The sequence below is a fragment of the Hemitrygon akajei genome, chromosome 1 (genome assembly GCF_048418815.1).
Source record: "Hemitrygon akajei chromosome 1, sHemAka1.3, whole genome shotgun sequence".
NCBI lineage: Eukaryota > Metazoa > Chordata > Chondrichthyes > Myliobatiformes > Dasyatidae > Hemitrygon > Hemitrygon akajei.
Genome location: NC_133124.1, coordinates 140,089,919 through 140,578,621, shown reverse-complemented (window position 1 = coordinate 140,578,621; position 488,703 = coordinate 140,089,919). Strand labels below are relative to the sequence as shown.

At 44.1% G+C, this 488,703-nt stretch overlaps 1 protein-coding gene across 1 annotated transcript; it reads left to right on the top strand.

Annotated features, from left to right (window-relative positions):
* Positions 1–10,138: 10,138 nt before the first annotated feature.
* Positions 10,139–329,700, top strand: pde1ca (phosphodiesterase 1C, calmodulin-dependent a). The gene is made up of 16 exons (XM_073052530.1): positions 10,139–10,598; positions 15,442–15,468; positions 149,358–149,471; positions 158,338–158,520; positions 176,977–177,043; positions 179,994–180,110; positions 186,251–186,391; positions 193,444–193,544; positions 200,292–200,420; positions 212,053–212,154; positions 229,850–229,970; positions 233,348–233,429; positions 254,747–254,867; positions 255,628–255,803; positions 267,510–267,797; positions 320,669–329,700. The coding sequence occupies exons 1-16, from the start codon at positions 10,498–10,500 to the stop codon at positions 320,698–320,700; spliced, it is 1,902 nt and encodes a 633-aa protein (XP_072908631.1). The 5' UTR covers positions 10,139–10,497; the 3' UTR covers positions 320,701–329,700.
* Positions 329,701–488,703: the final 159,003 nt, after the last annotated feature.

Sequence of the window (488,703 nt, the reverse complement as noted above, 5' to 3'; positions counted from 1 at the left end):
CATGAACATTCTGCACCCCTAGTCTATGAATCACCAGATATACTGGCTCCAGTCCTGCTCCTGCCTCCTGTTAATAAGCTGTGCACAGACTAGAAATTGAAATGGGACTGTTGATTCATTACAATATACATTGCATTTGGACTGAGATTATGGATGAGCTGGAGTTATGATGAGAGCTTGTCAAAAAGAAAATTGCTTGATACATTGATAGAGCAATGGATTCACGTCAGTGTTTCTAACACTGAGATTACTTTTATATTGGTCTTTGTCAGCTTGAGTGCAGAAATGCCAAGGAAAATAAATGCGACTTTTATGACTATATCGATTCGTGTAAATGAGGCTAAGTTATTTGAGGCATGTTTAGACAAACGCTTTGAAATTCTGGAGCTGAGTGGCCCCGGTGAATCTAAAACGGGCAGGGTAAAGGTCATATATGACTTGAAATAAGTTTTTATGTAATGTAAATTTTTTGCTATCCCAACACAAAATTTTCTGCATGATATTTTTAGCCTTCATATATAATTTGGACTTGTGAGAGAAGCAATTAGTTCTGCAAATATAAATGAGCATTTTTTTTCTCTTGTTAAGAGTTAGTCAGAGACTTATGGATACAAATAGACACAAACCTAGCAAGAATCATATGGACAGACATGTATGATACTCACTGATGTTCTAGCCTCGTGGTTAGCACAACACTTTACAGTACCAACAACCTGGGTTCAATTCCCACCGCTGCCTGTAAGGAGTTTGTACGTTCTCCCTGTGGCCGCATGGGTATCCTCCGGGTGCTCTGGTTTCCTCCCACAGTCCAAAGATGTACAGGTTGGTAGGTTAATTGGTTGTTATAAATGGTCCTGTGATTAGGCTAGGGTTAATTCAGTGGATTGCTGGGCAGCGTGGTTCGAAGGACCGGAAGGGTCTCATCCACATTGTATCTCAACAGATAAATAAGTAAATACCTGCATTTCTGCAGTAAGATTCAGAAACACACATAATTACATTAATTTCATTTCTACTGGAACATCCTGACAGAATTAAGTATATTAAATGGTAATAATGCTGAAAGCTGAACAGCCTAACCCCACAACACTTAACTGCATTCTTCAGTGACGAAGTTTCACTTATGTGGTGGGAATGCAGGCTTTGTAACCCATAGATATTACTGCACCTGTTCCAGCAGTCACACCCAATTTTCCTCACACTGGGTCTTGTACCATACGTACCCTGAGGTAGCAGGAATTTAAGGATATCAGCATTGATTTTTTTCTGGGTTTACATTCCTAAATTGGTGGGAAAAAGTTTCATTTGCTCATTTTTTAAGTTTTGAAAGAGGTGGTGATGGAGATAGTAGTGGCACTGTGGCAGTTAGCACAATTGACTTACAGCAGCAGTGCTCACTAATTCCCACCTCTGTCTGTAAGGAGCTTGTATGTCTCCCCTTGAGCCGATGGGTTTCCTCCGAGTGTTCTTCCAAAGACTGATGGGTATGGTTAGGGTTAGTAAGTTCTAGCCATACTGTGTTGATGCTGGAAGCATGGTGACACTTGCAGCTGCCCTCGGCTCATTCCTCACTGATATGACTTGACACAAATGATGCATTTCACTGTATGTTTCAATATACACGCGATAACTAAAGTGAATGCTAATCTTCATCTCTGGTGGATGCACTGGTCGGAACCTTCCAAAACTCCACACATTCTTGAGTGGTTCCCTAACTTGGGAGGGTAGTTATTCATAAAGAAGGCAGGATGAGAACTATGAACTACAAATCACTTGGCCTAGCTGCTCACCCTCCCTCTCCAAAATGTTGTGCATGCGATCTGAGACATTCCTGACCCTGACACCTGGGAGGCAACGTACCATTTGGGTGTCCCGTTCACGTCCACAGAATCTCCTGTCTGTTCCCCTCACTGGTTTCACTGATGTGGCAAATATTTATCAATTAATGTCAATGAATGTTTCACACAGTAGGCTTATTCAGTAAATCAGAAGGCATGGGATCCAGGGAAGTTTGGCCAGGTGGATTCAGAACTGGCTTGCCTGCAGAAAGCAAAGGGTCATGGTGGAGGGAGTACATTTGGATTGGAGGGTTGTGATTTGTGGTGTCCCACAAGGATCGGTTCTGGGACCTCGACTTTTCATGATTTTTATTAACGACCTGGGGGTAGAAGGGTGGGTTGGCAAGTTTTCAGACAACACAAAGGTTGGTGGTGTTGTGGATAGCGTAGAGGATTGTCGAAGATTGCAGAGAGACGTTGATAGGATGCAGAAGTGGGCTGAGAAATGGCAGATGGAGTTCAACCTGGAGAAGTGTGAGGTGGTACACTTTGGAAGGATAATCTCCAAGGCAGAGTACAAAGTAAATGGCAGGATACTTGGTAGTGTGGAGGAACAGTACCCTGAAAGTTGCCTCACAGGTAGGCAGGGTAGTTAAGAAAGCTTATAGGGTGTTAGCTTTCATAAGTCGAAGGATAGAGTTTAAGGGTCGTGAGGTAATGATGCAGCTCTATAAAACTCTGGTTAGGCCACACTTGGAGCACTGTGTCCAGTTCTGGTCACCTCACTATAGGAAGGATGTGGAAGCATTGGAAAGGGTACAGAGGAGATTTACCAGGATGCTGCCTGGTTTAGAGAGTATGCATTATGATCAGTGATTAAGGGAGCTAGGGCTTTACTCTTTGGAGAGAAGGAGGATGAGAGGAGACATGATAGAGGTATACAAGATATTAAGAGGAATAGAGAGAGTGGACAGCCAGCGCCTCTTCCCCAGGGCACCTGTGGTGAACTACATATACCTGTCTGGACTGCTCCTATGGCTCCTCCCACAGACCCCTGCTGACTGCTCCTGTGGCTCCTCCCACAGACCCCTATATAAAGGCGATTGAGGCCTGAGCCCGGCCTCATTCTCCAGGATGTAGTGTTGTTCATTCTTCCAGTCAATAAAAGCCAATATCTCACTTCTTACGTCTCAGAGTGAGTTATTGATGGTGCATCAGCACCACTGCTCAATACAAGAGGACATGGCCTTAAGGTAAGGGGTGAGAAGTTCAAGGAGGATATTAGAGGAAGGTTTTTTACTCAGAGAGTGGTTGGTGTGTGGAATGCACTGCCTGAGTCAGTGGTGGAGGCAGATACACTGGTGAAATTTAAGAGACTACTAGACAGGTATATGGAAGAATTTAAGGTGGAGGGTTATATGGGAGGCAGGGTTTAAGGGTGGTCACAACATTGTGGGCTGAAGGGCCTGTACTGTGTTGTTCTATTTGTTCCATTTGCAAGGATAAGTGCCAGGAGGGAGATCAGTGGGGAGGGACAAATGGACAAGGGAGTTGCATAGGGAGTGATCCCTGCAGAAATTGAAAGTTGGGGGGAGGGAAAGATGTGGTAGGATCCTGTTGGAGATGGTGGAAGTTACAGAGATTATGTACTGAACGCGGAGGCTGCTGGGGTGGTAGATGAGGACAAGAGGAACATGCATAAAATGCGGTCGAGGGCAGCATTGATGGTGGAGGAAGTAAAGCCCCCTTCTTTGAAGGAGAACATCTTACTAATTCTGGAATGAAAAGCCTTATCCTGACAGCAGATGTGGCAGAGGAGGAGGAACTGAGATAAGGCATTTTTAGAAATGACAGGATGGGAAGAAGTATAGTCCAGGTAGCTGTGAGAGTCTGGGTTTATAAAAGAGATTAGTAGATAAACTGTCTCAGAGGTAGATACAGAGAGATCAAGAAAGGGGAATGAGTGGTCAGAAATTGTCTTGGTAAATTTGAGGGCAGGGTGGAAGTTGAAGGCAAAGTTGATGAAGTTGATGAGATCAGCTTGGTTGCAGGAAGTAGCCCCAATACAGTGTAGAATAGGAAGAGTTGGGGAGTGATGCCGGTGTAGGCTTGGAATGTAGACTGTTCCACATAGCTGACGAAAAGGCAGGCATAGCTGGGACTCGTGTGAGCGCTGATGGCCACACCTTTGGTTTAATGGAAATCGGAGGAGCTGAAGGACAAATTATTGATGGTGAGGACCAGTTCTGCCGACGGGGGAGAGTGGTGGGGACCAGTTCTGCTGACAGGGGAGAGTGGTGGTGGAGGGCAACAGGTTGGGTCTGTTAACAAGAAAGAAACAGAGAGCTGTAAAACCCTCCTGAGGAGGGACAGAGGTGAATAGAGACTGGACATCCGCAGTGAAAATGAGACATTTGGGGCCAGTGAACCTGAAGTCATTGAAAAGATACAGAGCATGTGAAGTGTCATGGCTGTAGGTAGGAAGGGACTGAACCGGGATAGATAAAACGGAGTCAAGGTATGCAGATGTAAGTGCAGGAGCAGATATAAGTTCGGTGGGGCTCTCCCTCCTGGCACTTATCCTTGCAAGGGAATCAAGTGCCACACCCCCAACCTTACTACTTTTCAGGGCCCTAAACAGTCCTTCCAGGTGAGGCGACACTTTACCTGTGAGTTTGTTGTGGTTGTATACTGTGTCCGGTGCTCATGGTGTGGCCTCTTGTATGGCAATGAAACCTGACATAGACTGCTTTGCCGAGCAACTATACTCTGTCCAACAGAGAAACTAGGACCTCCCAGAGGCCACCCATTTCAATTTCACTTCCCAATCCCATTCTGACATGTCACTCCACAGCCTCCTCTACTGCTGTGATGAGGTCACACTCAGGTTGGAGGAGCAACACCGTCTGGGTAGCCTCCAACCTGATGGCATGAGCATCAATTTCTCAAACTTATGGTAATTGCCCTCCTCCCCTTCACCATTCCCCATGCTCATTTCGCTCTCTCACCTTCTCTCCTTGTGTGCTCATTGCCTCTCTCTGGTGCTCCTCCCCATTTTCTTTCTTCCATGGCCTTCTGTTCTCTCCTATCAGATTCCCCCTTCTGTATCTCTTTCACCAATCAACTTCCCAGCTCTTTACTTCACCCCTCCCCTATCAACTACCACCTGGTACTTTTTCTGCCCCTCCCCCCATCTTTTCTGACTTTGTTTAATTTTTTCCAGTTCTGATGAAGTGTCTCAGCTTAAATTGTTGACTGTTAACACTTTTCCATAGATGCTGTCCAGCATCTTGTGTGTGTTGCTTTGATTTCTGGCATCCGCAGATTTTCTTTCCCTCCTCCCACTTTCTGCTTTCCGCAGTCCATTCGTCCCTCCCCACTGATCTCCCTCCTGACACTTATCCTTGCAAGTGGAACAAGTGCTACACTTCCTCTCTCACTACAATGCAAACAGCCCTTCCAGGTGAGGCAACACTTCCCATTCCAATTGGGGTCATATACTGTGTCCGGTCCTCATGGTGTGGCCTCCTGCACATGAGTGAGACCTGACATACACTGAGAGACTGCTTTGCTGAGCAATATGCTCTGTTCACCAGAAAGACTGGGACCTCCCAGAGGCCACCCATTTCAATTGCACTTCCCATTCCCATTCGGTTATGTCTATCCATGGCCTTCTCCACTGTTGTGATGAGTCTATACTTAGGTTGGAGGAACACCACCTTATATTCTGTTTGGGTTGCCTCCAACCTGATGGTATGAACATCGATTTCTCAAACTTTCAGTAATTCTCCCAACCCTCCTCCTTCACCATTTCCCACCCACTTTTACTTCTCTCAGTTTATCTACTTGCCCACCCATCACATCCCTCTGGTGCTCCTCCCCCCTTTTCTTTCTTCTATGGCCTTCTGTCTCTTTCACCAATCAACTTACTTCCCCCTCCAGGTTTCATCTGTCACCTGTCATCTCTCTCCCCTCCCCCCACCTTTTTAATCTACTTCCTAGCTCTTTCCTCCAGTCCTACTGAAGGGCTTCGGCCTGAAACATCTGCTGTACTCTTTTCTAGATGCTACCTGGCCTATACCCCTCATAATTTTGTCTACCTCTATAAAATCTCCTCTGAGTCTGCTAGATTGCAAGAATAAAGTCCTAATTTATTCAGAGTTTGCTTATAACTCATACTCCAGACCTGACAACATCCTTGTAAATTTTCTTTATATTTTTTCAACCTAATTTACATCTTTCCTGTAGGTAGGTGGCCAAAACTGCACACAATACTTCAAATTAGGCCTCACCAACAGCTTATATAACTTCAACATAGCATTCCTTTTCCTGTACTCAGTACTTTGATTTACCAAGTCCAATATGCCAAAAGCTTTCTTTATGACCCTATCTACCTGTGACACCACTTTCGATGAATTACGGACCTGTATTCAGACAGACAGAAAGACATACTTTATTGATCCCGAGGGAAATTGGGTTTCGTTACAGCTGCACCAAGTATAGTGTAGAAATATAGCAATATAAAACCATAAATAATTAAATAATGAGTTAATCATGCCAAATGGAAATAAGTCCAGGACTAGCCTATTGGCTCAGGGTGTCTGACACTCCGAGGGAGGAGATGGAAAGTTTGATGGCCACAGGCAGGAATAACTTCCTATGACGCTCAGTGTTGCATCTCTGTGGAATGAGTTTCTGGCTGAATGTACTCCTGTGCCTAACCAGTACATTATGGAGTGGATGGGAGTCATTGTCCAAGATGGCATGCAACTTGGACGGCATCCTTTTTTCAGACACCACCGTCAGAGAGTCCAGTTCCACCCCTACAACATCACTGGCCTTACGAATGAGTTTGTTGATTCTGTTGGTGTCTGCTACCCTCAGCCTGCTGCCCCAGCACACAACAGCAAACATGATAGCACTGGCCACCACAGACTCGTAGAACATCCTCAGCATCATCCGGCAGATGTTAAAAGACCTCAGTCTCCTCAGGAGATAGAGACGGCTCTGACCCTTCTTGTAGACAGCCTCAGTATTCTTTGACCAGTCCAGTTTATTGTCAATTCGTATCCCCAGGTATTTGTAATCCTCCACCATGTCCACACTGACCCCTTGGATGGAAACAGGGGTCACCGGTGCCTTAGTCCTCCTCAGGTCCACCACCAGCTCCTTAGTCTTTTTCACATTAAGCTGCAGATGACTATGCTCGCACCATGTGACAAAGTTTCCCACTGTAGCCCTGTACTCAGCCTCATCTCCCTTGCTGATGCATCCAACTATGGCAGAGTCATCAGAAAACTTCTGAAGATGGCAAGACTCTGTGCAGTAGTTGAAGGCTGAGGTGTAGATGGTGAAGAGAAAGGGAGACAGGACAGGACAGTCCCCTGTGGAGCCCCAGTGCTGCTGACCACTCTGTCTGACACACAGTGTTGCAAGCGCCCTATCCCTTTGTTCTACCACGCTCCTCAGTGCCCTACTATTCACTGTGTAAGGACCAAATTGTGGTGAGGACTAGGTCTACACCAAGGTACTGGGGTTACCTGTTGTAGTCACCCAGGTGGAGACGACATTGAGGCAGTGCTACCCCCTGGTGTTCACTTGGTATAGCTCTCCAGTGTCTCTTTGTGACTGCATGCCTTTTTTTCTGAAATCGTAACCATGTGCGCTATTTGTGTTTTGTGCTATATGTAGTGTGCTGTTGGTACTGTAATGTGTTTTGCACCTTGGCCCCAGTGGAACTTTGTTTTGTTTGGCAATGCTCATGTATGGTTGAATGATAATTAAACTTGAACTTGAATCAAGCTCCTTGCATCCATATGTTGAATTTTGTAATCATTTTATAAGTTTCAATGGCGTCTCCTCTCATGCAAGAATGCAAGTCCAGTCTACCACTCTCTCATCATTCAGCAAACCAGTATACAGAGTCTCCACTGCATCACCTTTATTTTATAAGGTAAAACTGAAACTGCACACAACCTCCAGGTGCAGAATCTCCAAAGTTGTATGTAATTAGAGTAAGACATTTTTACTCAGACCTCTCATACATATTATTTGTCTTCATAATTGCTTGTGCATTGGCTTTTAGTAAGTTGCGTGCAGGGTCAACTAAGTCACTTTAAATATCAACATTTTAACATTTATAAAAGAGTTCAGTTTTCCATTTTATGCATCATTTTGGGTGACCAGCTATTTTCTCTATTATATTTGATATAATATTCTGTCTTACCCATTGATCCAGTTTGTCTGTATCACCTTGAAACTTCATTATCAGCCTTCCTACCCAGAACAGTATCTTATTTTGCACTAGGGTTGTGAATCTTCAGAATTCTTTGTCCAAAAGCACTACTGAGGTTCAGTTGCTGAAGGCATTCAAGGTTAAGTTAATCTTGGATATGAAAGGAATCAAATGATATTGTGTGTGTGGAGCTATCTCCTGCCGAGGTAAAAAAAAATCAGACTTAACCTTATTTACGTGCTCTGGATCATAGTAACATACAAAGAGCTGGAGGAACTCAGAGGGTCAGGTAGCATCCGTGGAGGGAAATAGAGAAATGACATTTCATGTGGATATGTTTCACTTGGACTGATAGAGTTTGCAGTGGAGGGAAGGGGTGGGGCAATAACCTAGAGGTGATAGGTGGATCCAGGTGAGGGGAATGGTAGGCAGATGGAGGAGGGGAGAGAGGGAGCGTGTTGCTCCAAATTCCAGTATATACAGTTATTGTTTGAGTCTACTGGATCTGGTGCCCTGGTAAACACGCAGAACACTGATGGAAGTACTCAATATGCTACTTAACTTCTCCTTTCCCAACATCCATTTGAAAGCAGAAATTTCAAAATGGATGTTAAATTGGAATTGTGAATTCTGGGATATTTGAGAGCCAGGCTTTGTCTTTCTGATACAAATGTTGCACATTTTTTCAATATTTCTGTGATTTCAAACCTGAATGTAGAACAGATGTAGAATAATATCCAGTAAAGCTGCATTCACAGTTGCCAGTCTGAGAAAAGAAATTAAAGTATAACTATTAGCAATAATAATTCACGTCGTTCACCAGCAAATTTTCACCACAGCCCACCCAGAATAGCTAAAAAATCGGATGAAAAGGCAACTTAGCAATGAATTGTTGAAGAATTTAAAATTAATGACAAATTGCAGGTAAGTGTTTAAGTAGACTACACCACTTCATTCTGGTTATGTTTTTCACGATCAAACACATCGTTACCCGGGGGGGGGGGGGGGGGGGGGGGGGGGGGGGGGGTGTGTGTGTGTGTGTGTGTGTGTGTGTGTGTGTGTGTGTGTGTGTGTGTGTGTGTGTGTGTGTGTGTGTGTGTGTGTGTGTGTGTGTGTGTGTGTGTGTGTGTGTGTGTGTGTGTGTGTGTGATGGTTATTCGTCGTAGCCGAAGGTGATTGAAACCTGTGCGGGAGAGTTTTTAAAGTGGAAAAGCCATTTCACTGGAGCAGTTCCACTCTCTCGAACTCAGGGGTCCGGGTCCAGTGGTACGAGTGGTCGCCACAACTGGGGTTCTTCCTTGGCTGCAGTGGATAATCATGACTTAATTTGTGCCTCGTCATGCTCCTCGCTCTCCACGGAGCGTTGCAATACCGCCTTCCCGGCCTTTGGATCTCACCCGCCCGGTCTGCTGGAGTTGGCTTTACGGGGGTAAGAAACCCACCAGTCACCCTCACTTGGTTCAGCGCACCTGTCGAAGCAGTGCACCGGCTGTTGTCGCATAAGAACAGCTAATTGGAGCCACAGGTGAGAGCGGAGCGCCCGGCGGGGACCAAAGGTGAGTGAGCTGCCCCAAATTGCACACGGCAAGCCCCTACACCAGAGGACACACTGGACACCTCATAAGTCTCTTATATTCAATAAAATAGCAACGGACACGTGAATGTAGCAGCCTTTACGGCTTCTGTGGTATAAAGTCCACGAATCAAAATCATATCGGTTTAGGGTCAGTACTGCCACCTGCTGCTGGCAAAAATAGTTCTGCACTGTTCATACTTTCTCCGATACAGAAATGTTAAAATGATTCCATGTTTTTGCATTCTACTTGTCCTTTCAAGAAAATTGACATAAATACGGATTTACTCATAAACGAATATTTTCTGTTTTACATATGAGAAAAAAACGCAACGCATCCGGATGTTGTATGTTGTTTAAAAAAAAATCTAAACTCTAGAAAATTCACGGATTCTTGTTTAAATTATTCAGCAAGATTCCAGCAAGCAATTCGGCTAATTTCAGTTGGAATTGATTAATCTTTCTTTCCTCCCAGTAGCCGGACATCTCCAAAGCACACGTACTCGACTCCCAGAGCTCGGCAAGAGTTGTGATGAGTCTGGGACAAAAAAAAACCCGACGAAGCCGCGCATGTGCTACCCCGCCCTCCCACTCAGTTATTACTAGGGTTCAGGTTGAAGAGCCTTCAGCCGCTGTTTCTGATTGCAAAGCTGGTTTGTGACAATGATCACTCCTGTACTTGTACGCAAAGCACCACCAACATAATTTCTGAACCAATGCAAACTGCGACAGTTTCCTTCAAACATGTACTACGAGACTTCAATATTAATGTACGCTTAGTCTGAACGGCATTAGTCGGTGCTTTGCAGCGTTAAAGTTCCAAAGGTTTCCATTTTCTGTGGGCAAAATGATAGCCTCTCCTAAGCAGCTTTAAAGTTTAGAAATTTACCCATACCTTGGGTGTTTAAGGCATGGAGTCACCAACTAAGGAAATTGAAGAGTTTGAGAGCAACTCTCTGAAATACCTGCAACCAGAGCAAATCGAGAAAATATGGCTGCGGCTAAGAGGACTGTAAGTATAACATGACTTTTTAATAACACTTGATCCTCCCCAAATAGCGTTGACAAAATACCGTTTGTTTACAAGTAACTAACATGCCTATCGTCTTAAATAGTGAATGAAGCTGTGTTTTTTTAAAATTTACTTTTCGTACTTTCCCATTTACCGAGATTGTGTTTGGAACTGTTAGTTGGAGCGCGGCATCTGGAGACAGCCACCTGTTCGTTCCGTGTGAAATGTCTCGCCAATGAAACCGCTTTTACATTTAGATGCCATCGGAAGCTCAGTGCTTTTCATTTACCCTTTCGTCAGAGGATGGCATTTCTGCCTTGGGTTTGTTAACTAGACACCAGAACACCAGAATAACCCTGCGAAAAAATACCTTTGGGGTAACAGTGACAGAATTGACTTTAATCTGATAGAGTATGCATATAGCTCATGGGATCTTCAACCGGGAATTAAATTTAACCTTCACTGTTTCTAAAACTGTTGTTTGAAGCGTTCTGTGATGGGACGGGTTACAAATCCCCATTGCTTTCCAGCCAGTTTGTAGCGTATCCTGATGTTAACAGCCGTGCTGTCAGTCGGTCTTTCATGTTCCTTTACCGTTGATCGAATTCGGCTTCCCGCATTTTGAGGCGGTGGATACGGTTAAGTACTTCGAAGGGGGATGTAGAAACTGGATATTGAGCTGAGGGGATATTAGTTTGTCCCCTTGTTGAGACATTTTAGACGCTTCGGTTTAGAGGGCTATTGACCAGCTACCGGGCGATGGGGTTAATACGGAAGGGTGCCCACTGGTCGGCGTGGACGAGTTGAGTTGAGCCGAGGGTTTGCGCCAAGAGAGGGAGTTGACATCTATTAACCTGCTGGTGGAATCGCTGCCAAGTCATATTGGAAAACCCGTATCGACCACTTGATTGAGATCAGATAGATAATGTAACAATTCGTTTCTGCAGATCGAGCTTTACCAAAAGTGCAGACTCGCTCGCTCAGTGGTTATTGTTTTAACTCATTTTTGCATTATCAATATTTAATCCTCTGTGAGTAATAACTGTGCCGAGCTCTACGATGTTTCACTAATCACAAGATTGCAATCGTCAATTATTTAAACACCGTTTGGACGGCTGCCGGTTATTTTAACGCAACCGGACGGAACGTTAAAACCACACCGAATGGCAAATTCAACACACTGGTCTGTTTTAGATTGTTAATTGGTTTAGTGCAGGTGGCAAAATACGCCCTGTCCCGTAAAGCTTTTGTAAGCAACTATAAATAAAGATGGTGTTTCCTTGGGAATTTTGCAAACTTTATCGAATCAGGAGTTGTGCAGATTAAATGTAGAACTTTCAGCTTTTGTGATTTGTTGCCACATTATTATATTGAGTTTATGCCATTCCCGATTTAAAATGTGAAGACCGAAGAGACTGGAGCTGCTGAAATAAAGAACTCAGCGGGTCATGAGCATCTGTGCAGACAAGATGTAAATCGTTATTTAGGATTGAGACTCTGCGTCAGGACCGAGAAAGAACAGGAAAAATAAGCTGGTGAGGGAGGAGATAGAGACTCGTAGCTGATAGGCGGAGTTAGATCAGACACAGACACACTCACACGCACACAAACACACAGTCACACATTCATACACACACATATACTCTCATACACTCTCATTCACTCTCTCACTCTCTCACTCTCTCACTCTCTCACTCTCTCACTCACTCTCACTCTCTCTCACTCTCTCTCACTCTCTCACAAACAGTCACACACTCTCAATCTCACACACACAGTCACACACTCATACACACTCTCACGCACACACTCACACACAGTCACACACACTTTCACGCACACACTCTCACGCACACACTCTCACGCGCACACTCTCACGCGCACACTCACGCGCACACTCACGCGCACACTCACACGCACACACTCACACGCACACCCTCACACGCACTCCCTCACACGCACACTCTCACACGCACTCCCTCACACGCACACTCTCACACGCACACTCTCACACACTCTCTCTCACACTCTCTCACACACACACACTCATACACAGACACACTCTCACAATCTCACACACACAGTCACACACTCATATACACACACTCTCACGCACACACTCACACACAGTCACACACACTTTCTCACACACACACTCACACACACTCACTCTCACACTCTCTCACCCACACAGTCACACACTCATACACACACGCACCCACGCACACACAGACACATAGTCACACACACACACACACACAGGCAGACACACTCACACACACTCTCACTCACATACAGACGCACACTCACACGCACTCACACTCTGCAGATGCAGAGTAACATGTATAAAAATACTGCAGGAACTCAGCAGGTCAGGTGTTATCTGGAAAGGATTAAAGATTCCATGTTTTGGCCACGACCCTTTATCGATCATTGCAGAATGTTTCTCAGGTGCTTCCCACTCCCTCCCCTCTCCCTTCCCCTTTTCCCAACATGATTCCCCTTTCACTTCCCCCTTCCCACTCTCAATCCTCAAGAAGCCCATATCAGAATTGGGTTTCTCATCTAGCTATGTATACATGAGCTTAAGACTTTTGCACTGTATATACTGGCTGGCTTTACTTCTCAGAAAGGCTGTTGACCTGCAACACTGACTTACACTTTGTACCTCCACAGATGCTGCTTGACCTACTGAGTTCTTCCTGTGCTTTGTTTTCTGATCTACGGTGTGATGCATTTTTCTTAAGGTCACTGAGCTGGATAGATGGTCTCAAAGACTTCAAAGGTTCATTTATTATCGAAGTATACAACTCTGAAATTCTTCTCCAGATAGCCACGAAACCAAGAAAGAAAAGGATGGCAGCATAATCATCAACCCCCAAATCACTCCTTCCCACACAAAAAATGAACAAAACAGAACAGGCATATCGACCCCCAAAAGCCCCCTCTCCCACACACAAAAAATTGAGTAAGAATGGGCAAAAATCACAGAATACAAAAATACCCATAAAACTGAAAAAAGTCCACAATCCAACTCCACATCCAAAATGCAGAAAATCTGGGCAACATTCTCCCTCTCCATCAATAAAGAGGTAGTCTCCCTTTCCATAGCAGAGTGATCTCACCAGCAATAACGAGGCAGTCTCCCCTCTCTGTAGCAGAGTGATCTCACCAGCAATAAAAAGGCAGACTCCCCTCTCTGTAGCCGAGCAATCTCACCGGTGATTAAAGGCAGTCAGCTGGCATTTCAATCTCCCTCATCACTTTAATTGGCATAATCGGCATATTGGTGTCAAACATATACTCGAAGCCTTCTCGCACGAGGTTCCTGCCTTGGCCTTCAGGAATCCCCTCAGAGACTGCAGAGCACTGAAACACCCAACCAATTCCCAAACTGCAAATCATATGTTCCAACAGTTCCAGAATCACATTCAAAATGAAAAAAACAAATGTAAGAGACATGAAAGAAGAGAAATATATGGTTTCATGATCTATCCAGAGGATGTCGACTAAAGGAGCACTGTACACAGGCGCCATCTTGACCAGAAGACCAGAAGTGCCTGAGCTATTAAATATTTTAAAAATTATTTTTATCCTTCAGTTATTCTTTGAACATTTAAGCTTTCTATTATCTTGTTGAAGATCAACCAGATAATTTCATTTCTTTAAGTATTAAAGAATGAAATTATCCTGTTGATCTAAAAGATATAGTGATTTCCAGTTGAAGTACCTGTAGAACTTTAGAACATTTCCAAGGTATTCCAATATCATATTCCCAATCCTCCTGATATTATAGAACTGAGGTGGAATTGTGACTGGGAATTGGGATGCTTCAAGGGAATTAGACAATTTGACTGCCTGGGTAAGAAAATGGCAATTAGCTAGAATATGGAGAAGGTGTAACATGGAGACATATTGGGATATGTTGGACTTCAAAGGGACCAGGTATCCCTGTAAACAAGTCACTAAAAGCCGGTAAATGATTAGGAGGGCGAATGTTTTGTTGGCGTTTTGTTGAAAGTGGGCTTGAATGCAAAGCTTATGTTACCCTATTGCAATCATATAGGCACAGCTTGGACTATAAACTATTGTTTTCATCTCTTTGCATAAAACAATTTGCTTGCAATAGGAAGTGCAGTGAGCTTTTACTAGATTAGTTTCCGGGATAGTGGGTTTGCTCTCTGTGGAGAGATTCTCCTGAGTTGAGAAGAATGAGACACAATTTCATTGAAGCTTGCAGAAGTCTCGCAGGGCTCAATAGACTGGATGCAAGTGGCACATATCTCTTAGTTCAGTTCTAGAACCAGGAGCTACAGTATCAGAATAAAGGGATGAGCAATTTGTGACTGAAATGAGATATTTCCTCATGCTGAGAATTCGGAAGTTTTGGCCTGGAGGGGTATAGAGTCTCAGTCATGGAGTTCTTTCAGTGCAGAAGTGGTAGGCTTATGGATACTTGAATGAGTGGGGAATTGCCAGAGAGGTAGAAAATTAGCCATGATGTTAATGAACAGTGAAGCAGGCGATGTTCAAAATGGCCCACTCCAGTTCCCGTTTCTTAATGAAGACAATAAGGAAGGGACAGCAAGCAGCTTCTGAAAATTAAAATTTGATAAGGTTTTGGTAAAGACCTTTCATCTGTAATGGGAAACTTGAACATTTAACTCAATGAACAGGGCAGAATCAGGTCACCATTTAGAATTGTAAAGAATGTCTTCATTTTTGTTTTTCCCTTGGTGTCTAAAGAACATTCAGATGATACAATTTTTATTTGTACATTAATACAATTATAGTACATAGAAAATTCCATTACCCTAATTCATGTTATTTTGTTTCTTTCCCTTAGGAGAAAATATAAGAAAACTTCCCAGAGGTAAGCATGTCTGAACAGAAATTCTTGACTGTTACATCCATCAGTAGTGTTCTTGGTGATGTAAATTAAAATGCTCCCAGACTTACAATTTTCTTCTAAAGTTTTCTAAGTCCCTGCTGTGAAAGTCAGCAATTACACGTAGTCTTCTTCTTCTTCTTCTTCTTCTTGGGCCCTTAACTCCCAGTGGAGCATAACCCATCAATGACCTCCATATGGCTGGAGTTCATCAATGTTTCTGTAATTCATTGTTTCACCTGTATAGGGGATTGACCTCCACAGCTTCACCAGGGCCCTGTTGGCCAGCCTTACCCTTTTCCATTTCTCACAACAGGGATGTAGGGTTGGACTTTGAAGAAAACTAATGTACAAGTTTAATGACAGGAGGAAATCCTGGTCTGAATGTAAGAACCTGTCAAGTTTCCATGGACCATCAACTGTCCATTAACAATAATTTAATCTTATACTTTTGTCTTCTCTCCATATTTTCATTGACTATTCTCAGGATTCTGCCATTCTTCCATACACTAGGGACAATTTACAGGGATCAACTTACCTACTATCTAACTAACCTACACATCTTTAAGAAGTTGGAGGAAAGCAGCAGGTCCTTGAAGGAATTTCTGTGGCCATGTGGAGAATGTGAAAACTCCATACAGTCAACACCCATGGTCAGGATTGAACCGGAATCTCTGGCACTGTGAGGCAGCCGCTCTACAAACAGTGCCCTTGTCAAGTCTGTGATGGACTGTAGGGGACTTAATTGTCATGGGGAACAAGTGAGAAAGAGGAGCAAGGACCAAGGACAGGTCAGCCATGATCTCACTGAACCTCAAATCAAGCTTATGTTGACAAATGACATGCTGTTTCTGATTCTTATTTAAAGGAGTAGGTGGTAAGTGTAGCTATAGAGCTGCTGCTGCACCAGCTATATGTTATTGAAAAAGAGGTGAATGCAACCCCAGCTGTCTGAACCAATGTTTTAGAGCAGGCCATGAGACCACATGGTGGCACCCTGAGTGTTTTATGGAGTCTGGAAATGGCGTTACTTGGGACATCCTGCTGTTGATAACTCCCTTGTGGCATGATGACTGTAGGGTTCCAATAAAGGTAGATTAATGCAGGTTAAAAGGTGACTTACTACAGAAGCCAGGTTGTTTCTTGAAAACCCACAGTGATAGAGTGACAGCATGATAACTTTGTTCTCATCTGGAGTATCAGTAGTAAATGAATTAACATCCTATTAGAATTGTGCGATTGCATCTAAATGACATTCTTTATGCTTTGCTGGGTGAGAAATGTTTGCCATTCAGAAGCATGCTTGAAGAACCACAGAAAGAGAACCATCTGCTTGAAGCATTTTGTTGCTTAGCCCCAGTGCTGTCTATTTGCACTCTTTCGTTAGAACATCTAGAAACTGAGGTGGCAGTCATGGTATGATATAAGACCAGAAATGGTACAAAGCTGGAGCTGGAGAAGACCAGTCAGTCTCTTAGGTTGCCTTCTTCCTTCTATAAGAATCTGGCCAAGTCAACCTTGGTTTCAGCAATTGTTTCCTGTCCCTGTTCTCTCTCATATCCTGAACTCCTTTCCAGTTTAAATGTCTGTCCTTATCTGCCTTGAAATGCAATGTACTTAATTCCACCTCCACAAATCCCAGATTCTAAAGCTTTATTGCACTCTAAGAAGTCCCTTCTGTTTTCCATCAGAAATGGGCAGTTGCCTAATGTGAGACTACACCCTCTGTTTCTGGTTAAATCCCACCAGGCAAATCATTCTCTCAGTATCCACTCTGTCAGTTTCCCCCTTTCAAATCTCATTTTTCACAAAGATCATCTCATTTTGCTATGCTCTTATGAGTATAGGCTCAACTGTTCTTCATATATCAACACCTTCATACCAGGAAGCAATTTTGTGAGCCGTCTCTGCCTCCTTTGCAAGCACATCCTTCCTTAGATATGGACATTAAAACTTTACATGGTAGTCTGGGGATTGTCTCGCCACTGTCATGTAAACTTGCATCAGGACTTCTCTGCTTTTATATTTCCTGCCTGTAGGAATAAAGGCCAACATTCTATTAACCTTCTAACTAACTTCATGAATTTAATACATGTAGACTCTTCAACGTCTTGGTACACATCATTTATAGTCTCATTTCTTTTAAATAATAAGTTGATTTTTCTTTCATTTTCTCAAGTGGTTAACTTCATATTTTTCCAGATCATACTCCACCTTCCAACTTTTTGCCCACTCACTTAATCCTATATCCCTTAGCAGACACTGTATGTTCCTCACAACTTGCTAACCAAACTATTTTTGCATCATCAACCAATTTGGCCAGAATATTCAGTCTGTTCATCAAGTCAAGAGATTATAATTAGTTGAGGACCCACCTCTAATTTTCTGTGATATTAATTACTGAGTGCCAATCTGGAAATTACCATTCAATCTGACTCAGTTTTCTCGTAGTTAGTCAGTTATACTAATGTACTGCCCCTAACCACATGAGCTCTTATACAATGCAGCAATGTTTCAAGAGGCACCTTGCTTTTACTTCCTGTTAATAGCAGCAAACTTTCGGGCTTTTTGGGTTGAAATTAGCTTCATAACTTATCTATACATGTGGAAGCACCAAACTTGCAGGTAATGTTCCTTCGCAGTTTCTCAGCTGCATGACCTCTATGTAGAGTTCAAGAATGGACCCAGAATTGCTACAATTCCTCACTACTGGGGGATCTACTCTTGGATCCTGGCACATAATCTGCGTCCTGCTGCAGCACTGAGTTTCTAGTACTCTTGAATTAATAAATAAGTAATTGATTCTAAGTTTTTAATTCTTAATTTGAACTGGCTTAAATAATTGTGGATGCCTTCAAAGTTTTACGGACGAATGTAGAACAGTCCAGCACAAGAAGAGGCCCTTTAGCTCATGATATTGTCCGGAGTGGCATCTAATACCTGTGTCTGCATGTAACTTGTTTATCCATTGTCTGCACTTCCATGTCTCTGCTGTATATGCAGCTTCTTAAACACCTCTGTTATATCACCACCACTATTAGCAGTGCATTCTCTGCATGTCTTATAAGAAAAATGCCCTCCACACCTCTTTTAAACTTCTCTTTCACACATTAAATGCACACATCCTAGTGTTAGACATTTATATCTTAAGAGAATGATGCTGGCTACCTACTCTCTCTCTCTCTCTGTCTCTTATGATCTTACAAACTTATACCAGGTGCACCCTCAGCCACTGCTACTGTAAAGCCAATTTCAGTTTGTCCAACCTCTTTAATCCCTTTAATCCAGGCAATATCCTGGTAAAACTCTTCTGAGCTTCTCCATAGCCTCCACATGCCCCTTATTATGGGGTGACCAGAATTGAAAGCAACACTCCAGATGTGGCCAAACCAGAGTATGGTAAAGCTATAACATAACTTCCTGACTCTTGAACTCAATGCCTCACCTAATAAAGGCCACTATGCTATGCACCTTGTTAACTGCCCTATCAATTTGTGCAGCCAATTTCAGTGAGCTATGGACTTGGACCCCAAGAATCCTCTTTACATCAATGTTGTTAATGATCTTGCCGTTAACTCTGTACTTTCCCTTTACATTTGATCTCCCGAAATGTAGCACCTCACACTTGGAATGCATTCATTTTGAGGGGATTGGAATATAAACATCTGTGACTCCAATTTAGTCTGGAATTTGGCATTTTTGTGCTCATGATCGCCAGATGACATAACTAGATTCCTGCATCGCCTGTAGTAAGTGTCACAAACATAGCCCTGAGGTTCATCTGGGATGTCTGGTTGGGAAGGACTTGGAATGTTTTGTAGGTACACAGAAATACAAGTCTTTCTGAAGTTGGTGAGGACTCTGATATATCCATTTAGATCTGCTGATGAGTCATTGAGAGTGCCCCAGTGCATCGATTCAAAGCAGTTCTTTGTGTGCTCCTCGGTCTCCTTTGACCATGTCTTCATTGTCCTCTCTGCAAAAGCTGTACTTTTCTGTCTCTGCCTGTAGCAGGAAGAGAAAGCACAGCAAGGTGGTCTGATTTACCAAAATTCCTCCTCATCTCCATTCTAGAGGGACATCCTTCTATTCTGAGACTGTGTCCTATGGTCATAGACTCCCCCACATCCTCTCAACATCCACTATCGAGGCCTTTCAATTAATTCAAATAATTAAGCTATTGATTTAAATTTGTATAATTACACTGCTCACCAAGGAATGGATTGGTCTAAAATGAGGAAACAAGGATGAAGGAATGATTTTATATTGTGAGGGTTGCTTATCCATCTAGTATAGTGACAGAAGTGTGGTAGACAATGATGACCAGTCAAGAATGATTGTAAATCCTAATTCCTTGTGCCCATGCACATAATTGACATTGAAAAGCTTAGGCAGTGTTTACGGTATACGGATACTCAGGTGTTGATAGTTGTAAAGTTCTGGAGTGCCACATGGTTCAAGTTTGCTCCTCTGATCCTAGTGAGGCATGCAGACTGGGTAGATTCCAGACCTTGTCTGCTCAAGGCTGTAGAGGTCATGTATCTGTTTTCTATCTGTATTGGATTCTGTGTGGCGTGTTTATATTGGTAACTAACCACATGGGTGGGGGGTGTGGTGAGCGATGGGAATAAGTTACATTACCTGACTTTGTTCTGGGCAGTTTGGTTCTGGGGACCTCTGGATGTCATATCTTCAGTTGGTTGCATAATCGCATCACTTCAAGTTGCGAATAAAGGATCGAATACAGTCATTCGACTTGTGGAATATTATTATTTGAGTGATTGGATGGTGCGTCATACAAAATAACAACCCATGCTAGACCACCAGCAGCGGCAATTGGCTTGTTAGAATTGCCGGTTACAAAGAGTATGATATTGTATTCGTATCTGAGAATGCAGGGTTTGTAACATCCTTACACAATTTTAGTTATGTGGTACATATGCACAGCTGATTCTTAGAATGATCTGGAAGGGGAAACTGAAAATCTGGAGGTGATAATCAGGTTTATCATCACTCTCTTATCTGGTGTGACATCTGGTGTTTTGTAGCAGCAATACAATGCAAAGGCTGTAACTACTATAAAATACAAACTAAATAATTCAAAAAGAAAGGAATAGTGAGGCAGTTTTCATGGATTTATGGACCACTCTGAAACCTGATGGCAGAGGCGAAGAAGCAAAGGGAAGAACCTCTGTTGGCAAGTGGCATGGGTTCGGCTAAATACCAGCCTTTCCTAGAATAGGTCACAGATTTATCTTGCCACTTTGTGTAGCTTACATCTGAGTATGCGATAATAATTCCATGTTAGGGAATCATTTTCACAGAAGAGTTGTGCCTCACATTAAAAGTTATTTTATGCCTTCTATAAGGATACAATCAAAGTTTGCAGAGTGCAATACAATCATGTAGCTCATGTAAATAAAAATAAACATTCATTCAAATGGATTTCCAAGTCAGTCCCTATCATGGGGAGAACATTGTTTGCAAGGCACCAATGCTACTACAGAGATGAAAGGAATGGCTCTATCATGATGACGAGGGGTTAATTCAACAATAATTTGATTTAAAAACATGTGATTAAGCAAATTCTCTTGATGCAAACCTGTCTTTTGGTCTGGTTAATAGTCTTTTAGTACACTCCTGTAGTGTAATAATGTTGTTTTGCCTCTAACATTACCACTGTAATAGAAGTCCAAGTCTATTCAAAACACTTTCTCCAGTCCAATGCTTTCTATTCCATCTGAACAATTCTGAGCCTTCTCCCCACAGATTCATTGCCAATTTACCAAAGGTATCTGATTGCCATGTTATGCCTTCTTTTCAAATTTTTTTTAAAAAAATTAGTTTTTTTATACATTTTCTACATAGCTACAGATAAAAAAAACCCAGATCAAAATGAAGAACATTGATACAGTGCAAAAATAAACATACAATAATAATATGATACAAAGAAAGATAATTGAGAAAGCACCCAAACTGAGGACATGTAAAATTAGTATCCTCCCCAAGCCCCGCAACAAACAAAAAAAAAACTCCAGACCAACCACAACACAATATAGAGAATATAAATCAGGACAGTCAAACCCCCAAAACTGTAAATACACTTAGCAACAGAAGATATTAATGTCTACTACCAACAAAAAAGGAGCTGAAACTTCTTTTCAAAATTTTAGGCTCCATGAAGATATGGCCTATTCCTTGACATAATCTTTACATGTTATTAATGATAAACTATGTTGAATAAACTATTCTTTGCTGTCCTTGCTGAAGAAGGTGGCAGAGTTTGTTGTCGAAACAATCAATTATAATTAATACCTGCACCCAGCTGGAAGGCTGAGGAGAGATTATTTGTCAAAAATGCCAGAAATCCTTCCACCTTTTTGATTTGGCACACACACACTGAGAATTGTACAGGGCCCTGGTGAGACCACACCTGGAGTATTGTGTACAATTTTGGTCTCCAGGGTTAAGGAAGGACATCCTGACTGTAGAGGAAGTGCAGCGTAGATTCACGAGGTTAATTCCTGGGATGTCCGGACTGTCTTACGCAGAGAGGTTAGAGAGACTGGGCTGGCACACGCTGGAATTAAGGAGATTGAGAGGGGATCTGATTGCAACATATAAGATTATTAAGGGATTGGACAAGATAGAGGCAGGAAATATGTTCCAGATGCTGGGAGAGTCCAGTACCAGAGGGCATGGTTTGAGAATAAGGGGTAGGTCATTTAGGACAGAGTTAAGGAAAAACTTCTTCTCCCAGAGAGTTGTGGGGGTCTGGAATGCACTGCCTCGGAAGGCAGTGGAGGCCAATTCTCTGGATGCTTTCAAGAAGGAGCTAGATAGGTATCTTATGGATAGGGGAATCAAGGGATATGGGGACAAGGCAGGAACCGGGTATTGATAGTAGATGATCAGCCATGATCTCAGAATGGCGGTGCAGGCTCGAAGGGCCGAATGGTCTACTTCTGCACCTATTGTCTATAATTTCAGTTTGAGAATTGCAGTGGCATACAAAGGTTTGGGCACCCCTGGTCAAAATTTCTGTTACTGCTAAGCGAGATGATCTGATTTCCAAAAGGCATAAAGTTAAAGATGACACATTTCTTTAATATTTTAAGCAAGATTACTTTTTTATTTCTATCTTTTACAGTTTCAAAATAACAGTAAAGGAAAAAGGCCCGAAGCAAAAGTTTGGGCACCCTGCATGGTCAGTACTTAGTAACATCCCCTTTGGCAAGTATCGCAGCTTGTAAACGCTTTCTGTAGCCAGCTAAGAGTCTTTCGATTCTTGTTTGGGGGATTTTTGCCCATTCTTGCAAAAGGCTTCTAGTTCTGTGAGATTCTTGGGCCATCTTGCATGCACTGCTCTTTTGAGATCTATCCACAGATTTTCGATGATTTTTAGGTTGGGGGCAAAACCTTCAGCTTTCGCCTCTTGAGTAGTCCATTGTGGATTTTGAGGTGTGTTTAGGATCATTATCCTATTGTAGAAGCCATCCTCTTTTCATCGTCAGCTTTTTTACAGATGGTGTGATGTTTGCTTCCAGAATTTTCTGGTATTTAATTGAATTCATTCTTCCCTCTACCAGTGAAATGTTCCCCATGCCACTGGCTGCAACACAAGCCCAAAGCACCCCCAATCCACCCCCATGCTTAACAGTTGGAGAGGTGTACTTTTCATGAAATTCTGCACCCTTTTTTCTCCAAACTCATTACGGCCAAAATTCAACGTCAGAAGTTTGCAAAGGAACAAAAAAAAAGGAACAGAAGAAAAATGCCCGATGCATTTTGGAAACAAGTCCTGTGGACTGATGAAGTTAAAATAGAAATTTTTGGCCGTGAATTAGGTCAATTAGGAAATTAGGTCATCTTTTACTCGCTTAGCTATTCACAGTAACAGAAATTTTGACCAGGGGTGCCCAAACTTTTGCATGCCACTGTATATGGTGAACTTGAAAACCACTTTCAAGATCTCAAACTACTCAAAATTCTGCTTTAAAAATCCTTTAAAATTTAATGTTAAATATCAACATTGTGGTCTGTTCCTGTACTGTACAATTCCATGTTCTATGTCAATATGCCATTCAGTTGGCTTAAAGTGGTACACAGGCAATTTTTGATAGGGAAAACACTAACATCAACAGTTTTATTTATGAAAGTGTGACATTTACAATGCAATGTTAGCATTCATTTTGAAAGGACTTGAAAATAAAAGCAAGGATGTGATGCTGTAGCTTCGTAAGGCACTGGCTAGACTACACTTGAAGTATTGTGAGCAGTTTTGGGTTCCCTTATCTAAAAAAGGTGTGCTGATATTGGAGAGGGTCCAGAGGAGGCTCATGAGAATGATTTCAGGAGTGACAGGGTTAATGTATGAGGAGCATTTGATGACGTTGTGCCTGTATTTGCTGGAATGTAGAAGAATGGGGGGAGGGATGTGATTGAAACCTATAAAATATTGGAAGGCCTAGATAGAGTGGTTGTGGGGAGGATGTGTCATATATTGGAGGTCTAGAACCACGGGACACAACCTCAGAATATTAGAACTTCAAAGGTTATGGGGAAGATACAGGAGAATGGGGTTGAGAGGGATGATAAATCGGCCATAATAGAATGGCCTAGTTCTGATCCTAATGTATGTTTTATGGTCTGGTATGATATTAGTTCAGATTGGTGTGGTCTCATGTTATACCATTGGTGCACATTTCAAATGTGGCTTAGCTATTACATAAAAATAACTTTAGCTTTCAGTACAGGATAAAGCTCAAAATGAACATAATTGATCTGGAACACATTAAAGGAAACTGCTCTGGAAATATAGCTGGTATTGCAGGAAATGAGGCAGGCAGTTTGCACATCACAAGCATGATCATGTAACAATGTAATTATATCTTTAGAACATAGAACATAGAATAGTACAGCACAGTACAAGCCCTTCGGCCCACAATGTTGTGCCGACTCTTAAACCCTGCCTCCCATATAACCCCCCCACCACCTTAAATTCCTCCATATATCTGTCTGGTAGTCTCTTAAATTTCACTAGTGTATCTGCCTCTACCACTGACTCAGACAGTGCATTCCACGCACCAACCACTCTCTGAGTAAAAAACCTTCCTCTAATATCCTCCTTGAACTTTCCACCCCTTACCTTAAGGCCATGTCCTCTTGTATTGAGCAGATGCTTGTATTGAGCAGTGGTGCTCTGAGGAAGAGGCGCTGCCTGTCCGCTCTATCTATTCCTCTTAATATCTTGTACACCTCTATCATGTCTTCTCTCATCCTCCTCCTCTCCAAAGAGTAAAGCCCTAGCTCCCTTAACCTCTGATCATAACCCATACTCTCTAAACCAGGCAGCATCCTGGTAAATCTCCTCTGTACCCTTTCCAATGCTTCCACATCCTTCCTATAGTGAGGCAACCAGAACTGGACACAGTACTCTGTGTGGCCTAACCAGAGTTTATAGAGCTGCATCATTACCTCACGACTCTTAAACTCTATCCCTCGACTTATGAAAGCTAACACCCCATAAGCTTTCTTAACTATCCTACCTACCTGTGAGGCAACTTTCAGGGATCTGTGGAATTGTACCCCCAGATTCCTCTGCTCCTCCACACTACCAAGTATCGTGCCATTTACTTTGTACTCTGCCTTCGAGTTTATCCTTCCAAAGTGAACCACCTCACACTTCTCTGGGTTGAACTCCATCTGCCATTTCTCAGCCCACTTCTGCATCCTATCAATGTCTCTCTGCAATCTTCGACAATCCTCTACACTATCCACAACACCACCAACCTTTGTGTTGTCTGAAAACTTGCCAACCCACCCTTCTACCCCCACATCCAGGTCGTTAATAAAAATCATGAAAAGTGGAGGTCCCAGAACCGATCCTTGTGGGACACCACTAGTCACAACCCTCCAATCTGAATGTACTCCCTCCACCATGACCCTTTGCTTTCTGCAGGCAAGCCAATTCTGAATCCACCTGGCCAAACTTCCCTGGATCCCATGCCTTCCGACTTACTGAATAAGCCTACCGTGTGGAACATCCATTGACATTTATTGATAAATATTTGCTTCACCAGTGAAACCAGTGAGGGAAACAGACAGGAGATTCTGTGGACGTGAACGGGACACCCGAATGGTATGTTGCCTCCCAGGTGTCAGGGTCAGGAATGTCTCAGATCGCATGCACAACATTTTGGAGCAGCTAGATGTCTTGGTACATATTGTTACCAATGACATAGGAAGGAAAAGCAAAGAGGTCCTGAAAGGGATTTAGAGAGCTCCCAGGTAGTAATTTCTGGATTGCTTCCTGTGACACGCACCAGTAAGGGTTGAAACAGGATGATTTGGCAGATAAATGCCTGGCTGAGAAGATGGTGCAGGAGGCAGGGCTTCAGGTTCTTGGACAATTGGAATCTCTTCTGGGGGAGGTATGACCTGTTCAAAAGTGATGGGTTGCACCTGAACCCACGGGGGCACCAATATTCTCGTGGGTAGGTTTGTTAGAACTGCTGGGGAGGGTTTAACTTAGCATGGCAGGGGGTGGGAACTGGAGTGAAGGGACTCAGGATAGGATGGATGGTAAAAAAGTAAAGATAGCGTGCAATCATACTGTCAGGAACGACAAGCAGGTGATGGGACTTAGTTGCAGCCAACAGGCTGAGTATCAAATCATTAGGGATGCAGAGTCAGAAAGGACAGCAAATATGGTACTCAAGGTGTATCTAAATGCATGTAGTATAAGAAATAAAGTGGATTATCTTGTTGCAATATTACAGATTGCCAGGTATGGCCATCACTGAGTTGTGGCTGAAGGATGGTTGTAGTTGGGAACTGAATGTCCAAGGTTACACATTTCATCAGAGGGATAGGAAGATAGGCAGAGGGGAAGGTGTGGCTGTACTGGTAAAGAATGGTATCGAATCAGTAGAAAGATGTGACATAGGATCAGAAAATGTTGAATCCTTGTGGATTGAGTTAAGAAACTGCAAAGGTAAACAGACATCGATGGCAGTTATATACAGGCCTCCCAACAATGACTGGGAGGTGGACCTCAGGTTATAGACAATAGACAATAGGTGTAGGAGTAGGCCATTTGGCCCTTTGAGCCAGCACCGCCATTCACTGTGATCATGGCTGATCATCCACAATCAGTACTCTGTTCCTGCCATCTCCCCATATCCCTTGACTCCGCTATCTTTAAGAGCTCTATCTAATTCTTTCTTGAAAGCATCCAGAGAATTGGCCTCCACTGCCTTCTGGGGCAGAGCATTCCATAGATCCACCACTCTCTGGGTGAAAAAGTTTTTCCTCAACTCCGATCTAAATGACCTACCCCTTATTCTTAATTTGAGGCCTCTGGTTCTAGACTCCCCCAACATCGGGAACATGTTTCCTGCCTCTAGCGTGTTCAATCCATTAATAATCTTATATGTTTCAATCAGATCCCCTCCTATCTGTTTAAATTCTAGTGTATACTGCCACCAAAGTGGATAACCTCACACTTATCCACATTAAACTGCATCTGCCATGTATCTGCCCACTCACCCAACCTGTCCAAGTCACCCTGCATTCTCCTAACATCCTCCTCATATTTCACACAGCCACCCAGCTTTGTGCCATCTGCAAATTTGCTAATGTAACTTTTAATCCCTTCATCTAAATCATTAATGTATATTGTAAATAGCTGCGGTCCCAGCACCGAGCCTTGCGGTACCCCACTAGTCACTGCCTGCCATTCTGAAAAGGACCTGTTAATTCCTACTCGTTGTTTCCTGTCTGCCAACCAATTTTCTATCCATGTTAGTACCCTACCCCCAATACCTTGTGCTCTAATTTTGCCTACTAATCTCCTATGTGGGATCTTATCAAAGGCTTTCTAAAAGTCCAGGTACACTACATCCACTGGCTCTCCCTTGTCCATTTTCATAGTTACATCCTCAAAAAATTCCAGAAGATTAGTCAAGCATGATTTCCCCTTTGTAAATTTGTGCTGACTCGGACCAGTCCTGTTACTGCTATCCAAATGTGCTGCTATTTAATCTTTTATAATTGACTCCAGCATCTTCCCCACCACTGATGTCAGGCTAACTGGTCTATAATTCCCTGTTTTCTCCCCCTCTCCTTTCTTTAAAAAGTGGGATAACATTAGCTACCCTCCAATCCACAGGAACTGATTCTGAATCTATAGAGCATTGGAAAATGATTACCAATGCATCCACGATTTCTAGAGCCACCTCCTTAAGTACCCTGGGATGCAGACCATCAGGCCCTGGGGACTTATCAGCCTTCAGTCCCATCAGTCTACCCAACACCATTCCTGCCTAATGTGAATTTCCTTCAGTTCTTCTGTTACCCTAGGTCCTCTGGCCACTATTACATCTGGGAGATTGTCTGTGTCTTCCCTACATTACAATAGGAAATAGAAAAGGTGAGTCAAAAGGGCAGTGTTATGGTAGTCAAGGGAGATTTTAACATGCAGGTCAATTCGGAAAATCTGGTTGGTAATGGATTTCAAGAGTGAGTTTGTTGAATGCCTAAGAGATAGCTTCTTAGAGCAGTTTGTCATTGAGCCTGCTAAGGGATCAGCTATACTGGATTTGGTGTTATGTAATGAACCGGAGGCACTTGGTAAGCAGCCTCGTGTGTGGCACCTTGTCAGAGGCCTTCTGAAAGTCCAAATATACAACATCCACTGCATCCCCTTTATCTATCCTACTTGTAATCTCCTCAAAGAATTCCAACAGGTTCATCAGGTAAGATTTTCCCTGAAGGAAACCATGCTGACTTTGTACTGTCTTGTCCTGTGACACCAAGTACTCCATCACCTCATCCTTAACAAATGACTCTAACATCTTCCCAACCACTGAGGTCAGGCTATAATTTTCTATTTGCTGCCTTTCTCCTTTCTTAAAGAGTGGAGTAACATTTGCTAATTTCCACTCCTCTGGCACCATGCCAGAGTTCATTGATTTTTATAAGACCATTTCTAATGCCACCACAATCTCTAACGCTATCTCCTTCATAACCCTAGGGTGCAGTTCCTCTGGTCCAGGTGACTTATGTACCTTTAGATTTTTCAGCTTTTTGAGCACCTTCTCCCTTGTAACGGTTAGAGCATTTACTGATTGGTAGGAGGCAGCGAGTGGGAATAATAAGATCCTTTTTTGGTTGGCTGCCAGTGACTAGCGGTGTTTGTAGGGGTTGGTGTTGGGACCACTTCTTTTTATGCTGTATATTAATGATTTGGATGATGGAATAGATGGCTTTGTTGCCAAGTTTGCAGATGATACGAAGATTGGTGGAGGGGCAGGTAGTGTCGAGGAAATAGGTAGGATGCAGAAGGACTTAGACAGATTAGGAGAATGGGAAGAAAGTGGCAAATGAAATACCATGTTAGAAAATGCATGATCATGCACTTTGGTAGTAGAAGCAAATGTGTGGACTATTTTCTAAACGGGGAGAAAATCCAGGAATCTGAGATACAGAGTCCTTGTGCAGAACACCATGAACGTTAACTTGCAGGTTGAGTCAGTGGTGAGGAAGGCAAATGCCATGTTAACAGTTATTTCAAGAGGTCTAGAATATAAGAGCAAAGATGTATTGCTGAGGCCTTATAAGGCCTCACCTTGAGTATCCTGAACAGTTTTGGGTCCCTCATCATAGAAAAGATGTGCTGGCATTGGAGAGGGTCCGGAGGAGGTTCATAAGGATGATTCCAGGAATGAAAGGGATATTATATGAGGAACTTCCTATCACAATGTGGGGGCAAGGGTGCTGGGGGAGGACCCAAATGCAGGACACAAAACACTGTTTTGTGGGGTTAACTAAATAGAGTTTATTGCTAGTTACAAGGAGAGCTGTGATGCAAGGATAGAACAGAGAGAAATCAAGGAGAGCAAAGTGGAAACGAGAATAGGCGTAATTGGCAAGGACTCAGGCCCTGGACTAGGCTGAGACTCAGTGTCTGGGCTAGGACCCTGGGCTAGGAGTTCAGGGATCGGAGCCAGGACTTGGAACACGGACTTCGGAGCCTGGACTCGGAACATGGACCTCGGAGCCAGGACTTGATACTTGAACCTCGGAGCTTGGATGTGATACTCAAACACAGGACATAGAACACTGAGCCGGGACTCCTCCTTAGACACAGGGCAAGGAGCCAGGACTCTTCTTATTCACGGGACAGACTCAGACACAGGACATAGAACACTGAGCCGGGACTCCTCCTTAGACACAGGGCAAGGAGCCAGGACTCTTCTTATTCACGGGACAGACTCAGACACAGGACATAAAACACTGAGCTGGGAATCCTCCTTAGACACAGGACAGAGTCGGGACTCTTCTTATTCACAGGGTCAGGACCCTTCTAGGGTGCAGGGCCAGGACCCCTTTTAACCACAAGACACGGATACAGAGACGGTACTATAACTGGGCACAAGTTTGCTCAAGCAGCGGTGAGCTCCTGACTCACGCTGGGGGGTTAACCTTGCCGGACCCACTCTGGCAAGGGAAGGCGGCTCGCTGGCACTTGCTTCGGGAGGAGACTTGACTTGATCTGGCTCTGGCTAGATGACTTTGGCTCGCACTAGCTTCGGTGACTTCGTCAACGCTCCATAACGCTCTCGCCCCGAATGGCTGAAGCCGGAGACTTATAAACTGCCGGTTCGGTCGAGAGTAAATTGCCATTAATCACCAAGCCTGAGGGACACGGAAAAACAGGGAATTAAAGGGAAACAAGGAGTCAACAATCTGGATCGTAACACAAACAAGGTAAATTTAAAGGTAACCCAATCCGGACCATGACACTTTCGATAGCTCTGGGTCTGTACTCGCTGGAATTCAGAAGGATGGGGGGGGGATCTCATTGAAACCTTTCAAATGTTGAAAGGCCTAGACAGAGTAAATGTGGAAAGGATGTTTCCCATGGTGGGAGAGTCTAGGATAAGAGGGCACAGACTCAGGATAGAGGGGCACCCTTTCAAAACAGAGATGCGGAGCAATTTCTTTAGCTAAAGGGTAATGAATTTGTGGAATTTGTTGCCACATGCAACTGTGGAGGCCAGGTCGTTGGGTGTATTTAAGGCAGAGATTGATAGGTTCTTGATTGGACGTGGTAGCAAATGTTATGGGGAGAAGGCCGGGAACTGGGGTTGAGGAGGAGCTAGAAAAAAAGGATCAGCCATGATTGAATGGTGGAATGGACTCAATGGGCCAGATGGCCTAATTCTGCCCCTATGTCTTATGGAAAAAATCTGCTGATGTACAGTGTCTTTTGCATCATCCCGAGAGTCTGGAGAACATCTTGTCTGAAAAGTGACATGTCTCAGAGTACAGACCTTTCTCAATTTGCCCTGAATGCTGCCTGTTTATTTTTTACGGCATCTAAAAAAGATGTTGACCACACAACCTCCTTAACTTAGGAGGTACATGTACAATTCACTGAGCTGTTTCTAGAATTTTTGGTTTATTTAAGTTGCTAAGCATGTTATTTAATGATATGGAATCAGAGTCTATGTCTGAGAAATGGATAGCATCAACAGACTTATAGTTCAAAGTAAATGATGAAAGTACAGGGAGAAATAGATAGCATCAGCATACTCATGGTTCAAAATAAATTATCAAAGTACATATATGTCACCATATACAGCCCTGAGTTGATTTTCTTGTGGGCATACTCAGTAAATCCAAGCGACACGACAGAATCAGTGAAAGACCACACCCAGCTGGATGGACTAATAAACAATGTGCAAAAGACAACAAACTGAGCCAATACAAAAAAATACTAAAAGTAATTATAAATAAGCAATAAATATCGAGAACATGAGATGAAGTGTCTTTGAAAATTAGTCCACAGGTTGTGGGACCAGGTCAGTGAAGTTGAGTAAAGTTATCCCCTCTGGGTCAAGAGCCTGATAGTTGAGAGGTAATAATTGTCATAATGCTGTCACTGGGACTCGTGGTTCAAACTCAACTCATTACCTAACTCTGTTAACAGCACATGACTCAGAGGTGAGAAGGCCACCTTTCATAAACAATGTACATCTCAGGTCGGTTTGATTTGGGGTTCAACCAAACAGGAACATTGGGAATTTTGATTAAAGGAACCTCAATTTGAGCGAATGCTGTGTAAATACTGCCCATACACAATTATCGATTGGCAAGAAATAAGAGATCGTACACCTTATACAATTATAAAGGAAGTATATTTCTCAATTTCAGCTTTACCGAACAGTTAATAGGAAAGAGAAAAGAATGAAAAAAAAATGGAAGACCCCTTTACTCTTAGACCAGTCTAAATGTGCACATAACCGCTGGGGCTCATCTCTTCCAAAAGCTGGGTATAACCATTACTCATGGTGCTGAACTCTCATTACCAATCACTGGTTGAACATCCCATCTTGGACTCTTTTATCTTGCAAAGGACTTCTTTTAATAGCGTCTTCCCATTGGAACGAATCCTTTGGGCATCTCCCTGGTCTTCACTTCTCTACATCCCCCGCCAAAGGTCCATGAACCTGACCACTGTCCGTCACAAATCTCTCTCTGCCCAACTCTCTTTAGAACCTTCTCCTGCTCCTACCATCCTGATTGGCTAACAGAACATTCCTAAGTTCAACAATGTAGCTCTTTATCTTTAGTCGAAACCAAAACATACTACCAGCAGGACACACTGCTTTTACAGAAAACTGCTATAATGAAATACAGCAGTCACAGCAGTAGAAATCATAACCAGGGCATTACATGTTCCTGAACCTTATAGTGTGGGTCTTAAGGACCCAGTAGTGAGAAGGGAGCTTGGCCTAGATGGTACGGGTCCTTGATGGATTCTGCTTTCCTGCAACAGCACTTCATATAGATGTACTCAATGAAAATGGAGATTAGCTGATTTTCTTTTCTTTCTCTGATGATGGTATGTATAAAACAGAAATATCTATAATCCTAGACATTGCATGAGTTCTCATAGCTGCTATTAGCAACTGGCTAGATTTTAGATGTTATTGTAGGTATGTCTATTTCACCTAATACAAAATATTCAGCAGCCACTGACAGAGAAATCTAAAGATCTGCAGCTCAGGTTTATGAGGTTAACCACATCTCCTCTCCTTTCCTCAATTTTTTGAATTGATTGGTTAATTTCTCATATTTAATAAAAAAAATAAAAATTATGGTTACAAGTGTGACCATATCTTGACTACATGATGTAGGGTTCTTCATTGCAAAGACATTTTTGCATTTGCTCAGATCTGGCCCCAAACCACCTGTTTGATGTATGTAAAAGTTTCCAGAACATTATGTGAACTAGAGAATGACAAGTGTTCCTTCCTGAGCTGACTAGATTAGCAAATCATTTGCTGTTTACTGAGGTCTTGTGTTATTGGCTATAGCATGCTCCTGTGGAAGTTGTTTGAGGATTTGGCCAAGATAGTGAGTTAAATGAAAGGTCAGACATGAAAATTAGTGAGAAACATGGAGGTGAAAGGCAGCAACGAATGGTGATGGTATGGCGGGTTGCGAGTAATGCTTTGGAAGGAGTGACAACAGTGACAGATGGAATAGAGTAGAATGTTAATTGGATTTCTAGTTGGATTAATAACATTAGCATGAACTCCTGGAGGGATATAAACATATCACACTGTTTCTATTCACCATTACTAGCATATTTCTTTCTGCATTCTAAACTAGTTTTTTTTTTTACTGTCTCTGGTCTAATTTCCTCTGCCAATGTATAAGTATGGTAGTGGGAACAGGTTAAGCAGGGAAAGATGAGTACCATTTAGAGACCATAGAGTGGCAATATGTATGTATAGTTGGAGAACAAATATGAGGTTTTATATGAATATTTCATATCTGCATTCACTTTGGTGAAATTAGAGTATTAAGAGAGGGGGGCAATGAAATTCTAAAATGCATAATGCATTGAAAAACAGGTAGTATTAGATAGCTTGGCTATCCTAAAGCTGGATAAATCCCTAGACTCTGTTGACTTGTGTTTCAGGCTGTTATATCAGCCATGGGAAGAGATTGCTTAGGCTCTGAGAGCAATTTGTAATCTGATCTGGCTACAGTAAAGATGCCAGATAACTAGAGTATAAATCAGATAATCACAGAGTATTGATATGATTGTATAAGATCAGATGTGATGCAATTTTGGCGGGATCTGCCTTGGTTTTTCTGCTGAAGACTCAGAATAAAATGGACTAGAGTCCCTTTGGACTTTGTAACAAAAGTGCACCTAGATGGGCCATAGATGAGTTTTTGTTTTCTTTTGATTTATTAAAATTTGAAGTGGAATTTTAAGAGTCTTGTGATTGTCTTTTCTGGAGTACTGCAGTCACTCCACTGGTATACCAATTAATTGATTATATGTGGTTCAATTCAGTAAGTAGCTTGCGTTTCACAATTCCTTTCTAAACTGGCCATGAAAACAGTAGCAAATTGCAACTTATTTCACTTGGCTGAGTTTGGGTGATGAGAACAGTCAGGAGTCACAGCTTTCTGTCATCTTGTTTAGGAGCAGCCATCTGGAAAGTGATGACTCACCATGCAAATCTGAAACCTGTTTACACTGTTCTTGGCCCTATGTCAAGCCATAGGTTTTCTGAAAAGGGAAAGCTGTGAAAGAGGAATGTGCCACACAGTGTCCGCCCTCTGTTGTTCAAATTCTATAAATCAAAGCATCCCTCAGCATCATTACATCTTTCTTTCATGCTACTCATTGCTGGTTTCTTTGTTCAGCTTCCATCTTCCCCTTGAATTTGAATTCTGTGCCAATCATTTTATTAGTCTACTGAAAAAGGGATTTTCCATTTCCTTCCTGATGTGGCCTCCTCTACATCGGTGAGACCCGATGTAGGCGTGGGGATCGCTTTGTTGGCCACCTTGACTCCGTCTGCAACAAGCAGGATTTCCTGGTGGCCCCATTCCCATTCCAATATGTCAGTCCATGGTCTCCTCTACTGCTACGATGGGGCCACTCTCAGGTTGGTGGAGCTGCACCTCATATAAACCGTCTGTGTAGCCCCCAACCTGATGGCATGACCAGCCATCATGTGTGTGCTATTCCATTCCCTTATCAGCTTGTTGCGTTTAGTAGTAATTATGAAGTTCAGACATACTTTATGAGTAATTATAAATGATATGTCTTTCATTCTTCAATGCATTCTGTTTTAAGCTTTATTTGTATGGTATAATTTTTCTGTTAATTAGATGTATCTTAGTTTGGAGATTCAGATCATCGTACAAAGGCTGGGAATTGGTTAGATTTGAACACATCGGTGGGTTTTGCATGTAATTAAATTACAACTGAAAGGACTCTTCTCAGTCTGACCAGATGTTGGCTGTTCATTATCCATCCTGTCAAACCCTTTCAGCATTTTACGTTTTAATGAGATCACTTTCTTTTACAATCTGATGGGTAAGAACACCTGCAACTTGTTCTCTCATAGACCATAAGATATAGGAGCAGAAGTAGGCAATTTGGCTCCGCCATGCATTCGTGGGCTGATCCAATTCTTCCAGTTATCCCCACTCCCCTGCCTTCTCCCCATACCCTTTGATACCCTGGCTAATCAATAACCTATGTATCTCTGCCTTAAATGCACCCAGTGACTTGGCCTCCATAGCCGCTTGTGGCAACAAATTCCACAGATCTACCACACTCTGACTAAAGTAATTTCTCCACATCTCTGTTCTAAATGGACATCCTTCAATCCTGAAGTCGTGCCCTCTTGTCCTACCATGGGAAATAACTTCGCCATATCTAATCTGTTTAGGCCTTTTAACATACGGAATGTTTCTATGAGATCCCCCCTCATTCTCCTGAACTCCAGGGAATTAGGCCCAAGAGCTGCCAGACATTCCTCATACGTTAACCCTTTCATTCCTGGAATCACCCTTGTGAATCTACTCTGAACCTTCTCCGATGACAGTACATCTTTTCTAAAATGAGGAGCCCAAAACTACACAAAATACTCCAAGTGTGGTCTCATGACTGCCTTATAGAGCCTCAACCTCACATCCCTGCTCTTACATTCTACTCCTCTAGAAATGAATGCCAACATTGCATTCGCCTTCTTCACAACCGACTCAACCTGGAGGTTAACCTTTAGGGTATCCTGCACAAGGACTCCCAGGTCCCTTTGCATCTGTACAGTTTGAATTCTCTTCCCATCTAAATAATAGTCTACCCATTTATTTGTTCCACCAAAGTGCATTGCCATACACTTCCAGTCTCTTATAACCTCTCATTCCAGGAATCACTATAGCAAAGTTATGTTGTCACACTGACACTTTATTTGGATATAGAGCCTAAAACTGTGCATGAGGTAGCCATAGCAAATCCATTTACAGTTGAATTGGGAGTTAAAAAATTCAGTTGGTGAATTACTTAATTTCCTTCAGTACTTGAACGTTAATGATGTGGACCTATACTCACAGATCCTTCGCCCACAAACTTATTAACTTACTCACCATATTGACTTCTGTTTTATTATCTCCTTTGTCTCTTGAGCTTTCCCTTTCAAGCACTGTACCAACAGCATATTTGAGCTATTATACTTCTACTTTCAACTAACTACTGTTTTCTTCCTTTCTTGCTCCATTCAAGTATGCAACTCAAAGTATTGAGCTGTTGTTTAGGTTAACAGGCTTATTTAGATTTTCACAAGGTATCTGGTTTGCTACACAGAAAGGTTTCCCCTATAAGTAATTGTCTCAAAACACATTAGCTGATTTGTCAAAAACAATTTTGCTTTTATAAGCCATATTAATGCTACCTAATATTCCATGATTTTTAAAAAAAATGTTGGTTAACCACAATGATGGGTGATGGGGATTCCAATGCACAGGACCATGAGTAGCTGCAGAGGGTTGGAGACTCATTCTCCCCAACTGTGAGGACTTCAAATGGTGGTGTTTCAACAAAGTGGCACCCATCGTTATGGATCCTAATCATCTACAATATGCCCTCTTCTCATTACTACCAGTGGGGAGGAGGTACAGGAGCCTGAAGACTCCCATTCCGTGATTCAGGAACAGCTTCTTCCCCTCTGCCATTAGATTTCTGAATGGTCCAGGAACACTAACTAATTATTCCATTCTGTGCACTATTTATTCATCCTATAATTTATAATACTCGTATGTCTTTGCAATGTACTGTTGCTACAGAAAACAAATTTCATCTGATAGAAGAATGGATAATAGATCTGATTCTGATTCAGTGTTCAGTTTGCTATCTCACAGTCAGAGGAAGACACGAGGCCGTTTAGATCAATGGGCCAAAGACTCTGAGAATAGCAGTTATTGAATACTCTCTGTAATCTCATGCACAACTCTCTTGATAATGGCTTTTAATTTAGTGCCTGAAGATTTTAGCCTTTAAAGTTTAATCTTTTGCCATCAAGATTATTTGATGTAAAAGGTTTTCCACAATGCTGTAAAACACAATCCCGGATTGAAACTAAAAGGGTTTCTAATCAGCTGAACAATTTGTTGCATGTGTTTGATATATAAGTGTTTGATATAAAACAATGAATGTTTCAAATAAAACATGAAACGCAGGACAGTTTATCACTGGGAAAAGGGCCATTGACCTGCAATGTTGTGCTGAACTAATTAAATTGTTAATCAAATGCCCATCTAAACTAATCCCTTCATTCTGCAAATGTCCATATCATCCAGTTCCTGCATGCTCATGTGACAATCTCAAAGCCTCTGGAATGTGTCTTGGATTTACCTCTACTACTGCCCCAGGCAGCACATTCCAGGCACCCACCACTCCGCGTCAAAAAAACTTGCCTGGTACATCTCCTTTGAACTTACCCCCTCTCACCTTAAATGCATGCCATCTGGTATTAGGCTTTTTAACCCTACGAAAAAGATACTGTTTACTCTATCTGTGACTCCCACAGATCCTATATACTTATAAAAGATTTCTCTCACCCCTTACTCTCCGTTTCCATTCCCCATCTGACTCCCCTCTTACCCCACCTCTTCTTATCTGCCTATAATCTCCCTCTTGTGCCTCTCCTCTTCTGCTTCTCCCATGGTCCCACTGTCCTCACCCACCAGATTCCTACTTCAGTCCTTTACCATTTGCACTCCCAGCTTCTCACCTCCCCATCCATCTAGCTTTCCTCTCACCGGGTTTCAATGATCACCTTCCAGCATGTACTCCTTTCCCTCCCCTCCCCCCCCCCCCCCCCCCCATTATTCTGGCTTCTTCTCCCTTCTTTTCCATTCCTAATGAAGGGTCTTGGCCTGAAATGGCAACTTTTATTCCTCTCCGTAAATGATCTGCTTGAGTTCCTCCAGCATTTTGTGTTTCACTCTGGATTTGCAGCATCTGGAAAATCTCTTAAGACCATAAGACATAGGAGCAGAATTAGGCCATTCAGCCCATCAAGTCTGATCCACCATTCATGGATGACCCATATTCTTCTCAACCCCATTTTCCTGCCTTCTTCCCATAACTTTTGACACCCTGACTAATCATGAACAACATGATTAACATTCACATTAAATCAACATTAGATCAACATTCATTTTAAATATTCTTCCACAGATTCATTTCCCTCTGGCTGAAGAAATCCCTTTTTATCTCTGTTCTAAAGGGACGTCTCTCTATTCTGGAGTTGTGGCCCCCTGGTTGTGTATTCACCCACTACAGGAAACATCCTCCCCACATCCACTCTATCCGGCCTTTCAATAATCTCTCCCCATTTTTCTAAATTCCAACAAATATGGGCCCAGAGCCAACAAATGCTCCTCATATGTCAACCCTTTCTTTCCAGTGAAACTTGTGAAACTCCTCTGGACCCTTTCCGATGTCAGCACATTTTTTTCTTAGATATGGGGCTCAAAATGCTCACAATACTCCAAGCGTGGTTTGACCAATGCCTTATAAAGCCTCAGCATTACATCCTTGCTCCTAAGACATTTGAGTAGGATTAGGCTATTCGGCTATCACGTCTGCTCTACCATTTGATCATTGCTGATCCCTTTTTCTCTCAATCCCATTTTATTGACTTTTTTCCTTAACCTGTCACACCCTGACTTACCAAGAATCTATCAACCTCCATCTTAAATATGCTCAATGACTTGGCCTCCACTGCTGCCTGTGGCAATGAATTCCACAGATTCACCATCCTGTGGCTAAAGAAATTCCTCCTCATCTCTGTTCTAAGTGGAGGTCTTTCTATTCTGAAGTTATGACTCTGGTCCTAGACATCACCACTATAAGAAGTATCCTCTCAACATTCACTTTATCTAGGCCTTTCAACATTCGATAGGTTTCAGTGAGATACCTCCCTGATTCTTCTACATTTCAGTAGGTACAGGTCCAGAGCCATCAAACGCTCCTCATATGATAAGCTTTTCAATCCTGGAAACATTTTTGTGAACTTCCTTTGAGCCCTCTCTGATGAAAGCACATTCGTTCTTAGATAAGGGGTCTAAAACTGTTCACAGTATTCCAAGTGAGGTCTCACCACTGCTTTATGAAGCCTCAGCATCACATCCTTGCTTTTATATTCCAATCTTCTTGAAATGATTGTTAACATTGCATTTGCCTTTCTCACCACCGACTTGACCTGCAGTTAACCTTTAGGGAATCCTGCACAAGGACTCCCAAGTCCCACTGCACCTTGGATTTTTGAATTTCCCCACATTTCAAAAATAGTCTACGATTTTATTTCTTCTTCTAAAGTGCATGACCATGCACTTTCTGACACTATGTTCGATCTGCTGCTTCTTTGCCCAGTCTCCTAATTTGTCTAAATCCCTCTGCAGCCTCCCTGCTTCCTCAACACTACCTGCCCCTCCACCTATCTTCACATCATCTGCAAACTTGGCCACAAAGCCATCAATACTGTCATTCAAATCATTGACATGCAACGTAGAAAGAAGTGGCCCCAACACTGACCCCTGCAGAACATCGTTAGCCACTGGCAGTTAACCAGAAAAGGCATCACTGCCTTTACTGCTATCCTACCTACACTTGTTATACCTTTGCCTCCAACTTATTAAGTTTAAATTCTACAGTCAACAAAAAGATTCCAAACAACTCATCACTCTTAGTCCTGCCAAAGGGTTTCGGTCCAAACATTGACTGCACTTTTTTCCATAGATGCTATCTGGCCTTCTGAATTCCTCCAGCATTTTGTGTGTGTAGCACCCTTAGCCTGTGCCTGTTGTCACCAAAGTCTAATCGCTCTAACAATTGCCCACTCCAATAATGGCCACTCTGCTTAAACATGGTTTCTTTTTATTGTCTCTTGCTAAGCTATGAATAAACTAAGCAATCTGTTTAGTAGACAGGTTGTTTCAGGCCCCAGTCATTTTTAAACCTATGTGTAAAAGATTTCCCTTCAGCATCTGCTGTTGCAGAGAGAACAACCCAAGTATGTCCAAACTATTTTTATAGCACATGCCCTCGAATCCAAGTAGCATCCTAGTAAACCTCTTCTGTACCTTCACCAAAGTCTCAATATCCTTATTTTAACGGGAGTGACCAGAACTGAACACAATACTGCAGATGTGGCCTAACTAGAGTTTTATAAAGCTGCAACATAACTTCCCATCTTATACTACCCTGTGAATGCTTGCAAGAAAATTAATCTCGGGGTTGTATATGATGATATATATGTATTTCAATAGTAAATTGACTTCAAACTTTGAATAAAGGCAAACACCTTTGCCACTCTGTCAACCTGAAGCCACTTTCAGGGAGTATGGCCTTTAGCTCCAAGACCCCTCTGTACACTGTTATTGGTTCTGTTATTAACTGTGTGGTGTCCCTTTACATTTGAACTCCCAGCGTGCAATACCTCACACTTGGCCATGTTAAACTTCTTCATCTATATCTGCATTCTGCTGTATCCATCAACAATTTTCTACACCAGGGGTACCAAGGACCCCTTGCTTAATGGTATTGCTCCATGGCATAAGAAGTGTTGGCAACCCCTGTTCTACACTCTTCATTATAACATTAATCTTTGTAACGTCTGCAATCTTATGAACTCATTCATCTACATTTTAATTCAGATCATTTATATACACTCAGTGGCCAATCTAGTAGGTACACCTGTACACCTCGTTAATATAAACGAGGCTGCTGCACATGGTTGCTAGATTAGATACCAGTGCATAAAAGCATGCAGGTGCAGTCAAGACCGAACATCAGAATGGGGAAGAAATGTGATCAGAGTGACTTTGACTGTGGAATGATTGTTGGTCCCGGACAGGGTGGTTTAAGTATCTCAGAAATTACTGATCTAGAATTTTCACACACAACAGTCTCCAGAGTTTACAGAGAAAACAACAAAAACCCAGTGAGTGGCGGTTCTGTGAGCAAAAATGCCTTTTTAATAGTGAGATCAGAGGAGAATGGCCAGACTGATTCAAGCTAACAGGAAGGCAATAGTAACTCAAGTAACCACATATTACAACAGTGGTGTGCAGAAGAGCATCTCTGAATGCACAATGTGTCAAAGCTCGAAGTGGATGGGCTACAGCAGTAGAAGACCATGAACAACAGTCAATGACCTCTTTATTAGGTACAGGAGATACCTAAAATAGTGGCCACAGAGTTAATATCACAAACAGCATAAGTCTCATTATAGATTGCTGCAGAAAACCAGCCTCTGTTGAAGCTACCCTGTTTCTATGGGCGAGCCAGTTCTGAATCCAAATAACAAATACACCATGGATCCTGAACATCTTAATCTTCTGGACGAGCCTTTCTTGAGGGACTTTGTCAAATGCCTTACTCAAATTCATGTAGGAAAACATCCATAGCTCTACCTTCATGTGAACGATGATTACAGAATAAATTCTGGGAGAGATGAAAAGAGCTCTGGTTAATTTGTGAAAATATTATCCAGAAAATTCCTCCCTGAGGTCTTTGGGCATGTACATTGAGCCAGAAATGTAAATGGAATGCATAATTTAACATTTTATCTGCCTTTTTGTATGCAGTCATGTGTTTTCATAAGAAATGTGTACAGACTTTTAAAAAATGAGCGTAATTTATCTACTTGTTGCAAGAGATGACAACTTCTTTCAAAGGCTGAGAAACTTTCCCGTAGTCTTAATTTAGTAAATGCTTAGGTAAATTGTATACATAGATAAGGTAATATTACCCTATGTATATTAATTAATCCATTCTTAAGGTACTTCTTAAATGCTATATCTACAGATGAATTTTTTGCCTTGAGACGTAGGAGCACAATCAGGCCATTTGTCCCATTGAGCTTGCTCCTCCACCATTCCTTTGGCTTTGGACAGAAAATCTACAGCCCTTGTGACAAACAAACTGATTTTTTTTTACCAAGGGGAACAGGATTGATTTGCAGCTACTTCTCATTAGCAGCAGTTTATATGTCTGGATGCTCTGTACACGTGCGGTTGGGAGGCAAAAGAACATCAGTATCCTCATGGGATTTAAAGCAGACCGCAGGTAGAAAATACATAAAAACACAGTTATCTGACGCCTAAGCCTAGAAATTATTTCCCAAACAGTAACATTCAGTGCAACCTGCCTCCAAAATTCAATTCCATTTAAATTGAACAACAACACACTCAAAATGCTGGTAGATCACAGCAGGCCAGGCAGCATCTATAGGGAGAAGTGCTGTCGACGTTTCAGGCCGAGACCCTTCCTCAGGACTACAAATTGAAGATGGGTTGGGGAGCAGAGGGGAGGGGTAAGTCAGTAGTTTTGCAAATTCTATGGTTTTAAACACCCAGAGCAAAAAGATGCTTTTAAATTTGTTTAGTGGTAAATGATTTTTACATAATGCTATAGCCAGTTTGTTTACAGTCAAAGAAAGGACCTAGTTGTTTCTAAGTACAACCCATCTCCTTTCCTTAGGTAACAAACAATTGAAACTTTGAAGGAACAAATAGTCATCTAGCACAATGGAAGCAAAAGAAAATCCTGTTTAGTTAAACAATTTCAGTTGATTTTGCAACTTTATTATCCACTTTTCAGGATATCGGCATTACTGGGAAAGCTGGAATTAATTTTCCATTACTAGCTGGAAAAATGGAAAAGTGGCAGTGAGCTTGCCTTCCCCATCTATGGAGGGAAAGAAATTTTTGTCCTGGAAGGCACTGAGTTCAGAGTCAGCATTATGTAGCTCAGCAATAGGCCCTTCAGCCCATCTTGGCCATGCTGACCTATTAAGTATCTATCTATACTTATTCCATTTGTTTGCTTTCTTTCTATGCCTTGGCAATCCAAATGCTAATCTGCCTACTTGTTAAGTAGGTTAAGAAGTTTCTCCTCAAAACTCTTCTAAAACCACTCATCCTATATTGATGTTCTGTAGTTTTACGTACCTGTTCGATGGGCAGCAGCTTACTAATATAGGCCCTGTCAATGCCCCTAATAATTTTATGTACTTTTATCAGGTTTCCCCTCAGCCTCATCCATTCCAAGAGAAACTAAACAGCTTACGTCCTCATAACTGAATAGCTGTATCCTAGACAACATTCTGGCCGAACCTTGTCTACTCCCTTTCCAGTGCAATCTCGTCCTTCTTTCAGTGAGGATTGTACAAAATATTCCATTTGTCTGTAAAATATTCTATAAAATTATATCATAACCTCCCTACTCCAGCCAATGAAGGCAAATATACCGTATGCCTTTTTCTCCTAATCCATTCTACCTGCATGAACTCTTGGACTTGTAAGCCAAGGTTCTCCCCGTTCCTCCAAACTACTTTAGGCCCTTCAACAGGTGTGTGACGTCGGGCAGTGAAGCGGGGAAGATTTAAAAGGACACAGCCTTATACATTGGGCAGCGTCATTTGCGGGCAGCAGAGAGAGCCGGGAACAGAGTGAAGGCTTAAGGGCTTGGGCTCCACGGGCTTAGGCGGAAACAGGCGAGGCAAGTTAGGTTTACTTTTCAGTTTTCCTGTTATTTGAGGAAAGGGGCAATTATGAGTGTGAGGCCAGCTTGTTGTTCTCGATGTCAGATGTGAGAGGTCCTGGAGTCTTCTAGCCTCCCGGACATCCATATTTGTGCCAGGTGCTCCGAGCTGCAGCTCCTAAGGGACTGTGTTGGGGAACTGGAGATGCAGCTCGATGACCTTCGTCTGGTCAGGGAGAGTGAGGAGTTGATAGAGAGGAGTTACAGGCAGGTGGTCACACCGGGGCCACGGGAGGCAGACAAGTGGGTCACGGTTAGGAGGGGGAAGGGGAAGAGTCAGGTACCAGAGAGTACCCCAGTGGCTGTACCTCTTGTCAATAAGTACTCCTGTTTGAGTACTGTTGGGGGGGACAGCCTACCTGGGGGAAACAACAGTGGCCGTGCCTCCGGCACAGAGTCCGGCCCTGTAGCTCAGAAGGGTAGGGAAAGGAAGAGGAAGGCAGTAGTAATAGGGGACTCGATAGTTAGGGGGTCAGATAGGCGATTCTGTGGATGCAGTCAGGAGACCCGGATGGTAGTTTGCCTCCCTGGTGCCAGGGTCCAGGATGTTTCTGATCACGTCCAAGATATCCTGAAGTGGGAGGGTGAAGAGCCAGAGGATGTGGTACATATAGGTACCAATGACATAGGTAGGAAAAGGGAAGAGGTCCTGAAAGAAGAATATAGGGAGTTAGGAAGGCAGTTGAGAAGAAGGACAGCAAAGGTAGTAATCTTGGGATTACTGCTTGTGCCACGCAACAGTGAGAGTAGGAATGGAAGGAGGTGGAGGATAAATGCATGGCTAAGGGATTGGAGCAGGAGGCAGAGATTAAGTTTCTGGATCATTGGAACCTCTTTTGGGGCAGGTGTGACCTGTACAAAAAGGACGGGTTACACTTGAATCCTAGGTGGATCAAAACCCTGGTGGGGAGATTTGCTAAGGCTACTGGGGAGACTTTAAACTAGAATTGTTGGGGGGGTGGGAATCAATTTGAAGAGACTTGGGGAGAGGAGGTTAGTTCACAAATAGAGAAAGCTTGTAGACAGTATGTCAGGGAGGATAGGCAGGTGATAGAGAAGGGGAGAGCTCAGACCGAAGATATAGGGGAGAAGGAAGAAAAAGATAATAAAGTTGTTTGCACCGTTACGTATAAACGGAGAGGAAGAGGTGGAGAGTTTCTTAAATGCATCTATTTTAATGCTAGGAGCAGTTAAAGAAAGGTGGATGAGCTTAGAGCATGGATTGATACCTGGAAATATGATGTTATAGCTATTAGTGAAACATGGTTGCAGGAAGGGTGTGATTGGCAATTATATATTCCTGGATTTCGTTGCTTCAGGTGTGATAGAATCAGAGGGGCAAGGGGGGAGGTGTTGCATTGCTTGTCCGAGAAAATATTACAGTGGTGCTTTGGCAGGATAGATTAGAGGGCTCATTTAGAGAGACTATTTGGGTGGAATTGAGGAATGGGAAAGGTGTAGTAACACTTACAGGGGTGTATTATAGACCAGCTAATGGGGAGCGAGAATTGAAGGAGCAAATTTGTAAGGAGATAGCAGATATTTGTAGTAAGCGCAAGGTTGTGAATGTGAGAGGTTTTAATTTTCCACACATAGACTGGGAAGCCCATTCTGTAAAAGGGCTGGATGGTTTGGAATTTGTAAAATGAGTGCAGGATAGTTTATTGCAGCAATACATAGAGGTACCAACTAGAGAAGGGGCTGTGTTGGATCTCCTGTTAGAGAATGAGATAGGTCAGGTGACAGAGGTATGTGTTGGGGAGCACTTTGGGTCCAGTGATCACAATGCCATTAGTTTCAATATAATTATGGAGAAGGATAGGTCTGGACCCAGGGTTGAGATTTTTGATTGGAGAAAGACTAACTTTGAGGAGATGCAAAAGGATTTAGAAGGAGTGGATTGGGACAATTTGTTTTATGGGAAGGATGTAATTGAGAAATGGAGGTCATTTAAAGGTGAAATTTTGAGGCTACAGAATCTTTATGTTCCTGTTAGGTTGAAAGGAAAGGTTAAAAGTTTGAGAGAGCCATAGTTTTCAAGGGATATTGGAAACTTGGTTAGGAAAAAGAGAGATATCTACAATAAGTATAGGCAGCATGGAGTAAATGAGGTGCTCGAGGAATATAAAAAATGTAAAAAGAATCTTAAGAAATAAATTAGAAAAGCTAAAAGAAGATATGAGGTTGCTTTGGCAAGTAAGGTGAAAATAAATCCAAAGGGTTTCTATAGTTATATTAATAGCAAAAGCAAGGGATAAAATTGATCCCTTAGAGAATCAGAGTGGACAGCTATGTGTGGAGCCAAAAGAGATGGGGGAGATTTTGAACAATTTCTTTTCATCGGTATTCTCTAAGGATAAGAATATTGAATTGTGTAAGGTAAGGGAAACAAGTAGGGTAGTTATGGAAACTATGATGATTAAAGAAGAGGAAGTACTAGAGCTTTTAAAGAATATAAAAGTGGATAAGTCTCCTGGTCCTGACAAGATATTTCCTAGGACCTTGAGGGAAGTTAGTGTAGAAATAGCAGTGGCTCTGACAGAAATATTTCAAATGTTATTAGAAATGGGGCTGGTGCTGGAGGATTGGCGTATTGCTCATGTTGTTCCATTGTTTAAAAAGGGTTCTAAGAGTAAACCTAGCAATTATCAGTCTGTAAGTTTGACGTCAGTGGTGGGTAAATTAATGGAAAGTATTCTTAGAGATGGTATATATAAATATCTGGATAGACAGAGTCTGATTAGGAACAGTCAACATGGATTTGTGTGTGGAAGGTCATGTTTGACAAATCTTATTGAAGTTTTTGAAGAGGTTACTAGGAAAGTTGACGAGGGTAAAACAGTGGATGTTGTCTATATGGACTTCAAGTAAGGCCTTTGGCAAGGTTCCACATGGAAGGTTAGTTAGAAAGGTTCAATCATTAGTTATTAATATTGAAGTAGTAAAATGGATTGAACAGTGGCTGGATGGGAGATGCCAGAGAGTAGTAGTGGATAACTGTTTGTCAGGTTGGAAGCCAGAGACTAGTGGTGTGCCTCAGGGATCTGTACTGGGTCCAATGTTGTTTGTCATATACATTAATGATCTGGATGATGGGGTGGTAAATTGGACTAGAAAGTATGCTGATGATACTAAGATAGGTGGCATTGTGGATGATGAAGTAGGTTTTCAAAGCTTGCAGAGAGATTTAGGCCAGTTAGAAGAGTGGGCTGAAAGATGGCAGATGGAGTTTAATGCGGATAAGTGTGAGGTGCTACATTTTGGTAGGAATAATCAAAATAGGACATAGTAGTGAATGGTAGGGCATTGAGGAATTCAGTAGAACAGAGTGATCTAGGAATAATGGTGCATAGTTCCCTGAAGGTGGAATCTCATGTGGATAGAGTGGTGAAGAAAGCTTTTGGTATGTTGGCCGTTATAAATCAGAGCATTGAGTATAGGAGTTGGGATGTAATGTTAAGATTGTACAAGGCATTGGTGAGGCCAAATTTGGGGTATTGTGTACAGTTCTGGTCACCGAATTATAGGAAAGATGTCAACAAATTAGAGAGAGTAGAGAGGAGATTTACTAGAATGTTACCTGGGTTTCAGCACCTAAGTTACAGAGAAAGGTTGAACAAGTTAGGTCTTCATTCTTTGGAGCCTGGAAGGTTGAGGGGGGACTTGATAGAGGTATTTAAAATTATGAGGGGGATAGATAGAGTTGATGTGGATAGGCTTTTTCCATTGAGAGTAGGGGAGATTCAAACAGGAGGACATGAGTTGAGAGTTAGGGGGCAAAAGTTTAGGGGTAACACAAGGGGGAACTTCTTTACTCAGAGAGTGGTAGCTGTGTGGAACCAGCTTCCAGTTGAAGTGGTAGAGGCAAGTTTGATTTTGTCATTTTAAAAAAAAAATTGGATAGGTATATGGACAGGAAAGGAATGGAGGGTTATGGCAGGTAGGTGGGACTAGGTGAGAGTAAGCGTTCAGCACAGACTAGAAGGGCCAAGATGGCCTGTTTCTGTGCTGTAATTGTTATATGGTTAAAAACTACACTGAACTATGTAAACTAACACAAAAACTACACTAGGCTACAGACCTACACAGGACTGCATAAAGTAACACATAACAGTGCAGGCATTGCAATAAATAATAAACAAGACAATAGGCACAGCAGAGGGCAGTAGGTTGGCAGTCCGATGGCTTGGGGGAAAATCTGTTACATAAATAATCAGCTGAATGGCGGCATCCGGGATTCCGTCCGTTTCTGTACTCCTGCCGAGTATTTCGTTGCCACAGATGTTGTCCAATTTAATGTCCATTGGAGAGCAAAATGGACGGGAGAGCCCGCCAGCTAGGGTTTGCTTTTTTCCTGGCACGAACTCCTGCCTGCTTGCCTCACATCCATTTCCTCGCACACGGCTTACAACGTCCCCACCTCTGGCCATCGGCATCAAGCGACTTCGAGGACTGCAGGCCCGATTCCCTCAGCAAGCAGACATTGAAGAGCAGAATGGACAGGAGGGCCAGCTGGCTAGGGCTTACTTTTTTCCTGGCATAGACTCCTGCCCGCTCGCAGTAGGTTAATTGGTCATTTGGCTGGTGTGGGCAAATTGGGCTAGAAGGGCCTGTTACGGATCTGTATCTTAAAATAAATAAAATTCATTGATTTTCATGCCATCTGCAAACTTACTAATCATTTGATTTCCAAATTGTCAATGTATAAGGCAAACTGTAAGAGGCCGAGGCTTTCAATCATAAACTCATTAAACAATCTTGCACCTTTTTTTTGTTCTATAGATTATTTACTTCGCACTTTTGGGTGCAGAAAGTGTGAAAGCTTCAGTGCTTTTAGCATTCATGTGCTGAGCTTTATCATAGTAGAGGATGTAAACTTCCTTGGGGTAGTCTCCTGTTTAATTTTCCACCATTATTCACAATTAAATATGGTAAAATTCCAGAGCTTTGATCTGATCTGTTGCTTATGGCTTCTCTTAGCTCTATCAATTACAATTTGTGGTTCAGTATGCATGTAGCCCAGTATATGCAGCTTCAAGCTGGCACCTCATTCTGTATGTCTGGTAATAACTTTTTATACTCCTTATTGAACTGTGCTGGATCCCCAGATTTATTGTAATGATGATGTGAGAAATATCATGTGAGAGCTATGCTGGACTATGAGGTTATAGATTGTTTTTGGTGTACATTCTTCATCATTACGTGACATGTAATGTGACGTGGGCAATCATAGTCTCATGACCATGATTGTTCTTGGCAAATTTTTCTGCAGGTATAGTCTGCCATTGCCACCTTCTGGGCAGTGCTTTTACAAGATGGGTGACCCCAGCCAGTGTCAGTATTTTTCAAAAATTGCTCAGTTTCAGTGGGCACATAACCAGGACTTGTGAACTGCACCAGATGCTCATACGTCCATCCACCACCTACTCCCATGGCTTGGTGTGACCTTGATCTGGGTGGGGGAGTGGTGCTAAGCAGGTGCTACACCTTGCTCAAGGGTGACCTGCAGGCTAGTTGAAGGAAGGAACACCTTACACCTCCTTAGGTAGAGACGTATCTCACCACAATTGTTAATTGTTTTGAGTGTAGCTATCAAATTCGTTTGTATGTCTTCCCATTTGTTATGATGTTATAGATAGGCAACATGAAAGAATCGGACTATGATGTAGGTGTGTCACTATATTCTGGTGAGTGGAGCAGCTCTTGGTGTGGGACACTGATGTTCTCCCACCAGGGTACAGTCTCCAACTTTCATCAGATGAGATTGACAGCAAAATGTAATCAGTTCCCTTGTTCATGTTTGACCAGATGCATTGAGACCATGGGCGTAGAGTTAATACTGAGGACTTCTGATGTCTTAACCCTGTCTGTGTACCATTGCACCACCCCCTTTGCTGGCTCTGTCCCGTTAGTAGGTCCGAATGACATCAGATGGTGATGGAGTCTTGCAGCTGGTAAGATGGTTCTAAGTGTACGATGATATAATTTTTTTGCTGAATCAGCTTCTGAGACAGCTCTCCAGTCTTACACACTTAACTGGGTAGGCTGCATCTACAGAGAGAAATAAACTGTTGAAAAGTCTGTCCCATTCTGAGTTCCTCCAGCATCTTGTGTATGTTGTTCTGTATTTCCAGCATTTGAAGGATCTCTCATGTTTACACACTTAGCTGTTTCCCCAGGGAAAGTAGGCATGTAATGCATTTTATATGGTGTCTGGCTTCCTTTAGCTTCATAATAGTTACAATCTGACAGCATAGTTCTTCTTCGTAAATAATTGATGTGGAATGAGAGTATACCAGTAAGCGTCACATTTGTTGCCCTTCTCTGATCACCGTGGAAATGGAGATAAGTCATATTAAGTCAGGAGTTCTTCTGACAGAAGATGTGCAAAGCTTTAGGGAATGACTTCTTGCTTTTACATCTAGTGATGAAGAAACAACGGCAATATATTTCCACATTAGAATTCTATGTGACTTAGGGACCCTTTCTGAACTATTTTAAAAATCTTTGAATTGTTATCGTTATTAAAATATAGATCTGGGCTATTATTATAAAACACTATATGGTACAGTACTCTTTTTTTTCACTTGATTTTTTTTTCCAACCAGCTTTGTCTTGGTAGTGGGTGTAGATTTTTAAAAATAATATAATTAACAATATTTATTATTGTATTTCATAATTCAATAATAAAATAATAAAATGAAATTTAATAAAAGTATTGGGAAAAGAAAGAAATAATTCTATGTGACTTGAAGATGAGAGTAGAAGTTTTGAGTTCATGAAGTTCTAATGAGTGCACTTTACAAGTCATGCATGCTGCAGTCACGGTATGCAGATACTCTGCTTGGCAGCAACATTCAAATATGCCGGTTCTGCATCTTGTAAGTTCTCCCTGCTCCTGCTAGTTAGTGCAAGTAGTCCACGTTGGCTGCTACCCATCCCCAAGTACTCAATAGGCTGATAACTTTCACTTCAATGCCATCAACCCTACACTTACACCTTGTCTCTTTTACTTCATTCGGTCATTGTCTTCTGATGTGCTTAAATGAGACACTGGACCAAAGACATGCCAGTGTACAGCTGCATGTGTGTCTGGAGCAACAGTCATTCCAGCCATCTGGTTAACTTTTGTCCAGAAAAGCACTGATGATGGAGGCAATGATAATCCATCTGGAGTTTACTTTGAGACCCATGGACACAAACATCAGCTGTTTTCATAGTTTTAGCTGTATTTTGAAACAGAGAACATTCAAGACACAAAGCATGATTCTCTCTCAAATTTTATCACAACTATTTCTTGATTGTGACTAAGGCTACATCCACACTAGACCGGATAATTTTGAAAATACCGGTTTCGCGTAAAAATGACCGGTGCCCACAATATGTGTTTTTGAAAATATCTCTATCCACATTGAAACGGAGATTTCGGCGAATCTCCTCCTCCTGCGCATGCTCAGGACACATCCACCGAAAACAAGCGACATGTTTGGTGTCGAATCTTGCTGTGAAAGTGCGCATTTGTGTAGTTACAGACTAGAAAAACTTAAAACGACGGACAGCTGTTGGCTCTTGCGCAGGAGAACTTAAAACTAAAAAAATACCGAATACTGGAGTGTACAGCAGTAACCGACAGGGAGTTCACGGACAGATTGACCCAGCTGACGACAAACATTGAACAACTGACTAACTCTGTTGCAGTAATAAAGCTCCTTGTTAAATGTATAAAACATGTCTGCATCAGTGTTATCTTGTATTTCCATACAATGCTACATTAGGCTGTTACGCACCTATTGTCAGAGAAGTACTTGAAATAAATAGGTAAACCACCTTCACACAAGCAAGGACAAAAAAAACAGGGCAAAGTGAGTATACTTATTTATTCAATAAGTTATGGGTCAAAGTATTTGGTGAGTACATTTAACCATATAACCATATAACAATCACAGCACGGAAACAGGCCATTCCGGCCCTCCTAGTCCGTGCCGAACTCTTAATCTCACCTAGTCCCACCTACCCGCACTCAGCCCATAACCCTCCACTCCTTTCCTGTCCATATACCTATCCAATTTTACCTTAAATGACACAACTGAACTGGCCTCTACTACTTCTACAGGAAGCTCATTCCACACAGCTATCACTCTCTGAGTAAAGAAATACCCCCTCGTGTTTCCCTTAAACTTTTGCCCCCTAACTCTCAAATCATGTCCTCTCGTTTGAATCTCCCCTACTCTCAATGGAAACAGCCTATTCACGTCAACTCTATCTATCCCTCTCAACATTTTAAATACCTCGATCAAATCCCCCCTCAACCTTCTACGCTCCAATGAATAGAGACCTAACTTGTTCAACCTTTCTCTGTAACTTAAGTGCTGAAACCCAGGTAACATCCTAGTAAATCGTCTCTGCACTCTCTCTAATTTATTGATATCTTTCCTATAATTCGGTGACCAGAACTGTACACAATATTTCTAACTCTTCTGGCTTCAGTCTCTTTGCCGTCTGTTCTGAAATTGTTAGGTTGCGTTCAAGAAAACAATGAAATAGCACACTGCCGTCTGACAGTGTTTTCAAAAGTCTTCGGTTACCCCGTCCACACTGATCTGCCCGAGCAGCGTTTTCGAAAATACCCACCCTGGAAAACGTTTCTGGAAAGCTCCGGTTTCGGGGGATGAAAACACCGTTTTAGTGTGGACGGAGGGTAAAAATGAAGAGAAAAAGCTTCGGTTATGGATTTATCCGGCGTAGTGTGGAAGTAGCCTAATTCTACTCTCACTACCCTTCCATCCTTGAAAACACATCGTTGTATAGAACAGTACAGTGCAGGAGCAGATCCTTGAATCCATGTTGTATTGAACCTATGATGCCTAACACATTAAACCTTCTTGCCTGCACATGGACTATACTGTATCTCTCCATTCTCTGCATATTCATGTCCCTATCTAAGAGCCCTATAAACATGTCTTTTGTAGTTGGCACCACTACCAGCTCATTGCAGGCACCCACCACTGTCTTTGGTGTTACAAGAAACATTCTGGCATTGATAGAAGAATGGCTGTCAAGCAGGAGGCAATGAGTGGGAATAAAAGGGGCCTTTTCTGGTTGGCTGCCAGCGACTAATGGTGTTCCTCAGGGGTCAATATTGGAACTGCTACTTTTTACATTGTTTGTCAGTGATCTGGATAATGGAATTGATGGCTTTGTGGTAAAGTTTGCAGATGATCTAAAATAGGTGGACGGTTAGATAGTACTGAGGAAGCAATGCAATTGTAGCAGGACTTAGACAAATTGGAAGAATGGGCAAAAACGTGGCAGCTGCAATACAGTGTTGGGAAAGGTAAAATAGTACATTTTGGTAAAAGGAACAATAGTGCAGACTATTATCTAACTGAGGAGAAGATTCAAACATGGAGGTGCAGAAGGACTTGGGAGTCCTCGTGCAAGACTCCCAGGAGGTTAATTTACAGGTTGAGCCTGTGGTAAAGAAGGCAAATGCAATTTTGGCATTCATTTCGAGGGGAATAGAATATAAAAGCAAGGAGATGATGCTGAGCCTTTCTAAGACACTAGTCAGGCTGCATTTGGAGTATTGTCAACAGTTTTAGGCCCATGTCTCAGAAAGGATGTGTTGTCATTGGAGAGAGTCCAGAGGAGGTTTATGAGGATGATTCTGGGAATTAAGGAGTTAACATATGAGGAGCGTTTGGCAGCTTTGGGCCTGTACTCACTGGAATTTAGAAGAATGCGTGGAGATCTCATTAAAACCTACTGAATGTTGAAAGGACTAGATAGGGTGGTGTGGAGGGGATGTTTCCTATGGTGGGGCTATTCAGAACTAGAGGGCACAGCCTCAAGGTTGAGAGGGAACCTCTTGGAGCAGAGGTAAGAGGAATTTTTTTAACCGAAGTAGTAAATCTGCAGAATGCTCTGCCACAGACTCTGGTGGAGGTCAAGTTTGTATGTATATTTAAGGCAGAAGTTAATAATTTCCTGATTGTTCAGGGCATCAAAGGAAATGGCAAGAAGGTGGGTGTATGGGATTGAGTGGGATCTGAGACCAGCCATGATGGAATGGCAGAGCAGACTCAATGGGCTGAATTGCCTAATTTTGTTTCTATTTCTTAGGTCTTATGGTCTATGTTTTGAAAAAGAACTTGCCCCTTCAACGTGCCGTCATCATTTTAAATCCATGCCTTCTAGTATTTGACATTTTTACCCCGTGAGAAAAGTACCCTGTGTAAAAAATCTCTGCCTCTTATAATCTTATACATTTCTATTAGCACGCCTCTCAGCCTCTGCTGCTCCAGAGAAAACAACCCAAGTTTGTCTATCCTGGAATTTGTTGTTATATGGCAGCAGTACAATATAGTACTTAATAGTTGTTGCTTGCCTCCACTTAACGCGCAGGAAGGGGGGGGGGAGTGGTGGGGGGACTTCGGGGTTTTCACATTTAACTGTTCATTCTTTGGGGCACTTCTCTGTTTTTGTGGATGTTTTGCGAAGTAAAAGCATTTCAGGATGTATATTGTATACATTACTCTGACATTAAATTGAACCTTTGAAAAACTATAAATTACAATAAGATATATAAAATTAAATTAAGTAAGTAGTGGAAAAAGAGAACAAAAAGGGTAAAAAGATATAGTGAGGTAGTGTACATAGGTTCATTATCCGTTCAGAATTCTGATGGCGGAGGGGAAGAAGCTGTTCCTAAAATGTTCAGCGTGAGTCTTAAGGCTCCTGTACCTTCTCAGTGATGGTAGCAATGAGAAGATGACATGTCCTGGGTGATGGGGGTCCTTAATGCTGCATGCTGCCATTTTGAGGCATCGCCTTTTGAAGCTGTCCTCGATGCTGCGGAGGCTAGTGTCCATGATGGAGCTGGTTGGGTTTGCAACTTCTTACATCTTTTTCTGATCTTGTCATTTCAAGAGGACTAGAATATAAAAGCAAGGATGTAATACTGAGGCTTTATAAGGCACTGCTGAGGCCTCACTTGGAGTATTATGAACAGTTTTAGGCCCCTAATCTAAAAACAAGATGAGCTGGCTTTGGAGACGGTCCAGAGTAGGTTCACAAGAATGAAATGTTTATCATATGAGGAACATTTGATAGCTCTGGGCTTTTATTCTTTGGAGTTTTGAAAAATGAGGGAGAATCTTATTGAAACTTACCAAATATTGAAAGGCCTAAATAGAGTGAATGTGGAGAGGATGTTTCCTATAGCTGGGGGGCGTCTAAGACCAGAGGGTACAGCCTCAGAATGAGGGATGTCCATTTGGAACAGAGATGAGGAGGAATTTCTTTAGCCAGAGGGTGAGGAATCTGGATTTTGTTGCCACAGTTGACTATGGAGGCCAATTCTTTGGGGTTTATTTAAGGCAGAGGTTGATAAGTTCTTGATTAGTCAGGGTGTCAGTGGTTACGGGGAGAAGGCAGGAGAATGGGATTGAGAGGGATGATAAATCAGCCATGCTTGAATAGCAGAATAGATTCAATAGATCGAAGAGCCTAGTTCTGCTCTTTTGTCTTGTGGCCTAATGCAGACTTTATTTATCACTTACAGGAGGCTGAAGCTCTGAAATCAGTTTAATTCCTGGCATGTACTACATTAAAATCACTTATTGGATCACAGTGACTGTTGCAACAATGGTCCTTTTATAATTTCAAGTGGTAATCCATGTGTGCATTCATTGATTTACTTGTCATGCATAATACCAGCTGCATCTTGAATTATCTCCTCCAAGAGGACCAAAACCTTATTGCAGGGTTTGGAGCCTTGCGCATCTCAATGATCCAGAGAGCCACTGTATACTGCCTGGAGACAGCATATTTATTTATTTATTTTTTTATTTTTTTATATAAATAAATATATATTTATTCTTTGGCTCCTGGTAGGGTCGCCCATGCCAAACAGGTCAAAGGGTAGAGGCCAGACTCAGAATGGTCCACCGTTCCTTCAGGTTCAGGGGTTCAGCTTAGGGCTAACAACCCTGACCGGTAAAACAAATTTGTAAAGGAAACAGCAGTGAAGAATCCTTCTACATCTGAGTGTGATGGTATTCCTGAGGCTCCAACTGGGACTTGAGTGACTGACAGTTGTGAAAACAGAGGAAGCTATGGACACAGTGAAGAAAGCTCTGAACATCACCAGAGATGAAGGACCTTCATCTCATTGCTGCCCTAAACACCAGCGGTGTAAGTAACTTAAATCATCTGAGATAAGTGTCATCTTGGCAAGTTGGTGCTTAAGTGTCAGCTTAGTGTTTACACACAAGAATGAGGGGGAGTTAGAGGTCAGGGCAGTAAATGAAGAGTCAGAGGCAGGAGTCAGTGGTTCAGAGTTCAGGTTGGAACATTCTATAGTCAAATGCCAGTAATCCCTGGGGGTCGGGTCAATAGCCACTGAGGATGAAGGCCAGCAATCCCCTTGGTAAAGGACCTGAGAATGAGGGCTAGTAACCCCTACTCAGTCAGTGAGTGTCATGGTTGGAGGTCCGTATGGGCAGAAGGCATGAGGGTCGGAGTTCAAAGTCCTGTGATTGGTGAATCTTTGAGTTGATACCACAGGTTGAAATCCAAAGGTTGAAGACTGAAATCGGCAAGATTGGAGGTTGAGGCCCAAAAAAAAGAAGCCCCTGGGATGTGTCTGGAAGTCGGAGGCCTGATGTCTGCAAGTCTGAGGCTGTGAGTCTGGGTTGGGGACTAGAATCTGGAGGTGGGACGCCTGCGCATCTCACAGTCAAGTGGCTTGTCCTGAGGTTGTAGGTCTGTTTGTAGGTGCAAGGATGTGAAAGAGATTTGTTTTACTGTTGTCTTGCTTTGTTCTTGTTGCTGTTGCTTGTGCTGTCTGCTGAATAATATAGGCATGCTATGTTGGTGCTGGAATGTGTGGTGACACTTGGACAGTTGGAGCACATGTGTTGGTTGTTAATGTATAAGATAAATGAATTTGAACCTGAATCTAGGTTTCGTCGTCTTGAAGAAGGGTCTCAGCCCAAAATGTCAACTGTTTACTCTTTTCCATAGATGCTGCCTGACCTGCTGAGTTCCTCCTGCTCTGTGTGTGTGTGTTGCTTTACATTCTCATCAAATGGGCAATTTAAGAACACCTTCAATCAAGTGTACTGAAGAGTTTCTATAATCAGTAATGTATAAAACATCAAGGTTTCTTGTTGAGATCTGAAGGCTTTCGTAATCTCATCGCTGTTAAATGGAACATTTAAGTATCAATTGCAAATGGTTATTGTGTTACTTGCTCAATGAATATATTCAGCAGCCTAATGGTATTATTTAAAACTGTTGCCAAATCCCTTAACACTACAGCACATGTTGCTTGTGTAATTACAGCCCTAAGCACATACTTGGTTTCTGTACTGGCAAGTCTAAAAGGAAGAAACCATTCTACCTCTGCAATAGGTTACTTCATTTGAGGTAGACATCTTTGCCCTTCTGTGACTCCTCTCCAAGTGATGTTTTCCAATGGACTGACATCTCTCAGGCAGCAAGGCTGAAGGATGACATTCCATTCTAAGCTTTTCCCTCTTGCAGTGTGCTGCCGCAATGGCAACCATTCTCATGTTTGCAAAGACTTCTGGACTTGATAGTTCAATGGTTCCATTTAATATTAGAGTGTGTTTAGTATACAACCTGAAATTTTTACTCTTCACAGATATCTACGAAACAAAAGAAAAGCCCTAAAGAATGAATGACAGAAAAACATAGAACCCTAAAGCCCCCTCCCTCCTTCCGCACACAATCAGCAGCAAAGCATCGACCTTCCCCCCTCCCCCCACTTATTCAAGTGGAAAACATCAGCCCCTCTCCACCCACTATGCAGGCAATATCAAAGCTCCAAAGAGACCATGATTGAGTACATTAAAATCCACTGTTCATCCCAACAGTTCGACACCTCACAGGCTCTCACTCTCACTAACAAGGGAGAGAGGGGTATCACCCCTACCATTATTCTGCACCACTTGGCAGCTGTTCAAAAATCATTTAATATTGACTTGATTTAGCCAGCCTTTGAAGTTGCTGCATAAGACCATACTTATTGCTACATGGGAGCCTGACAATAGCAGTTTGTGATAGCACCATAAAGCTGTATCTGATGCCAAGGTCATCAGAGTTATTTGATATGGCTTCATGGCATGTGAGGTTGGATAGGCTTCATATGGTGAGAATCAATGTCCTTGTAGTTGAATAATCCAATAACCTATTTCATACGACTGGACAGGGATCATGCAAGACCCATGACTGTACAGTGGAATTTGCATCCATATGCACAGGAATCTTATCATATGGATAGAGGTGGATAAGATGATGAGAGGCATTGATCGTGTGGATAGTCAGAGGCTTCTTCCCAGGTCCGAAATGGCAAGCACAAGAGGACACAGGTTTAAGGTACTTGGGAGTAGGTACAGAGGTGATGTCAGGGGTGAGTTTTTTACGTAGAGAGTGGTGAGTGTGTGGAATGGGCTGCCGGCAACAGTGGTGGAGGCAGATATGATAGGGTCTTTTAAGAGACTCTTGGATATGTACATGGAGCTTAGAAAAACAGAGGGCTATGGGTAACCCTGGTAATTTCTAAGGTAAGGACATGTTCAGCACAAGTTTGTGGGCCGAAGGGCCTGTATTATGCTGTAGGTTTTCTATGTTTCTATCATCTCCTGTCTTGTGCTTTGCAGTCAGACCAGCACAACCACAACAATGCAGTCACCAAAATAAGTGATGCTGTCTAAGTTTGGCATCAGTCCTTTGAGCAAATAGCATTCCTCCACACTCCATTTCATACCGTGAGGTTTTTCCAACAGGCCAAATGTTGCGTCTAACATCTCATACTGTCTGCCTAGTCACCTTCTTGAGAACTCTTCATATAGAAGGGCTCAACTTTTCTCATTGAACCAGTATCACTGATTGGGCTCAGCCTCTGTTGTTCTCTTTTCTTCACTCCCACTGCTACCAGGTGTCAGCCCTCATGACGCAAGTCACTTCCTTGCTCATTGTGCCAGTGCCCTTTGAGAACAGGCACATTGAAACAATGACACCTCTAATCATAGAGAGTCCACACTGGCTGCCCAGTTACCCCCTGCCTCTTCTCCCTCGGCTTGCAATTTTCTCTTTACCTAATCCCTCTTGGTAGTCACGCTGGGTCTGGCCACACTCTGCTCTCATACCAATCTGTAATACTGTAAGTTGGAGAATTCAATGTTCATGCCAGGGGGCTGGAGACTACCCAGACAGTATATGAGGTGCTGCTTCTGGTAATTCCCTCCCCCTCCCTTCCCCCATCCTAGTTTCGCTCTGCCTCATCCTCCAGCTGCCTATCACCTCTCTCATGATTCCGCCTTCTTCTACTACCCATAGTACTTTCCACTTACATTCCTTCTTCACCTTTCCTGCCTATCCCCTCCCTGCTTCCCCTCCCCCACCTCGTGATCTTTCCCCTTTCTGATTTTTCACCTGGCACCTACCAGCCTTCTCCTTTCCACCCTCCCCCCACCTTCTTTATAGGGCCCCTGCCCCCTCCCTCTTCAGTCCTGACAAAGGGTCTTGGCCCGAAACGTTGACTGCTCGTTTTCATGGATGCTGCAGGACCTGCTGAGTTCCTTCAGTGTGTTGTGCATGTTGCTTTGACCCCAGCATCTGCAGTGTGCTTTGTGTTTTGGAAGTTTAGGAACTTGTCTGTATTACTGGCAAAAATAAAGATTGACTTCATGAGTACACCACTCTTGGAATTCCTTTCCCATCATAATGGTGTTGTATTGAATCTGTAATTTCATTTGTATATACACTGCTAACAAAGACTCAATGACAAATAGTGCTATTTTTATCAAAAATATGTGAAAAATATGATCTAAGTTTGTTCATAATCTTTTCATGCGTTTTGATAGTTTACTTTTGATCACAATTGACAGGATTAAAATTGCAGTTAAGGTGACCCAGTCCAGGCAAGTACTTTATTGATTAAAAGCGTCAGGTTGAGTTGAACGTGAAACTGGAAATTTTTGATTATTGAGTCACTTATGTTGTACTTCAGTAGAACTGCTGGAAGTTCTAAATGAAGAACTCATTGATTAAGCACGCACTTGAAATGTTACTTGAGAACAGCTGGCATAGAAAAATGATGTAAATACTGCAGTGCATTGAATCACGACGTACCTGTGGCAGGAAAATGATCATTTTATCACTGAGTGAACTAATCGCATGCAGGTGTGAATCATTTCAGTTATTGCCAATTCCCGGCTGTAGATCCTGCAGTGTCACATTATTAATCCTGTTCGGTTTCTGCCGCACTGGAACTAATATTAATAGACTTCATAAGAAAAATGCTCTAATGAATATCATCTGGGAACTTTGGGACTCTTCTTCCAATTTATAATATCTTAGCTGCAAAAGCAAATATTATAATAGAATAGAATTGGGTATTTGTTTCTTTGTACTTTTTAATAAGATTATGGCTAATCTCTGACTTCAATTTAATGTAGAATACTATCCCTCAAACCGTTGATTCCTCCACTATCCAAAATCTATTGGACACTCTCAGGAAGATATTAATCCGGGGGTTCCTAACCTTTATTATGCTATGGACTACTACCATTAACTGGTGGGTCCATGGACCCCAGGTTGGGAACCTCTGAATTAATCATCCATTGAACTTTGGCGAAATAAATATCAACAATGAAGTTGAAAGTTCAAAGTAAATTTTATTATCAAAGTACATATATGTCACAACTCTGAGGTTCATTTAACTGTGGCACACTCAGCAAATCTATAGAATAGTAACTATAACAGGATAAAGATCAACCAGAGTGCAGAAGACAACAAACTGTGCAAATGCAAATATAAATAAATGGCACGAAATAATGAGAACCTGAGATAATGAGATAAAGAGTTAAATATCATTGGTTGTAGGAACATTTCAATGATGGGGCAAGTTCAAGAGCCGATGGTTGAGGGATGAACCTGGTGATGCAAGTCCTGAGGGACTGATGGCAGCAGCAAGAAGAGAACGACCTGGGTGGTGGAGACCTCTGATGATGGATGCTGCTGCTTTCCTTTGGCAGTACAGTATTTCATGCAGATGTGCTCAGTGAAGTTTCTCTTTATTTTATTCCTAAATTGATCTTTTTGATAATCTAAACAGTAGATTAGTAATCTCTTGCTGAAGAAAATATTCTCTTCTCTTACTGCAGATCAATTAAATCACCTGTTTTTTCAAAGTCCAGGGAGTTTACTGGATTCTTGACTTCTTCATTGTGAGACAGTCGGTATGGATCAGTAACAACATCTCCTTGCTGACAATCAACACTGGCACATCTCAGGGATGCGTGCTTAGCTCACTGCCCTACTCTCTCTACACCCATCACTCTGTGCCTTGTGTACTGTGGAAACAGGTTCACACGTTTGGTGAGTGGGACATAAAACACTGACTATGAACAAGCATATTACTCATTTATTTACAAACGAAAAGATTTGAACAAACATTTAAGTTCTTCTAAGCTACACAAACTACAGAACTAAATATTCAACAAACCAATACTTGGTTAAAAGTACACGCAGAGCTTACCTTCCTAATGGCTCTGTGAGTCATGCCTTGTGAACAAAAGGAAAGAGAGAGTGAACCCCTCACACATGTTACTTTTATACCCCCCCCCACCCAAGGTGCTTGAAACTGGACACTTGGTGCCAAGGTATGCAAGCCAACCGATGGAAAAGGGAGACTGCAGTTTTTTAAACCAGGTAATCAACAATTGACACAATGGAAGCTGCTTTCGAACGGTAAATAAGTCACCCCCCCACACTACACATCGGCACAATCCAACACCATCTATAAATTCACCGATGACATCTCTGTTGTTGTGTCAGAGGAGGTGTAAAAGGGTGCGATAGATTGACTGGTTGAGAGGTATTGCAAAACCTTGCACTCATTGTCAGCAAGACTAAAGAATTGATTGTGGACGTCAGGAAGGAGGAGGTGGGAGTATAACACCAATCTGCATTGATGGACAACCATGGAAAGATTGAACAACTTCAAGTTTCTGAGTGTCAGCATCTCAAAGCATCTATCCTGGGACCAATATGTTGATGCAATCATGATGAAGGCATGGTAATGGCTATTGACTATGCAGACAAATGTGAGGTTTTGCACATCCAAAGGACCAACCAGTGTAGGTCTTGCACTGTGAATGGTAGGCCACTGAGGAGTCTGGTAGAACAAAGGGATCTGGGAAAACAGGTTTATAATTCATTGAAAGTGGTGTTACAGCTAGGTAGGGTCTTAAAGAAAGCTTTTGGTACATTGGCCTTCATTAACCAAGGTATTGAGTACAGGATATTGAAGTTGTATAAGATGTTGGTGAGGCTTAATTTGGAGTATTTTGTGCAGTTTTAGTCATCTACTTACAGGAAAGACGTAAACAAGGTTGAAAGAGTACAGACAAAACTTGCAAGGATGTTGCCAGGTCTGGAGGACCTGAGTTACAAGAGGCAATTGAATAGGCTGGGATTATGTTCTTTAGAATGTAAAAAAATTTAGAGGAGATTTGATAGTGGTATACAAAATTATGAGGGGTATAGATAGGGTAAACACAAACAGGCCTTTTCCACTGAGGTTGGGTAGGACTACAACCAGAAGTCATGGGTTAAGGGTGGAAGGTGAAAAGTTTACGGGGAACGTGAGAGGAAGCTTCTTCACTCAGAGTGTGGGATGAGCTGCACGCAAGCTCAATTTCAGCATTTAAGAGAGGTTTGGATGGATTGAGAGCTTCTCCATGGATTGTCACCTTGTCGTGGCGGAGAAGCTTGTGTGGTCCTGAGATCCCGAGAGCGATGCCTCTGGAGCTATGCTCCTGGTAGGGTCACCCAAGGTGTAAGATCAGGGGTGAGGTCCCTGACAAAGAACAATACAACCAAGACATCAATGGTGGAACAGGCAAATGAAGTTACTTCGAACTCAACGGCTGTGAAGGCGGATGAAGGCTGCAACAAATCCATCAGCTCCAATCGTCGTGTTTTCCATGCCATTGGAATCAGTTGGTTGATTTGTGAAGTATCCTGTGCTTCTTGGAGTAAAAAACATCAAGTACACGTTAAACAAATACACGCACAGGTGTCTTGGCTCTGTGGAAACAGAATGAAGACCATCATTCTCAACCTCGAGGGATAACCACAACAGATAGGTACATGGATATCAGAGATATGGAAGGCTATGGTCCCAGTGCAGGTTGATGGGAGTAGGGAGTTTAAATGGTTTTGGAATGGACTAGAGAGTCAAAGGGCCTGTTTCTGTGCTGTACTTCTCTATGACCCTATGACTTCATTGGGAGTTTGAGGAGATTTGTTATGTCAACAAAGACTCTAGCAAATTTCTACAGATGTACCGTGTGGAGAATTTTTACTGGTTGCATCAGTGTCTGGTGTGGAAGTGTCACTACACTGCATTGTAAGAGGCTTCTGAGGGTTGTAGACTTAGCCAGCTCCATCATAGGCTTCTGCACCATCCAGGACATGCCCTCTTCTCATTACTACCATTAGGGAAGAGGACCAGGAGCCTGAAGTCCTACACTTAATGTTTTAGGAACAGTTTCTACCTCCCTGCCATCATATTTTTGAATAGTCCTTGAACTCATGAACACTACCTTGCTATTCCTCTTTCACACTATTTATTTTTTCATTGTAACTTACAGTAATGTTATGCCTGCACTGTTCTGCCACCACAAAGCAACACATTTTATGACTTAAGTCAGCAACAATAAACCTGATTCTGATTCTGAGTTCCTGTTCCATCTTTCCTCAAATCCTCCATTTTCTGATTTAATTTAGTTGGCCTTCATTGTGATCCATCTCAGCTGACACATATTTCCTTTAGCTGACAGGATGAAAGTTATATATGCCTGTCTTCACAGTGGATGCTACCAGTAACATGAAGAAGTTCAAGAGAGTCGAGGGGCAGAGGCGAGTGTAGTGTCCATTCTTCTTGTGGTTCACATGGATACAAATGATATACTGTAGATAAAAGACTATAATACATAGGAGCAGAATTAAGGCATTTGGCCTATCAAGTCGGCTCTGTCATTCAAACAGGGCTGATTTATTTTCCCTTTCAATCTATTGTCCCTTCTTCTTGTAACTTTTAACACTCTTACTATTCAAGAACCTATCAACCTCTTCTTGAAGTATACCAAATGACTTGGCCTCCATAGTTGCCTCTAGTAATGAATTCCACAGATTCACCATCCTCTGGCTAAAGAAATTCCTTTAGTCAGAAAGAACAAGGAAAGAGGTTCTGCTAAAGGAATATGAGCAGCTATGGACTAAATTAAAAAGAAGAATCATAAAGGTAATAATCTCTGGATTACTACGTGGGCCATGTGCTAACTGGCACAGAATCAATAAAATTAAAGAGGTGGATGTGTGACTTACAGATTGGTGTGAGAGAAGTGGGCTTGGATTTTAGAGCTGTTCTGCTAAAGGAGGGAGCTGCTTTGATGGGACAGGCTCTGCCTGAGCCGTACTGGGACCAAAATCCTGGAGAATTCCATAACTAGATAGGACTTTAAGTAGTTTGGTGGTTAGTTTAATGGCATGGAAAATTAAGGAAAAAGCTAAAGGGAAGGAAGGCACAAGAAAGTTATTAAAGTTTCCACAATCTAAAAAGACATTGGTTGATTAGAGGTAGTCGGCACAGCTTTATGCATGGGAGATCATCTCTTACTAATCTGACAGGGCTTTCCTTTGAGCTTTTTGATGAAATGGCCAAGAAAGTTGATGAGGACTGCAGGCAAGATGTGGTTTACATGGGCTTCAGCAAGGACCTTGATTGGGTTCCATATGGCAGGCTGCTCTGGAAGATTGATTGCTGGAACCTAGAGTGAGCTGGCCAATTTAATAGACAGTCGGCATGATGGTAGAAGGTTGTTTCTCAGACTAGAGGGCCGTGACTAGTGGTGTCCCTCAGGGCTTTGTGGTATGCCTATTGGTGTTTGTCATCAGTATCAATGCTTTGGACAGGAATGTTCAAGAAGTAATTAGTAACTTTGCAGATGACAATAAAATAGATGATTATAGTGGACAATGAAAAACGATCTGATAAGCTGAGGAAATGGATCAAGGAATGGCAAATGGGGTTTACTTCAGATAACTACGTGGTATTCCACTTTGGAAGGTCAATTTCAGTTCATGTTTTCTTGGTGAATGGCAGTCCCTGGGGAGTGATGTGGAACAGAAAGCTCTGCAGCACTTGGAATTCAGGTGCATGGTTTCCTGAAAGAGAACCACAGGTAGAGTGATGAAGTCTTTTGGCATGCTGATCTTCATAAGTTAGGGCATTGAGTATAAAAGTCAGGAGGCTGTACAAAACACTGGTGAGGCTGCACTTGGAATATTGTGCTCACTTTTGGTTGCTCTGCTGTAGGCAAGATGTTATTAAACTGGAAAAAGTGGAGTTAAAATCTATGAGGATGCTGCAGGGCTTGAGGGGACTAATTTAAAGGGAGAGGTTGTTCAGGTTAGGACTTTGTTCCTCAGAGGGTAGGAGGCTGAAATGTGATCTTATACAGTGCCTATAAAAAGTATTCACCCCCTCCCCCGGAAGTTTTCATGTTTTATTATTTTACAACATTGATTCACAGTGGATTTAATTTGGCTTTTCTGACACTGATCAACAGAAAAAGACTCTTTTGTGTCAAAGTGAAAACAGATCTCTACAAAGTGATCTAAATTAATTACAAATTTAAAACACACAATAATTGATTGCATAAGTGTTCACCCCCTTCAAGTCAGTAGTTAGTAGATGCATCTTTGGCAGCAATTACAGCTTTGAGTCTGTGTGGATAGGCCTCTATCAGCTTTGCAATCTGGACACTACAATTTCTCCCCATCCTTCTTTACAAAACGGCTCAAGCTCTGTTAGACTGCATGGAGATCATGAGTGAACAGTCTTTTCAAGTCCAGCCACAAATTCTCAATTGGATTGAGGTCTGGACTCTGACTTGGCCACTCCAGGACAAGAACTTTGTTGCTTTTAAGCCATTCCTGTATAGCTTTGGCTTTATGCTTAGGGTCATTGTCTTGCTGGAAAACAAATCTTCTCCCAAGTCACAGTTCTTTTGCAGACTGCATCATGTTTCCCCCTAGAATTTCCCTGTATTTTACTGCATTCATTTTTCTCTCTACCTTCACAGACCTTCCAGGGCCTGCTGCAGTGAAGCATCCCCACAGCATGATGCAGCCACCACCATGATTTTAAGTAGGGATGGTATGTTTTTGATTATATGTGGATTTTGCTCAATTTTGGTTTTCATCAGACCATAGAATCTTCTTCCAGCTGACTTTGGAGTCTCCCACTTACCATCTGGGAAACTCTAGCTGAGATTTCATGTGAGTTTTTATTCAACTGTGGCTTTCTCTTTGCCACTACCCCATAAAGCTGTGACAGGTGAAGCACTCGGGCAACAGTTGTATGTGCAGTCTCTCCCATCTCAGCCATTCAAGCTTGGAATTCCTCCTGAGTTGTCAAAGCTCTATTGTGGCTTCCCTCACTAGCCCGCTTCTTGCACAGTCACTCAGTTTTTGAGGACGGCCTGCTCTAGGCAGAATTACAGCTGTGCCATATTCTTCCCATTTCTTGATGATTTGACTTAACCGTGCTCTAAGGAATATTTAGTGACTTGGAAATTTTCTTGTATCCATGTCCTGACTTGAGCTTTTCAATAACCCTTCCGCGAAGTTGCTTGGAGTGTTCTTTTGTCTTCATGGTGTAGTTTTTGCCTGGATACCAACTCACCAGTAGTTGGACCTTCCAGATGCAGGTGTATTTTTACTACAATCAATTGAAACACCTTGATTGCACATGGTGATTCCATTTAACTAACTATGTGACTTCTAAAACCAATTGACCTGCACCAGTGATAATTTGGTGTGTCATATTAAAGGGGGTGAATACTTAAGCAATCAGTTATTTAGTGTTTTATATTTGTAATTAATTTAGATCACTTTGTAGAGATCTGTTTTCACTTTGACATGAAAGAGTCCTTTTCTGTTGATCAGTGTCAAAAAGGCCAAATTAAATCCACTGTGATTCAGCGTTGTAAAACAATAAAACATGAAGCCTTCCAAGGGGGTTGACTACTTTTTATAGGCACTGTAGATGTGTGTAAAATCCTGAGGGACATAGATAGGGTGAATACAGTTGGTCTCTTTCACCAGAGTTTGGGTAGCAAGAACTGGAGGATAGAGGTCAAAGGTGAGAGGGCCTTGAGTGGCAATGTTTTTTACACTGTGTGGTAACTATGTGGAATCAGCTGCCCAATGCACAACAACTTTTAAAAGACACTTGGACAGGTACATGCATTGGAAAGATGTAGACAGTTATGGGCCAAACACGAGCACCAGGGACATCTTGGTCAGCACAGAGAAGCTGGGCCAAAGGGCCTGTATCTTTGTTGTATAACTCTGTGACTAAATAGAATTGTTAGGAGGCAGGGATCATAATTTATTAGAATTCACCCTGCAGTTTGAGAGGGAGAGCTGAAATCAGATTTAATTGTATTAGGATTATACCAGAATATTCTTTATTCTAATAAAAATAGAATAAATATAATTATTGAGGCATGAGGGAGAAGATAGCCAGAGTTGATTGGAAGGGAATTCTAGCAAGGAAGGCTTTGGAGCAGCAATGGATGGAGTTTCTGGGAGTAATTTGGGAGACACAGCAGAATTTCTTCCCAAGGAAGAAGCAACCCAGTAATTGGCAGGCTGAGGTAATTATGGCTGATAAAGGAAGTCAGGGACATTTGGAGTAAAAGCAAAAGAGAAGGCATACAATAGGGCAAAGATTAGTGGGAAATCAGAGAATTGGGAGGCTTTTAGAAATGGAGGACAAGTTAAAAATTTATAAGGGGGAAAATGAAATGTAAGGATAAACTAGGCAATAATATAAAAGAAGATTGCAAAAGTTCTTTTATGTATAGAAAAAGTAAGATGGGGTAAGAGTGAACATTGGACCAATGGAAGATGATTTTGAAGAGATAGTAATGGGAACAGAAAAATAATGAAGAGACTAGTAATGCGTGAGAAATTCTAGAGTCCCAGGGTGTAGCTGAAGATGTACAAATCCCATGGACAAGGTGGATTATACCCAAGGGTTGTGAATGAGGTAGCTGAAGGGATTCATAGTGGAGGTATTCATAGTAATTTTTCAAGAATCATTGGAGTCAGGGAGGGCTCCATGGGACTAGAAAATTCCATATGTGACAGAAGTGTTTAAGAAGGGAGGGAGGCAAAATAGAGGAAACTATAGGCAGGTTAATCTGACCTTGGTTGTTGGTAAGATTTTAGAGTCCATTGCTAAGGATGTACTGTACTTCGAAGTATATGATAAAATATGGTAAAGTCAGGACAATTTTGTTCAGGCATGATCTTGCCTGACAAATCTATTTGAACTCTTTGAGAAGGTAATAAGTGAGTTTGTCAAAGAGTTAGTTGACATTATTTACTTGGATTTTCAGAAGGTCTTTGACAAGGTGCTTAGCACAGGCTGTAAACCGGGTCAGAGCTCATGGTGTAAGAGGCAAGGTACTAGCATGGGTAGATAGTTTTGTTTGTATGTCATTTTATTTATTTAGTGATACAGCGCAGCAGATAGGTCCTTCTGGCACTTCAAGCTCACTGCCCCAGCAACACCCAACGAACCTGTTTAACCCTAACCTAACCATGGGACAATTTACAATGACCAGTTAACCTACCCAGTATGTCTTTGGACCATGGGAGGAAACCAGAGCACCCAGGGAAAACCCATGCATTTCACAGGGACGATGTGCATTACAGAATGGCATTGCAATTGAACCCTGAATTCTGGAACATCCTGAGCTGTAATAGTGTCATGCCAGCCGCTACACTACCACGGCACCCCAAGTGTAGTTTGGCTGACTGGCTGAAGTCAGTGGGGATAAAGGAGGATGACTGCTGGAGACTAGGGGACTTCCACAAAGGTTAGCTTTGGGTCTACAACTTCTCATTTGGTACATTAATTACATGGACAAAGGTACCAAGGTAAGTGGAGGGACTGGCACTGCTACAAAACAGGGTGTCTGAAGGAGGACATGCACATGTTGGGAGAGTGAGCAAAGAGCTGGCACATGGAATACAACACAGGGAAGTGTGTGGTTATGCCCTTTGGTCGGAAGAATAAACATAAAACAAAGAACACTGCAGCACAGTAAAGGCACATGATGTTGTGGAATCCTTTTAACCTACTCTAAGTTTAATTTGAATCTTCCCTCCTATATAGTCCTCCATTTTCTATCATCTATGTGCCTTAAATATCACTAATGCATCTACCTCTACCACCACCCTTGGCAGTTCTACCATGCTCTGTGTAAAAAAAATCATCCTGACAAACCCCTTATACTTGGCTCCAATCACCTTAAAATCACCTTGTATTAGTCATTTCCACCCTGGGTAAAGGTCTCTAGCTACCCACTCTGTCTATGCCACATATCATCTTGTACACCTCTTATCCCTCCTTTGCTCCTAAGAGAAAATCTCTAGCTTGTTCAACCTATCTTCATAGGACATGTTCTCTAATCCAGGCGGCATCTTGGTAAATCACCCTCTCTAAAGCTTCTACATCTTTCCTATTGGTGAGGATTATTTTCTAAACGTCGTGAGAATTCAGAAATCAGGGATGGAAAGGGACTTGGGAGTCCTTGCTCAGGATTCCCTTGAGGTTAACTTTAAGATGGTCAATAGTAAGGACAGAAAATGCAGTGTTAGCATTCATTCATTCATTCATTCTTGCTTTTATCTTCTATAATATTATAAAATATAAAAGCAAGAATGCATTGCTGAAACCTTATAAAATGGCCACACTGCATTTAGAAACCTAGAGGACATTCACAAGATTAATCCTGGGAATGAAAGTCTTAAAATGTGAGGAGAGGAACATTTGATGTCTCTAGGCCTGTACTCAATGGATTTCAGAAGGATGGGGGTGCGGGGAGAGGGGAGGGCTCAGACTGGTTCAAGCTGATAGGAAGGCAATAGTAACATAAATAACCACACATTACAACAGTGGTGTGCTGAAGAGCATCTCCGAACGCACAACACATTGAATCTATGTGGATGGGCTACAGCAGCAGTAGATACTTTGCAGCATCTTTATTATGCAACGGAGGAAATTAATAAAGTGACCATTGATTATATATACCACATATTAATGCTTACAGCAATATCTGGACCAGTTAGAAATATAGGCTGAAAAATGCAGATGGATTTTAATTCAGGCAAGTGTGTGGTGTTGCTGGGATGACAAACCAAGATAGGACTTACTCAGTGAACAGTAGGGTACCCCGGAGAGTGTTGAACAGAGGGGTCTGGGAATACAGATCCACAATTCCTTGAAAGTGGTATCACAGGAGGATAGTGTTGGAAAGAGAGCTTTTGGCTCCTTGGACTTCATAAATCAGAATGTTATGCACAGGAGTTTGAAAGTTATGATAAAGTTGTGTAAGAAGTTGGTGAAGTCAAATTTGGAGTATTCTGCACAGTGCTGGTCACCTACTATAGAAAAGTTATCTGTAAGTTTGAAAGAGTACAGAGAAAATTTACAAAGATGTTACTAGGACGAGGACCTGAATTGTAGGGAAAGTTTGAATAGGTTAGGACTTTATTCCCTTGAGTGTTAAGAGAAAGAGGGTAGATTTGATAGAGGTACTGTATTTCAAATTATAAGGGGTATAAATAGGGTTAATGCAAGCAGGCATTTTCCTCTGAGGTTGGGTGAGATGAGAATTAGAGGTCATGGGTTAAGGGATAAATGTGAAATATTTAAATGGAACCTGAGGAGGACCTCCTTCACTCAGAGGGTGGTGTGAATGTGGAATGAGATGCCAGTGGAAGTGATGGATATGGGTTCGATTTCAATATTTAAGAGAAGTTTTGATGTTTTTACAAAGTTTTTACATGGATGGTGGGTCAATGGGACTAGGCAGAATAAAAGTTCAGCATGGGCTGAATAGGTCAAAGGGCCAATTTCTATTGTAATGCTCTATGACTCTAATACATCTGCTTGAGACAGCAGCATGAAAAAGACCTTTAAGAAAGTTTCTAAATAATTACAGGTTTGTTGGGGAAATGGAATTTTGGAAGTATCAGCTTCAGCAACTGTAGTTGGAGACATAAGAGACTGCAGATGCTGGTGTGTGGGACAGCACCCAAAAAGACAAAGGAACTCAGCAGGTCAAGCAGCATTTGTGGAGAGAAATGTGGAGTGTTTTGGGTAGGGATTCTTTAGCTGCTTGACATGCTGAGTTACTCCAGCTTTCTGTGTGTTCCTCAACAACTACAGTTAATGAGGTGAAGGTTACCATAATTTTGGAGTAAAATGCATGCTTTGGTGGTGGCCTGGCTGGGTCTCCAGGTCCACGGCTGTACCAGAATAAGACTCAGTGGGTGAAGAGGGTCTAAAGGAAGGAGACACTTAGCCATTAGACTTCATCTTCAATTGTCATCTGTAACAATGCTTCTATATGCCATGAAAAAATATTTTTATGCAGGAGTAAAGATGTGTTGCTGCAATTAGATGGTATCTTAAAGAAAGTGCTACTCGAGCATTAGATGGTATCTTACCTTTTATTTAAAAATATTCTTGCCATTGAAGAAGTGCAATAAAATCTCACCAGACCAGTTGCTGTAGAAAGCACAAGACCATAAGATATGTGAGCAGAAGTAGGCTATTCCGCCCATTGAGTCTGCTCCGCCATTCAATCATGGGCTGATCTAATTCTTCCAGTCATCCCCACTCCCCTGCTTTGACTCCATACCCTTTGATGCCCTTACTAATCGAGAACCTATCTATCTCTGCCTTAAAAACACCCAATGACTTGGCCTCCAGTGTTGGTGCGTGGCCTAGTGGATAAGGTATCGGTCTAGTGATCTGAAGGTCACTGGTTTGAGCCTCAGCTGCATCAACATGTTGTGTCCTTGAGCAAGGTACTTAACAACACATTACTCTGCGACGACACCAGTGCCAAGCTGTTTGGGTCCTAGTGCCCTTCCCTTGGACAACATCGGTGGCGTGGAGAGGGGAATGCTTGCAGCTTAGGCAACTGCTGGTCTCCCATATAACCCTGCCCAGGCCTGAGCCCTGGAAACCTTCCAAGGTGCAAATCCATGGTCTCACGAGACTAACGGATGCCTATATAAACTTGGCCTCCACAGCCGCTCATGGCCACAAATTCCACAGATTTACTACCCTCTGACTAATTTTTCCGCATCTCAGTTCTAAAAGGACGTCCTTCAATCCTGAAGTTGTGCCCTCTAGTCCTAGAATCTCCTACCATGGGAAATAACTTTTGCCATATTTAATCTGTTCAGGCCTTTTAACATTCTGAATGTTTCTCTGAGATCCCCCCTCATTCTCCTGAACTCCAGGGAATACAGCCCAAGAGCTGCCAGACGTTCCTCACATGGTAACCCTCTCATTTCTGGAATCATTCTTGTGAATCTTTTCTGCACCCTCTCCAATGTCAGTATATACCTTCTAAAATAAGGAGCCCAAAACTGCTCACAATACTCCAAGCATGGTCTCATGAATGCCTTATAGAGCCTCAACACCACATCCCTGCTCTTATATTCTATACCTCTAGAAATGAATGCCAACATTGCATTCACCTTCTTCACAACCACCTCAACCTGGAGGGTAACCTTTAGGGTATCTTGCACAAGGACTCCCAAATCCCTTTGCATCTCTGAATTTTGAATTCTCTCCCTATCGAAATAATAGCTGCCTGTTTATTTCTTCCACCAAAGTGCATGACCATATACTTCTCCACATTGTATTTCATTTGCCACTTCTTTGTCCATTCGCCTAACTATCTATGTCTCTCTGCAGGCTCTCTGTTTACTCAACACTACGAACTCCTCCACCTATCTTTGTATCATCGGCAAATTTAGCCACAAATCCATTAATTCCATAATCCAAATCGTTGACATACATTGTAAAAAGCAGCGGTCCCAACACCGACCCCTGTGGAACTCCACTGGTAAGTGGCAGCCAGCCAGAATAGGATCCCTTTATTCCAACTCTGTTTTCTGCCGACCAGCCAATGCTCCACCCATGCTAGTAACTTCCCTATAATTCCATGGGCTCTTATCTTGCTAAGCAGCCTCATGTGTGACACCTTGTCAAAGGCCTTCTGAAAATCCAAGTATACCACATCTACTGCATCTCCTTTGTCTACCCTGCTTGTAATTTCCTCAAAGAATTGCAGTAGATTTGTCAGGCAGGATTTTCCCTTCAGGAAACCATGCTGGCTTTGGCCTATTTTGTCATGTGCCTCCAGGTACTCTGTAATCTCATCCCTAACAATTGATTCCAACAACTTCCCCACCACTGATGTCAGACTAACAGGTCTATAGTTTCCTTCTTGCTGATTCCCACCATTCTTAAATAGCAGAGTAACATTTGCAAATTTCCAGTCATCTGGTACAATACCAGAATCTATTGATTCTTGAAAGATCATTGTTAACACCTCTACAATCTCTCCAGTTACTTCCTTCAGAATCCAAGGGTGCATTCCATCAGGTCTGGGAGATTTATCCACCTTCAGACCATTGAGCTTCCTGAGCACCTTCTCAGTCGTAATTTTCACTACACAAACTTCACTTCCCTGACACTCTTGAATATCTGGTATACTGCAGATGTCTTCCACTGTGAAGACTGATGAAAAATACTCATTCAGTTCCTCTGCCATTTTTGTGTCTCTCATTACAATATCTCCAGCGTCATTTTCTATTGGTCCTATATCTACCCTCGACTCTCTTTTACCCTTTATATACTTAAAAAAGCTTTTAGTATCTTCTTTGATATTAGTCACCAGCTTCCTCTCATAATTCATCTTTTCCTTTTGAATGACCATCTTAGTTTCCTTATGCAAGTTTTTAAAAGCTCCCCAATCCTCTAGCTTCCCACTAGCTTTGGCTTCCTTGTATGCTCTCTCTTTTGCTTTTACTTTGGCTCTGACTTCACTTGTCAGCCACAGTAGTGTCCTTCTTCCCTTTGAAAATTTCTTAATTGGAATATATCTATCTTGTACTTCTCTCAGTTTTTGCAGAAACTCTAGCCATTGCTGCTCTGCTGTCTTTCCTGCAAATGTCCCTTTCCAGTCAACTTCAGCTAGTTCTTTTTGAACTTTGAAGCATGCTCTTCACTTGCAAAGTGACAAAACTTCTATAATCAATGAATAGAAATTCATCTTATTGTCCCACTGCAGACGGCATTTCTAATGCTTAATGTTGGTTTTTCCAGAAAATGTTATTTCCATAAATTTCAGATGTGTCTGCACAGGGCATGAATCTCAAGTAGTTAATCAAGAAACATTGCTCTCACATTCTAAGCAAATGGTTGTGATCAATATAAAATGCTCATTCCAAAGTTTAAAGTTAAAAGTAAATTTTATTATCAAAGTACATAAATGTCATCATATACAACCTGAGATTTGTTTTCTTGTAGGCATGCTCAGCAAATCTGTAGAAAATTAATTGTAACAGGATCAATGAAAGATCACTCAGTGTGCAGAAGAGAACAAACTGTGCAAATGAAAATATAAATAAATACCAATAAATAACAGGAACATGAGATAATGAGATAAAGAGTCCTTGAAAGTGAGATTATTGGTTGTGGGAACATCTCAATGGATGGGCAAGTGAGTGTAGTTATCCCCTTTTGTTCAAGAGCCCGATGGTTGAGGGTAGTAACTGTTCTTGAACCAGATGGTGTGAGTCCTGTGGCACCTGTACCTTCTATCTGATGGCAGCAGCAAGAAGAGAGCATGATCTGGGTGGTGAGGATCTCTGATGATGGATGCTGCTTTCCTACGAAAGTGTTTCATGTAGATGTGCTCAATGGTTGGGAGGACTTGTACTAGGCTGAATCCGTTACATTTTGTAGGATTTTCCATTCAGAGGCACTGATGTTTCCATATCAGGTGTGGTGCAGCCACTAGGCCATTAAGTAACACCTAATCTGGAAAGATTTGGTTGCATTATTCTAAGACTGCCATGGCCACAGTATCTCAGTGGCCTGAGTCTAGGCTCCTCACTCCTGTGTAGGCTTCTGTAAAGCCCGAGGTGTGTAATTATCAGGTCGTTAAGGCAATTGCCACCTGGATCCTCGTGGGACCTTCTGCACCCGAGGATGCCTTTGGTGCCTATCAGGAGTTATTCTGCTTTATTGTCTTTACTTCAACTCCAAACTGGTGCCATAGTCCATGGCAACAGGACAAGACCAAAGCACTTTGCAACAAAGAGGATTGCTTTCTTGGCTTACTGTTAGGGTGCACTGTTAGCCTTAGATATAAACCCGATGTGGAATAATGGCTCAGATAAATGCGCCAAGTTGTGAAGATAAATGCTTCAATTGTCTATTTTTAATAAAGTGATCACTGGGTGTATATTTGTGACCTTTTGCTGCTGTATCCCATCCATTTCACGGTTCAATGTGCATTCGGGGCTGCTCTTCTGAACACCACTGTTGTAGTGTGTGGCGCTTTGTGTCACTGTCACCTCCTTGTCAGCTTGAAACAGTCTGGCCGTTCTCCTCTGACCTGCTATTTAACAAGGTATTTTCGCCTACAGAACTGCTGCTCACTGGACATTATTTGTTGTTTTTCATGCCATTCTCTGTAAACTCTAGAAACTGTTGTGTGTGAAAATCCCAGGAGATCAGCAGTTTCTGAGATACTCAAACCCAGTCTGTCTGGCAGTAACATTCATTCCATGGTCAAAGTCACTTAGATCACATTACGTTCCCATTCTGATGTTTGGTCTCAACAACAAATGAGCTGCTCGACCATTTCTGCTTGCTTTTAAGCATTAAGTTGCTGCCACATGATTTGCTGAATTAATATTTGCATTTACAATCCCGTGCACAGGTGTACCTAATAAAGAGTGTACTAGCATTGTAGGCTGTCCCCAAAAGATCAGGCAAGTGAATCATTATCACTTTTGTTTTTATAGATATACCATGGAGAGCATTCTAATTGGCTGCATCACCATCTGGTATGGGGGAGGGGGAGACTACTGCACAGGATTGAAATAAACTGTGGAGGGTTGTAATCTTAATCATGGGCACTAGCCTCTGTAGTATCCAGGACATCTTCAAGGAACGATGACTCAGAAAGGCAACATCCATCATTAAGGCTTGCCATCATCCAGGACATGCCTCATTCTCATTGTTACCATCAGGCAGGAGGTACAGAAGCCTGAAGACACATACTCAATGATTCAGGAACAGCTTCTTCCCCTCTGCCATCCAATTTCTGGATGAACATTGAACCTATGAACACTACCTCATTTATTTTTTATTTCTATTTTTGCATTACTTATTTATTTTAACTATTTTCTATACTGTAATTCATGTTTTTTACTATTATTGTGTATTGTGTTGTACTGCTGCTGCAAATACAACAAATGTAAGCCAGTGATATTAAACCTGATTCTGATTCTGATCTTCAATTACACATTCTTAAGTAAAAGTCAGCCCTTTAACTGATTGATGTTACTTCCATGAGGTTAGTACTGTGAATGAAGATGATGACTGGTAAAGGCACACAAATGAAATGCTGAAAGAAAAATTAGTTGATACTTCTCTGTTTTGAATGCTTTGATTTATGGGAGACACAGTATATTGATGACTTCTTATCACAATTGCAACACTGATTAACATCGTAATCTGCTTACAGTGCAATTTTGTAGCAGGCTTCAGCTTCCACATTTTCTCATTCCCTCGGAAGCAATAATCACACAGAAGTGAATGAAATCTTCAAATAATTGCTTCTTTATCACTTGATTGCTGTCAAATGTAAGACTGAGTCAATGAAAAAACTAAATTCTCGTGGATTTTTAGGGGCATGATTGAATGCTTTTCCAGCTCATTTATGTAACCCCTTATCCTTCCTGGGATTATGTGCTACTTCAACATGTAACCTGCTGTTATTAACTTGCTGGGAGTCAATTGCAAAGATTAAAAAAAGCTAGGCTTTAAGTAATGCTCTCGGCAGGGTAGTGCTCAGGCATATTCTGAAGTTATGGTATACTCAGCAGGGGTGTCAAACTCATTTTAGGTCACGGGCCGGATTGAGCAAAATGCAGCTTCATGTGGGCCGGATCAGTTGGACGCGTGCGAACGCAGCTTTCGTTGCCTCCGTTTTTTCAGCCTGCTCTCATGTGTCTCAGTCTCTGCTATAACTACAAAGTGTTTCACTTTACAAATTCCGTTTCTTATGAACAAGACTGCCGAGCAAGACTACCGAATAAACACTAAAAACCCTGTAAACCTGGTACCTGAATAAACTCAGCATTAGCCATATCATACGCCATAGGCGCTTCGATTACTGGGGCCAGCTTTAATAGTAATTAGATATTATCTCGTGGGCCAAAGATAATTCCACCGTGGGCCGGATTTGGCCCGTGGGCCTTGAGTTTGACATATATGGTATACTGTATAGCAAACACTAATTTCAACAGCAGCCATTCTTCAGAGTTGAACGTGGATTGTAGATTGAATTTCAAATGCAGCCTTGATCAGTGGTCTTCCTGGAGCTGCAGACTGGGGTTGATTGCAAACCAGAAAACACCCATTCACTTGATGTCTGCACGTGCATGAACGCAGCTAGAGAGACGATGCTGATTGACTTTCATTTTAGGTGTCTGGAGTGTGGGTGGTGCGGAAGGAGGTGTTTAAAAATTATATGTAATTCAAAGGAAGCATTGTAGATCCATTGTAAGTATAGAATTGTCCTGCTGTTACCTTTGATTTTTAACATATAAATATGTTGTGTAATATTGGGTCAGGCAGGCCTCCAAGAGTCTATCAAATATGATGCATGTTGCTTGTTTTGCTGAATAGAGACTTGCCCAACAAGTTCTAACTAGCATCAGTTATGCACACTTGTGTGGCCATTAGACACTACACCATGCTTAGAGTGAACAGTTTTGAAATAGTTGTCACTTGTATGTGTTTGTGTTAAAAAGCAGTGATATTTGGCAGTACACCTCTTCGACAGGCGGGCTAAACCAGGTGAGGGTAGCCGGCGGGTCTCATACCCCAGTGAGGTAGGGACATGCCTGCAAAGTCAGCTCTAGCGGACCAGGTGGATGAGATCAACAGTAAGATCCAACGGCCAGGAAGGTGTTTCCACAATGTTCCATGGAGAATGAAGGGCATGGTGAGGCACAGAAGAAGCCATGGTCATCCACTGCAACCAGGGAAGACGCCAGTTGTGATGTTTACTTGTATCACTAGGTGCCAACCTTTGCAGTCATGAGAGTGGACCTGCCCCAGAGCAACAGCTTTTCTACTTTAAAATTCCTCCCACACAGGTTTCCTGTCAATGCCCGATATGGTAGTGTTCTAATTTGTTCTCTTTTTCATTTAAATTCATCATTTGTTACACAGTTAAATGGTAGTTTGTCTTTTTTTTGTATTTTTTTAACCATTTCCATGAAATTTTGGCTGATAGCGCCAGCTGCTTAATCGTGCCTAAATGTACTGGACCTGATGTGTCCCCATTAACTGAAATGCACTGTATTAGGTTTGTGTGGTTGGGGAAGAATCCGAGTTCAGTGTCACTGACAGCATCCATTCCACGGCTTAGGGTGAGGAGGTGTGAGTTGTTTCAATGCTACCAAATAGATCTCACTCGTCTAGCTCAGTCAAAACATGGGGACTTCCTCATACCACTTGTGGAGGAGTCACAGATCCACAGAGTCTTATCCTATTAAAACAGGTCCTCCAGTCTGTGTGGTCCATGCCAACCAGAGTCCCCAGTTAAGCTTGTTCCATTTGTCCCATATCACTCAAAACTTCTCTTAACAGGTGTCTTCTGCAGTCTTTCCAGAGGTGACCACATCTACTCTGACTTGTCCTCAGGTGGTCAAAATGTTTGGTTCAATTGAGCATCATCAATTTCCATAATAAATAGATACAGGAATAAGTGTTATTCAGCCCCCAGTTAATTTACTGATCAAAACATTGTATTTTTAGCTTTCAATGCACTTAGCAATTCACCCTCCATCACCTTCCGGGATAAGCAATTCTGAAGAGTCTCAACCATTTGAGAATGCAAATATATCTTTTGTAAGTGTTAAATGAATCCCCCTTTCATAGACTATGTCCTTCAGTTTAGGATGGTAGTGAATATTGATTGCTTGGGTAACACTGTGCTTCCTAACAGCATCAACCACCGACCACCAATAAACCCTCTGGCAGTGTGGGCACTGTCCGTCAGTCTTTACTCTCCCATGACTGGAAAATTCTCTTGACTTTACGTTGTCAAGCCCCTCGGAGAATCTTACCTACTTTAATAATAATTGGTTCTTGTCTCTGAACTCCAGTGAGTACAGTCTCAACCCATTCACCCTTCCTCAGAAGATAATACTTCTATACCTGGGATCATCTTAGAATTTCTCTGAATTGCTTTTAATGATAGAATACCATTCCTTAAAGTAGAAGACAAAAGCTATTCCTGACATTGTAGGTGTGGCCTCATTAGTCCTTCAAATAGTTTTAGTAAGATTTCCCTACTTTTATACTCCAACGCCTTGAAACAAAAGCCATGTGTTTACTGCAGCTTTTTATGTTTCATATAATAAGACCCCAAATTTTTTCACAGTGTTGCTTCAGTCAAATAATAACCTATTTTATTGCTATTCCTTCCAAAGTGAACAGTTTTCTATATTCCAGCAAAAATACATCAATTGTTGACTTTTTATATACTCAGTTCAAAGTTCAAATGTATTATCGAATTATCTATGCTATATACAACCTTGAGATTCATCCACTTGCTGGCACTCACAAAACAAAGAAACACCTTGGCTTTTGGCCCATCTAGTCCATGCTGAAATATTATTCTGCCTAGTCGCAACAGTCACTAGCTGGACCATAGCCCTCCATACCCCTCCCATCCATGTACTTATCCAAATTTCTCTTGGATCCATCACTTCCTCTGGCAGCTTGTTCCACACTCTCACCTCTCATGTTCCCCTTAAATATTTCATGTTTCACCCTTAATCCAGGACTTCTAGTTCTATTCTCACCAATCACAGTGGGAAAGGCCTGCTTTCCTTTACCCTCAATCTTCTATGCTCCGGGAAATAGGGTCCTAACCTATTCAATCTTACCCTATAACTCACGTCCTCAAGTCCTGTCGCCATCCTTGTAAATTTTCTCTTTGCTCTTTCAATCTTACTGACATTTTTCCTGTAGGTAGGTGACCAGAACTGCATACAATACTCTAAATTAGGCTGTACCAACATAACATCTTAAATCCTGTACACAAGTATTTATGAAGGCCAATGTGCTAGCAGTTCTCTTTAAGACCCTAATTACCTGTAACATTACTTTCAATGAACTATGAACCTGTATTCCCAGATCCGTCTGTTCTACCTCACTCAGTGCCCGACCATTCACTGTGTGTCCAAATGTTTTTACTGGAGAACAGTACAGTGTGGCCTTTTACCTGAACTATCACCTCTAGACAGCTCATTTCTTGTACTGTCCACCCTCTTGGGTAAAAAAGGTCACACCTCAGGTTCCTATTAAAACTCTCTCCTCTCATCTTTAACGTATGCCCCAACCCAGTAAAAAAAAGTCTGTGTGCTCTGATCAAAGTTATATGCCTGTTAAAACTTTATACACCTCTATAACACCACCCCTCATTCTTCTATGCTCCAATGAAATAGTCCCAGCCTGCTCGACCTCTTTCCATAGTTCAGTTCCTCCAGCACTGTTGGCATTGTCATAAATCTTCCACTGCATTCTTTCCAGCTTAATGTCATATTTCTTACAGCAGGGTGACCAAAACTGAACACATTATTCCAATTATTACCTCTCCAATGTATTGTATAACTGCAGCATAATATTCCAACTTCCATGTTTAATGACTTGGCAGATGAAGGCCAGCATTTCAAAAGCTGCTGTCCACTGTGACACCACTTTTAGAGACCTATATACTTGTACTCCTGGGTCCCAGGGCCCTGTTATTCACTGTGAAATCCCTACCCTCGCTTGCCTTCCCAAAATACAGCAGTTTGTACTTATCCAAATTAAATTCCATTTGCCATTCCTCAGACCACTTACCCAACTGATCAATATCCACTGTAAATCCTTGGCTCCTTATTGACCACAATTCCCAGTAGGTTCTTTGTGTCTTCAACTATGAAGATGGGAAATTATTTTTAACACTTTCTTACCAGTAACTTATTAATCACTTCCTTTTGTCAATTTAATGCCTGATAATTTGTGATAATAATTCCAATATTCTGCTTTCTCCTTTGTTAATTACGCAGTCATTATTTCCTGATTCATAAACCCTTCCAGTTTTTAGGTCTACTGATCCTTTAAGCAATGGTTAAATCCTGTAATTTTAATGTAACATTTCTTGTTAGACCAAGCTGTGCCACTTTTTGAGAAGAGCTTTACTATTTTTATATGAAATATTATGGTGGTAAGACTGTCGAAGAACAGGCAGTGCAGTTAAATGGAGCTGACAGGTTACAGATGCTGAAAATCTTCAGCAGTACACAAAGTACTGGAGGGATTTAGCAGGTCAGGTAGCATCTGTGGAGGGAAAATAGCAATTGTCATTTTGGGTCAGGACCCTTCATCAGGACTGGAAAGAAAGAAGGGAGGTAGCCAGTATAAAAAGGTATAAAAATGTATATAGTTAAACTGACAATTCATAGAAGTTGTTTAAAGGATCCAGGATCATAGATTATGATGTTACAGTGAAAATGCAATTGAGGTTCATTTTATGCAGATTTTGTCAGAATAAGTAGTTCAGCTTAATCTTGTACTCCATGCCAAAATATTCAAGCAATACATTGCAGAAGGCAGAGATCATGCTGGAGGAAGTACATTCAGATTGGAGGGTTGTGACTAGTGGTGTCCCACAAGGATCTGTTCTAGGACCTCTACTTTATGTGATTTTTATTAACGAGCTGGATGTGAGGGTAGAAGGGTGGGTTGGCAAGTTTGCAGATGACACAAAGGTTGGTGGTGTTGTGGATAGTGTAGAGGATTGTCGAAGATTGCAGAGAGACATTGATGGGATGCAGAAGTGGGCTGAGAAGTGGCAGATGGAGTTCAACCTGGAGAAGTGTGAGGTGGTACACTTTGGAAGGACAAATTCCAAGGCAGAGTACAAAGTAAATGGTAGGATACTTGGTAGTGTGGAGGAGCAGAGGGATCTGGGGGTACATGTCCACAGATCCCTGAAAGTTGCCTCACAGGTGGATGGGGTAATTAAGAAAGCTTATGGGGTGTTAGCTTTCATAAGACGAGGGATAGAGTTTAAGCGATGCGATGTAATGATGCACTCTGTAAAACTCTAGTTAGGCCACACTTGGAGTACTGTGTCCAGTTCTGGTCGCCTCACTATAGGAAGGATGTGGAAGCATTGGAAAGGGTACAGAGGAGATTTACCAGGATGCTGCTTGGTTTAGAGAGTATGCATTATGATCAGAGATTAAGGGAGCTAGGGCTTTACTCTTTGGAGAGGAGGAGGATGAGAGGAGACATGATAGAGGTGTACAAGATATTAAGAGGAATAGACAGAGTGGACAGCCAGCACCTCTTCTCCAGGGCACCACTGTACATCGTTTTCACTGAGAATAGCCTCCATTTTGTTGCCACTTTGATCATCTGGATGGATGCAGAAGAGATTGTACAAGAGGACATGGCTTTAAGGTAAGGGGAGGGAAGTTCAAAGGGGATATTAGAGGAAGGTTTTTCACTCAGAGAGTGGTTTGTGCGTGGGAATGCACTGCTTGAGTCAGTGGTGGAGGCAGATACACTAGTGAAGTTTAAGAGACTACTAGACAGGTATATGGAGGAATTTAAGGTGGGGGGTTATATGGGAGGCAGGGTTTGAGGGTTGGCACAACATAGTGGGCCGAAGGGCCTGTAATGTGCTGTACTATTCTATGTTCTATGATACCTTCATACAGTGACCATTTATGACCATTTAATCTCACAGAACAATTCATTAAGGAGCAGTGACATTGCAGTAATATTTTAGATAATATTAGGATATTTACTGGAGCAGCATGGTAGTGTAGCAGCTAGCACTGTTACAGCACAGCAAGTTCAATTCCTGCTGCTGTCTTTATGTTCTCCCCATGACCGGGTGGGGTTTTTCTGGGTGCTCCGGTTTCCTCCCACATTACAAAAACGCATGGGTTAGGAGGCTACTTGGTCGCATGCATGTAACTGGCTCACTGCGCAAGAAGGGCCTGTTACTGTGATGTAGCTCTAAAATAGATTAGTAATCCAGAGATGGGGATTAATGATCCAGATCTGTCTGTGGGAGCTGGGGAATTGAGTTAATTAATTAACCTGGAATGTCAAAGTAAGTGTGAAACTGGAGACACAGGAGTCTCTAGACATTGGAATCTGGAGCAACAAACAATGTGCTGGAAGAACTCAGTGGGTCATGGGACTTCTGTGGGCGGAAGGAAATGGCCCATGTTATGACTCAAAGCATTGACAATTACTTTCCTTTCACAGGTGCTGCATTACCTGCTGGGCCACTGCAGCACATTGCCTGTAAGCACAAAACTGATTTTGTTTTTAAAAGAACATCGTTTTCACTGAGGATAGCCTCCATTTTGTTGCCACTTTGATCATCTGGATGGATGCAGAAGAGATTGTTCTGCTTCAAAGCGGACATCATGTGCTACTGCGAGCTATTGGGAAGAGAAAGATGACCTTTTACTTAAATGACCTTTCGTGAGGATGATATGATATCTCATCATATTCTGTTGCTCATGGCTTGTCATATCCAATCAAATATTACCATAACACCAAGGGGATATTAACCCAAATTCATTGAGGACTGCATGTGTCTAAAAATCCAAAAAAGAGTTTATGAATTTTGTGCTCCTGCTATTATAGTGACCCTGAAGAAGGATTCCAAAATTCATCATTAGTGTATTATAATCAATCAAGTGATTCAAAACTACAAGGCAAAACACTGAGGTGACAATGAATAGTGTTAGATATCTCTCTTGTCTGCCCACTGCGATGGTAAATAAACTGTGGATGTCGAGAAAGGATGTAGCTTTCTAGAATAGGGGTATTGTGATCAGATAATGTTCCATCATCGTGCAGTTAGGATAGGATGTTTCAAATAGAGTCTAGGAAAGGATTTAAATTTAAAGTTTTCTTTTGGTTTTTTTACTGGATTATTCTTGTGGTGCAGAACTTTGCATGGAAACATCAAACTAGAAGTTTCAGGGTATGGGGTCAATATGATCACGGTCAGACCCTGTGCTTGAAAAGTGTGCATTAAAACTACTGATAGATTTGTGATTCTCAGTGATTATCTTGGTTGTCTTCAGAAATGTAGTTATTAGAACTTCAGGAACACCTCTCTTGAGGATTGTTATGAGAAGAGCAATTTCATTAACTATGCTAAATGACACTCTCATGGGAACATGGCAAAATGACATAAGGTTCTGTGCCTCTTTATCTTCCTCTAAGTGTCTCTCATTTACATACTGACTGGTGTTTTGCAGTCTGTCACAGCAGTGTTCCGTCTGCCAAATGTTCATTCGCAATGTGTATTTCTGAACAATTTCACCCCTCTGTATTAAAAATATAGTTTATTATTACTGGATTGGGCCCATCATTTATATAGACCACATTCTTTCTTGATGGTGTTGTTTGTTGAGCTGTACAGTCACTAATGAACCTGTCTTTGCTTCTAGAGAGAAACTGTTTAGCCAAGTAAATTCTTGACACTGTAAAAAGGTGCATTAACTTAATAATCTACTCCACCATTCCACAGCAAATTCTATTGCTACAAGGCTTTTTGTGTAGTATAAAAGCTGTGCATCTGGTGAGAGAATTTCTAGATCTTGTCGATGGTCTGTTCTTGAAGTATTGGATGCTTCTGGGTTCGAGGCCCTCCTTGAAGATTTGGGCACAGCTGTTTCAGCAAACTCTAGGGAACCATTTTGAAAGAGAGCTTTACCATGCCATTGCTTTCAGTAAAAGGGAGGCCATGGCCATGCCACCTCACAGACCACATGACTGCGCAATTGACCTCCTCCCAGGTGCTGTCCCTCTCCGAGAGCCAGGGCTTAATTAGTGACATTCAGTATGTTTTCATGCAGTGCATGTCACATCTTACTGACTTGATTTTTTTTGAGGAGGTGGCAAAGTTGATTGATGAGAGTAGAGCTGTGGATGTTGTCTACATGGATTTCAATAAGGTGTTTGACAAGATCCTACATGGAAGGCTTTCCTAGAAGATTGACATGCATGAGATCCAAGGTAACTTGGCCATTTGGATTCAGAATTGCCTTCCTCATTGAAGATAGTGGGTATTGGTCACTGGGACCTATTCTAGCTAGAGGTCTGTGACTTATGGCATTCTGCAGGGATCTATACTGGGACCTTTCTGCTTATGATATGTGTAGCTGACTTGTATGAAAATGTGAATGGGTGGGTTAGTAAGTTTGTAGAAGGTACAAAGATGAGTGGCATTGTGAATAGTGTAGGCAATGGCAAAAGGATACAGTGGAATTTAGTTCTGCTGCAGATATGGGTGAAGGAATGCCAGACAGGGTTAAATATTACCAAGTGTTGGGTGTTGCACTTTGGAAGATCAAACATAAATGTATAGCACACAGTCAATGGCAGGACCGATCACAGTATTGGATTCTAAGTCCAGAGCTCCTTGAAAGAAGCTGCACAGAATGATAGGGCAGTACACAAAGGTATGGCATCCTTGTTTTAATTACAAACAAGAGAAAATCTGCGGATGCTGGAAATCCAAGCAAGACGCACAAAATGCTGGAGAAACTCAGCAGGAGGAAGCAGAAAAGAGTACAGTTTTTTCCATAGATGCAGCCTGGCATGTTGAGATCTTCTAGCATTTTGTGTGTTTTGATTTTATTAATTGAGGCACTGAGTTCAAGAATCAGAAAGTTAGGTTGCAACTTTGTAAAACTCTAGGTTACATCCGGAAAACTGCATTCATTTTGGGTTGTCCCATTATAAGAAGAATGTGGAGGCTTTTGGGAGGGTGCAGAAAAGAATGATCAGGGTGCTGCCTGCATTATAATTATGTGCTAAAAGGACAGGTTGGAAAGTCTTGGCTTGCTTGCTTTGGATTGGTGCAGATTGAGTGGAGGCCTGACTAAACTTTATAGGATTATGAGAGGCGCAGTTAGAGAAGTCAGCTGGTGGGGGGGGGGGGGGGACTTGGGATTTAACGCTTTTGCTGCTGCTTATGCATAGGAGGGGGGGATTTGGGGTTCTAATGTTTTCTGTCATTCATTCTTTTATTTTTTCCTCTTTGTTTTGGGATGTCTGCGAAGACTATGAATTTCAGGCTGTATACTGTATATGTTCTCTGATATTAAATTGAACCATTTGATTTGGTATTTTTTTCCAGGGTTGAACTGTCCAATACTGGAGGGTATGTAGTTAAGGTGAAAAAGGTAACTTCAAAGGAGATGCATTGGGGAGGTTTTTTTTTACACAATGTGTCTTGGGTGCCTGGAATGCGCTGCCTTGGGTGTTGGTGGAGGCAAATATGAAAGAAAAATGCTTCAGACTCGTAGATAGGCACATAAGTATGCAGATAAAGAGGGATATGGAATGGTGAAGACAGAAGAGACTAAATTAGTTAGGCTTCTATTCACTAGTATAATTAGTTCAGCAAGACATTGTGGGACAAAGGGTCTAGTCCTGTTGCTGTCCTGTTCAATGCTCTTGCTTTTTCACAGTCATGGTGCACCAGGACAAATCTATTTATCTTTGTATTTTAACATATGCCATTATAAAGAGGTATGAAACACAGAAACAGTTTCCTTGGCCTATCCTGTCAATGCAAAACATCGACTCACTTAAGTTAATTACAGTTGCCAACATTTTGTCACTAGCTTACCATGCCTTAAGGATTTAGGTGCAAACAAAAAGTTTCCCAAATATTTTGACAGTATCTGCCTTGTCAACCTCCAGACTTATCGAGATTTGCCCAAAAGCAGAGGAACGTCGATGCTCCCTGCTTTCCAGTGTCCTGGTTCGGGGAAAGGAGACTACCATTTAGACGTACACTGTTAAGGAGCATCATTTATACAGTATTAAGATACTGTTGCTGAGCTGCTGCATCAGTATTTGCTTTATTGTCAAAGTTTGGGTTAACAGCCCTGTTGGCCTAGCATTTATTGCTTTTCCTTTATTTCTGCGCAGTTCTTATTAAAAGTCAGTGAGCTGTTGATCAGCTTCAGTGTCTCTTTCTCTTAGCACTTGGGCCATAACTGCACGTCCTTATCAGCAAGTCTTGAACACAGAAAATGGACCCAGCAGGAACTGAGTGCAAGGATCCACCATGAGATCACAGTCCACGATGAGCAGGACCAAACTGGATGACCCGATTAATCTGGCCATTTGAATTGACAACCGGGCAACTGATTGGTGTAGAGAGAAAATGCTCTGAGCTTCTTGCTCGTTAAAACAACACTTGTACCCTCTCACACATCTCGCAGTACACAGTCCATGGAGGAGTCTATGCAGGTGGGGTGCATGCACCTGTCTCAGGAGGAATGAGATCAGCAAAGAAGAACTGTTTCCTCCCTCCATTGTGGTATTCCAGGACCCTTCCTGGCTTCAAGTCCCAAGCACCCAGTAAAAGAGGATACCTGTCTGCAGGGAGGGCAATTCTGAGGGCTCTGTTCTCCTTGTACGTATCTTCTGCTAAATGTGTAATGCACCCAGCTTCCTTGTCATGGGGGTCCCAGACCAATGAGCTTGATTTGTTTATTGACTCTAAGGCAGTCCTGAACCTTATGGATATCTCTCTGGTGCAAAGATAGAGAGTTCCAACTTGCAACAGAGACAGAATGCTGATGTCAAGTGCCTGGATGGTCGGCCTCCGGGTGCTGGCAAGATCCACATTTCTACAAAATCTCTCCAATTTGTGTTAGGGAACAACCACAGGGAAGAGCTGTCCTATCTGGGTGATTCAACTATACTGCATCTGGTGCTTGGCTTTCCCCAGTCATCTCAACGCAATCCACGGACTAATTGATTCCTAAAGCATGGGGATCAGCATGCCTATCTACCCGTCCAGCTCAAGCCCCTGTCAGCTCATCCCCCTCCTGTGCCAGCTGGGTCAGTGGGAGAGTTTATCGGGAATGAAAATGAAAATTACTCTGAATGCATGAACAAGGCAGAAGATTTTATTTTTTGGTCATTGTTGACCTGTATATCTGGCCAGCCTTGGAAAGGTGACTGCTGGGCATGTTGTTGGAAAGGATCTCATAAACATTAGGATTTGTTCTACACACAAAATCACCTTTTGCAGCATTTGCAGGGTTATTTATCTGTCACAGCGTTTTAGGAATATTGAGAAATAGGTGGCATTCTATTGTTTCAGACACATTTCAGCTACGTAACAGGATTTATTAATGATTTGAAGGAAATAACTCCCCACAAATAGAGACTTGCTCTGCAAATACAAAAGGATTAAGCTTCCAACAATGTTCAGGGTCAGGTTTACCCTCATCAGGGGAGTATTCAGAATTGCAACCCATGGTGAAGTTATGTTGTAATTCCAGAGCCAGGAATTTTCTATGAGATTGGCTGATCATTTATTCCAGAATTAATCTCATCAGGGGTGAACACCACCAGGGGAAGCGATTCCTCAGTTCATCCTGTTGCAGTCAGCTATGCTATTGAAATGTTCCCACAACCTATAGGGTCATTTTGTACACTCTTCCTCTCATGTTCTCCATACTTATTGCTTGTTTATTTATTATTATATTTTCATGTATTTGCACTGTTTGTTGTCTTTTGTACACTGGTTGAACACCCAGGTTGGTGTGGTCTTTCACTGATTCTATTATGTTTATTATTCTATTATGGATTTATTGAGTATGCTGATAAGAAAATTAATCTCAGGATTGTATATGGTTCAACTATTCAAAGTACTTTTATTATCAAAGTATGTATGAAGTATCCAACCTTGAGATTCATATTCCCACAGAGAGCCAAAAAACGATTGGAACCCGTTCAAAGAAAAACATCAACCCTCCCTCCATGTGCAAAAAAAACTAAATTGCGCAGACAGCAGCAAAAAAGAGCAAACAACACAGAATATAAAACACAAAATTGAAAGAGTCCAGGCATATTCGGATGACATATACGTACCTTGATAATAGCTTTACTCTGAAGTTTAAATACTTAGTATCAGTACAATTTAGTGTATTTATTATAGATTGGCATCAAGATTGTCATGACATCATAGGCTAAGTGGTCTATTGTGTGCTGTTTATACTGTCCAATGTTCATACAAAACATGGTGGCACATTGAAATAAGAGACTTATAAAACTCTTTTGGATTAACTAGAATATTCAAGCTTCATTTCATTTGATCACAGAAAGGATGTAGCATAATTTGAACCTGTACTCCAGTCTCTAACATCTGACTAATCTTTTACATCACAAACATGGACACAGCTACCGTGCAGGAAAGAAGATATTTTTTTAAAATGTAGATCCCCCACCACAACAGATGAGGATTTTTAAGCATGTCATTTCCTGCACTTCTCTCCTGCTCCCTCTTTCTCCACTAGCAAAGGGATATGATTACTTTTGTTTGTGGTTTCTGCCTGACCAGAGTCACACTGAACCAAACATCCTCCATTATTCCAGTCACCTTCAAAGTGATAACACCACCAGAGACACCTTTCCCTTTGAGGCTCCTCAGTTCATTCTTCATTCATATCTATACTCAGTCCCCTTTTCATGGCATCTTCCCATGCAGCTGCTGGAGATACAGAACTTACTCTTTTGCCACTTCTCACCAGTGGGAGATTCAAGCATTCCTCCTAGGAGAAACAGTAATTCAGTTATACTACTTACAATTCAGAGACTGCAATGTTGTCTCCTCCCTTCTGGACAGATCCATAGCAGGCTGCACGATCCACGCTGAATTGCCTGTTTGTGATCTTAATTGCCAATCTCACTCCCACTCTGGCCTACCTCTCTCTTTGATCTATTTTAATGGTCTTGTCTGGAACAGGGTGAGTTCAAGGAATGGGATTCTTCAGGACTGATGAAGGATCTCGGCTTAAAACGTTGACTGATTATTTAGCTGCATTGATGTTCCCTGACTTACTGAGTTCCTCCAGCAACTCGTGTACCAGATAACCAGCCTTTCCACTTATCTGAAGTCTTTAAGCTGACCTGTACTGATGAAAGGCCGTCAACTTACAATGTTAAATTTGTCCTCTTTACATAGATTTTTGCAACATTTCCTGTTTATTTATGATTTTCTGAATTTCAGGTGTTGGTGTTTCACGATATCAACCCTACTGTATCTGCTTTCATTGAGTTCCCTCTAATTACATCACCTCCAGACAATCCCTGTCTCAGCTGCCACCACCACATTCTATATCCCATTTGGTTTCCTGATCTCAAAAATGCAAAGTACGTTTATTATCAAAGTATGTACAGGGTATAACCCTGAGATTCATCTCCCCCAGAGACAGCCACAAAATATAAAAAACCATGGAACCATGATCCCCTGGAACCCCAACCATATGCTAAAAAAAACCCTAAAATAGTAAACAGCAACAAAAAAGAAATGAGCTAAAAACACAGAATATAAAAACACAAAACTGAAAAAGTCTAGGAATATTTCATCCAACTCAGTGTTTGTTATCTGCAGGCAGCCCTGATTCAAAACCACCCAAATTAGCAACAAAAAAGGAGTAACCAGAAACAGGATCACACCATAACATGAACTACAGCGTCCAATCTATAAACCACATCAATTAAACCTTGTTGAAGTCCTATGGACTCCGGCATTGTCAAGGGAGGGAGAGAGACCATCAAATGCAGGGACATTCCTTCGGGAGCATCGAGCCAGAGGCTTGTAGATGGCACTGGTCACCTACTCGCCCTTTCGCACTTGCCTCCATGATTTCAGTCTTCATTGGCACTTTAATGGAGTTGATCATGGTCTTGTGCCCTGTCTCCAGGCTTCTTGACTCTAAGGCTGCTAGCTACCCCTTTGGAGACAGCCAAGTGCCCGATCACTCTATTGGTCTGATAACACATCATCAGAATGTAGATCACAGGCTCCAACAGTAGCAGAACCACATTTAAAAGAAAAAAAAGACATATAAGGAGTGAAAGAAGTAGCTTTGTGAAACATCTGGAGGATGTTACCCTTAGTCGCATTGTTTGCTGGCACCATCTTCTTCCTGATTTCCCCACCCTAGCACATACATTCCCTTTGATTTCTCTATCCCTCTCCTTCTCTGGAACATAGAACATGTTTGATTTCCACAGTTTCCTACTTCTGATGAAAGGCCTCAACTTGAAACATGGATTTTGTTTTCACCACCATAGATTCTGTTTTCACCATAGCTTCCCAAAAATATAGGGCATTTTCTGCTTTTATTTCTGACTAGACAGACAAAGCTGAAATAAATACCAGCAGACAAGGTCCATGGACGTTTGAAGACTGGACCTTGACTGTTTTGGTATCTGTCAAGCAAAATGTACCATTAGCGATGTTCTGCCAATAAGGGATGATGATTGTTTGGCCTCTTTCTTTGTCAATGAAGTTGCAGATGTTTTGTATTGGAAAATGCAGGAGATTCAAACACTGACAGCAGCAGCTCCTGTCATTGTTTGATAACAGGAGTGCTCCTGGATTTCAGTGGCTCCATTCCTATTTCATAGATAGGGAAGCAAAAAAAGACATCCTCATCCTTACTTTCTCTGCCAAGGTGCCAGCAGTTTCTTTAAGGTTCCTTGGGCTACAGCATGAAGTAAGGTTTATTCCATTTTATTTTCCACAGATCTTGCAAGATGGCACCATTCTCCTTTGCAGAAGGGTGGCACGATAGCGTAGTGGTTAGCTCAGTACTTTACAGTACAGGTGACATGGGTTCAGTTCCTGCTGCTGCCTGTAAGGAGTTTGTATGTTCTCCCTGTGACTGTGTGGGTTTCCTCCAGGTGCTCCGGTTTCCTCCCACATTCCAAAGATGCTCCGGTTGGTAGGTTAATTGGTCATTGTACACTGTCCCGTGATTAGGCTCGGGTTAAATCAGGGGTTGTTGGGTGGCGTGGGCTGAAGGGCCTATTCTGTACTATATCTTAACAAATAAAAGTAAAAAGTAAAAAAAAACCTCCTTTGAATGTTTTTAGAATGATCCACAGTTGAGTTTACTTTGTTACAAAAGATGTCTGAAAGCAGTAAAGGTTAATAGTTGAGACAAATCAGATGATGGAATTTGAACCCCAGAGTGTGTAAACTTCAGGCCTACCTACATTTAAATAGCAATCAAAGCACATTCGCACAATTAATACGGTTTCATATTTCTGTCCAGATAAGTTAACATGGAACAGGAGAGCCTAGGGTCATGCACTTTGGCCCACCTTCTCTGCAGCAGCTATGATGCTAATCTGACGAATCCCATCTGCAGCATGCACTCCGAGTGTTGTTATTGTATCTGCTTCCACCAGGTCCCCTGGCAGCATGTTCCAGTCACTGGCCACTCTCCGAGTAACAAAAAAAATAAGCCTCACAAATCTCCTTTAAAAATTCCTCCTCTTGTGTTAAACCTCTACCGTCTATTTGACATTTTCACCTTCTCACTTTTTGGAAAAAGACTCTATTTATCATACTACCTCTCCCATAATTTTATATATTTCTATCAATTCACCAGTCAGCCTCCAATGCTCTAGAGGAAACAATTCAAGTTTGTCCAACCTCTCCTTATAGTAATACTCTCTAATTCTGGCAACATCCTAATGAGCCTTGTCCGCAATCTCTCCAAAGCCTCCGTATTCCTATAGTGTGCCAAGTAAGTTTGCATACAATGTTCCCAAATGTGATGCAATTGTGCATGACTTATCCAACATTTATACTCAACAACCCAACTGATGAAAGCAAGCATGCCATACACCTTATGGGTCATCATATCCACCACTTCTGTTGCCTCTCTTTGAGTGTAGACTTGCACACCAAGATTTTCCTGTACATTAATGCTGTTATATAATTTTCTCTTGCATTTGACCTTCCACATCATACTTGTTTGGAATAAGCTCCATCTACCATTTCTGTGGCCAACTGATCTATATACCTTACAACCTTCCCACTGTTTGCAACTCCACCAATTATTGTGTCATCTGCAAATTTACATTTTCAAGAGGTCCAGTTGAAGGTCCTTGCAGAAAACCACTGGTCATAGACCTCTAGTCAGAAAACCACCACTCTCCTATTCTCTTGTTTCCCATGAGGAAGATGATTGTTCCTCATAGATCACATATGATTTAATATTTTGAACCAGCTTAGACCTACATCTAGGTACCTAAAAGCCTACATTCTACATCAGGTTTACCATATAATTTGAGATTGACATCGCTGGATTAGATGGCTGTAACCTTTTTGATGAAGAAGATAACAGCTAATTTAGGGAAGAAAAAAATGAGAAAACAATAGGGAAAAAAATAATTACTGAAAAAGAGACATCATTTTGTTTTGCATGGTTGATAAGACTTATTGAATTATTTTATCCAATCTTACATGGAAAATTCTTCACTTGCAAGAGAGTTGTAATTACAAAAAGGTAATTAATGTCAGAAATTGAACATACCATTGGAAAAATTTCTTCAGCTAATTACTTATGACTGTGGCAATCTATTTACAACTTTATGGTACATCACAATCGATTATCTTAATACACAGATCCTCATCTGCTGTCTCAGTAATTTTGCATACTCGCTTACTGGTAGATTAAAATAGAAAATAGAAATGCAACTTCTGTATGTGTACAAATTCCTTTAACGTTAGGACAATACTAACTATGCTCAGATTAATTAAGTCATATATTTATGACGAGTGTAGAATAAATGTTAGATTTTCTCATCTGTAAACTTAATTCTTGCTACTCTCAATAGCCCAGGTATGAATTGTGATTTTGGAGTTGTGGTGGTAGTTGTCCACCGTGTGCGACGGTGACAGAACCTGCATGGGAGAGCTTTAAAGTGAAAAAGCCATTGCACTGGGGCAGTTTTACTCTGTTGACTGCAGAAGTCCAACTAATAAGCATCACAAAATGGGGTCTTCCTAGGTCACAGTGGATGACAGTGATGTCACCTGTGCCTTGTTATGCCCTTCACTCTACATGGGGTGTTGCAGTACTACCTTCCTGATGGTTGAATCTCATTGTAGTTCTCATCTGCCCATTCTGCTGGAGCTGACTTCACATGCTGGGATGGACACGTCCCTAACTCACCAGCTACCCTCACCTGGTTTAGCCTGCCTGCCAAATTAGCCCTGAGGAGGGCTAAGACACTGGTGACCCATGTTTCCATCCAAGGGGTCAGTGTGGATATAGTGGAGGATTACAAATACCTGGGGATACGAATGGACAATAAACTGGACTGGTCAAAGAACACTGAGGCTGTCTACAAGAAGGGTCAGAGCCATCTCTACTTCCTGAGGAGACTGAGGTCCTTTAACATCTGCCAGACGATGCTGAGGATGTTCTACAAGTCTATGGTGGCCAGTGCTATCATGTTTGCTGTTGTGTGCTGGGGCAGCAGGCTGAGGGTAGCAGACACCAACAGAATCAACGAACACATTCATAAGGTCAGTGATGTTGTGGGGGTGGAACTGGACTCTCTGACGGTGGTGTCTGAAAAGAGGATGCTGTCCAAGTTGCATGCCATCTTGGACAATATCTCCCATCCACTCCATAATGTACTGGTTAGGCACAGGAGTACATTCAGCCAGAAACTTATTCCACCGAGATGTAACACTGAGCGTCATAGGAAGTCATTCCTGCCTGTGGCCATCAAACTTTACAACTCCTTCCTCGGAGTGTCAGACACCCTGAGCCAATAGGCTGGTCCTGGACTTATTTCCACTGGGCATGATTAACTTATTATTATTTAATTATTTATGGTTTTATATTGCTATATTTCTTCACTATTCTTGGTTGGTGCGGCTGTAACGAAACCCAATTTCCCTCGGGATCAATAAAGTATGTATGTCTGTCTGTAAATTGGTGTAACTGGGGTGTGATCACTGTCACATGCAAACAGCTGCTTGGAGCTATAGGTCAGAGATGAGAGTCTAGTGGGGACCAAAGGTGAGTGAGCTGCCTCGGAATGGACCTACCCCTTCCTGAACACCCCATATACCCTCTTGGAGTTGTACACTTCAGTATTTTAGAGCTTTTAGTAACACCTTATCACAGTCCTTCATTTTAGAATTATTCATGTTATTCCTCTGTTTTTATGGATGTTTGTGAAGAAGAAAAATTTCAGGATGTACATTGTATACATTTCTCTGACATTAAATGTACCTTTGAAACCTTTGATTTAATTGAAGATCTGTGTGCCTCACTTGCTTAAAACATGTGTTATGTGTTGAACAAAGGACTAAAACCTTTTCTGTGCCTGTTTTATTTGGTGCTTACATGATGTGCTATAACTGCTTCCTGGAGGGGAGGAAATACAGCTCAAAATCTTTCCCACTACTAATATTTATGTTTAATGCAAATTGAAGTCAGTGAGTGGAGTGATCAGGAGAGCAGATGGCAAGGTAATGTTGGGTCTTTTCACTGTACTTGTGGCAAATGACACTGTCTTTGAGTAATATGCAGGAAAGGGCCAAATATAGATTTTTGAGAGACAGCAAAATGAAATAATGGGAAACTGCCAGAGGAAATTCTGTGGCTACAATCAATCATGTAAGAAATGAATCAGGTCTGTGAAGTCCTACACAACTGGCATTGTAGAAGAATGTTGTGATTGGCCATAGTAGAGGATGCTGACAAATCAAGAAGGTCAAAAAAGAATGGACTTGTTTGTTACATCACATAGGTTGTTGCTAGTGATTTTGATTAAAAATTTTGGGAGCATATTATCATAGAAAATCTGACTGGAGTCTGATAAGGAATTCTGGGAAAGGTTGGGAATTCTGGTAAAGCAAGAATGCATTGGAGAACTATGCATTGGAGAATGAAAGAAAGTTGCAAGTAAAGTCAGTATTACTTTGTTAGGACAGAAGAGTTGATGTTTTTTGAGATGAGATGTGTGGTGATTACAGTCAAAAGGATGACAGAACTCTAGGAGAAAACTATGAACAGTGATTAACAGTCAATGAGTTATACCATCATCACAACATCATCTTGTGGATATGATGAGCTCAGAGAGGTATTGAGGGTTAAGAGGGAAATCATTGAATTTAGGTATGGTGTGGTGAGGGTGAAGGTGAATTGTAGGGACCAGATGGTCTTGACCTTATCAATAGAGAAATCACTGAGCTCTCGACACCTGTTAGTCATAAAAAGACTGAAGGTAGAACTGGTGTGATGGAGAGAGGGGTTTAGCTTGCCACATTTGAACAGTTTTCTACACACTAGATGCTGGAACAGTGAGATACAAATCTGGAATGGCTGATAATCTGAAAATGTTGACATCATGGTTGAGCTTTGGAAGTTGGAATGGGCAGCTCAGGAGAGAATGTGCTGTTAGTAAACTTGTAATATATTTTGTTGTAAAGGTGAAGGAAATGTCAAAGTTGGAGTGTGAAGGAGAAATAGAATATCAGGAAATGGATGTTGAAAGTCACCCTTGTGAATTGAACTTGAAGTGTTCTGCAAAGCGGTCATCCCATTTTTGTATCTTACATTCCTGCCATTTATATTTTTTTGCGTTGTTGTTCTGATATTTCATTCAGCTCTTACACACTTCTTCCAGTCAGGTCTTTTCTGCCCTTTTTCAGCTAACAGTGCTAGCACCTATTTCAGTAAATCTCCTCTGGTGATGATCTTTGCATCATCAATGGGGACGGGAGAGGTTCCGGAGGACTGGAAGGTTGTGTATGTTGTTCCTTTATTCAAAAAAGGGAGTAGAGATAGCCCAGGAAATTATAGACCAGTGATTGGTTTAATAATGTCCCTTGTAACAAGATCCAGTGAAAAGCTCGTCTTGCATTCGGTTCATACTGATTAAACAGTGCTTTGAGGTACAAGAAGGTAAAACAATAACAGAAGGCAGGATAAAGTGTAGCAGCCACAGAGAGAGTGCAGGTAAACAATAAAGTGCAAGATCATAATGAGGTAGATTGTGATGTCATCAGTGCATTTTATGGTAAGGGGTGGGGCTGGTTTCCATGACGATCTGAGCCGTTCCCACAACACTCCTGCATTTTCTTGTTGTCACGCACAAGATCATAATGAAGCAGATTGTGATGTCATCAGTGCAGCTTATTTTTCTTGGGGACTGTTAAATATTTTGATAACTGCTGGATAAGGGTTGTCTACTGACACAGTCCAAGATTTGTGCTCCTCTCTTTCGTGAGGGGAGTACCTTCCTACTTTGTGTCAACAGTATTGTTTGAAATTCGACTGTTTTCCCTTGGAACATCCTAATGAACTGCTGTAAACTCTGCACTGCTACTCCTCAGCTTGTCAGCTGTTGGGGCTGCAGGAAAATTGCCAGGAAGAAACCCCTCACAGGGGCAGCTGAATGAGGAGCAGACGTGGCCCAGCAGGAAGTTTGGGGAATGGTGCCCAGTGTTGAGCGAGTGGAGCCTGAAAGCTGGAGATGCTCTGGTCTAGCAGTCATAATCGAGACGGAGCTGGAGGCTGGAAGCTCAGATCCAGAGGCTAGAGAGTCAGAACATGAAATGGGAAATTTGTGTCCAGGTGAGGGTAATCTGGATTTACAGGCAGATTATTCAGAGCTCAGCACTGGGAATCTGAATATAGAAATGGTGGGCCAGAATATTGGGGCTGATAATATGGAAGAAAGGGAAGACGGAAAGCAGCATGGAATTAATTAGTTCTCAGGAACAGCCAGATGGAAAGCCAGGTCCTGAGCCAGTTCTCAGGAATTTTCATCCAGAGGTGGCCAGCCCAACAATGACCCGGGTGGGTGAAAATGAGGATATCTGGGATAAGAACATGATAAATGGAAGCCACAAAGAAGGAATGGTTGAAGAGAAGAAAATGGAAAATGAAAACAAAGAAAATGTAATAGTCACAGAAGATAAAGTGAGATGCAAAAGTGAGGATCAAGCAGTGGGTGGCGAAGAACAAGTGCAGAACAATGAAGAGAGCCCAGGTTGTGGGTCAGGAGATGGTGTTGATGGGAGAAGGAAGAGCATCATTGAGCAGAAGACTTGAATTTGTAGGAGGAAGGCCAATATTTAAAAGAAGGACGTCCCTAGATGTGAGATCAGCGGAGTACCGGGAGAAACTGAGAAAGAAGGATTCAAGAGGCAAAGGAGGACAGCGAAGAAGTGGTCAAAAATTCAACAGAGATCGGCAAAGATGTGGAGAGGCAGAACACAGAGATGAGGGAGTGGATTTCACATTTTGTAAAGCGCAGCCTGAAGATACAGCAATAGGATGTGCTGGAGCTTTTGGAAAGCATCAAGTTGGATAATTCGCTGGGACTGGACGAGATATACCCCAGGCTACTGTGGGAGGCATTGATGATCTTTGCATCATCAATGGGGACGGGAGAGGTTCTGGAGGACTGGACGGTTATGGATGTTGTTCCTTTATTCAAGAAAGGGAGTAGAGATAGCCCAGGAAATTATAGACCAGTGAGTCTTACCTCAGTGGTTGGTAAATTGATGGAGAAGATCCTGAAAGGCAGGACTTATGAATATTTGGAGAGGCATAATATGATTAGGAATAGTCAGCATGGCTTTGTCAAGGGCAGGTCGTGCTTTACGAGCCTGATTGAATTTTTTGAGGATGTGACTAAATACATTGATGAAGGAAGAACATTAGATGTAGTGTATATGGATTTCAGCAAGGCATTTGATAAGGTACCCCATGCAAGGCTTATTGAGAAAGTAAGGAGGCATGGGATCCAAGGGGACATTGCTTTGTGGATCCAGAACTGGCTTGCCCACAGAAGGCAAAGAGTAGTTGTAGACGGGTCATATTCTGCATGGAGGTTGGTTACCAGTGGAGTGCCTCAGGGATCTGTTCTGGGACCCTTATTCTTTGTGATTTTTATAAATGATCTGGATGAGGAAGTCAAGGGATGGGTTAGTAAGTTTGCTGATGACACAAAGGTTGAAGGTAAACACAAAGTATACTGCAGATGCTGTGGTCAAATCAACAAGCTGGATGAATTCAGCAGGTCAGGCAACATCCATTGAAACGAGCAGTCAACGTTTCGGGCTGAGACCCTTCATCAGGACTGAAGAAGGAGGGGGCAGGGGCCCTATAAAGAAGGTGGGGGGAGGGTGGAAGGTGCCGGGTGAAAAACCAATCAGTGGAAAGATCAAGGGGTGGGGGAGGGGAAGCAGGGAGGGGATAGGCAGGAGAGGTGAAGAAGGAATGTAAGGGGAAAGCACTATAGGTAGTAGAAGAAGGCAGAATCATGAGAGAGGTGATAGGCAGCTAGAAGAGGAGGCAAAGTGAAAGTGGGATGGGGGTAATTTCTCCAATTACCGGAAGTTGGAGAATTCGATGTTCATACCAAGGGGCTGGAGACTACCCAGATGGTATATGAGGTGTTGCTCCTCCAACCTGAGTTTGGCCTCATCATGGCAGTAGAGGAGGCCATGTATGGACATAACCGAATGGGAATGTGAAGCAGAGTTGAAGTGGGTATCAACTGGGAGATCCTATCTGTTGCAGCAGACGGAGAGGTACTCGACGAAGTGGTCCCCCAATCTGTGTCGGGTCTCACCGATGTACAGGAGGCCACACCAGGAGCACCGAATGCAATAAATGACCCCAACAGACTCACAAGTGAAGTGTTGCCTCACCTGGAAGGACTGTTTGGGGCCCTGAATGGTGGTAAGAGAGGAGGTGTAGGGACAGGTGTAGCAGGGATAAGTACCAGGTGGGAGATCTGTGGGGTGGGACGTGTGGACCAAGCAGTCGCAGAGGGAATGTTGAAGGTGTTGTGGATAGTGTGGCAGGCTGTCAGCAGTTACAGAGGGACATTGATAGGATGCAAAACTGGGCTGAGAAGTGGCAGATGGAGTTCAACCCAGATAAATGTGAAGTGGTTCAATTTGGTAGGTCAAATATGATGGCAGAATATAGTATTAATGGTAAGACTCTTGGCAGTGTGGAGGATCAGAGGGATCTTGGGGTCCGAGTCCATAGGATGCTCAAAGCAGCTGCGCAGGTTGACTCTGTGGTTAATTAGGCGTACGGTGTATTTGCCTTCATCGTGGAATTCAATTTAGGAGCCGAGTGATAATGTTGCAGCTACATAGGACCCTGGTCAGACCTCTCTTGGAGTACTGTGCTCAGTTCTGGTCACCTCACTACAGGAAGGATGTGGAAACCATAGGAAGGGTGCAGAGGAGATTTACAAGGATATTACCTGGATGCCTTATGAGAATAGGTTGAATGAACTCGGCCTTTTCTCCTTGGAGCGACAGAGGATGAGAGGTGACCTGATAGAGGTGTATAAGATGATGAGAGGTATTGATATTGTGGATAGACAGAGGCTTTTTCCCAGGGTTGCCACAAATGGTTGCCACAAGAGGACACAGGTTTAAGGTGCTGGGGAGTAGGTACAGAGGAGATGTCAGGGGTAAGTTTTTTACTCAGAGAGTGGTGAGTGTGTGGAATGGGCTGCCAGTAACGGTCGTGGAGGCAAATATGGTAGGGTCTTTTAAGAGACTTTTGAATAGGTACATGGAGCTTAGAAAAATAGAGGGCTATGGGTAAGCCCAGTAATTTCTGAAGTAGAGACATGTTTGGCACGGCTTTATGGGCTGAAGGACCTATGTTGTGCTGTAGGTTTTCTATGTTTCTATTATTAGTACTTCATAATCTCTGTCCTGCCACTGATTTCCCCTTTGGTTCTTTATGCCATTGCTTTTTTTCTTTGTGACTTCAAACTTGTTCATTTTCTAAGTTTTCCCAGTTTATTAATTGCTCTGTTTCTTTAACAGTGATGCTGCTGGACTGTTGAGTATTTTGGTCGCGTACTGTTTCTTCAATAAATGCAGAATTCAGCCTATGGATGATCATCAAATATTATGAGTGCTGCAGAATATCTCTGCCAGCCAAAAGCAATCTTCAAAATCATAAATCAAAAATTATTATGTTATTAAAACACAAATTGAATCAATTAAAATGTTAAATTCAACTCAACTCAAAAAGACTAGAGTTTCCTTTGTCTCTTACAAAATGCACCTTGGTATTTTTTTGATAAGTTTAATTCATACAAGTTCTGTGGGTAGATTCCTTGTTGCATGTGCTGGAGAACACTGCTGCTGGACTGGATGAAGAGCATGGCAGCAGAGGGAAAGAAGAAAAAGAAGCTGGTGTAAATCAATCATCAAATTACGTCATTTATTGAAAGTAAGGATTTGGTGCAGCTTGCCCAAGAAAATACTGGCAGTTCTTTGTAGAACTACCAGCATTTTCTACAACATTTGGAAGAAATGACAGGGTCAGGTGAATGAATATGATGAGTGTGATTGCCTATATTTAATATATATTGCAGCTAAGACCTAAACCCTAGATTAGTACATGGAACTACAATGTAGTGGCTATTACAGAGACCTGGTTGAGTGAAAGCCATGACTGACAGTTCAGGGCTCCAGGATTCAGATTTTCCAGACATGAAAGAGAGGGGTATATTATTGGGAATGTCACAGCAGCATATCGGACATCCTGGAAGGCTCATCCAGTGAAGCCACTTGGGCAGACTTCAGGAAAATAAAGGTGCAATCATGATGATAGCTCTATGCTGTAGGCCTCCTATTGAACAGTGAAAGATACAGGAACAGGTATGTTGTCTGAAGTAAAAGCAACAGGGTATTTGTAATGGGTGGATTTTGTTTCACCAATATTAACTCGGGACTCCCAATCTTAGATGGAGCAGAATTTGCTAGGTGCTTGCAGGAGGGCTTCATGACACAGTATGTAGCAATTTCAACCAGGGAAGTGGTTATACTAAACCTTGTGTTGGGAACTCAGTCTGGCAAGTGATTGAAATATTTTGATGGGAGAGTGTTTTGGGAGCAGGTAGTCAGGAATAATGATCTTGGATCTTGTATCTTGGGGGAAAATGGTAAATTGGGGTAGGTTCTAAATTGGGGAATGACTAATTACCAGGAGTATCAGAAAGGACCTGGGAAAAATAGATTGGGAGAAGCTGTTATTGGGCAAGTTCAGTTCTGACATGTGGGAGATATGTAAAGGTCACCTGATCAGAATACAATGCCAATGTGTTCCTGTCAGGAAGAAAGACAAGGTTGACAAGGTTCTGAAATTTTGAATGATGAGAGATATTGCAACAAAAAGTAAAAGGAAGCATATGTAAGGTTTAGGAGGCAGAAATTGGACATAGTCTTTGAAGAATATAAAGAAAGCAATAAAAAAAAGTGATTCAGATTTAGATTCATTTATTTATTGCATACACATTGAAATGTGCAGTGAGATGTGTCATTTTCATTAACACCCAACATAGCCTAAGGATGTGCTAGGACAGCCCTCAAGTGTTGCCACCCATTCTGGCACCAACATAACATGTCCACAATGTTCATCAGCAGCAAAACAAGCCTATATCACCCCAGCCACCCACTCACACACAGACAGTTCTCCAACCTCAAGGCAGGCCACCAGTAGACTCATGGACTTGAAGATACCAGGCCTCTTATTTGCAGACTTCTAAACCCAGTGCTTTGGCCATTAATTTCCAGATTCACTGAATTCAGCCTTCAACTTTTGAGCTATGATCTTTGGTATCAACCCCAGGACTCACCGATGATGAGACTCAAACTCCAGATTCGCCAATTTGCCAACTTTCTGACCTGGGGGTCACTAGCTCTTGTGACTCCTGCCCGCACAGTCCTCCAGTCTTGAGACCTGCCAATGGGAGGAGGGGGAGGTGTGGATGGGGTGCTTGTCAGCTTTTTATCCACAGTGTCTACTGGCTCAACATCCAACCACAGATGACCTTCATCGACCATCCACGTCGCTGGCCTTCGAACATGAAACACTGTATGGAGGGCTACACTCTGGGTCTAGCTTCCCCCCACCCCCATTCTTGAACTAAGCCCTAACCTGACCTCTGGTGTCTCTCTCTGTCCCCAAAACCATCCATGTGAACTAATTCTGAGCCATGACCTCGATGGACACCACAGCTTGGCACTACCTTGACTGGAAGCTTAGCTATAAATAATGGAGGGTGGTGTTGGAGGAGTTTTACTCTGAATGGAAGTTTGTGGCTCGTGATGTTCTGTAAAGATCAGTGCAGATCCTTTGTGACATATATAAATCATCTGAATGAAAATGTAGATGGTCTGATTAGTAAGTTTGCAATAGACAAGAAAATTAACAGAATTGTGAATAGTAGGGAACATTTTCAAAGGATTCTGTAAGGTATAGACAATTTGGGAATGTGGGAGATGAGGTTTAATCTGAAAGAAATGTGATGTGTTGCTCTGAGATCAAAGATAAGAAGAAATTATGCAGTAAGTGGCAGGACCTTTAGGAGCATTGATGTACATAGTCTGCACAGCTGTGTACAGCATTGTATGGATTGTGTACATGCAAGTCCGTAGCTATCTGAATGTGACAACACAAGCAGATGCAGTGGTGAAGAAGGCAAATGGAAAAAATGGGCTTTCTCAGTAGAGTATAAAAACAGGGTAATTGCATTGCAGTTGTATAAACTTGGGTTAGGCAACATCTGAGTATTGCGTGTAATTCTGGTTGCTCCGTTACAAGAAGGATGTCGAGACTTTGGAGAGGGTGCAAGAAAGGACGCTGCCTGAGTATGAGCTATAAGGAGAGATTGGAAAAACTTGGAATGTTTTCTTTGGAGTGTCAGAGGTTGTGGGGGGTGGGGGGGGGTGACCTGATATATTTATATAGAACTACGAGGCTCATGGATAGGGTAGATAGAACTCTTTTCCCAGTGTAGAGATGTCATTTACTAGAAGGCACGGCTTTAGTGTGAGATTTGAGGCTGACACACAGTAAGTGATAGATATATGCAACAGGTGGAAGCTGATATAATAATGTTTAAGGGGCATTTAGACATGTAGGCAGGGAATGGAGGCATATGGACCATGTGCAGGCAGTTTGTATTAGTTTAAATGGCACAGACCCTCATCAGTAGCTGAACTGCCTGTTCTAATGCTTTACCGTACTACGTTCTTTACTGTGGGAGAAAAGGCCTGTGACACCCAACGTTATAGACAATAGACAATAGGTGCAGAAGTAGACCATTCGGCCCTTCAAACCTGCACTGCCATTCTGAGATCATGGCTGATCATCTACTATCAATACCCGGTTCCTGCCTTGTCCCCATATCCCTTGATTCCCCTATCCATAAGATACCTATCTAGCTCCTTCTTGAAAGCATCCAGAGAATTGGTCTCCACTGCCTTCCGAGGCAGTGCATTCCAGACCCCCACAACTCTCTGGGAGAAGTAGTTTTTCCTTAACTCTGTCCTAAATGACCTACCCCTTATTCTCAAACCATGCTCTCTGGTACTGGACTCTCCCAGCATCTGGAACATATTTCCTGCCTCTATCTTGTCCAATCCCTTAATAATCTTATATGTTGCAATCAGATCCCCTCTCAATCTCCTTAATTCCAGCGAGTACAAGCCCAGTCTCTCTAACCTCTCTGCGTAAGACAGTCCGGACATCCCAGGAATTAACCTCGTGAATCTATGCTGCACTTCCTCTATAGCCAGGATGTCCTTCCTTAACCCTGGAGACCAAAACTGTACACAATACTCCAAGTGTGGTCTCACCAGGGCCCTGTACAAATGAAAAATAATATCCTTGCTCTTGTACTCAATTCCCCTTGTAATAAAGGCCAACATTCGATTAGCCTTCTTCACTGCCTGCTGCACTTGCTCATTCACCTTCAGTGACTGATGAACAAGGACTCCTAGATCTCTTTGTATTTCTCCCTTACCCAACTCTACACCGTTCAGATAATAATCTGCCTTCCTGTTCTTACTCCCAAAGTGGATAACCTCACATTTATTCACATTAAATGTTATCTGCCAAGTATCTGCCCACTCACTCAGCCTATCCAAGTCACCCTGAATTCTCCTAACATCCTCATCACATGTCACACTGCCACCCAGCTTAGTAACATCAGCAAACTTGCTGATGTTATTCTCAATGCCTTCATCTAAATCGTTGACGTAAATTGTAAACAGCCGTGTTCCCAATACCGAGCCCTGTGGCACCCCACTAGTAACCACCTGCCATTCCGAGAAACACCCATTCACCGCTACCCTTTGCTTTCTATCTGCCAACCAGTTTTCTATCCATGTCAATATCTTCCCCCCAATGCCATGAGCTCTGATTTTACCCACCAATCTCCTTTGTGGGACCTTATCAAATGCCTTCTGAAAATCGAACTACACTACATCCACTGGATCTCCCTTGTCTAACTTCCTGGTTACATCCTCAAAAAACTCCAAAAGATTAGTCAAGCATGATTTACCCTTGGTAAATCCATGCTGGCTTGGCCCAATCCTATCACTGCTATCTAGATATGCCACTATTTCATCTTTAATAATGGACTCTAGCATCTTCCCCACTACTGATGTCAGGCTGACAGGTCGATATTTCTCTGTTTTCTCCCTCCCTCCTTTCTTAAAAAGTGGGATAACATTAGCCATTCTCCAATCCTCAGGAACTGATCCTGAATCTAAGGAACATTGGAAAATGATTACCAATGCATCCGCAATTTCCAGAGCCACCTCCTTTAGTACCCTAGGATGCAGACCATCTGGACCTGGGGATTTGTCAGCCTTCAGTCCCATCAGTCTACTCATCACCGTTTCCTTCCTAATGTCAATCTGTTTCATTTCCTCTGTTACCCTATGTCCTTGGCCCATCCATACATCTGGGAGATTGCTTGTGTCTTCCCTAGTGAAGACAGATCTAAAGTACTTATTAAATTCTTCTGCCATTTCTCTGTTTCCCATAACAATTTCACCCAATTCATTCTTCAAGGGCCCAACATTGTTATTAACTATCTTCTTTCTCTTCACATACCTAAAAAAGCTTCTGCTATCCTCCTTTATATTCCTGGCTAGCTTGTGTTCGTACCTCATTTTTTCTCCCCGTATTGCCTTTTTAGTTAAGTTCTGTTGTTTCTTAAAAATTTCCCAATCATCTGTCCTCCCACTCACCTTAGCTCTGTCATACTTTCTTTTTTTAATGCTATGCAATCTCTGACTTCCTTTGTCAACCACTGTGGCCCCTTTCCCCCCTTTGAATCCTTCCTTCTCCGGGGGATGAACTGATTTTGCACCTTGTGCATTATTCCCAAGAATACCTGCCATTGCTGTTCCACTGTCTTTTCTGCTAGGATATCCATCCAGTTAACTTTGGCCAGCTCCTCCCTCATGGCTCCAGCACGTTGTGCTGCATATCCTGGCAACGTGACATTGGTGAGGGTCTGGCTCATGAACAACTGACACTGGGAGTGAGTAGACTTGGTAGATCATCATGTTTGTAACAATGCTGGTCAACAGAAGTGCTACCGTTCTTGAGCTTAATGATCCAGCAGTTGTTCTGTTGGAACTGTGCACAGCTGTACCCATGTTCTGCTTCAGGCAAGAATCCAAAAAAGCTATTTAACAGTATCAATTACTTGAAGATGAGTTGATTTATTTATAATGGTATCATTATGATTCAAAATGCATTTGATACTTTCTAGGATCATTTTCAATCTATAGTGAGTGGCACATCACACTTATAAAAGCGTCTAAACAATTTCTCCTAGTGATAGGAGACCAGTAGATGTTGTCTTTGAATACAACTGGATTGTAAGAATGAGCAGATGACCCACAGAGCATAGCAAACAGATGAGGAGAAACTTGTTCCCCCAAGCCACCAGACTCCTCAATACCCAGAGTCTGGACTGACACCAAATTACTGCCCTCTCCTGTGCTTATTGTCTTGTTTATTATTTATTGTAATACCTGCACTGTTTTGTGCCCTTTATGCAGTCCCGGGTAGGTCTGTAGTCCAGTGTAGCTTTTTGTGTTGTTTTATGTAGTTCAGTGTAGTTTTTGTATTATTTAATGTAGCACCATGGTCCTGAAAAACGTTGTCTTGTTTTTACTATGTACTGTACCAGCGGTTACGGTCGAAATGACAATAAAAAGTGACTTGACGTGACTTGACTGAGAAAAAGGCTTTCAGTATGAGGCCTTATTGATCCAGTATGTTTGGAGAATAATTCTCTGACCTGAATGACCTGTGCATGAGATATTGGGACTTCAGTGATGGCCCTCTCACTGATAAATGCAACCTGCTCCAATCATAGAGCATTTCCGATAATGACCAGCATGACTGTTTACGTAAGCAGGTGTCAAGGTTACAGGCTGAAACCTGCAGAGTGAGTTTGATAGTTTTTTGAAAGAAGTCACTGACCTTCCCTTGTGATAGATATTCACTTTCCAGGACCCTAAAGGCTTATTGCTAAACTCAGCTTTCTAGCACAGCTGTGTGAAAAGGTCACATTTGTTGGTGATAAAGTTAATTCTTTAACAAATATTCTTTTCCCAGTTTATTGTTATAAACAAGAACCAGACTGCAGTTCTTAATGTAAATTGCAAGCAGCAATCAGTTTGAAGTTCGAGGCACAGCTTTGCAAATGGTGTTCCAGAGTGTTGGCTGCCTGCCCATCACCTCTGCTTTGCAAAATGAAGTGGCTAGGAGACTTTGCATCTCTGTTAGCTAAACACAAGACAATGGGGTTATGTCACTGAACACATCAAACATGGATACAAGTTGGGATGCTTGTGAACCTAGAGACTCAGCGCTCACAGCATTAATTGTGGGTGTTTGGGATCTCTGTCACCAGAAACTTTTAAGAGCTTCTGTGTGAGTTACAGCAAAGGTATCTGGAAACATCATGAGCAGATCATGCCATAGAGAAAAAATTAATGTAAATATCAACCAACATTGGGGATTGTTTGGAATGACAAGGAGAACTGTTGTGACTGTGCACAACTACATATATATTTATTTTCACTTTAAATTCAGCACGTCTTTCATTGTTGCTCACAGGACCTTTGCCTTTCTCATGCTGTTCAACTCCTGCTGTTTCGTCCCATAACTGTCAGTGCAGTTCGTGGTTATTTTCTGACATTCATGTTCATATTCGTCGCTACGTATTGATTAAGTGAAAGCACGCATGCGAGAGATGTCTTTTACTGGTGTATTTACATTGCAGCGAGCGAGAGAGAGAGAGACAGAGCAGACAATACGTAGTGCTAAGGGGTGGGGGCCATTGCTCCAATTCATACATTATAAGATCAACAGCAAGATGCGGTTGCAAAAAGAACTAAAATTCATTCCTCAACTTTTGGTTTCTGTGACAGACGATTCATTTGCCTGCAACTTGTTCGAATGGTCTCCTAATTCGTAAGAATTATACCTGTGTTTGGAAATCCTTTGCAGTTTGTAAATCCTTTTAAATTTAGACATTTTTTATAAATTAGTAATTAGCTGTGAATGTTAAATGTGTGTTAAAAGCTAATTGTTAAAGTTTAAACATGTATGATTAAATATCAACTAGCTGTACTTCAACTACTTCATTATCTAGTTGTATCTCCTCTTTGGTAGGGAGGGGGTACCCACCACTCATGCAGTGGCTACTGGCAGTTAAACCTTGCCATAGAGGCTAGACACAGAAGGAAGCTATTCCTTGAAGAGTAGGTGGAGACAGTTTCAGCTCCGTATAGTGAGGGTTCCAGTAGATATCAATGTTGGATAGAGCTTCCTTTGCGGCCAGGGAACCCAGCACACTGCTAAATGAGGCTGGACTGCATTACATTCTCTCACCATGTAATGGAAGCTCGTTTGTGGAAGTGCCATATTGCACATCATGGGCGTTCATGGTCTTTCCATGATTATGATTGTTCTTGGTGAATTTTTCTACAGAAGTAGTTTGCCATTGTCACCTGGGCAGCGTCTTTACAAGATGGGTGACTCCATCCATTATCAATACTCTTTGGGGATTGTCTGCCTGGTGTCAGGACTTGTGATGTGCACCAGCTACTCATACGATCATCCCTCACCTGCTCCCATGGCTTCACGTGACCCTGACCAGCGGGCTAAGCAGGTTCTGCACCTTGCCAAGGGTGACCCACAGGCTAGCGGAGGGGAGGAGCACCTTACATCTCCTTTGGTAGAGACATATCTCCACCCATCAGCCTGTAATAGAGTAGAATAGCAATAATTGTGTTACTGCCAACTTTGTGGGTATTATTGACTGTCTGTACATTGCTTTGTAATTACTACATGCCATCCTGAGAGGTATTAAAACTGAATGGACTCCTATTAATATCTTGGATGTCTGTCTGGCCACAGGAATAAAATCAGCAATAGGTTGCTTAGTTGTATAGCCTTGATCTTCTCAGCGGTCTGCTGTGAATCACAGTGAGAAGCAGAGGGTAGCTGTGCTTAATGAGATGACTCCGGTGTGAATCTGTGCTCACATGGGCAGCATACATACGTGGAAGCAATGAATTTGTATGATATGTGATGAACAAAATCATTGAAATGTTGAATTGATATGTCTGCCGCCTGGAACAAAATTTAGCCAGGATTATGCACTTTTGAAGTTATACATTTGCCATAAAGCAGCTGTGGAGATGATGTTGAAGCAGGTTCAGACCAAGAGGAAGTGATGAAGAGGATCCAGCCAGGATGGTATCTTTGTGACACATTGACAATAGTGAACACAATCCCAATGACCTGTTTACAGGTCTTAATTTCCTACGTTACTGAGCAGCGCATCAACTGCATGGCTGTGATGTAAAATTAAAGGCCAAAGCAAAATAAACAAAGCAAATTTGTTAAATCAAAGTAGGATTTAACAATGCCAGGTATAAATCACAAGTAATTACTGTTGTGCATTCTTGTTGATGAAATCTTCTGTGTGTGTTTTGTTCTCCTGTTGCTCCCAATGCCACCCCAGTGGTGGCCATAGGCCTGAGGAAGGGTGGCTTTAAGGAGAAGGATGACATGTGCTTGGCTTCATAGTCCATCATCTCATTGTGTTGGTAGCAGTGAACAAACAATAGCAGGGTACTGGTAGAACGAAAATATTTGGAGGGATAATACTGTCATCCTGACAGCACACAGTGGGGTTTGTACCATATGGAATCTTTGTTGTTCCACTGGGCTGTGCTCCAATAATCATAATAATTTGGTGAATGACCTATCACAAAATTAGTGATATCCCGTAGCTCATTTGTCCCATTCACCAATGACAGCCACATACTGTGTGATACTTACTGACACACTTCCCTTTTGTAACTGGAGACAGTAGTAGCTGACTGGTGGGGAACACCATACAAATTTGGCAGCAACATCGGCCACTAATTAGCACCCATTACTCTTGAGCAGCTGGTGCAAATCACGAGTTTTAGTTTTGCCACCACTGACGTCAGCCAGACAATCTCTGAAGAGTATTGATAATGGCTGGGGTCACCCATCTTGTCATGACACAGCCCAGAAAGAGGCAATAGCAAACTACTCTGTAGAAAACTTTGCCAAGAACAATCATGGTCAAAGCCCATGTCATACAACATGACACGTAATAATGATGATGATAATGAATCTTGAGAACCAGACAATTTTTCAGTGTGTTCCTGCTCAGAATGACTTCCAGTGCCTACTCCCGCTATTTTCTGTGGTTATTCAAGAGTACGGTTGTCACTGATTAGGAACTGTAACTACTCAATATCAAAAGAAATGTGACCAGTCAGTGTAATCACCATGTGTGATGTTGGAGTATCAAGTGTCACATAAATTTACAGATCATGATATTAATTACTTTGCTCTGTTCAAAGAATATAATTCCAGGATTCTCTTAAGTATGTTATAGGTAAGCTCCAATTCTTCATAAAATACTCTGCAGATGCTGTGGTCAAAGCAACACGTACAACAAACTGGAGAAACTCAGCAGGTCAGCCCAAAACATTGACTGCTCATTTCCACGGATGCTGCCCGACCTGCTGAGTTCCTCCAGCTTGTTGTACGTGTTCCAATTCTTCATGTTGCATTTGAGAGGGCTCACTGTCCAATTTGCATTAGCGTATTTAAATAAACATAGCATTGAGGTACCCCATTTTCTGATTTGTATTCCTAGACACATGCTAGGACTGTCAAATTGTGGAATCAACTCTTCAGCTTATTTCTGCAAAGCTTTGTGTCTTGTTGCCTCTTTGTTGATGATATTTCCATCATAAAACAGAATTACCTCACACTCCATGTAGGCATTGCTGTGGGAGATCTGCTTGTTTTTGGCAAATCTTGATAATATTGTTGACAAAGGCCTCTTTCACCCTGTGGGGGCAGGTCAGTGTAAAGTACTTTCCATCAACAAGCAGATTATTGCTGATATCATTGACACATGACCGACAATGTTTGTCTTCGCAAAGAAGTTGTGCACCAAGGTCATGGCTAGAAAAAAAGATAATGGAATCTGTAGAGGATTTATCAGGAAATATTTGTCATAGCTTGCAATCACCATTAAGTAAGTGCTTATCATTGATCAGACAACTGCCCTTTCAAGTTCTGGGCTACTAATTGCTTGAACCAGTGTTAGTCACATCTGTCCAGAAAAACAGGAAAAGGATAAATAGTTTGTAGTTTTTGAAACACAGTTGTCTGGTTTGATAATTTAGCATAATTTAGCGTAAGTATAATGGCATTTTGAAAGAGATTTTTGACTTCATGTTATAACTTCAATGTACAAATGTTTCGCTCAGACAGATGACAACATAATTTTGGTGTAGTAGAGCACATTTCCACTGTGGTGCAGATTTCATTTGATCAGATTCAGATTCAAGTTCAAGTTTAACTATCATTCAACCATACATGAATACCCATGAATACAGGCATATGAAACAGCACTCCTTTGGGACCAAGGTGTCAAAAACAGCACCAACAGTCATACACAGAACACGGCACATTTTGCACATACGAGGTAGCAGTAAACATAAAAAAAAATCTAATATAGTCCAAGTCACCAAGTCAGTGATCATTGACGACAGGAAAAATCTCGCAGCAGTCTGCAGGCAAACACAATCCAGCTTGTCTTTCACCGAGTGAATACTGGACGGACCAGCCCTCAATCCAGTATGGATGCTGCAGCACACCGCCTCCAGTGTCACCTCTCCTGGGCAGCTGCACCTCAGCATGACACCCAGTCTGCACTACAGCCAAAGCCACGCAGCTCCTCCGCTGTTGGTCTCACCAATAAACCAGTGAACCGAACATGCTGTATTCTACTGTACCAATGTCCAACAGGGTCTTGTGATCACAAGAATAATGTCCAAGGCAATCACTCGCAGTTAGACTGCACAGTGCTTTCACACAACGACTCAGCCACCTTTTGATAACACAGTCTGACAAAGTCCAGCTCCGCCACTGACAAGCAGCTCAGTGAGGGAGGTAGACGTGCAATACTTGAAGTTCTTAATATTCAGCAATGTCTTCTGATTGTAAAAAAGACATTTAAGAAAGACAATAGTACCTTCGGTTTGCCCCGTAGAGACCACTACATCTGAACACACCACCATCTTATGGAATATATACAGAATGATACAGGAGCTCCACTTATAACAGATTTTAGCCTTTAATCCAATTCAGCAATGCAGTTTGGTTACTGATAATTAATTAAATTCGTACAAACTTCTACAAATCAAAAATAATCTGCAGTAAAATTGTCTGTTAGATTTATTTTATAGTATTTTTGGCCTATATTCTTGAAGGTTTAGATATTAAACCAAATATTGTCTCATAATTTACCATTTGCACACAGCAAAGTTTCATAGCACTACTGAAAGAAATGACCAGAATGAGAATCAGATTTTTATCACTGACATATGTCATGAAACTTCTTGTTCTGTGACAGCAGTACAGTGCAATATACAAAACAATACTGAAAGTAACATTAGGAAATTTATAAAGAATAAATAAATAGTGAAAAAGAGAACACAATAGCGAGGTAGTCTTCATGGGTTCATGGACTGTGCAGAAATATGATGACGGGGTAAGAGGCTATTCTTAAACCATTGAATATACATCCTCAGGCTCCTATACCTCCTTCCTGATGAAGAGAGCATGTCCTGAATGATACTGCCTTTTTGAAGAACTTCCTTTTGAAGGTGCCCTCGATGGTGGAGAGGCTTGTGCTCCTCATAGAGCTGGCTGAGTCCACAAAGCTCCACAGCTTCTTCTGATCCTGTGTATTGTAGCCTCCATACCAGTGTGTAATGCAGCCAGGCAGAATGCTCCTCATGGTACATCTATAGAAATTTGCTAGTGTCCTTGCTGATATACCAGATCTTCTCAAACTCCTCATGAGGTATAGCTACTGGCAAGCCTTCCTTGAGACTGTATCAATATGTAGGATCCTCTGAGATGTTGATACCCAGGATCTTGAATCTGCCCCTCTTTTCCATTGCTGACCTTCGATGAGGACTGTTGTATGTTCCTATGACTCCCTCGGGTCTTAGTGACGTTTAATGCAAGGTTGTTTTTGCAACACCACTCAACCAGCCAATCTACAAGTACCTCATGCCTGTACACCTCATTACCATCTGAGATGTAACCATCTCACTGCAGTTGTGTCATTGGCGTCTGCCTAGTCACGCAGTCACAGTCAAACGGACCAGTTAACGCTGATGAGAGCTAGTGGGTATCAGTATTGGTGGTACCAGCTGCTGAGATTACTGTTGCTGTGCTATCCAAACCCTAGAAATAGGGCCGAGACCTTTCTGAGTGTGTTTCATTGTTTCTGATTCTAGGTATGAAACATATCTTTCATTAAAGGTTCTCAATTGAACACCTTGTATTTTTAAGTTATTTGATATCAGCACCTTGGAGATATTTATTTACAGATTTAGGGAACTTGAGTAGCTTTGTTCCTTGTGTTGTCATTAGCTTTCAGAACATGCTCCAAAGATATGAGGGATTGTAAATTAATTGTCCACTCTAAACTGATGGAAACTGGGGGAGGGGAAGATGATAGAAACCTAGAGAAAATAAAATAGGTTAGAACCATAGAACCATAGAACACTACAGCACAAAAAAATAGGCCACTCGGCCCTTCCAGTCTTGCCGAAACTTTATTCTGCTGGTTCCACTGACCTGCACCCAGTCTATAACTCTCCAGACCTCTCCCATCCATGTATCTATCCAATTTATTCTTAAAACTTAAGAGTGAGCCTGCATTTATCACATCAGATGGCAGCTCATTCCAAACTCCCACCACTCTCTGAGTGAAGAAGTTCCCCCTAATGTTCCCCCTAAACCTTTCCCCTTTCACCCTAAAGCCAAATCCTCTTGTATTTATCTCTCCTAATCAAAGTGGAAAGCGCCTATTCGCATTTACTCTGCCTATACCCCTCAAAATTTTGTAAACCTCTATCAAATCTCCCCTCATTCTTCTACACTCCAAGGAATAAAGTCCTAACCTGTTCAATCCTTCTCTGTAACTCAACTCCTGAAGACCCAGCAACATCCTAGTAAATCTTCTCTGCACTCTTTCAATCTTACTGATATCCTTCCTATAGTTAGGTGACCAGAACTGTACACAATACTCCAAATTTGGCCTCAGCAATGTCTTATACAACTCCTATACTCAATACTTTGATTTATGAATGCCAGGATGCCAAAGCCTTCTTTATGACCCTGTCTACCTGTGACACCGCTTTCAGGGAATTATGTATCTGAACTCCCAGATCCCTTTTGTTCCTCTGCACTCCTCAGTGCCCTACCATTTACTGTGTATGTCCTACCTTGATTTGTCCTTCCAAAATGCAACATTTCACACTTGTCTGCATTAAATTCCAACTTGTCCGCATTAAATTTAGGCTAGGACTTGTAAAAAAAAACAGGGTGCTTGATGGTCAGCACAGTCTTGATGGGTAGAATGGCCTATTTCTGTGCTGTATCTCTCTTTTGTTGTGTATTTAATATTTCAGTAAGATTAGAGTTGTGTATGTTGGTGGATTAAATAATTCCTTTTGGGTTATATTTATAAATACATGAACTGCATATGTCATCACGCTACCATGTAATATGTACTAACCTTGCTTTAAACAAACTCAAAGTTACACCTGCATTTCAGACTCTCATGCCTTCCATTGAATTAGTTTAATGTTTTGAAGTTACAAAACATAATGTTGATTGCCACAAACACTTACTAATTCATCTTTGTGACAAATCTTAGAACATAGAACATAGAAATCTACAGCACATTACAGGCCCTTTGGCCCACAATGTTATGCCAACCATGTAACCTGCTGTAGAGACTGTCTAGAATTACCCTACCACATAGCTGTCTATACTTTTCTAAGCTCCATGTACCTATCTAAGAGTCTCTTAAAAGTAATCTTGTTACTGGCATTTATAGATTTTTCTCAGTGAAAATGGCAATCTTGCTGCAAACCTATTTTAAAATTTCTTCATTGCTCTCTCTTCACATTTACTTGATCTGATAATCTGACTGAAAGGCTACTTCAAGCCTTTAGATGGAACAGTATACCGAACTGCTAACAGCCTGTTCAGATACAAGTTAAAGATTCCTTGGTAGTGTGGTGAACTAGATATACCTGTCTGACTGCTCCTGTGGCTCCTCCCAAGACCCTGCTGACTACCCCTGTGGCTCCTCCCACAGACCCCTGTATAAAGGCGACTGTGGCCTGCTGCTCTCCCTCATTTTCCCCAGGATGTAGTGTTGTCCTTCAGTCAATAAAAGCCGATATCTCACTTCCTAAGTCTCGGCGTGAGTTATTGATGGTGCATCAGGTAGTATTTGAGGAAGAGTCCTGGCAAAGTCCAGGTCAAGTTATTTCCCTCACCTGATAGGACAGTAAGTCTAGATGAGCTGCATGAGCATTGAGAAGTTTGGTAAAAGTGCCTGAAGCGTGAAGATTCAGAGAATCATTCTCTGTTGGAATGCACTGTAGGAAAGGGTAGTTAAAGCAGAATCAGTAATCGCATTAGAATGTGAAATGGTTAAAGGGGACTAAACTGTAGAGAAAAAGCCAACAGTCCAGCATTAAGCAGAGTTAAAAGATCCTGGAGGTCCATTCCCATTCCGACATGTTGGTCCATGGCCTCCTCTTTTGCCACCTTCAGGATGGAGGAGCAACACCTTATGTTCCATTTGGAACCCGATGGCATCAATATTGATTTCTCCTTCCAGTAAACATATTCCCCACTCTGACCTTTTACCTCTTCTCATCTGCCTACTACTTACTCCTGGGCCCCCTCCTCCTCCCCTTTCTCCTATGGTCCACTCTCCTCTCTTATCAGATTCCTTCTTCTTCAGCCCTTGACCTTTCCCACCCACCTGGCTTTAGCTATCGCCTCTTTTCTCTTCCCCTCACCTTTTCATTCTGGCATCTTCCCCCTTACTTCTCAGTCCTCAGCCTGAAACATCGACAGTTTATTCATTTCCATAAATGCTGCCTGACCTGCTGAGTTCCTCCAACAATAAGCTGTGCTAAAAAATCATTATTTTCTGTGTTGTTTGCTCCATATATATTTGCTGTCTTTTTGGATAGAAAATAACATAATTTTAAAAATAATTATCTGAAACATTGTGAAGGTGTGAAACATGTACTATAAATGTAAACTTGCTAACTCTGCCAACATTAGCCATCTGGAATATGTGTTTCTCATTAATTCACTTTAGAAAATCTGACCGCTTTGTACCTGGGGTTGTCACCTGCTTGGCAAGAACTCTCCACTACACATGTTTTAATAAATAAGTATTGTATTTTGAGCGAATGTTGTGATGCAGTGCTGACACTTTTAGAACTCTCTTATTGAAAGATAGGCAAAGAGATAGAAACATAGAAAACCTACAGCCCACAATGCAGTGCTGAACATGTTCTTACCTTAGAAATTACCTAGAGTTACCCATAGCTCTCTATTTTTCTAAGCTCCATGCACCTATCCAGGAGTCTCTTAAAAGACCCTATTGTATCTGCCTCCACCACCATCGCTGGCAGCTCATTCCACACACTTGTCACTCTCTGCGTAAAAAACCAGGGTGAGTTGTCCTCTGAGATGTAGATGTCCTCTCAATCTTCTTTTTATTGAATGAGCAGGGGCAAAACTGAGTTCTCCACAGAAAGCCGCGTAGAACTCAGTGTCCCAGTATAATCACCCAGACCTTCTGTCAGGCTTTACCTTAGTAAATCCATTCAGCACCAATTTGAACTAGCACTTCTGAACTGCTGAGTAGCAAGAGGCTCATCTACTGTAGGTCTCATGAGGTCTCATGTGAATAAATGAAGTTGCTGAGAACAATTTCTTAATATTTGACCTGTGTGCATTGTGGGCAGAGATCTTATTTGCAATTATCTGGCCATGCCAAGAAGCCTTTAGATCCCACCAGTCTAAATTTAAGTCTAGTTCAGAAAAGATGCATGTAAAACTGTTCAATTAGATGAACCACAGATATCAGATTATTATCAATATAAGTTTATTATCAAAGTACATATATGCCACTATATACTACACTGAGATCCGTTTTCTTATGGGCATCCACAGTAACTACAAAGAAACAATGAGAACCGTGCACAACCAGTGGGTGAAAGACAACAAACCATGTAAATACAAAATGCAAAGTAAAGCAAACAAAATAATAAATAAGCAATAAATATCCAGAACATGAGATGAAGAGTTCTTGAAAGTGAGTCCATTGCTTGAGTGAGTGAAGTTATCTCCTCTGGTTCGAGAGCTGGATGGTTGAGGAGGTTCAACCATATATATCAGGTTTATAATCACTCACACATGTTGTGAAATATACATTTGTGAGATATAAAAGCTCCTTAAATTACTTCCAAAGTTCTAATCGGTGTTCCCATTAATCTACACACTGAGGATTACTGATGGTAAGAAATCAGTTTTGACCACTATTGCATATTGGAGGGCTTGCTGACATATAGGATTTAACCCAGTATGATGGGACACTAACAGGATTTAACCCTGTATAATGGGATACTAACAGGCATTGAACTCAGCAAAGTCTATCTTTTCCCAACTCTCTTTCCAGTTTCACCATATGTTTAGCATTCCGAGTTATCAAATTTCCAACTTCTTCCAGACTTCCTCTATGTGTTCCTCATTTCTGCAAATTAGACAACTTTTCCCCACCCTCTCCTTCAGAATCAGAATCAGACTTTAATCGCCAAGTACCTATGCACATACAAGGAATTTATTTCCGGCAGATGTTGTCTCTCTGCTCATAACAATAATAATGATAGATATAAATGAAAATATAAATTATACATACAGGTAGTGCAATCCAAGTAATAGTTAGCCGACAGTTAACCGGCAGACCCACTGGAATTATAATAACGTTCATGAGCATGGCCAGCCATTTACAAAGCAGTCTCATTAATCAGTGGGAGAGGAGGATGTTGTCTTCAATGTGTCCCAGAGCACCTTGGAGAAAGAGTGTAGTTCTAATGACACATTTGGAGGCTGAAGGCTTAGGAATGAGATGTTGTTTCATCCTGTCAGAGGGCTTGGCCACATGTTTCTGGAAATTTGAGGCTAATTTCTTGATCATAAATAGGACTGGTTATTGGGCCATTTATATCATCCATGAACTAATCCAGTTGCCATTTTTTTCAGATTGACAAGGACAATTTGAGGTTAATTTGCAGTATGTGCCTAAAAGTCAATCACTTCCAAATTCAACCTGAACTGCTAAGAATTTCTAGCACTTTGTGCTTTTATTTAAAACCTCCACATATTAATAGTTACTATTAGTCTAACTTCATCTCACATTCATATCTCTTGCTGTCTTTTTCGCACTTTCATTCTATCTTTATCACTACTTTGTTTTTGTCATGTATTTCTTTGCAGTGTTCTGCTAAATGTCATAGAGTTATAACACATGGAAAAGGTCCTTTACTCCCAACACATTCAAGCCAACAAATGTAACTTCTTGAGTTAGTTCTACCTGCTCATATTTGGCCTGATTCCTACTAAATATTTCCTATCCACCTACTAATCAAATGCCTCTTAAACATTGTAATTGTACTTTCCTCTACCACTTCCTCTGGTAATGAATTTTTTCCAAATATCCACAATTCTCTAAGTCAGGGGGTCCAAACCTGGGCCCACGGACCACTTGCTTAATTGTATTGGTCCAAAGTACATCATCTTGCACTCACACGAGTTAAACTCAATCTACTACTCTTTGGCTCACTTTCTCATTTGATCTAGATCTTGTTGTGACCTCTTAATTTTCCATCACACCAGGACTTGGATTAAAATGTAGATGGGTGGGTTAGTAGCTTTGCAGGTGATATGAAGATTGCTGGTGTGGATAGCATAGAAGACTGGCAAAGAGTACAGCAAGAGTATAGATCAGTTGAAGACATAGGCAGAGAAATGGCAGATGGCGTTTAACCCTGCCAGGCATGAAGTGTTGCACCTTGGGAGGTCAAATGTAAAGAGACAGTACACTGTGAAGGGAAAGACCCTTAATAGTGTTGAGCAGAGGGATCTTGGGGTTCAAGTTCATAGCACCCTGAAAGTGGCTATATAGGTTGATAGAGTGGTTAAAAAAGCATATTACATACTTGCCTTTAGTCAAGTCAAGTCACTTTTATTGTCATTTCGACCATAACTGCTGGTACAGTGCATAGTAAAAATGAGACAATGTTTTTCAGGACCATGGTGTTACATGACACAGTACAAAAACTAGACTGAACTACATAATAAAAAAACAACACAGAGAAAGCTACACTAGACTACAGACCTACACTGGACTGCATAAAGTGCACAAAAACAGTGCAGGCATTTACAATAAATAATAAACAGGACAGTAGGGCAAGGTGTCAGTTGGACCACATCTGGAGTACTGCGTATAGTTCTGGTCACCCCATTATCGGAAGGAATTCGCGGTTTTGGAGAGAGTGCAGAAGAGTTTTACCAGGATGCTGCCTGGTTTAGAGGGCATGGGCTATAACACGAGTTTGTTTTCTCTGGAGTGGAGGAGGCTAAGGGGAGATCTGATAGAGGTTTCTAGGGATATGGGATAGAGTAGACAGACAGTACCTTTTTCTCAGCATTGAAATGTCTAATACCAGAGGGCTTACATTTAAGGTGACAGGATGAAATTTCGAAGGAGAGGTGAGGGGTAAGATTTTTGCACAGAGAGTGGTGGGTGCCTGGAATGCACTGCCTGGGCTGGTGGTAGAGCCATATACATTAGAGACATTTAAGAGACGCTTAGATAGGCACATGAATATGAGGAAAACAGACAGATGTGGACATTGGCTAGACAGAGAGGATGAGTTAGGTTGCCCATTTATTACTAATTTACACTGTGAGATGAAGGGACTGATTCTGTGCTGCACAGTTCTATATCCACATGGTCAATTTCAGTGTCATCCACAAATTTACTAATCACGCCACCTACATGCTCATCCAAATCATGAATAGAGGACTCAGCACTGATCCCTGCAGCACACCACTAGTCAACAACCCTCCACTACCACCCTTTGCCACCTTCTAACAAGCCTATTTTATATCCAAAAGGTAGTGCATGCTGACCAGAAAGAAGGTTAGTTTCTTTTGTAATATAAGCAACACTCACAAAATTTCTCTTACTACCTCTTTTTTCCATTAGTCCTGACGAAGGGTCTGGGCTCGAAACGTCGACTGTACTTCTTCCTATAGATACTGCCTGGCATGCTGTGTTCCACCAGCATTTTGTGTGTGTTGCTTGAATTTCCAGCATCTGCAGATTTTCTCATGTTTGCGTTCTTTTGTAATTCAATGGGTTCTGGTTAATTGGGGCAGCCGCTTATTTGGGATAATTTCTAAAGAACAAAACTAATCAGGGAAATTGCTGGGATTCCCTTCATTTATTTGGGACACTATGTCGCTCAGTTGGGGCAGGACACTTTCGCCAAACCGTTTCTAACTAGTGTGCACTTGTGTGATGAATGGACACTACAGAATGCTTAGAGTGAACAGTTTTTAAATAGCGTCATTTGTGTGTGTGTGTGTGTTTGTTCAAAAAGCAGTGATTTTTGCCACTGATAATTGGTGAAAAAACAGCAGCAAGACAATGCAGGATTGTTTTGTTCAAAGTGGTTTCAAGCATTCAGACTCAGAAAAAGCAGAAATGGCCAGGAGTGAAAATCAAATGATTTCACTACTTCAACAAGTTAGGGATTACGAAGACATCCACAATCATTTTGAATGTTACAATGAAAATGAAGAGTTGGAGGATGCAATCATCTAAAGCAGGGGTGTCAAACTCATTTTAGGTCACGGGCCGGATTGAGCAAAATGCAGCTTCATGCGGGCCGGATCAGTCGGATGCGTGCGAACGCAGCTTTCGTTGCCTCCGTTTTTTCAGCCTGCTCTCATGTGTCTCAGTCTCTGCTATAACTACAAAGTGTTTCACTTTACAAATTCTGTTTCTTATGAAGAAGACTGCCGAGCAAGACTACCGAATAAACACTAAAAACCCTGAAAACCTGGTACCTGAATAAACTCAGCATTAGCCATATCATACGCCATAGGCGCTTCGATTACTGGGGCCAGCTTTAATAGTAATTAGATATTATCTCGTGGGCCAAAGATAATTCTACTGCGGGCCGGATTTGGCCCGCGGGCCTTGAGTTTGACATATATGATCTAAAGCATTCTATGACAGCAGTCCATTATCTACACTGCTGATTTTGTTCATTTACAGTCAATCAAAAAAAAATGGCAGATGAATTCCTCTGTCAATAGCTATTAGGAATTAATACACAGTTTTATAGTACGGTAGATGTGTTGGTAGTGTTCTAATTTGTTCTGTATTTCATTTAAATACATAAGTTGTTATTCAGCTAAACAATATACCTTGTACCTACTTCCAGGAAACTTTGGCTAACTGGGGCAGCCACTTTATTGGGCCAAAATGTACAAGTCCCGATGTGTCCCAATTAACCCAAATCCACTGTATAACAATTAACTGGAACGTTTGATTGATATCTGCTGAACTAAGGATCTCAGTTTTGACATAAAGAAAAATAAATCTTAGCGATGTTATCAAATTAAGTCAAATTCAGAAATGTTTAACAAGGAATTGTTGTGATTGAGTCCACCAGTGAGATACTAAAACTGCTGATATACATAAAATAAAAGTCTGCATTCAACACAGCAGATATCTGAAAAAAATCTTGTTTTCCTCGCAGTTGTTCTATAATTTTAAACACAAAGCAAAAATATGTGATTAACTACTGTATCAATGGCAATAATTATAAACTTTGGGAACCAGGAAAATAGAGCTGAGGATGAGCCAGTAAGTTTCCAAGCAGATGATAGGTGCAGCAAGGATATAAGGAAGGACAAGCCAATGATTGGGTTCAAAAGGGCGAAGAATGTAGGACTGAAGGTGCTGTTTTTAAATGTGTGTAGTACTTGGAATAAGGTGGACAAACTCATGGTGCAATTAGTGATTAGTTCGTATGACATTGTGGTCATCACTAAGTCGTGGCTGAAAGAAGGTTGTAGTTGGGAGCTTAACATCAAAGGATATACTTTGTATTGAATGGAAGACAGGAAGGCATAGGTGGTGGTGTGGCTCTTGGTAAGAGATGGAATTACATCGATAGAAAGAGATGACATAGGGTGAGAATGCTGAATCTTTGTGGGTGAAGTTCAGAAATTGCAAGGGTGAAAAAAACATTATGGGAATCATATATAGGCCTCCAAATAGTAGCCAAGATGTGGGGTTGAGATTGCAAAGGAAGCTGGAAAAAGCATGCATTAAGGGTAATGACACAATTGTAATGTGGGACTTCAATATGCAAGGGGATTGGGAAAATCAGGTTGGTGTCAGATTGCAAGAGAACAAATTTGTTGAATGCCTGAGAGATGGCTTTTTAGAGCAGTTTTTGGAAAGGCTATCTGACTCGTGGAAAGGCTGTCTTAGATTGAGTGCTGTGTAACAACCCAGATCTTATTTGGGAGCTTAATGTAAAGGAGCCCTTAGGAGGCAGTGACCATAATATGATTGAATTCATACAAATAAAGGGAATTACAGAGGCATGGGAGGAGTGTTTGCCCAGGTGGATTGGAGGAGATGACGGCAGAGCAAAGATGGCTGAAATTTCTGGGAATAGTTCACAAGGTGCAGGATAGATTTGTCCCACAGGGGAAGAGATTCTCAAATGGCAGGGGTAGGTAACTATGGCTGACAAGGGAAGTTAAGTGCTGCATAAAAGCCAAGGAAAGGGCATGTAAGGTAGAAAAAGTGTGTGGAACGTTAGATGATTTGGAAGCTTTTAAAAGAAACAAAAGGCAACTAAAAAAGCTATAAGAAGGGAAAAGATGAAATGTGAGGGCAGACTAGCCAATAATATAAAGCAGGATAGCAGAAGTTTTTTCAGTTATGTAGACCGTAAGACCATAAGGCATAGGAGCAGAATTAGGCCAACTGGCCCATCGAGTCTGGTCCGCCATTCAATCACGGCTGATCCTTTCTTTTCTATCTCCTCCTCAACCCCAGTTCCCGGCCTTCTCCAATGTCTAGTCAAGAACCTATCAATCTCTGCCTTAAATACCTAGCCTTCACAGCTGCCTGTGGCAACCAATTCCACAAATTCACCACCCTTTGGCTAAAGAAATTTATCCACATCTCTGTTTTGAAAAGGCACCCCTCTATCCTGAGGCTGTGCCCTCTTGTCCTAGACTCTCCCACCATGGGAAGCATCCTTTTCACATCTACTCTGTCAAGGCCTATCAACATTTGAACAATTTAAATGAAATCCCCTCATCCTTCTAAATTCCAGTGAGTACAGACCCAGAGCCATCAATCATTTCTCATATGATAACCCATACATTCCTGGAATCATCCTTGGGAACCTCATCTGGACCCTCTCCAATGCCAGCACATCTTTTCTGAGATGAGGGGCCACGATACCCAAGGTGAGGCCTCTCCAGTGCCTTATAAAGCCTCAGCATCAAATGTTTGCTCTTGTCTTCTAGACTCTTGAAATAAATGCTAACATGGCATTTGTCTTCCTCACCACCGACTCAACTTGCAAGTTAACCTTCATGGTGTTCTGCACAAGGACTCCCAAGTCCCTCTGCATCACAGCTTCCTGGATTTTCTCCCCGTTTAGAAAATATTCCGTACATTTATTTCTACTACAAAAATGCATGACCATGCATTTTCCAACATTGTATTTCATTTGCCACTTCCTTGCCCATTCTCCTAATCTGTCAAAGTCCTTCTGCATCCTACCTGTTTCCTCAACACTACCTGCCCCTCCACCAATCTTCATATCATCTGTAAACTTGGCAACAAAGCCATCTATTCCATCATCTAAATCATTTATATACAGCATAAAAAGAAGTGGTACCAACATTGTCCTCTGCAGAACACCACTAGTCACTGGCAGCCAACCAGAAAAGGATCCTTTTAGTGTCACTCCCTGCCTCCTACCAATCAGCCAATGCTCTAACCGTGTTAGTAACTTTCCTGTAATACCATGGGCTCTTAACTTGGTAAGCAGCCTCATGTGTGGAACCTTGTCAGAGGCCTTCTGAAAGTCCAAATATACAACATCCACTGCATCCCCTTTATCTATCCTACTTGTAACCTCCTCAAAGAATTCCAACAGGTTCATCAGGTAGGATTTTCCCTGAAGGAAACCATGCTGACTTTGTACTATCTTGTCTTGTGTCACCAAGTACTTCATCATCCCATCCTGAACATTGACTCCATCATCTTCCCAACCACTGAGGTCAGGCTAAATAGTCTATAATTAACTTTCTGCTGCCTTCCTCCTTTCTTAAAGAGTGGAGCAACATTTGTATTTTTCCAGTCCTCTGGTACCATGCCAGAGCCCAATGATTTTTGAAAGATCATTTCTAATGCCACCACATTCTCTAATGGTACCATGGTACCTCTTTCATAACCCTAGGGTACAGTTCCTCTGGTCTGGGTGACTTATGTACCTTTAGGTTTTTCAGCTTTTTGAGCACCTTCTCTCTTGTAAGAGTAACTGCACCCCTTCTCTTCCTTCACACACTACAACATCTGGCACACTGCTAGTGTCTTCCACAGTGAAGACTGATGCAAAATACTCATTCAGTTCATCTGCCATCTCCTTGCCCCCCATTATTATCTCTCTTGCCTCATTTTCTAGTGGTCCTATATCCACTCTCATTTCTCTTTTATTTTTAACATACTTGAAAAAACTTTTACTATCCGCTTTGATATTATTTGCTAGCTTGATTTCTATTTTATCTTTTCCCTTCTAATGATTTTTTTTAGTTACTCTCTGGAGTTTTAAAAAAAACTTCCCAATCCTTTATCTTCCCACTAATTTTTGCTTTGTTGTATTCCCTTTCTTTTGCTTTTACAACAGCTTTGACTTCCCTTGTCTGCCACTGTTGTAATATTTTACCATTTGAGTATTCCTTCATTTTTGGAATACACATGTACTGCACCTTCCTCATTTTTCCCTGAAACGCATGCCATTGCTGCTCTGCTGACATATAGAGAGTAGAAGGGAGGAGAGAGTTAATATTGGACCACTGGAAAATGAGGCTGGTGAGGTAGTAATGGGATATGAAGAAATAACAGATGAACTTGATGAGTACTTTGCATCTGTCTTCACTGTGGAAGATACTACCAGTGTGCCAGAGGTCAGTGAGTGTCAGGGAGCTGGAGTGAGTGCCATTGCTATTACAAAGGAAAAAGTCCAAGGCAAACTCAAAGGTCTTAAGGTGGATGTCATCTGGGCCAGATGAACTACATCCCAGATTCCTGAGAGAGGTGGCTGAAGAGATAATGGATGCATTAGTCACAATCTTTCAGGAATCACTTGATTCTGGCATGGTCCCAGAGGACTGGAAGATTGCAAATGTCACTCCACTCTTTAAGAAGGGAGGAAGGCAAAAGAAAGGAAATTATAGGCTAGTTAGCCTAACTTCAGTAGTTGGCCACACATTTTAATTCCACGTCCCATTCCCATTCTGATATGTCTATCCATGGCCTCCTCTACTGTCAAAATGAATCCAAACTCAGATTGGAGGAAGAACACCTTATATACCGGCTGGGTAGCCTCCAACCTGATGGCATGAACATTGACTTCTCTAATTTCTGTTAATGCCCCTCCTCCCCTTCTTACCCCATCCCTGACATATTTAGTTGTTTTTTTCTTCTCTCTCTGCCCATCACTCTGCCTGTTCTCCATCTCCCTTTGGTGCTTCCCCCTCCCCCTTCTTTCTCTCGAGGCCTCCCGTCCCATGATCCTTTCCCTTCTCCAGCTCTGTATCACTTTCGCCAATCACCTTTTCAGCTCTTAGCTTCATCCCACCCCCTCCGGTCTTCTCCTATCATTTCGCATTTCCCCCTACCCCAACTACTTTCAAATCTCTTAGTATCTCTCCTTTCAGTTAATCCTGACGAAGGGTCTCGGCCCGAAACGTCGACAGTGCTTCTCCTTATAGATGCTGCCTGGCCTGCTGCGTTCCACCAGCATTTTGTGTGTGTTGTTTGAATTTCCAGCATCTGCAGATTTCCTTGTGTTTGTTCAGTAGTTGGGGAAGTGTTGGAGTCTATTATTAATGATGAGGTTCGAGGTACTTGGAGACTAATGATAAAATAAGTCAAAGTCAGCATGGTTTCTGTAAAGGGAAATCTTGCCTGACAAATCTGTTAAGAGTTCTTCGAGGAAGTAACAAGAAGGATGTGCAAAGGAGAGGCAGTGGATGTCATTTACTTGGATTTTCAGAAGGCGTTTGATAAGATGCCACACATGAGGCTGCTTAACAAGACAAAATCCTATGACATTACAGGAAAGACACTGGCATGGATAGGGGAACAGTTGACAGGCAGGAGGCAGCAAGTGGGAATAAAAGGGGCCTTTTCTGGTTGGCTGCCGGTGCCCAGTAGTGTTCTTCAGGGGTCAGTATTGTGATCGCTGCTTTTCATATTGTTTGTCAATGATTTAGATAATGGATTTGATAGTTTTATGGCAAAGTTTGCAGATGATACAAAGATAGGTGAAGGGTTAGGTTATGCTGAGGAAGCAATGTGATTGTAGCAGTTCTTATACAAATTGGAAGAAGGGGCAAAAAAGTGGCAGATGGAATACATTACAGTACTAATGTAAGTCTTTCATAACAGCGAGTTGTTGTAAATCGAACATTCAAAAAGTGGGGGCCACCTGTATTGGGAAATGTACAATAATGCATTTTGATAAAAGGAACAATAGTGCAGACTATGATCTGAATGGGGAGAAGATTCAAACTTCAGAGGTGTAGAGGGACTTAGGAGTCCTCGGGCAGGACTCCCAGAAGGTTAATTTACAGGTTGAGTCTGCGGTAAAGAAGGCAAATGCAATGTTGGCATTTATTTCAAGAGGAATAGAATATAAAAGCAAAGAGATAATGCTGAGCCTTTTAAGCCTCTAGTCAGGCTGCACTTGGAGTATTGTCAACAGTTTTGGGGCCCATATCTCAGAAAGAATGTGTTGTTATTGGAGAGAGTCCAGACGGAGCAGGTTGACGAGGATGATTCTGGGAATGAAGGGGTTAACATATGAAGATTGTTTGGAGGCCTTGGGAATGTACTCGCTGGAAATTAGAAGCATGCAGAGAGGTCTCATTGAAATCTACCGAATGTTGAAAGCACTAGATAGGGAGGATGTTTCCGATGGTCGGGGTATCCAGAACTAGAGGGCACAGCCTCAAAATTGACGGGCAACCCTTTAGAACAGAGGTAAGGAGGAATTGTTTTAGCCAGAGAGTTGTAAAACTGTGGTACTGCCACAGACTGCAGTGGAGGCCAAGTCTGTGGGTATGTTTAAGGCGGAAGTTGATAGTTTCCTGATCAGTCAGTGCATCAAAGGATGTGGTGAGAAGGCAGGTGTATGGGGTTAATTGGGATCCGGGATCAGCCATGATGGAATGGTGGAGTAAACTCGATGGGCTGATGGCCCAATTCTGCTCCTGTGTCTTATGGTCCTATGGACTTAAGTTTATCATTTTGAACGTGGACAGGCATGTTTTTTGAAATACATATTTACAATGGTAGCATAGCCTCCTTTGAATATTGAAACACCAGTTGCTGGCCTGAAAGCCACTGAACATAAACTCTGACACCCGAAATATACCTCTTTTCGAATTTTAAAGTACTTTTATTATCAAAGTATCTGTACTTTACATAACCTTGACATTTGACTCTTTACAGATAGCCATGAAACAAAGAACCCTGGTAGAACCCATTAAAACAAAAGAGGACAGTCAAACACCCAGTGTGCACAGAGAGGGAAACACACGTACAAATGGTAAAGCAAGCAAACAGCACTCAGAACTGAAATTCACCATGCCAGGTATCGCTGCAGCTGATTCAGAAGTTCATGGACGCTGATTTAGAAGTCCATGGGTCTGATTCAGAAGCTCACAGGTCTGATTCAGAAGTTCATGGGTCTGATTCAGAAGTCCACAGACGCTGATTCAGAAGTCCACGGACGCTGATTCAGAAGTCCACGGGGCTGATTCAGAAGAACACGGACGCTGATTCAGAAGTCCACGGACGCTGATTCAGAAGTCCACGGGGGCTGATTCAGAAGTCCACGGGGGCAGATTCAGAAGTCCACGGGGCTGATTCAGAAGTCCACGGGGCTGATTCAGAAGTCCACGGGGCTGATTCAGAAGTCCACGGGGCTGATTCAGAAGAACACGGACGCTGATTCAGAAGTCCATGGGGCTGATTCAGAAGTCCACGGACGCTGATTCAGAAGTCCACGGGGCTGATTCAGAAGAACACGGACGCTGATTCAGAAGTCCAAGGGGCTGATTCAGAAGTCCACGGACGCTGATTCAGAAGTCCACGGACGCTGATTCAGAAGTCCACGGGGGCTGATTCAGAAGTTCACGGGTCTGATTCAGAAGTCCACGGACGCTGATTCAGAAGTCCAAGGGGCTGATTCAGAAGTCCACGGACGCTGATTCAGAAGTCCACGGGGGCTGATTCAGAAGTTCACGGGTCTGATTCAGAAGTTCACGGGTCTGATTCAGAAGTCCACGGGGCTGATTCAGAAGTCCACGGGGCTGATTCAGAAGAACACGGACGCTGATTCAGAAGTCCACGGACGCTGATTCAGAAGTCCACGGGGCTGATTCAGAAGTCCACGGGGCTGATTCAGAAGAACACGGACGCTGATTCAGAAGTCCACGGGTCTGATTCAGAAGTCCACGGGTCTGATTCAGAAGTCCACGGGGCTGATTCAGAAGTCCACGGGCGCTGATTCAGAAGTCCACGGGCGCTGATTCAGAAGTCCACGGGGCTGATTCAGAAGTCCACGGGGCTGATTCAGAAGTCCACGGGGGCTGATTCAGAAGTTCACGGGGCTGATTCAGAAGTCCACGGGTCTGATTCAGAAGTCCACGGGGCTGATTCAGAAGTCCACGGGGCTGATTCAGAAGTCCACGGGTCTGATTCAGAAGTCCACGGGGCTGATTCAGAAGTCCACGGACGCTGATTCAGAAGTCCACGGGTGCTGATTCAGAAGTCCACGGGGCTGATTCAGAAGTCCACGGGGCTGATTCAGAAGTCCACGGGGGCTGATTCAGAAGTTCACGGGGCTGATTCAGAAGTCCACGGGTCTGATTCAGAAGTCCACGGGGCTGATTCAGAAGTCCACGGGTCTGATTCAGAAGAACACGGACGCTGATTCAGAAGTCCACGGACGCTGATTCAGAAGTCCACGGTCGCTGATTCAGAAGTCCACGGGGCTGATTCAGAAGTCCACGGGGCTGATTCAGAAGGTCTCAGTCCAGCACAGAGATGAGCAAACCCTGTGGAGCAGCAAGCCAAACAGCCTCCGACCCCGACATCCTGACCATTTCAATTTGGCCCAGTGCTTAAATCATCCAAACCCCGGGTCGCTGCTCGCTCTCGTGCTTGGGCTTCAGTTACAGGTTGAGAGATGGTTCCCTGAGTGAGACCACAAATTAAATGTCAAAACAGACCTATCCAGAATCGTGCATTAGCTGGCAGGGCTGTGCTTTTAATGGCACATTAATACAGGAGGTGGACATATGATTTCATTCTGAAGTCTTCAATGATCACTGATGAACACAACGCTCATCTATTACCTTCTCCTGCAAAGTTTCAATGGGACGGAATCTCAATGTCCCACACCCAAAGATTGGTTTCAATAGCTTTAATGTATTAATTGAAGTTAAATTGTGATCCAGTCTTATTTCCTTCAGACTGGATCTCATTTTAATTAATATCTGCTAGTCATGTTTTCATAACTCCAGAGTAAGCCCTAAAAAGCATCTATGAAAATAGTATCATCCATTAAGGGATTGTGCATTTATGATCCATTTTTTTCAAAATTAGGAGGTTTAACATGAAACTAAATAAACTGGTAATATTGACTAACTATTTCCTCCAGCTGTTCTGCGAATGTTACCCATCCTATTCAGACCATCGTCACTGGAAAGGCTCCCAGACTGAACGACCGTATTAAGGGTGTTAACAGAAATAACTTCCACTCTTAAAATCTACCTCTCCTGTTGCACCACTCCAAAGTATTCTGTTTAAGTTAGCTCTTCCAAATGTGAGATCCCTTTCAAACAAAACTTTTATCTTAAATTATTTTATCACCTCTACAGACCTTGAGTTTATGTTCTTAACTGAGACCTGGTTAAAGCTAAATGAATACAGCCAGCTATCTGAAATGTGTTCCCCCGAATGAGACAGTTTCAGCGTACCAAGGCCTAGTGGATGACGTGGTAGTCTTAGCATTGTGTTCTAAAAACATATTAAGTGCAATCTGTTAGCAATATTTCAAGTTTTGAGGTGCATGTTTAAAATTTGAGTATCCTCTGCTTTCTCATTTATCGCTCTCCTAAATCATGAGCTTACCAGACAGACAAGATCTCACCCGGCATGTCACCGAGCCCACCCATCGACTTGGAAATACACTTGATTTAGTAATGACAAAATGGTTAAATATTATTCATAACAATATCTCTGATCAGTTTTGTGTCCTCCTGGCTGGAACCAAAACTACAAAAGGAATTACATTAAAAAAAACTATTTTGTGATGCTGCAACGCAACTCAAATTCTCTGAGCTGACTAGTTATCTGACCCATGTGAATTAAACTGCTCAGTAAATGGTTGATTCTTTCAACAATAACTTGACAAATATAATAAAAACAGTGGCCCCACTTAGCATTAAAAATAAATCAGTTAGTAAAACATCACCACAGTTAAACAATTCTGTCCACCAACTCAAGGAGTAGCTGAGAGAAAATGGAGGAAAATTGGGCTCAAAGTCCACTGTAATATTTTCCAGAAAAAACTAAATTCCTTTCATGTTGCTATATACTCTGCGAGAAGTCCATTTTCCCAAGATTATTACAGAGAATATCAGTGATTCAAGAATATTGTTCTCAACTATAAACTAACTGTTGAACCCTGCCCTAGCCTATAATGTCCTCAGTCAAGCATCTACCACAAAATATGAGGAATTGGCAATATTTTTAATCAACAATATACCTCTGTTAGGGATTGTATACCCGTAACTACTCTGCAATGGCCTTCTGTATCTTTTAGAAGTGATCTTAAAATTCTCTTACTTGTTTTTAAAGCTCTTAATGCTTTGGGACCGGAGTACATCACAGAATTGCTTTAGTTTTGTAATCCTGCTTGTTTAAATCTTAAATTTAAACAATCTCCCTCACAAGATAATTGATTGGTCGACCTTTACGAAACGACACTCCTAGACTGTAGAATTCAGTACTTAAAACAACAAGGCATGCGGACCCAGTTGACACTTTAAAACACCAGCTCAAAACCGATTTATTTAACCTTGCTTTCAACTGACATTGTTTTGTCTTCTACTTTCATGTTTATTTTTTAGTTTTTAAAATTTTATTTTCATGTTTGTACTTTCAGCCCATTACTTTGTATTGCATCACCTGTGTGAAAAGAGTGCTATAAATAACGTTTATTATTTAATTATTATGTTAATTATTATTGTTGCATTTTTATTTTTTCTCAGCTCAGGATGGTAAAACCTGAGGCACGGGCATAGCCAAGCACGCTTATTTCACAATTGCTAGAAACTTTCAGACTACTTTAGTGGTGATTAGTATTTCTGACTTTCTGGCGATTTACATAAATATTGCAGTGTAGGCCTAATTGTTTAATGCTATTGTGTAGTGACTTAGGGATAATACCAGTTCGACTATAAGACATAGGAGTAAAATAGGCCATTTGTGCATGGAGTCTGCTCCGCTATTCCGTCATGGCTGATCCTGGATCCCACTCAATCCCAACAACCTGCCTTCTCACCATAACCTTTGATGCCTTGACCGATCAGGGTAAATATACCCACGGACATGGCCCCACCACAGTCTGTGGCAGAGCATTCCATAGATTCACTACTCTTTGGCTAAAACAATCCCCTTACCTCTGTTCAAAAGGTTGCCCCTCAATTTTAAGGCTGTGCCCTTTAGTTCTGACCACCCCGTATAGAAAACATCCTCTCCACATCCACCCTATCTAGTCCTTTCAACATTCAGTAGGTTTCAATGAGATCCCCCACATTCTTCTAAATTCCAGTGAGTACAGGCCCAAAGCTGCCAAAAACTCCTCATGTGCTGACCACTTCACTCCTGGAATCATCCTCATGAACCTCCTCTGGACTCTCCTTTCAGAATCAGAATCAGGTTTATTATCACTGGCATGTGTCATGAAATTTGTTAACTTAGCAGCAGCAGTTAATGCAATTCATAATATAGAAGAATAAATAAATAAGTAAATCAATTACAGTGTATGTATATTTCTGAGACATGGGGCTCAAACCTTTTGACAGTACTCCAAGTGTGGCCTGACTAGTGTCTTAGAAAGGCTCAGCATTATCTCCCTGCTTTTATATTCTATTCCCCTCGAAATAAATGCAACATTACATTTGCCTTCTTTACCACAGACTCAACCTGTAAGTTAACCTCCTGGGAGTCTTGCACAAGGACTCCTAAGTCCCTCTGCACCTCTGATGTTTGAATCTGCTCCCCATTTAGATAATAGTCTGCACGATTGTTCCTTTCACTAAAATGCATTATCATACATTTTGCTACACTGTATTCCATCTGCCACTTTTTTGCCCATTCTTCCAATACCTACCCCTCCACCTATCTTCATATCATCCACAAACTTTGGCACAAAGCCATCAATTCCATTATCCAAATCACTGACAAACAATGTGAAAAGCAGCGGTCCCAATACTGACTCCTGAGGAACACCGCTAGAAACTGGCAGCCAACCAGAAAAGGCCCCCTTTATTCCCACTCACTGCCTCCTGCCTGTGAGCCATTCCATTATCCATGCCAGTATCTTTCTTGTAACACCATTGTAGAGTTTGCTATTGGGACAATGTATATCTTGTTTATGTTCCAAAGACTTTCAATTTCCTCTTTTAATTCAGCATGTTTCTGGTGTTTATCATTTATTGATTTCTGTAGGGTATGTGTGCTCAGAATGGTTATATTCATGAAGTAAGTCCTCTGTGCCTGTTTATGCTGTAATATTATATCTGGATGGTTATGATGGAGTGTCCTATCTGTAATAACAGATATTGTTATTATTATAGGAAACTGATATTGGTAATGGTTTGTAATTTTCACATATACCAAGATGCAGTGGGAATCTTTGTTTTGCATGTCATCCAGACAGATCATGCCGTATATAAGTACATAAAGATGGTGAAAAGAAATCGGAGTGTAGAACTCAGTATTGGCAGTTGCAGAGAGAGGGCAGTGCAGGCAGACAAGTAAAATGTGAGGGCCATGACAATGTTAATTGAGAGATCAAGAGTTCAAGAACTCACCTTTGAGTGTATGAGAGGCACATAAAAGTGGGATAGAAGCTGCCCTTGAATCTTGTCACACTTCCTCTCAGGCTTTTGTATCTTCTGCCTGATGGGAGAGTGGAGAAGGAAGAATGACGGGGGTGGTAATCATCTATGATTATATTGCCTGCTTTCCTGGAAGTGAAGACAGAGTCAATGGCAGGGAGGCTGGTTGCATGATGGTCTGGACTGTGTTCACAACTCTGCAATTTCATGCGGTCTTGGGTAGAGCAGCTGTCATACCAAGGTTCGATGTAACCAGATAGAATGCTTTTTGTGGTGCAGCTATAAAAATTGTTAAGGGTTTTCAGGGACATGCTGAATTTCCTTAAGCTACCAGGAAAGTAGAGGCACTGGTGTGATATTTACACCAAGGAACTGAAGCTCTCAGTCACCACCACTTTAATGCCATTGATACATAAGTTGTGTGTGTTTCACTCCATTTTCCTGAAGACAATAACCAGCTCCTTCATTTTGCTAATATTGTCCGAAAGGTTACCATGCCACTAGACTCTTTATTTCCTTCCCGTACTCTCATTGATTGAGATCTGGCACACTATGGTGGTGTCAGCTGCAAACTTACAGCAGAACAGAAACTGGTCACACAGACATTGTGAAGACTGAGGGTTCAGTATATAATCTTGCAGGGAACTGATGTAGAGGGTAATTTTGAAGATGTTGCTGCCTATCCTTACTGATTAAGGTCTGTTGGTCAGGAAGTCTAAGATCCATTTGGAGAGGGGTGTGATGAGTCCTAGGTTTAGGAGTTTGTATTTGAGTTTACTTGGGATTATGGTATTGAGGGCAGAGCTATAATCAGTAAATAGAAGTCTGATATACAGCATGTGCTTCTGTTCCAGATGTTCTGGAGATTAGTGTTGGGTGAAGGAGATGGTGTTCGCTGCAGACATTTCATGGTGGTAGGTGAATTACAATTGATGGAGATGTCTGGCAGGCAGAAGAAAATCTTTAAGCTTATTATTTTTATCATATTTCTCTGGTATTTATGCTCTTTAGATCAGCAATACATTCTGAAGGTTGATTGCCTGTTGTGATGAGTTGCTAAGCTGCAATACTGAGCAGCAATTACGAAGAATATTTGTACAAGTAAATCTTTGATAGGAGATCTTAGAGACATCTGATAAATTAGGATAAAACAACGAATTATGTTGTTGAGTTTATCTTAAACTGCAGGATATTATTGCAACAATTTTATCCAAAATACAATATTCCAATGGACTGGTCTGCCTCAATTTGTGATAGTTCAGCAATATTGATTACCCAAATTTTTAACAATAAGAGTCATACACATTTGCTTACAGGCTTATAAAAATATTTGCAATCTATATTACCTTTGTTTAAAATGAAGAATATCGAAACATCTTTGATTTTCATTGTGTCTCACCATTGACAAACAGTGCAGTTTAGAAAGCGCACTTTCTGCAAGTAAAATGTAGCAACCAATGAGATGGCTAGCCATTTAACTATTCTAAATGCATTGTACAGAAGTTGAGAGGTTGGTTCTAGTTTTAAGTGTTAGGCATGGATATCAAGATTAGTAAGTACATTTAAATCTGTCGTGTTCGGGGACATTAGAAAGAATCACATGAAGGCAAAAGCTTAATTACATTCTTTACAGCATGAATCTGTGGACTCACAGCAGTGCTTGGAGGTGGGACACATTATCTAACCTACTGGCCCAAATCAAGAGTATGAGGGACAGAAAATTGTGACTGATTTTTTCTGTCCACAGGCACTGCCTACCCAGCTAAGTATTTCCAGCATTTTTGTTTTTTTTATCTCAGATTTCCAGAATCTGCAGGTTTCCATATGATGAATTGCTCTCTACTGACTTGGATAGAGCTGTTCCAATAGTCTCAACAATCTGAACATCTGTCAGGACAAAGCAACATTTTAATCTGCTGATTTTATCTACCAACCTTCTTCCACCGCACATCAAACCGCACTGGAATTCAGAACCAGAATCAGCTTTAGTATCTCTGGAACACATCATGAGATCTGTTGTTTTATGGCAGCAGTACATTGCAATACATAATATTAAAAATGTATATATTACAGTAAGAAATATACATATGTAAAAATTAAATTAAATAAGTCGTGCAAAAAGAGGACAAAAACAAAAAAAAAGAGTTTGTGTACATGAGGTCATTCAGAAATCTGATGGCGGAGAGGAAGAAGCTGTTTCTAAAACATTGAGCATGTGACTTCAGGCTCCTGTAGCTCCTCCTTGATGGTAGCAATGAGAAAATGGCATGTTCAAGGTGTTGTGGGTCCTTAATGATGGATGCCACCTTTTCGAGGCATCACATTTTGAAGGTGTCTTCTACATTGGGAGGCTAGTACCCGTGATGGAGCTGGCTGAGCTTACAACTTTCTGTAGCTTTTTCTGATCCTGGGGAGTGGCACTTCCTCTCCAGACAGTGATACAATCAGCTAAACTGCTCTCCACTGTACATCTGTAGAAATTTGAAAGAGTCTTTGGTGACATTGCATCAATGCATTGGGTCCAGGATAGATCGTCAGAGTTGTGGACAGCCAGGAGCTTGAAACTGCGCACCCATTCCACTGTTGATCCCTCGATGAGGGCTAGTATGTGTTCACTCAACTTCCCCTTCCTGATTCCACATTCAGTCCTTTGGTCACACTGACGCTGAGTGCAAGGTTGTTGGTGCAACACCACTCAACCAGCTGATCTATCTTACTCCTGTATGCCTCCTCGTCACCTTCTGAAATTCTGCCAACTGTAGTTGTGTTATCAGCAAATTTATAGGTGGCATTTGAGCTTGCCTAGCCACATAGTCACGGGTGTAGAGGGAATGGAACAGTAGACTAAGCATGCATCCTTGAGGTGCACCACTGCAGACTGGTAGCAAGGAGGAGACATTATTACTGATTCGCACTGACTGTAGTCTTCTGATGAGGAAGTCAAGGTTCCAGATGCAGCAGGTTCAGGTTCTTGCTTAGGCAGGAGTTGACTCTGGCCATGACCAACCACTTCAAAGCACTTCATCACAGTAGATATGAGCACAACTGTAGATAGTCATAGAGGTAGCTCACTCTGTTCTTCTTGGGCATTGGTATGATGGTTGCCCTTTTGAAGCAGGTGGGAACCTCCGACTGCAGCAGTGAGGGATTGAAGATGTCCTTAAACACTCCTGCCGGTAGATTGGAACAAGTTTTCAGTGCCTTACCAGGTACATAATCAGGTACTGATGCCTTGTGAGGGTTCTCCTCCTTGAAAGAAGTTCTGACGTCAGCATCTGAGACAGAGGTCAAAGGGGTCACTACGGATGTAGTCTTATACTGGACTTTCCTTTAGGGAACAAGGCATGGAGAATGTTGGCTCTCATAACCATAATTCTATTAGTTTTAAAATAATGATAGAAAAAGATGGGACGGGTCCATAGGTTAGAGTCCTAAACTAGAATAGGACCAAATTTTGGGGGATTTAGCAGGATATAGCAGAAGACGATTGTGTGAGCTTGTTTGAAGTGAAAGGAACAAATAACAAGTGGGAGGCTTTTAAGAGTGAAATTTGAATTGTGCAGAAACAATATGTTCCTTTTAGGGTGAAGGGTAAGCCTACAAGTTTAGGGAACTTTGGCTGATGAGACTTATGGAGGCTCTGGTAAAGAGAAAGAAGGAAGCATACATTAGGTTTTGGAGGTCAGTGATGGTGAATCCCTTGTTGACTATACAAGGATTAAGAATACTCTTAAGGGGGAAATTAGGAGGGCAAAGAGAGGATATGAGATAGGTCTGGCAAGGCAGGTTAAGGAAAATCCCAAGAGGTTCTGTAGCTAGTTGAGTAAAAGGTTGATTAGGGAGAAACTAGATCCCCTTAGTGTTTAGTAAATCATAGCTGCTCAAGAGATGTTTTGGAGGATATTCATATTTCCAAGGTAGAGGAATTTTTAGACTTACAGCACTTTAAGGTGGATAAATCCTCAGAGGCTGACCGAATGCATTCTCAGACTTTCTGAGAGGCTAGGAGGGAAATTGCAGAAGCTCTTGCAGAAATACTTGCTTCATCTTTAGGCATGAGTAAAGTTCCCAAAGAGTGGAAGGTGGCTAATGTTGCCCCATAGTCTAAGGACAAGCCAAACATAGTCAGCCTGACATCATTAGTGGAGAAATTACTGGACAGAATTCTGATGGACAGGACCTATGAGCATTTCGATAGACTGAATTGAAAGAGTCTGCAAGGCTTGGTGTATGGAAAATCATGCTTGATGAAACTAAAAGTCGTAACCAAAAAGGTAGATGAGGATAGTGTTGTGTATTTAATATTTGAGTAATATTGTAAGTACATTGTTTGATTAAGCATTCTTTGTTGTTTACATAATTTATATAAAAGTACATTAATGGCATATGTCAGTACACCACCACAACATAAGTGTGTACCTCACTAAAGTAAAATGAAGTACATGCACGAGTATTTCCAGTCTCCCATATTTTCCATTCAATTAGTTTTTGGAGTTAAAAAACATTGCTGTGGTGACAAGGAGGTTTTAAAATGAACTCAAAATGATTAATCATAGTGGTACGTTGGAGTTTAAAAAAAAAGCACAGCATACATTTTTCGCAAGAGGAGAGTAAAAAAATACAGAAAACAGATGGGATTCACAGGTTCATAAACAGTGAGTACAGGGTGATAATAATAAAAGCAGAAATAGCTAGCATTTATTTATTATTATTTATTAGAAAGATAGACATGTTGGATTGCACAAGGGATAACTGGATATTGCACACTGAGCGAATTGAACAGTATTTTGAAGCAAATAAAACAGTCCATTCAAGGTGAGTGCCAGTTTTTAATGTTCAGAAGTTTGATCAGCTGAAATGAGTTTTGCTGATATCGTGAACGTAAAGCAAAAATATTTAGAACTGATACTATTGTAGATTGTTGAATACTTTAGGTTTCATAAGCGTAATCAAAAGGAAGGTGAGTTCATTTCAGCCTATGTGACTGAATTGAAGGGGTTGTCTGAGTATTGTCAGTACAGTAATGAGTTTACATGCACTGAGGGCTGATTTAGTTTGTGGGTTCTTCAAGGAAGCATTCAAAAATGGGATCCTACCTGAAGCAGAACTCACATTTAAAAGAGCAGTTGAAATTACTCTATCATTGGAAACAGCAGCCAGGGATGCAATTCAACTAAATGCTTTAAAATTCTGTGATTTTATAGATTTTGTATAAAATTATGTATAAAGTAAAAAATGGACAGCTACCACAACGTATCCGAAGGTTGTTTAAAACGAGAGAAAGTCAACACGATTTGAGAGGAACATGTATATTTCAAAAACAAAGGATAAAAACAAATGTAATAAATCATTGTATTTCTGTCGGAGGGGTGAATCTATGGAACAGTTGTAATAAGAATTTAAAAACATGCACTACACTTAACAAGTTTAAAAAGTTATTTAAAAAGTATTTAATGAACGAATACAAAATACATGATTTAAAATGAATGGGAGTAATGTAAATAAATGATATTTGGAATTGGATTTTGTGTTAAAAGATTATGAAATTTTTTGTTTTTGATGTGATGATTGACGCCAAATATGTTGTTGTATAAGTAAGAGGGGTAGGTGTAATAAGCTGTAGCTTCAGCCTACACCCTTTTAGTCTGTTTTAAAGATGATCTATGTTTTTTGTTGTAATTTTGTCCTATGAAATCATTGTTATGAAATGATAATTGTAAATGATGCTTTTTGTTATGTTTGTACTGACCGAAATAAATTAATTTCATTCATTCATTAAATTGATTTGCAGTCAGGAATGAAAGTGAGCATGAGCAAAATTGCAACGTATAAACAGAAACCTTCCTCACTAAACAAATTGTGTTGTCATTGTGGCAGGGGCAGAAATACACCAAACCCATGCAGGTTTAAGGGTGAAACTTGCAGAAAATGCAACAAAGTTGGCCATATACAAAGAGTGTGTCGGGAAGGCAAAAATAAATGGACCGTACAGGGAAAAAAAGTCAAATTGAAGTTTCAAAAAGAGCACAATGCATGCTGTTAATGAAAAATCTGATAATAATTAGAGTGACACAGGACTGGATACCCTTGATTACAGTGTGAAAACTAAGAGGAGACAAGCAATATGGCTTAATTGGCAAATTGGATACAGATTCCCCAAAATGGGTTTGAACAGTATTTCAAAGATACTGAACTGAAGCCTGCAGATATCCAACTAAGAACTAATACTGGAGAAAAATAAGTCCTATGGGAATGACATTTGTAACACTGAAGTACAACAACCAACAAACCACATTGGGCTTGTATGTGGTAAAAACAGGAGAGCCAGAATTGTGGGGATGTGACTGGCTAAGACAACTAAAATTTGACTGGAGATCCATCCACCTCCTTTCCAATAGTCAACTCAAAGCAAATGAAGAAAGGTACTGGATGATGGCATTGGAAAACTCAAACATAGCAAAGATAGTGTTAAATGGAAATGCCACACCCAAGTTTTACAAAGCTCATCCAGTTCCTTTTAGTATCTGTGATAGTCAGTGGCTAGATTATACAGAACCTGAAGGAATTCTTTCCAAGTTTGGGTGGAGCCATTGGGCAATGCCAGTGGTCCCAGTAGCCAAGGAGACTAGGTCTGTCAGCATCTGTGGTGATTTTAAGGTCACTGTCAACCCAGTACTGAAGGCAGATCAATACCCTCCGCCCAGGATAGAGGATCTCATTGCAAAACTTTCTGGAGGGAAACATTTAGCATACTGGTCTTCATCAGTCAGGGCATTGAGCACTGAAGTTGGACGCTACCCTCTCCTCCAACCTGAGAGTGGCCTCATAGAACATAGAATGTAGAACAGTACAGCACAAGAAAAGGCCTTTCTGCCCACAATATTATGCCAAACCAATTAAATTAGCAATCAAATCAGCAACTAGATAGATAGATAGATAGGTAGATACTTTATTCATCCCCATGGGGAAATTCAACATTTTTTCCAATGTCCCATACACTTATTGTAGCAAAACTAATTACATACAATACTTAACTCAGTAAAAATATGATATGCATCTAAAATCACCCTCTCAAAAAGCATTAATAATAGCTTTTAAAAAGTTCTTAAGTAGTTTACTTAAATACATTGAGTCCTAACCCCGGCACTTTAACATATCTTACTCCTGGCGGTTGAATTGTAAAGCCGAATGGCATTGGGGAGTATTGATCTCTTCATCCTGTCTGAGGAGCATTGCATCGATAGCAACCTGTCGCTGAAACTGCTTCTCTGTCTCTGGATGGTGCTATGTAGAGGATGTTCAGGGTTTTCCATAATTGACCGTAGCCTACTCAGCGCCCTTTGCTCAGCTACCGATGTTAAACTCTCCAGTACTTTGCCCACGACAGAGCCCGCCTTCCTTACCAGCTTATTAAGACGTGAGGCGTCCCTCTTCTTAATGCTGCCTCCCCAACACGCCACCACAAAGAAGAGGGTGCTGTCCACAACTGACCTATAGAACATCTTCAGCATCTCACTACAGACATTGAATGACGCCTTCTGCCTACCTAATGACTACATTATTTCATTTGGCAGTAGAGGAGGCCATGGAATGATATGTCGGAATGGGATGGGGATTGGAATTGTAATGGTTGGCTACCAGGAAATCTTGCTTGTTGAGGACAGAGAAAAAGTGCTTGACAAAGCCATCCACCAATCTACGTGTGTCTCACCGATGTAGAGGATGCCATACCGAGAGCACCGGATACAGTAGATAACCCTGACAGACTTGCAGATGAATTGTTGCCTCACCTGGAAGGTCTGGTAGGGGCCGTGAATGGCGGTGAGGGAGGAGATGAATAGCCAGTTGGAGCATTCTTCCATTTGTGGGGATAAGTGCCGAGAGTGAGATCAGCAGAGAGGGACAAATGAACAAAGGGATCACAGAGGAAGCGATGCTTGCAAAAAATGAAAAGTTGGGGAGAGGTAAAGATGTGTTTGGTGGTTGGATCCTGTTGAAAATGGTGGCAGTTGCAGAGAATGATGTATTGGATATGGAGGCTCATAGGGTAGTATGTAAGGACAAGGGAACTCTCCCTGTTAAGGTAGCAAGAAGATGGGTTAAGGACAGATGTCCAGGAAGTGAAGGAGGTGTGGGTGATATCAGCATTGATGGTGGAGGAAGGGATGGTGCTCTTTGAAGAAAGAGGATTGATGTGAGACTCCGGAAAGGAAAGCCGCATCTTGGAAATGGATGTGGTGGAGATGGAGGAACTGAGAAAAGGGAATGGCATTTTTACAAGTGACAGGGTGGGAACAGGTATAGTCCAGGTAGCAGAGAGAGTTAGTAGGATCATAAAAGATATTAGTGGTCAGTCTGTCTCCAGTGAAGGGGACAGAGAGATTGATAAAGGGGAGAGAGGTGTCAGAAATGGACCAAGTGAATTTAAGGGGAGGGTGGTAGGTGGAAGCAAATTTGATGAAATTGATGAGCTCAGCATGGGTACATGAAGCAGCACCAATGCAGATTCAAAGTAGCACAGAAAGAGTTGGGGAGTGTTAACAGTGAAGGCTTGGAACACGTAGCCAACAAAAAGGCAAGCATAGCTGATGCCCATGTGGATGTCCATGGCTGCACCTTGAGTTTGGAGAAAGTGGGAGGATACGAGAGAGAAATTGTTGAGTGTGATGATCAGTTCTGCATTACGAAGGAGCTTTGTGGTGGAGGGAACAGTCCAGAAAGAAGCAGCATGCTTAAAGGCATTCTTGATGGGTGATAGAAGTGTATAGGGACAAGACATCAATGGTGAAAATGAAGTAGTCAGGGCTAGGGAGTTGAAAGTTGTGGAAGAGATTGAGAGAGAGTGTGAATTGTTGGGATGTCCAGTAGGTGGCAAGGGACTGACGAATGCAGTCGAGGTACGTATGCGGCTACAAGTTCAATGGGACAGGAGCAGGAAGAGGCAGAAAAATATGGGCCTACCCAGACAGTCAGGTTTGTGGATCACAGATGCAATGAAGAGATGTCAGGCATTGCTGAAACTCACCTAGCACCTGTGGTTGACCAGGACACAGAAAGTGCCTTCTGTAGAAATAGATAATTAAGGGGTCCTGCTATATTTCTATTTGTTAGATTACTCTCTAACCTGGAATAGCGTCGTTCCTTTTGAAGCCCCCACTACCAAAATCCGAAGTGTCCTACACGGTAGATGCTGGACATTGTACAATGTCCTGCATTTATATGGGTGAAAAATTCATAGACGATTTAATCCCTGCTGGCAGTAATTACAGAAAGACCTGAAACTGAATACCTATGACATTTAAACAGTTCTCAATTTACAGTAGTTGCTTTGGAATTTCATTTTGGTGTGGTTTGGTTTAATGTCCACATATGTGTGTACCCTTAAACTAATTTTTATATTGACCCAGATGCTTCTTTATATATGGTTTTAATGCGTTCATCTAATTTATTAAAAAAAAACATATCCTAAACACTTTCAGCCAATCTCTCCTTTTCAGAGCTAGTTTACAAAATCAGCCACTAAAGACAGTTATCATGCCTTCTGCCTAGTGTGAATTTGTCCTAATACTCCGAGCATCTCACAGGAATTTATACTCAATATGACAGAACATGTTTGGGAATGATATTTAAGACTGGAAAAATCAGAAAGGTATCATTAATATGAAACATACTAAAGTGAAGAACGGATTTTCATTTCCATGCCAGTTATCAATTTCTACTTTTGAAGTAGCTGATTTTTTATCACAGCTAGTGGCATGACAGCAATACGAAATGAGATGGAGGTTGAATGGATGATCCGATATGACACGTGCAGTGATGAAGGTGTGAACAGAATACAATGACAAGCTGGAACTGGCAGACCGAAATGTCATGGACATTGGATTTGCTAAAGAGCAAGGAGGCAGTCTGGAGAATACATGTTTATGGACTGTAAACCAGTCAGAAACAATACTGATACAGACTGGCATCGAAATGGACAATGCAGCCTGAAATGGAACAGCACGGAGATTGAATGTGCAGTCTGAAATGAAATGGCTTGGAAGTGGAACATGCAGTCTGAAACACCGTAAAGTGTGATGTGGACAACCTGAACTGTCTGTTGTATGAAATGTGGTGTATAAGCAGTTGGAAATGACACACCGGTACAGAGGGTGAAGGACTTTAAAAGGCAGGGTGGATTGGCACAAATATGGAATAACAAACTTGGAATATCAGTCTGAATCAACATGGGAATAGAATGGGATGGGATCTGAAATGATCCAGATATGGATAGGCATAAATATGAAATGACAGAAATACAATAGACTGTCTGTAATGACACAGATAAGAAATAACATAAGGTCATTTAAAGGTAGTCTGAAATGCTGCTGAGATGTTGAACACTGGAGTCAAATACGACGCTAAGCTTGGGAAGGAACTGTTTCACTACCTGGGTGAAGTGGGAAATTTTGTTCAAATACTGGTTTTTCTGATGGCCAGACACAAAGGGTTTGATAATCCTTTTACTTAGGAGGAAATTTTACTTTTACTGCAGGAAATTTCTGATCGTTCAATATTGAGTGGAGATTGATGGATAGGAATCAGGCAATCTCACAATGAGAACAACAGAGCCATTGAATGAGACTGTGTTGAGGCAGTGCTGGGTGGTTTAAGGATACGTATGGAATCTTAAGTTCTGTCATATAATGTGGCTAAGGATCAGCATAAGATAGGCCAATTATGAGCCTTTGGGGCCCTGTGCAAGAAATTCATTTTGTTTGCCAAAAATAATCAGAACCAAGATGATGGAAATACAAAATAAAAGCAAAATCCTAAAAATACTCAGTTTGTTAAGGCAGTATCTATGGTGAAAATGAAGTTAATATTTCAGGTCCTCCACAATTCCCACCATCCTTCCATTCCTCATTCCCCATATCCTCCTAGCTCATTCCTCACCTCTTGCCTTCCCTACACATTTTCTTCCCTTGCTCCCAGTCTTCAACTCCACTCAACCCCCTCCTCACCCTGATTCCCCATCTGACTTACCAATCCCTTTTCATTAGCCCCTCATTCCATCGTGCTAACTCCATTTTCCCCATTTCCCATCCCTATCTTCTCCTAACCATCCCACCCCCACACACAAAGGCTGCTATCCACCGTGGAAATTAATTAACAAATTACATTGTTGGTGCATACCACTCCTGCTAAGAAGGCAGATGAGGCCACATTAGGGTTTTCTCTGCTTTGGGGAAACTGAACATGAATCATACGACAAATTTGCAGAACATTTCTATTCAGTGTTCAAGCCTGATCCCAACCATCCAATTGTCAATAACTTTATTTCTCTCTCTCTCTCACACCATCCCCTCTGTCCTTTGCTTCCTACAGCTTTCCATTGAAGTTTAACCTGTTTCAGGGGCAGCATCTTATTTTCTGCATGGGCCCTTTCCATATACCGGATTCAAAACTGAGTTCAGCAATTTCTCTCATTAATTCCTTTATTGTTGATTCTGGAATCTCCGAAATTTGGCGTTTTTTACATCCCAATGACAAAGGATTTTCATACTTTTCCCATGTTTATCATAATTATTCAAGAATTGACTACTTCTTTATTGATCATCGTTTACTTACAGATGTTATTGATTGTAAATATGATTCTATTACCATTTCTGATCACGCACCTTTGAAGCTATCTATTAAGACAATGGATTCATCTTCTAATGCTAAATCTTGGAGGTTCAACTCTATTTTATTGCAGGACCCAGACTTTCTTACTTTTATTAAACAACAAATTGATTTGTTTTTCTCAACAAATTTTACAGAAGAAATCTCTAGTGGAACATTATGGGACACTAAAGCATTTATTCGTGGAGAGATTATTTCATATTCTGCTGGAGTTAGGAAACAAACTAATTCGGAAATATTAACATTGGTTGATAAAATTAAAGCAATTGATAAGATTTATTCAGTGACCCCTAGCAAAGAACTTTATAAAGAAAGAGTTGAACTTCAAATGGAGCATAGTCTGTTATTATCCTCTTCGATTGAAAATCAGTTAATTAAATCTAGAACCCAGTTTTATATACATGGAGATAAATCTGGCAAATTATTTGCTAATCAATTGAAAACTGCTATGGTTAAACACCAAATTACTAAGATTCGTAAACAAGATGGTGCTTTGACGATTGATCATAAAGAGATAAATAAAGCCTTTCAAGATTTTTATAATTCTTTATATCAATCAGAATTTGTTGAGGATTCTTCTATAATGGATGAATTTTTAAGAAAATTGAATACCCCAAAATTAACTACAGAAGATAGTCTACTTCTAGACACACCTATTACGGAAACCAGAATAAAAGAGGCTATTTTTTCAATGAATTCACGTAAAGCCCCTGGTCCGGATGGTTATACTGCGGAATTTTTAAAATCCTTTTCCTTTATACTCTCTCCTTGGCTTTGTAAAATTTTTAAAGATGTGTTAACTGTAGGTAAATTGCCACAATCTTTTTATGATGCCTCTATTTCTCTAATTCTTAAAAAAGATAAAGACCCCACTGAATGTGCATCCTATTGGCCTATATCTTTGCTGAATATGGACTTTAAGATTTTTAGTAAAATTTTGGCCACTAGATTAGAAAATATATTACCTCGAATTATCTCTGAAGATCAGACTGGATTTATTAAAAATCGTTATTCATCTTTTAACATCAGAAAATTGATTAATATTATTTATACTCCTTCATCCAAAGTACCAGAATGTGTCATTTCTTTAGATGCTGAAAAAGCATTTGATAGAGTTGAATGGCCATATTTATTTAATACGTTGCAGCATTTTAATTTGTTTGAAATTTATATCATGGATTAAGTTAATATATTATAAACCTTTGGCTTTGGTTTTCACCAATAATCAAAGATCTCCTTTTTTTCAATTATTCTGTGGTACGAGGCAAGGCTGTCCTTTAAGTCCTTTACTATTTGACATTGTTTTGGAACCTTTAGCTATCGCCATTCGTGAATCACCTAATATTTTGGGTATTACCCATGGGGAAGGGACTTATAAGTTATCATTATATGCTGATGATTTGTTACTATACATATCTGACCCTGAGAGATCTATTCCTGCTATTTCGTCCTTGCTAGCTCAGTTTAGTAGCTTTTCTGGTTACAAACTGAATTTTAATAAGAGTGAATTATTTTCATTAAATATGCAAGTTCCAATTTATAAACACTTACCATTTAAAGTTGTCACAGATCATTTTACTTATTTGGGTATTAAAATTACCAAGAAACATAAAGATTTATTTAAAGTTAATTTTTTACCTTTAATTGACCAAATTAAGCAACTTGTTACCAAGTGGTCCCCATTATCTTTGTCATTGGTTGGTCGAATTAATGCTATTAAGATGATAGTGTTACCCAAAATTTTATATTTATTCCAAGCACTACCAATTTTTATTCCTAAATCTTTTTTTTTGATATTATTGATTCTAAAATATCTTCATATCTGTGGCAGAATAAAAATCCTAGACTAAGCAAAAAATATTTACAGAAACCTAAGAAGGAGGGTGGTTTGGCTTTGCCAAACCTGAGATTTTACTATTGGATGGTCAATATTTGATATTTAATATTTTGGACACAAGAATCGATTATAGCATCTTGCCCACAATGGGTAAATTTGGAATGTAAATCTGTACAATACTTTTCACTGTTTTCAATTTTAGGATTTTCACTTCCTTTTATATTATTATATATATTATATATTATAATTAACTTATTATAAACTTATGATATAATATAACCCTATTTTATCTAACTTTTTTTGGACCCTCTTTTATGGATCAAGCCTTTGTATTATGGAAAACAAAAGATATAACATGTTTTTGTGATCTATTTTTAGATAATAGTTTTATGTCCTTTGAACAGCTATCTAATAAATATAATTTACCTAAAACTCATTTTTTTAGATATTTGCAAGTTAGAAATTTCTTGAATAATATGTTACAGTCTTTTCCAAAATTATGTCCAATGGACATTACGGAAAGTTTTTTAGCTCTGAATCCTTGCCAGAAGGGTTTAGTAGCCACCATTTATAATATGATCATGAAAATACAACCAGAAGTATCAGAAAAAATTAAGAAGGAATGAGAAAAAGAACTTCATTGTCTTATTGAGCAGTGGGAGAAAATTTTACAATTAGTCAATTCCTCTTCTATTTGTGCTAAACATGCCCTAATACAATTTAAGGCTGTACATAGGGCTCACATGTCCAAGGATAAACTTGCTCGATTTTACTCTCATGTTAATCCAACCTGTGACAGATGTCATTCTGAAGTAGCTTCATTGACCCACATGTTTTGGTCTTGCCCTTGTTTGCAAAATTATTGGAAAGATATTTTCGGTATTATTTCAACAGTTCTGAATATCAAATTGCAACCGCATCCTATTACTGCAATTTTCGGTTTACCAATGGTGGATAATATTTGTTTATCCCCCTCAGCTCGACGGATGATTGCATTTGTTACATTAATGGCTAGAAGATCTATCCTATTTTACTGGAAAGAAATTAATCCTCCAACTATATTTCAGTGGTTTACTCTAACTATCTCTTGTTTGAGCTTAGAAAAAATTAGAAGTGTTGTCTTTGATTCTTCAGTTAAATTTGAAGAAAGTTGGAGACCATTTATCCAATATTTTCATATTAGCTAAACTGACTTTTCCTAAACCCTGCTTCTATTATCCTTAATTATTTGGATGGAGGTGCGGAGTTATTGACGCTACTGTGTATATTTGACGTAATGCGATGGCCCATGTTAGTTAGGTTTTTTTTCCCTTTTCTTCTTTTTTGGGGATTTTTTTTCTTTTTTACTCCCTTTTTTCGTTATTACTATGAGTTTGGGAGGTTATTATATATGGATTATCATCTATATGAATGTATACTTAACCTATTAATTATGTACTTTCAAACTCTCTGTATTCATGTTTCATTTATGTTTGTTTAAAATTAATAAAAAGATTTAAAAAGAAAAAAGAAAGCAATTTCAGACATTTAATATTTCTGGCATTTTTTATGTCAGATTTTCAGCAATGACTTCTGATCCTGATTTCAGAAATACATCTTGGCTGAATTGGCACTTTCACACCTATTGTTATGAACATTTCCTCCTTCAACCATATGGCAAACCTTTCCTTCTGTTGCCTCCTTTCCTTGTCCCTTTGTCAATATCTTAAAGCTAATCTCTAATTGTTCTGATTGTTGTATAGTCATACAGCATGGAATTGTATCCCTCAGCCTAATTTGTCCATGCAGAATTTGTTGCCCAGTGAGGTAGTCCTGTTTGCTCATGTTTTCCCCTTAGTCCTCTCGACCTCTTTTACCTATCTTCTTACTGAGGTGGCTTTTGAATGTTACTTATGTGCCCACCCCCATCATTATTTCTGGCAGCTCATTCTGAATATGCACCATGATTTGCATGGAAAAACTGCCTTTAATGACCCCTTTAAATGTCTTGCATTTGATCTTAAGTTTAAACCCTCTGTTTTGAAGCCTCTCCCACCCCCCACTCCATAAAAAAGTATCTGCTTGCACTCTGTCAATGACCCTCATGATTTTATACACCCCTATCAGGTCACCCCTCAATCTCCTACACTCCAGAAAATAAAAGTCCTAGTCTACTCAACTTCTCCTTGTAATTCAGGCCCTAAGTCCAGGCACATGCTGGTAAATGTTTTCTGTAGCTTCAGAAATTTTATCTATATGAAGCGGTGGTGCAAGATCCTTCTGTACCTCAGTAGTACATTGGTACCTTTTATGGGGTCTACCATTAACTATATACTTTCTCCCTTTATTTGACCTCCTAAAGCCCATTTAGACCTCCCAAGCCTGATCTGCTGTGTAGTTAAGGTATTTTCTGCTTATATTTCATAAAAGCAACAGACTATAATCTATATAAACCTTATCCCTTTAACATTCCTTGTTTGTTTCTAGGTTACGCTATTTGGTCAAACAGTTGGAACGGGGTGAAACTTCGGTTGTGGATCTGAAGAAGAATTTGGAGTATGCAGCTTCAGTGCTTGAGACAGTCTACATTGATGAGACACGGTATGTATGCTGACCACTTTTACATGTCCCTGTACAATTCTTTATTCCTCGGCTGTGCTGTGAAAGGATCTGCCACCCATCTAGGCAATAATATAATAGCACTGTGGTATTTTTGCCTCTCAGGCCCACGTTAATAAATTATTCAGTCAGAATCTCCCGCTGAGAATGTTCAACACTCACGACATGATCTGATGAGTTTTGACACACACATTTGCGGAATAGCAGACACTTGCACTGTTTTCATTAGCAGGACATTTTGTCTGTAAGAACATTTGCCATCATAATAATAACATTGTTTTCAGTTCTGTCTGTCCTGAAGCTGCTGGTAATTGCTTTTAGTTGATGGTTTTGAGTGAAAAGTTTAACCCTGTGTTTATGCAGAGAACATTATAGCACTGGAACAGGGTGTTCAGCCCATAAAATTGTGTGAGCTTGTTGCCAATTTACACTAAATGTCCTTCTCCCACATGTCATCCATATCTCTCCATTCTCTTCATATTCATGTGTCTGTGTGACAGCTTTTTAAAGGCAGCATAAAAGCTTCAATAAACTGTCTACTACAAGTATCTGGGAGTACAGTTAGATGAGAAGCTAGACTGGACTGCCAACACAGATGCCTTGTGCAGGAAGGCACAGAGTCGACTGTACTCCCTTAGAAGGTTGGCGTCATTCAATGTTTGTAGTGAGATGCTGAAGATGTTCTATAGGTCAGTTGTGGAGAGCGCCCTCTTCTTTGTGGTGGCGTGTTGGGGAGGCAGCATTAAGAAGAGGGATGCCTCACGTCTTAATAAGCTGGTAAGGAAGGCGGGCTCTGTCATGGGCAAAGTACTGGAGAGTATAACATCGGTAGCAGAGCGAAGGGCGCTGAGTAGGCTACGGTCAATTATGGAAAACTCTGAACATCCTCTACATAGCACCATCCAGAGACAGAGAAGCAGTTTCAGCGACAGGTTGCTATCGATGCAATGCTCCTCAGACAGGATGAAGAGATCAATATTCCCCAATGCCATTCGGCTTTACAATTCAACCGCCAGGAGTAAGATATGTTAAAGTGCCGGGGTTAGGACTCAATGTATTTAAGTAAACTACTTAAGAACTTTTTAAAAGCTATTATTAATGCTTTTTGAGAGGGTGATTTTAGATGCATATCATATTTTTACTGAGTTAAGTATTGTATGTAATTAGTTTTGCTACAATAAGTGTATGGGACATTGGAAAAAATGTTGAATTTCCCCATGGGGATGAATAAAGTATCTATCTATCTAAATACATGCAACTCACTGTGTAAAAAAACAATTGCCCTTCATGTCATCTTTAAACTCACCCCCCACCCTAACACTGCCCTAATCTTAAAAGCACGTCATCTGATATTTGATATCTCTACTCTGGAGGAAAGATTCTGACTGCCTGCTTTATTTTAAAAACCTCTATCTTGTCTCCCCTCAATCTCTGGAGCACCGGAAAAAACAGCCCAAGTTTGTCCAACCTTCCATTTTCACTCATCCGTTCTGATCCAGACAGCATCTTTTAACCTCCTCAGCACCATCTTCACAGTCTCAACATCCTTCCTGTCCCGGGGCAACCAGAACTGTGCTCAGTGATCCATATGGTCTGACTGAAGTTTTGTCCAGCTGCAGCATGACTTTTATACTCTTATACTCAGTATCCCTATCAATGAAGGCAAGCAGGCAACAACCCTTCTTTATTACTTTATCTACTCGTGAAGCCATGTTCAGTCAACAATGGACCCAAGATCCCTCTCTATCTTAATCATACCTCTTAAGCAGTCTACCATGAACTGTATACATTCTTTTTTAATTGCACGGCCTAACATGCAACACCTCACACTTGCCTGGATTAAGTTCCATCTGCCACTTGTCTTCCATATCTAGGTATATGTTACTGAATTCTTTAATAGTCCATTATGCTGTCCATAACTCCACCAATCTTGGTATCATCCACAGGCTTCATAATCCAGGAACAGAATTAGGCCATTCAGCCCATCAAGTCTGCCCTGCCTTTCCCTCATGGCTGAATCATTATCCCTCTCAACACTGCTCTTCTACCTTCTCACCATAACCATGGACACCCTTACTAATTAATCTGCTTTAATTATGACCAATGACTTGGCCTCCACAGAAGTCTGTGGTAGTGAATTCCACAGACTCACACTCTCTGGTTAAAGAAATTCCTCCTCATCTCCATTCTAAAGGAACATCATTCTATTCTCAGGTTGTGCCCTCTGGGCCTAGACTCCCCCATATAGGAAGTATCCTCCCTACATTAAATCTATCTAGGTCTTTTAATATTTAGAACTTAGAACATAGAATAGTGCAGCACAGTACTGGCCCTTTGGCCCACAGTGTTGTGCTGACCCTTAAACCCTGCCTCCCATATAACCCCCCCCACCTTAAATTCCTTCATTTGTCTGGCAGTCTCTTAAATTTCACTAGTGTATCTGCCTCCACCACTGACTCAGGCAGTGCATTCCACGCAACAACTCTCTGAGTGAAAAACCTTCCTCTAATATCCCCCTTGAACTTCCCACCCCTTATCTTAAAGCCATGTCCTCTTGTATTGAGCAGTGGTGCCCTGGGGAAGAGGCACTGGCTGTCCACTCTATCTATTCCTCTTAATATCTTGTATACCTCTATCATGTCTCCTCTCATCCTCCTTCTCTCCAAAGAGTAAAGACCTAGCTCCCTTAATCTCTGATCATAATGCATACTCTCTAAACCAGGCAGCATCCTGGTAAACCTCCTCTGTACCCTTTCCAATGCTTCCACATCCTTCCTATAGTGAGGTGACCAGAACTGGACACAGTACTCCAAGTGTGGCCTAACCAGAGTTTTATAGAGCTGCATCATTACTTCGCAACTCTTAACTCTATCCCTCAACTTATGAAAGCTAACATCCCTATTTGATAGGTTTCAATGAAATCACCCCCCCCCCATTCTTCTAAAGTCCAGTGAGTAGAGGCCCAGAGCCATTAAATGCTCCTCATGTGTTAACCCTTTCAAAGGTTCAAGATTCAAAGGTTCATAGGTCAAATTTAATGTCAGAGAAATGTATGTAATATACATCCTGAAATGCTTTTTCTTCGCAAACATCCATGAAAACAGAGATGTTCCCAAAGAATGAACAACAGTTAAGTATGAGAACCCCAAAGTCCCCACCAACTCCACCCTCCTGCACGTAAGCGGCAGCGAGCAACGATCCCCCCTCTCCCCACCGGCAAAAAAAAGCAAAGACACTGACCAAAGTTACCCCAAAAGCTTCGCACTTCAGCAACATTTGACAAACCACAGGTTCTCTCTCTCCCTGGCAAGGGAGAGGGAGATTCCCCCATTTTCATAGCGAGTGGGAGACTAAACAATAACCCACTGGTTTACGATGTTAAAAGTCCATTTCATCGCTTTTTTTGAGCTCTGTGTCTGAAGATCGCAAAGACCTCGGGTTTTCGGGCCCACAGCTAAAGATTTTCCAGCCTCCCTGATGACACACGAGTCTCCTGCTGTGACACCGACCCTTGATCTGCTCGTCTCCAGAGCCCTGAGATCTTAGGCTTCCGAACACGATCGAGATGTCCAGGCCAAACCCTTGGCATGTCGACTAGCGGCCAGTCATAGAACCGTGAGAACAGGTCCCATTCCCACAAAGAACTGAAGCCTGCATGTAACTCTAGGTCAGGGTCTTCAAAAGAACCCTGAAAGGGAAAAATAAAGGTACTAAAGGTAGAAATAGAGCTGTTTCCGAAGATGCAAGCAAAGCAGTCGCCATTAGGCGCCATCACATTCCCTCCTGAGCTCCCATCCCCAGTATCATTCTTGTGAATCTCCTCTAGATCCATACCAATTGCAGAATATCTTTTCTTAGAGAAGGGACCCAAAACTGCTCACAACACTCCAAATGTGGCCTGAGTAATGTCTTGTAAAGTCTCTGCACGACATCCTTGCTTTATATTCTAGTCCTCTGGAAATCAATGCAAATATTGCATTTGCCCTCCTTACCACTGACTCAATCTGCAAGTCAACCTTTTGTGAATCCTGTGCTAGGATTCCCAAGTTCCTTTGTTTCTCTGATTTTTGAATTCTCACCCTGTTTAGAAAGTATTCCTTTATTCCTTCAAACAAAACGCATGATCATACACTTCCCTATACTGTATTCCATTTGACACTTCTTTTCCCATTCTCCTAATCTGTCCAAGCTTTTTTGGGACTCTTTTCATTTTCAGCACTATCTGTCTTCCTATCATTTGCAAAATTGGCCACAAAGCCATCAATTCCATCACCCAGATCATTAACTTAGAAAAGAAAAACTCACAGACCCAACTTTGATCTCTGCAGAACATCACTACTCACTGGGTGCCAACCAGAGAAGGAACTCTTCATTCCCACTCTTTGCCTTCTGCCAATCAGCTGATCTTCTGTCCGTGTTAGTACCTTTTCAGTAATGCCATGGGCTCTTTCCTTGTTTACCAGCTTCATGTGCGGCACCTTTTGAAAATCCAAGTAAAAAACATCCAGTGACTCCTTTGTCTATCCTGCCAATACTTCATTACTTCCTCAAAGACTTCCAACTTACTATTACTTCTTAATATCCTTAGAGTGTAGTCCATCTTGTCTTTGTCCATCTTCCTACATTTCAGCTTCCCAAACACCTTCTCCTTAGCAATATCAACTACACTCACTTCTGCCCCCAACACTTTCAAATTTCTGGCATGCTGCTAGTGTCTTCCACAGTAAAGACTGATGCAAAATACTTATATGGTTCATTTGCCATTTCATTATCCCCCGTTAACTACCTCTCTAGCATCATTTTCCAATTGTCTGATGTCCACCCTTGCCTCTCTTTTGCTCTTTATATCTGAAAAAATATAATATTCTCTTTTATATTATTAAGGAATTTATCTTCATATTTCATGTTTTATTTCCTTATTGCTTTATTACTTGCCTTCTTTTAGCTTTTTAAAGTGTCCAAATCCTCTAGCTTACCACAAAGTTTTGCTATACTGTATGCTTCACTTTTGCTTTATGCTGTCTTTGAATTCAGCCACAGTTGCCTCATCTTCCCTTCATCATCCATTTCTTCTTCTCTGAGATGAACCAATTTTGCATCTTCCAAATTACTCCTAGAAATTTCAGCCATTGCTGTTCTACCATCATCCCTGCTAGTGTCCCTTCTAGTCAGCTTTACCCAAATCCTCTCTCATGCCTCTGTAATTCCCTTTACTCCACTGTAATATTGATACATCTGATTTTAGCTTCTCCCTTGCAAACATTGGGGTGAATTCTATCGTATCATGATCACCGCTTCCTAAGGGTTCCTTTACCTTAAGCTCCCTGATCAAATCTGGTTCGTTATGCAATATCTAACCCAGAAGTTTCCTTAATGGGCTTGACCACAAGCTGTTATAACAGATCATTTTATCTGCATTCTACAAATTACTTCTCTTGAATCCAGTACCAACCTGATTTACCCAATCTATCAGCATACAGTATTAAAAACCACCAAGACCATTGAAACATTGTCAACTTTACATGCCTTTTCTATCTCCCATTGTAATTTGTACCCCACATCCTGGCCTATTTCCAGAAGCCTGAATATAATTCCTATCATGGTCTTTTCACTCTTGCAGTTGCTTTACTCTATCCATAAAGATTCTACATCTCTTTCATGACATAATGACATCAAGGATGGCATCGTTTCTAAGGATTTGATTTAATTTTTGTCAACCCACCCCCTCATCCCACCTGCCTGTCCTTTTGATAAGTTGTATCTTTGGATTTTAAGCTCCCACCTGTGCTTTTCTTTCGGCTACGACTCAGTGATGCCCACAATTTGGCAGTGATGCCAATTTCTAACTGGGCTACAAAATTATCTAGCTTGTGTACTGTGTGTATTCAAATATAACGCTTTCAGTCTTGTATTCGTCACCCTTCTTTGCAATTTTGTTTCCATGTTGCCTGAAGTTAAATTCTTATACTTTTTAAAACTTTTTGTATAATTCTTTATTCCAGACATTTCAGTAACCCCTCCTGCCTTCCTTTTTATTTATCCTCACTTATCCAAACTGTTGAACCACCTGCTACTATCTAGCTTTATCTATCTATCTAGCTTCTATGGTTCTATGGTTCTAAAGCTTTATCCATAGCCCTAGATATGTGATTCCACAGGACCCTAGTTCCAGTCCAGTTCAAGTGGAGCCCATCCATTGGAACAGCTCTCTTCTTCCCTAATACTGGTGTCAATGTCCTATGAATTCAAGCCTAATTCTCTCACATCAATCTTGGAAGCCACATATTTAGATTTGTGCCAATTAATCCTGTACATATTTGCATTTGGCTCAGGTAACAATGCAAAAGCCTTTCAGTCCCACCTCATTTATTAGCCTGCCATTTGCTGTCTTTCATTTCAGTCTGACATTACCATTTTCCTGGCTCTCTACCCTACTACCTGTTGCCCTAATCCCCCTTCCACTCTACCTTACACTCTCTTGCATAACACTAACAAACCTCCTGCCAAATATATTGGTTCTCCTGCAATTCAGAAGCAAGCGCGACCTGCCTTGGAAGATCTTTTGCCACATATTGAACAGTACTGTGCATCTATTCCTCACCTTTCTGGCACATGGCATGAATGTTAATTCTGAATTTACTACCCTGGGAGTCTTGCGTTTTAATCTTTCTACCTAGTTCCCTAAAATTCCTTAGCAGGATATCATCACTGCTCCTGCCTATGTCATTGGTACTTTGTGGACTATGACCTCTGGTAGTTCACACTCCTCTTTCAGAATGCCCTGTACCTGTTTGAGACATCCTTGACAATGTTGCTAAGGAGGCAACACGTTATCTTAGACACTTGATTGTGACATTTGCTCTGCCCCCTGCTACAAAGTTCACTATCACTATGCCTCTACTTGACTTCATCCTCTACTTGACTTCATCCTCTACTTGACTTCTCTTTTGAGCTACAGAGCCAGGCACAGTGTCACTAACCCAGCTCCTGGTGCTAGCTTCTGATAGGTTATTCATCTAGACCTGTTTTCCTTATCCACAAACTTCTTCTGGTGGTCGGCCATTTATCTGTAGCCTGTACCTGAGGTTTGACCACCTCATTAAAACTCTCATCTGTTGAGGTCATCAACTCCAGCTCAGTCCTTTCACCTGGCAGTCAACAGTGCAATTCCCACAGATGCAGTCATCAGGGAGACCATGAGTTCCTTGACCTCACGTCTTGCAGGAGGACTATTCACTGCCCTAACTGCACCGTCAAAAGAAATAGATTAAAAAGATGATAAAAACCTCATCTGAGTCTTACCTCTGCTCACCGTTGCCTCAGCTCTCCACTCCAAGACTGGCCTGTTCTCACAATGGCTGCTCCAACATAGCAGCTCCCCATGACCATATATTCTTTTTATTTGTTTCTTTTCTCTTCTGGTCTGATTTATAATAATATCTTGAGGTCTTTCCATTTCAATTGTATTGTTCTCTGAAAGTGACAGTGAAATTGCAAATTCAAGTGGATTTGTAATTTGATTTTCTCCTCAAGGGCTTATGCCAAAATAGCTCTTGCTTGATCAAAATGCTTTTGTCTTGCTGAGTTGTTTTATACGTTTTGTTCGCTTATTTGTGTGCTGGTACACAGTGGCTTTATATCACATTCTGCTTTGGGGTGAAATTTGTAGCCAGCATTGTATATTTGATGGTCACAGGTGATGATGTCATAAGTATCTTGTGGTTCTGCACCTTTACATGCTGTGTACATACATCTACTGATGCCTCTGGACACATCTTCAGTGATGTTCCTGGAATCATGGGGTGTTTCGGGTCTTTCAACGTCATACACCCTCCTCCAGGTGACCCAGCCAGGGCTGATCAGATCCCAGCTTGTCCAGATGGCTAGCTACTTATGACTCCATGGCTCCTGTCTTTTGAGCCACAGCCATCTTGAGGCCCTCTCTGCCGCATTGCTGGTACTGTGGATGCCTCTGCTCTTCTGCTCTCCCTTGATGCCCAAATTGTTGAAGGCTCTGGCTAAAGAACAGGGTGCAAATCCCCTACATCCAACCTCCACTGGGAGACACCTCACTCTCCATCCAGTTGCTGACCAGTCCTGCATACTTGGAGAGCTTCCTTTCAAAGGCCTCTTCCAAGCGATCTTCCCATGGGACTGTCAGCTCCAGCAGCACCACTTGCTTGGTAGACTCAGACACAAGGACAATGTCTGGTCGCAGGGTGGTGGCTGCGATATGGTTGGGGAACTTCAACTGCCGTTTGAGGTCCACCAACAGCTGCCAGTCCCTCGCAGAGGTCAGGATACCTGCAGATGTTCTTTTGGCGGGTATTGGCTGCTCCCCAGCTCTGACAAAGGCAATGGTCTGCTTGGAGGGTCGGGACTGCTTCGCCCACTCAACTCCCGTGCTGATGGCTTCAGCGATGGTCTTCAGGACCTGATCATGCCTCCATCGGTACATCATCTGTGCTTCCATATCTTTTCCCTACCCCTTCAAAGCTCTGGGGGCATTTCTCCCAGTGGGACAGAACTGAGATGCATCCCATGTTGTGAAAGCAAGCACAGCTGCCATCTTTCTTAATAGTAGCTAATGCAGCACACTGAGCCTTTTGAGTATTACTGTTGTTTTCAGCGTTTGTTGATTTGTACATACTTTGATTAATTAGTTTAAATGCCCAAATTTATTGTCTGCATAGAGGGTTAACTAGCAGGCTGACTCAGTGGTAGTCATCCTTTTTCAAGCAGAACATTCATGCTTCAAAAACTGTTCACATCAAAAGGAGCATTTAGAATGAAAAAGGTTTTTTATGTATTTACATGTGTTTTTAATACATAACTCTTTTAAACACAGGCGTCTGCTGGATACAGAAGATGAGCTCAGTGACATCCAGTCTGACTCTATTCCCTCAGAGGTCCGAGACTGGTTGGCCTCCACGTTTACAAGACAAATGGGAATGATGCTGAAAAGGACCGAGGAGAAGCCGAGATTCCGCAGCATTGTCCATGCAGTGCAGGCTGGGATATTTGTTGAAAGGTCAGGAAAATTACTACAAAATCTATTACTGTTTTTCGATTATATGCCTTATGTTGGTGTTTATTTCTCAAGTTTCAAGATTGTTTAATGACGTTTCCAATCGTAAAGGAGAACAAATTAATTGCCAGTCCAGATCCGATGCGGCACAAAGAAAAAACACAAGATAAAGAACAAAACAATAAAAAACACCACAATAAATATAAGTACATAAGATAGCTGAGATGTTTGCAAATGGGCCTTCCTCAGCATCTACAATTCAACCCTAATTATCGGACTGGTGATAGAAGGTTGGAAGGATGTTGATTGTTGATCTCATTGTTTAAAGAGGGAGGAAGGGGTAAAATGCGTAATTATAGTCCATTTAAGTTCACTGGTGGCCCAGTTATTAGCATTCATCCTCTTGAAGGTTTGCTAGTGCTGCTCTGGGGGGTTTAAACTACATTTGCAGGGGGAGGGGAACCAGAGTGTTAGAGCAGACAGTGAGGTGGAGGACGATAAAGGTAATGCAAGAACTGCAAGTATAGTTCATGGAATAAAGCCAGATCTAACATATAAAGAGGCTTTGAGGAAAGAGCAGCAGAATAAAGGGTATAAAGGTAGTAAAGGGCTAAAGTGTGTGTACTTGAATGCAAGAAGCATCGGGAACAAAGGTGATGAACTGAGAGCTTGGATACATGCTTGGAGTTATGATGTAGTGGCCATTACGGAGACTTGGCTGGCACCAGGGCAGGAATGGATTCTCAATATCCTTGGATTTCAGTGTTTTAAAAGGGATAGAGGAGGGGAAAGGGGAGGAGGGGTGGCATTACTGGACAGGGATACTATTACAGCTACAGAAAGGGTGGGAAATGTAGCAGGATTCTCTTTTGAGTCAGTATGGGTGGAAGTCAGGAACAGGAAGGGAGCAGTTACTCTACTGGGGGTATTCTATAGGCCCCCTGGTAGCAGCAGAGATACCGAGGAGCAGATTGGGAGGCAGATTTTGGAAAGTTGCAAAAATAACAGGGTTGTTATCATTGGTGACTTTAATTTCCCTAATATTGATTGGCACCTGATTAGTTCCAAGGGTTTGGATGGAGCAGAGTTTGTTAAGTGTGTCCAGGACAGATTCCTGTCACAGTATGATGACAGGCCGACTAGGGGAATGCCATACTAGATCTAGTATTAGGTAACAAACCGGGTCAGGTCACAGATCTCTCAGTGGGTGAGCATCTGGGGGAGAGTGACCACTGCTCCCTGGCCTTTAGCATTATCATGGAAAAGGATAGAATCAGAGAGGACAGGAAAATTTTTAATTGGGGAAGGGCAAATTATGAGGCTATAAGGCTAGAACTTGCGGGTGTGAATTGGGATGATGTTTTTGCAGGGATATGTACTATGGACATGTGGTCGATGAGTCCAGGTGATGAAGATAAAGAATGGTAGGGTGAAGGAACCATGGGTGACAAGTGAGGTGGAAAATCTAGTCAGGTGGAAGAAGGCAGCATACATGAGGTTTAGGAAGCAAGGATCAGATGGGGCTATTGAGGAATATAGGGTAGCAAAAAAAGAGCAAGAATGGGCTGAGGAGAGTAAGAAGGGGGCATGAGAAGGCTTTGGCGAGTAGGGTAAAGGAAAACCCCAAGGCATTCTTCAATTATGTGAAGAACAAAAGGATGAACAAGAAGGATGTGAAGAACAAGAATGTGTCAGGAGGGGAAAGAATGTACGGAGATAAGCGTAAAGTTGTACAAAAGGAAAAGGTAGGAAATAAGTGACAAACATATTTGAAAGTCCTTTATTTGAATGCACGTAGTATTAGGAATAAAATTGATGAGTTGACGGTACAAATAATTACATATGGTTATGATATTGTGGCAATTACGGAAACATGGCTGCAGGGTGACCAGGACTGGGAATTAAACATACAAGGGTATTCGACAATTAGGAGAGACAGGCAAGAAGGAAAAGGAGGTGGGGTGGCTATGTTAATAAAGCAAGAAATCACTGCAATAAAGCGAAATGATATTGGCTCAAAGGATCAGGATAACAAAACAATTTGGGTAGAAATAAGAAATAGTAAAGGGAAAAAAGCAGTGGTGGGAGTAGTCTATAGGCCTCCAAACAGCTGTAACTCAGTTGGTCGGAGCATAAATCAGGAAATAGTTGGGGCTTGTAATAAGGGAACAGCTATAATTATGGGGGATTTTAACTTTCATATTGACTGGAATAATCAAGTCGGACACGGCAGCCTTGAAGAAGAGTTTATTGAGTGTATTCGGGATGGGTTCCTTGAACAATACGTTACTGAGCCGACAAGGGGGCAAGCAGTCTTAGATCTGGTCCTATGTAATGAGACAGGACTAATAAAAAATGTCCTAGTAAAGGATCCCCTTGGAATGAGTGACCATAACATGGTCGAATTCCATATTCAATTAGAGGATGAGAGGGTTGGATCTCAAACAAGCGTACTGAGCTTATATAAAGGAGACTATGATGGGATGAGAGCGGAATTGCTTAAGATGGATTGGGAAAATAGATTAAAGGGTAGATCAACTCGCCACTTGATCAGTGGTGTATATTTAAGGAGTTATTTTACAACTATCAAGAAAAATATATTCCACTGAAGAAAAAAGGGTGTAAAAGAAAAAATAGTTATCCGTGGCTAAGTAAAGAAATAAAGCAAAGTATATGACTAAAAAGAAAGTTATATAAGGTAGCTAAATCTAGTGGGAAGATTGAAGATCAAGAAGCTTTTAAAGATCAGCAGCAAATAACAAAAAGATTGATTAAGAAGGGGAACATAGATTATGAAAGTAAATTGGCGAAAAACATAAAAGCAGATAGTAAGAGTTTTTATAGTTACATAAAAAGAAAAAGGGTGGCTAAAGTAAATGTTGGTCCCCTAGAAGATGAGACTGGGAAATTAATGGTAGGGGACATGGTGATGACGGAAACGCTGAACAAATATTTTGTATCAGTTTTTACAGTAGAGGACACTCAAAATATCCCAACACTGGATAAACAGGGGGCTCTAGGGGGAGAGAAGCTAACTACGATTCAAATCACCAAGGAAATGGTACTTGATAAATTAATGGGACTGAAGGTGGATAAATCCCCTGGACCGGATGGCTTGCATCCTAGGGTCTTAAGGGAAGTGGCGGTCGGGATTGTGGATGCATTAGTGATAATTTTTCAAAACTCGCTGGACTCGGCAATGGTCCCGGCAGATTGGAAAATTGCTAATGTAACTCCTTTATTTAAAAAGGGCAATAGACAGAAGGCTGGGAATTATAGGCCAGTTAGCCTAACATCTGTGGTTGGCAAAATGTTGGAATCGATAATTAAGGAAACAGTAACAGGGCATTTGGATAAACATAGCTTAATAGGACAAAGTCAGCATGGCTTTACAAAAGGGAAGTCATGTTTGACAAATTTGTTGGAGTTCTTTGAGGACATAACATATAGGGTAGATAAAGGGGAACCAGTGGGTGTGGTGTATTTGGGCTTCCAAAAGGCTTCCAAAATCATGGGATTGGGGATAATATTCTGGCATGGGTGGAGGATTGGCTTTCTAACAGAAAACAGAGAGTTGGGATAAATGGTTTATTCTCAGACTGGCAGTTGGTGACTAGTGGCGTTCCGCAGGGGTCGGTGTTGGGACCCCAACTCTTTACAATCTATATTAATGATTTGGAGAAAGGGACTAAGTGCAACGTATTGAAGTTTGCTGATGACACAAAGATGGGAGGGAGTGTAATGAGTGCGGAGGACATTGAAACCCTGCAGGGGGACATAGATAGGCTGAGTGATTGGGCAGACATTTGGCAGATGAAATATAATACTGACAAGTGTGAGGTCTTGCACTTTGGCAGGAAAAATAATAGAGCAAGTTATTATCTAAATGGAGAGAAACTGGAAAGTGCTTCTGTGCAAAGGGATCTGGGGGTCCTGGTGCAGGAAACACAAAAAGTTAGTATGCAAGTGCAGCAGGTGGTCAAGAAGGCCAATGGAATGCTGGCTTTTATTGCTAGGGGGATGGAGTATAAGACCAGGAAGGTCTTACTGCAGTTGTACCGGGTATTGGTGAGACCACACCTGGAGTACTGCGTGCAGTTCTGGTGTCCATATTTAAGAAAGGACATACTGGCTCTCGAGGCAGTGCAGAGAAGGTTCACTAGGTTAATTCCGGGGATGGGTGGGTTGATGTATGATGAGAGGTTGAGTAGATTGGGACTCTACTCATTGGAGTTCCAAAGAATGAGAGGCGATCTTATTGAAACATATAAGATTGTGAAGGGGCTTGATTGGGTGGATGCGGGGAGAATGTTCCCAATGATGGGTGAAACTAGGACTAGGGAGCATAATCTTAAAATAAGGGGATGCCATTCCAGGACTGAGATGCGGACAAATTTCTTCACTCAGAGGGTAGTGGGGCTGTGGAATTTACTGCCCCAGAGAGCTGTGGAAGCTACTACACTCAATAAATTCAAAACGGAGATAGACATTTTCCTGGATAAAAATGGCATTAGGGGATACGGTGAGCGAGCAGGTAAGTGGACATGAGGCTAGGTTTAGATCAGCCATGTGATCTCCTAGACCAGTTTTTGATGGGTCGGAGAGGAATTTTCCAGATTTTTTCTCCTCAATTGGCAACTCGGTTTTTTTCCCCCGGGTGATCACATGGGTTTGGGCGGGATGAACAATAAAATAAAATGGGCGGCATGGTGCCCTGTTGGTTGGCACTGTTGCCTTGTGGGATTCGGTGAAAACTAGAGTTAAGATTGGATCAGCCATGATCTTGTTGAATGGCGGAGCAGGCTTGAGGGGCCGATTGGCCTACTCCTGCTCCAATCTCTTATGTTCTTATGTTATGTTATGTATGACAGGAGTAAAGGTAGGACAGTTTAGAGATAAAAGTGGGAAGATGTGCCTGGAGGCAGTTGAAGTGAGCGAGGTCCTCAATGAACACTTCTGTTCAGTATTCACCAATGAGAGGAAACTTGATGACAGTGAGTACAATATGAGTGAGGTTGAAGTTCTGGAGCATGTTGATATTAAAGGAGAGGAAGTGGTGGAGTTGTTAAAATACATTAGGATGGAATATTCCCCAGGCTGCTTCACGAGGTGAGGGAAGAGATTGCTGAGCCTCTGGCCAGGATCTTTATGTCCTTGTTGTCCATGGGAATGGTACTGGAGGATTGGAGGGAGGCGAATGTTGTCCGCTTGTTCAGAAAAGGTTGTAGGGATAGTCCAGGTAATTATAGACCAGTGAGCCTTACATCTGTGGTGGAAAAGCTGTTGGAAAAGATTCTTAGAGATAGGATCTATGGGCATTTAGAGAATCACGGTCTAATCAGAGATAGTTAGCATAGCTTTGTAAAGGGCAGATCATGTCTAACAAGCCCGTTAGATTTCTTTGAGGTGGTGACCAGGCATATAGATGAGGATAGTACAGTGGATGTGATCTACATGGATTTTTGTAAGGCATTTGATAAGGTTCCACATGGTAGGCTTATTCAGAAAGTCAGAAGGCATGGGATCCAGGGAAGTTTGGCCAGGTGGATTCAGAATTGGCTTGCCTGCAGAAAGCAGAGGGTCGTGGTGGAGGAAGTACATTCAGATTTGAGGGTTGTGACTAGTGGTGTCCCACAAGGATCTGTTCTGGGACCCCTACTTTTCATGATTTTTATTAGCGACCTGGATGTGGGGGTAGAAGGGTAGGTTGGCAAGTTTGCAGATGACACAAAAGTTGGTGGTATTTGGATAATGCAGAGGATTGTCGAAGATTGCAGAGAGACATTGATAGGACGCAGAAGTGGGCTGAGAAGTGGCAGATGGAGTTCAACCCAGAGAAGTGTGAGGTGGTACACTTTGGAAGGACAAACTCCAAGGCAGAGTACAAAGTAAATGGCAGGATACTTGGTAGCAGAGGGACCTGGGGGTACATGTCCACAGATCCCTGAAAGTTGCCTCACAGGTAGATAGGGTAGTTAAGAAAGCTTATAGGGTGGGATATCCCTCTATCGAGGGATAGAGTTTAAGAGTCGTCAGGTAATGATGCAGCTCTATAAAACTCTGGTTAGGCCACACTTGGAGTACTGTGTCCAGTTCTGGTCGCCTCACTATAGGAAGGATGTGGAAGCACTGGAAAGGGTACAGAGGAGATTTACCAGGATGCTGCCTGGTTTAGAGAGTATGCATTATGATCAGAACTTAAGGGAGCTAGGTCTTTATTCTTTGGAGAGAAGGAGGTTGAGAAGAGACATGATAGAGGTATACAAGATATTAAGAGGAATAGATAGAGTGGACAGCCAGTGCCTCTTCCCCAGGGCACCACTACTCAATACAAGAGGACGTGGCTATAAGGTAAGGGGTGGGAAGTTCAAGGGGGATATTAGAGGAAGGTATTTTACTCAGAGATTAGTTGGTGCATGGAATGCACTGCCTGAGTCAGTGATGGAGGCAGATACAGTAGTGAAATTTAAGAGACTACTAGACAGGTATATGGAGGAATTTAAGGTGAGGGAATATATGGGAGGCAGGGTTTAAGGGTCGGTACAACATTGTGGGTCGAAGGGCCTGTACTGTGCTGTACTATTCTATGTTCTATGTTCTATCCTGAGGCAAAACATACAAGCTCATTTAGATAGGCATATATCAATCAACGCAGTTCTGTTGAGGGAATGTCATGTCTAACTGAATTGACATATTTGAGGAGATAAGTTGGGAATTGTGTTTGATGTAAAATAAGTGGATTTCAGTGAAGCTTTTGATAAGATCACACATAAGAGTGATCAAAAAAGCAAAGAATGGGATCCAGGGGAGGATGGCAAATTGGATCCAAAATGAGTTCAGTGACAGGAGGCAGAATGATTGACTAGTGTGCTTGTGAAGTTCTTACCAATGACATTTCAGAGGATTCAGTACTTGGTCCCTATTTGGTGCATAATGAATGATACAGACTTCAGCTTGTGGGTATGATAAAGAAGTTTGCAAATGGTACGTAAGTTGGCTATGTGGTTGATGATGTGGCAAAAGCTTTGGTCATCAGGAGGATTTAGATGCTTTAGTCAGTCTGTCAAAAAATGTCAATAATAGCAATAAAGTAATCCAGAGGATCAGTAGGGGAGGTACAGAAAGGCAGGGGAATACATATTAAATGATAGCATTTTGAGGAGTGTCACACACAAAGACAACGTCTATGGAAGGAAATGGACAGGTGACGATTTTGACCCAGTGTCTATGGTCTTTTGCATCTTCATTTTGAGGAGTAGTGTGGAACACAGTGACAATGGATTGTATATACACAGATCCTTAAATGTAGCAAAACAGATCTATAATATAGTTAAAGATACTTTTGTTCATTAGTTGAGACGTTATGTACAAGAGCAGGGTGGTTATGCTGGAATTCTATGCTTGTTACCTTACAGTTCCGATCATCACGTTACAGGAAAGGATATTATTGAATTAGGAGAAGGTGCAGATGAGACACAGTAAGAAACCTTTTAGCCCATTAAATTAATGCTGAGCATTCATCAATTTACATTAATCCTACACTCTTCCCATTTTTATTCACCTCTCATTCTTTTTGATTACCTCCAGAACCTACACACTAAGGAAAAGTTACAGTGGCCAGTTGACCTACCAACCACATAGCTATAGGATTAGGAGAAAACCCACACAGTCAAGGGGGGGGGGGTGGTTTGCAGAATCCACCTAGACAACACCGAAGGCCATAACTGAACTTGGGTCTCTGGCAATGTGGGCCAGTGACTGTACTAGCTGCACAACTGTGCCAATTCACAAGGATAAGGACAGTGCCTAGTCCAGACAAATGTAATTTTGAAAAAAGTTTACCCAAGCTGTAGCTGTTTTATTTGGAATAGAAGAGATCAAGGAGGGACTAACTTGTGGTGTATAGAATTATGAGGGTCATGCATAGAATAATGACCAATTTCCCTTAACAAGGAGCTTAGCTCAAAAGCTAGGGGACAGAGAGATTTTGAAGTAATTTATAAGAGAAGTAGAAAGGAAATGATGTAAAAACTTCCCAACAAACTGGGGTCTGGGTTTCCTTGCCTGAAAGGCTGATTGCGGCAGAAACCTTAAACACGTTTAACAATTGCATGAATGTGTACTTGAAGAACTGCCATCTGCAGGATGGTGGGATTATATTGGGTAATCAGTATTGATAAGATGTGCTGAATAGAATCTTGTAAAATTTTCTCTGAACCACTGTTGCTGGAAATATATAAAGTGGATTAGAATGTCAGTGTCTTTAAGATTTTTAACTGCAGATACAATGAAAGTAACTTTGAAATTATTTTCTGATTTAGTGCCATTGTGCAAATAGGATTATTGTCGATAAAGGTCATTGTTCTTGTCCAGGCTGAGGAGCCTGTGTTTCTGCTTTCAGCCCATCAACCTTGCCCATGGTTAACCTTATTTGAGTTTGCCCTGTAGCATTGCCCAGTGATGTTAAAATGCAATGAAACTATATGTGTATTGCAGCTGCTATCATAGTTCTGAGATCTGATCTTTATGATTCTTGACGTCTGCCAGCCAACATCTATTTTTTAGTACAATAAAATTCTGATAAACACAGTACATCTATTGAGAATCCCTAAAGAATTGGCAGCTGGAAGATAATCTCCTTGAACCTTATTGAAGTGCTTGTTGGTGCACTCTTTTTAAATTCATGAGAGACCCAGTTCCTGCACACCCTTTAAACCAGAGGCTCCCAACCTTTTTTATGCCATGGACCAATACCATAGCAAGGGCTCTGTGGACCCCAGGTTAAACTCACCAGGCTTTTGTTTCTTGTACTTCCCTTAATCCTCCCAGTTTCACTGGAACATTCACTATAATGCTATCTAACAGCTTTGAAAAGGTGAATTAAAAACGTGTGAAGGTTTTCAACAGAAATAGCATCCAACGTATCAAAAGGACCTGTCCTGGGACCAGTACATCTGTGCCATCACAAAGAAGGCATGACAGCACTTCTACTTCCTCAGAAGTTTGCGTAGATTTGACATGTTGCCAAAAGCTTAGACAAATTTCTCTAGGTGCACAATGGAAGTGTCCTAACTGGTTGCATCATGACCTGGTATGAAAATATCGATGCCCAGAAGCAGACCATCGATAAAAACAGAATAAAACTATAGAAGATGGTAGTTACAGCCCGGTCTATCACAAGCAAAACCTTCCCCACCACCGAGAACATTTAGATGGAGAGCTGTCACAAGAAAGCAACGTTCATCATCAAAGACCCCCACCATTCAAGCAATGTTCTCTTCTGACTATTACCATTGAGGAGGAGATGTAAGGGCCTCAGATCCCAGACCCCAAGGTTCAGGAAGAGTAATTCCCTTACAACTATCAGGGTCCTGAACCAGTGTGGAGCACTTCACTCACCTAAATGCTGAACTGACTCTACAACCATAGACACGCTATGAAGAGTATCGGCCCGAAACGTCGTCACTACCTCCTCCCATAGATGCTGTCTGGCCTGCTGAGTTCTGCCAGCATTTTGTGTTTTTTGTTTTTTACACGTTTTCAAGAACTCTTTACAACTTGCGTTTTAAGTACTGTTGTTATTTTATTTTATTTGCACAGTTTGTCTTCTTTTGCATATTGATTGTTCATCACTGTTGTGACTGCGAACAAAGTCACAGGAGAGACACTGAAGCTAGTGATACAGAAATCTTTATTCAGCTCAAGTAGGCACCACTGAAGACACTCGGTAGATTAGATTACATATGCAGGACAATTCTATAGTTTTAATGCATTCAAAAGCTTCCTTTGAGTTACATACAATTTTCAAACACCTAGATCTCACACCAACACTCCAGACAAATTAAACTGATTGTTAATCACCCCTCTCTCTGGACTGCATTCATGCATATACGGACATCTCTGGTGAATGGAGTGTTTACTGGTTTGCAATCGACCCCAGCCTGTAGCTCTAGGAAGACCATTATTCTCAGCTGCATTTTAAACTCAATATGCAATTCACATTCAGATCTGAAGACTGGTTGCTGTTGAAATTATTATTTGCTATATATCATGACTCCAGAATATGCCTGACAGTCATTCTTTGTTTATGTATGGTTTTTCATGGAAGCTACTGTACTTCTTATTTTTTACCTGTAAATGCTTGCAAGAAAATGAATCTCAGGGTAGTATTTGGTAACATATACATACTTAGATAATACATTTACTTTAAACTTTGAATTTTGACAATGCAGGAACTCTGATAGTCCTACACCTCCAAAGTTTTGCTGAACAGAGTTTTACCAATAACTTGAGAGATACATAAAAGTTCCATTGCTCTTTTGATTCTTCTAATGGATTTCCATAGCCCCTTCAATTAATGAGAATCATTGAGAAGGTTGATGAGGGAAATGTAACTTAGGCGATATATAGAACTTCTAAAAACATTTGAAAAGTTATAAAACTTTTCATCAAGATTGGTCATGCAATAAAACAGAGAATATAGCAACTGAAAACAGTCTGGTAATGCGCATAGCAGACATAAGAGACTGCAACTTCTGGAAATCAAGAACAAGGTACAAAGGAGCTGAAGGAACTCAGTGGGTTAGGCAACATGGATGCAGGAAAATGGACAGTCAATGCTTTCAGTCAGGATCCTTTATCAGGATTGGAAAGAAAGAAAGAGGAGAGACTTCTAAAAAAAGAGGCAGGAGAGTTTAGTGGAAAGTAGAATAAAAGGGTGGAGGGAAGTCGTGTGTATGATGGGCAGATTGAGAGGGTGGGGGAGGAAATCAGTGTAACTGGAAACAAATGGGGTAGAGGGGAGTGGTTACTGTAAGTAAGAGAAATCTATGTTCATGTTGTCAGGTTGGAGACTACCAAGACAGTTACCTCATATACCACCTTGGTAGTATCCAAGCTGACAGAATGTGCATCGATTTCTGTAACTTCCAGTAATCACTCCTTGCTGTTCCTTTTATTGTGGCTTTATCCCACAGGTTCCTATTGCCCCTTGTCATTCCATCATCCACTCTTTAAATCTGCCAATTGCACACACATTCTTGCCACTGATTCCCCTCCCCACCCCCTTCCTTCATTCCATTTTTATTGTCCTCTACCATAAAATTCCACCTTCTTTAGTCCTTTGTCACTTTCACCTATCATCTCCCAGTTTCCCACACCATTGTCAATCTCCTCGTTCCTCACCTACCTTGGATTTATTAATTGAGATACAGCACAGTGTCGGCCCTTCTGGCCAATGGGGCTGCACTGCCCCCAAGCCCTAATTTAACCCTAGCCTAATTACAGGACAATTTACAATGTCCAATTAACCTACCAACCAGTACGTCTTTGGACTGTGGGAGGAAACTGCAGCACCCAGAGGAAACCCATGAGGCCAAGGGGAGAATGTCCACACTCCTTACAGACAGTGCTGGGAATTGAACCCATTTTGCTGGTATTGGAAAGTGTTGTGCTAATCACTATGCTACCATAGATCCACAAACCACCCACCAGCTCTGGCTACCCTCACCTCCTTATACTGGATATTTCTCTTCTTTCTTTCCAGTCTCGATGAAGGGACTTGACATTGAAACACTGACTCTCCATTTCCCTCCATATGTATTGCCTGACCCACTTTGGTCCTCCAGTGTTTGGTACAGTGCTGATACTGAGAGAATTTTTTTTCTTTAAACTGGAGCAAAATGATTATTGGAGTTACCCCATAGTTCTTACAGAATTACTGCTTTTCTTAATGATTTGGTCTTGATTGCGAAGGACTTAAATTGGATAATGTACACCTTGGATGCTTATTGAATTGTGAGGAGTATAATTAGAGATGGAAGAGAGATGGTGGAATAGGTGATTGCATGGCAGATGAAATGTAATGCTGCGAAATACAGTGAGTTATTTTTTGAAGGGAGTCATAACAACAGCAGAAAAACCATCCCTTCAGCCCAACTGGTCTATGTCAACATCTGTAGTCATTCCAGTTGCCCACGTTCAGCCCATGATCCACAAAACCCTTCACCTCCATGTCATTTGCCAAATGTCAAAAGAGTTGCAGTTGTACTCACTTCAACCACTTCCTTTTGCAATTCACTGCAGCTACTCGAAATTACCTCTCAAGACTCTTTTCAATCTCACAACTCTTACCTTGTATCTATGCCTTCTGCTTATGGATTTTGCCACCCAGTGGAAAAGATTGTGACTGTCTGCCTTATACACACCCCTAATGATTTTATAAACTTTTGTAGGATCACCTCTAATTCTTCTGTGTGCCAAGGAATAAAAACCCAGCTTGGCCAACCTCTCCCTTTAACTCAGGCTGCATGCTTGTGAATCTCTTCTGCACCCTCTCCAGTTTGCCAATGTCTTTTCTGTAATGGGCTGACCAAAACTGTACCCGGTACTCCAAGTGCAGTCTCACTAATGACTTATATAACTGCAACATAATATCACTACTTCAGTTCTCAATACCATGACTGATGAAGGGCAGTATACTAAATGCTTTTTTCACCACCATGTCACCTTGTCAACTCCCAGGTCTCAGTTCAATAGCACTCGGCAGTGCCCTGCCATTCATTGTATAGGTCCTACCCTGGATGACTGTCCAAAATGCATCGCTTCACACTTATCTAAGTTGAAATCCAATTGCCATTCCTGAGCCTATTTCCCTAACTAATCAAGCTGTCTTTGTAATTAATTTTAACATGCTTCACTATCAGTAAGATCCTCTACTTCATGACCGCTAGCAGACTTGCGAAATATACCATGTACATTCATATACAAATCACTTACATAAATAACAAATAACATGGATCCCCACACTGACTCCTGGAACATTCCATCACTCACACGTCTGTCGTTGGAGAATTGATCTTCAAACATCACCCTCTTCCTCTACCATCAAGCAATTCTGAATTCACTCTGCCAGCTGCCCCAGAGTTCCATGAAATCTAAACTTTTAGATAACCTGCCATCCGAGGCATTGTCAAAGGCCAAACTGACAACATGCACAGCTCTACCTTCATCTATCCCCTTACTTAGCTCTTTGAAAATATTCTCCAAAAGGCTCACCCGACATGACTTTCCACTCACAACCTACAATGACTGTTCCAGATCAGGCCTTGACTATCCAAAAGATGGTAGACGTGCCCCTCAAAATTTCCTCCAGTAACTTCACAGCAAGTAAAGTCAGGCTCACCAGTCTGTATACCCCGGCCTGTCCTTGCTACACTTCTTGAGCAATGGAGCAGTATCAGCATACGCTAGTCTTCTGTCGCATCACTAATGATGAGGCAAATGTCTCTACAAAGGCCTCTGCGATTTCTTCTCTGGCCTTCCATAACGTCCGGGGGTTTGGGTCAAACCCTAAGGATTTGCCCACCTTCAAGGCTGCAGTTATGTTCTTCCATGTAAAATGCATATGTTCCAAGACCTACTTATTACCCCCATTTCTTTGGCATCCTTGATATTCTCTTTAGTAATCAGTAAGGAGAAATAGACATTAAAAATCTTGGTTATCAAATGATTAGAGGAGTTTCTACCCATACTGATACGTAATGATCAGACAGGTTTTATACGACAACGCCAAACACAAGATAATATATGAAGGACACTGATGCACCATCAATAACTCACGCCGAGACTTAGGAAGTGAGATATCGGCTTTTATTGACTGAAGAACAACACTACATCCTGGGGAAAATGAGGGAGAGCAGCAGGCCACAGTCGCCTTTATACAGGGGTCTGTGGGAGGAGCCACAGGGGTAGTCAGCAGGGTCTTGGGAGGAGCCACAGGAGCAGTCAGACAGGTATATCTAGTTCACCACAGACACTTCACATTATGGATCATATACAAAAAAATAAGATCGAAGCAATAGTGATAAGCGTGAAAGCTGAAGAGGCATTTGATTCGGTTAATTGGAATTTTCTTTACAGAGTTTTACATAGATTTGGTTTCCAAGACACAATTATTAAAACTATACAGACACTATATGACAATCCTACTGCTAGGATTAAAATCAATGGATATTTATAAAATAGTCTTACCCTAGAAAGGGACATGAGACAGGGTTGTGCATGGTCACCGCTACTCCTCGCGTTATATCTGGAACCATTAGCTCAATACATCAGACACAATGAAGATATCAGGGGAATTACTACTAAAGGGACAGAGCATAAATTGGCTTGTTATGTGGATGACATTTTGATCTATCTAGGGCAACCAACATACTCTTTACCTAAATTGATGCAATCCTTTGAACAATATGGTCAATTATCAGGATACAAGATAAACATAGATAAAACCCAATTACTTTCATATTACTATAGCCCACCGAGAGAAATTGAAAGTAGATATCCCTGGGCATGGCAAACAGAGTCTTCCAAATATTTGGGCATCATTATGCCAAAAGATTTGGCAAAATTATCAGAATGCAATTATTAGCCTTTATATAAAAAATTAAGGAAGATATGGCAAGGTGGTACCTGATTCCTTTTTTTTAGTATCAGTTCAAGGATTGAGTCTATTAAAATGAATATACTGCCCAGACTGTTCTATCTCTTTCAGACCCTACCAGTAGAGATTAATCAAAATCAATTCAATGAATGGAACAAGATGTTATCAAGGTATATTTGGCAAGGTAAAAGGCCTAGAGTTCATCTCAAAACTTTGCAATTAGCAAAGGAAAAGGGGGGATGGGGCCTACCTTCTCTTAGAGATTATTATTTTGCAGCACAGTTGAGAGCTGTGATATGTTGGTGCAACCCATCATATGACGCTCAATGGAAAAACTTTGAGGAGCGGATACTTCCCATCCCCATACAAGCAATTTTGGCCTGCAAAGGTACATAAATACTATTGATAACCCATGGGTGAAATTGACTCTTAAAATATGGAAAACTACTATAAAAGAATATAATCTAGAAGGAGATATTGCAATTCTTAAATGGTGTGCATATGACTCGGATTTTACGCCGAATAAACTGGATGCTAGATTTAAGGACTGGACAGCTAAAAGAATAACAGTTCTTTGCAACATAATGAAAGAAGGAACACTGTTCAGTTTTGAAATGCTTGAAGAGAAACACTTATTAGAAAAACAAGATTTTTATCAGTATTTACAGATGCGACAATATGTTAATAGGACGCTTAAAAATGTAACAAAGGCAAGTACATGCTTGATAGAGCTATTTAGAAAAGCATATAATTCAGATAATGGTAGTAGAATCATTTCAAGCATGTATAAGGGTTTGTCAAATCTTAAAACACATTCAACTTCATACATGAAAACAAAATGGGAGAAGGAAGGATAATTATATCTGAGGAAGAATGGACAATAATATGGAGATATCAATGGAAATGTACCAATTCACAGAAATGGAGGGAGTTTGGATGGAAAGACTTGATAAAATATTTCATTACACCCTCTCAGAAATCCCATTATGATAGTAACCTCCCTGTTTGCTGGAGAAATTGTAGAAATCAAAATGCAAATCATTATCATATTTTTTGGGACTGCCCTGTTATCAAAGACTATTGGAGAGGGATACACAATGCCCTGCAAGACATCTTTAGATGTGAAATACCCTTGGAGAGTAAGACCATATATTTTGGGTATATACCTCAAGAATGGTTGAAAAGAGATAAATATTTAATGAATATACTGTTGGTGCTGGTAAAAATCTGTTACTAGGAAATGGTTATCACCGGAGAGCCCAACTTTAAATACATGGATGGAAATTACAATGGACATTTACAAAATGGAGAAGATAACAGCATCTGTTAATCATAAGCTGAAACAATTTGATTCATACTGGGAAAAATGGTTTAACTACATAATGCCTCATAGGCCTGATTTTATTCTCACAAATCAATGAATATGTTGTAAAAAAAGATCACTCCCTACTTGTACATAGTTTTCGATTGTTATTTCCCTCCTCTCCTTTCTATGAGTGTATACCTCAGATAATTATCATGTGGAGATTTGTGACAAATATGATTATATGAGATATATATATATATGTACAGTATCTGAAATACATCTTATGGAAATGTTTGTTTGATGATAAATTTCAATAAAAAATAAATTACAAAAAAAATCTTGGTTATTTCCTGAAGCTGCACACATGGACACCTTGATGGTCTTTAGGAGGACCTTGTCTCTCCCTGGTCACAATTTTACTATTAATATAATGAAAAATCCACTTGGAATTATTTTTAACCCTGCCTGCTAAATCCATCTCAGAACCTCTTTATGCCATTCTAACTTCCTTCTTTAGCCTGCTCTTCGCCTACTGTAGCTGCCTGAAAGCATCAGGCAGGATTCACTCAGCTTGGTGTGTCTGCCATTCATCCTACCAGGAATATACTGCGCTTGGATTCTTGTTATGACCCTTTTACAATTATCCTGTTTATTACCTATTCCTTTGCTTTCATAGAGAGTCACATAGTTGCCCCTAGCTCAATCCTGCCTAATACCCTCAGAGCTTGTCTTGGTCTATTTTTTCCATGACTATTTTAAAACTAATGGAATTGTGATTACTGGACCAGTAGTGCTCTCTGAATGCTACTTCATTTACTTGGCTCACCTCATTCCCTAAGAGGAGGCCAGTATTGCTCCTTCTTGAGCAGACTCCTGTGTATATTCTGTGAGGAAGCTGTCTTGGATGTACCACACAAATGTTGTCCTTTCCAGGACCTTTGCACTCTAGTTGGCCAAATCAGTACTGGGATAATGGATAGCACAGTAGCATAGTGGCTAGCACAATGCTTTAGAGCAGCAGAGGCTTGGGTTCAATTCTGTAAGGAGTTTGTACACATGGATTTCCTCCAGGTGCTCTGGTTTCCTCCCACATTCCAAAGATGTACAGGTTCGTAGCTTGCCCAACGCAATCCTCACTGATTTGATTTGAGGCAAAACAGCACATTTCACTGTATGTTTTGATGTACTGTACATGTGACAAATAAAGCTAATCTAATCTTTAAAGTGGAATAAAATGTCGCAGATGGATTTTTAATGTGGGAAATGTGAGAATAGAAGGGAAGGATAGAAGAACATTTAATGGTAGTGTAGCAGTTAACATGACTTTATTACAGCTTGGCATGTCAGAGTTCAGAGTTCAATTCCAGTGTCCTCTGTAAGAAGTTTGTATGTCCTTTGTGTGAGAGTGTGTGTGTTTCCTTCAGGTGCTCTACTTCCTTCCTACAGTCAAAAGACGTACCAATTAGTAGGTTAGTTGGTCATTGTAGATTGCCCTGTGATTAGGCTAGGGCTAAATTGGTAAGTGGCTGGGTGACGCAGCTCATTGGGCTAGAAAGGCCTGTTCCACACAGAATGTCTAAATAAATAAATAGTTTAAAAAATCAAATGTGGATTACTGCAAAAGATCTTGGGATGTTCAATTTTGAAATATGGAAATTAAACACTTAGGTTCAGTTGGCAAATGGGATGCTGTTCCTGACTGGAGTACAAAGTAAGGAATATTTGCTGAGACTTTGCAGGACTCTGGTGGTATTTTATTTGGAATACTATAATTAGTTTTGATCTCTGAACCAAAATACTTGTCTTAGAGTTGTTAGGACGTATTCTGCAGTTAGGCTATATATCAAATATTAACTTCACCAGCAACCAATATTCAGACTTGAACATGGATCATAGATTGAATTGAAAAAGCAGCCTTGAACAGTAGTTTTCTTGGAACTGTGGACTGGAATTGACTGCAAACCAGACAGTGCTGATTAACATTGATTTTGGGTGTCTGGAGTGTGGGTGCGAAGAAGGAGGTGTGTAAAAGCTATGCGTAATTCAAGGAAGCATTGTAGATACATTGTAACTATAGGGTTGTCCTGCTCTTACCTTTGATCTTTAGCATATAAAAAATATCATGCAATATTGGTTGGGCCAGGCCTCTTCCAACAGGAGCGTCTCAATATGATGCCTGCTGCTCGTTTTTATTGAATAAAACACTTCTACTTTATATCTGCTAGCTTCAGTGTCTCTCCAGTGACTTTGTTCATGCTATACCAGGTGTCAGTGTGGTCTAGATTCACCACGTTTGTTCTTATAAGAGAGGGTTGAGCTATGAATAGCAATTGAAGAAGCTTGGCTGTAGTAACTGGAATTTGGGAGAGTGAGAAGTGTTCTTAATGAAGTGTGTAAGATTCCAATAAATCTGATGGAAGGTCCTGGATCTGGAACATGGCTTATTGCACTTTCCACCGAAGCTGCCTGACCTGCTGAGCTTTTCCTATTGTTTTCTATTTCTCTTTCAGGTTTATTCCACATGCAGCTATTACTGATTTTCATCTGAGATTCTAAGTGAGTTTGACAAAGTAGATGCTGAGGGACTGTTTCTGTTAGCTGGGAATTTAACACTAGCAGAGCCTTTGACTGTGTCCATTAGTTTTCACTCACCAATGTTGTTATTGCAGATGTATCATTACAACACTAACTTTGCATTTTCTAAACTGAACAGAATGTACCGACGTACTTCAAATATGGTTGGACTAAGCTACCCTCCTTCAGTCATCGATGTCTTAAAGGTACTTTTTTGAGTCTTGATTAAATTTTTGCTCTCCAGTAATCACCTACTTTCATGAAACAATTTTACAACTTTCTCATCTACTTGTGAGACATTGAGGGTAGACTACTGATTTGGAAACAGATGTTCATTTACTATTTGCAACCCTTCATCTCTCCTTAATTAATTTTAATAACTGGAAAGTTGTAATGGATGCAAGAATGGTGTACTATTGCTCAAATATGTTTACTTAATTTTCTTGAGCAATACACAAAAAATGCTGGATAAACTCAAGTAGATCAAGCAGCATTTATGGAGAGAAATAAATGGTTGATGGTTGACCCTTCATCATGACTGGAAAGAAAGGGGACAGTTTACAATGACCAATCCTACTAATTGGAACGTATCCACCTGGTTTCACCTATCACTTTCTAACTTATACTCCTCCCACGCCCTCCATCTTCTTATTCTGACATCTTCCCACTTCCTTTCCAGTCCTGGCCAGATGAGTTCCTTCAGCATTTTGTGTCTGTTGCTCTGGATTTCCAGTATCTGCAGAATCTCTTGTGTTTAGCTTCTTTTCAGCTGAATGAAGACAAGATCTAAAAGGGGAAAAATCTCTTGTGTTTGTAATTTTTAAGATTGTGCCTCGTGTTGATTTTTTAATTATCTGTTGTAGTGTATAATTTTTGCCAAAAGATCTGCTACAGGCAGCAGTTTTAGCAACCTGTTTTCTTTTTGTTGGTCAATAGAAAATCTTCAAATGGGAAGCATGTTATTCAGGGCAGGAATAATTTTAATTTTGTTTTCAGTTGCTATTCTGAATCTGACCCTATCTCTGTCCCCATGCAATTCAGCTCATCTACTCTATAAAGCAGATATAGAGGCAGTAGGGTTGGTAAGTGGTTAGCACAATACTGTACAGTACCAGTGACCTGCTGCTGCTGCCTGTGAGGAGTTTGTACATTCTCCAGTGACCCTGTGGGTTTCCTCCCACAGTTCAAAGGAGTACCAGTTGATAGGTCAATTATCCTGTGATTAGGCTAGGATTAAATGGGGGGAGGGGGGTGGGATTGTTGGGCAGCATGGGGTTTAAAGGGCCGGAAGAGCCTATTCCATGTTGTATCTCAATAAGTTAAAAAAATTAGAGATTCTCTTTATCCTCGACTGTTGGTGGAATTGATTTTCCAGTCTAGTCTTTGTCGTATGCAGGGTCTGATGAAGGGTCTTAGCCCGAAGCGTTGTCTGTTTACTCTTTTCCGTAGATGCTGCCTGGCCTGCTCAGATCCTTCAGCATTTTGTATTTACCTTGATTGTCAGCATCTGCAGATTTTCTCTTGTTTCTCAAATGCAGGGCATTTCCTTTTTGAATCACTTCTTAAGCTACCTACAAAATTTGCAACATCTAATCAAACTTGGCTGGAATTGAAGATTGAAGGTCTGGAGGCACCCTGTCCTGGGGTTGGAGCCCTGTCTCTGTGTGAATGGGTGGGAGGGAGGAATGGAGCTTGTTTTCCTGTTGCTATTTTTGATTTGTTGCCGTTGTTGCTTGTGTTGTTCTGCTGAACACTGAGGGCTTGCTATGTAGGTGCCAGACTGTCTGGCAACACTTACGGGCTATCCCCAGCACATCCTTAGGTTGTGTTTGTTGTTAATGCAAATGACACATCTCACTCTACGTTTCAATGTACATGCGGTAAATAAACTAATCTGAATCTGAGCCAATCTTCACTGCATGTGGTTTACTGTTAGCCATTCAACATTTCCAGCTGTCTTTAGCCTTAATAATAAACATGAGAGATTCTGCAGATGCTGGAAATTCAAAGCAAAACACACATGAAATACTGGAGGAACTCAGCAGGTCAGGGAGCATCTATGGACAGTCGAAGTTTCAGGCTGAGACCCTTCTTCAGGACTGACCGTCGATGTTTTGGACTGAGACCCTTCTTCGGGAGTGCTGAAGAAGAGGATAGGAGAGTGGACCATAGGAGAAAAGAAAGGAGGAGGGGGAGGGGACCCAGAGGGAAGTGATAGGCAGGTGAGAAGAGGTAAGAGGCCAGAGTGGGAATAGAAGAAGAGGAGAGAGGGAGGGACAAATTATTTTACTGGAAGAAGAAATCGATAATCATGCCTTTTGATTGGAGACTACCCAGATGGAATACAAGATGTTGCTCCTTCATTCTGAGGGTAGCCCTTTTCCAGTCCTGAAGAAGGGTCTTGGCCCAAAATGTTGACTGTCTACTCATTTCCATGTATACTTCCTGATCTCCAGCATTTTGTGTGTGTTGCTTCAGACAGCCTTGCTGCTTTGCAAGCCTCTATGCACTTTCCTTTCCCATGCAGCAGCCATTTGCTCCTGGTCTCCCCGAATGCACAGAGAGAACTCAATATAAATTTCTGGTCACTTCACTGCAAGAACAGTGCGGTAATATCGATCTCTAGATACTTACCGTATATCTATAAGTAAATGTAGATATTTACAAGGATGGTGCAGGGCTGGAGATTTTTAGTAATGATACCAAATTATCTAGGATGCTGATGCTCTCTTTAAGATAAATGATGAGGAAAGATTTAGTTGAAGTGTAAAATCATAAAATGTTTGGGTATTGTGAATAAGAAGGTCCTATTGCCATTGACTAAAAAGGGCACGTTTAAGATAGTTCCTAGAGGGAATATGAGGGATTTAAAAAATTCCATATGTAGTAAAGGTCCAGAAATTGGTGCCTGAAAAGGTAAAACCATGGACTTCAAGGCTTCAGACCTGTGATCTGTGGGATGAGATGGTGGATCCCTTCCTCGATATGAAGAGGGAAATGTTGCATCCTGTGCCATTAGTATCTGGTTCCATGATTTTATGTTCCATGTTCCTTTGCCCTTGTGGGCGAACCAATAGAAATCCCAGTGGTATTGCACAAAACAGTGATAAAGTTAATCAGTCATGATGAAGCGGTCTCCTTTACTCTGTTTTTCAGAATATTGATAAATGGACCTTCAACGTATTTGCACTGAATGAGGCCTGTGGAGAACACACACTTAGATTCGTTGTTTATGAACTTTTCACCAGATATGATCTCATTAGTCGCTTCAAGGTGAGTAGAAATGTTTTGGCCTGCTTAAATGTACAATCATTTTGTTTACATATTGCAGTGCAAAATGTAGAAAAATGCAACCCATTTGTTACAGAATGCAAAAAAAGTACTTTGAAATTTCTTTGGAAAATAAAGATCTTCAAATCTACCTGCTCTTTAAATACCTTAAGTGATCAATTCTCCACAAGTCTTTGGTTTAGAAATTTGAAATTCCTGAGTTTCACCACTCTGCATGGGATGGGACCACCCATCATCTAAAGAGCTCAGTCTCACAGCACCAGTGGCCTGGGTTCAATCCTGATCTTATGGTGTTGTTTGCATATTCTCCCTTGACTCGTGGTTTTCCTCTGGGTGCTCTGATTTCCTCGCATGTTCCAAAGAATGAGGGGGGAATCTCATTGAAACCTATTGAATGTTGAAGGGCCTCGATAGAGTGAATGTGGAGAGGAGTTTTCATATGGTGGGGTCATGTAAGACCAGAGGACATAGCCTCAGAATAGAGGGACGTCCATTTGGAATGGACATGAGGAGGAATTTCTTTAGCCAGAGAGAGGTGAATCTGTGGAATTCGTTGCCACAGGTGGCTGTGGATGCCAAGTCATTGGGTATCTTTAAGGCAGAGGTTGATAGATTCTTGATTAGTCTTGGCATGAAGGGATACGGGGAAATAGCAGGAAATTGGGGCTGAGAGGGTAATGGATTAGCCATGCTGAAATGGTGGAACAGATTCAATGGGCCAAATGGCCTAATTCTGCTCTTATGTCATATGTCTGTGTCAATAGGTGGATTGGCTGTTGTAAATTGCCTGTGGTATATGGAATTGTGAAAAAATGGAGAGAATAAAATGAGATTAATGTGGGATTGGTATAAATGGATGGTTGATCATTGGCATGGACAGTGGGGTGTAGGACCTTCTTCCATGCTGTGTGATTCTGATCCTAGCAATACACATTTCTAGAGATAGCATAAGAGCATGAGGGGAGCAGGGAGATTGTTGCTATGGTAGCAGAACTGTTAGCGTAATGCTTTACAGCACCAGTGATCGGAATATTGGGGTTCAGTTCCCACTGCTGTCTGTAAGGAGTTTGTAGTTTCTCCCAGTGACTACATGGGTTTCCTCTCACACTCCAGTTTCTCCCCCCACCCCCCACATTCCAAAGACATATGGATAAGGATTACTAACTTGTGGGCCTGCTATGCCTGTGCTGGAAGCATGGTGATACTTGTGGGCTGCTCTTAGCACATGCTTGGACCGTGTTGGTTGTTGACGCAAATGGCACGTTTCACTGGATGTTGTGATGTTTCTCTCTACATGTGACAAATAAAGTTAACTTTACCACTCACTTTTGGGTTGATGGAACCAAGGCCAGTGACATTTAAATGCTGGAGAGAGCAAAAGAAAATAGTTCTGATTTGTCAAAAATTGATCTGGAGAAAGTCTCTGATTGTCCATGTGATGATATCAGATAGAGAATTGTCTGTAAGTGCTAAGCTCTTTGAGCTGCAGGTTGTTAAAAAGCAACAAGTACCTGGCAAAAACAGCTGATGAAGGGATCATGATGGAAGCCGCTGTGTAACATTACAAATGATGTTCATAATGCCTGGACAATAGTTTTTGTAGATATCATACTGGAAGCTACGCCATTACTTCATTACTTGGAATATGTTTTGGCTGTTACTTGTGCAATATAAGGTTTTTATAAAATATAAGTCCCATTATAAAATGGCACATGCATTATTAAATCATAGATCACCTCCATTTTTAGTTTCAATCAAAGCCTATAATCTTCACAACAGTTTTATGGAAATTTTAATGACAAACATTCCTTGCTACTCCAGCAAAATACAAAGAAATCTCTCTACTTTTTCAGGGCATTCCTTATTGAGCAAAAGATGATGTTGAAAGATTTTCTAATAATTTTAAGAACCATGGAAATGGGATGCTTTCATGAGAAGCATAATTCATCTCTATGGGGAGATCTATGGTAAATGAATGAATTGCAATATGGTTCTCATCACTATAGTCATCGAACGATACAGCACGGACATAGGCCATTCAGTCCAATGGCTGTTTCCCAACCATAATGCCCATGAAGCTAGTCTCAGTTTTCTGTGTTTGCACTATGTCCCTTGAAGACCCACACCTCCATGTACCTATCCGATGCTTCTTAAATGATACTATTGATACTACTGTACCTGCCTCAATAACTTCCTCAGACTGCTCATTCCATATACTCACCACCCTCAGCAGGGCAATGTTGCCTCTCTTGTCCTAGCAACTTACTCATAGATCTTTTCTGCCTTCTTTCCATTTTAACCATGCCTTTCCTATAACAGGGTGACCAAAACTGTACACACTACTCTCAAGTGTGGCCTCACCAACCATTTATCAACTGCAACATAATGTCCCAATTCCTCTACAGTGCTCTGACTGATGAGGGCCAGCATGCTAAAGACATTTTTCACCACCCTGATTACAAGTGATACTGCTTTTAATGAACAGTGCACTCACACTCCGATGTCTCTCTGTTCCATTACACTCCCTAGTATACACTCCTTAGTATAAGTCCTATATTGATTCAGATTTCCAAAATGCACCATCTCACACTTATCTGTATTGAAATCTATTTGGCACCCCTTAATCTACTTTGCTAACTGATCGAGATTAAGTAATCTACAGTAACCTTCTTCACTGTCAACCTCAGTTCCTAATTTCATGTCATCCAAAAGTTCACTGAACAAGTCTTGTACATTTGCACCCAACTCATTTGTACAAATAACAAACAGCAAGGGTCAACATGCCAACCCCTGCAGCGTTTCACTAGTCACTGGCCTCCATTCTGAGCAACAACCTTCAACCACCACCCTCCTTTTCCTGCCTCTGAATTCACCTAATAAGCTCTCCCTTGATTCCACATGATCTAACCTTCCAGACCAACCTCTCAAGGGCCTTGCTAAATTACAAATAAATGACTACACTGCCCTACCCTTTTATACCTGTTTGGTTACCTCATCAAAAAATTCTGAAAGTTTTGTCAGGCACAACACTCCATGCACAAAACCATGATGATTCCTCCTGATCAGATTCTGTCTATCCAAAATACTAGCAAGTCCTGTCCCTCAGGATTTCCTTCAGTAACTTCCCTGCTACTGATTAGAGGCCGATCAGCCTGTAGTTCTCGCTTGTCCTTGTTACCTTTCCAAAACAATGGAATAACATTAGCCACCTTCCAGTCTTTGGGAATTTTACTATGAATCAAATATCTCTGCAGGGGCCTCCCACAAAGTCCAACAACGTAATCATCAGGGCCTATGGATTTAATATGCCTCAGGACTACAAATACCTCCTCTCTGCTAATATGAATGTATTCCACACCATCTCCACTTGTTTCCTTACCTCTTGAGCACCCCAATTTTCTCTTCAATAAGCACCAAGGAGAAATAGTCATTAAAAATCCCACCCATCTCCTGCTGAACTCTCTCCCTGGGGAGTCCTTTTCTCTTAATCTGGCTGTGGAGAGCATTCTGACAGGCTGCATCACAGTCTGGTATGGAGGGGCTGCCACACATGACTGAAAGAAGCTGCAGAAGGTTGTAAATCTGTTCAGCTCCATCTTGGGTACTAGCCTACAAAGTACCCAGGACATCATCAGGGAGTGGTGTCTCAGAAAGGCTGCGTCCATTATTAAGAACCTCCAGCACCCAGGGCATGCCCTTTTGTCACTGTTACCGTCAGGTAGGAGATACAGAAGCCTGAAGACACACACTCAGCGATTCAGGAACAGCTTCTTTCCCTCTGCCATCCAATTCCTAAATGGACATTGAAGCTTTGGACACTACCTCACTTTTTTTTAACATACAGTATTTCTGTTTTTGCACATTTTAAAAAATCTGTTCAATATATGTAATTGATTTACTTGTTTATTATTATGCTTTATTTATTATTATTTTTTCTCTCTGCTAGATTATGTACTGCATTGAACTGCTGCTGCTAAGTTAACAAGTTTCATGTCACATGCCGGTGATAATAAACCTGATTCTGATTCTGTGGAATCTCTTTGTATTTTCCTAATCTGACCTGCCTTGTAATGGTTTCCTTCATTCAAGTTCAAGTTTAATTGTCATTGAATCATTCATGAATGCCCTTGAATACAGCCAATTGAAATAGCATTCCTCTAGGGTCAAGGTGCAAAACACAGTACCTACAGACATTCACTTATAACACATAAAAGGTAGCAGTAAATATACAGTCACACCAAAAAATATAATATAGTGCCAAGTCCCTGAGTGTCGTGTCCTGTAGATTGATTATGCCTGGATGCTGTTGGCAAGAACAAGTTTGCTGCAGTCTGCAGACAAACGCAATCCAGCTTGTCTTCCACCCAGTGAACACTTGGGGCAGCACTGATGGGAGTGGCTCAGCACAGACTCCAGCGAGCCCACCACATCCTTCCTCTCTCCCACACCACCTTCGGCGTCTCTGCCCCAGGTGCTGCAACAGGTGACCCTGTGGCTTGAGGCCTACTCTGCACTAAACCCAAGGCCACACAGCTCCCTCACCGTCGGTCTCACCAATGAAGCAGTGAATTGGGCTTGCAGTATTCCATATTATCAATGTTGAACAGGGTCTTGCAATCACAAGGAAAATGTGATCACATGCTCCACTTGTTAGACCGCACACTGACTCCAACACCTTCCTGGAGCTGGCAGCAACATGATCCACAGATATCTTTTGTGTCTCATGTTGTATAATGTGGGCAATCATAGTTTTTCCTTCACCGTGAATGTTCTTGGCAAATGTTTCTACAGGACTGGTTGGTCATTCCCTTCTTCTGGGCAGTGTCTTTACAAGATGGTTAATCCCAGCCATTACCAATACTCTTCAGAAAATGTCTGCCTGGTGTTAGTGGTTGCATAACCAGGACATGATCTGCACCAGCTGCTCAGACAATCATCCACCACCTGCTCCCATGGCTTCACATGACCCTGATTGGGATGGGGAGGCTAAGCAGGTGTTACACCTTACCCAAGGGTGACCCGCAGGCTAGTGTAGGAAAAGAGTGTCTTACACCTCCTTTGGTAGAGACATATCTCCACCCTGCCACCCAAACGTTATTTATATATGTTTATTAAAAATGTCACAAAGAAGATCTCCTTAGGTTTCAGCATTAGATTTGGAATGAGAAATGTTAAGAATTATACAACTAACAGGTTAGGCTACATTTGCTGTAAGAGAAATAGAGTTAACATTTCAGTTTGAAGACTTTCTGTCAGTTCTGACATAGGGACGCTGACTGAAACATTTCCTCTAGTTCTCTTTCCACTGATATGCTGGGTGTTTCCAGCCTTTTCTGGTTTTGTTTCTGATTTCCACTTTTATTATAAAAGGCCTCCTTAAGCCCATTGGTTATGTCCCCTTTCAATCAGTGGGAATGGGCTTGGGTCAGGTTATAATATCCTGTTAAGAGCAGCACAGGATTATACCTATAACTAGACTGTATGTAGATTAGTGATACTAACAGCTAACTTAGCATTATTGATCTGCTTTAGGACACAAATTTCTCATTCATCTTCATAATTTGCCATGGTGGACATGAAGATTAGGTCTTTAAGGTTTTTAGACCAAAGTCACAATTACTAAAGACTTCACAAATATCCTTTTATTTATTTATTGAGATACAGTGTGGAATAGGCCTTTCCAGCCCTTCAAGCTGTGCTGCCCAGCAGTCCCCAGATCTAATCCTAGTTAATTGTGAGACAATTTACAATGACCAACTAACCTGCCAACTGGTATGTCTTTGGACTGTGGGAGGAAACCAGAGCACCCGGAGGAACCCATGCGGCCTGGCTAGAATGTACAGACTCCTTACAAACAGCTTGTTAACTTTATTTGAACTGAATTCAAAAGCTAAGGAGAGGCAATTTTGTTTGGTTTATGTGTGCTTATATTTTCTCTTCTTTTATTAGTTTGAGCTTTTTTCCTTGCTTTACTCAACAGAGTTTTAGTAGAACATATGGGAGATTTTCCCAGCTTTATATAATCTGATCACTGCAAGCCAATAAAACAGACGGCATTTCAGCATTTTATATCAGTAAATTTTCTTTACAGTCTCTACATCTGATGTTTTATTTCATTTCAGATCCCTATTTCTTCCCTTGTGTCATTAATTGAAGCCCTGGAAGCTGGATATACAAAATACAAAAATCCCTATCACAATCTGCTACATGCCGCGGATGTTACCCAGACAGTCCATTCACTTCTGCTGAGAACTGGTGTTGTGGTAAGTACCGTCTGGGTATTCCCTCTGTAAAATTACAGTTCTGCAGCTAGTCTTCCAAAACCAAGGTACAAAGGCAACAGCTCCTTCCCCAGGCTGTGAATTCCAGTGAGCTTAACCGTTGATCCGGTTGTAATTGTCATGCCCCGATGTTGTGTTGCCTGAATGAGCTGCATGAGCTAAATGTTGTACATGTACGCATCAATCAGAAATCGTTCCGTTGTTACAGATTTATTCCTTTGGGCGCTTTCGTCAGTTCAGAGTGTCAGCAGCATTGAGCTGCAGAGGAACCTGACATAAATAGACAGGTACAAACTTTCCAATCCACACATACGTAGAAATGAGAGATTGATGAATTTAACCTCTATATTTTCACTTTAATCTTATGAAACTTGTATACAGAGATTTAAAAAATCTTACATTTCAAAAGCCATAAAGCATGGATACAGGCCCTTTGGCCCATCAAGCCCATGCCAACCATGGGCCCAATTTCCTGTGTTTGGTCCATATCCCTATAAGGCCTGTCCCTGCTTGTACCTATTCAAATGCTTCAACTACTTCACCTGGTAGTGAGTTTTATCTATTTATTTATTGAGAAATAGTGTGGGATAGGCCGTTCTAGCCCTTCAAGCCACAACGTTCAGCAATCCCCCAGTTTAATTCCAGCCTAATCATGGGATAATTTACAATGACAAATTAACCTATTAACTGGTATTGTTTTTTGGCTGTGGGAGGAAACTGGAGCACCCGGAGGAAACCCACACGATCACAGGGTGAACATACAAACTCCTTATAGGCAGTGGCGGGAATTGAACCCAGATTGCCTGCACTGTAAAACATTGTGCTAACCACTACACTACCATGTTATGACCCTCTCTCTTGCCCCTCGTGTTCCTTTTAAATTTTCCTCCTCTCACTCTAAACATATGCCTCTAGATTTGGACTCCACTACACTGCCGTAAAAGGAACAGCTACCATCCACCTTGTCTGTACCCCTCATGATTTTATAAATGCCTATGTCACCTCTCAGTCTCCTACACTCCAAGGAACAAAGACCTAGCCTCGCCAGCCACTCTCTATACTCAAGCCCACCAGTCCTGGCCACATCCTCCTAAATCTTTTCTGCATTCAGTACAGTTTAACCACATTTTTCCTGTAACAAGGGAACAAAACTGTACATTATTCTAAATGTGGCCTCACCAACAACATATACAACTGCAGCATAGTGTCCCGAATCCTGTAGTCAAAGACCTGACTGATGAAGGCCAGCATGCTAAGTGCCTTTTTCACTACCATGTCTACGTGTGATACTGCGCACGTGTGCACGGTTATGAATATGTTCCCATACGTGAAAGTTTTGTACTTGTGTATTTGGGTGCTTTCATAGGTGTGTGTTCATATTCACCCTTAGGTTGGAGGAGCAACACCTTATATTCTGTTTGCCTCCAACCTGATAGCATGAATATCAATTTTTACTTACAGTAAAATAATTCCCCCACCTCTTCTTGTATTCTCCACTCTTACCTCTTCTCACCTGCCTATCACCACCCCCCTGAGTCCCCTCCTCCTTTCCTTTCTCCTATGGTCCACTCCCCTCTCCTATCAGATTCCAACTAGCCTCCTTCTCCTCCCTCCATTGTGGCCCCTTGCTTCTCAGCCTGAACTGCCAACTGTTTATTTATTTCCATGGATGCTGCCTGACCTGCTGAAATCCTCCAGCATTTTGTGCATGTTGTTTTGGATTTCCATCATCTGCAGAATTTCTCGTGTTTATGTTCATATTTTCCTGTTGAATTTCTATAGGCTTCTTATAAACCCCAATTACGTATATACATAGGAGATGGGGTTGAGAAGGAAAATAAATCAGCCATGATTGAACGTGGAGCAGACTCAAGGGGCTGAATGGCTTAATTCTGCTCCTATGTCTTATGATTTAAAGAGGAATAGAAACAGGGATAGTAAGATGGCACACAGAGAGGAAACAAAACAGGATGTAGGAATGAGCAGTTTTGTTTTTCAGGATGGAGCCTTTAATGAGGAGCACAGGCATTAGTGCTGTTCACAGTCTACATCAGTGAGTCAGTTGGAAAGATCAAGTGCAATATATCCAAGTTGGTTAATACAAAACTAAATGGCGTTGCAGATGAATGGGCAAGGATGTATCAGATGAAATACTAAGTAAAACAAAAAGCTGTATCTGCAGATGCTGGAAATCCAAAGCAACACACACAAAGTGGCAGGTCAGGCAGTATCTATGGAAAAAATTGAACAGTCAATATTCCAGGCCTAGAGTATTTGTGTTCAGCTTCAAGCGGTCAATTATAAACACAAAATAATTCTGAGGCAACACCTGTCCTGATGAAGGGTCTCGGCCTGAAATGTCAGCTGTTCACTCTTTTCCATGGATGCTGCCTGGCCTGCTGAGTTCCTCCAGCATTTTGTGTGCATTGCTAATAAAAAATATTTACTTTGAGAGAAAAATAGGAAAATGGAATTTTTAAAAATAAAAATTGAAGGATACTGGTGTTGAGGAAGGACAGGGTGTTTTTGCTGATGAACTACCAAATATTAATAGGCAAGTTAAGTAAACAATTAAAAAGTTGGATGGCTTTCCTTTATTGCAGGAAGGGTTGAGTTCCAATTACATAGCGCCCTGGTGAAAATGCATATGGAAAATTTTGTACAGGTCAAAAAGAGGATAGACTTGTGGTTCACAGATTTTAGTGAAGGTTCACAAGCTGATTCATGGAATGATGGGTTCGTACTGTGAAGAATGATTAACCAAACTAGACTTCACTAGCCTAAAATGACTGGTGGCCTATTAAAGCACTTATGATTTTTAACAAGTTTGCCAGGATAAGTTGTTGACGATTTCTCTTGTCCAGAACCATGGGTCACAATTGGTGGATTCAAAGGCTCCACAGAAGTTAAGAATAAGGCATAAAATTTGCTGCTTACAATCATTTTATTAAGTGTTACAAGAACAAAGAAGATGAAGGGAGAAGCATGTTGAGAGACAAAGAGGGCAAAAGCAGACGAAGGTAAGGGAAAGGCCTTAAGGAAAAGACAGCAAAGAACGATGGTCTGGTTGTTGTTTACCAGACCACTGATAACATTAAATTCCATTGGTAACCAACCAGAAAGCCAGACTCAAGTAATATGATACATGATACTGAAACCAAGACGTTTCTAGAGAAATACAGAAATAACCGTGCGCATATAGGTGATTATATAAAACCACAAACAAGCATATGAAAGTTAAACTACAAGAAAATAACATTTCTACAACCCAATCCAACACAGTGAAGCTAAGGGGTTTACCTAAGAGTAATTCCCTACCGATGTCACATGTGGAGACTCAGTCACTGAGTATATTCAAGGTAGATTTTTAGATATTAATTGAACTGAGGGGATATTGGATTAATGCAACAATGAGGTATGAAATCAGCCGGGGTCTTTTTGAATGGTGAAACAGGATGAGTGTCCTAACTGCTCACTTCTACTTAGAGTCAAAGGAAGGTACAATACAGAAACAGGCTCTATGGCCCACCTAGTCTATGCAGAACCATTTAAATTGCTTCCTCCCCCTGACCTGCACTGCGAACACAGCCCTCCATACCCCTATCATCCATGTACCTATCCAAACTTTGTTTCAATGTTCAAATCGAGCTCAGATGCACCACGTGCTGACATCTCGTTCCACACCCTCATGACCCTCTGAGTGAAGAAGTTCCCCCTCGTGTTCCCCTTAAACTTTACATGTTTAGTCCTTAACCCATGATCTTGTGGTGGTTCAGTTCGAAGTCCGTGGTCCGGTCCACGGACTCCGGGTTTTCCGGTGGTCCCTTGCTGCGGTTGGACTTAACCAGAAACACCTGAGGCTCATATTGGAACTGGGAATATAAGTGGCCCTGGTATTGAGTGTGGTTGGCGGGTTGTCTTGTCAAGAGATTTATGGCACAGATGGCTGGTAGAAGGCTAGAACGGGCTATTGCCATCCTTGGGGCTGCGTTGGAGAACCATGGTTTCTGGGAGTCTTGCTGGTAGTAGTCGGAGCGGTCATTGTGGTATGGATTCAGCTGTTTCACGGGCCAGATGGGTGGCCGACAGCCACTCTAAGATAGGTAGGGATCCGGTTGCTTCTGTAGCCAGCCAAGGCTGCAGGCTGTAACGGCTACTCGGAGCTACCCCGATGCAGAGGTGGAACTGTCTTTCGTTCCTTGGTGTTTGTCCCTTCCTGTCCTCACCTCCGTGGGGTAAGTCAGGCCGTTCTGCCGTTGCTGTCTTGTTTTGTCCTCGCCTCTGTGGGATAAGTCAGGCTGTTCTGCCGTTGCCCTGCGGGGGGAATCTGTCTTATCTTGTCCTCACCTCTGTGGGGTAAGTCAGGCCGTTCTGCCATTGCCCTGCGGGGGGAATCTGTCTTGTCTTGTTTTTGCCTCCGTCGGGTAGGTCAGGCCGTTCTGCCGTTACCCAATGGATGGTCCTGCCCCACCTTGGTGTGGAGTTAAAGATGAGTCCTGGCTTATCGGTGGATAAGTCCCGGCTCTATGTATACTGTCCTGTCTCCTGTCAGTGTCCTGTCAAAGATGAGTCCCGGCTTGTTGGAGGATAAGTCCCGGCTCTATGTTGATGTAAAGTTCCTAGTCTGCCCCTAGCTCCAGCCTCCGAGTTCCCCAAGCTCCAAGACCCCAAGCCTCCAGCCAAGCCTCAAGACCCCGTCTCCAGCCAAGCCTCGACCCAAGCCTGCAGCCTCCAGCCTCGACCTAAGCCTGCAGCCTCCAGCCTCGACCTAAGCCTGCAGCCTCCAGCCTCGAGCCTCGACCCAAGCCTGCAGCCTCGAGCCTCGACCCAAGCCTGCAGCCTCGAGCCTCGACCCAAACCTGCAGCCTCGAGCCTCGACCCAAACCTGCAGCCTCGAGCCTCGACCCAAGCCTGCAGCCTCCAGCCTCGAGCCTCGACCCAAGCCTGCAGCCTCCAGCCTCGAGCCTCGACCCAAGCCTGCAGCCTCCAGCCTCGAGCCTCGACCCAAGCCTGCAGCCTCGAGCCTCGACCCAAGTCTGCAGCCTCGACCCAAGCCTCAAGACCCCAAGTCCCTAGCCAAGCCTTGTCACATCCTCGCCTGGGTTTGGGGGTCCAAGCCCGAGGCAAGACCCACGTTCTGGGTCTTTGTCCTGTCTCGGGCTCAGAGTCCACCCCAGGCTCCTTGTTCCCAGTCCCTCATCCTGGTCCTGCTTCCCCTGCCTAGACTGCATCCCGTCCCGCCCTTGGGTTCAGTCTAGTCCTGTTTCCGGGACTCCAGTGTCTGTGTCCTGCAGTTGGGTCCTGATTTAACACCCGACTTATGACAGATCTGTGGTTGTAGTTCCATCCAATCTCAGTGGAAAAAACCTGCTAGCAATTACCCTACCTATACCCCTCATAATTTTGTATGCCACTATCAAGATCTTCTCCCTGTCTTCTATGTTCCAAAGAATAAAGGCTTAACCTATTAAATCTACCATTATGAGGGGTGATTGATAAGTTTGTGGCCTAAGGTAGAAGGAGTCAATTTTAGAAAACATAGCATATATATTTTTCAACATAGTCCCCTCCTACATTTACACACTTAGTCCAGCGGTCGTGAAGCATATGGATCTTGGACTCCAGAAAGTGCCCACAGATGGGTGATTGATAAGCTCGTGGCCTAAGGTAGAAAGAGATGAGTTATTCAGCTCCCATTTCATTATGCAGAAAGTTTGAAGTTAATACCTCATCTCCTTCTACCTTAGGCCACGAACTTATCAATCACCCTGATGTGTTATTAACTGCTGAGTTATTAATTTCAAACTTTCTGCATAATCACTCAAAGAGTTGACCTGCATGTGCATGTAACAAGAGCGACATAACTCATCTCCTTCTACCTTAGGCCACGAACTTATCAATCACCCATATGTGGACACTTTCTGGAGGTCCAAGATCCGTGTGCTCCATGACCGCGGGACTAAGTGTGTAAATGTAGGAGGGGACTATGTTGAAAAATAAGTGTGCTAGGTTTTCTAAAATTATTGAAATTAAAATTATTTTCTAAACTTATTGACAAATAAGTGTGTTAGGTTTTCTAAAATTGAGCATCTATGGGCAGAAAGAAACTGTCAGCATCTTGGGTTGAAAATCCTTTTCCAGAAGAACATTTGGTTTCTTGATTCTAACGTCTGCAGTCCATTGTGTCTCTGTTTCGTATGTTTTATGTAGTGCATCAGACCACAAGCCCCTCAAGCCTGCTCTATATTTAATAAGAATATGGCTTAACTTGACTTTCTTTCCTATTCCCCACAACCCCCGACTCCTCTATCATTCGGATTTCTGCTGACTCAGACAGGGTTTTCAGTGAACATCTGCTAAAGTTACAAAACCACCACTGAAGAAGTTTTGGGAAACTTTTCATGAGAACTCAAATGATTGTTCTTTGCACTGTCATCCCAGGTAAAATACAGAACAATGAATATAATTTCCATGTAAATAGTCAACATGCATGCCTCAGCATCCAACTAGCTGATACATTCACGGGCATCAATAGCTGCCAATGAGAAAAAATCCCCACTTGGTTCACTGAATTCACTTCAATTGTATATCATTTTATGGAATTTCCTTAATCCCCATCTTTTTAATGTTGCTCTCTTAGGAGAGTTATAAACACAGAGAATTTATGACATTTGGGAGTCAGATAAGTGTACCATAAAGGCACTTTGGGGTCAGCAGGGACTCAGAAGAACCATTTTCAATGCTGTATCTCTCTGTGACGCAGAGACGTATTATTCCTTGAACCTGACCATGCAGTGTTATACCACACAGCCTTCAAACTGAATAAATCTTTAGGAAAAGCATTAACCAATTGCACTACCTAGCTGTAAATACTTTTGAATTTCTATGAAAACATATCTTTCTCTGGTGTAAACATGTTGCTGTTGGTCTTGCAGTAGTAGTGGTACAGAGGGTGTTACATCTTACTGTGAAACTTGGAATCTGCAGAGATGTGAATTAATTTGAATCCCTTTTCCGTCTAATGTGTTTTGTAGCACTGGATGACTGAACTCGAAATATTTGCCATGATATTTGCAGCTGCTATTCACGACTACGAACACACTGGAACTTCAAACAACTTCCATATTCAGACCAGGTATAATCTATTTTAACGATTTTCTCTCTTAAAGTAAGAAAGCTATTCACAACGCTTTCCTTTGCAAATCTGCAATTCATTCAATGATCAGCAATGCTCAAGTTCATTCACTTCATAATGTTGTGGAATGCAAAGAAAGCTTTATTCTAATAGCACATATTCTCTCATATTTTTCATAAATTTTGCATTTATCATGTTATTCTCTGCTGAAGACAAAGAATCAAAAGCAATTTCAAAAGGCCCACGAGTATAAATACTGAAACAGCTACCCTCCCATCTAAGCATGCAATTGATCACATGGATTTTAAGAACAGCATGTAAATACCTTTAAAATCCAGTGACAAATTAGATAAAAACTGCTGACATTTTTAGCTATCAGAGTTCAGGTTTGGGACTCCTCCACACCAATGAAGGTTGTTTTCTGGAGGCCTCAGTTGATGACACTGTGGGGTTTATAGGTTAGTAATACGGATGTTAAGATTATTTTATTTTGTGAATTTTCAGGGTTCATACCAATGCATTACTTAGAGACTTCCAAGTTATTACATCACTGATTGAAAAGTAGCATGTTGTAATTCATGGTGCTTAAAGGTTCAAGGGTTCATTTTATAGTCAAAGTATGCTTGTACAATACAACTCTGATATTTCTCTCCTCCAGCTAGCCATGAAATACAGAAAAATCACAGGATTCGTTGAAAGAAATGACATCAACACCCCCCCGACATGAAAAGGAAAAAGAAACAAAACTCACAAATCCCAAAACCCCCAACCCCTCCCTCTCACAAAAACCAGCAGATTGCCCACCCAGGAGATGGCAGCCAGATCACCAAAAACCCCAAACTTCCAATCCCTCTCTCGCAAAAAAACAGCATCAATAGCATCAAACCCCCAAATCGCCAACCCCTCCCACACACAAAAACCAACAGATCACCCATACAGGAAAACCAACGAGAACATCAGACCCCCCCAAATCGCCAACCCCTCCCACACACAAAAACCAACAGATCGCCCATACAGGAAAACCAACGAGAACATCAGACCCCCCCCAAATCGCTGACCCCTCCCTCACACAAAAACCAACAGATCGCCCATACAGGAAAACCAACGAAAACATCAGACCCCCCCAAATCGCCAACCCCTCCCACATACAAAAACCAACAGATCGCCCATACAGGAAAACCAACGGGAACATCAGACCCCCCCAAATCGCCAACCCCTCCCTCACACAAAAACCAACAGATCGCCCATACAGGAAAACCAACGAGAACATCAGACCCCCCCCAAATCGCTGACCCCTCCCTCACACAAAAACCAACAGATCGCCCATACAGGAAAACCGACGAGAACATTAGACCCCCCCCAAATCGCCAACCCCTCCCTCACACAAAAACCAACAGATCGCCCATACAGGAAAACCGACGAGAACATCAGACCCCCCCCCAAATCGCCAACCCCTCCCTCACACAAAAACCAACAGATCGCCCATATAGGAAAACCGACGAGAACATCAGACCCCCCCCAAATCGCCAACCCCTCCCTCACACAAAAACCAACAGATCGCCCATACAGGAAAACCAACGAGAACATCAGACCCCCCCAAATCGCCAACCCCTCCCACATACAAAAACCAACAGATCGCCCATATAGGAAAACCGACGAGAACATCAGACCCCCCCCAAATCGCCAACCCCTCCCTCACACAAAAACCAACAGATCGCCCATACAGGAAAACCAACGAGAACATCAGACCCCCCCAAATCGCCAACCCCTCCCACATACAAAAACCAACAGATCACCCATACAGGAAAACCAACGAGAACATCAGACCCCCCCAAATCGCCAACCCCTCCCACACACAAAAACCAACAGATCGCCCATACAGGAAAACCAACGAGAACATCAGACCCCCCCCAAATCGCTGACCCCTCCCTCACACAAAAACCAACAGATCGCCCATACAGGAAAACCGACGAGAACATCAGACCCCCCCCAAATCGCTGACCCCTCCCTCACACAAAAACCAACAGATCGCCCATACAGGAAAACCAACGAAAACATCAGACCCCCCCAAATCGCCAACCCCTCCCACATACAAAAACCAACAGATCGCCCATACAGGAAAACCAACGGGAACATCAGACCCCCCCAAATCGCCAACCCCTCCCTCACACAAAAACCAACAGATCGCCCATACAGGAAAACCAACGAGAACATCAGACCCCCCCCAAATCGCTGACCCCTCCCTCACACAAAAACCAACAGATCGCCCATACAGGAAAACCGACGAGAACATTAGACCCCCCCCAAATCGCCAACCCCTCCCTCACACAAAAACCAACAGATCGCCCATACAGGAAAACCGACGAGAACATCAGACCCCCCCCCAAATCGCCAACCCCTCCCTCACACAAAAACCAACAGATCGCCCATATAGGAAAACCGACGAGAACATCAGACCCCCCCCAAATCGCCAACCCCTCCCTCACACAAAAACCAACAGATCGCCCATACAGGAAAACCAACGAGAACATCAGACCCCCCCAAATCGCCAACCCCTCCCACATACAAAAACCAACAGATCGCCCATATAGGAAAACCGACGAGAACATCAGACCCCCCCCAAATCGCCAACCCCTCCCACACACAAAAGCCAACAGATCGCCCATACAGGAAAACCAACGAGAACATCAGAACTCCCAAATCGCTGACCCCTCCCTCACACAAAAACCAGCAAACAGCCCACCCTGAACCCCAAACCACCAATCGGCAACAAGGAAGAAAACATAGAAAACTGAAAAAAAAAACTTAAACAAGCAACATAAAGATTTCGAGTTTATTTTTCATGGTGATAGGTTTGAAATTGTCTACTGCTGTCTGTTAAAGTAACCATGAAAGTTGTCAACTCTTTCACTTAATTTTTCTTGAGGGAAATTAATTAACTACCTCCTTTGTTCCCCTTCCCACATACACTTAATTGCATTTAGAAAGGATTTAGCAAGATATTCAGTTGTATAATCAAGGTTTCGTGTTTACAGCAGCGCTTTCTATTACCGTACCATCTTTAGATGGGTAATAATACAGTGTGTGCTTACTCAGATCATCCACCGCCTGAGAAGAAATTCATGGTCATCAGTTGGTCTGTATATACTGGAAGAATAATTTGACCAAGGGTTGACTGAGCATGGGGTTCAGTAGAAATCTAGTTTTCACACTACAGGTCCAATTCTGAGAGCAGTATTCCATTTCCCCTGTGCACACCAGCTGAGTAACCATTGCACAGCTACAAATACTAATTGTCTGGGATAGAGGTGTATAAAATCAGAGGCATTGATCGTGCGGATAGTCAGAGGCTTTTTCCCATGGCTGAAATGGTTGCCATTAGAGGACACAGGTTTAAGGTGCTTGGGAGTAGGTACAGAGGAGATGTCAGGGGTAAGTATGTTATTCAGAGAGTGGAATGGACTACCAGCAACGGTGGTGGAGGTGGATATGATAGGGTCTTTTAAGAGGCTTTTGGATAGGTACATGGAGCTTAGAAAAATAGAGGGCTATGGGTAACCCTTGTAGTTTCTAAGGTAGGGACATGTTCGGCACAACTTTGTGGGCCAAAAGGCCTGTATTGTGCTGTAGGTTTTCTATGTTTTCTATGATAACTGTCTGTATGCAGTACATTTGCAGGATGGAACTGTGAATGGTTTGCTTAATCACTGCAACTCTTATTGGCCCGTTTATTCTTGATGAAGTACCAATACATCAAACACAGTGTGAAGTAGAAATAACAATAATTCACTGTCATTGCCGTCAGTGGATTTCTTTCAAAGCAGGACAATTAAAATGCAAATATCAACCCACAGACTTTACTCTGTAGTTGTGGGAATTGACTTTATCACTGTTACCCAGTGAATTGAGAAGAGCAAATCACTGGATCTTCATGGAAATTTATTTTTAAATGATAGAAACATAATAGATGTTTCTGGAATGCAGTTATATAGAAAACAAGATTCTAGATTTTAAACTATAAACATATGTGTTTCTATCCCAGAAAGTGTATACATGTCCTTCCTAGGGTATGAACGCCTGACTTATGGACGACCCGTAGATACAGTTGAGTGTTTGGGAGACCAGCCAGTTCGATGGGGATGGATTTGTCAACTGCTGGCATCTTGTGCTGGGTGGGAACAGACACTCCTGTGTACCTTCTCTGCCCACACGAACTACCTTCACCTCTCACCCACCCCCAAGCTGCAACATTCAGGGTCTGGGCTGAACTACACAGAGATGGGAACATGAAGCAGAATCGATCACCGAATCAATTAAGCTGGCTGGTCATACTCTTACCACGTCCGCTTGTTCTCCAATCACAGCTGCTTCTGTGATCCTCCCAGGCACACGGTTTTTGCTCATTCCTACTTTACAAACAGTTCTCAAGAATGAAATCCGATCAGAACCCGATGACTTCATGTGCTGTGAATGAGTGGTGTCAGAATTATTGATGCCTTGTCAGTCAGTACAGAGTGGCCAGTCTGTACTTCCACTGCCAGGTTAGTATTGTTGTGGAATAAAATCTCTCCCTTTCCTGATCCTAAAGGGCCCTACACGATTTGCTATCTGCTCTGCTTTTGATTTGAACTGCTATATTTTCAACACAAGCTCAACTGCATAACTGTTGACTATATGACCACCACTACATTCTGTATTAGCTTCACCGGTCTTCAGAATCAGAATCAGGTTTCACATCACCGACGTAAGTCGTGAATTTTGTTGCTGTGCAGCAGAAGTACATTGCAAATCATAATAACAAAAAAACTGTCATTTACGGTAAGTATATATATGTTAAAAAGTTAAATGAAGTAAATAGTACAATAAGAGAAAACGAAGTAGTGAGGTAGTGTTCATGGGTCCAATGTCCATTGACAAATCTGATGGCTGTGGGGAAGAAGCTGTTTCTGAATCGTTGAGTGTGTGTCTTCAGGCTCCCATACATCCTTCCTGGTGGTAGCAATGAGAAAAGGGCACATTCTGGGTGACGGGAGTCCTTAGTGGTGGATGTTGCCTTTTTGAGGTATCACTCATTGAAAATGTTCGGGATGTTGGGGAGGAAGGTGCCCATGATGGAGCTGGCTGAGATCACAGCTCTCTGCAGCTTATTTTGATCCTGGGAAGTGCCCCCCCCCCCCCCCCACCCCATACCAGATGGTGATGCAGCCAGTTAGAATGCTATCCATGATACATCGGTAGAAATTTGCAAGTGCCTTTGGTGACATACCTAATCTCTTCAAATTCCTAATGAAATATAGCCACAGTTGTGCCTGCTTTCTAATTGCATCAATATCCTCAGCCCAGAACAGATCCTCAGAGAGGTTAACCCCAGTAACTTGAAATTGCTCACTCTTTTCACTTCTGATCCCTCAATAAGGACTGGTGTTTGTGCCCTCGTCCTACTCTTTCTGAAGTCTACAATCAAGGACTTTTCTGAAGTCCATAATCAAAGTGAATTTCCTTCTGATTAGTCAGTATAGTTACAAACTTATTCTGTAAACCTAATCTGTTGCGTGTTTTATTAATGCTTTTTCTTCAGCATTTTGAGAGAATCTGACACTTCACTCGGCAGCCATTTAGCAAGTTCACTCCAGACCTGTCACTTACATTCATTTTATGAGTGTTTCACTATCAATAACAGAGACTTTGACACAGTGAATATTATGCATATATTTTGATATATATTAAGCAAAGCATCTTGCTGTGATCTGTTTATTGAATTTAAGATTATTTTCAGAACAAAAGGCAGTAGGGAAGTGAAAACACCACTACAACTAACTCCTGTCCAAGTCATACGCTGTCCTCTTTTACTGAACCTAAATCCTGATTCTCTCCCCCCAGTGGATTGCAACAAATGAAGATAGTGGCTGATTATCTTCCCTCTCAAGGACGGGTGTTAATTGACAGACCTTATAAATATACAAAGACTATTTTTCATACTTTCTGTGAGTGTAGCAAGAGAAATTTGGCCTGTTGGGTCTGTGGAAATTCTCAGAGTATTCACATCAGTTCAATTCACCCAACATTTCCCCATAGCCTTTTTTCTCTCGTGCATGACTGTTATGTCTTGTAACTTTAAAACATTGAACTAGTTCAAAGAAAGACGTGGGAGTCCGGGCATGTAGGGTTTATACTTTGTCTTTAAACAAAGCATGTATGCTTCATATGGTAGCGTGATAACGTATGCAATTCATGTATTTTGACATATAACCTGTAATGAGCTATTTAAATGAACAGGAAAGCTTAATCACTATATATACAAGTTTACTCAAATACAACTGAAATATTAAGTACACACCAATGACAATCTAGTTTCCCTGATAGTCCTGGCACCCAACTACTCTAGAAGTATTTTACAGTTAACCTGCTGCCATGTCTTTAGGGCAAGGGAGGAAACTGAAACTCCTGGAGACAAGGTAATGGAAAGAACATAAAAACACCCATACTGACAGTAACTGTAGTTCAGGATTGAAGCCTGGTCACTCGAGCAGTGTGTCAGCAGCACTAACTGCTGCATCAATGTTACCATCCCTAATGTGTGAGAGTTCCTTTGGATTTTAATCAATTTGATTTTGAAAATAATGGGAAATCAATGCAAAGTAATTTTTGCTGTTTGGAATGTGATGTCAGCTCCACTGCATCTAAGTATTATTAGGATGTTTTATTTCAAATGGTGTCAATTAATATATTTTGGCTTTTAATTGTTAGATCTGATTCAGCTATCCTGTACAATGACCGAGCTGTATTGGAGAGCCATCATGTCAGTGCAGCTTATCGTCTGCTGCAGGAGGATGAGGAGATGAACATCTTGTTCAATCTTTCCAACGATGATTGGAGGTAAATCAATACTGCACGTCTGAAGTGTCTTTCCAGCAGGGACGATGGTGCAAAATAGCAGCAAGTACATTCCACACACCCACCCTCACACCAAAGTACAGCCACGGCTTCCCCTAAAGAACCTGAAATGATCACAAGAAATTCTCAGTTTCAGAATCACCTGCAGCAAGCAGAAGTTAAGTGTGAGTAAGAGAGTGTGTGTGTGAGTGAGTGTGTGTGTGTGTGAATGAGTGTATGTGTGTGTGTGAGAGAGTGTGCATCAGTGTGAGTGTGTGAGTGTGTGTGTGTCTGAGTGAGTGAGAGTGTGTGTGAGTGAGTGAGTGTGTGTGTGTCTGTGTGAGTGTGTGTGTGTGTCTGAGTGAGTGAGTGTGTGTGTGTCAATGTGAGTGTGCATGTGTGTGTGTGAGAGTGTGTGTCTGAGTGAGTGTGTGTGTATGTCAGTGTGAGAGTGTGTGAGTGTGTGTCTGTGAGAGTGTGTGTGAGAGTGTTTGTGAATGTGTGTGTGTCTGAGTGAGTGAGTGTGCATGTGTGTGTGAGAGAGTGTGTGTGTGAGAGTGTGAGTGCATGTGTGTGTGAGAGAGTGTGTGCGTGTGAGAGTGCGAGTGCATGTGTGTGTGAGAGAGTGTGTGTGCATGAGAGTGTGTGCGTGTGAGAGTGTGTGTGTCTGTGTGTGTGGTGGGTGGGGGTGTAGGGATTCTGTCACCAGCCGGTGTCAATGTGAGGAATACAAGTCTCATTGAGTGAGGGTTGAGTACCTATGGGAAACACCCACATTGGGGTTGTATGCCTCTGTGAGCAATTCATAGAATAGGGTGTGAGGGAGTGACTGAGAGTGTGAACAATCCACTGAAGTCATTTGTAGGAATTACTCTTCAACCAGAGGAAAGTGGGGGTAAAAAATGATGAATGTGTATACAAAAGGTAGAACCATTTGGGAATGAGGGTTTAAAAGAACATAATATTTTGAACATTATTAGACAGCAGAGGTCCTTTGGTCCATGATGTTGTGTCAGCCTTTCAACCTGCTCGAAGATCAATCAAACCCTTCCCCCTTACATTGTCCTACATTCTTCTATCATCCATGTGCCTGCCTAAGTTACTATGGTACTGGTATAGGTGGATGGGAGTGGGCAGTTTAAATGGTTTAGCATAGACTAGATGGGCTGAAGGGCCTGTTTCTGTGCTGTACTTTTCTATGACTCTGTGACTTAAATGCCCCGAATGTATCGGCCTTTACACCTTCCCTGGCAGGGTGTTCCACACACCCACAATACTCTGTGTAAAAAAACTTATCACTGACATCCCCTACATACTTTCCTCCAATCACCTTAACATTATGCTCCCATGCATTAGCTATGTCAGTAATGTTTACCATTAGCAGCTGAGATAAACTTCAAGTGAATGACTGTGTGAAAGTACACCAAACTACAAGAGTGTGAAATGCCTGTGAAATGCCCTCATCAGAGGGCAAAAACATTTGTGGGTAATGTTATGTTTGTTCTTAATAAAGACAAACTTGGTGTGGGTTTATGTTAGAACATTTTATTACTGAACTGCTGCTCAACCCTGTGTGTGTGTGTGCAAAGAGGTCACCTTCATAGCTTCTGGTTCCAGGTGAACTGCCTGCATTACACGCTGGGAACTGAAGTTCTTTATTATGTACACATAATAACACAGGAAATGTGTGAATAGGTGTGAGTTTGTAAATAATAGATCAGCTTTCTAAATCTGGTTTTGGAACTTAAGACATCAGTTGCAATTGGCTTTGATGTGAATGAGACAATTCAGAAGGTATTTATGAATCAGGTGCATTACATGTGCTTACTGCAAATATATCTAAGTGAGATCATTCGTGGAAGATACGGATCTGTCAACACGTGCATGTGTATGGACGTTAGGATATGTTTATCCTCCAAGAGAGACGCAACCTTGTCATGGGGTTTAGAGGTTTGTGTGTCTCATTCACCCTGTGAGTTATTTGGCTGGACAGGTCAAAGGGTAGAGGCCAGACCAAGGGTGGTCCACTGGTCCTCCAGGTTTTGGGGTTCAGCTTAGGGCTAACAACCCTGAGCTGGCCAATAAAAAATAGTTACAGAACCAGCAATGAAAAGTGAGGACCTTCATTGCTTCCCTAAGTGCCAGTGAAGTAACGGGCCAGTGAAGTAAGAATATGTGTATAATATACGTATGAGTGCACAGGGAGAAATATAAACATTTCTGAGGTGTGACGTTTGCAGGAAATGTAAACCATTAGTGACTGAGTGAATGTGTGAGAAATACAGATTAGGGTGCATGTGTGAATAGACATTCTGACATGAGGGATAGATACAGAGATTGAAGAGTGAGTAATCAGTCCCTGACTTCACAAGTGAACACAAATCTTGTTCCTCAGACTCTGCTTCAACAACTTCTCTACCACTAATGTGGGGCTCGTTACCCTGTAGTTTTCAGGATTACCCTTACTTCCTTTTTTGCAGCCGGGATACCAGTTAGTCATCCTCCAATCTTCTGGAACAGCATCTATGGTTTACAAAGACGTAAAACTCTTCAGTAGTCTCCTTCCTTGATTCACTTAGAATCCTGGAATACACCCAGTCAAGCCCTGGGGATTTATCAAAGTTCACAGTAAATTTATTATCGAAGTACCTATATGTCACCATATATATCCTGACATTCATTTTCTTTGTAGGCATTCACAATAGTTACAAATAAATAGCTCAATGAAACACCACACGTGAGAGAGATGGACAAACAACTAATGTGTAAAAGTCAACAAACTAGCCAAATACAAGAAAAGAAAAAATACAGTAAAGAAGCAATAAATATTGAGAGCATGAGCTGCAGAGTCCTTAGGAATGAATCTAGATTGTGGAATCAGTTCAGCGTTGGGGTGAGTGAAGTTATTCCCTCTGGTTGAAGAGCCATATGGTTAAGGACAAATGACTGTTCTTGAACCTGGTGGTGTGAAACTTGAGTCTCCTGTGCTTTCCTCCTGATGGCAGAAATGAGAAGAGAGCATGGCCTGGATAGTGGAAGTACTTGATGATTGATGCTGCTTTTATGTGACAGTGCTTCTTGTAGATGTGCTCAATGGTGGGGAGGGTTTTCCCGTGATGGACTGGGCTGTATCTACTATTTTTTAGGTTTTTCTGTTCAACAGCATTAGTGTTTCCAAGCCAGGCTGTGATGTAACTAGCCAATATAGTCTCCACCACACATCTATAGAAGTTTGTCAAAGTTTTAGATAACATGCTAAATCTATAAAAACTTCTAAGAAAGTAGAGGTGCTGCCATATCTTCTTTGTTATGACAGTGTATTGAATTAAATTGACTTTATTTCTTACATCCTTCACGTATGTGAGGTGTAAAAATTCTTTGTTACTTCTCCATCTGAATGTGCAATGTGCAACTTATAGTAATTTGTAATAGATAGTATGTACAGTAAGGTGTACAACAGAATAGTCAATAGTCAAATACAATTGTGTCAGCGTGAATTAATCAGTCTGATGGCCTGTTGGTTCTGGCTTTAATGCTGTGGTACTGTTTCCCAGATGGTAGCAGCTGGAACAATTTGTGGTTGGGGTGACTCAATCCCCAATGATCCTTCAGGCTCTTTTTACACCCCTGTCACTGTAAATGTCTTGAATAGTGGGAAGTTCACATCTACAGATGCACTGGGCTGTCTGCACCACTCTCTGCAGAGTCCTGCGATTGAGGGAAGTACAGTTCCCATACCAGGCCGTGATGCAGCCAGTCAGGATGCTCTCAATTGTGCCCCTGTAGAAAGTCCTTAGGATTTGGGGACTCATGCCGAACTTCCTCTACCGTCTAAGGGAAAGAGGTGCTACTGTGTTTTTTTCACCACACGGCTGGTATGTACAGACCAAGTGAGATCCTTGGTGATATGTATACTGAGGAACTTGAAACTGTTCACCCTCTCAACCCCAGATACATTGATGTCAATAAGGGGTGAGCCTGCCTCCATTCCTTCTGTAGTCCACAACCAGCTCCTTTGTTTTTGCAACATTGAGGGAGAGGTTGTTTTCTTGACACCACTGTGTCAGGCTGATGACTTCTTCTCTGTAGGCTGCCTCATTATTATTTGAGATTAGGCCGATCAATGTAGTGTCATCGGCAAATTTAATTAGCAGATTAGAGCTGTGGCTGGCGACACAGTTATGGATATACGGAGAGTAAAGGAGGGTACTTAGTACACAGCCCTGAGGGGCACCTGTGTTGAGGGTCAGAGTGACAGAGGTGAGAGAGCCCACTCTTACCACCTGCTGGTGATTTGACAAGAGGTCCAGGATCCAGCTGCACAAGGCAGGGTGAAAGCCGAGGTCTCTGAGTTTCTTGTCAAGCCTGTTGAATGCTGAACTGTAGTCCAAGTTAAATAATAAGCCTGAGGAAGTTAAAGTTGATGACCCTCTCCACCTCTGATCTCCTGATGAGAACTGGGCCATGGATCTCTGGTTTCCCCTTCCTGTAGTCAATAATCAGCTCTTTGGTTTTTCTGATATTGTCGTTGTTCCTTTTCTCGCCTTGTTGCACATCTGGTGGCACTTATGCCATTTCTGTAACACTTTGACTATATTTTTCATGTGGCTGAGTTGCTAGCTTGATGCCCAACCCAGCATGGATGGAAAGCATGCGAGGAGCTGGCCAGATTCAAACTCAGGACCATTTGCCATGAAATCTGGATTGTCTTGTGACAGCAGTGCAGAGCATTTGCAATTAGGTCTTCTGCCTGCAGACTGGCCCTTTGAAGTCCATTCAGGCTAGTATTATGTGACTGTAACAACATGGCAAGAGCAAAAGTGAGCTTAATGTAAGATTAGGTAAACAAATTGTAAGCACAGTATTAATGGGCAGAAGGGCCTATTTCTGTCCTAAACCTCTCTATTACTCTGTACAACTCCGACCATGGTCAGCCATGTAGGTCATTAAAGCAATTTGACAATGCTTTTCAAATTATATGAATTATATTCGCGACAACTTTCCAAAAGTTTTTTTTCAGTCAGCGAGATGAAATCACTGGATGTTATAGTAACCACCTGGAGATGCTAATTTTAACTGCACGAGGGAAAGTGAAAAAGGAGATATGAAGGAGAAAGATGGAATATGGATTTGGTATATAAATAGGTGGGGAAACAGAAGAGGCCGGTCAATCAGGGATCAGAAAGGAGATCTATACATGGGGAAAGGCTGAAAGCTTTGGTATCTACATCCCCAAAGGAAACGATGATGCCAAGACTCAGTAAAAAGTACATGGTGTGCAGATTGGAAGGGTGGAGGCACTAAATAAAGGCAGTGTTTCAAATGCCAAGTTAAACCAAATGAAAGCAGGAGTAAACATATCAGAACAGTTGGCCATAATCTTCCAATCTCTCTCAGATGTGGCAGTTACTAGAGAGCTGGAGAATAGCATGTTCTGTGCTTGTTCAAAGAGCAAGTGTAAGGACAATCCCATAAACCAGGCAATTTAACCTTAATGGTGGAGAAACATTTAGAAATAATAATGGATTAAAAATTAATAGGTACTTGGAGAATTGATGGAGAACTCGTACAGAGTTTTAAAAATTACAAAACTTTGTTTGCTTAGACAAATATGACACATTTTAATTAAGTTAACAGAGGTAATGTAGTAGATTTTGAGAAGATATTTGGCAAAACTACTCATGAAGGGAATTACAGAGCTGAAGCCCATGGATCAGAAATCAGTGAAGATAAGAAATTGGCTTAGATAAGAAACTAGCAGAGAATCATGATAAATGCTTGTCATTCTTACCAGCAGAATCATAACATTGATGTTTCCCAGGAGTCTGTTTGCCAGTACTTCTGGTACAGTATACACTCAGTATACAGGATGTACCTAATGAAGTGGCCACTAGTGTACATATGTGGTCCTCTGCTGCTGCAGCACATCAAGACTTTACATGTTGTGTGTTCAGAGATGCTCTTCTGCATACCCCCTTTGTAATGTGTGGTTATTTGAGTTACTGTCACCTTCCTGTCAGCTTGAACTAGTCTGGCCATTCTTTGACCTCTTTCATTATGAAGGTGTTTTCACCCTCAGAAATGCTGCTTGCTGGACATTTTTCTTTCTTCACTATTCCCTGTAATGTGTGAAAATCTCAGAAGACTGGCAGTTTATGAGATACTCAAACCACCCCATCTTACACCAGCAAGCAGTTCATGGTCAATGTCACTTAGATTACACTTCTTCCCCATTCTGATGTTTGGTCTCGACAACAACATGCATTATGCATTGACATACTGTTACCTGATTGGCTGATTAGATATTTGCATTAATGAGCAGGTGTAGTAGGCCTCTATTAGTCTCAATAGACCATGGATTTACGCCTTGGAAAGTTTCTAGGGCGCAAGCATGGGCAAAGTTTTTTTAATGGAAGACTGGCAGTTGCTCAAGCTACAAGTCTCCCCTCTCCACACCACCAATGTCGTCCAAGGGAAGGGCATTAGGACCCATACAGCTTGGCACCGGTGTTGTCGCAGAGCAATGTGTGGTTAAGTGCCTCACTCAAGGGCACACACGCAGCCTCAGCCAAGGCTCAAACTAGTGACCTTCAGATCACTAGACGAACGCCTAGTGCCAACACAAGCAGGTGTACAGGTGCACATAATGGGGTGGCCAATGATTTGATCACAGGCTTGGGGTCCATGGACCCCTTGTTTAATAGTTTTGGTGCATGGCAAGGTTGGAAAACCCTGCTCCAGAGCGATATTTCCACATGTTAGACTGATACAAAGTTAGGAGTGTGGTAAATAGCGGGGAGTATATTAGTAAGTTACATACACGAGGACAGAAAAGGGCTGGTAAAATGAGTCAGAAGAAACTAAATGCAGAGATGTGTGAAATTGTACATTTTAGTGGAGTAAAGAACAACAATAAATATAAGCCAAGTAGTGCTCTTCTAAAGAGAATGTGCAGTCCACAGACCACAGGTTTTGGTTTGGTAATAGGGTAATGAATCCCCCTCCTGCCTTCTATGGGGATCCCTGGGTCCTATTATTTTCCTTAGGCAGGGAAGTCCATTGCACTGATCACTGTTCAATTATTCTCAATGACTCATTGTTCAGTAAACAAGAACAAGTGCAGAGGGTGGACTTCTGCAGAGCTACCCCAAGCTGAAGTACCAGCACCAGAGGCCCCCGCTTCCCATGTCTCTTGTTTAGACAGCATATTCAGCAATGCTCGGACATTTTGCTTGATGATCTCTGCATGTGGAAAATGTGACCAGTTCTTGAGTAGAGAGGGTCAATGCTGTGGTGAGTAGCCCATCGGGATGCGTGGTGTTGATGAAGCACTACAGCCTGGACTGAGGCAGTAAGTAGGAAACACAGGTTGGCAATGACCTTCATCTTCATAGGTTAGAGGTGTCTAGCTAATGGCACATGGCTAATATCCTGCATTCAGATGTCACTGCCATAGCTAACTTTCTTATGAATGTACTGCTGCTCATGAGCAGAAGTGTGGCTCCATTCTTTCTCGAAGAGTTAGAATCTATTGGCATAAGGCCTTCATTCACTCCTCTTACTGAATGTGTGGACAACTCAAATTGCCCCTGATACAAATTCTACAGCACAGCTCAGGCAGCAGGCCAAGCAAGAATGACAGCCAACAGGCTGGTAAAGGGGGAATAACTTGGTTGTCAGCCAAAGTGGCAGGTGGATGTATTTAGTCATCTCAGGGAGTCTCGAGTCCAGACTGCAAGAGTAAGTGCAAAAATACTCCAATCAATTACCTGATGGATGATGTCCAGCCTTTGTACAGCTGTGCCAGATTTACTTCTGTGTATTGTGCAAAATGATTGTGTTTCTGCAATTTCAAATTGTTTTAATTTGTTTTAAATTCTCAGGAATCTAAAACCCGTCCTGCACCAAGAATCTACCATACATTACTTTGTCATATCCTCCAACTTTTACCGTCAATAAAGTCAAAGTTATCGAGACATAAAATCCCTTCAGCGCACCATGACCGTCAAGCACCTATGTACTATAATCTTAAGACTATTAGACCATCAGACATAGGAGCAGAATGAGGCCATTTGGCCCATCAAGTCTGCTCCGCTATTCTATCGTGACTGATCCTTTTCCCCCCTCCTCAGCCCTACTCCCTGGCCTTCTCCCTGTAACCTTTGATGCCATGTCCAATACAGAACCTATTAATATCCACCTTAAATACACCCAATGGCCTGACCTCCACAGTTGCCTGTGGTAACAAATTCCACAAATTCACCACCCTCTGTCTAAAAAAAATCTCCCCATCTCTGTTTTAAGTAGATGCTCCTTTATCCTAAGGCTGTGTCCTCTTGTGCTAGACTCCCCCATCATGGGAAACATCCTCTTCATATCTACTCTGTCTGGGCTTTTCAACATTCAAAAGGTTTCAATGAGATCAACCCTCATACTTCTAAATTGCAATGAGAACAGACCCAGAGCCATCAAATGTTCCTCATATGATAACCCTTTCATTCCGAGAACCATCCTTGTGAATCTCCTCAGAATCCTTTCCAATGTCAACACATCTTTTCTTAGAAAATGAGCCCAAAACTGTTCACAATACTCAAGTAGAGGCCTCACAAGTGCCTTATGAAGCCTAAACATCACATCCTTCCTCTTATGTTCCAGACCTCTTGAAAGGAATGCTAATATTGGGTTTGCCTTCCTCACCACCGACTCAACCTGCAAGTTAACCTTTAGGGTGTGCTGCACGAGGACTCCCAAGTCCCACTGCATCTCAGATTTTTGGATTTTCTCCCCATTAAAGTGCATGACCATGCATTTTCCAACATTGTATTTCATTTGCCACCTTTTTGCCTATTCTCCTGATCTAAGTCCTTCTGAAACCTTCCTGTTTCCTCAACACTACCTGCCCCTCCTCCAATCTTCGTATCATCTGCAAACTTGGCAACAAAGCATCTATTCTATCATCTAAATCATAAATACACAGAATAAAAAGAAGCGCTTCAAACACCTACCCTTGTGGAATAACACTAGTCACTGGCAGCCTAGCAGAGAAGGATCTTTTTATTCCCACTCGCTGCCTCCTACTAATCAGCCAGTGTTCTAACCATGCCGGTAACTTTCCTATAATACCATAGATCTTAACTTGATAAGCATCCTTATGCTTGGCATCTTGTCAAAGGCCTTCTGAAAGTCCAAATATACAACATCCACTGCATCCCCCTTTATTGATCCTACCTGCAATCTCCTAAAAGAATTCCAACAGGGTGGTCAGGCAAGATTTTCCCTTAAGGAAACCATGCTGACTTTGTCCCATCTTGTCTTGTACGCCAAGTACGCCATCACCTCATCCTTAACATTGACTCCATCATCTTCCCAACCACTGAGGTCAAGCTATCTGATCTATAATTTCCTTTCTGCTGCAAGCTTCCTTTCTTACAGAGTGGAATGACATTTCCAATTTTCCAGTCCTCCAGAACCACGCCAGAGTCCAATGAACATTTAAAGATCATTTCTAATGCCACCACAATCTCTACTGCTACCTTTTTCAGAACCCTAGGTCCAGGTGAATTATGCACCTTTAGGTCTTTCAGCTTTTTGAGCACCTTTCTTGTAATAATAATTTCTCTTCCCTCATACCCTTCAACACCTGGTACACTGCTAGTGTTTTCCACATGGAGGTTGATGCAAAATGCTCAATTCAGTTCATCTGCCATCTCCTTGTCCCCTGTTATTATTTCTCCAGCCTCATTTTCTAGGGATCCTATAGCCACTCTTTTTATTTTTATGTAACCAATAAAGGTTTTTTATCCATCTTGATAACGTTTGCTAGCTTTCTTTCATATTTCACCTTTTCCCTCCTAATGAATCTTTTAGTCACTTTCTGTATGTTTTTGAAAGCATCCTGCTAATTTTTGCTTTGTTGTATGCCTTCTCTTTTGCTTTTATATTAACTTTGACTTCCCTTGTCGGCCACGGCTGTACTATTTTGCCATTTGAGTATTTCTTTGTTTTTGGAATATTTATCCTGCACTTTCCTCATTTCTCACACCATTGCTGCTTTGCTGTCATCCCTGCCAGCATCTCCTTCCAACTTACTTTGGCCAAGTCCTCTCTCATCCCACTGTAATTTCCATTTCTCTACTGAAATACTGCTACATCCAACTTTACTTTCACAACAAATTTCATGTTGAACTCTATCATATTGTGGTCACTACTTCCTGAGGGTTCCTTCACCTTAAGCTCCCTAATTGCCTCCAGTTCATTACATAACACCCAGTCCAGTATAGCTGATCCCCTAGTGTGTTCAACCACAAGCTGCTCTAAAAAGCCATCTAGTAGGCATTCAACAAATGCCTAGGAGATTCATTACCAAACTGATTTTCCCAATCTACATACAGGTTAAGTCTCCCATGACTATCATAGCAATGCCTTTTTGACACACCTTTTCCATTAGCTGTTGTATTTTGTAGTCCACCTCCCAGCTACTGCTTGGAGGTCTGAATTTAACTGCCATGAGGGTCCATTTACCCTTGCAGTTTCTTAACCCAACCCACAAGGATTCACCATCTTCCAATCCTATGTTACAACTTTTTAATGATTTGTTGCTATTCTTTACCAGCAGAGCCATGCCACACACTCTGCTACCTTCCTATCCCTCCATCACAACGTGTAACCTTGAGCATTCAGCTGCCAACTACAGCCATCTTTCAGCCCCAGTTCAGTGATAGCCACAATATCATACCCTACAATCTGTAAAAGCGTAACAAGGTCATCCACCTTATTTCTTTTACTCTGTGCAGTGAGATATAACACTATGAGTACAATATTTGCTACCCTTTTTGATTCTGCGTCCCTAAAGCACTGATACTTGCCCGGCTGGCTGTAATTTTGTCCTAACATCTGCCTGCACTTCCTTACTGCTTGACTGCACGTTATCTTTGCTTTTTAACATCCATCCTATCCTGAGTCGTTTCACTTTGGCTCTTACATGAATTCCATTTATTTCTCAATATTCTTGCCATGCACCTACATTAGGAGCAACTTAAAATAGTCAACTCACCAACCAAAATTTGGCATATATGAAGAAAGCAGAACACCCCGGGTGGAAACACCCAGTCACAGGGAAAAGGTGCAAACTCCGAAAACACAGCAGCCAAGGTCAGTTAGGGCTCTGTGAGGCTGCAGCATTAACTGTTGCACCATCAGGTTGCCTAGAGTTTGCTATCACGGTGGTCTTCTATTTTTAGCCACTTCTTAAGTGCCTTAAATTGTGATTTCTAGTCTTTAGCTCTATTGGGGTTATGTAGAATTACTGTAAGTTGAAACCTAATGTTGTTCAAATAAAATTCTTATAAACTCTGTCAGATGTACTTGTCTTTTAAGATTAAACAAATTTAGATCCTCTCTGAGTAATTGTTTCAGCACACAGTGGTAGATTTTTTATGTTAAAATTCATCTACTGTTTTATAATTAGTTCAAATAATGGGCGGTGTTGCGGACTAAGGCAATTCCTTGATTAAAGGAATGGTTGACCTTTGGGAATGAATCGTGCCTGCAGTAGGATTTGAAATGTCAGGACAATTAGCTGGTTGTGTTGGATTTGTGAAAAGCTGCTGATAATTCTCTTTCATATTCTCCAAAGGGAATTTCGGACCCTGGTAATTGAAATGGTCTTAGCAACCGATATGTCTTGCCACTTTCAACAAATCAAAGCTATGAAAAATTCCTTGCTACAGCCAGAAGGGTGAGTCATCATTTGGCAGAAGTTTCCACTCTCAGTCATTTTTAATAAGTTGTATTAACGCTAATATATGCTTTTTCTCTTTCATTTCTAACTATAATTAAATAGATTAGCTTTGTCGTATATGGCTGTCTCATCTCAGGGGCAGAGAAAATTTGTGTTCAGTTTCTAAACTCAGATTTTAATTGAACATTTCCCTGGTGATAAATATGCATACATTTCAGCTACTCCAGGGTACCCCACTACTAATTGCTGAATAGTGCCTCGAAAAGTGACAATGCTTCCAGAAACTTAACAAAACCACTCACACCTTATCATTACTTGACTCTAAGGTCTTAAATTTTGGAGTGGAGAAGTATTCAACAATGGTCGGTAGTGTTAACAGTCAGAATGTTAATCTATAAAAAATGGATGTTTTCTGATGCTTGCATTCCTATATTTATACAATATATATCAAGAAACATTCTATAAAATTTAATAAGGTTTATGACATCATGCTTGAATTGCAGAGGAAGCAGAATGGATAAGCATTCATAATGAACAATGTTAATGAAATCAATATGTCGAATGCACATGTGACCGACCTGCTTTGTATTGGGTATTGTTGAACACAGTGCTTTGCCTTATTACATTGAGTTACTTTTTGCATAAAAATAAATACAAGAATAAATGTACTCTAGAATAAATAATAAATCTTTATATTTGGGGACAATACATTCTAACGTGTGCTTTTTAAAACCCATAGCAGTATTTGCCACTCATGTGCCCCCTCCCAGGATATTACACCCTTTCACTGGGCTTTCCTACCTGATCCAGCCACAGCTCTCCAACACTCGACTGTATCCTTCTGCACTGAGCCATTGTGTGGGCTGCACAAGCTTCAGTGCATGTACTCCTGTAACCTAGATAGTGCCAGTGGGCATCATTCCCTCAGGGACATCTCACTGTGCTGGGAGTCCAGCAAGTTTCAGGTAGACCACAGGGCATCTTTCACTGAGTTGATGATTCTCCAGCAGCAGTTAAGTCTTGATAGGTGTAAAGAGCCCATAAATCAGAGTCCTCTATTAAACGTAACTGGGGATGAACCAGGCCATGGACCCTCACATCCTTCTCTATACCTTCTTTACAAACCCACAGTCTGCAAAGAGAACAAAGTTTACTCTGAAGTTTTAAAAGTATGTTGAATTACAAAGAACTTTACAGTATCAAACCTATATCAGCTTCTCTTTTTGACCATAAGACCATAAGATCTGAAGTCTCTGTCAGTCAGAGTTGACCATGGATATTCCATCCTAGCTGTCTAGCCTGGGCGGTACGATTTTGAGAGCAACCTGTTGCCCATGTAGCAAGATCACCCCCTCTACGCATCTGATGAACCCAAAGGAACGGCAGAGACTGACACAGTTTGGTACCAGCAGTGTCACAGGAGTTGCCAGTCAGCACTGAACTCAAGGTAGGTCTCTGCTAGGGACTCCGGCTCTGGAGCTTTCCTTTGGGGTTTAAACCTGAAGCTTTCCCCATGAGTGTGTAAGTCAGTGGAAGTTTGAAATCAGAGTTTTCTTTCACTTAGAAGAGCTGCCAATCACAGCTGCTGAAACCCAACAACCTGAAGCAATGTTTTAAGGTCACAGTAACCCACCTTTGCCCCTTCTCCTATCTGTAGAAATGGTTCTGCCAGGCTCAATAGCTAAGCCACAGGTGAAGACCAGCAGCTGGACTTGCTTGTCAGAGGGTGGTCGATTATGGAGGGGGGGCAGTTCCATTTCATTTATTGTTAAATTTTAGCTTGGGTTATACAGTTATTCGCTTGCATACTGTACTGTATTTGTGGGTCATCCTGACTGTAACAGGGGTATGTGATAGTTACCTCCCCCCACCACCCCCCCATCTGGAGAGACTGGTTGGGTTCACTCTCTGGGTTACGGTGCCCATTGTTTTGTGTTTATCACAATAAAATGGTTGTTGAGTTGAACGAGCTATCTTGTCTGTCCTTGTGGACCAAATGCTCACCACATTGGTGTCACGAATGGGATGCAGGATTGACGACCAGATCAAAGAGCTATGATATTGAATAGAGTACCTTAAACCCGGGGAATAAGATGAGCGACCGAGCAGTATGCACCCACGGGCAGGGCTCAAGCAAACGAGACCCGGGAGGAGGACCTGGGAACCGAGCATTGCACCTTTCCAGGGAGCCCCGATGGAGCGAGTGTACCCAGGCTCCCCAACCCGGGGACAGAGCTGAGTGCTTTACTCGCCTCCGTAGCCATGGGAAGATGGGCACCATGGCAGATGCCGCCGGAGCAAGAGGAAGACCAAAGGGCCTCGACGATTTGCACCTCAGGGTGCACCCTGAAGCTCCCCCAGATACAACGGTACCAGCCACCTGGAACCTTACCTGGTGGAAGTCAAACTTGCCGCATGGCACATCAGGTGGAGCCCCACCGAGACAGCGGTTCACTTTGCCCCGGCACTGGAACGAGATGCCCTGCGGGCCCTCCTTGACCTAACGCCGGTGGGGCTGCGTGACTACAGGGCCCTCGTTGTGGTGCTGGAACAGTGTTTCGAGCAGAGGCAGTTGGTGGAAGCAGTGAGGGAAGAACTGGGCAGCAGACGGCGCCCTATGGGAGGAAGCCTGGGGGCATTAGCCACAGCCCAGTGCAGCCATCGGGAATTGCCGAGCGGGCTGCACCGTCCGAATCCTCCAGCCGAACCCCTCCAGGCTGGTGCTTGGGTAAAGGCGAGGCTTACACGTGGACTGCGTGGTGGAGGGCATCAGATGCTGTGCGTTGGTGGACACAGGGTCAACCATCACTACCATCTGTCCCTGTATTCTACCCAGTACTGTCCAGCCATCCCCACCTGGGTGGACAACGACAGCGGTCCGGTTGGCTACGGTCACTGGTGACTGTGCGGCGATGTGAGAGAAGAGGAGGCCGTGCATCGCAGTGGACACGAGGTGTGGCTCGCCGACATCCGAGAGTCCTGAATCATTGGCCTGGGCCTGCTGTCCCACTGAGGGCCCATGTGGATGTGTCAGGGCCAACACTTTACCCAGTGCTGAAGCCGTGGCTCTCCAGCAGGGCAGCTCCAGGAATGGCTCCCAGCGGGAACAACAACCACACCGGTTTCACAGCGGCCCGGGACAGTGCAGCACACCCGGCAGCGGCCCAACGCAACACAGCTGAACCAGGAGCAAGTGACGGTGACGCCGGCAACCACGTCCCCACCACGGACCAGCAGCTGTGCAGCGAACAGGTGAGCGATCCGATGTTGGCCTGGGTGAGTGTGGGACGACAGCCGGAGTGGGCAAAGGTCTCCGCACTGGAACCGGAGACCAAAGCCCTGTACTTGCAGTGGGGAACGCTGGAGGTCCACGACGGGTTGCTTTTTGGGTGGTGGTAGTTGTCCGATGGTGAACCACATCTCTTGTAGCTGGTCCCCCGGGGGTTCCGCGCCACGGTGCTGAGGTCTGTGCACGGGCTGGTGGGGGCTGGCCATTTCAGAGTTACAAAGACACTGGGTAAGCGGCGTGAACGCTTCTACTGGCCTGGGTACAGGCAGGACGTGGAGCTGTTCGTGCACTGCTGCAACGCTTCCAGCTTCCAGAAGGGGCTGGGCCGCCAATCTAGGATGCCAGTGCAGCAGTTCATGGTGGAGCCCCAGTATGGGTCTACTACCCCTCCCGGAGGAAGGGACTATCCCCCAGGCTTGGAAGCCACTAGAAGGGGCCAGGAGAGATTCTCGGCTGCATCGCTGATGTGGTATATCGGGTGCAGTTGCTTGAGTGGCGGAAGGTAGCTGTGTTGGACCGGGACTGGCTGGCATCGTGTCAGCCCTTGGCCACCGCTGACCCAGTGAGGCTGAAGGAAGGAAGTGACACTCAGGGTGCCCTGCCTCTTGCCTCACACAAACAGGCGGCAGTGTCAACACCCACCAGGACTTTAGGACTTTGTTGTGGACTCTGGGGTTGGTGGGAATAGGTGACCCCTCGGTTGGGGGCAGTGTGACGCCCTGGAGGGTTGTGGTCGACAGGCGACCACTGCATTTCTAATGACCAGTATTGTTTATTGTTCTTGTGTTAAAATGCTTTTGTGGGATTATGGTGGGAGTTCCAGTTCATTTGTTTTTACATTTTAGCTTGGGTTATACAGTTATTTGCTTGTGTATTTGTGGGTCACCCTGACTGTAATGGGGGTGTGTGATGGTCACCTCCCCCATTGGTGTGAGACTGGTTGGGTTCACTCTCCAGGTTATGGTGCCCAGTCTGTTTGTGTTTATCACAATTAAATGTTGTTCAGTTCAACGAGATTCCTCGTCTGTCATTATGGACCAAATGCTCGCCACAATATATACTATATGAATAAAAATAAATAGCATAATTTAATGAGCTTGTCCCCATTACCACCCCCAGCCATAACAACCTTAAGGAACCAAAGACCATAAGATATAGGAGCAGAATTAGTCCATTTGGCCCATTGAGTCTGCTCTCCATTTCATCATGGCCAATGCAATTTTCCTCTCGGCCCCAATCTCCTACCTTCTCCCCATATCCCTTCATGCCCTAACCAATCCAGAATCTATCAACCTCTGCCTTAAGTATACATAAAGACTTAACCTCCACAGCTGACTGTGGCAATGAATTCCACCGATTCTCTACTCTCTGGCTAAAGAAATTCCTCCTCACCTCCATTATAAAAGGACACCCTTCTATTTTGAGGCTGTGGCCTCTGGTCCTAGACTCTCACCATAGGCAACCTCCTCTCCACATCTACTCTATCAAGGTCTTTCCCCATTTGATAGTTTTCAATGAGCTCATCTCTTATCCTTCTGAATTCTAGTACATACAGACCCAGAGCCATCAAACGCTCTTCAAATGACAAACTATTCAATCCTGGAATAATTTCTGTGAATCTCCTTTGAACCCTCTCCAGTTTTATAAAATTTCAACCTTACATCCTTGTTTTTATATTGTAGTCCTCTCAAAATGAATGCTAACATTACATTTGCCTTCTTCACGACAGGCAACCTGAAAATTAACCTTTAGGGACTCCTGCAGAAGTACTCCCAAATCCCTTTGCACCTCAGTTTTTTTTGTATTTTCTTTGTTTAAAAAATAGTCAATCCTTTAATTTCTTCTACCAAAGTGCATGACCATACACTTCCCGACACTGTATTCCATCTGCCATTTCTTTGCCTATTCTCCTCGTCTGTCCTTCTGTAGCCTCTCCACATCCTCAAAACTACCTGCCGCACTACCTATCTTTACATCATCTGCAAACTTTTCAACAAAGCCATCAATCATCCAAATCATTGACATGTAACGTAAAAGGAATTGGCCCCAACACAGACCCTATGGAACACCACTAGTCTCTGGTAGCCAGTCAGAATTGGATTTCTTTATCCCACTCTTTGCCGCCTGCCAATCAGCCATGGCTTTATCCATGCTAGAATCTTTCCCTCATTACCATGGGCTCATAGCTTGTTAAGCAGCCTCATGTGTGGCACCTTGTCAAAGGCCTTCTAAAAATCCAAGTACACAACATCAACTGATTCTCCTTTATTTATCCTGCTTGTTATTTCTTTAAAGAATTCCAACAGCTTTGTCAGGCAAGATTTCCCCTTGAGGAAACCATACTGACTATGGCCTATTTTATTATGTGCCTCTAAGTCCCCTGAGACCTCATCCTTAATAATTGATTCCAACATCTTCCCAATCACTGAGGTCAGACTAACAGGCCTATAGTTTCCTTTCTTCTGTCTCTCCCCCTTCTTGAAGAGTGGAGTGACATTTGCAATTTTCCAGTCTTCCGGAACCATTCTAGAATCAAGTGATCCCTGAAAAATCATTGATAGTGCCCTCATGATCTCTTCAGCCACCTCTTTCAGAACTCTGGAGTGTACACCAGGTGTACTCCAGGTGACCTATCTAGCTTCAGACCTATCAGTTTCCCAACAACCTTCTCTCTAGTTATGGTAACTTCATCCACTTCATGCCCCTGGACACCTGAAACTTCCACCATACTACTAATGTCTTTGACTGCGATGGCTGATGAAAATATTTCTTCAGTTCATCTGCCATTTTATTGTTGCCCATTACTACCCCCCTAGCATTGTTTTCCAACAGTCCAATATCTACTCTCACCTCTCTTTTGCACTTTATGTATCTAAAGAAACTTTTGGTATCCTCTTTAATATTGTTGGCTAGCTTAATTTTGTATTCAATCTTTACCTTAATGACTATTTTAGTTGCCTTCTGTTGGTATTTGAAAGCTTCCTGATCCTCTAACTTACCACTAATTTTTGCTCTATTATATGCCCTCTCTTTGGCTTTTATGTTGGCTCTGACCTGTTAGACATGGTTGTGTCATCTTTCCTTGAGAATACTTCTTCCTCTTTGGGATGTATATATCCTGCACCTTCCAAATTGCTTCCAGAAATTCCAGCCATTGCTACTGTTCCATCAGCCCTTCTAGTGTTCTTTTCCAACCACTTCTAGGCAACTCCTCTCTCATTCCTCTGTAATTCCCATTACTCCACTATAATACATGTGACTTTAGCTTCTTCTTGTCATATTTCAGGGTGAATTTGATCATTTTGTGATCACTTACCCCTAAGGGTTCTTTTACTTTAAGCTCTCCAATCAATTCTGCTTCATTGCACAATATCCAATCCACAATAGCTGATGTCTTACCCCCTGATGTCTCCCCTAAACTTCCCTCCCTTAACTTTGTACATATGCCCTCTGGTGTTTGCTATTTGTGCCCTTGGAAACAGGTACTGGCTATCCACCCTATCTATGCCTCTCATAATCTTGTAGACCTCTAACAAGACCCCTCTCATCCTTCTATGCTCCAAAGAGAAAAGTCCCAGCTCTGCTAACCTTGCCTCATAAGACTTCCTTTCCAATCCAGGCAACATCATGGTAAATCTCCTCTGCAGCCTCTCCATAGCTTCCGCATCCTTCCTATAATGAGGTGACCAGAATTGAACATAATACTCTATGTGCAATCTCATCAGAGATTTGTAGAGTTGCAACATGACCTCAGTGCTCTTGAACTCAATCCCCCTATTAATGAAGCCTAGCATCCCATAGGCCTTCTTAACTACCCTATCAACCTGTGCAATGACCTTGAGGGATGTATGGATTTGAACCCCAAGGTCCCTTTGTTCATCCATACTCTTAAGTAACTGACCATTAATCCTGTACTCAGTCTTCTGGTTTGTCCTTCCAAAATGCATCACCTCACACTTATCCAGATTGAACTCCATCTGCCATTTTTCTGCCCAACTCTGCATCCTGTCTATATCCTCTTGTAACCTTCGACAACCTACAGCTCCATTCACAACTCCTCCAATCTTCATGTCATCCGCAAACTTACTCACCCACCCTTCTGCCTCTTCATCCAGGTCATTTATAAAAATCACAAAGAGCAGGGGTCCCAGGACAGATCCTTGTGGCACTCCACTAGTCACCAACCTCCAGTAGTCTCCAACTACTACCCTCTGCTTTCTTCTTGTAAGCCAATTTTTTAACCAAATAGCCGAAGTTCCACTGATCCCATGTCTCATGACTTTCTGGATGAGTCTCTCATGGAGGACCTTGTCAAATGCCTTGCTAAAATCTATGTAGACCACATCTACCACCCTACCCTCATCAATTTCTTTTGTTACCTCCTCAAAAAACTCAATTAGGCTTGTGAGGCATGACCTTCCCTTTGTGATGAGATCTTGAGGTTTATTGAATATGGACAGTACCTTTAAAAAGAGAAAGTGTGTGTATACTAATTCAGAGAGAGAGCACCAAATAGCTCGTGAGTTGCCATGTTTATGGCAGGGTGGAGCTATATGATGGACAGCTTGGCGTTCAGCATGTTTGGGATATATAACCCTTGCCTGGGTTGATTGCTTTAGTGCGTGAAGACAGTACCTTTTTTGTGTGGTCACAGTCAGTGACTTTAACAGAACTTCGGAGCATCAGCTTACTTGGAAAATAATCTCCCTCACTCCCTTCTCAATTCTACTCAACCCAACATCACAAATTGAACTGACTTCATTCCTATACCATTGTAAGACTGTATCATGTACCACCTAAGCTTGAATGAGTTTGGGAAACATGTACTCACACCTATATATGCTTATATATGCCTAACATCATTAATCCTTGGTTTATCTGGTTTTATATTACTATATTACATAGATATTAATAAATAGTGTTTTGTTTGTAGCAAAGCCAGACTCTAGGTGTGCTCCATATCTGCTGGTTCTTTTAACCCGTTACAGGGTACATAACAAAATTGGGGGCCCATCTGGGATAAGCTTAACTTATGGGTTAAGGTATTGTAGCAGACGAGGTTGTTTTAAACCCTAAAGCTGAGTTTACTCTGGATGAGAGTTTTCCAGAGAGTAGCTGGGATGAACAGGGGAACTGCAATTTGAAATTGGGACTAGAGATGAAAGCCTAAGGTCTGAGGTGTCTGACTCGGCCAAAAAGGAATGCAGTCCTTTTGTGTCAGATGGACTTGGTTCAATGAATAAAGGGTTAACCTTGGTACCAGTGGAAATTGAGAATTCTCAGTCACTTGTGTTAGATAGGGTTCTAAAAGTTGGTGATGAGATGAAAACTGTTACTGAAGGTATTGAGAAGGATGGTGTTTCTGGACTTTTGAATAAAGTACTTGTGAAGTCCGGTTTTATTTTGAAACCTTTGACCCTGATTTCAGAACAACGGCCCGCTGAAGAAGTATGTGCCACTCTAATAAATTTTTTTTTTTTTGAGAGAAAATAGTAGATGTATTTAATTAAAGGTATTAAATTCAGGCCTTGAAGTATGAAAGGTCTGAATACTCAGGATATTAAATTTTCACAGAACAGTATTCATCTAAGTAAATAAAACCTTCTGACACATTGTTAAAGATGGGCAATATCTGTATTGGTTTGTTTTTTTTAAAACTTTTTTTATTGTTTTCAAATAGTTACAGAATAAATGTGTATGGAAAAAAAATGTGTCACCCAGCCCCCCCTCCCCTTAACCCCTCCCCCCTAACATCCCTATTAAAAAAATAAGAAAGAAAAAAAAAGGAATGCCTGGATATTGGAGGATCCCCACATGCTCCATGGAGTTCGTAATAACTTTAGTATATATATTTATTTCTTTCCCCAAGTAACCAATTATTTCATCTTCGGAGCACCTATATATTTAATCCTGTCTTTTGTAAATAAGGGCGCCAAATTTTCAAAAATGTTTCATATTTATCTCTTAAATTATAAGTAATTTTTTCAAGTGGAATACAGCCATAAATTTCGTTCTTCCAACGATCTATACTTAGATATGTATCCGATTTCCAAGTCACTACAATAGCTTTTTTGGCTACTGCCAATGCAATTTTTATAAATTCTTTCTGATATTTATTCAATTTGGATATTGGTTTTATCCCTTCAATATTACCTAGTAAAAGTAATATTGGGTTGTGTGGAAGTTGTATTCCAATAACTTGTTCCAGTAAAACTCTTAAATTTGTCCAAAAAGGTTGAATTTTAGAGCAAGACCAAGTAGAATGTAAAAAAGTACCAATTTCTTGGTTACATCGGAAACACTGATCAGATAAATTTGGGTTTAATTTATTTATTTTTTGTGGTGTAGTATATAGTTGATGTAAAAAATTGTATTGCACTAATCTTAATCGAACGTTTATTGTATTTGTCATACTCTCAAGACATAGTCTTGACCAGCTTTTTTCTTCAATTTTGATATTCAAATCACTTTCCCATTTTTGTCTTGACATGGACTCCTTGTTATAAATTTTGTTTTGACATTGGAATGTAAACACATGTAAAGACATTGGAAGGTTGTGGAGTTGTTTTTTAAGTTTGTGATTTGGAGAGACAGGGTTCGGAGACTTCTCAAAACAAAGGGAAGTGTTGTTTTGACCAAGAGAGACTATCTGCAGGTGTTATTATGGAAACATACAGAACTAAAGGTCTTGGAGATAGAATTAAGGACTTGTTTGGAAGTTCAGCGAAAGGGCTTAGTTTAGAAAACATGAGTGAGGAGTTTGCACCTGTGCAGGGTAAAGTTCAGGCCGTCCTTGAAAGCCCTGTTCGAGCTGATCACGTAATAGTTAATTGTTCTGTGGTGAAATGGAAAAGAGAAAATGGGTGATCAAACGCCATTTTGGATAACAGGATCTGGTTTTGCAGGAATTTGACTTTCTTGGTAACAAAGCATGTAAAAGGTAAAGGCAATAATATGGTGGATTGATTGTCTGGATGTTAAGTTTAAGAATGAAATAGAAACTAGTATTTGTATACGCTTTTGCTATGTTACCTGATAATTACACGTGTGTTGCTTCAAGCTGTACAATCGATAGTTGATCCTTGATCAAAATTTTTCCCAAAAGGAGGGAGGTGTGATGAGATCTTAATGTTTATTCAATATGGACTGTCCCTTTAAAAAGCGAGAGTGTGTGTCTGGACTGATTCAGAGAGAGAGCACTGAACAGCTTGTGAGTTGCCATGGTTACGTCAGGGCGGAGCTATATGATGGACAGCTTGGCTTTCAGCATGTTTGGGATATTTACAAGGTGAGCTGGCTTTTCAGACAGACACACAGGAGACATGGAAGAGAAAGACACTAGATGAGCTTTGTGTGCGTACAAAAGGGTGGGTTTTGCTTTCAGTGTGGGATAGGAGTGATCGGTGGAAGGTTATTGGTTTGTTTAACCCTTGCCTGGGTTGATAGCTTTACCGCGTGAAGATGGTACTTTTTTGTGTGGTCACAGTCGATGACTTTAACAGGACTTCTGAGCACAACGTGGAAGAATCGATGGCATCGGCTTACTTGGAAAACAAATCATCCCCCTCTCCCTCCCCCTCCCCCTCAATTTTACTCAACTCTACATCACAAACTGAACTGACTTAATTCCTGTACCATTGTAAGACTGTATAATTTACCACCTAAGCTTGAATGAGTTTGGGAAACATATACTCACACCTATATATGCCTAATACTGTTAATCCTTGGTTTATCTGGTTTTATATTACTATATTATGTAGATACTAATAAGTAGTGTTTTGTTTGTAGCAAAACCAGACTCCAGGTGTGTTCCATTTCTGCTGATTCTTTTAACCTGTTACGGGTTACGTAACACCTTCACAAAGCCATGATGATTATCCTTGAGTAGACTATACTTCTCCAAATGCTTGTAGATCCTATTCTTAAGAATCCTTTCCAATAGTTTGCAGTCTACCGACGTAAGACTCACTGATCTATAGTTCCCAGGATTCTCCCTATTACCTTTTTTAAACAAGGGAACTACGTTTGCCATTCTCCAATCCTCCGGCACCTCCCCTGCAGCCAAAGAGGATTCAAAGATCATAGCTACTGCTCCAATGATCTCTCTTGTCACTTCCCACAGCAAACTGGGGGATATCACATCTGGCCCTGGGGACTTATCAATCTTGATGTTTTTAAGAAGATCTTTCACTACTACTTCCTTTATCTCCACATTGTCCAGCACACAGGCCTGTTCTATTTCAGCCTCATGCTGATCAAGGTCCTTTTTACTTGTGAATACTGAAGCAAAGTATTCATTTAGGACCTCCCTAACCTCCTCCGCCTTCAGGCACATGTTGCCTTCTTTATCCTTTAGCAGCCCCATCTTCATTCTTGTCATCCTTCTGTTCTTCATATACGCATAGAACACCTTGGGTTTCTCCTTAATCCTAGATGCCAAGGCCTTCTCATGTCCTCTTCGAGCTCTCCTAAGTTCTTTCTTAATCACCTTCCTGGCTACTCTATATTTCTCATGAGCCCCTCCTGCTTCCTACTTCTTATATCTAACATATGCTTCCTTCTTCCTCTTGACAAGTTGCCTCACGTGTTTTGTCAGCCACGGTTCCCTTTTCCTACCATTTTTTCCTTGTCTCATTGGGACAAACCTGTCCTGAACCCAGCACAAGTGGTCCCTAAACTTCCTCCACATTACTTCTGTGCTTTCACCCTTGAACATCTGTTTCCAATTTACTCTCGCTAGTTCCTGCCTCATCCCTTCAAAGTTAGTCCTTCCCCAGTTAAGAACTTCCCATTTTGTCCTTTTATATCCTTTTCCATAGCTATGCTGAAGCTAAGGGAGTTGTGGTCACTCTCACCAAAATGCTCCCCTACCAAGAGGTCTGCTACCTGACCAGGTACATTACCTAGAACTAGATCTAGTATGGCCTCTCCCCTCCTCAGTCAGACCACATACTGTGTCAGGAATCCTTGAACACACCTGACAAATTCAGACCCATCTATCCCCCTTGCAGTCAGGAGGTGCCAGTCAATATGAGGGAAGTAGAAATCACCCATAACTACAACCCTGTATTTCCTGCACCATGCTATAATCTGCCTGCTTATCTGCTCCTCGGTGTCCCGAGGGCTATTTGGGGGCCTATAGACTACTCTCAGCACAGATTGATCTCTTCCTATTTATGACTTCCACCCACACCGACTCAGTGGACACTCCCTCTGCAGCGTCCTCCCTTTCTATAGCTGTGATACTATCCCTGACCAGTAATGCTACTCCCCCACTTTTCTACCTCCCATCGTATTCCTTTTAAAACAACTAAACCCTGGTACCTGCATCAGCCAATCTTGCCCTTCCTCTAGCCAAGTTTCAGTAACAGCCACAAAATCGTAGTTCCATATACTAATCCATGCTCTAAATTTAAGCCCTTTATTCCTAGTACTCCTAGCGTTGAAATAGACACATTTCAACCTCTCTAACTGGCTACATTTATGTTTTGTCTCCTGTCTGTCCTTCCTTGCCAACTCAGAACACATAGCATCATGCCCTTGTCCTTCTACCCTAATCTCTGCACTCACATTCTGATTCCCACCTCACTGCCAAGCTAGTTTAAACCCTCCCCAACAGCTCTAGCAAACCTGTCCACCAGGATATTCCAGTTCAGGTGCAGCCTGTCCTTTTTGTACAGGTCAGACCTTCCCAGAAGGGATCCCAATGATCCAGAAATCTGAACCCCTGCCCTCTGCATCAACTCTTCAACTACGCATTGATCTGCCATAACTTCCTGTTCCTACCCTCTCTGTCTTGTGGCACAGGCAGGAATCCCGAGATTACCATCCTTGAGGTCCTGTTTTTTAACTTCTTTCTTAACTCCCTATATTCCTTACTTAGGACCTCATCCCTACTCCTATCTATGTCATTGGTTCCCACATGGACCACCACATCTGGCTGCTCACCCTCTCTTCAAAGAATACTGAGAACTTGATCCGAGATATCGCAGACCCTGGCACCAGGGAGGCAACAGACCAACTGGGACTCTTGATCTCTCCCACCGAACCTCTTATCTGTCCCCCTAACTATCGAATCCCCTATCACTACTGATCTCCTTTCTTCCCTCTTCCTTTCTGAGCTGAGGGTTCAGTCTCGGTGCTAGAGACACGACCACTACAATTTGTCCCTGGTAGGTTGTCCCCACCAACAGTATCCAAAACAGTATACTTATTGTTGATGGGAACGGCCACAGGGGTGTGCTCTGCTCTTTCTGTCTAATCCCCTTTGCTCTGCTGACAGTCATCCAGTTACCTGTCTCCTGACTTTTAGGGGTGACTGTCTCCCTGAAACTCTGATCTATTACTGCCTCTGCCTCCCGAATGATCCGAAGTTCATCCAGCTCCAGCTCCCTAACATGGTTTGACAGGAGCTGCAGCTGGATGCACCTTTTACAGGTGTAGTCATCAGAGACAATTGTGCTGTCCCTGACTTCCCACATCCTACAATTGGAGCACTGGACTGCCCTATCTGCTGCTTCCATTACCAACTCCTGTTATTTAAATTAAGTAAAGAAACTTACCCAGCCTTACCTCACTGGGAGCAAGCTCGTCCTTTGCCTCTTCTCACTAAAGCCTCTTGAGCCAAAGCCTCAAAGCTCCAATCCTTCACTAGCCCACTCATTCATGGGCCGCTCTTCTTGAGCTACTCCTCAACCCTTATTTGTTTGAGCTTTTCAATTTTCGATTGCCCAATCAACTGCTTGGTCACTTGACCTCGATTGCCCAATCAGTTGCTTTCTGCTGAGTCTGAGCTATTCAAATCTTGGCAAACTGACAGTTGTGTACAGATCCCACCTTCCCTGGAAGAGAGCCCAATGATCCAGAAATCTGAAACCCTCCCTCCTACACCAACTGCTTAGCCACGTAATTTCCCTGGTTCTGGTGTAGTTGTGGCCTCTCCAGAATGCAACATGGGTAGCAATCCTGAGATCACCACCCTGGATGTCCTGCCCTTTTAACTTAGCACCTAACTCTCTGAACTCCTCAACTAGAACCTCAGCACTCATCCTACCCATGTCATTGGTACTTACACAGACCATGACTTCTGGGTGTTCACCTTCCCACTTAAGAATGCTGAGGACTTAATCTGAGAAATCCTGGCAACTAGGAGGCAACATACCATCCGGGAATCTTGATCTCACCCACAGAACCTCCTGTCCATTCCCCTAACTAATGAATCCCCTCTCACCACAGCATGTCTCTTCTCTCCCCCACCCCTTCCCTTCTGAGTCACAGAGGCAGACTCAGTGAGAGACCTGACCATTGTGACTTTACTCTGTTAGGTCATACCCCACCCCCCCAACAGAATACAAATTAATATCCGCTTTGTTGAGGGGGATGCACTGGGTCACTCTGCACTGGCTCCTTAACCCTTTTCCTCTTTCTGATTGTCACCCAATTTCCTGTGTCCTGCTCTGTGGGTGTAACTACTCTCTATATGTCCTGTCCATCACACCCTCAGCCTCCCAAATGATCCAGTGTTCATCCAGTTCCAGCTCCAACTCCTTAACGCAGATTGTTGGAATCTGCAGCTGGCTGCACTTCTTGCAGTTGGAGGTCTCCCTATCTTCCCACATCCCGTAAGAAGAGCATTTTACTATCCTGCCTGGCATCTCTACTGTCCTTGCTGAGCAAATATAAAGAGGAGAAGGGAAAAAACTTGAGCTTTTCTTCCATTTGCTTCCTCTAACTGAAGCCTCTCTTTGCTGAAGTCTCAAAGAGCTAAAGCCTCAAGATCACCACTCTGACTCTGTCCACTCAGATGATGGTCATTGTGATGATGGCCTCTGCGCTTGCCCCTGCCTTCCTTTAATTTGATCAATCCCAGACACCAATTGGTTGCTGGTCAAAGCTCAATTTTGCAGCCACGACCTGCTGCTGCCTTTTATCCTCGGGCAGTGGACCTAATTGAAGTCCCCTCCTCTCCAAACTTCCAATGTCTGGATTGATGCTGGTCAAAGCTCTATTTTCAACCATAGTCCCATATCCTTTGCTTCAATTAATGCTCATGTTGGTTAGTAGACTCAATGGTAACACAGCCTTCTGAAGTGGTCCCCTGGGGGCAAGGATGTCTTGATTTCTTTCATTGCTGAGAAAGCCATATGCTAATTTAAAAAATGCAGCAATGCCCAAACAGTAGACAGTATCTTCACTAAAGATCTAAAGCTTGGTGGAGGGGCACTTCAGCCCTGAATTTACACACTCACCCCTCATTTCTGGGAAGAGGAAGTCATGACAAGCAAGGAGATCAACACTTGTTGTGGTATTCGAGAGGAGTCTCCATAGTGAAGGGCATCATTGGAGCCTTCTTCGATTGCTTCTTCCTAAAGGTCAAGGAGCTAGAGTGCAGTGCCAGTTCCATCCTTCGAGTGACATGGTGCATGTGATCTTCATGCACCAGCAATCACACAGTGTTACTAATGACTATGCAAGCAGTACAACACCCCATGGGGAGCTTCTTTGGTGTGAAATGCAGTTTACTTCCCTGCCTTTTTCCAGTTACTATGATTAATTGCATTTCTAAGAATCAATGGTTTGGAAGTGAAATTGACTTGGATGGTTCTTTTTCTGCAAGTATTATTGATTTCTGCTTTAAGCTTACAAGATTTAACACAGGAAGAAAAAATTACTTTGCAAACTTTATTCCACTCATTGCTAGTGTAGCCATTGCATTTGTTATTTAGGTCTAAGGGAGGAGCTGGGCACAGGAGTGCAGATGGAACAAGGGGCAGGAATGCGGTTTGATGCAACAATGGAGTTGGGCCCTGGAATGGTTAGTTTTGTGATTAGAGCTGCAGTCAGGGACCAGGAACACAGTCCACCAAACAGCCAGAGCTGGGAACTGGGAAATATGATTAGCTGTGCAGCAAGGGTGGCTGATATCCTTGGGTGCGTGGTGAACTACATATACCTGTCTGGACACACCCCCTGCTGACTGCTCCTGTGGTCCCTCCACTGACTGTGGCTCCTCCCACAGACCCCGGTATAAAGGCGATTGAGGCCTGAGCCCAGTCAATAAAAGCTGATATCTCACCTTCACGTCTCAGAGAGAGTTATTGATGGTGCATCAGGGTGTGCAGCCAGAACTGAGAATGTAGTGGTGGGGGGTTATCAGAATGGGGTTGGAGATGGGGTTAAGTGTGCAGACAGAGGTAAAGGTTGAGGATATGGTTAGATGTGCGTTCAGAGTTAGGGGTCGGGAAAGATATAGTGTATGGAGGAGGAACCAGGGATTGATATGTGACTAGATGCTGGTGTTGGCAACCTTAGCAGAGGTGGGCGCATGTGCAGGAAGGTGGTGCAATGCCAGGAGGAAGGAGTGGCATGTGCTTCCATACTTGAAGCCGCATGAATGAACAAGAGTGCAGGTACTAGGCAGCACCTAATCACATAAACACTAATGTGTGAACAGAGCCTGGATTCCAGCATTCTGCACCATGACAACAACCAATGGCTGCTGGACTGATCCCTGTCTAATTCATTCTGTATTTTCCTTAAATCTGGCCTTACAATCGAATCATTCGCAGTGAAGACTGTGTCGAACAAGGTTGTGACTTAACCTTTCAATTCATCTTTATTGCTGTAATCTCTCCTCCAACATACATTCAACATTCACTCTGTGGTGACTGGACTCTTGAACAAAGGTAGCCTAAACCTCAGAAGTTGAGCTACAATTTGCAGACCACATGTCCAAAGTATATACACAGAGGCTCACTTTCATGCTGTCCCCCACATTTTCACAAAAGCTTATAGAAAAATGGGCCTTACATTCAGTGCCCACAAGACCAGAGTCATCTGTCAACCTGCCACCCAACAATAAAGGTTTCCAGCAAAACCTTGAAGAACATAGGCCATTTCCCATATCTCAGGAGCAACCTCTTAGCTAAAGCAGATACTAAAGATGAAATCCACCAACTCAGCCTTTGATCAGCTGAGATCATGGTTGCTTGAAGATCAAGATCACACGCTGGAGTGGAAGGATGGAAGTTATCGTCTACTTGCAGATTTTTGCTGTTTTAACAGTGAATGAGCACAACTCAAATAACATGTTTGGTTACTTGTATTCACCATCAGAGTTGAATCAGGGATATTATAACTATGACTAAAGTGCAAAAGAAACATTTTATATGCAAAGAAACATGCAATTTTTAAATAATTAACGGGGAAGATACAGACAATGGATTAATGTTATTATTTATTTCTGTATATTTGACCACAATTGGATTGATTTTCCACTCATTGAATCCATGACTTGTGTTCTCATCATCAATCTAAAATTCATCAAAATTTGCATAACCTGTATTCTTTAATTGGTCTGGTGACTTGGCAGCCTATAACTCTTGGCATCATGTTGATTTGCAGGATTGATAAACCGAAGGCCCTGTCACTTTTGCTGCACACAGCTGACATTAGCCATCCTGCTAAAACTTGGGACATGCATTATCGCTGGACAATGGCATTGTTGGAGGAATTCTTCAGACAGGTACTAATTGAGCTGAGGTTACTCTGATGAACTATTATTCTTTGATTTTAATGTCCTTGGGAGTGATTTTGACAAATGCAATAGATCCCTCAAAGGACAATTATTGTTCGTAAATAGTGGCCATATTTAATGGCTCTGATATGGGATTCTGGTACCAAACGACCCATGTGAAATATATACTCTGCGTAGTTAGAGGGTGAACAAAGGGTTTGAAAATCTTTGGTACTTGAACCAGAATCAGGTTTAATATCACTGACATATGCCATGAAAATTGTTGTTTTGCAGTACATTGCAATACATAATAATAAAAAACTAAATTATAAGAAGTATATGTAAATATTAAATGAAGTAAGTTGTGCAAAAAGAGAGGGAAAGATGTTGAGGTAGTGCTCATGGATTCATTGTCCATTCAGGAATATGATAGTGGAGAGGAAGAAGCTGGTCCTAAAGCATTGAGTGTGAGTCTTCAGGTTCTCCTCCTTGATGGTGGCAATGAGAAGAGGGCATCTCCTGGGTGATGGAGGTCCTTAATAATGGATGCCACCTTTTTGAAGTATCACCTTTTGAAGGAGTCCTTAATGCAGGTGCTCATTAAGGAGCTGGCTGAGTTTACAACTTTCTGCAGCTTATTTCAATCCTGTGCAGTGCCCCCCACCCCCACACCAGTCAGTGATACAGCCAGATAGAATGCTTTCCACAGTACATCTGTAGAAATTTGCAAGTGTCATTGGTAACATACCAAATCTCCTCAAACTCCTAATGAAGTATAGCCATTGTTGTGCCTTCTTTGTAATTGTATCAATATGTTGGGCCCAGGATAGATCTTCAGAGATGTGGACACCCAGGAACTTGAAACGGCTCATCCTTTCCACTGCTGATCCCTTGTTGGAAACTAATGTGTCACTGGCAGATTTATAAATTGCTTTTGAGCTGTACCTAGTCACACAGTCATGGGTGCAGAGAGAATAGAGCAGTGGGCTAAGCACACAACCTTGAGGTGCACCAGAGTTGATGGTCTGCGAGGAGGGGGTGTTATTTCTGATTCACATAGACTGTGGTCTCCTGATGAGGAAGTAATCAGTTGCAGAAGCCCAGGTTTTGGAGCTTGTTGATTAGTACTGAAAGTGTGACTGTAATCAACGCTGTAGTCATTAAACAGCAGCCTGACGTAGGTATAATTATTGTCCACGTAACCTGAGGCTCAGTACTGAGCAGTGCAATTTCATCCACTCTAGACCTGTTGTGGCGATAGGCAAATTGCAGTGGGCAGGAGTTAAATTCTGACCATGAGCAACCTCTCAATGCACTTCATCACAGTGGATGTGAGTACCACTGGGCAATAGTAGTTGAGGCCTGACCTTTATGGGCATTGGTACAATTGTCACCCTTTTGAAGCTAGTGGGAACCTACGACTGCAGCAGTGAGAGCCTGAAGGTGTCCTTGAACACTCCTGCCAGTTGAACTCCCTCCATACAGTCAGAGGGACAATGTGCAAACTCCACACGGACATACCTGGGGTCAGGACTGAATCTGTCTTTCTGGTGATGTGAAACAGCAGTTCCATGTGTTATGCCAGCACGCCATCTCAGTACTTTAAATAGTGCAGCATGGTGTGTTCTGTCAATGTTAACCCTTCTGCAAAACGATGCAGAGCGCGAGGGCCAAGGTACCATGGGGCATGTGTCAGGCCTGTTTGGTTTGTGTACAAAGAAAAGCATGTAGGTTATGGACCCAGATTCTGACTGGTGGCAGAGGTGGTCATGGACGAGGAGCACGGTAGTCAGGACATTGGTCAGGAACTTGAGGGGCTAGTGAGATCATGGGCGATGGACAAAGTCAGCTGATTGGAGAGACTTTTGGCAGCTGGAGCAGGATTTCAGCAAGAAATACGTTTTGGAGACTGTGGAAGTTTAATTAGTTAAATTTAAGGGTGTGAGTTGAACTAGCAATAAGCTTTGAGGGGTAAGTGCTGTGTTAATAACTGAGTTAGCAGGTTAATCATGGGAAGGTGCTAGTAACAGCTGGTGGTGGCATAGGAGTCCTGTGGGCCCATGAATGTGAGCCTATCTGTCTAGGGAGATAGATAGATACTTTATTGATCCCAAAGGAAATTACGGTGTCACAGAACATAACAAGTGCACAGATAAACAAAGATTAGAAGAGAAGTAAGAAAGAATTAAAAAAAACATTTATCTCAAACAGTCTAACATCACTTCCTGGGCTACAGGTTGATTCATTATAGAGCTTAGTGGCTGAGGGTAAGAATGACCTCATATCAGACATGCCACCTCTCCTGAAAGTTCCGGTAGTCTCCCGCAAACTAATGGTGCTACCTCTTTGAAATGAGTTTTTGCACGTGGGATGTCTGTCATATAATGCTCTTTGGAGCAGCAGAGTTGCCTTAGTCTGTTACTAAAAGTGCTCCCCTATTCAGCCAAAGTGGCATGCAGAGGGTGAGAAATGTTGTCCAGAATTGCCAGGATTTTTCACAGGGTCTTTTGCCTCCAGTTTGTCCAGTTTGACTCCTATAACACAGCCAGCTTTCCAGTATTGTAGTCAAAATACATGTTTGAATAAAGTATCCCAAGATCCAGAAGGATGATGAAAGTGTTCTTAAATGGATTAATGTCCATTGTTATTTCGTAGTATTACTAGCCAGTACAAAAATAAACGAAAGGAACATGCTATATAACATTACGACAAACAAACCCACGGAGCTACTGTAACGTGCTGCCACTTTGCACGGCACACACAGTGTTCTGGGCTTGTTCTCAGTGACTTGAGTCAGGTCTGGTCTGCTGCTGTGTGGGTAGCATGTGCTGCTGCCGGTAGTGAATGTATGATCAAACACCACAGGTAGAGCAGCAGACCATGAATATAATGCTCTCATGGAATGGCACTGCGCACATCTCAATCTCCCTTAGAATGGTGCAGTCGTCACATAGAGACACTCCTATGATAACTCCCTGATTCTTTTCTTGAACCGAAACTTTTTTCCATAGAAATTGAAAAATGAGAGGTTGAAACTCTTTGCAATTGTATGGCATGGTAGCGTAGTGGTTAGTGTGATGTTATCACGATGCCAGCATCCTGGATTCCTTTCTCGCTGCTGTCCGTTCTCCCCATGACCTGGTGAGTTTCCTATGGGAGTTCTGGCTTCCTCCCATATTCCAAAGATGTACGGGTTCGGGGTTAGTTAGTCACATGGATGTAACTGGGAAGTAAAGGATCATTGGGCCGAAAGGGCCGGATGCTGTGTTGTATTTCTAAAATAAAATATAAACAACATTTCTGGACTAGGGGTGATTCCAGAGTTTAATTTTGCATTCACATCACAGACCATCATTTCTTGATTGTATTTTTTTGTCATATCCCAGGGTGACAAAGAGGCTGAATTGGGACTTCCCTTTTCTCCACTCTGTGATCGTAATTCAACCATGGTGGCTCAGTCCCAAATAGGTAAGACTTTCAAGTTCATCTGTGGTTTCGTATTGCAGAGTGGTCATCCAACAAGTTATTGTCTAATTACAATATATGGAGCAGCTTCTTCAAGGTCTAAAATATTGCCAATAATTTATAACATAACTTAGTCTGCTAACATTTGCTCTCTCCACCAATGCAGTATCAAAATGATTGATTGTGTGGTCTCCAAAGATCAGGTGCACAATCGACAGCTGAATATGGAATTGGTATGTTGATTTAAGTATCCCAGCACTAGAGAATGGACCTATAAACAGCTCATAGTCTCTTCACAGTACCCTGAAAAGTGAAACTAGTTGTTTCAAAGGTATCTACAGCAGCAATGGAAAAATCCACAAAAATCAGATTTAATTTGTACATTTGTGGTGGCTAACCAGTATTAAGACTTTACTGGACAGAAATAATGCTTACTATTTCATTCAGCCATTGTTAGAATTTTTGTATAATTTGTTTGGAACATATATTTTCTTTACATTGGTAAACACAGTGGGATCATCTCTCATCTGCTTCACTGCTGTTGAGTACGTTTGTGAAGGCGAGAAGTAAGAACTATTGCTTTGTGACAAGTGAACAAAAGATCTGTGGAGGTAATGGCACACATTTGTAAATATCATCCAATTTATTTCCAGTGCTGAGAATTGGCAATGAAGGGATGTTATGGAAATCCTGAGCATATCTTTTGCCCATTCATTTCGAGGATGAGGATTCACAGAGTGCCTCAAAATTGTTCCACTCAGAAGTATTTCTGTGATACACTTGCCACTGTTTTCCAGACTAAATTTAAACTTAGCTTATTCACATACCTTAGTAGGAACCGTTTGACTGAAGTTGTCCAGGTCATTGGTGAGAATGCTCTGCATGCCAGCTTGGTTTTCTATACATAAGTAGATCTCCAATATATGGAGGGTTTGGGGGGAGGATTACCAGGATGCTGCTGGATTAGAGGACATTTTCTATAAGAAGTTGGACAAACTTGTTTTTTTCTCTCTCTGGAACAGCAGAGGCTGAGTGGGAACCTGATGGAAGTTTATCAGATTATGAGAGGCACAGACAGAGTAGACAGTGGTATTTTTCACCCTCAATGTTGTGGGCAAAAGGGTGTATTCCTGTACCTGTGTTCTATGTTCCAAGTTCTGATGTGGGTGGGACGTTGAAGCGAGTAGAGCCATCCACAACCAAGACACATCTGTTATAAACTTTGATAGTACGTTGCGCCCCTTGAATTAGCAGCTGTCAAACACAGTGAATGCTTCTGAGATTGGTGGGAGAGTCTAAAGCCAGAGGACATGGCCTCAGAACAGAAGAACATCCATTTAGAATGACGAGGAATTTCTTTAGCCAGAGAGCGGTGAATCTGTGGAATTTGCTGCCACAAGCGCTGTGAAGGCCAAGTCATTGGGTATACTTAAGGCAGAAATTGATAGATTCTCAATTAATCAAGGCATGAAGGGACATGGCGAGAAGGCAGGAGGTTGGAGCTGAGAGGGAATTGGATCAGCCATGATGAAGAAACGGAGCAGACTCAGTGGGTCAAATGGCCTAATTCTGCTCCTATATCTTATGGTCTTAAACATTCATGATAATCCAAATTAGAACAAATCCGAAGAACAGTTTAAAAGATTTAAAAATAGAAATAAACAGAAAACCTTAGATTAAAACCAATGAAATTATATATATAGAAATAGTACCACATTAACAATCTACCTCCACCAAATCCTACTGAATTCCATGTCAAACCTAATGTTAGAATGTAGTTCTCAAGAATCCATTTGTCAGGAGATATGGTATTTCTGCATTTGCAACTGCACATTCTAAAACACACACTCAACATTTTAGGAACAGCTTCTTCCCACTGCCATCAGATTTCTGAATGGCACATGAACCCGTGAACACTACTTCACTAATTTTGTTCTCTTTTTGCACTAACAGATTCTTAAATATACATAAATGTGTCTTATTGTGATTTATAATATATTTTATCTATTGCTGACACAGAACTACAGATTTCACGACACATGTCCGTGATAATAAACCCGATTCTGATTTCGATTCTGTATTGGTGAAAATCCCAAACTTCCTGGCACTTACATAAAGAAATACAGCAGCTGCAGACAGAGCTAATGATATTTTTACATTAGATGCAACCATTCCCCACCATTATTACACATTCCCCGGTGTAAATAATTAGTGCCCAAATATACCTTTCCCTTTTACAGTGTGTAGACAATTATGACACACCCAAATTAATTTCCGCCCTCCAATTGGAACTAGAAGTAAAACAATATGAAGCCATGGACACACAGCACAAAAATCAGATTTCTTAACATTCATTTTCAGGACCTAGAGGCCATTTGATGGACACCTCCAAATGGTGGAATGTCTCTGGTTATACCGGTGCGGTCTTATTGGTGAAGGTCCAACGGGTGTTGTTGGATGTGAAGTTCCAGGGACTTCGAACAACAATGTGCTGGAGGAATTACATAAAGAAATACAGCAGCTAATTAGCAGACAGAGCTAATGCCGAGACTGGACCCTCAGCTCAGGAGAGAAGGAGGGAAAAGAGGAGAGCAGTAGTGATAGGGGATTTGATAGGGGGACAGGTAAGAGGTTCTGTGGAAGAGATCGAGAATCCCGGATGGTCTGTTGCCTCCCTGGTGCCAGGGTTCGCGATATCTCGGATCGAGTTCTCAGTATTCTCAAGAGGGAGGGTGAGCAGCCGGATGTCGTGGTCCATGTAGGGACCAATGACGTGGGTAGGAAGAGTGAGCAGGTCCTGAAAGGTGAGTTTAGGGAGTTAGGCGCCAAGTTAAAGGACATGACCTCCAGGATAGCAATCTCAGGATTGCTACCAGTGCCACATGCAGGCGGGTTCAAATGGCCTCTAGGTCCTGAAAATGTATGTTAAGAAATCTGATTTTTGTGCTGTGTGTCCATGGCTTCACATTGTTTTACTTCTAGTTCCAATTGGAGGGGTGTGATTGGCAACTAAATATTCCTGGATTTCGTTGCTTCAGGTGTGATAGAATCGGAGGGCCAAGAGGGGGAGATTTTGCATTGCTTGTCAGAGAAAATATTACAGCGATGCTCTGGCAGGATAGATTAGAGGGCTCGTCTAGGGAGACTATTTGGGTGGAATTGAGGAATGGGAAAGGTATAGTAACACTTATAGGGGTGTATTATTGACCACCTAATGGGGAGCGAGAATTGGAGGAGCAAATTTGTAAGGAGATAGCAGATATTTGTAGTAAGCACAGGTTTGTGATTGTGGGAGATTTTAATTTTCCAGACATAGTCTGGGAAGCCCATACTGTAAAAGGGCTGGATGGTTTGGAGTTTGTAAAATGTGTGCAGGATAGTTTTTTGCAGCAATACATAGAGGTACCAACTAGAGAAAGGCAGTGTTGGATCTCCTGTTAGGGAATGAGATAGGTCAGGTGACGGAGGTATGTGTTGGGGAGCACTTCGGGTCCAGTGATCACAATGCCATTAGTTTCAATATAATTATGGAGAAGGATAGGACTGGACCCAGGGTTGAGATTTTTGATTGGAGAAATGCTAACTTTGAGGAGATGCGGAAGGATTTAGAAGGAGTGGATTGGGACAATTTGTTTTATGAGAAGGATGTAATAGAGAAATGGAGGTCATTTAAAGGTGAGATTTTGAGGGTACAGAATCTTTATGTTCCTATTGGGTTGAAAGGAAAGGTTAAAAGTTTGAGAGAGCCATGGTTTCCAAGGGATATTGGAAACTTGGTTAGGAAAAAGAGAGAGATCTACAATAAATATAGGCAGCATGGATTAAATGAGGTGCTCGAGGAATATAAAGAATGTAAGAAGAATCTTAAGAAAGAAATTAGAAAAGCTAAAAGAAGATACGAGGTTGCTTTGGCAAGTAAAATGAAAATAAATCCAAAGGGTTTCTACAGTTATATTAATAGCAAAAGGATAGTGAGGGATAAAATTGAACCCTTAGAGAATCAGAGTGGACAGCTATGTGTGGAGCCAAAAGAGATGGGGGAGATTTTGAAGAATTTCTTTTCTTCGGTATTCACTAAGGAGAAGGATATTGAATTGTGTAAGGTAAGGGAAACAAGTAGGGAAGTTATGGAAACTATGATGATTAAAGAGGAGGAAGTAACCGTGCTTTTAAGGAATATAAAAGTGGATAAATCTCCGGATCCTGACAGGATATTCCCTAGGACCTTGAGGGAAGTTGGTGTAGAAATAGCAGGGGCTCTGACAGAAATATTTCAAATGTCATTAGAAACGGGGATGGTGCCGAAGGATTGGCATATTGCTCATGTTGTTCCATTGTTTACAAAGGGTTCTAAGAGTAAACCTAGCAATTATAGTCAAGTCAAGTCACTTTTATTGTCATTTCAACCATAACTGCTGGTACAGTGCATATTAAAAATGAGACAACGTTTTTCAGGACCATGGTGTTACATGACACAGTACAAAAACTAGACTGAACTACGTAATAAAAGAAAGAGAAAGCTACACTAGACTACAGACCTACACTGGACTGCATAAAGTGCACAAAAACAGTGCAGATATTACAATAAATAATAAACAGTACAATAGGGCAAGGTGTCAGTCCAGTCTTCAGGTATTGAGGAGTCTGATAGCTTGGGGGAAGAAACTGTTACATAGTCTGGTCGTGAGAGCCCAAATGCTTCGGTGCCTTTTTCCAGATGGCAGGAGAGAGAAGAGATTGTACGATGGGTGCATGGGGTCCTTCATAATCCTTTGTGGATGCAGCGTGTAGTGTAAATGTCCGTGATGGCGGGAAGAGAGACCCCGGTGATCTTCTCAGCTGCCCTCAGTATCCGCTGCAGGGTCTTGCGATCCGAGATGGTGCAATTTCCAAACCAGGCAGTGATGTAGCTGCTCAGGATGCTCTCAAACAACCCCTGTAGAATGTGATGAGGATGGGGGGGGGGGGGTGAGAGATGGACTTTCCTCAGCCTTCGCAAAAAGTAGAGACGCTACTAGGCTTTTTTTGCTATGGAGCTGGTGTTGAGGGACTAGGTGAGATTCTCCGTCAGGTGAACACCAAGAAATTTGGTGCTCTTTACGATTTCTACCGAGGAGCCGTCGATGTTCAACAGGGAGTGGTTGCTCCATGCCCTCCTGAATTCAACAACCATCTCTTTTGTTTTGTTCACATTAAAAGACAGGTTGTTGGCTCTGCACCAGTCCGTTAGCTGCTGCACCACCTCTCTGCAAGCTGACTCGTAGGCCTGTAAGTTTGACGTCAGTGGGTAACTTAATGGAAAGTATTCTTAGAGATAGTATATATAATTATCTGGATAGACAGAGTCTGATTAGGATAGGAATTTTGACGAGAGTAAAGCAGTGGATGTTGTCTATATGGACTTCAGTAAGGCCTCCACGCGGAAGGTTAGTTAGGAAGGTTCAATTGTTAGGTATTAATATTGAAGTAGTAAACTGGATTCAACAGTGGCTGGATGGGAGATGCCAGAGAGTAGTGGTGGATAACTGTTTGTCAGGTTGGAGGCTGGTGACTAGTGGTGTGCCTCAGGGATCTGTACTGGGTCCAATGTTGTTTGTCATATACATTAATGATCTGGATGATGGGGTGGTAAATTGGATTAGTAAGTATGCAGATGATACTAAGATAGGTGGCGTTGTGGATAATGAAGTAGGTTTTCAAAGCTTGCAGAGAGATTTAGGCTAGTTAGAAGAGTGGGCTGAAAGATGGCAGATGGAGTTTAACGCTGGTAAGTGTGAGGTGCTACATTTTGGTAAGACTAATCAAAATAGGACATACATGGTAGATGGTAGGGCATTGAAAAATGCAGTTGAACAGAGTGATCTAGGAATAATGGTGCATAGTTCCCTGAAGGTGGAATCTCATGTGGATAGAGTGGTGAAGAAAGCTTTTGGTTTGCTGGCCTGCATAAATCAGAGTATTGAGTATAGGAGTTGGGATGTACTGTTAAAATTGTACAAGGCATTGGTAAGGCCAAATTTGGAGTATTGTGTACAGTTCTGGTCACCGAATTATAGGAAAGATGTCAACAAGTTAGAGAGAGTAGAGAGGAGATTTACTAGAATGTTACCTGGGTTTCAGCACCTAAGTTACAGAGAAAGGTTGTACAAGTTATGTCTTTATTTGGAGTGTAGAAGGTTGAGCGGGAACTTGATAGAGGTATTTCAAATTATGAGGGGGATAGATAGAGTTGAGATGGATAGGCTTTTTCCATTGAGAGTAGGGGAGATTCAAACAAGAGGACATGAGTTGAGAGTTAGGGGGCAAAAGTTTAGGGGTAACACGAGGGGAACTTCTTTACTCAGAGAGTGGTTGCTGTATGGAACGAGCTTCCAGTAGAAGTGGTAGAGGCAGGTTCAATATTGTCATTTAAAGTAAAATTGGATAGGTATATGGACAGGAAAGGAATGGAGGGTTATGGGCTGAGTGCAGGTAGGTGGGACTAGGTGAGAGTAAGTGTTCAGCACAGACTAAAAGAGCCTGTTTCCGTGCTGTAATTGTTATACGGTTATATATGGTTAAGTCTATCCGTGAGGGAAAGAATTGTTGACATTTTAAGTGAAAGACTTCCATGGGGCCCAAGAGTGAAGAGGAGAGCTAATTAGTATGAAGAGGAGACGGGTGTGGTGGTAAAAAATTCAAAGATTCAAAGTACATTTATTATCAAAGTATGCATGCGCGAGATTTGTCTTCCCTCAGAGAACCTGAAACAAAAAAGACCATGGAACATGTTCAAAGAAGAACAAAATCATCAAACCCCCAATCATGCAAAAGATAAAAAAAATCAAGTGATGAACACAGAATATAAAACATTAAACCACAACGTCAACAAAGGACCCCAGGAATGTTCGGTTTCAGCTCAGTTCAGTTCAATCTAGTGCTGTGGTGCTGGTTGACTGCAGGTCGCAGAGCCAGTCTGCCCCGATCAAAGTCACACAAAATAACAACAAAATAAAAGAGCAACCATAAATAAAAGAGCATAACATAAACTGCAGAGTCGAATACACAAACTGCATTGATTAAACTTTGCCTGAGACTCAAGACTCCAGCAACAACGAGTGGCAGTGAGTGAGTGTGAGAGCGAGAGAGAGTGAGAATGTAGGCATCTTCATCTGGGAGCCAAGACCGAGAGAGAGAGAGAGAGAGAGAGAGAGAGAGAGAGACTGATCATTCATAGCAGATGGCATCAGAGGTGTTTGGTGAACTGAGGAGGGGTGGAAGATGGTGGGCAGATTGAACAATGACAATGTGGTGGAAGGGTAAGTGAGAACAGATGATAATAGAGGCAGACAATAAAAAGAGACATGTGGGGTCGCTAGAGGGAGGGACATGAAGGTGAAGACAGCTGGGAGAGTGATAAACAGGATCATGAAAGAACTGCCGTTGCTAGAATCTGATAAGTAAGGAAGGAGATAATGGGAGTCTTGAATGGTAGATGGAATCAAAACTCGATGGGGGAGGGGAGTACCAGTGGGTGAAATACTTTCCTACTACAGATACTGCTCAGAAAACTGAGTTCCTTCAGTAGATTGTTTGTTGCTCCAGATTCCAGAATTTGCTGTTTGGCTCTCATATAGTCATAGCACTGAAACAGGTCCTTCAGCCCATCTAGTCTGTGTGGAACTGTTACTCTGCCTAGTCCCTGTTACCTGCACCTGGACAATAGCCCTCCATATCCTCCCATCCATGTACTTAACCAAACTTCTTAAATGTCGCAATTGGTCCCACATCCTCCCCTTCTGCAGGCAGCTCCTCCTGTAAGTGCACCACTCTCTGTGTGTAGAAGTTTCCCCACAGGCTCCCCTTTAACATTTCACCTTTCACCCTTAACCTATGACCTCTAGCTCTATCCTCCCTCAACCTCAGTGAAAAAAGCCTGCTTGCATTTACTCTCATAAGTTTGCATACCTCTATCAAATCTCAGCTCATTTTCATATGCTCCGGGGAATGAAGTCCTCACCTATTGAACCTTTCCCTAAATATCATGAGAAAGTGGATGAACCTAAATAGGAGTGAGAGACTGCACCAGTTCATGCTATACAGCACATTGGATGTGAAATGGGACCACAGCATTTAAAAACTCTCTGTGTGTAGAATTTGTGCCCAAATGTACCTTTCCCTTTTAATGATGTCTGGCGGCACACTGCAGCAAACCTCCAGCATTCCTCCATTAACACACTGTCTATCTGAGCTGAAGCCCTTAAAGTGTATATCTCAATCAGCCTACAGAATTACCGAGTGCATTGGTGGGGCCTCAGTTGAATTGGCTGTGAGGGAAGCAGTTCAAGAAAGGGAATGTAAAATCCACACGCTATCCTTGATTATGGACATGGACCTTTACACTTTTGTGATTGAGATAGAGAGGAGGAGACATTGTCTCATCAACAGGAACCCTGAACCAAGGTGGAGGCATTGGCAGCAGAGTGGTAAAACATGAAACTACCCAGTCTGGTTTGCCACAAAGCTGAGACCAATGCAGGATTAAATTCCATAGCTTCACTCCGGTGTTTAGAACTGTAGTTCACAAACACAGACTTTAAGCTGCCACCTAGATTCTCACCCCATGTGCACGAACATCAATGCCACTGCGAAAGCCATTTCTTCACTCTCCTAACTGGGTTAGAGCTCCTGATCAATTCATAGAATTGAAAGCATACACATATAACACAGTCCGTCACAATTGAATTGTGACAGTCACCCATACCGCCTAGCCCTTATGACAGTGATATCCTGAGTTGCAGCAGGGATTAGAGCCTACTGATGCTGGGGTGACAGTGGTTATAACCCCTGTTGCAATAGAGAATGTCATGGGCATAGTATCTACTGGTCCTTTAACTTGCCCCCTTGCCCACTGCAATGAATGTTCTGCTGGAGAATATCCACATGTCCTCCACAGACTTCCGAAGCACATCATTTCACAATTCCTGGTTCTATCTATTACCAACCTCCACTCCCTCACCAAGCAGGAGATTCTTGTCAAAGGAGGTGAAACACAGTGACTCCTTGTGTCTGACAACAGTCAGCACAAACTCAGCTGTTGGTACCACAAGGATTCAGGAGGCCACATTTGAAGCTTGAGTTTCAGTTGAAGAGACACCCAAATCTACAGACGGCAAGGAGGCTAGAAAGATTGGAAAGCCATGTGCTAGCCTTCCAGAAGTTAGGTTTGTACTGTAGATCACTTCTGGTCAGAGGATTGGGGAAGGATACAAAGAAAACTGGGGAGATTGATGTGAGCCACATGAAAATGATTGGCGTAAGGTCCTGTCTAGATGACAGCAAGTGCGGGATGTCAAGGAACATTAGGCAGTCCATCTCTAACTTCTCACAAGAACTTTTCTGCAGCCAAGTGTATTTCCCTGCTGGTATACATGTAGCCTGTGCTAGCTGCCATTGGCACTTTCTGGTAGAATGGCATATGTAAAGACACGTGGAACAGCATCTGCCTCTTTGAAATACAGATGAAGGCTACTTGGAGTCTTTGTGCATTCGTGGAGTGAAAAGCCACTGCAGTTAGTAGTCTTATCTCTCAGACTATCACTCTGCAAGCTCCATAGATTCAGAGTATAGAACCAATCCGTTTGCCACACTGATCTGTGCCAAATGCACCCACTTTACACTAATCCCATTTTCCTCATATTCCTACCAATTCCTCACCAGATTCACTATGGACAATGTACAGTGGTTAATTAACCTACAAACCCACTGGCATTTGGGATGTGAGAGGAAACTGGAGAACCTGGAGGAAACATCTGCAATCATGGAGGAACACAGCAGACCAGCTGGTTAGTGGCCATATCCGCTATCGATGGCATCTTCAAGAAGGAGCCATCCACCATTAAGGAGCCTCACCATCCAGGACATGCCATTGTGTTATTACCACCATCGAGGCAGAGGTAGAGGAGTCTAAAGATGCACACTCATTGCTTTAGGAACAGCTTCTTTCTCCCCATCATCAGATTTCTGAATGGTCCATGAACACTCAGCCTCACTATTTTGCTCTCTTTCTGCACTACTCATTTACTTTTAATATATTTCTTACTATGACATATAGTTATTTTGTATGTAGTGTACTGCTGCCACAAAACAACAAATTTCACCTCATATACCAGTGACAATAAACCTGATTCTGAACTCTACTCAAATAGCACCGGAGGTCTGGATTGAAATCACAGTGCTGGAGCTGCAAAGATTCCAAGTACGTTTATTATCAAAGTATGTATGCAGTATACAACCCTGAGATTCATCTTCTCCACAACAACCATGAAACAAAGTAAAAACATGGAACCTGTTCAAAGAAAAAACATCAAACAGCGCCCGAGCCAAAAAAAACATGCAAATGACAACAAAAGAGCGAAAAGCTCAGAATTTAAAACACAAAATCAAAGAGAGAGTCCAGGCATGTTCAGTTCACCTCAGTGTTCATTATTTGCAGCTACCCTGATTCAAAGTTGCCCAAAATAGCAACGAGTAAAGGAATGATCAGAAACCAGAAACACATCATAACATGAACTACAAAGTCAATCCACGAACCACGTCGATTAAATCTTGCCCAAGTTCCAGAACTCTGGTACCATTCTCCAACAGCATCATGGGAGAGAGAGACCATTTGAATGCAGGGACCTTCCTCTGGGAACAGCGAGTGAGGAGGGGAGAGAGGGAGAGGGAGACCGTCACATGCAGACAACTCACTCCGGCAGCAGCAAGCAAGAAGCTGGTAGACGGTGTTGAACACCTGCTCTCCTTCCATGCTCACCCTGCTGATGTCAATCTTCAATCTTTCTCGGCACTTTAATAGGCAACTTTGGCAAGAAATGGAGTCGATCATGAGCTTGTGCCCCTTGAGGCCGCGCACTTCACAGAAATCCCTTGGAGACAGCCAAGTGCCAGATCACTCAACAGGCACAAAAACACACCATCAAACTGTAGATCGGTCTCCAACAGTAGCAGAGCCAAATTTGAAAGAAAAAGATGATGTAAAAGAAATGGAAGTAGTTTTGTGAACCATCTGAAGGATATTGCCCTTGGTCGTATCGTTCGCTGGTGCCATCTTCTTCCAGCAGTACTTATATTACGTTTGACATTGTATGACATGTAGTCAAGATCCCTTATCTGCGAATTGAAGTGTTCCTCAGACTTTCATCATGTCCTCACCCAGACAAAGGGAAGAGAGAGAGATTTATTTACAGTGAACTTAATGGCCCATTCCTTGATTTAGTAAAAGGTTAGAGTCCTAGAAAACATTGCATTAGGTGAAATATTGTAAGTCAAAATCATTTGGCAAATTGTATAATGGGCATGTTTAAACAGTGTAATTCTCTACAGTAAGTGATGTACCATTCCTAATAGGAAACAGTAACTTCATGAACTGAAAACTAGCATGAAAAGATTTAGCAGCATTAGAGTGAGTAATTGAAACTTGAATGTTCCAGAACTGAGGAATTGCTATACAGCAATGTGGGAAAAATTGTTAAAAAGCAGGCATGTAAGTAAAAGTGAAATTAGGAGAGGAGAAAGGCCGTGAAAAATCAAAGCAAGTTAGAGTATAGATTATAACCACAATGTGGTGAACTACATATACCTGTCTGGATACATGCTGACTGCTCCTGTGGCTCCTCCCACTGACCGTGGATCCTCCCACGGACCCCGGTATAAAGGCGATTGGAGACACTGCCCCTGTCTCAGTCTCCAGGATGCAGTGTGGTGGTCAATTGCTGCTTGTTCTTTCTTCCAGCCAATAAAAGCCTATATCTCGCCTCACGTCTCCAAGAGTTATTGATGGTGTATCACACGCAAAGATTAAGAAGAAAAAATATTAGGGGTGAAAAAAATTGCACATGTTGAATGAGATGGGGAGGCAGTGTGGAGAAATGGTGTGGAATACAATGAGAGTGTTGAGTTAGCATGCAATATATTGGATGAGTATATCAAAAAAGAAAAAAATATTAAGGGTGTTAGCATATTTGAAAATGATAAATTACCAGAACCAGATGAAGTACATCCCAGGCTGTTAAAGGAAGCAAGGCAAAGCTCTAGTCAACATCCCTGAATACAGGATGAAGGGCAGTATATGTTACACTGGTGCTTAAAAAGACATAAACCAAGTAAGTCAAAGCCAGTTGGTGTTGCCTGAGATCCAATCTAACAGCTGGCTTCCAATAAAACTCTCTTATTCTATGCTCCCTAATTCAAACATACACACAGACCATTAATGCAAACCATTATTGCTTCACTGAGCACCACCACTCCATTCCCCTCAAGCAGAACTTTCCAGTGGCCAAACATTTTAATTCCGATTCCCATTCCTGTTCCAACATGTGGGTCTCTGGCCTCCTCTTGTCACAAGATGAGGCCACCCTCAGGGTGAAGGAACAATACCTCATATTTTGTCTGGGTAGCCTCTAACCTGATTGCATGAATATTGATTTCCTCTTACCCATGGCCCACTCTCCTCTCGTATCAGATTCCTTCTTCTCCAGTGCTTGACCATTCACACCCAGATGTCTTCACCTATCACCTTCCAGCTAGCCTCCTTCTGCTTCCCCTCCTTTTTTTATTCTGGTGTCTTCCCCTCTTCCTTTGCAGTTCTGAAGAAGGGTCATGGCCCAGAGTGCTGACTGTTTATTCATTTGTTTTAGATGCTGCCTGACCAGCTGAGTTCCTCCAGCATTTTGTGTGTGTTGCAGTGCATACCAGAACACAGTTTTATTTGGTGGGTCCCACCAGTCTGACAACAGCAAAGTTTCCAAAGGTCTGCGAAATAGGGGAACAGCTTGCTGACCAATTTGGACACTTAGCAATGCTACTAGTTAGTTGTTTGCTTCCTGCTACTAATGCGCAAGCTGTTTCTAATCCAACACTAGAGAACGGTACAGAATATTTCACTGCTTTATCAAATTAAGTGTGTAATTGCCGAGAAAATGGAATCACTTCCTCCGGTAATCATAAAAAAAGACTTTAGGAGGTTTTGAGACTGCTGCAGAAGCTTCTAATAGTCCTATCATTCACTAACATGTGGATAAGTAAAAAGACTGAGAATTAATCACACGAATTGAGGTATCACATTGTGTTATTGCCATTTAATCACTGGGCTTGTGTCTATAATCCAGGCAACAATTAACTGAGATCATCTGATTAATTATAATTGTCTAGTGAATTAATTATTTGATGTTTCTCATTGGAAAAAATATATCACCCTGGATTATGCAGAGTAATGATGCTCATGCAGGTTTGTAGACTTTCATGCAGGTGTGTACGGTTACAGAAACACTAACTTTGCTAACAGCAATTCACCATGACCCAACAGGGTGCATTTAGAAACTCTATAGACTCATCATAGAGTTTGCTTAGAGAGTAGCAACTTGGACTATTATTATTATTTGTGTTTTGTATTTGCACAGGCTATCTTCTTTTGCACATTGGTTATTTGTCAGTCTTTGTGTGTAGCCTTTCATTGATTCTATTGTATTTCTTTGTACTATCATGAATGCCTGCCAAAAATTGGTGACATATACGTACTTTGATAATAAATTTACTTTGAACTTTCAATTAGTTACTCAAATTTTATTTTAAGAACCTACCACATAATTTTATGCCAGGTTTGAGGTGGCTCAGTGTGTTCTCTTAATGATCTGAATGGAAGGGAATTGGCATTTAAAAATGTCAGGTGAAGGTTTGGTCATTTAGTAAATTGTTCAAGTAGGTTATTTAAAAGTGCTCATTAAAATTTTCCAAGAACTTTTATCAACATCTTTAATGGCTTGTTAATTTAGAATTTGAGATGCTTAAATGTATTTTAAAGTATTTGGAGCTCTTTAAAATATATTTGATGGTTTTAGGAGTTTTTTGTTTTCAAGCTCTTGGACGTGACAGAAATATTTGAATTGTCTTCTAAATATTAGAAATAGGGTTTTTCCATTTAAATTGGTGGGAAAAAAATCACTTTGTGTCATACTAACACTTTCTTGAAGTCCTATGTAACAGCTCAGACTTCAACTGAAAGGTGCCACGAATGGCTTTGTCAGATTTCCCTGTGAAGTATTCCATTGTCTCCGCAACAACATTCACAATGTTTGCCCAATTGCAAATTCAAACAGTCCCTACACACAATGCTAGAAGATATCAAGTTCATGCACAAAGAACAATTCTCCTAGATACTGTTCTTCATCATCATGTCCAGCCCTGTCTGATTTCCCATTGGAAGAGGACAGCGAGGCTTTGAGAAGAAGTGCGGCGGCGGCCATTTTCAAATTGCTTCTCAGATCGGAGTTCTGAGAGGCGGGACTGCGCAGGCGCGTGAAGGAGGCCTGGGAAGGAGGGAAGATATAAAAAGGAGAGAAGGAGTGAGGCAGTTCTCTTTTGGAAGAGGACAGCGAGGCTTTGAGAAGAAGTGCGGCGGCGGCCATTTTCAAATTGCTTCTCAGATCGGAGTTCTGAGAGGCGGGACTGCGCAGGCGCGTGAAGGAGGCCTGGGAAGGAGGGAAGATATAAAAAGAACGCAGCCTTAAGCAGCGGGCAGCTTCGTTTGCGGGCAGCGGAGTGAGCCGGGAGCAGAGTGTAGGGCTTGGGCTCAGAGGGCTTAGGCGGAAGAGGGCACAGTAGGCTTATCTTTTAGTTCTTGTTATTTTCAGTTATTCGGGAAGTATGAGTGTGAGGGCAGCTTGTTGTTCTCGGTGTCGGATGTGGGAGATCCTGGAGTCTCCGAGCCTCCCGGACGTCCACATCTGCGCCAGGTGCGCCGAACTGCAGGTCCTGAGGGACCGAATTAGGGAACTGGAGCTGCAGCTCGATGACCTTCGCCTGGTCAGGGAGAGTGAGGAGGTGATAGAGAGGAGTTACAGGCAGGTGGTCACTCCGGGGCCACGGGAGGCAGATAGGTGGGTCACGGTCAGGAAGGGGAAGGGGCAGGTACTAGAGAGTACCCCAGTGGCTGTACCCCTTGACAATAAGTACTCATGTTTGAGTACTGTTGGGGGGGACAGCCTACCTGGAGGAAGTGACAGTGGCCAGGCCTCCGGCACAGAGGACGGCCCTGTAGCTCAGAAGGGTAGGGATAGAAGAAAGAGGACCATAGTAATAGGGGACTCGATAGTCAGGGGTTCAGACAGGCGGTTCTGTGGAGGTGATCGGGAGTCCCGGATGGTAGTTTGCCTCCCTGGTGCCAGGGTCCGGGACGTTTCTGATCGCGTCCAAGATATCCTGAAGTGGGAGGGTGAGGAGCCAGAGGTCGTGGTACATGTAGGTACCAATGACATAGGTAGGAAAGGGGAAGAGGTCCTGAAACGAGAGTATAGGGAGTTAGGAAGGCAGTTAAGAAGAAGGACCGCAAAGGTAGTAATCTCGGGATTACTGCCTGTGCCACGCGACAGTGAGAGTAGGAATGGAATTAGGTGGAGGATGAATGCGTGGCTGAGGGATTGGAGCAGGGGGCAGGGATTCAAGTTTCTGGATCATTGGGACCTCTTCTGGGGCAGGCGTGACCTGTTCAAGAAGGACGGGTTACACTTGAATCCTGGGGGGACCAATATCCTAGCGGGGAGGTTTGCTAGGGCTACGGGGCAGACTTTAAACTAGTAAGATGGGGGGGCGGAAATCAATTTGAGGAAACTATGGGAGAGGAGGTTAGTTCACCAGTAGAGCAAGTAAGTAGACCGTGTGTGAGGGAGGACAGGCAGGTGATGGAGGAGGGATGCGCTCAGCCCGAAGTTGTAGGGGAGAAGAAAGAAAAGGATAATAAATTTAAATGCATTGCTAGGGATGAAAAGAGAGGAGGAGGTGGAGAGTATCTTAAATGTATCTATTTTAATGCTAGGAGCATTGTAAGAAAGGTGGATGAGCTTAAAGTGTGGATTGATACCTGGAATTATGATGTTGTAGCTATTAGTGAAACATGGTTGCAGGAAGGGTGTGATTGGCAACTAAATATTCCTGGATTTAGTTGCTTCAGGTGTGATAGAGTAGGAGGGGCCAGAGGAGGAGGTGTTGCATTGCTTGTCCGAGAAAATCTTATGGCGGTGCTTTGGAAGGATAGATTACAGAGCTCCTCTAGGGAGGCTATTTGGGTGGAATTGAGGAATGGGAAAGGTGCAGTAACACTGATAGGAGTGTATTATAGGCCACCTAATGGGGAGCGTGAGTTGGAAGAGCAAATGTGTAAGGAGATAGCAGATATTTGTAGTAAACACAAGGTGGTGATTGTGGGAGATTTTAATTTTCCACACATAGATTGGGAAGCTCATTCTGTAAAAGGGCTGGATGGTTTAGAGTTTGTGAAATGTGTGCAGGATAGCTTTTTGCAACAATACATAGAAGTACCGACTAGAGATGGGGCAGTGTTGGATCTCCTGTTAGGGAATGCGATAGGTCAGCTGACAGATGTATGTGTTGGGGAGCACTTCGGGTCCAGTGATCACAATAGCATTAGCTTCAATATAATTATGGAGAAGGACAGGACTGGACCTAGAGTTGAGATTTTTGATTGGAGAAAGGCTAACTTTGAGGAGATGCGCAGGGATTTAGAGAGAGTGGAATGGGTCAAGTTGTTTTATGGGAAGGATGTAATAGAGAAATGGAGGACATTTAAGGGTGAAATTATGAGGGTACAGAATCTTTATGTTCCTGTTCGGTTGAAAGGAAAGGTTAAAGGTTTGAAAGCGCCATGGTTTTCAAGGGATATTAGAAACTTGGTTCGAAAAAAGAAGGATGTCTACAATAGATATAGGCAGCATGGAGTAAAGGAATTGCTCGAGGAATATAAAGAATGTAAAAGGAAACTTAAGAAAGAGATTAGAAAAGCTAAAAGAAGTTACGAGTTTGGTTTGGCAAATAAGGTGGAAGTAAATCCGAAAGGCTTCTACAGTTATATTAAAAGCAAGAGGATAGTGAGGGATAAAATTGGTCCCTTAGAGAATCAGGGTGGTCAGCTATGTGTGGAGCCGAGGGAGATGGGAGAGATTTTGAACGATTTCTTCTCTTCGGTATTCACTAAGGAGAAGGATATTGAATGGTGTAAGGTGTGGGAAACAAGTAAGGAAGTTATGGAACCTATGACAATTAAAGAGGTGGAAGTACTGGCGCTTTTAAGAAATTTAAAAGTGGATAAATCTCCGGGTCCTGACCGGATATTCCCCAGGACCTTGAGGGAAGTTTGTGTAGAGATAGCAGGAGCTCTGACGGAGATCTTTCAGATGTCATTAGAAACGGGGATTGTGCCGGAGGATTGGCGTATTGCTCATGTGGTTCCGTTGTTTAAAAAGGGTTCTAGAAGTAAGCCTGGCAATTATAGACCTGTCAGTTTGACATCAGTGGTGGGTAAATTAATGGAAAGTATTCTTAGAGATAGTATTTATAATTATCTGGATAGACAGGATCTGATTAGGAGTAGCCAGCATGGATTTGTGCGTGGAAGGTCATGTTTGACAAACCTTATTGAATTTTTTGAAGTAGTTACGAGGAATGTTGACGAGGGTAAGGCAGTGGATGTAGTCTATATGGACTTCAGCAAGGCCTTTGACAAAGTTCCACATGGAAGGTTAGTTAAGAAGGTTCAGTCGTTAGGTATTAATGCTGGAGTAATAAAATGGATTCAACAGTGGCTAGATGGGAGATGCCAGAGAGTAGTGGTGGATAATTGTTTATCGGGATGGAGGCCGGTGACTAGCGGGGTGCCTCAGGGATCTGTTTTGGGCCCAATGTTGTTTGTAATATACATAAATGATCTGGATGATGGGGTGGTAAATTGGATTAGTAAGTATGCTGATGATACTAAGGTAGGAGGTGTTGTGGATAATGAGGTGGGTTTTCAAAGCTTGCAGGGAGATTTATGCCGGTTAGAAGAATGGGCTGAACGTTGGCAGATGGAGTTTAATGCTGAGAAGTGTGAGGTTCTACATTTTGGCAGGAATAATCCAAATAGAACATACAGGGTAAATGGTAGGGCATTGAGGAATGCAGTGGAACAGAGAGATCTAGGAATAACAGTGCATAGTTCCCTGAAGGTGGAGTCTCATGTAGATAGGGTGGTGAAGAAGGCTTTTGGAACGCTGGCCTTTATAAATCAGAGCATTGAGTACAGAAGTTGGGATGTAATGTTAAAATTGTACAAGGCATTGGTAAGGCCAAATTTGGAATATTGTGTACAGTTCTGGTCACCGAATTATAGGAAAGATATCAATAAATTAGAGAGAGTGCAGAGATGATTTACTAGGATGTTACCTGGGTTTCAGCACTTAAGTTACAGAGAAAGGTTGAACAAGTTAGGTCTCTATTCATTGGAGCGTAGAAGGTTGAGGGGGGATTTGATCGAGGTATTTAAAATGTTGAGAGGGATAGATAGAGTTGACGTGAATAGGCTGTTTCCATTGAGAGTAGGGGAGATTCAAACGAGAGGACATGATTTGAGAGTTAGGGGGCAAAAGTTTAAGGGAAACACGAGGGGGTATTTCTTTACTCAGAGAGTGATAGCTGTGTGGAATGAGCTTCCTGTAGAAGTAGTAGAGGCCAGTTCAGTTGTGTCATTTAAGGTAAAATTGGATAGGTATATGGATAGGAAAGGAGTGGAGGGTTATGGGCTGAGTGCGGGTAGGTGGGACTAGGTGAGATTAAGAGTTCGGCACGGACTAGGAGGGCCGGAATGGCCTGTTTCCGTGCTGTGATTGTTATATGGTTATATGGTTATATACCATCCCCAACACCCCTTTATTCATTGGAGCGTACACTCATTCAGTAGAAACATCATTCAGTAGTTGAAAGCTATTGTTCGTTATGTGCTGTGTTGCATGGTATAGGTAATTATGGTCTTCCCATGACCATGATTGTTCTTGGCAAATTTTTCTACAGAAGTGGTTTGCCATTACCTCCTTCTGGCCAGTGGCTCTACAAGATGGGTGACCCCAGCCATTATCAGTACTGTTCAGAGATTGTTTGCATGGTGTCATTAGTCGTGTAACCAGGAGTTGTGATGTCCACTAGTTGCTCAAACGACCATCCATTTCCTACTCCCGTGGCTTCACCCGACCCTGATTGGGAGGCTAAGCAGGTGCTAAAACTTGCCCAAGGGTGACCTGCAGGCTAGCAGACCTTACCCCTCCTTTGGTAGAGATGTATCTCCCTACTCCCATTGAAAGAGCGTTGATTACATTGAGGTATTGAGATATACAGCAGAGAAACAGGCCTGCTGAGGGTGAGCCATCTACATTAATTCTGTTCTTTTATTCTTTTCACACTCATCACTTCCCTGTGGATTATATCACTCACCTGTATGTTATGGGGGAAATTGCAGTGCTAGTTGACCTGCACATCTCTGCAATGTGGGAGGAAACTCAGAGCACCTGGGAAGAATGTGCAGATTATACAGAGACACACCTGGGGTGAGGATTGAACTCTGGACTTTAGCGCTAAGAGGCAGTAGCTCGACAGCTGTGCCACTACGCTGCCCAAGTAGTAAAGGCTGGTCCTTTAGGTACCGGCTTTCAGGATTACACCTGGTGTGCCTGAGTGCTTGCAGGTTTGGACAGTGACGAAAGCCACCATGAAATTATCAAAGTCAGTTTCAGCACTACTTTACACAATGGTGTTCTTGTGTGAATTTCACAAAGGAAAATTCTCTTTATGCAAAAAACATTGGTGACATCCGTAACACTCAGCGATTCAGGAACAGCTTCTTCCCTTCTGCCATTCTATTCCTAAATGGACATTGAACCCGTGAACACTACCTCACTTTTTTAATATATATTATTTCTGTTTTTCATTATTTTTAATCTATTCAATACACATATACTATAATTTATCTATTTATTTAATTTTCTTCTGTATTATGTATTGCATTGAACTGCTGCTCAGTTTACACATTTCATGACACATGCTGGTGATAATAAACGTGAACACGAGGAAATCTGCAGATGCTGGATATTCAAGCAACACACACACAATGCTGGTGGAACACAGCAGGTCGGGCAGCATTTATAGGAAGAAGTACAGTTGACGTTTCGGGCTGAGACCCTTCGTCAGGACTAACTGAAAGAACAGATAGTAAGAGATTTGAAAGTAGTGGGGGGAGGGGGAAATGCGAAATGATAGGAGAAGACGGGAGGGGGTGGGATGAAGCTAAGAGCTGGAAAGGTGATTGGCAAAAGGGATACACAGCTGGAGAAGGGAAAGGATCACAGGACGGGAGGCCTAGGGAGAAAGAAAGTGGGAGGGGAGCACCAGAGGGAGATGGAGAGCAGGCAAGGAGTGATTGTGAGAGGGGCAGAGAGAGAAAAAGGAGGGGGGAGGAGAGAATAATAAATAAATCAGGAATGGGGTAAGAAGGGGAGGAGGGGCATTAACGGAAGTTAGAGAAATCAGTGTTCATGCCATCAGGTTGGAGGCTACCCAGACGGAATATAAGGTGTTGTTCCTCCAACCTGAGTGTGGATTCATCTTGACAGTAGAGGAGGCCATGGATTGAAATATCAGAATGGGAATGGGATCTTCCTCTGGTGCTCTCCTCCCACTTTCTTTCTCCCTAGGCCTCCCATCCAATGATCCCAGCTGTGTATCCCTTTTGCCAATCAACTTTCCAGCTCTTAGCTTCATCCCTCCCCCTCCTGACTTCTCCTATCATTTTGGATCCCCCCCTCCCCCTCCCACTTTCAAATCTCTCACTGTCTCTTCTTTCAGTTAGTCCTGACAAAGGGTCTCAGCCTGAAACATCGACTGTACTTTTTCCTATAGATGCTACCTGACCTGATGTGTTCCACCAGCATTTTGTGTTTGTTGTGATAATAAACCTGATTCTGATTCTGACCTTTTATGTTGTTAAAGGGCAGTAAGACAGCAATGCAGTTTCTAGACTCTGGTTGGTGATATGCCATATAGAAGTGGGGAATCACATTGTTCTTCTCTCAGTCCAACTTTCAACTGCACGTCATGTTTTTAATGAAATTGTGTGAAGGAATGTCTAAGTTTATGGTTGTGACATTTCCAGTTGACTTTGCCAGCCATCAAAGTTTTGTATATCTAACAGAGGTGTAAACATTTGCCTTTCAATATGTGCTCATGTAGTATTTCCTGTTGTGTCCTAATGATATGAAAGGCTGTGGGGAATTTTCCTAAAGTTTTCAGCCATTCAGGTGGGAGCTTGTTAAATACAGGGTCATAAGTTTTAACCAATATCTATGGATGTCCCCATTGCTTACGGCATCTGCAGCAGTACATTTTTTGTGTATACGGCTAATAGAAGGGTTGTGAACATTGCAACATTTGTTTATTGTAAGATAATTGCCATGACTTTTTTTTAGGTTTCATTGATTTTATTGTGGAGCCAACATTTTCGGTGCTGACTGATATATCTGAAAAGGTTGTAACTCCTCTTATTGATGAAGCATCCCGCCCTGGTGCTTGCGGATTTCGACGTTGCAGGTTGGTGTTTGAGGTCAAGACACCTCATCTCTCTGACTGTAACTCATTTTCATTTATGGTGATGTGGTTCCTCCTGTTTTCAATTTTCTAATTCCCATCACTCTCTGAAATGACTGCTGAAAGGATAATTGGCAGCTGATAGCCCTGTCCCGACCCAGGGAGGAGTTGATGGAGACTGACGAGTGACAATGATGGGAAATGATAAAGGTGAAATATAGGGCTCCCAGTCATTCTCAGTCCTCTCCCACCTTGATCTGACTAGCTCCTAAGTTTAGCTGTAGATGGCCACCAGTACAGTCCTGTGTGAATAAGCAGATTAGGTTCCAGTAAAAACATGTGACCTCTGTCTGAATTCATTCCACTCCTTGAAATGTAAATTTGATTGTCTGGACAGGAGATTGAAAGTATTTTATAATTTTTTGGGCTTTTGGTAATTAGGAGGGGCAGGAGTCTAAGCTGATCATTTCAAATAGTGGCAGGAGCCAAAAGCTATTTGCTTTGGGAGGCAGTCTGAACACCAGCCTGCATCGTGGCCCTCTCCTACCTCGAACATATAAGGATATGTGCTGCTGTTTCATTCTGCCCACTAATTATGTTGTTCATTTAGTAGGATCTCAATGCCCTCAGCTTTATGCATTCTTGAACCATTTAATGACTCAGCACAACATAGCCCACCCCATCTCCCCATCAGTGTCTGAGCCACTGTGTTTACTTGTTTTTGCTGTTTTACTGTGAACTTATTCATTTTCCATGTCTCCAGTCTGAATAGTATTCCATCTACTGATGTGAAACATTCAAAGCTGAAGCATACAGGGGCTGAAGGATGTTCCTCAATAAATTCTTCCCTGCTTGCTGTGGATTTGAAGAACTTTAAAAGTTGCTGGAATGAAATATTACAACAAAACCGTGAGAAATGGAAAGCACTACATGCGAAAGGTCAGTGAATCATTATGTCCGAGGCAATATATATCTCTCAATTCATTTTACATAATTTATATAATGTACAATTGAAATGGCATATTAGTGAAGATTAATTTATCACCATTTTAGTGATTTACTTTCTCAAAGCTATTTTGTTTCTGTAGGATTCTCAAGTCCTGAGCTAATCAACACTTCAGTCAGTGACAAACCTATTTGTCCATTTGTTGCATTTATGTAGGGTTTTGCCAAGGGGTAACAGTAATTATTCTACCTCACAGTAAAATTGACTCTAGCCTTCCTGCCAAAACAGGCATTAAGGAGATTTCCAGTAGTTTATTGCAATTAAATCAGTGTCTGTTTTATCAATAAATCCTAGTCAATTCAAGTTTGTTGTCATTTAACTACATACATGTATACCATCAAACGAGACAATGTTTCTCTGGACCAGGGAGTAAAGCACAGTAGTACACATAACACGCAATAACTTGGGAAAGTAAGAATTAAATCTACAAATGAAATAAGCATAAATAAACAAAGTAAAGAGCATAAATGAAATACTGTTGGGTACAGAACAAATTATCCAGAGAGACTTTGAATGTGATTTGGCAGTAAGTCCAGAATCCCGATGGCCTGAGGGAAAAAGCTGTTTCCCATCCTGACCATTCTTGTCTTTATGCATTGGAGTCTCCTGCCTGACGGTGGAAAGTCAAGGAGGACACTAGATGGATGGGTAGGATCCTTATTAATACTAAGGGCTCTGCCTACCCAGCATTCCTGATAAATGCCCCAGATGGATGGTAGGGAGATCCCTATGACCCATTCGGCTGTTGTGAGAGTCCTTTGTAGGGACTTCCGATCCGATGCCCTGCTGCTCCTGTACCAGATGGAGGTACAGCTTGTCACTGTCAGTGGTGGTCCTGTAAAATTCAGCTGAGGAGGTGGAGAAGTAGCTTTGTTTGCCTCAATCTCCTCAGGAAGTGGAGGCACTACTCTGTCTTCTTATTCAGGGAGGTGATATTGAGGGACCAGGTAAGGTCATCAGTAATGTGAACTTCCAGGAGCTTGGTGCAATGAATTCTCTCTATAAAGGAGTCATGTATGCGCAGAGGGGGATGGTTCATCTGCACCTTCCTAAGGCTCACAATCATTTCCTTGGTCTTCTTCACATTCAGGCTTAGGTTGTTGTTCTCACACCAGTCCTCCAGCCGCTCCACTTCCTCTCTGTACTCCGACTCATCATTGTCATTGATGAGGCCAACCACTGTGTCGCCCGCAAACTTGATGGCATGGTTTGAGCTGAATCCTGCCACAGAGTCCGCATCAACATATGAAGATATATCAATGATTTTTCACAAAATCAAAGAAAAAGTGCTTTTTATTGTAATTTGAAATTTATGTTTGCAGTGTATCTATGGAGGTAACACTTTTACTGTACATGGTAAACACTTTGCTAGCATATAATTAATTCCTAAAATCATACGAGGGTAGCTGAACAAGACCAGACCCGTCTCACCTTTGCTGTGAAGAAGATCCTGCTCTCTGCTCAGTGTCTCTCTGACAAGAATATCCAGCTCAAGGACTCAAACACTACAACACTCAAACACTGTTGGTGCACTACAGCCTTCAGGTGATGGACCAAATACCTGGCATTGTAGCTCCTTTGTGGATCTAATTGTTTTACTACCTCCTATTAATTGGTGGCCAGCAAATGTATATTTCTGGCTCTCTAATGCTATCCTGGTAAATGTGAAAAATACAGGTGGCTGGTACATACTCTGGTTTTGCATCAGCAAATTTGGGTCCTGAGATAAACACAAGAAAATCTGCAGATGCTGGAAATCCACACACAAAATGCTGGAGGAACTCAGCAGGTCAGGCAGCATCTATGGAAATGAATAAACAGTCAATGTTTCAGGCCAAGATCCTCCTTCAGGACTGAAATGGAAGGAGAAAGATGCCAGAATAAAAAAAAGGGGAAGGAGGATAGCTGGAATGTGATAGATGAAACTAAGTTGGTGGGAAAGGTAAAGGGCTGGAGAAAGAGGAATCTGAGAAGACAGCAGAGTGGACCATAGGAGAAAGGGAAGGAGGAGGGGACCCAGGGGGAAGTGAGAGGCAGATGAGAAGAGGTAAAAGGCCAGAGTGGGGAATAGCCAATATTATAACCAGCTGCACTCAGTAAAATGTAGCAATATTTCCTATCATCAAAGTTTGTGAAATTTATTAACACAGAATGTGGAGCCAGAGACATAGAAGGTTTCAGTTAATGTCTTTTCATAACATGGAGTGTCTGAACATACTGTATGTATACTCACCAGCAAGCAGGGTTACTCAGACATTTTAAAGGGATCGTTAACAGTTTATTACTGTTTGATTGCTATCTACTATCATAAGAACACAGTGACATTCAGCCTTTAGCAGTTATTTCAAGTTGCTAAAATTCCATGGGAATTGCCATAACAGTTGGCACAGTACCCCAATTGTTCAAGGATGCTGTCTGTGTAGAATTTGATTTTTCTCTTTACAAAAGTGTGGTGTTCCCACGGTGTTCCAGTTTCCACTCACATTTCAAAGACTGGCAGGTTAAGAGCTTAGTTAGCCCCTGTAAATTGTAGGAGGGTGGTAGGACAAACAGGGTGGAGGAAATGTACACATGAGGGAGACTAGCCTACAGGGAATTAAGTGCTGAGTGGGGTTGCTTTGAAACTAGTAGAAACTCTATTAAGCAAGTGGCCTTTTTCTATGAAAGTAGAACAGTGAGGCTTCTGAACAAGTGTGTTGTTCTCCAGTCTGGGTGTATTTATAAGCAGTTCCTTTTGCAATGCATTAAACATGCATGGAGAGAAGCAATGGACCAGATTGGGCCAAGGTGCTGTTTGGCTAGTTCTCTGATTATCAGGAAAAAGCAACACATGCACTGTAAGACATATGAGCAGAATTGAGCCATATAACCCACTGAGTCTGCTCCGCCATTGATTTATAATCCCTCTCAACTCCACTCCCCTGGCTTCTCCCCATAATCTTTGACACCATGACTAATCAAGGACCTATCAAACTCTACTCTAAATATACCCAATGACTTGGCCCCCACAGCCACCTGTGGCAATGAATTCCACAGTTTCACTACCCTCTGGCTAAAGAAATTCCTCCTCATCTCTGTTCTATAGGGATGTCCTTCAATTCTGAGGCTGTTCCTCTGGTCCTCGACTCATCCACAATTACAAAACATCCACTCTACTGAGACCTTTCAATATTCAATAGGTTTCAATGAGATCCCCCCTCATTCTTCTAAACTAGGCTAGACCAAGGAGATTGCAAACATCTTGCTACTTGCTGTCTGCTGCTGGGTGGTAGAACTTACTGAGGCTCCCTTCTCAAAGTGAATTAATTATGTTTGGTTCTCTCAGTAGAGAACAGCTGGTGGTTAAAGGAAGTGCTCATGTTGAATCCAATGTTGCAGTGTTGTCAGGCCTGTATAGCTAGGCACCAACCAGTCCCCACCCAGCTAACTGAAGTCACCTGCTACTCGTTTCCAACTCATCACCTGCAGCCCACTTAAACCCAGCTCTAGTCCACAATACTTGTTCCCTCATACTTGTCTACTCGTACGAACCAGCGAGCCACAACCTGTTGCTCCTAGCTTTCAGTTGCCTTGTATGTTAAGTATCTGTTCTCTCTTGTTTTGTGGCCTCTCATGGCTTGTTATTTTGTAGTTTATTAGTGAAATATCATTCACTGCTGAATCTCCTCCTCTGCTCTGTTTTTGGGTCTACATTTTCTGACTGGATGAGTTTACCAATGATTGACTCAGCAGAGTATGATCACCTAAAGGAAGTCACAGAATCCTGAAGCAGCAGTAAGACATTGACCATCTGCTCCCCACTCTTAGCCAACTCTTCTTCATACTGCAATCCAAAGATACTCTTGACCTCACCAAATTCCCACAGGAATGCTACGACTTAGTCATCACCTTCAGTAAAAGGGAAGCCAGCACTCTGCCACCCCACAGACCTCCTCATGGGCACCACTCCTCCATGTGGTCATCTGTTCTCCCAAGCCAATAATGACTACATCGCTGAAGTGCTACGGCAGAGCAAAGATGTGACCATCCCAGTCCCCATTCAGTGCAGGATTCTGCTTTGTCAAAAAGATAGATGGGGGTCTTTGTCCTTGCATCGATGACTGTGGACTCAACAAAATCACATTGAGAACTGCTGCCTTCTCCCTGATGGGTAGTGAATTCAAAGCTTTCCATGACGCCCAGATCTTCACCAAACTGGATCTACGAAGCACATACAACCTGATCTGCATCTGCCAGGATTGAGTGGAAGGTGGCATTCATATCACCCCCTGGCCAATATGAAACCTGGTGATGCCTTTTGGATTTTCCAACAGTCAAGCCATCATTAATAAGATCCTCTGAGGCATGCTACACAGGTATGTGTTTGTCAACCTTGATCATATCCTCATCTTCTCTATGGAGCCCCAAAGTCATGTCTGCTGTGTCCATTCAGTCCTTCAGCATCTCAACAAAAAACAACTGTACTGCATTTGGAGAAATGCCAGTGCCACACCCCAGTCATTTCCTTTCTGGGTTGCATCCTTTCAACACAAGGTATAACCGTAGACTCAGAGAAAGTGCATGCCGTTAATGATGGCCCTGACCATGCTCCCTCAAACAGTTCCAGCACTTCTTGGCTTCTGCAACTTCTACTGCTGTTTCATCCAAAACTACAGCTGAGTTGCTGCTCCATCACCACCCTCATCAAATCACCTACCTCATGCATAACCTGGTCTGCTGCTCAAGACACGCTTCACCACTGCCCCCATTCTCCGCCATCCAAATCTCTCCGACCTTTTGTGGTAGAGGTGGATGCCTTTGACATAGCTGCTGGAGCCATCTTCACCCAGTGAATGGGAAGACACACTCTTGTGCCTTCTTGTGCAAGCTCAACTCTACATAGTGCTAGTATGGAGCAGGACATAGAGAGCTACTCACCATTAAATGGGCCTTGGAAGAATGGAGACATTGGTTGATGGGAAACACCAAGCCCTTCCTGATCTGGACAGGCCACCAGAAACTCATCCATACAACAGACCCACCATCTCAACTCATGTCAGGCTTGTCGGGCCCTCCTCTTTGAGTAGTTCTTCTCCTACCGACCTGGATCCAAGAACACTAAGGTGGACACCCTGTCAAGACAGTATGAACCAGCTGAAATAGATTGACCTTTTGTCCATCGTTCCATACTCCCAGATCTTCGCCCCTATCATCTGAGACCTTCAGGACACAATCCACCAAGCTCTGCAGCATGAACCTGCTCTGGCCAACACACCTGACAACAGTATGTACGTGTTTGTGGGCACGTACTCCAAGGCACTCCAATGGGCCCACTGCTCATCCCTCTCCACCCATTCAGGTGCATGACGGACCCTAGACTTCTTGCAACACTGGTTCTGGTGGCCCACCACGATCACAGATGTACATCAGTTTGTCACTGCCTGCACACAATGTGCCCAGTCCTAATTCTCCAAACAATGCCCCTCCAATCTCCTGTGGCCTCTACTGGCCCCTTGATGACTGTAGTTCAACATCACCATGAATTTCATTACAGGTTTGTCACCTTCAGTTAATAATAGTGGTGGACCAGTTTTCCAAGACGGCTCACTTTATTGCTTCCCTCAAACTTCTGTCAGTCATTGAGATGGTGGACCCGGTTCTCCACCATACTGTTTTCATCCGCGGCTTCCCCCAGAACATTGTGTTGGACCAGGGTCCACAATCCATCTCCCACTTCTGATCCCTCCTCCACACCTCAATGAGTTTGTCCTCTGGCTATCATCTGCAGGCCAATGGTCAATCAGAAAGAGCCAATTAGCAAGTGGAGAAGTTTCTATGAGGTTTCAGTGCCTTTAACCCTTCCACATGGAAGATGTATCTGCTCTTGGCCGAGCTGTCCCACAATCTACACACCCTCACTGTCACAGTTATGTCTGAGATCACAGGTATGCCACTTTGAAGTCCTTCATGGCTACCAATCCCCCTGTTGTTCCCCGTAGAGGAGCTATCAGTGGAGGTCCCATCTGTCAGGGCCCTAGTTTGCCAATGCCAGAATGCTTGGAAGAGGGCACAGAGGGCAATCCTAGATGCCAACCATGCCTACTGCCTCCAGTCTAACTGTCTTTGGTCAGCCAGACTACTTCGGTGTAAGGATCGTATCTGGCTGTCCACCCAAGAATACCACCTATTTCCATAGACCACTCAACCCACCTGCACCTGCGCCTCCAGAAGCAAGGAAGATGGAAGATGGTCCAGTGTACACAGTTTGCAGGTCGATGGATTCACGCCATTGTGGATAGGGTATGCAGTTCCTGGCTAGCTGGGATGGGTACGGCCTAGAGGAGAGGTCTTGGTTACTGTCCTGTTTCATCTTTGATCCATCACTCATCAGAGAGTTCCAATGGACCCATCCGGATTGCCCTGGACCATCAGTGCTGGCTGTAGGGAAGGGAGGGCACCCTGTCAGACCTGCACAGGCAGGCACCTCCCAGCCAGCAGGAGTCTCCTGCCATTCATTTCCAAACCATCACCTGCAGCCTATCTAAACCCAGCTCTCATCCGCATTCCTTGTTCACTCATATGAACCAGCCGGCCTCAACCAGTTGTTCCAAGCCTTCAGTTACCTTGTCATTTTAAGCATCTGTTCTTTCCTGTTTTGTGGCCCCTTGTGGCTTGTTATTTTGCAGTTTATTAGTAAAGGATTGTTTACTGCTGAATCATCTCTGCTACTCTGTATTTGGGTCAAGCCTCCTCAGCATTTCCTAACAAACGTGCTACTGTCTGTATCCAATCCCCTTTGCAGGAGTTTCATGTTAACTATATCCTTTAACAAACAGAAGGTGGTCCAATATGTAAACAGCATACAGGAGTATGGCCATAAGCCATGAAGCATGCAGAACTGTGGTGTTGTGGCAGAAGTCACCGTGTAATTGTTCTTCAGCGATTCGTACGTGCTGCTACGTTTGACACACCAGCACAAACTCGTCAAATCCTTGATGACTCTGGCGTCCCACTCATGCCATATGCAGAAAATGAGGGCCCTGTTGCAGCTCAAGCTATGATCAAACTAATAGCACACTTAGCAAACCAGGTTGCTCTGACAGAGTGACAGTTGGCAGTGGTGTCCTGCTGTCCTTTGCAGAACTTTTCCATCATGAAGATATCACGATTGCACCTTTTAAGGTAAGTTTGGATAAGTACATGGATGGGAGGCGTATGCATGTCAGGTCAATAGGACTAGGCAGAACAACAGCTCACATGGATTAGATGGGCTGAAGGGCCTATATCTGCATTGTAGTGCTCTACAACTCTATGAGCTCAATCCAGTAATCAGCAAATAATCAGGATGAGAACAAATATTAAACGGAGGAGAAAAGACTATCTAAAGAGCCCTCCACTGGCCACTGTGTAATTTCAAAAATATTAACCAACAATAATATGTTCACACTAAATTGAACACATTTCCAAATTGCCCCTCTGTATTCTTCTTGTAGTAGCACCCAATGGTTGGTGAAGGTGAAGGACATCAACATTCTTTGGAGGTAAACCAGCAGACAGCATAGCCCATGTGGCAATAGTCTGGGTGATATCTGACAGGTGTACAGCCAGAGTATTGTAGCATATGGGATAGAATGTTGCCTCCCAAGGATTATATCAGTATTCCTAGTAATAGGCAAACTTGTGGACATCCTCTTTACACACTTGTATCACAGCAGAGGAGTTTGTTTGATAGTTCCATCAAACAGAAACATAGACTGTTCCTCTCTCCACAAATGTTTCCTGACATGCTGAATATTTCTAAATGAAAACAAAGGGTTTTTGCTCCCTTTGGGCATTGGATAGCTTATTTATGGAAGGTGTGGTATGAGTGATAAACTTGTATCTTACTTGGGACCACATGTGCACAATGGAATTAGCTTTCATTTCCATTCTGGAAAGAGTGCCTCAAAGCTATCACAAAGACCGATGTGCCTACTTTAGTTTTTTTCTCATTGAACATAGGATTTCTGGAAGACATTCCAATGCCCCACACATTCCATTGTGCATATCCATTACACTCCTCCTGAAGTCTGCACCTTCAACTGTTCCTCAGAACAGTTAAGGCGTACAGAAACATTTGAGCCTCCCAAACCATGAGTGTGAATAGTGTAGCGAAGCATCTGAATGTTTGAGATGAGTAAGTGATTCAAGAGGGTTTGGTGAATTGAGCTGTGTAAGAAGCCAGTGGTGCATTTAGAAGGATATATTACTGACACTGATCAAGTATGTCTGTTCAATGAATTTCTTGCCATGTCCCGGTACTTGTTGCTTGATTTCCTAGTATTAATTGTCATGGCTTTTTGTCCCCATTGTTTTCTGAGCTTATGTCTGGAAGGTTTCCTGTTACATTGCAGATTAGGGGCATCACTCCTCCTTCGTATTTCCTTCACATTGCCATTTGGACAGCATTCAACTATTTCAGAACAGCCCTCTATGTTACCATGTTTTGCAGTTCACACAACTATCAGTCCCTCCAGGCAGAATATATTCATTCATTATGTGTTGTTTTGTATGACGTAGGCGATGATGGTCTTTTATGACCATATTGCTCTTGGCAAATTTTTCTGCAGAAGTAGCCTGTCATTGCCTTCTTCTGGGCAGTGTCTTTACAAGACGAGTGATCCCTGCCATTATTAATACTCTTCAGCGTTTGTCTGCCTGGCATCAGTGGTCACATAATTAACATCAACGTCAAAGCACATTTGTTATCAGATAATATATAAATTATACTCCTTGAGATTTGTTTGTTTACAGGCAGCCAGAAATCAAGAACCCAGTTTTTAAAAAAAGAATGAGCATAACCACTGCGCAGACACAGAAGGGGGCAAGATCAACCAATATACAAACAGCAGTAGCAAATGAATTGAATTGACTTTATTTCTTACATCCTTCACATACATGAGGAGTAAAAACCTTAATGTTATGTTTCCGTCTATGTGTAATAATAGTAATTTATAATAAATAGAATAGTCAATGTAACATAGAAATACAGTTGTATCAGCATGAGTTAATCAATCTGATGACCTGGTGGAAGAAGCTGTACCGCACGCTGTTGGCCCTGGCTTTTATGCAGCAGTACTGTTTCCTGGATGGTAGCAGTTGGAATAGTTTGTGGTTGGAGTAACTCGTGTCCCCAGTGATCTTTGGGCCCTTTTCTCACACCTGTCTTTGCAAATATCCTGCATCATAAGAAGTTCACAACTACAGATGCACTGGGCTTTCCTCACCACTCTCTGCAGAGTCCTGCGATTAAGGGAGGTACAGTTCCCATACCAGGCAGTGATGCAGCCAGTCAGGATGCTGTCAATTGTGCCCCGTAGAAAATTCTTAGGATTTGGGGGCCCATACCAAACTTCCTCAATCGTCTGAGGTGAAAGAAGAGCTGTTGTGTCTTTTTCACCACACAGCTGGTGTGTATAGACCACGTGAAGTCCTCGGTGATGTGGATGGCGCAGAACTTAAAGCTGTTCACTCTCTCAACCCCAGCTCCATTGATGTCAATAGGGGTTAGCCCATCTCCATTCCTCCTGTAGTCCACAACCAGCTCCTTTAGTTTTGTGACATTGAGGGAGAGGTTGTTTTCTTGACACTGTGTCAGAGAGATGACTCCTTCCCTGTAGGCTACCTCATTATTGTTTGAGATAAGGCCAATTGAGGTAGTGTCATTGGCAAATTTAATTTGCAGATGAGAGCTGTGGGTGGTGACACAATCATGGGTATACAGAGAGTAAAGGAGGGAACTTAGTACACAGGGGCTCCTGTGTTGAGGGTCAGAGGGTTGGAGGTGAGGGAGCCCACTCTTACCACCTGCCGGCGATCTGACAGGAAGTCCAGGATCCAGCTACACAAGGCAGGGTGAAGGCCGAGGTCTCTGAGTTTCTTGTCAAGCCTAGGTGGAATTAGAGTGTTGAATGCTCCACTGTAGTCCAAGAACAGCATTCTCACATAAGTATCCTTTTTCTCCAGATGTGTAAGGATGGTATGTAGACTGGTGGCTATTGCGTCATCTGTGGATCGATTGTGTTGGTAGGAGAATTGTAGGGGGTCTAGTGTGGGTGGTAGCATGCTGCAGATGTAGTCCTTAACCAGCCTCTCAAAACATTTGTTTATTATTGAGGTAAGTGCGACAGGGTGCCAGTCATTCAGGCATGTTACAAAGAACAATACAGTACAGTACAGGCCATCCGGCCCACAGTGTTGAGCTGACCCTTGTACCTTGGTCTTTTTTGATACAGGGACAATGGTGGATAATTTGAAGCAGAAGGGCACTGTACACTGGTTCAGCATTTTGAACCAGGTTGAGTCCTTAGATATGCTCCCTGGAGCAGCCGGGGTAGTAGGCTCAAGCCTTGATCTCAGTTCATCATATTAGTGAGGCAAAAATGTCACAAAACTCACAGATGACTACCACCAGAAAGAGGACTGAACATTGCGGGAAAGCATGTCATCTGCACCACCTGCCCTCATGGCTTCACATGACCCTGATCCGGGGGCTAAGCAGGTGCTACACCTTGCCCCAAGGTGATCTGCAAGCTAACAGAAAGAAGGAGCACCTTACACCTCCTTTGGTAGAGATGTATCTCCACCCAATAAAGTGCATCTCTTAAAACAGGTGCAATTCAGGTTGAAGCAGTTCATGGTTGCTTTAACTGACGGTAGCCCCTTGTGAAAATGGCCATTGGCTTATTTGTCAGTTGAGCTCAGTTAACACTTTTATCTCCACAGGAGGTTGTTGGTTCCAGATCTAGTTCATAGGTCTAAAGACAAGAACTAAGTGATGTGCTGCTGTAGTACTAAGAGAACATTGTCCTTGGGATGGGATATTAAATCCTCTGACACTCTGACTCATGTTGCTATTAAATCTTCTGCCTTAGATGGATATGAAAAAAATCCCAAGGTATCATTATGAAAAAGTACAAGGGTGTTTGCCTTGTAAACAGGAGGTCTAGAACTAGAGGGTGTGGTGTTAGGGTAAAGGGTAAAACATCAGAAAGCAATATAGAGAAATTTCTTCTTCTGAAGGGTTGTGTCTCGCCAGAGCACTTTGGATAGCTGATCCATTTAACATATTCAAAGAAGAGACAGAGCTTTGCACTGTGAGGGAATCAAAACTCAGATGAGAAAGTACAAAAAGATCATCTCACTAAGATCATACAGAAATTGTCAGCCTTGCAAATTATTTAGCTTCCAATATCTATTGTGCTCCTAGCATTGAAATATTCAAAATTCCCACCCATCCCATGCATGACTTTGCTATGTCAAATTTCAGTCTTTATCTGATTTTTTAAATTATAAAAATGACTTGCCCTCAATAATAATTCATTCAGACCAATTTCCTTAATATGTTGCCCACCCACATAACAGAATACTAGAGACTGACACATAGAAGAGTTATAGATGTAAAATAGATATACAAATATAAATCCATTGGTAGGAAATGTACTGTTAAAGTGTTAAAATGGTATTAAAATGGTATTTCTGTATGATATTCCAAATGAATTCATTATGCAGTGTGAATGAAAAACCCTCAAAATAGAAGTCAGAGTGAAGTTTTCCAGGACCTGCTGACAATGTGAAGTTCACAAATTTTCTAATGACACTTCTTTAATTTGTTTAATTAGATGCTGAAGAAAAAGCGAAAAGAGAAGCTATAGAAAAGGCTGAACAAGAGTCCAAGGAAGTTGCAAAAAATGAAAATGCAGAACAACATCACGTTAATAAAGACCAAAGAGCTGAACAGGAAAGGGGCAGTGATGAAGAAAAGCATGCAGAAGGTCATATTGCCAATATTAATCCTGTTCATAACTCCAATAAAGACACCAAGTCTAATGAGGAAGAAAGTCATTCTGAAACAGAGGAAAGTGCTGAAAAAGAAACTTCTGAAAGCAGAACACAGCCTATACAGAATTGTAAGTCAATGCCTCATTACATTTACATGATGAATGTCTTTTTCCACAGTATTTCTGACACCCATTTACTTTAGGAATACACAACACAGGAAAGTCATTCAACCAATAAACTTGATTCAAGTTTATTGCCACCTGCATAAGTACGGAGAGGTATGGCTACAATGGAAACCATGGTTACAGCAGTATTACAGGCATCTAGATCCAGACAACATACAGTCACAGGACAGTATAATCAGGACAATGGTGCAAACTCAAAACATAATCAGAGACAATCCCATGATAATGCAAGAGGAGATTGATAGTGTTCTGTTGCTGATGTAAGATTAGGGCTGTATTCATTTCCAGTCTGAAGCTGTATAAATGCCCTCCAATTGACATACTCGACCTGATTTTTAATCTCAGATAGTGTGACCAGTCCTTCTTAAAATCTTCCTTACTAACTTGCCTCAGGTATAGTGGAGATATTTTGGAAGTTCTACAGATCTGCAAATGAATTAAATAGTGTGAAGGTTTGCACCCTGCAGAAAGCAAAGGAGCTGAAACTGGCAGAATGGGCAGACACAGCAAATGAAATGAATGCATATTGTTAACATCATGTCAGCTTCCTTTCTTCATGGGTTCATTACAACACATTTGAAATATTCAAAAGATATTTGATAACCGAAGGCATGGACCATATATTATTAATGTCTGGTGGAGATTACAGTTGTTTTTTTGGATTCTAATTCTGCCTCGAATCCTGCGGTTGAAAACCTTGGCTTATAAATTTAAAGTGAAAGTTAAGTTTAGTGTTAGTTACACAAGTCCATGTATGCACAAGTGCAATGAAAAACTAACTTTCAGCAGCATCAGTGGCACATAGCACCAGATAAGCAGCATTCCCAAGAAAAGAAAGTATATATAAACTATATACACCTCTTATAAGAAAGAACACAATCAGAACAAAAGATGTTATATTGAATAAAGTGCATTCATTTGGTGATATGCTTGAATGCACACTGATTCTTTAGCCCTCAAGGACCAATATGATTAGATCTTGTACACTGTGAACTGAAAGGCCTTGACTGAACAAATGAATTTAGGGTCAAGCCACTGGGGACTGGTAACAATGGGCACCGAGGATAGGATCAGATTAGAGCTCTGTGGGGATGGATCACTATTGGTTTGGAGAGGTAACCATAGCGGCAGGGACCAGCTGCCATGGATGAAGGTCAGCCCAGTGGACAAGAAGGGATACTGAACTTTCTGATTGGTTGTGTTCTGTGTTGTTCTGGTGAGAATTGTACGCATTCTGGATTAGTACTGGAATGTGTATACTGCCCCCAGTACATCCTTGGTTGGTTATTAATGTACACAGTGCATTACATCGTACGTTTCAGTGTATGTGTATCTGTAGAGGGGAAAGAACAGTCAATGGTTCCGGTAACACCATACATCAGGATTGAAACCTGATGAAGGGCCTTGACCTGAAACGTCAAGTGTCCATTGCCCACCATAGATGCAGATTAACACTTTGAGCTTCTCCAGATCCTTTTTGTTATAAGAGTAACCTGCTATGAGCGTTAAGCATGTAACCTAGAAGAGCAACTTGACCATTGTTCCCACCATGAGATTCCATTGTCTTGAATCTGTAGAGGTACATCTCCTTAAAGCAACACACACAAAATGCTGGAGGAACTCAGCAGGTCTGGCAGCATCTATGGAAATGAATAAACAGTCAATGTTTCGGGCTGAGACCCTTCTTCAGGACTGGAAAGGAAAGGGGAAGATATCAGAATAAAAATGTGGAGGGAGGGGAAGGAGGATAGCTAGAAGGTGACAGGTGAAGACAGGTGGGTAGTAAAGGTCAAGGGCTGGGAAAGAAGGAATCTGATAGGGAAGGAGAGTGGACCATAGAAGAAAGGAAGGAGGAGAGGACCCAGGGTGGTGATAGGCAGGACAGAAGAGGAAAGAGGCCAGAGTGGGGAACAGAAAAATTCTAGATTGGAATTCTCCAACCTTCAGTAACTTGCAGTTTTGTATCAAAACTGGGCATTTCTGCCAGCCATCCATTTGGGAGGCTGGCTCAGTTTTTCTTTCTCCATTTACATAGGCTTACTTGATGGGCATGCTCCTTAGCGTTGCCATCAATGCCATATAACACAGACAAAAAACTTACTTCTAATTACCACATTAATTCATTTGGTCTCCGATTCAGATATACATTTATCAAGTGTACATGGAAACATGCAGTGAAATTTGTCATTTGCATTAACAAGCAACAGGCTTAAGGAAGTACTGGAGCAGTGGGTAAGAGTCGCCATATCTTGCATACCCACAATGCATTGCAGAACAACAGAACACAACAACAGCAACAGCAACATCAAAATAAGCCCCTTGCCTCTCTGTCCACCCACATTCACAATCCTCCAACTCAAGAACATACTTTCAGACATAAGTATTTCTTTATTCTACAAATCCTTCCATTCCTTTTTTGCAACAGAAACTTGATTTCTGTGAAGGGTGTCAGACTAGAAATGTTAACTTGTTTCCTCTCACAGATGTGGTTTCACCATTTTATACTTCATTTCAGAACCTGCAAACTTTTTTTGATTCTCTTTCAAGTACTGTCAATGTGGGTCTCAGTTGTATATTGGGAGATATTTAGTTTGATGGTGAGGGAAATGTGTTGCTTGATGACCTTTATTCAGATTAGCTGAGGGCTTGGCTGGCGTTATTGATTCTGGAAGTGGGGATTTTGGATTCCTTCCCTGGAGGTCTGTCAGTGGAGATGATAGTTCCAGATATTTTCACCTCAGCTGTGTCGTGACTGGAGGTGGCTGGCATGGCAATATTGAAGTGAGGTCAGTTTGGATCTGAACTGCTGTTTTATTAACCCTGTTTGTTAAGGCCCATTTGACTTGCCTTAGAAGAGCTGGAATTGAGATTAATTGGATTGATTCTTTGGCTAAGAGAGAATGACTGGAATGAACATACTTTTTAATCTAATTAACATCTGTTATTGCCACAGCTTTTTTGTTTCTGGACCTCAAGATTTCTCAATATCCTTTCTCTTCTGGTTTCTTCTAGTTACTTGAAGATATATAGTACCCCTCCAACTATCTGATTGCTGTCCCTTCAATCTTTATTGGAATCCATGTAGCTTTATTTGATGATCATTTTAGCATGATGCATTTCTTCATAATTGTTTTTCATTTTTCAATAGCCACTTGTTTTTCAATTCCCTCTTTAATTTGCTAGCAAACAAGGTCGAGCTACCTTTGTATTGAGCATTGAATCATCAATGATACAGCACAGAAATAGACCTGACGATTCACCACATCCATGCAACCCTGTTTGTCCATCTACACCAATTGCATTTGCCCTTATCAGGACAGTATACTTCTGTGCCTTACCTGTTTAAGTGTGTAACACTTACCCAACAGGCTGGTATATGTCTAGGGGAAAAGGAGATCCAGCCACACACCAATCCCACCTCCCGTACACGCAGGTGCTGTGAGAATCGAGTTTATGCCTTGCGCCCGCCCACAGTATCAAACCCACAACAAATACCATTATGAAATACACTTTAAAGAGTTTACTAAAATTAAAAGGGTATTAGGCAATACAATATATATGCAAGAAAAAAAACAAAAGGCGCCAACTTATCAAAGTTCAGTCAGTTTAGTGCACATCGTTGGAGCTCAACCATCGAACCATCCGACCCCTTGTCGCTTGCCTCCGACCTCCACATCTTCGCACCTAGGACCCCCCGGTGGTCTTCCGAGCAGTGCAGCGCACGTCCACCTTCCTCGGCGTCTTCCTCCCGACTCCCCACCAAAAGCCCGCGAAAACCCCTTCCCCACGTGCCCAGCCTCACAAGACAAAATAACATTCCCCATTGGTTAACAAATGAATACAATTACCATATCAGCAAGTATAAAGCAAAACAACTGCGAGAGAAACACTTATCAGACAAAGAAGCATTCCTACTCTTAATAAACCAAAAAAACCCATTTTGAGTAACATACACAGGACATTGTACAAGTGTGTCTAAAAGATAGTGACTGTATCTATGACTGCTTCGTCGAGCACCTCGTTCCGTTGGCCACAAGCAGAACTTCCCAGCAGTCTGACATTTTAATTCCAATTCGCATTCCCATTCTGACATGTTGGTCCATGGCCTCCTCTTGTGTTAAGATGAGGTCACCCTCAGGATGGAGGAGTAACACTTTATATTCCATCTGGGTAGCCTTCAACCTCAGCCTCAGCTGTGTCATGACTGGCATGGCAATATTGAAGTGAGGTCAGTTTGGATCTGAACTGCTGTTTTATTAACCCTGTTTATTAAGGCCCATTTGACTTGCCTTAGAAGAGCTGGAATTGAGATTAATTGGATTGATTCTTTGGCTAAGAGAGAATGACTAGAATGAACATACTTTTTAATCTAATTAACATCTGTTATTGCCACAACTTTTTTGTTTCTGGACCTCAAGATTTCTCAATATCCTTTCTCTTCTGGTTTCTTCTAGTTACTTAAAGATATATGGTACCCCTCCAACTATCTGAACCTCGATTTCTTCTTCTGGTAAAAACAATTCTCCCCCTCCATCCTTTATTCCCCACTCTAACCTTTCATCTCTGATGATTATCTATCACTTTCCCCGGGGTCCCCTCCTCCTTCCCTTTCTCCTATAGTCCACTCTTCTCTCCTCTCAGATTCCTTCTTTTCCAGCCCTTTATCTTTCCCACTCACTTGGCTTCACCTATCACCTTCCAGCTAGCCTCCTTCCCTTTTCCCCACCTTTTTATTCTGGAGTCATCCCCCTTTCTTCTCAGTCCTGAAGAAGGGTCTCGGCCCAAAATGTGCGACTGTTTATTAATTTCCATCGATGCTGCCTGACCTGCTGAGTTCCTCCAGCATTTTGTGTTTGTTGTTTTGTACCTGATCCCACCTCCTCCTCTCGCAGTGTGTTACAGATATCAATCATCGCTGTGTAAAAAAATATATGCCTCAGACCCTTTTTATATCCCCTTGCTCTCACCTTAAACCTGTGGCCTCTTGTAAGGCATTTGTATGTTCTCCCCATGACTGCGTGTGTTTCCTCCCACATTCCAAAGACATACAGCTTAGGGCTAGTAGGGTGTGGGCATGTTATTTTGGTGCCGGAAACATGATGACACTTGTGTGCTGCCCCCAGCGCATCCACGTATTACTTTGGTTGTTGATGCAAACCAAACTTTTCACTGAATCAATGTACATCTGACATAATCTTTAATCCTTAGAATTTCCTATGCTGGAACAAGGCTCACAAGTTATCAAGCTTACCTGTGTCCTTCTTAAATTAAAGAACAGTATTACCTGTCCTGAAGAAGGATCTTGGCCCAAAAAGTCAACTGTTTATGTATTTCCATAGATGCTACTTGACCGGCTGAGTTCCTCCAGCATTTTGTTTGTGTTGCTTTGGCTGTCACAGGAAGAATAAAAGTTATGAATTTTCAATGAATACTCACTTGTCAGTGTGAACTTGGTAAGGTCAAAGGGCCTATTTCTGTATACTATGAAAACTGTGACATTTCAATTTCTAGAAACTGAGTTACTATGACATTTCATTTGCACCGCTAACCATGATCAACATCACTGGACTTTCCTCTGAAAGCAGCTAGCAAGAGGGAGAGGAAGACCAGTCACACACAAGTAGATGGCGCCGAACATCCCCCCAATCCCCATCCCCACTTTCATACCCATTGACTTCAAACTTGCTTGACATCTCAATCGGAGAAAACTTATGGAGTTGATCATGAACCTTCTAAAAAAAAGTGTTATCATTTCTTTTAGCAAGTGATCTAATACCTAAGGAAAACTACATGAGAGGTAGGGTTGGCTCTCCTTGCATCATACAGGGTATAATAATTAGGGTTAGTGAATTGGTATGCCAGTGATCGCTATCACACAGAAACCAGCAATTTCACTGCCTGGGGAAACCATGTATACTAAACGAGGTCATGCACAAAGATCAACTGAACAGCAGAGATTTTCCTGACATTTTCCTTTTGGATGACTTCCATGTGTGCAACAGAGGACAGACGTCTTTAGTCTGCATTTCTACTATCAAAATCAGAATCAGATTTAATATGAAATTTGTTGTTTTGCAGCAGCACTGCATCACAATACATAATAAAAACCTATGAATTACAATGAAATATATTTTAAAACATTAAATAGTGCAAAAAAAGAGAGAAGCAAGAAAAAAGTGAGATAGTGTCCATGGGTTCAATGTTCCTTCAGAAATCTGATGGCCGAGGGGAACAAGCTGTTCCTGAAACATTGAGTGTGTCTTCAGGCTCCTGTACTTCCTCCTTGATGATAACAATGGGAAGAAAGCATGTCCCAAGTGCTGTAGGTCCTTAAAGATGAATACTGCCTTTTGAAGATGTCCTTGATGCTGGGGAGGCTGGTGCCCATGACGGAGCTCACTGAGTTTGCAATTTCTGCAGCTTTTTCTGACCCTGTGCAATGACCCCTCCGTCCTACACCAGACATTGATGCAACCAGTTAAGATGCTCTGCATGGTGCACCTGTACAAATTTGAGTGTCTTTGGTGACATACCAAATCTCCTCCAACTCCTAATGAAATATAACCGCTGTTGTGCCTTCTTTGTAATTGCATCAATACGTTGGGCTTAGGATAGATCCTCAGAGATGTGGACACCCAGGAGCGTGAAAGTGCTCACCCTTTGCACTGCTCATCCCTTGATGAAGACTGGTGTGTGTTCTCTTAACTTGCCCTCCCTGAAGTCCACAATCAATTCCTTGGTCTTACTGACGTTGAGTGCAAGGTTGTTGTTGCAACACCACTCAACTCTTCCCATACAATGCTGTGGAATGAGGGCTGGATTCAGATCACACACTGCTTCAGTCCTTCCAGACTAAATGAAGGATCTCCACCTTTTTTCCTCCACAGATGCCTCATGACCCTTTGAGTTCCTCCAGCTCTTTTGTGTGTTTTGTGTGCCGATCCCAGCATCGGCAGTTCTTGTGTCCACTGTGTCCTTTCCCAGGAAGGGTACAATCCTCATTTATTGTAATAGGGACCAGTTTTATAAGTCTTTGGCAGCAGGAAGAAACTGGACAGATCACTTTTCAGAAGGCTCAAGACCACAGGCAACTTAGAAACATAGAAAACCTACAGCACAATACAGGGCCTTCAGCCCACAAAGCTGTGCCAAACATGTCCTTACCTTAGAAATTACCCAGGGTTACCCATAGCCTTCTATTTTTCTAAGCTCCATGTACCTATCCAAAAGTCTCTTAAAAGACTCTACCATGTCTGCCTCCACCACCGTTGCCGGCAGTCCATTCCACGCACTCACCACTCTGAGTAAAAAACTTACCCTGACATCTCCTCTGTACATGCTCCCCAGCACCTTAAACCAGTGTCCTCTTGTGGCAACCATTTCAGCCCTGGGAAAAAGCCTCTGACTATCCACACAATCAATGCCTCTCACCATCTTGTACACCTCTATCAGGTCATCTCTCATCCTTCGTCGCTCCAAGGAGCAAAGGCCGATTTCACTCAACCTATTCTCATAAGGCATGCTCCCCAATCCAGGCAACATCCTTGTAAATCTCCTCTGCACCCTCTCTATGGCTTCCACATCCTTCCTGTAGTGAGGCAACCAGAACTGAGCACAGTACTCCAAGTGGGGTCTGACCAGGGTCCTATATAGCTGCAACATTACCTTTCTGCTCCTAAATTCAATTCCACAATTGATGAAGGCCAATAGATAGATAGATACTTTATTCATCCCCATGGGGAAATTCAACTTTTTTCCAATGTCCCATACACTTGTTGTAGCAAAACTAATTACATACAATACTTAACTCAGTAAAAAAAAATATGATATGCATCTAAATCACTATCTCAAAAAGCATTAATAATAGCTTTTAAAAAGTTCTTAAGTCCTGGCGGTAGAATTGTAAAGCCTAATGGCATTGGGGAGTATTGACCTCTTCATCCTGTCTGAGGAGCATTGCATCGATAGTAACCTGTCGCTGAAACTGCTTCTCTGTCTCTGGATGGTGCTATGTAGAGGATGTTCAGAGTTATCCATAATTGACCGTAGCCTACTCAGCGCCCTTCGCTCAGCTACCGATGTTAAACTCTCCAGTACTTTGCCCACGACAGAGCCCGCCTTCCTTACCAGCTTATTAAGACGTGAGGCGTCCCTCTTCTTAATGCTTCCTCCCCAACACGCCACTTAACCACAGAGTCAACCTGCGCAGCTGCTTTGAGCGTCCTATGGACTCGGACCCCAAGATCCCTCTGATCCTCCACACTGCCAAGAGTCTTACCATTAATACTAAATTCTGCCATCATATTTGACCTACCAAAATGAACCATCTCACACTTACCTGGGTTGAATTCCATCTGCCACTTCTCAGCCCAGTTTTGCATCCTATCAATGTTCCATTGTAACCTCTGACAGCCCTCCACACTATCCACAACACCCCCAACCTTTGTGTCATCAGCAAATTTACTAACCCAGCCTTCCACTTCCTTGAGTAGATTATCATAATTTAAATTTGAAATAAAATGTAGTGAACTGGTGCTATCCAAATTAAAATGAGTTGAGTAATTCTTTGTTTGTGTGAACAACAACGAAAGAAGTTCTCTGCTTTTCAACCACTGCTGAATAGTAACAAGGCAACATCACACCATGTGGATGAAGAACTTAGGAAAGTAATACAATCTCACATCTAAAATAAATCAATCAAATCTATTCAAGCAAACAAACATTGAAAATATTTTGAAGTAATTAAAGATTATGATGTTCTGTGGAACAGTAATACATTAACCAAAAACAACCATGCCTCATTTCCAACCTGATACAGAATTCAGTTTCTTATTCATAGTTCAACAGAAAAGATCTTGACTGACTACTTGTTCTGAAAATCAACTTTCCTTCATTTTCTTGTCAGACTGTGGATACAAAATTTATCTGCACCTGTACAGCAGTAACTTGAATGTTGAAAGGTCTAGACAAACTGGATATGAAGAGGATGTTTCCTATAGTGGGGGAGTCTAGGACCAGAGGGCACAGTCTCAGAATAGAAGGACGTCCATTTAGAACAGGGATAAGGAGGAGTTTATTTAGCCTGATGGTGGTGAATCTGTGGAGGCCAAGAAATATTTAAAGTGGAGATTGATAGCTTCTTCATTTGTCAGATCATCAAAGGTTACTGGGAGAAGACAGGAGAATGGGGTTGAGAGGAATAATAAATCAGCCATGATAGAATGGCAAAGCAGATTCAATAGGCTAAACGGCCTAATGCTGCTCTTGTGTCTTATGGTTTTATGATCTATCTGTAAATGATCGTAAACCCAGTGAATCACTCTAGCAGTCCTAGAAATTGAATGCCCACTTAAATCAAGTACAGGATGCTTAAGGTCCAGAACTCTGATTGAGCCACATGTCAGCTGTGAAATTAAATCATGCTGATTATCTCACATATCATCTACAAGCAACTCTACAAGTTGGAGAAAAGTGTCCAGCTCCAGATTACTTACCAAATGAGATCACACTGCAGACCATGCAATATATATTCATTTATCATTAAGTAACAGAGCAATTTAGTTTCAGCAGTAGATCATGTCATATACCACCATTGAGCACAGCTACAAGGAGCACTGCAAAAACAGGGAAAATTGTCAAGCATCAAAAACTAAATATTCAAAAGCTGAAATGTCAGCAGTTCAAAAGTATTCATCCCCCTTTGCTCAGTATTTAGTTGTACCACCTCTCGCAGCTGTTCCAACCAGTCATCTTTTTATTAGCTTTGCATAACATGATGGAGCAAGATTTGCCCATTCCTTCTTGCAAAATTGCTCAAACTATGCCAGGTTAGTTGGCGAGTGGTGGTGGACAACACTCTTACCAGAGAAATTTGATCAGGTCAGAACTCTTAACAGGGCCACTGAAGGACATCAATTTTCTTCATTCGAAGCCACTACATGGTTGCTTTGGCAATGTGTCCTACTGAAAGATGAACTTCCTCCCTAGTTTAAGCTTTCTGGCAGAGGCTAGTAGGTTTAATCCAGGAACTCTCTGTATTTATCATCATTCATCTTCCCATCAATCCTGACTAGATTTCTAGGCCATGCTGCTGAGAAGCATCCCCATAGCATGATGCTAACTCCACCACACTTTTGAGGTAGGGATGGTAATAACTGACAGAAGCACAGTATTAGACATACACCACTTGTACCACTTAGTGTTGAGGCCAAAAAGTTCCACTTTAGTGTCATCTGACCACAACACCTTCTTTACAGTATCTTCTAAGTGACATTTTGCAAAGTCTTACAGGCTTTTTTTTTAGCTGGCTTCTTCCTCGCCACTCTTACATAAATACCCGTATTGTGCAAGGCCTTAGAGATGGTGGAGCCATGAATTTCACTTCCAGTTGCAGCCGTTGACCTCTACAGCTCACTCAGAGTGACTGTTGGCATTACAGTAGCCTTTCTTACAAATACCATTCTTCTCTGGCAGCTAAGTTTAGAGGAGCAGTCTGACTTTAGCAATGTGGTTATAGTTTCATATTTTCCCCACTTTTTCATGATGTACTGCACTGAACTCTGAGGTATGTTCAGTACCTTTGAGATGGTCACATATCCTTCCTCAGATCTTTACTTCGCTATTATCATTTCCCTGACTTGTTTTGAATGCTCTTTTGTCTTCATTTTGATTTGATCTGTTGAAGATCTAGCATACTGTCGGACCCTACACAGAGAGGGAGAGTGAGAGGATAGGGATGTATTCAGGTAATCCTCCAATTTTCTACAACAACAAATTGAGTTGATTTGACATGATTCACAAATTTTTGTTGATTAGCTTAAAAACCTACTTCAATATATTTTTAATTTAGAAAATGAAGCAGTAAAATATGGAAATTGGTTTTGGATCTGAGTATTTTTTCAAGGCAATGTATACCTATTTTGATAATAAATTAACTTTGAACTTTGATATAAGCTGTGTCAATCAGAGAAAAAGCAATATGCCACAAGATTTTCAGAAAGTTTAAGATGAACTCATGATTGCATTTCATCTTGTGTTATGAGGTAATTTGATTATTGTCGCATCGTCACCAATGGAAAGCTTTTTGACATTGCCTACGGAGGTTAATAAATAATTATGCATACCTATTAAGGGAGAAGTTCCCTGAAGTTCCTCATTGGGCGGAAAAGATCAATCATTGACTAATGTATCATGTGATCATAACATAAACCCTGCTAGAAACATGGCTTATTGATTGATTGATTGAGATACAACGCAGAATAGGCTCTTCTGGCCTTTCCAGCCACGCAGCCTAGCAACCCCCAATTTAATCCTAGCTTACTCACAGGACAATGTACAATGCCCAATTAATCTACCAATTGGCATGTCTTTGGACTGTGGGAGAAAACTGGAGCACCCGGAGGAAACCCTCCTGATGTGGTCATGAGGAGAACATACAAACTCCTCACAGGCAGTGGCAGGAATTGAACCCGAGTTGCCGGTACTGTAAAGTGTTGTGTTAACCATTAAGCTACTGTGCAGTCCCAGACTTAAATCTTGGTTATCAATTGTTTGTGATTATCAATGACAGTAGTTAGTTTCTAGTAAAAAAAAAGGCAAAATGCTGCTATTTGAAAGTTTGTTTCTTCCTTCCTATGACTTGCCATTCCACAGTGAGGAGAGGCCTATCATTTAATTGTTAATAATTTCAGAAAACTTGCCATCTATGTAGGCTTTACACATGTTAAAATCACACCAACGATGCAGAGATTTATATGACTATTAAGGGAATAATATGAACATTAAAGGAAAATTGGCCCATGCCCAAGGTAAAGCAAGAATTTCAATGGCTTCTTGCAAAACTACTGAGCAACTACATTCAAAGATGGGCATTCCACCAAGTACACTCATTTTGGCAGTGTCAGCATACACTTCTTTAGAAGTGACCTGCCATTTCATCACGATGTATAGCTAACCCAGTGAAAAAGTATTCAAAGGCAATTACACAGAAACTTGTAAAATTTAGACCTAAGCTATTATAGAAATAGATCTTGTACAACTGGATAGCTACAGTGTATAGACAATAGACAGTAGGTGCAGGAGTAGGCCATTCAGCCCTTCTAGCCAGCACCGCCATTCACTGTGATCATGGCTGATCATACACAATCAGTACCCCGTTCCTGCCCTTTCCCCATATCCCTTGACCCTGCTATCTATAAGAGCTCTATCTAACTCTCTCTTGAATGCATCCAGAGACTTGGCCTCCACTGCCTTCTGGGGCAGAGCATTCCACATATCCACCACTCTCTGGGTGAATAAGTTTTTCCGCATCTCTTTTCTAAATGGCCTACCCCTTATTCTTGAACTGTGGCCTCTAGTTCTGGACTCACCCATCAGCAGGAACATGCTTCCTGCCTCCAGTGTGTCCAATTGCTTAATAATCTTATATGTCCAACATCTACAGCCACCTATTTCAATTCTACTTCCCATTCCAACGTGTCAGTCCATGACCTCCTCTACTGCTGCGAAGAGGCCACACTCAGGTTGGAGGAGCAACACCTTCAATTCCATCTGGGTAGCCTCCAACCTGATAGCATGAATATCAATTTAGAACATAGAACATAGAAAATATACTGCACAATACAGGCCCCTCAGCCCACAATGTAACCTAGAAGCTGCCTCGAATTTCCCTACTGCATAGCCCTCTATTTTTCTAAGCTCCATATACCTATTTAAGAGTCTCTTAAAAGACCCTATCGTATCTGCCTCTGTTACTTTTGCTGGCAGTGCATTCCATGCACCCACATTGAACTTCTGGTAATTGCTCCCCCTTCAACATTCCCATTCCTGTTTCAATCCTCACCTTATCTCCTTACCTGCCCATCACCCCCTCTGCTGCTCCTCCCCCTTTGCTTTCTTCCATAGCCTCTGTGCCCTCCTATCAGATTCCCCCTTCTCCAGCTATTTATCTCTTTCACCAGTCAACTTCCCAGTTCTTTACTTCACACACACCCTCCCCCTCTCCTGGTTTCACCTATAACCTACTACCTTGTCCTTCTTCCCCTCCCCTCCCCTCCCCTTACCTTCTTACTTTGGCTTCTTCTCGTTCTTTCCAGTCCCGATGAAGGGTCTCAGCTCAAAACGGCGATTGTTTACTCTTTTCCATAGATGCTGCCTGGCCTGCTGAGTTCCTCCAGCATTTTGTGTGTGCTGATATACCACCTTTTGCTTATTTTCACTGCACAGAGCAAGCTCAGATAGAACTGTGGTCTGCTCTGGAGCATAAACCATAAATACTGGAAATACATTTATCTGTTCCATAACCTTGCTGTGGCCTGTGCTCTCAGTCACTTCTTGATATCAGAAGGGTGAATAATGGCCTCAGTAAAATGAATTCAAGAGATAGGTGATTGACTCCTCTGTTTACAGATGGCTGCAAATTCTTCAGGCATGTGACTGTCACTTAAGTTGAGCTGTGGTACCGTTGAGACAGAGACAGAATGTTGTTGCCACCTCCTCCTCCAATAGTCATTTAATTCAACCTCACCATTCATCATAGGAAATGGCAGGCCTTTGGATGCTTGAATTGATCTATTGGTTTTGGGATTATTTAGCTCTGTTTCATTGCTACTTTTACTGTTTATTATGCATGTTCCACTCCCATCAGGGAAGAGGCTACGCAGCAACCTGGCCAGGAATGCTAGACTCAAAAACAGTTACTTCCCCAAGCTGTCAGGCTGATCAAAGCCACCACCCATTAACTCATCCCACCACCACAACATGTACATCACCTAGAGTCACTTTATGTACATTGAGTCAGTCTTTGTATATAACAGTTACTTACAGAATATATTTAGTTTTATAGGATTGCTTGTATATTTAGTTTTTTGTTTCTTTATGCTTTTTGTGTTTTTTTAACATTGCATCAGGTTCAGAGTTACATTAATTTCTTTCTCCTTTATGCTTGTGTACTGAAGAATGACAAACTATTTTGAATCTTGAAGTTCACGTGTAGAAAATTAGAAAAATAAGGATGCTGGAAATCTGCAGCAGTGACTGACGGTGCTGCAGGGTTTCATTCGAGCCCAGTGTTGCAGGATCACAGGGTGATACCTCACATTTTTGTACACCTCGTTCTGCTGTTGCCATGTCTTTCTATGCTCCTTATTTATCAAGGATTAGTCTCCAAACTTGATCTTAATGGTAGGATGAGGGATATGTTGGAACACCAGATTATAGATGGTGGAGGAATCCAGTTCTGGAGTTGCTGATGGCTCAGAGTGACCCTGAGATGGTCAGGTGCACAAGATAGGATTCTTTTCTCCACTAGGTCTATTTGTGATCTTACCAGTACTGTCATGGACACCTACAGTAGATCTGTACAGGTAAATTGGAGAGGACACAGTTAAGATATTGGTTACGTGCTGAATGTAGCACTTTACCTAAAACATATTTAAACTATTTGAAACTTTAAACTATGTGGAACTATTTAACTAAAAAGTATTGCCCACATTTGCTTGTCAAACCCCTTCAAATGAGAGTTGGGATTATTTTGAAGTACTGCACAAAAGATTGCAGTTGAATGTGCCTAATGAATGAATCAGAGACTCAACCTCTCTATCACTGTTTGTATATCATAGGTCAAATATGAGAGATTAATTGCAACAAGTATTTGGCTTATTACCATTCAAATCATGGTACATTTCAAATCAGATATCCAAATCATGAAACATGAATGAACCTGAAGTTTAATCAGATGTAAAAGGATGGCCAAATGAACAGCAATGAATGGGGTAATTAAATCATGTTGTTTTTCCCTGCTGCTTAAGTCCAAACTAATAAATACACTTGAAAATAATTTTGGTTTGGATTCAGCTGGCTGAAAATATATTTAGGAAGTAAACACACATAAACATGAATGACAGGAGATAAATCAATGCATCAAGCCCCTTGCATTACAATTACAATGTTGTTTACAACGTACGTCAAGAAATGCCGAAGGCTTAAGATTTAAGATTTTAATTACTTAACATTGCCAAAGTAGGTTATCAGGCCATTATCACATGAGTTTGCATATGCAAATACTCAATTTTTTTCTTACAATACAGAAGGAGAATATTTGGCCCATCAAGGCTACGTTGCCTCTCTGGGAAATCCCAACATTTCCACTTCCCGACCAACGTATTCTCTCCTCTATTACTTTGATTTTCCTACACCTCCCCACCCCAAATCTCTCTCTCTCACATACACACACACACACATGCAACATTGGAGAAACCAGAGGACTGAGAATCTGATTTGATTTGATTTTTGAAAGTTTTCGATGTCATGCTGAGTTTCTGCAGACTCCTAAGGAAGTAGAGGCACGTATGTGCTGGTTCTGTGACAGTTCCTCTGAAATAGTATCATGCAGTAGTTTAAATTTGCCAACCTTCTCCACCTCTGATCCTCCCATGAGGACTTGCTCTCTCTCCTAAGTCTACAAACAGTTCTGTCTGTGGTCTTGCTGACGTTGAGTGAGAGGTTGTTGCTATGACATAATTCAGCCAGGTATTAAATCTCCCTCCTGTAAGCGCCACTCTCTTTGATACAGCCCACAACAGTGGTGTCATCAGCAAACTTGAATGTGGCATTGGAGCTGTTCTTAGCCACACAGTCATAGGTGTTAAACGCGTAGAGCAGGGGGCTACGCACACAGCCTTGTGGGTGCACCTGTGCTCATGGAGATTGTGGAGGAGATGTTGGTGCCAATCCAAACTGACTGGGTCTACAAATGAAGATATCCAAGATCTAATTGCACAAGAGTTATTGAGGCCAAGGTCTTGGGAGCTTATTGATGAGTTTTGAGGGGATGATAATATTGAACACTGAGCTGTAGTTGATAAAGAGCATCCTGATATCCAGATGTTCCATCATTGAGTGAAGAGCCAGTGAGATGGCATCTGCTGTGGACCTGTTGCTCCAGTAGGCAAATTGGAGCATTTTCCTCCAAGTCAATTCTCAGGCAGGAGCTGATGTGTTTCATCACCAGCCTCTCAAAACACTTTATCACTGTGGATGTAAGTGAAACTGGGCAATAGTCATTGAGACAGGTCACCATGCTCTTCTTGGGCTCTGGTAAGATTGAAGCATACTTGAAAGAGATGGATGCTACTCACTGCCAAAGCAAGAGGTTAAAATTCTCAGTGAATACACCAGCCAGTTGGTCAGCACAGGGTTTTAGAACATGGCTAGATACTCCATCTGGTCCAGATGCTTTCCTTGGATTCACCCTCCTGAAGGACAGCTAAGTGATCAGATTTACCAAACTCCAGTCTGGGCAAGGAACGGTAGGCATTCCTTATCTTAGTGTAACAGTGGTCTAGTGTGTTGGGACCTCTGGTGCTACAGGTTACATGCTAATGGTAATTGGTCAAGATTTTCTTGAAACATGCCTGGCTGAAGTCTCTGACTATGATTTGAAATGCGTTGGGACGACTGTTTCTTGTTTGCAGACGACATCATGCAGTGTCACGAGTGCTTGCTTCTAGTCGGCCGCTGTAGGTTTATAAGCTGCAGTCAGGATCAAGGATGAAAACTTCTGAGCCAAATGGTGTGCATTTGATCACTAGGTGTTCCAAAGTCAGGGGAACACAAGATCGACAGAACTGCCACATAAGAGCACCAATGAGAGTTGAGCATAAAACACACGCCTCTTCCCTTTGCCTAAGCCAAGTCCACAGCTCGGTCCACTCAGAAAATCATAAATCCTTCTGGTCTGACTGCTGCGTCCGGTGTATTCACAGATAACCAAGTCTCAGTATTGCAAACAATCGAGATCTGCCTCTGATCCAGCAGCCTTGCCCTCAGATCTTCCAATTTTGTTCTCCAGTGACTGCACATCCACCAGCAAGATGCTGGGTAGTGGAAACCTCATACATCTTGACTCCACCCCCTCGGCTTTCAGCCATGGCAATCAGCCTTAAAGGCACCATACCTGACTAGTGCAGGTTCTTCAGTCGATCATGAGACCTGAAGATCATTGATGTGATTTATAAGTCCATTGTTAATAAGAAATTTACGTGCTGCCAATTGCAGCAAAAATAATTCAAAGAAGTATATTTAACGAATTTTGGAGCAACTTTCCGCAGCCTACAGAAAGTCGTGATGATCTCCGCCACCATCTTGCTAGTGACTTCCCACTTTCATTGCTTCCCCTGATTTTGAATGTTATCAAAGCACATTATCTTTCTCTAATGTAAAAAAAAACCTGCTGGAGGAACTCAGTGGATTAAGTAGCATCCATGGAGGCAAAGGGATAGTTGGCATTTTCGTTGAGACCCTAAATCAGGAATGAGAGTGCGAAGGGGAGATAGCTGGTATGAAGAGGTGAGGTGAGGTAGGAATTGGCAAGTGAGAAGTGGAGTTTAATCCCCTCACACCTTAAAGCCTTGCCCTCCAGTATGTCCTGTCATAATTTTATAAACTTCTTTCATATTGTTCCTCGGACTCTGATGCTCCAAAGAATCCAAGTTTATCCAGCCTCTCCTTTTACCTGATTCTGTAATCCAGGTAACCATCAGCTCCACAACTTCTGCACCCCCTCCATATCCTTCTTGTAATGCAGTGACCAGAACTGCAATGATGCAAAAGTGGCCTGGAAATGCCCATTACACTGCTGCTGTTTAGAGCAGCAATGAAAGTCTGCCATCCCTTGTAGTGTTCAGGGCTTCCTTCATTACGTCAGTAGCTTCCTCTTGGTTTTCAGTCATGCAAGTCCCAACTGGAGCCCCAGCAATACCATCACACTCCGATTTATAAAGTTTCTTCATTGTTGTTTCCATAACAATTTTGTTTTACCAGTCAGGGTATTTAGCCCTGAGCTGAATCCTCGAATCTGGTGGACCACTCTTAGTCTGGCCTCTGCACTTTGACCTACGTGACCCTACCAAGAGCCAAAGCTCAAGGCCCAGTCGTTGAGGCAAGCAAGCCTCCAAACCCTACGAGGAGGTTGTGATCCTCTTGGAGGAAAAGTGGCCTACCAGAATTTATATAGCTACAACATGACTTCCAATTTTTATACTCAACACTCTGACCAATAAAGGCAAGTATGTCACTATGTGTTGCCATTGCAGGGAATTATGGATTTGTACCCTAAGATCCCTCTGTACAGCAGTGTTCTTAATGACTGCATTTACTGTGGTCCTTGCTTTGCATTTGATTTTGGAAAGTACAACCCCTCACACTTTTCCAAATTAAACTCTATCTGCCATCTGTCTGCCCACATTTTCTCTGCCTATACTGTGCTGCATCATTTGATCACCTTCCTCTCTATCCACAACTCTGGCATTTTTGTGTTGTCTGCAAGCTTACTAATCAGCTGAACTACAATTTTGTCCAGATTATTTCCTTCATGGATCCCATTTGCTTTAATCAGCATTCCAGAAGGGACCTTGCTGAAAGCCTTATTTTTGTCCCTGTTTACAACATCTACAACCTTGCCCTCATTGATCATCTTTGTCACCTCCTCAGAAAACTCAATCAAGTTGTCAGGCATGAGTTCCTTCACATAAAATCCTGCTGACTACCCCAAATAGTGCTGTGAGGTCCGGAACTCTGCTGGGAAGAAAAGGCCCCCAGTCAGAGGACGGTGCTCGGAGAAGCTGTGCCGGAGGGGATGGTCGTCGGCTCGGAGGTTCGATGGACTCAGAGTCGGCTGCGGTCAGGTCACTTTCAGTGTGTGCTGCGTCTGCAAGGCTGGGTTCAACAGAGCTTTCATTGTGTGCTGCGTCTGCGAGGCTGAGTCGGGCGGTGCCGTTGAAGTCCATAGTGGGGGTATTCCCTTCTGCTGCCGGCGTGGGATGGCGAGTCTGTTGGGACCCTGGGGACTTGTGGAAACTGTGTGGTGATTTCTTTTGAACTTATAGTCCTTTAACATCTTGGACTATTTTTACTGTGCCCATGATCTGTTTCTTTTTTTATCAATTATGCTATTGTTTGCACTGTTGTAACTATATGTTGCAACTATGTGGTTTTGTTCAGGTTTTGTAGCTTTAGTTTTTGGTCTTGTTTGTCTGGTGGATTTGGAGCTCCTTTCTGGGGAACGCGCTAAGACGGTAGCGCGATATTAATACGCAGCAGCCTCTCCGGACTCTGGATTGGGGATTGCCAAACGTTATGTGGATTTTCTGGTGTAGTCTGTTTTGTCATATGCTTTTGTGATATCATTCTGGAGGAACGTTGTCTCATTTTTAAACTGCATTGCATTTGTGGTTTCTAAATGACAATAAACTGAATCTGAATCTGAAATATGTCTGTACTTTTCCAGGTAGGAGAACATTTTAGACTGTTCAATAATGTCATTTTGGCATACCAGTCTTTTATGTGCTTGAAATTAGTTGACCAGCTTTGATACAAGTTGACTTTGCTAAAAAGTCTCTGTTCATGGCAGCTCCATATACAAATCCTGGAATCTTGTTAATCTTCGGTTCTCTGTTCAGAAATCACCACAGGGAAAATCTTGTTAGCCTTGGGACTACAACTGTTGTTGATCTCGTCCAGTCTGCTGCACCTTTACCAGCAATGCATACTCCATCTTCTTTAGGTCCTCCTCTTGTGAGCACAGGGTACTGATTTATATTGGTTTTGTACCTTTTCAAAAATGAGCTTTATGGCTTCCAATGTTGCTGAAAGAACCCTTGAATATGTATTGCACCAAAATCTTGTTGAGACCAGGATATCTTTTACTTGGACTACATATCTGTGTCAATTCGAGCCTGAGTGTTTTGAGCCCGTCTGCTCAGAACAGTTGGTCTGTGGGGGTTTGACTGGCCAAGATCATTGGCAGTTATTTTGTACTGAGGAACAGTACATTGATCCCACAGTCTCTGAAGTGCTTCATCAGAATGCATGTCTGGTACCTTGTTGCTGTTGGTTGATGTTGGATTTTTGACTGTGCTTGTCTCATCAACCCTTTTGTGCTTACTTTTGAGGGTTACATCTTTGACATTTGGTTACTGCTGTTGTCTTTTCATTTTGTTTCTTTTGCCCTTTCAAATTTGTGTTGTGAATACTACTCTGTTACAATCAAAGCAGGAAGCTGTCCTCAGCAGCCACAATCAAGATGTTTTTTTCCTGTTTAACTTATACAATATAAGATCATAAGATATAGGAGCAGAATTAGGCCTTTTGGCCCATTCAAGTCTTCCCCAGCATTTCATCATGGCTGATCCAATTTTCCTCTCAGACCCAGTCTCCTGCCTTCTCCCCGTATCCCTTCATGCCCTGAGCGATCAAGAATCTGACAACCTCTGCCCTAACTATATGTAAAGACTTGGCCTCCACAGCTGCCTGTGCTAAAAATTCCACAGATCCACCCCTCTCTGGCTAAAGAAATTCCTCCTCCTCTCTGTTCTAAGATGACACCCCTCTATCCCGAGGCTGTGTCCTCAAGTCATAGACTCTCCCACCTTATGAAACATCTTCTCCACATCCACTTCATCAAGGACTTTCACCATTCCATAGATTTCAATTAGGTCACCCTCATTCTTCTGAATTCTAGTGAATACAGGCCCAGAGCCATCAAACACTCTTCATATGATAAGCCATTCGTAAGTCTTCACCAGTGCTTTATAAAGTTTCGACATTACATCTTTGTTTTTATATTCTACTCCTCTTGAAATGAATGCTAACATTGCATTTGCCTTCCTCTCCACAGACTCAACCTGCAAATTAATGTTTAGGGAATCCTGCACAAGGACTCTTAAGTCCCTTCGGGCCTCAGTTTTTTGTACTTTTTGTTTAGGTGTAGGATGAGCATGTCACTGGCAAAACCTGCATTTATTGCCCATTCTTGAATTTTTCTGAACTCTGGAGGCAGTTCAGAGTCAATCTTTTTGGTGAATATGGAGTCAAGTAAAGACATTTAAAAACACACTGAATGCAGTCATCTGTTAACACACAAAAAAATAAAACTCCAAATGCCCATTTTAGGAATGTTACAAAATTAAAATATTCAAAATTTTTTAAAAACTTAGCAATACAATCCCCATTTGCTGTCTAGTGTTTGGTACTGTTACAAAACATATGGCTTTAAAAAATTCCTGAGGATGATGAATTCAGGTTTCTCCACAATATTGACCTCCTCAAACAAAATGCTCACAAATGCCTTGTTTTGTTCTTTATCACTTCTTCCCACTACTCACAACATGGTTAGTATAGAAATCTTTTTTGTTTGTTCCAAATGTACACTTCTCTCAGTCATTTTTACATCTTGGTACATCCTTTACCTACTGAAGTGGCGGCTGAGTGTACATTTATGACCTTCCATTGCTGTAACCCATCTAGAACTAGGTTTGATGTGTTGTGCATTCAGAGATACTCTTGTGCACACCGCTGTTGTGGTTATTGGAGTTACTGTTGCCTTCCTCTCAGCTTGAACCAGTCTGGCCATTCTCCTCTGATCTCTCTCAATAACGATACAATTCCACCTACAGAACTGCCACTCACTGGATTTTTTTTTGTTTTTTGCACTGTTCTCTGTAAATTCGAGGGACTAGAGCATGGAACTCTCAGGAGATCAACAGTTTCTGAGATACTCAAACCAGACTGTCTGACACAACAAGCATTCCAGAGTCAAAGTTACTTAGATCACATTTCTTCCCCTTTCTGGTGTTTAGTCTGAACAACATCTGAACCTCTTGACACTGTCTGCATGCTTTTATGCATTAAGGTGCTGCCACATGATTGGCTGATTAGATATTTGCATTAACGAGCAGGTGTGTAACTTCACCTAATAAAGTGGCCATTGAGTGTATATTAAATACATTTTGCATCTTGTTATGGCTATCTAATCTTGATAAGGTGACTAGAGAGATTGATGAGGGTAGGACAGTGGATGTTGTCTACATGGATTTTAGTAAGGCATTTGACAGAATCCCTCATGAGAGGGATTAAGATTAAGATGCATGGGGTCTGAGGTGAATTGGCTGTTTGAATTCAGAACTGGCTTGCAATAGAAGACAGAGGACGATGGTTGAAGGGATTTATTTGAGCTGGAGGTCTGCGAGTAGTGGTGTTCCACTGGGACCTCTGATGTTTGTGATGTATATAAATGACCTGGGTGAAAACTGCAGCTAGGTGGGTTAGTAAATTTGTGACTGATACCAAGATTGGAGGAGTTGTGGACAATGTAGAACAGGGGTCAGCAGCCTTTTTTGCACCACGGACCAGTTTAATATTGACAATATTCTTGCAGACTGGCCGGCGGGAGGGCGGGGTGGTGGTGGTGTTAATCACGACCAGAATACAGCAAATATCAAAAGGGGTTCCTTATGTCCAGTCTATTCCACAATTTAGTTTTCATGGCTCTCAGCATTTGCTTCTGTCCCGCTTGCTCACGTTTTTTTTCGATCAAAAAACTCAACGGGTTTGTCTTTAAGTGCAGGGTGCTTGGACTCAAGGTGCCGAAGCAGTTTTGAGGACTTCATTGCCTCATTAGACAGCCTCCGGGCCCGAATGCCAGCTTCCCGCCCGCCTGCCGCCAGACGCCTTGGCCAGGTGCAGCCAGGTGGGGTGAGAGGACAAGGTAAGGCTGGAGGTCCCCGTACCAGGGCTGCAGCAGTCACAGTCCGGAGAGAGCGAGCGACCGGCAAAAGTTTGTCTCTAGGGATGAATTTCAGTAGATCGCAGCGAGATAGCTGCTCTGCTACTTATGAAACCCTGAGCCCAAATTAGGTTGTCTGTGAATATTTTAGCACTGGGATCCCCACGAACATTCAGTGTGCTAAACAGGTTTAGAGGCGGTGCCTATCTGTCCGCGCTGCTGGCCAGTAGCAATGGCACATCCTGCCGGCCGGTTACCTGAGGCCAACCAGTGATCCCTGGCACGAGGGTATCACTGTGTTTAGGCGACTGCTGACCTCGCGTGGGTAATGACTTTGCATGCGTTCAAGTTCAGCAGTGGGCGTGACAGGGAATGAGGAAAGGTGCAGCTGACTCACATCATTTCATATTGCCAAATCATATCGTTTCCTCGCAGCCCGGTAGCGCATGCTTTGCAGTGGTTGGGGACCACGGGTGTAGAAGAGTGGTAAACAATACTGCATGATATAGATCAGTTGCCGATTTGGGCTGAAAAATGGCAGATGGAGCTTGACCCAGATAAATGTGAGCTGTTGCAACTTGGTAGGGCAAATACACAGAGATGGTAAACTATTAAGGGAAAAAATCCTTATAAGTGTTGCTGAGCAGAGAGATCATGGGATCCAAGTTCACAGCTCCTTGAAAGTGGCTACACTGGTCGATATGGTGGTTAAGAAAGCTTTGGAATGCTTGATTCTATTAACCGAGGCACTGAGTTCAAAAGTCAGGAGGTTATGTTGCAACTTCATAAAACTCTGGTTAGGCCACATATTCAGTATTGCATACAGTTCCGGTTTTCCACTATAGGAAGGATGTTGAGGCTTTGGAGAGGCTGCAGAAGAGGATTACCAAGATGCTGTCTGGTTTAGAGGGCATGTGCTATCATGAGAGGCTGGATGAACTTGGATTGTTCTCTCTGAAGTGCCAGTGGCTGACGGGAGATCTGATAGAGGTTTAGAGATTATGAGAGGCATAGATAGAGTGGACAGAGAGTATTTGTCTAATGCTGTGGGGCATGCATTGAAAGTGAGAGGGGTTAGGTTCAAAGGGAATGTGAGGGGTAAGTTTTTGTCACTCAGAGAGTCATGGATGCTTGGAATGTGTGGCCTGGTATGATGGTAGAGGCTAATACATTACAGGCTTATAAGTGAAGTTTGGATGGGCATATGGATGTAGGGAAGATAGAATAATATGGACATGGTGTAGGTAGGAGGAATTAGTGTTTGGGTGTTTTTGATTTGCTTTTTTAGCAGGTTTGGCACATCCTTGTGGGCTGAATGGCCTCTTCCTGCTCTGTACTGTTCTATTGTTCTAATTTCTATGTTTAATATCACTGGCATATGCTGTTGTAATCTACTATTCCATCCTGCCTGAACCTGGATTGCCAATTTCCCAAGCTCTGTTTGAATTCTCAATTTCTTGCTCACTTAAACTGGTCTGCCCTTTGGAGTTGTTCTTCTTTCACTCAGTTGTCTACAGCATCTCATCGTCAAGACGAAGGCAACATTTGGATTTTCTGTTCTCTATGGCATGAACTGAACAAACCCGCTCCAACGAATGTGACTGGTCATTACAATGGCTGTTCCAGACTGATTTCCAGAGCTTCCTTTGCAACCCAAGGTGCATTCAGCTCCTGATGCTCAACTTAAAGAGACAGTAACTTTACAGCAAATCTTAGATAGAGATATAGCACTTCAGCCCAGCTGTTCATCAACTCCATTTACACTATGTCTACATTAATCCCATTGTATCCCCTCCACATTTTACATAAAAGGTAATTATCTGGATGAGTGAAGCTCTGAGAGATCAACATAACACTGGTTCCTTGATTGACATTGCAGAAGCATGCCAATCCTGCACCACCACAATAGCTCCAGAAAGACCCATCTATGAAATGAACTGCATCAGCTTGGCAAGGCTTCTTGGGCAGCACATGGATGATAGAAAAATGGAGAGCTATGTAGGAGGGAAGGGTTAAAATGACCTTGGAGTAGATTAAAAGTCAGCATAACATTGTAGGCCAAAGGGCCTGTACTGTGTTGTGATGTTTAATGTTCTAGATGGTTTGCATTATAAAGTTTAGAAAGTTAAGGATGATATGCACATAGGAACTTCAACTTCTGCCAAATTACCTCTAAGTGTTTTAATTTGGGAATAAACCTCTTGTCATCAATTGCACCTGGTTTGAACTCTTGGCTTTCCCAGCCAATAGTATTACGGAAATACATCAGCACAAGTAGTTGCACAGCTCTGCAAGGCAGTTCCTCACCACCTTCTTTGAGGGAAACCAGTGACAAGAATACATGCCTTGCTTTGCCAGTAACAACTACATTTCATGAATAGCTAAAAATAAAAATCGATTTCTACCAGATTTCCACAGCACCTTCCTGTGCTGGTTTCACCACACTTTTAATGTCACTGTTACTGGATCCAATAAAGACTAATCAAGACCATTACCTACAACAGCTAATTATCCTTGTGGTAGTTCATCCTGCAGCCAAGCCAGTGAAAGGCCGTGCACTTATATTAAGATGTGAATAAGGTTGAAAATTTACAAGAATGTTGCTGGGTCTGGAGGGCCTGAATTATAAGGAAGGTTAGGACTTTATTCCTTGGGACATAGAAGATTGATAGGAGATTTGATAGAGCTATCCAAAATTATGAGGGGTATAGATAGAGTGAATCAAGCAGGCTTTTTCCACTGAGGTTGGGTTGGGACTACAACTGGAGATCATGTGTTAAGTGTGAAAGGTGAAAAGTTTAATGGGACCGTGAGGGAAAACTTCTTCACTCAGAGGGTTGTGAAAGTGTGGAACGAGCTGCCAAAGCAAGTGGTGCATTCTAGCTCAATTTTGGCATTTAAGAGAAGTTTGGATAGGTACATGGATGGTAGTGGTATGGATGGCTATGGTGCCAGCGCAGGTCGATGAGAGTAGGCAGTTTAAATAGTTGGTACAGACTAGATGGGCCAAAGGGTCTGTTTCTGTGCTGTACTTTTATATGATTCTATGTCTTACAGTGGGAAGGTACACATGGCCCTGAACAATTGTCTTTAGTTATTCTGGTCAAGAGCTAAAGGGTTATGTTATTGATTCCTACCATGTAGGTACCAACGACATAGGTAAGAGGAGTGACGATGCTCTGCAAAGTGAGTTCAAGGAGTTAGGTGCTATGTTAAAGATCAGGACATCCAGGGTTATGATCAGATGATTGCAAACCGTGCCACATGCTAGTGAAGCCAGAAATAGGAAGATCATATGGTTTAGCTTGTGGCTAAGGAGTTGTGTAGGTGGGAAGGCATCAGATATTTAGAACATTGGGCTCCTTTCCAGTGAATGTGGGACCTGTACAGAAAAGACTGATTGCACCTGAACAGGAGGGGTCTAATATCCTTGCAGGAAGGTTTGTTTGTACTGCATGGTGGGGGTGGGGGGAACTTTAGAGTTGCAGAGTGATGGAAACCAGAGTGCCAGAACAGATGGTAGAGAGGTTGTGGAGACAGATGTTGTTAAGGACTCAGACAAAGCCGGGAATCAAAAGGTTGAGCATAGTGTGACTAATGTCCAGATCTGTGTATATTTCAATCTAAGAACTATGTGAGAAAGGCAGATGAGCTGAGGGCATGGATCAACACATGGAATTATGATTTTGTAGTCCTTAGTGAGACTTGATTGCAGGAGGAGCAGGATTAACAGCTCAGTATTCTGGGGTTCCGTTGTTTTAGACAGAACAGAGCAAGAGGGGGTAAAGAGGGAGGGGTGGTGTAACTAGTTAGGGAAAATGTCACAGCAGTACTCAAGACAGATAACACAAATGTACTAAGCCTCCCAAACTCTTGATGTATTTAACATGATAGAAAAAAAATCAAAAAAACCCCAAATTAGAAATAAAAAAAAATTAAACTAAACTAAATAAAACTAATCTCTCAAGCAACACACGCAAAATGCTGATGGAACACAACAGGCCAGACAGCATCTATAAGGAGAAGCACTGTCGACGTTTCACGCCGAGACCCTTCATCAGGATTAACTGAAAGGAAAGATAGTAAGAGATTTGAAAGTAGGAGGGGGGAGGGGAAAATGCAAAATGAAAGGAGAAGACCGGAGGGGGTGTGGTGAAGCTGAGAGCCGGAAAGGTGATTGGCAAAAGGGATACAGAGCTGGAGAAGGGAAAGGATCATGGGACAGGAGGCCTCGGGAGAAAGAAAGGGGGAGGGGAGCACCAGAGGGAGATGGAGAACAGGGCAGAAAGAGAGACAGATAAATGAATAAATAAATAAATGAATTGCGGGGGGACTAAATATATCAGGGATGGGGTAAGAAAGGGATGAGGGACATTAATGGAAGTTAGAGAAGTCAATGTTCATACCATCAGGTTGGAGGCTACCCAACTGGTATATAAGATGTTGTTCCTCCAACCCGAGTGTGGCTTCATCTTGACAGTAGAGGAGGCCATGGATAGACGTATCAGAATGGGAATGGGAAGTGGAATTAAAATGTGTGGCCACTGGGAGATCCTGCTTTCTCTGGCGGACAGAGCGTAGGCGTTCAGTGAAACAGTCTCCCAGTCTGCGTCGGGTCTCACCAAAATATAAAAGGCCACATTGGGAGCACTGGACGCAGTATACCACACCAGCCAACTCACAGGTGAAGTGTCGCCTCACCTGGAAGGACTATCTGGGGCCCTGAATGGTGGTGAGGGAGGAAGTGTAAGGGCAGGTGTAGCACTTGTTCCGTTTACAAGGATAAGTGCCAGGAGGGAGATCAGTGGGAAGGGATGGGGGGGGGGGGGGGGACAAGTGGACAAGGGAGTCACATAGGGAGCGATCCCTGTGGAAAGCAGAAAGCAGGGGGAGGGAAGGATGTGCTTGGTAGTGGGATCCCGTTGGAGGTGGCGGAAGTTATGGAGAATTATACGTTGGACCCGGAGGCTGGTGGGGTGGTAGGTGAGGACAAGGGGTAGGTTAGGACAAACTAATCTCTCTCTGTATTACTATTGTTATTATGCCTATGATTTTGAAAATTAATAAAAAGATTTAAAAAGAAAGAAAGAAAGTACTCAGGACAGACCGAAGAACTCATCTAATGAGGCCCTGTGGGTGGAACTGAGGATTAAGAAAGGTATGACCATGTTAATGGGGATATATTATAGATGACTCAACAGTCTGTGGGATTTAGAGGAACAAATTTGTAGAGATCGCAGACTGTTGCAAGAAGTAGGTGATTTTAACTTTCTACCTTATTGATTGGGCCTCCTATACTGTGAAATGACTAGATGGTAGAAATTGTCAAACATGTTCAGGGAAGTTTCCTTACATAGAAGTCCCAGTGAGAGAACATGCTAAATGGAAATGAGGCAGGGCAAGTGACAGATGTTTGTGTAGGAGAACAGTTAGTGATCATAATGCCATTAGTTTCGAAGTAAATATGCAGAAAGATAGGTCTGGTCCTCACGTTTTAATGCAGCAAAGTGCGATGTGTTGCCATTCTCTGGGACCAGCCTGGGTAGGTCTTACACGGTGAATGTTCAGGCACTGAGGAGTGCCATGGAACAAAGGGATCTGGAAACACAGTCAATAGTTTCATTGGAATTAGTGGCACAGGTCACAAAGAAAGCTACTGACATATTAGCCTTCACAAATCAAAATACTGAGTACAAGAGATAGGATGATAAGACATTGGTGAAGCCCAGTTTGGAATACTGTGTGCAATATTGGGTACCTACCTACAGGAAAGATGTAAATAGTTTGAAAGCATACAGAGAAAATTTACAAGGATAGTAAACACAAAGTGCACTGTAGATGCTGTGGTCAAATCAAGACATACAAAAAAGCTGGGTGAACTCAGCAGGTCGGGCAGCATCCGTTGAAAGGAGCAGTCAACGTTTCGGGTCGAGACCCTTCATCAGGACTAAAGAAGGAGGGGGCAAGGGCCCTATAAAGAAGGTGAGGGGAGGGTGGAAAACCAATCAGAGGAAAGATCAAGGGGTGGGGGAGGGGAAGCAGGGAGGGGATAGGCAGGAGAGGTGAAGAAGGAATCTAAGGGGAAAGCACTATGGGTAGTAGAAGAAGGCAGAGTCATGAGAGGTGATAGGCAGCTAGAAGAGGAGACAGAGTGAAGGTGGGATGGGGGAAGGAAGAGGGAGGGAATTACCGGAAGTTGGAGAATCTGATGTTCATGCTAAGGGGCTGGAGACTACCCAGACAGTATATGAGATGTTGTTCCTCCAACCGAAATTTCACCTCATCGTGGCAGTAGAGGAGGCCATGTATGGACATATCCGAATGGGAATGTGAAGGAGAGTTGAAGTGAGTGACAACCGGGAGATCCTGTCTGTTGTGGTGGACGGAGTGGAGGTGCTCGACGAAGCGATCCCCCAATCTGCGTCAGGTCTCACCAATGTAGAGGAGGCCACACCGGGAGCAACACTTCACTTGTGAGTCTGTTGGGGTAATCTATTGCATCCGGTGCTCCCGGCTTCTTTATAGGGCCCCTGCCCCCTCCTTCTTCAGTCCTGATGAAGGGTCTCGACCCGAAACGTTGACTGCTCCTTTCAACGGACGCTGCCCGACCTGCTGAGTTCACCCAGCTTTTTTGTACGTCTTAAATTTACAAGGATGTTGCTGGGACTAGAGGTCCTGAGTTATAAGGAAAGATTGACTAGATTAAGACCTTATTCTTTGTAACATAGAAGATTGAGGGAGATCTGATAAAGTTATGAGGGGTATAGATAGTGTAAATGCGAGCAGGCTTTTTCATCTGAGGTTGGGTGGGTCTACGACTATAGGTCATGAGTTAAGGGTGAAAAGTGAGAAGTTTAAGGGGAACATGAGGGGACAAGCTGTCAGCACAAATGATGCATACAAACTCAATTTGAATGTTTAAGAGAAGTTTGGATAAGTACCCGGGTGATAGTGATATGAAGGGTTACCATCTGGGTGCAGGCTGATGGGAGGAGGCAGCTCAGATGGTTTGGCATGGACCTGTTTCTGTACTGTACTCTAAGGGGGAATCTGATAGGAGAGGACAATGGACCATGGGCAAAAGGGAAGGAAGAGGGGCACCAGAAAGAAATGATGGACAAGTGAAGAGAAGGTGTAGGAGGGGAGCCAGAAGGTATAAGATAGGAGCCCTCCCCCTTCCTTTCCAATATTGTTGATAGGTCTCATCCAAAATGTCAACTATTTATTCCTCTCCATGAATGCTGCCTATTCATCCTCCAGCATTTTGTGTGTGTTGTTCTGGATTTCCGGCAGCTGTAGAATCTTGTGTTCATAATTTGGAACTTGCCCCCCTGTGAAGCCACCTTCAGGAGGGATTGAGAATGGCAGTGGTGGGACCACAGGTGTTCACTTTCTGAAAGGCAGTAGTTGATTCCTTCTTCCTGGAACCACTAGTGATCACCTTTAAAGGCCTTTTTGAGTTTTGGGAACCAGAGCCATTGTGGCTTGATCTGAATCAATGAATCGATTTGCTGAATTTGCAGCAATAAAGCCTGAGCTTCCGCCTGAATATGCAGCTATTAGGTGATTTCTGTTTGTGCCTAATGGGAGCTGAGGCAGAATATTGGAGGACTGATTGATCTGCAGGTACTGGGACCACTGTGGCATGCACACTGTAAAGGATGGGTCCACAATCCTTGCAGGTTATGTGTGAAATTCAACTTGTTTGTATTCTTTGATATTTCGCACATTCTTCTGGAGTGAATTCAGGGATATAAACAACCCAATTCGCCCACTCATGACCTTCTGGGTTGGACGTCTGCCTGCTTTTACCATCTGGCTAGTACATCACTCTTGGTCCACAGCTGTTCGCCAAAAAGGGAGTAGGACAAGATTACTCAGTTCAAAAGCAATGATTATGCTCTCCTTATGAATGATTTCCTCACTCTGTGTGTGAAAAAGTAATTAGAAGTCCCAAACAGGATAATCAACACATCAACTCTCATTACTCAGGCCATCAGCCACTTTTGGAATGCTGCCACATCAAAATTCTCATTTTAGTTTTCTGGAGATTAATTCATTTGAGTCCTTGCCTTCTGCTAACTTGGCACCTGGGATGGTCTTTCCTTCATCCTATATGAGTCACACATACATCCAGTGATCCACAAAAGCAGATCCTATAACTAAACTATTCTCTTTCACTTGCAGAATGCTAATTTCCAAAAGGGGAGCTGGCAACTTCAGCCAAGATGTGACTCTGGAAAAGCAGTCACATCCTGGCCAGGTGGAAAAAGAAAGGCACACGGAAGGGTTACGGCGTGCGGAGGGAGTGGTTTGAAATAAGGGATACAATTTGAGATGAGAAGAATGTAAAGGATGGCTTAGACATGAGCTCTGTGGTGCCACCAGAATGGCAGGCGATTGGACCCTGGCTTGTCTGCAGCTGCTGTTATTCAAGAAGTGCCATTTTTTTTCACAAGGGAAAGAAAATACAATTGAGTGACAATCTGCTGGAGAAACTCAGCGGGTCAGGCAGTGGAAGGAAAGTAATTGTTGATGTTTTGGGTTGAAACTCTGCATCAGGACTGAGAGGGCAGGGGGAGATGGCCAGTGCAAAGAGAAGAAATGAAGTAGTGGGAATGGAGTCCAAGGTGGTTGATGTACTGAGGAGGTACTAACAGGCAGGCTGCGCCAGGTAGAGGAGGGAAAAAATGTGGAGCTGGGAGACAGTGGGAAGTAAACAACGAAAGAAGCAAAGAGAGGAGTGGGAGATTGAGAAAAGGAACAAAGAGCACGTGGGAGGAGGGAGGAGTGGACATTGGAGATGTGGGTGGAGGGAGGAGTGGACATTGGAGACGCAGATGGAGGGAGGAGGGGACATCGGAGACCCAGGTGGAGGGAGGAGGTGACATTGGAGACGCAGGTGGAGGGAGGTGGTGACATTGGAGACACAGGTGGGGGAGAAGTGGACATTGGAGACGCAGGTGGAGGGAGGAGGTGACATTGGAGACACAGATGGGGGAGAAGTGGACATTGGAGACGCAGGTGGAGGGAGGAGGTGACATTGGAGACGCGGGTGGAGGGAGGTGGTGACATTGGAGACACAGGTGGGAGAGAAGTGGACATTGGAGACGCAGGTGGAGGGAGGAGGTGACATTGGAGACACAGGTGGGGGAGAAGTGGACATTGGAGACGCAGGTGGGGGGAGGAGGGGACATTGGAGACACAGGTGGGGGAGAAGTGGACATTGGAGACGCAGGTGGAGGGAGGAGGTGACATTGGAGACACAGGTGGGGGAGAAGTGGACATTGGAGACGCAGGTGGAGGGAGGAGGTGACATTGGAGATGCAGGTGGAGGGAGGAGGTGACATTGGAGACACGGGTGGAGGGAGGAGGTGACATTGGAGACACAGGTGGGGGAGAAGTGGACATTGGAGACGCAGGTGGAGGGAGGAGGTGACATTGGAGACAGATGGGGGAGAAGTGGACATTGGAGACGCAGGTGGAGGGAGGAGGTGACATTGGAGACGCGGGTGGAGGGAGGTGGTGACATTGGAGACACAGGTGGGGGAGAAGTGGACATTGGAGACGCAGGTGGAGGGAGGAGGTGACATTGGAGACACAGGTGGGGGAGAAGTGGACATTGGAGACGCAGGTGGGGGGAGGAGGGGACATTGGAGACACAGGTGGGGGAGAAGTGGACATTGGAGACGCAGGTGGAGGGAGGAGGTGACATTGGAGACGCGGGTGGAGGGAGAGAAGCAAATAAACAAAAGTTCCAGTAGTCTATTCTGATGTAAAGGAGATGAGAAAGTGAAAGTGAACCATTAAGGAGACTCAGACTCATACAGATCAGAACCAGACCCTTTGATCCAACTGATCCATCCCAACATAGATTCCCATCTCCCTGTGTTTGGCTCAATTCTCTCTAAATCTTTCCCATCCATGTACCTGCCCAAGTATTTTTCAAATGTTATTAATGTATCTGTCTCAACTACTTCCTGTGACAGCTCATTGCATATCCTGACCATCTTCTGAGTGAAATCTCTTCCATTTCACCTTAAGCCTATACACTTTACTCTTGAATCCCAGACTCTGTGGATTCATCCTATCAATGCTTCTCATAATTTTATATACTCTAAAGATCCCCCCTCATGACAATATGCTTCCATGGGGAAAAAGTCCAAACCTGCTCAACCTTTCTCCATAACTCATTCTCTCAAACCCCAGCAACATTCTTGTAAATCTCTTCTGCACTATTTCCAGCTTAATGGCATCTTTCCTACTGCAGGGTGACCAAAACTGAACACAATGTTCCAACTGCAACCTCACCAATGTCTTATACAACTGCAACATAAATCCAACTTTTATTCTCTATGCTTTGACTGATGAAGGCCTGCATGCCCGAAGCAATCTTCACTATCTTTTCTGTCTGCAACACCAGGAACTGCACACTTGAACTCAAAGGTACAATTTAATGTCAGAGAAATGTGTACAATATGCATCCTGAAATGCTTTTTCTTTGCAACCATCCACAAAAACAGAGGAGTGCCCAAGGAATGAATGACAGTTAAATGTTAGAACCCCAAAGTCCCCCCCTGCTCCCCCAAACTGCATGTAAGCAGCAGCAAGCAACATCCGCCCACCCAACCTGCAAAAAAAATGCATCGGCTCTGCCACCGATCACTCAAGCGTAAGTGATGCAACAGCAAAAAGACACAAACTTGCAGTTACCCCAAAGTCTTGCATTTCACCTGGTATTCGACATACCACAGGAAAAGTGGAGAAAGAGGTGCCTCCGTTTTCCCAGCGAGTGGGGAGACATAACTAACAACTCGCTGGTTTACTATGTTAAAAGTCTGCCACGTCACTTTTTTTTAGCTCTGTGCCCAAAAAACTGGGCACAGAGCTACAGATATCCCGACTCCCCCGATGGCACATGGGTCTCCTGTTGTGACGTCGACCCTGGATCTGCCCGTCTCCAGAGCCCTGAGATCCTAAGCTTCTGAATTCAAGCTGGACTTCTAGGCCGTCACTGTCTATGGCATCATCTATTTTAGTGTCATCTGAAAACCATTCCTCATATATTTTCACTCAGGTCGTTAATATATGGATAAAAAATAGTTGTGAGCCAGCACCCAGTCCTGGGGAGCAATATGAGCCATGGGACTCTGCCCAAAAAAATAGGCTTCTACTATCACCCTCTCCCTCTACCATCATGCCAATACTGAATCCATTTAGTTAGCTCTTGCTGGATCCCATGCATTCTAAATTTCAATTATAGCCATTTGAAATCTGATTAAAGGCCTTACTGAAAGGAAAAGTACAGAAGAAATGTGGCAAATATTCAGGGGATATTTGTGTAGAGCTCTGTATAGGTTTGTTCCAATGAGACAGGGAAGTTATGGTAGGGTACAGGAACCGTGGTGTACAAAGGCTGTAATAAATCTAGTCAAGAAGAAATGAAAAGCTTACAAAAGGTTCAGAGAGCTAGGTAATGTGAGAGATCTAGAAGATTATAAGGCTACTAGGAAGGAGCTTAAGAAGGAAATTAGGAGAGCCAGAAGGGGCCATGAGAAGGCCTTGGCGGGCAGAATTAAGGAAAACCCCAGGACAATCTACAGGTATGTGAAGAGCAAGAGGATAAGACGTAAAAGAATAGGACCTATCAAATGTGACGGTGGGAAAGTGTGTATGGAACCAGAGGAAATAGCGGAGGTACTTAATGAATACTTTACTTCAGTATTCACTATGGAAAAGGATCTTAGTGATTGTAGTGATGACTTGCAGCAGACTGTAAAACTTGAGCATTTAGATATTAAGAAAGAGGATGTGCTGGAGCTTTTGGAAAACGTCAAGTTGGATAAGTCACCAGGACCGGACAAAATGTACCCCAGCCTACTGTGGGAGGTGAGGGAGGAGATTGCTGAGCCTCTGGCGATGATCTTTGCATCATCAATGGGTACGGGAGAGGTACCCATTGGAGGATTGGAGGGTTGCGGATGTTGTTCCTTTATTCAAGAAAGGGAGTAGAGATAGCCCAGGAAATTATAGATCAGTGAGTCTTACTTCAGTGGTTGGTAAGTTGATGGAAAAGATCCTGAGAGGCAGGATTTATGAATATTTGGAGAGGTATAATATGATTAGGAATAGTCAGCAAAGCTTTGTCAAGGGCAGGTCATGCCTTACAAGCCTGACTGAATTTTTTGAGGATGTGACTAAACACATTGATGAAGGAACAGTAGTAGATGTAGTGTATATGGATTTCAGCAAGGCATTTGATAAGGTACCCCATGCAAGACTATTGAGAAAGTAAACAGGCATGCGATCCAAGGGGACATTGATTTGTGGATCCAGAACTGGCTTGCCCACAGAAGGCAAGAGTGATTGTAGACGGGTTGTATTCTGCATGGAGGTCGGTCACCAGTGGTGTGCCTCAGGGATCTGTTCTGGGACCCTTACTCTTCATGATTTTTATAAATGACCTGGATGAGGAAGTGGAGGGATGGGTTAGTAAGCTTGCTGATGATGCAAAGGTTGGAGGTGTTGTGGATAGAGTGGAGGGCTGTCAGAGGTTACAACAGGACATTGTTAGGATGCAAAACTGGGCTGAGAAGTGGCAGATGGAGTTCAACCCAGATAAGTGTGAAGTGGTTCATTTTGGTAGGTCAAATATGATGACAGAATATAGTATTAATGGTAAAACTCTTGGCAGTGTGAAGGATCAGAGGGATCTTGGGGTCCGAGTCCATTGGACACTCAAAGCAGCTGCGCAGGTTGACTCTGTGGTTAAGGAAGCGTACGGTGTATTGACCTTAATTAGTCGTGGAATTGAATTTAGGAGCTGAGAGGTAATGTTGCACTGTATTGGACCCTGGTCAGACCCCACTTGGGGTACTGTGCTCAGTTCTGGTCTCCTCATGACAGGAAGGATATAGAAGCCAGAGAAAGGGTGCAGAGGCGGTTTCAAGTGACGTCATCATCGAGAATGGCAGCCTAAGTCACTAGCTCCTACGGAAAACTGCATATTAAGCCCCGTTAACCCATCAAATATAATATTTTTCAAAAAATATTTGAACTGAAAAGAGGGGCAAGAATGGGGAAAAAGAATGGAAATAAAAAAAGAGACACTGCGGAGCCTGCGTCCGAGAGGAGTGCAGCGAGTGGATCTCCTACCCGACTGCGTGCTAGCGAGGCGGATGCCCGGCCTTGATCAGGTGAAGTGGCGAATATTTTCAAATCCTGAAAGAAATACTGGAGGTCCAGAAAGATATGAAGCAGCAGTTCCGTGATATTAAGTCAGAGCTCGCCAGCGTTAATCGAAAAATAGCGGTGGCAGAGACTCAAATTGAGAAGGTGGAAGATTGCATTCAAAACGTGGAACGGATACTGAGTAAGACAATAAAAACAATACATCACCAAGAAGGTAAACTGCTTGACCGGGAGGGAAGATCACGGCGGAAAAATATCAGAATCTACAACGTTCCTGGAGGAGCGGAGGGCTCATCTATGACGGAGTTTGTCGGAAAGTTACTGCGGGACGCGCTGGATCTTCCCCCGGCTATGAAGCTGGAAGTCAAAAGAGCCCACCGCGCGTTAGTCCCGAAACCTACCCAGGATAGAAAGCCACGCTCAATAATAATTAAATTCCTTTGGTACAGCACCAAGGTGGAGATTCCATGAAGGGCCTGGGGTAAGAAGAGAGTGTTTTTAGAGGAGGAATTGATATATTTCGACCAAGATTATCCCCCCCTGCATCCTCCAGAAATGCACAGAATACTCTGAAGTAAAGCGAGTACTAAAGCAAAATAGGATTGGATTTCAAACTCCATACCCTGCTAAACTTTGAGTGTTTTATGACAACAGGACGCGGTTGTACCAGACAGCGGAAGAGGTGACTACAGACATGAAGGCCAGAGGGTTGTTCATCAGCATGACCAAAACGAAGGAAAGCCTGGCTGAGGAATTATCCCGCTCGGCTTGGGAAATAGTGCGAGAAACGAGAAGGCAGGAGACGGGAGGAGGCCGAAAGAAATATATCAGGAAGAGACCGGGAGTTTCCCAAAGACAGTCCTCACCCCCTTCAGAAGAGCCATAAGGTTTGGCTAACTTTAAAAATGTTGAGAAGCTAAATGGAAGCAAAAGTACACGGTGATATACCTATCTTGAGAAATACTTATTATAATGTGGATTTTATATTACTTAGTTGTTATTCTTTATTCGCTCACTTACTCCTTTATCCCCATCAAAATGAGAATATATATATATATGTGTGTGTGTGTGTGTGTGTGTGTGTGTGTGTGTGCATATATGTGTATATATATATATATATATATATATATATATATATATATATAGGAGGAGTGCACAGGGAAATCTTTTCTGTGTAATGGATTTGTTCACTGACTTTGAATACTGCAATGGGGGCCCTCAACTCACAAGTAGGAGGGGTTATCCCCCACAGCTAGACATTTCCTCTAGCTCAACGCAGAGTCATCTACTAGAGACCTCAGCCTTGGAATCACATGTTCATTGCCATTTTTGTTATTATTTGCGTTTCTTGGTTCTTATTTGTTCAGGGAGTAGATTGATAAAGTTTTATTCTAATTTCAATGATACATTGACAGATAAATACAGATGGCTAAGGACAAGGTAAAATTCATTTCTTTTAATGTCAATGGGCTATTTAATCCAATCAAACGTAAGAGAATTTTATCCAAAATGAAAAAAGAACAAGCCCATGTAGTATATTTACAGGAAACTCATTTAAGTGATAATGAGCATAAAAAACTAAAGAGAATGGGCTTCACTAATCTGTTTTTCTCCTCATATAAATCAGGACATAGGAGAGGAGTTGCTATTCTTATCTCAAGTAAACTAAATTTTGAAAAAGTATTCGAAATGGGAGATAAGGAGGGCAGATATATTCTGGTAAGGAGGAATATAGACGGCAATTCAGTTACTCTATTGAATATATATGCACCCCTGGAAAGTGATATTGGTTTCTTTCAGAAAATTACTGATATTATGGTAACGGAAACAGAAGGTCTCCTGATATGTGGGGGAGACTTAAATTTATAATTACAGCCAAACTTAGACTCTTCCAATAGAAAAACCAATGAAACAAAATCTTTACATAAGAAAGTTAATACACTTTTCGAGGATGTTGGTTTAATTGATATATGGAGGGACTTTTTCCCTGACAGAAGGGATTACACTCATTATTCTGCTCTCCATTCTGTATATTCAAGAATAGACTATTTCATAACATTTGGAAAAGACAAAGACAAAATAAACACCTGTGGAATTGGGACAATAGATGTAAGTGACCATACACCTATATATTTATCTGTTGATTTTGACCTACAACCAAGGAATACTATTTGGAAACTAAATTCAAGTCTGCTCAATGATCCGTACTTAAGGAACAAATTTAAAAAGAAATTGGTCTCTACTTAGAATTTAATGATAATGGAGAGGTTTCACCTCCCATTTTATGGGATACTCTGAAGGCTGTCTTAAGAGGGAAAATTATAGTGATATCTTCATTTAAGAAAAAAATAAGGAATAAAGCATCAGAGGAATTACAAAATAGGCTGAAGGAACTAGAGAAAAAACACAAATTGAATTTGGCACAGGGTACATTAGGGGAAATTAAAAGAATTAGAAATGAAATAAATAATTTGGCTATGCAAGAAATCAGGAAAAACTTAATGTTTCTGAAATAGAGACATTATGAAAGTGGATCAAAATCTATGAAAATAGATTTAATAGATTTGAGCAGGGATTGGAGCAGGGGGCAGGGATTCAAGTTTCTGGATCATTGGAACCTCTTCTGGGGCAGGCGTGACCTGTTCAAGAAGGAAAGGTTACACTTGAATCCTGGGGGGACCAATATCCTAGCGGGGAGGTTTGCTAGGGCTACAGGGCAGACTTTAAACTAGTAAGATGGGGGGGCGGAAATCAATTTGAGGAAACTATGGGAGAGGAGGTTAGTTCACCAGTAGAGCAAGTAAGTAGACAGTGTGTGAGGGAGGAAAGGCAGGTGATGGAGAAGGGATGCGCTCAGCCCGAAGTTGTAGGGGAGAAGAAAGAAAAGGATAATAAATTTGAATGCATTGCTAGGGATGAAAAGAGAGGAGGAGGTGGAGAGTATCTTAAATGTATCTATTTTAATGCTAGGAGCATTGTAAGAAAGGTGGATGAGCTTAAAGTGTGGATTGATACCTGGAATTATGATGTTGTAGCTATTAGTGAAACATGGTTGCAGGAAGGGTGTGATTGGCAACTAAATATTCCTGGATTTAGTTGCTTCAGGTGTGATAGAGTAGGAGGGGCCAGAGGAGGAGGTGTTGCATTGCTTGTCCGAGAAAATCTTATGGCGGTGCTTTGGAAGGATAGATTACAGAGCTCCTCTAGGGAGGCTATTTGGGTGGAATTGAGGAATGGGAAAGGTGTAGTAACACTGATAGGAGTGTATTATAGGCCACCTAATGGGGAGCATGAGTTGGAAGAGCAAATGTGTAAGGAGATAGCAGATATTTGTAGTAAACACAAGGTGGTGATTGTGGGAGATTTTAATTTTCCACACATAGATTGGGAAGCTCATTCTGTAAAAGGGCTGGATGGTTTAGAGTTTGTGAAATGTGTGCAGGATAGTTTTTTGCAACAATACGTAGAAGTACCGACTAGAGATGGGGCAGTGTTGGATCTCCTGTTAGGGAATGCGATAGGTCAGCTGACAGATGTATGTGTTGGGGAGCACTTCGGGTCCAGTGATCACAATAGCATTAGCTTCAATATAATTATGGAGAAGGACAGGACTGGACCTAGAGTTGAGATTTTTGATTGGAGAAAGGCTAACTTTGAGGAGATGCGCAGGGATTTAGAGAGAGTGGATTGGGTCAAGTTGTTTTATGGGAAGGATGTAATAGAGAAATGGAGGTCATTTAAGGGTGAAATTATGAGGGTACAGAATCTTTATGTTCCTGTTCGGTTGAAAGGTAAGGTTAAAGGTTTGAAAGCGCCATGGTTTTCAAGGGATATTAGAAACTTGGTTCGAAAAAAGAGGGATGTCTACAATAGATATAGGCAGCATGGAGTAAAGGAATTGCTCGAGGAATATAAAGAATGTAAAAGGAAACTTAAGAAAGAGATTAGAAAAGCTAAAAGAAGTTACGAATTTGGTTTGGCAAATAAGGTGGAAGTAAATCCGAAAGGCTTCTACAGTTATATTAAAAGCAAGAAGATAGTGAGGGATAAAATTGGTCCCTTAGAGAATCAGGGTGGTCAGCTATGTGTGGAGCCGAGGGAGATGGGAGAGATTTTGAATGATTTCTTCTCTTCGGTATTCACTAAGGAGAAGGATATTGAATGGTGTAAGGTGTGGGAAACAAGTAAGGAAGTTATGGAACCTATGACAATTAAAGAGGTGGAAGTACTGGCGCTTTTAAGAAATTTAAAAGTGGATAAATCTCCGGGTCCTGACCGGATATTCCCCAGGACCTTGAGGGAAGTTTGTGTAGAGATAGCAGGAGCTCTGACGGAGATCTTTCAGATGTCATTAGAAACGGGGATTGTGCCGGAGGATTGGCGTATTGCTCATGTGGTTCCATTGTTTAAAAAGGGTTCTAGAAGTAAGCCTGGCAATTATAGACCTGTCAGTTTGACATCAGTGGTGGGTAAATTAATGGAAAGTATTCTTAGAGATAGTATTTATAATTATCTGGATAGACAGGATCTGATTAGGAGTAGCCAGCATGGATTTGTGCGTGGAAGGTCATGTTTGACAAACCTTATTGAATTTTTTGAAGTAGTTACGAGGAATGTTGACGAGGGTAAGGCAGTGGATGTAGTCTATATGGACTTCAGCAAGGCCTTTGACAAAGTTCCACATGGAAGGTTAGTTAAGAAGGTTCAGTTGTTAGGTATTAATGCTGGAGTAATAAAATGGATTCAACAGTGGCTAGATGGGAGATGCCAGAGAGTAGTGGTGGATAATTGTTTATCGGGATGGAGGCCGGTGACTAGCGGGGTGCCTCAGGGATCTGTTTTGGGCCCAATGTTGTTTGTAATATACATAAATGATCTGGATGATGGGGTGGTAAATTGGATTAGTAAGTATGCTGATGATACTAAGGTAGGAGGTGTTGTGGATAATGAAGTGGGTTTTCAAAGCTTGCAGGGAGATTTATGCCGGTTAGAAGAATGGGCTGAATGTTGGCAGATGGAGTTTAATGCTGAGAAGTGTGAGGTTCTACATTTTGGCAGGAATAATCCAAATAGAACATACAGGGTAAATGGTAGGGCATTGAGGAATGCAGTGGAACAGAGAGATCTAGGAATTACAGTGCATAGTTCCCTGAAGGTGGAGTCTCATGTAGATAGGGTGGTGAAGAAGGCTTTTGGAACGCTGGCCTTTATAAATCAGAGCATTGAGTACAGAAGTTGGGATGTAATGTTAAAATTGTACAAGGCATTGGTAAGGCCAAATTTGGAATATTGTGTACAGTTCTGGTCACCGAATTATAGGAAAGATATCAATAAATTAGAGAGAGTGCAGAGACGATTTATTAGGATGTTACCTGGGTTTCAGCACTTAAGTTACAGAGAAAGGTTGAACAAGTTAGGTCTCTATTCATTGGAGCGTAGAAGGTTGAGGGGGGATTTGATCGAGGTATTTAAAATGTTGAGAGGGATAGATAGAGTTGACGTGAATAGACTGTTTCCATTGAGAGTAGGGGAGATTCAAACGAGAGGACATGATTTGAGAGTTAGGGGGCAAAAGTTTAAGGGAAACACGAGGGGGTATTTCTTTACTCAGAGAGTGATAGCTGTGTGGAATGAGCTTCCTGTAGAAGTAGTAGAGGCCAGTTCAGTTGTGTCATTTAAGGTAAAATTGGATAGGTATATGGACAGGAAAGGAGTGGAGGGTTATGGGCTGAGTGCGGGCAGGTGGGACTAGGTGAGATTAAGAGTTCGGCACGGACCAGGAGGGCCGGAATGGCCTGTTTCCATGCTGTGATTGTTATATGGTTATATGGTTAATGGCATGGAAACTGAAAAAAAAGATAGCAGAAAATACAATTCATAGAATTAGGGACCCAAGAATGAAAATGATAAAAAATAAGCTAAGTGAAATTAAAGAAGCTTTTGAAGTGTTTAACAAAACTCTATATTCCAAAGTTCCAGGAGGAAGCATAACCCAAATTGACACCTTCTTGAATTCTCTAGTTACCCACTTTACGCGAAGTACAAAATAAAACGATGACTGCTGACATAACTGAAGTTAAATTAAAAGCTGCAATTAGTAGGCTTAAATTAAGCAAGTCACCAGGATCAGATGGGTATATGGCAGAGTGGTACAAAGAATTTAAAAACAAGTTAATTCCTGTTTTACTCCCCACACTGAACTGGGCTCTAAAAGAGGCACAAATGCCACCCAGTTGGAAGGAAGCGATAATCTCGGCTATACCGAAAGAAGGCAAGGATAAAATGGAATGTGGGTCACTTAGACCAATATCCGTTCTTAATGTAGATTATAGGTTATTTACCTCCATCATGGCCAAACGATTAGAGGAGTTTCTACCCATATTGATACATAACGATCAGACAGGTTTTATACGACAACACCAGACACAAGACAATATACAAAGGACACTTCTCTTATGGATCATATACAAAAAATTAAAATCGAAGCAATAGTGATAAGCGTGGATGCTGAAAAAGCATTTGATTCGGTTAATTGTAATTTCCTTTACAGAGTTTTACATAGATTTGGTTTCCAAGACACAATTATTAAAACTATACAGACACTATATGACAATCCTACTGCTAGGATTAAAATCAATGGATATTTATCAAATAGTCTTACCCTAGAAAGGGGCACGAGACAGGGTTGTGCATGGTCACTGCTATTCTTCGCGTTATATCTGGAACCATTAGCTCAATACATCAGACAAAGTGAAGATATCAGGGGAATTACTATTAAAGGGACAAAGCATAAATTGGCTTGTTATGCGGATGACATTTTGATCTATCTAAGGCAACCAACATACTCTTTACCTAAATTGATACAATCCTTTGAACAATATGGTCAATTATCAGGATACAAGATCAACATAGATAAAACCCAATTACTTTCATATAACTATAGCCCACCAAGAGAATTGAAAGTAGATATCCCTGGGCATGGCAAACAGAGTCTTTCAAATATTTGGGCATGATTATGCCAAAAGATTTGGCAAAATTATCAGAATGCAATTATTAGCCTTTATATAAAAAATTAAGGAAGATATGGCAAGATGGTACCTGATTCCTTTTTTTTAGTCTCAGTTCAAGGATTGAGTCTATTAAAATGAATATACTGCCCAGACTGTTCTATCGCTTTCAGACCCTACCAGTAGAGATTAATCAAAATCAAAATGGAACAAGATGTTATCAAGGTATATTTGGCAAGGTAGAGTTCGTCTCAAAACTTTGCAATTAGCAAAGGAAAAGGGGGGATGGGGCCTACTTTCTCTTAGAGATTATTATTTTGCAGCACAGTTGAGAGCTGTGATACGTTGGTGCAACCCATCATATGACGCTCAATGGAAAAACATTGAGGAGCAGGTACTTCCCATCCCCATACAAGCAATTTTGGCCTGCAAAGGTACATAAATACTTTTGATAACCCATGGGTGAAATTGACTCTTAAAATATGTAAAACTACTATAAAAGAATATAATCTAGAGGGAGATATTGCAATTCTTAAATGGTGTGCATATGACTCGGAATTTACACCAAATAAATTGGATGCTAGATTTAAGGACAGGACAGCTAAAGGAATAACAGTTCTTTGCAACATAACAAAAGAAGGAACACTGTTCAGTTTTGAAATGCTTAAAGAGAAACACTTATTAGAAAAACAAGATATTTATCGGCATTTACAGATGCGACAATAAGATGCTTAAAAATGTAACCAAGGCAAATACTTGCTTGATACAGCTCTTTAGAAAAGCATATAATTCAGATAATGGTAGTAGAATCATTTCAAGCATTTATAAGGGGTTGTCAAATCTTAAAACACATTCGACTTAATACATTAAAACAAAATGGGAGAAGGAAGGAGGGATAATTATATCTGAGGAAGAATGGACAACAATATGGAGATATCAATGGAAGTGTACCAGTTCACAGAAATGGAGGGAGTTTGGATGGAAAAATTGATAAGATATTTTATTACACTCTCTCAGAAATCCCATTATGATAGTAACCTCCCTGTTTGCTGGAGAAATTGTGGAAATCAAAATGCAAAACATTATCATATTTTTTGGGACTGCCCTGTTATCAAAAACTATTAGAGGGGGATACACAATGCCCTACAAGACATCTTTAAATGTGAAATACCCTTGGAGAGTAAGACCATATATTTTTGATATATACCTGAAGAATGGTTGAAAAGAGATAAATATTTAATGAATATACTGTTGGTGGCTGGTAAAAAGACTCTTACTAGGAAATGGTTATCACAGGAGAGCCCAACTTTAAATACATGGATGGAAATTAGAATGGACATTTACAAAATGGAGAAGTTAACAGCATCTGCTAATCATAAGCTGGGACAATTTGATTCATACTGGGAAAAATGGTTTAACTACATAATGTCTCATAGGCCTGATATTATTCTCATAAATCAATGAATCTGTTGTAAAAAAAAAAAATCACTCCCTACTTGTACATAGTTATTTCCTTTTGCTTGTTTTTTCTTTCCACTCTTTTCTATAAGTGTATACCCCAGATAAATACTTTGTGGAGATTTGTGATATATATGATTATATGATATATATGTACAATGTCTGAAATACATCTTATGGAAATATTTGTTTGATGAACTTCAATAAAAAAATAAATTACAAAAAAAAGAAAGGGTGCAGAGAAGATTTACAAGGATGTTGCCTGGATTGGGGAGCATGCCTTATGAGAATAGGTTGAGAGAATTTGGCCTTTTCTCCTTGGAGCGACCGAGGATGAGAGGTGACCTGATAGAGGTGTACAAGATGATGAGAGGCATTGATCATGTGGATTGTCAGAGGCTTTTTTCCCCATGGCTGAAATGGTTGCCACAAGAGGACACAGGTTTAAGGTGCTGGGGAGTAGGTACAGAGGAGATGTCAGGGGTAAGTTTTTTTTACTCAGAGAGTGGTGAGTGAGTGGAATGGGCTGCCGGCAGTAGTGTTGGAGGGGGAAATGATAGGGTCTTTTAAGAGACTTTTAGATAGGTACACAGAGCTTAGTAAAATAGAGGACTATAGGTAGGCCTAGTAATTTCTAAGGTAGGGACATGTTCGGCACAACTTTGTGGGCCGAAGGGCCTGTATTGTGCTGTAGGTTTTCTGTTTCTATGTTAAAAACCCTCAAAGAAAGCTTAGATATGAGAAGTTATTTAGATAGTTGCATAGCTGTGTCCACATGCACAGTGTGGGCAGTAGAATCAGTAATCGGATGACCTGTCAACCTGTCTGGCAGACTGATGTGCCAACCAAACTGTACACTTCAAGATCCTTTACAAATGTGTTTTGCACCAATTCGTACTCTGATGGATGTCGGTGAACTGTATTCTGCTGTATCTACTGTCACTGGGTGTGGACAGGACAGTGGCACAGATGGTAGTGCTGATGGAAGTTCGGTGCCCTAGGTTCGATCATGTCCACAGATGCAGTCTGCTTGCTCTTAACAATGAGACTGGGTTTCCACTTTCCTCCTCCATCCCAATGAGGGCAGGTCATGTTGAGGAAGCAGAGAGGCTGCAGGAAGACTTCGACAGATTCGGAGAATGGGCAACGAGTTGGCAGATGAAATTCAATGTCTCTAAGTCTATGGTCATGCACTTTGGGAGAAGGAATAAAAGCACAGACTAATTTCTAAGCGGGGGGAAAATTCAAAATTCCAAGGTGCAAAGGGATTTGGGAGTGTTTGTGCAGGATTTCCTAAAGGTTAATTTGCAGTTTGAATTAGTGGTGAGGAAGGTAAATGTAATGTTTGAATACATATAAAGAGGGCTGGAATATAAAAGCAAGGATGTAATGTTGAGGCATCGCTTGGAGTATTGTGAGCAGTTTCGGGCTCCTTATTTAAGAAAGCAGACATCGCACCTCTCCCGGAAGTTCCTTGAGTCTCCCGCATATATTGATAGTGGCTTCCTGACGCCCACAAATTATATACAATATCCCAGAAATCGATTTTTTGGAGAGGAAGAGTGAGAGCAAGAGGGAGCATCCTGATTGGTCTCTCTTCATGCTAAGTAGACCTATCAGTTTTCTCTGTGGGCGGGCTTTACAATCAACCTCAAAAATAACGAGTGTTGCTCGCTGCACTGTTAGCAACCGTGACTTTTCTGTTGCCCATAGTGGGTTAAATGTTGAGGTAAATTTAACAGGTGTCATTTGTTCATTAGCATAGCTAATGTTATTTAAACTAGCTGGCTAGCTGTTAAGGAGCTACTCTATTGATGTCCTATGTGATGAGGACAAACTTCCTGTAGACTTGCTTAAAGTTGTAATAGAATAAAAAAACGACTCCATGATAATATTTGTACATATTTTAATGTCCCATTTTCTGCATATACCCAACTTGGTCTACAGATTAGACAAAATCACTAAACAAAGTATTACATACACTCTTGGAGGTCGACTGGGGGTGGGGATATGGGGTTGCAGGAGGCGGGGGTGCTACCTCCCTGAAATGAGCTTTTGCAGGGTGTGCTGACATTGGAGAGGATTGAGAGGAGGTTCACGAGAATGAAAGGTTTATCATATGAGCAGCAATTGAAGGCTCTGCGTCTGTACTCACTGGAACTTAGAATGAGGGGAGATCGCATTGAAACCTATCAAATGTTGAAAGGCCTAGATAGAGTGGATGTGAAGGGGATATTTCCTTTGGTGGGGGGAGTCTAGCACCGGAGGGCACAGCCTCAAAATAGAGAGAAGTCCATTTAGAACAGAGATGAGGAGGGATTTATTTAGCTAGAGGGTGGTGAATCTCTGGAATTTGTTGCCACATGCACCTGTGGAGGCCAAGTTACTGGTTGCATTTAAGGCGGAAGTTGGTAGGTTCTTGATTAGTCAGGCAGTAAAGGTTATGGGGAGAAAGCAGGAGAATGGGGTTGAGAGGGGAAAGGAATAGCCATGATGATATAGTGGCGCAGACCTGATGGACTGAATGGCCTAATTCCGTTCCTATGTCTTATGGTGTCAAGACACATGACGTAGTAGGTTTATCAGCAGAAGTAAAATTGCCACAGTTTGTAGGTGAACAGTAGATTGGGGAGAGTCCATGAGAAAACAGAAAGAATAAAATAGGATTAGAGTTATGAATTATCAATGAATACTCACTTGCTACTGTGAACTTGGTAGATCAAAGCACCTATTTCTGTATACTATGACTCTATGAAAACTTTGGCACTTCAATTTCTAGAAACTGAGTTACTATGACATTTCATTTGCTCCACTAACCATGATCGATATCACCAGACAAGGAAAAAATCTGCAGAAGCTGGAAATCAAAGTAAGACACATAAAATGCTAGAGGAACTCAGCAGGCCAGGCAGCACCCATGGAAAAAAGTAAACAGTTTGCATTTCAGGCCAAGACCTCTGATCAGGACTGAAAAAAAAGAGATGATAAGTCAGAGTGAGAAGGTGGGAGGAAGGGAGGAAAAAGTATCAGGTGGTAGATGAAACCAGGAGAGGGAGGAGGGGTGAAGTAAAGAGCTGGGAAGTTGGTTGGTGAAAGAGATAAAGGGCTGGAGAAGGGAGAACCTAACAAGAAAGGGTCGAAGGCCTTAGAAGAAAGGGAAGGGGAGAGCACCATGCACCATAGAGAGGTGATCGGCAGGTAAGGAGGTAATGAGAGAGGGAAATGGATACTGGGAATAGTGAAAGGGAAGGGGGAGGCAATTACCAGCAATATCACAGGAGATTACATACACAATGCTGGAAGAACTCAGCAGGTCAGTCAGCATCCGTGAGAAAAGAGTAGCCAACGTTTCAGCCTGAGACACTTCATCAGGAATGGGGGGGATGAGAGGGCTGAAGCCCAGTAATAGAGATAGGGGAGGGGGTAGGGCCTAGAGGCACCAGGTGGAAAACCAATCAGAGGAAAGATAAAGGGGGAGGGGGAGGGGATAAGCATGAAAGAACTGTGGAGATAAAGAAGCAGAAAGTTGAAAGGGGAGAGAGGCAGAGAGGGACCTGGGATAGGGGGAGGGGGAGGGAATTACCAGAAATTGGAGAATTCAATGTTCATACCACCAGGCTGGAGGCTACCCAGACGGTAGATGAGGTGTTGCTCCTCTAACCTGAGTGATTGGTTCATAGGAGATTTTTTTAAATTTAGATACAAAATGATAATATTGAAATGCTTATTTTAATGACTGTATCTAAATGTTATAGTTCGAATAGTTGGGCTATTTTTATAACTATGCTTTCCCTCCATTGGGGTGGAACTTTTTAGTTGTTTTCCAACAAACTGCTCACTGATAAGGAAATTAGGCGAAAGATTAGACTCCAGCACTCAGTGGGGAATGGCAAGCACACCAAATGATAGTGTTGCTTTGGTGGCAAGCTATTTTTCAAAATCATTTCCCACTGGGAATATTTCTTAGAGTCATTTAGTGGGTCCAATAGTGGTGACTATGGTTGTCAATTTTGAATAAAATATTTTATATTTATTTATTTACTGAGATTCAGCACAGAAAAGACCCTTCTAGCCCTGCGAGCTTCGCTGTTCAGCAACCCGATTTAATCTGAGCCTAATCATGGAACAACACCCAATAACCAGTTAACCTACCCACTGGTGCATCTTTTTACTGTGGAAGGAAACCGGAGCATCTAGAGGAAGCAATTGAGGTTATAGAGAGAACATACAAAGTCCTCACAGGCAGTGGCAGGGACTGAACCTGGGTGGCTGGTACTGTGAAGTGTTGTACTAACTATTGTGATATACTGCTTATCAACATCTGTGTTTATTTTCTCACGGGTTACTAAATCCTGGACTTAGTCACACTGACCTTCTGTTACCACTAGTGTGACTGACCACTGGTGGACCAGGGCAGAACAGTAATGATTTGAACTGAGGTGCCAGATACATTTCACGTCTGGCTACTCAACTTCATAGCAGCCTGGCAGGGTTAGGTAGAACACGGCATTCATTTTAATTAAGGTTTCAACCTTGAGCATAAAGATAAATGTAGGAAAATGCACTGATTATTTTTCTTCGTTTTACTCTAAGTTCATATAAATCAATTATCAATTAGTTACTGCCTGTTACGCCTCTGGCATTCAGAGTAGTAATGAAGGTCCTCCATCTCTGTCTGTCCTAGGCCATCTTGACCTCGGAGATGTTCAGGGTTTCCTTCATCATGCCGGTACTTCATCTCGGTCTTCACTACTGTCAGTCATGCAAATCCTGGGAGGAGACTCCGGAATACCGACGCACACAGACCCTTCATTGCTGTTTCTGAAACAATTTTGTTTTATCAGTCAGTGTCATTAGCCCTGACCTGAACCTGGAGGCCTGGTGGACCACTCTTAGTCTGGCCTTCTCCCTTTGATTTGTTTGGCATGGGTTTGGCAAGAGGCCTTAACTCCAGCCAACATAGCTCTCTGGATCATTGAGACACACAAGCCTCCAAACCCTATGACAAGGTTGACACAAAGTACACTGCAGATGCTGTGGTCAAATCAACATGTACAAACAAGCTGGATGAACTCAGCAGGTCAGACAGCATCCGTTGAAATGAGCAGCCAACGTTTCAGGCCAAGACCCTTCATCAGGACTGAAGAAGGAGGGAGCAGGGGCCTTATAGAGAAGGTGGGGGGAGGGTGGAAGGTGCCAGGTTAAAAACCAATCAGTGGAAAGATCAAGGGGTGGGGGAGGGGATAGGCAGGAGAGGTGAAGAAGGAATGTAAGGGGAAAGCACTATGGGTAGTAGAAGAAAGCAGCTGGAAGAGGAGGCAGAGTGAAAGTGGGATGGGGGAAGGGAGGAGGAGGGGATTACTGGAAGCTGGAGAATTCAATGTTCATACCAAGGGGCTGGAGACTACCCAGGTGGTATATGAGGTGTTGCTCCTCCAACCTGAGTTTGGTCTCATCATGGCAGTAGAGGAGGCCATGAATAGACATATCTGAATGGGAACGTGAAGCAGAGTTGAAGTGGGTGGCAACCGGGAGATCCTGTCTGTTGTGGCAGACGGAGCAGAGGTGCTCGACGAAGCGGTCCCCCAATCTGCATCAGGTCTCACCGATGTAGAGGAGGCCACACCGGGAGCATCAGATGCAATAGATGACCCCAACAGACTCACAAGTGAAGTGTTGCCTCACCTGGAAGGACTGTTTGGGGCCTTGAATGGTGGTAAGAGAGGAGGTGTAGCACTTACGCATGCAGGGATAAGTACCAGGTGGGAGATCTGTGGGGAGGGACGTGTGGACCAGGCAGTCACGGAGGGAGTGAAAAGCAGAGATGGGTAGAGAAGGAAAGATGTGCTTAGTGGTGGGGTCCTGTTGAAGGTGGCGGAATTTGTGGTAGATAATATGCTGGATCCGGAGGCTGGTGGGGTGGTAGGTGAGGACAAGGGGAACATGGTCCCTGTTGTGGTGACGGGGGGATGGGGTGAGGGCTGATGTGGGGGAAATGGAGGAGATGTGGCTGAGGGCATCATTGATGATGGCAGAAGGGAAACCACGATCCTTAAAGAAAGAGGACATTTGAGATGTCCTGGAATGGAAAACCTCATCCTGGGAGCAGATGCGGTGGAGACGGAGGAACTGGAAATGGGGAGTAGCATTTTTACATTTGGCAGGGTGGGAAGAGGTATAATCAAGGTAGTTATAGGGGTCAGTGGGTTTATAGAAGATGTCAGTGGACAGTCTGTTTCCAGAGATGGAGACCGAGAGATCGAGAAAGGGGAGAGAAGTGTCTGAGATGGACCACATGTATTTGAAGGCTGGGTGAAAGTTAGAGGCAAAGTCAATGAAATTGACGAGCTCAGCATGGGTGCAGGAAGCAGCACCAACGTAGTCGTCAATGTAGCGAAGGAAAAGTTGGGGAGCAGTACCAGTATAGATTTGGAGCATAGACTGTTCCACATAACCCACGAAGAGGGTTAGCTGGGGCCCATGCGAGTAACCATAGCTACATCCTTGGTCTGAAGAAAGTGGGAAGAACCAAAAGAGAAATTATTAGGTGTGAGTACCAGTTCTGCCAACCGGAATAATGTGGTGGTGTTGAGGAACTGGTGAGGTCAATTGTCAAGAAAATAACAGGGCTTTGAGGCCTTCTTGATGGGGAATTGAAGTATATAAGGATTGGACATCCATCATGAAAATGAAGCAGTCGGGACTGGGGAACTGGAAGTTATTGAAGAGATGGAGGGCATGGGATGTATCCCAGATGTAGGTGGTGAGGGACTGAACTATTGGTGACAAAATGGAGTCCAGGTAGGCAGATACAAGTTTGATGGGGCAGGAGCAGGCCGAAACTATGGGTCTACCAGGACAGTCAGGCTTGTGGATCTTGGGGAGGAGGTAAAACCGAGCAGTGTGGGGTGTGGAATTATGAGTTTTTTGGCTGAGGATGGAAGGTCTCCGGAGTTGATAAGGGTGGTGATGGTACGGGAGACAATGGTTTGATGTTTTTGGTGGGGTCCTGTTCCAGGGGTAAGTAAGAGGAGGTGTCAGAGAGCTGCTGTTTGGCCTCACTGAGGTAGGGGTCCGTCCGCCAGACCACTACGGCACCACTTTTGTCTGCGGGTTTGACGGTGAGGTTAGGATTAGTGCGGAGAGAGTGGAGAATAGTGCGTTCAGAAGGAGTGAGGTTGGAACAGGAGAGAGGAGTGGTGAAGTTGAGACGGTTGATGTCGAGTGCAAGTAGAAGGCCCGGTGGGGCTGTCCAGGAGGAGGAGGAGGGTTGAAGATGGGAGAAAGGGCCATCAATGGGGGAGGGGAATCCTTATTAAAGTAGTAGGCTCGGAGACGTAGGCGATGGAAGAAGAGTTCAGCGTCATGTCGGGCACAGAACTCACTGAGGTGTGGACGGAGGGGGACAAAAGTGAGGCCCTTGCTGAGCACAGAATGCTCTGCCTCAGAGAGGGGAAGGTCAGAAGGGATGGTGAAGACATGGCAAGGGTTGGGGCTGGGGTCAGAGGAGAGTAAAGAGTGGGAGGTCTCAGGAGGGAAAGGGGGGGTTGGGATGTTCAGGGAGAGTGGGCTGAGGGGAGGATGAGGGATCAGAGGAATGGATCCTCTACATCGGTGAGACCCGACGCAGATTGGGGGACCGCTTCGTTGAGCACCTACGCTCTGTCTGCCACAACAGACAGGATCTCCCGGTTGCCACCCACTTCAACTCTGCTTCACGTTCCCATTCGGATATGTCCATACATGGCCTCTACTGCCATGATGAGGCCAAACTCAGGTTGGAGGAGCAACACCTCATATACCATCTGGGTAGTCTCCAGCCCCTTGATATGAACATCGAATTCTCCAACTTACTGTAATTCCCTCTCTCTCCCTTCCCCCATCCCACTTTCACTCTGCCTCCTCTTCTAGCTGCTTATCACCTCTCTCTCTCTCTCTCTCTCGCGCCTTCTTCTACTACCCATAGTGCTTTCCCCTTACATTCCTTCTTCACCTCTCCTGCCTATCCCCTCCCTGCTTCCCCTCCCCCACCCCTTGATCTTTCCTCTGATTGGTTTTTAACCTGGCACCTTCCACCCTCCCCCCACCTTCTTTATAGGGCCCTTGACCCCTCCTTCTTCAGTCCTGATGAAGGGTCTCGGCCTGAAACGTTGACTGCTCCTTTCAACGGACGCTGTCCGATCTGCTGAGTTGTTCCTATGACAAGGTTGAGATCCTCTTGGAGGATTAGTTATCAGTACTTAAAGTTGTAAATATTATTTTATTGTTGAGATTATATAAAACTACATTTTAACTTTTTAAAAAAGTAAACAGTTCATGGTCTGTTGACAGCAATGAGCCTTCACTATGTTCCCTAGTCACTGCTCATGGCCTGCTCTGCTTTATAGAAGGACATAGAAACAGAGAGTCAGCTTGGTCAGTCATCTGTTTCCAGATCCAGTTGGTGTGGATGCGCAGGGGCCCCACCAGTGATGTGTTTGGGAGATGACCTGGATGTTATACAATGCAGCTCATTGTATTAACTTGTTGCTGCCTTCCTTCCCCATCAGTTCTTATAACTGGAATATGACACTGATGCCTGTTTCTTTCTCTTGCAGGGTCAGACGTGCAGCCTGGCACTGGAAACTAGCTCCCCCGTGCTTGCTCAGATCCGTCAGTTTTTTTCCTACAAAGTCTGGCTGACAGATGAAAGCTTGAACTGTGTTTCAAGCACTGCTCTTCCCATTGACAATTTTGAAAAGACTTTTAACTAAATTCACTGTTTTTCATTTAAGGTGTTCATCATTTTTGTTTAACATTGCATTATTTTTGGAGAGGTAAAAATAGTTCTCTATGTTTTTATTTTTGAAGTCTGGGCCCTAATTCTCCCATTGTAATTACTGGTGTTTTAAAGTGATGGTAGATCTTAGGAATTAAACATGAATGCTATGAAGCTGTGTTAGAAATATTCATCGAATGCTGGTAAAGCACAAAGACTGGAAGTAAGGAGAGCACCATGTAACATTTTTGTTACTTTGTGTGTACTATACTATATTGATGCTTCTCTGGCATAAGATTTCATTAGAATTGTACTGTAGCATATGTAGGAATAAAAGATTCAAGTAGAACTTTTTTTCATGAAATAGCACCCTTCCTACCACTTTAAGCCGGAACTACAATTTGATTTACTCTATTTACTTATATAACTCTACCAAATCATTCTGGAATCAAATTATGTGTCCTTATCTGTAAAACTATAATTGACTTATTCATTCCATTCCTAAACTCACCACTTCCACCTCTGATATCATCACATCTCGTCTTACTTGCTATTGAAACCCTCACATCTATAGTACCTCTGACATGTCTTTACAAATGCTGTCCTGCAAGTTTTAGTAAACACAAGCTCAACAAAAACGCCTCTGCTTGTTTTCTGACAGGAAAGTCCTGCTCGCCATCCCTGTTGTGACCTGTGCTCCCAGTCCTGGCAGAATGCTGATTTCAGGATTTGTGTCCACCATGACCTACCCCACCTATGACCATTAGGATCTCTGTACTTCTCAAATTTTAATGATTTAAATATCATAATTAGAAATAAAAAAATTGCAGATGGTGGAAATCTGAAATTAAAACAGAAATTGCTCTATAAACTTTCAGCAGGAACTGGTTCAGACAAATGGTCCTGGGTCTAAAGTAACTGTTCCTCTATTCACTGAGTTTACTGTATTCCATCTGTCTCTGTGGCGTAAGCTGCCGAGACCTAGAACACTACAGTTGTCTTCCTTACCCCACCAATCCACCCTCCTGTTCTCCACCCACCCCCAGAAAATACTTACCGGTACATTATCAACATGTATTTTATCTACCCTTTTTATGTGATCTGATGTCTCTGATAACATTTCTATGAAATATTTTACAACATTACAAGCACTAAATTAACGTTGATGTTCATATACATTATTTTTGAGAGACAACACACTAACTTTGCATAAATGGACTTTGAATCATTGTAATCTCTGAGGTTGAGGTGTAGGATAAAATGCTCCAGGATTTTAACTCAAGGCATATCAAAGAAGCTTGAAGATTGCTACAGGGCATTTTGTAGATAACAGACTCTGCTGCAACAGTAGTGGAGAACGTGGAAGTTTTAAATGCTGGATGACCTGGACATAAAGTGGGCTGGTTTAGAACATAGATCAGTATGTAGCACAGGAACAGGCTTTTTGGCCACCACATCTGCACAGATAAACTAAATAATCCCATCTGCTTTATCCATATCCCTCTGCCTGCTCATGTGTGTGTCTAAGTGCCCCAGATCCATTGCGATTGTATCTGCCTCTAACACCTTTCCTGGCAGTCTGTTGTAGGCACCTGCCACTATCTGCTCGTAAATCTGCTTTAAAATTCTGCCCTCGCCCCTTAAACCTATGCCCTCTAATAGTTGATGTCGATAAAGGCTCTGATTATTTATCCTATCCATACTTCTCAGAATTTTATACACTTCTATCAGATCGCTCCTCAGCTTCCAATGCTCCACACAAAGCTATCCAAAATTTGTCTAACATCTCCCTATTTAAGCTTTAATATGATTAGCCTCTTCTGGAGCCTCACCAAAGCCCCCACCTCCTTCCTATAGTGTGGTGAGCAGAACTCTCCAAAGGTTTATGCAACTACAACACAATTTCCCAAGTTTTTAATTCAGTGTTGCACCTGCTTAGGTCATGCACACCGTCTGCTTTCTTTACCACTCCATCCACTTGTGTTGTCACTTTCAGGGAGCAAAAGGCTTGCATCCAAGATCTTTCTGTAAATCATTGCTTCTGAGGATCATGCCATTTACTGTACAGTTTCCCCTTTACATTTAACCTCCCAAATGCCATCACCTCACACTTGGTCGGACTGAGCTCCCCCTGCCATTTCTCCAACCAGGCTTCCAACTGATACTGATCCTGCTATATCATTTGGCAACCTTCCTCAATATCCTCAAATTCACAAATGTTCATATTGAGTGCAAACTTATTAATCAATCTCCTGACATTTTCAACCTAATGATTTATAGATATACTGTAGTATATTACAAACAACAGAGGTCCCAGCACTGATATATGTTTAACACCACTGGCTACAGACCTGCAGTCAGAAAAAAATACTCCTTCATCACAGCACTCTATTTTTTATCTTTCATAACCAACCTAATTTTGTATACAATTTACAGTAGATCCCATATGACTTAATCTTCTGGAACTTTTCAAATGTTTTATTAAAGTCTGTGTACCCTCATCATTCACCTTTGTCATCTCCGTCGGATACTCAATCAAATTTGTGAGACACCTCCCCACAAAAAAAAAGCTATACTAACTTTTCCTGATATGTTCATACTTTTCCAAATGGGAATAAATCCTGGAGAGCATCATGCTGCTTGAGGTTTGACACTCATGCAGGTAAATGTTTTCCACCATGCTCCTGATGAACTCTGTTGATGGTGAAAAATATTTGTGGTATTGGAAAGCGGGAAAAAAGCAGCATTCAACTTTTTTTGGCTAGAGTAATTCTATGTCATGTCCAATTTGATTTTGGGTCAGCGTTGAGAACATGATACTGATCAGAGTGGGTGTAGTAGTGAAGAAATACTTTGTATTCCTCATTAGCTGGCAAATGTGTGCCTCTGTTATAGTTCATGCTAGCTTTCGATAGAGCAATCCAGTTAGCTCTATCCCCATGGCCCTTCAAATCCATTTCCACAAGTACTTATCTAATTTGTTTTGAAATCATTGATTGTCTCAGCTTTTATCACCCTCTTAGGCAGTGAAATCCATACCATTATAATTCATTGTGTAAAAAAAAAGTTCCTTCTCAATTCCCCCCACACCTTAGTGATTTTATTTATGAAGCCAAAAATCCCATATACTGTAATTTGCTAAATATGCTCTCAACATGTCTGCCATCCTCAAAGATCGATGCACATGATCTCAGTTTTTGGCATGAGATTGGGCACCGTGTGTCTTTATCTTCATTTTCTAATTGCTCTTCATGTAAAGCGAAGTAAATGTGACTATGACAAACTATTTAGATCGAGAACGCTGAACCAAGTTTCTGACGTGCACGTCTAAAGCATTTACTATAGGGTTCTGTGAAGAATACAATTAGTAATGACATTTCTCTCTGCACTTTTCAGGAAAACAAAATTTTACCTTTTTTAAAAAATCATGACTTTCTTGGAGCATTCATTGTCATTGGAGAAGGTGGTTAGTAAAACAGTACTTCAGCTTAATTGTTCCATCTGCCTTTTTCCTCAATGTGCAATGAAACTGTTTTAACTCAAACTCCATTGATTGTATTTGCCCAAATACACAGCAACTCTGTGCCTGAAATGACCTGGATCTGCAGGTTGTTTTAGTTACAGCTTGAGAATATTATTTATACTAAAGTTACATTGTCTGTTTGTCGTTTGCTGAGTGTGCTTGATTACCAATAATCTTTAACATGTTGTTGATGTAAGTTGTCAGTGTTAACCACTGCACTGTACGTCTTCTACAACAATATTCTAAATAGTAAGTGTGGATGATTAACTAGCAATACATTGCACAATACGTGTCAAGACAATAAGATTTGCCATTAACTGCAGATTTGTCACCACCACTACAATGATTATCTATCTCTTTCAACTCTGTACTAATGAAATGATTAACAAGGTTTATAGTAAGGAGACTCTTTTCAAGATATTCTACTCTTGTCCATTAAATGCTGTTAAACATTTAAGATGCAGAACTAGTAAGAAAATAGAAGCCTGCAGTAGACAATAAGAAGAATTAAGATTCTAGTTGGTGCCACACTTGGTTCATGCATTCCACTGTTCCATCTCTGGATACTGTAAGAATTGTCGAAAGGTATCAATGTAATCCGTGGGCTTAATGAAGTCAAAAGTAAAAGTAATGTTGGAAATCATATTCTTTGAGGACTTTAGTGAAGAATACTAATTTAATTACTTATTAAAATATGCAAGTTGTTCTTGTGGTGGAATATAGCTGGCTTAAAATTTTAGGCACAGTAATTCTTATCACCTATCACAACGTTTATGTGCACTGCTTGGTCAGGGACTTAGCACTTTAATCCCAACATTAGTGAGTTTGCTTCTAGGTTCTCATCTTGTGTGTGGATGCCATTGGCCAGGCTCTATGGCATGCATTTAACATGGGATGTAGGACTCTTATAAGTAAAAGTTTATTGTTCAGTGCAGCTTTTCCATCAGCCCCAAGCACTCTATCCACTCTAATTCTCAAACTTAACTTGGCAAATCTCAAACAGCAGCTTGTTGTGATCTCCCTTGAATTCCCAGAATTTGACTTTTAAGGGTTAGGGTTAGGGTTAACCCTAACCTCAATGATCAACCCCACTAATGCCTTGACCTGTCTCATTTCCTACTGCCAGAGATGTCCTTTCCACAACATTTACAAACCCAGTCTGTACTCATACCTTTCTTGCTTTCCACTGCTCCTCAGCAATAGAAGAAAGCTTAAATTAAATCTGTTCTTTTTTCACACACAACCTTGATTACTCAGTTTTACTTTACAGTAGCAAATGCCCACACAAAACAACAGATGCCCTTTTAACCCATAAATTCTAAACTATTATTCCCCTCAGTTTTATTTTGTTATCTTGCAAGTCCTGATCAAAACCTTAGGTTAAAAACAACAAGCTGAAATTTATATGAACATCTTATAATCGAGTGGAATCACGCACATGCAGTGGTGTTCTGGAAAATATACTGAAACAGTTTGGACATTGGCTAAAACTCTAATGTTATGCTGTGTTTCCTAAATGGAAAGATAGCTAAAAGAAACATTTCTTTTATGCTGTTGATTTAAAGTGAGACATCCCTGATATAATTAACCATTGGTAGGGACTTTTAATTCTGATATGTATAATAGATAAGTCTGAGTGAAGATTAATGGTTGCATAGTCACATTCACTTGGGACTGGATAAATAAGTGATCATTTATATCTTTGAACAGATGCGCACAATACAGCAGAAATGTCAGGATTGTTATAATGATATTGTTACATAGGATGTTAATATTTTAGCTCTATTTTATGTAAATAGGTTAAGCGTTTAAGTATTGTTTAATGTCTTGATGTTATCACTCCAATCTTGCAGATGATATCAAGACTGGTGGAGTTGTGATTAGTGTAGAAGACAGACAAAGAATATAGCATGATATAGATCAGTTGCAGATATGGGCAGAGAAATGGCAGATAACTGCAAGGTGTTGCACATAAGAACGTAAGAAACAGGAGCAGGAGTCGGCCATCTGACCCATCGAGCCTGCTCCGTCATTCAATAAGATCATAGCTGATCTGACCATGGACTCATCTCCACCTACCTGCCTTTTCCCCATAACCCTTAATTCCCCTTCTATGCAAAAATCTATCCAACCTTGTCTTAAATATATTTACTGAGGTAGCCTCCACTGCTTCATTGGGCAGAGAATTTCACAGATTCACCACTCTGGGAAAAGCAGTTCCTCCTCATCTCCGTCCTAAGTTTACCCTCCCAAATCTTGAGGTTTTGTCCCTTAGTTCTACTCTCACCTACCAGTGCAAACAGTTTTCCTGCCTCTACCTTATCTATCCCTTTCATAATTCTATGTATTTCTACAAGACCTCCTCTCATCCTATCGAATTTCAGCATGTACAGTCCAGCTGACTCAATCTCTCCTCATAGTCTAACCTCTCATCTCTGGAATCAACCTGGTGAACCTCCTCTGCACAACCTCCAAAGCCACCTTGCTAGGGCAAATGCAAGGAGACAGTACACTGCTAAGGGCAATACCCATAACAGTGTTGCTGAGCAAGGAGATCTTGGGGTCCAAGTTCATGGCTCCATGAATGTGCTTCAGAAAGCTTTTGGAATACTTGCTTTTATTAGTTGAGGCATTGAGTTCAAAAGTCAAGAAGTTATGTTGCAACTATATAGAACTCTGATCAGGTCACATCTGGAGTATTGCATACAGTTCTGGTAGCCCCACTATAGGAAGGATGTTGAGGATTTGGAGAGGGTGCAGAAGAGGTTTACCAGGATGCTGCCTCGTTTAGAGTAGACAGGATGTAGCTTTATTCCCTGGGTAGAAATGTCTAATACCAAAGGGCATTCATTGAAGGTGAGAGAGGGTAGGTTCAAAGGGTATGTGAGGGGTAAGTTTTTAACTCAGAGAGTGGTGGATGTGTGGAATGTGCAGCCTGGTGTGGTGGTAGAGGCAAATACATCAGAGGCTTTTAAGAGATATTTAGGTAGGCATGTGAATATCAGGAGGATAGAGGGATTGTGAACATAGGAGGGATTAGTTTTTGTGGGTTTTTGATTTACTGGTTTGGCACACCATTAAGGGCTGAAGAGCCAGTTCCTGTGCTTCACTCTTCTATGTTTTATGTTCTAAAGTGTGGGAACTGAGTGGATTAAAAACATGGGATTTTGATTTCTGATTAGTGTAATGGTATTGTTTTTGTAACTTGTGGTTTAAAATACTTTTAATCAATTGATTCTAAATGAGTAATGGAGCATTGGGAAGATTTGCCATCAATCCACCATATCTTGAATGATTGTGCAAAAATAATAAGGACTAATAGACCTTTCTCATGGATGAACTCTAAAACTACACAACAGAAGGTTAGTTTTCTTTGTGGTCTTTTAATGCCCACTTACTGCAATTCACTCTTTAGTGGTTGTGGACGGGTCATATTCTGCATGGAGGTTGATGACCAGTGGTGTGCCTCAAGGATCTGTTCTGGGACCCTTACTCTTCGTGATTTTTATGAACGACCTGGATGAGGAAGTGGAAGGATGGGTTAGTAAGTCTGCTGATGACACAAAGGTCGGGGGTGTTGTGAATCGTGTGGAGGGCTGTCAGAGGTTACAGTGGGACATTGATAGGTTGCAAAACTGGGTTGAGAAGTGGCAGATGGAGTTCAACCCGGATAAGTGTGAGGTTGTTCATTTTGGTAGGACAAATATGATGGCAGAATATAGTATTAATGATAAGACTCTTGGCAGTGTGGAGTATCAGACGGATCTTGGGATCTGAGTCCATAGGACGCTCAAAGCAGCTGCGCAGGTTGACTCTGTGGTTAAGAAGGTGTATGGTGTATTGGCCTTCATCAATCGTGGAATTGAATTTAGGAGCCAAGAGGTAATGTTGCAGCTATATAGGACCCTGGTCAGACCCCACTTGGAGTACTGTGCTCAGTTCTGGTTGCCTCACTACAGGAAGGATGTGGAAGCCATAGAAAGGGTGCAGAGGAGATTTACAAGGATGTTGCCTGGATTGGGGAGCATGCCTTATGAGAATAGGTTGAGTGAACTCGGCCTTTTCTCCTTGGAGCAACGGAAGATGAGAGGTGACCTGATAGAGGTGTATAAGATGATGAGAGGCATTGATTGTGTGGATAGTCAGAGGCTTTTTCCCAGGACTGAAATGGTTGCCACAAGAGCGCACAGGTTTAAGATGCTGGGGAGTAATGGGCTGCCAGCAACGGTGATAGAGGCGGATACAATAGGGTCTTTTAAGAGACTTTTGGATAGGTACATGGAGCTTAGAAAAATAGAGTGCTATGGGTAAGCCTAGTAATTTCTAAGGTAGGACATGTTCGGCACAGCTATGTGGGCTGTAGGTTTTCTATGTTTCTATGAAAGAAAAATCAAGCTGCATCTTACTGAGAACAGGAGAGCAGTTTTCATGTTACTTGAGAAACTGTTGGACAACACAAGATGGCAATTCATTCAGCAGCAAAATTCAAGGAAAATACCCACTATTAGGTAAACCTGACTTAACTTGGCATGGTGGCAAATGTTGATACTTATATGTCAGTCTGTCCTTATTCTGATAATTCCTTCATAGTATTTGCAAATTAGTTGCTAAGTTTTACACAATAAAATCTTTTTTTATATAATTTATATTCTATGTTGGATATATGCTGCATTTCAAGATCTTCAGCTAATTAGATCGATTCAACACTTACCAGATTTATTTTATAGGTAAACCACTTTAATGAGTGCAGATTTGCTCCACAATTTTGCTTAAGTGCACTTTCATTTATCTGCAATGATGAAGTGGCAGTGTTTGTATTTTTGGTATCTTAGATAAATGGGATGCTGATAAGGGCTACTGAGGAAGTAGCTGCCTGAAAGAACAACATTATATTAAAATATCATAGCCAGTATGTTATGTGTGCTTCAAATCTAAAGGTCTCCTATAACATACTTCTGGATGCACCAGTTACATGTTTGCAATTTTCCCTTGCTTGAAAATGTCAGAATTCACTACTTCATATGTAATGTTAGTTATCGTAGAAAACAGTTTTCCCCCACTGTAAATCATAAGGCTGGTGAGAAATATGTTCATTGGCTGTGTATACCTGTTTGTCATGCTCAATAGTTAACATATGAAAAACGAGTTCTCGCTCATTCGACAGAGTAAAAATGTGCAAAGTAAACTCTGCTGATTGTTCCTGTCTTTACATTCTCATATTGTGTGTCGCATGTGCATATTCAGTCCTGTTCTTCATGTCATTCGATGATGAAATTGGGTTCTGAATGCATTTCTTTTGTGTAGCTATTCCATTGTGTAATGTGAAAATAAACTCTGTGGAAACTGGCTATTTGTAGTGATGTTATTTGTTTGATTTATTTGTCTTTTGAGTTATGCAAGTAGACCTGAAATGCCAGTTCATAGCTAGTAGTTTTGAAATGGAATAATGGAATTGGCTCTATAAGAATGGGATTTGGCTGTGTTCAGAGACAGAGCTCCATAGGTGATGTCAGACTTCCAAATGTGGCAGGTGATGTAACTGATAAGTAGCATCAGGTGATCATATCTACTACCATGGTTTGATAGCTAATATAACAAATTAAGATAGAACCTTAAGCAACACACACAAAACGCTGAAGGAACTCAGCAGGTCAGGCAACGTCCATGGAAATAAATAAACGCTCAATTCCCCTCAAAATATCATTAAGGAGCCCCATCACCCAGGACAACATGTCTTCTTCTCATTCCTACCATTAATGAAGAGGATTCATACTATCAGGTTGAAGGCTACCCAGATGAAATATGAGCTGTTACTCCTTCAACTTGAGTTTGGCCTCATCAGGGCAACAGACAAATCAAAATGGGAATGGAAAGTTGAATTAAAATGGGTGGTCACCAGGAGATCCTACTTTTTACAGTGGACAGAGTGAAGGTTCTCTACAAAGCAGCCCCATGATCTACACTGGGTCTCATCTGGAGATGCTTAGAAGTCATGTTCAGTGAAATAAGGTTGTTAGACTAATTAATACTAATTAAGTAAAAGAATAGGGAGCAATTTAAAAATAATTCTTGGTACTGATAGCTTGAAAACATGAAAAGCACCTCACATGCAATGTGGGAAGCAAGACACATTTCCAGCATCTAGACCCTGCATTTAATGGTATTGCTCCATGACATAAAAATGTTTGGGAGTCCCTAGATTCTAGAGTGAACAATTGTGCAGGAAATATCTCTAAATCCTCTCACTGAAAGTCTACATTTATGAGCTGGTGCTATGACTGGAGTCACTGGGGAGCATCAATGAGGCCAAGATCTTCATAAATAGCACAAAAAAATGTGCAGGTTGAAAGCAAATGAATCATCTCCAGGCTACAGAAGAATAAGGAGATTTGAACAGGTCAGAATTCACTGCTTCATATGTAATGACACTTATCGTAGAAAACGGGGAGGAAGTAGTCAATAATTTGAATTGTAAAGGTCAATGAGCCGAAAGCTTTCTTTATGAATCTATATATCTGTGACGTCACTATCAATGAATTAATGGACCTTTATTCCCAGATCCCTTTGTTCTATCAAACTCTTCTGTGCCTGACCATTCACTGTGCAAGATCCACCCAGGTTGGTCCTACTGAAGTGCAACACTTCACACTTGTCTGTATTAAATTCCATCTGGCATTTTTCAGCCCATTTTTCCAGCTGATCCAGATTGCTCTTCAAGCCTTTCCCATTATCCACCAACCTCCAATCTGTAAATACACTACCATCCAGATTGTTGGTATAGATAACAAACAAGAAAGGACCCAGCACTGATTCCTGCAGCACTCCACTAGTCACAGACCTCCAGTCAGAAGAGCAACAATCTCCTACCACTCTCTGGCTTCTCCCACAAAGCCAATGTCTAATCCAACTTACTACCTCATATTGCTGAGTAACTCAACCTTCTTGGCCAACCTCCCATGCAGGACCTTGTCAAATACCTTGCTAAGGTCCATGCTTGTCTTCATCCACTTTCCTAGTAACTTCCTCGAAAAACTCTAAAAGAATGGTTACACATGACCAACCATGCACAAAGCCATGCTTACTATCCTTAATCTGCCCATGTCTATCCAAATACTTATATATTTGGTCCCTTAGAATACCTTCCAAAAACTTTCCCTCTAATGGCGTCAGACTCACTGGCCTATAATTTCCTGGTTTATTTTTAGAGACTTTCCAAAACAGTGGAACAACATTGTCTATCTTCTAATGTTCTGGAACCTCACCTGTTTTAATGATGATTCAAATATCTGTGCTAGGGCCTCAGCAATTTCTTCACTTTCCATCTGTAGGGTCTGAGTGAACACCTTGTCAGGCCTTGGGGATTTATCCAGCCTAATTTGCCTCAGGAAAGCACAAAACATCCTCCACTGTAATCTGTAGGAGGTCCATAAGGTTGATGCTGCTTTGTCTCACTTCTATAGACTCTGTCCATCTCCTGAGTAAATACAGATGCATCTCCCCCATCTCTTTAGGCTCTACACGTGGATTACCATTCTGATCTTTCAGAGGACTAATTTTGTCCATTGCAATCTTTTTGCTCTTAACATTTTTGTAGAATCCCTGAGGATTCTCCTTCACTTTGTCTAACCTCATGCTTTCTTTTAGCTCTCCTGATTTCTTTAAGTGTTCTTTTCCATTTCTTATACTCCATAAGTATCTCATTTGTTCCTACCTGCCTATACCTGCTATGCACCTCCTTTTTTTCTTAAGCAGGGCCTCAAAATCTCTTAAAAACCAATGTTCCTATATGTTTACCTTTTATTCCGAGAGATAAAAACAAGCTTTGTACTCTCAAAATGTCACTTCTGAATTCCTCCCACTTACTAAGTACACCTTAGCTAGAACACATTCTGTCCCAATCCACTCTTGCCAGATCATTTCTGATGCCATTACAATTGGCCTTTACTCCACTAATAGTCTCAACCTGCGGACCAGACCTATCTTTTGGCATATTTACTTAGAAACTAATGGGGTTGTGATCACTAGATGCAAAGTATTCCCCTGCACAAAATTCTGTCACCTGCCCTGTCTCATTCCCTAATAGGAGATCAAGTATTCCACACTCTCATTAGGACTTCTACATTCTGCTGAAGCAAACTTTGCAGAACACATTTAAAAAATTCTTTCCCATTTACAGAATGGGATTCCCAGTCAATATGTGGAAAGTTAAAATCACCTACTAAAAGAATCTTATGTTTCTTGCAACAGCCTGTGTTCTCTCTACAAATTTGTTCCTCTAAATACTTAGGACTATTGGGTGGTCTGTAATAGAGTCCCATTAACGAGAACATAGATTTCTTTTTTCTCAGTTCTATCTATAACACCTCACTAGACACGTTTTCCAGTCTCTTCTGACTGAGCATTTTCCTTGACTAGTAACACCGCCTTTAAACCCTCCTGTTTTCTTGCATCTAAAACAACCGAAACCCAGAATATTAAGCTGCCGGTCCTGGCCCTCCTACAACTAGGTATCACTAATGGCTACAGTATCATAATTGCAGATGTTGATCCATGCTCTGAGATCATCTGCCTTTCCTGCGATATTTCTTGCATTAAAATATTTGCAGCTCAGGACACTAGTAACACCATGCTCAACCTTTTGATTCCTGACTTTGTCTGAGGTCTTAACAATATCTACCTCCATTACCTCTCCACTAATAGTTCTGACACTCCAGTTCCCACCTCCTGCAACTCTAGTTTAAACCCCACAGTGTAAAGCTAGCAAACCTTCCCCCTTCCAGTTCAGGTGCAAACTGTCTCTTCTGTACAGGTCCTACTTTCTATGAAAGAGAGCACACTGATCCAAAAATCTGACACCGTCCCTTCTACAACATCTCCTTAGCCACATGTTAAACTGTCTGATCTTCCCATTTCTGGCCTCACTACCATGTGGCATAGGTAGCAATCCTGAGGTTGCATCCTGGAGGTCCTGCCCTTTAGCTTAGCACCAAACCCCTGAACTCCCTATGCAGAACTTCATCACTCTTCCTATGTAATGGTACATGGAGGTACATACAAGGACCACGACCTCTGGCTGTTCACCTTCCTGCTTAAGAATGCCAAGGACTGATGCCCTGGACCTTGGCATCCGTGAGACAACATATCATCCTGGAACCTCGTTCTCATCCACAGAACCTTCTTTCTCTTGCCCAAACTAACAAATCACCTGCTCACCTCTTTTTCTCCCTTTCTTTCTGAGCCACAGAATCAGACTCAATGCCAGAGTTATTCCTCCTCCCCCCTACCAACAGTATCCACATTGATATACCACCTATCATTGAGGGGGATGGCCACACAGGTACTCTGCACTAGCTGTTAACCCCTTTCCCCTTCCTGTCACCCTGTCTCCTGCATCCTGCACATTGGGTGCATCAAGCAAGAGGAGGATTCCACTACCTTGCCTGGCATCTCTACCATTCTAACTGAGCAAATATAAAGAAGGAAGAATAATAAACTATGGTGGGGGGGGGGGGGAATGGATAAATCTACCTACAAATTTTTGCCTTCTCTCACTCATGCCCCTCCTTGTGGAAGCCTCAAAATCACCACTTTAATAAACTCAACAAATTCTGAAGTTTGTAACAAGTGTTCTGGAAAATGCCAAAATGGTCTGGTAGAAGCAACATCTTTCAGTTCAAATATTAAGTTTAAAGGAGCATGATCAGAGATAGCAATCGCATCATACTCACATTTCTGAACATTAAATAAAAGTTGAGGGTCGACTATAAAATAGTCAATTCTCGAATATTTATTATGAACATGTGAGAAAAAAGAGTATTCTCTATCACTAGGGTGCATATGCCTGCAGATTTCAATTAAACCATAATCAATTAAAAAGGAATTAATAAGTGATGCAGAACGATTAGGGAGTTGATGTTTGGATGATGACTTATCCATTAAAGCATATATGTCAAACTCAAGGCCCACGGGCCAAATCCGGCCCATGGTGGAATTATCTTTGGCCCGCGAGATAATATCTAATTACTATTAAAGCTGGTCCCAGTAATCGAAGCGCCTATGGCGTATGATATGGCTAATGCTGAGTTTATTCAGGTACCAGGTTTTCAGGGTTTTTAGTGTTTATTCGGCAGTCTTGCTCGGCAGTCTTCTTCATAAGAAACGGAATTCGTAAAGTGAAACATTTTGTAGTTATAACAGAGACTGAGACACATGAGAGCAGGCTAAAAAAACGGAGGCACGCGTCCGACTGATCCGGCCCGCATGAAGCTGCATTTTGCTCAATCCGGCCCGTGACCTAAAATGAGTTTGACACCCCTGCATTAAAGGATTTAAACAAGTATTAAAATCACCACCCATTAATAACATATATTCATTTAAATCAGGTAATAAAGCAAAGACAGCTTTAAAAAATGATGGACCATCAACATTTGGTCCATAAATATTAACCAAAACCGTTGTCCTGTTATAAATTATTCCTTTAACAATCAAAAATCTACCAGATAATTATTGAAACTCAGATAAAAGAGTTTTTTCTCTTTAATAATACAGGAAACTTCTCAAAGTTAGTAATTTGGGATACATTAAAAGCTTATTTATGTGGTCAAGTTATTTCATTTATAGCTAAACTGAAGAAACAAATAAGAATGGAATTAGATAAAATCTCTAAACAAATAAAAGAATTGGATAACATCAATGCAATCTCTCCAAATGTTGTTTCATTTAAAAGAAAAGTAGAATTACAATCACAGTATAATTTATTACTAACATATCCTATTGAAGGATATTTGCTTAAATTGTAAAGTCAATTTTATATTTTTGGGGATAAAAATAATAAGCTCTTAGCTTCCCAATTAAGAGCAGCTAGAGCTAAAAGACAAATTTTAAAGATTCGTAAAAATAATGGAGATATAGCAAGTAACCATGAGGATATTAATAATACTTTTCAAGATTTTTATTCTGATCTTTATAGATCTCAATTTCCTGCAGATTCCTCCAAAATGAAGGCTTTTTTTTTTACATAAGATTAAATTTCCACAAATTTCTGTTGAAGATCAACAGATGCTTGATGCTCCAATTACCGAGAATGAAATTCAGAAAGCTATTTTATTAATGCAATCAGATAAAGCTCCTGGACTTGATGGTTATTTGGTGGGATTTTACAAAAAATTTGAAAGATTATTTTCTTCATATCTTTTGGAAATATTTCATGAATCCTTTGAGAAGGGTAATTTACCTTCTTTTTATGAAGCATCTATTTCCTTAATTCTTAAAAAAGATAAAGATCCTGTTGAATGTTCATCATATAGACCTATTTCGCTATTAAATGTGGATGCAAAAATTCTCTCTAAGATAATGGCTAACTGCTTGGAAAATATTTTAACTAAAATCATCTCTATGGATCAAACGGGCTCTATTAAAGGCCATTATTCTTTCTCTAATGTCCGGAGATTGATGAACATTATTTATTCACCAATATCTAAGCAACCTCAATGTGTTCTCTCTCTCAACACAGAAAAGGCATTTGGTAGAGTTGAGTGGCCATATTTGTTTAAAGTATTAGAAAAATTTGGTTTTGGTAATAATTTCAATAGGTGGATTCAAATGATTTATAAGAATCCTATTGCCACGGTCATTACTAATAATTGCAGGTTTTTTTCACTTTCTCGTGGTACTAGACAGGGATGTCCATTAAGCCCTTTATTATTTAATCCTGTATTGGAGCCTTTGGCCATAACATTATGTGAAGCTAAAAATATTCATGGTATCTCTATGAATGGAACCATACGTAAGATTTCTCTCCATGCAGATGATCTTTTGGTTTTTATTTCGAATCTTGAGGAATCAATTCCTAATCTTTTGGAAACACAAAGATTTTGGCAAATTTTCAGGATATAAACTTATCTTGAATAAAAGTGAATTGTTTCCATCAAATGCCCCTGTTGGTATATATAATGATATTCCTTTTAGAATTGTTAATACTTTTAAATATTTAGGTATTTTAATTACTAAAAAATATAAAGATCTTTATAAAGCTAACATAGTTCCTTTAATGGACTCCATGAAACAACTATTTTCTAGATGGAATCTACGTTTGTACTTACTCTCTCTCTAATAGGTCATACCCATGCTGTGAAAATGATGATTCTACCTAGATTTTTATATACCGGGTATTTTCCAAAATATACCTATCTTTTTAACTAAAAAATTTTTCGATCAAATTGACTCTCTTTTTTCTTCCTTTATTTGGAACAATAAGAGACCAAGAATTAACAAGTATCATTTACAAAAATCTAAAAAAGATGGTGGACTTGCGCTTCCGAATTTAAGACTGTAGTATTGGGCTGTGAATATCAGACAATTATGTTTTTGGTTATACTGGCTCGACAAGAGCCAAAAACCACTATGGGTTTTAAAAGCTGTTTAATTTGGAATTAAAAGCTGTTAAATAATTTCATTTAACTTCAATATTAGGAGCTCCTTTACCTTTACAGCTCTCTAAAATTCCAAGTTTAAATCTTTACCCGGTTATTAAACAATCTCAACGGATTTGGGTTCATTTTCGCAATTTTTAAAATTTTAAACAATTTAAGTTGTCTAGTCTTTTATATCAAAACTTTTCATTTAAACCTTCAATAACCGATCCCATTTTTCTCCTATGGAAAAATAAAGGGATCCGTTCTTTTACAGATTTTCTTTGTGATAGTCGATTGATGACTTTTGAAGAGTTAATTAACAAATATTCTCTCGCTCGTACACATTTTCTGCAATATTTTCAGGTTAGACATTTTTTTTTACAATATTTACCTAAGTTTCCATATTTACAAGAATCTGATTTGTTGGATACTATTTTGAAGTTGAATCCTTTAGTGAGAGGTTCCATTAGCAGAATTTATAATTTATTTTTGTTACAAAGAGAGAACCTATCACTAAAGATTAAACAAGATTGGGAGAGAGAACTTAATATGACCTGTTAATTAAGATCGGCTTCGTGTTTTGAAAAACATAAATTCTTCTTCTATATGTGTTATATGTTTAATCACTGTTTAATTCAATTAAAAAATTGTTCACCATTATTATTTAACAAAGGAGAGACTATCTAAAATATTTCCTAGTATAGACAACTACTGCAATAGATGTAAAACTGAAGTAGCTACTTTGTCACATATGTTCTGGTCATGTTCTTCATTAAAATCATTTTGGAAATCTTTATTTTCTACAATTTCTAAAGCTCTGAAAATTAATTTACAACCTAATAGATTGACTGTTCTATTTGGAATAATTTTGCATCATATTCAGGGTATTTCATCTTCAGATCAACATGTAATTGCATTTGTTACATTATTGGCAAGAAGGGCTATTTTATTAAAATGGAAAGATACCTCTGTCTCTACATTAATTGAATGGTTCTCTCAAGTAATGTTATAACTCAGTTTGGAAAAAATTAGAAGTAGAACTTTTGATCCCCGATTCGATTTTGAGAAAAGATGGGGCTCTTTTGCCAAATACTATCATTTAATTTGAATTATTTTATATGGTTTCCTTCCAATCTTATTCTATATAAACATGAAATGGTGGTTGATGACTCTTTTTCTTTATATATATAGATGATGGTAAGATGCATTTCTCTGAGGGATTGATTCCTAATGGTTTTCTTCCCCTTTTTTTGTAGTCAGTGGGTTCTTTTTTTTCCTTCTTTTCATTATATAAAAAAATTTCCATTTTAATATATTACGATCAGCTTTTTTTCTTCAGCTTTATTAATTGTATACATATTAATTTGTTGAAGTTTTGTATCATTTTATAGCTGTAGAAGATTATGTACCAATAAAAAGATTCTAAAAATAAAAACAAAATCACCACTTTAACTCTGACCACTCCAATGATCTCCGCTCTGTTTGCCCCGCCTTACTTTAATTTGTTCTTGCCAATCAAACCCAAAAGTTGATTGGGCACTGCTCAAAGCTCCAAACTACCATGAGTTTCTGCAATCAGATAAATTGAGTGAGCTACATCCAATTGGAGGCTTCCAAACTCCAATTGGATGCTGCTCAAATAGAGGCAGGAAAAAAAATCAGGATTTCACAACTAGATTATTCATAATGTTACACACTGTTAAGAACAGAAACAATAAGAAAGATGAAATGAATGTGTGACTCAAGGGATAGTGCAAGAGGGTGGGATTAAACTTCTAAGATATTGAATGGAATCTGAGAAATTGTGTCTTATTTACATCCAGTGAGCTCTACAACCAACATTCTCACCTTTTTTAAGAATCTCAATATTTTACTAGTGGAGATTTTATGGGAAACTGCTTATTATTAGCATGTGAAAAGTAATGAATGACTGGAGCTCTGAACTTCTTAAAAATATAACATCTCTGCACTATCTGCTACAAGCAGGACATCCCAGTGGCCAAACATTTTAATTCCAATCCCATCCATGTCCAATGTATGCCAAGAGGAGGCCACCCTCACAGTGGAGAAGCAACAACTTATATTACTTCAGGGTAGCCTTCAACCTGATGGCATGAATATTCAGTAAACAAATCCCCCTCTCACCTTTTCTTACCCACCTACTACTTCCTGCTGGGACCCCTCCTCTCTCCATTTCCTATCTCCTTTCCTATCAGATTCATTCTTCTCTAGCCATAAGACCATATGATATAGGAGCAGACTTAGGTCATTTATCCCATCAAGTCTGCTCAGCCATTCCATCATGGCTGATCCTGGATCCCATTCAACCCTACATACCTGCCTTCTCACCATATCAAAATCAGAATCAGGTTTATTATCACCGGCATGTGACGTGAAATTTGTTAAATTAGCAGCAGCAGCAAGAGGCAGAGAGGGAAGAGGTAAAAGAAGCTCAGAGAGAAGCTGTTTTTTTTTAACTGATTGTGGCAAAGAGGCTAGACTGCACAGGCACGTGAAAGTCGGTCTCTGTGATCAGCGGGGGAATTTAAAAAGCGAGCAGAGGCTGAGTACGAGCTTCACTCCAGGTGAGGTAAGGCGGGGTAAACTCCTTTAATTAATCTAATTAGATTAGGAGTCGTAATGGAGGCAGCAGTTAGGGCAGTTGAGTGCTCTGTTTGCAGTATGTGGGAAGTCAGGGCGAGCACTGTTGTCCCTGATGACTACACCTGTAAAAGGTGCATCCAGCTGCAGTTCCTACAAACCATGTTAGGGAACTGGAGCTGGAGCTGGATGAACTTCAGATCATTTGGGAGGCAGAGGCAGAAATAGACAGGAGTTTCAGGGAGATAGTCACCCCTAGGAGTCAGGAGACAGGTAGTTGGGTGACTGTCAGGAGAGGGAAGGGGAATAGACAGGAAGAGCAGAGCACACCTGTGGCTGTTCCCATCAACAATAAGTATACCGTTTTGGATACTGTTGGTGGGGATGACCTACCAGGGACAAGTTGCAGTGGTTGAGTCTCTGGCACTGAGACTGGACCCTCAGCTCAGAAGGGAGGGAGGGAAAAGAGGAGAGCAGTAATGATAGGGGATTCGATAGTTAGAGGGACAGATAGGAGGTTCTGTTGATGAGATCGAGAATCCTGGATGGTCTGTTGCCTCCCTGGTGCCAGGGTTTGTGATATCTCGGATCGAGTTCTCAGTATTCTCAAGAGGGAGGGTGAGCAGTTGGATGTCGTGGTCCATGTAGGGACCAATGACGTGGGTAGGAAGAGTAAGGAGTTCCTGAAAGGTGAGTTTAGGGAGTTAGGTGCCAAGTTAAAGGACAGGACCTCCAGGATAGCAATCTCAGGATTGCTACCAGTGCCACGTGCAGGTGGGTTTAGAAATAGTAAGACAGTGCAGATCAACACATGGCTGAAGACATGGTACAGGAGGGAGGGCTTCAGATTTATAGATAATTGGGCAGTTTTCCAGGGAAGGTGGGACCTGTTCCAGTGGGACGGTTTACATCTGAACTGGAGGGGGACAAATATTCTTGCAGGTAGGTTTGCTAGAGAGGCTCCAGTGGATTTAAACTAGATATAAGGGGGGAGGGGAACCAGAGTGTAGGATCAGATGTATGGGAGAGGGAAGAAAAAGAAGACAGTAAAGTTCTTTGTACTGTTAGAGGTAAACAGAGAGGAAGAGGTGGAGAATTTCTTAAATGCATTTATTTTAATGCTAGGAGCATTGTAAGAAAGGTGGATGAGCTTAGAGCGTGGATTGATACCTGGAGGTGTGATGTTGTGGCTATTAGTGAAACATGGTTGCAGGAGGAGTGTGATTGGCAACTAAATATTCCTGGATTTCGTTGCTTCAGGAGTGATAGAATTGGAGGGACAAGAGGGGGAGGTGTTGCGTTGCTTGTCAGAGAAAATACTACAGCGGTGCTCTGGCAGGATAGATTAGAGGGCTCGTTTAGGGAGACTATTTGGGTGGAATTGAGGAATGGGAAAGGTGTAGTAATACTTATAGGGGTGTATTATAGACCATCTAATGGGGAGCGAGAATTGGAGGAGCAAATTTGCAAGGAGATAGCAGATATTTGTAGTAAGCACAGGGTTGTGATTGTGGGAGATTTTATTTTTCCACCCATAGACATGGAAGCCCATACTGTAAAAGGGCTGGATGGTTTGGAGTTTGTAAAATGTGTGCAGGATAGTTTTTTGCAGCAATACACAGAGGTACCGACTAGAGAAGGGGCAGTGTTGGATCTTCTGTTAGGGGGTTAAATAGGTCAGGTGACGGAGGTATGTGTTGGGGGAGCACTTTGGGTCCAGTGATCACAATGCCATTAGTTTCAATATAATTATGGAGAAGGATAGGACTGGACCCAGGGTTGAGATTTTTGATTGGAGAAAGGCTAACTTTGAGGAGATGCAAAAGGATTTAGAAGGAGTGGATTGGGACAATTTGTTTTATGGGAAGGATGTAATAGAGAAATGGCGATCATTTGAAGGTGAAATTTTGAGGGTACAGAATCTTTATGTTCCTCTTAGGTTGAAAGGAAAAGTTAAAAGTTTGAGAGAGCCATGGTTTTCAAGGGATATTGGAAACTTGGTTAGGAAAAAGAGAGATATCTACAATAAATATAGGCAGCATGGAGTAAATGAGGTGCTCAAGGAATATAAAGAATGTAAGAAGAATCTTAAGAAAGAAATTAGAAAAGCTAAAAGAAGATATGAGGTTGCTTTGGCAGGTAAGGTGAAAATAAATCAGAAGAGTTTCTACAGTTATATTAATAGCAAAAGGATAGTGAGGGATAAAATTGGTCCCTTAGAGAATCAAAGTGGACAGCTATGTGTGGAGCCGAAAGAGATGGGGGAGATTTTGAAGAATTTCTTTTCTTCGGTATTCACTAAGGAGAAGGATATTGAATTGTGTAAGGTACGAGAAACGAGTAGGGAAGTTATGGAAACTATGATGGTTAAAGAGGAGGAAATACTGGCGCTTTTAAGGAATATAAAAGTGGATAAGTCTCCGAGACCTGACAGGATATTCCCTAGGACCTTGAGGGAAGTTAGTGTAGAAATTGCAGGGGCTCTGACAGAAATATTTCAAACGTCATTAGAAACAGGGATGGTGCCGGAGGATTGGCGTATTGCTCATGTGGTTCCGTTGTTTAAAAAGGGTTCTAAGAGTAAACCTAGCAATTATAGGCCTGTCAGTTTGACGTCAGTGGTAGGTAAATTAATGGAAAGTATTCTTAGAGATGGTATATATAATTATCTGGATAGACAGGGTCTGATTAGGAACAGTCAATATGGATTTGTGCGTGGAAGGTCATGTTTGACAAATCTTATTGAATTTTTTGAAGAGGTTACGAGGAAAGTTGATGAGGGTAAAGCAGTGGATGTTCAGTAAGTTCAGTAATGGACTTCAGTAAGGCCTTTGACAAGTTTCCACATGGAAGGTTAGTTAGGAAGGTTCAATCGTTAGGTATTAATATTGAAGTTGTAAAATGGATTCAACAGTGGCTGGATGGGAGATGCCAGAGAGTAGTGGTGGATAACTGTCAGGTTGGAGGCCAGTGACTAGTGGTGTTCCTCAGGGATCTGTACTGGGTCCAATGTTGTTTTTTTCATATACATTAATGATCTGGATGATGGGGTGGTAAATTGGATTAGTAAGTATGTAGATGGCGTTGTGGATAATGAAGTAGGTTTTCAAAGGTTGCAGAGAGATTTAGGCCAGTTAGAAGAGTGGGCTGAACAATGGCAGATGGAGTTTAATGCTGATTAGTGTGAGGTGCTACATTTTGGTAGGAATAATCCAAATAGGACATACATGGTAAATGGTAGGGCATTGAAAAATGCAGTAGAACAGAGTGATCTAGGAATAATGGTGCATAGTTCCCAGAAGGTGGAAGGTGGATTGGGTGGTGAAGAAAGGTTTTGGTATGTTTATAAATTAGAGCATTGAGTATACGAGTTGAGATGTTATGTTAAAATTGTACATGGCGTTGGTAAGGCTGAATTTGGAGCATTGTGTACAGTTCTGGTCACTGAATTATAGGAAAGATGTCAACAAAATAGAGAGAGTAACATTTACTAGAATGTTACTTGGGTTTCAGCACCTAAGTTACAGGGAAAGGTTGTACAAGCTAGGTCTTTATTCTTTGGAGCGTAGAAGGTTGAGGGGGAACTTGATAGAGGTATTTAAAATTATGAGGGGGATAGATAGTGTTATGTGGATAGGCTTTTTCCATTGAGAGTAGGGGAGATTCAAACAAAAGGACATGAGTTGAGAGTTAGGGGGCAAAAATTTAAGGGGAACACGAGGGGGAATTTCTTTACTCAGAGAGTGGTAGCTGTGTGGAACGAACTTCCAGCAGAAGTGGTAGAGGCAGGTTTGGTATTGTCATTTAAAGTAAACTTGGATAGGTATATGGACAGGAAAGGAATGGAGGGTTATGGGCTGAGTGCAGGTCGGTGGGACTAGGTGAGAGTAAGTGTTCGGCACGGACTAGAGGGCCAAGATGGCCTGTTTCCATGCTGTAATTGTTATATGGTTATATAGTTCAATGCAATACATAATCTAGCAGAAAGAGAAAAAATAGTAGTAAATAAAATAAAACATAATATTAAATAAACAATTAAATCAATTACGTATATTGAATAAAAATGTGCAAAAACAGAAATGCTATATATTTTTAAAAAGTGAGGTAGTGGCCAAAGCTTCAAAGTCCATTCAGGAATCAAATGGCAGAAGGGAAGAAGCTGTTCCTGAATCGCTGAGTGTGTGCCTTCAGGCTTCTGTACCTCCTACTGATGGTAACAGTGAGGAAAGGGCATGCACTGAGTGCTGGAGGTCCTTAATAATGGACGCTGCTCATTATTAAGGATCAAAGCCCATCCTTTGATACCCTGACAGATCAGGAAATTAACAACTTCTGCTTTACATATACCCATGGACTTGGACTCCACTGGAGTGTGTGGCAGAGCATTCCACAGATTCACTACTCTCTGGCTAGAAATATTCCTCCACATTTCTGTTCTAAAAGGTCATCCTTCAATTTTGAGGCTGTGCCTTCTCGTTCTCTATACCCCCATCATAGAAAACATCCTCTCCACATCCACCCATCTAGTCTTTTCAACATTCGGCAGGTTTCAATGAGATCCCCCCACATTCTTCTAAATTCCAGTGAGTACAGGCCCAAAGCTGCCAAATGCTCCTCATGTGTTAACCCCTTCATTCCCGGAATCATCCTCATGAACCTCCTCTGGACTCTCTCAAATGGCAAGATATCATTTCTGAGATATGGGGCCCCAAATTGTTGATACTGTAGAGCCTGGACTTTCCCACCCACCTGGCATCAGCTATCTTCTTCCAGCTAGCCACTTTCCCTTCACCCCGCCCTGCCTTTTTATTCTGGCATCTCCCCCCCAGCCCCCCCACTTTCTTCTTAGTCCTGAAGAAGGGTCTGGCACAATACGTCAACTATCTATTCATCTCCATAGATGCTATCTGACCAGCTGAGTTCCTCCAGCATTTTGTGTGTGCTGCTCTGGATTTCCAGCCTCTGCAGACCTCCTTGTGTTTATTCTTAAAAATCTGTTTGAATTGTACGAATGATCAGTGCTGTGTACTGGGAAATTACATTTTGTGTCAGCTGTAAAATGTGACAAAACACTTCTCTGTGGGGACAAAGGAAGCTACTGATTGCACAGATGTAGCTCAAGAAGTTCTAAGTAGTGTGAGGAATGGGCCTGAGATTAAGAAAGAATTGGTGGGGCAGTCATCTCTTTGTACTCAACCTGAGGGCATGGCCTTTGTTAGATTCTGGATTAAAGCTTGTGTTTGCATTTGGAATGGAAATAAATCAGAGGTAAGGACAGCAGGCAGTTAGTGTAGGATTCCCTTGTGGCCATTCCCCACAGGAACAAATGTACTGTGTTTGGATACTGCTAGTGGTGAGGAGGGCGAGCTGGTCATGACACAGTAACAGCAGCCAGGTCAGTGGCACTGTGGCTGGCTCTGAGGCTCAGGCAGAGCAATAGTGATAGGAGACTTGATAGTTAGGTGGGGGGAACAGACATGATATTCATGGTTGTGAAAGAGATGCCATGACGGTGCTTTGCTAGCATTGAGGATGTTTCAGATTGGCAGCTTAACACTCTCAAAGGGGAGGGGAGCAGCCAGAAGTCGAGGTGTATATTGCCATCAATGACATAGGTAAACATAAGTGAGAAGAGGTCCTGGGTAATGAATATGGGGATTTAGGAGAGGCTGAAAAGTAGGACCTTGAAGGTAGTAATCTCTGGATTACTCCCTGTGCCATATGCTGGTCAGGACAGGAGTAGATAAAACAGATGAATACATGCATGGCTGAGAAAAAAGTCCATGGGAAAGATTTCAGATTTTTGGATCATTGGAACCTCTTCTGGACAGCTGTGACCTGTACAAGAGGGATGGGTTACATCCTAACTAGGGGGATCCAATATTCTGGCAAGGAGGTTCACTGCTGCTACTCAGGAGGCTTTAAACTAGTTTGACAGGGGGATGGGAACCAGAACACCAACTCAGAAAGTGGTGGGGTTAAGAGCAAGATAGATGTCATGGCTAATAAGGTAGTGGACACAATGGGACTGACAGGTTGAAGTGTGTGCATTTGAATGGTAGGGATATTATGGATAACTCATTATAGATCAATGCATGGGAATATGATGCTGTGGCAAAAACAAACTTGGCTGAGAGTGGAACAGGAATGTGTTATTAATGTTCCAGAGTTTCAATGTTTTGCATACACCTCATACAGATCAATTCATGGTACTCCAGGAATGCCCAGAAGGTCGGACAGCATCTATGGAAATGAATAAGCAGTCGATGGTTCAGGCCAAGACCATTCTAATGGACTGCAAAGGAAGAGGGTAGATGCCAAAATAAAAAGGTGGGGGGGGGGGGGGAGTGGAAGGAACACTAGCTAGAAGGTGATAGGTGAAGACAGCTGGATGGGAAATGTAAAGAGCTGGAGAGAAAGGAATCTGCTAAGAGAGGAGAGTGGACCATGGGAGAAAGGGACGGAGAAGGGGCACCAAATTACATATTCATTTAAACAAGATGTTTAATTCTGTAAAGTTGATGAAAGTTTCTATACAATAAGATTTAAGATTCATTTAATTTTAAAGAACAAGTTAAGGTAAGTGGGTTGTTACTTAAGCCCGAAGAAAGGAATTTTTACTTGCAAAGAGTGGATGAACTTTTGGAATGGGGACATTATGGAGGCTGGATCTGTGGAGGTATTTAAGGATGAGAAGGACCTGTGCTTGTGCTTATATATATTTTGTAAACTGATGTTGATAAATGTTTGTAAGATTGAGGAATTGAAAGCTATGGTGAAATCAAGGATCCAGTTGCAGAGGCCAGTGATAACTTCGAGATCTCAGAGTTTGGTGAAGAGCTTGACCATAATACCGCAAGACATAGGAGCAGAATTAAGTTGTTCAGCCCATTGAGTCTGCTCTGCATTTCCATCATGACTGATTTATTATCCCTCTCAACCCCATTCACCTCTCTTCTCCCTGTAACCTTTGACACCCTGATTAATCAAAAACCTATGAAACTCCACTTTAAATATACCCAATGACTTGACCACCACAGCCGTCTGTGTCAATGAATTCCATAGATTCACCACCCTACGGCTAAAGAAATTCCTCCTCAACACTGTTCTAAAGGAATGTCTCTATATTTTGAGGCTGTGGCCTCTAGTCCTAGACTCCCCCACTATAGGACACATCCTTTCCAAATGTAATCTATCTAGGCCTTTCAATATTTGATCAGTTTCAATGAGATCCACCCTCATTCTTCTAAACTCCAGTGAGTACAGGCCCAGAGCCATCAAATGCTCCTCATACATACATTAACCCTTTCATTTCTGGAATAATTCTCATGAACCTCCTTTGGATGCTCTCCAGGGATAGTCAACATGGCTTTGTTCAGGGCTGGTCATTTCTTACTTACTTGGTTGTGTTTTTTTGAGGAGGCAATGAAGCAGATTGATGAAGGTCGAGCTGTGGATGTTGTCTGCATGGATTTTAGTAAGGCTTTGGCAAGATCCTTCGTGACAAACTTTAGAAGTTGAAGATTCATTGGATTCAGAGTGAATTGATTGCTTGAATGCAGAATTGGCTTGTCCATAGAAGATAGAGGGGAGTAGTCGATGGGACTTATTCTGGATGGAGGCTTATAACTAGTGCTGTTTCACAGAGATCTGTACTGGGGCCTCTGCTGTTTGTGATACATGACCTGGATGGGTAGGCTAGTGCGTTCGCAGACAGTATGAAGACTGATCATGTTGTGGATAGCATAGCAGACTGGTGAAGGATACAGCAGGATATTGATCAGCTGTAGAAACAGCAGATGGAGTTTAACCTGGCCAAATGTGAAATGTTGCACTTTGAGCAATCAAATGTGAGACAGAAAACTTAGTTTCAAGACTTTTAAGTATTGATGAGTAGAGGGATTTTGGGGTCAAGTTCAAAGCTTCCTGAAAGTGGCTACACAGATAGATAGTGGCTATAAAGGTATATAGTATGCTTCTTAACCACTCTATTGAACACCTCCGGACCATCTGCCAAAAGCAGAAATTCCTGTGGCCAAACATTAATTCCAATTCCCATTCCAACATGTTGGTCCATGGCCTCCTCTTGTGCCATGATGAGGCTGCCCTTATAGTGGAGAAGCAACACCTTGTATTCCATCTGGGTAGTCTCCAACCTGATGGCATGAATATTGATTTTTCCTTCTGGTAAAAAAAATATTAACCCCCCCTTCTTCTATTCCACACTTTGGCATCTTACCTCTTCTTAACTGCCCATCATCTCCACCTGGTGCCTCTCCTCCTTCCCTTTCTCCCATGATGCACTCTCCTCTTCTACCAGGTTCCTTCTTCTCCAGCCTTGTCTACCCACCTGGTTTCACATATCACTTTCCAGCTATCCTCCTTTCCTTCCCCCACCTTTTGATTGTGGTGTCTTCCCCCTTCCTTTCCAGTCCCGAAGAAGAGTTTCAGCTTGAAATGTTGACTGTTTGTTCACTTCCATAAATGCTGCCTGACCTGCTGAGTTCCTCCAGCATTTCGTATGTGTTGCTCTGGATTTCCAGGTGTAAATGGTATGCTTGCCTTTGTTAGTCAAGGAGCTGAGATCAAGAGTCAGATTGTTACATTGCAGGTCTATAGTCAGGCTGCTTCTGGAGTATTCATTCAGTTCAGGTTGTCCATTATAGGGAGGATGTGGAGGCCCTGGAGAGGATGCAGAAGAGGTTTACCAGGATGCTGCCTGAATTAGAGCGCACAGGTTATAAGGAGAGAGTGGACAATTGTAGTTGTTTTCTCTAGAAAGGCAAATGCTGAGGGAAAATCTAATGGAGGTTTATATGATTATGAGAGGGATAAAAAGAGTAAACAGACAGATTCTTCATCCCAGAGTCGAAACGTCTAATATTCGAGGGCATGCATTTAAGGCGAGAGGGGTTAGGCTTGGAGGAAGTATGCTGGCAAGCTCCCCCAGCCCCCACAGTGTGTGCTTGGAATGTACTGCCTTGGGTGGTAGCAGAGCAAATACAACAGAAGCATTTAAGAGCCTCTCAGATAGGCACATGAACGTGTAGGAAAGGGAACAAGTGGCCATTATGCAGGCAGAAGGCATTAGTTTAGCTGGACATTTGATTACCAATTAAATTAGTTTTTCAGAACATTCCTATGTTGAAAATTTGGTTGGCATTTTGATAAATTACACATGACCATAATGGAATGAATGTAGAAGTCAATCTATAGAGTAATGAAAAAGAGAGCCCAATCCATTATTAAATAGCAATAATACGTGCATAACAAAGAAAGTATAACATTCTTGATGACTGTAAATTCCGCAGTTAACTTTATGGATGCAATAAACTCACTTTCCAACGTGCTGTGATTCAGCATGCAGAAAAATGGAGTCTCAGTAATTGTAAAGCCTTGAGAAGATTTGAAGTGCTACAGCTGATGATCAAAGATTTTTGTGTGATTTTCATGACTGTACTTACCGCCCATCTTTATGATTTTGATTTTTGAGATACAGCATGGAATAGGTTGTTTCATCCCTTCGAGCCCTGTCGCCCAGCAACCCCCAATTTAGCCCTAGCCTAATCACAGGACAATTTGCAGTGACCAATTAACCTACCAACCAGTATGTCTTTGGACTGTGAGAGGAAACTGGAGCACATGGAGGAAACCCACGTGGTCACAGGGAGAATGTACAACCTCCTTACAGACAGCGGTGTGACTTGAACCTGAGTTATCTGTACTGTAGAGAATTGTGCTAACCACTCTGTAGGGCTGCCCTTGTGAAGACCAAGTCTCATCTTGATCTGACTCTTCACCCTCAGAGGAATATTTGTCCATTCATGATTTCTCAGAGCAAATTTATGGCTCTTTATTCAACTGTGTAAGGCAATGTGTTCTAGTTGCCAGCAGGTGTCTTCTGAGTATAGTTGTGCCCCAGAGAACTATTATAAATTTCTGCAAATTTTCAGGATTTATTTAAGCAGCAATTCTCCTGCTTTCATAGATATCAGGGAACAAGAAAATGAAATTGTTCATGAACTCATTTTCAACTGACCGGAAACAGTGGTATTAACACACATACACACACACACAAAATGCTGTAAGAATTCAGCAAGTCAGGCAGCATCTATGCACAGGAATAAGCAGCCAATGTTTCGGGGCAAGAACCTTCATCAAGACTGGAAAAGGAAGGGGCAAGAAGCCAAAGTAAGAATGGAGGGGTGGGGCAGTAGTTCAGACTGGCGGGTGAAGGGTGAAACCAGGAGAAGGAGAAAGTAAGGAGGCATGGAATCCAAGGGGACATTGCTTTGTGCATCCAGAATGTGCTTGCCCACAGAAGGAAAAGAGTGGTTGTAGACAGGTCATATTCTGCATGGCGGTGTGCCTCAGGGATCTGTTTTGAGACCTCTACTCTTTGTAATTTTTATAAATGACCTGGATGAGGAAGTGGCGGGATGGGTTAGTAAGTTTGCAGATGACACAAAGGTTGTAGGTGTCGTGGATAGTGTGGAGGGCTGTCAGAAGTTACAGCAGGACACTGATAGGATACAAAACTGGGCTGAGAAGTGGCAGATGGAGTTCAATGCAGATCAGTGTGAAGTAGTTCATTTTGGTAGGTCAAATATGATGCAGAATATAGTATTAATGGTAAGACTCTTGGCAGTGTGGAGGATCAGAGGGGTCTTGGGGTCTGAGTCCATATGACGCTCAAAGGAGCTGTGCAGGTTGACTGTGGTTAAGAAGGCGTACGGTGTATTGGCCTTCATCAATCGTGAAATTGAACTTAGGAACTGAGAGGTAATGTTGCAGTTATATAGAACCCTGGTCAGACCCCACTTGGAGTACTGTGCTCAGTTCTGGTTGCCTCACTACAGGAAGGATGTGGAAGCCATAGAAAGGGTGCAGAGGAGATTTACAAGGATGTTGCCTGGATTGGGAAGCATGCCTTATGAGAATAGGTTGAGTGAACTCGGCCTTTTCTCCTTGGAGCGACGGAGGATGAGAGGTGACCTAATAGAGGTGTATAAGATGATGAGAGGCATTGATAGTGTGGATAGTCAGAGGCTTTTTCCCAGGGCTGAAATGGTTGCCATAAGAGGACACAGGTTTAAGGTGCTGGGGAGTAGGTACAGAGATGATGTCAGGGGTAAGTTTTTTACTCAGAGAGTGGTGAATGCGTGGAATGGGCTGCCAGCAACGGTAGTGGAGGCGGATACGATAGAGTCTTTTAAGAGACTTATGGATAGGTACATGGAGCTTAGAAAAATAGAGGGCCATGGGCAAGCCTAGTAATTTCTAAGGTAGGGACATGTTCTGCACAACTTTGTGGGCTGAAGGGCCTGTATTGTGCTGTAGGAGAAGATGGGTGGGTGTGGGGAGAGGGATGAAGTGAGAAGCTGGGGGGGGGGGGGTGATAGGTCAAAAAGGAAAGGGACTGAAAAAGAAGGAATCAGGTAGGAGAGGAGAATGGACAGTTTGAATAAGTTGACTGGATCTGGACAAGTTTACAGAACTGTAATAAAGAGCCTTGGACTTCTTTTCCCCCTTTTGCCAAAACATTAATCTGACAGCAGACTGTTTATCTACTCTATTTCAACATAATAAAGTCATAGAATATACGAGCAAGGAATTTATAGTGCCATATTGTGAAACATTGCCTTGGTCACAGCTGTTAAACTGTGCAGTTCTGCTCACCACATTTAATGGAAGGATGTGGTTGCAGTGGAGATTCACCATGATTCTGCCTGGGCTATAGTGTTTCAGTTATGATAAAGATTGAATAGGCTGTGTTTGGTTTATCTGGAATGGAGGAGGATGAAAGGCATTCTGATAGAGGTACACATTATCTGAGGTGATTCATTTTATGAAAGGGTAGTTAGCAGGAAACTTTTCTCTAAGGCAGAGGCATCTAGAGCAAAAGGGTCTAGTGACAAGGCAAGAGTTAAGAAGTTGGGAAGATGGCTTTCCACTCAGTGGGAGATTGGGACCTGGAACTCATCACCTGATGGATGGAGGAGGCATTTACTATCACAACATCTAGAACACACTGGAATTGCAAAGGCAAAAAATGTTACAGACCAAATGATTGCAAATGGGATGAGCATAGATGGGTAATTGATGGTTAGGGTGAAGGGCATGTTTCTCTGTCGTAAGACTCTATAACTATAAATGAGAATATAAATCTTGCCACGATAGCAGGTCTGACAAAGTTGGAGATAAAATCTGAGAATCCTCAACCAGATCCCCAAATACATTACCACTCAGCACATTGTTCCTTAAAAGAACCTTGGATTTGTATTGTTTTCATAATTACTATGCCAATTTAATTTATAATACACTAAATATATTGCAGGTATGTTTATAATCAATATCAAGTTGCTCGCTAGTTGAAATATATGAGACTGATGGAGGCAGACTTTGCTGTCATACACATAAGACCACTGCATTTTATAAAAATAATGAAACCATTATGTGCTTCTTGCTCAATAAACACGATTCTGGAGCATTTAATGGGTCAAGCAGCATCTGACGAGGTAAAGGGGTAGTCTAACTTTGCATCAGGACAGAGGGTGCAGCAGGGGCTAGTGGAGTCAGGTGAGGAGTGTTCTGATGGGTAAATGAAGGAGGAAGCAGTGGAATTAGGAGACAATTACAGGTGGATGATTCGTTAAGAGATAGATAAGGGAAGTGAGAAATAGAAGTTCATAAACTACTGTATATAGAGCAAAGGTTGCAGATAGAGCCAGAAAGTAAAAAGTGGAGATGCGGCACAGGAGGCAGCAGCTGATGGAATCTGATAAGGGAGGTACTAGATGAAGGAAAGAAGATGAATAGATGGAATGAGTTTGGTAAGGAAACAGGAGAACTAGTAGATGAGGTGAGTCACTGATAGGTAGCTGGAACCAGGTAGGGAATTGGAACATAACTGGTTGGTGGGCTGGGGAGAGGTTGAGGGAACCTAGGTAGATCCATAAGATATGGGAGCAGAATTCAGCAATTCAGTCTATCGAGTCTGCTCCGTCATTCAATCATGGCTGATTTATTATGCCTGTCAACCCCATTCTCCTGCCTTCTCCCCAGAACTTCTGTACTGATTAATCAAGAACCTATCAAGCACCACCTTAAATATATCCATTCTCTCTGCTAAAGAAATTCCTCCTCATCTCTGTTCTAAATGGACACCCTCATACACTGAGGGTCTTCCCTCTGGACCTAGAATCCCTCACTATGGGAAACATCCTCTCTACATTTACACAATGTAGGCCTTTCAATAGATTTCAATGAGATTTTCACCTCATTCTTCTAATCTGCAGTGAGGACAAGCCCACAGCCATCAAATGCTCCAAAACATTACCCTTTCATTCCTGGGGTCATTTTCATGAATCTCCCCTTGGCCATCTCCAATGCCAGCCCATCCTTTCTTGGATAAGGGGCCCAAAACTTTTCACAATCCTCTCTGCAATTGGACCAAAACCTTATAAAGCATCAGCATTATTTTCTTGCATTTATATTCAAGTCCTCTTGACATGAATGATGGTGTTGAATTTGCCTTCCTCACCACAGACTCAATCTGCAAGTTAACCTTCAGGGAATCTTGCATGAGGACTTACAAGTCCCCTTGCACCTCTGATTTCTGAATTTGCTCTCGTTTTGAGAAAACAGCATACAGCTTTATTCCTTCAACTAAGTGCATGATCATACACTTGCCTACATTGTATTCCATCTGCCATTTCATTTCCCATTCTCCGAATCTGTCTTAAGCCCCTCTGCGGACTCCCTTCTTCCTCAACTCCACCTGCCCCTGCACCTCTCTTTGTATTGTCCACAAATGGCCACAAAACCATCAATTCTGTCATAATGTGAAAAGTGGTCCCAAAACCAACCCCTGTAAAACACCACTGGTCACCAGCAGCCAATCAAAACAGGTTCCCTTTATTCCTACTCTGCCTCCTGCCAATCAGCCAATGCTCAATCCTGCTAGGATCTTTCCTGCTCTTACCTTGCAAAGCAACCTCATGTCTGGCACCTTGTCAAAGGCCTTCTGTAGATCCAGGTACATACCATCCACCAATTCTCCTTTGTCCATCTCGCTTGTTACTTCCTCAAAGAATTTCAACAGATAGGTTAGGCAAGATTTTCCCTTAAGGAAACCATGCTGATTTTGGGGTTCTTGGAGGCACATAATAAAATAGGCCGAAACCACATCCTTAACAATTGACTCCAACATCTTCCCAACAACTGAGGTCAGGCTAATTGGCCTATAATTTCCTTTCTTCTGTCTCCATCCTTCTTGAAGAGTAAGGTGATATCTGTGATTTTCCAGTCCTTCAGAACCATGCCAGAATCTATTGATTTTTGAAAGATCATTACTAATACCTCCATAATCTCTTTGGCTACCTTTTTTAGAACCCTGAGATGAAGTGCATCTGGTCTAGGTGATTTATTTAACATCAGACCCTTCAGTTTCCCAAACACCTTCTCCCTAATAATGGCAACTTCATACACTTCTGCCTGCTGACACTCTCAAACATACGACATTCTACTAGTGTCTTCCACAGTGAAGACTGATGTAAAATACTTGTTCAGTCTGTCTGCCATTTCCTTGTCCCCCATGACTATCTCTCCAGCATCAATTTCCAACAGTCCAATATCTACTTTCGCCTCTCTTTTTACTCTTTATATATCTAAAGTAAGTGTTGGTATCCTCTTTGATATTGTTAGTTAGTTTACCTCCATATGTCATCTTTCCCCCCCCCCCCCCCCCCCTTATGGCTATTTAGTTGCCTACTGCTGGTTTTTAAAAGTTTCCCCAAACCTCTAACTTCCCACTATTTTTTTCTTTGTTATATATCCTCCCTTTTGCTTTTATGCTGGTTTTGACTTCTGTTGTTAGCCACTGTGCATCAGGCTGCCTTTTGAATACTTCTTGTTTGGGATGTATCTATCCCATTCCTTCCAAATTGTTCCCAAAAACTCCATCCATTGCAGCTGTGCTGTTATTCCTGCTAATGCCTCTTTCCAATCAACATTGGCCAGCTCCTCTCTCATGCCTCTATAATTCAGTTACTCCATTGTAATACAGATACATTCAACTTTAGCTTCCCCTTCTCAAACTGCAGGGCAAATTATATCATATTATTATCACTGTCTCCTAAGGGTTCCTTTACCTTAAGCTCCCCAATCAAATGCAGTTCATTACACAACACCCAATCCAGAATAGCTGATCCCCTAGTGGGCTTAACCACAAGCTGCACCACCACCTCTATCTACTTGCCTGTCCTTTTGATACAATGTGCATCTTTGGATGTTAGGCTCCCAACTATAATCTTCTTTCAGCCACGACTTTGATGTCAACATCATCATACCTGCTAATCTCTAGTTGCAGCTCATCCAACTGACAAATTAGTTTAAACTCTCTTCAACAACTCTAGCAAACCTATCTGCAAGGATATTGGTCCCCCTCAGGTTTAGGTGTAATCTGTCCCCTTTGTACAGATTATACTTTCCCCAGAAGAAATCTCAATGATCTAGAAATCCAAAACCCTGCCTCCTGCACCAGTTTCTTAGCCACACTTTCACCTGTCATATCATTCTATTCTTACCCTCACTGCCTCATGGCACAGGCAGCAATCCAGAGATTGCTACCTTGGATATCCTACTTTTCAGCTTTCTTACCTAGCTTTCCAAGTTCTCTCTTCATGACCTCCTCACTTTTCATACCTACGTCATTGGTGCCAATATGTACCAAGACTTCTAGCTGCTCACTCTCCCCCTTTAAAATGTTGTGGACCCAATCTGAGAAGTCTCTGACCATGGCAGCTGGGAGGCAACATACCATCCAGGTGTCTCTATCAGAGGCAAACCCCTCCCCAGTTGTGAACATTTACATGGAGTGTTGCTACAAGAAAGCAATATCTATCAAGGACCCCCACCATCTAGGTCATGCTCGATTTTTGCTAATACCATTGGGTAAGAGCTACAGGAGCCTTAGGTCCTAAACCACCAGGTGCAGGAACAGTTATTACCCTTTAACCACCAAGCTCCCGAACTGACAGTTCAGAAGCTACAATTTGCTTGGAGAGCAAATCACTCAGTTGACGATGCAGTTAACTTGTGCCTTTATTACATTCTTTAACATTTAGACTTCCACCACACCTATGTGAGGATCTTGTTTGTGGACTTCTGCTCTGCATTCAACACTACTGTTCCAGAGTTGCTTCATAGCGAATTAACACAGCTAGTTGTACCCTACAGTATCTGTCAGTGGATTATGTACTTCCTGACAGGAAGGAAGCAGTAGGCAAGGCTGGGTTCCTACTTGTCTGATCCAATGTCTATAAAAACAGGCTCTCCCCAGGGCTGTGTTCTTTCACCCCTCCTATTCTTCCTTTATACAAATGACTGCACCTCCACAGACCCCTGTGTAGCCCCCAGGAAAAGTTTCACTGCTACTGTAATGGTTTATCTGTAGCAGCAGTGTTTGGGTAATGACTAGCGATAACGGGGGCTTTGGAATGTGCGCTGTCTAATGAAGGGAGTGTTTTTTTCTTATTGTGTGCCTGAGAACAAGGTGATCTGGGTCTTTTGTTCAGCGGAAGAGGGAGAGAGAAGATGCCGGAAAGGAGAGCTCATAGACACCAGAAAGGAGTGGACTTGGAGTGGGGCCAGGAGTCAATCAGTGGAGGACTAACGGATGGGAACTCTGAGCTCCAACATGCATATTAGACTATTTCATTAAAATGGGTCCTTTTCTTTTTGTTTTTCTTTACTAACCTTCTAGTCAAATTAAGAATTATAAAGCTAAATCATTTAATTGCATATTGTGTACTGTCTGTTATTTTGTGGTACTGATATGTAACGGGGGAGCAGATCACACAGCATCCACACAAACAAGAGGTTTTTGCACCTCTCAGACTTCTCATGATTGGCAGGGCCAAAGACTGTCTGCCCTAGACTAACACCGCTGACCAAACCTAAGGGTCACACATTAAAATCCTGAAGTTCACAGATGACACAACTGTATTTGGTCTCATCTCTAATAATGGTGTGACCTGCTATCAAAGAGAGGTAGACCATCTTGCAGTATGATGTGTTTGGAGCAACTTGCAGCTTAATGCTATCAAGACAGTGGAAATGAGAACTGACTTCCGCCGACAACCCCCTATCTGCCCGCCTTGGAAATTATGGTCAGGCTGTGTCAGTCATTCAAATTCCTGGGGACTACTATTACCAAACATGGGTGTGGAACAAGCACGTTACACTTATGTAAGAAAGCCCAGCAGAGCTTGTTCTTCCTACGCCAGCTTAGAAACCGTGACATCGCAGGGTATATCCTGATTCAGTTTTACTTACTGAGTGTTGTGACTACCTTCATCACCATTTGGTTTCCCACCACCTCCTCCTCCTCCTCCTCCAACTCCAGGCTGCAGCAAGTGGTCCACTCAATGGAGAATATCATTGGCTGTCAACTACTGACATAAAAGACCCGCTCATTGGCAGAGTGAAAAAATGAGCTGAAAAATATTACTGCTGACTCAACCCACCCTTGCAATGAATTGACTTGACTTTATTTCTTACATCCTTGACATACGTGAGTAAAAATCTTTACATTACATCTGTCTAGATGTGCAAATTGCAATCATAGTAATTTATAATAAATAGAACAGTCAATGTAATATAGAGTACACTCAAGTCAGCATGAGTTAATCCGTCTGATGGCCTAGTGGAAGAAGCTGTCCTAGAGCCTGTTGGTCCTGACTTTTATGCTGTGGTACCATTTCCCGGATGGTAGCAGCTGCAATAGATTGTGGTTGGGGTGACTCGGGTCCCCAATAATCCTTCTTACACACCCGTCCTTGTATTCATCATTTCACCTATTCATCAATTTGCCATGAGGGAGACACTCTAGATCCATCACCACCAGGACTACATTTCAACTCTGAAGCTTCTTTTCTGGTAGCTATGAAGCTTCTCAACAAAACTCACTCAGGTGTAACATCCTAACTCTCCCTGCACAGTATCTGTTAAATGGCCTTTCTTGCTCTCCTTGTTCTGCTGATTATTATTTAATCTGTTCAGATGTTCACATTTATTTAAGTTCGATTATTGATGTTTGTGCATGTGACCATTCTGCTAATTGTTCTTTGCTCATGACTCTTTTGTACTATTGTCTTTTAATTTATTGTCTGTTGTCAGTTATGGTATTGTCCTGTGTTTTATGCTTAGCACTGGACCACAATCAACTCTGGTATGTTTTACATGCCGGCAATAGAGTGATTCTGGTTCTGGTACGGATAATTTCACTCTTCACAACTCTGATTCCACAACCTACAGTTTCAATTGCAAGGACTCTACAACTCGTATATAAATGAATAACAATGAAAATATAATTTTTTTGCACAATTTGTCTCCTTTTGCACATTGGTTTCTTGCCTGTCTTTTTATATATATATATAGTTTTGAAATTAATTCTATTGTATTTCTTTATTTTCCTGTAAATGCCTTCAAAAAAATGAATCTCAAGGTAGTATATGCTGTCACACATGTACTTTGATAATAAATTTACTTTGAATTTGACCAGAAGGCGAGAGGCACCCAGGGAGTGTGTGTTAACTGAAATAGAAAAATTCAACAGAAGAAACATTGATCAGATACATTCCAGGAAAATTTGGAATGCAAGGGAAGAAATTGCGAAGCCCTTAGTGCTGAACTTTGTGTCATTGATAGTAAAGGTGAAGTGTCAGAAGACGAGAGCGTGGTTAATGTTGAGCCTTTTTTAAGAAAAGGCTGCAAGTAAAAGGCTGACATCTACAGACAAGTGAGCCCAACATTATTGTTCTTGGCGTGGATTCTGAGAGACAGGGTGGCTGTGCATTTGGGAAGGCAGGGGTATGGGAAATAAAATTGCTCAGATTTGATTGATTTTTGAAGAGGTGACAAAAGATTATGGGGATGTGGCAACAGTCATACTCTACATGGATTTAGCAAAACCTTTTCCCAAGACACCGCATGCTAGGCTGGTTCAAAAGGTTAGATCACATTGCATCCAGGGCAAGCTAGCCAAATGGATACAAAATTAGCCTGATGTCAGGAGACAGCGCAATGGTCTGTGGTTGTTATACATAATGTCATAGAGCACTGAAACAGACCCTTAAGTCCATGCTGAAATGTTATTCTACGTAGTCCCATCCACCTGCACCTGGATATCCCTCTGTACTCCTCCTATCCACGCACTATCTAAACTTCTCTTAAATTTTTCTAATCAAACCTACATCCAACACTTCAGCTTGTTCCACACTCATACCACCCTGTGAGTGAAGACTTTCCCACTCAGGCTCCCATTAAATATTTCATCTTTCACCCTCTGATTTTTTTCCTCACCCAGGAAAAAGCCTGCTTGCATTTACCCTATCTATACCACTCATAACTTTTTATACCTCTGGAAGATTTTGCAAATAAAACATGCGAGAGTGACAGAAACGGTGATAGAAATTCACTATAGCTAAAAACTCAGTGTTTTGGTAGTGCAGGCGCCAGTGGAAAGTCCATAACAGCAGCGACTTTTGACGGCAGAGCTGTCACACCTTCTGTGGCGATGCAGTGACCAGGAAAGTCAACTGTATTCATAGAAATAGAAAGCATACAGCACAGTACAGGACCTTCAGCCCACAAAGCTGTGCCGAACATATCCCTACCTTAGAACTATCTAGGCTTTACCCATAGCCCTCTAGTTTTCTAAGCTCCATGTAGCCATTCAGGAGTCTCTTAAAAGACCCTATCATTTCCCCCTCCAACACTACTGCCGGCAGCCCATTCCACGCACTCACCACTCTCTGCGTAAAAAAACTTACCCTTGACGTCTCCTCTGTATCTACTTCCGAGCACCTTAAAACTATGCCCTCTTGTGCTAGCCATTTCAGCCCTGGGGAAAAGCTTCTGAATATCCACACAATCAATGCCTCTCATTATCTTGTACACCTCTATCAGGTGTACATCCTCCGTCACTGCAAGGAGAAAAGGCCGAGTTCACTCAACCAATTCTCATAAGGCATGCTCACCAATCCAGGCAACATCCCTTGTAAATCTCCTCTGTACCCTTTCTATGGCTTCCACATCCTTCCTGTAGTGAGCTGACCAGAACTGAGCACAGTACTCCAAGTGGGGTCTGACCAGGGTCTTATATAGCTGCAACATTACCTCTCAATTCTTAAAACTCAATCCCACGATTGATGAAGGCCAATGCACTGCATGCCTTCTTAACCAGAGTCACCCTGCGTAGCAGCTTTGAGTGTCAACCCGAACTGGTATTTAGCAGAGTTAATAATCAACTAGTGTTGGCTTAAGTGCTTGAAAAGTGTGCAAGATGTGATAAGTTTTTGGATTTGGATGTGCTGGCAACAAGTATGCTGTCTGGGTAAACAAGAAGAAAATCTAAAACAAGAGAAAATCTGCAGATGCTGGAAATCCAAGCAACACACACAAAATGCTGGAGGAACTCAGCAGGACAGGCAGCACCTTTGGTAAAGAGTACAGTTGCTATTTCGGGCCGAAACTCTTTGAAGGTTTTTCCATAGATGCTGCCAGGTCTGCTGAGTTCCTCCAACATCTTGTGTGTGTTGAACAAGAAAATCTAAGTCTTTTAGCACAGAGTCTATTAGTCACTGGAAAGACTGTGCTGCATTTTCCTACCCAAAATCCTTACACAGAAGTTCAAATAGGCCAAACAGGGTTATAACAACTGTTTTGGGAACATCCTCAAAACATACAGGCACCTGATAGTAGCCTGACTCAATTCACTTTAGAAAAAATTAACTTTTGACTAAATGTGCTTAGGACAGGAATGGAGGAGCAAAGTTGCACCTCTGCATGGCTGATTGTAGAATCACTTTAGCAAGCTCTCTATAATCCTTCATGGGTTTTAACAAAGACAAAGGCTATGTGAACTGGAACAGGCATTTGCTGCATTAAGAGCTCTATAAAAAGGGAACAGCGAAGGTGACTGGTCAGGAGAGAGAGCAGGCAGTCCATTAGTTTTGAAGCCCTAGCATCACCCAGGCCAGGCAAGGAGAACGACTGTTTGGTGCTCTGACACTCAATGAGTCTGTAACAGGTGAGTTTTCAAAGTGACATATTTATCACGTGCAGGTGGGTCTTCTAGTAGACTCACCACTCTGGCTGCAGTTGAACTACCTAGCAATGCTACAACATAGTAAAATTTGGTATTGATGGTAATTTCCTGTGGCACAAACTGGGCTTTTGCCTGTGCAAACCATGCCACGGCCATAACAAAAGCCACAGCCCTTTACTTCCATTATGAGCAAACCAAAAGCGGTCACCTTACACTGACGTCACTACATCAGACAGTGTCTCTAAAAGTGAACAAAACAATTCAATGACAGTGTTTGTGAATTATGTAGAACAGTTTCCATTATGTGTCATCTATCACCCATTACATTACCCTACACCCCTATCAAATATCCCCTCACTCTCCTATGCTTCAGGGAATTCCACCTTTCCCTCTCATTCAGGTCCTCAAGTCCTGGCAACATCCTTGTAAATTTTCCCTGTACACTTTCAGTCTTATTGATATCTTTCCTGTAAGTAGGTGACCAGATCTGCACACAATCTTTCAAATTTGGCCTTACCATAGTATTATACAATTTCAACATCTCAGCTGCTACACTCAGTACTCTGTATCAAAGCCAATGTGTCATGAGCTCCATTTACAACCCTATCTACCTGTCACACCACTTTCTATATTCCCAGTTCCCTCTGTCTACTACACTCCTCAGCGCCCAACTGTTCACTGTATATGTTCTATCATCGCTTCTCCTCCCAAAGTGCAATACTTAACTGCATTAAATTCCACCTACTATTTTTCCATTTGGTCTAGAGACCACTGCAAGCTTTGATAGTTTTAGAGGTTTGTGGCCAACATTGACAGCATTTTAGAATGGAGGCTTAAGACCAGTGGTGTCTGTTGGGATTGGTGCCACATCCACTGTTGTTTGATATATATATATATAACAACAGAAACAGATCCTTCAGCCCAACTTGCTTCTACCAGCCAAGACATCTATTTGACTAAGCTCACTTCTCTGCAGGTGGTCCATATTCCTCTGAACCTTTCCAATCAATGTATCTATCTAAATGTCTTTTAAATGCTGTAATTGTGCCAAACTCCTGAAGGGTTTTGGCCCGAAATGCCAACTATGCTCTTTTCCACAGATGCTGCCTGGCCAGCTGAGTTCCTCCAGCATTTTGTGTGTGTTGCTCAGATTTCCAGTGTCTGTAGACTTTCTCTTGTTTGTGATTGTACCAACCTCCACCACTTCTTCTAGCAGCTCATTCTCTCTGACCACTCTCATAAAGCAGTTTCAGCTCAGATCCATTTTCAATTTAAGTCTTTCCCCTCTCACTTTAAACCTGCTGAACATTCTCTATTTTTGGCCATGTACTCAGGGGTAAAGACTGTGACCTTATCCATGTCTCTCAGATTTATGAACTTCTATGACATCACCCTCAGACTCCTATGCTCAAAGGGGAATGCACTAGTATTCAGCTTATGATTAGTAGGGGAATATGAGCAAAATTCTAGGTAGTAACAGGGGGCTACAAGCCATAGTATGCATATTTTTGCTGCAATTTTCACAAAAATATCAATAAGGCTTTACCACCATACATTATTCCGCAAAGCACTACTTGCAGTTGCTTGTAGTAAGTTCAAAGTACATTTTGTATCAAAATATAGAACTTTGAGATTCATCTCCTTACAGGCAGCCAGAAAACAATGAAACCCAATAGAACCCATTAAGAAAAAGTCTATAAACACCCAATAAGCAGAAAAAAATCATCCAAACAATAAAAGCAGCAACTAGCATTCAGAACTGAAGATGATGAGTTTCTGATGCAAGTTTTGTACATTTCATAATAGTTTTTGCTGATAAACTTAATTGTAGTATTGAGATGAATTTAATGAGTGCTTTCCACATTCTCATCTTGCCCCAATGTCGGAGTTTTAAGGTACCAGAGAGACATACAGAAAGGGTGATGGTCTGCATTATGACCATTTGAAGTGGTGTTTGAGCCTGTGGCCTGTAGTCTGTTTCCAATCAAAGAGAATGGCAAATATTAACAGATATGTAGTTGAAATTAAAAAAATCATGATGTATGCCAAGATGAGGCTTCCATTAGGGTGGAGGAGCAACACCTTCAATTCCACCTGGGTAGCCTCCAACCTGATCATATGAATATTGATTTCTCCTTCCAGTAAACAAATCCAACCCCCCCCCCCAACTTCCTCTATTCCCCACTCTGACCTTTTACCTCTTCATACCTGCCTATCACTTACACAGGTCCCCTCCTCCTTCCCTTTCTTCTATGCTCCACTCTCCACTCCAGGCAGATTCTTTCTTCTCCAAACCCTTGACCTCTCCCACTCACCTGGTTTCACCCATCATCTTTCAGCTAGCCTCCTTCTCCTCTGCCCACCTTTATATTCTGGCATCTTTCCCTTTCCTCCTCAGTCCTGAAGAAGGGTCTTGGCCTGATACATTGACTATTTATATCCATAGATGTTACCTGCTGAGTTCCTCCAGCATTTTGTGTGTGTTGCAATGTAGCTAATTAATTAATAAGTGCAGCAGACCGCTTACAAAACTAACATTGAGCTATTTCAGAGCCCGCCATCTCTAATGCCAATGGCCCTGGAAGCTTACCCTGCTGCCACCTGCTTCGACCTCAATACCATCAGATGCTCTCAGATTACAATTCTCTCTGAATCCATCCCTGGCCCCAATGTCTCTGGATACCTGCATATCTAACATTGCCAACACCGGTTTCAATGATCCTAGATGGATTCAGAACCCCAATTCCACTGTCGTCAATGCCAGTTTCAACAGCTGAACACCTTCAAACTGCTAAATGCACAACCTCCAACTCTGGCTGGACCTTGACCTCCAGGCAGAGACTTTACACACCGCCACTGGAACTCCCACCTCTTCACCTTTCCTGAACCTTCTTCTCTCCTCAGACACTACCAACCCTCTTCCCCCCTTTGATCTTAGCTCTCATCCATGCCGGGTTTGCACAATACTCTCCAACCTTCCTCTTTCTGAGGCAGAATGTTCAGTCCTCAGTAAGGGCCTCATCTTTGTTCCCCTGTGCCCACACCTCAGTGAGCTCCATTCTTGCCATGAAGCTAAGCTCATCTTCTGTCGTCTCTGTCTCTGTGCCTACTTCTTTGACAATGACTCTCCAGCCCGTACTGATTACCCCCTTTCCTATCTTCAAACCTCCACCTCTTCCAGGACACCCCGTTCCCGATCTTTTTAAAGTCACTAACTGCCGGTGAGACATCAAACACCTCAACACTCCTTTCTCCAATTCTAACTTCATCCTCTCTGCGTCCACTGCTCTCCATTCTTTCTGCACTAATCCCAATCTCACTATCAAACCCACAGGTAAGGGAGGTGCTGTAGTAGTCTGGTGGGCTGACCTCTACCTTGCTGAGGCCAGCTGGCAACCCTCAGACACCACCTCTCACTTACTCCTCAAACAGGACACCACAAACACCAGGCCATTGTCCCCCACACCATCACCAATCTTATTGACTCTTGAGGATCTCCCATCCACTGCCACCAACCTCATAGTTCCCTCACCTCACACCTCCCTGTTCTACCTCCTACCCAAGATCCACAAACCTGACTGTCCAGGTAGTCCTATTGCGTCTGTCTGCTCCTGCACCATTGAGTGCATCTTCATACCTCGATTGTTTTACAACCCCCCCCCCCCCCACCCCCTGGTTCAGTCCCTTCCTACCTATATCAGTGACACTTCAAAAGCTCTTGATCTTTTCAATGACCAAGTTCCCTGGCCCTGATCATCTCATTTTCACTATGGATGTCCAGTCCCTACACACCTCCATCCCCCAACAGGAGGGCCTTAAAGGTCTCTGTTCCTTTCTGGACAACAGACCCAACCAGTTCTCCTCCATCACCACTCTCTAGTGGAACTAGTCCTCACTCTGAATCATTTCTCCTTTGGCTCCTCTCACTTCCTTCAAACCAAAGGGCACTCACATGGGTCCCAGCTATATCTACCTTTTTGTCAGCTACACGTCCAAGCCTACACCAGCATCACTCCACAACTCTTCCTATGCTACATCAACTGCACTGGTGCTACTTCCTGTACCCATGCCAAAACCATTGATCTCATCAACTTTGCCTCCAGCTTCCACCCTGCCTCAAATGTATTTGATCCATGTCTTACACTTCTCTCCCATTTCTCGATCTCTCTGTCTCTATCTCTGGAATAGTCTATTGATATCTTTTATAAACCCATTGACTCTCACAGCTACCTCTTCCCACTCTGTCACTTGTAAAAATGCAATCCCCTTTTCTCAGTTCCTCTGTCTCATCGTATCTGCTATCAGGATGAGGCTTTTCTTTGCAGAAATACTGAGATGTCCTCCTTCTTCAAAGAAAGGAGCTTCCCTTTCTTCACCATCAATGCTGACCTCACCCCATCCTGCCACCACCACACCAAGGATAGCGTTCCTCTTGTCCTCACCTACCACCCCACTGGCTTCCACATCCAGCACATAATTCTCTGTAACTTCTGCCATCTCCAATAGGATCCTACCACCAAGCTTATCTTATCTTCCCCGCCTGGCCTCAGTAAGGTAGAGGTGAATCTATCAGACTACTACAGCACACCCCCCATCTGCCGGTTTGATGGTGAGGTTGCAATTAGTGCAGAGACAGTGAAGGGCATCCCATCCCCCCCATCCCCCCCCCCCCCTTACAGCTTTCCACAGGGATTTCTCCATCTGACACAATAAGCAGGATCTCCTAGTGACCACCCATTTCAATTCTACTTCTCACTCCCATTCCGACATGTCAGTCCATGGCCTCCTCTACTGCTAGGATTAGGCCACACTCAGGTTGGAGGAGCACTACCTTATGTTCCGTCTGTGTAGCCTCCAACCTGATGGTATGAACATTGATTTCTTGAACTTCCAGTAATGCCCCCTCCCACTTCTTGATCATTCTCCATTCCTGTTTCCCTTTCACTTCATCTCCTTGCCAGCCCATCACCTCCCTCTGGCGCTCTCCTCCTTTACTTTCTTCCATAGTCTTCTGTCAGATTCCCCCTTCTCCAGCCCTTTATCTCTTTCACCACTCAAATTTCCAGCTCTTTACTTCACACACACCCTCCCCCTCTCCCGGTTTCACCAATCACTTGCCAGCTTGTACTCCTTCCTCCCCTCCCTCCATCTTCTCACTCTGACTACTCCTGTTCTCTTTCAGTCCTGATGAAAGGTCTCGGCCCAAAACATTAACTGTACTCTTTTCCATAGATGCTGCCTGGCTTGCTGAGTTCTTCCAGCATTTGTGTGTGTTGCTTTGGATTTCTGGCATCTGGAGATTTCCTTGTGCTTGAGCTATTTCTCATATATACATCAAATGTATGTCATCTGGTAGCTTGCTGGGTGCGCTATCAGGAAGTTCATTCTTTTAAACTGCAAATTTCTAATTGCCCATGCTAAGTCGATAAATCAACTCAGTGACTAAAAGTTGTTATATTTGTCTAATAATTTATTCCCTAGATATTGATTAGATCTCATATTATATATATTTCTGCACAAATCCAGCAAAACTTATCCAGCGTCAGCCTTTTAGGATTAATAGGAGATGTCACAAATGACTCACAAATTCAATTTTTTCAATCTAAGTCGAATGTATTGGAGAATATGCTGAATTTCCTTAATGAGAAACCAAAGATAAGGATCATTGAGTTACAGTAGCTGAAAGCGGAGGTGCTGCAGTTGTATAAGGAAGAACATGCCTGAAATGGTTTAATCCCTCCATGGAATGCAAGTATTATAAAAACATGTTATTGCTCATGGTGGTCTTAAACAGTTGTGAAATGTAAAATGCAAGTTAAGTGTTCCAGGATTTTGATCCAGTGCCAATAATGGATCAGAATCTAATGTGTGTTAATGTACAATGTGGGCTGTACTTCCTCCCACAACTCACTCAAGTCCCCGATGATCTTTTCCTTCTAGAATGGCAGATACTCTTATTTGGAAGATGGAAAGGCCTTGCTGGGTTAGTCAGTAGTGTCTCATAAATACTGAACATTGTTGCTACTGTACAGAGCAGTGAATGGTTAAAATGATAGATGTGCATTTTATCTTTCATGTTTAAAAAATATCTTCAATCCTGTTGGAACTGAGCTTTTGCAGACCCATGAAGAGAATTCCATCTTAAGGCATGTAAGAGTTGCCATAAAGGCTTTGGAATTCAAAAGGCAATTCACTTGCCATTGGTGGTCTAGCGTCTGCCCTAGTGTATAGTGACATTATTCACTTAAGCTGATTTTCTGGTTGAAGGTGATGCTGAAGATGTTTATGGTCAATTCAGCAATGGTGATACTGCTGAATTTTAAGGTCAGCTAGTAAAATTCTCCTTTTGAGGCAGTCATTAGCTGACACTGCCCACTTAATATCAGCAAAAGTTTAAATACGATTTGTGACTTGCTGCGTTTTTGGCATCGACTTCCTCCTTATTGCCCATTCTGAGTTGTCCTTGGTGAACAATTGGACCTGCCCAATCATCATTCACCGATGAAGATGCTAAAATTAGGTGAAACTAGGACATTTGTTCTGACAAAATTCCTTTATGGATGATCAAGTGCTGAAATAATCAGCTTCCAAAGATACTTCTTTTAAGAGAACTATGATTCCTGCAAATTGGGGAAGGAGGGAGGAGGAGAGAATTTCCTCTTACCTTCCAGTAATATCAGCTTTCCTGGAACTGCTGGATGCGGCCTCACTCTTGTGCCACTGCTGGACTTCAGCTGCTTTAGTTCATGTTTGGATCAAAGTTCTTCTGAGGCATAAAAGAATGCAAACTGAGCATCATTGTACTGAATTATTGGTGATTACCTGTTGGATAGTCACACCTTTTATCATTTTGCTAATGATTGAGTGGTAATTTGTTGAATGGTATTTGACCACACACTTAAGATTTTCTTGATCCTGTGTGAATACCAGTGTGGTTCAATAGCCTGGATGAAGATATGGCATTACCTGGAGAATGATCCCATATTTTTCCCTGTATTTCTAGTTTTCCTTATATAATAACCCCTAATGATCTTATCACAAGCACAGGCATTTCCTGAAATCACATGGGTGAAGATTGTACTCTTATGAAAGTAGGGACCTTAGTTTGGAGCTTCAACTGGATCGTCACCCACGAGGCATTCTTGTATTTACCCTGCCCCTACACAGTCCTCCACCACAATTTACAAATCATCGTTCAAGTCAATTCTGGAGTTAGAAACTGTTTCTGACAACACAGATGTCACCCGATCAACTGAATATTCATCTGAACATAGCTTCTGAACTTTACCCTACTGAATGTTTCAAGTTTTTATGTGACTTTGTGCAATATTACTGCAGGGAGTAGGATGGACTTATGTGAATAAAGCAGATACTAATTCAAACATGAACCCGGCTTCAGTTCTTATTGTAAATGTAAATAAGCTCAGGAAGCTTGCAGTTAGGCCTCAGTTATTTTTGTAAATTGCAAGCAGTACAGTATATTGAAATTAAAAGCATAGTCTGCAGCATAGACTAAGAGATTGCATATGTAATAGTCAAACATTAAGACAATGATTTTGTGTTAATTGGATTGCATCAAACCAGCAATATGGCTAAATTATTTGCACTATTGTGACTTGAGTGCAAGCTGGCAGACCAGATGGATGTTGTCACTTAGTGCATCAGATCTGGTCACAGGTATAGGCTATCAATAGCCTGTGTACTTACCACTTCTGTGTACTCAGATACACCCCAGACAACATCAATTTTGGATGTCTGGCTCTCTGCCCTCAAAAGGTTTTAGAATATTGTGGTGAGCATTTGGTCCACAAGGACAGCCGAGGAAGCTCGTTAAACTGAACAGCCATTTTATTATGATAAACACAAAACAGACCAGGCCCATGACCCGGAGAGTGAACCCAACCAGTCTCATATAGGCGGGGTAGGTGACCATCACACACCCCCATTACAGTCAGGGTGACTCACAAATACACAAGCATATAACTGTACAACCCAAGCTAAAACGTGACAATAAATGAACTGGAACTTCGCACCATAATCCCACAAAAACAATAAACAATACTAGTCATTAGAAACGTGATCAATGGCTGAGACGGTGCCAGTCGGTCCCAGTACAGCACAACTGCCTTCCCCTGCGCCTGATATACCACATCAGAGATGCGGTCAAACACCTCTCCCAGTCTCTTCCAGTGGCTTCCAAGCCTGGGGGATAGTCCCTTCCACTGGGAGGGGTAGTAGACCCATACTGGGGCTCCACCATGAACTGCTGCACTGGCATCCTAGACTGGCAGCCCAGCCTTTTCTGGAAGCTGGAAGTGTTGCAGCAGTGCACGAACAGCTCCACGTCCTGCCTGCACCCAGGCCAGTAGAAGCATTCACGCAGCTTACCCACTGTCTTTGTAACTCTGAAATGGCCAGCCCCCACCAGCCCATGCATAGACCTCAGCACCGTGGCGCGGAGCCCCCGGGGGACCAGCTACAAGAGATGTCGGTCACCATCGGACAACTACCACCACCCAAAAAGCAACCCGTCGTGGACCTCCAGCGTTCCCCACTGCAAGTACAGGGCTTTGGTCTCCAGTTCCAGTGCGGAGACCTTTGCCCACTCCGGCCGTCGTCCCACACTCACCCGGGCCAACATCGGATCGCTCACCTGTTCGCTGCACAGCTGCTGGTCCGTGGTGGGGACGTGGTCGCCGGCGTCACCGTCACTTGCTCCTGGTTCAGCTGTGTTGCGTTGGGCCGCTGCCGGGTGTGCTGCACTGCCCCGGGCCGCTGTGAAACCGGTGTGGTTGTTGTTCCCGCTGGGAGCCATTCCTGGAGCTGCCCTGCTGGAGAGCCACGGCTTCAGCACTGGGTAAAGTGTTGGCCCTGACACATCCACATGGGCCCTCAGTGGGACTGCAGGCCCAGGCCAATGATTCAGGAACCTCGGATGTCGGCGAGCCACACCTCGTGTCCACTGCGATGCGCGGCCTCCTCTTCCCTTGCATCGCCGCACAGTCACCGGTGACCGTAGCCAACCGGACCACTGTCATTGTCCACCCAGGTGGGGATGACTGGTCTGTATTGGGGAGAACACCGGGACGGATGGTAGTGATGGTAGAGATGGTTGACCCCGTGTCCACCAACGCACAGCATCTGATGCCGTCCACCACACAGTCCACGTGTAAGCCTCGCTCTTCACCCAAACGGACCGCCCGGAGGGGCGACAATGTAAGGGTTCTGCTGGAGGACTCGGACAATGCTGCCCGCTCGGCGATTCCCGATGGCTGCGCTGGGCTGTGGCGTGGTGCCGGTCGAGGGTAGTCCCGGGCCAAATGACCTGCCTCACCGCACCGGTAGCAGAGGTCGTTTCGAGGTCCGCAGCGGGGTCGGGCCTGTCTCATGGGCTCCTCCTCACCCTTGATGACACAAGCCCGGGCTCGCTGGTGCAGGGTAACACTGAAACACCCTGGGGGCTAAATTTGCTCCTGCCCTCTCCGCCTCGTCCAGCGATGATGGCGACGTCAGGCGAACATGCTGCCGAAGGCGCTCCGGTGTCAGCGCCTTTACAAAGGTGTGGGGGGAAAGCTGTCCCTGGGCCGTGGGAGGGAACCGGGGGTGGCCATGCCGAGCACAGTGGCAGGGATCAGCTGCTAATGCCCCCAGGCTTCCTCCCATACGGCACCGTCTGCTGCCCAGTTCTTCCCTCATTGCTTCTGCCAATGGCCTCTGCTCGAAACGCCGCTCCAGTGCCACAACGAGGGCCCTGTCGTCACGCAGCTCCTCCGGTGTTAGGTCAAGGAGGGCCCACAGGGCATCTCGTTCCAGTGCCGGGGCAAAGTGAACCGCTGTCTCGGTGGGGCTCCACCTGATGTACCATGCGGCAAGTTTGACTTCCACCAGGCAAGGCTCCAGGCGGCTGGTACCGTTGTATCTGGGGGAGCTTCAGGGTGCAACCTGAGGTGCAAATCGTCGAGACCCTTTGTCTTCCTCTTGCTCCGCTGGCATCTGCCATGGTGGTCATCCTCCCATGGCTACGGGGGCGAGTGATGCGCTCCGCTCTGTCGTCCGCATTGGGGAGCCTGCCTGGGTACACTCGCTCCGTCGGGACTCCCTGGGAAGGTGCAATGCTCAGTTCTCAGGTCCTCCTGCTGGGTTTCGTCTGCTTGAGCCCTGCCCGTAGGTGCAGGGGAGGCATACTACTCAGTCCCTCGTTTTATTCCCCGGGTTTAAAGCTGTCTGACGTCGTAGCTCTTCAATCTCATTGTTCATCCCGCATCCCATTCCTGACATAAACACGAATCAGACGGGCAATGTGACCCATAGAGTGAACCCAACCAGTCTCTCCAGACAGGAGAGATGACCATCACACCCCCGTTACAATCAGGGTGACCTAGAAATACACAACCGAATAACTGTATAACCAAAGCTAAAAGTAACAGATGTCCACATGACTAGACAGATATATGGAGGAATTTAAGGTGGGTAGTTATATGGGAGGCAGGGTTTAAGGGTCGGCTTTGGGCTAGCTATCTGAAGATTGTTAGTTTGAGCCTCAGCTGAGGCAGTGTGTGTGTCCTTGAGCAAGGCACTTAACCACACACTGCTCCTGCACGTTTATAGCCCGGTGGCGGTAGTTGGTGCAGTATGGACAAGACAAGACAATGAATGAACTGGAACTTCCCCCCACCCCCATAATCCTACAAAAGCATTTTAACTCAAGAACAATAAACAGTGCTGGTTATTAGAAATGCAGGGGCAGACTGTCGACCAGCCCCCCCCCCCCAACCCCCAGAGCATCACAATATTTTTGTTAATTAGCTGCTTTTAATTAGAAGGCATTTGGGCCTTCAGAGATGTCTTATCAATTAGAATGCACTTCCACTATGTATCTCAAAGGAACTGTTTGTCAACCCAAAATATTGAAGTAAATGATGCTATTGAAACTGTATTGAATTAACTACTGTTAATTGATCTTAAGGGGATAGAGTTGTGATGTACCTTTAGGTTTGTGAGCCTCTACTGAGAGTGTCTCCAGAATGCTGAACAAAGACTTCTACATCAAGAGCTTCAGTGTCTCTCCAGAGATTCTGATCAGTCACAACATTTGGGGGCTCGTCCAGGATCCATTCGAGACCCCACCCTGTGGCCAGTGATTTCATCAGTCTAAGGGATTTTTAAAATATCACCCATAGTTAGATCTGTTTGGGTCAGTGACCATGGGATCATGGAGTATCAAAGGACACAGTCGAAAGCTGAAATAGAAGATATGAAAGTGGTGTGTCTGTGTGCTTTGTGTAAGGGACCAGCTACCCGATACTGCTGGGCACTTTGTTAAGACAGGCCCACCAATCGTGAAAGGTGTTTATTGACCATTCAGGACACCAGAGGGTGTGTGTATGCTCATTTGGTGGACAATGGATTAAGTGTTGGGTGGTTACTGAGAACAGTTGGGCAGAGTGGGAGATACCATTTGGGACGCTACTCGTTAAGGGTATTCTTTGTGTCTGAATGTGTGTGGGGAAAACCTGAAAGTCAAAGTCTAAGATAGGCGATAGTGCAGAAACTTTTAACTCTTTACATAAAAAGGATATAGGAACATCATGGCCTCAGTTATGAAGAGGGGAGAACTCACAGAGTAAATACTCCATAAACCTGAGATGGTTGAACAGAGAATGGACAAAAACTGAGAGGGTTAAGACCTGGAGCCTGGAGAAGCATTGGCAATGCTGGAAAAGCCAATCTAAGAGGAAGGGATAACTTTCAGATTAGCTATGGAGAAGGATAGGTATGGTCCCTGCGGGAGAGTTTTAAATTGGAGTAAAGCACATCATGAGGGCATTAGGGAGGAACTAAAAAGTTAATTGGGAACAGATTTTTTCCTGGCAAGTCCACATCAGATACGTGGAGGGTGTTTAAAGGTCAATTGCACAGAGTACAGGAAGGTATGGTCCTGTCAGAAGGAAGGACAGGGTTGGAAAGATAAGGGAACCTTGGATGTCCAAAGAGGTGATGAATTTAGTCAAGAAGTAAAAGGAAAAGTTTGTAAAGCTTTAGAAGTTAGGATCAAACAAAGCACATGAGGTGTGTAAATAAGCCAGAAAAGAACTAAAGGAGGGAATTAGGAAAGCCGGGAGGCGGGGCATGAGAAGTCCTCGGCAAGTAAAGGTGAATCCCAAGACATTCTATACATACATCAAGAGCAAGAGGATAACTAGGGAAAGGGTAGGACCACTCAACGATAAAGAGGGTTGGGTGCGGAGAATGTGAGTGAGGTACTTAATGAGTACTTTGGTTCAGTATTTGCCAAGGAGCAGGACATGGAGGACCAGGAGATCAGTGCTGAGTGTATAAATAAATTAGGGCATTTAGAGGTCAAGGAAAAGGAAGTGTGGGGCCTCCTAAGTATTAAGGTGGATATCCACAGGGCCTGATGGTATTTACCCCAGGTTATTGAAGGAAGCAAGAGACAAGATAGTCCTGCAGGACTGGTGAGAGGCTAATGTTGTACCTACATTTAAGAAGGGAACAAGGGAAAATTCTGGAAACTATAGGCTGGTGACTGTTATGCCAGTTGTAGGGAAATAGCTGGAGAAAATTCTTAGGGATAGGATATTTGAGCATTTGGAAACCCATGGTCTGATTAGGGAGAGCCAGTATGGCTTTGTGTTGGCCATGTTGTGTCTTACCAACTTGATTAAGTTTTTTGACAAGGTAACGAGAGAGATTGATAAGGGTAGGGCTCTGGATGTTGTCTACATGGATTTTAGTAAGGTGTTTGACAAAGTCCCTCATTGCAGGCTAATCCAGAAGATTAAGATGAATAGGGGTCCACAGTGAATTGGATTGTGCATAGAAGACAGAGGACAGTGGTTGAAGGGACTCATTTGAGCTGCAGTGGGAATGAAGAAATAGAAGATTGTAGGTGTTAGGTGGAAGTGGTGCAGTAAAGTGCTTGGAAGTCGATTAGTTGAAAGAGATTAAGGACTGGAGAAGGGGGAATAGGAGAGGGCAGAAGACCATGGAAGAGAGAAAAGAGGTAGGAGCACCAGAGGGAGGTGATAGGTAGGTAAGGAGATAAGGTGAGGGAGGGAAATGGAATGGAGTATAGTGAACGGGGGGGGGGGGGTGCAATTAACAGAAATTCAAGACGTCTATGTTCACGCCATCAAGTTGCAGGCTTCCCAAATGGAGTATAAGGTTTTGCTCCTCCAACCTGAGTGTGGCCTCATTGCGGTTGCAGAGAAGGCCATGGGACTGCCATGCTGGAAGGGGAATGGGAAGTGGAATAGAAGTGGGTGGCTACTAGGATATCCTGCTCTTTCTGGTGGGCAGAGCATAGGTGTTCGGTGAAGCGGTCCTCCAATTTGCGTCAGGTCTCTGCAATATACAAGAGGCCACACCAGGAGCACTGGATATGGTAGATGACCTCAACAGACTCACAGGTGAAGTGTTGCCTCACCTGGAATTGCCTGTTTGAGGCCCTGATTGGTAATGAGGGAGGAGGTGTAGAGGCAGATGTAGTACTTGTTCAGCTTGCAAGGATAAGTACCAGGAGGGAGATCAGTGGAGAGGGATGAATAGACAAGGGAGTAGCGTAGGGAGCAATCCCTGCGGAAAGCAGAAAGTGGGAAAAATGTGCTTGGTGGTGTCATCCCACTAGTGACAGAAGTTACGAAGAATTATGTGCCGAAGGCTAGTGGGGTGATAGGTGAGGATGAGGAAACCTATCCCTGGTGGGATGGGATGAGGGCAGACTTGTGTGAAATGGAGGAGATGCAGCTGTGCGCAGCATTGATTTGAAGGGAGGAAAACCTCTTTCCTTGAAGAAGGAGGACATCCCATTAGTCCTGGAATGAAAAGCCTCATCCTGAGAGTCGATGTGGCAGAGACGGAGGAATTGAGAGAAGGGGATGGCATGTTTAAAAGTGACAAGGTAGGTAGAGGTATAGTCCAGGTAACCATGGGAATCAATGGGTTTATAAAATATGTCAGTAGATAAATTTATCTATCATCTATTACTTTTTATTTCTTCCTCCTTCTCCCCCGCCTTCTTACTCTGACTTCTCATCTCTTTTTTCCAGTCCTGATGAAAGGACTTGTCCGCCAACATCAGCAGTTTACTCTTTTCCATAGAAGTGCCTGGCCTGCTGAGTTTTGCCAGCATTTTGTGTGCATTACTCTGATTTCCAGCATCCTTTGATCTCTTGTTTGTGGACAAACTTGGGTTGTTTTCTCTGGAACAGCGGAGGCTGAGAGGAGATTTGGTAGAAGTTTGTAAGATTATGAGAGGCATAGACAGATAAAATCTTTTTCAAAGGGTTGAAATGTCTAATACCAGAGGGCATGAATTGAAGATGAGAAGGGGTATGTTCAAAGGGAGTGTGAGGGGTAAGATTTTTACTCAGAAAGTGGTGAATGCCTGGTACAATCATAGAGGCAAATACATTAGAGGCTTTTAAAAGATGTTTAGAATAAGAGACGTTTATGAATATAAGTAAGATGGAGGGAAGGACATTGTGTCGGTAGGAGGGAATGGTGTTTTTTATTTTCTTTTTAGCTGGGTCAGCATATCATTATGGGCTTTTCCTGTGCTGTACTCTTCTATGCTCAATGTTCTAAATTTGATAAGGCCCAGCAGGAGGTTGCTCGCTGGGGAGCAGCTATGGGAATGACTACTGAGGAAGGTGATGAGACTCCTACAGGATCAGGGAGATGAGAAGTGCAGAAGTACCCACAAATAGGAGAGATTATACCCAGTATTACTTGTCGGAATGGCACCTATAGAGACCAGGCAGCCAATGGCTCCATTCCAATGATCCCAGCCAGCCACTCACACTCATCGCCACCATCCACAAGCCCTTCACCCCAGAGAAAAAGCGGAGCTTTTTATCCAAACTGCCCTAATTTTGGAGTTGCTTGTGGCAATGCAGAATTCTGGTGTAAATTAGAGGAAATGATTGAAATCCACTGGATGTACCCCAAAGGCTGAGCCTATTAAGAGTATTCCCCCTCCCCCTTAGAAGTTCACATCCTTTATTGTTTTACAACAATAAATCACAGTGGATTTAATTTGGCTTTTTTGACACTGATCAACTGAAAAAGACTCTTGTGTCAAAGTCAAAAACTGATCCACAAAATGATCTAAATTAATTACAAATATAAAACACAAAATAATTGATTGCATAAGTACTCACCCCTTTTAATATGACACACCAAATTATCACTGGTGCAGATAATTAGTTTTAGGAGTCACATAATTAGTTAAATTGAGATCTGTTTTTGGAGACCTGTGTGCAGTCAAGGTGTTTCAATTTATTGTAGTAAAAATACGCCTGTATCTGGAAGGTTCAACTGCTGGTGAGTCAGTATCCTGGCAAAAACTACACCATGGAGAGAAAAGAACACTCCATGCAACTCCATGAAACAGTTTTGAAAAGCACAAGTCAGGAGATGGATGCAAGAAAATTTCCAAGTCACTGAATATCCCTTGGAATATAGTTAAGCCAATCATCAAGAAATGGATAGACCATGGCACAGCTGTAAATCTGCCTAGAGCAGGCCGTCCTCAAAAACTGAGTGACTGTGCTAGAAAGAGACTGGTTAGGGAGGCCACCAAGAGACCAGTGACAACTCCAGAGGAGTTATAAGCTTCAGTGGCTGAGATGGGAGAGGCTGTACAAACAACAACTGCTGCACAGGTGCTTCATCAGTCACAGCTTTATGGGAGAGTGGCAAAGAGAAAGCCACTGTTGAAAAAAATACTCAAATGAAATCTCAGCTGGAGTTTGCCAGAAGACATGTGGGAGAATCTGAAGTCAGCTGGAAAAAGGTCCTATGCAACCCTACTGTGAAGCTTGCTTCATGCTGTGGGATGCTTCATTCACAGCAGACCCTGAAAGGCTTGTGAAGGTAGAGGGTAAAATGAGTACAGAAAATACAGGGAAATACTGAAGGAAAACCTGATGCACTCTGCAAGAGAACTGTGACTTGGAAGTAAATTTGTTCTCCAGTAAGACAATGACCCCAAGCGTAAAGACAAAGCTACACAGGAATGGCTCAAAACAACAAAGTTAGAGTCCTGGAGTGGCCAAGTCAGAGTCCAGACCTCAACCCAATTGAGAATTTGTGGCTGGACTTGAAAAGGGCTGTTCACTCACAATTCCCATGCAATCTGACAGAGCTTGAGCAGTTTTGCAAAGAAGAATTGGGAAAAATAGCAGAGTCTAGATATGCAAAGCTGATAGAGGCCTATCCACACAGACTCAAGGCTGTAATTGCTGACAAAGGTACATCTACTAAGTACTGACTTGAAGGGGTGAATAATTATGCAATCAATTATTTTGTGTTTAATAATTGTCATAAATTTAGACCAATTTGTAGAAATTTATTTTCACTTTGACACAAAAGAGTCAAAATTCTGGTGATTGGTGTCAAAAAAGCCAAATTAAATCCACTATGATTCAATGTTGTAAAACAATAAAACATGAAAATTTCTGGGGAGTGGGGGGTGAATGCACTGTATTGGTTAAAGTTAAATGCCCGAGGATTACATGGGGCAGTGTGACCCCAGGGTTGCAGAATGAATCATGGACATCTCATGAGACTGCCAGCAATGAGGAAAGATATTGGAATTTTGAGGAGGGGTGAGGCAGCAACTTGGAAGAGGTGAGAGTAACTGAGAATGATAATGTCAGTTGTTCAGAAGGCCTATGAACATGCCATGGATTATGCAGAGCAAAAATACCAGGCCTATGAGATATACTGAGGGCTTGGCAATCCAATTTTCTGGAAGCATTTCTGTCTTCCAGAAAATGCTGAAGGAAGGGCTGAGCTCTGCCCAACAGGAGGTTTCAGACTTTGGGATAACAGTGTTATCTGCCTACTGCACAATAGTTAAATAGATGGAAAATCAGGGCAGAAGGGTCGTAAAGGTGGTTGTAGCAGATGTAACTGCTGTGAAGATGCAGGCAGCTTGATTTGTTTGCCACTAACCAGGGTACTTAGCGAAGGACTGCAGCAGTAGAAGGGCAGAGGAGATAGTGTGTGACAGCTGTGGTGTCCCTGGCACAATATCCTACTGGGAAGGAGACATAAAAGTCACCCACCAAGTCAGGTAGAGAGCACAACAGAACCCCAATAGTGGCCTCGCTGTTCAACCTGACTGCTGACCAGGTTATGGAACTAGTAATGACAGCCTCGGTCAGGCAAACAGCCGGCAGCAGCCTCTGATGTCAGCACTGGTGGCCCATGAATATATACAACAACATTGTTAGGGGGCCTGCAATACAATATGCTCATGGGCACAGGGACATTGGTATCGATTGTTGACCTACCCTTGCCGATGACTGGAGAGGCTATATATGTTACAGGTGTGGGGGGGGGGGGGGAACAGAGAAGGCAGAAAGAAGTGAATAACAGATACTCAAAATGCAGCTGAGTATCGACATAGTGAGGGAGGCAGGGCCTGTTACAGACTCTGGAAAGGGAGAAGTCAGGGGCAGAGAACATGTTCAATCAATAGAGTACACAATCCAGCCAGTCCAGGCATCAGGGACTGGAGCCAGGATTGTGTCTGTGTGTTACTTGGTCTGCAATTTCCAAAGGTGTGGGCTAGACACAAGCAAAGATTGTGTTTGGGTGAAGAAATTGAACCAGGGAGGGGAGGTTCTGCATAAACCCCATAAGTAGTATCCCATAAAAGCTGATGCTCTGACTGCAGTCCAGAGTATAGTGAAGGAACTGAAACACCGCGGGATACTAAATGAGACCACTATCTCATTTATATGGCCAGTAAAGAAACCAGATAGATCATATTGATTAACAATAGACAATACTGCACTCAATAAGACCACAGCGAGATGGCATCCCATTGTGGCCAACACTACCACAATCCTGAATGGCCTGTCTCCAGAACGTAAAATGTTCTCAGTTGCTGATGGATTTTGGGAGCATCCCAAAGACTGATGTGCCTTCACCCCAGGTGGGCAGCAGCGTACACTGACCAGTCTCCCCCATGGATTCCACAATCGCCTAGCCATTTTTCATAAGGTTATGGCACAGACTTTGGAAATGCTCCACTCAACAATGTATAGATGATCTACTAATTGCCTCAGAGGCTGAAGCAGGTCACTTAGGGGTGATAGCTAGTGTTTTAGAAATTTTGTGGGATGAGGGGTTTGAAACAGCCCACTCAAGGTTCAGATAGGGAAACAAACTGTACAGTACACAGGATACGTGATTTTTCAGCGGAGAAAGGACATGCCAGATGACAGACATTCTGTAATTAGCTCCATGCCCCACCCAGTCAACATAGGGGGAGTGAGGGTCTATTTCATTACTGCCATAATTTCATACCAGTGTTTTCAGCATTAGTGGCTCCAGTACAGGCCTTAATCAAAGCAGGGAAGCCTCTGGAGGACGTAAAATAGAGGACAGATGTGGAAAAGGCTTTTGCAGATATCAAGAAAGCCCTGGCCTCTGCATCTGTGCTAGGGTTACCCGGTGCAGCTCACCCCCTTCATCTTTACTGCAGCAGTGAGGGAGGGTATAACAACACAGTGGCCGTTCAAGCCCATGGGGACACAAGAAGAACAGTGGCATATTATTCAACAAAGCAGGTGCTTGTTGTAGCAGGACTTCCCGCTGTGTAGCAGCTTTAGACTGAGCTGTGTGGACAGTGTGAGTGAGCGAACCTGTTGTAATGATGGGACAACATGTACTACACACACTCTATACCAGTGTAGAGCTCCTGAATATGGGGAGTCTGAGAACAGTCACTGTCAACAGCTTGGGAAGCTTGCGAGACAGTTCTCATCTCCACAGACAAGTCAGTCACAATAGTCGGGGACACTGGTAGAAGCACAGTGCGGACAAGTAAATATACAGACAGTCGGTATGCCTTCGAGGTGCTGCACGATTATCTGATGCCATGGATACAGTGAGGATTTGCAAGTTCAACAGGGGCAGGTATTCAGCACAGGCACCTAATACAACAACTGCAGGAAGCAGCGAGTCTACCAGCAGAGGTAGCAGTGATCAAAGTAAAAGCTCACCAGAAAGGGAATGACCAGGCAGATGTCAGGGCAAAAAGGGCAGCAGGAAGTAAAAGAGGCAATTGACATTGCAAGTATGCAGGAAGAAACCGCTGGAGCCAGTTTAGTAATATTATATGAAGAGGTGAGGCAGAGGAGAAGGAGAAATGGAGGATAGAGGGAGCAAGGAAGGGCCTGGATAGGAGCTGGAGCCATGGGGATGCAGTAGCCCCACCATGATTTATGCAGATACTACTGAAATTATGTCATGGGGTAATGCATCAGGGAAGGCAGAGCATGATCATGGCCTTCTGGCAGGCCTGGTGATGGCCAGAGATGTTGAGAAATTCTGACACCGTTGTATCATTTAGCCCAGCATCACTCTGGCAAATTGTCAGGTATTTGACAATGATTCCACATACTCTACCACCATCAGAACTTAGGAATGGTAGAAAGGATGAACTGAACAATCAAGACTGCCTCAGCTAAAACTATAAGAGAGAAGGGTAGGATATGGGTTGACGTATTGCCAGGAATCCTGATGAGATTCTGAATAACACCAAACCGAACGCTGGGTCTCAGCCCTATGAATTACTTATGGGGCAAGCAATGAGATGCCCTTATGGGGTGACTACAGGTTGCAGAGAGCCTAGAACTTGTAGGGTAAAATGACTCAGTGTGTACAGGACCTCTGTAACCAGCTTGAAGGGCTGAGCAAAACAACATTGCTGATTAGAGAGAACCGAAGAGGGAGAGAAGATAATCCTTCTCACAGCTGGAGGACTAAGTCTTGGTAAGGGAGCTGCTTGAAAAAGCAGGGTTTGCTCCCAGGTGGATAGGACCACAGATGGTGCTTCTGACACCTGACACTTGTGTTTGTGTACGGACCTGGCAAGGCAGCCACTCGCATTAAACCGTGTGAACAAGGGATCAAGTCTGCCCAGTGACATTGTCATTACAGAGAATCTAAGTGATGATGTCACATCTGACCACACCTGATGGAAGTAAACTCACAGATGAAAGAGAACAGAAACACGAATGCAGAGGACAGAGAGAAAGCATATCAGCAAACCACAAATCAAGTATAACAGTAACTATACATTGTAATGATGGCTGGCTCTGGGAGATAGATGATCAGTTTGAGTTAAGGCAGGGTTATCAAGTTCCACCTCAATGGCAAGGCGGACTGCGAAAGAGAGAAGAAATCGCACACAGCCGGAAGGCAGCCACCCCAGCTGAATGAGGAGTGAACTCAAGTAACCTCGACCCTTCCAGTGATCAAAAGGACAGTTTGGGAAGAGGTGCCACTGGGGCGAGGTCTTTGCAGCTATTGGAATAGAAACCACCCCAAACCCTGCTATAGCTCGATCAAAAAGACTGGTTGTCAATATCACTCTGATAATCTTCTGTCAAGGCATAGAATATCAAATGTTGCCTGTGACCCTGAACCAAAGTTACCTTGCTGTGACCCTGGCAGCCATTACTGAGGGATTGAAGGATGTGATCAGACTTCTGGAACATTTTATTGCCATCTCTGCGCTGGTGAACGTCAGTGACCTGTCTGGTGGCCAATGCTGATAAAGGATCATCGCAAATAAAAGCCTATAACTTTCCTTTGGACATGGAGGCAATTCGATGTGGCAGAACTGAGGTGAAGTGAGGCAGCGGACAGTGGTCTCCCATCACCGAGAGCGAGGAAAGCCCAAGGTTCAATCGATTCCAGCACCAGAATGAATCAGAAAATTCAGGTACAGTCTGAATCAAGGCAGAGAGGTCCAGGTCCCAGAGCATATTGAAGCGACTGAACCCAATAATGATTGAAACGCCAGGCCAGACTGAAAAGGTCAGGGTGTCAGGGCCTCAGGTGAAGGTTGGGTTGAACTAAGTGTCTATGGATGGACTGCCCTTGTGGTGTTCAGTTCAGAACGCTATTTGCTTGTGGTTTATCGTTTGCATGATTTATTTCTCTCTGCTCATTGGTTGTTTGACAGTTTTTAAAAATGTTTTCTTTTGAGGTTTCTTTGTTTTGTGGCTGCCTATGAGCCTGTGTGTTTATCATTTGCATGATTGTTTTGTGAGATGAATCTCAAGATTGTATAATGTATGCAACACGCACAAAATGCTGGAGGAACTCAGCAGGCCAGGCAGCATCTATGGGAAAAAAAAAGTACAGTTGAGATTTCAGGCCAAAACCCTTTGGCAGGGTGAAGGGTTATCAATGTATATATGGTTTGAACTTCGAACTTTGATAGCCAATTAAGATCGTTAGATAGTGTAAAGGCAGGCACACATAGGTTGGTATTTGGAGAAGGGACCCAAAATGCATTTTCAAATCTTTGTTAAAGTTTATCCTTCTTGGGACAAATTTCTATAAAGGGGCCAAGAGGAGGGTATGAGAAGGACTATTCTGGAATTTTGTGAATATAGCAGATAATAATTCAAACAAGAACCAGGCTTCAGTTCCTATCGTACACAAATGTAAATGTCCAGGAAGCTTGTAATTGGCTTTCAGCTTTTTGTAAATTGCAAACAGTAAATTGAAGTTAAAAGCATAGACTGCTCCACAGACTTAGAGATTGCATATGCAAGAGTGTCATCCGATTCCTAAATGGACTTTGAAGCTTTGGACATGACCTCACTTTTTTAAAATATACAGTATTCCTGTTTTTGCTCATTTTTTTAATAATCTATTCAATTAATATAATTGATTTGTTTGTTTATTTATTTATTATGTTTTATTTTAATTATTACTTTTTTTTTCTCTCTCTCTGCTAGATTATAAATTGCTGCTGCTAAGTTAACAAATTTCATGCCACATGCTGGTGATAATAAACCTGATTCTGATTCTGATTAATTGGGTTATGTTAATAGGCCTGCATCAAACCAGTCTATGTGGCTAAGTTATTTGCACCATTGTGACTTGAATGCAAGATGGCAGACCAGACGGATTTTGTCACTTAGCGTATCAAAGATGGCCACAGGTACTGGCATAAGTATAGGATTTGTGTACTTGTCATATTCATGTATTCAAAGGCAGTCCTGATATTTAATTTGGGTGTCTGGCTCTCTGTCATCAAAAGGTTTTAGAATATTTTTGTTAATTAGCTTCTCCCAAACGTGTTTGGGCCTTCAGAGATGTCTTATCAATTACAATGTGCTTCCACTATGTATCTCAAAGAAAATATTTTTCAACCCAAGATACTGAAGTAAACAATGATATCATAACTATTGAAATTGAATTGAATCACCTACTGTTACCTTTGATCTTAAGGGCACAAAATTCTGATGTAGCCTCTGCTGAGTGTCTCCAGTATGATGCCTGCTTGTGCTGAATAAAGGTTTCTATATCATCAGCTTCAGTGTGTCTCCAGTGACTTTGATCACAGTCACAAGACTATCAAGTGGAATTGGTACCCCATTCCACTGATGTCATTAAAGAGAGATTACTTGATTTATTGTACCTCCTTTTGCAATATTGATACAAGGCAGGATCTAACTCAAGTGCACTTGTCTCTCCATCCTAAGGTAAAGAAAGACTGCAATAACTTAGTAACACTAAGCCAAGGTTTATTAACTAGGATTTTATAGAAAGTAGGAAACACCAGATAAGTGGAACCTTTCCTTGGGAAACAATAACGTAGCAAAAGGGAATATGAACATTTAATTTATAATTTGGAACCATTCAGGAAGCTAGTCCAAGGAAGTAGTTCAAAGCAGCCCAGTAGTGTAGCCTCAGTTCCCACTGCTGTCTGTATGGAGTTTGTATGTTCTCTCTTTGACCTTGTGGGTTTCCTCTAGGTGCCCCATTTTCCTCTGACCGTCCAAGGACGTATAGGTTGGTATTGGTCTTTATAACTTGTCTCGTGATTAGGCTAGGTGGCGTAACTTGAAGGTCTGGAAGGGCTGGAAGTGCCTATTCCACATTGTATTACAATAAATTAATACACTTATTATAAAAGTATGCATGTATACGTTACCACATATTATCTTGAGATTCATTTTCTTGCTCGCATTTACAGAGAAAGAAAGTAGTACATTACAACTTTGTGAAATACTATACACAAACAAACAGAAAAACAACCAATATGCAAAAAAAACTGAAAACTTGGGTTGTAAGGAGTCCTTGAAAGTGAGTCTGTAGGTTATTGAATTAGTTCAGGGTAGTGGTAATTGAATTTATCCACCAGAGTTTGGGTGCCTGATGGTTGGAGAGTAATAACTGTTCCTGAACCTGTTGGTGTGGGACCCGAGCTCTTTGTCATCTGTCTGATAGTCGTAACAAGAAAGGGGCTTTGCCTGGATTGTGGGGTTCCTTGAAGATGAACGTTACTTTCTTCTGGCAGTGCTCCATGAAAATATCCTTATAGCAGAACATCTCCAGACACAGATTGGCATTAAGTCTCTCAAAGAGTGACTTTCTTTAGAGTTTTTGATTTTGTGAGAGGCAAAAATAGACTTTGTACAAATGGAATGTCTGGGTTCAGTGGAACTAGTTATAACAATTGAAGACGAGATTTCCCACAGTGATACTCCAAAATCCAGAAGCGAGAAGAATCGATCAATAAAAAAGTCACTGAAGTTTGAACCTGTCAGCTGGCCAGAAATACATAGCTTTCACGTACTTGCACTCTACGACACATTGAGAAATGGCACAAGTGCCACATGAAGTTTTCTACCTTAATGTTGGAAATTGTTCTTGGCTGTACATTTGAAAACTAAAAGCAGGCATTTTTTTATATTCTCTTACAGTCTCTGAAAGCAATGAATAATCGTGACTGAGCCACTGTACTGTGAGTAATCTGGAGGTTGAAAAGGCTGAAGGGCTTGCAGCTTTAATTGATGTATATACAATGGAATTATTGGTAAGATTTGATGAATTGATTAGGCCATTAGCAAAAATTGTAGAATAAGAGGGAGGACAGAGCCTTGGGAATTTTATATAAATAAGAAATGTGTTAATATTGATCCATGAGATACACCAACAAGAACAAACAACTAGTTTAATGAGGATTACAGAAGGGCTTGCCTGGGAGCAACCTCAGACATACAGTACCTTCAAATAAGGTGCCAACTTGCTGACACATTAACACAGAACTACAAAAAGACAAAATGGTGAAAACATTCAGCAGATCAGAAAACAGCTGCAAAAAATGAAGCACAGTTCATGTTTCACATCAAAGATCTTTTGTCAGAATTGCGGAGATAGGAGAAAACTAAACTAGTTTTAATTTGCTGACAGGGTTAGAGAGAGATGGATGAATCAAAGGGAACATACATGGAGGATGGGATTGCAGAGGAAATCTACAACTTCTTGAGCAAATGGTTGATAGATGGATGAGGGAATTTGGAGAGAGAAAACAGGTTGTGTACCACAGCCCCGAAAAATACCTGAAACCGAAAGGAGAATGATGGAAATCAAGCAGATTCTGAGGAAGCAAACACAAGGAAATCTGCAGATGCTGGAAATTCAAGCAACACACACAAAATGCTGGTGGAATGCAGCAAGCCAGTCAGCATCTATAGGAAGAAGCACTGTCGATGTTTCGGGCTGAGACATCGACAGTGCTTCTCCCTATAGATACTGCCTGGCCTGCTGCGTTCCACCAGCATTTTGTGTGAGATTCTGAGGAAGGTAACATTCCAGAGAGATAACCTTTTGGCAGCAATGGCATTTCATATCTTTAGCACTTCTGTTATCTCTCTCCAAATTCCCTCATTCTGAAGTGGACTGTAAAGGGGAATAATCTGAAACTGCAGACTTTGTTATCTTTTATTGTTAACACGTGTTATTATTTTAGAGAATCTGGCCTAGGTCCAGCACATAAGTGCCATTGCAAATAATAATATTGTTATTATTGTTATTTATATTGTTATATAACAATATTATATTAATATTGTTATTGTTATTATTGAGATATGGTGTAGAATAGACCCTTCTGGTCCTTCAAGCCACACTGCCCGGCAACCCCTGAATTAACCCATGGGACAATTTACAATGACCAATGACTGGTACATCTTTGGATTGTGGGAGGAAACTGGAGCACCTGGAGGAAATCCACAGGGTCATGGGGAGGATGTACAAACTCCTTACATGCAGTGGCGGGAATTGAATCTGAGTCACCTTCACTGTAAAGCGTTGTGCTAACCACTATGCTACTGTACCATTCCATAAATGCAACTGATGAGCATGTACCGTAGTCGCAGGAAAGCAGCATTCATCATCAGGGACTCCCACATACTCTGTTCTCGCTGCTGCCATCAGGAAGCAAGTACAGGAGCCTTAGGGCCCACACCACTAGGCTCAGGAACAGTTATTACCCCTCAACCATCAGGCTCTTGAACCAGATGGGATAACTTCACTCAACTTCACTTGCCCCATCATTGAACTGTTCCGATAATCTATGGACTCACTTTAAAGGACTCTTCATCTCATGTACTTGGTAATACTTATTTTTTTATTATTATTTCTTTTTGTATTCACAGTTTGTTGTCTTCTGCTCACTGGTTGTCCACCCTGTTGGGGTGGTCTTTCATTGATTCCATTATGGATATTGGATTTATTAAGCATGCCTGTAAGAAAATGAATCTCACAGTTGTATATGGTGATGTGTATGTACTTTGATCATAAAGTTACTTTGAACTTTGAACATGTGGAAAGTTAATAAGTCGATATGTGAAGACTCTATCAACAGTAATAGGACGGGAGGCATGGTCAAAGAAAAAGGATGACATCATCGAGGCACCTATAGTAAAGGGTTTTCAACTTGACAAGTTAACTCTTCCTTTTTTTTCTAGATGTCTGACATGGTAAGTGATTTTACTTCAGGTTCCTATTAACTGCTTTTTTAAGTTTTCAGAATACGGTTACGGTTATGGTTACAGATCCCACAACCTGGCTGGGTCGTAGGGACACTGCACAGATGAATGAGGCACCAATTGCCTCCATTTCACATGGTTGTGGGTGAGTGCCTGAACTGCAGCAAAGCTTTCTCCGGTCCACTCTGCAATATGGTCTGTCCATTTCTCTCTCTGTGTGTCTCTCCTCTTTAAAAAACTCTAAAGAGTTTTTTCCTCTTTACTGTGGACAGTAGACCTTTGTAATGTCTCATGTGCTGGGCTTTGTCATTTGAAGCATGGTCTGTATAGGAGATGCTGAGAAGCCTTCTGAAACATCTCATTTCTACCTCCTGGATCTTTTGCAGTTCTGCTCTCAAAGTCAAAAGATGGAGAGCATAAGTGCATGCATGAGTTTCAACTTGGATTTGAGAGTGATTTTCAACATAGGCATATACAACATAGTTATTAATCTGCAGAATAGCATGCAGATGCAATGGGTAAGTAAAGAGGTTTGAAAAGGGCAAGTATAAGAAAAGTAATTGGAGGAACAGGATTACTCTGAGAGCCAGCATTGGGCTGAATAGCTTCCTATGTCATAAGGAAAAATTGAAGTACAGTAAAATCTCTTAGAATTCTGGTGGTGTTGGAATAGCAGATTTTTGGGACTAATAAATGTTACTCTATAATCATTTAAATATATGTTTATTTCACTTTTTATGTGTAGCATAATGGAATCTGAAAATAGAACCCAAGATTTTCAACTTGTGTTTGAACAATGGCAGGGACCAGCTATGAGTGTTAAAGATAAGGCCGAAACAGGTCTGATTAGCTCAGAGCTCCATTCACAGCCTTGGTCCAAACATGGACCTAAGAATCAAATTCTGGAGACTGAGCAAGCACTTGATACGAAGCCATCATTTTTGCCAAATACGGCTCTGGTACTACTGAAGTCAATGGATGTCAAGGGGAAGCTCTCCAGTGACTTGAGGGTCACCTTGTATGAGGGATGATTGTTTAGTTTATTCAGGACATCAGTGAAGGAGTTCTTCAGCAGCTTTGCTGATTCATCTGTCATAAACTGCTTCATGGGAATTGCATGAATTGCTTCATCTGCTTCCTTCCATCATAAGGCCACAAATATAATGTTTCTTGGTGAATGTACAATGTTCAATTCAAAACCCCACAAAAATGAAGCAATTCATGCTTACATGCAGCAAGACCCGGACATTATTCAGGAATGGACTGATAACAAGCAGTAAGATTTGTAGCACAAAATTGCTATCTCCAGCAGAATCAGAATCAGGTTTATTATCACCGGCATGTGACGTGAAATTTGTTAACTTAGCAGCAGCAGTTCAATGCAATACATAATCTAGCAGAGAGAGAAAAGATAAAAATAATAATAAATAAAATAAAACATAATAAATAAACAAGTAAATCAATTACATATATTGAATAGATTATTTTAAAATGTGCAAAAACAGAAATACTGTATATCAAAAAAAGTGAGGTAGTGTCCAAAGCTTCAATGTCCATTTAGGAATCAGATGGCATACGGGAAGAAGCTGTTCCTGAATTGCTTCAGGCTTCTGTACCTCCTACCTGATGGTAAGAGTGAGCAAGGGAAAATCTAAGTAGCTACCCTTACCACTCAATGGTAATACTATCACTGGTGGTCTTAGCATCAACATAATGTCACTTACTGCTGACCTGCAGCTCAGTGGGACGAACCATATGAATATGGTAGCTTCAAGAGTAGGTTAAAGATCGAGACAGCATGAAGTAGTAACTCCCTGTCCATAAAACAGGTGTGTGATTAAAACTCTGTTTTCCTGAATGAATGCAAGTCAAACTTGACACTATTCAGGACAAAGAATACTGAAAGGTTCTTATGCCATTGGGTTTTTAAAACGTTTGTCCACTCCACTACTAGCAAACTGTGGCTGCTTTGTGTATCATTAATAAAGTGCACAATAATTACTTGCCTCTAATCTACCACAATCTACCAGACCTTAACACCAGAAAGAACAGAGACAGCAGCTTCAACACCATTTACCATCTCCCCCCTCCAATAGGTTGAGCGTCAAGCTAGCAACTCAGCCTCACAAAACAGAATAATGTTAAGGAAAAGGCAAGGTTGCCATCTGATGCACCTGAAGGCACTGGGAGGAGCTTTACCTTTTTTTTAAACCCTATTCCAAATTACACTTTATACTGACTTGGAAACATAAAACACTAATACAGAGTTTTATAATACTGTGGTAGTATTGGTAGTGTTCTAATTTGTTGTGTTTTTTTATTTAAGTACATAATTTGCTACTCAGTTAAATGGTAGTTTTGATTCAAAGGCTTGCCAGAGCTAATTGTTTTGCCCAAAGCTGCTTCTTGAAAAGTGCTCAGCAAAATAATTTTATCAATATAAATGTTTGATAATGTAATTACTGACTCTGCCATGGAAAAATATCTATCATAAAAAAGCTATATGACAAACTCCATTGAATTGTTGACCAGATTATCAATCAATAGAATAAAGCCAGGACCATTACTCTGCATTGTGTTGTATACAATCTATCAAAATCAAGCAATCCAAAAAATATAAAGGTGATACAAGCACTCTTCAGTGAATTTTGCCACATTGGGAATTGGCCAGGATCTGTGTGAAGGACTATTTCCATCTATTGCAATGGTTCCGATTTAAAAAGAAAACTGCCGTATGTGCAATTTTCAATGTCTGCTGATCAATTTGTGGTTTAGATAATGGAGCTATTCCTTAACCCAAGTGTTCACATTTACGATATATGACACAGCATTGGCTTAGATTCTGTGGTCAACAATCAAGTAATGGTGTTTGTTATGACATCAAAGAAAGTTGCCAAAATGGTCTTCAGTGAGAGTCCGACAGTATGAAATAAAGTCATTCAGTTTACTGAGTCCACCCACCACCCACCTTCAAGCACACATCTAGACAAAACTGTAAACACAAGAGATTCAGCAAATGCTGGAAATCCAGAGTAACACACACAAAATGCTGTAGGAACTCAGCAGGTCAGGCAGAACCTATGGAAATGAAAAACAGTTGACATTTCAGGGCATGAGAGCATAAGACATAGGAGCAGAATTAGGCCATTCAGCCCATCGAGTCTGCTTTGTTATTCCATCATGGCTGATCCCGGATCCCATTCAACTGCATACACCTGCCCTCTCACCATATCCTTTGATGCCCTGACTAATCAGGAACATTTACTTCTGCTTTAAATTTGCCAAAGGGATTGGCCTCAGCCGTGGTCTGTGACAGAGCATTCCACAGATTCATCACTCTTTAGCCAAAAACATTCCACCTTACTTCTATTCTAATAGGTTGCCCCTCAGTTTTGAGGCTGTGCCTTCTAGTTCTCGACACCACCACCAGAGGAAACATCTTCTCCACATCCACCTTATCTAGTCCTTTCAAGATTCAGTCGGTTTCAATGAGATCCCCACACACTTCTCTAAATTCCAGTGAGTACAGGCCCAAAGCTGCCAAATGCCTCCTTGTATGATTTACCAGAATGTTACATGGGTTTCAGCACCTAAGTTACAGGGAATGGCTGAACAAGTTAGGTCTTTATTCTTTGGAGCATAGAACGTTGAGGGGGGACTTGATAAAGGTATTTAAAATAATGAGGGGGATAGATCGAGTTGACTTGGATAGGCTTTTTCCTTTGAGAGTAGGGAAGATTCAAACAAGAGAACGTGATTTGAGAGTTAGGGGCAAAAGTTTAAGGGTAGCACGAGGAGGAATTTCTTTACTCAGAGAGTGGTAGCTGTGTGGAATGAGCTTCCAGTAGAAGTGGTGGAGGCAGGTTCGGTATTGTCATTTAAAGTAAAATTGGATAGGTATATGGATAGGAAAGGAATGGAGGGTTATGGGCTGAGTGCAGGTCGGTGGGACTAGGTGAGTGTAAGCGTCGGCACAGACTAGAAGGGCTGAGATGGCCTGTTTCCGTGCTGTAATTGTTATATGGTTATATGGTTATATTATATGGTATGTTAACCCCTTCATTCCTGGAATTATCCTCGTGAACCACCGATGTACTCTCTCCAATGACAATACATTCTTTCTGAGATAAGGGGCTCAAAACTGTTTAAAATACTCCAAGAGAGGGCTGATTAGGGTCTGATAAAATTTCAGCATTAACTCCTTGTTTTTATATTCTTATCCTCTTGAAATAAAGGCCAACATTACATTTGCCTTCTTTACCACAGACTCAACCTGTGAATTAACGTTATGGGAGCCTTGCATGAGGTCTCCGAAGTCCCTTTGCACTTCTGATGTTTGGTGACCCTCATCAGGACTGGAAAGGAAAGGGAAAGATGCCAGAATAAATAGGAAGGGTGAGGTGAAGGAGAACTAGCTAGAAGGTGATAGGTGAAGTCAGGTTAGTGGGGAAGGGGGGTGAAGTAAGGTGGGAGGTGATAGGCGAAGTCAGGTTAGTGGGGAAGGGGGGTGAAGTAAGGAACTGGGAGGTGATAGGTGAAGTCAAGTTAGTGGGGAAGGGGGGTGAAGTAAGGAGGGAGGTGATAAGTGAAGTCAGGTTAGTGGGGAAGGGGGGTGAAGTAAGGAACTGGGAGGTGATAGGTGAAGTCAGGTTAGTGGGGAAGGGGGGTAAAGTAAGGTGGGAGGTGATAGGTGAAGTCAGATTAGTGGGGAAGGGGGTGAGGTAAGGTGGGAGATGATAGGTGAAGTCAGGTTAGTGGGGAAGGGTGGTGAAGTAAGGTGGGAGGTGATAGGTGAAGTCAGGTTAGTGGGGAAGCGGGGTGAAGTAAGGTGGGAGGTGATAGGTGAAGTCAGGTTAGTGGGGAAGGGGGTTGAAGTAAGGTGGGAGGTGATAGGTGAAGTCAGATTAGTGGGGAAGGGGGTGAGGTAAGGTGGGAGATGATAGGTGAAGTCAGGTTAGTGGGGAAGGGTGGTGAAGTAAGGTGGGAGGTGATAGGTGAAGTCAGGTTAGTGGGGAAGCGGGGTGAAGTAAGGTGGGAGGTGATAGGTGAAGTCAGGTTAGTGGGGAAGGGGGTGAAGTAAGGTGGGAGGTGATAGGTGAAGTCAGGTTAGTGGGGAAGGGGGGTGAAGTAAGAAACTGGGAGGTGATAGGTGAAAGAATAGTGGGGAAGGGGGTGAAGTAAGAAACTGGGAGGTGATAGGTGAAGTCAGGATAGTGGGGAAGGGGGTGAAGTAAGGTGGGAGATGATAGGTGAAGTCAGGTTAGTGGGGAAGGGGGTGAAGTAAGGTGGGAGGTGATAGGTGAAGTCAGGTTAGTGGGGAAGGGGGTGAAGTAAGATGGGAGATGATAGGTGAAGTCAGGTTAGTGGGGAAGGGGGGTGAAATAAGAAACTGGGAGGTGATAGGTGAAGTCAGGTAAGTGGGGAAGGGGGTGAAGTAAGGTGGGAGGTGATAGGTGAAGTCAGGTTAGTTGGGAAGGGGGTGAAGTAAGGTGGGAGGTGATAGGTGAAGTCAGGTTAGTGGGGAAGGGGTTGAAGTAAGGTGGGAGGTGATAGGTGAAGTCAGGTTAGTGGGGAAGGGGGGTGAAGTAAGGTGGGAGGTGATAGGTGAAGTCAGGTTAGTGGGGAAGGGGGGTGAAGTAAGGTGGAGGTGATAGGTGAAGTCAGGTTATTGGGGAAGGGGGTTGAAGTAACGTGGGTGGTGATAGGTGAAGTCAAGTTAGTGGGGAAGGGGGTGAAGTAAGAAACTGGAAGGTGATAGGTGAAGTCAGGATAGTGGGGAAGGGGGTGAGGTAAGGTGGGAGGTGATAGGTGAAGTCAGGTTATTGGGGAAGGGGGTTGAAGTAACGTGGGTGGTGATAGGTGAAGTCAGGTTAGTGGGGAAGGGGGGTGAAGTAAGAAACTGGAAGGTGATAGGTGAAGTCAGGTTAGTGGGGAAGGGGGGTGAAGTAAGAAACTGGAAGATGATAGGTGAAGTCAGGTTAGTGTGGAAGGGGGTGAAGTAAGAAACTGGAAGGTGATAGGTGAAGTCAGGTTAGTGGGGAAGGGGGGTGAAGTAAGGTGGGAGGTGATAGGTGAAGTCAGGTTAGTGGGGAAGGGGGTGAAGTAAGGTTGGAGGTGATAGGTGAAGTCAGGTTAGTGGGGAAGGGGGTGAAGTAAGGTGGGAGGTGATAGGTGAAGTCAGGTTAGTGGGGAAGGGGGTGAAGTAAGGTTGGAGGTGATAGGTGAAGTCAGGTTAGTGGGGAAGGGGGTGAAGTAAGGTGGGAGATGATAGGTGAAGTCAGGTTAGTGGGGAAGGGGGTGAAGTAAGGTGGGAAGTGATAGGTGAAGTCAGGTTAGTGGGGAAGGGGGGTGAAGTAAGGTGGGTGGTGATAGGTGAAGTCAGGTTAGTGGGGAAGGGGGTGAGGTAAGGTGGGAAGTGATAGGTGAAGTCAGGTTAGTGGGGAAGGGGGTGAAGTAAGAAACTGGAAGGTGATAGGTGAAGTCAGGTTAGTGGGGAAGGGGGTGAAGTAAGGTGGGAGATGATAGGTGAAGTCAGGTTAGTGGGGAAGGGGGTGAAGTAAGGTGGGAGATGATAGGTGAAGTCAGGTTAGTGGGGAAGGGGGTGAAGTAAGGTGGGAGATGATAGGTGAAGTCAGGTTAGTGGGGAAGGGGGTGAAGTAAGGTGGGAGATGATAGGTGAAGTCAGGTTAGTGGGGAAGGGGGTGAAGTAAGGTGGGAGATGATAGGTGAAGTCAGGTTAGTGGGGAAGGGGGTGAAGTAAGGTGGGAGATGATAGGTGAAGTCAGGTTAGTGGGGAAGGGGGTGAAGTAAGGTGGGAGATGATAGGTGAAGTCAGGTTAGTGGGGAAGGGGGGTGAAATAAGAAACTGGGAGGTGATAGGTGAAGTCAGGTTAGTGGGGAAGGGGGTGAATTAAGGTGGGAGGTGATAGGTGAAGTCAGGTTAGAGGGGAAGGGGGTGAAGTAAGGTGGGAGATGATAGGTGAAGTCAGGTTAGTGGGGAAGGGGGTGAAGTAAGGTGGGAGATGATAGGTGAAGTCAGGTTAGTGGGGAAGGGGGGTGAAATAAGAAACTGGGAGGTGATAGGTGAAGTCAGGTTAGTGGGGAAGGGGGTGAAGTAAGGTGGGAGGTGATAGGTGAAGTCAGGTTAGAGGGGAAGGGGGTGAAGTAAGGTGGGAGTTGATAGGTGAAGTCAGGTTAGTGGGGAAGGGGGGTGAAATAAGAAACTGGGAGGTGATAGGTGAAGTCAGGTTAGTGGGGAAGGGGGTGAAGTAAGGTGGGAGGTGATAGGTGAAGTAAGGTTAGTGGGGAAGGGGGGTGAAGTAAGAAACTGGGAGGTGATAGGTGAAGTCAGGTTAGTGAGGAATGGGGGTGAAGTAAGAAACTGGGAGGTGATAGGTGAAGTCAGGATAGTGGGGAAGGGGGTGAAGTAAGGTGGGAGGTGATAGGTGAAGTAAGGTTAGTGGGGAAGGGGGGTGAAGTAAGAAACTGGGAGGTGATAGGTGAAGTCAGGTTAGTGAGGAATGGGGGTGAAGTAAGAAACTGGGAGGTGATAGGTGAAGTCAGGTTAATGGGGAAGGGGGTGAAGAAAGAAACTGGGAGGTGATAGGTGAAGTCAGGTTAGTAGGGAAGGGGGGTGAAGTAAGAAACAGGGAGGTGATAGGTGAAGTCAGGTTAGTGGGGAATGGGGGTGAAGTAAGGTGGGAGGCGATAGGTGAAGTCAGGTTAGTGGGGAAGGGGGGTGAAGTAAGGTGGGAGGTGATAGGTGAAGTCAGGTTAGTGGGGAAGGGGGGTGAAGTAAGGTGGGAGGTGATAGGTGAAGTCAGGTTAATGGGGAAGGGGGGTGAAGTATGAAACTGGGAGGTGATAGGTGAAGTCAGGTTAATGGGGAAGGGGGTGAATTAAGAAACTGGGAGGTGATAGGTGAAGTCAGGTTAGTGGGGAAGGGGGTGAGTAAGGTGGGAGGTGATAGGTGAAGTAAGGTTAGTGGGGAAGGGGGGTGAAGTAAGAAACTGGGAGGTGATAGGTGAAGTCAGGTTAGTGAGGAATGGGGGTGAAGTAAGAAACTGGGAGGTGATAGGTGAAGTCAGGTTAATGGGGAAGGGGGTGAAGAAAGAAACTGGGAGGTGATAGGTGAAGTCAGGTTAGTAGGGAAGGGGGGTGAAGTAAGAAACAGGGAGGTGATAGGTGAAGTCAGGTTAGTGGGGAATGGGGTGAAGTAAGGTGGGAGGTGATAGGTGAAGTCAGGTTAGTGGGGAAGGGGGGTGAAGTAAGGTGGGAGGTGATAGGTGAAGTCAGGTTAATGGGGAAGGGGGGTGAAGTATGAAACTGGGAGGTGATAGGTGAAGTCAGGTTAATGGGGAAGGGGGTGAATTAAGAAACTGGGAGGTGATAGGTGAAGTCAGGTTAGTGGGGAAGGGGGTGAGTAAGGTGGGAGGTGATAGGTGAAGTCAGGTTAGTGGGGAAGGGGGTGAAGTAAGGTGGGAGATGATAGGTGAAGTCAGGTTAGTGTGGAAGGGGGTGAAGTAAGGTGTGAGAAGATAGGTGAAGTCAGGTTAGTGGGGAAGGCAGGTGAAATAAGAAACTGGAAGGTGATAGGTGAAGTCAGGTTAGTGGGGAAGGGGGGTGAAGTAAGAAACTGGAAGATGATAGGTGAAGTCAGAATAGTGGGGAAGGGGGTGAAGTAAGAAACTGGGAGGTGATAGGTGAAGTCAGGATAGTGGGGAAGGGGGTGAAGTAAGGTGGGAGATGATAGGTGATGTCAGGTTAGTGGGGAAGGGGGTGAAGTAAGGTGGGAGGTGATAGGTGAAGTCAGGTTAGTGGGGAAGGGGGTGAAGTAAGATGGGAGATGATAGGTGAAGTCAGGTTAGTGGGGAAGGGGGGTGAAATAAGAAACTGGGAGGTGATAGGTGAAGTCAGGTTAGTGGGGAAGGGGGTGAAGTAAGGTGGGAGGTGATAGGTGAAGTCAGGTTAGTTGGGAAGGGGGTGAAGTAAGGTGGGAGGTGATAGGTGAAGTCAGGTTAGTGGGGAAGGGGTTGAAGTAAGGTGGGAGGTGATAGGTGAAGTCAGGTTAGTGGGGAAGGGGGGTGAAGTAAGGTGGGAGGTGATAGGTGAAGTCAGGTTAGTGGGGAAGGGGGGTGAAGTAAGGTGGAGGTGATAGGTGAAGTCAGGTTATTGGGGAAGGGGGTTGAAGTAACGTGGGTGGTGATAGGTGAAGTCAGGTTAGTGTGGAAGGGGGTGAAGTAAGAAACTGGAAGGTGATAGGTGAAGTCAGGTTAGTGGGGAAGGGGGGTGAAGTAAGGTGGGAGGTGATAGGTGAAGTCAGGTTAGTGGGGAAGGGGGTGAAGTAAGGTCGGAGGTGATAGGTGAAGTCAGGTTAGTGGGGAAGGGGGGTGAAGTAAGGTGGAGGTGATAGGTGAAGTCAGGTTAGTGGGGAAGGGGGTGAAGTAAGAAACTGGAAGGTGATAGGTGAAGTCAGGTTAGTGGGGAAGGGGGGTGAAGTAAGGTGGGAGGTGATAGGTGAAGTCAGGTTAGTGGGGAAGGGGGTGAAGTAAGGTCGGAGGTGATAGGTGAAGTCAGGTTAGAGGGGAAGGGGGGTGAAGTAAGGTGGGAGATGATAGGTGAAGTCAGGTTAGTGGGGAAGGGGGTGAAGTAAGGTGGGAGGTGATAGGTGAAGTCAGGTTAGTGGGGAAGGGGGTGAAGTAAGGTGGGAGATGATAGGTGAAGTCAGGTTAGTGGGGAAGGGGGTGAAGTAAGGTGGGAGATGATAGGTGAAGTCAGGTTAGTGGGGAAGGGGGGTGAAATAAGAAACTGGGAGGTGATAGGTGAAGTCAGGTTAGTGGGGAAGGGGGTGAAGTAAGGTGGGAGGTGATAGGTGAAGTCAGGTTAGAGGGGAAGGGGGTGAAGTAAGGTGGGAGATGATAGGTGAAGCCAGGTTAGTGGGGAAGGGGGGTGAAATAAGAAACTGGGAGGTGATAGGTGAAGTCAGGTTAGTGGGGAAGGGGGGTGAAGTAAGAAACTGGGAGGTGATAGGTGAAGTCAGGTTAGTGAGGAATGGGGGTGAAGTAAGAAACTGGGAGGTGATAGGTGAAGTCAGGTTAATGGGGAAGGGGGTGAAGAAAGAAACTGGGAGGTGATAGGTGAAGTCAGGTTAGTAGGGAAGGGGGGTGAAGTAAGAAACAGGGAGGTGATAGGTGAAGTCAGGTTAGTGGGGAATGGGGGTGAAGTAAGGTGGGAGGTGATAGGTGAAGTCAGGTTAGTGGGGAAGGGGGGTGAAGTAAGGTGGGAGGTGATAGGTGAAGTCAGGTTAGTGGGGAAGGGGGGTGAAGTATGAAACTGGGAGGTGATAGGTGAAGTCAGGTTAATGGGGAAGGGGGTGAAGTAAGAAACTGGGAGGTGATAGGTGAAGTCAGGTTAGTGGGGAAGGGGGTGAGTAAGGTGGGAGGTGATAGGTGAAGTCAGGTTAGTGGGGAAGGGGGTGAAGTAAGATGGGAGATGATAGGTGAAGTCAGGTTAGTGGGGAAGGGGGGTGAAATAAGAAACTGGGAGGTGATAGGTGAAGTCAGGTTAGTGGGGAAGGGGGTGAAGTAAGATGGGAGATGATAGGTGAAGTCAGGTTAGTGGGGAAGGGGGGTGAAATAAGAAACTGGGAGGTGATAGGTGAAGTCAGGTTAGTGGGGAAGGGGGTGAGGTAAGGTGGGAGATGATAGGTGAAGTCAGGTTAGTGGGGAAGGGGGTGAGGTAAGGTGGGAGATGATAGGTGAAGTCAGGTTAGTGTGGAAGGGGAGTGAAGTAAGAAACTGGGAGGCGATAGGTGATGTCAGGTTAGTGGGGAAGGGGGTGAAGTAAGGTCGGAGGTGATAGGTGAAGTCAGGTTAGTGGGGAAGGGGGTGAAGTAAGGTCGGAGGTGATAGGTGAAGTCAGGTTAGTGGGGAATGGGGGTGAAGTAAGAAACTGGGAGGTGATAGGTGAAGTCAGGATAGAGGGGAAGGGGGTGAGGTAAGGTGGGAGGTGATAGGTGAAGTCAGGTTAGTGGGGAAGGGGGTGAAGTAAGAAACTGGGAGGTGATAGGTGAAGTCAGGTTAGTGGGGAAGGGAGTGAAGTAAGGTGGGAGGTGATAGGTGAAGTCAGGTTAGTGGGGAAGGGGGGTGAAGTAAGAAACTGGGAGGTGATTGGTGAAGTCAGGTTAGTGGGGAAGGGGGTGAGGTAAGGTGGGAGATGATAGGTGAAGTCAGGTTAGTGGGGAAGGGGGTGAAGTAAGGTGGGAGGTGATAGGTGAAGTCAGGTTAGTGGGGAAGGGGGGTGAAGTAAGAAACTGGGAGGTGATTGGTGAAGTCAGGTTAGTGGGGAAGGGGGTGAGGTAAGGTGGGAGGTGATAGGTGAAGTCAGGTTAGTGGGGAAGGGGGGTGAAGTAAGAAACTGGGAGGTGATTGGTGAAGTCAGGTTAGTGGGGAAGGGGGTGAGGTAAGGTGGGAGATGATAGGTGAAGTCAGGTTAGTGGGGAAGGGGGTGAAGTAAGGTGGGAGGTGATAGGTGAAGTCAGGATAGTGGGGAAGGGGGTGAAGTAAGGTGGGAGGTTATAGGTGAAGTCAGGTTAGTGGGGAAGGGGGTGAGGTAAGGTGGGAGGTGATAGGTGAAGTCAGGTTAGTGGGGAAGGGGGTGAAGTAAGGTGGGAGGTGATAGGTGAAGTCAGGTTAGTGGGGAAGGGGGTGAAGTAAGGTGGAGGTGATAGGTGAAGTCAGGTTATTGGGGAAGGGGGTTGAAGTAACGTGGGTGGTGATAGGTGAAGTCAAGTTAGTGGGGAAGGGGGTGAAGTAAGAAACTGGAAGGTGATAGGTGAAGTCAGGATAGTGGGGAAGGGTGTGAAGTAAGAAACTGGGAGGCGATAGGTGAAGTCAGGTTAGTGGGGAAGGGGGTGAATTAAGGTGGGAGGTGATGGGTGAAGTCAGGTTAGTGGGGAAGGGGGGTGAAGTAAGGTGGGAGATGATAGGTGAAGTCAGGTTAATGGGGAAGGGGTGAATTAAGGTGGGAGGTGATAGGTGAAGTCAGGTTAGTGGGGAAGGGGGTGAGGTAAGGTGGGAGGTGATAGGTGAAGTCAGGTTAATGGGGAAGGGGTGTTGAAGTAAGGTGGGAGGTGATAGGTGAAGTCATGTTAGTGGGGAAGGGGGTGAAGTAAGAAGCTGGGAGGTGATAGGTGAAGTCATGTTAGTGGGGAATGGGGTGAGGTAAGGTAGGAGGTGATAGGTGAAGTCAGGTTATTGGGGAAGGGGGTGAATTAAGCTGGGAGGTGATGGGTGAAGTCAGTTTAGTGGGGAAGGGGGGTGAAGTAAGGTGGGAGATGATAGGTGAAGTCAGGGTAATGGGGAAGGGGTGAATTAAGGTGGGAGGTGATAGGTGAAGTCAGGTTAGTGGGGAAGGGGGTGAGGTAAGGTGGGAGGTGATAGGTGAAGTCAGGTTAATGGGCAAGGGGTGTTGAAGTAAGGTGGGAGGTGATAGGTGAAGTCACGTTAGTGGGGAAGGGGGTGAAGTAAGAAGCTGAGAGGTGATAGGTGAAGTCAGATTAATGTGGAAGGGGGTTGAAGTAAGGTGTAGGTGATAGGGGAAGTCAGGTTAGTGGGGAAGTGGGTGAAAGTAAGGTGGGAGCTGATAGGTGAAGTCAGGTAAGTGGGGAAGGGGGTGAGGTAAGGTGGGAGGTGATAGATGAAGTCAGGTTAGTGGGGAAGGGGGGTGAAGTAAGGTGGGAGGTGATAGGTGAAGTCAGGTAAGTGGGGAAGGGGGTGAGGTAAGGTGGGAGGTGATAGATGAAGTCAGGTTAGTGGGGAAGGGGGGTGAAGTAAGGTGGGAGGTGATAGGTGAAGTCATGTTAGTGGGGAAGGGGGTGAAGTAAGAAACTGGAAGGTGATAGGTGAAGTCAGGTTAGTGGGGAAGGGGGTGAAGTAAGGTGGGAGATGATAGGTGAAGTCAGGTTAGTGGGGAAGGGGGTGAAGTAAGGTGGGAGGTGATAGGTGAAGTCAGGTTAGTGGGGAAGGGGGTGAAGTAAGGTGGGAGATGATAGGTGAATTCAGTTTAGTGGGGAAGGGGGTGAAGTAAGGTGGGAGATGATAGGTGAAGTCAGGTTAGTGGGGAAGGGGGGTGAAATAAGAAACTGGGAGGTGATAGGTGAAGTCAGGTTAGTGGGGAAGGGGGTGAAGTAAGGTGGGAGGTGATAGGTGAAGTCAGGTTAGAGGGGAAGGGGGTGAAGTAAGGTGGGAGATGATAGGTGAAGTCAGGTTAGTGGGGAAGGGGGGTGAAATAAGAAACTGGGAGGTGATAGGTGAAGTCAGGTTAGTGGGGAAAGGGGGTGAAGTAAGAAACTGGGAGGTGATAGGTGAAGTCAGGTTAGTGAGGAATGGGGGTGAAGTAAGAAAGTGGGAGGTGATAGGTGAAGTCAGGTTAATGGGGAAGGGGGTGAAGAAAGAAACTGGGAGGTGATAGGTGAAGTCAGGTTAGTAGGGAAGGGGGGTGAAGTAAGAAACAGGGAGGTGATAGGTGAAGTCAGGTTAGTGGGGAATGGGGGTGAAGTAAGGTGGGAGGTGATAGGTGAAGTCAGGTTAGTGGGGAAGGGGGGTGAAGTAAGGTGGGAGGTGATAGGTGAAGTCAGGTTAGTGGGGAAGGGGGGTGAAGTATGAAACTGGGAGGTGATAGGTGAAGTCAGGTTAATGGGGAAGGGGGGTGAAGTATGAAACTGGGAGGTGATAGGTGAAGTCAGGTTAATGGGGAAGGGGGTGAAGTAAGAAACTGGGAGGTGATAGGTGAAGTCAGGTTAGTGGGGAAGGGGGTGAGTAAGGTGGGAGGTGATAGGTGAAGTCAGGTTAGTGGGGAAGGGGGTGAAGTAAGGTGGGAGGTGATAGGTGAAGTCAGGTTAGTGTGGAAGGGGGTGAAGTAAGGTGTGAGAAGATAGGTGAAGTCAGGTTAGTGGGGAAGGGGGGTGAAATAAGAAACTGGGAGGTGATAGGTGAAGACAGGTTAGTGGGGAAGGGGGTGAAGTAAGGTGGGAGGTGATAGGTGAAGTCAGGTTAGTGGGGAAGGGGGTGAAGTAAGATGGGAGATGATAGGTGAAGTCAGGTTAGTGGGGAAGGGGGGTGAAATAAGAAACTGGGAGGTGATAGGTGAAGTCAGGTTAGTGGGGAAGGGGGTGAAGTAAGAAACTGGAAGGTGATAGGTGAAGTCAGGATAGTGGGGAAGGGGGTGAGGTAAGGTGGGAGGTGATAGGTGAAGTCAGGTTAGTGGGGAAGGGGGGTGAAGTAAGCAACTGGAAGGTGATAGGTGAAGTCAGGTTAGTGGGGAAGGGGGTGAAGTAAGAAACTGGAAGGTGATAGGTGAAGTCAGGTTAGTGGGGAAGGGGGTGAAGTAAGGTGGGAGGTGATAGGTGAAGTCAGGTTAGTGGGGGAGGGGGTGAAGTAAGGTGGGAGGTGATAGGTGAAGTCAGGTTAGTGGGGAAGGGGGTGAAGTAAGAAACTGGGAGGTGATAGGGTAAGTCAGGTTAGTGGGGAAGGGAGTGAAGTAAGGTGGGAGGTGATAGGTGAAGTCAGGTTAGTGGGGAAGGGGGTGAAGTAAGGTGGGAGATGATAGGTGAAGTCAGGTTAGTGGGGAGGGGGTGAAGTAAGAAACTGGGAGGTGATAGGTGAAGTCAGGTTAGTGGGGAAGGGAGTGAAGTAAGGTGGGAGGTGATAGGTGAAGTCAGGTTAGTGGGGAAGGGGGTTGAAGTAAGAAACTGGGAGGTGATTGGTGAAGTCAGGTTAGTGGGGAAGGGGGTGAGGTAAGGTGGGAGATGATAGGTGAAGTCAGGTTAGTGGGGAAGGGGGTGAAGTAAGGTGGGAGGTGATAGGTGAAGTCAGGTTAGTGGGGAAGGGGGTGAAGTAAGGTGGGAGGTGATAGGTGAAGTCAGGTTAGTAGGGAAGGGGGTGAAGTAAGGTGGAGGTGATAGGTGAAGTCAGGTTAGTGGGGAAGGGGGTGAAGTAAGGTGGGAGGTGATAGGTGAAGTCAGGTTAGTGGGGAAGGGGGTGAAGTAAGGTGGGAGGTGATAGGTGAAGTCAGGTTAGTGGGGAAGGGGGTGAAGTAAGGTGGGAGGTGATAGGTGAAGTCAGGTTAGTGGGGAAGGGGGTGAAGTAAGGTGGGAGGTGATAGGTGAAGTCAGGTTAGTAGGGAAGGGGGTGAAGTAAGGTGGAGGTGATAGGTGAAGTCAGGTTAGTGGGGAAGGGGGTGAAGTAAGGTGGAGGTGATAGGTGAAGTCAGGTTAGTAGGGAAGGGGGTGAAGTAAGGTGGGAGGTGATAGGTGAAGTCAGGTTAGTGGGGAAGGGGGGTGAAGTAAGGTGGGAGGTGATAGGTGAAGTCAGGTTAGTAGGGAAGGGGGTGAAGTAAGGTGGAGGTGATAGGTGAAGTCAGGTTATTGGGGAAGGGGGTGAAGTAAGAAACTGGAAGGTGATAGGTGAAGTCAGGATAGTGGGGAAGGGGCTGAAGTAAGGTGGGAGGTGATAGGTGAAGTCAGGTTAATGGGGAAGGGGGGTGAAGTAAGGTGGGAGGTGATAAGTGAAGTCAGGTTAATGGGGAAGCGGGGTGAAGTAAGGTGCGAGGTGATAGGTGAATCAGGTTAGTGGGGAAGGGGTGTGAAGTAAGAAACTGGGAGGTGATAGGTGAAGTCATGTTAGTGGGGAATGGGGTGAGGTAAGGTAGGAGGTGATAGGTGAAGTCAGGTTATTGGGGAAGGGGGTGAATTAAGCTGGGAGGTGATGGGTGAAGTCAGTTTAGTGGGGAAGGGGGGTGAAGTAAGGTGGGAGATGATAGGTGAAGTCAGGGTAATGGGGAAGGGGTGAATTAAGGTGGGAGGTGATAGGTGAAGTCAGGTTAGTGGGGAAGGGGGTGAAGTAAGGTGGGAGGTGATAGGTGAAGTCAGGTTAATGGGCAAGGGGTGTTGAAGTAAGGTGGGAGGTGATAGGTGAAGTCACGTTAGTGGGGAAGGGGGTGAAGTAAGAAGCTGGGAGGTGATAGGTGAAGTCAGATTAATGTGGAAGGGGGTTGAAGTAAGGTGTAGGTGATAGGGGAAGTCAGGTTAGTGGGGAAGTGGGTGAAAGTAAGGTGGGAGCTGATAGGTGAAGTCAGGTAAGTGGGGAAGGGGGTGAGGTAAGGTGGGAGGTGATAGATGAAGTCAGGTTAGTGGGGAAGGGGGGTGAAGTAAGGTGGGAGGTGATAGGTGAAGTCAGGTAAGTGGGGAAGGGGGTGAGGTAAGGTGGGAGGTGATAGATGAAGTCAGGTTAGTGGGGTAGGGGGGTGAAGTAAGGTGGGAGGTGATAGGTGAAGTCATGTTAGTGGGGAAGGGGGTTGAAGTAAGGTGGGAGGTGATAGGTGAAGTCAGGTTAGTGGGGAAGGGGGTGAGGTAAGGAGGGAGGTGATAGGTGAAGTCAGGTTATTGGGGAAGGGGGTTGAAGTAAGGTGGGAGGTGATAGGTGAAGTCAGGTTAGTGGGGAAGGGGGGTGAAGTAAGAAACTGGGAGGTGATAGGTGAAGACAGGTTAGTGGGGAAGGGGGGTGAAATAAGAAACTGGGAGGTGATAGGTGAAGTCAGGTTAGTGGGGAAGGGGGTGAAGTAAGGTGGGAGGTGATAGGTGAAGTCAGGTTAGAGGGGAAGGGGGTGAAGTAAGGTGGGAGATGATAGGTGAAGTCAGGTTAGTGGGGAAGGGGGGTGAAATAAGAAACTGGGAGGTGATAGGTGAAGTCAGGTTAGTGGGGAAGGGGGGTGAAGTAAGAAACTGGGAGGTGATAGGTGAAGTCAGGTTAGTGAGGAATGGGGGTGAAGTACGAAACTGGTAGGTGATAGGTGAAGTCAGGTTAATGGGGAAGGGGGTGAAGAAAGAAACTGGGAGGTGATAGGTGAAGTCAGGTTAGTAGGGAAGGGGGGTGAAGTAAGAAACAGGGAGGTGATAGGTGAAGTCAGGTTAGTGGGGAATGGGGGTGAAGTAAGGTGGGAGGTGATAGGTGAAGTCAGGTTAGTGGGGAAGGGGGGTGAAGTAAGGTGGGAGGTGATAGGTGAAGTCAGGTTAGTGGGGAAGGGGGGTGAAGTATGAAACTGGGAGGTGATAGGTGAAGTCAGGTTAATGGGGAAGGGGGGTGAAGTATGAAACTGGGAGGTGATAGGTGAAGTCAGGTTAATGGGGAAGGGGGTGAAGTAAGAAACTGGGAGGTGATAGGTGAAGTCAGGTTAGTGGGGAAGGGGGTGAGTAAGGTGGGAGGTGATAGGTGAAGTCAGGTTAGTGGGGAAGGGGGTGAAGTAAGGTGGGAGATGATAGGTGAAGTCAGGTTAGTGTGGAAGGGGGTGAAGTAAGGTGTGAGAAGATAGGTGAAGTCAGGTTAGTGGGGAAGGGGGGTGAAATAAGAAACTGGGAGGTGATAGGTGAAGACAGGTTAGTGGGGAAGGGGGTGAAGTAAGGTGGGAGGTGATAGGTGAAGTCAGGTTAGTGGGGAAGGGGGTGAAGTAAGATGGGAGATGATAGGTGAAGTCAGGTTAGTGGGGAAGGGGGGTGAAATAAGAAACTGGGAGGTGATAGTTGAAGTCAGGTTAGTGGGGAAGGGGGTGAAGTAAGAAACTGGAAGGTGATAGGTGAAGTCAGGTTAGTGGGGAATGGGGGTGAAGTAAGGTGGGAGGTGATAGGTGAAGTCAGGTTAGTGGGGAAGGGGGGTGAAGTAAGCAACTGGAAGGTGATAGGTGAAGTCAGGTTAGTGGGGAAGGGGGGTGAAGTAAGAAACTGGAAGGTGATAGGTGAAGTCAGGTTAGTGGGGAAGGGGGTGAAGTAAGGTGGGAGGTGATAGGTGAAGTCAGGTTAGTGGGGGAGGGGGTGAAGTAAGGTGGGAGGTGATAGGTGAAGTCAGGTTAGTGGGGAAGGGGGTGAAGTAAGAAACTGGGAGGTGATAGGGGAAGTCAGGTTAGTGGGGAAGGGAGTGAAGTAAGGTGGGAGGTGATAGGTGAAATCAGGTTAGTGGGGAAGGGGGTGAGGTAAGGTGGGAGATGATAGGTGAAGTCAGGTTAGTGGGGAAGGGGGTGAAGTAAGAAACTGGGAGGTGATAGGTGAAGTCAGGTTAGTGGGGAAGGGAGTGAAGTAAGGTGGGAGGTGATAGGTGAAGTCAGGTTAGTGGGGAAGGGGGGTGAAGTAAGAAACTGGGAGGTGATTGGTGAAGTCAGGTTAGTGGGGAAGGGGGTGAGGTAAGGTGGGAGATGATAGGTGAAGTCAGGTTAGTGGGGAAGGGGGTGAAGTAAGGTGGGAGGTGATAGGTGAAGTCAGGTTAGTGGGGAAGGGGGTGAAGTAAGGTGGGAGGTGATAGGTGAAGTCAGGTTAGTAGGGAAGGGGGTGAAGTAAGGTGGAGGTGATAGGTGAAGTCAGGTTATTGGGGAAGGGGGTTGAAGTAACGTGGGTGGTGATAGGTGAAGTCAAGTTAGTGGGGAAGGGGGTGAAGTAAGAAACTGGAAGGTGATAGGTGAAGTCAGGATAGTGGGGAAGGGGCTGAAGTAAGGTGGGAGGTGATAGGTGAAGTCAGGTTAATGGGGAAGCGGGGTGAAGTAAGGTGGGAGGTGATAAGTGAAGTCAGGTTAATGGGGAAGCGGGGTGAAGTAAGGTGCGAGGTGATAGGTGAATCAGGTTAGTGGGGAAGGGGTGTGAAGTAAGAAACTGGGAGGTGATAGGTGAAGTCATGTTAGTGGGGAATGGGGTGAGGTAAGGTAGGAGGTGATAGGTGAAGTCAGGTTATTGGGGAAGGGGGTGAATTAAGCTGGGAGGTGATGGGTGAAGTCAGTTTAGTGGGGAAGGGGGGTGAAGTAAGGTGGGAGATGATAGGTGAAGTCAGGGTAATGGGGAAGGGGTGAATTAAGGTGGGAGGTGATAGGTGAAGTCAGGTTAGTGGGGAAGGGGGTGAGGTAAGGTGGGAGGTGATAGGTGAAGTCAGGTTAATGGGCAAGGGGTGTTGAAGTAAGGTGGGAGGTGATAGGTGAAGTCACGTTAGTGGGGAAGGGGGTGAAGTAAGAAGCTGGGAGGTGATAGGTGAAGTCAGATTAATGTGGAAGGGGGTTGAAGTAAGGTGTAGGTGATAGGGGAAGTCAGGTTAGTGGGGAAGTGGGTGAAAGTAAGGTGGGAGCTGATAGGTGAAGTCAGGTAAGTGGGGAAGGGGGTGAGGTAAGGTGAGAGGTGATAGATGAAGTCAGGTTAGTGGGGAAGGGGGGTGAAGTAAGGTGGGAGGTGATAGGTGAAGTCAGGTAAGTGGGGAAGGGGGTGAGGTAAGGTGGGAGGTGATAGATGAAGTCAGGTTAGTGGGGTAGGGGGGTGAAGTAAGGTGGGAGGTGATAGGTGAAGTCATGTTAGTGGGGAAGGGGGGTGAAGTAAGGTGGGAGGTGATAGGTGAAGTCAGGTTAGTGGGGAAGGGGGTGAGGTAAGGAGGGAGGTGATAGGTGAAGTCAGGTTAGTGGGGAAGGGGGGTGAAGTAAGAAACTGGGAGGTGATAGGTGAAGACAGGTTAGTGGGGAATGGGGTGAAGTAAGAAACTGGGAGGTGATAGGTGAAGTCAGGTTTGTGAGGAAGAGGTTGAGGTAAGATGGGAGGTGATAGGTGAAGTTAAGTTAATGGGGAAGGGGGTGAAGTAAGGTGGGAGGTGATAGATATGTCAGGTTAGTGGGGAATGGGGGTGAATTAAGAAACTGGGATGTTATAGGTGATGTCAGGTTAGTGGGGAAGGGGGTGAAGAAAGGTGGGAGATGATAGGTGAAGTCAGGGTAGTGGGGAAGGGGGCTGAAATAAGAAACTTGGTAGTGATAGGTGATGTCAGGTTAGTGGGGAATGGGGGTGAAGTAACGTGGGAGGTGATAGGTGAAGTCAGCTTAGTGGGGAAGGTGGGTGAAGTAAGGTTGGTGGTGATAGGTGAAGTCAGGTTAGTGGGGAAGGGGGTGAAGTAAGGTGGGAGGTGATAGGTGAAGTCAGGTTAGTGGGGAAGGGGGAGAAGTAAGGTGGGAGGTGATAGGTGATGTCAGGTTAGTGGGGAAGGCGGGTGAAGTAAGGTGGGAGGTGATAGGTGAAGTCAGGTTAGTGGGGAAGGGGGGTGAAATAAGGTGGGAGGTGATAGGGGAAGTCAGGTTAATGGGGAAGGGGGTGAAGTAAGGTGATAGGTGATAGGTGAAGTCAGGTTAATGGGGAAGGTGGTGAAGTAAGGAGGGAGGTGATAGGTGAAGTCAGGTTAGTCGGGAATGGGGATGAAGTAAGCAGGGAGGTGATAGGTGAAGTCAGGTTAGTGGGGAAGGGGGTTGAAGTAAGGAAGGAGGTGATAGGTGGTCAGGTTAGTGGGGAAGGGGGTTGAAGTAAGGAGGGAGGTGATAGATGAAGTCAGGTTTGTCGGGAATGGGGATGAAGTAAGCAGGGAGGTGATTGGTGAAGTCAGGTTAGTGGGGAAGGGGGTTGAAGTAAGGAGGGAGGTGATAGGTGAAGTCAGGTTAGTCGGGAATGGGGATGAAGTAAGGTGGGTGGTGATAGGTAAAGTCAGGTTAGTCGGGAATAGGAGTGAAGTAAGGTGGGAGGTGATAGGTGAAGTCAGGTTAATGGAGAAGGGGGTTGAAGTAAGGAGGGAGGTGATAGGTAAAGTCAGGTTAGTCGGGAATGGGGGTGAAGTAAGGTGGGAGGTGATAGGTGAAGTCAGGTCAGTGGGGAAGGGGGTTGAAGTAAGTTGGGAGGTGATATGTGAAGTCAGGTTAGTGGGGAAGGGTGTGAAGTAAGGTGGGAGGTGAAAGGTGAAGTCACTTTAGTTGGGAAGGGGGTGAAGTAAGAAACTGGGAGGTGATAGGTGAGGTCAGGTTAGTGGGGAAGGGGCTGAAGTAAGGTGGGAGGTGATAGGTGATGTCAGGTTAGGGGGGAAGGGGCTGAAGTAAGGTGGGAGGTGATAGGTGAAGTCAGGTTAATGGGGAAGGGGGTGAAGTAAGGTGGGAGGTGATAGGTGAATTCAGGTTAATGGGGAAAGGGGTGAAGTAAGGTGGGAGGTGATAGGTGAAGTCAGATTAATGGGGAAGGCGGTTGAAGTAAGGTGGGAGGTGGTAGGTGAAGTCAGGTTAATGGGGAAGGGGGTGAAGTAAGGTGGAAGGTGATAGGTGAAGTCAGGTTAGTGGGGAAGGGGGTGAGGTAAGGTGGGAGGTGATAGGTGAAGTCAGGTTAGTGGGGAAGGGGGGTGAAGTAAGGTCGGAGGTGATAGGTGAAGTCAGGTTAATGGGGAAGGGGGTGAAGTAAGGTGGGAGGTGATAAGTGATGTCAGGTCAGTGGGGAAGGGGGTGAGGTAAGGTGGGAGGTGATAGGTGAAGTCAGGTTAGTGGGGAAGGGGGTGAAGTAAGAAATTGGGAGGTGATAGGTGAAGTCAGGTTAGTGGGGAAGGGTGTGAAGTAAGAAACTGGGAGGCGATAGGTGAAGTCAGGTTAGTGGGGAAGGGGGTGAATTAAGGTGGGAGGTGATGGGTGAAGTCAGGTTAGTGGGGAAGGCAGGTGAAGTAAGGTGGGAGATGATAGGTGAAGTCAGGTTAATGGGGAAGGGGTGAATTAAGGTGGGAGGTGATAGGTGATGTCAGGTTAGTGGGGAAGGGGGTGAGGTAAGGTGGGAGGTGATAGGTGAAGTCAGGTTAATGGGGAAGGGGTGTTGAAGTAAGGTGGGAGGTGATAGGTGAAGTCATGTTAGTGGGGAAGGGGGTGAAGTAAGAAGCTGGGAGGTGATAGGTGAAGTCAGATTAATGGGGAAGGGGGTTGAAGTAAGGTGTAGGTGATAGGGGAAGCCAGGTTAGTGGGGAAGTGGGTGAGAGTAAGATGGGAGGTGATAGGTGAAGTCAGGTTAGTGGGGAAGGGGGTGAGGTAAGGTGGGAGGTGATAGGTGAAGTCAGGTTAGTCGGGAATGGGGATGAAGTAAGCAGGGAGGTGATAGGTGAAGTCAGGTTAGTGGGGAAGGGCGTTGAAGTAAGGAGGGAGGTGATAGGTGAAGTCAGGTTAGTCGGGAATGGGGATGAAGTAAGGTGGGCGGTGATAGGTAAAGTCAGCTAAGTCGGGAATAGGAGTGAAGTAAGGTTGGAGGTGATAGGTGAAGTCAGGTTAATGGGGAAGGGGGTTGAAGTAAGGAAGGAGGTGTTAGGTGGTCAGGTTAGTGGGGAAGGGGGTTGAAGTAAGGAGGGAGGTGATAGGTGAAGTCAGGTTAGTCGGGAATGGGGATGAAGTAAGCAGGGAGGTGATTGGTGAAGTCAGGTTAGTGGGGAAGGGGGTTGAAGTAAGGAGGGAGGTGATAGGTGAAGTCAGGTTAGTCGGGAATGGGGATGAAGTAAGGTGGGTGGTGATAGGTAAAGTCAGGTTAGTCGGGAATAGGAGTGAAGTAAGGTGGGAGGTGATAGGTGAAGTCAGGTTAATGGGGAAGGGGGTTGAAGTAAGGAGGGAGGTGATAGGTAAAGTCAGGTTAGTCGGGAATGGGGGTGAAGTAAGGTGGGAGGTGATAGGTGATGTCAGGTTAGTGGGGAAGGGGCTGAAGTAAGGTGGGAGGTGATAGGTGAAGTCAGGTTAATGGGGAAGGGGGTGAAGTAAGGTTGGAGGTGATAGGTGAATTCAGGTTAATGGGGAAAGGGGTGAAGTAAGGTGGGAGGTGATAGGTGAAGTCAGATTAATGGGGAAGGCGGTTGAAGTAAGGTGGGAGGTGATAGGTGAAGTTAGGTTAATGGGGAAGGGGGTGAAGTAAGGTGGAAGGTGATAGGTGAAGTCAGGTTAGTGGGGAAGGGGGTGAGGTAAGGTGGGAGGAGATAGGTGAAGTCAGGTTAGTGGGGAAGGGGGGTGAAGTAAGAAACTGGGAGGTGATAGGTGAAGTCAGGTTTGTGGGGAAGGGGGTGAAGTAAGGTGGGAGGTGATAGGTGATGTCAGGTCAGTGGGGAAGGGGGTGAGGTAAGGTGGGAGGTGATAGGTGAAGTCAGGTTAGTGGGGAAGGGGGTGAAGTAAGAAACTGGGAGGTGATAGGTGAAGTCAGGTTAGTGCGGAAGGGGAGTGAAGTAAGAAACTGGGAGGCGATAGGTGATGTCAGGTTAGTGGGGAAGGGGGTGAAGTAAGGTCGGAGGTGATAGGTGAAGTCAGGTTAGTCGGGAAGGGGGTTGAAGTAACGTGGGAGGTGATAGGTGAAGTCAGGTTAGTGGGGAAGGGGGGTGAAGTAAGAAACTGGAAGGTGATAGGTGATGTCAGGTTAGTGGGGAAGGGGGTGAATTAAGGTGGGAGGTGATGGGTGAAGTCAGGTTAGTGGGGAAGGGGGGTGAAGTAAGGTGGGAGATGATAGGTGAAGTCAGGTTAATGGGGAAGGGGTGAATTAAGGTGGGAGGTGATAGGTGATGTCAGGTTAGTGGGGAAGGGGGTGAGGTAAGGTGGGAGGTGATAGGTGATGTCAGGTTAATGGGGAAGGGGTGTTGAAGTAAGGTGGGAGGTGATAGGTGAAGTCATGTTAGTGGGGAAGGGGGTGAAGTAAGAAGCTGGGAGGTGATAGGTGAAGTCAGATTTATGGGGAAGGGGGTTGAAGTAAGGTGTAGGTGATAGGGGAAGCCAGGTTAGTGGGGAAGTGGGTGAGAGTAAGGTGGGAGGTGATAGGTGAAGTCAGGTTAGTGGGGAAGGGGGTGAGGTAAGGTGGGAGGTGATAGATGAAGTCAGATTAGTGGGGAAGGGGTGTGAAGTAAGGTGGGAGGTGATAGGTGAAGTCATGTTAGTGGGGAAGGGGGGTGAAGAAAGGTGGGAGGTGATAGGTGAAGTCAGGTTAGTGGGGAAGGGGGTGAGGTAAGGAGGGAGGTGATAGGTGAAGTCAGGTTATTGGGGAGGGGGGTTGAAGTAAGGTGGGAGGTGATGGGTGAAGTCAGGTTAGTGGGGAAGGGGGTTGAAGTAAGGTGGGAGGTGATGGGTGAAGTCAGGTTAGTGGGGAAGGGGGTGAAGTAAGAAACTGGGAGGTGATAGGTGAAGACAGGTTAGTGGGGAAGGGGGTGAAGTAAGGTGGGAGGTGATAGATAAGTCAGGTTAGTGGGGAAGGGGGATGAATTAAGAAACTGGGAGGTGATAGGTGATGTCAGGTTAGTGAGGAAGGGGGTGAAGTAAGGTGGGAGATGATAGGTGAAGTCAGGTTAGTGGGGAAGGGGGGTGAAGTAACGTGGGAGGTGATAGGTGAAGTCAGCTTAGTGGGGAAGGTGGGTGAAGTAAGGTTGGTGGTGATAGGTGAAGTCAGGTTAGTGGGGAAAGGGGTGAAGTAAGGTGGGAGGTGATAGGTGAAGTCAGGTTAGTGGGGAAGGGGGTGAAGTAAGGTGGGAGGTGATAGGTGAAGTCAGGTTAGTGGGGAAGGAGGTGAAGTAAGGTGGGAGGTGATAGGTGAAGTCAGGTTAGTGGGGAAGGGGGGTGAAGTAAGGTGGGAGGTGATAGGTGAAGTCAGGTTAATGGGGAAGGAGGTGAAGTAAGGTGGGAGGTGATAGGTGAAGTCAGGTTAATGGGGAAGGGGGTGAAGTAAGGTGGTAGGTGATAGATGAAGTCAGGTTAGTCGGGAATGGGGATGAAGTAAGGTGGGTGGTGATAGGTAAAGTCAGGTTAGTCGGGAATAGGAATGAAGTAAGGTGGGAGGTGATAGGTGAAGTCAGGTTAGTGGGGAAGTGGGTGAGAGTAAGGTGGGAGGTGATAGGTGAAGTCAGGTTAGTGGGGAAGGGGGTGAGGTAAGGTGGGAGGTGATAGATGAAGTCAGGTTATTGGGGAAGGGGGGTGAAGTAAGGTGGGAGGTGATAGGTGAAGTCATGTTAGTTGGGAAGGGGGGTGAAGTAAGGTGGGAGGTGATAGGTGAAGTCAGGTTATTGGGGAAGGGGGGTGAAGTAAGAAACTGGGAGGTGATAGGTGAAGTCACGTTATTGGGGAAGGGGGTAAAGTAAGAAACTGGGAGGTGATAGGGGAAGTCTGGTTAGTGAGGAAGGGGGTGAGGTAAGGTAGGAGGTGATAGGTGAAGTTAAGTTAATGGGGAAGGGGGTGAAGTAAGGTGGGAGGTGATAGATAAGTCAGGTTAGTGGGGAAGGGGGGTGAATTAAGAAACTGGGAGGTGATAGGTGATGTCAGGTTAGTGGGGAAGGGGGGTGAAATAAGAAACTTGGTAGTGATAGGTGATGTCAGGTTAGTGGGGAAGGGGGTGAAGTAAGGTGGGAGGTGATAGGTGAAGTCAGGTTAGTGGGGAAGGGGGTGAAGTAAGGTGGGAGGTGATAGTTGAAGTCAGGTTAGTGGGGAAGGGGGTTGAAGTAAGGTGGGAGGTGATAGGTGAAGTCAGGTTAGTCGGGAATAGGAATGAAGTAAGGTGGGAGGTGATAGGTGAAGTCAGGTTAATGGGGAAGGGGGTTGAATTAAAGAGGGAGGTGATAGGTAAAGTCAGGTTAGTCGGGAATGGGGGTGAAGTAAGGTGGGTGGTGATAGGTAAAGTCAGGTTTGTCGGGAATAGGAGTGAAGTAAGGTGGGAGGTGATAGGTGAAGTCAGGTTAATGGGGAAGGGGGTTGAAGTAAGGAGGGAGGTGATAGGTAAAGTCAGGTTAGTCGGGAATGGGGGTGAAGTAAGGTGGGAGGTGATAGGTGAAGTCAGGTTAGTGGGGAAGGGGATTGAAGTAAGGTGGGAGGTGATATGTGAAGTCAGGTTAGTGGGGAAGGGGGTGAAGTAAGGTGGGAAGTGAAAGGTGAAGTCACGTTAGTTGGGAAGGGGGTGAAGTAAGAAACTGGGAGGTGATAGGTGATGTCAGGTTAGTGGGGAAGGGGCTGAAGTAAGGTGGGATGTGATAGGTGAAGTCAGGTTAATGGGGAAGGGGGAGAAGTAAGGTGGGAGGTGATAGGTGAATTCAGGTTAATGGGGAAAGGGGTGAAGTAAGGTGGGAGGTGATAGGTGAAGTCAGATTAATGGGGAAGGCGGTTGAAGTAAGGTGGGAGGTGATAGGTGAAGTCAGGTTAATGGGGAAGGGGGTGAAGTAAGGTGATAGGTGATAGGTGAAGTCAGGTTAATGGGGAAGGGGGTGAAGTAAGGAGGGAGGTGATAGGTGAAGTCAGGTTAGTCGGGAATGGGGATGAAGTAAGCAGGGAGGTGATAGGTGAAGTCAGGTTAGTGGGGAAGGGGGTTGAAGTAAGGAAGGAGGTGATAGGTGGTCAGGTTAGTGGGGAAGGGGGTTGAAGTAAGGAGGGAGGTGATAGATGAAGTCAGGTTTGTCGGGAATGGGGATGAAGTAAGGTGGGTGGTGATAGGTAAAGTCAGGTTAGTCGGGAATAGGAGTGAAGTAAGGTGGGAGGTGATAGGTGAAGTCAGGTTAATGGAGAAGGGGGTTGAAGTAAGGAGGGAGGTGATAGGTAAAGTCAGGTTAGTCGGGAATGGGGGTGAAGTAAGGTGGGAGGTGATAGGTGAAGTCAGGTCAGTGGGGAAGGGGGTTGAAGTAAGGTGGGAGGTGATATGTGAAGTCAGGTTAGTGGGGAAGGGTGTGAAGTAAGGTGGGAGGTGAAAGGTGAAGTCACTTTAGTTGGGAAGGGGGTGAAGTAAGAAACTGGGAGGTGATAGGTGAGGTCAGGTTAGTGGGGAAGGGGCTGAAGTAAGGTGGGAGGTGATAGGTGATGTCAGGTTAGGGGGGAAGGGGCTGAAGTAAGGTGGGAGGTGATAGGTGAAGTCAGGTTAATGGGGAAGGGGGTGAAGTAAGGTGGGAGGTGATAGGTGAATTCAGGTTAATGGGGAAAGGGGTGAAGTAAGGTGGGAGGTGATAGGTGAAGTCAGATTAATGGGGAAGGCGGTTGAAGTAAGGTGGGAGGTGGTAGGTGAAGTCAGGTTAATGTGGAAGGGGGTGAAGTAAGGTGGAAGGTGATAGGTGAAGTCAGGTTAGTGGGGAAGGGGGTGAGGTAAGGTGGGAGGTGATAGGTGAAGTCAGGTTAGTGGGGAAGGGGGGTGAAGTAAGGTCGGAGGTGATAGGTGAAGTCAGGTTAATGGGGAAGGGGGTGAAGTAAGGTGGGAGGTGATAGGTGATGTCAGGTCAGTGGGGAAGGGGGTGAGGTAAGGTGGGAGGTGATAGGTGAAGTCAGGTTAGTGGGGAAGGGGGTGAAGTAAGAAATTGGGAGGTGATAGGTGAAGTCAGGTTAGTGGGGAAGGGTGTGAAGTAAGAAACTGGGAGGCGATAGGTGAAGTCAGGTTAGTGGGGAAGGGGGTGAATTAAGGTGGGAGGTGATGGGTGAAGTCAGGTTAGTGGGGAAGGGGGGTGAAGTAAGGTGGGAGATGATAGGTGAAGTCAGGTTAATGGGGAAGGGGTGAATTAAGGTGGGAGGTGATAGGTGATGTCAGGTTAGTGGGGAAGGGGGTGAGGTAAGGTGGGAGGTGATAGGTGAAGTCAGGTTAATGGGGAAGGGGTGTTCAAGTAAGGTGGGAGGTGATAGGTGAAGTCATGTTAGTGGGGAAGGGGGTGAAGTAAGAAGCTGGGAGGTGATAGGTGAAGTCAGATTAATGGGGAAGGGGGTTGAAGTAAGGTGTAGGTGATAGGGGAAGCCAGGTTAGTGGGGAAGTGGGTGAGAGTAAGATGGGAGGTGATAGGTGAAGTCAGGTTAGTGGGGAAGGGGGTGAGGTAAGGTGGGAGGTGATAGGTGAAGTCAGGTTAGTGGGGAAGGGGGTGAGGTAAGGTGGGAGGTGATAGGTGAAGTCAGGTTAGTCGGGAATGGGGATGAAGTAAGCAGGGAGGTGATAGGTGAAGTCAGGTTAGTGGGGAAGGGGGTTGAAGTAAGGAGGGAGGTGATAGGTGAAGTCAGGTTAGTCGGGAATGGGGATGAAGTAAAGTGGGCGGTGATAGGTAAAGTCAGCTAAGTCGGGAATAGGAGTGAAGTAAGGTTGGAGGTGATAGGTGAAGTCAGGTTAATGGGGAAGGGGGTTGAAGTAAGGAAGGAGGTGTTAGGTGGTCAGGTTAGTGGGGAAGGGGGTTGAAGTAAGGAGGGAGGTGATAGGTGAAGTCAGGTTAGTCGGGAATGGGGATGAAGTAAGCAGGGAGGTGATTGGTGAAGTCAGGTTAGTGGGGAAGGGGGTTGAAGTAAGGAGGGAGGTGATAGGTGAAGTCAGGTTAGTCGGGAATGGGGATGAAGTAAGGTGGGTGGTGATAGGTAAAGTCAGGTTAGTCGGGAATAGGAGTGAAGTAAGGTGGGAGGTGATAGGTGAAGTCAGGTTAATGGGGAAGGGGGTTGAAGTAAGGAGGGAGGTGATAGGTAAAGTCAGGTTAGTCGGGAATGGGGGTGAAGTAAGGTGGGAGGTGATAGGTGATGTCAGGTTAGTGGGGAAGGGGCTGAAGTAAGGTGGGAGGTGATAGGTGAAGTCAGGTTAATGGGGAAGGGGGTGAAGTAAGGTGGGAGGTGATAGGTGAATTCAGGTTAATGGGGAAAGGGGTGAAGTAAGGTGGGAGGTGATAGGTGAAGTCAGATTAATGGGGAAGGCGGTTGAAGTAAGGTGGGAGGTGATAGGTGAAGTTAGGTTAATGGGGAAGGGGGTGAAGTAAGGTGGAAGGTGATAGGTGAAGTCAGGTTAGTGGGGAAGGGGGTGAGGTAAGGTGGGAGGAGATAGGTGAAGTCAGGTTAGTGGGGAAGGGGGGTGAAGTAAGAAACTGGGAGGTGATAGGTGAAGTCAGGTTTGTGGGGAAGGGGGTGAAGTAAGGTGGGAGGTGATAGGTGATGTCAGGTCAGTGGGGAAGGGGGTGAGGTAAGGTGGGAGGTGATAGGTGAAGTCAGGTTAGTGGGGAAGGGGGTGAAGTAAGAAACTGGGAGGTGATAGGTGAAGTCAGGTTAGTGCGGAAGGGGAGTGAAGTAAGAAACTGGGAGGCGATAGGTGATGTCAGGTTAGTGGGGAAGGGGGTGAAGTAAGGTCGGAGGTGATAGGTGAAGTCAGGTTAGTCGGGAAGGGGGTTGAAGTAACGTGGGAGGTGATAGGTGAAGTCAGGTTAGTGGGGAATGGGGTGAAGTAAGAAACTGGAAGGTGATAGGTGATGTCAGGTTAGTGGGGAAGGGTGTGAAGTAAGAAACTGGGAGGTGATAGGTGAAGTCAGGTTAGTGGGGAAGGGGGTGAATTAAGGTGGGAGGTGATGGGTGAAGTCAGGTTAGTGGGGAAGGGGGGTGAAGTAAGGTGGGAGATGATAGGTGAAGTCAGGTTAATGGGGAAGGGGTGAATTAAGGTGGGAGGTGATAGGTGAAGTCAGGTTAGTGGGGAAGGGGGTGAGGTAAGGTGGGAGGTGATAGATGAAGTCAGATTAGTGGGGAAGGGGTGTGAAGTAAGGTGGGAGGTGATAGGTGAAGTCATGTTAGTGGGGAAGGGGGGTGAAGAAAGGTGGGAGGTGATAGGTGAAGTCAGGTTAGTGGGGAAGGGGGTGAGGTAAGGAGGGAGGTGATAGGTGAAGTCAGGTTATTGGGGAGGGGGGTTGAAGTAAGGTGGGAGGTGATGGGTGAAGTCAGGTTAGTGGGGAAGGGGGTGAAGTAAGAAACTGGGAGGTGATAGGTGAAGACAGGTTAGTGGGGAAGGGGGTGAAGTAAGAAACTGGGAGGTGATAGGTGAAGTCAGGTTAGTGAGGAAGGGGGTGAAGTAAGGTGGGAGGTGATAGATAAGTCAGGTTAGTGGGGAAGGGGGATGAATTAAGAAACTGGGAGGTGATAGGTGATGTCAGGTTAGTGAGGAAGGGGGTGAAGTAAGGTGGGAGATGATAGGTGAAGTCAGGTTAGTGGGGAAGGGGGGTGAAGTAACGTGGGAGGTGATAGGTGAAGTCAGCTTAGTGGGGAAGGTGGGTGAAGTAAGGTTGGTGGTGATAGGTGAAGTCAGGTTAGTGGGGAAGGGGGTGAAGTAAGGTGGGAGGTGATAGGTGAAGTCAGGTTAGTGGGGAAAGGGGTGAAGTAAGGTGGGAGGTGATAGGTGAAGTCAGGTTAGTGGGGAAGGGGGTGAAGTAAGGTGGGAGGTGATAGGTGAAGTCAGGTTAATGGGGAAGGGGGTGAAGTAAGGTGGTAGGTGATAGATGAAGTCAGGTTAGTCGGGAATGGGGATGAAGTAAGGTGGGTGGTGATAGGTGAAGTCAGGTTAGTGGGGAAGTGGGTGAGAGTAAGGTGGGAGGTGATAGGTGAAGTCAGGTTAGTGGGGAAGGGGGTGAGGTAAGGTGGGAGGTGATAGATGAAGTCAGGTTATTGGGGAAGGGGGGTGAAGTAAGGTGGGAGGTGATAGGTGAAGTCATGTTAGTTGGGAAGGGGGGTGAAGTAAGGTGGGAGGTGATAGGTGAAGTCAGGTTATTGGGGAAGGGGGGTGAAGTAAGAAACTGGGAGGTGATAGGTGAAGTCACGTTATTGGGGAAGGGGGTAAAGTAAGAAACTGGGAGGTGATAGGGGAAGTCTGGTTAGTGAGGAAGGGGGTGAGGTAAGATAGGAGGTGATAGGTGAAGTTAAGTTAATGGGGAAGGGGGTGAAGTAAGGTGGGAGGTGATAGATAAGTCAGGTTAGTGGGGAAGGGGGGTGAATTAAGAAACTGGGAGGTGATAGGTGATGTCAGGTTAGTGGGGAAGGGGGGTGAAATAAGAAACTTGGTAGTGATAGGTGATGTCAGGTTAGTGGGGAAGGGGGTGAAGTAAGGTGGGAGGTGATAGGTGAAGTCAGGTTAGTGGGGAAGGGGGTGAAGTAAGGTGGGAGGTGATAGTTGAAGTCAGGTTAGTGGGGAAGGGGGTTGAAGTAAGGTGGGAGGTGATAGGTGAAGTCAGGTTAGTCGGGAATAGGAATGAAGTAAGGTGGGAGGTGATAGGTGAAGTCAGGTTAATGGGGAAGGGGGTTGAATTAAAGAGGGAGGTGATAGGTAAAGTCAGGTTAGTCGGGAATGGGGGTGATGTAAGGTGGGAGGTGATAGGTAAAGTCAGGTTAGTCGGGAATAGGAGTGAAGTAAGGTGGGAGGTGATAGGTGAAGTCAGGTTAATGGGGAAGGGGGTTGAAGTAAGGAGGGAGGTGATAGGTAAAGTCAGGTTAGTCGGGAATGGGGGTGAAGTAAGGTGGGAGGTGATAGGTGAAGTCAGGTTAGTGGGGAAGGGGATTGAAGTAAGGTGGGAGGTGATATGTGAAGTCAGGTTAGTGGGGAAGGGGGGTGAAGTAAGGTGGGAAGTGAAAGGTGAAGTCACGTTAGTTGGGAAGGGGGTGAAGTAAGAAACTGGGAGGTGATAGGTGATGTCAGGTTAGTGGGGAAGGGGCTGAAGTAAGGTGGGAGGTGATAGGTGAAGTCAGGTTAATGGGGAAGGGGGAGAAGTAAGGTGGGAGGTGATAGGTGAATTCAGGTTAATGGGGAAAGGGGTGAAGTAAGGTGGGAGGTGATAGGTGAAGTCAGATTAATGGGGAAGGCGGTTGAAGTAAGGTGGGAGGTGATAGGTGAAGTCAGGTTAATGGGGAAGGGGGTGAAGTAAGGTGGGAGGTGATAGGTGAAGTCAGGTTAGTGGGGAAGGGGGTGAGGTAAGGTGGGAGGGGATAGGTGAAGTCAGGTTAGTGGGGAAGGGGGGTGAAGTAAGGTCGGAGGTGATAGGTGAAGTCAGGTTAATGGGGAAGGGGGTGAAGTAAGGTGGGTGGTGATAGGTGAAGTCAGGTTAGTGGGGAAGGGGGTGAAGTAAGAAACTGGGAGGTGATAGGTGAAGTCAGGTTAGTGCGGAAGGGGAGTGACGTAAGAAACTGGGAGGCGATAGGTGATGTCAGGTTAGTGGGGAAGGGGGTGAAGTAAGGTCGGAGGTGATAGGTGAAGTCAGGTTAGTGGGGAAGGGGGGTGAAGTAAGGTGGGAGGTGATAGTTGAAGTCAGGTTAGTGGGGAAGGGGGGTGAAGTAAGATACTGGAAGGTGATAGGTGATGTCAGGTTAGTGGAGAAGGGGGTGAAGTAAGAAACTGGGAGGTGATAGGTGAAGTCAGGTTAGTGGGGAAGGGGGTGAAGTAAAGTGGGAGATGATAGGTGAAGTCAGGTTAGTGGGGAAGCGGTGTGAAATAACAAACTGGGAGGTGATAGGTGATGTCAGGTTTGTGAGGAAGGGGGTGAGGTAAGGTGGGAGGTGATAGGTGAAGTAAGGTTAATGGGGAAGGGGGTGAAGTAAGGTGGGAGGTGATAGGTGAAGTCAGGTTAGTGTGGAAGGGGGGTGAAGTGAGAAACTGGGAGGTGATAGGTGATGTCAGGTTAGTGGGGAAGGGGGTGAAGTAAGGTGGGAGATGATAGGTGAAGTCAGGTTAGTGGGGAAGGGGTTGAGGTAAGGAGGGAGGTGATAGGTGAAGTCAGGTTAGAGAGGAATGGGGGTGAAGTAAGAAACTGGGAGGTGATAGGTGATGTCAGATTAGTGGGGAAGGGGGTGAAGTAAGAAACTGGGAGGTGATAGGTGAAGTCAGGTTAGTGGGGAAGGGGCAGAAGTAAGGTGGGAGGTGATAGTTGAAGTCAGGTTAATGGGGAAGAGGGTGAAGTAATGTGGGAGGTGATAGGTGAAGTCAGGTTAGTGGGGAAGGGGGGTGAAGTAAGAAACTGGGAGGTGATAGGTGAAGTCAGGTTTGTGGGGAAGGGGGTAAAGTAAGGTGGGAGGTGATAGATGAAGTCAGGTTAGTGGGGAAGGGGGGTGAAATAAGAAACTGGGAGGTGATAGGTGAAGTCAGGTTAGTGGGGAAGGGGGGTGAAATAAGAAACTGGGAGGTGATAGGTGATGTCAGGTTAGTGGGGAAGGGGGTGAAGTTATAAACTGGGAGGTGATAGGTGAAGTCAGGTTAGTGGGGAAGGGAGAGAGGTAAGGTGGGAGATTATAGGTGAAGTCAGGTTAGTGGAGAAGGGGGTGAAGTAAGGTGGGAGATGATAGGGGAAGTCAGGTTAGTGGGGAAGGGGGGTGAAATAAGAAACTGGGAGGTGATAGGTGATGTCAGGTTAGTGGGGAAGGGGGTGAAGTTATAAACTGGGAGGTGATAGGTGAAGTCAGGTTAGTGGGGAAGGGAGAGAGGTAAGGTGGGAGATTATAGGTGAAGTCAGGTTAGTGGGGAAGGGGGTGAAGTAAGGTGGGAGATGATAGGTGAAGTCAGGTTAGTGGGGAACGGGGGTGAAATAAGAAACTGGGAGGTGATAGGTGAAGTCAGGTTAATGGGGAATCGGGGTGAAGTAAGGTGGGAGGTGATAGGTGAAGTCAGGTTAGTGGGGAAGGGGGTGGAAGTAAGGTGGGAGGTGATAGGTGAAGTCAGGTTAGTGGGGAAGGGGGGTGAAATAAGAAACTGGGAGGTGATAGGTGATGTCAGGTTAGTGGGGAAGGGGGTGAAGTTATAAACTGGGAGGTGATAGGTGAAGTCAGGTTAGTGGGGAAGGGAGAGAGGTAAGGTGGGAGATTATAGGTGGTCAGGTTAGTGGGGAAGGGGGTGAAGTAAGGTGGGAGATGATAGGTGAAGTCAGGTTAGTGGGGAACGGGGGTGAAATAAGAAACTGGGAGGTGATAGGTGAAGTCAGGTTAATGGGGAATCGGGGTGAAGTAAGGTGGGAGGTGATAGGTGAAGTCAGGTTAGTGGGGAAGGGGGTGGAAGTAAGGTGGAGGTGATAGGTGAAGTCAGGTTAGTGGGGAAGGGGGTGAAGTAAGAAACTGGGAGGTGATAGGTGAAGTCAGGTTAGTGGGGAAGGGGGTGAGGTAAGGTGGGAGGTGATAGGTGAAGTCAGTTTAATGGGGAAGGGGTGAATTAAGGTGGGAGGTGATAGGTGAAGTCAGGTTAATGGGGAAGGGGTGTTGAAGTAAGGTGGGAGGTGATAGGTGAAGTCACGTTAGTGGGGAAGGGGGTGAAGTAAGAAGCTGGGAGGTGATAGGTGAAGTCAGATTAATGGGGAAGGGGGTTGAAGGAAGGTGTAGGTGATAGGGGAAGTCAGGTTAGTGGGGAAGTGGGTGAGAGTAAGGTGGGAGGTGATAGATGAAGTCAGGTTAGTGGGGAAGGGGGGTGAAGTAAGGTGGGAGGTGATAGGTGAAGTCATGTTAGTTGGGAAGGGGGGTGAAGTAAGGTGGGAGGTGATAGGTGAAGTCAGGCTATTGGGGAAGGGGGGTGAAGTAAGAAACTGGGAGGTGATAGGTGAAGTCACGTTATTGGGGAAGGGGGTAAAGTAAGAAACTGGGAGGTGATAGGGGAAGTCTGGTTAGTGAGGAAGGGGGTGAGGTAAGATAGGAGGTGATAGGTGAAGTTAAGTTAATGGGGAAGGGGGTGAAGTAAGGTGGGAGGTGATAGATAAGTCAGGTTAGTGGGGAAGGGGGGTGAATTAAGAAACTGGGAGGTGATAGGTGATGTCAGGTTATTGGGGAAGGGGGTTGAAGTAAGGTGGGAGGTGATAGGTGAAGTCAGGTTAGTGGGGAAGGGGGGAAGGGGGGTGAAGTAAGAAACTGGGAGGTGATAGGTGAAGTCAGGTTAGTGGGGAAGGGGGTTGAAGTAAGGTGGGAGGTGATAGGTGAAGTCAGGTTAGTGGGGAAGGGGGGAAGGGGGGTGAAGTAAGAAACTGGGAGGTGATAGGTGAAGTCAGGTTAGTGGGGAAGGGGGTTGAAGTAAGGTGGGAGGTGATAGGTGAAGTCAGGTTAGTGGGGAAGGGGGGAAGGGGGGTGAAGTAAGAAACTGGGAGGTGATAGGTGAAGTCAGGTTAGTGGGGAAGGGGGTGAAGTAAGAAACTGGGAGGTGATAGGGGAAGTCTGGTTAGTGAGGAAGGGGGTGAGGCAAGATGGGAGGTGATAGGTGAAGTTAAGTTAATGGGGAAGGGGGTGAAATAAGGTGGGAGGTGTGATGCACCATCAATAACTCACGCCGAGACTTAGGAAGTGAGATATCGGCTTTAATTGACTGAAGAACAACACTACATCCTGGGGAAAATGAGGGAGAGCAGCAGGCCACAGTCGCCTTTATACAGGGGTCTGTGGGAGGAGCCACAGGGGTAGTCAGCAGGGTCTTGGGAGGAGCCACAGGAGCAGTCAGACAGGTATATCTAGTTCACCACATTCACCCCCCCTTTGTTTAAAAAAAAATTCCCAAGCATATTTACAGGTTAAGTCGATCAGGTGGTCGAATCGTTCGCTGCGATCTACGTAGCTCCGGCTGCAATTGCACAGGAGCCGGAGGTGATGACGGCACAGGTGCCGGAGGTGGTGTGTGCTCCGAAGGCGGAGAGTGGGTTAATTCTGTCCCAACAGGAGGTGTCAGGGACCCCTCGCGTGTGAGCGAGGGCCCTGGAACAGACGCATACGGAGTCTGTGTGGGGCACGGTGCGTGCGGAGTCACCTGGGGTACAGGGTGCATAGTTACCGGGGACTGCTCGGGGTAGTGGTCTGCTGCCCCGGCGGGCGCCAGGTCGCGGACAGAGACCGTGTCCTCCCGCCCATCAGGCAAGACCATGTAGGCATACTGGGGATTAGCATGCAGGAGGTGAACCTTCTCGACCAGTGGTGAGTACTTATTACTCCTCGCATGTTTACGCAGCAGCACTGGCCCCGGGGACGTCAGCCAAACTGGCAGGGTGGTCCCAGTGACAGACTTCCTGGGAAAAGAGAATAAGCGTTCGTGAGGGGTGGCATTAGTGGACGTACACAACAGGGAGCGGATAGAGTGGAGTGCCTCAGGGAGGACCTCCTGCCATCGGGAGACCGGCAACCCTTGTGACTTAAGGGCTAAAACTATGGCCTTCCACACCGTGGCATTCTCCCTCTCCACCTGGCCATTCCCCCGGGGATTATAACTCGTGGTGCGACTAGTAGCTATGCCCCTAGCAAGCAGGAACCGGCGCAACTCGTCACTCATAAAGGAGGACCCTCTATCACTGTGGACATAGCAGGGATATCCGAACAGTGTGAAGAGCTGGCGCAGGACTTTGATGACCGACGCGGTAGTAGTGTCGGGGCAGGGAACGGCAAAGGGGAATCGCGAGTACTCGTCAATAATACTGAGAAAGTAGACATTGCGGTCGGTGGAGGGAAGGGGGCCCTTAAAGTCAATACTCAGTCGCTCAAAAGGGCGGGTGGCCTTGACAAGCTGCGCAGTGTCAGGACGGTAGAAGTGCGGTTTGCACTCAGCGCAGATCTGGCAGTCCCTGGTCATCGTCCTGATGTCCTCCAGGGAGTACGGCAGGTTCCGGGCTTTAATGAAGTGATAAAACCGGGTGACCCCCGGGTGGCAAAGTTGGGCATGAAGGGCATACAGCTGGTCGAGCTGGGCACTAGCACACGGTCCCCGGGATAGGGCATCAGACGGTTCATTGAGCCTGCCAGGCCGGTACAGGATATGTCCCTGATGAACGAATAAACTTTTGGGGCGACCCTCGAGAAGAGAAGTTTGAGCCGAACAGCCGAGTCGGTGGCACGAACCTCCTCTAAGTACGATTGGAAGCACACCAGCCAGTGGTCAAAGGCAAGAGCTGCTCCAGGGTCTCGGGGGTCCAAGTCTAGGCGTTCTGGGCGTAAAGCGGTTTCCATGTTGTAACTTTCAGTCAATAAAATTGATGCACCATCAATAACTCACGCCGAGACTTAGGAAGTGAGATATCGGCTTTTATTGACTGAAGAACAACCCTACATCCTGGGGAAAATGAGGGAGAGCAGCAGGCCACAGTCGCCTTTATACAGGGGTCTGTGGGAGGAGCCACAGGGGTAGTCAGCAGGGTCTTGGGAGGAGCCACAGGAGCAGTCAGACAGGTATATCTAGTTCACCACAAGGTGATAGATAAGTCAGGTTAGTGGGGAAGGGGGGTGAATTAAGAAACTAGGAGGTGATAGGTGATGTCAGGTTAGTGGGGAAGGGGGTGAAGTAAGTTGGGAGATGATAGGTGAAGTCAGGTTAGTGGCGAAGGGGGGTGAAATAAGAAACTTGGTAGTGATAGGTGATGTCAGGTTAGTGGGGAAGGGGGTGAAGTAAGGTGGGAGGTGATAGGTGAAGTCAGGTTAATGGGGAAGGGGGTGAAGTAAGGTGGGAGGTGATAGGTGAATTCAGGCTAATGGGGAAAGGGGTGAAGTAAGGTGGGAGGTGATAGGTGAAGTCAGATTAATGGGGAAGGCGGTTGAAGTAAGGTGGGAGGTGATAGGTGAAGTCAGGTTAATGGGGAAGGGGGTGAAGTAAGGTGGGAGGTGATAGGTGTATTCAGGTTAATGGGGAAAGGGGTGAAGTAAAGTGGGAGGTGATAGGTGAAGTCAGATTAATGGGGAAGGCGGTTGAAGTAAGGTGGGAGGTGATAGGTGAAGTCAGGTTAGTGGGGAAGGGGGGTGAAGTAAGGTGGGAGGTGATAGGTGAAGTCAGGTTAATGGGGAAGCGGGGTGAAGTAAGGTGGGAGGTGATAGGTGAAGTCAGGTTAGTGGGGAAGGGGGTGGAAGTAAGGTGGAGGTGATAGGTGAAGTCAGGTTAGTGGGGAAGGGGGTGAAGTATGAAACTGGGAGGTGATAGGTGAAGTCAGGTTAGTGGGGAAGGGGGGTGAAGTAAGAAACTGGGTGGTGATAGGTGAAGTCAGGTTAGTGGGGAAGGGGGTCAATTAAGGTGGGAGGTGATGGGTGAAGTCAGGTTAATGGGGAAGGGGTGAATTAAGGTGGGAGGTGATAGGTGAAGTCAGGTTAGTGGGGAAGGGGGTGAGGTAAGGTGGGAGGTGATAGGTGAAGTCAGGTTAATGGGGAAGGGGTGTTGAAGTAAGGTGGGAGGTGATAGGTGAAGTCAGGTTAATGGGGAAGGTGGTGAAGTAAGGTGGGAGATGATAGGTGAAGTCAGGTTAGTGGGGAAGCGGGGTGAAGTAAGGTGGGAGGTGATAGGTGAAGTCAGGTTAGTGGGGAAGGGGGTGAGGTAAGGTGGGAGGTGATAGGTGAAGTCAGGTTAGTGGGGAAGGGGGGTGAAGTAAGGTGGGAGGTGATAGGTGAAGTCAGGTTAATGGGGAAGCGGGGTGAAGTAAGGTGGGAGGTGATAGGTGAAGTCAGGTTAGTGGGGAAGGGGGTGGAAGTAAGGTGGAGGTGATAGGTGAAGTCAGGTTAGTGGGGAAGGGGGTGAAGTAAGAAACTGGGAGGTGATAGGTGAAGTCAGGTTAGTGGGGAAGGGGGGTGAAGTAAGAAGCTGGGAGGTGATAGGTGAAGTCAGATTAATGGGGAAGGGGGTTGAAGTAAGGTGTACGTGATAGTGTAAGTCAGGTTAGTGGGGAAGTGGGTGAGAGTAAGGTGGGAGGTGATAGGTGAAGTCAGGTTATTGGGTAAGGGGGTGAGGTAAGGTGGGAGGTGATAGATGAAGTCAGGTTAGTGGGGAAGGGGGGTGAAGTAAGGTGGGAGGTGATAGGTGAAGTCATGTTAGTGGGGAAGGGGGGTGAAGTAAGGTGGGAGGTGATAGGTGAAGTCAGGTTAGTGGGGAAGGGGGTGAGGTAAGGAGGGAGGTGATAGGTGAAGTCAGGTTATTGGGGAAGGGGGTTGAAGTAAGGTGGGAGGTGATAGGTGGTCAGGTTAGTGGGGAAGGGGGGTGAAGTAAGAAACTGGGAGGTGATAGGTAAAGACAGGTTAGTGGGGAAGGGGGTTGAAGTAAGGAGGGAGGTGATAGGTGAAGTCAGGTTAGTGGGGAAGGGGGTTGAAGTAAGGAGGGAGGTGATAGGTGAAGTCAGGTTAGTCGGGAATGGGGATGAAGTAAGCAGGGAGGTGATAGGTGAAGTCAGGTTAGTGGGGAAGGGGGTTGAAGTAAGGAGGGAGGTGATAGGTGAAGTCAGGTTAGTCGGGAATGGGGATGAAGTAAGGTGGGTGGTGATAGGTAAAGTCAGGTTAGTGGGGAAGGGGGGTGAAGTAAGGTCGGAGGTGATTGGTGAAGTCAGGGTAATGGGGAAGGGGGTGAAGTAAGGTGGGAGGTGATAGGTGAAGTCAGGTTAGTGGGGAAGGGGGGTGAAGTAAGGTGGGAGGTGATAGGTGAAGTCAGGTTAATGGGGAAGCGGGGTGAAGTAAGCAGGGAGGTGATAGGTGAAGTCAGGTTAGTGGGGAAGGGGGTGGAAGTAAGGTGGAGGTGATAGGTGAAGTCAGGTTAGTGGGGAAGGGGGTGAAGTAAGAAACTGGGAGGTGATAGGTGAAGTCAGGTTAGTGGGGAAGGGGGGTGAAGAAAGGTGGGAGATGATAGGTGAAGTCAGGTTAATGGGGAAGGGGTGAATTAAGGTGGGAGGTGATAGGTGAAGTCAGGTTAGTGGGGAAGGGGGTGAGGTAAGGTGGGAGGTGATAGGTGAAGTCAAGGTTAATGGGGAAGGGGTGTTGAAGTAAGGTGGGAGGTGATAGGTGAAGTCACGTTAGTGGGGAAGGGGGTGAAGTAAGAAGCTGGGAGGTGATAGTTGAAGTCAGATTAATGGGGAAGGGGGTTGAAGTAAGGTGTAGGTGATAGGGGAAGTCAGGTTAGTGGGGAAGTGGGTGAGAGTAAGGTGGGAGGTGATAGGTGAAGTCAGGTTAGTGGGGAAGGGGGTGAGGTAAGGTGGGAGGTGATAGATGAAGTCAGGTTAGTGGGGAAGTGGGGTGAAGTAAGGTGGGAGGTGATAGGTGAAGTCATGTTAGTGGGGAAGGGGGGTGAAGTAAGGTGGGAGGTGATAGGTGAAGTCAGGTTAGTGGGGAAGGGGGTGAAGTAAGGTGGGAGGTGATAGGTGAAGTCAGGTTAGTGGGGAAGGGGGGTGAAGTAAGAAACTGGGAGGTGATAGGTAAAGACAGGTTAGTGGGGAAGGGGGTTGAAGTAAGGAGGGAGGTGATAGGTGAAGTCAGGTTATTGGGGAAGGGGGTTGAAGTAAGGTGGGAGGTGATAGGTGAAGTCAGGTTAGTGGGGAAGGGGGGTGAAGTAAGAAACTGGGAGGTGATAGGTAAAGACAGGTTAGTGGGGAAGGGGGTTGAAGTAAGGAGGGAGGTGATAGGTGAAGTCAGGTTAGTGGGGAAGGGGGGTGAAGTAAGAAACTGGGTGGTGATAGGTGAAGTCAGGTTAGTGGGGAAAGGGGTGAGGTAAGGTGGGAGGTGATAGGTGAAGTCAGGTTAGTGGGGAAGGGGGTTGAAGTAAGGTGGGAGGTGATAGGTGAAGTCATGTTAATGGGGAAGGGGGTGAAGTAAGGTGGGAGGTGATAGGTGAAGTCAGGTTAATGGGGAAGGGGGTGAAGTAAGGTGGGAGGTGATAGGTGAAGTCAGGTTAGTCGGGAATGGCGATGAAGTAAGCAGGGAGGTGATAGTGAAGTCAGGTTAGTGGGGAAGGGGGTTGAAGTAAGGAGGGAGGTGATAGGTGAAGTCAGGTTAGTCGGGAATGGGGATGAAGTAAGGTGGGCGGTGATAGGTAAAGTCAGGTAAGTCGTGAATAGGAGTGAAGTAAGGTTGGAGGTGATAGGTGAAGTCAGGTTAGTCGGGAATGGGGATGAAGTAAGCAGGGAGGTAATAGGTGAAGTCAGGTTAGTGGGGAAGGGGGTTGCAGTAAGGAGGGAGGTGATAGGTGAAGTCAGGTTAGTCGGGAATGGGGATGAAGTAAGCAGGGAGGTGATAGGTGAAGTCCGGTTAGTGGGGAAGGGGGTTGAAGTAAGGAGGGAGCTGATAGGTGAAGTCAGGTTAGTCGGGAATGGGGATGAAGTCAGGTGGGTGGTGATAGGTAAAGTCAGGTTAGTCGGGAATAGGAGTGAAGTAAGGTGGGAGGTGATAGGTGAAGTCAGGTTAATGGGGAAGGGGGTTGAAGTAAGGAGGGAGGTGATAGGTAAAGTCAGGTTAGTCGGGAATGGGTGTGAAGTAAGATGGGAGGTGATAGGTGAAGTCAGGTTAGTGGGGAAGGGGGTGAAGTAAGAAACTGGGAGGTGATAGGTGAAGTCAGGTTAGTGGGGAAGGGGGTGAGGTAAGGTGGGAGGTGATAGGTGAAGTCAGGTTAATGGGGAAGGGGGTGAATTAAGGTGGGAGGTGATGGGTGAAGTCAGGTTAGTGGGCAAGGGGGGTGAAGAAATGTGGGAGATGATAGGTGAAGTCAGGTTAATGGGGAAGGTGTGAATTAAGGTGGGAGGTGATAGGTGAAGTCAGGTTAGTGGGGAAGGGGTGTTGAAGTAAGGTGGGAGGTGATAGGTGAAGTCACGTTAGTGGGGAAGGGGGTGAAGTAAGAAGCTGGGAGGTGATAGTTGAAGTCAGATTAATGGGGAAGGGGGTTGAAGTAAGGTGTAGGTGATAGGGGAAGTCAGGTTAGTGGGGAAGTGGGTGAGAGTAAGGTGGGAGGTGATAGGTGAAGTCAGGTTAGTGGGGAAGGGGGTGAGGTAAGGTGGGAGGTGATAGATGAAGTCAGGTTAGTGGGGAAGTGGGGTGAAGTAAGGTGGGAGGTGATAGGTGAAGTCATGTTAGTGGGGAAGGGGGGTGAAGTAAGGTGGGAGGTGATAGGTGAAGTCAGGTTAGTGGGGAAGGGGGTGAGGTAAGGAGGGAGGTGATAGGTGAAGTCAGGTTATTGGGGAAGGGGGTTGAAGTAAGGTGGGAGGTGATAGGTGAAGTCAGGTTAGTGGGGAAGGGGGGTGAAGTAAGAAACTGGGAGGTGATAGGTAAAGACAGGTTAGTGGGGAAGGGGGTTGAAGTAAGGAGGGAGGTGATAGGTGAAGTCAGGTTAGTCGGGAATGGGGATGAAGTAAGCAGGGAGGTGATAGGTGAAGTCAGGGTAGTGGGGAAGGGGGTTGAAGTAAGGAGGGAGGTGATAGGTGAAGTCAGGTTAGTCGGGAATGGGGATGAAGTAAGGTGGGTGGTGATAGGTAAAGTCAGGTTAGTCAGGAATAGGAGTGAAGTAAGGTGGGAGGTTATAGGTGAAGTCAGGGTAATGGGGAAGGGGGTTGAAGTAAGGAGGGAGGTGACAGGTGAAGTCAGGTTAGCCGGGAATGGGGATGAAGTAAGCTGGGAGGTGATAGGTGAAGTCAGGTTAGTGGGGAAGGGGATGAAGTAAGTTGGGAGGTGATAGGTGAAGTCAGGTTAGTCGGGAATGGGTGTGAAGTAAGGTGGGAGGTGATAGGTAAAGTCAGGTTAGTGGGGAAGGGGGGTGAAGTAAGAAACTGGGTGGTGATAGGTGAAGTCAGGTTAGTGGGGAAAGGGGTGAGGTAAGGTGGGAGGTGATAGGTGAAGTCAGGTTAGTCGGGAATGGGGATGAAGTAAGCAGGGAGGTGATAGGTGAAGTCAGGTTAGAGTGGAAGGGGGTTGAAGTAAGGAGGGAGGTGATAGGTGAAGTCAGGTTAGTCGGGAATTGGGATGAAGTAAGGTGGGCGGTGATAGGTAAAGTCAGGTTAGTCGGGAATAGGAGTGACGTAAGGTGGGAGGTGATAGGTGAAGACAGGTTAGTGGGGAAGTGGGTTGAAGTAAGGAGGGAGGTGATAGGTGAAGTCAGGTTAGTCGGGAATGGGGATGAAGTAAGGTGGGCGGTGATATGTAAAGTCAGGTAAGTCGGGAATAGGAGTGAAGTAAGGTTGGAGGTGATAGGTGAATTCAGGTTAATGGGGAAGGGGGTTGAAGTAAGGAGGGAGGTGATAGGTGAAGTCAGGTTAGTGGGGAAGGGGGTTGAAGTAAGGAGGGAGGTGATAGGTGAAGTCAGGTTAGTCGGGAATGGGGATGAAGTAAGCAGGGAGGTGATAGGTGAAGTCAGGTTAGTGGGGAAGGGGGTTGAAGTAAGGAGGGAGGTGATAGGTGAAGTCAGGTTAGTCGGGAATGGGGATGAAGTAAGGTGGGTGGTGATAGGTAAAGTCAGGTTAGTCGGGAATAGGAGTGAAGTAAGGTGGGAGGTTATAGGTGAAGTCAGGTTAATGGGGAAGGGGGTTGAAGTAAGGAGGGAGGTGACAGGTGAAGTCAGGTTAGTCGGGAATGGGGATGAAGTAAGCTGGGAGGTGATAGGTGAAGTCAGGTTAGTGGGGAAGGGGATGAAGTAAGTTGGGAGGTGATAGGTGAAGTCAGGTTAGTCGGGAATGGGGGTGAAGTAAGGTGGGAGGTGATAGGTAAAGTCAGGTTAGTGGGGAAGGGGGGTGAAGTAAGGTGGGAGGTGATAGGTGAGGTCAGGTTAGTGTGGAAGAGGGTGAGGTAAGGTGGGAGGTGATAGGTGAAGTCAGGTTAGTGGGGAAAGGGGTGAAGTAAGAAACTGGGAGGTGATAGGTGAAGTCAGGATAGTGGGGAAGGGGGTTGAAGTAAGGAGGGAGGTGATAGGTGAAGTCAGGTTTGTCGGGAATGGGGATGAAGTAAGCAGGGAGGTGATAGTTGAAGTCAGGTTAGTGGGGAAGGGGGTTGAAGTAAGGAGGGAGGTGATAGGTAAAGTCGGGTTAGTCGGGAATAGGAGTGAAGTATGTTGGGAGGTGATAGGTGAAGACAGTTTAGTGGGGAAGGGGGTTGAAGTAAGGAGGGAGGTGATAGGTGAAGTCAGGTTAGTCGGGAATGGGTGTGAAGTAAGGTGGGAGGTGATAGGTAAAGTCAGGTTAGTGGGGAAGGGGGGTGAAGCAAGAAACTGGGTGGTGATAGGTGAAGTCAGGTTAGTGGGGAAAGGGGTGAGGTAAGGTGGGAGGTGATAGGTGAAGTCAGGTTAGTCGGGAATGGGGATGAAGTAAGCAGGGAGGTGATAGGTGAAGTCAGGTTAGTGGGGAAGGGGGTTGAAGTAAGGAGGGAGGTGATAGGTGAAGTCAGGTTAGTCGGGAATGGGGTGAGGTAAGGTGGGAGGTGATAGATGAAGTCAGGTTAGTGGGGAAGTGGGGTGAAGTAAGGTGGGAGGTGATAGGTGAAGTCATGTTAGTGGGGAAGGTGGGTGAAGTAAGGTGGGAGGTGATAGGTGAAGTCAGGTTAGTGGGGAAGGGGGTGAGGTAAGGAGGGAGGTGATAGGTGAAGTCAGGTTATTGGGGAAGGGGGTTGAAGTAAGGTGGGAGGTGATAGGTGAAGTCAGGTTAGTGGGGAAGGGGGGTGAAGTAAGAAACTGGGAGGTGATAGGTAAAGACAGGTTAGTGGGGAAGGGGGTTGAAGTAAGGAGGGAGGTGATAGGTGAAGTCAGGTTAGTGGGGAAGGGGGTTGAAGTAAGGTGGGAGGTGATAGGTGGTCAGGTTAGTGGGGAAGGGGGGTGAAGTAAGAAACTGGGAGGTGATAGGTAAAGACAGGTTAGTGGGGAAGGGGGTTGAAGTAAGGAGGGAGGTGATAGGTGAAGTCAGGTTAGTGGGGAAGGGGGTTGAAGTAAGGAGGGAGGTGATAGGTGAAGTCAGGTTAGTCGGGAATGGGGATGAAGTAAGCAGGGAGGTGATAGGTGAAGTCAGGTTAGTGGGGAAGGGGGTTGAAGTAAGGAGGGAGGTGATAGGTGAAGTCAGGTTAGTCGGGAATGGGGATGAAGTAAGGTGGGTGGTGATAGGTAAAGTCAGGTTAGTGGGGAAGGGGGGTGAAGTAAGGTCGGAGGTGATTGGTGAAGTCAGGGTAATGGGGAAGGGGGTGAAGTAAGGTGGGAGGTGATAGGTGAAGTCAGGTTAGTGGGGAAGGGGGTGAGGTAAGGTGGGAGGTGATAGGTGAAGTCAGGTTAGTGGGGAAGGGGGGTGAAGTAAGGTGGGAGGTGATAGGTGAAGTCAGGTTAATGGGGAAGCGGGGTGAAGTAAGCAGGGAGGTGATAGGTGAAGTCAGGTTAGTGGGGAAGGGGGTGGAAGTAAGGTGGAGGTGATAGGTGAAGTCAGGTTAGTGGGGAAGGGGGTGAAGTAAGAAACTGGGAGGTGATAGGTGAAGTCAGGTTAGTGGGGAAGGGGGGTGAAGAAAGGTGGGAGATGATAGGTGAAGTCAGGTTAATGGGGAAGGGGTGAATTAAGGTGGGAGGTGATAGGTGAAGTCAGGTTAGTGGGGAAGGGGGTGAGGTAAGGTGGGAGGTGATAGGTGAAGTCAAGGTTAATGGGGAAGGGGTGTTGAAGTAAGGTGGGAGGTGATAGGTGAAGTCAGGTTAGTGGGGAAGGGGGGTGAAGTAAGAAACTGGGAGGTGATAGGTAAAGACAGGTTAGTGGGGAAGGGGGTTGAAGTAAGGAGGGAGGTGATAGGTGAAGTCAGGTTAGTGGGGAAGGGGGTTGAAGTAAGGAGGGAGGTGATAGGTGAAGTCAGGTTAGTGGGGAAGGGGGTTGAAGTAAGGAGGGAGGTGATAGGTGAAGTCAGGTTAGTCGGGAATGGGGATGAAGTAAGCAGGGAGGTGATAGGTGAAGTCAGGTTAGTGGGGAAGGGGGTTGAAGTAAGGAGGGAGGTGATAGGTGAAGTCAGGTTAGTCGGGAATGGGGATGAAGTAAGGTGGGTGGTGATAGGTAAAGTCAGGTTAGTGGGGAAGGGGGGTGAAGTAAGGTCGGAGGTGATTGGTGAAGTCAGGGTAATGGGGAAGGGGGTGAAGTAAGGTGGGAGGTGATAGGTGAAGTCAGGTTAGTGGGGAAGGGGGTGAGGTAAGGTGGGAGGTGATAGGTGAAGTCAGGTTAGTGGGGAAGGGGGGTGAAGTAAGGTGGGAGGTGATAGGTGAAGTCAGGTTAATGGGGAAGCGGGGTGAAGTAAGCAGGGAGGTGATAGGTGAAGTCAGGTTAGTGGGGAAGGGGGTGGAAGTAAGGTGGAGGTGATAGGTGAAGTCAGGTTAGTGGGGAAGGGGGTGAAGTAAGAAACTGGGAGGTGATAGGTGAAGTCAGGTTAGTGGGGAAGGGGGGTGAAGAAAGGTGGGAGATGATAGGTGAAGTCAGGTTAATGGGGAAGGGGTGAATTAAGGTGGGAGGTGATAGGTGAAGTCAGGTTAGTGGGGAAGGGGGTGAGGTAAGGTGGGAGGTGATAGGTGAAGTCAAGGTTAATGGGGAAGGGGTGTTGAAGTAAGGTGGGAGGTGATAGGTGAAGTCACGTTAGTGGGGAAGGGGGTGAAGTAAGAAGCTGGGAGGTGATAGTTGAAGTCAGATTAATGGGGAAGGGGGTTGAAGTAAGGTGTAGGTGATAGGGGAAGTCAGGTTAGTGGGGAAGTGGGTGAGAGTAAGGTGGGAGGTGATAGGTGAAGTCAGGTTAGTGGGGAAGGGGGTGAGGTAAGGTGGGAGGTGATAGATGAAGTCAGGTTAGTGGGGAAGTGGGGTGAAGTAAGGTGGGAGGTGATAGGTGAAGTCATGTTAGTGGGGAAGGGGGGTGAAGTAAGGTGGGAGGTGATAGGTGAAGTCAGGTTTGTGGGGAAGGGGGTGAAGTAAGGTGGGAGGTGATAGGTGAAGTCAGGTTAGTGGGGAAGGGGGGTGAAGTAAGAAACTGGGAGGTGATAGGTAAAGACAGGTTAGTGGGGAAGGGGGTTGAAGTAAGGAGGGAGGTGATAGGTGAAGTCAGGTTATTGGGGAAGGGGGTTGAAGTAAGGTGGGAGGTGATAGGTGAAGTCAGGTTAGTGGGGAAGGGGGGTGAAGTAAGAAACTGGGAGGTGATAGGTAAAGACAGGTTAGTGGGGAAGGGGGTTGAAGTAAGGAGGGAGGTGATAGGTGAAGTCAGGTTAGTGGGGAAGGGGGGTGAAGTAAGAAACTGGGTGGTGATAGGTGAAGTCAGGTTAGTGGGGAAAGGGGTGAGGTAAGGTGGGAGGTGATAGGTGAAGTCAGGTTAGTGGGGAAGGGGGTTGAAGTAAGGTGGGAGGTGATAGGTGAAGTCATGTTAATGGGGAAGGGGGTGAAGTAAGGTGGGAGGTGATAGGTGAAGTCAGGTTAATGGGGAAGGGGGTGAAGTAAGGTGGGAGGTGATAGGTGAAGTCAGGTTAGTCGGGAATGGCGATGAAGTAAGCAGGGAGGTGATAGTGAAGTCAGGTTAGTGGGGAAGGGGGTTGAAGTAAGGAGGGAGGTGATAGGTGAAGTCAGGTTAGTCGGGAATGGGGATGAAGTAAGGTGGGCGGTGATAGGTAAAGTCAGGTAAGTCGTGAATAGGAGTGAAGTAAGGTTGGAGGTGATAGGTGAAGTCAGGTTAGTCGGGAATGGGGATGAAGTAAGCAGGGAGGTAATAGGTGAAGTCAGGTTAGTGGGGAAGGGGGTTGCAGTAAGGAGGGAGGTGATAGGTGAAGTCAGGTTAGTCGGGAATGGGGATGAAGTAAGCAGGGAGGTGATAGGTGAAGTCCGGTTAGTGGGGAAGGGGGTTGAAGTAAGGAGGGAGCTGATAGGTGAAGTCAGGTTAGTCGGGAATGGGGATGAAGTCAGGTGGGTGGTGATAGGTAAAGTCAGGTTAGTCGGGAATAGGAGTGAAGTAAGGTGGGAGGTGATAGGTGAAGTCAGGTTAATGGGGAAGGGGGTTGAAGTAAGGAGGGAGGTGATAGGTAAAGTCAGGTTAGTCGGGAATGGGTGTGAAGTAAGATGGGAGGTGATAGGTGAAGTCAGGTTAGTGGGGAAGGGGGTGAAGTAAGAAACTGGGAGGTGATAGGTGAAGTCAGGTTAGTGGGGAAGGGGGTGAGGTAAGGTGGGAGGTGATAGGTGAAGTCAGGTTAATGGGGAAGGGGGTGAATTAAGGTGGGAGGTGATGGGTGAAGTCAGGTTAGTGGGCAAGGGGGGTGAAGAAATGTGGGAGATGATAGGTGAAGTCAGGTTAATGGGGAAGGTGTGAATTAAGGTGGGAGGTGATAGGTGAAGTCAGGTTAGTGGGGAAGGGGTGTTGAAGTAAGGTGGGAGGTGATAGGTGAAGTCACGTTAGTGGGGAAGGGGGTGAAGTAAGAAGCTGGGAGGTGATAGTTGAAGTCAGATTAATGGGGAAGGGGGTTGAAGTAAGGTGTAGGTGATAGGGGAAGTCAGGTTAGTGGGGAAGTGGGTGAGAGTAAGGTGGGAGGTGATAGGTGAAGTCAGGTTAGTGGGGAAGGGGGTGAGGTAAGGTGGGAGGTGATAGATGAAGTCAGGTTAGTGGGGAAGTGGGGTGAAGTAAGGTGGGAGGTGATAGGTGAAGTCATGTTAGTGGGGAAGGGGGGTGAAGTAAGGTGGGAGGTGATAGGTGAAGTCAGGTTAGTGGGGAAGGGGGTGAGGTAAGGAGGGAGGTGATAGGTGAAGTCAGGTTATTGGGGAAGGGGGTTGAAGTAAGGTGGGAGGTGATAGGTGAAGTCAGGTTAGTGGGGAAGGGGGGTGAAGTAAGAAACTGGGAGGTGATAGGTAAAGACAGGTTAGTGGGGAAGGGGGTTGAAGTAAGGAGGGAGGTGATAGGTGAAGTCAGGTTAGTCGGGAATGGGGATGAAGTAAGCAGGGAGGTGATAGGTGAAGTCAGGGTAGTGGGGAAGGGGGTTGAAGTAAGGAGGGAGGTGATAGGTGAAGTCAGGTTAGTCGGGAATGGGGATGAAGTAAGGTGGGTGGTGATAGGTAAAGTCAGGTTAGTCAGGAATAGGAGTGAAGTAAGGTGGGAGGTTATAGGTGAAGTCAGGGTAATGGGGAAGGGGGTTGAAGTAAGGAGGGAGGTGACAGGTGAAGTCAGGTTAGCCGGGAATGGGGATGAAGTAAGCTGGGAGGTGATAGGTGAAGTCAGGTTAGTGGGGAAGGGGATGAAGTAAGTTGGGAGGTGATAGGTGAAGTCAGGTTAGTCGGGAATGGGTGTGAAGTAAGGTGGGAGGTGATAGGTAAAGTCAGGTTAGTGGGGAAGGGGGGTGAAGTAAGAAACTGGGTGGTGATAGGTGAAGTCAGGTTAGTGGGGAAAGGGGTGAGGTAAGGTGGGAGGTGATAGGTGAAGTCAGGTTAGTCGGGAATGGGGATGAAGTAAGCAGGGAGGTGATAGGTGAAGTCAGGTTAGAGTGGAAGGGGGTTGAAGTAAGGAGGGAGGTGATAGGTGAAGTCAGGTTAGTCGGGAATTGGGATGAAGTAAGGTGGGCGGTGATAGGTAAAGTCAGGTTAGTCGGGAATAGGAGTGACGTAAGGTGGGAGGTGATAGGTGAAGACAGGTTAGTGGGGAAGTGGGTTGAAGTAAGGAGGGAGGTGATAGGTGAAGTCAGGTTAGTCGGGAATGGGGATGAAGTAAGGTGGGCGGTGATATGTAAAGTCAGGTAAGTCGGGAATAGGAGTGAAGTAAGGTTGGAGGTGATAGGTGAATTCAGGTTAATGGGGAAGGGGGTTGAAGTAAGGAGGGAGGTGATAGGTGAAGTCAGGTTAGTGGGGAAGGGGGTTGAAGTAAGGAGGGAGGTGATAGGTGAAGTCAGGTTAGTCGGGAATGGGGATGAAGTAAGCAGGGAGGTGATAGGTGAAGTCAGGTTAGTGGGGAAGGGGGTTGAAGTAAGGAGGGAGGTGATAGGTGAAGTCAGGTTAGTCGGGAATGGGGATGAAGTAAGGTGGGTGGTGATAGGTAAAGTCAGGTTAGTCGGGAATAGGAGTGAAGTAAGGTGGGAGGTTATAGGTGAAGTCAGGTTAATGGGGAAGGGGGTTGAAGTAAGGAGGGAGGTGACAGGTGAAGTCAGGTTAGTCGGGAATGGGGATGAAGTAAGCTGGGAGGTGATAGGTGAAGTCAGGTTAGTGGGGAAGGGGATGAAGTAAGTTGGGAGGTGATAGGTGAGGTCAGGTTAGTGTGGAAGAGGGTGAGGTAAGGTGGGAGGTGATAGGTGAAGTCAGGTTAGTGGGGAAAGGGGTGAAGTAAGAAACTGGGAGGTGATAGGTGAAGTCAGGATAGTGGGGAAGGGGGTTGAAGTAAGGAGGGAGGTGATAGGTGAAGTCAGGTTTGTCGGGAATGGGGATGAAGTAAGCAGGGAGGTGATAGTTGAAGTCAGGTTAGTGGGGAAGGGGGTTGAAGTAAGGAGGGAGGTGATAGGTAAAGTCGGGTTAGTCGGGAATAGGAGTGAAGTATGTTGGGAGGTGATAGGTGAAGACAGTTTAGTGGGGAAGGGGGTTGAAGTAAGGAGGGAGGTGATAGGTGAAGTCAGGTTAGTCGGGAATGGGTGTGAAGTAAGGTGGGAGGTGATAGGTAAAGTCAGGTTAGTGGGGAAGGGGGGTGAAGCAAGAAACTGGGTGGTGATAGGTGAAGTCAGGTTAGTGGGGAAAGGGGTGAGGTAAGGTGGGAGGTGATAGGTGAAGTCAGGTTAGTCGGGAATGGGGATGAAGTAAGCAGGGAGGTGATAGGTGAAGTCAGGTTAGTGGGGAAGGGGGTTGAAGTAAGGAGGGAGGTGATAGGTGAAGTCAGGTTAGTCGGGAATGGGGTGAGGTAAGGTGGGAGGTGATAGATGAAGTCAGGTTAGTGGGGAAGTGGGGTGAAGTAAGGTGGGAGGTGATAGGTGAAGTCATGTTAGTGGGGAAGGTGGGTGAAGTAAGGTGGGAGGTGATAGGTGAAGTCAGGTTAGTGGGGAAGGGGGTGAGGTAAGGAGGGAGGTGATAGGTGAAGTCAGGTTATTGGGGAAGGGGGTTGAAGTAAGGTGGGAGGTGATAGGTGAAGTCAGGTTAGTGGGGAAGGGGGGTGAAGTAAGAAACTGGGAGGTGATAGGTAAAGACAGGTTAGTGGGGAAGGGGGTTGAAGTAAGGAGGGAGGTGATAGGTGAAGTCAGGTTAGTGGGGAAGGGGGTTGAAGTAAGGAGGGAGGTGATAGGTGAAGTCAGGTTAGTCGGGAATGGGGATGAAGTAAGCAGGGAGGTGATAGGTGAAGTCAGGGTAGTGGGGAAGGGGGTTGAAGTAAGGAGGGAGGTGATAGGTGAAGTCAGGTTAGTCGGGAATGGGGATGAAGTAAGGTGGGTGGTGATAGGTAAAGTCAGGTTAGTCGGGAATAGGAGTGAAGTAAGGTGGGAGGTTATAGGTGAAGTCAGGTTAGTCGGGAATGGGGATGAAGTAAGGTGGGTGGTGATAGGTGAAGTCAGGTTAGCCGGGAATGGGGATGAAGTAAGCTGGGAGGTGATAGGTGAAGTCAGGTTAGTGGGGAAGGGGATGAAGTAAGTTGGGAGGTGATAGGTGAAGTCAGGTTAGTCGGGAATGGGTGTGAAGTAAGGTGGGAGGTGATAGGTAAAGTCAGGTTAGTGGGGAAGGGGGGTGAAGTAAGAAACTGGGTGGTGATAGGTGAAGTCAGGTTAGTGGGGAAAGGGGTGAGGTAAGGTGGGAGGTGATAGGTGAAGTCAGGTTAGTCGGGAATGGGGATGAAGTAAGCAGGGAGGTGATAGGTGAAGTCAGGTTAGAGGGGAAGGGGGTTGAAGTAAGGAGGGAGGTGATAGGTGAAGTCAGGTTAGTCGGGAATTGGGATGAAGTAAGGTGGGCGGTGATAGGTAAAGTCAGGTTAGTCGGGAATAGGAGTGAAGTAAGGTGGGAGGTGATAGGTGAAGACAGGTTAGTGGGGAAGTGGGTTGAAGTAAGGAGGGAGGTGATAGGTGAAGTCAGGTTAGTCGGGAATGGGGATGAAGTAAGGTGGGCGGTGATATGTAAAGTCAGGTAAGTCGGGAATAGGAGTGAAGTAAGGTTGGAGGTGATAGGTGAATTCAGGTTAATGGGGAAGGGGGTTGAAGTAAGGAGGGAGGTGATAGGTGAAGTCAGGTTAGTGGGGAAGGGGGTTGAAGTAAGGAGGGAGGTGATAGGTGAAGTCAGGTTAGTCGGGAATGGGGATGAAGTAAGCAGGGAGGTGATAGGTGAAGTCAGGTTAGTGGGGAAGGGGGTTGAAGTAAGGAGGGAGGTGATAGGTGAAGTCAGGTTAGTCGGGAATGGGGATGAAGTAAGGTGGGCGGTGATAGGTAAAGTCAGGTTAGTCGGGAATAGGAGTGAAGTAATGTGGGAGGTGATAGGTGAAGTCAGGTTAATGGGGAAGGGGGTTGAAGTAAGGAGGGAGGTGATAGGTGAAGTCAGGTTAGTGGGGAAGGGGGTTGAAGTAAGGAGGGAGGTGATAGGTGAAGTCAGGTTAGTCGGGAATGGGGATGAAGTAAGGAGGTAGGTGATAGGTGAAGTCAGGTTAATGGGGAAGGGGGTTGAAGTAAGGAGGGAGGTGATAGGTGAAGTCAGGTTAGTCGGGAATGGGGATGAAGTAAGGAGGGAGGTGATAGGTGAAGTCAGGTTAATGGGGAAGGGGGTTGATGTAAGGAGGCAGGTGATAGGTGAAGTCAGGTTAGTCGGGAATAGGAGTGAAGTAACGTGGGAGGTGATAGGTGAAGTCAGGTTAATGGGGAAGGGGGTTGAAGTAAGGAGGGAGGTGATAGGTGAAGTGAGGTTAGTGGGGAAGGGGGTTGAAGTAAGGAGGGAGGTGATAGGTGAAGTCAGGTTAGTCGGGAATGGGGATGAAGTAAGGAGGTAGGTGATAGGTGAAGTCAGGTTAATGGGGAAGGGGGTTGAAGTAAGGAGGGAGGTGATAGGTGAAGTCAGGTTAGTCGGGAATGGGGATGAAGTAAGGAGGGAGGTGATAGGTGAAGTCAGGTTAATGGGGAAGGGGGTTGAAGTAAGGAGGCAGGTGATAGGTGAAGTCAGGTTAGTCGGGAATAGGAGTGAAGTAACGTGGGGGGTGATAGGTGAAGTCAGGTTAATGGGGAAGGGGGTTGAAGTAAGGAGGGAGGTGATAGGTGAAGTGAGGTTAGTGGGGAAGGGGGTTGAAGTAAGGAGGGAGGTGATAGGTGAAGTCAGGTTAGTCGGGAATGGGGGTGAAGTAAGAAACTGGGAGGTGATAGGTAAAGTCAGGTTAGTGGGGAAAGGGGGTGAAGTAAGGTGGGAGGTGATAGGTGAGGTCAGGTTAGTGGGGAAGATGGTGAGGTAAGGTGGGAGGTGATAGGTGAAGTCAGGTTAGTCGGTAATGGGGATGAAGTCAGGTGGGTGGTGATAGGTAAAGTCAGGTTAGTCGGGAATAGGAGTGAAGTAAGGTGGGAGGTGATAGGTGAAGTCAGGTTAATGGGGAAGGGGGTTGAAGTAAGGAGGGAGGTGATAGGTAAAGTCAGGTTAGTCGGGAATGGGTGTGAAGTAAGTTGGGAGGTGATAGGTGAAGTCAGGTTAGTGGGGAAGGGGGTTGAAGTAAGGTGGGAGGTGATATGTGAAGTCAGGTTAGTGGGGAAGGGGGTGAAGTAAGGTGGGAGGTGATAGGTGAAGTCAGGTTAATGGGGAAGGGGGTGAAGTAAGGTGGGAGGTGATAGGTGAATTCAGGCTAATGGGGAAAGGGGTGAAGTAAGGTGGGAGGTGATAGGTGAAGTCAGATTAATGGGGAAGGCGGCTGAAGTAAGGTGGGAGGTGATAGGTGAAGTCAGGTTAATGGGGAAGGGGGTGAAGTAAGGTGGGAGGTGATAGGTGTATTCAGGTTAATGGGGAAAGGGGTGAAGTAAGGTGGGAGGTGATAGGTGAAGTCAGATTAATGGGGAAGGCGGTTGAAGTAAGGTGGGAGGTGATAGGTGAAGTCAGGTTAATGGGGAAGGTGGTGAAGTAAGGTGGGAGGTGATAGGTGAAGTCAGGTTAGTGGGGAAGGGGGTGAGGTAAGGTGGGAGGTGATAGGTGAAGTCAGGTTAGTGGGGAAGGGGGTGAAGTAAGAAACTGGGAGGTGATAGGTGAAGTCAGGTTAGTGGGGAAGAGGGTCAATTAAGGTGGGAGGTGATGGGTGAAGTCAGGATAGTGGGGAAGGGGGGTGAAGTAAGGTGGGAGATGATAGGTGAAGTCAGGTTAATGGGGAAGGGGTGAATTAAGGTGGGAGGTGATAGGTGAAGTCAGGTTAGTGGGGAAGGGGGTGAGGTAAGGTGGGAGGTGATAGGTGAAGTCAGGTTAATGGGGAAGGGGTGTTGAAGTAAGGTGGGAGGTGATAGGTGAAGTCAGGTTAATGGGGAAGGTGGTGAAGTAAGGTGGGAGGTGATAGGTGAAGTCAGATTAATGGGGAAGGGGGTTGAAGTATGGTGTACGTGATAGGGTAAGTCAGGTTAGTGGGGAAGTGGGTGAGAGTAAGGTGGGAGGTGATAGGTGAAGTCAGGTTATTGGGTAAGGGGGTGAGGTAAGGTGGGAGGTGATAGATGAAGTCAGGTTAGTGGGGAAGGGGGGTGAAGTAAGGTGGGAGGTGATAGGTGAAGTCATGTTAGTGGGGAAGGGGGGTGAAGTATGGTGGGAGGTGATAGGTGAAGTCAGGTTAGTGGGGAAGGGGGTTGAAGTAAGGAGGGAGGTGATAGGTGAAGTCAGGTTAGTCGGGAATGGGGATGAAGTAAGCAGGGAGGTGATAGGTGAAGTCAGGTTAGTGGGGAAGGGGGTTGAAGTAAGGAGGGAGGTGATAGGTGAAGTCAGGTTAGTCGGGAATGGGGATGAAGTAAGGTGGGCGGTGATAGGTAAAGTCAGGTTAGTCGGGAATAGGAGTGAAGTAATGTGGGAGGTGATAGGTGAAGTCAGGTTAATGGGGAAGGGGGTTGAAGTAAGGAGGGAGGTGATAGGTGAAGTCAGGTTAGTGGGGAAGGGGGTTGAAGTAAGGAGGTAGGTGATAGGTGAAGTCAGGTTAATGGGGAAGGGGGTTGAAGTAAGGAGGGAGGTGATAGGTGAAGTCAGGTTAGTCGGGAATGGGGATGAAGTAAGGAGGGAGGTGATAGGTGAAGTCAGGTTAATGGGGAAGGGGGTTGAAGTAAGGAGGCAGGTGATAGGTGAAGTCAGGTTAGTCGGGAATAGGAGTGAAGTAACGTGGGAGGTGATAGGTGAAGTCAGGTTAATGGGGAAGGGGGTTGAAGTAAGGAGGGAGGTGATAGGTGAAGTGAGGTTAGTGGGGAAGGGGGTTGAAGTAAGGAGGGAGGTGATAGGTGAAGTCAGGTTAGTCGGGAATGGGGGTGAAGTAAGAAACTGGGAGGTGATAGGTAAAGTCAGGTTAGTGGGGAAAGGGGGTGAAGTAAGGTGGGAGGTGATAGGTGAGGTCAGGTTAGTGGGGAAGATGGTGAGGTAAGGTGGGAGGTGATAGGTGAAGTCAGGTTAGTCGGTAATGGGGATGAAGTCAGGTGGGTGGTGATAGGTAAAGTCAGGTTAGTCGGGAATAGGAGTGAAGTAAGGTGGGAGGTGATAGGTGAAGTCAGGTTAATGGGGAAGGGGGTTGAAGTAAGGAGGGAGGTGATAGGTAAAGTCAGGTTAGTCGGGAATGGGTGTGAAGTAAGATGGGAGGTGATAGGTGAAGTCAGGTTAGTGGGGAAGGGGGTTGAAGTAAGGTGGGAGGTGATATGTGAAGTCAGGTTAGTGGGGAAGGGGGTGAAGTAAGGTGGGAGGTGATAGGTGAATTCAGGCTAATGGGGAAAGGGGTGAAGTAAGGTGGGAGGTGATAGGTGAAGTCAGATTAATGGGGAAGGCGGCTGAAGTAAGGTGGGAGGTGATAGGTGAAGTCAGGTTAATGGGGAAGGGGGTGAAGTAAGGTGGGAGGTGATAGGTGTATTCAGGTTAATGGGGAAAGGGGTGAAGTAAGGTGGGAGGTGATAGGTGAAGTCAGATTAATGGGGAAGGCGGTTGAAGTAAGGTGGGAGGTGATAGGTGAAGTCAGGTTAATGGGGAAGGTGGTGAAGTAAGGTGGGAGGTGATAGGTGAAGTCAGGTTAGTGGGGAAGGGGGTGAAGTAAGAAACTGGGAGGTGATAGGTGAAGTCAGGTTAGTGGGGAAGAGGGTCAATTAAGGTGGGAGGTGATGGGTGAAGTCAGGATAGTGGGGAAGGGGGGTGAAGTAAGGTGGGAGGTGATAGGTGAAGTCAGGTTAGTGGGGAAGGGGGTGAGGTAAGGTGGGAGGTGATAGGTGAAGTCAGGTTAGTGGGGAAGGGGGGTGAAGTAAGGTGGGAGGTGATAGGTGAAGTCAGGTTAATGGGGAAAGTGGTGAAGTAAGAAGCTGGGAGGTGATAGGTGAAGTCAGGTTAATGGGGAAGGGGTGTTGAAGTAAGGTGGGAGGTGATAGGTGAAGTCAGGTTAATGGGGAAGGTGGTGAAGTAAGGTGGGAGGTGATAGGTGAAGTCAGGTTAGTGGGGAAGGGGGTGAAGTAAGGTGGGAGGTGATAGGTGAAGTCAGGTTAGTGGGGAAGGGGGGTGAAGTAAGGTGGGAGGTGATAGGTGAAGTCAGGTTAATGGGGAAAGTGGTGAAGTAAGAAGCTGGGAGGTGATAGGTGAAGTCAGATTAATGGGGAAGGGGGTTGAAGTATGGTGTACGTGATAGGGTAAGTCAGGTTAGTGGGGAAGTGGGTGAGAGTAAGGTGGGAGGTGATAGGTGAAGTCAGGTTATTGGGTAAGGGGGTGAGGTAAGGTGGGAGGTGATAGGTGAAGTCAGGTTAGTGGGGAAGTGGGTGAGAGTAAGGTGGGAGGTGATAGGTGAAGTCAGGTTATTGGGTAAGGGGGTGAGGTAAGGTGGGAGGTGATAGATGAAGTCAGGTTAGTGGGGAAGGGGGGTGAAGTAAGGTGGGAGGTGATAGGTGAAGTCATGTTAGTGGGGAAGGGGGGTGAAGTATGGTGGGAGGTGATAGGTGAAGTCAGGTTAGTGGGGAAGGGGGTGAGGTAAGGAGGGAGGTGATAGGTGAAGTCAGGTTATTGGGGATGGGGGTTGAAGTAAGGTGGGAGGTGATAGGTGAAGTCAGGTTAGTGGGGAAGGGGGGTGAAGTAAGAAACTGGGAGGTGATAGGTGAAGTCAGGTTATTGGGGAAGGGGGTTGAAGTAAGGTGGGAGGTGATAGGTGAAGTCAGGTTATTGGGGAAGGGGGTTGAAGTAAGGTGGGAGGTGATAGGTGAAGTCAGGTTAGTGGGGAAGGGGGTGAGGTAAGGAGGGAGGTGATAGGTGAAGTCAGGTTATTGGGGAAGGGGGTTGAAGTAAGGTGGGAGGTGATAGGTAAAGACAGGTTAGTGGGGAAGGGGGTTGAAGTAAGGAGGGAGGTGATAGGTGAAGTCAGGTTAGTGGGGAAGGGGGTTGAAGTAAGGAGGGAGGTGATAGGTGAAGTCAGGTTAGTCGGGAATGGGGATGAAGTAAGCAGGGAGGTGATAGGTGAAGTCAGGTTAGTGGGGAAGGGGGTTGAAGTAAGGAGGGAGGTGATAGGTGAAGTCAGGTTAGTCGGGAATGGGGATGAAGTAAGGTGGGTGGTGATAGGTAAAGTCAGGTTAGTGGGGAAGGGGGTGAGGTAAGGTGGGAGGTGATAGGTGAAGTCAGGTTAGTGGGGAAGGGGGGTGAAGTAAGGTGGGAGGTGATTGGTGAAGTCAGGTTAATGGGGAAGCGGGGTGAAGTAAGCAGGGAGGTGATAGGTGAAGTCAGGTTAGTGGGGAAGGGGGTGGAAGTAAGTTGGAGGTGATAGGTGAAGTCAGGTTAGTGGGCAAGGGGGTGAAGTAAGAAACTGGGAGGTGATAGGTGAAGTCAGGTTAGTGGGGAAGGGGGTGAGGTAAGGTGGGAGGTGATAGGTGAAGTCAGGTTAATGGGGAAGGGGGTGAATTAAGGTGGGAGGTGATGGGTGAAGTCAGGTTAGTGGGCAAGGGGAGTGAAGAAAGGTGGGAGATGATAGGTGAAGTCAGGTTAATGGGGAAGGTGTGAATTAAGGTGGGAGGTGATAGGTGAAGTCAGGTTAGTGGGGAAGGGGTGTTGAAGTAAGGTGGGAGGTGATAGGTGAAGACGTTAGTGGGGAAGGGGGTGAAGTAAGAAGCTGGGAGGTGATAGTTGAAGTCAGATTAATGGGGAAGGGGGTTGAAGTAAGGTGTAGGTGATAGGGGAAGTCAGGTTAGTGGGGAAGTGGGTGAGAGTAAGGTGGGAGGTGATAGGTGAAGTCAGGTTAGTGGGGAAGGGGGTGAGGTAAGGTGGGAGGTGATAGATGAAGTCAGGTTAGTGGGGAAGTGGGGTGAAGTAAGGTGGGAGGTGATAGGTGAAGTCATGTTAGTGTGGAAGGGGGGTGAAGTAAGGTAGGAGGTGATAGGTGAAGTCAGGTTAGTGGGGAAGGGGGTGAGGTAAGGAGGGAGGTGATAGGTGAAGTCAGGTTATTGGGGAAGGGGGTTGAAGTAAGGTGGGAGGTGATAGGTGAAGTCAGGTTAGTGGGGAAGGGGGGTGAAGTAAGAAACTGGGAGGTGATAGGTAAAGACAGGTTAGTGGGGAAGGGGGTTGAAGTAAGGAGGGAGGTGATAGGTGAAGTCAGGTTAGTGGGGAAGGGGGTTGAAGTAAGGAGGGAGGTGATAGGTGAAGTCAGGTTAGTCGGGAATGGGGATGAAGTAAGCAGGGAGGTGATAGGTGAAGTCAGGGTAGTGGGGAAGGGGGTTGAAGTAAGGAGGGAGGTGATAGGTAAAGTCAGGTTAGTCGGGAATAGGAGTGAAGTAAGGTGGGAGGTTATAGGTGAAGTCAGGGTAATGGGGAAGGGGGTTGAAGTAAGGAGGGAGGTGGCAGGTGAAGTCAGGTTAGCCGGGAATGGGGATGAAGTAAGCTGGGAGGTGATAGGTGAAGTCAGGTTAGTGGGGAAGGGGATGAAGTAAGTTGGGAGGTGATAGGTGAAGTCAGGTTAGTCGGGAATGGGTGTGAAGTAAGGAGGGAGGTGATAGGTAAAGTCAGGTTAGTGGGGAAGGGGGGTGAAGTAAGAAACTGGGTGGTGATAGGTGAAGTCAGGTTAGTGGGGAAAGGGGTGAGGTAAGGTGGGAGGTGATAGGTGAAGTCAGGTTAGTCGGGAATGGGGATGAAGTAAGCAGGGAGGTGATAGGTGAAGTCAGGTTAAGGGGAAGGGGGTTGAAGTAAGGAGGGAGGTGATAGGTGAAGTCAGGTTAGTCGGGAATTGGGATGAAGTAAGGTGGGCGGTGATAGGTAAAGTCAGGTTAGTCGGGAATAGGAGTGAAGTAAGGTGGGAGGTGATAGGTGAAGACAGGTTAGTGGGGAAGTGGGTTGTAGTAAGGAGGGAGGTGATAGGTGAAGTCAGGTTAGTCGGGAATGGGGATGAAGTAAGGTGGGCGGTGATATGTAAAGTCAGGTAAGTCGGGAATAGGAGTGAAGTAAGGTTGGAGGTGATAGGTGAATTCAGGTTAATGGGGAAGGGGGTTGAAGTAAGGAGGGAGGTGATAGGTGAAGTCAGGTTAGTGGGGAAGGGGGTTGAAGTAAGGAGGGAGGTGATAGGTGAAGTCAGGTTAGTCGGGAATGGGGATGAAGTAAGCAGGGAGGTGATAGGTGAAGTCAGGTTAGTGGGGAAGGGGGTTGAAGTAAGGAGGGAGGTGATAGGTGAAGTCAGGTTAGTCGGGAATGGGGATGAAGTAAGGTGGGTGGTGATAGGTAAAGTCAGGTTAGTCGGGAATAGGAGTGAAGTAAGGTGGGAGGTTATAGGTGAAGTCAGGTTAATGGGGAAGGGGGTTGAAGTAAGGAGGGAGGTGACAGGTGAAGTCAGGTTAGTCGGGAATGGGGATGAAGTAAGCTGGGAGGTGATAGGTGAAGTCAGGTTAGTGGGGAAGGGGATGAAGTAAGTTGGGAGGTGATAGGTGAAGTCAGGTTAGTCGGGAATGGGGGTGAAGTAAGGTGGGAGGTGATAGGTAAAGTCAGGTTAGTGGGGAAGGGGGGTGAAGTAAGGTGGGAGGTGATAGGTGAGGTCAGGTTAGTGTGGAAGAGGGTGAGGTAAGGTGGGAGGTGATAGGTGAAGTCAGGTTAGTGGGGAAAGGGGTGAAGTAAGAAACTGGGAGGTGATAGGTGAAGTCAGGATAGTGGGGAAGGGGGTTGAAGTAAGGAGGGAGGTGATAGGTGAAGTCAGGTTTGTCGGGAATGGGGATGAAGTAAGCAGGGAGGTGATAGGTGAAGTCAGGTTAGTGGGGAAGGGGGTTGAAGTAAGGAGGGAGGTGATAGGTAAAGTCAGGTTAGTCGGGAATAGGAGTGAAGTATGTTGGGAGGTGATAGGTGAAGACAGTTTAGTGGGGAAGGGGGTTGAAGTAAGGAGGGAGGTGATAGGTGAAGTCAGGTTAGTCGGGAATGGGTGTGAAGTAAGGTGGGAGGTGATAGGTAAAGTCAGGTTAGTGGGGAAGGGGGGTGAAGTAAGAAACTGGGTGGTGATAGGTGAAGTCAGGTTAGTGGGGAAAGGGGTGAGGTAAGGTGGGAGGTGATAGGTGAAGTCAGGTTAGTCGGGAATGGGGATGAAGTAAGCAGGGAGGTGATAGGTGAAGTCAGGTTAGTGGGGAAGGGGGTTGAAGTAAGGAGGGAGGTGATAGGTGAAGTCAGGTTAGTCGGGAATGGGGTGAGGTAAGGTGGGAGGTGATAGATGAAGTCAGGTTAGTGGGGAAGTGGGGTGAAGTAAGGTGGGAGGTGATAGGTGAAGTCATGTTAGTGGGGAAGGTGGGTGAAGTAAGGTGGGAGGTGATAGGTGAAGTCAGGTTAGTGGGGAAGGGGGTGAGGTAAGGAGGGAGGTGATAGGTGAAGTCAGGTTATTGGGGAAGGGGGTTGAAGTAAGGTGGGAGGTGATAGGTGAAGTCAGGTTAGTGGGGAAGGGGGGTGAAGTAAGAAACTGGGAGGTGATAGGTAAAGACAGGTTAGTGGGGAAGGGGGTTGAAGTAAGGAGGGAGGTGATAGGTGAAGTCAGGTTAGTGGGGAAGGTGGTTGAAGTAAGGAGGGAGGTGATAGGTGAAGTCAGGTTAGTCGGGAATGGGGATGAAGTAAGCAGGGAGGTGATAGGTGAAGTCAGGGTAGTGGGGAAGGGGGTTGAAGTAAGGAGGGAGGTGATAGGTGAAGTCAGGTTAGTCGGGAATGGGGATGAAGTAAGGTGGGTGGTGATAGGTAAAGTCAGGTTAGCCGGGAATGGGGATGAAGTAAGCTGGGAGGTGATAGGTGAAGTCAGGTTAGTGGGGAAGGGGATGAAGTAAGTTGGGAGGTGATAGGTGAAGTCAGGTTAGTCGGGAATGGGTGTGAAGTAAGGTGGGAGGTGATAGGTAAAGTCAGGTTAGTGGGGAAGGGGGGTGAAGTAAGAAACTGGGTGGTGATAGGTGAAGTCAGGTTAGTGGGGAAAGGGGTGAGGTAAGGTGGGAGGTGATAGGTGAAGTCAGGTTAGTCGGGAATGGGGATGAAGTAAGCAGGGAGTTGATAGGTGAAGTCAGGTTAGAGGGGAAGGGGGTTGAAGTAAGGAGGGAGGTGATAGGTGAAGTCAGGTTAGTCGGGAATTGGGATGAAGTAAGGTGGGCGGTGATAGGTAAAGTCAGGTTAGTCGGGAATAGGAGTGAAGTAAGGTGGGAGGTGATAGGTGAAGACAGGTTAGTGGGGAAGTGGGTTGAAGTAAGGAGGGAGGTGATAGGTGAAGTCAGGTTAGTCGGGAATGGGGATGAAGTAAGGTGGGCGGTGATATGTAAAGTCAGGTAAGTCGGGAATAGGAGTGAAGTAAGGTTGGAGGTGATAGGTGAATTCAGGTTAATGGGGAAGGGGGTTGAAGTAAGGAGGGAGGTGATAGGTGAAGTCAGGTTAGTGGGGAAGGGGGTTGAAGTAAGGAGGGAGGTGATAGGTGAAGTCAGGTTAGTCGGGAATGGGGATGAAGTAAGCAGGGAGGTGATAGGTGAAGTCAGGTTAGTGGGGAAGGGGGTTGAAGTAAGGAGGGAGGTGATAGGTGAAGTCAGGTTAGTCGGGAATGGGGATGAAGTAAGGTGGGTGGTGATAGGTAAAGTCAGGTTAGTCGGGAATAGGAGTGAAGTAAGGTGGGAGGTGATAGGTGAAGTCAGGTTAGTGGGGAAGGGGATGAAGTAAGTTGGGAGGTGATAGGTGAAGTCAGGTTAGTCGGGAATGGGGGTGAAGTAAGGTGGGAGGTGATAGGTAAAGTCAGGTTAGTGGGGAAGGGGGGTGAAGTAAGGTGGGAGGTGATAGGTGAGGTCAGGTTAGTGTGGAAGAGGGTGAGGTAAGGTGGGAGGTGATAGGTGAAGTCAGGTTAGTGGGGAAAGGGGTGAAGTAAGAAACTGGGAGGTGATCGGTGAAGTCAGGATAGTGGGGAAGGGGGTTGAAGTAAGGAGGGAGGTGATAGGTGAAGTCAGGTTTGTCGGGAATGGGGATGAAGTAAGCAGGGAGGTGATAGGTGAAGTCAGGTTAGTGGGGAAGGGGGTTGAAGTAAGGAGGGAGGTGATAGGTAAAGTCAGGTTAGTCGGGAATAGGAGTGAAGTATGTTGGGAGGTGATAGGTGAAGACAGTTTAGTGGGGAAGGGGGTTGAAGTAAGGAGGGAGGTGATAGGTGAAGTCAGGTTAGTCGGGAATGGGGATGAAGTAAGGTGGGCGGTGATAGGTAAAGTCAGGTTAGTCGGGAATAGGAGTGAAGTAATGTGGGAGGTGATAGGTGAAGTCAGGTTAATGGGAAGGGGGTTGAAGTAAGGAGGGAGGTGATAGGTGAAGTCAGGTTAGTGGGGAAGGGGGTTGAAGTAAGGAGGGAGGTGATAGGTGAAGTCAGGTTAGTCGGGAATGGGGATGAAGTAAGGAGGTAGGTGATAGGTGAAGTCAGGTTAATGGGGAAGGGGGTTGAAGTAAGGAGGGAGGTGATAGGTGAAGTCAGGTTAGTCGGGAATGGGGATGAAGTAAGGAGGGAGGTGATAGGTGAAGTCAGGTTAATGGGGAAGGGGGTTGAAGTAAGGAGGCAGGTGATAGGTGAAGTCAGGTTAGTCGGGAATAGGAGTGAAGTAACGTGGGAGGTGATAGGTGAAGTCAGGTTAATGGGGAAGGGGGTTGAAGTAAGGAGGGAGGTGATAGGTGAAGTGAGGTTAGTGGGGAAGGGGGTTGAAGTAAGGAGGGAGGTGATAGGTGAAGTCAGGTTAGTCGGGAATGGGGGTGAAGTAAGAAACTGGGAGGTGATAGGTAAAGTCAGGTTAGTGGGGAAAGGGGGTGAAGTAAGGTGGGAGGTGATAGGTGAGGTCAGGTTAGTGGGGAAGATGATGAGGTAAGGTGGGAGGTGATAGGTGAAGTCAGGTTAGACGGGAATAGGAGTGAAGTATGTTGGGAGGTGATAGGTGAAGACAGCTTAGTATGGAAGGGGGATGAAGTAAGTTGGGAGGTGATAGGTGAAGTCAGGTTAGTCGGGAATGGGGGTGAAGTAAGGTGGGAGGTGATAGGTAAAGTCAGGTTAGTGGGGAAGGGGGGTGAAGTAAGGTGGGAGGTGATAGGTGAGGTCAGGTTAGTGGGGAAGAGGGTGAGGTAAGGTGGGAGGTGATAGGTGAAGTCACGTTAGTGGGGAAGGGGGTGAAGTAAGTAACTGGGAGGTGGTAGGTGAAGTCAGGTTAGTGGGGACGGGGGTGAGGTAAGGTGGGAGGTGATAGGTGAATTCAGGTTAGTGGGGAAGGGGGTGATGTAAAGTGGGAGGTGAAAGGTGAAGTCAGGTTAGTGGGGAATGGGGTTGAAGTAAGGTGGGAGGTGATAGGTGAAGTCAAGTTAGTAGGGAAGGGGGTGAAGTAAGGTGGGAGGTGATAGGTGAAGTCAGGTTAGTGGGGAAGGGGGTGAAGTAAGGTGGGAGGTAATAGGTGAAGTCAGGTTAGTGGGGAAGGGGGGTGAAGTAAGGTGGGAGGTGATAGGTGAAGTGAGGTTAGTGGGGAAGGGGGTGAAGTAAGGTGGGAGGTGATAGGTGAAGTCAGGTTAGTGGGGAAGGGGGGTGAAGTAAGGTGGGAGGTGATAGGTGAAGTCAGGTTAGTGGTGAAGGGGGGTGAAGTAAGGTGGGAGGTGATAGGTGAAGTGAGGTTAGTGGGGAAGGGGGTTGAAGTAAGGAGGGAGGTGATAGGTGAAGTCAAGTTAGTCGGGAATGGGGGTGAAGTAAGAAACTGGGAGGTGATAGGTAAAGTCAGGTTAGTGGGGAAAGGGGGTGAAGTAAGGTGGGAGGTGATAGGTGAGGTCAGGTTAGTGGGGAAGATGGTGAGGTAAGGTGGGAGGTGATAGGTGAAGTCAGGTTAGTCGGGAATAGGAGTGAAGTATGTTGGGAGGTGATAGGTGAAGACAGTTTAGTATGGAAGGGGGTTGAAGTAAGTTGGGAGGTGATAGTTGAAGTCAGGTTAGTCGGGAATGGGGGTGAAGTAAGGTGGGAGGTGATAGGTAAAGTCAGGTTAGTGGGGAAGGGGGGTGAAGTAAGGTGGGAGGTGATAGGTGAGGTCAGGTTAGTGGGGAAGAGGGTGAGGTAAGGTGGGAGGTGATAGGTAAAGTCAGGTTAGTGGGGAAGGGGGGTGAAGTAAGGTGGGAGGTGATAGGTGAGGTCAGGTTAGTGGGGAAGAGGGTGAGGTAAGGTGGGAGGTGATAGGTGAAGTCACGTTAGTGGGGAAGGGGGTGAAGTAAGTAACTGGGAGGTGGTAGGTGAAGTCAGGTTAGTGGGGACGGGGGTGAGGTAAGGTGGGAGGTGATAGGTGAATTCAGGTTAGTGGGGAAGGGGGTGATGTAAAGTGGGAGGTGAAAGGTGAAGTCAGGTTAGTGGGGAATGGGGTTGAAGTAAGGTGGGAGGTGATAGGTGAAGTCAAGTTAGTAGGGAAGGGGGTGAAGTAAGGTGGGAGGTGATAGGTGAAGTCAGGTTAGTGGGGAAGGGGGTGAAGTAAGGTGGGAGGTAATAGGTGAAGTCAGGTTAGTGGGGAAGGGGGGTGAAGTAAGGTGGGAGGTGATAGGTGAAGTGAGGTTAGTGGGGAAGGGGGTGAAGTAAGGTGGGAGGTGATAGGTGAAGTCAGGTTAGTGGGGAAGGGGGGTGAAGTAAGGTGGGAGGTGATAGGTGAAGTCAGGTTAGTGGTGAAGGGGGGTGAAGTAAGGTGGGAGGTGATAGGTGAAGTGAGGTTAGTGGGGAAGGGGGTTGAAGTAAGGAGGGAGGTGATAGGTGAAGTCAAGTTAGTCGGGAATGGGGGTGAAGTAAGAAACTGGGAGGTGATAGGTAAAGTCAGGTTAGTGGGGAAAGGGGGTGAAGTAAGGTGGGAGGTGATAGGTGAGGTCAGGTTAGTGGGGAAGATGGTGAGGTAAGGTGGGAGGTGATAGGTGAAGTCAGGTTAGTCGGGAATAGGAGTGAAGTATGTTGGGAGGTGATAGGTGAAGACAGTTTAGTATGGAAGGGGGTTGAAGTAAGTTGGGAGGTGATAGTTGAAGTCAGGTTAGTCGGGAATGGGGGTGAAGTAAGGTGGGAGGTGATAGGTAAAGTCAGGTTAGTGGGGAAGGGGGGTGAAGTAAGGTGGGAGGTGATAGGTGAGGTCAGGTTAGTGGGGAAGAGGGTGAGGTAAGGTGGGAGGTGATAGGTGAAGTCACGTTAGTGGGGAAGGGGGTGAAGTAAGTAACTGGGAGGTGGTAGGTGAAGTCAGGTTAGTGGGGACGGGTGAGAGGTAAGGTGGGAGGTGATAGGTGAATTCAGGTTAGTGGGGAAGGGGGTGATGTAAAGTGGGAGGTGATAGGTGAAGTCAGGTTAGTGGGGAATGGGGTTGAAGTAAGGTGGGAGGTGATAGGTGAAGTCAAGTTAGTAGGGAAAGGGGTGAAGTAAGGTGGGAGGTGATAGGTGAAGTCAGGTTAGTGGGGAAGGGGGTGAAGTAAGGTGGGAGGTAATAGGTGAAGTCAGGTTAGTGGGGAAGGGGGGTGAAGTAAGGTGGGAGGTGATAGGTGAAGTGAGGTTAGTGGTGAATGGGGTGAAGTAAGGTGGGAGGTGATAGGTGAAGTCAGGTTAGTGGGGAAGGGGGGTGAAGTAAGGTGGGAGGTGATTGGTGAAGTCAGGTTAGTGGGGAAGGGGGGTGAAGTAAGGTGGGAGGTGATAGGTGAAGTCAGGTTAGTGGGGAAGGGGGGTGAAGTAATGTGGGAGGTGATAGGTGAAGTCAGGTTAGTGGGGAAGGGGGTGAAGTAAGGTGGGAGGTGATAGGTGAAGTCAGGTTAGTGGGGAAGGGGGTGAAGTAAGGTGGGAGGTGATAGGTGAAGTCAGGTTAGTGGGGAAAGGGGTGAAGTAAGGTGGGAGGTGATAGGTGAAGTCAGGTTAATGGCGAAGGGTGTTGAAGTAAGGAGGGAGGTGATAGGTGAAGTCAGGTTAATGGCGAAGGGTGTTGAAGTAAGGAGGGAGGTGATAGGTGAACTCAGGTTAATGGGGAAGGGGCTGAAGTAAGGTGGGAGGTGATAGGTGAAGTCAGGATAGTGAGGAAGGGGGTGAAGTAAGGTGGGAGGTGATAGGTGAAGTCAGGTTAGTGGGGAAGGGGGTGAAGTAAGGTGGGAGGTGATAGGTGAAGTCAGGTTAATGGGGAAGGGGGTTGAAGTAAGGACGGAGGTGATAGGTGAAGTCAGGTTATTGGGGAAGGGGGTGAAGTAAGTTGGGAGGGGATAGGTGAAGTCAGGTTAATGGGGAAGTGGGTTGAAGTAAGGAGGGAGGTGATAGGTGAAGTCAGGTTAGTGGGGAAGGGGGTGAGGTAAGGTGGGAGGTGATATGTGAAGTCAGGTTAGTGGGGAAAGGGGGTGAAGTAAGGTGGGAGGTGATAGGTGAGGTCAGGTTAGTGGGGAAGATGGTGAGGTAAGGTGGGAGGTGATATGTGAAGTCAGGTTAGTCGGGAATAGGAGTGAAGTATGTTGGGAGGTGATAGGTGAAGACAGTTTAGTATGGAAGGGGGTTGAAGTAAGTTGGGAGGTGATAGGTGAAGTCAGGTTAGTCGGGAATGGGGGTGAAGAAAGGTGGGAGGTGATAGGTAAAGTCAGGTTATTGGGGAAGGGGGTGTAGTACGGTTCGAGGAGATAGGTGAGGTCAGGTTAGTGGGGAAGAGGGTGAGGTAAGGTGGGAGGTGATAGGTGAAGTCACGTTAGTGGGGAAGGGGGTGAAGTAAGTAACTGGGAGGTGGTAGGTGAAGTCAGGTTAGTGGGGACGGGGGTGAGGTAAGGTGGGAGGTGATAGGTGAATTCAGGTTAGTGGGGAAGGGGGTGATGTAAAGTGGGAGGTGATAGGTGAAGTCAGGTTAGTGGGGAATGGGGTTGAAGTAAGGTGGGAGGTGATAGGTGAAGTCAAGTTAGTAGGGAAGGGGGTGAAGTAAGGTGGGAGGTGATAGGTGAAGTCAGGTTAGTGGGGAAGGGGGTGAAGTAAGGTGGGAGGTAATAGGTGAAGTCAGGTTAGTGGGGAAGGGGGGTGAAGTAAGGTGGGAGGTGATAGGTGAAGTGAGGTTAGTGGGGAAGGGGGTGAAGTAAGGTGGGAGGTGATAGGTGAAGTCAGGTTAGTGGGGAAGGGGGGTGAAGTAAGGTGGGAGGTGATTGGTGAAGTCAGGTTAGTGGGGAAGGGGGGTGAAGTAAGGTGGGAGGTGATAGGTGAAGTCAGGTTAGTGGTGAAGGGGGGTGAAGTAAGGTGGGAGGTGATAGGTGAAGTCAGGTTAGTGGGGAAGGGGGGTGAAGTAATGTGGGAGGTGATAGGTGAAGTCAGGTTATTGGGGAAGGGGGTGAAGTAAGGTGGGAGGTGATAGGTGAAGTCAGGTTAGTGGGGAAGGAGGTGAAGTAAGGTGGGAGGTGATAGGTGAAGTCAGGTTAGTGGTGAAGGGTGTTGAAGTAAGGAGGGAGGTGATAGGTGAAGTCAGGTTAATGGCGAAGGGTGTTGAAGTAAGGAGGGAGGTGACAGGTGAAGTCAGGTTAATGGCGAAGGGTGTTGAAGTAAGGAGGGAGGTGATAGGTGAACTCAGGTTAATGGGGAAGGGGCTGAAGTAAGGTGGGAGGTGATAGGTGAAGTCAGGATAGTGAGGAAGGGGGTGAAGTAAGGTGGGAGGTGATAGGTGAAGTCAGGTTAGTGGGGAAGGGGGTGAAGTAAGGTGGGAGGTGATAGGTGAAGTCAGGTTAATGGGGAAGGGGGTTGAAGTAAGGACGGAGGTGATAGGTGAAGTCAGGTTATTGGGGAAGGGGGTGAAGTAAGTTGGGAGGGGATAGGTGAAGTCAGGTTAATGGGGAAGTGGGTTGAAGTAAGGAGGGAGGTGATAGGTGAAGTCAGGTTAGTGGGGAAGGGGGTGAGGTAAGGTGGGAGGTGATAGGTGAAGTCAGGTTAATGGGGAATGGGGTGAAGTAAGGTGGGAGGTGATAGGTGAAGTCAGGTTATTGGGGAAGGGGGTGAAGTACGGTGCGAGGTGATAGGTGAAGTCAGGTTAATGGGGAATGGTGTGAAGTAAGGTGGGAGGTGATAGGTGAAGTCAGGTTATTGGGGAAGGGGGTGAAGTACGGTGCGAGGTGATAGGTGAAGTCAGGTTAATGGGGAATGGGGTGAAGTAAGGTGGGAGGTGATAGGTGAAGTCAGGTTATTGGGGAAGGGGGTGAAGTACTGTGCGAGGTGATAGATGAAGTCAGGTTAGTGGGGATGGGGGTGAGGTAAGGTGGGAGGTGATAGGTGAAGTCAGGTTAGTGGGGAAGGGGGGTGAAGTAAGGTGGGAGGTGATTGGTGAAGTCAGGTTAGTGGGGAAGGGGGGTGAAGTAAGGTGGGAGGTGATAGGTGAAGTCAGGTTAGTGGTGAAGGGGGGTGAAGTAAGGTGGGAGGTGATAGGTGAAGTCAGGTTAGTGGGGAAGGGGGGTGAAGTAATGTGGGAGGTGATAGGTGAAGTCAGGTTAGTGGGGAAGGGGGTGAAGTAAGGTGGGAGGTGATAGGTGAAGTCAGGTTAGTGGGGAAGGGGGTGAAGTAAGGTGGGAGGTGATAGGTGAAGTCAGGTTAGTGGGGAAAGGGGTGAAGTAAGGTGGGAGGTGATAGGTGAAGTCAGGTTAATGGCGAAGGGTGTTGAAGTAAGGAGGGAGGTGATAGGTGAAGTCAGGTTAATGGCGAAGGGTGTTGAAGTAAGGAGGGAGGTGATAGGTGAAGTCAGGTTAGTGGGGAAGGGGGTTGAAGTAAGGAGGGAGGTGATAGGTGAAGTCAGGTTAATGGCGAAGGGTGTTGAAGTAAGGAGGCAGGTGATAGGTGAAGTCAGGTTAGTCGGGAATAGGAGTGAAGTAACGTGGGAGGTGATTGGTGAAGTCTGGTTAATGGGGAAGGGGGTTGAAGTAAGGAGGGAGGTGATAGGTGAAGTGAGGTTAGTGGGGAAGGGGGTTGAAGTAAGGAGGGAGGTGATAGGTGAAGTCAGGTTAGTCGGGAATGGGGGTGAAGTAAGAAACTGGGAGGTGATAGGTAAAGTCAGGTTAGTGGGGAAGGGGGGTGAAGTAAGGTGGGAGGTGATAGGTGAGGTCAGGTTAGTGGGGAAGAGGGTGAGGTAAGGTGGGAGGTGATAGGTGAAGTCACGTTAGTGGGGAAGGGGGTGAAGTAAGTAACTGGGAGGTGGTAGGTGAAGTCAGGTTAGTGGGGACGGGGGTGAGGTAAGGTGGGAGGTGATAGGTGAATTCAGGTTAGTGGGGAAGGGGGTGATGTAAAGTGGGAGGTGATAGGTGAAGTCAGGTTAGTGGGGAATGGGGTTGAAGTAAGGTGGGAGGTGATAGGTGAAGTCAAGTTAGTGGGGAAGGGGGGTGAAGTAATGTGGGAGGTGATAGGTGAAGTCAGGTTAGTGGGGAAGGGGGTGAAGTAAGGTGGGAGGTGATAGGTGAAGTCAGGTTAGTGGGGAAGGGGGTGAAGTAAGGTGGGAGGTGATAGGTGAAGTCAGGTTAGTGGGGAAAGTGGTGAAGTAAGGTGGGAGGTGATAGGTGAAGTCAGGTTAATGGCGAAGGGTGTTGAAGTAAGGAGGGAGGTGATAGGTGAAGTCAGGTTAATGGCGAAGGGTGTTGAAGTAAGGAGGGAGGTGATAGGTGAACTCAGGTTAATGGGGAAGGGGCTGAAGTAAGGTGGGAGGTGATAGGTGAAGTCAGGATAGTGAGGAAGGGGGTGAAGTAAGGTGGGAGGTGATAGGTGAAGTCAGGTTAGTGGGGAAGGGGGTGAAGTAAGGTGGGAGGTGATAGGTGAAGTCAGGTTAATGGGGAAGGGGGTTGAAGTAAGGACGGAGGTGATAGGTGAAGTCAGGTTATTGGGGAAGGGGGTGAAGTAAGTTGGGAGGGGATAGGTGAAGTCAGGTTAATGGGGAAGTGGGTTGAAGTAAGGAGGGAGGTGATAGGTGAAGTCAGGTTAGTGGGGAAGGGGGTGAGGTAAGGTGGGAGGTGATAGGTGAAGTCAGGTTAGTCGGGAATGGGGGTGAAGTAAGAAACTGGGAGGTGATAGGTAAAGTCAGGTTAGTGGGGAAAGGGGGTGAAGTAAGGTGGGAGGTGATAGGTGAGGTCAGGTTAGTGGGGAAGATGGTGAGGTAAGGTGGGAGGTGATAGGTGAAGTCAGGTTAGTCGGGAATAGGAGTGAAGTATGTTGGGAGGTGATAGGTGAAGACAGTTTAGTATGGAAGGGGGTTGAAGTAAGTTGGGAGGTGATAGGTGAAGTCAGGTTAGTCGGGAATGGGGGTGAAGTAAGGTGGGAGGTGATAGGTAAAGTCAGGTTAGTGGGGAAGGGGGGTGAAGTAAGGTCGGAGGTGATAGGTGAGGTCAGGTTAGTGGGGAAGAGGGTGAGGTAAGGTGGGAGGTGATAGGTGAAGTCACGTTAGTGGGGAAGGGGGTGAAGTAAGTAACTGGGAGGTGGTAGGTGAAGTCAGGTTAGTGGGGACGGGGGTGAGGTAAGGTGGGAGGTGATAGGTGAATTCAGGTTAGTGGGGAAGGGGGTGATGTAAAGTGGGAGGTGATAGGTGAAGTCAGGTTAGTGGGGAATGGGGTTGAAGTAAGGTGGGAGGTGATAGGTGAAGTCAAGTTAGTAGGGAAGGGGGTGAAGTAAGGTGGGAGGTGATAGGTGAAGTCAGGTTAGTGGGGAAGGGGGTGAAGTAAGGTGGGAGGTAATAGGTGAAGTCAGGTTAGTGGGGAAGGGGGGTGAAGTAAGGTGGGAGGTGATAGGTGAAGTGAGGTTAGTGGGGAAGGGGGTGAAGTAAGGTGGGAGGTGATAGGTGAAGTCAGGTTAGTGGGGAAGGGGGGTGAAGTAAGGTGGGAGGTGATTGGTGAAGTCAGGTTAGTGGGGAAGGGGGGTGAAGTAAGGTGGGAGGTGATAGGTGAAGTCAGGTTAGTGGTGAAGGGGGGTGAAGTAAGGTGGGAGGTGATAGGTGAAGTCAGGTTAGTGGGGAAGGGGGGTGAAGTAATGTGGGAGGTGATAGGTGAAGTCAGGTTAGTGGGGAAGGGGGTGAAGTAAGGTGGGAGGTGATAGGTGAAGTCAGGTTAGTGGGGAAGGGGGTGAAGTAAGGTGGGAGGTGATAGGTGAAGTCAGGTTAGTGGGGAAAGGGGTGAAGTAAGGTGGGAGGTGATAGGTGAAGTCACGTTAATGGCGAAGGGTGTTGAAGTAAGGAGGGAGGTGATAGGTGAAGTCAGGTTAATGGCGAAGGGTGTTGAAGTACGGAGGGAGGTGATAGGTGAACTCAGGTTAATGGGGAAGGGGCTGAAGTAAGGTGGGAGGTGATAGGTGAAGTCAGGATAGTGGGGAAGGGGGTGAAGTAAGGTGGGAGGTGATAGGTGAAGTCAGGTTAGTGGGGAAGGGGGTGAAGTAAGGTGGGAGGTGATAGGTGAAGTCAGGTTAATGGGGAAGGGGGTTGAAGTAAGGACGGAGGTGATAGGTGAAGTCAGGTTATTGGGGAAGGGGGTGAAGTAAGTTGGGAGGGGATAGGTGAAGTCAGGTTAATGGGGAAGTGGGTTGAAGTAAGGAGGGAGGTGATAGGTGAAGTCAGGTTAGTGGGGAAGGGGGTGAGGTAAGGTGGGAGGTGATAGGTGAAGTCAGGTTAATGGGGAATGGGGTGAAGTAAGGTGGGAGGTGATAGGTGAAGTCAGGTTATTGGGGAAGGGGGTGAAGTACGGTGCGAGGTGATAGGTGAAGTCAGGTTAATGGGGAATGGTGTGAAGTAAGGTGGGAGGTGATAGGTGAAGTCAGGTTATTGGGGAAGGGGGTGAAGTACGGTGCGAGGTGATAGGTGAAGTCAGGTTAATGGGGAATGGGGTGAAGTAAGGTGGGAGGTGATAGTTGAAGTCAGGTTATTGGGGAAGGGGGTGAAGTACGGTGCGAGGTGATAGATGAAGTCAGGTTAGTGGGGATGGGGGTGAGGTAAGGTGGGAGGTGATAGGTGAAGTCAGGTTAATGGGGAAGGGGGTTGAAGTAAGGAGGGAGGTGATAGTTGAAGTCAGTTTAGTGGGGAAGGGGGTTGAAGTAAGGAGGGAGGTGATAGGTGAAGTCAGGTTATTCGGGAATGGGGATGAAGTGAGGAGGTAGGTGATAGGTGAAGTCAGGTTAATGGGGAAGGGGGTTGAAGTAAGGAGGGAGGTGATAGGTGAAGTCAGGTTAGTCGGGAATGGGGATGAAGTAAGGAGGGAGGTGATAGGTGAAGTCAGGTTAATGGGGAAGGGGGTTGAAGTAAGGAGGGAGGTGATACGTGAAGTCAGGTTAGTCGGGAATAGGAGTGAAGTAACGTGGGAGGTGATAGGTGAAGTCAGGTTAATGGGGAAGGGGGTTGAAGTAAGGAGGGAGGTGATAGGTGAAGTCAGGTTAGCCGGGAATGGGGGTGAAGTAAGAAACTGGGAGGTGATAGGTAAAGTCAGGTTAGTGGGTAAGGGGGGTGAAGTAAGGTGGGAGGTGATAGTTGAAGTCAGGTTAGTCGGGAATAGGAGTGAAGTATGTTGGGAGGTGATAGGTGAAGACAGTTTAGTGGGGAAGGGGGTTGAAGTAAGTTGGGAGGTGATAGGTGAAGTCAGGTTAGTCGGGAATGGGGGTGAAGTAAGGTGGGAGGTGATAGGTAAAGTCAGGTTAGTGGGGAAGGGGGGTGAAGTAAGGTGGGAGGTGATAGGTGAGGTCAGGTTAGTGTGGAAGAGGGTGAGGTAAGGTGGGAGGTGATAGGTGAAGTCAGGTTAGTGGGGAAAGGGGTGAAGTAAGAAACTGGGAGGTGATAGATGAAGTCAGGTTAGTGGGGAAGGGGGCGAGGTAAGGTGTGAGGTGATAGGTGAAGTCAGGATAGTGGGGAAGGGGGTTGAAGTAAGGAGGGAGGTGATAGGTGAAGTCAGGTTTGTCGGGAATGGGGATGAAGTAAGCAGGGAGGTGATAGGTGAAGTCAGGTTAGTGGGGAAGGGGGTTGAAGTAAGGAGGGAGGTGATAGGTAAAGTCAGGTTAGTCGGGAATAGGAGTGAAGTATGTTGGGAGGTGATAGGTAAAGTCAGGTTAGTCGGGAAAAGGAGTGAAGTAATGTGGGAGGTGATAGGTGAAGTCAGGTTAATGGGGAAGGGGGTTGAAGTAAGGAGGGAGGTGATAGGTGAAGTCAGGTTAGTGGGGAAGGGGGTTGAAGTAAGGAGGGAGGTGATAGGTGAAGTCAGGTTAGTCGGGAATGGGGATGAAGTAAGGTGGGCGGTGATAGGTAAAGTCAGGTTAGTCGGGAAAAGGAGTGAAGTAATGTGGGAGGTGATAGGTGAAGTCAGGTTAATGGGGAAGGGGGTTGAAGTAAGGAGGGAGGTGATAGGTGAAGTCAGGTTAGTGGGGAAGGGGGTTGAAGTAAGGAGGGAGGTGATAGGTGAAGTCAGGTTAGTCGGGAATGGGGATGAAGTAAGGAGGGAGGTGATAGGTGAATTCAGGTTAATGGGGAAGGGGGTTGAAGTAAGTAGGCAGGTGATAGGTGAAGTCAGGTTAGTCGGGAATAGGAGTGAAGTAACGTGGGAGGTGATTGGTGAAGTCAGGTTAATGGGGAAGGGGGTTGAAGTAAGGAGGGAGGTGATAGGTGAAGTGAGGTTAGTGGGGAAGGGGGTTGAAGTAAGGAGGGAGGTGATAGGTGAAGTCAGGTTAGTCGGGAATGGGGGTGAAGTAAGAAACTGGGAGGTGATAGGTAAAGTCAGGTTAGTGGGGAAGGGGGGTGAAGTAAGGTGGGAGGTGATAGGTGAGGTCAGGTTAGTGGGGAAGAGGGTGAGGTAAGGTGGGAGGTGATAGGTGAAGTCACGTTAGTGGGGAAGGGGGTGAAGTAAGTAACTGGGAGGTGGTAGGTGAAGTCAGGTTAGTGGGGACGGGGGTGAGGTAAGGTGGGAGGTGATAGGTGAATTCAGGTTAGTGGGGAAGGGGGTGATGTAAAGTGGGAGGTGATAGGTGAAGTCAGGTTAGTGGGGAATGGGGTTGAAGTAAGGTGGGAGGTGATAGGTGAAGTCAAGTTAGTAGGGAAGGGGGTGAAGTAAGGTGGGAGGTGATAGGTGAAGTCAGGTTAGTGGGGAAGGGGGTGAAGTAAGGTGGGAGGTGATAGGTGAAGTCAGGTTAGTGGGGAAGGGGGGTGAAGTAAGGTGGGAGGTGATAGGTGAAGTCAGGTTAGTGGGGAAGGGGGGTGAAGTAAGGTGGGAGGTGATAGGTGAAGTCAGGTTAGTGGGGAAGGGGGTGAAGTAAGGTGGGAGGTGATAGGTGAAGTCAGGTTAGTGGGGAAGGGGGGTGAAGTAAGGTGGGAGGTGATTGGTGAAGTCAGGTTAGTGGGGAAGGGGGGTGAAGTAAGGTGGGAGGTGATAGGTGAAGTCAGGTTAGTGGTGAAGGGGGGTGAAGAAAGGTGGGAGGTGATAGGTGAAGTCAGGTTAATGGGGAATGGGGTGAAGTAAGGTGGGAGGTGATAGGTGAAGTCAGGTTATTGGGGAAGGGGGTGAAGTACGGTGCGAGGTGATAGGTGAAGTCAGGTTAATGGGGAATGGTGTGAAGTAAGGTGGGAGGTGATAGGTGAAGTCAGGTTAGTGGGGAAGTGGTGTGAAGTAAGGTGGGAGGTGATAGGTGAAGTCAGGTTATTGGGGAAGGGGGTGAAGTACGGTGCGAGGTGATAGATGAAGTCAGGTTAGTGGGGATGGGGGTGAGGTAAGGTGGGAGGTGATAGGTGAAGTCAGGTTAATGGGGAAGGGGGTTGAAGTAAGGAGGGAGGTGATAGTTGAAGTCAGTTTAGTGGGGAAGGGGGTTGAAGTAAGGAGGGAGGTGATAGGTGAAGTCAGGTTATTCGGGAATGGGGATGAAGTGAGGAGGTAGGTGATAGGTGAAGTCAGGTTAATGGGGAAGGGGGTTGAAGTCAGGAGGGAGGTGATACGTGAAGTCAGGTTAGTCGGGAATAGGAGTGAAGTAACGTGGGAGGTGATAGGTGAAGTCAGGTTAGTCGGGAATGGGAATGAAGTAAGGAGGGAGGTGATAGGTGAAGTCAGGTTAATGGGGAAGGGGGTTGAAGTAAGGAGGGAGGTGATACGTGAAGTCAGGTTAGTCGGGAATAGGAGTGAAGTAACGTGGGAGGTGATAGGTGAAGTCAGGTTAATGGGGAAGGGGGTTGAAGTAAGGAGGGAGGTGATAGGTGAAGTGAGGTTAGTGGGGAAGGGGGTTGAAGTAAGGAGGGAGGTGATAGGTGAAGTCAGGTTAGCCGGGAATGGGGGTGAAGTAAGAAACTGGGAGGTGATAGGTAAAGTCAGGTTAGTGGGTAAGGGGGGTGAAGTAAGGTGGGAGGTGATAGTTGAGGTCAGGTTAGTGGGGAAGATGGTGAGGTAAGGTGGGAGGTGATAGGTGAAGTCAGGTTAGTCGGGAATAGGAGTGAAGTATGTTGGGAGGTGATAGGTGAAGACAGTTTAGTGGGGAAGGGGGTTGAAGTAAGTTGGGAGGTGATAGGTGAAGTCAGGTTAGTCGGGAATGGGGGTGAAGTAAGGTGGGAGGTGATAGGTAAAGTCAGGTTAGTGGGGAAGGGGGGTGAAGTAAGGTGGGAGGTGATAGGTGAGGTCAGGTTAGTGTGGAAGAGGGTGAGGTAAGGTGGGAGGTGATAGGTGAAGTCAGGTTAGTGGGGAAAGGGGTGAAGTAAGAAACTGGGAGGTGATAGATGAAGTCAGGTTAGTGGGGAAGGGGGCGAGGTAAGGTGTGAGGTGATAGGTGAAGTCAGGATAGTGGGGAAGGGGGTTGAAGTAAGGAGGGAGGTGATAGGTGAAGTCAGGTTTGTCGGGAATGGGGATGAAGTAAGCAGGGAGGTGATAGGTGAAGTCCGGTTAGTGGGGAAGGGGGTTGAAGTAAGGAGGGAGGTGATAGGTAAAGTCAGGTTAGTCGGGAATAGGAGTGAAGAATGTTGGGAGGTGATAGGTGAAGACAGTTTAGTGGGGAAGGGGGTTGAAGTAATGAGGGAGGTCATAGGTGAAGTCAGGTTAGTCGGGAATGGGGATGAAGTAAGGTGGGAGGTGATAGGTGAAGCCAGGTTAGTGGGGAAGGGGGTTGAAGTAAGGTGGGAGGTGATAGGTGAAGTCAGATTAGTGGGGAATGGGGGTGAAGTAAGAAACTGATGAGGTGATAGGTGAAGTCAGGTTAGTGGGGAAGGGGGTGAGGTAAGGTGGGAGGTGATAGGTGAAGTCAGGTTAGTCGGGAATGGGGATGAAGTAAGGAGGGAGGTGATAGGTGAATTCAGGTTAATGGGGAAGGGGGTTGAAGTAAGTAGGCAGGTGATAGGTGAAGTCAGGTTAGTCGGGAATAGGAGTGAAGTAACGTGGGAGGTGATTGGTGAAGTCAGGTTAATGGGGAAGGGGGTTGAAGTAAGGAGGGAGGTGATAGGTGAAGTGAGGTTAGTGGGGAAGGGGGTTGAAGTAAGGAGGGAGGTGATAGGTGAAGTCAGGTTAGTCGGGAATGGGGGTGAAGTAAGAAACTGGGAGGTGATAGGTAAAGTCAGGTTAGTGGGGAAGGGGGGTGAAGTAAGGTGGGAGGTGATAGGTGAGGTCAGGTTAGTGGGGAAGAGGGTGAGGTAAGGTGGGAGGTGATAGGTGAAGTCACGTTAGTGGGGAAGGGGGTGAAGTAAGTAACTGGGAGGTGGTAGGTGAAGTCAGGTTAGTGGGGACGGGGGTGAGGTAAGGTGGGAGGTGATAGGTGAATTCAGGTTAGTGGGGAAGGGGGTGATGTAAAGTGGGAGGTGATAGGTGAAGTCAGGTTAGTGGGGAATGGGGTTGAAGTAAGGTGGGAGGTGATAGGTGAAGTCAAGTTAGTAGGGAAGGGGGTGAAGTAAGGTGGGAGGTGATAGGTGAAGTCAGGTTAGTGGGGAAGGGGGTGAAGTAAGGTGGGAGGTGATAGGTGAAGTCAGGTTAGTGGGGAAGGGGGGTGAAGTAATGTGGGAGGTGATAGGTGAAGTCAGGTTAGTGGGGAAGGGGGTGAAGTAAGGTGGGAGGTGATAGGTGAAGTCAGGTTAGTGGGGAAGGGGGTGAAGTAAGGTGGGAGGTGATAGGTGAAGTCAGGTTAGTGGGGAAAGGGGTGAAGTAATGTGGGAGGTGATAGGTGAAGTCAGGTTAGTGGGGAAGGGGGTGAAGTAAGGTGGGAGGTGATAGGTGAAGTCAGGTTAGTGGGGAAGGGGGTTGAAGTAAGGACGGAGGTGATAGGTGAAGTCAGGTTATTGGGGAAGGGGGTGAAGTAAGTTGGGAGGGGATAGGTGAAGTCAGGTTAATGGGGAAGTGGGTTGAAGTAAGGAGGGAGGTGATAGGTGAAGTCAGGTTAGTGGGGAAGGGGGTGAGGTAAGGTGGGAGGTGATAGGTGAAGTCAGGTTAATGGGGAATGGGGTGAAGTAAGGTGGGAGGTGATAGGTGAAGTCAGGTTATTGGGGAAGGGGGTGAAGTACGGTGCGAGGTGATAGGTGAAGTCAGGTTAATGGGGAATGGTGTGAAGTAAGGTGGGAGGTGATAGGTGAAGTCAGGTTAATGGGGAATGGGGTGAAGTAAGGTGGGAGGTGATAGGTGAAGTCAGGTTATTGGGGAAGGGGGTGAAGTACGGTGCGAGGTGATAGGTGAAGTCAGGTTAGTGGGGATGGGGGTGAGGTAAGGTGGGAGGTGATAGGTGAAGTCAGGTTAATGGGGAAGGGGGTTGAAGTAAGGAGGGAGGTGATAGGTGAAGTCAGGTTAGTGGGGAAGGGGGTTGAAGTAAGGAGGGAGGTGATAGGTGAAGTCAGGTTATTCGGGAATGGGGATGAAGTGAGGAGGTAGGTGATAGGTGAAGTTAGGTTAATGGGGAAGGGGGTTGAAGTAAGGAGGGAGGTGATAGGTGAAGTCAGGTTAGTCGGGAATAGGAGTGAAGTAACGTGGGAGGTGATAGGTGAAGTCAGGTTAATGGGGAAGGGGGTTGAAGTAAGGAGGGAGGTGATAGGTGAAGTGAGGTTAGTGGGGAAGGGGGTTGAAGTAAGGAGGGAGTTGATAGGTGAAGTCAGGTTAGCCAGGAATGGGGGTGAAGTAAGAAACTGGGAGGTGATAGGTAAAGTCAGGTTAGTGGGGAAGGGGGGTGAAGTAAGGTGGGAGGTGATAGGTGAGGTCAGGTTAGTGGGGAAGATGGTGAGGTAAGGTGGGAGGTGATAGGTGAAGTCAGGTTAGTCGGGAATAGGAGTGAAGTATGTTGGGAGGTGATAGGTGAAGACAGTTTAGTGGGGAAGGGGGTTGAAGTAAGTTGGGAGGTGATAGGTGAAGTCAGGTTAGTCGGGAATGGGGGTGAAGTAAGGTGGGAGGTGATAGGTAAAGTCAGGTTAGTGGGGAAGGGGGGTGAAGTAAGGTGGGAGGTGATAGGTGAGGTCAGGTTAGTGGGGAAGAGGGTGAGATAAGGTGGGAGGTGATAGGTGAAGTCAGGTTAGTGGGGAAGGGGGTGAAGAAAGTAACTGGGAGGTGGTAGGTGAAGTCAGGTTAGTGGGGACGGGGGTGAGGTAAGGTGGGAGGTGATAGGTGAATTCAGGTTAGTGGGGAAGGGGGTGATGTAAAGTGGGAGGTGATAGGTGAAGTCAGGTTAGTGGGGACTGGGGTTGAAGTAAGGTGGGAGGTGATAGGTGAAGTCAGGTTAGTGGGGAAGGGGGTGAAGTAAGGTGGGAGGTAATAGGTGAAGTCAGGTTAGTGGGGAAGGGGGGTGAAGTAAGGTGGGAGGTGATAGGTGAAGTCAGGTTAGTGGGGAAGGGGGTGAAGTAAGGTGGGAGGTGATAGGTGAAGTCAGGTTAGTGGGGAAGGGGGGTGAAGTAAGGTGGGAGGTGATTGGTGAAGTCAGGTTAGTGGGGAAGGGGGGTGAAGTAAGGTGGGAGGTGATAGCTGAAGTCAGGTTAGTGGGGAAGGGGGGTGAAGTAAGGTGGGAGGTGATAGGTGGTCAGGTTAATGGGAAAGTGGGTGAAGTAAGGTGGGAGGTGATAGGTGAAGTCAGGTTAGTGGGGAAGGGGGTGAAGTAAGGTGGGAGGTGATAGGTGAAGTCAGGTTAGTGGGGAAGTGGGGTGAAGTACGGTGGGAGGTGATAGGTGAAGTCAGGTTAGTGGGGAAGGGGGTGAAGTAAGGTGGGTGGTGATAGGTGAAGATAGGTTAATGGCGAAGGGTGTTGAAGTAAGGAGGGAGGTGATAGGTGAACTCAGGTTAATGGGGAAGGGGCTGAAGTAAGGTGGGAGGTGATAGGTGAAGTCAGGATAGTGGGGAAGGGGGTGAAGTAAGGTGGGAGGTGATAGGTGAAGTCAGGTTAGTGGGGAAGGGGGTGAAGTAAGGTGGGAGGTGATAGGTGAAGTCAGGTTAGTGGGGAAGGGGGTGAAGTAAGGTGGGAGGTGATAGGTGAAGTCAGATTAATGGGGAAGGGGGTTGAAGTAAGGTGTAGGTGATAGGTGAATTCCGGTTAGTGGGGAAGGGGGTTGAACTAAGGTGGGAGGTGATAGGTGAAGTCAGGTTAGTGGGGAAGGGGGTGAGGTAAGGTGGGAGGTGATAGGTGAAGTCAGGTTATTGGGGAAGGGGGTTGAAGTAAGGTGGGAGGTGATAGGTGAAGTCAGGATAGTGGGGAAGGGGGTGAAGTAAGGTGGGAGGTGATAGGTGAAGTCAGGTTAGTGGGGAAGGGGGTGAAGTAAGGTGGGAGGTGATAGGTGAAGTCAGGTTAGTGGGGAAGGGGGTGAAGTAAGGTGGGAGGTGATAGGTGAAGTCAGATTAATGGGGAAGGGGGTTGAAGTAAGGTGGGAGGTGATAGGTGAATTCCGGTTAGTGGGGAAGGGGGTTGAACTAAGGTGGGAGGTGATAGGTGAAGTCAGGTTAGTGGGGAAGGGGGTGAGGTAAGGTGGGAGGTGATAGGTGAAGTCAGGTTATTGGGGAAGGGGGGTGAAGTAAGAAACTGGGTGGTGATAGGTGAAGTCAGGTTAGTGGGGAAGGGGGTGAGGTAAGGTGGGAGGTGATAGGTGAAGTCAGGTTAATGGGGAATGGGGTGAAGTAAGGTGGGAGGTGATAGGTGAAGTCAGGTTATTGGGGAAGGGGGTGAAGTACGGTGCGAGGTGATAGGTGAAGTCAGGTTAGTGGGGATGGGGGTGAGGTAAGGTGGGAGGTAATAGGTGAAGTCAGGTTAATGGGGAATGGGGTGAAGTAAGGTGGGAGGTGATAGGTGAAATCAGGTTATTGGGGAAGGGGGTGAAGTACGGTGCGAGGTGATAGGTGAAGTCAGGTTAGTGGGGATGGGGGTGAGGTAAGGTGGGAGGTGATAGGTGAAGTCAGGTTAATGGGGAATGGTGTGAAGTAAGGTGGGAGGTGATAGGTGAAGTCAGGTTATTGGGGAAGGGGGTGAAGTACGGTGCGAGGTGATAGGTGAAGTCAAGTTAGTGGGGAAGGGGGTTGAAGTAAGGTGGGAGGTTATAGGTGAAGTCAGGTTAGTGTGGAAGGGGGTGAAGTAAGGTGGGAGGTGATAGTTGAAGTCAGGTTAGTGGGGAAGGGGGTTGAAGTAAGGTGGGAGGTGATAGGTGAAGTCAGGTTAGTGGGGAAGTGGGGTGAAGTAAGAAACTGGGAGGTGATTGGGGAAGTCAGGTTAGTGGGGAAGTGGGGTGACGTAAGGTGGGAGGTGATAGGTGAAGTCAGGTTAATGGGGAATGGTGTGAAGTAAGGTGGGAGGTGATAGGTGAAGTCAGGTTATTGGGGAAGGGAGTGAAGTACGGTGCGAGGTGATAGGTGAAGTCAAGTTAGTGGGGAAGGGGGTGATGTATGAAGCTGGGAGGTGATAGGTGAAGTCAGCTTAGTGGGTAAGTGGGGTGAAGTAAGAAACTGGGTGGTGATAGGGGAAGTCGGGTTAGTGGGGAAGTGGGGTGAAGTAAGGTGGGAGGTGATAGCTGAAGTCTGGTTAGTGGGGAAGTGGGTGAGGTAAGGTGGGAGGTGATAGGTGAAGTCAGGTTAGTGGGGAATGGGGGTGAAGTAAGAAACTGGGAGGTGATAGGTGAAGTCTGGTTAGTGGGGAAGTGGGTGAGGTAAGGTGGGAAGTGATAGGTGAAGTCAGGTTAGTGGGGAAGTGGGGTGAAGTAAGAAACTGGGAGGTGATAGGTGAAGTCAGGTGAGTGGGGAAGGGGGTGTGGTAAGGTGGGAGGTGATAGGTGAAGTCAGGTTAGTGGGGAAGGGGGTGAAGAACGAAGCTGGGAGATGATAGGTGAAGTCAGGTTAGTGGGGAAGTGGGGTGAAGTAAGAAACTGGGAGGTGATTGGGGAAGTCAGGTTAGTGGGGAAGTGGGGTGACGTAAGGTGGGAGTTGTTTGGTGAAGCCAGGTTAGTGGGGAAGGGGGTGAAGTAAGGTGGGAGGTGACAGGTGAAGCCAGGTTAGTGGGGAAGGGGGTTGAAGTAAGGTGGGAGGTGATAGGTGAAGTCAGATTAGTGGGGAATGGGGGTGAAGTAAGAAACTGATGAGGTGATAGGTGAAGTCAGGTTAGTGGGGAAGGGGGTGAGGTAAGGTGGGAGGTGATAGGTGAAGTCAGGTTAATGGGGAATGGGGTGAAGTAAGGTGGGAGGTGATAGGTGAAGTCAGGTTATTGGGGAAGGGGGTGAAGTACGGTGCGAGGTGATAGGTGAAGTCAAGTTAGTGGGGAAGGGGGTGATGTAAGAAGCTGGGAGGTGATAGGTGAAGTCAGGTTAGTCGGGAATGGGGGTGAAGTAAGGTGGGAGGTGATAGGTGAAGTCAGGTTATTGGGGAAGGGGGTTGAAGTAAGGTGGGAGGTGATAGGTGAAGTCAGGTTATTGGGGAAGGGGGGTTAAGTAAGAAACTGGGTGGTGATAGGTGAAGTCAGGTTAGTGGAGAAGGGGGTGAGGTAAGGTGGGAGGTGATAGGTGAAGTCAGGTTAATGGGGAATGGGTGAAGTAAGGTGGGAGGTGATAGGTGAAGTCAGGTTATTGGGGAAGGGGGTGAAGTACGGTGCGAGGTGATAGGTGAAGTCAGGTTAGTGGGGATGGGGGTGAGGTAAGGTGGGAGGTGATAAGTGAAGTCAGGTTAATGGGGAATGGTGTGAAGTAAGGTGGGAGGTGATAGGTGAAGTCAGGTTATTGGGGAAGGGGGTGAAGTACGGTGCGAGGTGATAGGTGAAGTCAAGTTAGTGGGGAAGGGGGTGATGTAAGAAGCTGGGAGGTGATAGGTGAAGTCAGGTTAGTGGGGAAGGGGGTTGAAGTAAGGTGGGAGGTTATAGGTGAAGTCAGGTTAGTGTGGAAGGGGGTGAAGTAAGGTGGGAGGTGATAGTTGAAGTCAGGTTAGTGGGGAAGGGGGTTGAAGTAAGGTGGGAGGTGATAGGTGAAGTCAGGTTAGTGGGGAAGTGGGGTGAAGTAAGAAACTGGGAGGTGATAGGTGAAGTCAGGTGAGTGGGGAAGGGGGTGTGGTAAGGTGGGAGGTGATAGGTGAAGTCAGGTTAGTGGGGAAGGGGGTGAAGAACGAAGCTGGGAGATGATAGGTGAAGTCAGGTTAGTGGGGAAGTGGGGTGAAGTAAGAAACTGGGAGGTGATTGGGGAAGTCAGGTTAGTGGGGAAGGGGGTTGAAGTAAGGTGGGAGGTTATAGGTGAAGTCAGGTTAGTGTGGAAGGGGGTGAAGTAAGGTGGGAGGTGATAGTTGAAGTCAGGTTAGTGGGGAAGGGGGTTGAAGTAAGGTGGGAGGTGATAGGTGAAGTCAGGTTAGTGGGGAAGTGGGGTGAAGTAAGAAACTGGGAGGTGATAGGTGAAGTCAGGTGAGTGGGGAAGGGGGTGTGGTAAGGTGGGAGGTGATAGGTGAAGTCAGGTTAGTGGGGAAGGGGGTGAAGAACGAAGCTGGGAGATGATAGGTGAAGTCAGGTTAGTGGGGAAGTGGGGTGAAGTAAGAAACTGGGAGGTGATTGGGGAAGTCAGGTTAGTGGGGAAGTGGGGTGACGTAAGGTGGGAGTTGTTTGGTGAAGCCAGGTTAGTGGGGAAGGGGGTGAAGTAAGGTGGGAGGTGACAGGTGAAGCCAGGTTAGTGGGGAAGGGGGTTGAAGTAAGGTGGGAGGTGATAGGTGAAGTCAGATTAGTGGGGAATGGGGGTGAAGTAAGAAACTGATGAGGTGATAGGTGAAGTCAGGTTAGTGGGGAAGGGGGTGAGGTAAGGTGGGAGGTGATAGGTGAAGTCAGGTTAATGGGGAATGGGGTGAAGTAAGGTGGGAGGTGATAGGTGAAGTCAGGTTATTGGGGAAGGGGGTGTAGTACGGTTCGAGGTGATAGGTGAAGTCAGGTTAGTGGGGATGGGGGTGAGGTAAGGTGGGAGGTGATAGGTGACGTCAGGTTAATGGGGAATGGTGTGAAGTAAGGTGGGAGGTGATAGGTGAAGTCAGGTTATTGGGGAAGGGGGTGAAGTACGGTGCGAGGTGATAGGTGAAGTCAAGTTAGTGGGGAAGGGGGTGATGTAAGAAGCTGGGAGGTGATAGGTGAAGTCAGGTTAGTCGGGAATGGGGGTGAAGTAAGGTGGGAGGTGATAGGTGAAGTCAGGTTATTGGGGAAGGGGGTTGAAGTAAGGTGGGAGGTGATAGGTGAAGTCAGGTTATTGGGGAAGGGGGGTGAAGTAAGAAACTGGGTGGTGATAGGTGAAGTCAGGTTAGTGGAGAAGGGGGTGTGGTAAGGTGGGAGGTGATAGGTGAAGTCAGGTTAATGGGGAATGGGGTGAAGTAAGGTGGGAGGTGATAGGTGAAGTCAGGTTATTGGGGAAGGGGGTGAAGTACGGTGCGAGGTGATAGGTGAAGTCAGGTTAGTGGGGATGGGGGTGAGGTAAGGTGGGAGGTGATAAGTGAAGTCAGGTTAATGGGGAATGGTGTGAAGTAAGGTGGGAGGTGATAGGTGAAGTCAGGTTAGTGGGGAAGGGGGTTGAAGTAAGGTGGGAGGTGATAGGTGAAGTCAGGTTAGTGGGGAAGTGGGGTGAAGTAAGAAACTGGGAGGTGATTGGGGAAGTCAGATTAGTGGGGAAGTGGGGTGACGTAAGGTGGGAGTTGTTTGGTGAAGCCAGGTTAGTGTGGAAGGGGGTTGAAGTAAGGTGGGAGGTGATAGGTTAAGTCAGATTAGTGGGGAATGGGGGTGAAGTAAGAAACTGGGAGGTGATAGGTGAAGTCAGGTTAGTGGGGAAGGGGGTGAGGTAAGGTGGGTGGTGATAGGTGAAGTCAGGTTAGTGGGGATGGGGGTGAGGTAAGGTGGGAGGTGATAGGTGAAGTCAGGTTAATGGGGAAGGGGGTTGAAGTAAGGAGGGAGGTGATAGGTGAAGTCAGGTTAGTGGGGAAGGGGGTTGAAGTAACGAGGGAGGTGATAGGTGAAGTCAGGTTATTCGGGAATGGGGATGAAGTGAGGAGGTAGGTGATAGGTGAAGTCAGGTTAATGGGGAAGGGGGTTGAAGTAAGGAGGGAGGTGATAGGTGAAGTCAGGTTAGTCGGGAATGGGGATGAAGTAAGGAGGGAGGTGATAGGTGAAGTCAGGTTAATGGGGAAGGGGGTTGAAGTAAGGAGGGAGGTGATAGGTGAAGTCAGGTTAGTCGGGAATAGGAGTGAAGTAACGTGGGAGGTGATAGGTGAAGTCAGGTTAATGGGGATGGGGGTTGAAGTAAGGAGGGAGGTGATAGGTGAAGTGAGGTTAGTGGGGAAGGGGGTTGAAGTAAGGAGGGAGGTGATAGGTGAAGTCAGGTTAGCCGGGAATGGGGGTGAAGTAAGAAACTGGGAGGTGATAGGTAAAGTCAGGTTAGTGGGGAAAGGGGGTGAAGTAAGGTGGGAGGTGGTAGGTGAGGTCAGGTTAGTGGGGAAGATGGTGAGGTAAGGTGGGAGGTGATAGGTGAAGTCAGGTTAGTCGGGAATAGGAGTGAAGTATGTTGGGAGGTGATAGGTGAAGACAGTTTAGTGGGGAAGGGGGTTGAAGTAAGTTGGGAGGTGATAGGTGAAGTCAGGTTAGTCGGGAATGGGGGTGAAGTAAGGTGGGAGGTGATAGGTAAAGTCAGGTTAGTGGGGAAGGGGGGTGAAGTAAGGTGGGAGGTGATAGGTGAGGTCATGTTAGTGGGGAAGAGGGTGAAGTACGGTGCGAGGTGATAGGTGAAGTCAGGTTAGTGGGGATGGGGGTGAGGTAAGGTGGGAGGTAATAGGTGAAGTCAGGTTAATGGGGAATGGGGTGAAGTAAGGTGGGAGGTGATAGGTGAAGTCAGGTTATTGGGGAAGGGGGTGAAGTACGGTGCGAGGTGATAGGTGAAGTCAGGTTAGTGGGGATGGGGGTGAGGTAAGGTGGGAGGTGATAGGTGAAGTCAGGTTAATGGGGAATGGTGTGAAGTAAGGTGGGAGGTGATAGGTGAAGTCAGGTTATTGGGGAAGGGGGTGAAGTACGGTGCGAGCTGATAGGTGAAGTCAAGTTAGTGGGGAAGGGGGTGATGTAAGAAGCTGGGAGGTGATAGGTGAAGTCAGGTTAGTGGGGAAGGGGGTTGAAGTAAGGTGGGAGGTTATAGGTGAAGTCAGGTTAGTGTGGAAGGGGGTGAAGTAAGGTGGGAGGTGATAGTTGAAGTCAGGTTAGTGGGGAAGGGGGTTGAAGTAAGGTGGGAGGTGATAGGTGAAGTCAGGTTAGTGGGGAAGTGGGGTGAAGTAAGAAACTGGGAGGTGATTGGGGAAGTCAGGTTAGTGGGGAAGTGGGGTGACGTAAGGTGGGAGGTGATAGGTGAAGTCAGGTTAATGGGGAATGGTGTGAAGTAAGGTGGGAGGTGATAGGTGAAGTCAGGTTATTGGGGAAGGGAGTGAAGTACGGTGCGAGGTGATAGGTGAAGTCAAGTTAGTGGGGAAGGGGGTGATGTATGAAGCTGGGAGGTGATAGGTGAAGTCAGCTTAGTGGGTAAGTGGGGTGAAGTAAGAAACTGGGTGGTGATAGGGGAAGTCGGGTTAGTGGGGAAGTGGGGTGAAGTAAGGTGGGAGGTGATAGCTGAAGTCTGGTTAGTGGGGAAGTGGGTGAGGTAAGGTGGGAGGTCATAGGTGAAGTCAGGTTAGTGGGGAATGGGGGTGAAGTAAGAAACTGGGAGGTGATAGGTGAAGTCTGGTTAGTGGGGAAGTGGGTGAGGTAAGGTGGGAAGTGATAGGTGAAGTCAGGTTAGTGGGGAAGTGGGGTGAAGTAAGAAACTGGGAGGTGATAGGTGAAGTCAGGTGAGTGGGGAAGGGGGTGTGGTAAGGTGGGAGGTGATAGGTGAAGTCAGGTTAGTGGGGAAGGGGGTGAAGAACGAAGCTGGGAGATGATAGGTGAAGTCAGGTTAGTGGGGAAGTGGGGTGAAGTAAGAAACTGGGAGGTGATTGGGGAAGTCAGGTTAGTGGGGAAGTGGGGTGACGTAAGGTGGGAGTTGTTTGGTGAAGCCAGGTTAGTGGGGAAGGGGGTGAAGTAAGGTGGGAGGTGACAGGTGAAGCCAGGTTAGTGGGGAAGGGGGTTGAAGTAAGGTGGGAGGTGATAGGTGAAGTCAGATTAGTGGGGAATGGGGGTGAAGTAAGAAACTGATGAGGTGATAGGTGAAGTCAGGTTAGTGGGGAAGGGGGTGAGGTAAGGTGGGAGGTGATAGGTGAAGTCAGGTTAATGGGGAATGGGGTGAAGTAAGGTGGGAGGTGATAGGTGAAGTCAGGTTATTGGGGAAGGGGGTGAAGTACGGTGCGAGGTGATAGGTGAAGTCAAGTTAGTGGGGAAGGGGGTGATGTAAGAAGCTGGGAGGTGATAGGTGAAGTCAGGTTAGTCGGGAATGGGGGTGAAGTAAGGTGGGAGGTGATAGGTGAAGTCAGGTTATTGGGGAAGGGGGTTGAAGTAAGGTGGGAGGTGATAGGTGAAGTCAGGTTATTGGGGAAGGGGGGTGAAGTAAGAAACTGGGTGGTGATAGGTGAAGTCAGGTTAGTGGAGAAGGGGGTGAGGTAAGGTGGGAGGTGATAGGTGAAGTCAGGTTAATGGGGAATGGGGTGAAGTAAGGTGGGAGGTGATAGGTGAAGTCAGGTTATTGGGGAAGGGGGTGAAGTACGGTGCGAGGTGATAGGTGAAGTCAGGTTAGTGGGGATGGGGGTGAGGTAAGGTGGGAGGTGATAAGTGAAGTCAGGTTAATGGGGAATGGTGTGAAGTAAGGTGGGAGGTGATAGGTGAAGTCAGGTTATTGGGGAAGGGGGTGAAGTACGGTGCGAGGTGATAGGTGAAGTCAAGTTAGTGGGGAAGGGGGTGATGTAAGAAGCTGGGAGGTGATAGGTGAAGTCAGGTTAGTGGGGAAGGGGGTTGAAGTAAGGTGGGAGGTTATAGGTGAAGTCAGGTTAGTGTGGAAGGGGGTGAAGTAAGGTGGGAGGTGATAGTTGAAGTCAGGTTAGTGGGGAAGGGGGTTGAAGTAAGGTGGGAGGTGATAGGTGAAGTCAGGTTAGTGGGGAAGTGGGGTGAAGTAAGAAACTGGGAGGTGATAGGTGAAGTCAGGTGAGTGGGGAAGGGGGTGTGGTAAGGTGGGAGGTGATAGGTGAAGTCAGGTTAGTGGGGAAGGGGGTGAAGAACGAAGCTGGGAGATGATAGGTGAAGTCAGGTTAGTGGGGAAGTGGGGTGAAGTAAGAAACTGGGAGGTGATTGGGGAAGACAGGTTAGTGGGGAAGGGGGTTGAAGTAAGGTGGGAGGTTATAGGTGAAGTCAGGTTAGTGTGGAAGGGGGTGAAGTAAGGTGGGAGGTGATAGGTGAAGTCAGGTTAGTGGGGAAGTGGGGTGAAGTAAGAAACTGGGAGGTGATAGGTGAAGTCAGGTGAGTGGGGAAGGGGGTGTGGTAAGGTGGGAGGTGATAGGTGAAGTCAGGTTAGTGGGGAAGGGGGTGAAGAACGAAGCTGGGAGATGATAGGTGAAGTCAGGTTAGTGGGGAAGTGGGGTGAAGTAAGAAACTGGGAGGTGATTGGGGAAGTCAGGTTAGTGGGGAAGTGGGGTGACGTAAGGTGGGAGTTGTTTGGTGAAGCCAGGTTAGTGGGGAAGGGGGTGAAGTAAGGTGGGAGGTGACAGGTGAAGCCAGGTTAGTGGGGAAGGGGGTTGAAGTAAGGTGGGAGGTGATAGGTGAAGTCAGATTAGTGGGGAATGGGGGTGAAGTAAGAAACTGATGAGGTGATAGGTGAAGTCAGGTTAGTGGGGAAGGGGGTGAGGTAAGGTGGGAGGTGAAAGGTGAAGTCAGGTTAATGGGGAATGGGGTGAAGTAAGGTGGGAGGTGATAGGTGAAGTCAGGTTATTGGGGAAGGGGGTGTAGTACGGTTCGAGGTGATAGGTGAAGTCAGGTTAGTGGGGATGGGGGTGAGGTAAGGTGGGAGGTGATAGGTGACGTCAGGTTAATGGGGAATGGTGTGAAGTAAGGTGGGAGGTGATAGGTGAAGTCAGGTTATTGGGGAAGGGGGTGAAGTACGGTGCGAGGTGATAGGTGAAGTCAAGTTAGTGGGGAAGGGGGTGATGTAAGAAGCTGGGAGGTGATAGGTGAAGTCAGGTTAGTCGGCAATGGGGGTGAAGTAAGGTGGGAGGTGATAGGTGAAGTCAGGTTATTGGGGAAGGGGGTTGAAGTAAGGTGGGAGGTGATAGGTGAAGTCAGGTTATTGGGGAAGGGGGGTGAAGTAAGAAACTGGGTGGTGATAGGTGAAGTCAGGTTAGTGGAGAAGGGGGTGAGGTAAGGTGGGAGGTGATAGGTGAAGTCAGGTTAATGGGGAATGGGGTGAAGTAAGGTGGGAGGTGATAGGTGAAGTCAGGTTATTGGGGAAGGGGGTGAAGTACGGTGCGAGGTGATAGGTGAAGTCAGGTTAGTGGGGATGGGGGTGAGGTAAGGTGGGAGGTGATAAGTGAAGTCAGGTTAATGGGGAATGGTGTGAAGTAAGGTGGGAGGTGATAGGTGAAGTCAGGTTATTGGGGAAGGGGGTGAAGTACGGTGCGAGGTGATAGGTGAAGTCAAGTTAGTGGGGAAGGGGGTGATGTAAGAAGCTGGGAGGTGATAGGTGAAGTCAGGTTAGTGGGGAAGGGGGTTGAAGTAAGGTGGGAGGTTATAGGTGAAGTCAGGTTAGTGTGGAAGGGGGTGAAGTAAGGTGGGAGGTGATAGTTGAAGTCAGGTTAGTGGGGAAGGGGGTTGAAGTAAGGTGGGAGGTGATAGGTGAAGTCAGGTTAGTGGGGAAGTGGGGTGAAGTAAGAAACTGGGAGGTGATTGGGGAAGTCAGATTAGTGGGGAAGTGGGGTGACGTAAGGTGGGAGTTGTTTGGTGAAGCCAGGTTAGTGTGGAAGGGGGTTGAAGTAAGGTGGGAGGTGATAGGTTAAGTCAGATTAGTGGGGAATGGGGGTGAAGTAAGAAACTGGGAGGTGATAGGTGAAGTCAGGTTAGTGGGGAAGGGGGTGAGGTAAGGTGGGTGGTGATAGGTGAAGTCAGGTTAGTGGGGATGGGGGTGAGGTAAGGTGGGAGGTGATAGGTGAAGTCAGGTTAATGGGGAAGGGGGTTGAAGTAAGGAGGGAGGTGATAGGTGAAGTCAGGTTAGTGGGGAAGGGGGTTGAAGTAACGAGGGAGGTGATAGGTGAAGTCAGGTTATTCGGGAATGGGGATGAAGTGAGGAGGTAGGTGATAGGTGAAGTCAGGTTAATGGGGAAGGGGGTTGAAGTAAGGAGGGAGGTGATAGGTGAAGTCAGGTTAGTCGGGAATGGGGATGAAGTAAGGAGGGAGGTGATAGGTGAAGTCAGGTTAATGGGGAAGGGGGTTGAAGTAAGGAGGGAGGTGATAGGTGAAGTCAGGTTAGTCGGGAATAGGAGTGAAGTAACGTGGGAGGTGATAGGTGAAGTCAGGTTAATGGGGAAGGGGGTTGAAGTAAGGAGGGAGGTGATAGGTGAAGTCAGGTTAGCCGGGAATGGGGGTGAAGTAAGAAACTGGGAGGTGATAGGTAAAGTTAGGTTAGTGGGGAAGGGGGGTGAAGTAAGGTGGGAGGTGGTAGGTGAGGTCAGGTTAGTGGGGAAGATGGTGAGGTAAGGTGGGAGGTGATAGGTGAAGTCAGGTTAGTCGGGAATAGGAGTGAAGTATGTTGGGAGGTGATAGGTGAAGACAGTTTAGTGGGGAAGGGGGTTGAAGTAAGTTGGGAGGTGATAGGTGAAGTCAGGTTAGTCGGGAATGGGGGTGAAGTAAGGTGGGAGGTGATAGGTAAAGTCAGGTTAGTGGGGAAGGGGGGTGAAGTAAGGTGGGAGGTGATAGGTGAGGTCATGTTAGTGGGGAAGAGGGTGAGGTAAGGTGGGAGGTGATAGGTGAAGTCAAGTTAGGAGGGAAGGGGGTGAAGTAAGGTGGGAGGTGATAGGTGAAGTCAGGTTAGTGGGGAAGGGGGTGAAGTAAGGTGGGAGGTAATAGGTGAATTCAGGTTAGTGGGGAAGGGGGTGATGTAAAGTGGGAGGTGATAGGTGAAGTCAGGTTAGTGGGGACTGGGGGTGAAGTAAGGTGGGAGGTGATAGGTGAAGTCAAGTTAGTAGGGAAGGGGGTGAAGTAAGGTGGGAGGTGATAGGTGAAGTCAGGTTAGTGGGGAAGGGGGTGAAGTAAGGTGGGAGGTAATAGGTGAAGTCAGGTTAGTGGGGAAGGGGGGTGAAGTAAGGTGGGAGTGATAGGTGAAGTCAGGTTAGTGGGGAAGGGGGTGAAGTAAGGTGGGAGGTGATAGGTGAAGTCAGGTTAGTGGGGAAGGGGGGTGAAGTAAGGTGGGAGGTGATTGGTGAAGTCAGGTTAGTGGGGAAGGGGGGTGAAGTAAGGTGGGAGGTGATAGCTGAAGTCAGGTTAGTGGGGAAGGGGGGTGAAGTAAGGTGGGAGGTGATAGGTGAAGTCAGGTTAATGGGAAAGTGGGTGAAGTAAGGTGGGAGGTGATAGGTGAAGTCAGGTTAGTGGGGAAGGGGGTGAAGTAAGGTGGGAGGTGATAGGTGAAGTCAGGTTAGTGGGGAAGTGGGGTGAAGTAAGGTGGGAGGTGATAGGTGAAGTCAGGTTAGTGGGGAAGGGGGTGAAGTAAGGTGGGTGGTGATAGGTGAAGTCAGGTTAATGGCGAAGGGTGTTGAAGTAAGAAGGTGGTGATAGGTGAACTCAGGTTAATGGGGAAGGGGCTGAAGTAAGGTGGGAGGTGATAGGTGAAGTCAGGATAGTGGGGAAGGGGGTGAAGTAAGGTGGGAGGTGATAGGTGAAGTCAGGTTATTGAGGAAAGGGTGTTGAAGTAAGGTGGGAGGTGATAGGTGAAGTCAAGTTAGTGGGGAAGGGTGTGAAGTAAGAAGCTGGGAGGTGATAGGTGAAGTCAGATTAATGGGGAAGGGGGTTGAAGTAAGGTGTAGGTGATAGGTGAATTCCGGTTAGTGGGGAAGGGGGTTGAAGTAAGGTGGGAGGTGATAGGTGAAGTCAGGTTAGTGGGGAAGGGGGTGAGGTAAGGTGGGAGGTGATAGGTGAAGTCAGGTTATTGGGGAAGGGGGTTGAAGGAAGGTGGGAGGTGATAGGTGAAGTCAGGTTATTGGGGAAGGGGGGTGAAGTAAGAAACTGGGTGGTGATAGGTGAAGTCAGGTTAGTGGGGAAGGGGGTGAGGTAAGGTGGGAGGTGATAGGTGAAGTCAGGTTAATGGGGAATGGGGTGAAGTAAGGTGGGAGGTGATAGGTGAAGTCAGGTTATTGGGGAAGGGGGTGAAGTACGGTGCGAGGTGATAGGTGAAGTCAGGTTAGTGGGGATGGGGGTGAGGTAAGGTGGGAGGTGATAGGTGAAGTCAGGTTAATGGGGAATGGGGTGAAGTAAGGTGGGAGGTGATAGGTGAAGTCAGGTTATTGGGGAAGGGGGTGAAGTACGGTGCGAGGTGATAGGTGAAGTCAAGTTAGTGGGGAAGGGGGTGATGTAAGAAGCTGGGAGGTGATAGGTGAATTCAGGTTAGTGGGGAAGGGGGTTGAAGTAAGGTGGGAGGTTATAGGTGAAGTCAGGTTAGTGTGGAAGGGGGTGAAGTAAGGTGGGAGGTGATAGTTGAAGTCAGGTTAGTGGGGAAGGGGGTTGAAGTAAGGTGGGAGGTGATAGGTGAAGTCAGGTTAGTGGGGAAGTGGGGTGAAGTAAGAAACTGGGAGGTGATTGGGGAAGTCAGGTTAGTGGGGAAGTGGGGTGACGTAAGGTGGGAGTTGTTTGGTGAAGCCAGGTTAGTGGGGAAGGGGGTTGAAGTAAGGTGGGAGGTGATAGGTGAAGTCAGGTTATTGGGGAAGGGAGTGAAGTACGGTGCGAGGTGATAGGTGAAGTCAAGTTAGTGGGGAAGGGGGTGATGTAAGAAGCTGGGAGGTGATAGGTGAAGTCAGGTTAGTGGGGAAGGGGGTTGAAGTAAGGTTGGAGGTGATAGGTGAAATCAGGTTAGTGGGGAAGGGCGTGAAGTAAGGTGGGAGGTGATAGGTGAAGTCAGGTTAGTGGGGAAGGGGGTGAAGTAAGGTGGGTGGTGATAGGTGAAGTCAGGTTAATGGCGAAGGGTGTTGAAGTAAGGAGGGAGGTGATAGGTGAACTCAGGTTAATGGGGAAGGGGCTGAAGTAAGGTGGGAGGTGATAGGTGAAGTCAGGATAGTGGGGAAGGGGGTGAAGTAAGGTGGGAGGTGATAGGTGAAGTCAGGTTAGTGGGGAAGGGGGTGAAGTAAGGTGGGAGGTGATAGGTGATGTCAGGTTAATGGGGAAGTGGGTTGAAGTAAGGAGGGAGGTGATAGGTGAAGTCAGGTTAATGGGGAAGGGGCTGAAGTAAGGTGGGAGGTGATAGGTGAAGTCAGTATAGTGGGGAAGTGGGTGAAGTAAGGTGGGAGGTGATAGGTGAAGTCAGGTTATTGAGGAAAGGGTGTTGAAGTAAGGTGGGAGGTGATAGGTGAAGTCAAGTTAGTGGGGAAGGGTGTGAAGTAAGAAGCTGGGAGGTGATAGGTGAAGTCAGATTAATGGGGAAGGGGGTTGAAGTAAGGTGTAGGTGATAGGTGAATTCCGGTTAGTGGGGAAGGGGGTTGAAGTAAGGTGGGAGGTGATAGGTGAAGTCAGGTTAGTGGGGAAGGGGTTGAGGTAAGGTGGGAGGTGATAGGTGAAGTCAGGTTATTGGGGAAGGGGGTTGAAGGAAGGTGGGAGGTGATAGGTGAAGTCAGGTTATTGGGGAAGAGGGGTGAAGTAAGAAACTGGGTGGTGATAGGTGAAGTCAGGTTAGTGGGGAAGGGGGTGAGGTAAGGTGGGAGGTGATAGGTGAAGTCAGGTTAATGGGGAATGGGGTGAAGTAAGGTGGGAGGTGATAGGTGAAGTCAGGTTATTGGGGAAGGGGGTGAAGTACGGTGCGAGGTGATATGTGAAGTCAGGTTAGTGGGGATGGGGGTGAGGTAAGGTGGGAGGTGATAGGTGAAGTCAGGTTAATGGGGAATGGTGTGAAGTAAGGTGGGAGGTGATAGGTGAAGTCAGGTTATTGGGGAAGGGGGTAAAGTACGGTGCGAGGTGATAGGTGAAGTCAAGTTAGTGGGGAAGGGGGTGATGTAAGAAGCTGGGAGGTGATAGGTGAATTCAGGTTAGTGGGGAAGGGGGTTGAAGTAAGGTGGGAGGTTATAGGTGAAGTCAGGTTAGTGTGGAAGGGGGTGAAGCAAGGTGGGAGGTGATAGTTGAAGTCAGGTTAGTGGGGAAGGGGGTTGAAGTAAGGTGGGAGGTGATAGGTGAAGTCAGGTTAGTGGGGAAGTGGGGTGAAGTAAGAAACTGGGAGGTGATTGGGGAAGTCAGGTTAGTGGGGAAGTGGGGTGACGTAAGGTGGGAGTTGTTTGGTGAAGCCAGGTTAGTGGGGAAGGGGGTTGAAGTAAGGTGGGAGGTGATAGGTTAAGTCAGATTAGTGGGGAATGGGGGTGAAGTAAGAAACTGGGAGGTGATAGGTGAAGTCAGGTTAGTGGGGAAGGGGGTGAGGTAAGGTGGGAGGTGATAGGTGAAGTCAGGTTAATGGGGAATGGGGTGAAGTAAGGTGGGAGGTGATAGGTGAAGTCAGGTTATTGGGGAAGGGGGTGAAGTACGGTGCGAGGTGATAGGTGAAGTCAGGTTAGTGGGGATGGGGGTGAGGTAAGGTGGGAGGTGATAGGTGAAGTCAGGTTAATGGGGAATGGTGTGAAGTAAGGTGGGAGGTGATAGGTGAAGTCAGGTTATTGGGGAAGGGAGTGAAGTACGGTGCGAGGTGATAGGTGAAGTCAAGTTAGTGGGGAAGGGGGTGATGTAAGAAGCTGGGAGGTGATAGGTGAAGTCAGGTTAGTGGGGAAGGGGGTTGAATTAAGGTGGGAGGTTATAGGTGAAGTCAGGTTATTGGGGAAGGGGGTTGAAGTAAGGTGGGAGGTGATAGGTGAAGTCAGGTTATTGGGGAAGGGGGTTGAAGTAAGGTGGGAGGTGATAGGTGAAATCAGGTTAGTGGGGAAGGGCGTGAAGTAAGGTGGGAGGTGATAGGTGAAGTCAGGTTAGTGGGGAAGGGGGGTGAAGTAAGAAACTGAGAGGTGATAGGTGAAGTCAGCTTAGTGGGTAAGTGGGGTGAAGTAAGAAACTGGGTGGTGATAGGGGAAGTCGGGTTAGTGGGGAAGTGGGTGAGGTAAGGTGGGAGGTGATAGGTGAAGTCAGGTTAGTGGGGAATGGGGGTGAAGTAAGAAACTGGGAGGTGATAGGTGAAGTCTGGTTAGTGGGGAAGTGGGTGAGGTAAGGTGGGAAGTGATAGGTGAAGTCAGGTTAGTGGGGAAGTGGGGTGAAGTAAGAAACTGGGAGGTGATAGGTGAAGTCAGGTGAGTGGGGAAGGGGGTGTGGTAAGGTGGGAGGTGATAGGTGAAGTCAGGTTAGTGGGGAAGGGGGTGAAGAACGAAGCTGGGAGATGATAGGTGAAGTCAGGTTAGTGGGGAAGTGGGGTGAAGTAAGAAACTGGGAGGTGATTGGGGAAGTCAGGTTAGTGGGGAAGTGGGGTGACGTAAGGTGGGAGTTGTTTGGTGAAGCCAGGTTAGTGGGGAAGGGGGTGAAGTAAGGTGGGAGGTGATAGGTGAAGCCAGGTTAGTGGGGAAGGGGGTTGAAGTAAAGTGGGAGGTGATAGGTGAAGTCAGATTAGTGGGGAATGGGGGTGAAGTAAGAAACTGATGAGGTGATAGGTGAAGTCAGGTTAGTGGGGAAGGGGGTGAGGTAAGGTGGGAGGTGATAGGTGAAGTCAGGTTAATGGGGAATGGGGTGAAGTAAGGTGGGAGGTGATAGGTGAAGTCAGGTTATTGGGGAAGGGGGTGAAGTACGGTTCGAGGTGATAGGTGAAGTCAAGTTAGTGGGGAAGGGGGTGATGTAAGAAGCTGGGAGGTGATAGGTGAAGTCAGGTTAGTCGGGAATGGGGGTGAAGTAAGGTGGGAGGTGATAGGTGAAGTCAGGTTATTGGGGAAGGGGGTTGAAGTAAGGTGGGAGGTGATAGGTGAAGTCAGGTTATTGGGGAAGGGGGGTGAAGTAAGAAACTGGGTGGTGATAGGTGAAGTCAGGTTAGTGTAGAAGGGGGTGAGGTAAGGTGGGAGGTGATAGGTGAAGTCAGGTTAATGGGGAATGGTGTGAAGTAAGGTGGGAGGTGATAGGTGAAGTCAGGTTATTGGGGAAGGGGGTGAAGTACGGTGCGAGGTGATAGGTGAAGTCAAGTTAGTGGGGAAGGGGGTGATGTAAGAAGCTGGGAGGTGATAGGTGAAGTCAGGTTAGTGGGGAAGGGGGTTGAAGTAAGGTGGGAGGTTATAGGTGAAGTCAGGTTAGTGTGGAAGGGGGTGAAGTAAGGTGGGAGGTGATAGTTGAAGTCAGGTTAGTGGGGAAGGGGGTTGAAGTAAGGTGGGAGGTGATAGGTGAAGTCAGGTTAGTGGGGAAGTGGGGTGAAGTAAGAAACTGGGAGGTGATTGGGGAAGTCAGATTAGTGGGGAAGTGGGGTGACGTAAGGTGGGAGTGGTTTGGTGAAGCCAGGTTAGTGGGGAAGGGGGTTGAAGTAAGGTGGGAGGTGATAGGTTACGTCAGATTAGTGGGGAATGGGGGTGAAGTAAGAAACTGGGAGGTGATAGGTGAAGTCAGGTTAGTGGGGAAGGGGGTGAGGTAAGGTGTGAGGTGATAGGTGAAGTCAGGTTAGTGGGGAAAGGGGGTGAAGTAAGGTGGGAGGTGATAGGTGAAGTCAGGTTAGTGGGGAAGGGGGGTGAAGTAAGGTGGGAGGTGATAGATGAATCAGGTTAGTGGGGAAGGGGGGTGAAGTAAGGTGGGAGGTGATAGATGAAGTCAGGTTAGTGGGGAAGGGGGGTGAAGTAAGGTGGGAGGTGATAGATGAATCAGGTTAGTGGGGAAGGGGGGGTGAAGTAAGGTGGGAGGTGATAGGAGAAGTCAGGTTAGTGGGGACGGGGGGTGAAGTAAGAAACTGAGAGGTGATAGGTGAAGTCAGCTTAGTGGGTAAGTGGGGTGAAGTAAGAAACTGGGTGGTGATAGGGGAAGTCGGGTTAGTGGGGAATGGGGGTGAAGTAAGAAACTGGGAGGTGATAGGTGAAGTCTGGTTAGTGGGGAAGTGGGTGAGGTAAGGTGGGAAGTGATAGGTGAAGTCAGGATAGTGGGGAAGTGTGGTGAAGTAAGAAACTGGGAGGTGATAGGTGAAGTCAGGTGAGTGGGGAAGGGGGTGTGGTAAGGTGGGAGGTGATAGGTGAAGTCAGGTTCATGGGGAAGGGGGTGAAGTACGGTGCGAGGTGATAGGTGAAGTCAGGTTAATGGGGAATGGTGTGAAGTAAGGTGGGAGGTGATAGGTGAAGTCAGGTTATTGGGGAAGGGGGTGAAGTACGGTGCGAGGTGATAGGTGAAGTCAGGTTAATGGGGAAGGGGGGTGAAGTAAGAAACTGAGGTGATAGGTGAAGTCAGGTTAGTGGGTAAGTGGGGTGAAGTAAGAAGCTGGGTGGTGATAGGGGAAGTCGGGTGAGTGGGGAAGGGGGTGTGGTAAGGTGGGAGGTGATAGGTGAAGTCAGGTTAGTGGGGAAGGGGGTGAAGAACGAAGCTGGGAGATGATAGGTGAAGTCAGGTTAGTGGGGAAGTGGGGTGAAGTAAGAAACTGGGAGGTGATTGGGGAAGTCAGGTTAGTGGGGAAGTGGGGTGAAGTAAGGTGGGAGGTGATAGCTGAAGTCTGGTTAGTGGGGAATGGGGGTGAAGTAAGAAACTGGGAGGTGATAGGTGAAGTCTGGTTAGTGGGGAATTGGGTGAGGTAAGGTGGGAAGTGATAGGTGAAGTCAGGTTAGTGGGGAAGTGGGGTGAAGTAAGAAACTGGGAGGTGATAGGTGAAGTCAGGTGAGTGGGGAAGGGGGTGTGGTAAGGTGGGAGGTGATAGGTGAAGTCAGGTTAGTGGGGAAGGGGGTGAAGAACGAAGCTGGGAGATGATAGGTGAAGTCAGGTTAGTGGGGAAGTGGGGTGAAGTAAGAAACTGGGAGGTGATTGGGGAAGTCAGGTTAGTGGGGAAGTGGGGTGACGTAAGGTGGGAGTTGTTTGGTGAAGCCAGGTTAGTGGGGAAGGGGGTGAAGTAAGGTGGGAGGTGATAGGTGAAGCCAGGTTAGTGGGGAAGGGGGTTGAAGTAAGGTGGGAGGTGATAGGTGAAGTCAGGTTAATGGGGAATGGGGTGAAGTAAGGTGAGGGTGATAGGTGAAGTCAGGTTATTGGGGAAGGGGGTGAAGTACGGTGCGAGGTGATAGGTGAAGTCAGGTTAGTGGGGATGGGGGTGAGGTAAGGTGGGAGGTGATAGGTGAAGTCAGGTTAATGGGGAATGGTGTGACGTAAGGTGGGAGGTGATAGGTGAAGTCAGGTTATTGGGGAAGGGGGTGAAGTACGGTGCGAGGTGATAGGTGAAGTCAAGTTAGTGGGGAAGGGGGTGATGTAAGAAGCTGGGAGGTGATAGGTGAAGTCAGGTTAGTCGGGAATGGGGGTGAAGTAAGGTGGGAGGTGATAGGTGAAGTCAGGTTATTGGGGAAGGGGGTTGAAGTAAGGTGGGAGGTGATAGGTGAAGTCAGGTTATTGGGGAAGGGGGGTGAAGTAAGAAACTGGGTGGTGATAGGTGAAGTCAGGTTAGTGGAGAAGGGGGTGAGGTAAGGTGGGAGGTGATAGGTGAAGTCAGTTTAATGGGGAATGGGGTGAAGTAAGGTGGGAGGTGATAGGTGAAGTCAGGTTATTGGGGATGGGGGTGAGGTAAGGTGGGAGGTGATAGGTGAAGTCAGGTTATTGGGGATGGGGGTGAGGTAAGGTGGGAGGTGATAGGTGAAGTCAGGTTATTGGGGAAGGGGGTGAAGTACGGTGCGAGGTGATAGGTGAAGTCAAGTGAGTGGGGAAGGGGGTGATGTAAGAAGCTGGGAGGTGATAGGTGAAGTCAGGTTAGTGGGGAAGGGGGTTGAAGTAAGGTGGGAGGTTATTGGTAAAGTCAGGTTAGTGTGGAAGGGGGTGAAGTAAGATGGGAGGTGATAGTTGAAGTCAGGTTAGTGGGGAAGGGGGTTGAAGTAAGGTGTGAGGTGATAGGTGAAGTCAGGTTAGTCGGGAATAGGAGTGAAGTAACGTGGGAGGTGATTGGTGAAGTCAGGTTAATGGGGAAGGGGGTTGAAGTAAGGAGGGAGGTGATAGGTGAAGTGAGGTTAGTGGGGAAGGGGGTTGAAGTAAGGAGGGAGGTGATAGGTGAAGTCAGGTTAGTCGGGAATGGGGGTGAAGTAAGAAACTGGGAGGTGATAGGTAAAGTCAGGTTAGTGGGGAAGGGGGGTGAAGTAAGGTGGGAGGTGATAGGTGAGGTCAGGTTAGTGGGGAAACGGGTGAGGTAAGGTGGGAGGTGATAGGTGAAGTCACGTTAGTGGGGAAGGGGGTGAAGTAAGTAACTGGGAGGTGGTAGGTGAAGTCAGGTTAGTGGGGACGGGGGTGAGGTAAGGTGGGAGGTGATAGGTGAATTCAGGTTAGTGGGGAAGGGGGTGATGTAAAGTGGGAGGTGATAGGTGAAGTCAGGTTAGTGGGGAATGGGGTTGAAGTAAGGTGGGAGGTGATAGGTGAAGTCAAGTTAGTAGGGAAGGGGGTGAAGTAAGGTGGGAGGTGATAGGTGAAGTCAGGTTAGTGGGGAAGGGGGTGAAGTAAGGTGGGAGGTGATAGGTGAAGTCAGGTTAGTGGGGAAGGGGGGTGAAGTAATGTGGGAGGTGATAGGTGAAGTCAGGTTAGTGGGGAAGGGGGTGAAGTAAGGTGGGAGGTGATAGGTGAAGTCAGGTTAGTGGGGAAGGGGGTGAAGTAAGGTGGGAGGTGATAGGTGAAGTCAGGTTAGTGGGGAAATGGGTGAAGTAATGTGGGAGGTGATAGGTGAAGTCAGGTTAGTGGGGAAGGGGGTGAAGTAAGGTGGGAGGTGATAGGTGAAGTCAGGTTAGTGGGGAAGGGGGTTGAAGTAAGGACGGAGGTGATAGGTGAAGTCAGGTTATTGGGGAAGGGGGTGAAGTAAGTTGGGAGGGGATAGGTGAAGTCAGGTTAATGGGGAAGTGGGTTGAAGTAAGGAGGGAGGTGATAGGTGAAGTCAGGTTAGTGGGGAAGGGGGTGAGGTAAGGTGGGAGGTGATAGGTGAAGTCAGGTTAATGGGGAATGGGGTGAAGTAAGGTGGGAGGTGATAGGTGAAGTCAGGTTATTGGGGAAGGGGGTGAAGTACGGTGCGAGGTGATAGGTGAAGTCAGGTTAATGGGGAATGGTGTGAAGTAAGGTGGGAGGTGATAGGTGAAGTCAGGTTATTGGGGAAGGGGGTGAAGTACGGTGCGAGGTGATATGTGAAGTCAGGTTAATGGGGAATGGGGTGAAGTAAGGTGGGAGGTGATAGGTGAAGTCAGGTTATTGGGGAAGGGGGTGAAGTACGGTGCGAGGTGATAGGTGAAGTCAGGTTAGTGGGGATGGGGGTGAGGTAAGGTGGGAGGTGATAGGTGAAGTCAGGTTAATGGGGAAGGGGGTGAAGTAAGGTGGGAGGTGATAGGTGAAGTCAGGTTATTGAGGAAAGGGTGTTGAAGTAAGGTGGGAGGTGATAGGTGAAGTCAAGTTAGTGGGGAAGGGTGTGAAGTAAGAAGCTGGGAGGTGATAGGTGAAGTCAGATTAATGGGGAAGGGGGTTGAAGTAAGGTGTAGGTGATAGGTGAATTCCGGTTAGTGGGGAAGGGGGTTGAAGTAAGGTGGGAGGTGATAGGTGAAGTCAGGTTAGTGGGGAAGGGGTTGAGGTAAGGTGGGAGGTGATAGGTGAAGTCAGGTTATTGGGGAAGGGGGTTGAAGGAAGGTGGGAGGTGATAGGTGAAGTCAGGTTATTGGGGAAGAGGGGTGAAGTAAGAAACTGGGTGGTGATAGGTGAAGTCAGGTTAGTGGGGAAGGGGGTGAGGTAAGGTGGGAGGTGATAGGTGAAGTCAGGTTAATGGGGAATGGGGTGAAGTAAGGTGGGAGGTGATAGGTGAAGTCAGGTTATTGGGGAAGGGGGTGAAGTACGGTGCGAGGTGATATGTGAAGTCAGGTTAGTGGGGATGGGGGTGAGGTAAGGTGGGAGGTGATAGGTGAAGTCAGGTTAATGGGGAATGGTGTGAAGTAAGGTGGGAGGTGATAGGTGAAGTCAGGTTATTGGGGAAGGGGGTAAAGTACGGTGCGAGGTGATAGGTGAAGTCAAGTTAGTGGGGAAGGGGGTGATGTAAGAAGCTGGGAGGTGATAGGTGAATTCAGGTTAGTGGGGAAGGGGGTTGAAGTAAGGTGGGAGGTTATAGGTGAAGTCTGGTTAGTGTGGAAGGGGGTGAAGCAAGGTGGGAGGTGATAGTTGAAGTCAGGTTAGTGGGGAAGGGGGTTGAAGTAAGGTGGGAGGTGATAGGTGAAGTCAGGTTAGTGGGGAAGTGGGGTGAAGTAAGAAACTGGGAGGTGATTGGGGAAGTCAGGTTAGTGGGGAAGTGGGGTGACGTAAGGTGGGAGTTGTTTGGTGAAGCCAGGTTAGTGGGGAAGGGGGTTGAAGTAAGGTGGGAGGTGATAGGTTAAGTCAGATTAGTGGGGAATGGGGGTGAAGTAAGAAACTGGGAGGTGATAGGTGAAGTCAGGTTAGTGGGGAAGGGGGTGAGGTAAGGTGGGAGGTGATAGGTGAAGTCAGGTTAATGGGGAATGGGGTGAAGTAAGGTGGGAGGTGATAGGTGAAGTCAGGTTATTGGGGAAGGGGGTGAAGTACGGTGCGAGGTGATAGGTGAAGTCAGGTTAGTGGGGATGGGGGTGAGGTAAGGTGGGAGGTGATAGGTGAAGTCAGGTTAATGGGGAATGGTGTGAAGTAAGGTGGGAGGTGATAGGTGAAGTCAGGTTATTGGGGAAGGGAGTGAAGTACGGTGCGAGGTGATAGGTGAAGTCAAGTTAGTGGGGAAGGGGGTGATGTAAGAAGCTGGGAGGTGATAGGTGAAGTCAGGTTAGTGGGGAAGGGGGTTGAATTAAGGTGGGAGGTTATAGGTGAAGTCAGGTTATTGGGGAAGGGGGTTGAAGTAAGGTGGGAGGTGATAGGTGAAGTCAGGTTATTGGGGAAGGGGGTTGAAGTAAGGTGGGAGGTGATAGGTGAAATCAGGTTAGTGGGGAAGGGCGTGAAGTAAGGTGGGAGGTGATAGGTGAAGTCAGGTTAGTGGGGAAGGGGGGTGAAGTAAGAAACTGAGAGGTGATAGGTGAAGTCAGCTTAGTGGGTAAGTGGGGTGAAGTAAGAAACTGGGTGGTGATAGGGGAAGTCGGGTTAGTGGGGAAGTGGGATGAAGTAAGGTGGGAGGTGATAGCTGAAGTCTGGTTAGTGGGGAAGTGGGTGAGGTAAGGTGGGAGGTGATAGGTGAAGTCAGGTTAGTGGGGAATGGGGGTGAAGTAAGAAACTGGGAGGTGATAGGTGAAGTCTGGTTAGTGGGGAAGTGGGTGAGGTAAGGTGGGAAGTGATAGGTGAAGTCAGGTTAGTGGGGAAGTGGGGTGAAGTAAGAAACTGGGAGGTGATAGGTGAAGTCAGGTGAGTGGGGAAGGGGGTGTGGTAAGGTGGGAGGTGATAGGTGAAGTTAGGTTAGTGGGGAAGGGGGTGAAGAACGAAGCTGGGAGATGATAGGTGAAGTCAGGTTAGTGGGGAAGTGGGGTGAAGTAAGAAACTGGGAGGTGATTGGGGAAGTCAGGTTAGTGGGGAAGTGGGGTGACGTAAGGTGGGAGTTGTTTGGTGAAGCCAGGTTAGTGGGGAAGGGGGTGAAGTAAGGTGGGAGGTGATAGGTGAAGCCAGGTTAGTGGGGAAGGGGGTTGAAGTAAAGTGGGAGGTGATAGGTGAAGTCAGATTAGTGGGGAATGGGGGTGAAGTAAGAAACTGATGAGGTGATAGGTGAAGTCAGGTTAGTGGGGAAGGGGGTGAGGTAAGGTGGGAGGTGATAGGTGAAGTCAGGTTAATGGGGAATGGGGTGAAGTAAGGTGGGAGGTGATAGGTGAAGTCAGGTTATTGGGGAAGGGGGTGAAGTACGGTTCGAGGTGATAGGTGAAGTCAGGTTAGTGGGGATGGGGGTGAGGTAAGGTGGGAGGTGATAGGTGAAGTCAGGTTAATGGGGAATGGTGTGAAGTAAGGTGGGAGGTGATAGGTGAAGTCAGGTTATTGGGGAAGGGGGTAAAG

Excerpts from the sequence above, each read along its gene's own strand:
- pde1ca (XM_073052530.1), top strand. The coding sequence starts at position 10,498 with ATGGAGTCACCAACTAAGGAAATTGAAGAGTTTGAGAGCAACTCTCTG. Across the intron at positions 212,155-229,849 it reads TCCTTGCTACAGCCAGAAGG|GATTGATAAACCGAAGGCCC; the intron begins GTGAGTCATCAT and ends GTTGATTTGCAG. Across the intron at positions 254,868-255,627 it reads TGCGGATTTCGACGTTGCAG|TCTGAATAGTATTCCATCTA; the intron begins GTTGGTGTTTGA and ends CCATGTCTCCAG.